At 55.1% G+C, this 418788-nt stretch overlaps 12 protein-coding genes, 4 long non-coding RNA genes and 1 pseudogene across 56 annotated transcripts; 6 read left to right on the top strand and 11 right to left on the bottom strand.

The window, feature by feature from the left end:
• The first annotated feature begins 18987 nt into the window (after positions 1–18987).
• Positions 18988–19520, top strand: LOC146395091 (large ribosomal subunit protein uL24 pseudogene; annotated as a pseudogene).
• Positions 19521–24345: 4825 nt separating this feature from the next.
• POLM (DNA polymerase mu) lies at positions 24346–33652 on the bottom strand. Of its 9 annotated transcripts, none has more exons than XR_309140.4 (11): positions 33356–33652; positions 31596–31779; positions 30829–30927; positions 30524–30694; positions 29534–29605; positions 27311–27431; positions 25640–25772; positions 25393–25541; positions 25045–25290; positions 24885–24968; positions 24346–24640 (listed from the first exon to the last, which is right to left on the bottom strand). XR_309140.4 is itself a non-coding variant. In XM_085004869.1 (11 exons), the coding sequence occupies exons 2-11, from the start codon at positions 31755–31757 to the stop codon at positions 24554–24556; spliced, it is 1278 nt and encodes a 425-aa protein (XP_084860995.1). In that variant the 5' UTR covers positions 31758–31779; positions 33141–33652; the 3' UTR covers positions 24346–24553. The 9 variants fall into 9 exon arrangements, 6 of the variants coding, with proteins under 6 accessions (XP_084860995.1, XP_003134936.3, XP_084860997.1 ...); XM_085004869.1 differs by having other exon boundaries at positions 25393–25495; positions 33141–33652; XM_003134888.5 differs by having other exon boundaries at positions 25393–25495.
• A 13783-nt stretch (positions 33653–47435) lies between these two features.
• LOC146395090 (uncharacterized) lies at positions 47436–54115 on the bottom strand. 2 transcript variants are annotated; one of them, XR_014833248.1, is made up of 3 exons: positions 54008–54115; positions 49400–52306; positions 47436–48142 (listed from the first exon to the last, which is right to left on the bottom strand). It is a non-coding gene; the product is annotated as an uncharacterized LOC146395090 (long non-coding RNA). The 2 variants fall into 2 exon arrangements; XR_014833247.1 differs by having other exon boundaries at positions 47437–48142; positions 49329–52306.
• An 82-nt stretch (positions 54116–54197) lies between these two features.
• Positions 54198–56500, top strand: LOC102163456 (uncharacterized). Its single transcript, XM_021078660.2, has 2 exons — positions 54198–54289; positions 56203–56500. The coding sequence occupies exons 1-2, from the start codon at positions 54258–54260 to the stop codon at positions 56498–56500; spliced, it is 330 nt and encodes a 109-aa protein (XP_020934319.1). The 5' UTR covers positions 54198–54257.
• AEBP1 (AE binding protein 1) lies at positions 56401–66232 on the top strand. Its single transcript, XM_003134886.5, has 21 exons — positions 56401–57044; positions 58652–58993; positions 59522–59581; positions 59695–59766; positions 59870–60004; positions 60084–60158; positions 60936–61013; positions 61121–61204; positions 61321–61374; positions 61968–62077; positions 62155–62294; positions 62614–62698; positions 62795–62939; positions 63041–63126; positions 63263–63386; positions 63647–63843; positions 63925–64104; positions 64304–64655; positions 64749–64888; positions 65035–65134; positions 65360–66232. Exons 1-21 carry the CDS (start codon positions 56792–56794, stop codon positions 65968–65970), a joined length of 3423 nt encoding a protein of 1140 aa, XP_003134934.2. The 5' UTR covers positions 56401–56791; the 3' UTR covers positions 65971–66232.
• A 115-nt stretch (positions 66233–66347) lies between these two features.
• On the bottom strand, positions 66348–74822 carry POLD2 (DNA polymerase delta 2, accessory subunit). 10 transcript variants are annotated; one of them, XM_085004787.1, is made up of 11 exons: positions 74096–74814; positions 73219–73493; positions 69477–69917; positions 69169–69292; positions 68785–68899; positions 68428–68626; positions 68063–68143; positions 67768–67925; positions 67511–67638; positions 66916–67017; positions 66348–66613 (listed from the first exon to the last, which is right to left on the bottom strand). In XM_085004787.1, the coding sequence occupies exons 3-11, from the start codon at positions 69516–69518 to the stop codon at positions 66453–66455; spliced, it is 1110 nt and encodes a 369-aa protein (XP_084860913.1). In that variant the 5' UTR covers positions 69519–69917; positions 73219–73493; positions 74096–74814; the 3' UTR covers positions 66348–66452.
• Positions 74823–84214: 9392 nt separating this feature from the next.
• Positions 84215–86608, bottom strand: MYL7 (myosin light chain 7). Its single transcript, NM_001444831.1, has 7 exons — positions 86592–86608; positions 86240–86353; positions 85971–86046; positions 85543–85647; positions 85053–85131; positions 84827–84875; positions 84215–84390 (listed from the first exon to the last, which is right to left on the bottom strand). Exons 1-7 carry the CDS (start codon positions 86592–86594, stop codon positions 84289–84291), a joined length of 528 nt encoding a protein of 175 aa, NP_001431760.1. The 5' UTR covers positions 86595–86608; the 3' UTR covers positions 84215–84288.
• On the top strand, positions 85959–87826 carry LOC146395089 (uncharacterized). Its single transcript, XR_014833240.1, has 2 exons — positions 85959–86073; positions 87549–87826. It is a non-coding gene; the product is annotated as an uncharacterized LOC146395089 (long non-coding RNA).
• Positions 87827–88634: 808 nt separating this feature from the next.
• GCK (glucokinase) lies at positions 88635–137126 on the bottom strand. 2 transcript variants are annotated; one of them, XM_013985832.3, is made up of 11 exons: positions 137097–137126; positions 133317–134116; positions 99034–99196; positions 98064–98218; positions 96904–97023; positions 94660–94755; positions 94360–94459; positions 92320–92503; positions 90850–91005; positions 89933–90166; positions 88635–89752 (listed from the first exon to the last, which is right to left on the bottom strand). In XM_013985832.3, exons 2-11 carry the CDS (start codon positions 133359–133361, stop codon positions 89608–89610), a joined length of 1398 nt encoding a protein of 465 aa, XP_013841286.1. In that variant the 5' UTR covers positions 133362–134116; positions 137097–137126; the 3' UTR covers positions 88635–89607. The 2 variants fall into 2 exon arrangements, with proteins under 2 accessions (XP_013841286.1, XP_003134931.2); XM_003134883.3 differs by lacking the exons at positions 133317–134116; positions 137097–137126 and adding an exon at positions 103520–103909.
• On the top strand, positions 126693–132076 carry LOC106506864 (uncharacterized). Its single transcript, XR_014833245.1, has 2 exons — positions 126693–127090; positions 130099–132076. It is a non-coding gene; the product is annotated as an uncharacterized LOC106506864 (long non-coding RNA).
• Positions 137127–141752: 4626 nt separating the features above from the next.
• Positions 141753–151734, top strand: YKT6 (YKT6 v-SNARE homolog). The gene is given in 7 exon segments (NM_001244914.1): positions 141753–142344; positions 145304–145386; positions 146548–146648; positions 147744–147848; positions 148454–148519; positions 150467–150568; positions 151433–151734. Coding segments are annotated over 7 exon segments (597 nt in total). The 5' UTR covers positions 141753–142240; the 3' UTR covers positions 151469–151734.
• Positions 151735–155242: 3508 nt separating this feature from the next.
• CAMK2B (calcium/calmodulin dependent protein kinase II beta) lies at positions 155243–251003 on the bottom strand. Of its 19 annotated transcripts, none has more exons than XM_021078635.2 (24): positions 250887–251003; positions 215200–215294; positions 198322–198381; positions 190868–190922; positions 187158–187223; positions 180699–180771; positions 177751–177853; positions 177580–177663; positions 176860–176954; positions 176572–176694; positions 175959–176042; positions 174904–174946; positions 173911–173985; positions 168954–168994; positions 168719–168790; positions 167362–167406; positions 165787–165835; positions 164339–164452; positions 163928–164008; positions 163021–163134; positions 158122–158197; positions 157901–157995; positions 157400–157634; positions 155243–157169 (listed from the first exon to the last, which is right to left on the bottom strand). In XM_021078635.2, the coding sequence occupies exons 1-23, from the start codon at positions 250949–250951 to the stop codon at positions 157402–157404; spliced, it is 1941 nt and encodes a 646-aa protein (XP_020934294.2). In that variant the 5' UTR covers positions 250952–251003; the 3' UTR covers positions 155243–157169; positions 157400–157401. The 19 variants fall into 19 exon arrangements, 17 of the variants coding, with proteins under 17 accessions (XP_020934294.2, XP_020934295.2, XP_020934296.2 ...); XM_021078636.2 differs by having other exon boundaries at positions 168954–168991; XM_021078637.2 differs by lacking the exon at positions 167362–167406.
• Positions 251004–283139: 32136 nt separating this feature from the next.
• On the bottom strand, positions 283140–354318 carry NUDCD3 (NudC domain containing 3). The gene is made up of 6 exons (XM_003134880.7): positions 354059–354318; positions 347716–348026; positions 304903–305035; positions 297529–297672; positions 288180–288368; positions 283140–284781 (listed from the first exon to the last, which is right to left on the bottom strand). The coding sequence occupies exons 1-6, from the start codon at positions 354248–354250 to the stop codon at positions 284671–284673; spliced, it is 1080 nt and encodes a 359-aa protein (XP_003134928.3). The 5' UTR covers positions 354251–354318; the 3' UTR covers positions 283140–284670.
• Positions 322080–341673, bottom strand: LOC146395088 (uncharacterized). Of its 2 annotated transcripts, none has more exons than XR_014833241.1 (3): positions 341555–341673; positions 341239–341331; positions 322080–325794 (listed from the first exon to the last, which is right to left on the bottom strand). It is a non-coding gene; the product is annotated as an uncharacterized LOC146395088 (long non-coding RNA). The 2 variants fall into 2 exon arrangements; XR_014833242.1 differs by lacking the exon at positions 322080–325794 and adding an exon at positions 340323–340444.
• Positions 354319–358745: 4427 nt separating the features above from the next.
• NPC1L1 (NPC1 like intracellular cholesterol transporter 1) lies at positions 358746–386589 on the bottom strand. Of its 2 annotated transcripts, none has more exons than XR_014833223.1 (19): positions 386384–386548; positions 383923–385451; positions 381292–381392; positions 380429–380601; positions 380062–380190; positions 379237–379419; positions 378038–378152; positions 377766–377893; positions 376530–376667; positions 376170–376259; positions 365062–365252; positions 364747–364871; positions 364085–364211; positions 363884–363939; positions 362486–362622; positions 362107–362338; positions 361836–361949; positions 361581–361743; positions 358746–359637 (listed from the first exon to the last, which is right to left on the bottom strand). XR_014833223.1 is itself a non-coding variant. In XM_005673340.4 (19 exons), exons 1-19 carry the CDS (start codon positions 386435–386437, stop codon positions 359438–359440), a joined length of 3999 nt encoding a protein of 1332 aa, XP_005673397.2. In that variant the 5' UTR covers positions 386438–386589; the 3' UTR covers positions 358746–359437. The 2 variants fall into 2 exon arrangements, 1 of the variants encoding a protein (XP_005673397.2); XM_005673340.4 differs by having other exon boundaries at positions 362472–362622; positions 386384–386589.
• An 11955-nt stretch (positions 386590–398544) lies between these two features.
• Positions 398545–407899, bottom strand: DDX56 (DEAD-box helicase 56). Of its 2 annotated transcripts, none has more exons than XM_085004774.1 (14): positions 407805–407883; positions 407553–407714; positions 406264–406424; positions 405826–405929; positions 405617–405707; positions 404773–405017; positions 404337–404462; positions 403636–403749; positions 403452–403546; positions 402375–402448; positions 402168–402257; positions 400945–401050; positions 399214–399287; positions 398545–398812 (listed from the first exon to the last, which is right to left on the bottom strand). In XM_085004774.1, the coding sequence occupies exons 5-14, from the start codon at positions 405674–405676 to the stop codon at positions 398741–398743; spliced, it is 1056 nt and encodes a 351-aa protein (XP_084860900.1). In that variant the 5' UTR covers positions 405677–405707; positions 405826–405929; positions 406264–406424; positions 407553–407714; positions 407805–407883; the 3' UTR covers positions 398545–398740.
• Positions 407900–410800: 2901 nt separating this feature from the next.
• On the bottom strand, positions 410801–413975 carry TMED4 (transmembrane p24 trafficking protein 4). Its single transcript, XM_005673349.4, has 5 exons — positions 413811–413975; positions 413535–413635; positions 413247–413372; positions 412893–413039; positions 410801–412196 (listed from the first exon to the last, which is right to left on the bottom strand). Exons 1-5 carry the CDS (start codon positions 413935–413937, stop codon positions 412047–412049), a joined length of 651 nt encoding a protein of 216 aa, XP_005673406.2. The 5' UTR covers positions 413938–413975; the 3' UTR covers positions 410801–412046.
• Between the last annotated feature and the right edge of the window lie 4813 nt (positions 413976–418788).

Genomic DNA, 418788 nt, shown 5'->3' with positions numbered 1-418788 from the left:
TTCACCTGCGTTCACTAACCAAGGTCATTTTAAGACTTCCTCGTCCTCCGTGTTGCCTAAACAATAACAGGTTTGCCCGAGTTACTTTCCAGAACCTTGGAGGCAGCTCTGCCGCGTTCCAGCTGAGCTGGTTCAAACGGCACAGGGCGCCCACAAGCGTCCACTTGGTGACCCTCCAACGTCAGAGGGCTGCACATTCCACCCTCCGATGGTGCGAAGCACCCCCATTTGGATCAAGCAGGGGCCTGTAGTCTAGTGACACCTACGCAGAAGGACTATCGCCCTTTCCCCAGGCTCCCCACGCCTCGGACCACCCTGTTTCTTTGTTTTGTTATCCCAGACATACCCCAAGATCCTTGCCTTCAGAGGGGCAGATCTGAAACTTTGTTCTCCCATCTCCTCCCCTGGCTGCCTTGCAAGTAAACCCTCTCTTTGCTGCTGACCTCAGCATCTCAGTGTTTGCCTTGCTGTGCGCTGGGCGAAATAAATCTACTTTGTAACATACGTGACTTTTTGGCTGGGAAAGAAACATGCAGTTGAAGATCCAAAGATGACTGCAAATCACAAAGAATAGATACCTCGAGTTAATGATTTGACGGCTTTTCGTTTGCGGGTCATAGAAATGTTCTCCTAGATGCCCATCTTACCTGTCTAGGGGCCAGTCTATCCAAAGGGAAAACGCTCCCAGTTCTTCCTCATCCTGAAATCGCCTCCAGGCGCAATGTCAGTGGGTGACCACGGTGGCTGACGGCTGGTCTCTAGAACTGGAACTGCCGGTCATATTCCTTTCTTTTTTTTCTTTTTAGGGCCGCACCTGCAGCATAGGGAAATTCCCAGGCTAGGGGTTGGCCTCCACCACGGCCACGGCAACGTGGAATCCAAGCTGCACCTGCGACCTAAACCACAGCCCATGGCAACACTGGATCCTTGACCCACTGAGCGAGGCCAGGGATGGAACCCGCATCGTCAGGGATACTTGTCAGGTTTGCAACGCGCTGACACAGTGGGAACTCCTGATATTCTTTTCTTTACACTATTCTCTGTGGCATGCACAGAAGCATTTAAGAACACTTGTGATAAACATGTTTCTAACGATTTGCTTGCGGCATGGAGAACAGTGTTCTACCAGTGAATAAAAGTGGCCCCAACTGTGCAGTGCAGGTGGAGAAGTGTTTAAGGACACCTGAAATAAAGATGTTTCTAAAATGCTACTTGCTTGCTGTACGGAGAACAATGTTATCTCTGCGAATGGAAGGGGCGCCACATTCTGTAACGAATGGAAACAAATGTTTAGGATCACTAGTTATAACGCTGGAGAGGGTGTGGACAAAAGGGAACCCTCCCACACTGTGGGTGGAAATGTAAATTGGTGCAGCCGCTATGGAGAACAGTACCAATGTTTCGAAAAGAACTAAGAGTAGGGTTAACATATGATCCAGTGATCCCACTCCTGGGCATATATCCAGAGAAAACTCTGATATTTGAAAAGACGCATGTACCCCAGTGTTCATCACAGAGCTATTTACAATAGCCAAGACATGGAAACAACCTAAATGTCCATCGATGAGAAGTGGATAAAGAAGATGTGGTACATATATACAATGGAATACTACTCAGCCATACAAAAGAATTAAATAACACCCTTTTGCAGCAACCTGGATGGACCTAGAGCTTATACTAAGTGAAGTCAGTCAAAGACAAATACTGTATGATATCACTTCTATGTGGAATCTAAAAGGTAATACAAATGAATTTATTTACAAAACAGACAGACCCACAGACATGGAAAACAAACTATGGCATCGAAGGGGAAGGAGGTAGTTCCCTGGTGATGCAGCAGGTTTAGGATCCAGCGTTGTCACTGCTGCAGCTTGGGTCACGGCAGTGGGGAGGGTTTGATCCCTGACCTGGAAACTTTTATATGCCACGGAAGTAGCCAAAAAAGGGGAGGAGGGGGAGATAAATTAGGACATTGGGAGTAACAGATACACACTACTGTATGTAAAATAGATAACAAGAATTTATGCATAGTACCGGAAACTATAGTCAATATCTTATAATAACCTATAATGGAAAAGAATCTGAAAAAGAATATATAAAAGAATATATATCTGAATCATTTTGCTGTACACCTGAAATGAACACAATATTGTAAATAAACTATCATTCCATAAAAGTAATTTTTTTAAAAATCCCTAAAGATCTTTTTAGAACTCTTTGAACCTGCTGCATTGAGAATAGTTTCACATCAGGGAATGGAAATTATACCTGTTTTGTTATGCATGTACTTTTATGTTTGAGAAGACTTGTAATAAACATTTTCTAAGAATGCACCTTCCTTGCTTCACTGAGTGCAGTGTTATCTGCTTCGCCCCCTCTAACCATGTACAGAAGTGTTTAAGTACACCTGTAGCAAAGAGACTTCCATTTTAGACACGTTATTCAGAACTGATGTCCTCCAGTCTTCTTTATCATACGTCACTTTTAAAGCAAACGAATCAATTGCCTGGAATAGTTATACCTGAAGAAAAACAAAGTTGGTATTGAGAAAACTTAATTTTACTCCCTATGAATTTGAGGAATAATACATATCAGTACTACTTTAAATTATTAAGCTAAAAAAATATTTTTCTCCTGCGCAAAATAAATATGCACTGAAAAAAATGAACTATTCTTGAGCCACCTCTCTCCTTAGAGTTTTTGGGGAGTCAGTGGTTAAGAACTTAAACATCTGGTTTCGTACATCTGACACCTGTCTGTGATTATCCCTTTGGCAGGCTGTCAACACTCCAGGTAAGCCTGGGTTGAACAGCTATGCCCTGGGAGTAAGCTGTTTTTAAGGAAAAACTATAATTACATTCATTTATAACATGGGCAACCATTTAACAAAAGCATGACTTGGAGCCTACTAAAAGGCTTATTTTTCCATAGCAAATGATGAGAGAAAGATTAGCTAAATTAAAGAAAACTGCAACCATTGCTATTTATTGCTCACCCCTGGGTACGCAGAGCAACAAAGAGAAGACAATGGATTCATGTGAGAGAGGGTTCAAGGGCGGAGGTGAAGCTTGAGTGGAGATTACCTGTTACTCAGATCTTCTGTTAGCCCTGAAATCCTATGTTTCTGGGGAATGGAAGGATGGACCCGAATCGACAAAATGCACAGTAAAGGATGTCCAACGTGAGCAGTAATCAGACAGGTGTGTGTTGTGTCACGCATCAAACACCAGTTGACCTGGCTGGTCTCCAAGCTCCTTCCAAACCTAAGAGTCTATAAATAGATGCACAGCCTCGCCCTTGATGGTTTTGCCTCTTTTTTTTTTTTTTCTTTTTTTGTCTTTTTGCCACTTCTAAGGCCGCTCCTGCAGCATATAGAGGTTCCCAGGCTAGGGGTCGAATCGGAGCTGTAGCCACCAGCCTACACCAGAGCCACAGCAACACAGGATCCGAGCCTCGTCTGCAACCTACACCACAGCTCACGGCAACGCCAGATCCTTAACCCACTGAGCAAGGCCAGGGATCGAACCCGCAACCTCATGGTTCCTAGTCAGATTTGTTAACCACTGCGCCACAACGGGAATTCCGGTTTTGCCTCTTAGGCTGGGAACTTCCATATGCTGCAGTTCCGCCCTCACTATCTGAACACGCTCAGCAGTACATAAAGTTTTGTTCATGGAAACATATTTTACATACAGTGTGTACTCAAGATGTACAACATGCAGTGCTGATACATTTGTATACCGTTTTAAAGTCGCCACTGTAGCAATAATTAGCACCTCTGTCATGTAATTTTTCAGGGTCAAAGTGATGCTTGAAATGATGATGCTCTAGTCTCTTAGAAACTCTGATGATTACAGGCAGGGAAGTGGTCCAAGATGGACATAGGAAGATCCTGACTCACCTCCTCCCACGGACACACCAAATCCAATGCACATCTAGACATGGAACGATTCCTTCAGAAAAAAATATCTGAAAACCAGCTGCACAGCTCCTACTCATTGAACGAGAAAAGGGGCATACTGAGGCAGGAAAGAGCGGCTGAGAGGCAGTCTCACCATAAACCCTGCTCCTGGCATGAGGACCCGCAATCTGGAGGAAACCCACAGACCTGGGGCTTCCTCCTGAGGAGCAAAGGATTTGTACCCCACATCAGGCATCCCAACTCTTAAGACCTGCACCTGAGAGATGAGCCCTCCAAACAGCTGGCTTTGAAAACCAATGGGTTGGAGAAACCCCAAATCTAAAAGCTGGGGTAGAATGGCCCCCAAACAATCATACTAGATGTACCCCAAAGTGTAAACAAGTTGTCTAAATAAATCTACACAGGGAGTTCCCTGATGGCCTAGTGAGTTAAAGATCTGGTGTTGTCACTACTATGGCTCAGGTCACTCTGTGGTGCAAGTTCAATCCCCAGCCTGGAAATTCCGCCTGCCAAGGGTGTGGCAAAAAAAAAAAAAAAAAAAAAATCTAAGCACTCCTAGGAACGGATGTTACAAGTTAAATCTTGCCAAGAGGAGTTCCTGTTGTGGCTCAGCAGAAACAAACCTGACCAGCATCCATGAAAATGCAGGTTCAATCCCTGGTCTCACTCAGTGGGTTAAGGATCCGGCATTTCCATGACCTGTGGTATAGGTCCCAGACTTGGTTTGGATCTTACGTCACTGTGTCTGTGGTATAGGCCAGCAGCCAGAGCTCTGATTCGACCCCTAGCTTGGGAATCTCCATATGCAGTGGGTGCAGCCCTAAAAAGACAAAAAAAAAAAAAAAAAAAAAAATCTTACCAAGAAACAAAAGTGCCATGTTAGGCCTTCAAAAAAATACACTAAAATGTGACTATGACCCTGAAGCTTGGGGAGAGGAACAATTGATTTTCCAAGAATAACTGCCTTAAAAGACAAGAGAAATAAAGAACTTCAACTTAAAAAAAAAAAGAAAAGAAAAGACAATGGGGCTAGCATCTCTGAGATCCAAAGGGCTGTGGTGAAATGAGACACTGCTCTTAAACGACTTGTGTGCAGGCTCAGGCATCCCAGGGCCCAGCACAGAAGTGGCAGTTTGAAAAGCATCCAGACTAGGGAGTTCCTATTGTGGCTCAGTGGGTTATAAACCTGACTAGTTCCATGAGGATGAGAGTTCGATCCCTGGCTTCGTTCAGTAGGTTACGGATCCGTCGTTTTTTTCCGTGAACTGTGCTGTAGGTTGCAGATGTGGCTCAGATCCTGTGTGGCTGTGGATGTGGTGTAGGCTGGCAGCTGCAGCTCTGATTCGACCCCTAGCCTGGAGACTTCCATATGCTGCAGGTGCGGCCCTAAAAAAAAAAAGAAAAAGAAAAAAGAAAGCATCCAAACAATATACATGAAAGAGATCCATTTGCTAATCTTTTTTTTTTTCAAGTTTTGAGACATGACTGACATACATCACTGTGTGAGTCTAAGGTGCACAGCACAATGGTTTGACCTGTACTGTGAAATGATGACCCCAATAGATTTAATTATTTCATCATCTCTCGTATAGACGATGAAAAGAAATTTTCTCTTGTGATGCGAACTCTTAGGACCTGCTCTCTCAACAGCTTTCTGGTAAATGACACAGCAGCCTAACTGTGGTATATTACAGCACGTGGTATATCACCTCCCTAGTTCGATTTCCCTCATTAATGGAAGTTTGTACTTTTTGATCATCTTCCTCCAATTGCCCCTCCCCCTCCCCCACCCTGGAAACCACAGCTCTGATTTCTTTTTCCGTGAGTTTAGTGGTTTGGTTTTAGAGCCACATAAAAGTGAGATCATACCATATTGGCTTCTCTGTCTTATTTCACTTAGTATAATGCCTTCCATGGTCCATCCATATTGTCACAAATGGTAGGATTTTCCTTTCTTTTTTTTTTCTTCTTTTTTTTTTTTTTTTTTTTTTGGCTGCAGCCAGGGCATATGGAAGGTTCCGGACCTGGGATCAAATCCAGGCCAGAGCTGAGACCTACACCACAGCTGCAGCAATGCTGGATCCTTAACGCACCGCACCAGGCTGGGGATCAAACAGGTGCCTCCACAGAGACAAGCCAGATCATTAACCCACTGTGACACAACAGGAATTCCAGGGTTTCCTTTTTTAACGGCTGAATAATATTCCATTGTGAATGAATATGCACGCGCACGTGCGCGCGCACACACACACACACACACATAAAATCACCTTTTCTTTTTCCATTCATCACTGATGGACACTAAAAATGTTCTCATACCTTAGCTGTTATAAATACTGCCGCTATGAACATGGGAGTACAGACACCTTTTCAAGTTAGTGTTTTGTTTCCTTTGGATATGTTCCCAGAAGTGAAATTGCTGGATCATACAATAGGTCTATTCTTAATTTTTTGAGAGTCTTCCATACTGCTTTTCACAGTTGCTGTACCAATATCCACTCCTACTAAGAGAGCACATGGGCTCCCTTTTCTCCGCTCCTCTCCAGCATTTGTTATTTCTTGTCTTTTTGATAATAGACCTCCTAAGGGGTTTGAGGAGATAGTTCATTGTGGTTTTAAATTGTATTTCTCTAATGACCAGTGATTTGAGCATCGTTTTATGTACCTCTTGGCCATTTACATACTTTCTTTGGGAAAGTGTCTATTCTGGCCTTTTGCCCATTTTTATTTTTTATTTTTTTGCCTTTTTAGTGCCATACCCACAGCACATGGAGGTTCCCAGGATAAAGGTCCAGTCGGAGCTACAGCTGCTGGCCTGCACAGCCACAGCAACACCAGATCTGAGCCATGTCTGCGACCTACACCACAGCTTGTGGTCACGCCAGATCCATGACCCACTGAGCGAGGGCAGGGATCAAACCTGCAGCCTCATGGTTCCTAGTTGGATTTGTTTCCATTGCACCACTATGGGAACTCCCTTTTTGCCCATTTTTAAATCAGTTTTTTTTTTCCATTTTTATTTTTGTTATTGAGTTCTGTGAGTTCTTTACACATTTTGGTTATTAACCCCTTATCAGGTATATTGTTTGCAAATATTTTCCCCCATTCAGGAAGTTGTCTTCACTTTGTGGATGGCTTCTTTTTCTGTGAGGAAGATTTATAGTTTGATGTAGTTTCACTTTATTTTTGTTGTTTTTGTTTAGGCTTTAGGTGTGATTTCCAAACATCGTAACCAAAACCCGGGTCAAGGAGTTTGTTTATGTTTTCTTCCAGGATTTTCATGACTGTAAGACTTACATAAGTCCTTTCAAGTTAATTTTTGTGAATGGTGTAAGTTTGGGGTCAAGTTTCATTCTTTTACATGCACATATCCGATATTCCCAATATCGCTTATTGAAAAGTCTCTTCTCCATTGCATATTCTTGGCTCCCTATAAGTTATTAGTTCAGTGTATCGTTCAGTTTATTTCTGGGCTCTCAGTTATATTTCATCAGACTATTAATCTGTTTTTTATTCCAGTACCATACTGTTTTGATGACTATAGCTTTATAATATAGCTTGACATCAGGAAATGTGATGCTTCCTGCATTGTTCTTTCTCAAGATTTATTTGGCTGATTTTTTTTGGTTCCATACAATTTTAGGACAGTTTTTCTGTTTCTGTAAAACAAAAGTCATTAGACTCTTGATAGGGATTGCATTGACTCTATAGATGGCTTTTAGTAGTACTGACAAATTAATAAATATTAACTTTAATCCATGACAACTTTCCATTTATTTGTGTCTTCACTTGCTAATCTCAAAAGTGTCCACTGGAGGGGCTGGGGCCTGTTGGGAGACTCTCCAGGGATGGGGGCCATTTTCCTGCTCTCCCTCTACCTTGCTACAGCCTGCAGGTGGTGGGCACCAATTTTGTTCTCAGTAGGTGCCATCTTTGTGCTCTCCTTCTGTCTTGCTAAAACTCTATCTTCCTAAAACCAGTCCTGCTAAAACCACAGCACTGTGGCTGTGGTATAGGTCAGCAGCTGAAGCTTTGATTGGACCCCTAGCCTGGGAACCTCCATACACTGTGAGTGTGGCCCTAAAAAGCAAAAAAAGGCTCAAAACTTCTGTAACCTGGGGAAGGAAACAGACCTCAAGATTTGGCAAACCCAGAGAATTCAAAATAAGGTAAACCACAAAAGATCCACACCAAGACATATTATGCTTAAAATGTCAAATTTTAAAGATAGAGGATCTTAAAAGCAGATAGAGAAAAAAAATTTTTTTTTGTCTATACAAAGGAACCACCATAAGGCTATCACTAGATTTTTCATTAGAATCTTTGCAGACCAGAGGGAGTGGCATAATATACTCAAAGTGCTGAAAGCTAAAAATTTCCAACCAAGAATATTCTACACAGCAAAGTTATCATTCAAAATTGAAGAAGAGATAATCTTTCAGATTAGCAAAAGCAAAAGGAGTTCGTCACCACAAAACTGGCCTTAGAAGGAATGTTAAAGGTACATCTTTATGCTGAAAAGTTGGGTAGCTAATTAGTAACAAAAAAAAAAGAAAAAAGAAAAAAGAAAGAATAAATCTCATTGGCAAAAGTAAACATATAGTAAAGGTGGTAGATTAATCACGTGTAAAACTAGTGTTAAGGAGTTCCCATTGTGGCTCAGCAGTTAACGAATCTGACTAGTGTCCATGAGGACGTGGGTTCGATCCCTGGCCTTGCTCAGTGGATAAGGATCCAGTGTTGCCATAAGCTGTGCTGTAGGTTGCAGCTGCGGCTCAGGTCCTGCATTGCTGTGGCTGTGGCATAGGCTGGCATCTGCAGCTCTTATTAGACCCCTAGCCTGGGAACCTCCATATGCTGTGGGTATGGCCCTAAAAAGCAAAAACAAACAAGCAAACAAAAACTAGTATTAAGGTTAAAAGAAAAAATCAGGAGTTCCCACCATGGTGCAATGGAATCAGGAATATCTTGGGAGCACTTGGACATGGGTTCATTCCCCAGCCTGGCACAGTGGGTTAAGGATCTGGCATTGCCACAGCTTCAGCTTAGGTCACAGCTGCATCTCAGATCTGATCCTTGGCCCAGAAACTCCATGTGCTTCAGGGCAGCCAAAAAAAAAAAAAAAATCAGTGGAAATAATTGTAGCTACAATAATTAATTAAGGGATGCACAAGATAAAATGACAAAGTGTAACATCAAAATTACTCCCATGGGGGGAGTAAAAATGGCAAGTTTTAGAATCTGTTGGAGTTTAAGTTGTTACCAACTTAAAATATATTGCTATGAATATATGTTGTTATATGTAAGGGTCAGGGTAACCACAATGCAAAAACAAATAGTAGATACACAAAAGATAAGGAGGAAGGAATCTAAGCATGCCACTACAGAAAGTCATCACACTACAAAGGAAAAGAGAGCAAGAAAAAAATGAAAGGAGACACTACAGAAGAGCCTGAAAACAAGTAACAAAATAACAAGTTGATATGCAAGTGGATTAAGTCCACCAATCAAAAGACAGCGAGTGGCTGAATAGATTAAAGAAAAAAAAAAGATCTATATGTAGGATGCCCATAAGACATTCACCTCAGATGTAAGGACACATACAGACCAAAAGTGAAAGGATGAAAAACGATGTTTCATGCAAACGGAAACCAAAAGAAAGCTGGGGGGGGGGGTATCTATTCTTATATCAAACAAAAGACACGTTAAAACAAAGACTGTAAGAAGAAACAAAGAAGGTCATTACATAATAACAAAAGAGTCAATCCAACAAGAAGATATAACATTTTTAAATATTTATGCACCCAATGGGGGCATTTTTGTTTTTTTATTTTTTTGATTTTGTAGGGTCACATCTGTGGTATATGGAGGTTCCCAGTCCTAGAAGTCTAACCAGAGCTGTAGCTGCCACCCTATACTGCAGCCACAGCAATGCCAAATCTGAGCTGCATCTGTGACCTACACCACTGCTCATGGCAACACCAGATCCTTAACCCACTGAGTGAGGCCAGGGATCAAACCCACAACCTCATAGTTACTAGTCGGATTCATTTTATCCTGAGTCACTACGGGAACTCCAGGGGACATTATAATTTTAAAGCTGATGTTACCAGACCTAAAGGGAGAAATAGATATAGCAATACAATAATACGAGGGGACCTTAATACCCCATTTATACCAATGGATAGACAGAAAATCCATAAGAAAACACCAGCATTAAAAAGACATAAGGAGTTCCCGTTGTGGCGCAGTGGTTAACGAATCCGACTAGGAACCATGAGGTTGCGGGTTCGGTCCCTGCCCTTGCTCAGTGGGTTAACGATCCGGCGTTGCCGTGAGCTGTGGTGTAGGTTGCAGACACGGCTCGGATCCTGTGTTGCTGTGGCTCTGGTGTAGGCCAGTGGCTACAGCTCCGATTCGACCCCTAGCCTGGGAACCTCCATATGCCGCAGGAGCGGCCCAAAGAAATAGCAAAAAAGACAAAAAAAAAAAAAAAAAGACATAAGAAGACAGGCTTAATAAATATAGAAAAAATATATTAAAATTCCATCCAAAAGCAGTGGCTTGTTCTTCTCATGTACATATGCAACATTCTCCAGGACAGATCATATCTAGGCCACAAAACCGGTCTTAATAAGTTTAGAAAGATTGAAATCACATCGAGATTTGGAGTTCCCTTCGTGGCACAGCGGAAATAAATCTGACTAGGAACCATGAGATTGTGGGTTTGATCCCTGGCCTCGCTCAGTGGGTTAAGGATCTGGCATTGCTGTGGATGTGGCGTATGTCAGCAGCTATAGCTCCAATTGGACCCCTAGCCTGGGAACCTCCCTATGCCATGGGTGCAGCCCTAAAAAGCAGAAAGTAAAATAAATAAATCATACCAAGATTCATTTAGGACCACAATGATATGGAACTAGAAGGTTTTTTTTCATTTTTTCAAGTTTTATTGAGGATAGTAGAAGTACAATGCTGTGATATTTTCTGCTGTACAACAAAGTGACTCAGTTATACATATACACACATGCATTCTTTTTCCCTTATGGATTATCATGGAATACTGGAGAGAGTTCTCTGTGATATACAGCAGGTCCCCATTGGCCAGTCACTCCATATATTGCAGTGTGCATATGCCAATCCCAAACCCCCAGTCCATCCCTCTCTGCTACCTGTCCCCTTTGGTAACCAAAAGTTTGTTTTCAAAGTCTATGAGTCTGTTTCTGATCTACAAATAAGTCCATTTGTATTCTTTTTTTTTTTTAAGATGTCACATATAAGTGATAACATATGATGTTTGTCTTTCACTAGCTTCATTTAGTATAATAATCTCTAGGTCCATCCATATTGCTGCAAATGGTATTATTTCATTATTTTTTATGATTGAGTAGTATTCCATCGTGTATATGGACTACATCTTCTTAATCCATTCATCTGTCAAGGGACATTTAGGTCGTTTCCATGTCTTGGTTATTGTGGACAGTGCTGCTGTGAACATGCATGTATCTTTTTGAATCACAGTTTCTTCTGGATATATGCCCAGGAAGGGGATTGCTGGATAATAGGGTAGTTTTATATTTAACTTTCTGAGGAACCACCACACTGTTTTCTATAGTAGCTGCACTAATTTACATTCCCACCAATGTAATAGGGTATAAGAGGGTTCCTTTTCTCCACACCCTCTCTAGAATTTGTTATTTGTAGACTTATTAATGATAGCCATTCCGACCAGCATGAGGTGGTACCTCACTGTAGCTATGATTTGCATTTCTCTAATAATTAGTGATGTTGAGCATCTTTTCGTGTGCCTGCTAGCCACTTGTATTTCTTCTTTGGAGAAATGCCTCTTTAGGTCTTCTGCCCATTTTTCAGTTGGGTTGTTTGGGTGTTGGTGGTGGTGGTGGTAGGTTGTATAAGTTGTTTGTATATTTTGGAGATTAAGCACTTGTCAGTTGCATCATTTGCAACTATTTTCTCCCATTCCATAGGTTGTCGATACAAGTGTTTTTAGACAGTTCACTGTACAGACTACAGAATGGAGATTATGTGCATTCACTGAAATCACTATTCTGAATGCTGCTTGTAAGTTGTAATAAATATGTTTGTTTGTAAGAACAAAAGTATTCTGAAACACCACAACATGCATTTTAAAAATCAGAGATCAATTCCATTCACTGAAATAACATGGTGTGACCTAAACTTGAAAGCTGTGTTCTTAGATTACAAATGATTTAAACACTTCACTACAGGCATTAGAGAAGGGTGATCACCTCTGCAATAACACTGTTCTGGTGGCAGCTTGAAAGCGCAATTCTTAGAAATAGCTTAATTGCAAATATTCTTAAGATTTCAGTATTTATATGACATATAGGTATTTTTTCCATTCACTGAAAGAATACTGGATGGAACAAAACTTGCAAGTAGCATTCTTAGAAACATCTTTTTTACAGGTGTTCTTAAACCCTTCACTCAAGATATTATAGAATGTGTGTAATTTGTTTCACTGAAGTAGCACTGGTCTGATTGCTTTGTACAAGCAGTATTCTCAGAAGCTCCTTATTGCAAGTGTCCCTAGCCACTTCACTACCTGAATTACAAAACGGAGATGACTTGCAATCACTAAAATAGCACTGTTTTCAAATTGTGCTGTAGCATTATCTTTACTAGAAGTGGCTTTGAACCCTTCACTACACACATCACAGGATAGAGATCACTATCATTTGCTGAAATAACACTCATCTGAATGTGATTTGCAAGCAGCAGTGTAAGAAACACATTTTTTACACATATTTTTAAACATGTCACTCCTTGAATTACACAAAGTACCTACAAGTCTTTACATTAAATATGTCCGTTGTACTGTTTGTACAGTTCGTACAGTTACAGAATGGGTATCCATTCACTGAAATATCACTGCTGAACACAGCTTGCGACTAGCTTCTAAGAAATATCTTATTATAAGCCATGACAAACAAGCGTTAAAGGACAATAAGAGCATGTAACCCTGTGAACAACTCTACATACATAAATTCAATAGCTTAGATAAAATGGACTGATTCATTTGAAAGTCACAAACTAACAAAACTCACCCAAGAGTAGATAAATCTAAATAGTCTGTGTCTATTAAAGAAATGGAATTTACAGGTTAAAATCTTTCAAGAGAGAGCTTTCCAGGCCCAGAAGTTTTCGCTGGTGAGTTCTATTTTTTTCATATGTTTTCATCTTTTTTTATTTTAAGTGAGAATTACTACTATTTTTAATATTTATTTATTTATTTACTTTTAAGGGCCGCACCTATGGCATATGGAGTCTCCCAGGCTAGGGGTCCAACAGGAGCTACAGCTGCTGGCCTATGCCACAGCCAAAGTAACGCAGTATCCGAGGCTCATCTGTGACCTGCACCAGAGTTCATGGAATGCCCTGATCCTTAACCCACTGAGCGAGGCCAGGGATTGAACCCACAACCTTGTGTTTCCTAGTCGGATTCATTTCTGCTGTGCCCTGATGGGATCTCCTGGTGAATTCTATTAAACATTTAAAGAAGAAAAAATAATTCTACACAATATATCTTCCAAAAAACAAAAGATGAGGGAACACTTCCCAGCAATAACAATACCAAAGCCAGATGAAGGCAGTACAAGAAAACTAGAGACCAATATCCTTCATTAGCAAAGACACACATATCCTCAACAAAATACTAGCAAGACAAACGCAGGAGCATATAAAAAATAACACTACACCAAGACTAAGTGGTATGTACCCCAGGAATGCAAAGCTGGTTTAATATTCCAAAAACCAACCAATGCTAACTGCTAAAGAAGAAAATAACCATGACCATGTTACTTGATGCAGAAAAAGCATCTGACAAAACCCAACACCCATTTGTTATGAAAACTCTCAGAAAACTAGTAACAGAAGTAAATTTCCTTAACCTGATCAACGGTACTTACAAAAACTCTACCTATAACATTATAGTTAATGGTGAAACACGGAAACTTAAAGTGGGAAACAAAGATGTCCACTCTCATTATGCCTAAGCAACATAGTTCTAGCCAGTGCAGTAAGACAAGAAAAAAAAAAAAAAAAGGCAACCAGATCATCAGATCACGAAAGGAGAAATGAATTTATTCTTATTCACAGACAATGTGATTGTTTATGTGGAAGATTAAATGGAATCCACCAAAAATCTTTTAAAACTAAAAGTGAGTTCTGCAAGGTTTCAAGGTCATCACATGAAAAATCAATTGATTTTTATGTGCTAGCAAGAAACAACTGGAAAAGGAAACACAATTTTATAATAGCTCCAGATAATGAAATATGTATGTATAAAAGTAATAAAACAAGTACTGGGTTTATATGTTGAAAACCTACTAAACTAGCAAGAAACCAAAGAAGGCCAAAGATGTTTCCCCAAATTGTCCTACAGGTTCAGTGCAATTCCAATCAAGATCTCAAAAAATTACTTAATAAATAAAAACAAGCTGATTCTAAAATTTCTTTGGAAAGTCAAAGGAAACAGAATAGTCAAAACAATTTTAAAAAGAACAAAGTTAGAGGGCTCACACTATCTGACATTAAGCATTACTCTAAAATTCAAGTTAATCAAGTTTAAATAGTACCTTTTTTTCTTTTTAGGGGCACACCTGCGGCATATGGAAGTTTCTGGGCTAGGGGTCGAGCTGGAGCTGGAGCCTAAGCCACAGCCACAGCCGTGCCAGATCCGAGCCACATCTGTGACCTACGCCACAGCTCGCAGCAACACCAGTTCCTTAACCCACTGGGCGAGGCCAGGGATCAAGCCTGCATCGTCAGGACACTATGTGAGGATCTTAACTACTGAGCCATAAGAGGAACTCCTAAATGGTATTTTTGAAGGAATAAACACAGAGGTAAATGGAATAGAGTCCAGAGATGGTTCCACATAAAAATAGAAAATTGATTTTTCACAAAGGCCCAAAGGCAATGAAGTAGAAAAAGGATGGTTTTTTCAACAAACGGTGCCAGAAAAAATTGGACATCCATACACAAATCAATGAACTTCGACCTAAACCTCACGCTTTAAACAAAAATTAATTTGAAATGAATTATAGGCCTAAATGTAACCTCTAGAAGAAAATAGTCAAATGTAAACATTTGCCTAGAAGAAAATAGACAAAAATGTTTGCAACTGGGGTCACTTGGGGCCAGAGACGTGGCCCAAAAGCATGAGGAAAAAAAAAAAAAAACTGGTAAACTGGACTTCATCAAAATTTAAAAGATCTGCTCTGAAAAATACACTGGTAAGAGAAGGAAAAGATAATCTACAAACTGGGAGAAAATATTTACCAATCATATAACTAACAAAGGACTTACATACAGTATGCATAAAGAACTCAAAATTCAACAGTAAGAAAACCAGCAATTCAATTTTTTTAAAGTAAGCCAAAAATCTGAGCAGACACTTTACCAGAGAGAATATATAGATGGTTAGTTAGCCAGTGAAAAGCCGGTCAACACTGTAGATACTCAGGGAATGCAAATTAAAACCACAGTGAGCCACTGCTATACACCATAGAGTAGTTAAATACTGAGAATATAAGTGTTGGCAAGGATACAGAGCACCTGGTGACTGGTGAATGTCTAACTCACACGTGTGGCTTTCCTCACCAGCGCACTGCAAAGTGATACGGGCCCAGTGGAAAACAACATGGCACTCTCTTATAAAGTTAAACATACACTTACCATATAACATGGTAATGCTATATCTTATTATTTACCCAAGAGAAATGAAAAGCTATGTTCACACAAAAACCTGTATACACTTGTTCTATTCATAACCACTAAAACCTGGAAACAATTCAAATGTTCAATAGGTGAATGGGAAACTGTGGACTATCCATGGCACAGAATATTATGCAAAAAGAAAGAAGAACAGATGAGTCTCAAAGGCATTACGCTGAATAAGAGAGACCAGACTCAAAAGGTTACATATGGTCTGGCTCCACTTATATGACACTTGGAGAAGGCAAAACTCTAGGGACACTGAAATATCAGATGCATGGGTTTGTAATGGGAGAGCTTATGATCACAATAAAACAGATGAGCAGCTGTCCTGATTTTGATGGAGATGAATGGGTCTAAAGGTGTGATAAACCTGTGCACCAGAAGAGTCCATTCTACTGTGTGTTAATTTTAAAAATACAGTTTTCATGTGGCGATTGGCCAGGAAAGTCCACACCTGACAAAGAAATTTTCGAGTGGGAAGAGTAACTTTGGTGGATGGTACAGCAAAGCCAAATGCCCTAAGGCGAGAGCATACCTGGAGATTTGAGGAGCAGAGGATACCATGCAGCCAGCCCCACTCAGGAGGAGGGTGAGGGTATCTGGGACAGTTCAAGTGGGAGAGCAGTGACGAAGGTATGCACCCGGCTTATCACAGGGCAGTAGGGTTTGGGGCGGGGTTCAGGGTGGGCAGTGTAGGAGCTAAGGCCAGTGGGGGCATGGGTGAAAACAGAAATGCTAGGGCCCTGGGGGCCATGGTGAGGACTTTGGCTTTACTGAGGTGTGGGGAACTGCTGGATGGCTTTGAGCCAGGAGTGACAGATACCATGTGACCTGCTTTTCAGACTTTTGAAACCAGACTTAAAGGCAAAAAGGCAGAGACAGGCAGTCTGGTTGGGAGATGTGGGCCTAACCCAGCAGGAGGTGGTAGGTCAGCACTGGAGGTCCTCTTTCTCCCACCTCCCTACTCCTCGGCTACCTCTGGCTCCAGATGCCCCTGGAACACCCTTTAGTGCCCCCGCAAAGACTCCTAGCAGGCAAGACCCAGACTCCACCTCTGAGCTCAGAGACCCCAGGGCTAGAAGTCGAATTGGACATATTGTGCAAAGCCCTTGCCATCTACCCAGGCTCAGTAACAAGCCCAGAAACAAAGCTCCATTCAGTTCTTACTCACAGGAGAGGAGCCAGAGACCTCTGGCCCAGGACCACAGAGCTAGGAGAGCTCTGTAAAAAGTTAATAAACAAAACACTCAATTAAGAGTGGGGAGACCAGAAGGGGGAGCTCTTATGCCCTGCAGCCACAGCAGAGCCCAACAGGAAGAAGAAACATTCTCTATCCTGGCAACAACTCAGCCAATGAAAAAAACGTGGACTCTGTGTCCTACGGTCCCCCTGCCCCCTGCTTCCCTTGCCACGTGGGGACTTGCACGTGGCTCGCCATGATGGCAGACTGTGAATTGCAGTTCTCTGCTGATCTCAAATAAACCCATTTCTGTGGAAGAAATAACTGGCAGTTTATTTATTCCAACACTTTGGTGACTTGCGCAGGGATCCAGAGGAGACCCCCAACAGGCTGGTAAGTGAACAGGTGCAGTGCACATGAAAGGCCACTGCTGCTCACTGATTTCCTCATTGATCCTGGAATTCAAAAGTATTTCTTTCTCCTGGGTCTGAGCCTCCACCCTCTGCATTTTGAATCTCTCCAAGCTTGGCATCTCCCAAGCTTTAGCTGGGATCTATTTTTTATTCTTTCTGGTTAAGGCCCTGTTCTGTACTTGAGTACTCATTTGGAATTTCAGTCTCATTTTGAAATCAGACTGCTCCAATTGGAGCCGGCTAGCCTTCAGCCCATTCCTTTGGGAACAGAGGCTATATTTCATTGGAACTGTGCCAGTTCAGCCTTCAGGCCATTCCTTTGGAATAGGGGTTGTTCTATGGGAACACTGCTGAGATGCCATCTGCTGGCTCTGCTAGGACCAACCTGTTCCTTTAGAACTGGCTGGTGTTAGGCCAGCAGGCTGTTTGAGATATTTGAACTGTTTGAGCTATAAGCTGTTTAAGCTGTAAGCTGCTTGAGCTGTTTAGGCTTTTTAAAAATTCTCTTAGAGAAAGACCTCTGAGAAATGAGATCCCAGTTACCTAAATATTTTGAGGGCACCTCCCCACCACAGGGACTCTGGCCGATATTATGTTGAAAAACTGCAGTCATTCCTTCTGAGAATTTCTAACCAAATGGACCAGCCTAACCAAAGGCAATTTAGCATGTCAATGGCCATGATGGGGAATTTTTTAACTGTTCAAACCTATTTTTCTTAAGACCAAAGTGGACAACCAGAGCCCTAAAATTTCCCTAACTGAATGGAATGCCTATTTGGATTGGTAGCTTGTGGCTTCCAAACATGATCAGCAGCCTAAAATTGATTTTATGCAAAATAAGACTTGGAGACTGGGGCAAACAAATGACTTAAAAGATGATGTGGTTCCCAGAGCCTCAGGCTCTTCCTCCTCAGCTTGTCTCCGGTTCGCCTCCCACACCATCCTGTCTTTCCCTGAGCCCCACGTGCTGATGCCCACCTCTGGGCCATCTCCCTCTTCTACCCCACCCCACCTACACCTGCTCTAGAGCCCCCAGTTCCCCTACACTAATCCTCTCTCTGAATTTCCTTTTTTCTCTCAAACTCTCCCCACTTTTCCTCTGAACCTATCAGAGCCTGTCTCTTTAAATTTAAGCCTTCTGAGGATCCTAAAGAAACTAAAACCTTAATTTTGTATATCCCCTGGATGAAAGCTGAACTGTGAGCCACAGACAAAGATTTTTCCAAAGTAACCAAAGATCCTCACAGATGTGCTGAGGAATTTAATACAGTCATTCAAACTCAGAAACTGGTTTGTCTGACTTCTATCAGCTAGTTCCTATGCTTGATGGTGAAGGCCAGGCCAGCACTGGATGAAAACCACTAACTGGGGAAATCCTGAAAGGCCTCCAGCCTGTTAACTTAATACAGGATCAGGCTCAGGCAACTGCTAGGCAACTTCATGGGGCAATTCCTACAGCTTTTCCAAAGCCTGTTGATTGGAACAAAATACAGGTTTCCACACAAAAACTTAATGAATGTGCCCATGATTATTATAACTGATTTCAGATTTTTAAAGAAAATTCTGGTCTTCCTTCAGGTGTTAATTCTACCCAGACAGCTTTTAACTCTATGTGTATGAGGAGGCGGAAGCAAGACCCTTCCCTTCTAGCAAAAAAGGACCAGGATGAAATGGGAAACTCCGCCCACCCCAGGTTTAATTAATCTGGCAAAACAGCTCTCACACTCCAGGCGAGGCACCTAAAAGGGAAATGGCTCTTCCCTTTCGGGGCCACCGCTGAAGCGCCAGTGGCCAAAATGAGGTTCAATCCCTTGTGACCTCTGATTGAAGCAAGAACCGTAAAAGGCATTTCAATGCACCTCCCACATTCGCAGGAAGATTATGTCTTTCCAAAGAGCTGAGACACAAGTACAACGTCTGATCCATGCCCATCCGAAAGGACGATGACGTTCAGGTTGTACGAGGGCACTACGAAGGGCAGCAGGCTGGCAAAGTCCAGGCTGACTGGAGAAACCGCGTCATCTACACTGAATGAGTGCAGTGGGAGAAGGCTCATGGCACAACCGTCCATGTGGGCATTCACCCCCGCGGGGTGGTTGGTGACCACCAGACTAAAACTGGACAAGGATCACAAAAAGACAAATGCCACATCTCGCCAAGCAGGAAAGGAAAAGGCAAATATAAGGAAGAAACAATTGAAAAGATGCAGGAATAAAATAATCTTGTATAGAACTTTCATTAAAAACTTAAAATGAAAATAATAGGTGGGGGGGGGGGGTGGCTAAAATTCTTTCTCTTCTAATCCAGCCAATGAAGGCTCCTAAATGAAACCCAAACCCTCCTAGCTTCTGCTGTTATTGCAAAGAGCCAGGACTTTGGGAAAGAGGTTGTGATAAACTGAAGCGCTTCAGGCACCTTCAGCCTTCCAACCAGCCTTGCCAATGTCTTCCCAGTTCTCCATGATGGGGCTCCAAGGACCTACAGGGGTTCTTCAATCCTCCCTCTTCACTGGCTTAGAGAAACATTTCTCCAGATTGGGGGCGAATCACCTCTAGTCCTAGCTGACACTGCAGCCACTCTCAAGGCTCAGCCTCACTACTACAAAGCAGCCCCTGGCTCAGGGTAACCAGTTCAGAGAGGGGGGCTCTCCCGGGAACTTTAAGAGGCTCCTGTCTCTGAACCTGTTCCATTCTATTTAGGCCCTTCGAGATGTCACACGCTCTTTTCTCCTCAGTTCCTCAACCTCTCTCCATGCCTCAGGCTGAGACTTCTCAGAGAAGTATGGTGCCAGAATTTCTTTCTCCCAAACGGGAGAAATAATTCCAGAATTTTCAGTAGTCAAAGTAACCTGGCAGATGAATTCAGTGACCTTTTGACATCTCTGATTTGCTCCATCTCTGATGATACTACAGCTGATTCTGGAAACAGATCATTTGTCCCTAAATCAGTTACCACCCTCCTTATAGAAGAAAATCAATGGATATGGGCACAATTCATTGTGCACTTCCCATCAACATACAAACAGATTCCTCGAAAGCTTTTCCCAGAATTAATCAACGTATAAGAAGCCATTCATCCAAGACATAAAGCCCATAACTCAGATTACAAGGTTCAAGGCCTCACTATCCCTTGGACTAGCGCCCGTATACTCCCGTCACACAGGGGACAAAACTGAAAGGTCCGGGACCTCCAAGCAACAAACACCTGCTGCTTCTCTTGACGCTAACAGCCATTCCCACAGGAAGTAGATTCTTTGCAGTGACGGACTTGTGCAGTGCATTCCTTAGTATTCCAGTTGAGGAGACTAGCCAGTGCCTTTCCGCCCTCACTTGAGAAGGAGAACTTCTCCTGGACAGTTAGTGCCTCAGGGTTTTACTGAGTCCTTACTTCTCACAAATCCGAAGGCCGATCTGGATGATGTACAGCTCCCTGGAGGCTACACTTTGTTGTAAGGTGTGAATGACTTGCTTCTCAAACCTCCTCAGAGGGAGTCGTCATGCACCTGCTTAAGCCTCTAGCCTTAAAGGGCCCTAAGGAGTGAGGATAAGTTGCGGTCTGCCCATACCCAGGTTCATTATTAAGGGTATCTGATATCAGCACCAGGGCTACACCTAGATCCGAACCTCACGGCGTCCGAGGTTTCCTGTGCTGAGGTTTTCTCGGGCTAGTTGGTTATTGCCAAAATTAGCTTCCAAATTTCTCTCTTATGGCCAAGCTTTATATATTTTATTGAACAACTCTGGCCCAATTTTATGGGAAGAACCAAATGTCAAAGTTTTTTGTTTTTTCCCCATACCTGCAGCATGTAGAAGTTCCCAGGCCACGGATTGAATGTACACCACAGCAAGGACAACGCCTTTTCCTCAACCCACTAGGCCACCAGGGAACTCCTGATGACATAGCTTTTAAAGACTTAAAGGAGTTTAACGAACTCACCTGCCCTTGGGCATCCCAGTGATCAGATTCCCTTTGTGTGTATGAAAAGGCAGGGAATGCTCTGAGGAGACTCACCCCAACACGGGGACCACCATCGGCCCATGGGGTATTACGGCCAGCAACAGCAATGGGACTCTGTAGCACAGAATACCTCTCCTGCCTTCAGCCATCACGGCCACTGCCCCTGCAGTTAAGGCCACTGAGAACAGCATTGTGGGATCGCCTTCAATCACTTCCGCACCTCATGCAATAGCCCTCCTGCATTCTCATCACACTCAACACTTCTGTCAGCTGCCTCACCTCCTGGGAGCCCTTTTGCTAGTGACTCTTCACCTAATTCTTTTACGCTGTGAGGACTTGAACCTTGCTACCCCACTAAGGCCCTTGCAGCTGCTTAACCCTGCAGGACCACCTCCTGACGTCTGGTGATCTCTAGGAAACTCATGTTCATTGATGATTCTTATGTAAAAGAGAACAACGGCAGATACTTATGGATCTATTACTGCAACTTCTTTTGATGTTACTGAGGCGGCATCTCTACCTATGGCTTTTTTTGGCCCAAGGGGTTGAATGATATGCTCTTACACAGGCTTATACTTTAGCCAAGGGCAAAACTGCCAATACTTATGTTGATTGTAGACATGTTTTCGGAATAGCTCATTACTTTGGAATGTTGTGGAAGCAACACGGCTTCCCCACTTCCAGCAGAAATAAAATTTAAAATGGCCCCAATGTTCAGGATTATTGGATGCAATACTCTCACCTACCCTTGAGTTACTTCTAAGATTCCAGGGCATTCTAAACTTGACTCTCTGGAAGATAAGGTAAATCACCTTGCTGAACTTTCTGCAAGAATCACGCCCTTAAAGGAACCAACAGCAGCTAAAGGAATGTTCTGTCATGGTCCAAAGGGAGATTTCCCCCAAAGGATAACTTTAAAAAACTGGCTAGAGAAGCACAAAAACCGGCCTCAGGAAAGGAAAAACAAGCTTGGAAATCCAGTACTTACTGGTTTGATAAAGAAAGCGCGCTGTGGTTCAGACCAAGTAACAATCTAGTCCCACCAGAAATTCTACAATCCCCCTCCTCTCTAGGGGACATGCAAGAAACCCCTGGTCTACAGACAAAACGACAGCCTTCGTGAGTCAGTACCGGCGCAGGAACATTAGCAAACAAAAAGCACCTCCCTCACTGTCCCACTTGTCTGAAGTACAAACCAGGGAAGCCTGCTTGTACTGCTCCCAGACACGTTAAACTCCTTAAAGGAGAATCCGAGGTCTGGCGGGTGGATTCACGCACTTCTCTGCAGCGTGAACGTAAGCGTGTGTGAGTCCGTGTTCTCACAATGGACCGGAGCTTCCCACGGCCGATCGGCTACCACCTCTTCTGTGGCTCGAGTCCTTCTGGAAACGATGTTCCCCACTGAGGGACTCCCCTCAGACTTGGCAGTGACAGAGGAAGCCACGTGGCCAGCCAAGCGCTTTAACAAGTTCGCGCTGCGTGGCCAGGCTTATCCTCTCCCTGTGCTCACCCCCCCCCCCCGCCCAGTCCGGATTTGGTCAAACACACCAGCGGCACCATTAAGACTCAATCGGCCAAACATGCAGAGGGCCTCCAACGACCTTGATCAAAAGCACTGCTGTCAGTCCTTATTTTTTGTCTTTTTGTGTTATTAGGGCCGCACCCACGGCATATGGAGATTCCCAGGCTAGGGGTCGAATCGGAGCTGTCGCCGCCGGCCTACACCACAGACACAGCAACGTGGGATCCAAGCTGCGTCTGAGACCTACACCACAGCTCACGGCAATGCCAGACCCTTAACCCACTGAGCGAGGCCAGGGATCGAACCTGTATCCTCATGGATGCTAGTTGGTTTTGTTAACCGCTGAGCCACGATGCGAACTCCTGCTGTTGGGCCTTCTAACGAAATCTTAGATGCTCCTATTTTGGAACTTAGAAGCTTTCACCCTTTGAGACAGTCACAGGATGCCCGGTGTTCTTGGCTCCTCCCTCTTTTGACTTACAACGGATTCCGAGATACTCCCATACTGCAAAGGCCTGCTAACCACCATTCGGTAGAGCGATCTTTCCATAGGAACCCTTGGGAGAGGAGGGGCCGTAAGCATCACACCTTTGCTACCTGGAGATGTCATCTGCTGGAAGTGACCCCTCCAGAGGAACTCTCCTTGCTGGAAAGGCGCCTATGAGGTGCTTCTAACCAACCCTTGTGGCACAGAACTCCAAGGGATACACGTTTGGACTCACATGACACACTTAAAAGAAAGCACCCAACCTCGTCTGGTCCCGCAACTCATCTGCAGGGAAGTAAAGACTTCCCTGAACTGAAGCCGATGACATGTGATGATATAGCTGCTTCCAAAAGGTATCTGGACCAGGCCTGGTGGACGCTTGTCACCAAACCTTTGAGGACATAATATGCTTTAGATGCTAACAGCTAGGATCTTGGTAACCCAGGACTTGCGATTAAAAAGTACCTGAGCACTCTCCCTCCTACCCCCTCCCTCCTACTTAAATATGTCAACAGATTTCCAATCTGTGCACAGGAAAGGGCCCTCCTTGTGCTGAGGGACAAAAGGACCCTGAAGCTGGAAAACCTAACTCAGATCAGTGGTGCTTTCAGAAAAAGATCTTGATCAAAAGGGGAAAATGTAAAAAAGTTAATAAACAGAAACCTCAGTTCAATATAGTTGGGAACCCAGAAGGGGGAGCTCTCGTACCCTGTAATGACACCAGAGGCCCTCAGGAAGAAAGCTGTCCTCTCTCTCCTGGTAGCAACGCAAGCCAATGAAAAGCCAGGGACTGGTGTTTACTATGGCCACCCCCCACCCCCAATTCCTTTTCCTCCTCCATAAGTTTTCTCTCCATTTTTTGCTGGGCACTTGTCTATGACTTGCCGTGGCTGCAGACCCATTCTCTGCTGACTCTGAATAAACCCATTTTTGCTGGAGAAATAACTGAAGTCTGTTTGTTTTAGGTCAACATTCCTGACCCTGACTGACACCCTACAGCTCACGGACGGCCACCTGCCCAGGCAGGACCGACCTCTGGGCAGAACCAGACACCATGCTCCCCAGTCAGCCTCATCAGCAGCACAGTCAGAAAATACGGCTTAGTTTGTTCCATATGCTCATTTCATTTCATCTTGAACACGGTGTGGGGGGAGGAGGGGTGGTCCACACAGACGAGGCTCCCACGTGGGAGAACTTGAGGCAGCGGTGCATCTTCTGCCCGGAAACATTCGGGGGCCAAAGACACCCATGGGATCTGGCTCAAATGCCTCCCCCATTTCCAAAGAATGGAAGTGGGGGCCACCTGATAGGATCAGGCATTTCTCTGCTCTGGGGGAAGGTACTCCAGGCCCAGGAGTCCGAAGATGTCCTCCTCTGAAGCCACGTGGAAAGGCATTTTCTGTAACAGAGTGGAGCATTAGTGCCTGGGCCATGCCCACTGCCGCAGGCGCTTTTCAGAGAAACGTGTGAGGAGGCGGCTGGGAGGGCACGCAGAGCCCAGCCCCGGGGGTGGGGGCGGGGGCGGTGGTGCCTCCTGAGGGCCCTGGGGGTTCCCAGCTGGAGGGGTTTGGGGCCCATTCAGACCGTGCACCAGCGAGAAAGCCGTTTTCTCCCTCCTCAGGCCTCCCACGCCAGCAACACACCTGCTCCGAGTCAAACAGACCATGGCTGTTCAGCCAGAGCCCCCTCTCCTTCCGGCTGAAGCGGCGCAGCTCCCGCTCGAAATGCTGGGGCAAGAGTGACTGTATCAGAGGGGCCGCCAAGCCCACGCCCCCGGGCCGGTCCCGGCCGCACGCCCCCTACCTTGGAGCCAGTCCAGCCGAGCAGGGCGAAGGGGAACTGGCTGATGGGGGTGACCACCAGGTCCACTCGCACAGCCTTCCAGGGGGGGCAGGGCTCCCGGGGCCCCCCTACGGCAGCCTCTGGGGGGCGTGGCAGGCGGAAAATGCAGAGACTCATCTCAAAGGCATCCATGGCGTGGGGCTTCTGGGCCAGGTGGGTGGGGTCTCCCTGTTGGCCGCGCTGGTGCTGGTGGTACAGGACGAGGCCCTGGGGGAGAGAAGGCGTGGCTGCGCACTGCTGCGTGGGGCCGGGGGACCAAGCACTGGGGTCCCGGCGGGACCTCAGGAAGGGGAGCGGGAAGCCCCTCACCTGCTTCTCCAGACAGCATATCACGCTGGGCAGCAGCCCTGCCTCCAGGCCCTCCTGGGGGTGGGTGATGAGGAAGTCCACGTCGTGGCCCTGCAACTTCCCCCTGAGGGGGCCAGTCTGACTCACAGCCTCTGTGGTCTCCCGGACCCCTTCAGTGAGGGAAGGCCCGCCTCAGTCGCCCCACCTCGCAGGCCTTCCCTGGGGAGGGCCTGGAGCCGAGCCAGAGGGCACGTCGAGCCCCCCTTACCTCCGGAAGCCGCCGGCCAGCGTTACGGTGGCCCCCGGCAGGACCTGCCCCACAGCTGCCTCCACCACCTGCTGCAGGGCCTCCACTTCTGACCGCAGGATCAGGGCGCTCAGGTCCTGGTAGTGCTGCAGGCCTGTGGGCAGCACAGCTCTCCTGACGCCCCCAGCCCAGGCCTCTCCCCTCCCGCCATCCCTTCTCCCTTTATACACCAAACATTTATTTTGAAATAATTGCAGATCCACATAGAGGTGGAGGAAATGACAGGAGTCCCCTGCGTCCTCTGCCCAGGTCCCCCCCCACCCCGCCCCCGGGAACATCTCACAGAATTACTGTATGTCGCACCAGAACAGGATGTTGGCACAGTCGAGACACAGACTATAGCTTTTAATCGTCTACGACATGGGACTAAGAGGACAAAGGGAAGTGATGTGGAGATGGCCCTGCCACTTAAAAGCTTCTCAGAGTCCCCGTCGTGGCTCAGCGGGTTAGGGATCCGGCGTTGCCATGAGCTGTGGTGTAGGTCACAGATGCAGCTTGGATCCCACGTGGCTGTGGCTGTGGCAGAGGCCAGCAGTGGCTACAGCTCCCATTCAACCCTTAGCCTGGGAACCTCCATATGCTGCAGGTGTGGCCCTAAATAGACAAAAAGACAAAAAGATGAAAAAAAACAAAACACACCTCTCTTTAGCCCAAATCTGTCTCCTCACCTAAGAGGAACCACTGTACCTTCCACGTGCAGTTAGGAGAAGTTTACATGTGGCAGTAACAGCCCCCGAGCAGGGCAAGCTCTCAGGAAGCACTGCCGGCCACTCCTCGGGGAGAAGCCACCAAGCAGAACCAACAGATGTCACCACGTAACGCTCCACTGGACGCCGGGCTCTGTGCGTCTCGCTTTCTGTTGACTGACCGGGCAATTCTCCCAGGACGCCCAGGTGGCCTCTCCCCGAGCCCCTGGGAAGAGGTCCAAAGGGGCAAAGGTGCTGGGCTGGGGGCTCCTTCGGCAGCGCCCCAACCTAGGCCACCGGACGGAAGAGAGTCCGCCCCACACGTGCTTCCCACCGGCCTCACCCTGAGAACCCCACTCTGCAGAGAACACACCGGAGGCGCAGAGAAGGCAAGACTCAGGGCCACCGTCCCACAGTCAACAAGTGGCAGAGAGAGGACTCAAACCCAGGCCCAACAGACTCTCAAGGTCATGCTCTTTCCACTGCAACACCTCGCACCGGCGCCACCACCCACCGGCGGCTGCTCACTGAGCCTCTCCCCACCGAGCGCAGGTCCCCATGCCATCAGCCCGTGGGGCCAAGACGCCGAGCAGCACACCACCAAGGGTGCCCGGGCCCGGGCTGTTCTGAGATGCCCTCTCCCCATGGAATCAGGAGGAAGGGGTCCACCCCGGGTCCAGGTCCAAGTCTAACCAGAAGACCTTGAATGTCATGGCAGCTCTGGGGACCATGCTCATTCACAGAGAAGGGGCCGCAATGTGTCTTGACTCCACGGGGTCGGGAAGCCCGCCAAGCAAAGATGCCTGTCTGACTGCAGGCTCCCGTCACCTTCACCCCGTTCCCTGACGCACAGGCAGCCATCAGCATGACATGCGTCAGAGCCAAGGGCTTTCAGGGCCAGGGATTTGGGGAGGCCCAGGGCCCAGCCCTTTCTCAGAAGGCTCACCTGCTTTCTGCTGCTTGGTCAGTCTCTGGGGCTGCTCTCGGAGGTCGTCCAGCGTCCGCAGCCCCTCCTGGTACCACTGATCGGCAGTCCGTACCCCGACCCCGAAGATCTGGGTGAAGAGCTGTTCGGAGGACGAGCACAGCGTGGTTAAGGGCAAAGCTCCGACAGCAAGAGGCAGGTGTCGCTGGTGACCTGTGCAAGGCCCATCCGAGGACAGCACCACTGCAGCCTTTCGCACTGGCCGCATTAAGTCATCACGTGGCCTGGCAGGCATCACCCCCGCTCACCTTTTTCAAGTTTAAGTGACCTGCTCAAGGCCACACAGTGAGTACGCCGGCAGGGTCCAAACCCCGAGCCTGGCCTACGCGGCCCACCCTCACAGAGGACGGCTGGGGAAGCCCATGTGCTCCTCCCCGGGCCTCGGTCTCTTCCTCGAGGAGGGCCTCGTGCCAGAGCCCGTTCAGGTCTAGCCTGTGATCCCAACATCACCAGGCGTCCTCCTAACAGCCTGTCCTTTCACAGGAAGCCAAACCGCTCCCCGCAACTGCAGCTGGAACTTATTACGTGACTCTGCCTCTTAACTGACAGCAAAAGGGGCAGTTAACAACCAGGGGGTTGTAGCAGCAGACTTTGGAAGGAGCAGCTGTGGCTGGCGGGGGCTCTGCTCCGGGCTGAAACATACCAGTGCCCCTGCCTGGCCAGAGGTCAGCACAGATGTCCAGGCCTGCGGACACTGTGCTCCCGAAGCCGGCCTCTTGTGGGGTGGCCGCCTGCCCTCACAGGGGTCCCCGGCTCACAGGGTGGGCCCTGACCCCACCCTGAGCACCTCACTTGTTTCTGCCCTGACTAGAGCTCGCTGGTCAGGGGTGGCACCTGCCCTAGGCCAGCCACTCAGGGCCCCTCCCCAGGAACTTCTAGAACTGAACTGAGGGGCAGGCCCTTGCAGTGGTGGAGGCTGTGACACATGGTACGACACCTTTGTGGCCATGTCACCACCAGCGGAGGCCACCAACCTGCAGAGAGGAGGAAGACCGGGCGGGCAGCACTTTCGTCCCTGAGCCTCGCTTCCTGCAGGCTGGCGGCAGCCCTGCCCTTTTGGGCTGTGCTGCCATCCTCTCCTAGATGCCCTGAACCAAGAGCACAAACTGGGTCACTGTCACCAACGGACTCCTGATGGAAAAATGCTGAGAATAACCTAAGCAAATTGTTTATAACGATACACCTTTTTTTCTCTTTTTTGGCCACATCCACAGCATATGGAAGTTCTGGGTCAGGGATCAAAGCCAAGCCGCAGCTGTGACCAACACTGTAGCTGTGGCAATGCCGGATCCTTAACCTGCTATGTGGGGCTTGGAATCGAACCTGCACCACCATAGAGCAATAACGGATCCTTAACCTGCTGCGCCACAGCAGGAAGTCCTATAACAATACGCTTCTAATTGCTCACATACTTCTCTCCCGGCCTGGACGCCTCCTGGGACCAGAGAACCCAGGAGGAGGGAGCAGAGGGGAGGGGGCAGATGGCTCCGCCCTCTCAGCGCTTCTCCACTTGCTGACTCGGGTGTCGCCCCTGGAGTCCTGAGCCCCACATGGCTCCTCTCCCTCTCTGAAGCCCCCTGCCTCATTCTGGGAGGCCTTCCATGGCACCTACGCCTGCGAGGGATGCCCCACCGCTCTGGTCAGTTACTGAGCTGACACTCTCCAGTCACAAAGCGGGGTGTCTGAGGAGCACAATCGAGGCGAGAACACTGGCAGCTCCATATCAGACCAGACATGAGTGGGAACAGCGGGAAGGTGCACCGTGGACACAGGCAGGAAGAGAAATCAGCACATGAGACCGTGAAGGTGGAGACGGGACAAGGATGAGCTGCCCCCCGGACTCGACTGGCCCCGGGCCCCAAGGAAAAGGTTCTGTTTTGCGCAGTAGGCTCTGTTTAAGAGGTCAGAGCATGTCACACACTTGAGAATGTGCGTCAATAGGTCAATGAGAACAGATGGTGCTGAATGATCTAGAAAATTCCCCGTGCTCAAAAGGAGTTTCTCCTCGCCCGCCTCCATCTGGCTGCCTTGTGCCCATCAGGTGTCGGCTTGGCTGCCAGCGCCTCAGTGAGACCTTCTCTGATCCCTGCCGCCCCTGCTCAGCTCCCAGACAAGGCAGGAACCAGGCTGTGGCTGGGGGCAGGACCTTGGAGCTGGGCACCTGCCAGGGGCTCCCCCGCCTACCTTCATGGTCTGGTACCTCTCGGAGAGCCGGACTCTCTCCACCTCCTCGCACACTCCGTGTTCCAGCAGCTCCTGTGCGAGGGAGAAGGGAAGAGCTCTCAGGCCTGACGGGAAAGAGAAGAGCTGAGGGCCCAAGGCCTGGGCAGAGCCCCACACCCAGCAGGGGGGCTTTGTGGGACCAGGGTCCAGCAGGACTTGGAAGTAAAGGCTGTGCCCAGGGAGCCTCCATGGCCCCCCGGCCAGGAAACACAGGCCATTGCTTAGATAATAAGTCCCAGCATAGAGAAACAACTGCTTTTAAAACATAGCTGAATTCAACGTAACTTTATTTAAAAGCATCAGTGGGAGTTCCCGTGGTGGCTCAGTGGGTTAAGAGCCTGACCAGTACCCATGTCTTGTGGGTTCCATCCCTGGCCTTGCTCAGTCAGTTGCCATAAGCTATGGTGTAGGATGCAGACATGACTTAGATCCAGTGCTGCTGTGGTGTAGGCCTGCAGCTGGAGCTCCAATTCCATCTCTAGCCTGGGAACTTCCATATGCCGTGGATGTGGCTCTAAAAAATATATATAAAATAAAAGCATAAATGAATTCAAGAGTATCTTTTTGTCATGATGTATTGGCCCAGTGATAAGTGGACACTGGCCCTCACGTTTTGGGGGCCTTGAACTCTTCATAGTTTAAAAAGAGCTGCTCGTGCTCAGCATTCTCTTCCACTGTCCTGGACAGTCTGGGCTGATGCCAGTGAAGCAAGCCACCAGCCTGCCAGGCTCCTGCCAGCTCCCTTGGCTGAGTCCTCTCAGCCACCCTAAGGCAGGCAGTGTGGCCCCAATTCACACACGAGGAAGCTGAGTGAAGAGGGCGGCTTGCCGCAGCCTGGGTGCTGTCTGCCACCACGCCTGGGCTCTGAGCCACCCACTCTGACCAGGCTCGGAGGCCACCCCACCCTGACTCATGTTCAGGACTCCGCCCGCCAAGTTCAGTGGCGCCTACCTGGATGACCCTGCGGGAGTGCTCTCCGAAGTGGGGCAGCCCCTGCAGCTGGCTCAGGGCCGTGACGGGGCTGGGAAGGGCCTTGAGCACCGAGGCTGCTCTGCAGAAGGAGACGTGGCGGCCCTTACTGCCGTCGAAGTCTGCTGCCTCCGCCAGCGTCTCCAGAGCCTCCTGCAGGGAGAAGCCCTTGGTGAGGGGCCAGGATGGCAGGGTGCCTCCCCCAACCCTCTGAGCTGGGACAGGGGAGGGCCTGGCCCCATTTCAGGGAGGTGGGGGACCCCACCGCCCCCCGCACCCCGGCTCACCGAGAGGCTGGCATTGTGGTGCGTGAGGGGTGTGGGACGCTGGCAGGCATAGGGCAGCATCCACACTGGACTTGGCAGCTCCTCCCTGGGCACAGCCACCTAGGGATGGGTGATGTACAGGCTGCTTTGAAGCTACAGGGTTGGCAGGGGACCAAGCAGCCCCAGGCCCCTGCCTCCCCTGGGTGATCACCTAGGGGTCTCCGGACAGAAGGAGCCGACTCTGAGCGGGCAAAACCGCCAGAGGCACGGGGCAGAGGCAGCCAGAGCAGGCCAAGGACAGGGTCTTCAGGCCAGAGCAGCAGTAGTGGCACCACCTGCCACCCCACCTGCTGTATATCCTCCACCTACCAAAATCCTCTCAATCAAGTGGGCTCCAAGCGCCTGTCACCCCCGCCTCACAGATACCGAGGCCTCGTGGCTTCCAGGCAGAGCTGGGATTTGAAAGTGTGCAACCCGGCTCCGAGCCCACCCGAGTCCCCAGGGAAGCACAGAGGTGGGCAGAGGCCATGAACCTCACAGCACCCTCCCACTGGCCCTTGGGTCACCTCACTGGGGTCCCAGTCTCAACCACCTGGTGAGCAAGAAAGGCCTAAAGAGGTGAAAAATGGGTAGGTCTCAAGAGTTTGCTCCCTTTTTGAGAGTAGAAGAGGGAACCGCCTGGCTTCCCTGGGCCCCCGGTGGTCCGGGCAGAGCCCTCACTGCCCACCTCATCTGAAGGACGCTGCTGTCCTGTCACCTGTCCCAGCTGGTGGCCCCACCCAGCTCACCTCCAGGCGGTGCCGGCGCTCCACAGGGACAGGCTGGCCAGCCGCCATGCTCTCCGTGAACCAGCTTACGTCTAACAGCGCCGGGTGGCTGCAACCCGGGGGAAGGGACGGCGTCCTGTGCTCCTGCCAGGAGATGGCCTCCTCTGCTGAGGTCCCCTCCATCACCACGTGTGTCACCTCGGGGCTGGACAGAAGAAAGAGGAGGGGGTGAGGCCCAGAGCCCTTTCCCAGGCCTGCCCTTCTTCCTGCTTCGCTCATGGCTCCCAGCCTTTGTTCTGCCTGTCCCTCTGCCTGTGAGAGCACCTGTTACTCTACAGAGGTCACCGCTTCAGAAAGACTTCCCAGCCGCTCCTCGGGCAGACATCTCCATCACTCCTGCATCTGCTGAGCTGCGGTGCTCCGCTCTAGCTACAATCACAAGCCCAACCCTGTCTTGTGCTAACTTGTCTGTCTCCCTCTCTCTACCCCGCAGAGAAAGGAGAGGCCAGGGAACCACAGGGTCTTCATCTAAGTGCAGGGGACAAAACTGCTCGGCTCTGTGAGGTTCAAATAATGCTGTGAACCTCAGCTCTGCCGCATAGTTGCTGCCTGCTCTTGGGCACATAATTTCTCTCTGCACTCTGATTTCCTCCTCTGCAGAGCGGGGGTAACAACGTATCTACTTTGTAGGCTTTGCTGTAAAGATTAAATGAGTTAATAAGCAAAAGGGCTTAGCTAGTACCCAGTACACTCAGACTGCTAATATTATTTTCTCCTGAGTGGTTCTTCCACACCTCTGGGAATGGGGAAATTAAAAAAAAAAAAAAATTAAAAAAAACTTCAGGGACTGGCTCCTGATCCATTTGCTCTTTAAACCTCAAAACCATGAGAACCCCTTTCCCTTACTCTCAGTATTGTTTCTATAGCAGCTTTTTTTTCCCCCCTTTTACAGCCACACCTGTGGCATATGGAAGTTCCCAAACTAGAGGCTGAAATGGAGCTGCAACTGAGGCCTCTACCACAGCCACACCAGATCCAAGCTGCATCTGTGACACATGTGGCACCTTGCAGATCCTTAACCCACAGAGCAGGGCCAGGGATCAAAGCCACTTCCCCAAGGAGATAGTGTTAGGTCCTTAACCCACTGTGCCACAATGGGAACTCCAGTAACTGCTTTTTTTTTTTTTTTTTTTTTTTTTTTACCTACTCTTGGAGCCTGGCTCAAGTCACTTTCTCAAGTCTGAGGCGAGAAGTCAGTTTAGCTAACAGGGCAAGACGAATTCATCCAGAGCCGGACAGTGCACCACCACTACACCGCATAGCCCTGGACGATGTGTCTGGCATACGTTCTCTCCGTGTCCTACAGAACACTCCTGGCCTAACTGCTAGCACAAAGAGGAAACTGACAGAAAGGCCATACGACCAAGAAGTGCCAGGGCTAACTTGGAATCCAAAAATCTCAGGTGCCCCTCTGCCCCGGGGCCAGCTGCGTGCAAGTCAATTCAGGCTTCAAAATCCCCAGCTGTAAAGAAACAAAGTCAAAGTGGCTGGTCAGCTGCAAAGTACCGAGCACGGGCATTTTGGGCTCAGGTCATCACGCCACGCTGCAGCGCCCTCGGGTCCACCGGGCGCGAAGGCACGGTGATGCCGAATCGACACGGGCGAGCCACGGCCCCCAGTGAGGCGAGACCGTGCGCGCCGCACCCGCCCCGCGCCCCCAGGGCAGATGGGCCCCGGGCAGGTGGCCCCGCCGGGCCGCGAGCCTCGCCGGGACCGCGCACCTGTAGGCGTCCAGGACTCGGAAGCCCTTGGAGAGCGCCAGGCGTGTGAGGAAGGCCCGGCGGCTGCGGCCCATGCGTGGCTCGGCCAAGTAGATCGCGACCCCGGGGAAGCGCGCGGCGGAGGAGGGGGCGGCCTCAGGCGGCCCGACCCGCGCTCGCCGCCGTCTGGGGAGCATCCCGGCCCTGGCCTCGGCGCCCCGCGACACGGAGAAGCCGGCAGGAGAGCAGAAGGAGAGCCGGCGGAAGGCGGAAGCAAGCGGCGGAAGCCGGCTGAAGAGCGAAGTGGCGCCCGGCTCCTCTCGGGGAGGCAAGCCCCGCCCCATGCAAATTAGGTCCGGAAGGCTCCCGCCCCCAGAGTCTCTCGGAGGGAGGAGGAGGTCCAGGGCTCCCACCCGACTGGGTGTTCCGGCCTCCCGGCTCCAGAGGCCCCGCCTCTATGCAAATAGAACCGGAGCACACGCCTTTTATTTAAATTACCTTCGCCGAAAGCCCCGCCCCATTCTTGAGACCACCCGGGAAGAGAGCGGGAGGGGGGAGGGGGCGAGAGTAAAGGGTCTGAGCCCGGAGGGAGGAGGCTAGAGGTTGGGGAAACCTCCAGGCGGGCGTCGGGGTTCGTCCTCGGAGGGCAGCAGGGGAAATTGCAAGGCGGTGTCGGGGGTTTGGTGGTCGATCTTGGGCGGGTAGGAGAGGGATCCGTTCTCAGCCGAGGGGCGTATCGGCCCCAGGCCCTGCTGTTCGCCCCCTCCGACTGGGTCGCGCTACACCAGGGCTCTTGGGCCGGTGGGCCGCAGAAACCTGGCGGCGCGGGGTCCCTGAACCCGGGCCCCGGCGGACACGCGAGCTTGGAGTGAGCTGGGGGAGCGGCCGCTTCAAGCCCCGGGAAGGGTTTTAAAGTCTTTTCAGTCGAATGGCGTTGGGACGACTGGCCGGCCATTTGGAAAAGTAGAAGTTGGCTCCCTCCCTCAGTGCCTAATACTGAAATAAAATCCAGATGGATCAAACATTCAACTCTAAAAACGAAACAACAAATGTACTGCGGCGTCGGTGAATGTTTTTATAGTCTTAAGTATCACAATAAACCTGGAGACCCAAAGGAGAAGGACGATACACTTGACTACACACAAATTTAAAATGTATTTTAAAATTAAAAGGCAAATGGGGGAAGAGCGTAACACATTTTGAATTTAAATCCAATTCCTGTAATTATGAAATTGTCCTAAGATAAATGAGGGAAAGGCAAAGAGCAAGAACACCAGTAGGCATTTCACAGATGAAATACTGCCCCACCTGTCCAATCCCTAGGGAAGGGCCAGTTCAAATGAGAGTATCTTCACCTGTCACATTACCGGGTGTTTACAAAATTGACCTCACCTTTTAAAGGTGTGAGGGAATTGGCAGTTTGTAGGAGGGGCTTTTGGAAAGCCAATTTGACCACCGTATCCAGCAAAATGACAACAAAAACCTCACCAGCAGTTGCTTTTCCAAGAACTGGTACTGTGCTGAGTCCCTAGATCAGGTTGGGAAAGCTGACATCTAGACCATACTGAGGGTTCCCATGTTTCTTTCTAGGTTTTGCAATCACCTTGTTAGACCATGTCACCCCTGGTCCCACCACTTGCCCAAATCTTCTCCCCTGGGGTCCTGCTCTTGTCGGTGGACAGGTGGCTGAGGGAGGCAGATGGGCCTCCGCATCAGTTCCCAACCGGCCCTCCTGGGCCCAGGACACCACTTCAAAGCCAGGAGCCCTGGATGTGGCACCTCTCTCACTTCCTGTGCTCATTTCTCCTGCCATCGGAGAAGGAAGAGCGCCCAGGGTCCCTGGAAGGGGTTCTCGGAACTGAGTTCCCAGTCTGTGGCTTCTGCCTCTCCTCAGGGGGCTGCTGTCTATCCCCTGAAGCCATTCCTGTCCCTCTTTTTTTTTTAAGGGCCACACCTGTGACATATGGCGGTTCCCAGGCTAGAGGTTGAATCGGAGCTGTAGCTGCCAGCCTATGCCACAGCTGCGACAACTCGGGATCCGAGCCTCATCTTCGACCTACACCACAGCTCACAGCAATGCCAGATCCTTAACCCACTGAGCAAGGCCAGGGATGGAACCTGTGTCCTCATGGATACGAGTCGGATTTGCTTCTGCTGAGCCACGACGGGACTGCCACCACTTCTGTTCCTCTTCATCCGGGGCACCTGGTTTCTCTCCTGGGGAGAGACCCATCACACCTGAAGGACCCATCACATCTGAATCCTTAAAACACTGGGCAACTTGCAAAAATGAGGATGTGGGGAGAATGGGATAACGCAGGCCCTTTCTGCCTGCCACCATGTTCCGATGGGGAAGTGCCACAGCAGCTAGTATAGAATCATAGCTCTGCGTGTGCACGGGCCATAGAACCCGATGACCACCGCCCCTTGAGTAACGCCTCAGCAAATTGCTGGCTTTGTTCTGTACCAGTAAAAAAGGTGGCAGGGACTTCACCACGGCTCTCGAAGCCAATAAAAGGATGTCTGACCTACCTACAGTGCCTCGGTGCTTCTTCGGGTTGCCGGAATCCAGATCAAACCCGTGTGGTCTTGAGAGACTGCAGAACAGAGGAAAACAGGGCTTTCCACAGGCCCAGGGAGGTCTTTGAGGGAGGAGGGAGATCCTCAGTGCCCACTGAGTGGAGGCCTGGGCACCAGTGGGCAAGGCCACGGCACTGATGGTAGGCATGCTCCTCCCCTCCCCTCCCTGGACCACCAGGTCACTGCCCGGCCAGCTGGGAAGCGAGACCTCAGCCCTCTATTTCCAATAAACCTGGCTTGGGGTTCCCAGATGTCTAAGTCCCCAGCCTCCCGCTGCCCACACTGAAGCCAACCCCCGCCTCCACAAAAATCAGAGGCTGTAGGGAGTTCTCACTGCGGCTCAGCAATAAGGAACCTGACTAGTATCCATGAAGACATGGGTTTGAACCCTGGCCTTGCTCAGTGGCTTAAGGACTGCAGTGTAGTTCGCAGATGCAGCTTGGACCCTGCACGGCTGTGGCTGTGGTGTAGGCCGGCAGCTGCAGCTCCTATTCGACGCATAGCCTGGGAACTTCCATATGCCACAGGTGCGGCCCTAAAAAACAAGCAAGAATCAGAGGCTGTGCAGAGGTGACCTCCTGGCTGGGCCCCTTCGGCTGCCCTGCGGGTGGCAGTCCGCCCCCCTGCTCCGCACTGTGGCTCTCTCAGGCTGTGTTTGGATTAGCTGTACCCAGATGTATGAGCTTGCATTTTTCCAAGATGAATCTCATCTAAGGATTTCCTGTTCCTACTTCCAGTTCAGAGAGGCCTCTGGGAGTGATTTTTCAGTCCTCGTGACCTTCATAAAACCTCCCCACGGAGCAGCTTCTTTGAAGTTCACTTCAGGGCTCTTGGCACCTGTCCTTGGCCTGTGGGGCCAGGATTCTGCCCTGGCTCTGAAGCCCACCCCCCCTCCCGGCTCTCATCTCCTGCGGGCTACTCGCCAGCAACATTCTGGAGCCGGGAGTGTGCGGCCAGACTGCTGATGCTGCTGGACTGAAGCTCCTGAGGGCCACTGGCCCAAAGCTCTGGCCTCTAGCACTGGCCCTGGGCCTTTCTGAGCTACACACCCCATCGCTGTGGGTTTGGGCTGCCTGGTGTATCTGTCCCTTGGGCTGATGCATGAAAATACCACAGACAGGGCAGCTGAAGCATCAGGAACATTTCTCATCGTTCTAGAGGCTGGAAAACCAGGATCAAGATGCTGGCAAGGCAGGTGTCATTCTGAGGCCTTCACCCTTGGCTTGTAGGTGGCCGCCGTCTCCCTGTGCGCCAACGCCATCTCTGTGTGCTCGTAGAGAGAGGAGGAGAAAGGCAGAGAGAGAGAGAGGGAACCTTCCTCTTATCGGGCCATCAGTCCTATTGAGTTTGCACCCCCCCTTCTGACCTCATGTCACCTTTTTACTCCTAGAAGCCCTTTCTCCAAAGGCAGTCGCATTGGAGGTTGGGGCTTCGACACCTGCATTTGGAGGAACACGATTCATAGCACCTGGAACTTGGGTCCTGTGGCTGCTACAACAAATGACCACAAATCAGAGAGCTTGAAGACAACAGAAATGTCTTCTCTCGCCGTTCTGAAGGCCAGAACTCTATGAGTAAGCTGACAGCAGGGCCATGTTCCCTCAGAACGTTCGAGGGGAAGGCTGTTCCCACCTCTTCTTGCTTCTGGTGGTTCCTGGCTGCATCCCTCCAACCTCTGCCCCATCTCCAATGGCCGCCTTCCCTCTGTACCTTCCCCTTTCCGTTTATTTATTTATTTATTTTATTATTTTTTTATTACTCAATGAATGTATTACATTTATAGTTGTACAATGATCATCACAATCCAATTTTATAGGCTCCCCTTTCCTTTTAAAGATACCCGTTATTGGGTTTAAGGCCCACCCTTAATTCAGGATGACCTGATCTTGAAATTCTCATCTTAATCACATCTGTAGAGACCCTTATTCCAAATATGGTTCAGAGTTTTCCCAAGGGTATGAACTGGGGAGGGCCACCATTCAACCCACAACCGTGAGTCCACAGCTCTGCGCCAGACTCAGGTCTGGACTCTGCTGATGGGCTTCACGGCCTGGGCTGGGAGACTGACCTTCCTGATCAGCAAGGATCCATTAGAGCCACAGGGTTCAGGTTCTGAGAGCTGGAGATGTGCTCATGTGCTTATGTGGGGACTGTGGCTTGTCAGGGGCCTGGCAGGCTATGTAACACAAAGAGATCACGCTTTTTTTTTTTTTTTTTTTTTTTTTGATGGCCACACCCCCAGCACATGGAGGTTCCTGGGCTAGGGACTGAATCTGAAATGCAGCTGCAGCAACGCTGGATCCTTTAACCCACTGTGCCGGGCGAGAGAGAGAACCTGCACCCCCACAATAACCCGAGCTGCTTCAGTTGGATCCCCTTTTTTTTTTTTTAGGGCTGCACCCTCAGCATATGGAAGTTCCTAGGCTAGGGGTCGAATCTGAGCTACAAGTCTACAAATGGGGCTCGCGCCATAGCCACAGCAACTTGGGATCTGAGTTGCATCTGTGAACTACGGCAACCCCAGATCTTTAACCCACTGAGCGAGGCCAGGGATTGAACCCGCATCCTCACAGATACTAGTCGGGTTCTTAACCTGCTAAGGCACAACAGGAACTCCGGCAGTTGGATTCTTAAGCCACTGCGCCACAGCAGGATCCCCAGATACGCTTTATTTTTGAGAAACCGTGGCATCTTTTACAGAAGAGGTGGATCCCCTTGCTTGTTGGATGGTGGCTTAAGTCTGGTTGGGCAGCTAAACTGATACCAAAGACTAGGTGACTTGTAAACTACAGACATCAATTTCTCACAGCTCTGATTGGGTGTTGGTGAGAGTCCTCTGAGTTGCTGACTTCTCACTGTGTCCTCACATGTCAGAAGGACTGAGATATGGTGCCTTTTTTTTTTTTTTTTTTTTTTTTTTTTTGCTTTTTATGGCCACACCTCGCTATATGGAAATTCCCAGGCTAGGGGTTGAATTGGAGCTGCAGTGGCCGGCCACGGCCACAGCCACAGCCACAGCAACGCAGGTTCCGAAGCGCATCTACAACCTACACCACAGCTCATGGCGTCGCCAGATCTTAACCCACTGAGCAAGGCCAGAGATCAAGCTTGCATCCTCATGGATCCTGGTCAGATTCGTCGCCGCTGAGCCATGACAGAAACTCCGGCACCTCTTTGTATTAAGGACACTAACCCCACCTAGGACGGCTCCACCCTTTGACCTAATCACCTCCCAAAGTCCCCATCGCCTAACTCCAGCGCTGTGGGCACTGGGATTCCAACATGTGAATTTGTAGGGATATTAACAGATGGGCTTGTGTAAGAAGGAAGCCTAGGAGTTCCCATTGTGGCACAGCAGAAACGAATCCGACCAGGAACCATGAGGTTGCGGGTTCGATCCCTGGCCTTGCTCAGTGGGTTAAGGATCTGGCATTGCCATGAGCTGTGGTGTAGGTCAGACACGGCTTGGATCTGGAGTTGCTGTGGCTGTGGTGTAGGTCGGCAGCTGCAGCTCTGATTGGACCCCTAGCCTGGGAACCTCCATATGCTGCGGGTGTGGCCCTAAAAAGACAAAAAGACCGAAAAAAAAAAAAAAAAAAAGCCTGGTGCAGGATCTGTGTAAGAAGGAAGACTGGCCATTGGGTGGAGAAGAAACTCTAACTGCCTCCTGCCATGGGACCTGGCCCGAGAATGATGGAGAAGAGACCTGTCCTTAAGATGAAGGCTCTCTGCGTTCATTTGTCCGACCAGTCCTGGCTCAGCATGGTTGGCAACGGCAGGGAAGGGAGTTTGGAAGGATTACAGTTACAGGGAGGTGTGCTGACTGAAGCACCATTGCAAATGGACACAACTGTGCACTCTTTCCACCGCAGGTCATTCCATTGATATTAAGGCAGAATATAACATTATTACATTCTTGAATGAACAGGCCCAATGTCATTCATTTAGGTATTTTCTCATTTCCTACTGTTTTCATTGAAATAAAACACAGATACAACTATGGGGCATTCCAGTATATTGCCTTCAAGGAAAACCCTGGGCTGGAAAACTTGGCTGAATTCCCAAGGGAGTCTGGACAGCAGAGGATGTTGAGATGTTAGCTAGCAAGGCAGCAGGCTGCCCAGGGTATGGTGCAGGTCAAGATCAGAGTCTGTCCTTCCCTGGAGAAAGTGGGGAGTTTGGGGAGACAGCAGCTCAGGGGAGCGTCCATAGTCAGGGCCCCACGCAGATGGAAAGGGATGGAATCTGGGGACGGTGGGGTGGGGGTGGGATCCTAGTCAGTACAGGCAGGCATTTCTGGAGGGCGTGGTAGAGGCCGAGTAGTGTGTTAAGTATTTCTATTGCGTTTGTATTCTCTTCCCAATTGTGTGGAACTGGTACTGCTATTATTTCCCCATTCACAGCTAGAAAAATTGAGGCTTAGAAAAATTGAGGCTTTCCAGCTTACAGCACACACAGAGGCACAACGATGATTTGAACACTGGCTGTTTGACTTCCCAGCCAGCATCTCAACCAATTTTTTTTTTTTTTTTTTTTGCTTTTTTGTTAGGGCCGCACCCATGGGATATGGTGGTTCCCAGGCTAGGGGTGGGATCAGAGCTACGGCACAGCCACAGCAACTGGGGATCTGAGCCACATCTTTGACCTACACCATAGCTCCCCGCAATGCCAGATTCTTAACCCACTGAGCGAGGCCAGGATGCAACCTCCTGGTTCCTAGCCAGATGTGTTTCTGCTGCACCATGACGGGAGCTCCTGCCTCTCGACCATTGATTCAACACAATTGCGTTGTTCGCCAAGCTCTGCTCTCAGTCCAGGTGGTAGAGCTGGTAAGACACGCAGACTCCCTGCCTTCACTGCATTTCGGTAGGCAAGACAGGCAAACACAGAGAATGCTGGGTGGTACCATCAGGTACAGCAGGCCTGGCTGCAAGAATCGAGAACATAGGAGCCCACTGGCCACCAGCTTCCTGCCAATGCCTTAAAGCAACTCATGGTGGCCAAGAGACCCCATGCACTGGCTCACAGATTCCTAAGGAAGGACCTGTCTCTGCTGCTTCAGATGGTCAGCTCTGGGGCTATTTGTTACACAGCCACAGATAACTGAGGGGACAGGAGAAGGGCCAAGGTTGGTGGAGGGAACCAAAGTGGGGGAGGGGAAAGGGAATGCCCAAGGCAGAGGGAGGCTGGGGGCAGGGGTGGGTGGGTCATGGTGCTGCAATTCTAGGTGAAGGTGGCACTTGAGTGATGAGCTCTCGAGGTAAGAGAGCCTGGTAGGGACCTGGGGGAGGTGTCCCGCAGTGGGAGCAGTGAGGCTGTGCCAGGGACTTGCAAGTGAGATCGAGGAGCTGCGTGGCCGGTGCAGGGTGAGCAGGGGAGGGACAGGAAGGGAGGCTGACGGCCGCAGAAAGGACTTTGACTTTGACCTAGAACTTTGACAGCCACAGAAAGGACTTCGAGCAGAGAGGGCATGTGATCCCACTCAGCTTTCACAAGAGCCGCCCCACTGTTTTCCGGAGAGCAGACTGAGAGTCAAGGGCAGAAGCCAGGAGATCCTTCTGGTCCAGGCTGGTGGGGGATGACTCCACCAGGGTGAAGCCTGTGAGTTGAACAGACCAGCCTGGTCAGCACAGCGGGTCAGATCTGGCTAATCAGAGAGAAAGAGGAGGGACTTGCTCCAGCCACAGAAAACTTGGGAGTTGCCACGTCCTGAGATGGAGCAGCCTGTGGGGAGCTCAGGAATGGGAATGCAAACAGGTCCCCTGAGATCCCCTAGAAACCAAGTTGAGGATCCATTCTGACAGCTGTGGCCAGCCCCTAGGGAGCGGCGCGGTCTATAGTTACAAATTAGGGGACCGCCGGGGGGTAGAAGATGTACAAGCATTGAGTCTGGGGCTCCTCCAAATCAGAGGCTGGAGACTGTCTGTCCCCAGGGCAGGGGGGAAGCCAAGTGGAAAGGCTTTCAAGGTGGAAGATGAGGGCAATCGTATCAGATGCCTGGCGCCTCACCTAAGACGAGGACTGAAGGGTGACAGAGTCGCTGAGGTTGCCTGTGCTCTGCTGGTGATGGCAGGAAGGTCCTGTCCTCGTCTCCAGGTATCCCTCATCATCCAGCCTCTTCAAGGGGACGCATGGCTTCTGTTGCCGGTTACTTACGTCGCTCAACCGACCTGAGCCCCCATCTCCTCCCTTGTAAGGCACCCTCTTGCACGGGGCTGATTGGGATGCAAAGGAAATGTGCACTGACAAAGAAATACACCTGTCGGTCACAGCACATGGGCCTCACTTGGATACTGAGTCTAACAAAGAAACTGTGAAAACTCAAATGGACGGGGAAATTGGGGACATGGGCACCCCGACTGAAACTCATACTGGGTATTAAAAGAATCATGATAGAGGAGTTCCCGCTGTGGTGCAGCAGGTTGAGTCCGATCACAATGCCTCGGGTGGCTGCAGAGGTCTGGCTTCGATCCCCAGCCCGGTGCATTGGGTTAAAGAATCTGGTGTTGCCGCATGTGCTGTGTAGGTCACAGCTGTGGCTCAGATTCAATCCCTGGCTCAGGAACTTCCATATGCTGTGGGCATGGCCATTAAAAAAAAAAAAAAAAACGTGGTTGAGAGTGATAATAGGTTATGTCAGAGAGAAAGAGAGAGCATGATGGAAAAAGAAGCAGACAGAGGGAGCCCTTTCTTTCAGAAATACACAGTAAAATATTTCCTGGTGAAATCATATGATGTCTGGGATTTGCTCCAAAATTATGTTGAGGTGGAGGAAAGGGTGAGACACAGATGAAACACAATGGGGTCTGAGTTGATAACTTAGATGCCAGAGATGGGTGGGAGGTTCAGCGTATCACCTTTCCACTTCTGCATGTTTGAAATTTCACTAAAATGTTTTTTAAGTATGCGCACTCACACATGAGATCAGTGCCCTCTGCCAGGACCAGTACTGAGCACTTTACGCGTGTCAGCGCACTGATGCTCAGAACATCCCCGTCAGCAGATTGCATCCCTGTTCTCTCTTGCTGGGGAGGCGAGAGGGGCCCAGAGAGGTCAAGGGACTTGCCTGAGTTTGCACAGCTGGTGAATAGCCGCGCTGGCACCGTGTCTTGGAAAAACACCCGTGTTCTCCTCTACTCTCACATGACGCTTCTGACACCAGCTGGTGGGTTTTCCACACCCAGCAAGTCTCCAGCGCCAGCTGGGTGTCCTAAGTTCAGTTCAATTCTGACACTGATGGAAGTTAGTGCAGACCCTCTGCTCCCCCGCCCCCCCCCCTTCAGATGCCAACTGACCAGCTGGAAGCTGAGGTTCCCACCCCCTCTCCTCCGATTCGATCATTTGTTGGAACGGCTCACGGGACGCAGGATAACAGTTTACCTACTAGATGACCAGCTTGTTGCGAAGGACATGGAAGGATCTGCATGAGCAGCTTGTTGAGGAGGTAGACGAGGACTGGCAGGGTCCTGCATGCAGGAGCTTCTGTCCTCGTGGAGTTGGGGTGAGCCCCTCACATGGGCGCTTTCGTCAACCAGAAGCTCTCTGAACCCCGTACCCTAGGGATTTGTGTACAAGCGGCTTCATCGCACAGGTGTGGTCGATCGTGACCTCACGCTCCAGAGGGTGGGGGCAGGGCTGGAAGTTTCAAGCTCCTAATCATGGCTTGATCCTTCTGGTGACCAGCTCCCATCCTAAGCCACCCAGGAGCCCGCTCGGAGTCACCAAATTGGAACCAAAACTCCTCCCTTCACCCAGAAGAGTCCAAGGGATGCAGGAGCCCTGTGCAAGGAGCTGGGTTCAAAGATCAAATCTTAGAACAAAATATGCTTCTAGTCCTCTCATCACTCAGGAAAAGGGATTGAGGAGCTCTGTGCCAGGAACCAAGGGCAGAGACTCACGTCTTTTTTTTTTTTTTTTTTTTTTTTTTTTGCTTTTTAGGGCCACACTCGTGGCATATGGAAGATCCCACCCAGGCTAGGACTCGAATCAGAGCTACAGCTGTCGGCCTACACCACAGCCACAGCCACGCTGCATCTGAGCCGCGTCGGCAACCTACACCACAGCTCACGGCAACGCCGGATCCCTAGCCCACTGAGCAAGGCCAGGGATCGAGCCCGCATCCTCATGGATACTAGTCGGGCTGGTTACCACTGAGCCACGACAGGAACTCCTAATATCTTTTCTCTATCGTTTCACTGATGTGACTTGGAGAGCCTAAGCCATCACAGAACTCCTGTCTGTGCACTTGCCAAACCCCTGGACAGTTATGTAACAAGCTCTTACTTGATCTCTCCGGCATGGGCAGTGGCGGTGGGGTGGTTTGGACGTTTTCAAATTCCATAAAACTTATCACAATCACCTTGTTTTTTGGTCTATTTCTGTTTCTAATTTTTCTACAATGAGCACACATAGCTTGCATAATAAAGAGCTTTGTAATAAGAGGAGTTTTCAATAGACCCAGAGCCAGCACTAGAGGGGGTGCTGAGCCCAGGCTCCTGCCCTCTGGCGCAGGGGCAGGGTGGAAGTCACCCTGAGACCGCCCAGCCCCTCCCCCTGTTTCCAATGACCCAGAGCTGGCAGGATTTCAGACCCAGAAGCAAGGCTGGCAGGACCTGGGACATCCAACCCAGACCCAGGTGACCCGTTGCTCTGTGCCTGCAGACCTGTCAGCCCCATGAAAAGCACAGACTCATTTGGGGATGTGGCATCTTGAGGAGGAGAGGGAAAAGCGGGCACCACCGTATCACACCTGATCCTTTCATCAAAACTAGAAGGCACGGGGAGTTCCCCGTGTGGCTCGGCAGTAGCAAATCTGACTAGTATCCATGAGGATGCAGGTTCAATCCCTGGCCCCGCTCAGTGGATTAGGGTCTGGCGTTGCCATGAGCTGTGGTGTAGGTTGCAGACACCACTTGGATCCTGCATTGTTCGGATCTGGCATTGCTGTGGCCATGGTGTAGGCCGGCAGCTGTAGCTCTGATTCAACCCCTAGCCTGGGAACCTCCATATGCCGCTGATGTGGCCCTAAAAAGACCAAGACAAACAAAAACCTAGAAGGGGTGTGTTCAATGTTCCACTCCCCACACACTCCCCAGGTACATCTGCCTCTCCGCTAAACTCTGCTCACACCCACATCCTTGTGGCCAAGATCATGGCCCTGGTTTCAGCACAGTGTGACCAGCTGTGAGCAGCTGTCCTCAGGGCAGGTCCCCTCGCTGGTCTCCTCCGACCTCCCAGCTCCCCTGAACCTACTTTCCCGTCGGCCCTCTTGGATCCCCACCCACCAGTTCCCAACCAGTAAGTAGCCTTGCTGGCTCCTCCTTCATTAACCACGGAGCCCAGGTCTTTCAGGCTCTGCGCCAGCATCATCTCCCGCTTGACATCCCTGCACCTCGCAGCCCCTCTGCCGGCCCGTCTCTGCTCAGCTACACGAAGCCCCTCTGCCCACTTCACCCGTTCTGAGATCCCTTGGGCTGCTCCCCTACAGCAGGTTCTCCTGGGTCCTGATCTGTGCTGTCCCCTCTCCCAGTTACTGCCCCTTGCCTGGCCCTCTCCATTCGCTCCCTCCTCCAGACGAGTCCAGGTTGGGCCCCTTGTATGTCCCCCAGCCCACTGGGCTGTAGTGTCTGTCCCCTCTGCTGGAGAGAAGGCTCCCAGGGCACGGGCCCTTCCGCCGTGGGCTGGGGTGGTGGTGCCTGCAGACAGAACCAGGCTAGCAATGCTTTCTGACCGCCAGTTGTCCTGGCACCAACTGCATGCATCTGATTCTAAATGCCCTCAACGGGCATTTCTTCTTTTTGTCAGGGCTGCACCTGGGGCATATGGAAGTTCCTAGGCCAGGGGTCAAATCAGAGCTGCAGTTGCTGGCCTACACCACAGCCACAGTAACACCAGATCTGAGACTCCTCCGTGACCTACACCACAGCTCATGGCAACAGCAGATCCTTAAGCCACTGGAGAGGCCAGGGATCAAACCCGCATCCTCACAAACACTACGTCGTAACCTGCTGAACTACAACAGGAATTTCAGCAGGTGCTTCTTACCAGGAGATGACCCCGCACCTGGGGGTGAGCCTGTGCGGCCTGGGGGTGGCCTGACTGAGCTCACACATCCCCCCGAAGGGCCTCCAATGGCCGTAGAATTGTGATCTCCCAGAATCCAGGTCTTTGAGGCTCCAGACGTTGAATCTGACCCCTTCTGTCTTGGGGACGGTGTCTGTATGAAAGCCTATCAGTGGATGATTGATGATTTAAAAGGGCAGCAGGGATCCGGGCCTTTGGTGGGGAGGGTTTGCATGGTGTGCACCTGGCGGGTGGGGGTGGGGGGCACGCGTTGCAAAGGCCCCCCTCGGAAGCAGGGGAGGAGGAAGAGGAACCAGCCCAGAAGGAGGGCACAAAGGGGGCTGTGGTGGCCCTGGGCGATCCCTGGGGCCCGGTGACAGTGCCAGGCGTAGGAACAGCTGGCTGGAACTGAGGAAGGAGAAAAAATGAGTGTGAACAACTCCTTCAAGAAGCTTGGCTATTAAGTGTGGGGTTGGCATAGAGAGGACAGCTGCGGGCCCGTCTCTGCTCAGCTACACGAAGCCCCTCTGCCCTCTGGGCGCTGCAAGGCCTTGGGGACATTCCGGCACTTTACTGTAATGGCAGGAGCTGCTGGCGGTCACCTTCTCCCTACAGAGCTAGTTGCCGCTTCTTGTTTTTGTTGGCTGGACTTCTGGCCCAGGTCTGCAGATAAACATGCGAGCGTGTGAATACCTTATACACAGACTGATTGTAGAACAGCTAATACCACGATGTGTTTCTTAGACTTTCCCAGGATTTCAGCTTTTATCCCAGGTACTAGGGTTTTGTTGGTGGTGGTGGTGGTGGTGGTGGTGGTGGTGGCCATGCCCACGGCACGCAAATGTTCCCAAGCCAGGGATGGAACCCAGCAGTAAACCCATGCCACAACTGTAACCAGAGCCACAGCAATGACAATACCGGATCCTTAACCAGCTGAGCCACCAGGGAACTCCATGGGTCTTTTTATTTTAAACACCTTCCTAAGATCTTAGTAATCTTATCAGAAACAAAAGTGAAAATAATATCACCTGTAGCAAAGTCTGTTAATTATTCCTCAGAACCTGTTCTCTCTTTTTTTTTTTTTTGTCTTTTTCAGGGCGGCACCCATAGCATATGGAGGTTCCCAGGCTAGGGGTCTAATTGGAGCTGTAGCCACTGGCCTACACCAGAGCCACAGCAACACAGGATCCAAGCCATGTCTGTGACCTACACCACAGATCACAGCTACACCGGATCCTTAACCCACTGAGCAAGGCCAGGGATCGAACCCTCAACCTCATGGTTCCTAGTCGGATTTGTTAACCATTGAGCCACGATGAGAACTCCTCATTCTCTTTTAATAGCAGAACTCCTGACATTTAGCTGGCACAAGGTCATCAGAAAACCCTGTGACTGAGCTCTGGCCAAGACCAATGGAATGGACTTGGAGCTTTTTCTGTGTGAGCCTCTAGAAAATGATCTTTTTTTTTTTTTTTTTTTTTTTTTTTTGGTCTTTTTGCCATTTCTTGGGCCGCTCCCACGGCATATGGAGGTTCCCAGGCTAGGGGTCGAATCGGAGCTGTAGCCACCGGCCTACGCCAGAGCCACAGCAACGTGGGATCCAAGCCGCATCTGCAACCTACACCACAGCAACACCGGATCCTTAACCCGCTGAGCGAGGCCAGGGATCGAACACGCAACCTCCTGGTTCCTAGTCAGATTCGTTAACCACTGAGCCACAATGGGAACTCCTAGAAAGAGTTCTTAAAGGAAGAAATTGTGCTTGACTATTCCTTTCTGCTGGCTGGGATGATGCAATGATGGCTGGATCTCAAGCAGCTGTTTTACATCAGGAGATGGAAGCCAGATGTTGAGAATGGAGGAGCGGCAAAATGAAGAGGCCTCTGCACTGATCTTCATCTTGAAGCTCACATATAGGCCCCGAATCAGTTATTGAGACCCGCTTTGTGCTGATACTCTGCCATGTTCCTCGCCGGTGCCAGGATCCCCTTCCTTCCTCTACTCCCTTCCAGCTAGTTCCAGGACTGTTGTTTGTATCATAAGAGTCAGTTAAAATATTTACCCTGCATTTAGCCATTTAAGAGATACTTGCTCAGGCCTCTGTGTGCCAGGATATGCAGTAGGAAATATCAGTCTCCGATCCTTGGTCTTGAGACGCTGGCATTGCTGGTGGGGAGACAGATGAGAAACATCTGAGATAAGGGTCAGCTGTTGCTGAGGCACCAACCACCCAACTCAGCAGATTGAAAGAGTCCCAGTGATTAGCTCACTCGCCTGCCAGCTGTCTGGGCAGCTCTGCCATCTGAGCCGGGCTTGGCTGGTCTCGGGGTTCTCCTTTGTGTGTCCCACCAGCTGGGGCAGCCCAATGTGCAAGGCCTCAGGTCTGTCCCCTGGGGTCTTGGCCTCTAGCAGGACAGCACAAGTGTGTGCTCACAGTTCTGGAAAGTTGTGTGGGAGGGGAGAGGAGACACAGCAAGTGGTTTTTCAAGCCTCTGAACCGAGTGTGTTCCCGTCCCACTGGCCAAAGCCATTACATGGCCACACCTGCTAGTCAGAGTGGGAGGGGCCTAGAGAGTTACAGGGCACAGTGCGAAGGACATGGGCACTGGAAGGTCGCGTAACTGAGTCTTTAATGCCACCAGTATCACCCAATGGATCAATGAGTCAGACATGAAGTAGGGGAGAGGGATGGGGTATTCCAGCAAAACTAGGGGCGGACTGAAGTTTTCCAAAGGGCAGTGGGGGAAGCTTCAGTGAGAAGCCGGGTAAAGACCCAGAGGCAAGGTGGTCTGAGGAACGGGCACTGTGGGCAGAAGCAGCAGGAAGCACGTCCTCCAGCAGGACACCCCCACCGCCTTGGTGGGCTTCCCCCCCGCCACTGATGACATCAGGAACACAGCGTATCGGCCGGGGTGGGCCAGGCAGCCTTTCTCAGGAGCGAAAGCAACACCTCATTTCTAAAAGCCCTGTGCATGGGCTGGACCTCCCAGGCTTGTCACCTCTAGAAGCTCAAGGTCACAGAGCACCTGAGGGCAGGAGAGTCCTCTGTGGGGGGTGGGTGCAGAGGTTGGGGCACATGTGCGTTTATAAGGCTGGTAAACAGGAGTTCCAGTTGTGGTTCAGCGGGCTAGGAACCTGACTAGTATTCTTGAGGATGCGGGTTCAATCCCTGACCTCGCTCAGTGGGTTAAGGATCCAGCATTGCCGTGCGCTGCAGCATAGGTCGAAGATGCGGCTTGGATCCTGCGTTGCTGTGGCTGTGGCCTTGGCTCCAGCTGCATCTCCAATTGGACCCTGAGCCTGGGAACTTCCACATGCAGCAGTGTGGCCCTAAAAATAAATATATACATACCTACATGCATTTTTAAAAGAGAAGGATAAGACCGGCGTTCAGTTTCCTGAGAAGATGAGCCCAGAGCCTACCTAGCCCTCCAGTCCCCTTCCGGGGAGGTGGCTGGTGCAGCCATGCCTGGGCACATGGCTGACCCTTCCAGCAGCTGATTGGAATAAGGCATAGGCTGAAGTCCAGCGGCCTGGCCTGATCCCCCTCTGGGAACTGTATGGAGCTGAAGTCCAGGCTGAAGTTCTGGGGTGTGGACGGGCCCCGGTGGACAGAGAAGGCTGGGCTGCGGAGGAGTTCAGAGGCCCCCTGCCCTACAGGCAGCTGTGGGATGATGGCCTGTCAGTGGTCCATCAGGGCTCAGCTGCTGTAGAAGGCTACATAGATAAACAGAACCTGTAGGAATCAGAGAGACTTAGCATGAAGGACGGGCTCACAGGATTACGGAGGCTGAGACATTCCCACCACCTGCCATCTGCGGGCTGGAGGCCCAGGGGAGCCGGTGGTGCCATTCAGTGCAAAACCAAAGGCCTGAGAACCAGTAGAGCCGATCTCCAAGGGCAGGAGTCGGACGTCCTGGCTCCAGCAGAGACTGGGGCCCCGTCACCGGTGAGGGCCATCTGCTTTTCTCTGCCCACGGATTCAGATCGGTGACTCTCCTGCAGAAACAGTCTCGCGGACACACCCAGAACGAATATTTCACCAGCGGTCTGGGCATCCCTTAGCGCAGTGAGGGGACACACAAAATTAGCCATCCCAGTGGGTTTCTCTTCTTTGCCATCAAATGGTCCTGGGTGACAGTGTTCAGACAGTGATTTCCTGGGATGGCCTCCACCAGACAGGTTTTAGTCTTTGGAAGTTGATAATGGAAAATAGTACTCAGTGTATTTTAATTTACATTTGCATAATTTTTAGCGAGGTCAACATTTTTGTATGTGTGTATCAGCCACGTCTGTGAATTGCCTGGCTCGGGGGCTCACTTGTAAAAATGGAAACAAGGTCAAATTCACTTTAAAAGTGTAAAGGACTTTTTTAACAGCTTCCCGTATTGAAGAATTACTAGTTTCCGGGCACAGATTTTCTAGATTTGTCTCAAATGAATCCTTGTGCCCTTTTCGCAAGGTCGTGGTGAAACTCCCATTGTACAGAGGAGAGACACTGAGGCTGGGAGGGAGACTCTGAGGCCACAGCCCGCTCCTGAAATGCTTGCTTTGGCTTTCTGTATGTTTGTTTGTTTGCTTGCTTGCTTCTTAAGGCCACCCCTGCTGGATCCCTGAACCCCTGAGCAGGGCCAGGGATCGAACCTGCATCCTCATGGATACCAGTCGGATTCATTTCCACTGCGCCACAATGAGAACTCCCTAAAATGCTGACTCTTTGACCTAGGGTTTGCAGATCTGTTTCCAGTGTTTTGTGTACCTTTGAAAATGTCATCTTCAGGGTATTTTGAACAGAAATCTGGAGCTTTTTATACAACAAAATTCTCCCTTCTTCTACAGGTCCCGCTTAGAAAGACTTTCTCCTCGAAGATTACAGGCTCAGTTTCCTGTATTTTCTTTCACTACTTGATGGTTTCTCTTTTAACATCTGCATCTTGGCTCCATCGGGAGTCAATTTAGATGAAGGTGGGAGGAATGGTCAACATTTTTTTTCCACTAGAGCCTGCTTGGAACTGAACACCCCCCTTCTGACACCGGCTGATTGTCACATGATGCTGCCACATGCCCTCGGCACCGTCTGCGGCTGCAGAATTACTCAGGCGCTGGAAGCCCGCCTCCCGCCCCCTCAGCCCCTCAGCCCCCCTGCGGCTGCGGTGACCCCCCAGGCTCCCCGGGGCTGGGTCCTGCGGTGAGTGGAAGGAATTCAGGGGAACTCTGCTCACTCAGCAGTCCAGGCCCAGGGAGCTGGGCAGGGGCACGGGGCTGTGGAAAATCACATATGAGTTTGAAGTTGGCAGAAACCAAGAAAATCATTCTGCCAGTCGCGTGGATGGCTAGACGCTGTCTGGACACCCCAGGTCCCATGACTCGGGGAACCACCCTCCTGTGACCCTTATCCCCCAGTGAGGTCTAGACTGCACACAGGGGGTGTTTCTAGGGGACCTCCCCTGAAAGGGAGGTACAGAGGGATGGGATGGACCTGGGTCCTTCCCCCTTGGTCCCTGGAGGCAGACTCAGGACTCCAGGAGCCCGGGAGGGCCTGGTGCTGGAGCCTGGGCCCTGCTGTGCGGAGCTGCCTCCCTGAGCCTTCCTGAACCCGCCCCCACAGACGCCCTCATCTAGGCCACAGCTGGGCCGCGTCTGAGCTGCTGCCTCTGAGGCCCTGGCAGCCTCAGAGGGTCTCTTCCCGGCCTCCCAGGCTCCGCCGGTCCCGTCCCCAGTCCCAGGGCTCTGTGGCTGCCCCAGTTAGAAATGGGACACACTGGTCCTGGCGGCAGGTGAGTTTCCACCTCTGCCCAGACTGAGGCATCGGGGCGGCTCCTGGGCATGCTTGGGCCTCGGCAGGAGGAGCTGGTGCCCCGAGGCCTGGCGCCAGAGGCTGTGTAGACTGGATGGAAAGAGCATTCGGCCTGGCCTCACAGACAGGCAGCCCCTGACATGCTGTGACCTGGATCCCTCACTTCTCCTCGGGCCTGTTTCCGGAAACATGGGGGGAAATGAGAAAGAGGGGGCACGTGCTCCACAAGCGTTGGTCACTGTCACTGCCCTGCTCACTGCCCACACTTCCGGCCCAGGGGCCATGTGAGGAGTCTGTGCCTGGGGCAGAGCCCCGCTCCCACCCGGGGTCCCCCTTCCCTTTCTCCCACTGGGCAGGACTCCACTTCCCAGGGGGTCAGTGCCCCCACTCCCTGAGCCCTCTGTGCTGAGGGGTCCAGTCGCCCACTGCCTGTTCCCTCTGGTCTGATTGTCTTCAGAGGAAGGCTGCTTCCATGCTTGCTGGGGCTCTGGCCGCGCTCAGGCCTGGACCTTTGCTGAAAGCTCCGTGGAGACCTGCCCAGTGAACAAATGAGCCGCAGTCAGGGACACACACCCACAGACATGTGCACAGATCACAGGGGACCAGAGTGAGGGGGCCGACGCTGTGGCAGGGGTGGGGCAGGGAGGGACTGGAAGCGGAGGGTGATGAGATCACAGGCTTTCAGCCATGGCAACGTGGATGAGGCAGCCTCTCCTGCTGACATGGCTGGCGGGCCTGGCAGGATGGTCTGGAGACATCTTTTCCTGGGGACTCAGGAAGCTGAGATGGGGTGCCCCTGGATGCAGAGATTCTGCTGCGACTTTTAGAATGAAGGGGTTCCCTGAGAGGCCCAAGCATGGCATGGAGGTCACCCTACAGCAAGGCTGCAACTTCTTTTCTTGTTTTTTTTTGCACTTTTAAGGCTGCACCTGGGGCATATGTAAGCTCCCAGGCTAAGGGTCCAATCAGAGCTGTTGCCGCCAGCCTACACCACAGTCACAGCAGCGCAGGATCTGAGCTGCGCCTGCGACCTACACCACAGCTCACGGCAACGCTGGATCCTTAACCCACTGAGCGAAGCCAGGGATCGAACCTGCATCCTCATGGATACTAGTTGGGTTCTCAACCTGCTGAGCCACAGTGGGAACTCCCAAGACTGCGGTTTCTCATCCTATTTGCGGTGTCTTCCCTCCCCACCCCTGTGGGACTGACCACGCCACAGCGGGAAGTGGGCGGGTCCCATTCCTCCCATTTCCGCTCCACCTGGTCACCCCCGCCCCCCACCATTGTGGGAGCATCTGGTGCCCCAAACCCCGTCCTTCTAAGGGCATGACTGACAGGGGCAAAGTGGCCCTGGCGCCTCTGTGTGACCCTTTGCCCGAAGGGCCTCTGCACTGCACTCTCCCCCGACGGGCTGCAGTGCAACCTCTGCAGCGCCCTTGCTCCTGACCCCAGGTGGGGACACCCCTCCACACATGGTTCCTTCTTAGCGGCCCTCCGAAGTGAGCTCTTGGCCCCGGAGGGAAACAGGACCCAGGCCGGGTCAGGGGTGAGAGCACCGGCCCTGTTGCCTTCTGTCTCCACCCTTGCCTCAGTGGGCTCCATCAGCCTGACCCTCAGGAAGCTGCTGGGAAGTTCGATGAGCCCCCCTACCCCAGCCCAGGCCGGGCACCCCCAAGAACTCCCCTTCCCCACTCTGGGTGGGTCCCCCAGAATGAGATGTCCCCTTGCCTCGGCCTGTCCAGTCCAGTCCCCTGGGGCAGACCTCACTGGGAGGGAGAGCCCCAGAACCCTCTTAGGAAGTGGAAAGTAGGGGCGGCGGGGGCAGGATGCCCAGCAGACTCCCAGACTAGTTCAGAAGAGCTCTTGGACAAGGACACAGATGCCCCACCCGCTGGCAGTGGGCACTGGATGTGGGAAGGGTGAGTGGCCGTCACAGGAGGCCACAAGCCTCCCACCTCTTGGCCTGCCTCTTCCTGCTCTGGGCTGCTGCCCTTGGGGAGTTTGGTTTGGGGGTCTCCGGACAGGCTGGGTCTGCGGGACATCCCGGGTGAGAGGAGTCTTGGCCCTGCCCACAGAAGGGAGATACTGGCCCAGCATGGAGAGCGGTCACCCCTCCCCTCCACCTGCCCAGACCCTCAGGGTAGGAGGGCAGGAGCCCCTCTCCCTGCCCGGCCGACCCCCGGGCCCAGCCCCCCACAGGGCCTTTGCTCATGTTCTTGTTGTTGACTCACTGCGGCTGAGGAAAACGTTCTTTCTTTTTTAATTTTTGTACGTCTTCTATTTTCCCTGGCAGAGGATGTGGAGCCCACATCTGAGCCATGTGTGAGCCAGCTGAAGTCGGGAGCTGTTCCCAGGGAAGTGACGTTCTGCAGCCGCCCCCCGCCCCCGCCCCCACCCCCCCACCCCCAGCCTTGGGGCTCCCTGTTTGACACACTCAACTGGGGGCAACAGAACAAATTCCAAGGCAAAGTTTCGAGAACGATGATTCAGAGGCTCGCAGAGGACATTTATGGGTAAGAGCTTGCTTCATCCTGCAGCTGCCAGGACCAGCCTGGGGACACACGGCAGGCGGGGACAGCACAGGGACGAGGAGGCCTGACTGGGGCCGGCTGGTGGGAGTGGGCCCCGGGAGCCCAGGTGGGTGGACTTGGTCTCCTAAGGGAAGTGACAAGAGCTGGGAGCTGGGTTATCAGTGCTGAAACTGTGTACCGCACAGCACGTGCCAAGTCCCAGCTCGTCTGCACAGTGAGGGCGTGAGGTTACTTGCTGTGATCAGATGGCCAGGAGGGCAGGGCTGCGGTTGGACTCTAGGGACCAGCTCTTGACACAGTCCCACTGCCTTTTAAGTATGAACAAGTGAGCCAGTGAGAAGCAAAGGAAGGGCCTTGAAAGAAAGAGGTGAGAGGAGACAGAGCCCCCTGCATCCTGCCCCCACCCCCAGCCCCTGTGCCCGGGTGAGCCACCAGCCCCCACAGCGCCCCCTGGTGGCTGCCTGTTCATCATCGGGGGCCCCTGGATTTTCCCACCTGGGCCCAACCCTCACAGACCACGTTGGCTCAGGACTGACCGCTGCCAGACTTGGCCCGTGGACTCCAGATGTGCTTTTTCTTGCTTCCTCATTCCTTCAAGGAGGAATGTTCTGGGAACTCTGGCCTTAGGTGTCATGCCTATTTGGAACCAGCCAGCATTTGCCCTTCGAGAAGCCTTATGGAAACACCAGGCACACGTGGCATAGCTCCCTATGCCAGCACCCATGGCAGACATCACTAATCGATCCTGGGATTCTCTGACTACCCACTCTCCCTGTGCCCAGGGCCCATGTGGTAGCTGGAGTTATTGTAAAGACAATTTTTAAAAACTGGGTTCTGGTCAGAGGAAGGAGAGGAATGGCTCTTTGCCCTTGTTGGGGTCTCAGCTGGTGGGAAAGCAGTAGCCTTAGAGGTGAAGCCATGTTCATCACGGGAAATAGTAAAGGAAACTCTAGGGGAGGGGACCTGACCCCCCCACATCTGTGGCTCCTGTTTGGGTGGGGAGTAAACCGTTCCCAGAGCAGATCCCGGCACACAGCTTCCTTGGGTTGAAGGCACCCATCCTCTCTCCCCAGCCGATCCATGTCCTCAGGGGTGCTGTGTGACCCCCTATGCCTTTGTGGCCCCTCCATCTTCCACACAGAGCTGGGCACACACACACTGCCCCTAAGATATTCCCATGACTTGACCTGGCTTCGTCTGAGGCTATGTCACCAGCTAGAGACAGGCCAGGTAAGTGGGCTGCTGCCCACCATCTCCTTGCTGGGGATCTTACCTGGGATCCCCTCTCCTGCTGCTGGGAGCACAGGGGTGGGCCAGAAGCCCCCGAACTTGTACGGAAATCGCTGCGTGAATGCCGAGTCCCTCCCCACTTGTGACAGTCCATTCCTATGAATGACACATACCAGTTGATAAAACATGAAATCCCCTCCCTCCCTGCTCCAACGCTGACCCCGCTCCAAACCTGGCCTTGTGCATCAGGACCTTGCGGGTGTGGGGGTCTCCTGCCCTGAGTGAGACCAGCTGTGCACCTGCCCCTTACTAGACAGTGAATTCCCAAAATGTGGTCCCTCCCTGGGGCCAACACAGGGCCCCGGGCTCTTCATGGACCTCAGAGGTTAGCTGGTTGCCTGAAGGATGGCTGGTGACTGCCGAGCTGCCAGGGCAAGGCTCCAGAGAGAGGAAAGCATGGGTTGGCCCTCAAGGTCCTTCTGAGATGGGGATGGTCCCCAAGGCCACCGTCCCTGGCTTGGCTCTGCTCTCAGGGTTCCCTGGTCGCCTCCAGGTTGCCGTCGGGCTTGGGAGCGTGCCACAGAGTGAGTGAGACAGGGGCGTGGGGGCGCTGAGACCCACGCTTTGGGGTCCCCCTGCATCCTCTCCCACCCTCCCTCCTACAGGCCTTCCTTCCCAGGCGACCACCCCCCCGCCCCCGCCCCCGCCAGCCCGGGGACACCGCCCGCAGTTCCCACTTCGGGAAATGCCAAGCGCGCGGCGCCGCCGGGACAGCTCAGCAGCCCCGCAGCCCCTCCGTCCACGCCCGGCTCCTCCTCCTCCTCCTCCTCCTCCTTCCCCGGGGGTGGGGGGAGCCGGCTCCGGAAGCCCCGGCGCCCCCGCCCGGGCCGCCACTGGCGCTTTGGAGAAGGCGGTTCGCGTGCCACGCGGGACCTGAGCTCCCAGCCGCCGCCAGCTCCTTAGGAACCCCCTGACCCCTTCGGAACCCCCACCGACTCCCGAGCCACTGCCCGGCCCGGAGCTAGCTCCCCGCGCCCCACCCCGGAGTCCCCTGCTACCCCAGATCTCCCCCTCCGCCCCCACCCCTCCCAAGAGCCCACCCCGATCCCCTCCGCCCGCCCCTCCCCGGACCTCCCCACCCACCCCCGATCCTCCCACCCACCCCTCCCAGGAACCCCTACCCCCGCTCCCAGGACCCCGCGGCACCCCTTCCCCGGAGCCCCCCGCGCTCCTGGCCCGGTGCGCGCCGCGGCCATGGCGGCCGTGCGCGGGGCGCCCCTGCTCGGCTGCCTCCTGGCGCTGCTGGCCCTGTGTCCTGGGGGGCGCCCGCAGACGGTGCTGACCGACGACGAGATCGAGGAGTTCCTCGAGGGCTTCCTGTCGGAGCTGGAGTCCGAGCCCCGGGAGGACGACGTGGAGGCCCCACCACCCCCTGAACCCACACTTCCAGTCCGCAAAGCCCAGGCGGGGGGCAAGCCCGGGGCGCGCCCCGGGGTGGCTGGAGAGGGTAAGAGCACCGGGTGGGGTGGCCCTCGGCATGATGGGGGGACCTCGGGGAGCCCTGCGCCGCAGGTGAGAATGGCTGGCCTCCGTAGGGCTTGGCCGATGGCCAGTCTGCCCTGCGTGAAGAATGGCTCTGTAAGGCCCCAGAGAGCCCAGATGTCCCACGGGACCTTGTGCCAGGCAGAGGTCGGTGCTGGCTTGGAGCCCTTTGGGTTTGGAGACACATCCAGCAGGTCTGCTGCCCCGCGACTTGGGTCCTCCCAGTGCCCCCAAACCCCCAGAGGGATTAGGCTGGCGCTAACAGGGCATTTTCTTGCCCCCTCCCCAGCTCCCAGCTGTGAACAGCCCTGCTGTCCTAATGGGGCCACTCAGACTGATTGTGGCTCCCACTGGCCAAGCCCACACCACTGCTGGAGTCCCAGCCTCCAGCCTTCCCTGGAAAGGCTTCCCAGCACCTTCCTCCTGGCCTCTTACTCCAGGAGCACAGAGGCAGGGGAGGGGGCGGCAGAAGACCCCATCTCCAAAAGACTTCCGGGGAGTGGTGGCCAGTAGTCCCGGGTTACTGGGAGAATTAAATGAGGTGATGCATCACCAAAGCATTTAGCCCAGGGCCTCTTATATAATCCGTCGTCAATAAATCTTAGCTGTTTATCGTGACCTTCTGGAGGGTGGCACGGGGTCTTGCTGATCTCCCTCCCGGGAGACTCCAAGGCACCGTCCATCATTCCTGAGGTCAGCAGCTCCTCCCCTTCGTGCCGCTCTAGATCTTTCCTGGCTCCTCCCCCACCTCTGGGGGACGGGTCCTGGGACCCATCTCGCCCCCTGCCCCCCTTCCAGGATTGTTGTCCTGGCCTCTTGCACTGCTATCTGTGGGGCTCCATTTCTCCGGGCTGTGTCTGCATTTCATAAATTTTTCTGTATGTCCAGACCCCCTCCCCCATTACATTTCAACAGCATTTGCTCAGGGCCCTGGAGGATTCCTGCAGGCAGCCCCAGGTCCTGCCCCTGCCCCCTCCCACAGACTCTGAGATGGGCGAGCAGTGGCGGTGCCTGCGTGTCCCTCTGCCCTCTGTGTGGCCCCAGGACCCCCTATAGGGTTATGGTCCACCCCAGACTCCTTACTCCTGGATAGGGGAGAGCCCACAAGAGTTCCTTTTCTCTGAAGCTTTTCTTGCTTCCGGGAGGCCCAGGCTCGTGTGCGTTACTTTGTGTGGCCCTTGGCAGGAATGGGCCTGCCTCCTCCTTTGGACCCTGTGCCCCTTCCGTGCCCAGCACAGAACAGTGAGCCCTGGCTGGCCGAGTGGCCGAATGGGGAAGGAGTGCTGCTCGAGGCTTTGGCAGGCGGGAGAACAAGGGCCTCCTCCCGGGGGAGCTGAGCCACCCAGGCCAAGGGGTGGTAATGGCAGAGTCTTGCAGCCAGAAAGCCTGGCTTCCGACCCCAGCTCTGCCATGACCGCAGTGCCCTAACCTCTCAGTGTCTCGATCTGGGAAATGCAGGACTCACAAGTGCCCCTTTGCCCAGGTGGCGTGCACCTTGGGTTGGGGGTGGGGGTCGCATGGGACGTAGAGAAGGCTCATCACTGATTTGACCCGAGTCTGCATCTTGGACAGCGCCTCCAGGAAAGGCCAAGGACAAAGGGAAGAAAGGGAAGAAGGACAAAGGGCCCAAGGCAACCAAGCAGCCCAGAGAGGGGTCACCCAAGCCGCCTAAGAAGCCCAAGGAGAAGCCACCGAAGGCCACCAAGAAGCCCAAGGAGAAGCCACCGAAGGCCACCAAGAAGCCCAAAGAGAAGCCACCGAAGGCCACCAAGAAGCCCAAGGAGAAGCCCCCCAAGGCCACCAAGAAGCCCCTGGCTGGGAAGAAGCACCCCATCCCAACACCCTCAGAAAGCCCGCCGTGGCCACTGCCCCCTCCCCCCAGCCCCGGCCTCGAGGAGCTGCCCCAGGAGGGAGGTGTGTGCTGGGCTCTTCCAGAGTCCTGGGCCTCTGATGTGCTGGGCTGCAGGGAGAGGGGGTGAGGGTGGGTCCCCAAGCCCCTGCCTCGTGCAGACCCTCAGGGCCCCCAGACCGGGTGGGCACTGGGGCCTCCGTGAACACAATGCCGCCCCTCCCCTGGGTAGGGGGCACTTGGCAGCCTCGTGGGTGAGGCTTGCTCCCTACCATCCTGAGAAATGTCCCCTGGGCACCCCCACCCCCACCCCAGGGCCACCTGCCCACGTGGCTCTAGGTCTACATGGTGCCTGCCTGCTTGGGCAGCTTTGCAGCAGGTCCTCCCAGACGGAAGAGCCTGCAGAGCCTGGGCTCCCCAGGAAGCCATCCGGGTCTTTGGCCCCAGAAATGCCCGCAGGGTGCGGAGGGCCAGAGCAGCGCAGGCCCCCTGGGAATGAGCTCCTCGGGGGGTCAGCGGGCCCAGGTCTCATGGAGGCTGTGCAGCCGGCGTCCAGGGCACAAACCCACCTGTTTCTGGCGTTTGCATTGCAGGCGGCGCCCCCCCAAATCCCTGGGAGGGCCTCGGAGAGGATGATGGGGAGCACAAGCCTGGTGAGTGGGCGACAGCCACCAGGCTTCAGGGCACCACCCGCCCTGGCCCGCTGGGTGTCCGGGGTGGGCCTTGGTGGGGGCATCAGTGAGTATCCTCGAGTGCTTCCCCCCAGAGCCGGAGGAGGAGACAGAGCAGCCCACGCTGGACTACAATGACCAGATAGAGCGGGAGGACTACGAGGACTGTGAGTAGGGCCTGCCGTCCGCCTGGCCCGGGTCCGGGATGCCCCACTCAGAGGCCTCGCCCTCCCTGCCTGGGCCCCACTCAGAGCCCACTCTCTGCCCCAGTTGAGTACATCCGGCGCCAGAAGCAGCCCCGGCCACCCCCCAGCAGGAGGAGGCCTGAGAGACTCTGGCCTGAGCGCCCTGAGGAGAAGGCCGAGCCGCCGAGGCGGGGGTTCGAGGCTCCAGAGGAGAAGATCGGTAGGATGGGAGCAGACTCGGGGCAGGGTGGGTGCCAGGCGAGTGGGCTCTGGCCCACCTCTGCCTCCCACCTCCACAGAGCCGCCTCTGAAGCCACTGCCACCCCCGCTGCCCGACTACGGGGACGGCTACGTGATCCCCGACTACGGCGACCGTGAGTGCCCAGGGCCCCTGCCACTGCACCCCGGGGGTGGGGGCCGCCTGCATCTTTAGCTTGATGGCCGTCCCCTCACCGCCCCACGTGCCCACCGGCTGGCCACGCTCACCCACTCTCCTCCTTCGGGCTGGGTCTGTGCTCACTTCCTTCCCGCTCTCCACCTGTCCCCTCCCTTCCAGCCTGTTCTTCCAGAGCCCCAGTTCATTCTCTGTCCCTCCCGAGGGCTCCTGCCCACCCCTCCCCCTTGCCCCTCAGGACGCCCGCCCCCTTCAAGCTGCCGCCCTGTTCTCCCTCCTGCTCCCAGCCCCCATTGGACCCCTCCCCTCTTCATGGGCTGCGGACCTTGCCAGGCCCCGTGTCCCCATCAACCCTTCTGACTCTTGGCCCCAGCGTGGCCCTCGAGAACCCCCCTTCCCTGCCCCAGGTGCCACCTGTCACTTGAGGCGTGTCTGATGCCCGATGCCCATGTCCCATTCCCTGCCCAGCCTTTCCCCAGCTCTCCCCAGGCCAGGTCCTCCTGGTGGGCCAGGCTGGTTACTCTCCCGGGGACTCACGCAGCCTGCCCGTGCCCAGGCAGCCTTCCCCTTCGGACGGACCCTCCCTCCTCGCCTCAGCTGGCCTGGATCTTCAAGGCTCGCCCCATCTAAGCTCCCGGCCTTGCACCCCCCGCCCCGCCCTGCCCTCTGGGCCCCTGTGAACCTCGGGTCGCTGGCCGTGGTGTGGGGCCCAGGGGCCAGCCCGGGGCCGTCTCATCAGGGCTTTCCCTCCCCGCAGTGGACTATTACTTCCAGCCTCCCAGGCCTCGGAAGCCGGACACCGGGCTGGAAACAGACGAAGAGAAAGAGGAGCTGAGTGAGTGCCACCATGCTGCTCCCAGCCCCGGCCCCCACTGCAGGTCTGCCCCCACCCCGAAGCCCCGGGACTAAGCGGACAGGCCCCTCCCACCTTCCCCCCTTCAGAGAAACCCAAAAAGGAGGGCGGCAGCCGCAAGGAGGAGGACACGGATGACAAATGGGCCGTGGACAAGGGCAAGGACCACAAAGGTGTGTCTCTGGGGCTGGCGGCTGGGCCCACGCAGCCGGGTCCCTGTGGGAGAGCAGCGGGGCTCCCGGAGGCTCTGGGAGCCTCAGCACCACCTCCTGTCTGCGTTGTCCCCCAGGGCCCCGAAAGGGCGAGGAGCTGGAGGAGGAGTGGGCTCCAGTAGAGAAAGTCAGTGAGTGAGCGGCCGGGGGTTTGGGAGCTGGGGGGTGTGTAAGGACCGGGGGGCTTGCAGGGGTTGTGGGATGGAGGCGAGGGCTGGGTCATGAGGTTTGCAGGATGGGGGTGTGGGCTGGGGGTGCAGGGGCTGGAGAGTGGGTGTGAGGGTGTGAGGGCCATGCAGCAACAGCAGCAGGGTAAGTGTGTTGGGGCGAGGGACCCACTCGAGGCCGCTTGATGGCACTCCAGGCCTCCAGAACCCCTTCCTGCTCTTCCCATCTTGTGACTCAAAAGCTCTGGGGCGTCTGTCCTGGGTGGGACCCCCGGGGATGGAGCTGCCGACGCCCCCACGTGGACGATGCCTGTGACTAGCTGGGTCCCGGGGTGGCGGTCCCTGTGAGCCCTATGGCCCCTTGGGAATGGAATTACCAGCCCATTCCCCAGAGGAGGAAGCCGAGGCCCAGGGCAGGAAAGCACGGGCTGGGGCAGAGCTGCCCTGACTGAGGCCTCCTGACGTGAGGCAAGTGGGTGCCGGGCTCCTCGGGTCTGGGTTTGGTGGCGGGATGGAGGGAGCCAGTGGGCCACCAGCCTGGGGTGCCGTGTCCCCAGAGTGCCCCCCCATCGGGATGGAGTCACACCGCATCGAGGACAACCAGATCCGGGCCTCCTCCATGCTGCGCCACGGCCTGGGGGCACAGCGTGGCCGCCTCAACATGCAGGTGGGTGTCAGGCCGGGCCCGTCCCCCAGCTGGGTAGGGGCTCCGTGCCTGCTCAGCCTCCCCGCGGTCCCGGACAGGCCGGAGCCACTGAGGACGACTACTTCGACGGCGCGTGGTGTGCCGAGGACGACTCTCAGACCCAGTGGATCGAGGTGGATACCAGGAGGACCACCAAGTTCACGGGCGTCATCACCCAGGGCCGAGACTCCAGCATCCAGTATGTGCGCCAGGCTCCCAGGCGCTTTGTGGGGGTGGGCGGCTCCAGGCACAGTTCTGAGTCCCTCCCGTTCAGGACCTTGCGGTGGGTCCTCCAGGGCCCCCACCCCGCTCCTCGGTCACGGCCGGTCAGTTCCCCGTGTTCAGATAAGCACCCATGGCCACGTCCGGGCCCGGCAGCTGCTCCTGACACCGAGGCTGAGCACCCCACACCTGCTAGCTCTGAAGTTCTGGGGCCCGAAGAGGCGGCCCAGGCAGCCCGAGGGCCTGGCCCTGGGGCAGGGAGGGCAGCCTCGCCCTGACCACCCTCTGCTCCCCAGTGACGACTTCGTGACCTCCTTCTTCGTGGGCTTCAGCAACGACAGCCAGACGTGGGTGATGTACACCAACGGCTACGAGGAGATGGTGGGCACCCGCGCCCTGGGCTCTACGCCCTCCTCCGGGCCACAGGTGGGCTCTTGACCAGGGCTGGGGGCTGCTCTGAGGCCCGTCTCTTCCCAGACCTTCCATGGGAACGTGGACAAGGACACGCCCGTGCTGAGCGAGCTCCCGGAGCCGGTGGTGGCGCGCTTCATCCGCATCTACCCCCTAACCTGGAACGGCAGCCTGTGCATGCGCCTGGAGGTGCTGGGGTGCCCCGTGTCCTGTGAGTGCAGGGGGCTCGCAGGGGTGTGGACGGGCTGGTGGGGCAAGCCAGCGTGGGCTGGCAGGTGGGCGACTCAAGGCCCCACCTGCCCGCCTCGGCAGCCGTCCACAGCTACTACGCCCAGAATGAGGTCGTGACCACCGACGACCTGGACTTTCGGCACCACAGCTACAAGGACATGCGCCAGGTGGGGTGCTTGTCCTGAGGTCGGGAGCCCTGGCCAGGGGCCGGGGAGGCGTGGCCACTGGGGCGAGGCTGCCGCCCCGGGCTGGGGGCAGCAGGGTGGGTGGGCCGCATGACTCCATGTCTTCTCCTGTGCCCAGCTGATGAAGGTGGTGAATGAGCAGTGCCCCACCATCACCCGCACGTACAGCCTGGGCAAGAGCTCGCGCGGGCTCAAGATCTATGCCATGGAGATCTCGGACAACCCCGGGGACCACGAGCTGGGTGAGGGTCCCCACAGCCACCTGGAGACCCGCCCCCCACCCAATGGATCAGAGACAAGGCTCTGGCGCTGCAGCTGGGCTTGCCGCATTGATGTTCCCAGCTCGCCACGTCCCGCCTGTCCCTGGAGTCCCTTGCTGGGCCCCCCGAGCCTCAGGCACCCCCAGCCCTCTGGAAGGGAGGCCCGTTTGGGTCCTTCCTCAGATCCCCTGGGCCTCAGGCCTCGAGAGGCTGGTTGGCTGCTGAAGCTCCTGCCCTTGCAGGGGAGCCCGAGTTCCGCTACACGGCTGGGATCCATGGCAACGAGGTGCTGGGCCGAGAGCTGCTGCTGCTGCTCATGCAGTACCTGTGCCGAGAGTACCGCGATGGGAACCCGCGCGTGCGCAGCCTGGTGCACGACACACGCATCCACCTGGTGCCCTCGCTGAACCCTGATGGCTACGAGGTGGCAGCGCAGATGGTGGGTGGAGGGAAGGGGGGGGAGGGTGGGGGGGGCGGGGCTGGGGGTGGCCCTGGACGCAGACCTGGCTCGCTCTCCCAGGGCTCAGAGTTTGGGAACTGGGCGCTGGGACTGTGGACCGAGGAGGGCTTTGACATCTACGAGGACTTCCCGGATCTCAACTCTGTGCTCTGGGGAGCCGAGGAGAGGAAATGGGTCCCCTTCCGGGTCCCCAACAATAACCTGCCCATCCCCGAACGCTACCTCTCGCCAGATGCCACGGTGAGGCCACAGCCCGGCCCACAGGGCCTGGGGGAGCAGCCCAGTCCTTGGGGCCCGGGGCATCTTGGAGGTGGGCTGGGGGTGGCAGCCCAGGCGCTGAGACCACAGGGGCTTGGAGGGACAGAGGGGCGTGTGTCCGGCTGTGGGGTCTGCGTGGAGGCCGATGGAGACGGTGGACCTCACACTCGGGCCGCCCCAGGTGTCCACGGAGGTCCGGGCCATCATCGCCTGGATGGAGAAGAACCCGTTCGTGCTGGGGGCGAACCTGAACGGCGGCGAGCGGCTCGTGTCGTACCCCTACGACATGGCCCGCACGCCCAGCCAGGAGCAGCTGCTGGCCGCGGCCATGGCGGCCGCCCGGGGAGAGGACGAGGAAGAGGTATCCGAGGCACAGGAGACCCCAGACCACGCCATCTTCCGCTGGCTGGCCATCTCCTTCGCCTCCACCCACCTCACCATGACCGAGCCGTACCGGGGAGGGTGCCAGGCGCAGGACTACACCGGCGGCATGGGCATCGTCAACGGGGCCAAGTGGAAACCCCGATCCGGGAGTGAGTCGGCCTCGGAGGGTGTGCGGTGGGGCATCGGGTGGCAGCGGGGTGCTGGGGGGTGGCTGACGGTGGCTGTGTGTCTGCCCTGCCCAGCCATCAATGACTTCAGTTACCTGCACACCAACTGCCTGGAGCTCTCCATCTACCTGGGCTGCGACAAGTTCCCTCACGAGAGTGAGCTGCCCCGAGAGTGGGAGAATAACAAGGAAGCTCTGCTCACCTTCATGGAGCAGGTGTGGGGGCCGCGGGGAACGGGGGAGCTGGCGGGGCAAGGCTGCATCTGGGGAGAGGCTGGTGAAGGGCTGGGGGAGCCCGCGACAGGGGAGCAGCAGGCTTTGTGAGGTCTCTGTGTGGACATGGCCCTGCCTTCTCCCTGCAGGTTCACCGCGGCATCAAGGGGGTAGTGACGGACGAGCAGGGCATCCCCATTGCCAATGCCACCATCTCCGTGAGTGGCATTAACCACGGAGTCAAGACAGGTACACAAGCGCACAGCTCTACCCACTTCCCCAGGCAGGGGGCCAAAGCCGCGAGGTTGTGGCGAGGCAAGCCTGGCCCGCCCAGCATGTCCCTGTTCCTCTGAACCCCCCTGCCCCCCCAGCCTCAAGGTCTCCCCCAGACAGAGGGAGGGCTGGGGGCCCTGGGGGATCTGGGGCCTGGGAAGGGGCGACTCCCAGGCAGCCGAACCCATCCTCCCTCTGCAGCGAGTGGTGGCGACTACTGGCGCATCCTGAACCCGGGTGAGTACCGCGTGACAGCCCACGCAGAGGGCTACACCCCGAGCTCCAAGACCTGCAACGTGGACTACGACATCGGGGCCACGCAGTGCAACTTCATCTTGGCTCGCTCCAACTGGAAGCGCATCCGGGAGATCATGGCCATGAACGGGAACCGGCCCATCCCCCACATCGACCCGTCGCGCCCCATGACCCCCCAGCAGCGGCGCATGCAGCACCGCCGCCTGCAGTACCGGCTGCGGATGCGCGAACAGATGCGGCTGCGGCGTCTCAACGCCACGGCCAGCCTGGCCACCACCCCCACGTCGCCCCCCACCACCCCCACGCTGCTCCCCATGCCCACCCTCGCCCCCTCCCCTGCCCCCAGTTCCACCCTGGGGCCCTGGCATGTGGTCCCCGAGACCACAGCTGCCTGGGAGGAGTCGGAGACTGAGACCTACACAGAGGTGGTGACGGAGTTTGGGACGGAGCTGGGACCGGAGGAGGAGGAGGAGGAGGAGGAGGAGGAGACGGCCACGGGTTCAGAGTTTCCCTTCACCACAGTAGAGACCTACACAGTGAATTTTGGGGACTTCTGAGGACCGGTCTGCCAACGCACGAGCTTGCAGCTGTAGCCATGTCGCCTTGGCCAGCTCGGCGGCCATCAGCACACGGAAGGCCCCCTGGTGTGTGGGCCCTGCCAGGACGGGGCATGAATGTGACGGACACCTAAGAGCCAGGGCCTGCATCGGGCCCCTGCTCTGCCTGCCGGCCCCCTGGAGGACGGGCCGCTGCAGGGCTGGGCCAGGCCGACTTCTCAGCCACCTGCCCAGGCCACGCCAATAAACCGAGCTCACGGCAGATGTGTTACTGACCACGTGTCATCCTGACCAGCAGGGAGTCGGGGGGGTGGGGGGAGAGGAGGGAGGCACCCCACAAGAGTGCCCTGCCCAGCTCCAGGTCTGCTCAGCTCAACACCAGTAAACAGTCAGGCTTTATTTACAAAGCAAAAGCTGCCACGGTGCTGACGCCACAGGGGAGGAATGGCCAGGGCCTCTCGAGACAAGGCCGCCTTTGTGAGTCAGGGGCCCAGACCCAGGCTTTCCAGGTCCTCCTCCTCTGCCCCGAAGCCTGAGAAGCTGATGGGCTGGCAGGTCAGGCTGCGCAGGTTCACGAGGCAGGCGGTCTGTGTGGAGCTGAAGTCGGGGACAGCTACCAACAGCACTGTCTGGTCCTCGGGGCCTGCAGAGAAGCCAGATGGGGCCCACCTTGGTTCTGGGTGAGCCTCAAAGGGAAGTCCCCCCATGGCACCGCAGGAGCTCCTTTGGATCAGAAACAAAGGGCCCAGGACACCAGAAAGGGCCAAAGCTAAAGCCACACCAACCAGAGTGAGCCCTGGCACACAGCTTCCGCCGTGACAGAGTCTGAGCCTTCCGCCCACGGGCCCGGGCACCCCGCGAGGCTTCCTCTGTGCATCTTGGCCCCGGGCGGGAGCTCATGGCTCCTGACGGCCACAGCCGGGGCCCCCAGAAGACAAAACTTACCTCGGATGATTTTAGAGCCAAAGCTGGGGGTGTTGCCACAAAAGTAGACGTGTGGGCACTCCAGAAAGATGAACGGGTCGGTTTTGTAGAAAGGGTAGCAACCTGGAGAAGAAGGCCCTGCTGCTGAGAGCCGGGCTTCTCAGCCTCGGCGCAGGGGACATTTGCACTTGCAGGGTGAGGATAGCCCAAGGGGGACCCGGGGCACCATCTCACACGAGTGTGACCCTGGCAGTAGTCCTGCCAGTTGTCACAACAAAAACATCTCCGCACGCTGCCCCATGACCCCCGAGCCAGGTCGGCCTGCTCTGCTGCCGCCTTCGCCCTTTGGGGGAGGCCCGGGGACAGGTGCCGTGCTCCGACTGGCTCAAGCTCCCGTATGCTCCCTTGGCCTTCAGCTCCAAGCACGGCCTTGGCCAGAGACAGGCAAGAGTCCAGAGGGGCCCCCAAAACAAACGTCAAGCTTTGGACGTTTCCCGAGGCAGGTCACGGCAAGGCTGGCCAGTGCAAATCCCCTCTGGGAAACTCCGAGCACTGAGGGAGCCGTTTCAGGCCGTCCCTGCCTTCTGCTCCCACCCCGTGTGCCTGGCCCCCTTACCTAGGGTGTCAGGAGCTGTGGGGCTGATGTGGCGGATTTGCAGGGTCCACTCCAGGATCTCCAGGTGATCCTCCATGCCGCTGTACCGGAAGATGTCACCCACGTTCTGTCCAGATGTGCCCAGGAACCTGCAAGGCAAGGCTCGGCTGGCCCCATCCTGGGGAGCTGGCCCAGCACGCACAGGGCACCCCCCAACCCTGCCACAGCCCTGGTGCCACTGAGGCAAAAGGCCAGGGGTCAGGCTGGACTGTGGCTACCTGACTCCATCGATGGTGGCCTGGTAGGGGTTGGTGACCAGCTGGAGCGTGGAGTAGGCAGTGGCCAGAGGGAACATGCAGGGGTGCAGGGGCTGCTGGGGGAGCGTGTAGTTGGTCGGGTCAAATTCGCCTGGCATCACGTCCACGGGCACGGAGGCCTGGAGGGCACAGGGGCAGGGGAGCTTGTAGGCCCAGCGCCCTCCACACCCCCCCCGCTGGAGTCCCGTGCCCCCGCCCTCCAGTGCCCAACGGCGGGTGCCAAGTCCTAAGGCCGGCACACCCCCGGCTCCCTCACACTCAGCTGCAGGAGGATCTCGTCCAGCATCTTGACGGCCTCCACGCTAGCTGCCTGCGTCTTCTTGGTCAGGTACTTGGCCTGGGAGTGGAAGCCCACACCCGGTCGGTCAGGCTCCAAGGGGGGCCCAGATCAAAGGGATGCCCAGAGCCCCCCCAGGAGGACCGAGAGCAGAGCAAAGCCCCACCCACAGGGGCTCAGTAAGAGTTCTGGGCCTCAAGCCCCCCAGCCGCCCTCAGAAAGCTAGGACTGAGCATGAGGCCTGGCCCCCGAGCATAGGAGGCTCCTGGGTCACTGCAGGGCGCTTCCCGCCAGGCCCGCCATGGGGGAGAAGGGGCCTGAACGCAGGCAGGTGGGCGCCGTACCTTGTTGATGGAATCTCTGCTCTGGGTGTTATGGCTGAGGAGGTTCCCGGCGAGGATGACCCGGGAGACGTGGGCGGCACTGCACTGCTCCCCTTCGTCTCCAAGCTGCCCCGTCACCACGTCCACCAGCAGCTGGGTGCCCAGCAGGCTCTCACCCCCGCCTCCACCCAGGCCCAGACCAGACACCAGCAACACAAACCTGCCAGACAAGTGGGGGTCCTCCTGGGTGCTGGGGAAGAAGGGGTCCCCCAGGAGGCCGTGTGGTGCTTGTAGAGGAGCTCCACGTGGGCAGGGGACATAGGGCCAGCCACTGCGACTGCCCTGGCCCACTGACTGGGCCCGGGCACTGCTCCTCACCTGTCTGTGTCGAGGGGGCGTGTGGGCTTCTGAGGGGCAAGCCCTGCAAAGCAGTGGTCCTCCACCAGGAACTTCCCGTCATCCCCCGCGGAGCCCAGCAGGGCCAGGACCGTCCCTGGGGAGCAGCAGGGTCAGACCCAAGAGGGGGGCCTGAGGGGCTACCACCTCTTTTCAGGCCCCCAAACGACAACCGCAGCCAGTTCTCCTCTGCTGTGCTGGTGAATTCTCACTGAGCATCTGCTGCCTGGGCTCGCAGCCATCAGACTGAGGGGAGAACTGACCCCTACCTGGGTCTCACCCCCTGCCTGAACCCAAACCGTCACCCTGGGGAAGGTGAGTGTGCGCCAGCACCCAGACCCGCAGGGCGCCGTCCCCACACCCCACCTGTGACCAGCTTGGACACGTCAATGGCGCCCTCCAGTTTGATGCGCTGCAATTCATCTTCCAAGATCAGCTCGTCATCCGGGTGGATGTATTTGCTCCGAGGAGGCTGGGGGAGCAGGTTGTGCTGAAATTCGAAGATGGGGGTGGTGAGCAGACTGGGGCCAGAGCCCCACCAGGGCTTCTGTGCCGCATCACTGAGACGGTCCCGCTGCCCCGAGGGCAGTGGCCCAGCTCCAGTCGCCTGGATCCAAGGCAGTGCCCCCGGGGCGGTGTTCCAGGAAAGGCGCACGGGGGACAGCCGGCCTCACCTCTTCGCTGACTTCCCGCAGGATGGAGGGCTGGAGCTGCATGGCCTTGAAGAGGGTCCCGACCACACAGCACTTCTCCCCGGGCTGCAGCTCACACAGCTTCTTCACGACGACGCCCCCGCCTGAAGCACGGGGGGCACGAGCTCAGGGACCGAGCGGCCCACCTGAGCCCCTGTGGCGGGCTGGCACAGCCTCATCTGGCAGCACGGGCAGCCCGGGGCCCTGGCCTTCGCCGCAGGGGAGAGAACGTCCAGGCCAAGGACCCCCAGACCTAAAGGCTGACCCGGCCCCAGGAGGACAGGGACGCTGGATGTGGCTGGGCCCTGGAGGCCAAGGGTCCTCACAAGAGAGGCAGACATGCAGAGACGGCGACGTGAAGACGGGGCAGAGACCAGAGGGACGTGGCCACAGGCCTGGCAGAGCTGGGGCAGCTGCGAGAAGCTGGAAGAGGAGAAGCGGGCTGGAGGGAGCGTGGCCCCTGGATTTCAGACTCCTGGCCTCCAGAACTGGGAGAGGATAAATTTGTTGTTGGCGCCACCTAGTTTGTGGCTTTGTGGCTTATTACAGCAGCCACAGGAAACCACTGCAGAGTAGTACCTATACCTAAACTCTAACACTGATTCTTGTTTTTGCTTTTTTTTTTTTTTGTGCTTTTTAGGGCTGCACCTACAGCACATCGAGGTTCCCAGGCTAGGGGTCGAATCAGAGCTACAGCCACCAGCCTACGCCACAGCCACAGCCACAGCAGTGTGGGATCTGAGCCACTTCAACTGACACCATAGCTCATGGCAACGCTGGATCCTTAACCCACTGAGCAAGGCCAGGGATCGAACCTGCAACCTCATGGTTTCTAGTCGGATTCGTTTCCGCTGTGCCACGATGGGAACTCCTTTTTTTTTTTTTTTTTTTTTTTTTTGCTTTTTATGTCTATACCTGCAGCATATGGAAGTTCCCAGACCAGGGGGTTGAATCAGAGCTGCAGCTGCCAGCCTATGCCACAGCCACGGCAACACTGATTCTGAGCTGCATCTGCAGGCTATGTTGCAGTGTGCAGCAACACCGGATCTTTAACCCACTGAGCGAGGCCAAGGATCAAACCCGTATCCCAACAGACACTATGTCAGGTTCTTAACCCATTGAGCACACAGGAACTCCTGGTTCTTTTTTTTTTTTTTTTTTTTTGGCCATGCCCAAGGCATGTGGAAGTTCCCGGGCCAGGGATCAAACCTGCGCCATAGCAGCTATAGTGACAATGCCGGATCCTTAATCTGCTGTGCCACAAAAGAACTCCCTAACAGGGATTCTTAGAGGTATGCCAAGGCTCAACACAGCTCTGCCCAGATAATATTAGTTTCCTTTGAGCGTTTAGATTCTTCCACCCGCCCCACAAATCCGCCCCACAAATGCCTCATGTTTTGAAAACAGAGATACTCTAAATTCAAACTTCGTATCCTGGAGTTCCCATTGTGGCTCAGTAGTTAAGGAATCCGACTAGGAACCATGAGGTTGCAGGTTCGATCCCTGGCCTTGCTCAGTGGGTTAAGGATCCGGCGTTGCCGTGAGCTCTGGTGTGGGTCACAGATGCAGCTCTGATCTGGCGTTGCTGTGGCTGTGGTGTAGGCCGGCAGCTACAGCTCCAATGAGACCCCTGGCCTGGGAACCTCCATGTGCTGCAAGTGCGGTCCTAAAAAGCAAAAAAACAAAAAACAAAAAACTTTGTATCCCCATCCACGCCACTCCGCTTCCTGTGGAGTTAGGCAGCCCTGTTCACCCAGAGTGCCTGGACCCCAGAACACGCACGGAGTGTCAGGGATGGGCAGGAAGATGGGGGCGGGAGAGCCTGGAAGGCAGGGGCCACTTGAGGAGTCAAGTCTCAGAAGGCCTGTGGGTCTGTTACGTCAGACCCCACGCCTGGAGAAAACACGACCGGGAGGTGAAGGGACAGCGTGGACTCGGGAGCAGCCCTTTCCTTAGCCCGGCTGGCTCCAGCACGAGCCCCTCCTGTCCCGAAATAACCGAGAACATTCCACGGATCTACGCCCCGGCGAGCAGAGGAGCAATCCAAAATAAGATAAGCAGGGCACCAGCACTGGAGAGAGATGCCAGACACCAGCAGAAACAACAGATCCCAAAGCCCTGATGTCCACCGAGCCCCTGGCAGCCCCCTCCTCGCCCTCCCGGAGCTCCAGGCCAGAGGGAGAGGCGACAGCAGTCAATGAGGGATCAGCTGCTGCAACATGTGCCACAAACAGACAGGAGTGAAGGCAGAAGGAATGGAGCAGGCTGATGGTTGAGGCGGCCTCTCAAAGCACATGACATCTGAGGTGGTGAAGGAAGCCTGGGCAAAGAGCATGCCAGATGCGGGGAAAGCCTGGCAGGAAAGGGCTTGAGGTGTTCAGGAAACTCATGAGTGGAGAGAAATGAATTCTGTCTTTTTTTTTTGCTATTTCTTGGGCCGCTCCCGCGGCATATGGAGGTTCCCAGGCTAGGGGTTGAATCGGAGCTGCAGCCACCTGCCTACACCAGAGCCACAGCAACGCGGGATCCGAGCTGCGTCTGCAACCTACACCACAGCTCACGGCAACGCCGGATCGTTAACCCACTGAACAAGGGCAGGGACCAAACCCGCAACCTCATGGTTCCTAGTCGGATTCGTTAACCACTGCGCCACGACGGGAACTCCGAGAAATGAAATCTGAAATGAGCTGAGCGCTGGGGAGGAAGCCTGGCCACACGGAGCTGCCACGTGGAGGTGTTCTGGGTGAAGCCAGCACCAAGAGCCAGGATAGCGTGAGAACGATACTGCCCGCTGCCAATCACCCAGCCAAGGCCTGTTCATCGTGGGCCCCAGTCTGTGAACAAAATAAAATGGCTGTTTTCTGTCCCTGGGCAGTTTTATTAGATGAGAAACCTGGTACCCCAGCAAGTGCTGCTATAAAGAATCTAAGGGATGGCATTGACCTTGGGCTTGAGGAAGGCGTCCCTAAAGCCTTCAAGGAAAGTGAGCAAAAGGCACTGGGAGCCAGAGGAAGGAGACCCTTGCCATGTGGCGGAGGAAAGAGGAGTAACACTTGTGCCTGCAGTAAAGAAAACACCTCTGATGTGATGATGCAGCTCCACCGGGTCACGTTTTCTCCCGGCTGCTTAGAACATCAGAGTGAATGCAGCTGACCTGGGGGGATGGGATGGACCCAGTCGCCAGCGCTTCCCAAAGCTTCCCAAGTGGCTCCAGTGTGCAACCTGGGCTGAGACCCAGAAGGCCTAAGGCTGGGGGCAGAAAACATGAATAAGACGTGGTCTCTCCTACATCAGTTTAAAGACAAAACAGGTGAATCAAAAACTACATAAAGAGCCAATCTTTTTTTTTTTTATTTTGCCACATCCGCAGCATGCAGAAGTTCCCAGGCCGGGGACTGAACTCACGCCGCAGCAGTGACCCAAGCTGCAACAGTGACAATGCCAGATCCTTAACTACTAGGCTATCAGGGAACTCCCAGAAAGCCACTCTTATAAGCAGTAAGAGTGAGGTGATGCAGCATCACCCAAAAGTTGAAGGTGGTGGTGGGGTCCTGCTTCACCAAGGATAACGTAAAGCAGGACAGATCACCAAGGAAGAAACGGGAAAAAAAGAGAAAGATCTGCACTGCCCAGGCCACGTGATTATGAAAAGAAAGACGGCCCCAAGGCACAGGAGACTGGTGCCCAACAAACACAGAAACACTTCCCCAAACTCATCACTTACCCCAGCGCTGCCTGGCCCGGCTCACCAGGAAGGGCCTCATCTGGACCAGGCGGGTGGCATAAATGTGGGCATACTGCCGGTTAAAGCTGCGCTCCCCTAGTCGGAAGGGCTGGGACGAGTTGGTGTAAGTCACCACGGGGATTCGGTCAAAAGTGGCGTTGCTGGCTGATGGTGGGGACAGCAGAGTGTGCGCCCTCTGGGCAGCCTGCTCAGAAAACATGGCCATGCTTGATGCGTCCAGACCTACTGAGGCCAGGCCGAGGAGGAGGCGGACCCTGTGAGAACACAAATGCAGTCCTGAAGCCCCAGCCCACGCCCACAGCAGCTGCGTTCCTGGTGTGGCTCCTCTGTGCCCACAGAGCACCAGGAGGAGGGGGAGACCTGTAGTGACCAGCACCTGGAACTCGACTGTGCTACCAACGCCTTGCCCCGTACCCTTCACCCAAAGGGGAGATGAGGAAAGCTAGGAAATGCTTCTCCCACCCACAGTTCTCCAAACCATCCCAAGGGTCCCCTGCCTGCCGCACGCCTCCACCTGGACAACTCTCGGGGTCTCAAACTCCACCCCCCCAAGTGGAATGCCTCCTCCGCCTCCAGCCAGCTCCTGGGCATCTGCCCCATCTCAGGGTGTGAAGCCAGCCTGTTATCACACAAGCCTACTATAAAGTTATTAAATAATATAAGTACTCACTTCTCTGCTCAAAAACCTCCAAAGATTCCCCATTTCACAGAATAAAAACCCCAGTCCCTACAGTGGCCTAAGAGATCTGCCCTCCTGGTTCCACTCTCCTGCACCTCCCCCCCCCCCCCCCATCCCGTGGCCAGCTCTTCTCCCACACACGTGTGGCTCACTGCCTTCAGGCTGCTCAAAACTCACCTTCTCCACCTGTAACCCTCCCCTGCCACTTCTGCTTCTCCAGTGTTTATTGTTTTCCATGGCAGTGATCTTCCAACAAACAATACATTTTAAGTTTACTGTCTGCCTCCTCGGACTAGAGTAAAACCTCCAGGAGCGCAGAGGTATAGGCACCTGAGCCCATTTTCCAGAAGCAGCCACGAGCCCCACTGAGATGTGCTTCAGGCGTGAAATCCACAGCAGGTTCCAAGATCAGTGGAAGGAGTAGCTCAGTCATTACTCTACATGCGTGCTGGGATGATAACAGTTTGCGTGTAACGGGTTAAATAAGATGTGGCAGGCACTAAATTCAATTTCTACTCCCTCCTCTTTTTTTTTTTTTTTTTTAAATGGCCTTTTTAGATTGGGTACTAGGTGACTTGTATTCTGTCCCTATCGAACAGCTATGGGCTGAGACGGAATCTGAATTAACTTTCTGCCCCAAAGTGCAGAGCCGGGGCGGCACTCTAGCCGCAGTCTCGGAAGGAGCCCTAGGGCCATAAGCCCCAGACCACGGCCTCGGCCCGCGCCCTGGGGCCGTCTTGGGGGGGATACAGCAGAGACACCGCTCAGCCCTAGCGAGACGCCGCTCAACCCGCCGCTACGAGTGGACACCCGGGCCCCTACTTGGCCAGGGCGACACGAGACCCCACTTACCTCGCTGTGCGACGCGATCCGCCCACTGCCGCGCGCCGTCTCCCGCCAATCCGCGCGCCCCGCTCCGCCCACTGCCGTATCCTGCTAATCGCCGAGCGCCCCACCGCGCTCCTCACCGCCGGGCCCGCCCACCGCCGCGCACTGTCTCCCGCCAGTCCGCGCACCTCATCCCGCCCATGCTGCATCCGGCCAATCGCTGCGCTCCCAGCTCCGTCCATCACCGCGGGGCCGGCCCACCTTCGCGCAACCCCCCTCTCCCGCCAATCCGAGCGCGCTCTGCCCCATACATTGCCGCGCGCTCCGCCTCCTGAGCCTTGCGCGTGCGCGGGGTCACGCCCCCGGTTCCTTGGGCAAAACCGGCTTGGTTTGGCGTCAAGGTACTCACGGTCACGTTTGTGCTGTCCGTCGTTCCGACCTGGGCTGTCGCTGAGGTCACCGCACTTTCCCGAGTGTTAGCCCTTGTCGCGCCTCCCCAGGATCCGGCCTGGTGCCCGACTCTGGTGGACACCGCTTCTGAAAACAGGGTGGGAGGACCAAGGCAGATGTTTGCACCGTCCAAGGGGAGCGATGACTCCGAGGCAAGTCCTAGAACTGGGCCGGGCACTGGGCTCCAGGACGGCAGGGGAGGCCTTGTAGGGTGAGGGTGAGGGAAGCAGACCAGCTGTCTTCAGCTCTTCGCACAGGGCCAACAGCTCTGCCAGCCTCCACCCGACACCCCCCAGTCACTGTTGTCCTCGCTGCCCTCATCATCCACGCTCCTTCCTACCCACCAGGGCCTCCCCCGGCCGTCCCCCATTTCGGGGAGGTGAGAGGATGTCTCTTTTACACATCTCCACCCATCCCAGAATTCCTAAGCAAGCGCGAGTGGCCCTTCCCCATGAAACTTCTCCATACCCACCAGCTCTGGGATGTAGTCTCCGGTGCCCTTTGGCACATGCTGTTCTGCTCTGTCACTACATCTGTTTCCCAAATCTCGGTTTCGTCTCCGCCGCAAAGTAGACAGATAATGATGGATAACACATAAAAGCCTTTGCTATGGACCTAACACTATTTGAAATTCTCGACGCGTATTAATCCAGCTAATCCTCACATAACCGTTTGAAGATGGAGAAACTGAGGCACAATGAGGTCACAGGGCTAGTGAATACCAGCTAGGACACACACCAAGGCAGCCTGACATTGTATGTGTGCTGGCCTTCTGCATGTGCAGCTGAATTACCCACCTAATTAACCGTGACTTTGCTTTTGCCCCTGCCATTTAATTAGGCACTTGTCAAACATCCAGTTGGATGTGTTTGGATAAATCTGCCCTCAAGGGCATATGGGAACCCAGTCCAGTTCACTTATCACGGTGCCTGGCACACGGAGACTCCCAATTCAGCTTATGTTTGTTGAATGAATATATGGGCTTTTTTGGGGGGGGGGGAGGTAATGGGCTAAGTGTCTTAAGAACATCATCTCATTGAGAATTACCTTAGCCCTGTGAGGCAAGTACTATTATCTCCACTTTACAAAAAGATTCATAGTTTCCCCAGGGCTAGAATTGGAACCCACCTGCCTGCTTCTCCTGGGCGAGTGCTCAGGCATGGAGCCGTGCAGCCTTTCCACTGAGCTCTGCTACCCGCAGGTCTGGGCCAGGTGCACAGTTGGGGCAGCTAAGGGGGTCTGTCCTAGACCCCAAGGCATCAGTCCTTGACTCTCTTCTCCTGGCTGGCTGTACGATGGAGAGGCTAGCGTGTTGACTTCCCTGGCCTCCCTGGCAGCCAGAGGTAGTAATGAGATCAGGTCTGGCAGAGACATAAGGGGAAGTCTGGTAGGGATTGGGGGAGTGCCTGTCAGGCTTCTGAGAAATCTGCTTTTGTGATAAAAGGGAGGGACACAGCCTACTGTCTTTCTTCATCTTTCTGTAGTGAACACGGTGCCAGGCCTTGTCCTGCAAGGATGTGCGCCAGCACTTAGCTCCTGGACTGGGACCTGCAATTGCTAACTCTTTATTTCATTTTATAAAATGAACCCCTGGAGTTCCCGTTGTGGCTCAACAGGTTAAGAATTAGACCTTGTCTCTGTGAGGATGTAGATTTAATTCCCGGCTTTGCTCAGTGGGTGGAGGATCTGGCGTTGCCGCAAGCTGTGGCCTAGGTCACAGACGTGGCTCAGATCCCTGTGGCGGCTGGCAGCTGCAGCTCCAATTCAGCCCCTCGTCTGGGAACATCCATATGCGCAGGTGCGGCCCTAAAAAGACAAAAAAGAAGAAGAAGAAGAAGAAGAACCCTGATTTGTGTTCTCCACTTTGGCCTTTGTGACTGTGACATGTGACGTGTTCCTCAGTGATGTGTGCAGGACTATCAAAGAGCAGAGGGCAGCCAAAAGCCTTAACAGAAGCCGTGTCTTTGGGTTTGGGCCCCTTGAAATAAGTACAGGCTCCCACGAAAGCAAGGGCTGGGCAGAACGGCCTTACAGGCAGAGGGCCTTCTAGAAGGCTCACCTATGATATTAGGTTGCCGAAGGAAGAACGCACAAGGCCAAGTCAGGAAAGCAAGAGAGATTTATCAAGGCATCCAAAACAGACGGGTAGAGCTCAAGATAGCACCAGCCCCGAGGGCGAGGAGAAGTTAGTCTCATAAAGGCTCGTGGTGGGCATCTCGGTCCAGGGTCTATGGCGGGAACTTGAAAGGAAGGTCACACAATTTGGGGAAGGGGTCGGGGGGTCCCGTCCCACGACTGAGTGATGGTGGCAGGGAAAATCACAGGGGAAGGGAAAATGACCAAATGTGAGATGATGGTGGGCGTCGGAGTCTCACAAGCGGGTAAATGCAGCAACGGGAATCGACGGACACGGGGCATCTTCACCGGTGGTTAATCTCTGCAGGCAGTTGTTTCCTGTAAACTGTTGTCTCTTTCTGTCCAACTCAAATGGCTACATTTCAAAATTGAGAGACTGAAACGCCGTGTATCCGTGGCGGGACAGGGGCAGGCAGCCTTGGAGGGGTGGGAGGAGGAGGAAGTGGGGCGTTGAGGAGGAGCCCCAGGAGGAGGACGGTGGAGGCACTGCTCCGGGTAAAGCAGGGTGGGCGGGGATGATGAGATTCTGCTTTGGAGCTGTGAGCTCTGTACGTCCGCTGAGCATCCTTTGGGGATGTTGCACAGACAGTGGGAAGAAGCAGGGTGGAGGGGAGTGGCAGGTCAGAGGCCACTGCACACACCCCAAGGGCGGCACAGACAGGGCACTAAAGGGCAACAGGCGGCAATACCGGAAGGGGACAGCCAGAGAAGAGCTCCCCTCCTCCCCACAGCCACAGCTCCTGCCCCTTCCTTTCACAGGTCTGCTTGGAGAGAAATCATAGACTCCATGGACTCACAGAGCCTACAGAGCCTCCAGTCTCAGGCTCCAGAAGTCTGGAGGTTCATAATACCACTGTCACTAGACATTCCCCGAACACCTGCTGTGGGCCAGGCTTGGTGCCCTGTCTTTGCCTTGCTGAAGCCAGGAAGCTGGGCTGATCTAAGAGTGGGCTGGACAAGCTCCAGGCAGACCACGGCCCGGACCTGCAGCACGAAATAACTTCCTGTGGAGGTGACACTGTGCTGGGGGCCTGACCCCCAAGGAGCCCAGAAGGCCAGATGTGAGATCTGCGAGGGGGTGGACCTGGCCCAGTGACCACCAGAACTGCTCCAGCACCTTCTGGCTCAGCTCCCTCTAGCCTGGACTCTGAGCACCGCATGGCTTCTCCCTCGGAGGAGCTGGTCCCAGCACGTCTCTAACCAAAACCTATGGGTGCCTGGTGTACCACTGAGCTGGGAGCTAGTCGGAGGGGGCCTCGTCTCCTGTAACTGAAGGTCCAAATGAAGGAAAGAATTCCAATTTTCAGTTAATCTTTCTTAAAAATGTTTCAGTGTTCCTGTAGGGCCATTGCAAAACATGCCACAATGGCATAGCAATCATTTGGAATTAGAGTTACTCGAGAAATGGCCAGCGCAGGAGGGACACCCTGACTCTCCCTTCTGTCTTCCAGAAAGCAGGAAATCCATCTCTCCTGTGAAAGGCACCCTTCCTGCACCTGGAGGTGAGACATTCTTATCGCTAGAGACTGGGGAATTCGCCAGAGACGCCTGTATGAACGCACCTGCTTACTTTGAGACTTTACTACCCCAAGCCCAAACTCTGGATTCTTCCTTAATTGAGCACCCCAGACCTCGGTTTCTTTGCCCTGTGAACTCCTCATAAATTTATTATTTCCTCGCCTAAAAAGTGTGAAAGGGAGCTCCCTGGTGGCTCAGTGGGTTGAGGATCCAGTGCTGTCACTGCTGTGGTGTGGGTTTGATCCCTGGCTCAGGAACTTCCATATGCCCTGGATGCAGCCAAAAAAAAACAAAAAAAAAACAAAAACAAAAAAAACAAAAAAAAGAAGAAAAAGAAAAAGAAAAAAGAAAAAAAAAGAAAATTAAGATATCTCGGAGTTCCCTGGTGGCTCAGAGCATTGAGGACACAGTGTTGTCACTGCTGTGTCTCTGGTTACTGCTGTGGCACAGGATTGACCCCTGGCCCAGAAACTTCTATATGCCACAGGAGTGGCCAGGAAAAAAATTACATTATATAACTCGCAATGGAAGGAATCATATTAAAAACAGAGGCAATACATTCTCAAAACCGATCTCAGAAAAGCAGACTGGTATTTGCTGTGGGGGAGGGAGTGGGATGGACTGGGAGTTTGGGGTTAATAGATACAAACTATTCTATTACATTTAGAATAGATAAGCAATGAGGTCCTGCTATACAGCACAGGGAACTATAGCCAATCACTTGTGATAGAACATGAGAGAAGATAATATGATAAAAAGAATGTATATCTAGGTATGATGGGGTCACTTTGCTGTACAGCAGAAATGGACAGAACATTGTAAATCAACTCTAATAAGAAAATTAAAAAAAAAAACCTATCTCAAAAAAAAAGGAGGTGTAAAGTTTAAATGTTTTCATTTGCAGCTCCTGGTTCTGTGTGAGGCCTGAGGACTTCCATATATGAGAACTCAGCACATCCAGAGGCTCTCTGGGGCCACCTGCAGCCAGTTCATTCTCCTGGAGAGAAAGACCCAAACCTACAGCCTTCGTGCCACATGCTCTGCTCTGGGATCTGGTGACACGAAGATCCATCAGTAGGTTCAGACGTGGCCCTGACACCTCAGAGCTTGTGTAGCTCTGAGCAGGTTGTTTAACCACAGGTGCCTGCGTTTCCCTGCCCGTTCATACTGTATTGATTAGGGTTAGGTTCTGCTGGAAGTATCAAAAACTCCAAATAGCAGAGCTTCAATCCCAAAGAAGCTTATTTCTGTTTGTGTACGACGGAGATGGGAGGTGCCCCCTGGGTTCAGCTCAAGGCCTCCCACAGCCCTGGGGGTCGTGTCGTGTGCAAGCCACGTTCCAGGGAGAAAGGCAGAGGGTGCACATCTGTCTCTTAAAGACAAAACTAGAGTTCCCATTGAGGCTCAGCAGGTTAAGAACCCAACTCGTATCCATGAAGATGCTGGTTCGATCCCTGGCCTTGCTCAGTGGGCTAAGGATCCAGCATTATCATGAGCTGGGGTGTAGGTCACAGATGGGGCTTGGATCTGGCCTTGCTGTGGCTATGGCGTAGGCTGGTGGCTACAGCTCCGATTGGACCCCTAGTCTGGGAACCTCCATATGCCGCAGGTGCGGCCCTAAAAAGTAAACCAAAAAAAAAGACAAAACTGACACCCACCTGGTTACCCCTCCTACAAGCAGGTGGAGAACAGTAGCCCTTACCCTGGGGCTGGAGGCTGGGGGGGAGCCTGTCATGTGCGGCTCTAGAGGCACTTGGCACAGGGGTACTCAGCGAGCATCAGAGGCCGTCAACACCCAGACCTGCCTCCCTTTCATGGGTGAGGAAACCCACCGAGAACCAGAGAGGAAGCAGGGGTCACTCAAGTCACTCACATATCTGGTGAGGGGGCCCGAATTTCCAGGCCTGCTCCTTTGCCTCAGAGAAGGCGTCCCGCAGCACAGTGCTTCTCTCTGCATCTCCACACCCCCGGCCCTTCTGACCAGAAGAGTCTAGAAGGCTCACGGCAAAGAAGAGGCAAGTGTATTTCGCCCTCCCATGCACTAGTCTCTCCAGCCTGATTAGACACTCCTGCATCCATGCAGCAATGAAATCAGAGCGAAGCACCAGAGCTGAGATCTCTTGCACCTCTCAGGCAAATAGGGGCTAGACAGTCAGTCTGCTGGGAGAGAGCCTGGAAGGGTGGGCGAGGCTATGAGACGGCGGGCAACAGCCGTCAGACCCTCTCCCCTAACCCTCAGGACAGGCCACGCCTCCTGGAGAAGCAAGCAGCTTCAGATTTCTCATGCCAGGGTGCAGTTGATAAAAGCGCCTGTCTTTATCAGTCAGTGGTTTTAAAACAGCTAAGGAAAGAATGTGAGCCCTGCCTCTAAGTTGGGGTGGGGGCAGGACTGGGGGCCGAATGGTCTCAGTTTCTTATTGTAAAATAAGAAAATACAACCATCAAGGGCCCGAATCCCCCTTGACCAAGCGCTGCGCACCTACCCTGCCTGGCGAGGCCACTCCGGCCTCACATCCCTGGCTGCCCACACACCCTCTCCAGGAGGGAGGGCTGAGGCTCTGGTGGGATGGAGCTTCAGGCCAAGCTGAGGGGATAAAAGTAAAACAAAATCTCCTGCCAACCCAGAAAAATCTCTCCACCAGTCACCAGAAAGAAGACATGTATTACTGAACAAGGGCTAAGCCATCTTTGTGCTCCTCACAGAGACGGCGGAGCAGGAAGAAGTCGCACCCTTTACACACCAGGTCAATCCATCGTCGCCAGGGAGAGGCCTGGGTCCCGTCTGTCACACAGCTCACACCCCTCACTGGGACTGGGGGGCACCCACGTTTGCCAAGCGCCTTTCTCTGGAGAAAAAGCAAATGAAGGAGGCTGGCAACTTAGAGCAGAGCCAGCCGGCTGTAAAGTCAGGCTCCCACCTCCAGGGCAACTGGGCGACGGGGGTGCGACCTTCCTTAGGAGAGGGGTCCCCCGGTCCCTGGGAGACCGTCCAGTGTTGTAACCCTGGCCAGAGGCTGATTTAGCCTTTAAACGGATTTACCCAAAAGAGGAAGGGAAAGAACTTACAAGTTTTCTAAATGAAATACTCTTAAGGCAAGTCTGTTTCCTTGCTTTGCATCAGGGAGCATGAACTTCTGCTCGGTTTTCATTTGCATTTGCCTCTACAGCCACCTCCACCTGCAAGGGGCGTCACAGCTCAGCAGGCAGCCCTGGTGCCTCCGGCCCTCCTGCAGGGCTCAGGGAAGACTACAGCCCGAGAGCCCACTGCTCAGTTCGCGCTGGGGAACTGCTCCGAAGAGGTAGGGCAGAGGCCAGTTTATATATGATTTGGGGCGGCGGGGGGGACTAGGAAATACATACAGTCAAGCATACATCTTGGTCAAAGATTACTGCTAATCACAAAGAACAGACATCTCAAGTTAATGACTTTAGGGCTTTTCTGTGGATGACAAGAGGCCGGAATCTGGGGTCCCTGGAATTCTTCCAAGAGATGCATCTAACTAACTATCCAGGGGCCCCGTTACCAAAGCCCAGGTGGCTCTGGTTTTCCATTAGGAACGCCTTTCAGGGGCACTGTCTGGGGCCACTGCCCGGCCTTGGGACTTAACCCTTGCGGATCTGGGTGGTGAACGTCTCTTCTTATTCTTTGTTCACGAACCTATGATCATTTTTGATCCCTTTCAGCGTCTGTCCCAATCTTCCTTGCTGAGGCCTGAATTATAAAACAATCCCTTCCTTTTTGAAATCAGGTTGTCGACCAAGCAGAACTCCTCCGGAGCTAGAATCAAGGTCAAGAACTACCGCTTGACCTTGTTCATGCTCTTCCTGGGAAGCCTGCTCCACGGGGGGGGGGGGGGGGGTGTTCCTGGATAAGCAACAGAAAGCGCCATGAAAACCAAATCTCAGGTCTCCACGCAGTCATTAAAATGACCATGTCCCAGGGGAAAATCAAAACAGAACGGACGCTTCTCCAGGTGTGGTCAGCTCCTCCTTTCCCCCTCCCCTCCACCAACCCAGCTGGCAGACTGGGCTTGGAGGGAGTGGAGGAAGGGGGCTGAGAGCTCTTCGCATTCTTTTTTCATTTTCCTTTTTGGCCGCCCCACAGCCTATGGAATTTCCAGGGCCGGGGTCACATCTGAGCCACAGGTTTGACCTACACCGCAGCTGCGGCAATGCTGGAGCCTTTAACCCACTGTGCCAAGCCAGGGATAGAACCTACATCCTGGTGCTGCAGAAATGCAGCCCATCATGTTGCACCACAATGGGAGCTCCTTACCCGGCATTCCCGGTTCCCGTCCAGAGAAGGACCTGTGGTCTGGGTCTTGCCCAGAGCTGTCCTCTCCCTGCTGCCCCTTCCTCTCCCCTCTCCCCCCACTCCCACCCTCTTCCCCTCCCGGCTGTGGGTGTTCTAGAGGGCCCTCTGTTGCCCTTTCTGTCCCCATGATGAAGCTGGCTGGCCCCAGCCCCTGGTTTCCGGAGGGGGGTGGGGGATGGGAGACCAGCAACTCCTGCCGAGAATCCCTCTCCCTCTCCAGCTGCCTGACTCTGTCACCCCAGGAGCATGGGGCCAGTTCTGGAGTATTTCCTTCAAAGTCTGCAAGTACTCCAGGCCCTCCTTCGGTGTCAAGGTGCCTCACCTGGAGTTTGGTTGTGTTTTCATTTCTTTCTTTTTTTTTTTTTTTTGGTCTTTTTAGGGCCACACCTGCAACACATGGAGTTTCCCGGGCTAGGGATCACATTGGAGCCGCAGCCGCCGGCGGAAGCCACAGTCACAGCAACGTCAGATCTGAGCTGTGTCTGCGACCTACACCACAGCTCACGGCAACGCCGGATCCTTAACCCACTGAGTGAGGCCAGGGATCGAACCTGCATCCTCATGGATCCTAGTCAGATTCATTTCCTCTGAGTCACGATGGGAATTCCATGGTCGTGTTTTCAAACTGGTCCCTCATTGCCTATCACACGGGGCCCAGCACACCACATGCGTGTGCAGGGAGGCCTACGTGAGCCCTTGTGCAGAGACGGGGGCTGTGTGGTCGGAGGTCCCAGGAGGGCAGAGTCCCAGTGTCACAGTGCATACCAGCGGGCCATTGGTTGAACGTGTGCTGAGTAGAGGCCCATTGAGGCCTGGGGAGGCAGGAATAAAGCCCAGAGTTTCCTCTCTGGGAGTGGCCTTGGGTGCCACGCCCACCCTCTCAGGCCTCGGTGTCCTCATCTGTGAACTGGGCACGTCACCATTCATACACCACGGGGCAGTGTGGTGCGAATGGAGGCCGGCTGGCGAGGGCCCGGCTGGTTCTCACAGCGATCCCTGCATTGGCCCCTGGCGCTCCCACCCCATCTGTCACAGGCCACCACTGCAGGTTCAATTCGGAGACAGTGTTTATTGAGGGGTCCCCGTGGGCCCAGCCCTGAGTCCCAGGGGCCGGCAGCCGTGCTCACTCCTCTTTCTCGTCCCCGTGGGTGATAATGTAGCACAGGGACTTGTAGTCAATGTTCCCGGCCAGGTCCATGGGCGTCAGGGCGAACATCTGCTCCACCTGCGGAGGCGTCGGTCAGAGGCGGCCCGGCCAGCATGGCCTGGGGGCCCGTGGCTGCCCTGTGGCCCTTCACCCAGCCCGCAGGCTTTTTCAGCCCAGGGCTGCGTGCAGGTTGAAGGGGGCCATGGGTCACAGAGCCCCCCCACCCTGGCCTGGCGGCCGCCCTCCCCCACATGTACGACCCCTTCCAGATGCTGCGGTGCACTGCGAGCTCCCCCGGGGGCCTCTGCACCCCTCGCTCGCCCGCCCCGCACACCCCCTCCCCTTCTGTCTGACCACCTTCGCCCCCAGATCCCAGCAGAGATGGCACTTCCCCACGAAAGCTGGGCTCTGTGCCCACGAGGGCAGCGCGTCCCCGAGGCCTCTCCGGGGCCCTGAGGGGTGAGGGCCCCGCGAGGGGGCGCAAAGCGGTGATGAAGGAGCCCGGAATCCTCACCTCGGCCGGAGAGAACTTGTCTGCCTGGGTCAGGAGAAGCTGCTTGAACCTGGGGGGCAGTGAGGAGCAGTGGGGGGATCGTGGGGGGTGGCTGCATGGGGAGGGGGACTGAAGGCTCCCATGACCCAGGAGGCCCCCCCAAAAGCACAGAAGGCCCACCCTCACAAGGGGACCCACCGCCTCCCTGCTTCCGGAATGGTGCCCCTTCCCCCCTTGCTCTACTCACTGGTCCTTGTTCACCACGCCCTTGCCGCTGGGGTCAAACAGGCGGAAGGCGCTCAGGATGGCTTCTTCGGGGTCTGTCCCTGGGAGGCCGAGGGAGCCAGTGAGCATCCACACCGCCAGTGTCCAGCCCCCACCCAGGAGAAGCCCAGGAGGAGGGGTCTCTGCACCTCCCAGAGAGGCGGGACGTGTCCAGAGCTCAGGGAGGCCGGGCTTGGCTCGCCTTTGGAGATGGGCTGGCCTGGCTGGGAGACCGGGGCTGGGGACTTGGGAATGGAGGCTGAAGGCATATTTCCCAACCTCGAGACTTGGGGTGACCAGTGCCCAGGGGTCTGGAATGCAGGGGTGGGCCCCACCCGGGGTGGGCCCCACCCCCTCTGGGGCAGCAAGGGCCAGGTGGGGTCTGGATGGGGTCTGGGTGGAAGTCAGGACAGGTCCAGGTGGGCTTCGAGCTCGCTGCCCAGCCAGGGGGGCCAGACCTGCCCCAGGCTCACCGTTGAGCTTCTCCCCGAACAACGTGAGGAAGACGGTGAAGTTGATGGGCCCCTTCCCTTCCTGCAGCATGGCATCCAGCTCCTCTTCTGGAACATTCACCTTCCCTGGGGGTGCGGGCGGGGAGGGAGATGGACACAGGAAGCTTGAGTGTCCCTGAGTAGGGCCCAGCCTCCGTCCCCTTCCACCCTCCTTCCCCCCCCTCCCCAGACTGGGAGCAGGTGAGAGGCAGCTCTGGTGGGGGAGGGGGAGGAAGGTGTGATGGGGGAGGGGTGTGAGAGGAAGAGGGAGCTGTGAGCAGGAAGGGGAGGACGGGCAGGGGCAGTGATCGACAGGAGGCTGGCCCTCTCATCAGGCTCCCCGCCACAGCCCTGCAGCACTGGGTCCTGGCCTGAGCCGCGCAGGGCCGGTGGGAGAGGGGTGCACTTACCCAGCTGGGAGTAGGTCTCTCGAAGGTCTGACTTGCAGATGATGCCATCACGGTTCTGGTCGATGCAGCTGAAGGCCTGTGAGGTGGGGGCCTCAGTCTCCAGGTGGGAGCAGCCCCCACCCCAGGGGAGGTGAGAGGTGGGGGAGACCCGCATGGTGAGCAGAGCAAGGACAGGGGCCAGGACCACTGACCCACAGAGGACAGGGAGTGTAGGTGGGGCAGGTAGCCCAGGACAGGTCCCAGGCTGTTGGGGGGGTGGGGGGACTCACTTCCTTGAACTCTTGGATCTGGGCTTGCTCGAACATGGAAAAGACATTGGAAGAGCCTCGCTGGGCCTGCTTGGTGGCCGCGGCCTTGCTCCGGGTCCCCGCCTTTCTGCTGGCCTGCAATACCGTGGATGGGGAGGGGTTTTTTCCCAGCTCCCCAAAGACTCCCTGCCAGGGAGATAGATCCCCAGAGTGTCCCAGGAGAGCCGGGGTCAAGGTCCTCTTTCTGTCCCTAGAGACCACCTCTCTGGGCCCACCACAGGCACAGGAGCCCCTGGCACACTGCACCCCCAGCCCCCAGGACAGCACCTGGGAGGCCACTGGCCTTGAGACCCCCCCCCCACCTGGCACTCACCATCTTCTCTCTGCAGCAGCCGGGTTGCTGCAAGGGGCCCACAGCCCCCTTTATGTTTCAGCCTTATCACCTGAAGCACCAAATAAGGACAGGAGGAGAGGACAGGCCCAAACTTGGCAGCCTCGGCTTGGGCTGGGGGAGGACAGGGCCCCCGAGCAGATTCCAGCCACGTTCCTGGCGACTTTCAGGCCCCGACGTGTGACATCCGGGTGTCCACCCATCCCAGCAGCACTGGATGCAGTGCCTCCCGAGAGAGAGAAGGCTCACAACTCTCACAACTCGGGTGCTGAATGAGGGGTCCCCCGTGACCCCCATCGGCTGTCCTCCCTGTGATTTCAGTCCAGCACCTGCCCAGGCCAAGAGGACAGCGGGGGAGGGCCCAGGGTAGGGCAGTGGGTGGTTCTGAGGATGCTTTCTGACCTGAGACCCCCACCCCCCAGGGACTCCCAGAGGTTTGGCTCAAGACGCTTGGCCCTGGCCGCTGGCCCCTCTGACCAAGGGGCAGCCACCCTGAGCTGGCTGAGACCCCAAACAGAACTTCCGTGTGATGCTTTCGGAGCACGGAGCGCTGCCTGGACCCCAAACATCCCTTCGGACCCCATGAAAGTGGGTTATGAGCCCTTCTTGGGGGACTCACCCACGGAGCGTGGGGCCCGGGCTCCGTCCGCTGTGCCGGAGCAGCAGCTGGCAGCTCCTTACCAGCCCAGGGCAGAGAAGGGCTGGGAGGCTGGGGACCATCCAGAGCAGAAGGAGCAGGCCACTGGCTGCCCCCTGAGCCCAGACTAGGAGAGGGCCCACTGCTGCCCCTCTGGCCCTGGGGGTAAGGAAGGCAGGAAGGCCAGCAGAGCTCTCATCAGTCAGTCCTAATGTCCCTTTTGTATAATAGGTAAGTATTTCACAATGCCTCTTTTACTCTCCTGAAATAAAATTCATCAGCTATATACCCCATCTCCACAGAGAATTTTAAAAAATCAACACAATGCCCTGAACCGTAACCTACAGGCTGGCCGGGACATAACTGATGGCGAAATGAGCTGCAGCACTGTGAGCGCTGGAACACGCGTACTGCTAATGAAGTCATCAGACGCTTGCACAAACTTCAGATGCGTAATTTAGACTCGAGAGAACTAAAAAGATGGCAAGTGTTTCCACATGAGGCAAACCGGAAAACAACGGAAGTGATTCAAAATCACAACTTTGGCTGAAGTTCTAAATAAAACGACGCGGTCATTCCAGGTTTGCTGGGTGGTTCCTCTCGCTGAAAAGTGAGTGTACCTTAAAATCTTGCAAATATGTGTTCATACGCGACTGGGGTTTTGTGTAAGGTGGTCTTAGACCCTGGGCTGGCCCGCTCAAAATAGGCATTTCATTCAGGAGCATCAGGAAGGCCCCTAGAAATCATGTGACTTCTTTTTTTTTTTAATGGCCACATCCGCAGCATTTGGAAGTTCCTGGGCCAGGGATTAGATCTGACCTGCAGCTATGACTTATGCTGAAGCGGCGGCAATTCCAGATCTTTTAAGCCACTGTGCCAGGCTGGGGATGAAACCCACGCCTCCGAGGTGACCTGAGCTGCTGCAGTCAGATTCTTAACCCACTGCACCACAGCGGGAACTTCACATGACTTTCTATAATCCCGGCCCCTCCCAGTCACTGTCACAACCCAAGTGGCTCCGAGGGACCCCCTGCAGCAGGACCAGTCCCAAGAGACCAGCTGTGTCCCCCTTCCCAGAACAGCCCCACTCCCTCCTGCACGGTCCCTTGGAGCTCTCGGAGACCCCAGAGCTGCTAAGCGATTAGAGCAGGGTGGAACCACACTCACATCCCACCGGCTGGTGGGCAGGAGGCGGGGCCAGCCCAGGACCTTTGACCACAGCTCCCATGCCACCCTGTTCCTGTTTCAACAGCCTGGTCTGTCCCTCTTTGCACTCGGCATAGCTCACTGGAGAGGACGGCAAATTCCAAGGCACGCCTGGGCCTGCAGAGTGTCTGTATGCACGCGTCCTTATACACAGAGGTCAAAGAACGATGGACAAGATGTTCTAAGCTTTTAAAACTTTTAATTAAAAAACCCCACCCGATCCCAGACATGGAGAGGTTGGTGTGGTCCATGGAGGTCTGGTGAGAAGAAAGAGGCCTGGGTTGTCCCGCGGGGGTATGCTGAATGCTGCCCGGGTTTCCTTCCCAGCCAGCGCCATGGGAGCTGAGGACTCCATTCTGGAGGTGCTCCCAGGCCTGTGTGTGGGTGGAGGGATGACTCCTCTTCCTGAGACCCTCTGGGCAGGGACTCTGGGGGCTCTGTCTCTTATACTTCCTGGGAGGGTCCATTCCAGAAGCACGAACCACTCAGGAATAGCAGTGTGGGAGGGAAAAGGCTGCCATCTCCAGGCCCTACGGTACCTGCTCCATCCTCCCATGGCCCAGTGTCGCTGCAGCTTCAGCAAGGTCGCAGCTCTGTCCTCCCACTTCCCAGGCCTAGGTGATCAGCAGCTTCCCCAGGCCCCCTGTGGAACCCAGGGCTTCCTCACAAGGGTTTCCTCCTCATGTGGGCTGAGTTCCCAGGGAAGCCAGGCCATAGCGGGGTCTAGAGGGCACCCCCTTTCCAGAGCCAGGGCCTAAGGGTGGCTGAGCTAGGCTGAAAGCTCCAAGAGGCAAGCAGTGCAGACATGCAACAAAATCCTGAGTTAACTTCCTTCTGGGTCCTTGATTCCAGCAAGAAAGGCGAGGTACTCTGGGGGCTCCGTACCTGCTCATCTCAGCCCCCAACCCAGTCAGGGCCCTAGGGCTGTCCTGCCAACTGACTCTGAGAGAAGAGGCCAGCCGGGGGCTCTCCGCATTCCTGGAAGAGGTCTTCCCCATCTTCTGGGGTGACAGTGGGGATAGGAAGCGTCCAGGGTCCTTACAAGGAGAAACCTCTTGACTGAGCCCAGTTGGGAGGACCTGTCAGGAGCGTGTCCCCTGAAGCCCAGGTCCAGCGGCTGGCCACAGCCTCCTCGTTGCCTTGCAGCCTCTATTTTCACTGGCCCAGCATGCAGGCCTTCTTAGACGCCACCGCGGAGATCAAGGCCGCGCCCCGGCCGCTGCCCTCCTCCGACTCGATGAAGGTGATTTCGCAGCTGGGCGTCAGCCTGCGCACGCTGGCGTGGAACCGCTCCTTGAAGCTGAGCAGGGGGGGAAGCAAGGCTGCCCTTACGGCGCTGAATGCAGGGCAGGGGCGAAGCAAAGGGGAACCTTCCCGTGATTCGGCGGAGACTGAAGCCGGGGCTCTGCCCTTAGGTCGCGAACTTAAAAGGGGGGAGGCTGGGCCCAGCAGGGAGGGGCAGACCGCAGCGCGGGCTCACCTGGGGTGCAGCTTGTACACGGAGCCGTCCACGCCCACGGTGATGCGCATCACGTCCTCGCTGCGGCTCTCGCGCATGCGGTTGATGACGCCTGCCAGCCCCGCGGCGCACATGTGCGCGGCGCGCGTGGACACGCTCTCGCAGGCGCGGCGCACGATGTCGCAGTCGGTGGCCGAGGGCCTCAGCCCCAGCGTGCTCAGGATGTTGTAGATCTGCTTGCGGTCGCCCGAGTCGCTGTGGGGCGGGGGCGGGAGGACACTGCTGCAGGGAGGGTCGCTCGGTCCCCCGCCAGCTCGACCCCCCACAGCGGCGGCCTTTTCCCCGCCCCTTGACCACGTCTCCCAGCCAAAGCTCTCTCGGGACTCCGGGGCCGGAAGGGAGAGGGTCCGATTCCGCCAGGGACCAGCGGTGACCTAGTTGTTAACCCTTTCTCTAAGCCAAGGGTCTCCGCCCTAACGTGGGTGACACAGCTGCGCCTCGGGGCCGTTGTGTGGATGAGACGAGATCCACTGAGGGTGGGAGGCCGCAGGGCGGACGCAACGGCTCCGTGAGCGGACTCCCCTGGGGGCCGGAGGCCACCTCCGCCCCCGGCGCCCCACCCTAGGACCCTGCCTCCACCCTGGGCCCTTGTCCCCGGAGTCTCGCTCCCGAGCCCAGCCGCTGGCACTGCGCTCCGCAAGTGGCCCCTGAGCTCGCTCCCACCGCGGGACCTCACGCCAGTCCCGGCCCCGGCGCTCTCGCCCGGCGAGCCCCACTGGAGGCCCCCGCCCCTACCCCGGGCCCCGCCCCCTGAGCCCCGCCCAGGACCCGCCCACCCGTGGAGCCCCGCCCCCACGCTCCAGGCCTCTCGGTCCGGGAAGCCGCCCGGTGCGCGCCGCCGCCAGTGCCCCGCCCACTCGCCCCCGCGCCCCGCGCACCTCTCCACCTGTGACACGAAGCGCGTCTCGAAGGCGCCGCGCGTGCGCAGCTGCTCCGAGGCCTCCCCGTGGAAAAGCAGGTTCTCGTCCACGAGCTTCAGCAGCACGAGTCGCACCAGCTCGCCCATGTACTTGCCACCGATGAGCTTCTCGTACCTGGACGGAGGGCAGCGGTTCGTCCCCCGCAGGGAGGTCCCCAGAGCGGGCCGAGACCGGCCCCTGACCCATCACGGGCGGGGCGCTGTGGCACCCCCCCACCTCCTTTGGCAAAACTCCTGGTTCCCACTTTGCAGCCATCGGCGCTTTGGGACCCTGGGAAAACGCTTTACCGCAGGGCCTCAGTTCAGTACCTCTGAGACCTTCCTCGGGAGGCCCCTGCCCCGCGCCCACTCCAGTTCCTCCACAGCCTGGGATAGGTGCTGTTCTCATCACCGAGTGACAGCTGGGAAAGCTAAGGATCAGAGGGCTAGTGACCACCCGCGCACTTGCTAGGGCTCTTAGGCCTTACAGAATGAGCTGACACATTCTGTAAGCGTCCACGTCTTTACCTTGTAGAACAATGCATACTACCGACTTGTAGAGGTTTTGTTTTTTTGTTTTGTTTTTTTGCCCCTCAACATGTGGAAGTTCCAGGCCAGGGATGGAACTTGCGCCATAGCTGTAACCAGAGCCACAGCAGTGACAACGCCAGGTCCTTAACCTGCTGAGCTACAAGGGAACTCCTTGGTAGAGGTTTATGAGAGCCACGGAGGTGTGCCTGGGGTGCAGAAGGCAGCCGATAAAGGGCAAGCTCTGAAGGCTGGTTCTCAAGCTGTCTGCAAATCCCCAGCATTCTACAAAATACTACCATTCACTCTGTGAACATGTTCAGATCTGTACTTTGGGAAACTCTGGGTTAAACCCAACTGACATTGCTAGGGGCATCTCAGAGCCCTCCTGTGCCAGGGGTCACCCGTCTGAAGGGGGTAGGTCCTGGCTCATCTATCCATAGACACTCTTTTTTTTTTTTTTGTCTTTTGTCTTTTTAGGGCTGCACCTGCGGCACATGGAGGTTCCCTGGCTAGGGGTCCAAGCAGAGCTACAGCTGCTGGCCTACACCACAGCCATAGCAACATTGGATCCAAGCCGTGTCTGCAACCTACACCATAGCTCACAGCATGGCCAGATCCTTAACCCACTGAGTGAGGCCAGGGATCGAACCCGCAACCTCATGGTTCCTAGTCGGATTTGTTTCTGCTGTGCCACAACGGGAGCTCCCATAGACACTCTTTTGAGGACAGATCCTTTCATCTCTCACTGTTCCTGGTTTACGGAGGGCACGACATGTGTGTGAGCTGAAGGAAGAGACAAGCCCGCTTACGAAGGGATTGTCAGTTTGCTTTTCCCCAGAGCTGTTTAAAAACAAGGCCATTATCTTCTAGCGGGCTGGCCCCATCTGCTGCCACTGGGCGGGGGAGGGGAGGTCCTTACAGCTGCTGGCCCGGGTTCAGGGAGTTCTCGTCCACCACGCGGTCATACTCCAGCAGGAACTCGTCCAGCTCTCCCGAGTCCCCAAAGGCGCCCCACTCAGTGTTGACACACATGCGGCCCTCGTCCCCTTCCACCAGCTCCACGTTCTGCATCTCCTCCATGTAGCAGGCGTTGCAGCCCGTGCCTGCGGGGGAAGGGGCGGCAGCGTCAGGCCCCACCAGGGGGTTGGGGATGGCGGGACCTGGGCTGCCCCCTCTCCTGGGTGTATCCCCCTGTGGGAAGCCCTGTGTGGCTGTCTTCCCAGGTTCCTTGAGCCTCCCAGCCCCCACCGCCACCCCCCACTACTGTGCGAGGAGTCTCCCTGCATCCCCTCAGCAGAGGAAAACCAGCTCACCCAGGAGCTAGAAGACCTGGGTTTGCTGTGTGACCTCAGGTAGCTAAGGCCACCTCTCTGGGCTGTCCCTCTTCCAAAAGTTGGTAACACCTACTCCTCCTCTTACTTGAGTAGTTGGAAGGAGCCAGGGAAGGAAAATGCATCAAAGTGCTTTGCCAGTTAGAGGTGGAAGTGGGATGCTATGATTTTATCTTTACTGTGCACCTCCCTTGTTTTCTGGCACTTTCCAAGCATGAGCTCTTCCGTCCACGGCCCTGTTTCCAAGGGGCACCCAGAAGTGAGAAGGGCACAGTGTGGGCCCTGGGGAGCAGCACCCGGGTGACTGAAGGCGCGCCTGGCTATGGAGTTTGTCATTTACAGGGTCTCCCGCAAAGTGAAAGTATGGAGTCCTTTGTTCATAAATTAAGGGTTTCAAAATGTGACAGCAAAGGATCAATCTGAACGTGACTGCATATCCCTCAAGCCATCAGGGACAGCAACTCACGTGCTGGCCAGTGGAGCTGCTGGAATCGGGGCCCAGCGATGCAGGGCCTTCCAAGTTTTTGTGGGGGGATGGGGGGAAAGCCCACAGAAATCCAGACTTTGATGTGGTTTCTCTCAAATTTTAGCTCTCGGTGATTATCATAAACATGGTTTTAAGCAGGGAGCAGAGTAACCACGAGTGTTTCGGGATGGATGTGACCTCCCGCCCCTCTGCCATCTCTGCTCCAGGAGGGGCAAGCCTGAGTCAAGCGGCCGCAGAGCTCCGGTGCAGGTGTCCTGGGGAGCTGCGCCGCAAAGCCCTGGAGGAGGGAGCCGGGGGTGCTGGCCAGGGCCCCTGGAGCTCCTGTCGGGTGTAGACTTAAAGGAACCTTCTATCTGAAAGGTGAGCATGAAAGGAGGAAAGGTGAGACCCTCATGAGGCCAAGGAGACCAGGCTGCCCCGTAAGACACGTTCGTGCCTTGGGAGATGGGTCCTAAGAACACAAACAGAGACCCCCTCGGGGCGGGCTCTACAGGGGCCAAGGAAGCATCGGCAGACTTAAGGCTGGCTGACTTCCTAGGTAACCAAAGCCCAGCGAGCCCGGGGAAATACCCGCACGCCTGTGCGTCCAGGAAGCACTCCTGAGTAAACACTCATTGTGAGGCCTCGGGAACTTCTGGGAAGGGCCTGTGGTTGGTGGGAAGGTCCACTGGGCCCCGCGCTGCCTCCTTTCTCGGTAGTTGCCTTCACGCTGGGCAGGGCAGAGGCTTCCCCTGGGGTGGGGAGCAAGACTGTCCAGGAAGGGGTGACGCCACTCTGGTTTATCCTCTTCCGCTTGGACAGATCTGTCCAGGTCGGTCGATTTACCAGATAAGGTGAGTTAATGAAATGCTGATGGGCTGCTGTACCATCTGATGCAGAGACTGGCGAGTGTTGAAATGCTTGCTATCAATAAACAGCACCTGCATTCAGAACACCCCTGCTGCTCCCGGGGACTGCCCAGGGCTCCTGCACCACTGGGGGGCCGTGCCTGGCACACAGGCCCTGCTCTGACCATCATCAATTGCTCAGGACTTTGGCCCTCAGGGCCTGAGGCAGAGGCAGGCAGCCTGCTGTAGACAGGAGAGCCCCCATCTTTGGTGAAGGCCGAGGCCCCCAGATAGGGCAGGGCGCACATTCTTACCCACAATCATGCCAACCTCACATCGGCGGTCTTCATAGTAGCAGGAGATCATCGTGGCCACAGTGTCATTCACCATTGCCACCACGTCCATCTCAAAGTCCTGCCAAGAGGCAGAGAGGCAGTGGTGATGGGGGGGGGGGGGGTCTTGGCTCAGCCTGCTCGGGGCTGGTCCAAGTGGGTGCAGGAGGCAGAGACCCCTTCCAGGAGGACACCTGGAAGACCCTCCCTGGGATCCTGGCCTAAGGCGGGTGGGGAGAAAGGGGGAAGGGGGTGCCCAGGACAGTCACAGATGCCACTCACCCCTCTCCGTTTGATGGCATCTCGCAGGAGCCCCACGATGTTGTTCCCTTCTGCTCCCGAGGCCTTGAAGCCCTTGGTCCAGTTGAGAAGGATGCCCTGGGGTGAGGGGGGAGGAGGGCTTTGGTGGCTGCCGAATGCTGGGGGCAGGGGTGAAGGACGGGGAGCTGCCCGGAACCACAGGGATGTGCCTCCACTTTAAAGCCAAGGAAACTGAGGTTCAAGGCAGCCATATACCTTTGAGAAGTGTTGGAAATAATTCCTTACCAATATCTCATATTTCTGCAGGGCTGGGTCTCAGCTAATTTAAGAATGCTTGTATGGGAGTTCCCGTTGTGGTGCAGCGGAAACCAACCCGACTAGTATCCATGAGGACTCGGGGTTTGACCCCTGGCCTTGCTCAGTGGGTTAAGGGTCTGGCGTAGCCGTGACCTGTGATGTAGGTCGCAGATGTGGCTTGGATCCCGAGTTGCTGTGGCTGTGGTGTAGGCCAGCAACTGCAGCTCTGATTAGACCCCTAGCCTGGGAACTTCCATATGCCACGGATGCAGCCCTAAAAAGCACAAATAAACAAACAAAGAATGTTTGCATGGGTAAGCCCAGAGTCATCATCCCAGAGAGAGCACAGGTCCAGAGGGGAGCAGTCTGCCTGCGAGGGTAACTTCCGGCCCTCAGTGCATTGTGGGGACTGGGGCTCGGGAACCAATAGGAGATGTCACTCCTGCTTCTGCCAGGAGCACTGACCCGGCTTCCTCTCCGACCCAGAAGTCTTGTGTGTTGTGTATAATTGTGCGTCTGCGTGTATGTACAATACACATGTATATATGTAATCAGTGTCTGTAGCGATGTATAACTGACCTATGAATGTGTATATATGTATGTATATATGATTGACAGTGCATATATGCTTGTATGTATAAATATGCATGTACAATTTACACGTGTACATGTGTATACACTTAATACATATAATTTGCATGTGTATATATGTGTGATGATTTTTCTTTAAATTTTATGGCTGCACCCATGGCATATGGAAGTTCCTGGGCCAGGGGCTGAATCCCAGCCACAGCTGCGACCTACACCCACAGCTGCAGCAATGCCAGATCCTTTAACCCACTGCACAGGGCTGAGGATTGAACCCAAACCTCTGAATTGACCAGAGTTGCTGCAGTCATATTTTTTTTTTTTTTTTTTTTTTTTTTGTCTTTTTGCCTTTTTGCCTTTTCTAGGGCTGCTCCTGCGGCACATGAAGGTTCCCAGGGTAGGGGTAGAATCGGAGCTGTAGCTGCCAGCCTACACCACAGCCACAGCAACACCAGATCCGAGCCGCGTCTGCGACCTACACCAGAGCTCACGGGCAACGCCGGATCCTTCACCCAGTGAGCAAGGCCAGGGATCGAACCTGCAACCTCATGGTTCCCAGTCAGATTCATTAACCATTGAGCCACGACGGGAACTACTGCAGTCAGATTCTTAACCCACTGTGCCACAGTGGGTACTTCTATGTGTGCATAACTACCATATGTGTAGATATATACAAATATATAATCAACCTATGTATGTATAATTTATGTATGGATAAAAATATGCATGAACAATTTATGTGTTTATGTGTGCATACAATTGACAAGAGTGTATACATATGTACAGTTTACATGTGTGTACATGCATGCATATATAACAAGTGTATAATTTATGTGTATATACATGTACTTTTCATGTGTAGGCATGTCTGCATGTATACTCTGTGTGTGCATATATACGTGCAATTCATATGTACAAGTGCCCATGTGTAGGTGTGTGTAACCGGCAGGCTAACTTGCCAGCTGGGAGGCAGGATGAAGCCTCAGCCCCTGCACACGCCCGCCTCCATCGCGGGCGGTACAGCTAAGTCATGACCTGGGAGTGCTGGAGTCGGGCTGCCTGGGTTTGATCCCCAGCACTGCCCACCGTGAGCAAGTCGCTGCAGCTCCGTTTTCTAATCCATAATGGGGGTGACAACACGCATACCTCATAGGGTTGTGGGGAGGCTCAAGCCAAAGAAGGATCCACTAATATTACAGTTATTTTCCAGAGACTCTCAGAAGGTAAGTGATGGAGCCACACTTTGAATCCGAGGCGCTCCCCCAACATGAGGGGCCGCATGTGAAGGCAGCACAGGGCAGAGTTCACGGGCATCTTTCTCTGGGCGCCTGTCCGTCCAGCCCTTCCCCTCCTCCCCGCCCACCCCACCCCCGGCCCCACCTTGTCGATGTCTTCGTGCCTCACGGGAAAGGAGAAGGTGAAGCCCAAGGGCAGCTTTTTGTGCTTCATCTGATGCTTGTCCAGGAAGTCGGAGATGCACTCGGAGATGTAGTCAAAGAGCTGGAAGATGCGGGCCGAAGGGGCCGTCAGCTGTGGCGGGCGAGCCGTGTGCCCTTGCTGAGCCACAGGCCTCAGGAAAGCATGGCCTCCGGCCTGCCCTCTGTCCCCCAGGAGCACCACTGGCTTCTCGGGGCTCGGGCCCTGACCTCCCCAGATGCCAGAGTCCTGCTGATGGCAGCCCTGGGGACAGGGCCACACCAGGACTTCCCAGCCCAGCTGTGCCCTGTCAGCCTGGCCTTCCCAGCTGGACCCAGGGACATCCAGCTTGAGGCTTTGGACAGAGATGCTTCCTTGGCTATGGCGATGATTTCTGATTCCAGCTCCCAGAGTCCTCTTTGCTGCCTCCTAGGGTCCTGGCTGCCCCATCCCTGGCTCTTGGGAGAACCAGTGGCCATCCCGCTCATGCAGGCCTGTCCCCAGAACTGGGCATTACTGAGTACTCTGCTGATTGACTAAGCTCCCTGATGGGTGCCAGGGCCCGGAGAGGCCCCCACACCATCCCTGCTGCCTTGATTCCTACCCGGTTCCTCAGTAGGCGCGGGTGTGGCGAGGACCAGGCTGCCACAGGCCTCCTAGCTTGAAACCCTGCCCCTCTGGCTCCAGCTCCCCGGCCCCCACTCCCCACAGGGCTCATTCTACTCCTGTGCTCCTTCTTGAGCCCTCCCAGGGTCAGGGTGGTCTCGCTGCCTGGGCAGATGCTACAATTGCAGTCATGCCCCTGGCGTCCATGCTGAGGTGGGGAGGGGTGCCACCGGGGGAGGCGGTCAGCTGTGTCCCTGTTGGACCAGCGTGTTCTCTCAGCTGCCTTGCCACGTTTCTGATTCTTCTGGGAAACTGGGCAGGGCTGCGACCTGCTGGAGCCAGGCCGGGGGCCGGCCACCTAGGCCTCTCGGTTGCCTCTTCCTCCTGAAGCAGGGACCACCGCTCCCCCAGCCCCGATGCACCAGTGGGCCCTCCCTCCAGGACTAGCAAGCTCTGAGATCCTGGGCGGTGCGGCCTCCCGGCTCCCAGCCTCCCAGCCCCCAGCCCGAGCTGCTCACCATCTCAGCAGTGCCGGTCATGGCGTCCTCGGGGATGGAGTACATCTGGTGCTTGGTCTTCACACTCCACTGCCCCTCCTCGCCTTCCCCCACCTTCACCAGCATCACCCTGAAGTTGGTGCCGCCCAGGTCCAGGGAGAGGAAGTCCCCAACCTCTGAAGTCACGGGGAGGGGGGGAGCACATCAGTCTCAGGGGTGTTGCCCAGCAGGACCCCAAGACTGGGAGACCAGCAGAGCTGGACATGGGGTGGGGGAAACCCCAGGGTAAACTGGGCAAAGGGTCAGAGGTGAACTGGAGAAGTCAGTGGGACTCACTTGCCTTGGACTGAAGTCACCCTGAGCCCAGGGCCCACTTGAAGACCTAGTGAAATGGCCCAGACTCAAGACTGGGCTGGGAGTCCCCCTAAGGACCATGAGAAACCAGTTTCTCATTGTGAAATTTGTGTGTGTGTGTGTCTTTCTAGGGCTGTACCCGCAGCATGTGGAGGTTCCCAGACTAGGGGTCGAATCGGAGCTATAGCCCCCGGTCTACGCCAGAGCCAAAGCCACTTGGGATCTGAGCCGTGTCTGCAACCTACACTACAGCTCAGGGTAACACCAGATCCTTAACCCACTGGGTGAGGCCAAGGATTGAACCCGTGTCCTCAAAGATGTCAGTTGGGTTCATTAACCACTGAACCATGACGGGAACTCCTCTCATTGTGAAATATTAAAAAAAACAAAAAAACCAAAAGACAAAAACCCAGTTTTCCTGAAGCCAGGATGAGTCTGAAAGCCCCAGGGCTGGGCCAGTGGAGCAGAGGCTGGGAACTGCCCAGGGTCTGGAGCCCAGCATACTGGGGACCGGACAGTCAGAGCCCTTAGGAAGGGCCTGAGGGCCTTCTCCCCACTGGGGCCTGAGGACAGCTGCCTCTGGGTGAGGAGCTGCTGGTTCCCACATGGGGCCCACCCCTGCCCTGGACCCCGGTACCTGAGCCTTCTGGGGTGGAGCGTACGTAGGTGGGCAGCATCTTCACACTGGCCTCTTCGTGGGTCTCCAGCCTCAGGCCTCGGTCCATCTCCTTCTGCATCCGCCTCATCACCTTTTTCAGGTCCTCCTCCTGCAGCTGGAACTCCGCCAGGATCTGCTCCGCCTGCACAGGGAGGGGGGTGGGGAGCAGTTGGGTGGGGGAAGGGCCGTGCAGCGCTGGGGAGGGGGGACTGAGGAGTGGGTATTTCCTCAAATGCACCGAGGGGTCTCCTTTTGCCCCCTGACCCTGGGTCCAGGATGACCCATCATTTCAAACTACCACAATTAAAACCAGTTGAATATCGAGGACAGCAGAGTGCCACACCAGCTTCTCAAAAAATGCAGCAGGTGGGAGGGTGAGGGGCAAAGGGCAGATGTGGCGCCTCCATTTATTCATTTATCTATCCTTCTTTCTATCTATCTATCTATCTATCATTTTAGGGCCACACCCGAGGCATATGGAGTTTCCCAGGCTAGGGATGGAATTGGAGCTATGGCAGCTGGCCGACACCCCAGCCACAGCAACTCGGGATCCGAGCCTCTTCTGAGACCTACACCACAGCTCATGGCAACGCCAGATCCTTAACCCACTGAATGAGGCCAGGGATCAAACTTGCATCGTCATGGCTACCAGTCAGATTCACTGCCACTGAACCGCAATGGAACTCCGACAATTCACTGGATATTTGGACCAAAAAGGAAAGGGAAGATACTTGGATAAAAGCCATAGACCCGCTCTTCTCAAAAACTCACTCTCTTGCCTGCAGTCTTCCATGCAAGCTTGGGGGTGGAAATGCCCTGAATTCGAATCAGGAGGCAACAGAGATATTTGCCCCTTCTTCCTCAGTTTTGGGAGTCCACATGTTGTTGGGGGTGGGGGGACCATCACATTAAAGGAAGGCAGCCCCTCCCCAGGCCCAGGAGACAGCCTGTGATTGGGCTAAGCCAAGCACTGCTATCCTATCCTCTTCTGCTAGTGATTTGGTTTAGAGTTGGGCATGTGGCCAGTTGGGCATCTGGCCAATCAGATGAAGGGAAGCCTGATTTTAGAAGAAGAAGGGCCTTCTGGGAAGGTCAATGCCCCTCTCACTTTGTGAACACAGCTCTGTAAGGGTGTGATGACTGGCACTGCAGCAGCCATCCTGAGCCATGAGGCTGAGGGGAAAAAGCTGTCAGCACATTATAGATGGTGGAGGAGAGAAACAGAGTGAGCCCACCCTTGATTGATGTGCTGAGCCAACCCTGGATCCACCCACTTCTAAATGTTGGTTTGGGGAGCAAACGCTGATCACTGAAGACCAGCTAGTTGGGTGTTTAGCTTCCTGCAGCCCAAAGCATTCCTAATGGATACAGATCCTTACTTAGAACGAACTCTTTTCTTCTTCTTCTTCTTCTTCTTCTTCTTAGGGCTGCACCTGTGGCTGCAGCATATGGAAGTTCCCGGGTTAAGGGTCGATTTAGAGCTGCAGCTGCAGCCACACAGGATCCAAGCCATGTCTGCAACCTACACAACAGCTCACAGCAATGCTAGATCCTTAACCCACTGAGCGAGGCCAGGGATCGAACCTGTGTCCTCACGAATGCTAGTCGGGTTCTTAACTGTCTGAGCCACCACGGGAACTCCAGGAACCAATTCTTTTATTGAGACCCCCACACTTAAAATTTAAACCCAGGGAAGGTCACAAAGGGATGAGGCTGACAAAGCCTATGACAAAACACCCAATCAAACACCAGTGTTTGCTAAGCCACTCTGCAGCCCTGGCATGGGGTGGAGGTGTAGCCCACCCCAAGGCTGGCCTTGCAAGGTGCAGCCCTGGAGAGGCCCTCATGCCCTGTGAAATGATCCAGGCTGCAGGCTGGCCTCAGAGGCCCACGACTTCAGCTCTGCCTGCCCCGTCTTTCTCTTTTTTTAAAAAATTTATTTATTTATTTATTTATTTTTAATTTTTCTTATTACTCAAATGAATTGATCACATCTTTATTGTATAATGATCATAACAATCTGATTTCACAGGATTTCCATCCCACAGCCCAAGCACATCCCCTCACCCCCCCCAACTGTCTCCTCCGGAGACCATAAGTTTTTCAAAGTCTGTGAGTCAGTATCTGTTCTGCAAAGAAGTTCTGTCTGTCCTTTTTTCAGACCATCTTTCTCTTTTAAAATGTCAGGAATAAATAGTAACATTAACTAATTTGCCGATTTCTTCCAACATGCCTGGTTGTTGAGATGCAGGCACATGCAGCCAGTGCACCATGGGAAACCAGGATCCAGAGCCTCATGCACAAGGGCTGCTGTCAGAAAAGGCTGCCTGAGGAGTTCCTGTTATGGCTCAGTGGGTTAGGAACCTGACTATTATCCATGAGGATGCGAGTTTGACCCCTGGCCTTGCTCAGTAGGTTAAGGATCCAGTGTTGCCATGAGCTGTGGTGTAGGTTGCAGATGTGGCTCGGATCCTGCATGGCTGTGGCTGTGGTGAAGGCCGGCAGCTGCAGCTCCGATTTAACCCCTAACCTGGGAACTTGCATATGCTGAGAGCCCCAGGGCCTAAAAAGAAAAAAAAAAAAAAAAAAAAGAGGCTGCCTGGCATTGCTCTCAAAACAGAACTGTGGACCTCGTGGGCTCTGAACAAAAGTGATGCTCATCCTGCAAAGCCCCAGCCCTCAGGCCCTGCTGGGGTCGTCTGCTCTCCTTCTGTCACTGCAGCCCACCCCGAGGCTGTGAGCCTGGACTCATGAGGGGCCATGTTCCCATGGCTTCACCCCAGGCCCCTGTGGCACAGGTTGAGAAGGGTGCTGGAAAGTTCCATGGCCACAGCCCAACACTCCAGGTGGCCACGAGTTGGCACAGGCTTCCAGCAGATCTCCCCTCTGGCTGGGTGAAGCGTCCTCCAAGGTGGTACAAGCCCCTCCCTCAGGTGTGTTGGTGGGGCCTGCAGATGCTGCACACATGGAGCCTGCAACTTTAAGAGGAAGGGGCTCCAACGTGCGGGCATGTACCCAGGTGGGTGTGGGTGGGGCTGAAGTCAAAGGGCCAGGGAATGGGGCCTCTGCAAACGCTGGAGGCCCCAAGGGCTCCAAAGCCCATCCCTGGGCCCTAGGGGGCAGGGTGAGCCCTGTCGTGAGCCACCCTGCAGCTGGGTGGCTATGTACACACAGTGGGTGACCCTGGGCCTGTTGGCACATACTCCTGGGGAAGAGGATCCCCAACCTGCCAACGCCAGGCCTGCCTGGAGGATCCCAGGACAACCAGGATAGGAGAGCCCCTGAGAGCCCCGGGGCCATCCTGTTCTCCTCCTGCCAAGTCCCAGGCCAGGGCACCAGAAGCCGGGGTCCCAGGGGGCCATGGCACTGTCAGATGGCAGTGGCCCTGGCTGGAGTGTGGAAGAATTGCTCGGGCAGGAGGCCCTCCCATGTTTGGGCATGGCTGTGAGCTTGACAGTGTGTTCCTGAGACCTCCTGGCCAGCAGGCAGGGGCTGTGGGGCAGGGGGCAGGGGACAAGCTCCGTCTGTGCAGCATGCCCCAGGCTGCTCGAGGAGAACTTTAAGCCAGCTGAGGCTTTTGCAGCCTCGCAGGGCTGGACTCTGGGAGGGGCTTGGTAGCCCGGCGGATGGGGAGGGGTGGTGGGCTAGGAGCCGGAACCTGGGTTCAAAGCCAGAACTGAGCCTCTGGCTCTGTGGCCCGGGAGGGCGTGCCTCTGTGCTCAGTTTCCTTGCCTGTAGGGAGTGGCGATAATAAAAATGCCTGTATCCCCAGGGGATTAGGCTTAAAGGAGAACCGGGGATGTTCCCAGGGCCTCTGTGAGGCAGGGGTGGGAAGCACCTCCAGGCCTTCCCCTCCGTCTCCTCATCTGTAGAATGGAGCCTGCCTTCTCTCCTGAGCCCAAAGCGTGAGTGTGGCAGAAAGGAGACAGCTGTCTGCGTGGAGCCCCACAGACCCAGTCCCTGTCATCCTCGCCCCCCCAGCTCGGCCCCTCCCGCTTTTCTTCCAATCTGTACAGCCCGTGGCCTTGACCGCCCCGTGGCCTTCAGGACCATGGCATAGGGATGGCTGAGCGCTGGGAAGAGAGCTTCCACGCACGGAGAAGGGGTGGGTGGCCGTGCGGAAATCGGCTGGGTCTCGGCATGTCGGCCCGGTAGCCACGGGGAGACAGGTGCCAAGTGGTGGTTGGCTATGTGCAGGAGGCTGGAGCTCAGGGGACAGCCTGGCACTGGCAGCCCCAAGAGCATGTCCCCTCGAAGATGCTGTCCCTGAAGACCCTCCCTGAAGAGGTTGGACAGTGGGTGTCAGCAGGGGCCAACTGCCTCATAGCCAGGGTGCCTCCTTCCGGAGGGCCCAGCGCCACCCCAACCTCCACTCCACCAAACCAGTCATGCTGCTGGCGCAGGAAGAACCTGCCTCGGCCCCGGCCCTGGGGACGACTAGCCCTGGCCTTGGGGTGACCCTTACCAGATTCAAGGCTGTCCAGGCCCAGTTCCTTGTGGCCTCCGTTGCCATCTCTCTGAGGGGCCAAGAGGTTGGTTCTGGGGAGGTGGAGACACTCCTGTCTGCAGAGGCGCAGGGCTGGGCTGCAGCCCGGGAGTCTGAGGCCCACCTGTGCAGGTGCGGGCCACCTACCCAGAGAGTCACCCACGCGGGCTGCCCAGGGCTTTGGCACTGAGAGCATTCAGCAGGCGGCTGTTGAAATACTCTGCCCACTGGCACAGGGTCAGGCAGAGCCGGAAGGGCAGGAGGCCGGCATGGGGTAGGGGTGGTGACAGACAACATGGAGACAGGGCTGTGGGGTGGCGACCTCAGCCCATTAGGATGGGGATTTGCTGCCCAGAGGTTCTGGGAGGGGTCAGAACCAGTCTATATACTTCCAGCCCTTGGACAGGCCAGGGTTGGCCGTCGCCATGCTGCCCAGGCCAGGAAAGCACCCCAAAGGGCCTGGCAGGGGACTGCTGAGGAGCTGGCCCCGTGCAGGATGAAGATTCTAGGCTTGGCCTTGGGGGATCCCTGGCTGATTTTCACCCAGAGAGCCTGTGCTGTACTTGGGCCCAGGAGAGGCAGGCTGGTGGCAGGGGCCCTGAGCAAGGTAGATCCCTCAGGAAGCAGGGGTGCAGAGGCTGAGATGCGCGAGACTCCCAGGACTCTCCCCTTCTCTCTTAGGAGAGAAGCCTCCACATTTGGCCAGTCAGGCTGCCAGGTTGGTTGGGAGGGCTTGGGGATGCGTAGAACTCATTTGGGTCAATGAGGGCCAGGCCCAGGCCAGGGGCAGAGGCGGGGGCGGGGCAGGGGGTGGGGGAGGAGGGGTGGGGAGGAGGGGGAGTCGGGCTGGTGGGGGAGGAGGTGGGAAGCAGGCAGAGGCGGGGCACCATCTGGACGGCTTCCCCCACCCCACCCCCACCCCAGGGCTGCCCCCTAAATAAAAAATGCTTGTTTTCATCAGAGGTCTTCAACTGTAAATTGTCAAAACCTGCCTCAAAAGCTGGGGAAGGTCATTCTTGGGTTTGGAGCCTGCAAAGTCCAGGCCGGAGCTCATTTCAAGAACCATTCCCTTCCCCCTCCCAGCTCCCCGCCTGGGAGTGAACTTGTCCTGTCCGGAGAGGCCAGCATCTGCCAAGCCCTGCTAAAATTAGCAGGAGCTCGCAAGAGGGCCGGGGCGGGGAACGGCCGCTTGACAGAATGCCAGGCTCTCCCGCCAGTGGCCGGTGCGGTCATCCCTGAGGAAGCCCTTGACACGATTGATCCCTTTCCCAAAATAGAGCAAAAAGGGCTCCACCGGACCTGCATGTGACAGGTCACCGTCCCACCAGCCCCTGGCTCTGAGCCACTGTTTGCATGGGGGTGGGAGGTGCGGAGGGCTGGCACTTGGGTTTGGAGCGGGGTACCTTCTGGACCAGCCGGGCCAAGATGCAACTGTCCTCCTCCAGGTCTAGGCACATAGCACCTGGCAAGAGGATCAGAATCTTGCAGCTCTGTCCTCTGGGAAGTGGGAGTGGACAAGGGCTGGGGTGGAGATCCGAAGGGCCCCTTTCTGGTCTGCTGGATTTCCTGTGCCTTCTTTAGCTTGCACGTTGACCAGCAAGCATCCTTCCCCAGAGCCCTTCCGTGGGGCCACCTCCTTGCCTTCCCCAGCACCTGCGAGGGCAGGAAGAAGTCCAACACCCCCACTTCTGGAATCAATCCTCCAGAGCCAGCATGCCTCATGCTAGTTCTCCTCTGCTCACCTCACAGGAGGTGTGCCCTGTCTCACCGCCTCCTCTCTGGGGGAGGGAGTGACACTAGAGGGTCAGCACTGGGCTGGAGGCGAGGAGCCCTATATCCCCAGGGAAGAGGGCAGGAAAGGGAGGGCCTCAGAGACAATGGCTTCCGAGGGATGGCCGGGACTTTCTCGGAGTCTTCAAGGTCTCCAGGACAATATCCCGAGGACGGATGAATGCAGCTTCTGCTTAGCCTTTCTCAAAACAGAGCTGTCCTGCAATGGGCTAGGATGTCTCTGCAGATGGTGAGCTCCCCATTGAATGTGGAGAGAGGCGTGGGGCATTTGAAGCAGGATCAGAGGGACCTTGCTCTGTGTCCAGTTGGTATCTTCATCCCTTGGTTGCTCAAGGAGCTGACTGACAGGCATGATTTAATTTTCTTTTCAATTTATCCCTAGGAAGTAATCTGACAAGTTCGGTGATGAATGTTCTAGGTTACTCTTTCCAAGATCAAAAAGTAGGACATAATCCACATGTGTCACTTTAGGAAACTGGTTAAGTAAATTATGGTACATGTATAGTCCGTCGTTTAAAATGATAAGATTGATCTGCTTCCACTGGCATGGAAAGATGTTCATGACACTGTTGAATGAAAACGTGGTGACTGTACCCTAAGAGGGCCTCCAGTGAGCCCCACGCCTGGCCTTCATTCACCCCGTGCAGGCCCCTCGCATGCCGACCAGGCCTAGCCTGTGTGACGGACAGGCTATTGCAGAAGAGACGGAGTGGGACTTTGAGGGAGGCCATCCAAGGCGTGGACGTTTCCACTTTCCTTCCTATTGGATTCTTCATCTGGGGGGAAGCCAGCGCCAGGCCATGAGGACCCTCAGGTTCTAAGCGGGGGGGAGTCCACTGAGAAAAACTGAGGCCTCCTGCTAATGGGCAGCTCCCACGTGCCAGGCAGGTGAGCAGGCCTCTTTGCGAGCAGATCCAGCGGCCCCAGTCGAGCCTTCAGATAATGCAGCTCCAGCCAACATCTTGACTACAACCTCAGGAGAGACACCGAGCCAGCACTGCCCCCCACCCCCAGCCCAGCCACGGCCGGGTCCCTGACCCACAGAAATAACGGGAGATGATAAAGGTTTGTTGTTTCAAGCCACAAAATCTTGATGTAATGTTTTTATGTAGCAATGGATGATAAATACTGAGGAAAAATAGTTATAAAATATAGCACAATCAATTTTTGTCTGCATATATATATTATACATAATAAACACATGGGGGAAATAGAGCAAAATGGCAATAGCAGTTATCTTGGTGACAATATGAGTGACTTCATTTTCCTTCTTGTTTACCTGTAAGTCCTACATTTTTCTGCAATGTGCATTAATGAAGTAGCACTTTATTTAATTAATTAATTAATTTATTTAGTCTTTGGTCTTTTTAGGGCAGCACCTGCGGCATATGGAGGTTCCCAGGCTAGGGGTCGAATCAGAGCTGTTGCTGCTGGCTTATGCCACAGCCACAGCAACGTGGGATCCGAGCCACATCTGCAAACTACACCACAGCTCACGGCAACATGGGATCCTTAACCCACTGAGCGAGGCCAGGGATCGAACCCGCATCGTCATGGTTCCTAGTTGGATTTGTTTCCACTGAGCCATGATGGGAACTCCATAAAGCAGTATTTTAAAAAGAAGTTAAAAAAACAAAACAGTTGGGCCTTACCTGCTAATTTTGCACTGAGGCTCTAAGGCCCAGACTCTGGAAAATGGAGGCTCATAGTTAAATGGGTCAAATTTCCAGTCCCCATATCACAGTGGGAAAGAAAGTGGGGCTGGGAACCAGAGCCGCCAGCATGCCAGCCCCTCTCCTGTGGCCTAACCAGCTGGGCAACCGTGTGGGCACTCCCTGAGCTGATGCAATGGGGCCAGGAGGTCAGCACAGTGTTGCAAGTGTTTGCTTAGAGCAAAGGCAGACGGGGATTGGCGGTGCCCTTGTGGAAGGGCAGGCCAGGGGCCTGGGGTAACAGGGCATCAGGGACAGAAGCAAGGGGGAGAGGGGCCGAGAGACAGCAGAGTGGGCTGGGGTCACGATGACCACAGCTGGTGGGGGCCCAGGGGCGTCACATGCCAGCTGCTATACTACGAGCTGCATGTGGATCACAACTGGCCTGCAAGCTTGAGGTAGTCATTTTAAATGTGGGGAAACTAAAGCCTGTGGGAGTAAGATCCCAGGGCCGTAAGCAACTTAGCCAGGACTCACCCCTAGGTCAGCCTGCCTCCAGGTGTGCTGACAGTTTAGTCTTCCTGACTAGATGGGGAGGTTCCTTCAGGGCCGAGCACATGCTGGGGGTCAGGAAATAGCCTCTAGAGCGGCTTCTGGGCTGGAGATTTTCAGAGACCTCAGCTTCGGCTGGTGGGGGTGGGAGCAGCAGGAGCTGCCACCCTTTGCATTGCCTGGCATTTGCCTCTGAGAGCAGGGGTGGGCTGGAGGCCTGGGGTCAGGTGTCAGAGGTGACGCCTAAAGGCTGGGGTCATGGGAGGGAGAGAGGCAGAGTGTGGGTGAGGAGCAGTGTGACTGGGGAGAGGAAGGCAGGCTTGGGGATCTTCCAGGGAGGCAGGATAACGTTGTAGTCACACAGGAGCATGAGGTCACCTGCCTGAGTGTGAAGTCTCTTCCATTCACTGGCTGTAGGACTTGGATAAGTCCCTAAATGGTATAGGCCTCAACTTCCTCATCAGTAAAGTGGAGGTAACACCTTACCTACCTCACAGGGCCATTGAGGGGCTTTGAAGGGAAAATGCAGGTAAGACTCTTGGCAATACAAGTTGTTCAATAATATGTAGCTATTTTCACTACCAAAGGATCCTTAGCCTCTGGGTCAGAGTTCAGAACACAGGCTGTCCAAAGTCCTAGATCTATGGCAGATCTAAAGCCAAACTCCCACCCTCATGCCTGCTGATAATTTCAGAGTTTTCTAAGAAGCAGACAGGTGGCACAGCCTCTTTGATGCCACGCCCTCTGTAAATCAATGAAGCTTATTGTCTGAAAAGAGGATGACATCACAGAAAATGGTGGAGTAGGAAGCTCCAGGGGTGAGTCCCTCCACAAAAACAACCAATACCCCAGGAAAAAAAATCAAAATAAGCCTGATTGGACACCTGTAGCAACCAGAGGAGTACCTGATGAAGGGAGAGGCCACTGATGGCTTGTAAGTGAGCACTGGGCACAAATTATAGAAAGAAGTCAAATAGAAACTTTGGAGCTGAAAAGCACAATAGCTAAAATGGGAAGAAAAAAAAAACTGCTGGAGGGCTTCAACCATAGATTTGAACAGGCAGAAGAAAGAATCAATGAAGGTGAAGATAGGGAGTTGAACCTACTCAATCTGCCTAGCAGAAAGGAAAAAGAACCAAATAAAATGAACAGAACTTGAGAGACTTGGGACACCATAAAACACACAACATAAGTCTTGTGGGAGTTCCAAAAGGAGAAGAGAGATGGAAAGAGGCAGAAAAAGGTATTTGAACAAATAATGGCTTAACTTCCCAAATACGATGAAATACATGAATATACACATTCAAGAAGCTCAAACCATAAAATTCTTAGAAGAAAACCTAGGGGCAAATCTTCATTATCTTGAATTTGGCAATAATTGTTCTTACATATGACACCAAAGGCACATGCAACAAAAGAAAAACTGGAGAAATTAGACTTCATCAAAATTAAAAACTTTGTGCATAAAAGAACACTATCGAAAGACTGAAAAGACAAATCAGAGAATGGGAGAAAATATTTGCAAATCACTTATTTGATAAGGGTTTAATATCCAGGGTTTAATATAAAGCTCTCCTACAGTTCAACAACAAAAAGACAAACAACCTGATTTAAAATGGGCAAAGGATTTGAATAGATATTTCTCCAAAGAAGATATATAAATGGACAATAAGCAAATGAAAAGATATTCAGTATCATTCATCATTCAGGAAATGCAAATCAAAATCATAATGAGATACCGCTTGCTTGGCTACTGGCCTGGTTATATCAAAAAAAAAAAAAAAAAAAAAACCCAGAAATAATAATTGTTGGTGAAGATGCGGAGAAACTGAAACCCATACACATTGCTGGTGGGGATGTAAAATGATTCCACTGCTCTGTAAAACTGACTTGGATTTCAGCAAAAAGTTAAACACAAAGTCACCATATTGCCCAGCAAATGAATTCCTAAGTATATGCCCCAAAGAACTGAAAACAGGGCATATGCTAATCTTCATAGTAGCATTATTCACAACAGCCAAAAGGCAGAAACAATCTAGCTCTCAATTAACAAATGAATAGATTTTTTAAAAAGCAGTATTACATACAATGGAATATTATTCAGCCATGAAAAAGAATGAAGTTCTAGCACACTACGACATGTGTGGACAGACCTTATGCTAAGTGAAGCCAGACACAAAAGGATAAATATTGTATGACCCTGCTTAGGTGAAATATCAAAATAAACAAATTCATAGAGACAGAAAGTAGAATAATGGCTACTATAGGAATGGTGGGAAGATATGGGGGAGGGGGTTGAATTTTATAACTGGGATGATGAAAAGGTTTTGGAAAAAGCAATGACGGTTGCACGATATCCTGAATGTGATTAATGCCACTAAATTGTACATTTAAATAGTGGTTTAGGGAATTCCCACTGTGACTCAGCACAATAAGAACCTGACTGGTATCCATGAGGATGTGGGTTTGATCCCTCACCTTGTTCAGTGGGTTGAAGATCTGGCATTGCCGTGAGCTGTGGTAAAGGTCACAGACACGGCTTGGATCTGGGGTTGCTGTGGCTGTGGTGTAGGCCAGTAGCTGTAGCTCTGATTCAACCCCTAGCCTGGAAATTTATATATGCCACAGGTGCGGCCCTAAAAAAGCCAAAAAAAAAAAAAAGTGGTTTAGAAAATTCTCTTGTAGCACAGCAGGTTAAGGGTCTGGCATTGTCACTGCAGTGGCTGGGGTCACTGCTGTGGCAAGGGGTTCAATCCCTGCCCCAGGAACTTCTATGTGCTGTGGGTACAGCCAAAATAAAAGTGATTTAAGCGGTTAATTTTGTGTTTTACCTATTTTACCACAATAAAAAAAGAGCAAAGGACTAACAAGCTGATTTATTTTTATGGTAACAGCAAGTTTTTTTACTTTCCCAAATGGGATCACCACTCAATCGCACCTGCACATTCATTCATTCTCCCAACAATATTTACCAGCAGGTGCCTCGAGCAGTTCTAGACCCTCTGTGGATGTGATATGGCCTATGGACAGGGTTGGGGAAGCCAATTACTTCTGCGTTCAGCACAAACAGGAGATAAGCCTGAAGAAGGTTTTGAGAAGACCTGCTCAATCATCTCAGTAAACAAAGGGACTCAGCCCCGAGGCAAAGATTAACTTTTTCCTGTGACCCACTGCTTCAGACGCCACTAGGAGGAGGACAGGGACTAAGAAGAAAGAAAGCTGATATAAAAACCATGTCCAGGAGAGAACTTTTATTGTCGTTACTGTCACTATCTGTCTGTGAGCAAAGAGGTGAGATGCTTACAAAGTTTTTGAGGAAAGATATTGCTAAAACCCCCATGAGCTTGGCCTGAAAATCCTTTGATTGTTCAAGCCACAAAAATAACCTTTAGGCCCCCAAACTTTATCAGAAAGAAGTAGGCTTTGAAAGGGTATTACACTGTAGAGGATGGTGGGCCAAGAAGAATCTCCCAAAGGGCGGGGCTGGGGGCTGCAGAGTCTCTGCGGGGGCAGGATTTCCCCACCAGGGCCAGGTGTCCCCAGCCCCTGCCTGGTGAGATCTCGTCATCACCATGAACACGACTCTGCTTTCCCTTCCTCCCCTTTCCCATCGGGTTTGATCACGGATGCCCTGCCCACGCTCCTCTGGTCCAGCAGCGAGGAAGGATGGACGGTGCCTCACCTTTCGTTCCCAGACCACGGGACCACGGTCAACAAGACTTGCACCTGGTGGCGATGCCTGCGCCTCCCTCGGATTCAGGACTGCATGAGACCTTGGCTCATCACCGTGGGGAGGGAAGGACACGCATTCTACGTGCAAGAAGAAAGGTTTGCATGGACGGTGGCAGAGATCACCAGCTGTGGGCCAAAATCCATGTCCTCTCTGCCCACTGCGATTACACGCCCGGTGCGTGGCTGGCCAGGCGTTCCACGTTCTCACCTCCCTTTCTGTGAGACACATTGTGGAACGTGAGCAGGAATGACGCCTACCGCTTCCAGGTCCAGGCTTTTAAGCAGAGAGTGGATATCCTAAGTTGGTTCTCACCTTTCTGTGGGCATCAGCACACGCAGGAGGAGGAGGCTTTAGCATGCCGCAGAGCCATGAAATGTTAAGACACCTGGACTCCTAGGTGACCACATAAAGGAGAAGCTCTCAGCCAGATTATGCCTGCGCTGTCATGTGAGTGATAAATGCAATTCCGCTCTGTAGGCTTATTTCGTTTTGGTGTCAGCTACAGCAATTAAGCCTCCCTAATTAATACCCAGAGTAAGAGCATCAATGATGATGGGTGATTGAATTCCTCGTTTATTTAACATTTATTGAGCACCCAATTTGTGCTCAGTCTAAGGTTATAAAAATGACTCCTTTTTAGTTCTCAAGGAGCTTACAATCTAGCAGAAGAGTCAAGCAAATAATAACACAAACTGATCCTGACAGCTGCCGAGTCTTTGGGCAGCATGGAGGAGACTACGGGGGGTTTTCTGGAGAACCCCTCCTGCAGTCCTGGATGCTTAAGTGGGAAGTGGCCAGCGGAGATGGACATTCCAGACAGAGGGGCCAGCCGGACAAAGTCAGAGGCATTTGGAGAAACACAGATATTCAGAGTGGCTTCAGCTAACCTGCATAGAAAGCACACCCAGGAAATGAGGCCGTTGTAAATGGTGTTTGGGCTAAAGAGGAAATCTCAGTTGGGTTACAGACCCAACAGCTTTACAAATGAATAACCATGAGTGTACCAAATAGAAAAGGTATGGATAATAGCCAAAGCTATACTCAAAGGAACATTTATATTCTTAAGTGCACTTATGAAAAAATAAGTGGAAAATCAATGAGCAAAAGCATTCCTCTCGAGGTGTTAAAAAAAAAAGAAAACCAATAAACAGAAAAGAAAGTAAACCTAAGAATAAAGGAATTGATATGATAAAAGCAGAAGCAAACTGTACAGAAAACATGCAAACAAAAACAACAGTAGGTGTTCCCATCACGGTGCCGCAGAAACAAATCCAACCAGGAACCACAAGGTTGTGGGTTTGATCCCTGGTCTCTCCCAGTGGGTTGGGGATCTGGCGTTGCTGTGAGCTGTGGTGTAGGTCACAGATGGGGCTCGGATCCCATGTTGCTGTGGCTGTGGTGTAGGCCAGCGGCCATAGCTCCGATTCGACCCCAGTCTGGGAACCTCCACATGCCGCAGGTTCGGCCCTAAAAAGACAAAAGACAAAACAACAACAACAATAACAGTAAACTTGATTAAGAACTCCCAAACCTAGTTCTTTAAGAAGACCAATATCGTAGAAAACACTTGGTCATCTAATCAAAGATAAAAGAGAGCAGTTAATAACTTCAAGGATAAGAAAGGAACATAATCACAGATAAAGAGGAGCTTGAAATATCATCTGAAAGTTAGGTGTAAGACTTGCTTCAATAAATTTTTTAAATCTAGAGAAAATGAATGATTTTCCAAATGATATGAATTAACAAAATTAACTCAGGAAGATAAGAAAAACTTGACTGGATGGATAAAAGTAGAAGAAAAGTTAATAGATGTTAAAAACCTTCCCCTAAGAAGAATACCAGGTTTTTCTAGTTTTTTTTTGGGGGGGGTTGTTTGTTTTTTAATTTTTACAGCTGTACCTGCAGCATATGGAGGTTCCCTGTCCAGGGACTGAATCCAAGTTGCAACTGTGACCTAAGCTGCAGCTGCGATAATGCTACATCCTTAACCTGCCGTGACGGGCCAGGATCAAACCCACAACTCCACAATAAGCTGCAGTTGGATTCTTTTTCTTTTTCTTTCTTTTTTTTGTCTTTTTTTAAGGGCCGCACCTGCAGCATATGAAGGTTCCCAGGCTAGGGGTCGAATCAGAGCTATAGGCGCTGGCCACAGCTATAGCCACCACAGCCACAGCAACGCCAGATCCGAGCCATGTCTGTGACCCACACCACAGCTCACAGCAATGCCGGATCCTTAACTTACTGGGTGAGGTCAGGGATTGAACCGGCATCCTCATGGATGCTAGTCAGATTTGTTTCCACTGAGCCACAGCGGGAACTCCACTGGGTTGAACCCAGTGTTTTGCTTGTTTATAAATATAGCTATGGAAATGTCCAGGGCGAGGTCTGGCCCATAGCAAGTTTTAGTAGATGCTTAATTAATGAGATAAGTAGATAAAACTTGATGGGCAGGCGTTGACTCTATGTGGGGAATCCAAAGTCCGGGCTGAGTGTTCAGCTGAGTCCTGCAGACAGTGGAAGGCTGGATGGTCTAGACAGCAGAGGGACAGGAGGCAAGGAGATAAAGTGGCAGTGGTGGGATGGATGGAGCTGGGAGAACGATAATAATAACGGCTGTGTAGGCTCTGGGCCAGGCATAGTCATCGAGCTACAGAAAGGTAAGCTGCTTGCCCCTGTCACCCCGGAGGTACGAGGTTCAAACTCAGGCATTTGGTCTTTGGTGGCTCAGTCACTGAGCTACCCTGCCTCAGGAGGAGCTGGAGGAAAGGGCACAAGCTGGGATATCACCACAGGAAGGCTGGGTGATGGGTGAAGGCTGTTGCCTGGGGGTCAGCAGTGGGAACAGAGGGCTGTGAACCCAGTTCATTGAAATGTGTTTCCAGGTGACTAATAGGCTCCCTGTAAAGTTACTCTGACCTCTTGGCAAATCCATGTCTGACAAAATGCCTTATGTCCAGAATATATAAAGAGCTCTTACAATTCAATAAGAAGACAATAACCTAATTTTTAAAACTTCACCAAAGAATGCCCAATAAGCTGATGCAAATATGAATCTCACTAGTAAACCAGTGAAATGCAAATGAAAACCACAATGCTATGCCACCGGGTACCCACCAGAATGACTAAAAGTTAAGAGATGGACAAAACCAAGTGTTAGGGAGGATGTGTAGCACCTGGAGCTACACATATTGCTCACGGGAATCAAAATGGTACAGTCCCACACTGATCCCCCCAAATGAAGCTTCAGGTCAACACAAAGGTCTGTCATTGAACATTCACAGCAGCTTCATTCATCGTAGCCAAACCTAGAGGCCGGCCAGTGCCTGCTAGCTGGTGAAGGAACAGATGGACGAATACGCATCCCTGCCGGGGAACATGACTCAGAGACGGAGAGGTGGAAAGGCCCACTGCTCAGCATTATGCTAAGAAAAGAGGCAAAGTGAAAGAAGACAGACCCCAAAGGCTGTATTCGCAAGGACTGCTTTCATAGAAAAGGCAAAACCAAAGGGACAGAGGAGCTCCTGCTGTGGTGCACTGGGTTAAGTCCCCGACTGCAGAGGCTCAGGTTGCTGCGGAGGTGTGGGTTCAATCCCCAGCCCAGCACAGTGGGTTAAAGGATGCACTGTTCCCACCGCTGCGGTGTAGGATGCAGCTGTGGCGTGAATTCAATCCCTGGCCCAGAAACTTCCATATGCCGCTGTGGGTACAGCCCTTAAAAAAAGGAGGGGTGGGGGACAGAAAACAGATCAATGGTTTTCAGGACCTAGGAATGGAAGAGGTGACTGACACCAAGAGGCAGGACTGAAGGAATCTGTTGGGTGAGGCCAAGATTCCAGATCTCAAAGGTGATGGCAGTGACAGAACTATGTACATTTGACAAAACTCGTCCAACTGTAGCCTTTAAAAGGTGAATTTTATCGCATGTGCTTTATATTGTCATTAAAAGGAGAAGAGGAGCAGATGAAGTTGAAGGGCGTCGGGGTCCAAATTAGAGGCGGAAAGGGAGAGGGGCCCCTGCAGAGCCCTGCCACCTTCCTAAGCCTCCCTCTGCAGCTGGCCTCTCCCTGCAGGAGCCCGGAGCCCGGAAGTCATTGTTCCAGCTCCCTCGTGGCACCTGGAGCAGGAGGAGGGAGCCGGGGACACTTGCTACCTACGTGACCTTAGACAAGTGACTTATGCCTGCAAAACTTCCATTTCTGCATCTATTCAAAAAAGACGTGAGACTTGGCTGTGCCCTGGGCACCCACGCTCCTAGGGGTGGGGGCAGACACTGTTTCTTGCCACCCACAGTAGGTTCCCTGTCTTTATTGCTCAGGGAGCTTCCGTTTTGTTGGGGGAATCAGGTGCAACACACCCAGCACTGGGGGATGGACCTGCCTGGCCTCACCCCCAACCTCTTCTGCAGACACCAGGAGGGCAGCTGCTGGAGAAGACATGGCAACAGAAGGCCCATCCCTCTGGCAAGTGGCGCATCACTGGGTCTGTGGGTACCTTGTGCTGTAGCTGAACCTCACAGCCATGGTGTGGGCGGGGGCAAGACCATCAGCAGAGCTGGCCCAGAGCCCTGTCACTGTTCGGGCTGGGAGCCACCTCTGGACTATTTTTTAATGTGTGATTGGAAGCCCTCCGTGTTAATCAGGTGTCTGGTACAGCCTAAGGATCCTAACTGCAACCATGGGGACAGACAAATCATTCCGAATTTTTTCTTTTTCTTGTTTTTCTTTTTAGGGCCACACATTCAGCAAATGGAAGTTCCTAGGCTAAGAGTCAAATCGGAGCTGCAGCTGCTAGCCTACACCACAGCCACAGCCACAGCCAGACCAGATCCAAGCTGCATCTGTGACCTACACTGCAGCTTGTAGAAAGGCCGGATGCTTAACCCACTGACTGAGGCCAGGGATCGATTTGCATCCTCAGGGACACTATGTTGGGTCCTTAACCCACGGAGCCACAACGGGCAGTCTCCATCCTGAATTTTCATTTGCTAAACCTGGCAGCCCCAGCCCTCCCACCAGGACCCGCAGCCAATGACTGAGCAGCACGGAGTGCAAAGGCTGCCTGGCCTCAGGGGGGACAACTCAATGCCATCATGCTCCAGAGCTCCCTGGGGCTCGGAGGGGGCTTGACTTGCACTGAATCCGAATCTGCCTCCACCACCGTCTTACCCCACTGCCCGCTGGCCTCACCTGAGCACCTTCCCTCACAAGCCATAGGTGCCAGGAGCCTCCTTGCAGGCCTTCTGGGACCTTCCTTACAGCACCTAAGACAGCTGGTGCCAGACTGGCCTGAGCAATCAGCTGGGGCTCTGGAGGTGGGTCGCTTACAGTGGGACAACAAGGGGAGCTTTCTGGTGTCAGAAGGCGTCCTGGTTGCTCTTGGTCTGCGGCGGCAGCCTGTCCCTGATTCCCACTTTGGGGCGGGGGGCAGGGTGCTGGTGGAAGGGGAGGCACTACCCGGGTGATGTCTGGCATCCGGGGTTCTGGGGGAAGTATCTGCCCTGGGGACTGGGTAACCGAGTGGCTGTTGCTAAGTGTCACGATGCTCTGAAAAGAGAAAACGCCAGGCTCGGATCTCTTGATTTAAAGCAAAATGTGAGAGGAGGGTCTCCCGGGCAATATTTGTCTCCTGCAGCTGCAGCCTGAGGCTGACAGAGCTGGAGACCGGAGGCAGGGCTCAGTTGTCAGGGCAGCCACTCAAGTTTGGAGAGGGCAGGCCCGCCCAGTGAGGGAGAGTGCGTGCAGCGGTGTCTGGCCAACAGTTACCAACTGCCTCTCCGGGACGGCGGAGGCCTGGCTTGTAGGATTTTCTCATTTGGATGGTGTCAATCCTCCCTCCACGGTCAATTTCAAGCTGTCAACACGGCATCACGGAAGGAGAAGATGAAACGAGGTACGTGCGATGGGCTTTTTAAATGTGGGAGTAGGTGAGCTTGAGACTTTTGTATCCCCAGATTCCCAAGCAGCCTCCGGGCTTACAGAGCCGCCTCGCTGTGAGAAGGAGGCCTTGTCTTGCTTGAAGACTATGCAGACGGCTCAAAGAGGCTCCCGGGGACCTGCCTCTGTCTCTCCTCCTGGCCACACCAACCAAGGCCAAACCTCAGCGTGGCCCAGCTGGGGAAGGCTTGGACCTGCCATGATACGCCAGGGTGGCTGCAGGCCCTGGCTAACATGTCTGGCAGGAAGTGGGAGACTCGACCTGCAGGTGCTGGACCGAGGCAGGGCGACTCCGAGGAGAATGGCGACATTCTCTGGGGGCATTCTCTGGTGATGCAGGATTTAACACCCTGACAAGGGTCCCAAGGGAAGGTTCCAATACATGGCTGGGGCGGCTCTCAAAGCTGGGAGAAAGTGGTGACCCACATGAAAGGAGGCAGAGGTTCTGGAGTTGGCATGGCTGGCAGACCATGGAGGGAGAGATCAAAAGGATAAGAGAAATGGGGTGGTAATGTGATCTGCTCTGTAAGACTGGAAACCCCACGCGCTGGCCATGCTCCGTGGAAAAATGGAGGGACTCTCGATTTGCCAAGCCCGTAGAGACATGGTGGTGAGGAGATGCCAGCAGAGAGGTTCAGAGGGGCTGTCTTCTCTAGACCAAGGCTGATGGTAGGTGACACTGTTTCAGAACTACTCTCCTGAGTAACAGTGGCGGTGACAGATCCCTTAAAGGCAGAGACCAGGCGCAAAGCAGGAGTAATTACCATACTGGGCAGCAAGGCTAAGAACCAGAGAGAGTGAGCCTGAAGGCCAATAGAGTGGTGTATCCTTAGGGCCAAGAAAGGATGAGCAGAAGGCTGAGATCAGCCACCCCAATGGAGAGGTGTGATGGAAAAGCATAATTTCCAAACTTCAACCTGTTCTTGGGTCCAGAACCCATTGACTGAAAGAAGGACTGAGTCTCCATGAAGAAGGAAGGACCGTGTAACATCACAGAAAGTATATATACTAGGGATCTATGGTGATTTGCTTGAATACACAGGATGAGTAATTCTCAGACCTTTTGATGGGTATTTGGTGGCAGGTGACATTGATATCTAGGGTCCCCATGTGCCATCATGGCTCCCCTGTTAGCACAGGGGTACAATGGGGTGAGGCGCTAGATAGGGTTCTGGCCCGGGTCTGTCCCATGTGGGATACACTGGTTCCATGGGTTCACTCAAGGGCCATTTCTTTGGATCTTGAACACATAATTGGAGTGGATTTGCCTAGCTACTGGAAGAGCTCTCACAGTGGTTCCTTGACCCATAGAATGAGAACACTTGTAATAGGAAAAGCCAGGTTCAAGCCCTTAAAATTCACACACACACACACACACACACACACACACACACGCGCGCGCGCGCGCGCGCACACACTCCAGCCAAAAGAACAGCAGCAAATCCTAGGAAGACAGCAGAAGTGATTGCCATTCTTAATGAATCAAAAGGTGCAGGGTGTGAGCCACATCATATGATCATCAAATTCTCCAGTCTAGGGAGTGGGATGGATCGGGAGCTTGGGGTTAATGGATGCAAACTATTGCCTTTGGAATGGATTAGCAATGAGATCCTGCTGTGTAGCACTGGGAACTAGGTCTAGTCACTTATGACGGAGCATGATAATGTGCAAAAATAGAATGTGTACATGTATGTGTAACTGGGTCACCATGCTGTACAGTAGAAAAAAAATTGTATTGGGAATTAACTATTAAAAAAGAAAGAAATCTAAAGACAGACAAAAATACTTAAAGGAATATCTCTCCCCTCTATTTGCTTTAGTTAGAATAAAGAAAGATTTTATGTCAAAGGCAAAAAAATCTAAAAAATTAAAAAAAATAAATTCTCCAATCTGATCCCTGGAAACTGAATGGCTCAGGAGGAAGGCAGCAGACTGACTACCACAAATGCAGCTGCACAGGTGACCCACTTGCAGCTGATGTACTGGATATAGCAGCTTTTCTAGAACAGCTTAACACAGTGTATGGTGCTTACATAGTAAGCAGCTATTGGTCTGGCAAATTTATTGTTATGGACTGAATGTGTCCCCCCCAAATTTCATACGTTAAAGCCCTAACCCTCAATGTGATGGGGGATTTGGAGGCGGCGTCTTTGGGAGGTGATTAGGTTTAGATGAGGTCATGAGCTTGGTGTCCTTATAAGAGGAGGAGGAGGGAACCCGAGCTCTCTCCCTCATGTGAGGACACGGTGAGAGGGGGACGTCCGCAAGCCGGGAAGAGGGCTCTTGCACCCAAGCCTGCGGGTACCCTAATCTCAGACCGCTGGCCTCCAGACCCATGAGAAATCAAGGTCGTCTGTTGAAGCTGCCCAGACGCTGGGATTTTGTGACGGCAGCCTGAGCTAAGACATTCATGCTTTCCAACAGCCTTCAGGAAGGAAGAGCCGAAGCCATCTGCAGCCACAGGAGGTGGACAATAGTCTGCAGTCGCACTTGCTCCAAATGATGTGTATTCTCCTGCTCTCTGTCACAGGACACTCCCAAGAGACCTGAGCCATCAGTCTACATGGACCACAGAACTCATCTGAGCTCACCATAAGATGACAGCACGCTGGTGGAAAACCCTGAGCAAGAAGGGGGAGGTACCGTGCTGAGGCGTGCCAGGAAAAGACTCGGGCCTGCCCCATCGGTGAAGCTCCCAGGGGCCCAGGGGTCTGGGACTCACCAGGACAATAGCTTTAAAGTGAGTAACAAATGACTGTGCCTTGTTTCTCTTGTCACTAAGCAAGGTGCACGGTGCTTGACAGGCCTCTTCAGATGTTGGAAGCAGCATAGTCTGCACTTGGCGATACTGTTCCAGCTGATTTATTGGATGAAACAGAAGGCCAGCAGTGTAAGTGGAGCCAGAGAAAGGACTCTGCAGCTCGTCGGCCACAATCAGCCCCGATTCTAAGGCCACGTGACCTGGCAGCCCTGAGACCCGAGGTGTGACACTATGCGGAGTGTGATAAACCCCAAGAGGACCAGACCCGGACAGGCAACAGAGAGGGATGCTCCGTTCACTTGCCCAAAACCATAGGCTCCCTCGTGCCAAGGCTGACCTGGCTTTTGCTCCTGTCGAACGTATGACTGGCCGGTGTCAGAGACCCACCCTCCACCCCGGCGTGACACTGTTCTCCCAGGAGACCAACCACTGCTACTTGGGTGACAAGTTGATGGTACCAGACCCTTTCCACCCTGGAAGGGGCACCAAGCCACCTGATGTGCCAGGCATGCATTTGCCTTCCCCACCTTCATGGTCTTAGCGAGGCCCTCAGAGGAACCGTGGACTGTCTAACCCACTGGGCGGAGAGCCCACACCACATTATTGCAGAGGAAGCACCCACTTCCTGGCAAAGGAGGCTCAGCAGTTGGCACACAATCCCGGGATCCTAGATGCTGCCAGCCTGACAGGGCAGTACAACAGCCTCCTGAAGGCACAGCTGCACTCTCAGCTTGAAGGTGCCTCCTGCAGAAGAGGCCACTGACCCCTCCAGGGTGCAAGGTCCACTCTAACGGCTCCTGGATGATGCCGTGTCCCAGAGGGTAAAATACCCGCGGCTGGGCCCCAAGGACGCTTCATCGCTCCCCACGCCCCTGCTGGGAATCTGTTCTTCCTGTACTCACAGCCTTGGGTTTGGTGGGCCGAGAGGTCCTGGCTCTCAGAGGCGCGATGCTTTCACCAGAGATACAGGAAGAATCCCACGAAATTTAAAGCAACGATTGCCACCCAGTCACCCATGCTCACTGTGCCAGGAGCCAGGCAGGCAGAGACAGGCATGACCAGACCTGCACAAGGAGCCCAGCGTGACCAGGTGCTGACGGACCCTTGTCATCAGAGGGAGGCGCGAACACTGTCATACGATGGAGCAGGATGGCATAGGCTTTGCACTGGGCTATCTCTGGTCCTCTCCTACCCAGTTGTGACTGTAAACAGACAACGTAGGGCAATCCCAGCCTGGTGAGGGAGGCAGGGGCAGGCTCCTCAAGGCTAAGGGTCCGGGTTGCCCCTCCAGGTGAGCCACTGGACCAGCGATGTTAGCCCAGGAGGAGGGGCCCTAGGACGGGTGGACGGAGGGAGGTGATGAGCACTGCTTACAGTCTGGGTCATTTACAGAAGGAGCAGCTGTGGTTCATTGCAGTAAACATCCAATCCAAGTAAGTTCCCCCAGAATCCTGGAGAAGCTGTGCCCGGAGGGAGTGAGCTTAACTTGAGAGGTAAGTAGATCTACGCCATGCAAGGCGTGGACCATAGTGCATGCTATTGGTGCCCCCAAACGCCGGGCTGGCACCCTAGCCGCCAGCCGCTCTGAGTGGTGGCTGCTACCACTCACAGCCGCATCCGTCTCCAGAGAGTTTCCTGGAAACGCTTGGGAGATGATCCCACCCTGTAGCCCTGAGCCAAGGACTCCATCACCGCGGTGCGAAAGGCTGGCCCGTGGCCTCGAGAGTGGGCAACTCTGAGAGCTCTCTGTGGAATCGGGCTGAAGCTCCACTTAAGCTGGATCCCCTCCTTGCCTGGCTTCCCGCCCTCTCCTAGTCTGTTCCCCACATTTCCTTGCAGCTTTGCTGAGAGCCTCACTCCCTAAGCCACTTCCCCAAGAACCCCGATCTCAGGCTCTGTGTCTCGGAAACCTCCTTCAAAGAGAGAGAGATTATTTTCCTCTTCATGCAGCACCAGGCCTGGTGGCAGTGACACATGACTTGTGGGGACAATGACATGGGACCCGCAGAGATAGGATACTCACACCCTCTCCCAGGACTCAGCTGCAACTTTTACATGGATTCCTTATACTCATTCTCCATGTGATTCTCCCAGTCCTTAGAGCGGATACGCAGAGTGTTCAGAGGGCAGAAGACACCTGTGTGCCCAAGACACAGTCTTCACTAGACACCAGCCTCCCAGCCTCGTCCCCTGGGTCAGAGCCCAGGAGAGCAGAGGATTCTAGATCTCTGCACCAGCCCTTCCCCAACTCTTTACCAGAAGGGCAGAGAGCACTGGTTGTTTCCAGCAAAGATCCCCCTGGCGGGGAAGGCGGGGCACGGAGGTCAAGGCCCAGGTCTTACCAGGTAAGACGTGTTATAAGCAACTCCAGCTTAGAAGTGCATACAGAGGGAGTGTCCGCCGTGGTGCAGTGGAGACGAGTCCAACTAGTATCCATGAGGATACGGGTTCGATCCCTGGTCTCGCTCAGTGGGTCATCGATCCATGAGCTGTGGTGTGGGTCACAGATGTGGCTCAGACCCAGAGAGACTCTTGGAGCTGATACGGGCTCAATAAGACTAATCTACGACAAATCTAACCTCGCTTTCTTTTCCTTTCTTTCTTTCTTTCTATTTTTTAGGCCCACACCCACGGCCTATGGAAGTTCCCAGGCTAAGGGTGGAATTGAAAGCACAGCTGCTGGCCTACACCACAGCCACAGCAACATCGGATCCGAACCACATCTGTGCTTCTACACCACAGCTTTCGGCAATGCAGGATCCTTAACCCACTGAGCGAGGCCAGGAATGGAACCTGCATCCTCAAAGAGACAACACTGAGTCCTTAACCTGCTGAGCCACAACGGGAACTCCTAACCTCATTTTTCTTTCTTTCTTTCTTCTGTAGTGCTTTAAATTTTTCTATAATGAAGAATTTCAAACAGGCACAAAAGTTGAGAGAACAGTACAATGAACTCCAATGTGTATGCAACACCCAGTATCAACAAGTGCAACATTCAGTCATTCCTGTATATTTTTATAAGGTTTCTCTTTTTTAACTAGAATTCTTACTCTGGTAGAACAGGGGAATTCTGTCATTGCGTGTTTGCCTCTCCTGCTAGGCTCGAGCATCCTGTAAGGGCACAGGGCACAGGGCACAGCTTTTATGTTTTCTATGGTGTTCCCAGGGCATAATTCATTCATTCATTCATCCATCTATTAATCAGGTTGGTGACCTGACCTCTCCCCTGGGCCCCAAACCACAGTACCAACCATCCCTGACAGCCCCACTGAGGGGACCAACTGACATCTTCCTGCTTCCTGCACTGGAGTCATTTTGCATTCAGCATCCATTCCCATCACCTCGGTCCTCCAGCACAGAGGGGCTGGGAGGCTGAAAACTACATTTCCCAGACTCCCTCGTGAGCCAAGTATCAGAAAAGGACTTGGGGTCCACCAAAGGCCCCATTCTTATGGTATTTGGAAGATCTACGGTAGCTGACCAAAAAGCTTTGACTGACACAAGTGTTTGTGGCGCCTGCACCGGCTCAACCTTGGGAGCGTGAAGTGCATAAGGCCACAGCAGTGGCAATGGCAGCTCCCCACCCTGGGATTGTACTGCAGGGATTGGCCGCAAAGCCCAAGTCTGGCAGGTGCCCAGCTCTGCTCCTTCAGCCTTCCCAGTGGCTTTATTAGCATCCAATTCCCTGTATCAAGTCCTTTCTGCATGGAATTCCTAGAGTGGGTTCTATTACTCTCTAGCCCTAACCCCATCAACCTGAGCCAGCACCTTCTCACAACTGGATCATGGCAACAGCCCCAAGTCCCTCTGTTTCTATTCTTTTTTATTTTATTTTATTTTATTTTATTTTATTTTATTTTATTTTATTTTATTTTATTTTATTTTTGCTTTTTAGGGCCACACCTGTGGCATACGGAGGCTCCCAGGCTAGGGGTCGAATCAGAGCTGTAGCTGCCAGCCACAACCACGTGGGATCTGAGCTGCATCTGTGACCAACACCACAACGCCGGATCCTTAACCCACTGAGCAAGGCCAGGGATCGAACTTGCAAATTCATGGTTCCTGGTCGGATTTGTTAACCACTGCGCACGACGGGAACTCCTTTTTTTCTTTTAAAAAGACTGTACTCAGAGCATATGGAGGTTCCCAGGCACTAGGAGTTGAATTGGAGTTGTGCCTGCAACCTACACCACAGCTCACGGCAACACCAGATCCTTAATTCACTGAGTGAGGCCAAGGATCGAACTCTCATCCTCATGGAACCTAGTCGGGGTGGTTAACCACTGATCCATGAAGGGAACTCCCCTCTGTTTCTATTCTCAATCTCATCTCCTCTTAGCACCCAGAGTGATCTTTGAGTTACACAACTCTCTTATCAAATACATTCTAGGATTAGGACTAGACCAGGAGACCGGAAGACCCAGGAGAACCAACAGAGCAGGAGACCAGGAGACCAGGGGAGATCAGGAGACAGGAGGCCAGGAGACCTAGGCTGCAGGTCTGAGGGGTCCCGACCTGCGACCCCTCCCGGTGTTTCGTCTTCTTTCCTCTGGCACCCCGCAGCTCGTTCCCACACTGAGGGCTGGGGGACGAGGCTGTGGCAGGGATTTCTGGGGAGGGCGCCGACAATAGCCAAGGCCAAAGCGCTTCACTGGGTAAGTAAAGGACCCTGGGCCTCCTCCCCTGTCTTCCTCGGTGCAGGACGGGGCGGGGCGGGGGCGGGGAGCAGGTCTGTGGGGTCTGTTTTATAAGATTTTGCTGAAAAGCGTCAGAACTTGATTCACGGGGGGGGGGCATGACATCGCAGACATCCTTGTGAGAGGGGAGTGGGAGGCAGGAGGGTCAGAGACGACGTAATGATGGAAGCAGAGCTTGGAAGGACCGAACTGCCAGTTCTGAGGATGGAAGAAGGGGCCGCGAGCCAAGGAAGGCCTGTGGCCTGCAGAGGCGCGAAAGGCCAAGAACACGGACTCCCCCCAAGAACCCGCAGAGGAACGGGCTCTGCCGACACGCTGCTCTGAGCCCTGTGCGACCCATTTGAGGCTTCTGACCTCCAGGACTGTACAGTGATGAACTCGTGTGGTTCTAAGGCACTACGTGTGGAAGTTTCTTACAGCAGCTGTAAGAAGGCTGCGGGGAGGGTCCGGCATTTACATCTCTACCTCAGCTACCGGGTGGATAAATGGAAATCTGGAGTGTTGGGGTCCGCAGGCGTGCCCCCCCTCGCGGTTAGCAGTGCTGCAGGGCAGGGAGGGACCACCCCAGCACAGGCCTCCTGGGAGCTCCCAGCACCTTACAGAGGCCTCGAGCCTCGGACTCCCCCTGGAGGAGGCCTCCCCACAGCAGCAGGAGGTCACTGGCCCGGAGAGTGGCGAGAATCGCGAGGCCCGGCAGCCATGCAGGAGGGGACCAGGCTTCCTTCAACGCCCAAAGGTCTGGCTACATCTCAGCTCTGCAGTCGCCCACCTGTGTGACCTCGGGCCTGACCTCTGTTGGCTCATCATCAGCAAACACAGAGAGGCACACCCCTCCCCACGGGGTGGTTTGAACACAAATCAGCTAGACTATGAAAGGTTCCAGAGCAGGGATGGCCACCAGCACGCGCTGGACCACCGGCACTGTGTTGGCACATGGACACCACTGTGCCCAGGGCTCTCAGGGAGAGGGTGGCAGCCACCCCTCATCAGGGAGGTAGTCACAAGTCCTTGGGCTGTGGGGGCTGGGGGTTCTTGGGCGCCCTGCGCTCCTCTCCCCAACCCTGCCCCACCACACGCTTCCCTGCCTGAGGCTCTGGTGGCTTAGGAGCATCTGCTGCCCTGCTGGTCCCACGGGATGAGGGAGGTGGGCCTGCGACAGACACAGCAGGACCAAGGGAGGACCAGGACGTGGAGCTCCTCGTGGATACCAGGTGGGTTTGTTAAGGCCGAGCCACCACAGGAACTCCTCGTGGGCTATTTTAAAAGCTGTTCATCACCCATTTTCACTGACTTTTTCTTTACAACTTCATGCATTCATGTTTTTCACAGTGTGTTCAAGGGACATCCCGCCTGCAGGTGAGCCTGTTGCTGGAGGGGGACAGGCCAGGGTTGGGGGACCAAGGCCCTGGTCCTCTAGGCACTCCTGCCTCCATCGACGTGTGGGACTGAGCTTCTTCCCGTGTGCTCTGGGGAGGGGTCTGCTGAGACAAGGCTGCTCTGGAACCTTCTGGAGGATGGGGAACCCTGGCCAGATCCAGGAGCCGTGTGGACAGGAACCAGAGGGCACATGTGACCCAAGTGACTTTGTTTTGTTTTGTTTTTTAACAAGTTACTTCCTTTTGGGGGAGGGGAATGAGAACTTGAAAAATCTACTCTGAGCAACTTTCGCATACATGATACTCTATGTGAAATAATAACTCTATTCCATGCTATTATTACCTAGAGCCCCCACCGTGCACAGTCCATCCACAGGGCGTCCTTAGCCGATAACCAGCCTGGGGCCTTTTGACGGCCTTCACCAGCTTGGCTCCCCTCCGCCTCCACAGCCACCACTTTGTTCTCTGTATTTATGCCCTAGTTTTTAGATTCTACCTATGAGTAATTTGTTTCACTTAGCCTGACGCGGTCAAGGCCAAGTCGCGGAGCCTTAACTGAGTCCGCCTGTGGGTAAAGGGACGTCCCAGGACGCAGGGGGCGGGAAGGGGGTGTGTCACGGGGGCGGCTCCAGTTCTGCGTCCCATCTCTCTGCTCGTGGGACTTGGTACTTGGACTCAGGTGGAAACGCAGCTGCTCAGGAAAGGTCGGTGCTCGGTTACGAGCGCGAGGACCCCGTCCTGCCCACACTCAGGGGCTCACACGCACACAGCAACCCGCCTCTGGGCTCCCGAACCGCTGTTTCAGAAGGACTGTCCTGGCGGAGCCCAGGCCTCCACCGCTCACGGATGTGACTTCAGCAGCTCAGCTGGCTTCTCCGCCTGCAGAGCCCTCGTCGGTGAAAGAGGAGCAGGGCAGCCTCCGGAGAACCGTCCCTGAGAACAGCCCAGGGTTGAGGGCTCCTGGGAGCAAGAACCCAGGGCTGGGGCCCTTCCTTCAAGCAGCAGGTCAGAGTCCTGCTTGGGTCCAGCACCTGGGACGGGCCTCGAGCCCCCTGGTGAGCGGAGGGAGCACAGCCGAGGTGGGCGGGGCAAGATGCTTGAAAATGGAGTGTGGGGATGGGACAGGGATGGTGACCAGCAGGAGAGCTGGACGACTGCAGCGGGTTCTGAGGAGTCCGGGAATCTCTGGCATGGCCTGGAATCTCTGGCATGGCCTGTCCCCACAACTGACCCTTGGCCCCCCCTCACCCCACAGGACTGCTCTTATTCTGGGCACCGCCTGAGGCTTTGAGGCCCCTGCAGCCCCCTCCCTCCAGGGCCCCTCCCCAATCACCTCCCTTGGGCTGCACTGTCAGCGCCAGGACATTCCTGCTGGTTCCCAGCAGCTGGTGGGTCCCCCAGCTCCCTGGGGAGCCTGTGAGAGGCTCAGAGCCCAAGCCCTCAGCCCGCCCTGGACCTCCTGGCGTCCACGGCCAGAGGCAGACCAGCCAGACTGGCTTCCTCGGGGGTCAGAGAGAGGCCTGGGCCAGGAGCTCAAGTCTCATGGAAAAGAGCCCAAGACCCAAAGAGACAAAACATATGCACACCTGTCTGAAAGGCAGGGTCGATCTGAATCGAGGGGCTGGGGAAGCAGTTCCTACTCTCCCCAGGTCATGACTCGACAGCACTTTTTTGTCTTTTTTTTGTTTTGTTTTGTTTTTCTCTTGGGCCGCTCCCGCGGCATATGGAGGTTCCCAGGCTAGGGTCTAATCAGAGCTGTAGCTGCCAGCCTACGCCAGAGCCACAGCAACGCGGGATCCGAGCCGTGTCTGCAACCTACACCACAGCTCACGGCAACGCCGGATCGTCAACCCACTGAGCAAGGGCAGGGACCGAACCCGCAACCTCATGGTTCCTAGTCGGATTCGTTAACCACTGAGCCACGACGGGAACTCCTCGACAGCACTTTTTATAAAACCTGATGGACAACTGGGCCACTTAGAAAGGGAGGCGGGAGCCGGCAGCACAGACAACAAGCAGCTGCACCGAGGGAGTCCCTGGAGCAGAAGTAAGCAAACAAGAAGGGAGGGCAGCCGTCACGGTACGGCTGGAATTTAGTTCCATAAAGGCGGCTGCTCTAAACAGCTTGATGGCTGGCACACGCACTGGGCACGGAAACCCATCTGCCCTCTGAGAAATACAGGAATAGAATACCTGGAGCAAGAGAGGAGGTAGCGATGGTCAGATGACCAGTGGACGCCCAGAAGCTTCCTCTGAGGCCCCTGGAGGCTGAGGGGGAAGAGGTCTGGGCGAGGAGGGTGGGCCCAGGGGAGCCCGGGCTGAGGCGCGCAGAGGCAGGGCGGGGGAGACTTCCAGTCTGGGAGGGACTGGGAGGGGCCGGCCCAGCCCTGAGGGGTGACACGGGAGGGAGGGCAGGGGCTTCGGGAGGCTGAAGGGGCCTCTTCTCAATGTGCACCCAGCCCCAGAGAAAGAGAGACAGAGACAGAGACAGTGAGAGAGACACAGACAGAAGATGAATAGACAGAGAAACAGAAAGACAGAGGGAGAAAAGAGACAGAAGTGGAAAGAGAGAGAGACAGGGAGACAGAGACACACACCAAGAAGCAGAGACAAAGACAGAGACAGAAGGAGAAGGAGAGAGAGACACAGAGAGAAGCAGAGATGGAGACAGAGGAGAGAGACACACAGAGAAGCAGAGACAGAGGCAGAGAGAGATGCAGGCAGAAGACAGAGACAGAGAGGGAGAGAGGGGAAGAGAAAAAGAGACAGAAATAGACAGAGAGAGAGACAGGGCAACAGAGACACACACAGAGAAGCAGAGGCAGAAACAGAGGAGGAGAGAAACAGAAAGAGCGGGAGACAGGCAGAGGCAGAGGCAGACAGAGCTGCGTTCCCCAGGGGGGAATCACAGTCCACCCCCGAGAAGAGAAGGGGGATAAACCTGGAGGTGGGTGCCGGGCCGGGACTGTCCCTCTGTCACAGGGATGGAGGGACACAGAGAATACAGCTGGGCTGCCCCCAAAGGCTACAGCCTGGCCCCGAAGTGAGGGTTCCAGAATATTCCCCGGACAGACTCCCTTCAACACCGCTCTCATCTCTTTTGCCTCGGAGTGGCTTCCGGGCAGCTCTGCAGAACTGGGGAAGGAGGCCAAGAGCATTCTGTGCCTGTCTCTCCGAGGCCCATCCACCCTTGGGTCCTGCTGCTGCAGGGGCAGGCGTGGGCCTGGCTGGGTCCATGCTGCCCTGTCTCACTGCTGGCTGCCCTTGGCCTGCTCCAGGTGCCACCACTCCCCCCAGGGACATGTTGAGACTTGTAATGCTCTTTCTCTGGGGCCTTGACCCAGAGGCCTGGGACACAGGTGGCTTGTTCGGCTCTCCTGGGGCAGCCTCTGCCCCGTGGCCTCCCAGCCCCCTTGGCGACCACAGGGACAACCTCTCACGCTGCTCAGAGCCAGCAGCTCCTGGCTGAGAGGGGCCCAAGGCGAGCAGGTACAGCCCCAGCCCCCCGCTGCTGACTCCACACCTGAGTGGGCCATGGGGGAGCCTGGTCCCCTCACGTTCAGGGTCTTGTCACCGCTCTGCTCAGTGGGTCCATCTGCTCCTCCCCGCACTGGCCCCTCTCCCAGCACACCTGCTTGGGGGCCACCTGGAGCTTTGCATCCTGAACATCTGGCAGTAGCAGGGCCTCCAAGCAGCCTGGGGTGGGAGGTGGGGCATCTCTCCCACTGGGGCCCCAGACTGGCTGGGACAAGTCCTGCCGACTATATAGCCTGGGCAAGCATGCCGACTATATAGCCTCACCACCTCTGAGCCTTCTCCTTCAGCAGCAAGGTGCCCGGGGTGCTGGGGGGGCCCAAATGGAAGGAGTCAGTTACCCTGCTGCTCCCACTTTCCACCCCTGGGGCTACAGGCTGAATTGTGTTCCCTTCAATTCACACGTTGAAGCTCTAACCCCCACTGTACAGTGTTGCGGGGGGGGGGGGGGGGCTTGGGGAAGTGACTGGGGAAGTCATTAGTGCTGTCGCTTGCTCGCTTGCTCTCTCTCTGTGTCTGTCTCCACCAGGCGAGGACACACAGGAAGGCAGCCAGCTGCAACCCAGGAAGGAAGCTCTCACCAGAACCTGACTGTGCCGGCCCCTGATCCCGGACTCCCAGTCTCCAGAATCGAGAGGAGGCAACACCTGTTGGTCGTTACCTGGTCCACAGTACGTTGCTATGGCAGCTGGGCAGACCAACGCACCTGGAGGGTCACCTTCCCAGCTTTCTTCCTGAGACATGCTCCCCAAACCTGGGCTAACTGTGTGGGCTGTGGAGTCCCCATCCCTCCCGTGCACGAGCAGAAGGGCCCAGATGAGGGAGGGAGAAGTACAGACCAGGAACTTCCAAGGGGGCTCCTAGCGCCCAATGTCAGGCCACCCAAGAAGTGCTGGCCATCAAGAGATAGAGCTCCATAGCAACCTAAATGTCCAACGCCAGATGAGTGGATAAAGAAGATGTGGTACATATATATACAATGGAATATTACTCGGCCATAAAAAAGAATGAAATGATGCCATTTACGGCAACATCGATCGACCTAGAGATTCCCATACTAAGTTATGAAGTAAGCCAGTCAAAGACAAACACCATATGATATGACTTATATGTCGAATCTAAAAAAATGATACAAATGGACTTACTTACAAAACCAAAATAGACTCACAGGCCTAGAAAACTAACATATGGTTACCAAAGGGAAAGGGGGAGAGCGGGATCAACTAGGAATTTGAGATTAGCAGATACGCGCAACTAGATATAAAATAGATAAACCACAAGGACCTACTGTCGAGCACAGGGAACTATATTCAATATCTGTAGTAACCTGCCATGGAAGAGCATCTGGAAAAGGACACCTATACAGAGGAGTGGTTAGGATAGCTATGTACTTACACGCATACATGTATCTATCCTAATCACTCTTCTGTATGCCTAAAGCATTGTAAAGCAACGCTACCTCAGTGAAAAACTTTTTAAAGAAAAAGATGATATTTTTAACCCATTTACAGATGCTGAAACTATGAAAAAACAAGAGTGCGTGCTAGAATTCCTTGCCAAGGGAATAAACGAGGGTGCTGGCGCTCCGCAGACAGGGGCTCGGGGGAGGGGCAGCAGCATCCAAACGTGCAGGCCATCCATGCGGGGAAGCTCTAGAAAAACCATGTAAGGAGGGGCCATCCATGCAGGGAAGCCACTGAAAATGGCTCGGAGGCCACACATTCCTGCACCTTACAGAGGGCTGACCACAGGTGATCTGAAAACTCAGCACAGGCAGGAAGAACCAGAGAAACAGGCAGAGCAGAACCGGCAGCACTTCGGTTTCCCCCGCCTGGGAGCCTGCAGTGGGTACAGCCACAGATGACCCGTCCGGACAGCTTTGACATTGCTCCCTGCCCCAGGCTAAATGCTGGCTTGGGGTGGAGGGAGCACTTTCTGGGGGTGCAGGACTGGACCTGGGTGGGCCTGACAGCAAAACCTTAGATCCTTAGGATGGCCCTGAAAGCAATCTATCGCCCTGCTCCCCACCCCACAGCCCAGACAAGAGGTGGGTCCTTTGTGCAGCCAGGACAGACTGGAGGGGTGTGGACATCGCAGTCTCATGCCTCCCCTGTCTGGTCCTGGCACCTTGCTAACTGGAGCTCTAAGGGCAGCCAACACAGGGCTGAGACAAGTGAAAAAAAAAAAAAAAACAAAAAAAACCAGCAGCACTCAGGCCCTCTTTCTTTGGAAATTTGGCATTTTGCTCATCATAATTTTTTTGCATTAATTTTGATTCTTAGGAATTTGCATTAAAATATTTGTCTTGGAGTTCTCATTGTGGCACAGTGGGGTAAGAATCCGACCGTAGCAGCTCGGGTTACTGCGGAGGCATGGGTTTGATCCTCCGGCCCGGCACAGTGGGTTAAGGGATCGGGCATTGCTGAAGCCGCTGTGTAGATCGGATTCAACCCTTGGCCTGGGAACTTTCATATGCGGTGGGTGAGGCCATAAAAAACATATATACATTATTTGTCTTGATGGCTGATATTTTTGGTGTCCTCTTAAAGCGCCTCCAGAGGCAGTGCCTCCCCCATGCTCCCAGGCCTGACAAGGCTGTCAGTGATCCGTGAGACAACCCCCCCCCCCCCATTCCCACCCGCCTGTGCTCAGGAGCCAGCCTGGCTCCTGATCGGGGACCGGCACCCCGTGTGCAGGTGGAACAGAAATGGTTTCCCACACGGAGCATTGTGTCCCCGGGGACAAAGGAGCAGGGGCGTGGGCCAGCCCCATGGGGCTGAGGTGGTGGGCTCCCCACACCAGGTCCCCATAGCAGGCCACAGGCCCCATCTCCCGCTGTCACCACACCAGCTCTCTGCTTGTGCCAAAGACACCACCTCCCTTCTCCCCGGTGCCCCCCACGGCCCCTTGTGCAAGATTTCTCAGCCAAGCTCTGACCACAGCCCCAGGGACCGGCAGACATGGGCTTCCTGCTGCCTGCAGCTGTGGGCGTCCGGCTCTGGGTGGTTGTTTTTCTCCCGACATCATTAGCTCTGCCAGGAGCAGAACCAGCCCCGGGTTTATGCTGACCTCGTCATTTCACCCAAGGAGAAGAAACGGCAGGGGAGGAGGAAACCACGCCGGAGGGACTGGCCGCGGGCCCTTTCCTCCAACGCCTCCGCCCAGCCCGGCTTGGAGGAGCGGCCTGCTCTCCCCGCCACCCTGCCGCCAGCTCTGGCTCCTCTGCGCACTGCTTGGGCACAGGGCTGCCCCAGAGGACGTCTGGATTTTTCTTGGTTTTGGAAAATGTAACTCTCTCTGCTCCTGGCCTGGAGCAATGGGCCTCAGGCTCCTGAGCAAGAGAGCTCTCTTCGGGGAAGCCTGGCTTTCTGAGCCTTTCCATGATGACTGTAGGGTCTTGCTTCTGCCCCTAAGCAAGTGGGTTCTACCCCCAAGATCCCAGGCCCCAAGCTCCCCGGCTGGGGCTCTAAACTTCCCAGACCCTTTACGGAGTGGGGGTCACCTCCCAGGCCTCCTGGCAGCCTGTGCCTTCTAGGTCACAGGGCCGGAGTCTGGAGCCCTGGAGAAAGGACCTGGTCTGCCCAACAAAGTTAGCGCCACACAATTCACCCCAAGTGGATCGTCCCTAAAGCAGCTACACATACGGTCAGATACCAAGGAGCAGACACTTGTCCAAGCCAAACAAGCCCCTGGATGGAGGAGAGTATGAGAAACCCTTGTAGAAAACCAGAAGGGGCAGAGACCTACCTTTTCCTTCTTGGCGCTCTCCATCCTGGCTCTGTCATCCAGCATCTGTACTGCAGCCAGCCCGTGGGAGCTGGGACCCCTCTGCGTTCCCCAACAGGCTTCCAAGGCAGAAATAGCCCCAGCTTCTTCCAGGTGAGTGGCACGGCCAGCCTGGGTGTCTGGGAGAATAGGGCCCACCCTCTGGCTGGACTCTGGCTTGAGGTTCAATCACAGAGTTTCCTCCTTTTCATTGTTCTCCAGCAAGCCTGAGAGCCTCCCCTTCTGGGTCGCAGCCGGGACCCTTCCCCACGGAGGCCTCGTCAGGCTGGGTGTGGCCAGGGCAGGGCCATCGCCGGGCTCCAGGGCTGGTCAGGGCTGGTCAGCTTTTTCTCTGGGCTGTGCTGATCTCTGACGGCGTGGTGTTCTCTTAATAGACTCAGCAGACTCTTTCTCTGAGGGGCAGCGTTTGAGTAATTAGGCTGCAGGCGACTGTGTTTCTCTCTCACACCCCAACCTGTTTCCCCAAGGCTCAGTCACTGCCCAACACTTCCTGCTCCAACCAGGTGTGGATGGGAAATTCTCCTGCCAGGGCTTTCTGTGCTCCCGTGAGGGCCCACACTGCCATGGCAACCAGGAGCAGGCCTCTGCGCTCACACCCTCCAGCCTCCACAGGGCTGACCATCCTGTCATTAGAGCTGCCATGCAGAAAACTGGGCCTCCATTCCCATCGCCATAGCAACAGCCCAATCGCCTTATCATCGCAGACTTTGCCACCTGCACAGTTCCCATGGCAGGGTCACAGGGTCTTCCAAACTCACGACCTAAAAAGTAGAGGCCCCATGAGTCTAAGAACCAGAGGAGAGGGAGTGGATAGCTTGGCCACCAGCATTGCCACATGTGCCCAGACCACCCTCGAGCTTTGGTCACTGCCTTCCCGGCCTGAGCTGGGATCCCGCAGAAGGAGCAAGGAGTGCCCGGTGGGACCTCGCCAGATGGATGTGCTGTAACATTTTTAAACCAACTTCCTGTTGATGGTCATCCGGGCAGTTTCAGTTTTTTTTCTGTTATAAATCTTGGTCTTTCACCAAGATTTTTTGTTTGTTTCATGAACACATGCACATGTTTCTTTTGGATGGTTCCTAGAGGCTGAATTGCTAGATCAGATGCTGTGCACGTTTTGTGATTGTGCAACAGGACTGCATTGGCCCCTCAAATGGTTTCACCAATTTATGAGTCCTTCCACTTTCATTAGGAGTTTGGCTACTTACTGGCCAAAACTTGAGATGAAGAATCTTTCTGATTTTTGCCCATCACTGCCATTTGAATTGCATAAGGGCTGGACACCTTTTTCACATGTTTATGGTTATCTGTCTAAGGATGATTCGTTTATATTAACTGTTATATATTATATAATATATGACATTATATATTAACTGTTTTGTCACTGAATTGTCTTCTACTTCTCAATTTGTATGAACTATTTTTATATTCCATCAATAAGATCTATTAATACTCTGCTTGTTAAATATGCTATAATTATAATACCTCCCCCAGCTGATTGACCTATGCACACTGAGGTATATGAAATAATTGGCCAATGGAGACTTGCTGTATAGCACAGAGAACTCTACCCAATATTCTGTGATCATCTATGTAGGAAAAGAATTTGAAAGAGAATGGATGTGTGTACATGCATAACTGAATCACTTTGTTATCACAATCTTGTAAATCAACTCTACTCAGTAAAACTTAAAAAAAGAAAAAAAACCCTCTTCCAGTCTACTGCTAAACTTACAGCTTGATCAGTGGTGTCTTCTGTCATACAGAAGTATTTCTTTTTTTCTGAATCTCAGTCTTGGCTTTCTTTTTTTTTTTTTTTTTTTTTTTTTTTTTTCAGCTGGTGTCTTTAAGAAAAGCATTTCCCACCCAAAATTAGAAAAATGTTCTTCCACACTTCCTTCTAATATTTTTCCAAAATTTTTAAACATTTAACACTTTGGCCCCTCTAGAATTCGCTAGTGTATAGTAACAGCTAGGAGTCTAATATTTGTTGGGTAGGCTAGCCTCTCTCCATTGATTTGTATTGTGGACTGCGCCACAGTTTGTGCTCCACTATTGTAATTCTCTGTTCTGAGGGAATGGCTCAGCTCTGATCACCTCGCAGGTGTGATCATAAGCCAGCAGACCAAGTCTGGAACCACAGCTATCAGAACACTTTGTGATCCCCTGGGAACTGAGGCCACAGTTGTAAGGAGCTGCTCCGAGGCCACCTCACATTCTCTTCCCCATCTGCCTGGGATTTCCCCAAATCTCTGGTTCCAAGATGTAAGGCTTTCTGCCCCTGCCCCTCGAGGTGCAGCTGTGTCTAGAATGGGCTTCCAGGAGTTCCCGTGTGGTTCAGCGGTAACGAGCCCACCTAGTATCCATGAGAATGTGCGTTCAATCCCTGGCCTCACTCAGAGGGTTAAGGATCTGGAATTGCGTTGAGCTTCCGTGTAGTTCGAAGATGCAGCTCAGATTTGGCATTGCTGTGGCTGTGGCGTAGGCTGACAGCTGCAGCTCTGATTCAACCCCTAGCCTGGGAACTGCCATATGGCATGGGTGTGGCCCCCCAAATAAATAAATAAATAGAATGGGCTTCCAGTCAGAAGTAAAGTTTTAGAGTGACTTGGGGTGCAGGCGTCCAGCCTCTTTGGGTGGGTGTCATCCTTTGCATGAGACAAGGATGGGAAGCAGTGGCCTTGGATGCTCTTCTACTCTTCTTTTTTTCATCTCTTCTCTCCTGCCTGTGTGCCTAACAGATTGTCTGAATGTAAAAGCAGCTCTTGATATTCTGCCTGCCTTGGCCTCAGCTCTGCCTGTGAGCTGGATATCTCTCTGTCCATTCCTGTGTTTCCCACACTTTTTCAGTGGGCACAATTTTTTAGTTTTTTGATATCCGTCCAGATAGGCATCCCCTTTTATTTTCCTACAAAATTTTCTTCACCATAAGCCTTTTATCTTTCATGTAAGTTTTAGAATCTATTCATCTCTTTTCACTAAAATAATGTTTTATTATTTTTCTCATATAGATCTTAAACATTTCTTAATTACTCCTAAAGAAAGGAAACATATTTATCAGAAGGAAAAATTATCATTATACCTGATTAAAATATTTATGATTCACAAAGTACTTTTCCATTCATTCTGTCATCTGATCAGTCTTGGGACAGTGGGCAGGGGTGTTATTATTTTTTTACCACTTTCATGAGTAGTGAAACTGGGAAGGTTCAAGGATTGGGCCGCAAAGGTCTGTGATGCTCACTGTTCCCCAAGGACAGGGGCCAAGGCAGTCCTCAAGCAAAGGTCCCCGGGCCTGCTGCAAAGCCCTGCCCTCCCTGATCACAAATGACTGAAAGAAACGTCATCTGATCCAAAGGGTAACCATACTGCATACTGGTCACAGCCTTGGGGGTGGCCTCACAGGAGACTTTTAACCAATAGGCCCTACTTGAAACAACAGGAGGTTTTATGAGGGCCTGAAAGTGTCAGAATTTCTGAGCATTCAAAACTCCCAAAGGTACATTCCTGGAAGAATCTGTGGAGCAGGGAGGGGAGGGAGCCTCTTCAGAACTCCCCCCACCCCCGTTCCGGGACCTTGTGCTGCGTGCCTTTCCCCACTTTAAGAAGTTAGCATTTCCCACTTTTTAGTCATTCTCCTCCTGCCCTCTTTGTATTGTTCTAGAAGAGCTCACACAAACGTGTAATTCATCTATGTTTAACCAGGAATTTGTACTGATACTTGCTCCCAGGTTCACTGACCTTTTCAAACTGCGCAAATCCCACTGAGGCGTCCAAGTGTCCTGGCTTTGCTCTGATTGGACAGCCTGCTCTGCCAGTAGGGGGTATGGTCTGCATTGATTGGCTGAAGCCTAGGTCAGGTGCCTGTCTGTAGACCAATCTCTGCGGCAATAGGGACGGGCTTGTGTTGATTGGCTCAGACCTCCTACCCACGTGCCAGCGAGCGGAGCAGGCGGGGCTGAGGAGCGAACCCGGCTTCACAGTCCTCTTTGCGATGTTTTCTTTGTGTTGACTGCAATCTTGATTTTTGCTTTCAGAGGTCCTGGGGCCCGAGCTGACGTGGCCTCTCTGCCCCACCCGCCGGGCCTTTGCCTGGCCCCCGGCCCCCTTCCTGTTCTGCAGACTTTCTTCCACTCTCATCTCCACAGCGGTAAGGCAGCCTCAGGTCCATTAACCGGTCTAAATAAATGACCATGTGTCCAGAGTGGGCTACACATCCATCCCTAGACCCGAGTAGGGGAGGGGTGCCTGGTGGTAAAATACAGCTCCTGGGAAGCCCCTACACGAGGGGCAATTCGTGGGGGTGGGGGGGGACCCTTTATTTCAGGGAGCTCCCAGCTGGCTGGCTCCTGTCTTTCATGGCTGTGATCTCCAGGGTAAACCTTCTTATAGTACATGCCTGTTCTCTCCTGCTCTGACACCTCCTGTTCTCTCTCTGCTGGTGGCAGAGCCATGTCTGTGCCTGTCTTCTCTGTGACTTGGAGAACCTGGTGGGAGCACAGAACATCTGGGTGAGCCATTGCGATAGTAAGCAGTGTTCCTGGGGACTGGTCTGCTGATGGCATCAAGCCTCTGCTCCTTAGACTTGGTGAACTACCAAGGAGGAGCAAGGGAGGAAAAATTCTCCTCTGCCCTCTGGGCCTCCAGCTGGGCCTAAAGATTAAACTGACATTAGCAGGAGAAACGCATAAGAGTTTCATTTAAATGTTTACTGATACATTGGAGCCTTCACAAGAGAATGAAGATCCGAAGACATGACCAGAGAAAACGCTTTTATACCTTTATGAAAGAAACTGTAAATTTGTGAAGGGGGGGTGGGTAGGGAGAGTAAATTGAGGGGAAGTGACTAGGGAGATGAGGGCTGGTTTAACAGGGTTGGTTTGTACAGATTTCTCTTGGCCTCCATTCATCTCTGGTGATAGGAATAGCTTCCTTCCTCCTGGTACAGAGAGGGTACTTTTCACACAGAAGTTTAATCTCCTGCTTCAGGAATAAATCGAGGATCAGGAGTTTCCATTGTGGCTCAGCGTTAACGAACCCGACTGCTATCCATGAAGACGCAGGTTTGATCCCTGGCCTTGCTCAGTGGGTTAATAAGGATCCAGCGTTGCCCTGAGCTGTGGTGCAGGTCACAGACGTGGCTCAGATCCAGCGTTGCTGTGGCGTAGACCAGCAGCTGTAGCTCTGATTTGACCCTTAGCCTGAGAACTTCCATATGCTGCAGGTGTGGCCATAAAAAGAAAAAAAATAAATAAATAAAAATAAAAATGAGGACCAGAGAGCCCTTCTTGCATCTGCTATTTCTCAAAGAACTCAAAATAATCAGTATGTCAAAGTGTCATATTCAAGGTGACATGCTCTGAACTCCTTTGGAGGCCTGACCACATCGGTTGCCCATTTTTGAATGGCTGGGTTCCCCCTGGGCTGGGCCTCCTGGGGTGTGCCTCTCTCCCAGCTTTTATCCACCTCCCTAGAGGGTTCTGCTCTGCAGCTAAACCAAGCACTTTCTGTGAGCTGAGCAAAGCCTGGAAGGTGGGTGGCTGCCTGCCTCACTCTGTGGGGGCAACTTAAGGGACCTCAAGCATTTGTCATGGACAAACGAGCTGCAGATGGATGAGCTGGTCCTCTAGAGCCCAGCTCACTAGGGCGGCCTGGACTCCAGAGGGCTGTGCCACCCCCTCACCTGTGGATGCTGCATGCAGAACGTCAGCCAGTCTTCCCTGCAATTTTTTCTATCCCCATAATTTCGGACTTACAGAACAGCTGCAAGAACAGTACAGTAAACTCCTGGATACCCTTCATCCTGACTCTTTAAATTTACCATATTTGGGAGTTACTGCCGTGGTGCGGTGAAAAGGAATCTAACTAGTATCCATGAGGATGTGGGTAAGATCCCTGGCCTCGCTCAGTGGGTCAGGGATCCGGCATTGCCATGAGCTGTGGTGTAGGTCGCAGGTGCAGCTTGGATCTCGTGTTGCTGCGGCTGTGGAGGCCGGTAGCTGTAGCTCTGATTTGACCCCTAGCCTGGGAACTTCCACATGCCGCAAGTGTGGCCCTAAAAAATAAATAAATAAAAATAAATACATAAATTTACAATATTTGCTTCCCCCTCCATATATATTATAAATACTTCTGGACCCTTTGAGAGCCCACTGCAGACATGACATCCCTTTACCCCTCGGTACTTGTGTTTATTTCCTAAAACCAAAGAATTCTCTTACATAACCACAACACCATGATTGAAATCAGGAAATTAAAACAGATACAATACTATTCTGCAATCTATAGGCCTCTAACAAATTTAAGCCTGTGGCCAAAATCTCCATTTCCCACAGCCTGTAACCTACGGTGACCTCTCCTCCTGTTTGTCATGAATGATAACGACACATATAATCATTGCTGTTGTTACTTATTAAACATCTACTATGACCAGAGCTTGGAATATAATGTCTTATCATTTCCAGCAACAAGATATTTTTCCAGTTTTGCAAATGAAAGAGAAACCATAACCAGAGAGGTTAATGGTTTGTTCACTTTTGTGGTTTGGTGGTTTGTGGCAGGGCTGGGACTGAATCCAAGTTGGGGTGACAGCTGGAGGGACGGAATGGAAGGTGGGTCTTGCTTCTGAGAAAGATGGATGAACGTGGGGCGTTTGTAACCACTTTGGCCAAGTTAGTTTTTCTGGGGGGATGGAGGCTGAGCAAGGGTGAGAGGAGGGAGAGAGCTGCTAGGGTGGAGCTGGCTATGAGTTTGTTATGTGGTTTCGTGTTGGTATGTGCGTCTTACTAGCGATCTCCTTAACCTGGGTCTCAGTTTCTATGTCTCTAAGGTGGTATATCGTCCTCTGTTTTTGTGAGGATTAAATGAGGTAGTATATAGGAGTTCCCGTCCTGGCTCATTGGTTAATGAACCCAACCAGTGTCCATGAGGACGCTGGTTTGATCCCTGGCCTTGCTCTGTGGGTTAAGGATCCGGTGTTGCCCTGAGCTGCAGTGTAGGTCAGATCCCATGTTGCTGTGGCTCTGGCGTAGGGCGGCGGCTACAGCTGATTCGACCCCTAGCCTGGGAACCTCCATATGCGGCCTGTGCAGCCCTAAAAAGACATAAATAAATAAGGTAGCATATAGGAAGTGTTTGCTATAAGGGAAACTACTGTTATGTGTCAAGTGAATACATTTAAATATATTCCAACCAAACGCTGTCCTCCTGGTTCCTCCTTTTGTACAAGTTTTGGGGCAAAAGAAAAGGGGCCTGTTTTCCTCAGAAACGGCTCTCGCTCGCCCCCTATCGGGCAGCGGTGTCAGCGCAGTTAGGATAGGACTACACTGACGGCTCTCCACCATCCAGTCTTCTTGTGACACTGTCTAGTGTGCTGTCTGTGGGTAGCTGGCCTGGCATTGGCCAAAGGCTGTTCTTGAGGTTTGGTACCACAATGAAGGAGATGTAAGAAAAATCCCTTTCCATCCTTTGCACTTGGAAATACCCAGGGAAGAGGGTTGGGGAGGAAGGTGCTGAGTGAAAGGGCAGGTGGTGGGAACTTCCTTCAGCCACAAGAATATCTAGAGCAATGGTCCTCTAAACCACTGCTCCCCAGGGCGCATTTGGGAATGTCCAGAGACATTTTTGGTTGCCCAGTGGCGGGTGGAATGCTACATCTAGTAGGTACAAGGCCTAAGATGCTGCCTACAATGCCTGGACAGCCCCCTAACAACAAGAATTATCCAACCCAAGATACCAATAGCACCGAGGTTGAGACACCCTAATTTAGAATGTTTAGAGGGATGGTGTTGATTTTTCAAATGTACCATCTCTTTCCCATCATTTCAGATCTGGCTGCTTCTAGCATGATAGTTGTAGAAGCTTACTGCCAACTTCCAAAGAAAAGGTCCCTTTTTGTGTGTGTCCTTCAAGATGCTTTCTGATTACCATTTAATAAACAAGAAAAGGGCAAGAGGTGGTACCCCTAGGGAACGGAGCCTCATTTATGGCCATCCACGGAAAAAAGCATTATTTTTACATCTCAAGCAAAATGACTTTACACCAAGTCACTTTACACCTGCCCCTTTTGGGGTGAAGCGGCCCTGCTACTCGGTGAGGTCAGCAGTTTGGCTCTCAAATCAGTGGTTAGTCTGACAACTGGTTTCACAGGTGGTGGGGCAGGCCCGGGAGCCTTCACCCCTGCAGGGTTGTGCTCAAGGGTCTTGTGTGACCAGGGATTTGCTCCCACGAGGGCAGGAGGAAGGCCTGGGAAGGGCATGAGCGGAATCAGATCATCTGAAAATGAGAGGCATGCCTTTACCTTCTGGCAGGAGCCTGTAGAAGAAAAGGTTCCTCCCCTTTACTCAAAAGGAGATCTGATTTACAAAACAGGTACCGGGAAGGCGGTTCGCCCATAAATCAAAGTCGCCCCTGTAGGGTGCACAAAGCACTGGCTCGTGGGTGCTGCTCTGGATCTCACTGCTCGGAGGGAGGACGGTCCTGGGGGACCCTGGACCCCCCGAGAAGACTCAGAACCAACCAGTCGGAAAAGGGACGGCCGTCGGAGAGGACGATTGCAGGAAAAGGCTAAAGACTGCGGGAGAAAGAGCCGGGCGGCCCAAGACAGCCCCGAGAGACCGCGGCGAGCGCACGCGCACGCGCAGCACCATGCCCCGCCCCTCGCTCACGTTTCCGGCCGCCCCTCTCTGCATCCGGGGCACGCAAACTCTTCGTTAAGCCTCAGGCGGCCGCCCCGGACCGGAAGCGGAAGTGAACCCCGAGCCAGGGGGAGGAAGCCGGTGGCCGACCCGTCAGCAGCCGGCGGCGGTCTCGAGGGGCGGCGCCGCCCTCCTCCCTGCGAGCCGGTCCCGCGGCCGGGCGGGTGGCCGGCCCGAGGCCTCGGCGCCATGAAGCTCTACAGCCTCAGCGTCCTCTACAAAGGCGATCCCAAGGTGGTGCTGCTCAAAGCCGCGTACGACGTGTCCTCCTTCAGCTTCTTCCAGAGGTCCAGGTGAGCGGGCCTGGGCGGGGATCGCCGGGCCCGGAATCGGGGGAGGCCCGCGGCTCGGCCCCCCGTAGCGGAGCCCAGCGGCGGCCTCCTCCTCCGGCTGTGGACTGTGCCTCTGAGGAACCCTTCTCCCTTCGACCTCGGAAGGCTTTCTGCACCCCGCTCCAGGGCGGGCTCCTGTAGGATTTCGGTCGCGTGAGAAGTAGAACGGGGCTGTGAAAAAGTGCAGATTCCCCAGGTTCACGCCCAGACAGTCCGAACTAGTAGGTTGAAACCCAGAAGTCTCTGTTTTAAGCCCGCAGCTCCCGCTCAGTAGTTCTGACCCGGGAAGCTTGTGTGCCACGCCTCAAGAGCCACGTTTAGACGTTCCGGTGGGGCTTTCTACCCTCCTCTCGGAGAGAGTGCTGTACTCTCCCGTCGAGTGAATGAAGTCACTGAGGCCCCAAGCGATGATGTCGAACCAGCCGGGACTCAAACCAAAGTTACATGCTCTTTATGGTCCTCTCTATGGTTTGGGAGGACGCGTGGGATTTGTAGGGCTTCCAAGCTTTCAAACATTTGTGAGGCGTGTAAATGCAGTAAGATGTGTATTCGAAGAACCACAGACACTTCCAGCCGGATTGTGGGGGGGTGGGGGTGACTCAGGCTCAAAAAGAGAAGAACCCTACGGAATCCAGGTCTGTGGTCACCCAGTCCCCGAGTCTGGTAGAATCTGCCGTCTGGATTCTGTTTTCATTCTTTCAGTGCAGTTGTCTTGTTCTTCTTCTTCTTCTTCTTCTTTTTTTAGTGAAAGTATAGTTGATGTACAGTGTGTTGCCAGTTTCTGCTACACAGTAAAGTGACTCAGTCCTACACATATATACACTCTTTTTTTTTTTTTTTTCAGTATTATCTTCCATCATGGTCTATCCCAAGGGGCTGGGTACTGTACTGTACAGTAGGACCTTATTGTTCTTCCGTTCTAAATGTAATAGTTTGCACATCCACTAAGCCCAGACTCCCAGTCCATCCCCTCCCCCTCCCCTCCTGCTGGTCAGTCACACGTCTGTCCTCAAAGTGTGTGGGTCTGTTCCTGTTTTGTAGATGAGTTGCTTTGTGCCATACTTTAGATTCCACATGTAAGTGATATCATACGGTCTTTGTCTTTGTCTTTCTGACTTAGTTCACTTAGTGTGATATCTCCGGTTGGATCTCTGTTTCTGTGAATGGCAATACATTTATGGCCGAGTCGTATTCCCTTGTATGTATGTGTGTATATATATACCACATCTTCTTAATCCATTCATCTGTCAGTGGGCATTTGGATAGTTTCCCTGTCTTGCCTACTGTGAACAGTGCTGCTATGAATACAGGGGTGCATGTACCTCTTTGAATTATGGTTTAGCCTGCATAGCTGCCCAGGAGTGGGATGGCTGGGTCATACGGTAGTTCTAGTTTTAGTTTTCTGAGGAACCTACATAGTGTTACCCATTGTGGTTGTACCAACTTACATTCCCACCAACAGTGCAGGAGGGTTCCCCTTTCTCCACACCCCCTCCAGCATTTGTTATTTGTAGACTTCCTAATGGGATGGTATGAGATGGAACCTCGTAGTTGTGACTTTCATTTCTCTAGTAATTAGCGATGTTGAGCGTCTTTTCATTTGCCTCCTGGCCATCCGTCTGTCTTTGGAGAAAGGTTGATTTAGGTCTTCTCCCCATTTTTCAGTCGGGTTTGTTTTGTTGTTGTTACAGCTGTTTTGTTCTTGCTGGCAGGATCTGAAACAATTCCTCTTGTTATTTTCTTGGAAACTTACTACTTTTTTGGGTCCTTCCTGGAACTTGGCTTTCTTTACCATGACTCCTCCTGTCTGTGTCGCTCCTTTTCTGTGATGGAGCCGTTGGTGCTACCTTAGCTAACCCTGATTCTTTTTCTTTTTCCCCTGCCCCCGTGTCCTGAAGACCCGCAGAGATTTTGCCATAGGCCATGTCACCTGACTGGTTTGCGACACCCAGACCAGTTTCAGATGGTTAACACAAGTGCAGTGGCACAGGGGCATCTCTACCAGTGTCTCTTAAAACCACACGGATTCCAGCTGAGCTCTTTTTTCTTTCTTCTGAAGTCTTCCTCGCTTCCATCCTGCCTGCCTCATGATTATCAGAACCTAAGCTTCAAACCTCTGAGTGGTTTTTCCAGCTCTCCTGGCCCTTGGGTGCAGACTCTCAGTGAATGCAGTGCTGCCTTTGTCTAATTATAGTTCTACTCTAAGTTCTTTCTCTTTTTCATTTTACTGCAAGCACTTCCTTAATTTGAGACTTTTCTCTAAGGGATTATTTTGATACTGTCACTCAAAATGATCGTAGCAAGTAATACGATGCGCCAGACTTGGCACTAAGTGCCCATTTAATCATTACAGCGGATCTTGATTTATAGTGAAGTGCGGTGCAGTAAGTGTGCCGTCAGAGGCCGTGTCTCACAAGCGGTGGAGCTGGGATCCCAGCCAGGGTCGGGAGTCCTCACTCTTCTCTGTGGCGCTTGGTGGGTTTCAGAAGCGTCCACATCTGCTGGGGCCAAGTGTGGACGCCACAAGTCAAGACCCTGCTCTGATGGCCCTTGGGATAGCATTCCTGGTCTGAGGCATGTGAATTCCACCTCCTCCGGCTGGACCGTTGTCATCTGTGACTGTTCTGTCTGGCCACGTGAAAATCTACAATTTTCACCTGTAGAAAATTCCCCAGACGTCTGGCAGTGGGTGGCGTGGGTGAGCGAGGTAGCAAACAGATGTGGTTTGAGTGCTTGTGAGGCTGTGTAATCCCCTGTGTTTGCGTTCACGTCCAGAGCATTTCTTATTTGTTAGGAGGGTGGGGAGGGAAGGGCGGGAAATCAAGAAGCCGAATCTCCTTCGCGTATTCGCTCAAAGGTCACTTTCCGTTGTGTCGGGGACAGGGTGACAGGAGCGGGTGACATGTGCTGTGTTTCTTAGTGTTCAGGAATTCATGACCTTCACAAGTCAGCTGATTGTGGAGCGCTCAGCAAAAGGCAGCAGAGCTTCTGTCAAGGAACAAGGTAAGAGGACCTGCCGCCCTGTGAGCATGCGCTGGCCCGGCTGCCCCGCCTTGGGCCGCTCTCCGCGGGAGCCGTGCCCGGTGATGGAGCGGCCGGCAGGACCCCCTCCTCGGCTCCTCTGTCCTCCTCCTCCTCCTCCTCCTCTTACGCAAAGTTCTGTGCCTACTGTTGGTGTCTAAGGTGCTTGGTTAAAATCACGCCCGAAGCTTGGACTCCTTCGGATGAGGGAGCAGCGAGCGGCCTCCTGGGTGTGTCCCCCACGCCCACCCCCGGCGTTGTAGCCATCGCAGACGGGGCCCCTCGCCCTGCTGAGGTCACACTGTGTTCCAAACGCCTGAGATTTGGGCCCAGGACTCTGGAAGCTCATTAGTTTTTGCCTCATGACGTTAGGTTTTTTTTCCTCCTCATGATTCGGAGTTTCCCGCAAGAAGTTTTTAGGCAGTTATTTGAGAGGCATTTGATTAGCCATGTCATCTCTGAATTGTTTGAAAGTGATGAAAATTAACTTCATAGATTGTGACTGTGTTGCAGCAGCTCTTGCACAGACTGTACCTTTGGACGATTTGATGACTTCGTCACAGTCATACTTGAGCCCTCAGGCAGCAGCGGCTCATTTTTCTGGATGGGACCTGTCTCTTCTCCCTCCCCTGCTCCCTCCGTGCCAAGGCCCGCATAGAATAGAGCAGGGGAGGTTGCTGTGATGAGGGAGCCCGAGGCCCTGAGTGCTGATGTCGGGGTTGTGCCCAGTCTTACGGGGCTTTTGAAGGAGGTGGAGGCTGTGTAGCTTGTCGGGGGAGGAGAGCAGAGCCTCAGAGGGCTGCAGCTTCCTGAGACACGGCTGAGCCTGACCCTGACTCTGAGCTCAAGGTTGTGACTTGGACACGCACCCGGCCCTGTGGCTTGGGATGGTGCTCTTTGGATCCTGGCTTTGCACGCTGGGCCCCGGGGCACTTACTGGCCCCCGGGCAGGTCTTGGGCCCCGGCACAGGCAGGGCTCTTGCATGCGCTGGCCCGTGTGCAGGGCCTCTCCACACGGCTCCCTCGGAGTGGCTTCAGTGACCCAGAAGGCGGGAGCCCGGCACTGTAACACTTGGCTTTTGGGGGTGAGAAAGTCTGAAGCCCCGTGTCACCCTCCGTGTGTCCGACCTCTCGCCTCCGTAGAATATCTGTGCCACGTCTACGTGAGAAACGACAGTCTTGCGGGAGTGGTCATTGCTGACAGTGAATACCCATCCCGGGTGGCTTTTACCTTGCTGGAGAAGGTGAGTTTGCAGCCTGGCTAGACTGGACCTAGACGCGTGTGGATCGGGGGCAGGCGTGACCACAGTGCCCGAGGGGTGAGGGGTGTATCTGCGGTCACCCTGTTCCAGCCTCTCTTCTCACCCGAAACCAGGAGACAGCCGGGAGCCTTCCCACTTCCCTCCCTGGCGCTGCTTTCTGCCTCGCATCCCCCTAGCGTTCCTGGTGCCACCTTGATGCTCCTTGTCTGCCCCAGAGTCACAGCACCTCTCCTTCTGAGGTCAGCGGTGGCTGTGCTTTTGCCCCGGTCACTCCTCTAGCTGGCCTTCTTCCTGCCTCTGCCCTCCGCAGTCAGGACTTTCAGTTCCTTCTGAGCCTCCCTAGACTCTGTGCTCTGTCTGCCCCGTGACCCACCTCCCCTCCTCTCCATCCTGCCGCCCTGCGCACACCAGGCTCCTCCCGCCTCTGTGCTCCTGCTCGAGGAGTCCCCCTGCCGGCTCCTCGTGCAGCTACAGCCGCTCCTCTCCCCAGTGTGGGGCCAGCGCCTCCCCACCGCGTCCCTCAGTGTCTCTGTGCTTCCACGGACGGTAAATTCCTCAGAGACGCTGGCCTTACCGTTCCCAAAGCACTCATGCTCTTCGAAGCACGTGAAGTCTGGTGATTGGAAGCGCCCATGTGGCACAGCAGGTTAAGGGTGTGGTGCTGCAGGTGCCATCCCTGGCCCAGGAGCTACCATATGCCGCAGGTGCAGCCAAAAACAAAAAACAAAAAACAAACTGGTGGTTGCTTAAATTCAAAGAACCTAATAACCTTTTCGAAGAATTGTTTTGGAAAATTAGAGGGCCAATCAATATCCTTTTTCCTGGAAATTCATAATCTGGTGAAAGTGGAAATCTGTAGTTTAAAATTCCAGTACTGTTATCATTCACCAAGATGAGGTTCATACCAGGCTGGCCTACTGGGTTTTTAATCCCTAGAATACTGAGGAAGGAGGAACTTGAACCTAGATTTTCCCTTTGCCCTTCGCCGCCCGCCTGTGCCCTCCTCCCTGGGGCCGGGGGCCTGAGACCCTCTCGTGGATGAGCACGGGGGCGGTGTTAAGCTCCTCTGTCTTGCAGGTACTAGACGAATTCTCCAAGCAGGTCGACAGGATAGAATGGCCAGTGGGATCCCCTGCCACCATCCTCTACACAGGCCTGGATGGTCACCTCAGTAGATACCAGGTGAGGTGTAAAGACGGTGGCCAGAACCACGGGAACCAGAAAGGCCAGAGGCCCCTGATGGTTGTGGCTCCGGGCGATGTCCTTTTGAAAAAACACAGGGACTCCCATTAAGACCTGGAACCTGTAGTTCCCATCATGGCTCAGCGGTAACGAACCCGACTAGTGTCCATGAGGACGAGCGTTCCATCCCTGGCCTCACCCTTGTGTTTCAGTGGAAATGAATCCAGCTAGCATCCGTGAGGATGCAGGTTAGGTCCCTGGCCTTGCTCAGTGGGTTAAGGATCCAGCGTTGCCGTGAGCTGTGGTGTAGGTCACAGATGCAGCTCAGATCTGGCGTTGCTGTGGCTGTGGTGCAGGCCGGCAGCTGCAGCGCCGATTCGACCTCTAGCCTGGGAACCTCCATATGCTGCACGTGTGGCCCTAAAACGCAAGAAACAAAAGATCTAGAACCTGAATTCCTAGACAGACTTTTGCTTCTCTGGCACGAGTTTAAACAGCCTGTGGTTGTTAACTTGTAAAAGTGTATCCAGCTCTCTTGGTTTTGAGCCCTGTTTCTCGGTGGCCACTCAGTCCTGACATGGTGTTTATTTTTGGCTCTTTTCTAGAACCCCCGAGAAGCTGACCCCATGAGTAAAGTGCAGGCTGAACTAGACGAGACCAAAATCATCCTGGTAAGCCAGCTGTGGCGAGCAGGTCCGAAGACTGGGGGCAGACAGGTTGGCTGGCAGTCAGGCGCACCTCCGAGGCTCGTTTCAATTGTGACCAAAGCACCTTTCGGAAAGTGGGGTTGCTCCCTCTCCCCATGCGTCAGAGGCCTCAAAGCCAGATTCCCTCAGACAACCCTCCAGGGTCCCTCCTGCGCCCATCTTGGTTCATGGCGCCTGTTGTTTGAGGGACCTGGCTGGGAGCCAGCACGGCCCTTCCTGCCATCCCCGCTCCGTCTGGACAGCTACCAGGTTCGAGGTGATTCTGCCTCCTCTGGGGTGCCTGCCTCAGCCTGCCTCACAGCCCAGCAGGCACCTCCCTTGCAGGGTCTCAGCACGGACGAATCACAGACCCAGCTGTCAGACAGGCCTGCTTTAGGGGAGCAGGAACCCTGCATTTTTATCTGCAATCTCCTGGTTTCTAACTGCTGCTTCAGCTTTTTTAAAATTCTCAGCTGCCTTTGGCACTTGAGCAGATCAAGTTTGGTTCTTGCGGCCTCTGCCTCTGACTGGTCCCTCGCTTCCCTCCTGCCTTCAGTCTGCCCATCAGACAGTAGCTCTTGATCTGTCGTTCTCTGTAAGTCCTTCAGCAGCTCTCAGAGCAGCCCCAGCCTAAAGCGCAGACTCCCTGACATGGTCTCATGACCCTATCTGCCTCCTACCCTTTCTATCTGGTTCCTACGCAGGCGCCCCACACTCAGGCTTCCCAAGGATTTGGGGGCTGTGGCAGGCCCTCTCTGGATGTCACCGCATTGTCACCACATGTCTACGTGAATCCTGACGAGTGTGCCAGCTCCCAGGACCGGGGGCTTGTCCTTGTCTTCACAGCCCTGCTCGCAGAACAGTGCCTGGCTTAGGCTTAGGGTCAGGGCTTCACCAGCGCCCAGTTATTACCGGACACCTAAGTGATGGATATAAAACCCAGGAAAGGGGCCCCGAGAACCCCGGACCCAAGGATAAAACTCCTGCCACCACTGGCTCAGCTTTCACGTGCGTCGGTATAAAGTCTGGGGCGGCCCCCGGAAAGCTACATTCTGTAAGGAGCATCCCAGGGGCTTCAGGCCCAGGCCTTCTAAACCAGGCCTCGAATAACATTTCTGGGCTTTGAAATGAAAGTTCGATGTGAACGTTTTCAGGCATCTGTCTTTTGTACCATGTGTTTTGACCAAGGCCTGCGTCTGCCTTCTGCGGCTTCAGAACCGGCGCCTGTGAGCAGCGCGGTGCCGGGAGGCACCCACTCTGGCCTTGCTTCTCTCCGCGCTGCAGAGGGCACGTGGGTCCTCGCCACCCAGCCCTGTTCCGGCTGCGGTGGCAGCGTCTGGATTGCTGCCTTTTGTCCCATTCGGTCCTTGATCCAGTTCACTCTTTGGGGTGGAAATCTGAGCTGCTTGGCTGTTGCAGGGAGGAGGCCTGTCCTTGCTCATCCCGCATCTGTGCCGCTCGCTCTGAAGGCGTCTCTGCGGCACGGTCACCTGGGGCGAGAGCGAGTCGGCCACTCCTTGATGGCCCGGGCAGCGGAGCCGGGGGCGCGCCGTCCCTCCCCGAGAGCAGGGCTCCTCTCACAGGGTTGGCAGTAATGACGTGTACACGGGGCTCCCCTGGGCGAAGCGGGGGTCGTTCTGTCCAGTGGGAATGTGTGTAAGTACAGGTGTGAGCCGCCATCTGGGGTGTGGCTCTGAGCCTGTGCTGCACAGAACCTGGGAGAAGTGCTCTAGGTCCCAGGTAGAACCTTCTAGATCATCCAGGAAGGTCCCTAGGTCCTGTCTCCTCCTCCGGTCTGGGACACTGTCTTCTGCTCGTGTAGTGGGGAGGAGCCCAAAGGAAGGGCTTTCCTGAGCTTCACGGAGGGGGGGCTGGCGTCGCCCCCTCTGCGAACCGAGCCAAGCGTTCTCTTCTGCTTTGCCTCCCATCCAGCACAACACCATGGAGTCTTTGTTGGAGCGGGGGGAGAAGCTGGATGACCTGGTGTCCAAGTCCGAAGTGCTGGGGGTGCAGTCTAAAGCCTTCTATAAAACGGTGAGGACCCCTCCTCTCCCCTTCCCATGAGCAGTGGGGTGACAGCGCCCCTCCTGAGGGCTCGCCGCGCAGTGAGCCTCCGTGGGGCGTTCAGTTACTGCGGAGGCCGAAGGCAGCTGCACAGACCCAGTCAGTAGTGGCCAGTGGAGCCGGGCCCTGCGGAGCCAAGGCCGGCGGAGGCCTGGCTCCACCCTGCCTCCAGCTGCTCCCCGGAGGCCAGAGGCAGGGTCCCCCTCCAGCTGCCGTGATCACGGCCTTTGTGAAGAAAGAGGTTCTTCTGCCACAGAGGTTCTCACGCTTCTAATTTCCCTTCGACCCGTGTCCTTCACTGTTTAAACGGCAGGGGGCGCTGCGGTCTCGGTCCATCCACACACCTCCGCTCACCTGTGTGCCTTAGAGGAGGTGTCGTGGGGCCGGGGGTGGCCGTGAACAGGCAGTGACAGAAGGTAACAGAGGCCCCACAAACCAAGCGGAGACTCTGGTCTCTGAGGACAGGGTCAGTAAGAAACAGCCTTGCGGGGTCAGGTGGCTTTATGGGGAGACAAGGCTGGAGCAGAGGAAGGGCTTCGGTCAATCCGACTTCCATCACGGGTCTTTGTCCTTGGCTTAGCAGTGGGAAGTTTACTTCCTTACTGATGGCGTTATTGGGGGGGGGGGGGGCGGGCAGAAGGATCAGGGGCTGAATCGCTTCCGGACAGCTCCCCTCCAGGGGTCGGGATCAGGCCTTATCTCCCTCTCCCCTTGGCAGTTCCGGGGCCTTCAGGGGTCTGGTTCCCGGAGCCCCCAGTAAAGCCGCAGACCCCCAGGAGCTCCCAGCACTGCACCTGCCGGCGTCCACTTCAGCTCCTCTTTGTCTCTTTCAAGGCCCGGAAACAAAACTCGTGCTGCGCAATCATGTGACGGCAGCTGGCAGTGCCCCTGCGCCCACCGTCACCGTCATCCGCATCGGAACGCAGCCCCCAGGACGTGGAGCCGCGGGGAACCACCCAGCGTGGGACGGACTCAGTTTTCGCTCTAGGGCTCCTGGGAGGAACGAGGGTGGTGGAAGGGACCCGGGGGCGGGTCGTTCACATCCACGTGTCTAGTAATTTTTGAGACGGTCGTTTGAGGCCCCTCAAGCTGTATTTTTGGCCCAAATGAAACCATAAAGCTCAGTGACTCCCGTAGATGCTGCAGGGCTCGTTTCTCACCCCGGGAGGATGCGGGCCCCGCCTTGGGCAAGGCCCCGGGAGGTCACCTGTGGTTTTACTTGTATGTTGGCAGCATCAGCATCCCGGTGAGCAGGGGGCCCCGACTACCGGGCTGCTGTGGGGCAGCCACTGTGGGGCCACTGTCAGGGTGAGCGGGTGGGGGGTGCAGGCCAGGCGGGAGACGGTCACTGGGCTTCACAAATTCCAAGACTTTGTTTTCATTCCTGCTGAGACTTCCTTCAGTGCCCATCCAGCACCTTCCACAAAGATGCCTTGGCAGTAGGGGCAGGGCCCTGCCCTCACTTGCAGTTTGGTTTTGAACATCCAGGTCATAGCAGCGTGTGCCATAGTCTCTCGTGAACGGTTTTCACTTGCCTGTCTGGTGACAAAACTGTCCTGACAATCACCTGGGACCTGCATGTCTTAGCAAGTGGCCTTTCCTTTGGCCACCATTCTGGGCACCCAGAACAGGTGCCAGCCAGCCGGGGGCTCCCAACACTCCACTTGTGGCCTGAGCCCCCCACATCCCAGCCCATCCACCAGCAACCCACCCCCCACCCAGAGCAGCACGAGGCCCAGGCCCTGAGGCCCAGCCCGAAAACACACACAGCAACCCAGGCAGTGGCCCAAGAGGTTCTGGGTGCTTCTTGGCCTCTCTGGCCCCTTGAGCCCTCTTGCCATGTTCCACACTGCCTTCTCGTGCCCTGCTGTGCTTCCCTAAGACCCACGTTCAAGATGCGCCCTTGGGATTCAGTCTCCAGGGAAGCCCCTGCCGGGTGGCGTCAACCACGTGGTTCTGTCCTCAGGTGTCCTTCCCCATCCAGGACACTCTGTTCCAGCCCCGTCCAGGAAGTGCCACAGCCCTGGATTCCCTTGCTTGGGCCAGGAGTCAAGAACCACCTGGCTTCCGAGGACCCCACCCCAAAGAGGTGGGCCTCCCAGCTGCCCTTTTCCCCTGGGTGCTGTGCCGGCCGGAGGACGTAGGGCCCCTGACATGGCCTCGCATGCGATTTTCCCGGTGCCGTGGATGCCCCTGAGACGCGGACCCTGGCATCTGAAATGGCCGTGACCCCCCCTCCGCCCCTTAGAAAGACTGAGCCTTGTCTGACTGACTCCTCCCACTTTGGATGATACTGGGGGGGCGGGGGCCGGGGGGGGAGGGGCTGGCCCAGGCATCAGCATTTCCCCAGCTCCTGTTGTATTCTAACGGTAAATCATTTGGCAAAGAGTGTATTTTAATAACTGCTGCCTAACTTTTCTCTCTGTTCTGTTGGCGAGGTTCCTATCTGGATAAAGTTGTCTTTTGAAATCCCAAAATAGTCCTGTGCTTTGTTTGAGTCACAGGGACCCTGTTCCTCGGGACCCCTGCCCCCTTGTGCTGGGCACCTGCGGGGTGTGGCTCCACCGGAGCCCTGGGGCGGTTCTGGTCCAGGGAAGCAGCCGCTGCCGTAGCCACCCTCCCTCCCCTCCCCACTGGGCCCAGGCTGTGCCTCCTCTCAGACTTTTCTAGCCCAGACCAGGGGAGGGCGCCCCAGAGTAGAATCCTATGGCCTAATCCTCACCACACCCGGGAAACCTGCCTGGGAGGCCAGCTCACAGCCTCAGAGCCAGGGCCACACAGATGGGCAGCTCTGCAGGAGAGCCGGAGCGGCAGTCGTGTGCGCCCCTGGGTCTTTGCAGACAGGAACTCTGGTCCTGGCTAAGGGAATGACCTCAGCGGCCACTTCTTACCGGCTCTGCCAATGCCTCTCGGCCTGTTCCATTGCTGGCTTGGGATTTCTGGCTTTCCCTGCTGGGAGGACCCCCTAGGACGTGGGCTGTACCCGAGCCCCAGGAAGCTTTGCCCAAAGTAGGTGCTACTTAAAAATGACTAAGGAAAAGTCCGCTCACTGGCCCCCCTCTGTCTGCCGTTCTGGCCCTGCTCGGGGTTTTGCTGCTCCACCTCAGGGTTCAGGACCCGCAGTGGGGGTGGGGTGGGGCGGTGGCAGGTGCCCAGAGGAGGGAGGCCCGGCCTGGAAAGGCTGCTCGGATTACAGCTGATAGGTGAGCAGAGCCCCAGATACTGTGGCGACAGACTCTCCACTCGCAGGCTCTGTCCTAGATTCTCTGCATCCGGCTCTCGGACCCAGATCTGCCAAGGTGCTCCTGGGCAGCCCTCCCTCCGCCCGCACCTGAGCACCCCTGCCAGGAGCCACCCACAAGGGCCGAGAAGCTGGCACTGGGGCCTCCTGGCTCATCTGAAGGTGCCTGCAACCAGATGCCAAGGCCAGAGGAGGAGGCCCGGCCCACCCTAGTGGACAGGCCTGTGCTGGCCTGCGGTGGCATCCGTCTTAGCAGAAGTCACTTGGACCCGTGGGGTGGGTGTGCTTGGGGTGTAGGATTGTTCTGAAGCCCATATTTCTGTCCTGGGAAAGCTCGAGGCGTGAGGGACAAAGAGGCAGCAGGGCCTGTGGCTGGGTCAAGGAGGGGAGGCCACCCACCTCTGCGGGAGGATAGGGCTGGGCTACCAGCAGGACTCCCCAGGGTCTGCCTGGGCGGGCGGAGGGCCGCGAGGCCCCGGCAGGGCCTGCAAAGCACACATGGCCCCAGCAGCCCTTGGCCGTGAGATGCCCAGAGGGCCGGGCGGCCATGCACCTGTGTGCCCGTGCAGCTAAGTGCTCATGTGGCCATGCGGTCAGGTGGTCAGACAGCCATGGGGCCAGGCGGCCGTGCTGCCAGCACTGACTCAGCTGGCACAGGAGGAGAGTTCCCAAGGGAGGCCCAGCAGGCTTTGTGTCCCTGCGCCGAGGGTGTGCAGTCCACAGCTGGGCGACACGTCCCTCCATAAGCTACAGGGAGCAGACCAGGTGGGGACCACCTGGCTGTGCCAGCCCTGGGTCCTCCCTCCCCTCTGTCTGGGGCCGTCTTCAGCCTCTGTACCTGGCATCTCTCTGTCCCCATCTCTGCTCTGGGCACCTGCTGTCTGGGCTTCCTCCAGGAGCCTCTCCCGGCCCCTGTGGCCGTCGCCTGCGGTGTTACCTCTGCATCCCAGCAGCCGCCACCCTTCTGCTCCTGATGTCGGCATCTGACCCGTGGGCTGGCCCGAGTGCTGTCTACACGACCCAGCGTGAGGACCACAGGAGCGGCCCAGGGGCTGTGGGCACGTGTCCCAAGCAACACGCATGATGAACGGGGCAGCAGGGCTCGGTCCTGGGGCTCTTCCCACATAGACGGCCCGCCCGGCCTCATCTCTGGAGGCCGCTAGGGTGACTGTCGAGGCTGGGACTCAGGGCGTCAAACAGAGGCCTCGGGGCACCAGAGGTGGGGATGGGGACGAGGTGCAGAGCTGTGACCTGCAGCTGCACGGAGGGGCCCCAGGCGGGCTTGGGGAGGTCTGGCCTAGGGCTGCTGCAGCCTGGGCCGCCTGGGGCCTGTGTGGCGGGAGAAGGGCCGGGCCGCGGGGCTTGGGGGTGGGGGAGAGAGCACCCAGATGCGCTGGAGGCAATTTGTCCTGTTTTCCTTTTATTTGCAGTTTCCCGAGACAGAACAAAATAATAATTTTGTACACTTACAAGGCTCAGAAAGAAAAGACAATGAAACTCAGCAAAAAGAGAGAAGAGGAAAGGCCGGCCAGCGCCGCGGGCAGCCGGCCCTCTGCAGGGTGGCCGGCCGGCGCCACACGGCGGACACCTAGCTAGAAAGGCGGGTGTGGCTTGCTCATGAGGGGTCATGCAAAAGAACTATCCCCCAGAAAAAAAGTCCCCAAATGATCCCAGACAGGCAGCTCCGTGGAGATAACGGGTGAGCGGGAGAGGAGGGGAGGAGGCCCCAGGAGGTGAGGGAGGCCAGGCCACACGCGGTCCATGATGGGCCCTGCCGCTGCCTGAGGCCCAGGGAGCCTGGCGGATGTTTACCCTGTGTCCTTGGGTGGGGACAGCTGTCCTGAGCACAGCCACGGATGGGCAGGTGAGTGTCCACTCTGAGTGTCTGTCGGTGGACAGTCCCCTTGGAGATCAGCATCCTGTGTCCTGTTCCCCACTCCGCACCCCTCCCTTGGCTTGAATGTGGGGGAAGATAAAGAAAATCCTTGTTGAAAACATGAGTTGAAGGGGGCAGGTCCTGGGGCGGGGGGGGCGGGGGGGTCCTGCACCTCTGCCAGCACGGCCCCTGACCATCCCCCAACCCTAACCCAGCTGGGTCAGACCCAGCCCTGCGCCCCGCTGCCTGCCCTCGGCCCTCTCTGCCTCCATCTGACCACATGGGCCGTCCTGGTAGCTGGCCCCAAGGCACGCCAGCACACAGGGACCTCCCGACGCGAGCCCAGGCTGCCTTCTCCCCACCCTGGGGGTCCCCGTCACACGCTGCAGTCTCTGGGAGGCCTGGTGGGGTCAGCCCTGCTCTGCCCCGCAATGCCTGGCACAGCCCTCTCTGCTCGCCGCTGTTCAGAGCCCAGACTCTGAGAGCGCAGCCTCTTCCGCAGACACCGGCCCTGGCCCGGGAGCCAGACGCGCCCGCCTGCCTCTGACCCCTCTCTCCTTCCTGCCTCACAACCAAGCCCAGAGCCCTGGCAGCTCAAGGTCCACACCCCTCGGTGGCCACACAGGCGGGGGGGGGGAGGGTCTGTGCACATCAAGGCAGGAAGAGAGGGAGAGGTGCCCAACGGAAGGGAGCCCAGCCCAGGGGCGCCTCCCCACTGGGCTGCAGCCCAACATCCTCTCGGGGCCCCCTTCTTTCCAGGTGTGAGGCCCGAAATGAAGGTGCGCCTGCTGCGTGCCCCCCACCAGTACACCTCCTAGGGCCCAGGGCCTTTTGATGGCTCAGCACCCTCCCAGAGGGGCTGGCCCAGCTCGGCACCGCTCACCCACGCAGGGGCGCCTTCTCGGGGAGGAGAGGAGGGAAGGGAAGCCGGAGGGAGGACGGGCCCCCTCGGCGCCCCCAGCCCCTCTCCAGGCGGCACCTGACACTCCTGACAGGGAGCCATGCACAGCAGGGAGGATGCAGACGCCTTGGGGCGGGGCGCCATCTAGCAAACACTTTCCCACGGGTGACGGGCCCCAGCGGACAAGTTCACTGCCCCGGCCGGTCCCCAGAAGAGGCCAGGAGCAGACGGACACGTGGAGCTTGAGTGGGGAGCGGCCGGAAGGTTCGAAGCCCCACAAATGCCAGTGATTTTTACAGCTTTTTCCCTTGTTTCTTTCTTTTTTTTTTTTTTTTTCCCATTTCATCCAACATCAGGTGTGTGTGTGTGTGTGTGTGTGTGTGGTTGTCGTCATCATCTGGTTTTTAAAAAGAAATCACATCTGGTCTTGGTTTTCTGCAGACACAGGCGCCAGGGGAGGAACGAGGCAGACACAAACATGCGACAGGCAGGCCGCGCCCGAGGGCAGCTGGGCTCCGAACACCGAGTCTGTCCCGCGAAACCAGCCGCAGCTCTGAAACGGGGCGGGCGCGGGGCAGGCAGGTCAGCTTCCGGGACAGCCACCCTCCACGTGTGACCCAGGCCTGGCTGCCTGCGAGGCGGGCCCCTGCAGGGCTGCTCGGAGAGGGGCCTGGAGGCCCTGCCCGGTGCCACCGCTCCCCTGATGCCAGCCTGGCCTCGGGGCCCAGGAGCCCTCTCGGCCACAGTCCCCAGCGCACCCGCTGCCCCCCGGCGGGTGCTCACCTTCACTGCAGCGGGGCCACGGGTGCCCCCGAGCAGTGGAAGTGCACGTTCTGCCACTTGCCATCTCGGCGGTGCCACACGCGGGTCTCCTCGGACTGGCTGGTGCGGGGCCGGCCCTGCCCGTCGATGTACTGCGTCAGGCGGATGTAGGCGATGCAGGCGGCGTCCTCGCCGATGACGTGCACGTGCGGGTTCAGGATGGTTGTGTGGATCGGCTTGCTGTTCTTGGCGAGCACTGTGGGCGGGCAGGGGCTTGGCACCTCGCCCCCTCACGCCCCTCTGCCAGCCCAGCATCCCCAAGAGCACCCCCCAGGTCCCCGGCCCTGGTCCCAGGGTGTCCGCGCCCCTCCCCGTCATGTGGGTGGGGGGGTGGGGAGCGGGGAGGGGGCAACCAGCTCTGGGCACAGAGGCGACAGGGCTTCCTTGGGGCCAACGGGGTTGGGGGTGCCCAGTGGGCTCTCCGGGGGCGCCCCCTCTTCCCTGCCCCGGCCCCCAACTCACAATTCTCAAAGTAGAATCTGTGGAAGTCCATTCCTTCAACCAGATTGCCCAGGGCTTCGGGCTCAAAGGAGGTCAGGCCTGGGTCGCAGATTTTCCTGGGGGGCAGACCCAGGTGAGGAGGGGCCCCCAGAACCCGCTGCCGCCACCCGCCCCCACCCTTCGGGGAAGCCCCCCCCCCCCCGCCCCGCCGCCCCTGGACCGGCCCAGGCCCCCCGACTCACGCGTAGGCCTCGAAGTCCCCGTTGTTGACGGCCTCGATGAGCTGCTCGGTGATCTTAATAATCTCCTGCTTCCTCGCTGCGGGGAGAGAGCCGCCCAGTGACCTCCGCACCAGCCCCTGCGGCCCCGAGGGTCCCCGGCAGAGCACCCCGTCCCCCCACCAGCAGGCCCACACTGCCCAGCGCAGACCGCGCCCTGCACGGCCACCAACGGCTTCCCGGTTTCCAAGTGCGACAAGCTTCCATCTTAAATACAACGCCCCTGAATGGCAGAAATGGAAACTGCACAAAGCCTAGCACGAGCACTCTGCACCCCCCAGTTCCGGCCGCATCCCCCGGGCCCTCAGCAGCTGACACACTGTGACCAGCCTTCCTGGCTCCGGCACTGCTCTCTCGTAGCTCTTCAAGCATCGGACAACTCCTGGGGAGGCGGGGGCCTCCTAAGGGTCGGCTCACAAAGCAGGGAGAGGACCGTGGCTGCAGGGCCAGGCCTCTGTGCAAAGGCCAGGGAGCAGGGCCCAGAGGGAAGCAGTGTGGGCCTCACCACCTTCTCTCCCTGGAAGCCCGCGGCCTCCTCTAGCCTCCACCTGTTTGCAGTCCTGGGCTCCCAGGCCAGTCCTCTGACATTAGCTGCCCATCCCATCCTATCCCCCACCTGAAGTCCTGGGCCCACAGTCTCTCTGGGGTCCTGCCCACTTGACCTTGGGGCCTAGACAGGCCCTGTGCTCACCCAGGGCCCCCTTTGGTCTCTTTCACTGCAATTTATTTTCATGCACAGCATTTTAAACACATGGAAAAAGCAGAATACTACAACCCACGCCCTACTGATTCAAATCTGAACAATTTTCCTATTTGCTTTAGATTTTTTTTTTTTTCTTTTTAGGGCCACGCCCGTGGCACATGGAGGTTCCCAGGCTAGGGGTCTAATCAGAGCCTCAGCTGCCGGCCTACGCCACAGCCACAGCAACGTGGGATCCAAGCCATGTCTGCGACCTGCACCACAGGTCACGGCAATGCTGGATCCTTCGCCCACTGAGCAAGGCCAGGGATCAAACCCACAACCTCATGGCTCCTAGGGAGATTCATTTCCACTGCGCCACGATGGGAACGCCTAGATTTCTTTTGAAGAAATGAAACCTTCCAGATACAGATGCAGAGGCCTGTGCTCCCCTCAATCCTGCTCGTCACCCGCTCTCCCCAGAGTTCCGCCCCGAGTCAGGTGCGCAACCACTTCCACGCAGATACATCCACACCCGCACAGACACAGACACACCCACGCTGGCTGACGCCGTAAAGCAGGAACCTGCCGGAGGTAAACCTCAGACCCAAGGAGGGCCCTGAGAGCATGATCTCAGGAGCTCTCTGCTCACACTTCCCTCCCGGTCACGGCTCCACGGCTGCATGCGTCTGTGCACCCTCAGCCCCCACACCCGTGTCCCTCGCTGCCAGCAGCACACTGGGACCACAGGCTTTCTGCACGGCCACTCCTGGGCGATGGGCATCCTCACACAGCCAAGCCCAGTGATGGGTGACTGCAGGTCTCCAGTGCCAGCTGCCAGCTGGGAACAGCACGTGTGGGAATTGATCTGGGGCTAAAGTCCCAGAGCGCAGGGGCCAGCTCCAAATGCGTGCATATAGCATTTGGAAGCATGTGCCCAGGGCCCGTGGTGGGGCCGCAGGTTCCCATCACTTGCCCAGGCGCCCACCTCGTGGGGCAGACAGAGTCCACGGCAGAAGACACTGCGTGCTGTGTGCAAGCCCAGGCGTGCCTGTGTGTGAGCTGGGAGCCTGGGTTGTGCTGCACTGGCTCTGGACAGTGACTGGGGATTGAGCTCCATGATGCCTGAGGGGCTGAGAGTGTGTGTGTGTGTGTGTGCGCGCGCACGCGTGTGCATACCCACCCCGCAAACTCACATAGGCTTCCCCTATCTTGAAGAGACCCTCTCTCTGGACCCGGCTGTGCTTCTGCTGGCATCCTTTTCCCATTTCTCACTGAACCTCACACCTGGACCACATCGGGGTTTGGGCTTAGGGCCATCTCTGCAGCACCCAGGCCCCACCTATGCGGGTGGCCCCTGGAAGCTGGCTTCCAGGAGGGGAAGCTGCAGGCCCAGGTTCCCAGATGCCTCATGTCCACCTGCAGAGCTTCATGCAGGGACAGAGCTCTGTCCAGACACACGGACACACACAGGCTGGCTGTTCTCACTCTCTACTTCACAGCTCCGCCTCCACACCTGCCCCTGGACTGAGTTCTTCCCCCTCGGCTTCCTCTGCAGCCTGCCCACCTCGCCACCCTCTGCCCGCACGCTTCCCAGTTTTGAATGGCCCCCTCTCCTCCGGGACCTCACCCACCCCCATCCTCTCTGCACCTGTCACCTTCGCGGAGGTGACTTCCATCTCCTCCCACTGCAGCCCAGCTCCCCCACCAAATGCTGTCCAGAGAATCAGGTCCCTTGGGCTCATTCCAAGGCAGCCTCCAGCCCCTGCCACTCCCATCCCTGTCCAGGCGGCCTGTCACCCGTGGGCCCTTGCCACCTACCTCCTGTGGCACCAGGTCCAGCTTCTGCTCAGGGCCCCCACCTTCTACCTGGGGTTTACTCCTCAGCTCCGGGCCATCCTGCTGATGTCACCCGGAGGTCATCTACCCACCCTGACACCCGTCAATCCCCCTTCTTCACAGACGTGGGGACCTGTCCCCAGCCTACGCAAGTCCTCGGCAGACAGCCTTGCAGCTGGAACGGAGTGACATTTTTTCTGTTTTGTTTTCAGCCCACTCTGATTTCACAGTTAACCCTACCGTGGTAAGTGACCCACACCTTCCACTTAATAAAGTCATATTGAGCGTTTTTAAACAAAGTGTAATTGAAGATGGAGACAGCGTACAGAGGAAGGATTAAGCACACCAGAGACATCCCGGTCACAGCACACAGGCAGAGTCTGAAGTCTGGGAAAGAGCCACCACGTCCATTCTGCAGATGGGAAAGTGGAGGCCATACAGGCCTAGTCACAGCCCAGGACTGGGCCGGGCGCTCCTGATCCCTGGAGCAGCTATGGGTCAGGCCGAACCCCACCCCGCCCCCCACAGCAAAGCTACGCCAAGGGAGGCCCCAGGGGGGGTGAGGCCTGTTAGCATGAGGACAAGCTGCTGCCACCAGGCAACTCCAGGAACAGAGCCAAGGTTCACAGGTACGGTTCTGGCTTGGGAGGAGCCCCCACAGCCGCTCTCTCGGGGCAAGCTAACAGGCCAGGGAGGCCCAGCCGCGGGCAAAGGGTTTGGGGTGTGGGGGAGCCCCAGTGACCCCTGGGTGACCTCAAGGCCTGTCCCTTGGCAGCTACAGGGGCACAGGGATGCCCCCAACCACCCCAGAGGCACTTGCACAGGATCAGCCTGGATTGTGCATAATCCGATTATAGAGAACACAGGCCCATTTAGACATGGCGACAGCTGGCAGGGACATTCACCAAAAAGGGGGCTGCCCGTGACCCACCCCAGCGACGGCCCTCCCTCTGCGGTCTGGGTCTCAGTGCTGGGAGAGGTGGACCCGGGTCCTGGAGGTGGAGAGGGGCACCCCGGCTCTGGCACTCACACTCTCAGCCAGAGCTCACCCCCAAATGGGCTGGCCCCACCCACACCCCCTCCCCTGAGGCCCCTCCAACACACACACACACACACACACACACACACTCAAGGGCTGGGGATGCTGGGAACTCTGGGCTGGGGGCGCACATCTAGCACAAGGACCCCACTCCCTGAGAGACACGGATGGGGGCCACCCCCTTCCCTCGCTGCCCCCCCCCACTCTGAGTCTGCTCTCAGCCCCCGCCCCTGCACGCTGCCACATCCAGGCCCCTAGGCCCCTCTTTCAATCCTGTCACAGCGCCTTCTGTGGCCCCCACCTTCCCGAGTCAAGCTCAGGACAGACCCCTAAAGGGGCGAACCTGTGAGTGTGACACCCTGGTCCTCGGGAACCTGCTTCCTGTGCAGCGGGCCCCCCACCCAACCGGGCAAGCCCGGTTCTCAGAGCTTCCCGCCTGGGCTGTGTGTACCCCAGGGGCAGGTCACAGCCCTGGGCCGGGGTCCCGTTGCAGGCGGCCCCCTCGGGCACCACCCTCCCCAACTCCTAAGCTCAGCTTTCTCATCTGTGAAACTGGGGGCTGTGACGGTCCGTCCAGGAGACATCTCTGGTAAGACGCTGCCAAATGGGGAGGGGGCTCTGACCACTCCCCCAGGCTCCGCTCCCCTTAGCCACGCCTGGATGCTGGCTGCAGATGCTGGCTGCAGACCCCGACCCCGACCCCGACCCCACTGCTGCCAGGTCTCCCTCCCCTTCCGCTCTGCCTGGCCCCCAGGCCTGGCCCAGACTCACCCAGCCTCTCCCCCGCCATGCCCGGCCCCCGGCCCCGCAGCCTCTCCTCTGAGAGCGCCGTGTCTCCCCGGAGGCGGGGGTGGCGGCCGCCCTGGGGTGTCATCCATCCCTGTAAGTGATACCGGCAGGCAGTCGGCAGACCGGCTGCAGCGCCCGGCGGCTCCTCCCCACCTGGGGAGGCGGCCCAGCTCAGCGCCAGCCCCGCAGCCCCGGCCGGCCCCTGGGCCCCGAGAAGGCCTTTCTCTTCCTTGCCCCCCAGAGAACTGCCCCTCCACACTCAGATGCCACCCCAGCTGGTACTTGCCCCATCATCGCTACAGAAGACCCCGCAGGCAGCAGGAGTGTGACGCCCTGGTCCTCGGGAACCTGCTTCCTGGTTCTTCCCACACCTGCGCCCCTTGTCCCCCCGCCCCCCCCACACACACACAGGCTGGCCCCTTCCCGGGGCCAAGGGGCAGCACACGGCAGCTGGGGGTCTTGACACCCCGGTGAGCCCCCCGGGGCAGCCAGCAGGGCCACTCAAGGTGCTACTTACTCGGGGTGGGTGGGGGGCCTGGGAGAGCCGGAGACGGGCAGGGTGGGGGGCCCTGGGCTTCTGGGGTCCCCGAACCCCTCCTCACCGTGTTCAGGATGTTAGAGATCCTGGGGGCTGGGGCGGAACAGACGAGACGTGAACACGAGGCAGGCGGGGGACACGCAGGAGAGAAAACCTACGGGCTGATGAGCCAAGCCAGAGAGAGTGGGGGGACGGAGGGGGTCAAGAGGGAGCATGGGGGTGGCGGGAGACAGAGGGGGATGGAGAAGGGACACACAGGTGCAGTGGAATGGGGGGACAGGGCCGACAGAAGGGCGGGGAAGACCGGGGGGAGGCTCCAGGGACGTTCAGGCAGAGGCACCTGTCTGACCAGGTGAGGGTACGGGAAGCTGCTGTGGCAGAGGGTGCCCTCCTAGGAAGGGCAGCCTGGCCCAGGAGAGGCCAGAGGAGCTCGCCTGGGGCAGTGCTCCATTGGGCCCTCTGAGACTCATTTCTGCAGGAAGGCCAGGCCCTTTCTCCTCCCTTTAAACCCACAGTCCTGGGGTTGGGAGGGATTTCTGGAATAGCTCCTGGTGCCTGGGGTCCCTGGGGTCCTGGCTGGGCACCAGGTGTGGGGCCCACACCAAGTGGGGTCACAGCACACGGCCTCAGAGGGGCCCAGCCAGCTGCCCCGGGTCAGGGAGACCCTCTGGGGGAGAAGCTTGGGGCCAGACAGCAGTGCAGGGGGAGGGGGAGGAGCCGTGGGGGGGGGCGCCTGGCAGAGTTAGCGCGTGTGCCCGCCCCAATGCCCAGCCAGGCTGGGACAGTTAGCGCCTGGCAGCCTGGCCCGGGGGCAGCTGAGGCCGTGCATGGCAGGAGGCAGGGAGCCACTCGGCAGCAGAGGCAGCAGGCCTGGGACACTACTTACATGGGGTGGGCAGGGGGCCCTCGGCTTCCGGGGTCCCCGAGCCCCTCCTCACGGAGCTCAGGAGGTCAGAGATCCGGGGGGCTGGGGTGGACAGGAGGCAGACGCGTGAGGACGCGGCAGGGAGAGGCTGGAGGAGAGGGAGCAGGGCCTCCCGCTCTCTCCCGCCCCCGGGGCCTGGCTCAGCACTAAGGAGCCTGGTCCTGAGACCCGGCGGCCCCACAGGCCAGGGGGGATCCCCACACAGAGGCGGGCTTGAGGGGCAGAGGCCTGGGGAGCCTCAGTGTGGGGGCTGTGGGGGCTGTGTGGGCGCCCAAGCCCAGCTGGCCCTTGGCTCTCGAGGGTCCCCTCTGAGAGGGGCCACAGGCCCTTCTAGGAGACCCCCACAGCTACAACAGGGGCCCGGCTACTTACATGGGGTGGGTAGGGGGCTAATGGGAGCCGGAGACAGGCAGGGCGGGGGGCCCTCGACGTCTGGGGTCCCCGAGCCCCTCCTCACGGAGCTCAGGATGTCGGGGACCCTGGGGGCTGGGTGAGACGAGACGTGAACACGAGGCAGGTGAAGACACGCAGGAGAGAAGGGGGCCGTGCAGGAGCAGGACGAGGGGGTTAAGGAGGAGACCCACGCGGTGGGTCCTGGGGAGCCGTCAGCCGGGGAGCCCAGGGCTGAGCTGTCCCAGCAGGTGTGTGAGGCAGACGCACGACTGTGCGGGGCTGGACTCGGGCCTCCAGGGGAGGGGAGTGGGCTGTGTCCAGCCCAGACCTGGACCCACTGGGGCGTCTCTGCATCTGACAGGTGACACAGCTGAGGTGAGAGACCCCCAGGGCCCTGCCCCTCAGGACGCGGGTGCCTGCGCTGCCTCATGAGGCCCTTGGGGCATCTGGCCAGCCTTTCCCCGCCAGACGAAGGGTTGGGACGAGGCTGGCCGGGCTGGCCCTCTCCCCTACGTTCCTGCAGGTTTGGCTGTTTCCCGCTGGGGGCAGTGGCAGCACCGCCAGGGCAGAGCCTGAGGAGGTCCAGGTGAGCTCCAGCGATGGCCAGGGGCCTGTGGTCTGGGGAAACTACGCGAACGTCCACTCTCCCTGCATCCAGAGGCCAAAGCCTTGTGCTCACTTCCACTCTGGAGTGGGGGGTGGGGTGCTCAGTGCAAGGTCACCGCATCCCCCAAACGGGCAGAGTGGCCGCCCTCGGGCCCAGAGGCAGTCCTGAGGGTGCTCAGCCCTCACCTACCTAGGTGTGTGGCCGAGAGGGTCACGCAGCCCCCTGGCGTGGGAGCGGGCGGCCTGGGTGGAATGGGCACCAGAGCCCCTCCCTGGGGTGGCTGGGTGAGCCCAGAGCAGAAGAGGTGGGCCTGGGTGAGCACTCAGTGTCTGGCACCCTAGGGCTCTTGTCGGGCACAGCCTGAGCCCTGGCCCAGCTCGCCCGGGAGCTCTGCGCGTGGGTTGAAGCATGCGTCTCAGCAACCCCTCCCCCAGCGAGCTCAGAAACGCCCCTGGCTGCCCAGCCACTGATCAACCACCAGCCAGGCAGGGACAGGTTTAAGGACCTTTGAGAGAAGAAGCTGCATATTCACCCAGGAACCCATCCGCCACGAGAACCGGGAGCACGGCCCCCGGAGCAATGGCAGGTCCGGTGCAGTGTCCTCACCAGTCACCATGCCCAGGTCCCATCCAGCTCTGCTTGGACGCTATGCCCAAGACTGCCTGGCGCCGGTCACCCAGGCTCCGGGGGGGCCTGTGGCCCTGAGCAGGGCCAGCCCCGCGGGACACACCCGCGGTGCCAGCTGCGGCCTGATTCTCTGCCGGCTCCCCGCCCCCCAGTGGCCACCCCGCCGGCCGCCGCAGGCAGGGAGCTCAGGTACCTTTTGTGTCTTCATCCTCTATGGTGGTGTGGGTGCTGTCAGATGACTCCTGGGGAGACACGGGGAGGCAGCCAGTGAGGGCGTGGCCTCTGCCCCTACAGGGCCTGGACCCCGGCCCCAGAAACCCACACTGGCTTCACGCTGGCCCCAGGGGTCACCGATCCCCAGGCGGGGCCACCCATGTCCCCAACAGCCAAGGACCCCAAGGTCCCTTCTCCCAACAAGACACGCCCAGTGGAAGGACTCCTTGCGCTCGGACGACTCTCTTTAACAGGAAAAAACAAAAACAAAACCGGGCTTTCTGAAATTCCAAGGCTCCTGGTAAAGCAGAAAGGCATCCAAACGCAGCCTGTGCACTTTGGCTGACAGCTAGGGAAGCTTCCCCCTCGGGAAGTTTGGCCTGGCTCAGCAGAGGGCAGCAGCGCCCACACCTCCTTCCCAGGCCTGGACCAGCCAGCCAGGCCTGGCCTCACCTCTCAGGGGCTTTAAGGGCAGAGAGAAGGCCCAGCACCTCCCACCTCACTCATGGCTCACTGTCCCTTCGGATAGAACCTGTCACCACGTTCCCAGAGGGCCTGCTTGTTCCCCCAAGGGAACCCTCCCCCCGGACCGGACCCACTGCTTGGGCCCCTAGGCCACAAATGGGGGTGTCTAGAGAGCGTGGGATCAGGGCTCACACAGCAGCCCCAAAACGCTGCCTCAAATCTCCTCACAGGAGAAAAAAGCACCCTCACCCCAGACACAGGGTCCTAGGAACACCCATCCCTGGGGACGCCCAGACTCCTGCCAGCACTGGGAGGCCGGGTCGGCCGAGAGGCGGTGGCCCACGGCAACCCTGGTCATGGTCCGTAGTTGGGCCACGTGGGGACCCTTTGAGGAGCCCAGGCCCAGCGGGGAGGCTGGGTGCGGGTAGGGTGGTGCCAGTCCTAGAAACACCGCGTGGCTGCCCACTCATCCCCCCACCACCACCCCAGAGAGCCAGCCCCTTCCCTGGCCCCGGGGTGAAGATGCCAATGGGATGGGAGCGGATGCCAGAGCAGGGAGGGGGCGCAGGGAGAGGTCAGCTCAGCAGAAGCCCTGGGCACGGCGGGCAGCGGTGAGGCCAGGAGGGTCTGGGGTGCTCCCTCCTCCCTGCCCCACCCTCGGGGATGCGTTGGGCAGCCCACGTCGGCTCTTCTTCCCTGGAACACCCAGCCCTGGCCTCAAGCTGCACAGGACACCCAGGCTCTTCCTGGCACCCTGAGCCCCTGAAGTGGGCCCTGCAGGCAGCTGCTCCTGACTGTGCTTGGCCCTACCACTGCCAGGCAGGAGGGAAAGGGTCTGAGAAGGAGACCCTGCTCGGGACACCAGGAAACCTAGGCTCCAGCAGGAGTCCACCATGGACTTGGTACAACCGTGCCTCCAAGGGCAGCATCTCTGGAGCTGGGGGGCTCTGTCCTGCCTCGGTAGGGGTCACTGCCCAGCTCTCCCCCACTGGGACACAAATACTTCGCCGGCTCGGCGTCCCAGACCTGCCCCAGTCTGCCTCCTGCCTGAGCAGAAGCTCCCGAGAGGGTGAGGAGGAAGGCGCAATACCTTGATCCCGTCCACTGGGTTATGAATGACGGTGGTTTGAGGCTCCTACAGAAGAAGGAAGCACAGAGGAAGGAAAGAGGGAAGTGAGAAGAGGAGGAGAGCGGAGGCCCCACAGCAGGAGCCTGGCAGAGGAGAGGAGAGGGTGGCAGCAGAGCAGGATGGAGGGAGGCGGCCAGCGGGGAGCGGAGCGGCTGGAGAGGGACCTGGCACCAATGTGAATGCAGCAAGCAGATCCGCCCGGCCTCAGGGGCGCCTGCACGGGACAGCGATGCAGAGAGCAGGGCCGAGGGCGGTGGTGAGACGCGGTGCACTGGGCGCCCTGCCTCAGGCGCTCTCCCCGCTCCCTTTGCTGCCGGCCCCTCAGGCCCGGGGTGGGTGGGGCACAGGTTTGAAGACGTTGCTGGAGTGGGGTGGCACATGGGATGGACGGGGTCCGAGACGGGGCTGGCTGCCACACCGGCGGCGTGTGGGACCTTCCCCTCCCCGGGCCGAGGCTGCCCTCCCCCCTCGCCGGATGGCCATCTGGCAAAGCCAGCCTCCCCAGGGGCAGTCTGGGGCCCCATGGGGACACACAGGTGCTTTCAGCCAACTCAGAATCTGTGGACCAGCCTCTTGGGACACCGTGGGTACCCAGCACCCTGGGCAGCAGGGCCAGCACCCACCAGCCACAATCCTGTGCCACCCGCTGTGGGGTTTCCTGGACCAGGACAAGCGGGCGGGTCCCTCTAACTGGTGTCCACCCATTCCTCCCCAGCAGGAAGCCGGAGCCCCCCGGCGCAGCCCGGACAGCAGTTCTCATCAAAGTCCACCGCCCGCCTCGGGGCCTGCAGGCTGCAGACGTTGATGAGAACTGCTGTACCAGGCTGTGCCATCAGCAGGGAAATCACCCAGAGACCTGTCTCCCTCCAGATCCCTGGGTGGGCTCTGAAGCTAAGACCAGCCCCCCCCCCCCCATTCCTTCTGGGGCAAAAGCAAAGCCCCTGTGTCCCAGGAGTCCCCTCTGCCCCAGGCCACACCCCTGCAGAACCAGCCTGGCCTGAGCTCTGAGAGCGGAGGAGCTGAGCCAGGTTGGTGCCCTGCGTCTGGGTCCCCGCCTCACCCGCCCCCCAAGGGGCTCTCACTGCTGACCCACAACTCTGCACGGGCCTGTCCCCTGCCCCCGAGAGGAGCTCCTCGGCCCAGCCTGAACCGAGGTCGGGCCTCACCCCCACCCCTGAGGAACAGTGGGGCTAGAAGGGCCAGGCATCGCCTGCCAGAGACAGGCTGGGAGGCAGGCCCCACCTTTACCCCTGACAGGCAGCACCACACAGCCAGGGTACAGGAGGATCAGGAAGTGGGGGGCTGAGGGGTTCAGTACCAGGGCAGCTGGAGGAAGTGTCCCCTTGGGGCTGGTGGCAGCTGCACTGTTTTTGGTGCTATTCGTCTGGGGCTGCAGAGAGAGGAAGAGAAGCCATTAGGGAGAGACTAGGGGCGGGGGTCATACCCCTTCCTTGGGAGGGGAGGGGGCCGAGGGCGAGCTTCGGGGACTGGGCAAAGCCGCAGACTCAGGGGAGAGGGACCCAGACGCCCCCGGAGCTGAACCAGCGCCTCACCTTGACTCCGTCTGCTTTCTTGTTGAGTAAACTCTTGGCTGCTGCATTGAAGGAAACAGGCATGATGAGCGGGGGCCCAGGTCCCCCTGCAGCCCCCCCCTCAGAGCGAGGCAGCCTCAGGGGCCTGGGAGGGGCCTGGGTTCCCCAAGATTGAACAAGAGGGTGGCCCAAGGTCCCAAGGCAGGGGTGGCTTCTGCACCCAGTTGGGGTCAGAGCGGGTCTGTGCCCAGTGCTGAGCAGGGCTGCCCTGGGCGAGGCCTGGCCAGGGCTGCCCAAGGACCCTCGTCCCCAGGACAGGGCCCTCCCCAGCCATCCTCCACGACCTTGGAGGACACGGAGACTCCTCTGACCTGGGACCAGCCGTTTCTGGGCAGCACGCAGGCCTTCCTAAAAGGCAGGCGGGCAGGGCACGGCCCCTGACCCCAGAGGGGGACACAGGAAGGGCGCTGCCCCTCACCCCAGAGGGAGACACAGGACAGGTACTAGGTTGGGGTGGTGGCCACCCCTCAGGAATGCTCCATGTCCTCAGGCAGGGGTCGGGGGGCCATAACTGGCCACCCACATAGGGAGGAGCTTGTCCCAAGCCCAGGTGCCCCTCTGCTCTGGGCCTCCTGGCCCCCCCCCAGCGGACAGGACTCAGAGGTCTGCTTCCACCACCGGGTTCCAGAAGCGCCTCCGGGCCCAGAGCGCTGGAGGGGTGGCCTCCCTCTCCCTCTTAAGCCACCTGGCAGCCCTGGCCTCTGGGCCACCTAGCACCGACTGGGGCCACCGCGGGCCTCGGGGCCACCGCGGGCCTCGGCGCCACCCACCAAGGAGCTCTGAGTGAGGACACCAGGATGACACACCTGGGGAGGTTCCAAAGGGCGGCCTGCGGCCCCGCAGACGGCCCATCTCACCCCAACCCGCACCCTCTCCCCGCCAGGTCCGGGCGGCCCGGCTCTGCCCCCTCCTCTCGTGCGCCCATCGTCGGAGGCCCTGACCCGCCACACCCTACAGGCCCTTAGCGCCCCCCAGCATCTGCACCCTCCACAGCGGTTAGTTTTAAATACAGAACTGGGGAAAAAATTAAAAAAGGAAGAAAGGAAGTCAGCTTACCTTACGGAAAAGGAAAGGTGAGGAGGGAAGGGGGGAGTGAGGAAGGAAGGAAGAGAGAGAGAAAACAAGATTTGTGGAGGTCCAGGCAGCGCGCACGTCTGCAGCCCGGGCTCACGGCGGCCCCCGCCTCGCCCGCCCTGCCCGCGCTCCCGCCAAGCGGTGCCCCGGGACGGCCGGTGCGGGTTAGAGAAGCAGCCGGGGTCGGAGGCCGGAGGGCGGGGTCCTTCGCCCCGGAGGGAAGGCGGCACAGCCCCCGGCGCCGGCTCCCGAGGCTGAGGCTCCGGCTGGCCAGCCCTGAAGTGGGCGCTGCCTGCCCGGAGGAACAGGGGTGGCCTGCGGCAGGCCTGCGAGGGGACCCTTTCTGCTGGGAACATCCCCGGGGCCGTGGACTCAGGCCAGCAGGTCAGAAGGACAGGCACTTAGACCCAGCGAGATGCAGCGGTTCTCAAAGTGGGGTCCCCCACCAGCCGCATCAGCACCGCACGGCCCAGGAGGCCGCCCCAGACCTCCCGAGGGCTCAGCAGCCGATCAGATCAGCGGTTCCTCTGTTCTGGGGGATCCTGACACGGCTCCCGTCTGCGAACCACTGGTCAAGTTCCCCAGTGCGGCGACCGGACCAGTCCCAGGCCTCTGGGCCACTGCCTGCTGATTTCCTTTCCCCGTTCAGGTGGCCTCTGGGCTCTGCGCGGGGACACAGGCGGCTGCCCCCAGCCAGAGGGCCCGCGTGGCCGTCGGAGAAGTGCTACACCGAGCCCAGCTCCGGTTCCCAGCTTCCTCCCCAAGGGACCCATCGGGTCTTCCGTTTCCCTCCCGGGATCCACGGGGCCACGTTTAACGAGAAGCCTGACTCCCAGCCCAGCCCGCGTGTGTGGTGGGGAGAGGCCCCCCCGCTGAGGCGCATCCCAGGATCCCAGCGAGTGAAGGGACCACAGGCCATCCCTCTCCTTGTCCCCCAGGCTGAGCTGCTCTACCTGTCCACCCGCCTCGGGTGAGGCCCCACTGCTGAGGCTGGACCCAGCCAAGCTCTGGCACGGGTATCATGGGACCAGAAACGTGGCCTTCTCGGGGCCCCCTCCACTTCCCACTGCAGGGACAGTGAACACCTACTCCGGTGGCAGCGACACCTGCCTCCCTGTACCTTACCCAGAGGACCAGGCCAGCCCTGCAGACACGGGAAACCCTGGGCCTCCAGGGCCAGCAGCCGCATGCCTGATCAGCACGGCCCTCACCTCCCCACTGACCTCGTCCCCCTCCCATCTCCAGGGCACAGGGAGAGCCCCACCACCCCTGAAGTGGGAGTCGTGTGAGGTCACAGAGCCCTGGCGCCCTGTTTTTGCTGGACGCAGCTGGAAAAAGGGCTCCTTCCAGCGGCCTGAGGGAAAGCGGCCTCCAGCTCAACCTGAAGACACGTGTCCTGACAGCTGACCCCACCCCCAATTTGAGTTTGGGGAGAGTCACCCCCTCACACGGTCTTGGCCAGCGGCATTCCCAGCCAGCTCTGAGTTAAAACCAGCGCTGGTCTTACTTCAGCCGAGGGCACCCAGGGCCCTGGTGGGAAGAGAGTCAGCTCTGCCTGGTCTCCTCCTTTGGGCAGGAGAGGGGGCCCCTGGGTGAGATCCTGGGCGGAGGCAGGTGGAAATGCTGGGACAGTCCTGGGTCTTAAGAGGGGCCCCCTCAGTCCCCGATTCCATCAAATCCGCATTCCAGACTGTGCCACTCGAGACTATCAGCTCTGCTCCCTCGCAGCCCCCACCTCACCCTGGGGACTCAGACGGCCACCGCCAGGGTCCAGGCTCCCGGAAGTCCTGCAGCAGACACCTGTCTTTTTCAATCAGTTCCCAAACACTCCTCCTTAGGAATCCCCTTCAGTCTACACCTGCACATCTGGGCACAGGGTGGACACACAGCTGCACCCTTTCTGAGTGCGGCTCCTGGCCGCCGTGTTTCCTCCTGATTCACATCCCTGGGACTGACTCCAAAATCCTGTTGACTCTTGTCTACACTAGCAGTCAAAGCCTTGTTGTGTTTTCTCAAGTCAAATGCATTATTATGCAGCAGGAGCCAAGGTGGACCAAGCAAGCACCCTAGATCCCCCGGAGAGACAAGCAGAGACCCTCTGCCTCACCCCACCCCGGGTCCTCAGGGTCAGGCCATCACTGCCACCCGGCAGTTTGCCTGAGTCACCTCTCGGTGAAGGCCAAGCAGGACCGACTAGAACACTGATGAACCGCAAGAGATCGCCAGACACCCAGTCTTCAGCTGGCCCCAGAGGCCAGCATCCACAGGGACGCCATGGCCCCGGGACCGAGACCCCCGCCCACCGGGTCTGCTGGGTCCAGCGCCCTGGCCGAGGTGAGCTGACCTAGCAGGGAGGGGTGCGGGGGCCTCAGCCCACAGGGCCCAGCCTTTACCTCGTCCCCTAGCTCGCTCAGGGACAGCCATGCCGGGCTCCGCCCACATGCACGGACCACCCCGGGGACAGAGCGGCCCTCGGCGCCCAGGACGGAGCCGCGCATGCACACAGCCTCATGCACCGTCGTCGTGGCTCCGCATCCACTTGCAGGCAGCGGCCATGGCAGGCGGGAGCCCCGGGCAGAGGCGGGAGCCTGCCTCGCTCGCCGTCCCTGGGCTTCCCCAGGGGCCCCTAGTCTCGCCCTCCCCAGCCCCTCTGCCCCTCCCTCCCTCGGGGGCTCCAGAAAGGCCCAGAAAATGAAGCTGACTCGGGACACCCCGGGGGCCTATCCACTGGGCTCCCAGGAGGAACACACCCTCCCGCCTGAGGACCCCTCTGCCCTGGGCACCAGGAGGCAGTGGCCAGAGGCCTCTGGGCGGGCAGGCGGGGCTGCACCCCTGCAGGGTCGCGGGGCAAGAGCTATGCTGGATGAGGAGGAAAGAACGGGCCTGGGCCTGGGTGGCTGCCCGGTTCCAGCTGACTCTCAAGGCACCGGCAGGAAATGCCGGGCTTCTTTTGGGCCCCGTAGCTCCATCTGGGGAGCACGGATGGGCCCCGAGCTGTGGCTGGCTCTGCCCACCTTAAACTCGTAACACCCTTGGCTTGGGCCCAGGCCGTGGGCCCACGAGGAGGTTTGGGGTCTGCTAGCCTCATGGGGGCTGGCCAAGGTCACAGTCTGAGGAGCAGGAGCTGGCCTGGGCCTCCTGGGAGGTCTGCCCCCCCAGACTGGGGCGGCAGGTTGGCAGAAGCAGCCTCTCCCATGACGGGCTGAGGACAAGGTGTGGGGGCCTCGCAGAAAGAACCAAGAGGAGGCCTTCAGAGTCATTCTCGCGGGTCCCCGTCCTGGGGCTCACAGGGTGTGTCTGGGACTCATTGCAGACCACCGGCTCCGGGCAAGTGGCCAGGAGCGCAGTGCCGTCCCTGGGGGCACGTGAAAGCCAGGTTGGAAGGGGTGGCGAGGGGGCGCTCACGGGGCAGGCTATCTGCCCATGACCTACTCCCCAGGGCCCCCACTCAGGTCTCAAACCCCCAGCAGCAGCCCCGAGGCTTCCGTGGGGTGGTGTCAAGGTCATGATGGGCAGGCAGGGACTGAGTCTCAGAGAGCAAAGGGCTCTGCTCAGAGGGGTCTCCTGACCCCCAGACTCAGGAACCAGGACGGGGAATTCAAGCAAATGCATGTAGGGCGACACGGCTCGGAGGTCACCTAGCCTGGCCCCGCCTTAAATAGGTGGGGTCTGCGGTCACTGGGAAGGTGGGGGGGGGGGGCGCCTCCTTGCCCAGAGGGTGGGCTCTGTGGGACGTGTCCACGGCGGGAGCAGGGGCTCCCGGGGCCTCTGGGGTGACTCTCAAGGCCCAGCTGGCGGCTGCGTGCAGCGAGGGGAGCTGCATGCCGACAGGCGGGACATCTACCTTGTTCCACCAGCCCCATGGTGGTGCCGGAGGCCGCGGTGGACATTGTGGCCGGAGCGGTGGTCTGTCTGCCCACTGTTAGCACCGGGTTAGAGACGAGGGGAGGGGCGGACACAGACGAGGGGTGGGCGAGGTGAGGGAAGAGAAGAGACAAAGGAAGCAGAAGAAGATTAGAGTCAAAGTTTAGGTGACGGAGGGTTCCAGAATCCCTTCCACAGGAGCGTGAAAACAAGATGAGACTGATTGACACTGGAAAAGCATTTGCCTCCTTTCTCCTTGGAAAACCCCAGCGGGGCCTTCCGGGTGCCCGGCCGGGCGCGTGGACAGGACACGACCTATTAGTATTGGTGTGACAGCAGATGCCCCCCTTCCCGGCAGCACAGCATCACAGCAAAAGTAACAGGACGGGGCGGGAGCTGATGCAAACGGACAACGAGGACGGACCACAGACGCTCCCACACCGGCGTCGCGGGCGACAGACAAGCCACGGGAGAGCCAGGGGGCGGCGGCCCCGCTGGGGGACGCTGTCCTCGCTGGGCCTGCGGCGGCCTGGGACCTCAGGGTCGCCGACAGACTGCCCCCCCCCCCGCCCCCCGTCTGGAGCGGCCGCATGCCCCCCCGCCCTGCCCACCCTGGGTGCCCAGACGGGCAGCCGCCAGCCAGCGTGTCCGGAGCCTCCTCTCACCACCACCCCCCACACAGAACGGTGCTCAGAGGATTCAGGACAACAACGAGGCCACAGAGGTGCCGACCAACGCCTGGACAGACACACGGAGCTGCGGCCCGGGCGGCGGGCAGCTCAGACACAGACCCAACACGCAGGGACGGGGCGGGCCTGGGTGCTGGAGCCCGGCTCCTCCGCGGCCTGCAGGCCTCAGAGCGAGGAAGGCCGAGCCGGGCCAGCAGCGGGGGTGGAGGGCAGGTGGCTGGCGGCGGGTCATTGCCCAGCCTTCCCGCCGCAGGCCTGTTCTTCCTGGAGAAGGCTGTTCTCACCTGAGAAATTCCGTGTGGCCAGCATGGTGGTGAGGATGGCGCCCTGGGGAGAGACACTCAGCTGAGGCCCAGCGGGGACCCCCGCCCGGACCTCGGGTCACAGCTGTGCAGAGAGGCCAGGGTTCTGCACAACCCCGAGCTGCACCCAGGCAAGCCACCTACGTCCAGGATTAAAACAGTGACACACCCAGGTTCTAAGCTGCCCACCGAGAGCCCAGCTTCTTTTATTTTTGTCTTTAGAGCTGTACCCATGGCACATGGAAGTCCCCAAGCTAAGGGTCCCACCGGAGCTACAGCTGCCAGCTTACACCACAGCCACAGCTAAGCTACACCCAGCTCACGGCAACACCGGATCCCCGACCCAATGAGCGAGGCCAGGGATTGAACCCACATCCTCATGGACACTAGTCAGATTCATTTCTGCTGCGCCATGATGGGAACTCTGAGAGTCCAGCTTCTAAAGTGCTCCAAGACCCCCGGGGGCCGCGGGGCACCTCAGCTCCTGGGTCTGCCTCTCCCGACGGCCCCTGATCGGCAGTGCACACCAGCCGGGGCCCTGACCAGGCCTGGATAGTCACTCTCAGCACAGGGCGGCCTGGGGGCGGGCAGTGGGCCTGGTGCTGGATGGCCTCCCTCCGGACCTGCCCCTGTCCACCCGAGCAGCAGAGCCTGGCTGCTCTCCTGACAAACCTGCCCAGGTCAGAAGGTTCTCATTCCCACCCAGAGAGCATGGCTGACCACAGGGCACCCGTCCCCCAGGGGAGCCCCTGGAAAGCCCCCCAGGTGGCTTGAGTGGCTGAGAAGGGGCCAGCTCTGTGCCTGGGCACCTTTGGAGCCATTGCCATGGAGGGACTGAGTCCACCTGACACATCTGCTTGGGACAGCACGGACGAGCAGCCTGTCCTGTGCCACTGGGACCCCCGCCCTGCCGGCCACTGGGGCCCCTCTGGCTGCTCCTGGGGTGGGGCCCTCAGGATGGGGGCACAGGTCCTCCGGCAGGTGAGCATGTGTTCATGGCGAGGCACCCAAGGTGCACGCTGGGCTCGGCGTCTCACCTTGAGCTTCCTCCGGGCATTGAACTTCTTCAGGCACTCCACCGTCTCCTGCCTGTGCATCATGGAGGCCACGGTGGAGCGTTGCTGTGGGGAGAGGGCAGGGAGAGGGGGCATCAGCTTTGTCCCCAAAGCGGGATCGAAAGAGGGGTTGGGGGGAGACTCAGGGCAGCAACACGCCCGGGGCCCTCGTGCCAAGAGCTACCAGCCACCCACTGCAGCTGGAGGTCACCTGTCCCCGATCCTGCCTGCCTATTTCCCCAGCCCGTCACTCCTCATGGCCCGTCCACCCCACCACCTGTCCTCACCATCACCTGTCCCTGGTCAACCTATTCCTTGTGCCCACCTCTACTGCCCAGCCTGGGCCCTGCCCACCCCTTCCTTCCCTCACCCGCAGCCTGGGGCCCTGCACACCTGTCCCCCGACCCGCTTTGCCACTTCATCCCTTCTTCCCACGGAGCGCCTGTCTGCCAGGGACTGGGGCCTTTAAACCCACCAGCATGTCCCAAGCCACAGGCCACGCAGCCTCCAGGAGACCAGGGTACCCATCGGCTGGGAGGAGAGGGCCCCAGGGTCAACTCGCCAGGGGGGCAGGTATGAGGCTGAGGCCACTTACGCAGACCCACGGGTGCTTCAGCGCCTCGTGCGCTGTGATGCGCTTGGCAGGGTTAATGGTCAACATCTGGTTGATGAGGTTTTTGGCTTCAGGAGTGACCGTGTCCCACTCGGGGGACGGGAACTAAGAAGGAACACAATGCACACGGAGCCTGACGCGCTCTGCAAGCAGGAGACAGCATTCTCCCGGGACCTCATCTGGAAACAGCTGGCACCACCCCACTCCCCACCTCTCCCAGCCTGCCACCCCCCTGGGGGCGGAGCGATCAGGAGGGGTGCCTGCACTTACGTCATAGGCTCCGGCCTTGATCTGCTGGTACAGCTTGTGCTGGTCCTCGTCCCAGAAGGGCGGGTAGCCCACGAGCAGGATGTAGAGGATCACCCCTGGGGAGAGCCGGGCACACGGGCTCACACTGCTGCCCCACGCCTGCGCCCAGAGCCCAGCCCCGGCCCGAGAAGCCCACAAGCGCCGCCACACTCGGACACGGCCACGTGCTGTCAGGTGTGTGACCCCCATGCTCTGCCACGTCACAGCTAGGGGACCCTCAGCCAGTTTCTGAGCCTCAGCTGGGGGGGGCCTTCCCCCTGACCCAAAGCCAAGGAGTCCTCGTGTCACCACCTCCCCACTGCAGGCAGAGTCAGCTGGTGTCACTGTCTGGAGACCCTCGTGTTGGCAGAATGGTGGGAGGAGCTCCCGCCCCCACCCCACGTCGCAGGGGAGGTTTGAGGCTGGCCTGCTCCACTGCTGGAGAGTGCGGAAGACCCCTCCCCCGAGACCCCCGCCCCCAGCACTGGTCCGCCATCCATGCACCTGCTCCTTCTCCAGCTCTCCCTGCGGAGGGAGGCCCTGGGGCGGTGGGCTTCTCGGCAACTGCCAGGGTCCCATTAGCAATTCTAGCCTGGCCGAGGAGGGTGCTCCTTGCTGGAGTCGCCCCCCGTCAGCCCGGGGGTGGGTCTGGAACAGCACAGCTGCCCTGCGGCCCCGCCCCGCCCTGCACACCAGCCTCACCGCACGCCCAGATGTCCACCGGCTTGCCGTACGCCTCCTTGCGCAGGACTTCCGGGGATAGGTAGCCTGGCGTGCCAGCGAACCCTAGCGAGAGGGGAGAGGGCAATGTGAGGGGCCACGGCTGCAGCTGACACCCTCCACCCTGCTCCCAGCCGCCCACCAGGTACTCACCAAACCATGCCTGCTGGTCCCCCTGCACCTCGATAGCCAGGCCAAAGTCCGCCAGCTTCACTGCGGCCCCTTTGCACTTGCTGGCCAGGAGCAGGTTCTCGGGCTGCAGGGAGGTGATCAGCCCGAGGGCATGTGGTTTACACAGTGTGGGGGTGGGGGTCAGGGAGGAAGGGGGACAGAACAGCAGCTTGCAGGCAGGGGTGCACAGGTCTGAGCCCCCACCACGTGGGTGTCCCCCTGGCTGATGCCCTTGGCTTGGGTGTACCCCAGAGCCCAGGGCCTGCACCCCACAGCCTGTCCCCCTTCTCTCCAGGGGCAGGGACAAGAGTCCTAAAGCAGAGCGAAGCTGCTCTCAAAGCGAGAGCCCAGATGCCTCATGCCCAAGAGCAATGAACTCGGGGCACTGGCACCAAAACTGAGCATACCCCACAGGCCCTGGCAGGTGCAGGGGGCCAGGACCTCCACCGGCAGAGGGGCTTCCCGCCCCTCCCCACGGCTGGCTGCACAGAAACCTGGTCAGGGGCTGCCTGCTCGAGGGCTCAGGCACTTCCTATGGGGCAGTGACCCTTAAAGGGCAAGGAGGAAGGACCAAAGGCCCCGACGGTCTGGGCAGCAGAGGACGTCTATCCAAGTGCCAGCGGCCCCGGGGCCGGGTGGAAGGGGCCTGCCTTGATCACTGCCCATCCAGTGTCCACAGGCAGGAAAGGCCCCGTACACACTCCCTGCCTCGGGGCGCAGCACTCCTGCTCAAGCTGCAAGGACATTCATTCTTGTTCCCCTGGAATGCCGAGGAGGTGGCTGGCCCCTGGCTGGGGATGCTTGGCCCGGAAGGCCAGGGGGGGACCCTGTTCGCTGGGCCTCTCCCATCCTGGCCTGTTCCACCGGCCTCAGCACCTCCCAGCGGTCAAAGCCACTGGGCTTCCGCATCCCGAGGCCCTCCATCCCCTGGCCAGGCCACCCTCCCGACAGGAAGGCCCTCTGAGACCACCCTCAGCGGGAGTGCTGCCAGAAGAGACAAACGTCGCCAACCAAACTGAATTAACACCGCTTGTACACCTGAGGTGTTAGGGTGCAACCCGCGGAATAGAGGAAATACGCCAGCCCCAGGCGGCAGAAACCAGAGCTCCTCCGGGCCGCACCCAGCCAGACGGACCAGGCTCTGACGCTCCAGGTGACGCAGGCTGGGGGCACTCAGCCCTGTCTGCCCAGCACAGCCCGGAGGCCCCTGGACGTCAGGGGGACCCCAACATCAAGAAGTCTGAATGAGTAGGGGTCAGGGACTGCAGCTGGGGACACGACCTGATTTCTACAGCTCAAGTTCCACCCCCCCTCAAGGGCACAGACCAGCCCTCCTCCTGGGGACCAAGGAGCTGGAAGGGCTGGGCAGGAAGGCTGGGGGCCCCCAGAAGAAGAGGGAGGCGACCCAGCTGGGCTGAGCAATGCCAGCCCCTAGCCCCCAGGCTCAAACCCGGCTCCGCGGCAGCCCCCTGAGATGCTCTGTCCAACCTCCGCACTTGGCTGAGAGGAGACCCACCACCGGACCGCTCCTGGGGGGCTCAGGCACGACGACGCGGGGTGGGGTATCTCCCTGGAGGAGGAGGGACAGTTGGCTCTCCCCAACTCATCCTGCCCCCTTTGGCTTTTTCCAACAAGGGTTCTGTTCACCTCCAGGTCACACCTGGGCTGGGGGGCATCCTTCTCCATGTCTGTGTTTTGCGTCAAAGTTAGCTATGCATCGTGGGGTCCGGGACCAGGAGGGGGGTGCGTGCCCACTCCCGCGTGGCCCCTCCTCCCAGAGGCCCACGAGAGAGGCCCATTCGGACAAGACTTGGTGACAGCAGGGGATCCATAGGACAGGCAGACAAGGCAGGCCTGGGTGAGCACGTGAAAAGACAGGGGACCCCACGGCACATGCAGAGAGGGAGCAGGGACAATGAAGGGCACACGGGCAGGGCACAGGAGAGGGTCCTGGGTCTGCTTCTAGGGGGACATCATCCCCAGGGCAGCTCCGCAAAGATCAGCTCACGCACACACCCCTCAGCGAGCCCTGGTCAGCCCTGGCACCGTGGGAAGGTGGGTCTCAATGCCACCAGCAGGTCTCAGAGCAGGGATGACCAGCCTGGGGGTCCCCCCCACCCCAACAAGAGAAGAAACGGACCCAAACCCAGCCTTGGAGAAAGCTGCAGTCAAAGAAAGGAGAGGGAGAGGGAGGAAGGGGCGGGGAGGCTGCAGTGCCTCCTGGGGGCCTCCCACCGCACTGAGCCCTGCAGCTGGCAAACCAACCGGATTTGAAACGGTCAGTGGCTCCGCTGCCCAGAGCTGAGCCAAGGGCCCCAGAGACCAGGAGAAAGGGCTGGGAGTTTGCAGAGACCATTGGGCCGGCCCCTCACCCGCTGCCCCTGAGGCATCAGTCCCACCTCCCACACGTGGCCTGTGTCCCACCTGCCAGATCTGAATCCCTACCAGAGCCCAGAAAGCGGCCCCTGGGTGGAGACGTGCTAACAGGCTGATTTTTGACAACTGTCCCCTCAGCCCTGGAGCCTAGAGGCGTTGGGAGGGACGTGTGCAGACGCATGCATGCATGCACACACGCAAACACACGTGCGCACACCTGTGCGCACACATACCCAGGCACATGCTGTCACACACATGCATGAATACACATGCATCTGCACACACGTGCACATGATGCTCCCACAGCTGCACACACATGTGCACGTGAGCACAAATACACACATGCCTACGCAGGTGCACACCCATACGCTTGGGCATACAGATCCACATCCTCCCATGCACGCGACTTCACGCTCAAATGCCTGTGCACGCACACATCCCACGCACCCAATATCTCCTGGCGCTTTCACTGCCCCACCCCAGAGTCTCCTGTGAAACACGGCATGCAGTTACAGATGACAGACACCTGGCACAGAGCGGGGTGGGGGACTCACCTTGAGGTCCCTGTGGACGACCCCCATTTGGTGGCAATGGAGAACCGCCTCCAGGATCTGCTGGATGCAGTGACTGCGGCAAACAGCAGGCGCATTAGTGCAGGGGGCCCCTGAGGAGTGGGCGGGGGTGCAGGAGCAGGGTGCTGTGTGGCACTGAAGTGGGGTCCGCAGCCTGGTGGGGGGCTGCGGGGAAGCAGGGGATCGAGGTGCTGCCTGCCACAGGGGAGAGGAGATGCTGGCCAGGAGGAGGGCCTCTGGGGCTCCTTCCTCACCCCCGAAGGTCAGCACGAGGCACAGCCCACTGCGCCCCCAGCCCTGCCTTCCCCTCTGGCCAGGCCCATGGAGGTGATGCTCAGAGGAAACATACCTGTCCCCAGCACACCCCCCCCAGGCTCATGCTGGCCAAGCCTGGCCCTGAGCTTAGGAGGGAGGCCAAGGCTGAGCTCATATTCTGCAAAACAGGCTGGAGATGGGGGAGGGTGGAAGGGGGGGCGGGAAGCAGAGGTGAAAGGGCAAGGGGGAGGGGGCAGGCCAGTGCAACAGGGTGGGAGTGACGCCCTGGGCACCAGGGCCCCTCTCTGTTCTGGGGCAGGGCTAACGCTGCAGCCACTGTCACTCATGTGAAATGAGATCATTTCATTTTAATAAACCTGAACTTCACACCGGTTGCTGGCTGCCACACTAGACGGCCGAGCTCCATAGCAGCCCTGGGGTCCCAGAAGCTCTCCTGGTGAGGGGGCAGCCTGGCACTGCCCAGGGCCCCGAGCCAGGGACCTCCTTCCAGATCCAGGAGAAGTCCCGAGCCTTTTGCTGGAGGGAGCAGTCCAGGCTCTCCTCAGGCGCCTCTGACACCTGTACTTCAGGAATACCTCCTGAACATAGACCTGGATGCCCCCAGCCCCTGTGCACACTCAGGGATGGCCCTGAGTCCCTGTGGCCTGAACCTGCCTCCCCAGGGGGCCCCAGGGGTCTGGACAGTTTCTAGCTGTCCCCAGAGCCAGGCGCAGACCCCTTGGGGTCCCACAGCATCCCTGCAGCATTACCAACCACAGGGGACAGGAGGGCTGTGGGCTGCCTGGAGCCCACCCCCTGACCAAGGCTCTTGGTCACAGACCTTTTGGGTGGGTGGGGGGAGGCACAGGTGGATCCCTCAGGACCCCTCCAGCCGTGGCTGGAGCCTCTGGGGGAGGGTATTGGTGACTGAAGGTCGGCTGGAGGGGTGGGCTTTGTTTTCCTAGCAGCAAACTCGGACAGGGGATGGGGGACCTGCCCTCTTCCTCAGATGGCTCTGGCCACATCTGGACACCGCTCGCTGAACAGACACGTGAAGCTGAGTTTCCGCCCTGCAGACGGCTAGACTCAGAGTCCTAATGATGACAGGTTCCTGGGATCGGGGCAGGGGTCAGAAGGAGCCAGGCCCAAACCTAAGGGAGGCAGTCTCCCAGCGGCCCCTCCCCTTAGATGCACCCAAGGGCTGGAAACCCCACCCCCATCCTATGCTCAAAGCTCTTCTGCCCGCCCTGCTCCCAGGGCTCCTGCCCCTCCCGCATCCCTCTCATCTGCTCAGAAAAATCCAGGGGTTGGTCCTCACCCCCATCCTTCCATGTCCAGCTTCCATCCAGCCCTTACCAGCCCTCCCGTTACTACAGGCACAGGCTCGGCCCCCACAGACGGACCCACCACAGCAAGCTCATCCAGGGGCCTCCTTCCCTGTGGGCAGAACTCGGCCATGAGGCCCCTGGGCGGAGGCAGAAGCCAGATGAAGGCTCCAGCCCCTGCAGCTGAAGCCACTGAGCCAGTGCCCAGGGCAGGGTGCACTGGCTTTCCCAGTCCAGCTGCAATCCCCCGACCCACCTCGCATCACAGTGCCCCACCTCCCACAGGGGCTTAGCCACCTCCTGCAGACCAGCCGCTGCCCGTGCTGCTGTGGCCAGACCCTGGTTCTGCCCCGGGAGCCACCTGTCCGAACCGTGTGCCCAACCATCTCCACGGAATCCATCCTCCCTCCAGAGCATCAGCAGCTTCCCAGCCCACAGGCTGGCATCTCTTGTGTCACTGGCTCCTCCCGGAGAGCCCTGGAATGATCTAGCTCCAACCTGGGGCCTGCAGAGACCCCGGCCCGTCCTGATCTCAGCTTTGGGTCAAGCCCATCTTCCGTCTTCACCCTCAGGACCTTGCCTCGGCTCTCAACCCCAGGACCCTCTCGGGACTCTCCTCTGTGCTGAGCGAGTGTGAGGCACCCACGTGGTCCCCACGGCTGTCACGGGGTGGCTCCGCGCTCTGTGTGGGCTTCTGGGCAGCATCCGTCTCTGCACTGCACTGTGGCCTCCAGGACCGCCAGGATGTGTGGGTTCTTTCCTCTCCACGTGTCCTCTGCCCCGCCTTGCAGGAATGTGGCCCCCAAATGTTTCTTGGACCCAGGGATCCATCTGTTGCAGCACCGATTGACATGTCGGCTCAGATGGGGGTGGGCTGTGCCCTCTGCCCTCCTCCGTGTCCCCTCCTGGGGTCACAGGGCCCCCAACCGGCACCAGAGATGAGACACCTGCTGAGCCAACACCCAGTCTGCTTCTCTCCTCAAGCTTCACAGGACTTGGCCTGTGTTGCTGGAATCGAGCCCTTAGCTCTGCCACAGCCCCGGTCCCCCGATCCCACAGGCCCTGCGCATGGCCCCCCAGATGGGGAGACGGGCTGTCAGGACAGAGGCTCCTGCTGGCTTAGCCCCCGCTGTGCACAAAAGAGCTGGCCAAGCAACAAGTTCCCCAAGACGAACCTGCAGGACCACCGGCTTCCCCACGGCCGGTGCTGGCCTGTCTCCAGGGCTTATTCCTCACGGCAGCTCTGGGACTGACATGGGAACAGCCTCTGCAGCCTGCAAGTGGACGGGACACTTGCCTGCCTGGGGAGTGGCCCATTCCAGGCAGCCCGCCCTCCAGGGATCTCTGCGGACCAGTCCCCGGGCTCTCCTCACCCTGCTCTCGCCCTGGTCTCCAATCTGAGGCCATGGCCTTGGAGGACACGAGGCCACCTGGCCTGTCACAAGGTCCTACCTCTCCTCTGCCTCCCTTTTCATTGCCCTTCTTCGTGGGGCCTTTGGTCATTTTCTGAACTATTTAGAAAGCCACTTTTGTTGTCAGCTTTGTTCCCAAGAGGCATTCCAGACGCTGGCCAGGTCCTGGGCGTTATTCTCCCAGTTCTGGGCTCTGCTGTCATCTCAGAGGCTGTCACCTTTCTTCCTCCTTGCTGGGACAGCCAGCACTCTCCCGGTCTCCCTTTAACCATCTCCCGTGAGCCATATTGCTTTCTAGAGTTTTGAAAAATGGGTTCTAGGAGTTCCTGTTGTGGCGCAGCGGGAATGAATCCCACTAAGGACCGTGAGGTTGCAGGTTTGATCCCTGGCCTCACTCAGTGGGTTAAGGATCCAGTGTTGCTGTGAGCTGTGGTGTAGGTCGCAGACGGGGCCGTATCTGGCGTTGCTGTGGCTGTAGTGTAGGCCGGTGACTAAAGCTCCAATTCGACCCCTAGCCTGGGAACCTCCATATGGTGGGGCCCTAAAAAGGACAAGAAGACCAAAGAAAAAAAGAAAGAAAAGTGGGTTCTAAATATTTTCAACTTTGCTTTTCCGGGTTGGAAAAAAGACCCCTCATTTGCCCCACAAACTCCAAAATAAAGGTCTCACTTCCTGCTAAGAAGAATCTCCAGCCTTCTTGGTTAGAAAATGGTTCAGAAAAGCAGCTCCTGACTTGCTTACTCTTCCTCTAAAGACATAACATGTCAGAAATTCATCAGACACTCAGCTTTGAGCAGCACATCCCCCAGCAGGCCCCCGGAAGGGCGGCTAATGCACCTGGCCAAGGAGGCGCCCACCACCCCCGTCAGGGGTCTCAGGCTCCACCAGCCTCACCACAGCCCAGACCCCCTTTTGTGGGGAAACAACCTGCCAGGGTGGGAGAAAGCCTTCACCGCGCCTGCCAGCATACCTGATAATGCCTGTGAGTGGCCCACCCACATGGGCATCCACGTCAGACTCAGCAGGCCCTCTTGTTTGAAGGCTAAGCACCCACACAAAGGTCAAACGCATGCTTCCAGGGTCCAGAGCAGCCAGAGGCATGGGCTTAATGAGCCGGGCCAGCTGGAAGGGCTCCCCAAGAGTGTCCCCCGTTCCTTCTCACCCCCACAGTAGTCTGGCTATGAGCTAGGCAGAGTCTGTGAGAGGAAACTAGGCATTTGTGGACGGGGCCCCAATGGCTGGGCGCCCTCCACAACGGAGACCCGGGCAGGAAGGTCAGGAGGCCTGCCATCTGGGCAGGCAAGAAGGAACCACAGAATTGGAGGGGCTGGGGTGGGGGCAAAGATGAGGCCAGAGGCAAGTAAGTGATGAGGGTGGGCAAGGGAAACCAAGGCCACAGGTGCTGGGAGGATCGGGGGCATGGGCGGGGGAGGGGGTGTGGGGATGGGGCACGAGGTCATGGGGCACAGGGGTCTCCCAGCCAAAAGCGGGGCTACACTGTGGGCCATGGACCCTCCTCAGGCAAGACCACCCACCGCAGAGTGCAGGACGGGTACCAGGCCTTGGGCCAAGCCCAGGACAGGGCACTGAGGACCAAGGAGCCCTGGCAGGATGCTCCAAGCAGGTTGGGGGGTGGGGAGGAAGCCAGTGAGGGCAAGTGCCCCCTTGCGGCGCCCAGACACTGGGGGCAGAACCAAAAGGTGACCCTCTTCCTCCTGGCGCTGCCCTGACTGTGGACCCCTGGGTCTGAGCTGGGGACAGCCAGCAGGGACTTTCCTTCCTGGCCTGGCCAGGCACCTGTTCTGCCCTGGCATGTGTCAGGATGGGCCAGGTCTGGGGGGCCCAGCAGGCAGGCACCCACTTGGGACAAGCTCACTCGAGCATCCCAGAGCAGGAGGAGGTGGCTCTGCTCTGCCTCCTTCTTTTTCTATCAGTAGAAGATCAAAGTGGAGTCTTCCTGTTCTCAGAGGGAACAGGTCACTCCCAGGCGGCTGTGCAAAGTGACAGCCCTTCCCTGCGGAGTCGCAGAAAAGCAGCCAGTACCCTGATACCCCTCAGGCGATCGGCCAAGGGGGAACCTCAACCCAGACCGGACACCCCTCCCACAACACCCTCCTCTAACGTCCCTGGCCTCCTGCCACCCAGCTCAGTGAGCACCCAGGGGGCACCAGGAACCCGCTCCGCCTTCTCACGGGAACTCAGGCTGTCACTGACGGGCAAGGCTGCCCAGGGTGGAGAAGCAAGTCACGAAAACCTACCTTTAAAAATAATGCTCCTTTTCTTGATTAAAAAAGGAACACACATTCATTAAGGAAAAATTTTAAAATAGATTAAAAAATTAAAAAGTTGGGAGTTCCTGCAGTGGCTCAGCAGTAATGAACTTGACTAGCATCCACGAGGATGCGAGTTCGATCCCTGGCCTTGCTCACTGGGTTAAGGATCCAGCATTGCCATGAGCTGTGGTGCAGGTCGCAGACAGGGCTCAGACCTGGCATTGCTGTGACTGTGGTGTAGACCGGCAGCTGCAGCTTCTATTCAACTCCTAGCCTGGGAACTTCCCTATGCCGTAGGCATGGACCCATAAAGGAAAAAAAATTAAAAAGCATCTTTACAGCCTAGAGAGGGCCACTGTCGACCTTTTTTCTTTTGCTTTTCAGTGCTTGTCTCCATGGGAGCCAGGCGGGCAGGGCAGGCGGGCAGGGAGTGGGGGCCCTTAGCCATGTCCCAGCTGAGATGCACTGTCCAGAGTGACATACCTGTCACGGGTCAGGGTGACCTCTGGCCAACAGCCCGGGTCAGAGCAGATCACAGAGGACCTACCCTTCCAGGGAGGGGGGCCCTGCCACCTCCCAGCAGCCATGCTCCAGACGTCTCTGAGATCATCGCCTTTGACCCCCATGAGGGCTGGCTAAGTCCCTCCATGCCCAACCCTGCAGAGCCCGGCTTCCTGCCCACTCCCCCCGGGACCCCAGGAAGGAGAGCCAGCAGGCACCTTCCCATCAGCACAGCCCCCACTGCATCCCTTTCTGCCTCCAAAGTGGCCTGGAACAAGGTCACAGAAAAGGGTTCCTGGCCTGTCTTTGGGAAAAGCATTTGGAAACCGCATCTCTGTGAAGAGGTCAGGGCGTCCACTGTGGGCCATGGACAGACAGCCCGCCCAAGGGGACTCTCTGCTCTCCCCCCATCAGCACCCCAAGAAGAGCCCCTCTGTGCAGGGAGAGCGACCTGGGACATACAAGCTGCCCCTGCGCCTCAGCCCTGCCCAAGAGCGTCCAGCAGAGCTGGGCCGGGCATACATCAGGCGGGCAGTCTGGCACTGCCACCTGGTTGCCCATCTGCCCGGTTAGAGACCAGGGGCACATGGGGGCCAGAGGGGCATGGGCCAGGCTTTGGGAGGGCAGCTGGGCAGGAGAAGAGGGGGCAGGACAGTGCCAGGGCGCTGCACCCACCTGGCGTCCGCCTCGCTGTAGTACTCTCTCGCCACGATGTCTTCAAAGAGCTCCCCGCCAGTGACCCTGGGAAAAAGCACACGAAGGTCACAGGTTCCAGAGACCGCCGTCACCCTGTCCCCTCCAGCACAATGGCCACCTCCTGCCCGTCGTCACCCCCCACCTCCGCCCTGTGTCCACTGTCCCCTGGACCAACAGCTCGCCAGGTGCTTCCTCACACAGGCGGCACTGAGCCCTGACCTTCAGTGATGCCAGTGACGTCCCCAGAGTGGGCAGCCCAGGCCTCTGCAGTGTCACCCGGGCCTCGTGACTAATTCTGGGCCTGAGGAAATCTGCGTTTCCCTCCTCAAACCCTCCCGGGCCAGAGATTCCGACCCCGCCCAGAGCAGAGGGGCCAGAGGAGGTGGTGCCTGGGTCTGGCCTCCGTGGTGGGTGAGGTCACGAGGGGTTCAAGGTCCCCTCTCCAGGAGAGAGAGACCCCTGTCCGAACACCACCCTGCCATCTGTCCCTTGGCCAGGGAGCAGCCTTCAGGCCCTACGGTCAGGATGGACCCGAGGAGCAGGAGCCACTGCTGGGAGGGCCTTGGGGGCCCCAAGGGGTCCAGGCTGCCCACGATCCCCCGGGGGCTGAGCAGGCTGGGCGTGGACAGAGAGGTGAGAAGCAGGGACGAGGGATGGGAGCACAGGGGGCAGAGGGGGCCATCCCAAGGCTGCCCAAGCCCTCCACCCCACACGGCAAGCTCTGAGTCCACCAGAACGCTCCATCTAGAGCTTTCTACCCCTGCGTGGTCCAGAGTCCCCCCCCTTCATCCTGTGGGGGCTCTAAGGGGCACCCTCCTTCCAGCGCTGGCCCCACGCGCTATGATGTCTCCGTCTGCACCTCGGTTCCCGTTAGTTCTCGAAGTTGGGGCTTGAGTTGGCCTCATTTTTTGGCAGCACTCAGGGCCGGGCTGGTCCATGGCGACCATGTGCACAGGCGCTGCTGAACAGTGGCCCTGATGTGGACGGGCTTTCTCTTAGTGCTGGAGAAACACAAAAACCGGAGGTGCCCCGGGGGTGCTGGGGTGCCCCCTCTCGAGGCTGGATGCTTGCCTTCAGATCCTGCGGACCCCACCCCTGGCCCCACAAGCCTGGAGTGAGGAGCTTTCAGAATCCCACTTTGCTCAGCAGGGCTGACTCCTGAGGGGACGAGTGTCATGTGCCTGTGGGGCAGGATGGGGTTCGCGGTCCAGCCCAGAAGAGGAGGACCCCCTGTTTACCTCTGGTCGGGTCAGCAGAGCCCAAGGCCAAGCACAGGGCAGAGGGGGGAAAGGCCACGGGCACTGGCCAGGGCTGCAGCAGGGGCACAGGGGGTGTCCCCAGGAGGCCCTGCCAGAGGCTGGGGACAGGCCCTCCGAGTCCCTGCATCCACAGGAGGCTCCGGGGGTGCAGACGGGCCTCTGGGACCTTATGGTCCAGAGCTTAGGGCAGGGAGTTGATTTCTGGAAGCCGGCATCTGGAGCAGGCTGGGGTGGGCCCAGTCTGGGGACCAGTGTTCTCCCGTTCCTCGGGCCCTGACCAGGCCATGTGGCCAATCCTGGCTGCAGCCAGGGCCCACCAGGGTGCCCCTTCCTCTCCTCCCGGGCCTGGTCCCCAGGACCACAGGACATTCTGAGGTGTGGGGATGGGAAACCTGTCAATCTCCAAATCCACAGAGCCCCCAAACAGCCAAAGGGCCTGGGGCCTCCTGGAGGTGATGCCAACCCAGGCCAGAAACATCTCCCCTATCCTGGGGCCACAGAGTCGCTGAGGGTCTGCCACGTGGCCCAGGAGGCTGCGGTGGGGGCGGGGGTGCTGCAGGGCCTGCCTGCCGCATCTCTGCTCCTTCCCTCCCACTGCAGCCCCTGCGCAGACCCTCCCTGCCCCCTCAAAATAGCCACTGAGGCCTAGGAGGGTCCTGGCTGCCCCCGAAGCAGAAGCTTCAACAGACCCGGGGAGCACAGAGGTTTGAGGGGGACAGTGCAAGGCCCAGGTCCTCCCCCTCCCAACAAAACCACCAGCCAACTTCCTCTTGCCAGTGCCTCTCAGAGCCTCTCCCCACGCCTGCCTCCTGCGTGGGCCAGGACAGTCCAGACCCTCTCACACGTGTGCAGGCACTTATGTGCACAAGTGCGCGCGCGCACACACTCACACACAGACACGTCTCTCCCCTTGTCTGCTTCTGAATCACACACACCCACCTGTTGGCTGCCAGGGATCTCAGGGACTGGGGCGTGGCCGCCCTTCAGCCTAGTGGCTTCTGTATTTCCCAGAAAAGAGGCTGGTGGAGCTGGGTGGGTCTAGGGGCACACAGCGGTGACAGCAAGCCTGCCACCTCCACAGGGGCGATGGGACAGACTTTTTAGGGCACAACCTCGGCCCGGCAGCGGCAGCTGCATCACGGATCAGCCCTGGCCGCCTGGATGATGACTTGAAGTGGTGTCTTGTGGGACACAGGGTACTGAGAAGTGGCCAAGCCCCTGCAGGGCCAGTTCCAGCCTTTTGTGACCAGGGGATCCCAAGCAGGCTGGGGACTCCTCAGGCCTTCATGCATCTGTCCTTGACAGGGGGGCGCCCCACGCAGGCATGTCCCGTCCCCACGGCCACGGCCACAGGCTGGATTTCCTGGAGGCCACACGGAGCCGCCCAAGACCTACGGCCCCTGCCCACCCCAGGGTCCCGATGATTCGAGATGGCCTAAATATAGCACCGCTCAGCGGGAGCTGGCGGGGAGCCGAGGGGATGACATCACCGCTTCTAAATCCAGCAGGAAGTGAGAGGCGGCACAGGCCCCAGCCGCGCTCTCACTCAGCACTGTGCGGGCACGCACACACATGTACACACGTGCACATGAACACACACGCACACACAAAACACCACAGTGTATCCACTCCCGTAAACCACACGCGGACCTGTGTACACGTGCACACTCTCACAAATCACACACAGGCACGCACGCACGTGTGCACCTGCAAGCCACATATGTGTGCACACATGCACCCTGGACATGCACGCACACAGGTACACGTCCCAAGTCACACCTGCACACTCACACACTTCAGGCAATCACAACACTCTCACATGCTGACACACACACATACACACTCGTCCACACCCTACATGTCCACAACGCCCAACTCACACACATTCACGTATGTACACATGCACACCACACAGATACATGGGTGAATACAGCACAAGCCACACAATACATGTGTTCATAAGTCACACGCACACACTGAAATCCACACACTCATGCTCATAAACACACATGTGCACACAGGCACCCACAGCACAGGCACTCTTACACACACACTCCCACAAATCATGTGCCCATATGTGAACACACATACACACCCTCACAAATCACACCCATGCAGCCTCCTTATCAGTGCGCACACACCATCATAAACACACTCTTACACACACATGCACACACGCACATGCTCACGCCGGCCAGTGGGCCCCGGTGCAGCTCTGATACGAATGCCAAAGGGGAGGAAGGTGAGGGACGAGGGCCTGTCCTCCTGGGGCGCCTCCCCCACCCCCCGCCTGTGGCCTCCAGCCCCCACTGGCCGGATGCGGCTGGGGGTGAGGCGACCCGGGAGTCGGGGGACCGTTGGCCGAGGGTCCCAGCCCGGGCCCGGCGTGGGGAGCAGACGAGGGTGGGGCCCCTGGGCTCGGGCACTTACAGGTCGAAGACCAGGTAGTGGAAGCCTTCCTCCGAGATGCTGTCATGGAGTCGCACTGCGGGGACAGGAGGGGCTGTGAGCCGAGGGCAGCAGCCGGCCACCCACACCACCCACTGGCCTCCACACCCGTCCAGGCCCCCGGCCAGGGAAGGAGCCCACCTACCCCCTCCCCGAGCTGGGGAACTGACCCCAGGGGAGCGTCCAGGGGCCTGCGGGTCTGGCCTTTCCTTTGCTCTGCCGGAGGGAGACCCAGGCCCCTCTCAACTCGGGGCCACGCGCCCTGCTCCCAAACGCAGCAGAGCCGCTGCGGGGCTTCACGGGAGAGGGCGCTCCATCGCCAGCCTCCGGGCACAGGCTGAGGGAGGACCCTTGGATGGAGCACCACCCGCCCAGGGCCCAGTGAGGCGTCACTTCCAAAGGTTCAGACCTGGGTTCCCAGTCCAGACCCGGCAGGGTCAGCAGGATCGCGCCACGGCCACACACACCCTGCTGTAGTCATTTTTCTTTTTTAAAAATTTATTTATTGGAGTTCCCATCATGGCTCACTGGAAATGAATCTGACTAGCGTCCCTGAGCACACAGGTTCGATCCCTGGCCTCGTCCAGTGGGTTAAGGATCTGCATTGCTGGGAGCTGTGGTGTAGGTCGCAGACACGGCTCCGATTTGGTGTTGCTGTGGCTGTGGTGTAGGCTGGCAGATGCAGCTTCCATTCGACCCCTAGCCTGGGAACTTCCATATGCCATGGGTGTGGCCCTAAAAACCAAAAAAATATTTATTTATCATTATTTTTTTATTTCTAGGACCGCACCCACGACATATGGAGGTTCCCAGGCTAGGGGTGGAGTAGGAGATACAGCCACCACCCTATGTCACAGCCACAGCAACGCAGGATCTGACCTACACCGCAGCGCTCGGATCCTTAACCCATGGAGGTGGGCCAGGGGTCGAACCCGCATCCTCATGGATACTAGTCGGGTTCATAACCCACTGAGCCACAACGGGAACTCTTAATCACTCTTCTTCATCTCCCTGAGCCCAGCATGAGGCCGGGCCAGAGTCGTGCTGGTTGGGGTTTGATCAGTGAGGGAAGGAACGAGGAGTGGACAGCGAGGCAGACTTCAGCACAAAGAACACGAGCCCATCGTCTCCTTTCTGTCGAGCTGGAGCCGCGCCCGCGTTCAGCAGCAGGGACTTCTAGGAACGGCTCGTTCTGGACACCGCCCCCCACGAGACGGAGCCTGCCGTGCGTGTCAGGAGCCCGCGGGGCGCTCCTCCGGAACCATCCCCACCACCCCGAGAGGTTACGAAGCTGAAGCCGCTGCGCAGAGTGGGTAAGTGACGGGCTGATGGTCACACAGCTCGCGCGAGAGGCCGAGCAGCCGCATGGACAGGGGCTCGGAACCCCCCACAGACGGCCGCTCCGCCAGCCTCGGCCCGCTTGGCCCCCCGCTCCTTGGGCCTCTCCTCTGGGGGGGCTCCCTCTCCCCCACCCCACAGGATGGGGCTGCCGGCGCTGAAAGGGTCAGGAATGGGGCTTCTCCCAGGCCCCACGACCCCCAGCTCCTCAAAGCTGCCCTCGTTTCTAGCTGCTGCCAGCATTTTCCCCGCCCCAGCTCTGGTCCTCCAAGGGCCCGGCCAGCAGGGAGCCCACGCCAGGAGCCCCAGCGTGGCCGCAGCGGCCCCCAGGGGCAGACACCTGCCCTGAGCAGCGGTCAGGGCCTCAGGTCCCTGCAGTGGCTCACTTCACACACCTGCTTCCCTCGCTGGCTCCCTCCCGCTGCCTGCTCGGTCTCAAGGGCCCGATGGGTCACAGCCTTCTGCCCTCGCCCCACCCAGGCCTGGGCCCAACACCTCACACCCTCCAGCCGGGACCCCAACTCCACCCAGGCAGAAGATCTGCCTAACGGACAGCAGACCCCCAGCTTGGTGCAGCCTCCTCGAGGGCCCACCAACAAGCCCCAGGAGGGAACAAAATCTCTCCTCCCTCCTTTCTGGTGGCGGGGGTCCCACAGGTCCGCCCCTCTGAGCAGCATCCCCCGCCCCCAGCTGCCTGCCCTGAAGCTCCAAGCAAAGAAAGACCCCGCCTGGTGGGGGTCCTGCTGTGGTGCAATGCGATCAGCGCCACAGCAGGAACTTGGGAGCGCTGGGACGCAGGTTCGATCCCTGGCCAAGCACAGTGGGTTAAGGATCCAGCATTGCTGCAGCTGCTGCTTAGGTCACAACTAGGGCTCTGATCTGATGCCTGGCCCGGGAGCTCTGTATGCCAGGGCGCAGCCAAGAAAGGAAGGATTAAAAGAAGAACCCCAGGTGGGCAGGGGGCACGGAGGGGAGGGGTCCACCCTCCACCACCCTGCCGGCCCTCTGGACAGCACCCACAGAGGGACGCTCCGGGGGCCTCTCTCTCCTCCCATGCAGGGGACTCTCTTTTCCCTGGGAGCCCCAGGGGTCCATAAATCTGGGGTCCTGCTAGGCTTTCCTCCAGGTGGAGGCCACCCCTGCCCCAGTGCAGGGGCGAGGGGTGAGGCTCCCAGGTCCTGCGGCAGAGCCCTCCCCCTCACCCTGGAAGACATGCGGGTCAAGGCCAGGTGCACAGACACCCTTCTTTTTTTCTTAAATGTTTTTAACGTTTAAAAAAGTCATGCATAGTTTTAATGAAGAGAACCTCCTTAGCACATCAGACCCATGACCTCAGACAGGGCTCAGTAAAAAGCGAATTGTCACGGCATCTACGACAGCAAAAGCAGTAGGGAAACAGCACTCATAACTCTGGACGCGGGCGGCACAGAGGCGGCAAATGGAGTCCCGGGAGTACCTGAGAGGGTCCTGCCCGGGGAGCCCTGCGCTGGGGACAACGACGTCCACAAGAGGCCGGGGGGGGACGTGCCCCCCACTGCTGGGGCCATGGCTTCTCCAGGGACAGGACCCCAGGCCAAAGGACTCTTGCGGGGTCCTCCTGCTCCTCCCCGGCAGCCCCAAGCCCGTCCCTGCACCCCCAGAATATGATTAGCTTCGAGAAAGAGGCGCTGCGGGGCGGCGGCAGGCCCTGAACATTTGGAGACTGGAAACCTCCCCCTTCCCCTTCCGCACTGGCCTCCTTGGGGGAAGTCCTCCCAGGGCCATCTTCCCCCATGTGCCCACTGCCCGCTCCTGGGTGGACAGTCTTGCAGGGGAGGGCAGTTCCGGCCCCAGAACCGGGAGGCGGGAATTTGCCATCAGTGAGCCAGGCCAAGGAGAGAGAGGGTCAGTGTGCAGAGGGGAGGCTGAGGGAAGGCTGACGGGAGGCTGGACGGAGGCTGAGGGGAGGCTGGAGGGAGGCTGGAGGGGAGGCTGGATGGAGGCTGAGGGGAGGCTGGAGAGAGGCTGAGAGGAGGCTGAGGGGAAGCTGGAGGGAGGCTGAGGGGAGGCTGGAGGGAGGCTGAGGGGAGGCTGGATGGATGATGAGGGGATGCTGAGGGGAGGCTGGAGAGAGGCTGAAAGGAGGCTGAGGGGAAGCTGGAGGGAGGCTGGAGGGGAGGCTGGATGGAGGCTGGAGGGAAGATGGAGGGAGGCTGAGGGGAGGCTGGAGAGAGGCTGAGAGGAGGCTGAGGGGAAGCTGGAGGGAGGCTGAGGGGAGGCTGGAGGGAGGCTGAGGAGAGGCTAGAGGGAGGCTGAAGAGGAAGCTGGAGGGAGGCTGAGGGAAGCCTGGAGGGATGCTGAGGGGAGGCTGCGAAGAAGCTAAGGGGAGCCTGAGGGGAAGCTGGAGAGAGGCTGAGAGGAGGGTGAGGGGAAGCTAAAGGGAGGCTGGAGGGGAGGTTGAGGGGAGGCTGTTTGGAGGCTGAGGGGAGGCTGGAGGGAGGCTGAGGAGAGGCTAGAGGGAGGCTGAAGAGGAAGCTGGAGGGAGGCTGAGGGAAGCCTGGAGGGATGCTGAGGGGAGGCTGCGAAGAAGCTAAGGGGAGTCTGAGGGGAAGCTGGAGAGAGGCTGAGAGGAGGGTGAGGGGAAGCTAAAGGGAGGCTGGAGGGGAGGTTGAGGGGAGGCTGTTTGGAGGCTGAGGGGAGGCTGGAGAGAGGCTGAGAGGAGGCTGAGGGGAAGCTGGAGGGAGGCTGAGGGGAGGCTGGAGGGATGATGAGGGGATGCTGAGGGAAGGCTGGAGGGAGGCTGAGGGAAGGCTGGAAGGAGGCTGAGGGAAGGCTGGAAGGATGCTGAGGGAAGCCTGGAGGGATGCTGAGGGAAGGCTGAGGGGAGGTTGAGGGAAGGCTGAAGGGAAGCTGGAGGGAGGCTGAGGGGAGGCTGAAGAGGAGGTTGGAGGGAGGCTGAGGGAAGATGGAGGGAGGCTGAGGGGTGGCTGGAGGGAGGCTGAGGGGAGGCTGTTTGGAGGCTGAGGGGAGGTTGGAGGGAGGCTGAAGAGGAGGCTAGAGGGAGGCTGGAGAGGAGGGTGGAGGGAGGCTGAGGAGAAGCTAAGGGGAGCCTGAGGGGAGGCTGGAGAGAGGCTGAGGGGAAGCTAAATGGAGGCTGGAGGAGGCTAGAGGAAGGCTGGAGGGGAGGTTGAGGGGAGGCTAAAGGGGGACTGAGGGCAGGCTGGAGGGAGGCTGAGGGGAGGTTGGAGAGAGGCTGAGAGGAGGCTGAGGGGAGGCTGGAGGGAGGCTGAGGGGAGGTTGGAGGGAGGCTGGAGAGGAGGCTAGAGGGAGGCTGGAGAGGAGGTTGGAGGGAGGCTGAGGGGAGGCTGGAGGGAGGCTGAGGGGAGGTTGGAGGGAGGCTGAAGAGGAGGCTAGAGGGAGGCTGGAGAGGAGGGTGGAGGGAGGCTGAGGGAAGCCTGGAGGGATGCTGAGGGGAGGCTGCAAAGAAGCTAAGGGGAGCCTGAGGGGAAGCTGGAGAGAGGCTGAGAGGAGGGTGAGGGGAAGCTAAAGGGAGGCTGGGGAGAGGCTAGAGGAAGGCTGGAGGGGAGGTTGAGGGGAAGCTAAAAGGGGACTGAGGGGAGGCTGGACAGAGGCTGAGGGGAGGTGGGGAGGCTGGGAGGAGGCTAAGGGGGGCCAAAGGAAGGCTGAAGGGAGTCTGGAGGCAGGCTGAAGGCTACTATTTGAATCGAGGCTCTGCTTACTTCCCAGCGGGGCCCATTTTAACAGCGCTGTGGAATACGCTGCTCACAGTGCGCTCTGCTTCATCTCTGTCACCCTCAGCCTCTGGGGGCAGTGACGGAAGTTTGGGACGTGCTCACCTGCTAAGCAGCAACCTTTCCAGGTGCCTTTGACCCCCCAGTGAGGTGAGGGTGGAGCTGCGTCTCCACTCTGGGCGCCCTCCAGTATAGGGCGGGTGTCCGTAAATACACACTGAATTAGGAAGTCTTTTTTTTTTTTTTTTGTCTTTTTAGGGCCACACCCACAGCATATGGAGGTTCCCAGGCCAGGGGGCGAATCGGAGCTGCAGCTGCCGGCCTACGCCACAGCCACAGCCACGCTGGATCTGAGCCGTGTCTGCGACCTCCACCACAGCTCATGACAACACTGAGTGAGGCCAGGGATCAAACCCACATCCTCACGGATACTAGTTGGGACCACTCAGGACCCAGCCAGAACCACACTGGGCGCCCAGGCGGAGGAGGGGCTTCTTGTTGAAGAACTGTCCCCAAACACCAACCCAAGGACACCTGCGTCTTCTCCACTAAGTAAGGGGCTCCTGAAAGTCACTCAGAAGGCGGCCCCACGCCCGCTCGGTGCTCAGCGGACGCGGAGGAGAGGGCTGACCAGGAGGGGCTGTGGGTACAGCAGCTGATGGGGTGGTGTCGGCCGGAAGCACCAGGCGAGAGGGTCATCCCAGGCCTGGGGGCTAGACCTGGACGGGCAGAGGGACAAAGGCCCGGGGGGGTGGGGGGAGCAGACTGGAGCCTGACTTCTGCCAAACACGCCCCAGCCAGTGAAGAGTGGGTGGGGGTCCCTGTGGACCCCCGTCTCAGCATTGCCTGGCGTGCTGGCTAAGACTCCGACTCCTGGGCCTGCTCTAGGCCTCTGAGTTGAACTTTCTGGGGGCAGGGCAGGCATCCACAGGCCATGATTCCCACAGACTCAGCCTTGAGTGGGCTGTGATTACAGAGTGTGGGCCCAGGCACCAGGGCTGCAGCAGCCCCGTGGCCCTGACCCAGGGACCTGCCCAGAAACAGGAGATCTGCCTTCCCCTGCACCTGCCGTCCGGGCCAGGACAGCTGGAGAAGACCAGCGACTGGTGCGGTCCCAGCCAGAGGGCACCAGCTCCCCATGACCAGCTCTGAGGGCCGCCAGCCCCTTCACGCAGCCGAGGCCCTGGGATGGGAGTGGCCTGGATCTGGCTGCTCAGCACAGCCTGGCTTTCCTTTTAAACAGAGTCCCCAGGGCCATCGGGGAACAACTGAACCCGAATGTTGGCAGAAGGGGCCCAGGAATCCACCCTGACAAGCTCCTCAGCTGCCCACTGTCCCTTGTGCCTCCTGGTGGCTTCCAAACATGAGCAAGGTCTGGGTCCCTGAAGTCCCCAAAGGGAAGAGAGGTGGAGAAGGACCGGCAGCTGTACAGTGGGGACAAGGGCCTCACACTGAGAGGGACGGGTGGAGGCTGAGAGGCCCCAGGACATCTGCACAGCTTCCGGGGTCTGGGGTCCCAGCAGCTCCTACGTTGTGTTGCCCATAGGGACTTGGCCTGGGGTTTCAAAAGAAGGGAACTACTGGCGGGCAGGGCAACCAAGACCCGCGTTCCCGGGGCTCCATGCGCCCCCAGAGGACAGCTGATCCCTGCCCCAGACAGCAGTTCTGGGGCCCCTGGCTGGGGATACAACAGATGGTCCCCAGAATCAGACCTCAGACCTCAGACCTCAGGCTGGAACTGCGCCTGGCATGGTCTCTGCCTAGTCTTTGCTTTACAAACATTTTTCTCCATAATCAGACTGTTGTGGCTTTTCTTTTTTTTTTTTTTTTTTTTTTTTTTTTGCTTTTTAGGCCACACCCACAGCATATGGAGGTTCCCAGGCTAGGGGTCAAATTGGAGCTGTAGCCGCTGGCCTACACCACAGCCACAGCAACACCAGATCGGAGTGGAGTCTGCAACCTACACCACAGCTCACGGCAATGCCGGATCCTTAACCCACTGAGCAAGGTCAGGGATCGAACCTGCGTCCTCATGCTAGTCAGATTCATTTCCACTGTGCCATGACGGGAGCTCCCTGTGGCTCTTCTGAAGCCAAAGAACGTGAGAACCCTGTGTGTCTTCAGCAGAATCAGGGCTCAGAGCTACACAGCGGTGGGCGGGGACCGGGCCAGGAGGAGCCCAGCCTTGATCCCCCGCCCCAGGGGGCTGCCCCAAAGCCTCTGCAGGAAGGAGGAGACAGAGACCCTGGGGGTAGGACCCTTCTGTGGGGAAGGAAAGGGATACCTTTGGGACACCTTTGGGGTCCCTCTGCCGGCTGTACAGGAAAGCTGGGCCCCCGCCCCCACCCCCCTCGGAGGGCCGCTCACCGATGTTGGAATGCTTCAGAAGACGGCAGATTCGAGCCTCCCTCTCCAGCTTCTGGTGATCTGGGGACAGAAAGGGACATGGCATCACCTCATGCCCCTGCAGCCAGTAGCACCCCAGTGCCCGACTGCACGCTGGACAGGCCGCCACCACGGGGCTCACAGCCAGGGTGTGGCTGCCACTTTCCACAGCGTGGCCCCGGCTGACAGGCGCCTGCCCCGTGGACCCATCAGGGGGTGCCCTCTTGCCTCGACCTGGACCCCCGGCGGGCAGCGCTGGGGTCAGAAACAGCTGCCCCTGCCTGGAGGAGAGGACCTCCAGAGGCAGGAATGGAAGTTTCCCCAGATGACTCAGGAAAAGGCCATCCAGCAGCCACAGAACGGACAGCACCAATTTCATCCTTCACTTATTTGTCCTCATTCTAGACTCCAGCGGAGCTTCCAGCAGAGGCCTAGTTTTTTCTTTGGAGGCGGCTGTGGGGCCGGCCGAGCAGCGTGCGGGGTCTGCGACTCTGGCTGGACACGTGGGGAAAGGGTGCTCGACCCGCCCCTCGCCCCATGCACAAACCTGCAAAACACCGGCCTGCATTTGGAGGGGCCCTGGTAGTTTATGCAACATCGGCAAGCCTCAGCCCCTAAAACCTGGCGTCCCCCGTCCACCAAGAGAGGCACATGCCCTGGGTTCCAGAGGCTGCCCCCTCAAGGCCTGAGCGACTTATCCGCCAGAAAGTGTACCTTTCAAAGAAACAGAGGTGCCAGGAGGATTTTAGAAGCTGGCTGGTTTTAGAAGATTGTTACAGCCAAAAAAAAAAAAAAAAAACCTGGAAAAAAAACCACATTTCCACTGACTGGAGAAGAGAGAAATAAGTGTGGCTCTCATCACACCGTGGAACACACCCATCCACCCGTGTGCATCACCCCAACCTCCCCGCGGGAGGCTGAGCGGGAAAGGCCGCACACAGAGGAAGAGCCAAACTCCGCTTCGTTCAGGTCGAGGTCAGTGCACACGGCACACGTGTGGCCGGACAGCAAGAACAGGAGGGGGTTTTCTGAGTTCAGGACGGCGGCGGCCCCAAAGAGGGATGTGACTGGAGAGGGGGGGCGCCTGCGGCCTGGGGCCCCCCACACCCCCCCTGCTTGCACTGAGCCCCTTACAGCAAAGGGCCTGGGGAGAACATTTATACACCAGACAAGACCACAGGACCGCTGGGTTCCCCCGGGAACTCCCGGCAGCCCTCACTGCTGGACACGGTTAATGCGTTAATTACAAAGTGTCCTCCGAGGCAGTAGAGCCCCTCGAAGGCCATCCCTGCCTCTGCTGGGGCAAGAGACCCAGCCACCAACAGGTCCCCCTGCAGGAAGGGAGCCTGCCAACCCATCTGTGGTCAGCGCCCCCTGGGCCGCCTGAACCCGGGCCTACTTGCGATCGCGTGTGAGTGGGAAAGTCATGCCTGCGGACAGGAATCTCTCTGGGAACACGTCGGGCACCCAGCTGGCTCTTCCTCCTCTCAGGATGGGCACTCAAGCTTCCCGAAAATGCTATCATCTCCCTGAGCTGCCCACCTGGCTCCCGCCTGTCAGGCCAGGCCCCTTGGCACTGGGAGGGCCCCAGCAGTACTGCAGGGCAGGGGCTGGTCCCTCGGGACAGTCCCTCACGCCCTCCCTGGCCCCCTCACCCCCACACCCAACGCAGCAAGCACTCGTGGGGCCATCCTGCTGGAGGGGAGGGAGGTAAGGCATCAGCAGACAGGAAGTAGCCGTGTCAGTGACACCAAGCAGCCCGAGAGTCACCATTAGGAGGGACGAGGGGAGGAGCTCTCGCTGTGGCGCAAAGGGATTGGCGGCATCTTGGGAGCACTGGGACGTAGGTTCGATCCCCAGCCCGGCACAGTGGGTTAAGGATCCGGCACTGCCGTAGCTGTGGCTTAGGTTGGGTCTGCAGCTTAGATCTGATCCCTGGCCTGGGAACTCCATATGGCGTGGGGCAGCCAAAAATGAAAAAAAGGAAGGATAAGTGGAAAATAGCCCAAGTAGCATGGGTTCCCCTGTTCCATAGGATGAAGCTCAAAAACAGGCAACACGAAACATAACGATGGGGGTAGCGTGTGTGCATATACGTGAGGCCCACTCTAGAGAGAAGCAGGGCAGTGGTCCTGGCACCACCCGGGAGGGCTGGAGGTGCGGGTGACGGCGTCCCGGGGTCGTCTTCTTTCATTGTGTTTGCCTGACATTTTTCAAACTTCGAGCTGTGAGAATAATACAAAGTACCAACGGACAGCATGGTCCTTCCTACACCTACACGGACTTCCTCTGCCGCATTTCGAGGGTAAGCCCCCCCCCACGTCCTTTCACCGGGGACCAGCTCAGCGTGCGCTTTGTAAGAATAAGAACATTCGCTTACGTAATCTCCGTGCAGCTGCCCCACTCGCTAAATCCAATGCGGATCTGGTCTTCAGTCTCACTTGGCGTCCACATTCCAATTTGGTCCCTGTCCCCATAATGTCATCCCCAATTCCCCGCCCCCAGGGGGACAGCAAGTGGGCATGTGGGCGGGGCTGGAGCCAGGCTGAGGTCAGGGAGCGCCCAGGAGGGTAAAGGGGTGGGAGAAGGGCTACTTGTCTCTGGAGAAATTGCCTGAGGGCAGTCACAAATAAAAACGAGAAAAATCCATGTGGGAAGCCACCTTTGGGAAGCAGACGACTCAAACATCTGTTTTATTACCGAAACTCATCACCAAGGGCTGAGCCCCATCCCCCCAAATCTTGACCTACTCCTGAGTGTGTTTGGGGAGATACATTATTTTTGTGGGACCAAGAAGGGACACAAGGCTGCCCAGCCCAGGTGCCTGTCAGTGTCCGACCCACGGCCACCCAGGTCACCGACCTTTCGGGCTGTCCCCTTTCTCCATCAGGCACAGCAGCACTCGGCCAGAGTGGCTCTGAAACTCCGCAGCACGACACGCTCTCCAAGCTGGCAAGGCTTCGTCACATCAAGACGGTAACTGCTTCGCTCGGAGTGGCACAATTACAGGTGATTTTTCTTCTTTATATTTTCCCCCCACTTGTGTTACTTTTATAACAGGGCAAAACACTGGGTTTTTTCGTTAAGTTTGATCTTGTCTCTGGTGAGCACAAAGTTGCTGGGTAAATATGATGGGGGGGGTGTGTCCGAAAGCTGGTAACACCTGCCCCGGAATTAAAAATCGAAGCTGCTATTCCAGGAGCTCGGATGGGAACCAGAAGCCACGGGAGAGGGGCTGGAGGACGAGGCGGGTCCTCTCCGGCCCAGAGGCCCATCCAGGCACGTGGCCATGGGAGGAAGAATCCAGCACCCTCACTTTGCCCCACCCTGTGATTTTCTTTCTACAGAGCTGAGAAATTATTTCTGAACTTCAAATTAACATCATAAAACCCATCACAGACACGGTGAGGGAGTCAAACTGACCCCAGTCCAGTTCACAAGAAGTGTGTCCCGGCCCTAAACTGTCAGTGGGAACCTGGGAGGACATCACTCCCCCCACCTCGTCCCCGACGGGCAGCAGGACATGGGACAGGCCAGCGATGCTGAGCAGGGTCTGGGACCTCTCGGGGCTGCTCATCTGCTCTTCCCTGCCAGTCTGCCTTCTTCCCGGGGCTCTGGCCCCAAGGACCTGCCTGGACTCAGAAGACCAGGGCAGTAACCACCGGGCTGGCATGTCGGGGGGACTCAGTCAGACTGCCCACCCTTCCCAGGGCCCATCAGCACCTGAGGCCCCCAGCCCAGTACCCTTCCTGGGGGGGGGTTCCAAGAGTCTTCCTGAGCAGCCAGACCCTGCCCTGCCCACGACAGCGATGTTCTGACTGGGTGGGCAGCGGGAGACCCCAGGAGGGGCCAAGTGAGCTCCTTCCAGGGCTGTGGAGGCCCCAGGGGCTTTTAACCCTGCCAAGAGGCTCAAAAAGGCCCTCCTAGGGCTGTGGCCCGGTGCCTGGAGTTGCCCTGGGGCCCAGGCACCTGCTGCTTGTGGCCCTGCTGCCATGTCGGCTAAGGTTTTGTGACTGATCATCAGTATGTGTCTTGGAAGGTATGCCCACCGGTGCAGGCCTGAAACCAAGGACGAGTGAGCCCAAGAATCCACCCGCAGAGACCCCCAGGTATCCTGCCTCCAGATGGCACTGGGTCCCCTCTCCAGGGTCAGTCCCTGCATCAACCCTTGCATGCATTGGCACCAGGGACTTTTCCACAGAGGGGACTGAGGGTGACCTCCGAAATGGGGTGCGGAAGAATGGGGGGCAGGGAGTGAGGGCATTAGCCGAGCCCCGCCCTCAGCCTTCAGAATGCCACCCCTTCAAGGGGAGGCCTCTGCCTTCCTCTCACCTGCAGAACTGAAGCCAGCAGTGACCATCTCCTAGGGACCCAGGGGACACCAGTCCTGGGTCCCAAGAAGCAGGTGCCGCAGTGCTATGGGTCCCAAGGAGAGCAGGGTCGGGGGCCCTGATGATGCCTGTGGGAGACTCAAGGCGACACCAGAGTCAGGTTGTGGAGGAACCCGCCATTCATGGGGGGACAAACTCGGATCTCATACCCTCTCCAACATGAGGCTCTGACACAGAAGACCCGCGGTCAGCCATCTCTTAAATGCTCAGCCTTCTTATGGATCCGCACCCCCACAAGAAAACCAGCCCAAGTGGGTGTGGGCCCATAGCCAAAGGTGACTGGCTTGCTGAGTCTGGGGCAACCTGACACATCATGTGACACTCCATTGCGCCCAAGAAGGGGCCGAAAGAGGCAGAAAACAAGCTATTAATTTCTCCTGCCAGTTAAACACCCTGCAAATAAAACACACCATTCACTTACACCCCATAAAAATGATTACAGAACGAAACAAAAAGAACTTTATTTGGAGCTCCCCCTGTGGCACAATGGGATTGGTGGCATCTGAGGAGACGCTGGGACACGCGTTCAATCCCCAGCCTGGCACAGTTGGTTAAGGATCCAGCATAGCTGCGGCTGTGCTTTAGGTCACGAATGTGGCTCCGATATGATCCCTGGTCTGGGAGCTCCACATGCCGCAGGGTGGCAAAAAAAAAACAAAAAAAACAAAAAACAAAAAACAAAAAAACCTTTACTCAAAGATACCAGCTACCCTGGGCCTGCGATCACCAGCCTGCCCCTTGCTTGAGCTCCAGCCACAGCTCTGCAGGCTCCATCCCACAGCCCCACAGCCTACACCCGGGGCCACACGGGGCCTGGAAGCTTTCTGGGTGACTCTGCTTTGATTTCTGTGCCAGGCCCGCCCTGTACTCCGGGGGTCCCCAAGCTCCAGGTGGCCCTGTGCAAACCTGCACACTCCACACGGGTGCACACTCCTGACGGGACGGCAGATCCCAGACCCCAGGACCCTACAGGAGCCAGGGAGGGACCCGCCTGAGACTGTCACTGTGCCGAGCCATGGCTGGCATCCACACCACCAAGGAGATAAGCAGGGAGCCCCAAGGGGCAGGAAGAGACAGGCGCTTCCACACGCGACCACGTGTAGGCGCTGTCTGCACAGCTCAGGCATTAAATGTCAAACTGGAATAATGCCCTGAGGAATGGCAGTGGGACACTTAAGCCAGCCCTTCACCTCCCCAAACTCGTCAATGGGACGGATTCCCCGAGACAGGGGCACCCCAAGCTAAGTCCAGAATGAAGAGAAGGCTGCTGAGGGCAGAGGTGGGAGAGGATGCTCGTGGGCCCCGCTGCACCCTGCAGGGTGGAGCACAGTCACAGTCGAGGAAACAGGCAGCCGGAGAAGCTCAGAGGTCCCAAGGCCAGAACTCCACTCGCGGCTGGTGACCTCCCCCGCAGACTCCCCCCTCCGCCCAGCGACAGCCGCCTTCCCAGCCCCCACCTGCTCCCTGGCTGTGGGTGACTCACAGCAGAATGGCAGGGTTGGGGGGGCAGTGGTGGAAGGAGCCAGGAGAAGGGCGACAGGAGGGACGTGGGTGGGCGCCTGGCCCCTTGCCAGCTGCCAGGAGCAGCAATAGTGCTGTCACCAGCAGAAGGACACCCGCAAGGCGCCAGGTGGGGGTGGAGAGGGACGGGGCGGGGGTGGGGGACAGGAAGCCCACTGGGCAGGAGGGGCTGCCATCCTCTCCCCAAGGCGCTGCCTGGGACAAGTGAGGCCACGATGTCTCAGGAAGTCAAGAATAAGGACAGGTTACTGTCCCCAACAGGAAATTCTACATAGTGAGTCCCCCGCACGTGCACTGTCTCCTCCCAGGGTGGCCCTGGACCCCCACAGACCCCTGGGTTTGGGGGGGCTGTGCTCACTGGGGAGCGCCAACCAACGCAAGGGTCTCTGCTGGCTTCCACACACCCTCCCACCCCCAGCCGGAGGGCAACCTGGCCAGGGAGAGCTGGCGACAAGGGGGTGGCAGAGGATCTGCTGGGGCTCTGGCCTGGGACAGGGGTGGGCACCAGTGGCGGGGGGTGGGCACTGCACCTGCTGCCTGGGACACCCCGCCAAACATGCAGCTTCTGGGCACTGAGCCAGGAGGGCTCTGGGCATCATACTGGGGTCAGGCCCCCACCCCAGGGTTATTGTCCACTTCTGCCCCGAAGCACAGACCCCTGCCCATGTGGTTGAGTCCCCACAGGAGAACAGGGGTGGGGAGAGCTGGCCCTCAGTTGGTGGGGTATGGGGGTGTGCATGTGGCCAGGCCCCGGAGCGTGACACATCTATAGAATCACCTGCCTGAACCCGGAGCAGCGATGGGGGGATGCGGGCGGAGGATGGCAGCTGTGGGAAGTGCAGGCAGCTGCCCGCCCTCCACTGCCTCATGCGTCCTACCTCGGGTGCTGGTGACCAAAGGCTGGGGGCCCTGCACCAGCCAGAGGCAGAGCTGCCCCCCACCCCCTCTGTCTGGGGGAGGCCAAATGCCCACGCCCACCGCCTTGGGAGAGCTCAGGAGGGCCGGAGCCTGCAGGGGGCGCCAGCTTCCACGTCCTATCCTGTGTGTCCAGCTGTTGGCTCCACAGGGTGGGGACTGTCCAGGCTCCCCTTCCCTCCAGGCTACACCAGCAGTGAACCCAAACCAACACCATCAAGCTGAAGGAGGGCAGGCTCGCCTGTGGGCCGGGCTCAGGGGCCATGGGGACTCTGAACACAGGGCCTTGAACAGGGCCAAGCCTTGGTACCCGTGTCTCAGGGGCCCATGTGTGAAGGGGTTGGGGGGCGGTGTTCCAGAGAGAAGCCATGGAAGAGAGGAAACCCCGCTGCCGGGCCCCCCCGGAGCCTGCCCTGCAGAGTCGGGCACCTGGCCTGTCATCCTCGCCATCCTGCCTTCCTCCTCCAGCCTCCGGCCGACACGGCACTCAGGCCCCCAGCAGCTGTCTCCACTGTCCCCTCCTGGGGCTTCGATTCTTCCAAAGGGAAGTGGGGGCAGTGGCTGCGAGGAGGACGGGGACCTGCTGTCCCCAGGTGACGCCCCCCACAGGGCCCTGGGATGCACCACCAGGGGTTCCCTCCTCTCCTTCCCACCCATCTCCACCACCTATGCCATTGGATGCCATGAGAGAGCGTTCTAGAAGTTTCAGACGCTCATAGACATCCACAGAAGATATCCACGGAAGCCAATCATCGCCCTCCCCCCATCAACTCCTTCACTCACGGGTCCCAGAGTTTACAAAGTCCCAAGGGACAGAGCATGGAAACCCAGGCTGGCAGCCCTCGTGGCTCCAAGATGCTGGGTCAGAATCTGAAAGAACATCCTGGCCATTCACAGCCACCAGCAGAGTCCAGGGCCAAGCCCACGGCGACCTCCAGCCTGGGCACCTCACCCCACCGCCTACAGTCCTGTCCTCAGAGTCCAGGAAGGGGCTGGGCAGGCCTGGGGGGTGGCCCAGGGCCAGACGGAGGCCAGTTCAAGGTGAGCACCAGTCCCTGCTGACCCTGGAGGCTCCGATCCCGCCTTTGTCCCCCTTCTGGGCATAGGACGGACAGGCTACAGGGGAGGATGCGGCTCCCAGGAAGGCCGTCGTCAGCTCTTGTCTCCTGACTGGGCTCACGGAGCCGGAGCACGTGGGACAAACCAGCGTAACCCCAGGGCCAGTGCAGGGTCCCTTAGCCATCATGTCACTGTCACAGGGAACAAGCTGGTTCAGGCGCTGGAGGAGGTCACAGGGGAGCGTTGCCCTAAGATCCTGGTGGGTCCTCTGCTCCAGAGCACTAGCACCTGCCTGCGGGTCCACCTCCGATTAGCACCTGCTGTTTGCAGTCCTGGCTCTTTGGCTCCTGAGAGGGCCCAAGAGCTGCTAAGGGTTCCCCGAGAGGTAGAGCTGTTATTAACATGACCCCCCACTTTCAGAGGGAGCATGGGCACAGGAAGGCCGGGGGGCGGGGAGTGGAGCTGGGCCACCACCCGGGGGGCTGGCACGGAGGCCCCTGCCATCCCGTCGCCTTCAATGGGCTGATGTGCCTGACCCCAGTCCGCCGCCCAGGAAGCATTTAGGGCCCTGGGGGCATCGCGTCCTGCTCTGGTCCAGCTCAGGGGTTCCCAGGGTCACGCTGCAGCCCCGCAGAGCCATGACGATGAAGAGAGCGGCTCCCACTGTAGCTTCTTGTGCCTGTTTTGTTTTAAAAAGGCAGCATGGCAACCAGCAATTATCACAGCAGCGTCACGGGCAGCCACACCAGCCCAGGAAGAGCTGCAGCCGCAGCGCAGGAACAAAGCAAGGGGCCCGGACCTGCTGCCAGGTGCACTGGGGAGCATCCCGCTGCTGCCCTCTCCCCGCACCACAGCTCTGAGGCCTCGGAGCCACTTGCTGGTCGCGTGGTCCCAGAGCCCTCGCTCCAGGTCCCTGTGGGACCTCAGCTGGCCCTCCGGGGGGACAGAGGCGCCCTCTGCAGGCTCAGAGCCATCACCACCCAACATAAGACTGCTCCGCTTTGAAAGAGAGGTGGCATCTCAAGACACAAGGCCTGAAATTGAGGCTGCATGTGGCATGCTACCCTGACGTCCGGGAAACGGCGAGGGCCGACAAGGCCTAGCCATAGGCTCCCCTCCCCACCCCGCTCCCCCTGCCCAGCGGCCCTTGTCACCCCCGCAGAGCTGGTCTAGCCCCACGTAGCAGCCTCTGTTCCCTGCCAGTGAAGAACTGTTCCAACAAGCCCACCACACCCCCCTGCAGGAACCAGGGCACCCCACTCTCTCGACATGACGAAGCCTGCCTCTCTCAGTCCACTGCCAACTCTGTCCCCAGTGCACCCGTGTGCCATGTGTGTCCTCCCCCGGCTCTGAGCCTGTGTCATATCCACGACTAACCATCCAGCTCTCTGGAGTCCCTGTCCTGTGTTTGGTCATGCCCATGAGCCCAGGGCAGGCTCTACCTTCACTAATGGGTAGAAAAGAGGCAATATGAACCAAAAAGCACTATCCTCTCCAGTCCTCAGTTTTACCAACTGTGAAACGGGTCAGTAGGGCATGGATCCCACCCGTGGCGGCCTTGTTTCCTACTTCCTGCCCCGTCCCAGTGCATTAGGTCCTAGGCCTGGGGTAGGGTCTCATCCATCCCAAGACAGCGCCCGTGACGCTGCCGCAGCACCAGGGCCCAGACATGCTCTTGGCAGTGCTTTCCAGGCTAGGGCATGGGCCCCGGAGGGTACAGGGCTCACCCTGTCAGGGTCCTACACAGACCCAGCAAGACCCCCGGGACCCGCGTGCTCCCCTTCCTGCCCCAGCCTCCTCCTGCTGGTCTGCAGTCACTGGTTACCCGGACCAGCCCCTCGCCCGGCTGAGTTCTTAAGGTGAAAGCTCTCTGCTCCCTCCATCCCTGCGGTTCATTAGGGACCTACTATGTGTAAAGCACAGGCTTGGGCTCAGGAAGGGAGAACAAGAGGGGTCTGCACCCCGCCTACCCCCTCTCCAATCCCGCACCAGCCCCACTCCCCGCCCCCGAGCTCTGAGACGCTGTGCAGAGACGGGGAGGTGGCCTGCAGGGAGCCAGAGGGTGGGCCACCTGGCCAGAACCCGGATCCTGCAGCCGTCCCCCTGACCCTCCTCTCACTTCCAGGGGGCTCCTGGTGCACATGGCATGGGCAGGGGTGGTGGGAGGAACCTCCAGATGAGGGAAATGACAGGAATGGCTGATAAAACAGCCACATGAGGCCCCGGGGCTCCTGGACGCTTCCTCTCAGTCACCCGGGAGCAGTCCACCTTTTGGGGGCTGCCACCTCCCCACCCTCTCTCGACCTCCACGACCCAATGAAGTGGGCGCTGCAGTGGCCTGAGTTCACAGGGCATCTCTGTCACTTGGGCCACTAGGCCCCAAAGGCCATGGAACTCAGCATTCACAGGGCAGCCTTGCCCCAGACCAGCCACCCCCCTCCCCAAGCCGTGAGCAGGGCCACGGAGCTGCACACCCACAGGTGAGGCCACCAGGAGCACGGCGCGGGTATTCCCCAGGATCCCCAGCCGCAGAGCCTGGCCCTCACCCCTTTCCTTCTGCCCTGTCTTCTCTCCGGTTTGAGGAAGCTTTGCCTTAGCCTATTCGACTGACAAATTAATGACAAAGACCTGTTCTCGCAACAGCTCTGTTCATCCTTGTCTGAGAAGACACAAATGGCCAGGAATCTGAACTTCAGCTGAGCAGAAAGAATTTTTTAGTATAAGTATCTCCCAGATTCAGATAAACAGCAAATCATTTTCTAGTATAAGTACATCTCATTCGGGTGGGATACACTTGTCAAATATTTTTCATTGTGCATCCGAAATTCGAATTTAGCTGTTAAATCTGGCAACCCCAGCCTGGTTCTCTCATTGCTCCCCCATCCTCCCCCTGGGATGGGAATGGGGGGCTTCCCCCAACTTTCCCTCCTGCTCCCTCTCCACCTGCGCCATGGCACCTCCAGCTTCCCCATACACCCAAGCCCAGACAACAGAACCCAGGAGGGTTCGGACCGACTCTGGGGCAAAGGAAGGCATCCCCACCCCAAGCACCGTCCAGGGCGCCAGGGAGACCCCTCCCACACGGCCCAGGGTCCCCTGGAGCCTCAACTCAAGGGCAGGGTCGACCAAAAGTTGACTCAGGTTTGAGACATAATCTAAAAAATTATTTTTTATCTGAAATTGGGACATTACACAGTGAAGCCCTGGCTCCGCCCCTGGGGCGTTGGGAGATGCCCAGGAGGGGCGGGGGGGGGGGGGTAGTGCCCTCGGGGGGCGGGGGAGAGGGGAGAGTGGGAGGGAGGGGGAGGGGGCAGGGGATGGGGAGAGGGCAGGGGAGGGGAGGGGAGGGGAGGGGGAAGGGGAGGGGGAAGAGAGGAGGGGAGGGGGAAGAGGGCAGGGGAGGGAAGGGGGGAGAGGGCAGGGGAGGGGAGGGGAGGGGCGGCCGGCGCCCGCCGCCTCGTGCGCATGCTCAGCCGCCGCTGCAATGCGGCGCCGCGTCCTCTCGTAACCCAGTTCCGCGGATTCCTGGGCCCGTTATCCTCTGAGTCGGGGTCGTCTTCCCGGTTGTAGGACGTAGGGGAAGACAGGAAAGCTGCGGGCGGACTGCATCCGGGGAGCCCCTGGTTCCCGCTGCGCGAAGGGTCCAGAGCTCGTCTGGGGTCGGGGGCAGGCTCAGCCCCAGAGCCCCCTAGAGAGAGCTCCTCCCTCTCACACCCTAGGCAAGGGTGTCCCCAAGGCAGAAGGGGCCACACAGACCCTGCGGAGAGGGTGGCTCCAAGTGAACGGGGCCGGGGTGAACTGGCCATCAGCCTGGGGGCAGAGGAGGCTCAGAAGCGAGCCCCTGTATCTCTATCTGTGGCCGGAACCTCTCGCCTATAAGGTGAGTCCCTCACCTGCACGGTGAACCCCACCTGTGAAGTCAGTGCCCCACCTAGAAGTTCAGTCCCCCACCCATGAGGTCGGCCGGGCACCTGTGAGATGAGCCCCACACCTGATCGCAGCCCTCCCCGCCCCCCCCCCCAGCTGTTTGAGGTCTAGAGCCGCCCATGTCCCAGGCTCTGCTCATCAGGCTGTGGGTCTCTCTGTTTCTGTGGGACTCGGTTTCCCTTCCTGTGCAGGCTCCTCCCTCCCTTCGAGTTCAGCCACGGACCGGGGTCATTCTGGGACACCTATCCCAGACTCACAGCACTCACTCCACAGGGTGCTCTCTAAAGCCTACCAAACTGGCTCCAAAGATGGGGGGTGGGAGGGAATGAAAGAAGCGGGGGAGAGAAGAAGATGGGGGGCAGGGAGGAGGCAGGAACAAGAAAGTTCCTTTTTTCTTTTTTTTTTAGGGCTGCTCCCTCGCATATGGAAGTTCCCAGGCGAGGGGTCGAATGGGAGCTGGAGCTGCCGGCCTCCACCACAGCCACAGCCGCCAGATCCAAGCCACATCTGTGACCTACACCACAGCTCACAGCAGCCCCAGATCCTTAACCCACTGAGCGAGGCCAGGGATCAAACCCGCATCCTCATGGATAACAGTCAGGTTCCTTTCTGCCGAGCCACAACAGGAACTCCCAAAAATGTTTTAAAGACTCATGTGCCTAATGATCTCCATACCCTCCAGCCCCCCGTCAATTAATTGTCCTCTGACTGCTTTTGTTAACAGTCGTGTAATAATCTCTAATTATTGAGCACATTCACAGATTCTGAATGACTCTCAACCCTCTATTTAATTAAGTGTTAAATTTTTAAAAATCGAACTCGTAGAGCCTTTGGCACAAGCTGGCTGCAACCTGCAGTGTCCTCATGGCCCCAAGAACTGGCATATCAGGTGGGGCGGGTTTCCGGGTCCAGCATCCTCCTCCTGCTCTTTTCTTTATCACTGAAAGCCTTGGACTGAGCCTGTCTGCTCGGCCCAGGAGTGGACGCCCCTCCCTGCAGGGCTGAGCGAGGCCCCTCCACACTGCCCTGAAAATGAAGCGGGGGGTGGGGGGGTGTTTCCCCTCCAGCCTCTGGGTCCTCTCCACTTCCCCACTTTCCCTCCTTCTAGGGCACTTGCCTGGCATCCTCCTTCCCATCCATGGGCCCCCTTTCCACCCCCGCCTTCCAGGACAACAGCTAGAGCAAGCATCTCTGCAGTGGCCCTCCTGGGGGTTGGGGGCAGCCAGTCTGGCATCAGGACACTCTGCTTGTTGCATGACTGACCCTGCACAGTGATCACCAGGACCCAGGGGGGAGCAGTGGGCTCCAGGCTTCCCCTCCCTGCTTCCCGACCACCCTCAGGCTTTGCAGCGGAACTTCTCCTGAACTTGGACCTCCAAGTGCTCCGGGGCTCAGTGACCAGGGGCCTCCCCTACAAACCTGAGCCTGCAGCACAAAACCCTCTTCTTCTAGACCTGGCTCCACCCAGTCCCCACCCCAGCATCGTGCCTGGGAGACTAACCTGACTCCAGCACAGACTCTGTGTCTGCTCTTTCAGAATCCATTCACCCAAACCATGCATGCATTCATTTAAAAACATGTATGGAGCGCTCACCCCTTATCAGGGCAGGGGTGATACAGTGGTGAACCAAACAGATGAAGTCCTGCCCGTACGGCCTGCCAGTCTGGTGGGAGAGACAGCCATAAAATCAACATAGAGTGCCTGGGTCCCGGATTCCTACTGAAGGCTCAGGGAAGACCCCCCTGAGAAAGTGCCATCAACAGGAGTTAAGCAGGTACAGAGTTCAGGAAAAGCATTTCCAGAGAGAAGGCAGGTGCAAAGGCCCTGGGGTATACAAAACCAGAAGTAGCCAAGTGCCTGAGCAGAGCTGCTGGGAGGGAGGGAGAACCAGAAGGCAGAGTGTCAGGCCAGGTGAGAACTTGGGGTTTTGCATAGCCAACCCCCGAAGGGTTTAAAGGAGAGGGTGAGGTTCCTGTGTGTGTTTCCCAGGCTCTGGGCGGGGAGCTGGGAAGGCTCAGAGATGAACCAACTGCATTTGCCTGCAAGGGGCAAGTGAAGGATGGAGAAATGCTTAAGGTGACTACTTCAGGGCCTGGGTGCTTCCAAGCTGGGTGGGAGGACCCAGGGAGGCTCCCTGGAGGAGGAGTCCTGGGACCTGAAGGAAGGCTGGGCAGGCCGGTCTGGCCAGAAAGCGGGGAAGAAGGCAGAGAGGGGAGGCCTCTGGCAGCGCTACATCTGGCTGGCTCCTTGCAAGCCCCTTCCTCCGCCTTTCTCCCTCACAAGGCCCCTCTGAGCTAGACGCCAGATTTATTTTACGGCTGCAGAAACTGAAGTCCAGGGAGACTAAGAAGCACGGCCAGGGTCATACAATGAGCAAGGCAGAGTCAGAGCTATGTAGCGGCAAAACCAAAGTCACCCGCCTGGCTGCCCCCCTGCTGGCCTGTGGTCAGCGTGGAGGCCCAGCGTCAGGGGCCCGAGACCCTCTCCCCCCACCCCCCCTGCTGCTCACCTGGCTCAGAAGGCCCCGAAGCAGCAGGGGAGGGTCAGAAGATCCCTGGGCCCCTTACAGGGAAGTGGCCAGTGGATCGTGAAGCTTTTCCTCTTAGAGAGCCATGCCGAGGGCCACGGGGGAAAACAGGACGGTCTCAGATGCGCTGCGAGATGTCGGGGTGGAGGCGGGGGTCACAGAGGACACCGAATGGCCAGAAAGTTGATCACTGTGGTGGTGAAGCTGGGAGCTTGAGCCATCGTTTTCTCTGAACTTGGGGACGTTTGACATTTCCTATGACAGCAAGTTAAACGGCAAGGGGGGAATGCCCTAGACCCCCGCGGCACTGGGCAGCGCAGAGGCCCAGGTGTGGAGGCAAAGCCGGGAGGGTCCTGCCTTCCCTGGCCCAGGAAATGGTCCCACAAGAAGGTGACAACAGGCGAGAGCCCGTTGCTTCAATTCCAGACCAGTCCTGGCTGGCTGCCCTGCCGTCCACCACCCAACCCAGGCTGTGCCCGGCAAGGAAACTGGGGCCGGGAGCAGGGCTGACCAGAGCCCCAGGTCTGCACGGCTCCGCAGTGGCGCGTTAAGAGGCGTCTCCAGGGGCCCTGCCTCCAGGCCTCAGAGGCAGAAAGCAGGCTGTCTGTCAGGAAGTGGGCAGTAGGCCTGCTACTGCAGGGGCGGAAGAAAGAGCAGATGGTAATGATGGAACACGCCGGGAATTTCAGACTTCCACTACTCTTGACCCTCCCACTGTGTAGAACACGTCGGGGCTATAAACAGGGGAGCCTGAGGTTACGTGCAAAGAGCTGCATGAATCCACCAAAACATACCAGGTGGTTTTCTGCTTGAGTCCACAAACTCCTATTCATCCTTCAAAGCCCATTCGACCTCCCTGTGCCTGCCCCTGTGCTCCCACTCTGCACCTGGGGCTGTCAAGGCTTGTTTGGATGTGTTTGCCCATCACCCTGTCCTTGGTACCAGGCACGTGGGAGGGGCTGGGTAAACCTGGTGGCTGAGTGAGGGTCTCCCGCATTGGTCTAGGGGACATCTGAAGGTGGGCTCTCTCCCCCTTTAGCCTGACACAAGCCTGTGGAAGGAGAGGGAATGTTCCTCCTGCCTTAGGAGCTCCACATATACGGACACATCCGACTCCCGTATCCCACCAGTGCCACCCACACAGCATCAGAGGACATGGAAGCTTCCCTTTGTTCTGGCAGCACAGTGCATACAGCAGGCGCTTAGTAAATATTAGCTTTTGCACGATCACTATTATCCCAGCCTGGCTGTGGGACACACACGCCCCAGGGATGCCCAGGCCCTCAGGCTTCTCTCCGCAGTGTCCTCTCCCAACACCAGCGCAAAAAGGAGGACGCAGGACTGACCCAGCCTGGGCACAACCAGGCTCTCGACCTGAGCTGGGACAGATGTGCCTGCCCCTGCAGGCACTCAGCCCTGAGGGCCTGCCTGGTACAGGGCAGGCACCCGAACACCTACACACAGCTCAGTGAGGGGCTTGGGGCTCAGCCACCCGCCCCTGCAAGCTGCTGGGCTGGAAACCGCAGACCCCACAGATGGGGCATCTTCAGCACCCGCCACGGGGAGGGACTCAGGCCAGCACTGCCAAGAGGCAGGGCCTCTTTGCCCAGGAGCCTCTCAATAGCTCAGATCTGTGTCGACACTAACTGGGGTCTGGGAGGTGGGAGGGCACCAGGCCAGGGCTTCGCTCGGCTCCCCTGCCCAGGGGTCACCCGCCCCTCCTGTCTGACCCTGGGGTCGGAGACCCATGGGATCCGCAAGGCACTAGGGTGTGGCAGTGCTGCCACCTCTCTGGGACGGCCCAGCCTTCCACCCCCACCTTGGGGACCTTGCCAACCCCCTGCTTCCCTGCCCCTTGCCCCTCGTTTCTGTGCTCTAACGTCACTGCTCAGGGTGGCATCTCTGCCGTGGCCCCGTCACAGTCACTCACCCCCGTCATCCCCTGCCCCCAGGTCCCGCTGCACCCGCACCACTTGGAACACGTCAGATCGCACGGTTGTCGCCTGGCAAGGGCTCAGGAGGCGCTGGATAGGGTGAGGCCACATGCCCAGGGCCAGCACCACGCCTACCCCTCCAGGCCCACCGAGCCCCCAACCCCAGCAAAGGCAGGTGAGTCCTCGCGTGCCTCCCCGCAGCTGGAGGACCAGCAGGGGCTGAGTTAGGAAACATGCCATTCACACTGCCCCTCAAGCATCCCCTGGTCACCCAAAGTCCTCAGGTCACCAAGCCCTCCTCTGGCCCACAGTTCTTGGGCAGGTGACATCATCTGACCACTTCTGCCACCTGGCTGCTGCACGCCTCCCCCCTTCCAGCCCTGGGGAGGCGAGGCTGGGGCTTCCAGAGCCTCCCAACCAGAGCAAAAGTACCATTCTGGGTCTGAGGGGGTGCAGGTGCCCGGTCCTCTCGGCCCCATTCGGTTAGAGGCTCCAGTCACATCCCACTGCAGCCACGGATCCCGCTCCTTCTGTGCCCACCCATGAGCCACGGCCAAGCCCCAGCCCGCAGCCCGTGTTCCCTACCTCGGGCCGAGAGCTTCTTGGTGTTGATGATCTTGGCTGCGTACTCGTGGCCGGTGCAGAGCTTGACACAGCGTCGGACCACAGAGAAAGCCCCCCTGGGAGAGAACAGGAGGAGAGACAGCCGATTAATGCCCCGGTGAACCCCCAGCACCCAGGCACGAGGCAGAGATCTGCACAAGGCAGGGGCGCCCCTCCCAGACGGCTCCAGCCCACCCCACGGGGCGCCAGTCCGACAGGGGCCCCCCTCTCCTGGCGGCTGTCAGAGCCTCGCCGACCGGCACCCCTGCTCCTGGGAGGCCCCTGGCCTCCGCATCCTCCTGGGCCTGCTGGACCGAGGGCCCTCCGGGGTGGTCTAAGCCTGCATGCTCCCCCACTCTACGCCAAGTCCGTGAGAGCCAGCGAGCCCTCGCAGAGCAAGGAATGCTGGTCTGGCTCCAGACGGCAGAACAAACAGGTGCAGCCCGCGGGGGCTCCGTGAAGGGTCTGGAGGGAGGGAGAAGCCTCGCATGGTTGAGCTGCAAAGCTGGAGGCGAGGGCCCCTCCCAGAACCTCCAGCACCGCTGTCCCGAGTTCCGTCGGAGGCTGCACGTCCCACCGCTGAGAAGACATTTCCATGCCCACCTCGTTAGTGCTTTTCAGAGAGAAGCAGAGGTGGGGAGCACCCTGGAGGGCCAAGAAAGAAACCCGGGAGCGGGGTTACTGCAGCCATGCAGAGGTCCTGAGGGTGACCCCCAAACTCTGGTCCTTGAGAGGAAGCTTTGCAGGAGGTGACAGAGCAAGACGGCGCCCAGAGAGCAGGCCTGTGTGGGTCCGGGGCAGGTGTGGGGCACAGCCCGGAGGGAGCCTGGGGTCCATCAGACGGTCCTCCTCGGTATTCAACTTGTCACCACCCTTGGTTTAATTTGATTTCAGGTCATTTTCGAAGAACATCAGAGCGGGCATATGTGAGACAGCCGCAACAGGAAATGTCTTGGGAAGGGTCTTAGTCCAGACAGGAGGCCGCCAGGGAGGGGTGGGCACACAAAAGCCACATCTGGCTGAGCACACGCAGCCTGCAAGGCTGGGGACAGCCCTGACTGCAGGCGCCTCCTCTGTCTTCTCTCCCCAGAGGCCTCGCAGGCACAGCCCTCATTGGGAGCCAGTCTCTCCTCTGCCCAGAGAGCCCAAGAAGCCCGCCAGCTGCCCCGAGCCCGGGCTCTGGGTGGCCGGAAAGCAGCATCTTAAACAGAGAACATTTCTTTGCTCTAATCCTTTTTGAAATAAAAATTCCATTAAGACGTACAATTCACTTCCTTGGAAAAAAAATCTTACACTAAATCTAATTGAACATTTTCTTTGCTTTTTAGGGCCGTGCCCGCGGCATGTGGAGGCTCCCAGGCTAGGGGTCGAATCAGAGCTACAGCTGCTGGCCTCCACCACAGCTCACAACAAAGCTGGATCCTTAACCCATTGAGAGAGGCCAGGGATCAAACCCGCATCCTTATGGAAACTAGTCAGATTTCCCACGGAGCCACAACACAAACTTCCCTAATTGAACATTTTCTTAATGACCCAGGTCGTTAGCCATGTATCTTTGTTTTTTCTTGTTCTTTTTCTGGCTGCACCTGAGGCATGTGGAAGTTCCCAGACCAGGGATTGAATCTGAGCCGCAGATGCAACCTACACCACAGCTGCGGCCACACGGGTCCTTAGCTTAACCCCCTGCGGCACAGCAGGAACTCCTGTCTTCGCTTTTTCAATGTTGGCAGGAGAAGGGACAGTGGCTGCCCCTGGGGGCGGGGAGGCCCGGGCTTGGGTTGGGGGTGCACTAGTCACTCCACACCCTCTGCCCTCTGTCATTTTCTCACTCTATGCATGGGTTCCCTTCTCAAAATATTCTTTTATTGTGAGAAAACAAACGTAAAGGGAATTCCCCTGGTAGCTCAGTGGGTGAAGGACCTGTCATTGCCACTGCTGTGGTGCAGGTTCAATCCCCAGCCCAGGAACTTCCGCATGCTGCAGACGCAGTCAACGCAAGAAAATGAAGAAAAGTAAAGAAAGGATGATTTCTTTTTCGACCCGTGACTCTGGCCTGGGATGTAGTGGGCGAGGGACAAAGAACAGGCTCCAAGAAGGTCTGGGTTCAGGAGTTCCTGTCGTGGCACAGCAGAAATGAATCTGACTAGAAAGCATGAGGTTGCAGGTTCCATCCCTGGCCTCGCTCAGGGGGTTAAGGATCCAGCGTTGCTGTGACCTGTGGTGTCGCAGATGTGGCTTGGATACAATGGTGCTGTGGCTGGGGCTGGGGCTGTGGTGGAGGCCGGCAGCTGCAGCTCTGATTCAACCCCTAGCCTGGGAATCTCCAAATGCCGCAGGTGCAGCCTTAAAAAGCAAAAAGCAAAGGTCTGGGTTCAAGTCCTGCTTTGTCCCTTCCTGGATTGCACCCTCTGAGCCTGTTTCCCCACCCATCTAAGGAGCAGGACAGGTTCAAGGGATGCTCTGTGCTGGGGGGAATGAGGAAGGCGGCAGGCATGGGGCTCAGCATCCAGCAAGCGCTCAATAGTGGAGTTCACAGGGAGCACCCGGTCTGGAGAAGGAGCTGCTCTAGGACACAGGCCTCCCAATTCCGGGGTCCTGCCTGTGGGCTTTTGGGCGGAGGCAGCTCTGGAAACCCCGCTGGGGGAGGGCTCCTCCTGCCCTAACTGCCAGGCCTGAAGAAAAGTTCTAGAAAGAGCTGCCCTACTCCTTGGCTCCCCGCCCCACTCTAGTCTGTGCCCAGGCATCTGCACCCAATGCCCATGCACCGTGAGGCCGTGCCTGGAGCAGGGCCCCACAGGAACCCTCAGTTTTCCAATGGAAGAGGCGTGGACGTTGCCCAGAAAGCCTGGAGCAGCTCCCGGGTTAGAGGACTCGCTGCGACTTACCCGCAGGGAGAGGTGGCGGCCGTGAGAGCACAAGGAAGCTGGGAGGCCCTCAGGACCCCTCTCCCAACCTTGAAGCCAGCCTCTTGGTCACCACCATCGCCTAGTCGCCTTCTGACCCCGCCCTAGGCATCCGCCCCCTTCCTGGAAGCTCAGCCAGTTGCTTGACACCCAGCACAAGGAAGCCCCCAGAAGTGCCAGCGCACTGAGCATGTGCCCTGTGGGCCCCGGCCTGGGGGCCCCTAACATCTTGGATATCACAAACAACCATGAGGCTCGCCCCAGCGCCACCCCGCCTCAGAACTCACAGCATCTGCCCACCAGAAACTTAGAATCATTGAGAGTCAACAACACAGACAAAGGGCCCAGATCTGTATCCTAGCACAGCCACCAGGCAAACTCCTATGCATCCCTCAACACCCAATTCCATACCTCCTCTTGGAAATCTTCCCCAGCTCCTGCGGAGAGTCAGCTCGGTCTCCTCTGCACTCTACATGCGTCTAGACTCACTCTGCCCACTTGATTACAATTATTTATCTGTTCCTTTCTGCCCCTCCATTGAGGCTCTCCACAGGCAATGCTGGTGTCAGGCAGTGTGCAGACTGTGATATGGGAGGAGAACCGACTCCAAGCACCACCAGCTGACCGTGAGGGTGCGGGTGTTGGGCCTCAGCACATCAGGCCAATGGGATGAGAAGGGGGAGGCTTCTGGAAAGACAGGGAGGGATTGGGATGGGACGAGACTCCAGAGTGTGAGTTAGCAGGAGAGGGGGACCTCCTTGGAGAGGCATCTGCTGGGTGGTGGCAGTGTCTGTGGAAGGATGGGGGCGCCTTCTGTGGGGCTGAGGCCTGGGGCCCCCTGATCAGAGCAGGAGAGCACTGGTGTGGCCAGGGCCTGGCAGAACCCCCACCCCGCACAAAGACAGTGCGCTGCTGTGGAAGCAGACGGCAGGCCAGGCAGTGGGGAGCAGATGCCTGGACTGCATCTAAGTAGGGCCGGCCTGCAATGCCCACTGCTCCAACGGTCCCTGGATGGCACAGCAGGTGGCACCCAGTTGCGGGGTCGGGAAGGCCACCTAGAGCAAGACGGCCCAGCGCAGCCTGTAGGGGAGACTCAGGGGAGGTGGGGGCCTGGGTGGGGAAGAAGAGCAGGGAGGGGGGCTGGGGAGAAGGCAGGCCTGGCTGGGGAACCACTCTGGACCTTGAGGTCGCCACGCGATGCCCCCCTACAGCCCGTGCTGCTGAACTCCAGTTTAAAGTCATCTGCGTGGAGCTCCCACTGTGACACAACGGGATCGGCAGTGTCTTAGGAGCACGGGGATGCGGGTTTGATCCCTGGCCCAGCACAGAGGGTTAAGGATCTGGTGTCGCCAAGGCAGTGGCTTGCGTCGAGACTGTGGCTCAGATCTGATCCCTGGCCTGGGAGCTCCATATGCCGAAGGGCGGCCAAAAATGGGGAAGGAAAGGAAAAAAAGAAAAAAGAAAAAGTGATCTGCATAATGTGTGCGGGTCAGGAGGCGCCCAAACTGATTACAGAAAGAAACACTCTTTCAGTCCTTGCTGGCTGGCGGCTCTGGAAGCTGTCTCGTCTGGGGTGGGACCCGGACCGGAGCGTAACACCAGACAGGGGATTCACTCTAGAGCTGCGTGGGGTCTGGACTGCTGTGCAGACACCAAGCACTGCTGTGGCCCCGTGGGCCCATGGTGACACTCAAGGGTCAGTCTCTCACCAGCAAAGGGGATGACCGCCCCCCCCCCAACCCCCAAGCTTGCGGCCAAACCTGCACATCACGCCAGACAGACGTGGACCAGAGAGCAGCTTCCTGTCGCATTTACTTTCTCTTTCCTCCCCATCCAACCTGTGGCCTCTGCCTGCCACCTCCCACAGAGACAGACAGCCTGCTGGCCCTCAGGGGCAGCGTCTGGCCCCAGGTTTCCACACGCCAGCCTCTGAGCTGCCCCCATGCCTGCCGGACTCCCAGCTGCCACCTGGAACCTGCCCCAGACGTGGATTACCTGGAGCCCCCACGGAGCCCCCACTGCACCTGCTTTAGGGAACCACCTCCTCTCTGCTTCTCTCTCCACAATCCCCATCCCTGTGGTCCAGGGGAGCACGGGGCCCGCACCCCAACTCTGGCTCTCTGCCCCATCCTGGCCTCACAGGTGCTGTCCTGGCTGCCATCAGGGCTGTGGGCCCCCTGAGACCGCACCGCCCAGTAGCAGATACACCCAGCGGCTGAACCACCCAGAGGTCCTGCCCACACTCTGCTAACTCAGATGCTCAGGACTGAGGATTCCTGCCAACTAGCCAGAGCCAAGGGCCCACGACAGCCCCTAGAAGAGGCCTCTAGCCTCCAGAAGCTTCTTAAATTTTAGAGCCGAAAACAGCTGGAGCATCCAGTAAAAGAAAAGGGCCACGGCCTTGTGTATCTGTTTTGTAAAGGTTTCTGCACAAGTCAGGCACACAGAGGTCTGGGGCAAAACGGCTCTCTTGGCGCCCCCACTCCCCAGGCAGATCCGCCCAAGATTTTTCTGGAACAGGCTGAACAGGCAGCAGATGCCCTTGGCTGGTCCAACAGTTTTATTTCCCACGTAACTCAACAAATGGATGTTCTGAAACCAGCCTGAGGACTGTGCGCCTCCACCCTGCCCAGCCTGGTGCCCCCCCACCGTGGGCTCAGCTGAGGAGGGCCTGGGGCAGCACTCAGGGCGGGGCCCGCCCAGCTCACTCACCACGCCTGGCCCTTCGCTTGTTGGGATGTTTGGACTTAAACGAAATCAAACTGCCGCTTATTTGCGGGTGGGCATAAACTGTTTTCCACCTTTGATTTTTAATCTAGACCGAAGCAATTTGGTAGGAAACAGGGCTTCTCCAGGAGGGTGTCTGGGGGTTTCTCTTGCTTCTAATATCAGTTTTGGGTTTTGGGGTTTTGTTTTGTTTTGTTTTTGTCTTTTTTTTTAGGGCCACACCAGCGGCCTATGGAAGTTCCCAGGCTAGGGGTCGAATCAGAGCTGCAGCTACTGGCCAGTGCCACAGCCACAGAAACGCTGGATCCAACCTTGTCTGCAACCTACATCACAGCTCACAGCAATGCCGGATATTTAACCCACTGAGCAAGGCCAGGGATCGAACCCCCATCATCAGGGATACTCGTCGGGTTCATTAGCGCTGAGCCACAACAGGAGCTCCGTAACAGTTTTAAAACCAGAATCTACACTCATGGCAGAAAACGGAGTAAAATGAGGTGGTTTAAACAGAGCAAGCTGAAGCGGCTCCACCTTGATACCTGTCGGTGGCATCCCGCGGAGCTCCGATGTGCCTCCTGAGGTCTACACCACAGGAAGGCTCCCCCCCCCCCACTCAGGAGCCTCTTGCAGTGTATAAACTGCTTTTCCTTCTCACCATTTTCCCCGCACGGCCAGCACCTCTTCCACAGCACCATCTGGCAGCTACACCCTGCTTCCCTGGTGGACGCCCGTCCGGGGACACCGGGAGGGTCTGTGACCTTCCCCAGGCTCCCCAGCCCTGGGGGTGGAGCCATGGGGAGCGTGCCGGCTCCGAGGGGATCTGGGCAGGAACATGAGGCCCCAGGGCAGGCGTGACGTCCGGGGCGCAGGCGGATGAGGGCCGCCCATCATCCACCAACAGGCGGGGAGACAGAGCTCAGAGGACCGTGCCCCACGCCTGCCAGGGTCCGGAACATCCTGGGTTCCAGAAACGGCCTGAAGTAGCAGGACTCAAGACTAGAGCTGGACAACATTTAGTCCTTTTTGTAAACAGCCGAAGCCCCGAGGCCTCCGCCAGCCCTGCGGCGTGCCTTTCATGGGCGTGCGAGTCCCCGCTTTGTGCGTTGCCTTTTATATTTCACACCACTCCTCACGCAATTCCCGCTCTCTGACCTAATAGATCACATACTTGTCAACCTCACAGCAGCGCACGCTCCCTCCCCAGACCGCCGAGGGCTTCCTCGATCGGCAGGCATTTGGGATGGTTCCAGTTTCCCTTCTCATAAATGCCTGCCGTAAACATCTCGGTTATTTCTGGAGAGTTTATTTCCAAAGGCACGATGGCTGGGTGATTTACAACCGCACCGGCGAGGAAAACGCCTGCGCTTGCCATCACCCCAGCATCCCGCCCCGGCCTTTCCACGATCCTTCCTTGGAATCCCTGACAGCTCCTCGGCTCAGCCCTCTGAGCCTGCGCCAGAAACGCAATCCTAACTCATCCAGGCTGTGCGAAGGTCCTGGGGCCACCACCACAAAGTACACGGACTGGGCAGCTTAAACCACAGGAACTGTGTCTCACAGTTCTGGAGGCGAGAAGTGCAAGATCGAGGTGCTGGCAGGATTGGTTCCTTTGGCGCCTGCGAGGGAGAATCTGCTCCAGGTCTCTCCCCAGCTTCTGGGGGTTTGCTGGCCGTCGGCGGGGCTCCCCGGCTTGCAGACGCATCACCCCCATCTCCGCCTTCGTGTTCACGGGGCATTGTCCCTGTGTGCCTCTGTCCAAGTGTCCCCTTTTTAGAAGGAACAGTCATATCTGGTGAGGGCCCCTCCTCCACCTCATCTTAACTATTTATATCTACGACGACCTATTTCCAAATAAGATCACGTTCCAAGGTCCTGGGGTTAGGACTCCATATGAATTTTGCAGAGACACGATTCACCCCACAGCACATGCTGACTCCCAGTTCTGCCTTAATGAATGCGCCACTGGGTGTCCCAGGCAAACCGCTCCCGAACTGCCACCCTCAAATATTAGCTCCACAGGATGCCGACAGATGTTCGGTACAAAGGGGGCTGCGGATAAGTCTGGAAACCAGTAAGTTAAACAGTGTTTTCCTGCCTTTCCTTCCTTCTTCCTTTTTTCTTTTTTTTTTTTTTTAATTGCAGGACTTCTCAGGGCCTTTAACAGGGGAATCCATACTGTGAATTTCTAACTAGTGAATGTGAGCTGCGGCCTTTCCCTAACTTATTTGACCAGAGAAATCCTTATCCACAGAAGGCTCATGAGGGTCAAGAGTCTGGGCAGGGAGGGCTTCGAGTCCAGGGCCTCAACCCCAAAGAAACAAACGGGGAAGGCAGGACAGACACAGCCCTGGTCAGGGCCACCTGAGGACGCCCCCAAACACAAGCAGGGATGCCCATGGAGGCTTAGGGGTGCACCTCGGATGGAGAAAACTTCAGCGTGGTCCTCCCTTCTCTCTGCCGCCCCTCCCACGGGAACCCCCTCCCCAACCACACACACGGCCAGGTCCCACCTCTTCCCAGATGCCCTGGGAGGCGGGGCCTCACCTGGAGGAGCCAAGAATGTCAATTCAGAGAGGACAGTTTCTTTTTTTTTTTTTAAAGGAAAAAGTGTTTTTATTTTTTAAAATGTTTTCTTAGAGTTGATTTACAATGTTCTGTCAATTTCTGCTGTACAGCAAAGGGATCCAGTTCTACATACAGACATTCTTGTCTTCTTTTTTTTTAAAAAAAACTTGAAGCTTATTTATGTATTTATTGTCTTTTTAGGGCCACACCCGCAGCATCTGGAGGTTCCCAGGCTAGGGGGCGTGTCAGAGCTGCAGCCGCTGGCCTACACCACAGCCACTGCAACTCAGGATCCGAGCCGCCTCTGTGACCTACAGCACAGCTCACCGCAATGCCGGATCATTAACCCACTGAGCGAGGCCAGGGATCGAACCTGCGTCCTCTGCTGAGCCATGACGGGAACGCCTATACATTCTTTTTCTCGTGTTATCTTCCACCATGGTCTATCACAAGTGATTGGATGTCGTTCCCTGTGCTGTACCCTGGGACCTCACTGTTTATCCAACTAAATGCAACCGTTTACCTCTACCAAGCCCAGACTCCCCGTCCATCCCACTCCATCCCCCGCCACAAGTCTGTTCTCTACGTCCAGGGGTTTGTTTCTGCTCTGCAGATAGGTTCCTGTGTGCCATATATTAGATTCCAGATACAAGTGATACCATACGGTATTTGTCTTTTTCTGACTTAATTCACCTAGCATGAGAATGCAGAGAGGACACTTCCTTTACATTTCTGACAACACTGAGAGGAGAGGGCACACCCGCAGGAGCAGAGCCATGTGTGTCCTGACCCCATATAGCTTATGACAAAACGCACCCTGCATCCTAATGAGATTTAGGTGTAAATGACCACAAACGGTCACCCGTGGCATTTCACATGAATTAATGTCATTACTTTGTACAGTCACATCACGCTTCGTGAGTCCTCCACGGAGGAGCGAGCCCGACTCTGACACGTGTCCATGAGACTGTTCCACCGAACTCTTGCAGGTCTCACACCTCACACCATCACCCTCAAAACCAGCAAGGCTCCCCACCCCTTCCCACCGTACTGGGGTCCTCTGGCTACAGATGACCTTGAGAGGTTTCCTGGAGGGCTCAAGGGGCACAAGAGGGTGGATGCCACCCCAGGGGACCTGATGGCGTCTGAAGGAAGTGGGCTGCACTGGGAATACTGAATGAGTGCAGAGTTATCGTTTGGGGTGGTGACAAAGCTCTGGACATGGTCAGTGGTTGGTGACGGTGACACACTGAGAATATACGGAATGCCACTAAGCGAGTCCTTTAACGGTGGTTAAAATGGTCCGTTTTACATTACGGTAAAAAGTAAAGGGATGGAGAAAGATATACCATTCTAGCACCAATCAAGAGAAAGGAGGAGCAGCTCTACTGATTTCAGACAGAGCAGACTGGAGCAAGGAAAATTTACCAAGGATAAAGCAGGATGTCTCATGGTGACAAGGGGGTCATTTCTCAAGGACTGGCAATCATTCACATGTGTACCCCCGGCAGCAGACTGTCAACCTACATGCGGCAAAACTGACAGAACTGTAAGGAAAAGTAGATGAATCCACTCTTAGCGTTGGACGCGTCAGCACCACTTGATCAGAATGGACAGACCTAGAAATTCCCACTGTGGCCCAGTGGGTTAAGAACCAGACTGCAGTAGCTCGGGTCTCTGCAGAGATACGGGTCTGACCCCTGGCCCAGTGCAGTGGGTTGAAGGATCCCAGCGTTGCTGCAGCTGTGACGTAGGTTGCAGCTGTGGCTCAGATTCAATCCCTGGCCCCGGAACTTCCATATGTCACAACTTCCACATGCCGCCATCAAAAAGAAAAGAAAAATGGACAGAGCCAGCAGGCCAAAGCTCAGGAAGGACACAGCTGAACGGAAAAGCACCATCTATCAACTGGGTGTCATTAACAACCGCATCCAATGGCAACAGAACACACATTCTTCTCAAGCTCACATCTACTTTCACCAAGGTAGGGCACATTCTGGGCCATAAAACACACCTTAATAAATATAGGGAAAAAAAACATACAAAGTTTGCTCTCAGATCATAATGACATTAAACTGGAAATGAAAGTCGAAAAGACAGCTGGAAAAACCCCAAAATACATGGAGATTAAATAACATACTTCTAAACAACACATGACTCAAAGAAGGAATCTCTGCAGAAATTTTTAAATATTTCGACTGAATGAAAAATGAAAATAAAACTTACCAAAATGTGCGGAATGTAGTAAAAAAAACAGTGCTTGGGGAAAAAGTATGCCATTGCACGCATGTGTTAGAAAAGAAGATTTAAAATCAATAATTGAAGCTTCCGCCTTAGCCAACTAGGAAAAGAAGAGCAAATTAAATTCAGGCTGAGCAGAAGAAAAGACATATGAAAGAGCAGAGATAAATGAAATTGAAAACAGGAAATCAACAGAGAAAATCAATGAAACCAAAAGCTGGTACTTTGGTTTCATTCTTAAGATCAATAATGTTGATAAGCCTTTTGCCAAGCTAAGAAAAAAAGCGAAAGGACACAAATATCAAAAATGAAAGAGGGGCCATCACCACTGATCCTTTGGAAATTAAAAGGATAATAAAAGAATACGTTAAATAACTCTATGTCCACAAACTTGATGAAATCTAGATGAAATGACCAATTCCTTGAAAACACAATCTGCCAAAACTCTCACAAGCAGAAATAGACAAGAAAGACTAATAACGTGTGTTATCGCTTATGTGTGGAATCTAAAAAAATACAACAGACAAATGGACATAACAAAACACAAACAGATTCACAGATATAAACAACAAGCTGGTGGTTACCAGCGGGGAGAGGGAAGAGGGAAGGGGTAACATAGGGGTAGAGGATTACAAACTACTATGTATAAAATAGACAAGTTACAAAGATATTTTGTACAGTTCAGGTAATACAGTCAAAATTTTATAATAACCTTAAATGGAGTATAATCTATTCAAACTATGAATCATTATACTATACACCTGAAACTAATGTTACATTGCAAATCAACTCTACATCAATTTTTAAAGTAAAAAGAAGAAGAAATAAACAATCTAGGGAGTTCCCGTCGTAGTGCAGTGGTTAACAAATCCGACTAGGAACCATGAGGTTGCGGGTTCGGTCCCTGCCCTTGCTCAGTGGGTTAAGGATCCGGCGTTGCCGTGAGCTGTGGTGTAGTTTGCAGACGCGGCTTGGATCCTGCGTTGCTGTGGCTCTGGCGTAGGCTGGCGGCTACAGCTCCGATTAGACCCCTAGCCTGGAATCTCCATATGCCGCGGGAGAAGCCCAAGAAATAGCAAAAAGAAAAAAAAAAAAGAAAAGAAAGAAAGAAAGAAACAATCTAAATAGACCTGTTTATTAAAGAAGTTGAATCAATAAATACAGGATAAGAGACTCACAGACATAGAGAACAGACGTGTGGTTGCCAAGGGGGAGCAGGTAGGGAAAGAGACGGGCTGGGACTCTGGGGTTAGTAGATGCAAACTATCACATTTAGAAAGGACAGACAGCAAGGTCTTACTATATAACAGAGGCAACTATATCCAGTCTCCTGGGACACTCCATGATGGAAAAGAATATAAAAAAGGATGTTTATATATGTATAACTGAGTCACTTTGCTGTACAACAGAAATTGGCACAACACTCTAAATCGACTATACTTTAATAAAGGAATTAATTTTAAAATAAATACAAGAAAAGAAAACTACAGATCAACATTTCTCATGAACACAGATGCAAAAATCCTCAAAAAAGCATTAGTGAGCTGAATCCGCCAACATACGAACAGAACTATACACCATGACCCAGTAGGATTTATCCCAGGAATGCAAGTCCAGCTGGTTTGATGGTTTGAAGACCGATTAATGTAACCCATCGCATCAAGTGACTTACAAAGATCAGATCAGGGCCCCACCCTTACAACCTCTTTTACCCTTAACTACCTTCCAAAAAATCCTTTCTCCAAATACAGTTACTTTGAGGGTCAGAGCTTCACCTACGAATTCTGAGGGACACAATTCCATCCACAAGTATTTACCAAAACACTACAACTAACACCATACTTTTGAGTGAGTAGGTGCTTTTCCACTAAGATCAGAAACAAGGAAAGGCAAGAATATCCCTTCTCACCACTCTTTTTCGGCATCATACTGGAAGTTCCAGCTAATGCTGGGAAAGGAAATAAAAAATTTACAGATTAAGAAATAAAATATAGGAGTTCCCATCGGGGTGCACATGACGTTGCAGGTTCAATCCCTGGCTTCGCTCAGTGCATTAAGGATCCATCATTGTCAACAGTTGTGGTGTAGGTCGCAGACATGGCTCGGATCTGGCATTGCTGTGGCTGTGGTGTAGGCCAGCCACTGTAGCTCTGATTTGATCCCTAGCCTGTGACCCTCCATATGCCACAGGTGCAGCCCTAAAAAGCGGGGGAAAAAAAAAAGAAAGAAAGAAAGAAAAGAAAAGAAAGTTAAATATAAAACTGTCTTTCTTCCCAGATGATATTATTATCTATGTAGAAATTCCCAAAGACCTGCCCAAAAAAACCTCCTAGAAGTAATGTGATTATAGGAAGGTTATAGGATACAAGATTAATATACAAGTCATTTGCTTTTCTATATATCATAAATGAGCAAATGGCATTTTTTTTTTGTCTTTTTGCTATTTCTTGGGCCGCTCCTGCGGCATATGGAGGTTCCCAGGCTAGGGGTCGAATCGGAGCTGTGGCCACCAGCCTACACCAGAGCCACAGCAACACAGGATCCGAGCTGCGTCTGCAACCTACACCACAGCTCACGGCAACGCCGGATCCTTAACCCACTGAGCAAGGGCAGGGACCGAACCTGCAACCTCATGGTTCCTAGTCAGATTCGTTAACCACTGTGCCACGACGGGAACTCCCCAAATGGCATTTTAAATTAAAAACATAAAACTATTTATATTAGCATCAAAAAATGAAATACTTAGGTATAAATCAACAAAGTATGTACAAAATCTATCCTCATGAAAAAAACTCAAAGAACTAAATAAATGGAGAGATATCCCACGTTCATGGACAGGAAGACTCGCTATTGTCAGAACGTCTGTTCTTTCCACCTTCTCTGTGGATTCATCCTGATCAAAATCCCAGCAAGTTATTTTGTGGCTATGGACAAACTGATCCTAAAGTTTATCCAGAGATGCAAAAGGCCTGGAATAGCCAACACAGTATTGATGAGAAGAAAAAAGGACGCGGACTGACACTACCTGATTTCAAGACGATAAAGCTATGGTAATCACGACAGTGTGGTTTGGCAAAAGAACAGACACTAGATTAACGGAATAGAACAGAGAACATGAAAATGGGCCCACACAGATACAGCCAACCAACTTTTGACAAAAGAGAAGACAATTTTGGGAAGACAATTTTGGGGAGGAAAGATAGTCTTTCCAAAAAAAGTCATGCTTGCTATGGACTGAACGTTTGCGTTCACCTCCACCCCTACCACCAAGTTCATATCCTGAAATCCTAACCCCGATGGGACAGTATTAGGAGGTGACGCCTTCTGGAGGTGATTAGGTCATGAGAGAAGAGCCTCCATGAGGAAGACGAATGCTTTACAAAAAAGCACCCCAGAGAAATCTTCCCACCTCTTCTGCCACGTGAAGACACAGAGAAAAGATGACCGTCTAGGCAGCAGGTCTCACTAGACCCTGAGTCGGCCAGAGCCGTCATCTTGGACTTCCAGTTTCCAGAACTGTGAGGAATAAATGTTTGTTGTTGTTTATAAATCACCCAGATTGTGGTATTTCAACTACAGCAGACTAAATAGTATAAGACACTACTGTAACTACTAGACAACCAGATGAAAAAAAAAAAAAAAGAATCTAGACACAGACCTTACACCTATCACAAAAATTAACTCAAAATGGATTATAGACCCAAATGAAAAATGCAAAATGTAAACGTCTTAGAAGACATCATAGGAGAAAATTTTGATGACATTGGGTTTGGCAATAAGTTTTTCAGATACAACACCAAAAGCATGATCCATGAAAGAAGTGGTAAGCTGATCTTCATTAGAATAAAAACTTCTGCTCTTTGAAAGATGAGTTCAGCAAATGAGAAGACTGGCCACAAGTGGGAGAAAATATTTCCAAAACATATATCTGATTAAGGACTCCTATCTAAAATATACAAGGAACTCTTAAAGGGCACCAATAATAAAACAAAGTCAACTGAAAATAGACCAGAGACCTTAACAGACACTTCACCAAAGATACACAGATGGCAAATAAGCACATGAAAAGATGCTCCATATCATGTCATCAAATGCAAATTAAAACAACAACAAGATATCACAACCTATTTAAATGCCCCGAATCCAGAACACTGACACCACCCCAGGCTGGTGAGGAATGGAGCAGCAGGAATTCTCACTCATTGCTGGAAAAAATGCAAAATGGTATAGCCATTCTGGAACTTTCTAACAAAAGTAAACACATTCTTACCATATGATCCAGCAATCATGCTCCTTGGTATTTACTCAGAGGAGTCAAAAATTTATGTCCATGCAAAAGCTTGCGTATAGATGTTTATAGTAGCTGTATTCAAAACTGCCAAAACCTAAAAGCAACCAAGATGCCCAAGAAGTAGACTGAATGGATAAATAAGCTATGGAACATCCAGAAATGGAATATTATTCAGCACTATGGGCTATCAAGCCACCAGAGGATGTGAAGGAACATTAAATGGGTGGTACCAAGGGGAAGAAGCCAATCTGGGAGTTCCTGTCATGGCTCGGTGGTTAAGGAATCTGACTAAGAACCATGAGGTTGCAGGTTCGATCCCTGGCCTCACTCAGTGGGTTAAGGATCTGGTGGTGCCGTGAGCTGTGGTGTAGGTTGCAGACGCAGCTTGGATCCTGCGTTGTTGTGGCTGTGGTGTAGGCCGGCAGCTGTAGCTGTGATTAGACCCCTAGCCTGGGAACCTCCATATGCCGTGGATGCGGCCCTAGAAAAAGACAAAAAAAATAAAAGAAGCAGCAGCAGCCCATCTGAAAAGGCTGCATACTGTGTAATTCCAACTATATGACCATCTGGGAAAGGAAACATTATAGAGACAGTAAAAAGCAGCTGTCTGGAGCTCTGGAGGATGAGCGGGTGACTAGCGGAACCCAGAGGACCTGAACTCCTGTAATGACAGATGCACATCATGCCTCTGTCGGTCCCGCAGAACTGAGTGACACAGAGTGAACCCTGTGGAAGCTGGACTTCAGTTAACTTTAACATAGCAATAGTGGCCGTCACTTGCCACAAGCGTACCACGCCTGCATGCGAGACGTTAACGGGAAAGGGAACTGGGGCCAGGCTGTGAGGTCAACTTTCTTTGTTTTCTTCTTTTTTTCAAATGGACACACCTGCGGCACACAGATGTTCCCAGGCTAAGAGTTGAAACAGAGCTGCAGTTGAGGCCTACGCTACAGCCACGGCAACACCAGATCCAAGCCGCATTGGTGACCTACACTGCGGCTTGCAGCAATGCCAGACCCTCAACCCACTGAGCAAAGCCAGGGATCAAACCCGCATCCTCACGGAGACAACGCTGGGTCCTTAACCTGCCGAGTCACAGTGAGAACTCCAGTGGAAACTCTACTTTCCATCCAATATTTCTGTAAACGTAAAATCTCTCTAAAAAATAAAGTCCATTAGGTGTTTTTTAAAGTAGAAAAAGAAAACAAAGTATCTTTATGACGGGGTGGGGATTGGGGGATTTTTTTTTAACCACATGCAGAAAAGCATAAGAAAAATACCGAAATATAAGACTCACAATGAAACCTTGAACCTCTGGTGCGACCAAGGACCCACACGATGGGAGGAGGTGGTGCTGGGGGTGTCACACACGCTCCAGATCCGACAGCACCTGGGACTACACCCTGTTTCCAAACTCTCCCGCTGGGCTCTCGGGACCCCCGTGAAAGACGGAGCCGGCTGGGGGCACCAAATGCCTTGCTGAGCTCATAGCTCTGTCAGTGGCAGAGCCGGGACCTGAACGCAGACACCCCCACCTTCCTGCTCATCCACCGACCAGAGCGAGCTTCCAGCAATGAGTGAGAGTTCCTGCTGCTCCGTATCCTCACCAGCCTGGGGTGGTGTCAGTGTTCTGAATTCGGGGCATTCAAATAGGTTGTGGTACCTCCTTGTTGTTTTAATTTGCATTTGATGACATGATATGGAGCATCTTTTCAAGTGCTTATCTGCCATCTGTGTATCTTCTTTGGTGAAGTCTCTGTTAAGGTCTTTGGCCTATTTTCAATTGGCAGGTGCCCTCTGTTGGCTCAGGACAAAGGCGGGGTTGGATGGATGGAATATTCTGGTGGGGGGGGGCAGGGGGAGAGCAGGGAAGCTGAGTCCGGGAAGGGGAGCCAAGCAGAGGCAGAGCTTCTCTCCCAGCAAGGAGAGGACGGGCTAGGGGCTTGCAGCCAGGGCAGGGGCTCAGGGGCTGGGGCTCCCAGGGGTCTGGCGCACAGGAACGGGCAAGCACTCTGCATCAGCATCCCCCCGCCCTGCCCAGTCATTAACATTTACCAGACATCACTAGAGAGGGGACCACAACAGGGGACAGTGTGGCCTCTTCTGCCCACCCTAAATGTCACCACTCCCCTCCCCCACTGCGGATGGGGCAGCGGGTGGGGGAAGGGGAGGGGGGAGGAGATCCTGGCCAGCCCAGAGGCTTCATGAGGGTGGATCGTCCCTGCTGTCCCAGGGGACCAGGAGAGGGCTCCTGGGCGACACCTGGTCACAGCGCCCCTCACATGCAGCCTGCCCTGTGCACACGCTATTCCTGGGCTCCCTGGGGGGGTCCGGCTCAAGTCTATGTGCTCCTCACTCTCACCCCCCCGCTTCCCCCACCCCGTGTGGGTGTCTGTCTGTCTCACTCTCCCCCCTTCTCTCAGGAACAATCTTCAGCACAAGCACGTGGGGACCCGCCCCACCCTTCCCAGAAGCCACAGAGATGACCCAAGAGGTGGGTTTGCATTAAACAAAGACCAAAATAAGGAAGGTGAGAGTCGCAGCCCCGCCCTGGACCCCTCCACGCCCAGCACCTCCTCCTCCCACCAGGTGACCTCTGCAGAGGCTGGGGGTGGCCAAGGGGGAGACTGCGGCCCCACTTGGCTCGCAGGGCCCCCTGCAGGGAGGACAATGGGGAAGGGAGCAGGAGGAGGGGTGAGGAGGACCTCCTGCAGCTGGACAGCGCAGCTTGGACCGGAGGAGGAGGCCACCGCATCTCTGGAATTCCTCTCCCGCCTACACAGAGAGGCCCGGCCGTCCCGGGGCCTCCCACGCCCTGGGCCTCTATTCATCAGCCTCGGGAGCGCTGACGGAGGTGGCCTCAGCAGCCCATGGGCCACCTGGAAGAGCCATCCCAAATCCACAGCCCGAGGTGATCTCAGGGGCAGGGGTACCAGCTCTGATTTAACCTCTGTTCTTCTGATTTAATCTCTGTATTTTCCTGGGTTGAAAGGGTTTCGATTTCGTTTCCTGTGACCTGCCTGCTCACGTCCTTCATCCACGTCTCACTGGAATTTGGGCTCTTTTTCTTACTGACCCACAGGCACTCTTCACATGTGAAGGCGACCCCCACTCTGCCACTCAGCCCCTGCGGCTGGTCTGCAAGGAGCAGGAGGCTTGCTACCTGCTCGGAAGAGAGGTGGCAACACACGTTTTTGCTGTCCCCTAAAATAGACATGGACACTTCAAGGGCAGCACCTGCGTCCGCTCCTGTTTGCCCCTAGAATCCCAACGGTCCAGGGCTCTAGCTGATCGAAGGGGGCTGGCTGGCAACGAGCTGGGGGCACCCTACACAAGGCCCTCGTCCTGGATCTCCACCCCTCCTCTCCTTTCCCCAGGCCCCTCACCCCGCCTGGGGTGCCTGCCCGCCCCCCTCGCCTGCCCATCACGCTGAGGTCAACTCACCTTGAATTACCAGAGACCAACGACCCGGAACCAGTATTGACTTGTCATCTGTTTTCCGGCTCAGGGAGGCCCTGGCCGCTCTGGACCCCCACACCTGCCCTCACTGCAGCTGTCTGGGTGCTCTGGACAAAACCAGGGTGTCATACTGCGGGCCTCCCTCTTACTGACACCTGGACAGAGAGGGCCAAGCCATTTCACCAGCAAATAATTGTGAACACTTATATTTTCACAAACATGAATATATTACAGGAAGAAAGTGAAATCCACCTGAGTTACAAAGGCGACGGAACTGGGTGGCGACGGAGGTGTGGCCCCGCCTGGGTCTCGGTCTTTCACCTCAAGGGGAAAGGCTCACCCCCCAGTTCTGATCCAAAAGGAAAACCACAGTTGGGGGTGTCAGAGAGAACCCCCAAGGCCAGAGGCTGGGGACGCATGTCCCGGAGGAGCCTGTCCATGGACAGCTGCCCCCCACGGATGGCCAGGCCACGTGGGCATGGGAAGGCCCAGCAGAGGCACCGAGGGAGCCACACAAGAGGTTCCAACAAGGAGCAGCAGCTCACATTCGTCGGCTGGGGCCCAAGGCTCAGGTCCGAGGCAGCCCGCCCGCCTGCCCATCGCAGGCTCAGGCTGCCGTCCTGAAGTGGTGCCACTGACATCACCTCCGGGCCACCGCGTTCTTAAGAGAGCCCCCCAGGACCTGAGCCCGGGGCCCGCAGAGCGGGTCCTCCCGGGCTGCACCTCCATCTGCCAGCTTCAGGCTCAGCAGCCACGCTGGAGGTTGACATCGCCCAGCTCCGCAGCTCTGCACCTGGGAGGGACCCCAACGCAGCTTTAAGGGCTGGCACGCCCTGAAAAGTGATCCACACGGCTGCCCCCCTGGAGTGACCATGGGCCCACTGGACGCACACACGGCCACGGCCACGGCTGCAGCCCCACCAAACGCCAGCTGGGCCTCCCTTTCCAGCCTGGGTCTGTGCGCCACCAGCCCCACAGAGCGACCTTCAAAGACAGCTCTTCAAAGCCGCATCCGCCCCCCTCGTCACAGTGCCAGGCAGTCACCGACAGGGACAGAGCTGAGTCAACCCCCCGGGGGCCTGAAATTACTGCCGAGGCTGCACCGTGCACGGAGGACAAGCAGGAGCAGGCATCTGAGGAGGGACAGAGACCTCGGCAGCCCCGGGGGGGAGCTCGGTGTGTGGGCTGGCATGCAGGCAGCGCCACCTGCCAGGGCAGGCGCTCCAAACAGACTGCGACCCGCCACCCACGGTGGCCCAGACCAGAGGGGACATGGAACTCAGAACGAGGGGCTTCGTGGCCACACAATTCTCTTTTCCTGCAAAGCGTGCATCAATCAAAGCTCCAGGGGCTTTGTTTCATGTCTCAGGTCAATCGGCCTTCGTCCCCCTTGAGTTTATTCTCTGGGAACGCAAATACCTGTGTGATCGGCTTATAGACACCTGAGCACCTGCCGGGGGAGCTTTGTGGCAAGTCTCAGAGGAGGGAAGCAGGGTTTCCACAGAGCCAAGGCATGGAGACAGAAGGGACCCCAGAATGTCATCAGACCCAACCCTCCTGGTTTATAGACAGGGAAAGTGAAATCAGAGAGGTTACAGGGAGGCCCAAGGCCCCGTGTTGAGAAGTCACGGCCGGGGGGTGTGTTAAAACCATGTATTGTGTCCTTTAAAATAACCACAGTAGCCAAAGTGTCACTGACAAGTGAACGGAGAAGCAAAATGTGTTCCATCCATGCGATGAATTCTTTTCGGCCTTAAAAAGAAGGAGGTGCAGTGGGTTAAGAAGACAACCGCAGCGGCTCAGGTCACTGCAGAGGCCCGGGTTCAATCCCCGGCTCACACAGTGGGTTAAAGAGTCTGGTGTTGCTGCAGCTGCAGGTGGGTCGCAGCTGCAGCTCAGATATGACTCCCGGCCCAAGAACTTCCATATGCCTTGGGTACAGCCAAATAAAGAGGAAAAAATAAAAAGGAAAAAAACGGAAATTCTGTTACATGTTAGAACACAGATAAAATCTGAGGACATGATGCTACATGAAAGAAGCCAGACACAAAGGGACAAATGCTGTGTGCTTCTCCTTACCGGAGGTATTCAGAGCAGTCAAATTCAGGGACAGAAGGCAGAATGGTGGGTGCCAGGCGCTGGGGGTAGGGATGGGGAGTTAGTGTTTAATGGGGACGGAGGTTCAGTTTTGCAGGATGAGAACGTTCTGGAGACGCAGGGTGGTGATGCTACCACAAGCGTGGTAATGCCACTAAACCACACGCTTAACAACGGTCAGGATGGTAAATTATATGTGTGTTTCGCCACACACCCAGGAAGTCCTGGTAGGTAGGATATGCAGCCGTATCTCTAAGAAATCATTAAGAAAAAATCAAAGAAATTGGTCCTTGTCATGCTGACTTTAAAATCAGATTTAAAAAAAATTATTTTCCACACCCACAACGTATGGAAGTTCCCAGGCCAAGGATCAAACCCATGCCTCAGCTGTGAGGCGAACTGCCACAGAGACAATCTCAGATTCTTGAGCCACGGCACCACAGGTGCAACTCCCTAAAATCGAATTGTAAAAAAGAGCTCTTGAGGATCACAGAACAAATCAAACCTTAACTTCTGCCAACACACAAGAAACATTCAGAGGGGAAAAAAAAAAAATCCATAACAATCTCAGACAGAAAACCACAAACTGAAAGGAATGAGCAGCTGCGATGGCCCCAGCGCAGCCAGACACAGGTGGAGTCCACTGCTCGCAGGTCAGGCCTGGGCAGAGACCATGGTGGAGAAGTCTACCTTGCCCATGGGTGCCCGCCTCGCCCCTCCCAGCCCAAAGCCACCCTGCTTGGTCTGGGCACAGAAAAGTGATGGGTCCACAGTGCCAACCACAGGGCACTGGGCATCCTGAAGGGCCCCCTCTTCTGTTCTGAGCTGTGTCCTCCTTAATGGTCACCCCTGGCCCCTCCCCCTGGCACCCTGCCCCCCACCTCCCAAGCCCAAGACCCCAGAGACTGTGCAGCTTTCGCTGAAGCACCAGAGACCTCCGGACCTGGGATGGGACCCAAGGGAGCCGAGCATGGGCACTGCCCTCCCCGCCCTGCCCTGCGAGCCCACATGACTCATCCCATGATGACACTCCCCTTCCACAGATGAGAAGACTGAGGCTCTAAGAAGGCTCTGCCCGGGGGGGGGGGGGGCGCAGCGCCGACCCACCCTCCCCATCAAGGAACAGTCCTGCTGGAAGGATGCGCCTCCCCGCCCCACCACACAGAGCCCAGGCCTCAGGTCTGCCTGCCCAGGAGCCCCAGGCTGACTCGGGCAAGGTGGTGCCTGGAGCCCCTGCGGGAAAAGAGAGGTTCTCACTCCCCCCAGACAGGCCGCCCTAGGCAGTCAGTCGGGAGATCGGTGGAGGCGAGCATTTGATCAGAAAATTAAAATGTGAGCATACAAACTCGCTCGGTCTCCAGCCTGCGTTGGAATCGTCAAAAGCACCACGGAAGCGCTCGGCTCCCTTGGGTCGCATCCCAGGTCCGGAGGTCTCACTGCTGCTCTGAGGCCCCACCCAGGGTCCAGACCCTCGGGGACGGGCACAGTACAGATGAGGGCCCCACACTGGAATGACAGGGACACCCCAGCCCCGGCCTCAACGCCCAAGACCCAGCCCAGGGATCTTGGATGCGACAGTCCCAGGGGCCACTCAGGGCAGAAGTAAGGAGAGCCCCAGAGTGCGGGGCAAGGCCTCTCCTAGGTGCCTGGAAGGGAAGCCTGAACTTGAGGCATGACCGTGGTGTTGTGTCCCCTCCAGCCCCCAGCCCCGGGCCTCCCCAGGGCTGGATGACCCTCACCCTGGGGGGCACTTGGCTGCTGGATTCCCGGCCAGGCTCTCCTCCTAGGACCTTGCTCCGCTGGGGAGCTGAGGATGAGGCCCGCAAGGCTCTCAGCCCTCCCCGGAGGGTGCCTGGAGGACAGAAGGGGTGGGAGTCGAGGCAGCCTGGAGAAGGGTCCCCGCGGAGGAGAGGAGGGGTAAGGGGAAGGACGGGAGCTGGGGTGGGAAGGAAGCGAGAAGGAAGGGCGAGCAGCCGCTGAGGCGGCGAAGGGGTGCAGGGCAGATCTGGGGAGGAGGGACCAGAGGTCCCAGAATAACAGAGCCTGGGGTTCGGGGTTTGGGCTCCCCCCACCCCCACTCCAGCCCTTGCCATCACTGCCAATCACGGTGACAGCTTGTCCTCCTCCTCCACCCACACCTGTCACCACACCTCCAGGACCCACCCTCCCTGCTCCCAGAGGGGCCCCACCCTCCAGCACCCATCCTGGAACAACCCCCCCAAGTCAGAGCCAGGAGAAGGGTGCAAGGATGATACCTTCTGGAACTGCGCCCAGGCACATGATTTGGGCCGGGGGGCAGGGTAGGGGTGCAGCCTCTTGTTCCCCATCATGGCACTGTGTCCACTCTGAGACCTCTCCAGACCCAAAGCCAGTCCAGGCCTCAGTAAAGGGAACACCAAGATTCGGGGGAGAAGGAAGTGGGCTGGAGCCGAGGGAGGCGAGGCCTCGCGTCCCCTGCGGTCTGTCCCACACCAGCCTCCAGCCTCCAGCCTCTGGCTCCCAGGCGGCTCTCCGGGACTTCTGGGCGCAGTGACAGACACCCCGATGTGAGAATGAGCGAAGGTCGGGGCCAAGGGACCCAAGGGGTCAGTGCACTGCAGCTTGGCCAGGGCGCTCTAGACACTGCCCTTGGGCACCACGAGTCCACTCACATAGTACTCCATTGCTTTTCACGCCTGAGTAATACTCCACCGTGTGCACATCCATTCATCAGCCGATGGGCATTTGGGTGGTTTCTCCTTTTCGGCTGTTGTGGACAAAGCTTCTATGAACACGTGTTCATATGATATTGAATATGACCAAGATACTAAATATACTTCCCCATGCTTTTTATCCATTCCTCTGCTGAGGGACCCTTACGTGGCTTCCATGTCTTGGCTATCGTTAATAGTGCTGCTATGAACACTGGGGTGCACGTAGCTTTTGAATTAGAGTTTTCATCTTTTCCAGACACCTTCCAGGGGTGGGATTGCTGGATCGTATGGTAACTTGATTTTGAAGTTTTTTAAGGAACCTCCATACTGTTCTCCATTGTGGGCTGCACCAATTTATAGTCCTACCAACAGTGTAGGAGGAGCCCTCTTTTCTCTGCACCCTCTCCAGTCTTTATTATCTGTAGACATTTTTTTATTTGACGATGGCCGTTCTGACTGGCATGAGGTGCTACTTCAGTGTAGTTCTGACTTGTATTTTTCTCTAATAATCGGTGATGTTGAGCATCTTTTCATGCGTCCACTGGCCATCTGCGTGTCTTCTCCGGATAATGTTTCCATCTCTCTTGGGTACACACCCAGCGAAGGAACATTTTGAGGATGTGTCAAACTGTTTTCTACAACAGCTGTACCTTTCTGCATTCCCACCAGCAACGAATGAGGGCTCCAATTGCGCGTTCTCACCAACACTTGGCATTGTCTGTCTCACGGATTCGAGCCATTCTAGCGGGCGTGAGAGGGTATCTCGCTGCGGGTTTGATGTGCCTTTCCTGAATGACTAATGACACTGGACATCTTTTCACGTGCTTTCTGTCCACTAGCATATCTTCTTTGGAGAGATCTCGATTCAGGTCCCTTGCCATTTTTACACTGAGTCCTTTGTCTTTTTTTCTGTTAGGCAGTAAGTTCTTAAAATATTCTAAAGACAAGTTTCGTAGCAGATAAATATTTGCTCCCATCCTGTGCATTGTCTTTTCGTGCTCCTGATGATGTCCTTTAAAGGTTAATTAGGTCCGGCTTATTTTTCTTTTGTTGCTTATGCTTCATGGTGTCTTACCTAAGAAATCACTGCCAAATCCAAGGTCACAAAGATTGACTCCTCTGTGTTCTTCCAAGAATTGTATGGCGTTAGCTCCTACAATGAGGTCTATGACACATGTCGAGATAATTTTTTATCTGGTGTTAGGCAGGGCTCCAGCTTTCATTCTTTTCCACTTAAGTCCTCAATTGTCCGTTGGTTGGATGGACCATTATTCTTTTCCCATTGAATTGTCTTGTCTTCCTGGTCAAAAAAATCAACTGACCGTAATGTGTGGGTTTATTCCAGGCTTTCAATTCTCTTTCACTGATCCATGTGTTTGTCCTCACGCCACATTTATGTCAGATAATACCCACTCTGTCTCAACTGCTGTAGCTTTTAGTTACTTTTGAAATCAGGAAGTGTGAGTCCTCCAACGTGGTTCTTTTTTCTTTTTTCTTTCTTTTTTTTTTTTTTTTTGGCCATGACCACAGCATGAGGAAGTTCCCAGGCCAGGGATCGAACCTGCACCACAACAGTGACAAGCCAGATTCCCTTCTTTTTTTTTTTTTTTTGCTTTTTAGGGCCACACCCGCAGCATATGAAGGTTCCCAGGCTAGGGGCTGAATCAGAGCTACAGTTGCCGGCCACAGCCATAGCCACAGCAACACAGGATCCGAGCTGCGTCTGCGACATACACCACAGCTCACGGCAACGCCAGATCCTTGCTTGATCTGACGCAAGGCCAGGGATCAAACCCGCAACCTCATGGTTCCTAGTCCGATTTGTTTCCAATTGTGCCACAAAGGGAACTCCCAACAAGCCAGATTCTTAACCCACCATGCCAGCAGGGAATTCCAACTTTGGTCTTTTTCAAGATTGTTCTGGTTCTTCTGGGTCCCTTGCATTTCCGGATGAGTTTTATTCTTATTTCTTTTTTTTTTTTTTTTGTCTTTTTTTTTTGTCTTTTTTTTGTTGTTGTTGTTGTTGTTGTTGTTATTTCTTGGGCCGCTCCCGCGGCATATGGAGGTTCCCAGACTAGGGGTCCAATCGGAGCTGTAGCCGCCAGCCTACGCCAGAGCCACAGCAACGCGGGATCCGAGCCGCGTCTGCAACCTACACCACAGCTCACGGCAACGCCGGATCGTTAATCCACTGAGCAAGGGCAGGGACCGAACCCGCAACCTCATGGTTCCTAGTCGGATTCGTTAACCACTGCTCCATGGCGGGAACTCCCTTATTTCTTTATTTTTAAAAAGACAGCTGCAATTCTGACAGGCATTACATTGAATCATACATCGATTTGGAGTGTACTGCCATCGTAAAAACATTAGGTCTTCCAATCCATGAACATGAAATGTTTTTCCATTTATTCAGATCTTAAAATTTCTTTCAACAGTAGTTTATAGTTTTCAACATTGAAGTCTTGCACTATCTTTTGTTAATTTATTACTATGTATTTTATTTACTTTTATTTTTTATTTTTACGGCTGCACCTGTAGCATATGGAGATTCCCAGCTAGGGGTGGAATCAGAGCTGCAGCTGCCGGCCCATGCCACCACCCCAGCAACGCCAGATCTGAGCTGCACCTGCGACCTACACCCCAGCTTGTGGCAGCACTGGATCCGTCATTCACTGAACAGGGCCAGGGATAGACCCTGCATACTCATGGAGACTGAGCCACAATGGGAACTCCGTATGTCATTATTTTATTTTTATTTATTTTTTGTTTTGTTTTGTCCTTTTGTCTTGTCTAAGGCCGAACCTGCAGCATATGGAGATTCCCAGGCTAGGGGTCCAATGGAGCTGTGGCCGCCGGCCTACGCCAGAGCCACAGCAACTCAGGGTCCCAGCCGCATCTGCAACCTACACCACAGCTCATTTTAACACTAGATCCTTAAACCACTGAGCGAGGCCAGGGATTGAACCTGCAACCTCATGGTTCCTGGTCAGATTCGTTAACCACTGAGCCATGATGGGAACGCCTGTATTTTATTATTTTAGATACCACCGTGAAAAGAGTTTTTTCCTAACTTTATTTTGGGATTGAACATTGCTAGTGTAATGATATATAATGGATCTTCTTTATCTCTAGTTTGTATCTTGCAACTTTGACAAATTCTTTTTTTTGTTTGTTTTTTTTGTTTTGTTTTGTTTTGTTTTTTGTTCTAACGACTTTCAGGGGATCCCTTAGGATATTCTACGTACAAGATCATGTTATCTGTAAAAAGATAGAGGGAGTTTTACCTATTCCTCTCTCATCTGGGTGCCTTTTATTTCTTTTTCCTGCCTAAGAGTCCCGGCTAGAACCTCCGGCACCATGGTGAACAGAAGTGAGAGAGCTGTGACCACCTTGATTTTGCTCCTGGTCGGAGGGCGAGCACGTCCCGTCTTCCCACCGTTAAATATGCTGCTGTGGAGTTTTCATAGAAACCCTTTATCAAGTTGCGCAAGTTCCCTTCTGCTGCTAGCTTGTCGAGTGTTTCTGGCAGGAAAGAGTATTCGATTTTGTCTGCATCTATTGAGATGATCTACAGTTTCTTTATTCCACTAACCCAGTATATCGCATGGACTGAATTCTGTATTTTGAACCACCTTTTTTTTTAATGGCCACACCCACTGCACATGTTAGTTCCCAGGCCAGGGAGTGAGTCCGAGCTGCAGCTACGATCTATGCTGCAGGTGGCAATGCCGGATACTTGAAGCCACTGGGCCAAGCCAGGGATGAAACCCATGTCTCGGTAGCGACCTGAGCCACTGCAGTCAGATTCTTAACCCACTGCACCAAAGTAAGAACTCCTGAACCAACTTCTTATTCCCTGGATAAACCTTAGCTGCTCATACTATATAATCCTTTTTATATGGGGCTAGATGTGTCTTGTTAGTATTTTGTTGAAGATGTTGCATCTATATTCATAAGAAATAGTGGTTTGTAGCTTTCTTAAGACATCTTTGTCTGGTTTTGGTACCCATGTAGTTACTAGTTCATAGAATGAATTGGAAAGAATTCCCTCATCTTCTATTTTTTTTGGAAAAATTTGTGACAGACTGGTATTAATTCTTTTTTTTTTTTTTTTTTTTTTGGTCTTTTGTTGTTGTTGTTGTTACTGTTGTTGTTGCTATTTCTTGGGCCGCTCCCGCGGCATATGGAGGTTCCCAGGCTAGGGGTTGAATCGGAGCTGTAGCCACCAGCCTACGCCAGAGCCACAGCAACGCGGGATCCGAGCCGCGTCTGCAACCTACACCACAGCTCACGGCAACGCCGGATCGTTAACCCCCTGAGCAAGGGCAGGGACCGAACCCGCAACCTCATGGTTCCTAGTCGGATTCGTTAACCACTGCGCCAAGACGGGAACTCCTGGTATTAATTCTTATTTGAATGTTTGAAAGAATTTACCAGTGAAGTTATTTGGGCCTGAGGGACTTTTCTTGGTGGAATTTTTTTTTTCTTTTTTTTGGCCGCCCCATGAAATATGGAGTTCCCAGGCCAGGGATCAGATCTGAGCTGCACCTGCAACCTATGCCACAGCTGTGGCAATGCCAGATCCTTAATCCACTGTACCAGGCCAGGGATCCGACCTGCATCCCAGCACTGCAGAGATGCAGCCAATCCTGTTGCACCCACAATGGGAACTCCTGCGGGATACTTTAAAGCTTTTAATTTATTACTTAATCTTCTTAGTTGTTACAGGTCTATTCAGATTTTCTATTTCTTCTTGAGTCAATTTTAGTCATTTGTGTCTAAGAATTGGTCTGCTTCATTCAGGTCATCTCTTGGCACTCAGTTGTTCAGAGAATTCTCTCCTTTTACTTCTGTAAGATCTGCTGTAATGTCCCCTTTTTCATTCTTGATTTTAGCAGAATGAGGCTCCTCTGCTTTTCCTTGGCCTGACCACCCTTCCTATAACCGCAAACTCCCTCTTGGAGATTCCTCAGTTGTTGCCAGAGCAGAAGTATGACTTACCTTCGACCCGACACGTGTTTATTCCCTGCCTTTCCCATCAGGATAAGCTCCCCAAGGGCAAAAGCACCCTTTGACGTGGTTCACTGGTTCTAAACACCTAGAGAATGTGCGGGAAGTGATTAGTGTGCAGGAATACCTGCTGAATGAGTGATGGGATTTGCAGGAGGGCAAAAGAAAGCAGAAAAGTTGCAGAAAATACTAAAAGAAGAAAAATGACCTTAAGCTCTGGACGTGCACCATCCAATACAGTGACCACGGCCTACGTGTAGCCCTAAGAACCTGAATGTGGCTGATCTACACTGAGATGAGCCATGAGTGTAAAACACAGAGATTTCAAAAACACAATATTTTTAAAATATAAAAAGCTTAACAGCTTAATAATTTTTCTATTGATTACATGTTGAAATAATATTTTGGACCTATTAGTTGAATATATATACTATTCTAAGTTCTTTTCTTTTCACCTGTTTCTTTTTTTTTTTTTTTTTTGGCTGTGCCCATGGCATGCAGAAGTCCCGAGCCAGGGATCAAACCCACACCACAGCAGTGACCCAAGCCACTGCAGTAACGATACCAGATCCTTAACGTGCTGAGCCATATGGGAACTCCTCACTTGTTTCTTTTTAGCTTTGTTTTGTTTTTTACATCCTATAAAATTCTGAATTACACATGGGCCTCACATTTGTGGCTCAAGTTTTGTTTCCTCTGCGTGGGTCTGCTCCAGGGTGACCTGGATGGGGTCAGAGGGTCATGTCACTGAGTGTACAGAAAAAGGAAGGCACATTCCAATGCACAGTTCGGCAAGGCTCTTACAGAGCCCAGGGAGGGAGCAGGGTCTGGTCCCAAGAGCAGAGGCCCCTGCTGGGTCCACATCTGTGCTGCCCATTGGATCACATCTGTGCGGCGCCATCATCCCTCATGAATGATTCAGCTGACCTGGGGTGGGGTCGCCGGGGGGCTGAGATCCATCGCCCTAAGCACCTCCTTCGACAGCTAGACCAGTACTCTGCCCAGAAAGCACCTGACAGATGGCCCGGGTCAAACCAACAACTTTGAAAATCAGGCTGCACCTCCATGTACGAGAACCAAAGCCACACACAGAATTGTATTAAGAGACAGGCAGAATGCTGCAAAGCCCTTGGCACCAAGCTCCCTGGCCAGCACCTAAGTCATGCGTGCCAGCCTTGCCACTACATTTCTCCAGGTGACAGGACAGGCAGCCACTCAGGAGACCACCAGCACCTCCTACCCCACCTGCAAGGCCTCCATCTTTTATGGAGTGACTCAAGGCCACTCTGCTGGGTACCCACTGCACGCCGGGTGGGATCTAAGCCCTGGAACTCAGTGTGGCCTGAGTGACAGAGAGTCCGGGGCTGTCCCTCAGCTCCTCGCAGGCCATCAGCACCGGTGTGGACATGCTTGACGCCATGGGAGACAGGACATTCGTGGTCACAGTCACAGCATCTCCTTCCCCCAGTCCTCACCGGCTGCTCAGAAAGTGGGCAAAGATGGTAGTTCTCAAATTAGGCCCACAGACCAGTGTGGATTATGCGTTCTCCAAAAAAAAAAAGATTCTTAAAGCTATGCCCAGCTACTGCCAATCTGTTGCAGAATTCAACAAAAGCTTGTATCTGGCTTAACAAAGAATCCTAAGTTTAGTTATTTTCGGATGATTTTGTCAATGCCAAAAGAACGATGTCCACCAGCAAGCCGCAGCCACTGAGCGAGCTAGGGACCTAAGGAGACAAAGGCCACCCAGAGTTAGGCACCTAGGAACACCCCTAGCTGCCAATAAGGAAGTGTTCCTTTTAAACAGACTCGGGTCTTTATTTGAATAAAATATACATTTCTATGTAACATGCCAATATGATAATTTTTGGAAAACCAAGTTGATACATAATGCATTTTTACATTTCTCCACTAACAAAGTGACTTGCAGCTGTGAAAGACGCTTTAAAAATAACCAAATCAGATTCCACGGTGGCGGGGGGAGAGGGAATGAACAGTTTTGAAAATATATCTGAAATCTTCAGAAAGGCCACATTTCTTGCCTTGGACCAGGTGGCCTCAGAGAGCAGTGGGAGGGACGGGACGTTTCCAAGGAGCAGACGCCGTTGGTGTCACCTCCGCTTGGTCTTTCTTATTAAAGCACTTGGTAAATTCCAGGCAGCTCAATATGGACTCTCAGAGGGAACCATCTCTGCTAGAATTTCATTGTCGGTGGAAGAGAGAAAATCCGACATTGCATCTCTCTCCCCCAGGCTCTTGGAGGATTCCCCAAATTCAAAACGCCCAAAAAACCAACAAAAAGAGAGGACGATGTCCTTGGGTTCTTTTTGAACAAGACCCCGATGCCCCACCCCAGGTCCCCACCAAGAACAAAGGGTGCTCCTCCACCCACCAGGATCGCGCCCTCCTGATACCCCTGCCCCCCCCCCCGCCCTCAAGGACAGCGTCCTTCTTCCCTCTGTCCTGCTTGTCAGGGAACAGGCCCTGTCTGTCTGCGGTTTTAAAAATATGACTACTTCCTAAACCCCCATCTCTGCTTCTAAGAGAACTGGCAGGCCCTCCGCTGTAAGCAAAGTCTCTCTGACATGGAAGGACGGTCACGGAAAAGCGTTAGAGGCAAACAAATTGCAGAACCGCATAGCTGGTGATTCTGTCTGTGCCTGGAACATCATCTGTAGAGCACCAGGTATCTGTGTCTATAGACACACGTACCCAGCCTGAGACTGATACTGAAATAGACAGTCCAGGTTCCTCTGGGGAAGGAGGCAACGTGTGTGTGAGTCACATCCAGTGCACATACTTACGTACTGACTTCTCTTTATAAGTTATCATCCTTGCTGTCTGTTTAATCAATAAAGATAAAAATTCGAGCCCTGTTGGTTCCAAATGGGGGGCAGAGTGCTGGTTGTCACAGACGGACCGTCAAAGGAAGTGATGTTTTCACAAAAAGGAACCACAGGGCAGTGCCTTGTGCTGGAACAGCACAGAGAACAGCCTGTTAAGGCAGGGGAGGCTCTAAGGAGCCCGGGGCCAGAGTAGACCACACGCGGGCCATGAGTCAGCCCGCGGAATGACAGCAGTTTTTAAAGCACAGAATGGAATAGGGGCATGAGCTTCTGCGATCAGCAGAAGGTGGATTCCAGAGTCCACCGCCTGGATTCAAACCCTGGCCCAGCACGTGGCCTTGGCCCGGGGTGGAGCTTCTCTGGGCCTCGGGCACCTCTTCTCCAAACTGGGTGTGATCACAGGACCTGTGTCACAGATCAAGCACCTTAACGGAAGAAGAAGCACCATTTAACTGCTCGCGACTGTTACCAGGAGAGAGTGCAGGTAGCAAGCGCGAGATATATTCTTAGCTCTCGGCAAAGTAGGTTATGGTATAAAAATACCGTTCAATAGTAACTAAACCAGCCTCACCTTCATGTGCAGCTCACAGCAGCCTCTACATCTGCGACTTCTTCCCTAAATACCCTACATTAGGAATCCAGACTCCAGCCCTGGGGGCCAGCCCTTCCCACATGTGCAGGTGCTGGAGGAGACAGGCTGCAGCCCTGGCACCCCACCTTTGTGAGGACAAAAGTGGGGAGAGGCTGGGGAGGGGAGGAGGCGGGAAGGGGGCACGGGGGGGCCTCGCTGAGCAGCCAGGGGGATGAGCTGTGTGGCCTTTGGAGGAGGGAACAGCACTGGCAAAGGCCCTGAGGCAGGATGCCCCGCCGGCCTGAGGGCGGGAGGGAGCAAACACACAGAGGCCTCCTCCAGCCCGTCCTCTCCTCCCTGGCAACCAGGCTTCGGCGCTCAGGAGACTCACAATCGATTTGCTCTGAATTTCCTGGGCTTATCTATTAACCACCGAGCAGGCTGCTCAGTGGTGGAGAGAAGCTGAGAAAGCATGGGAGGCCTGCGGCCATCCTCCCAGCCCGGGGTCACTCCCAGGACAGGATCTGCTCTCCCCTGACTGGGGGCCACTGGCTGGAGTCAAGGACTCACCAAGGTCAGCTCGGGGCCGAGCTGAGGTTCAGGGGGAGCTGGGTGGGGTGGGGGTGCCCTGGGCTGGAGGTGGCAGCCTTCCTGGCCGCTGGGGCCAGCTGCCCACTCTCCCTGACTTGTGCTTCTGTGTCTATAAAACAGGGGGTGGGGGTGAGGATTCCCGGGCAACTCGACTCAGATAAAATCCAGTGCTCAAAGTGACATGATAACCCGGCGAGGTTATTATAACGAGGGTCCTCTTCCCCGAAGGAGAGGGGGTCCACGAACCCCTGAATTAGCCCAAGCCATGTCTTGGGCTGCTGTCTTCCAGAGAGACCCCAGTATTTTAAAGGGGACGATTCTCCAAAGTGGAAGATCTGGGAGTCTGAACGCAAAATGCAAGAGCTCAGCCTACCCAGCAAAGAGCCAACAAGTAAGGCGGACCGGTGGGCGTGCGCACGGGGCGGGGGGGTGCAGACAAACCCCACGGAAACCCTTGCACCTGCGCGCCAGCAAACAGGGGGCGGGATGGGAAGAGAGGAACGCTGGCAGCTCTGAGGTGGCCATGAGGAGGGGTCCCTACACACAAGCGACTTACGGTCAGATCGCGTCCCCACGCACAGATGCCAAGACGGAGCCGAGAGAGAGAGCAAGTTTCCGGGGTTTGACGGAAAGTTAGAAAGAAAACACTCCAAAGAGGCCTATGTTTTAGTGGCGGAAACTTCTCTCTGTAAATGAACCAAAAAGAGTCGGGAAGGGTAACCTGCAAAGGCTGAGCGTGGCTGGAGGAGAATGGTTGCTTAGCAGGTCCTTGCAATTCTTTATTTCTCACAAGTGAAGAAAAGAACTTAAAGCCAAGACGACAAAAGAGGAACCGTTTCCAATTCCCCGTGGAAGAGATACAAGTGTTTATTATTCCTGAAAGTTTTCTCTCCCTTCAAAAAATCCACCCAATGTGGAAAACGCTCAAATCGCATCGCTGGCTGTCCCACGTTGGGCCAAGGGCTTTGCTGCCCTGATCTGTGACTGCCTGGGGCTCGAGGTGGCTCTTGACCCAGGACTAGGGCTTCCTTGTCCTGGCTGGGCAAGGAAGGCCAGAGCCCCAGAAAACAGTTTCTCCTGGGCCTCAGACCCAATGTCCCGGCCTCCAGGGAACGATCCCAAGCAGAGGAAGCAGTGGGGAGGGTGGGGCGAGGCAGAGAAGGGGACAAGGCAGGGAGGGCAGAAGCCAGCGGCCACGTCACTCACACAAGCAGCTGTGGGCCTGTGGCCCGGCCCAGGCCGGGCAGGGAGCTTGGTGTCGCCTGACTGGTGCCAGGGGCTGCAGCTTTAAATAAACTTGGACGCATCCACCTGGGCCGGGAAGCAACACCAACTGCGCTGGGACAGGCCAGGCGCTGTCAACAATCGCCAACATGGCCACTGTGGACCCCAGCCCTGGATGGAGGCGGTGGGGGGCCGGAGGGCCGGACTCTCCGTCCTGACACCTGCTCCACTGCAGCGCACCCTGCCTGGCCCTGCCTGCTCCCCACCCAGGACCCCCAGAGGGGCTAGGACAGGCCCCTGAGTGCCCCTCACTGGGCCTGGCACCTGGGGGGCTCCACTGAGGGGTGCTGGGCCGAGCTGAAGCCCTGTGGGCTCCGCAGGGCTGGGCCACTCACAGGGACACGCTCCCCTCCTCTCCCTGGTCCCCCTCGATGGCTAGACTTCTGCCCCCACTCACGCCCGAGGCCTGCAGCTCGCTTCCTGAAACTGCTCGTGTCTGTGCTGATGGGAGAGGAGCCTGGCCTCCACTGCAGCATCTGCCACCCCTGTGGGCCTCCCCCAGGGCAGCCGCAGGGACCTCTCTGCCCAGTGTGGGTGCGGATGGCAGCAGCCAGGATAACCAGTCACTGCTGCTGGAACCGGAGGCCTGCGGCGGTAGGGGGACCACGCTGGGGGGGCCTCTGGTCCAGGCGGGTTCACAGAAAGGTCAAGGCAGGGTCAGCGGTGCAAGCTTCAGGTTGAGGAAACGGGGTGAAATGACAAGAGGCGCTTCTGCAAAGAGACCTGGAGGCGCCTGGCAGGAGGGCCTGGGACGAAGTAGAGGAGCAACAAGAAAGTCCCCTAGAATGGGGTGGCCTTTCTCCCACTGCTACCCTCTGCCTCAGAGAACCACCTGCCGCCATCTGAGGACTGCCAGTGCATCACCCCATCCTCACAGGCCTGATCCAGGCAGGCCCTGGAAGCTTCCTCCAGGCCTGTGTCCTCCGGGCCTCAGGGGTGCACACAGCCTGTGTGCTGGCTGCCCCCCTTGCTCTGATCTCCAAGGCCCCCTGCCTTGGGGCCAGGCACCCAATCAGCCCCCACCTGAGGGAAGGGAATTCCTGTGTCCCCAGGGCCCCCCACCATGGGCTTTCTCCACTCCAACTCACTCCTCAGCCCCCCCAAGCCTGCCTGGCATCCCCCCTCCTCCAGTGCAGGGAGAATTGGGGAATTCGCACACCCACACACTCCTCCCAGCTCACACCCACAATTATCAATGATCAGCATCCCTCGCCAACACAAGGTATCACCACAGACTTTTTTTTTTTAATAAAGAGGGGGTAGCTGCCTCTGGATGTGTAAGAGGAAACCTCGCCAGGGCCCCCACCACGCGGGAGGGACGGAGGAGGGTGGAGGAGGATGGGTCTCTGGCTGCCCCCGGGCTGGAGCCCAGGGATTGAGCAAGGAGTTCTGCAGCCAGACCTAGGGAGGCCAGGGCAGCCACCCTGATTCGCACAGGGGAGACCCCAGACCAGAGAGGAGCCCCTGACCGGCTTTGAGGCAGACCCCGGCGGCAGAGTCGGGTCCAGGGCCTGGCATCGCTCATGCTGGTTAGCAGAGCCCAGGAGCCACCTGTTCCCCGGTGAGGCCCTACCCGAAACGAGCCTTCGAAGTACCTCCCCACTGCCCCCCCAAAAAAACTCTCCAGAATCCAACCCCCTCCTGCCTCGAGGACCCTGAAATCAGAAGCCCATCAAGTGCCGCTTCACCCCCTCATCTCCGCCCCAGTGACCTGGTCCAAGCTCCCTGACCTCGGCCCCAGCTCTCCAGACTCCTCTTTCCAGAAGGATCTGGGGGAAAATCCTCCAGAACCCCGATTCCTCCGGGGACCCACAGCAGAGGCTGTTCCCAAGAGGCACGGAGTGCAGCGGGCACCCCCCTCGCGGATGGAGCCACGCGGCGAAGCAGGCGCAGAGCAGGTCCCGCCGCCCCCGCGCCCGGCCGCTCGGTGGGGGTGGGGACCGCACAGCCCGCGCGGGGACGACCCTCCGGGCCAGGGCCGCCCCCTCCCCCGCGCTCTAGGCCCCGCGGCCGCCCCCGCACGCCGCTCCTCTTTGACCTCCCGCCGCCAAATGCGTCACGTCTGCCGGGCGCTCCGGGGACACCTGCTGCCGCCCCCGCCGCCCCGCGCCCGGCGGCCGGAGCCCAGGCCTCCGACCAGGCGACCGCGCTGGACAGGGCCCGGCAGGGCCGCGCGCGCCGAGGTCCCGTGGCTGGGCCCCGGGTCCCGGGGGTCGGGGCCGCGCGAGGACGTGCGCTCCGGGCCCCGAGCGAGGAGGAGCCGGGGGCGCGCGGGGCCGCAGTGCGCCCGGGGCCGGCGGCGCGGAGGGTCTGGGTCTCCAGGGTCCCGGCCCTCAGCCCGCGGCGCCCTCCGGGGCCCCGGGCCCGGCCCGCACGCGCCGCGGCTCTTACTTGCCAATATCCTCGTAGAGCTGGTACTCGTCGGTGAAGCGGGTGCAAGTCACCGTGGTGGCCATGGCGGCGACGGGCTCGGCGTGCGCTCTGCTGCGCTCGGGCGGCGGCGACTCCGGCTCCCGCTCGCGGGCACGGCGGCGACACGGGCGCGGGCGCGGGCGACACCTCGGCTCGCGGCGCCGAGCGGGGGCCGGGCTGGGCTGCGCCGGGCGGCGAGCGCACGCGAGATCTGCGCGCTCCGTCCCCGCCAGGAGCGCGCCGCACACCTACGCGCGGGGAGCGCGGGGAGCGCGGGCGCCGCTGTCACCGCCGCCGCCGCCGCCGCCGCCGCGCCCGCCCCGCCCGCCGCCCCCTGCACGCGCCCTGCACCCGCGCCCGCATCCGCGCCCTGCACCCGCATCGGCTCCCTGCACTCGCAACCGCACCTGAGCCTTGCACCTGCACCCACACCCGCATCCGCGCCCTCGCACCCACTCCCGCTCCCAGCATTCGCACCCGCGCCCTGCAACCCTCGCCCTGCACACGCTGCGCTGCCACCCGCACCCGCGCCCATGCGCCTGGGGCCACGCACTCGGGGAACCGCTGGCTCCCGGAGCCAGATTCTCCGCTGCCTCCTGGTGACTCTCCTGCACCCGCGTACACACACACACACACACACACACACACACACACACACGGGAGTGCATATAATGAACCCGGCCCCCTGCTCCCCTGAAGGCCGACCTCGCCCTGGACCTCAAGAGAGAAGACCCAAGTGCACAAGGGGGAGGGGAGAGTCCTCCCTCCACAGGACTCAGCCCTCAGCCCGACCCCCCAGGAGCAGATCCTCCGGCCCGGCTCTCCACCACTCACACAGCTCGGTCCGGTTTCCCCGGGCAGCAGCTCCCAGGCCAGGCTGCACACAAGGACCCTGGGAGTGGAAGTCGAAAGAGTGGAGGCTGCCCCCTCCCTCATGGTCCTGGCCCCTCCCTCCCTGTCCTAGCACTGGACGCAGGGGTCTGGAATGGAGGCCTCAGGAACAGACTGTGGAGTTTAGGCAGAGGGTCCTGGAATCAAGAGAACAGCACTCAAGGGTGCTGAGAGCTCACAGCCCCCTGCCCAGGAAGGGGCACATTCTCCCTCTCCCAGGCCCAGTCCACCAGCCTGCTCCCCTCTGGCCTGGAGAAGAGGAGGAGGAGGGAGCGGGGCGGGCAGCAGCGGAGGCTGGGCTGACCCGTTTCCCACAGTGGAGCCTCCCTCAGGGCTACAGCTCCGCTGCCACCTAGAACCAGGGCTTCAAAGCCAGCGAGGACAACCCGCTGGACTCCAGCTCCCCCCGCCTCCTCCTCGGAGAGGAAAGGGCCAGTCACCCTGGGCAGGCCCTGAGGACAGGCAGTTTCCAGCCGCCAGCCCTGGGTGTGGGCCATTCGGTTGCCCTGACCGGAGCCACTTACCGCACCACGGGTCCCCAGGGGCAGGGTCGGGGCCTGTCCTGCTCATCTCTCTCACCTCGGTGGCCAGCCCAGGACTGGCCCTAGAAGCCACAGTACACGCTTCCTGGATAAAAGCTAGAATGAAAGGACTAGAGGGAGAGGCAGATGCCAGGGCCTCCCCGACCAGGTTGCCTGGGGCACACAGCCGTCAGGCAGATGAGCAGACCAAGTGGAGACCAGCTCCAGCCCTGGTCAGACGGAACTCGCACCCAACAGACGGCTGGAGGCCAAGGAACCCTGGGGCTAAAGGCCGCTGTGGACAGAGAGGGCCTCCTGGGGGCGTGGCTTTGACCTCCGCAGGGCGTGGCTTTCATCGCCGCTGGGCGGGGCAGGAGCGGAGAGCACCTCCAGGCCCACGGGCCTCCTAATGCACAGACGCCCACCTCTCCCGGGGCCGCCACAGACCCACCGAGGCTTGCTCTCGGGGTTGTGTTCAGCCCCACAGGCGCCGCTCCCCACACACGCTGGGCCACCTGCATCCTCCCGAGCTCCGAGCTCCCCGGAAGGAGAAGGAGGCCTTCGGCACAATAGAATACAGTTAGCAAACGAACAAAACAAAATTGCACCCCTCGGTAAGTCAGGCTCTCTCCAGGCTACCGGCAGACCCGGCGTGCTGCCAAGGTCACATACACTCCTTCCACGCCATGACAAAGTGGCATTAAAACCATAACCGCGGACGCCCATTGGCTGGATGCATGCTACGTGTGCGATCTCATTTCATCCGCAAGCAGCCCTAAGAGGCATAGGCTGTTAGGGGGATTACTGGGTGGGACAGCAGACAGACAGGTGAAGCATCTTGCCCCACGTCACGCAGCCAGAAATGGCTGGGACTCGAACTGTACTGCCCCAGTAAGCCGCTGTCGTCTTTTATTTTCACACCCACGCTCACACACTCACACAAACGTACACTCACACATGCACACACACACACACTCATATACACATTCAAGCCAACACGCCCATCCTGCACACATATGCACACACACTCAGAAACCGCACACTCACCTACACACTCAACACACAGCCACACTCACATGTGTGGTGTCCTCCGGCCCCAGGACAGGACACAGCAACCCTCTGGGCATCTGTTTGGAGGTCCCTTTCCCTGGATAGGGAGGCTGCCCAGGATCAAGTTCACCAGAGAAGTCGGGGTCATTAAGGGTGTGGCTGGAAGCCCCCACTCTACTCCTGTTAGCACCTGTTAGGTCAACAGGACAGTCCCTCCTTTGGGCTAGAACATTCAAGGCATGGCGCTGGGGGACTCTGAGGAGGGCACGGTGATCAGGATACCACGTGGGGAATGAGTGAGCCACCAAAGGGACCCAACTGTCCCTGCCTACACACCCTGGCCCCCTCACCCCTACTCACAGGACAACTCCCCACCTCCAGACCTAGAGGGTTCCTCCCCAGTGAGAGTGAAAGCTGGAGGGGAGCAGGCCTGGACCCCCAGACCCCAGAAGCCCTCTCATCTGGCTTTGGCCTCCCAGCCTTCCTTCAGGAAGGGCCCTCTTCCACCCTCACCCCACGTCATCTCCACCTCCCACCTTCTCCTTTCTGGCTGGCTTTCCTCCTGGAGGGGGGCTCTCCCTCCAGGTGGCAGCTGGGGCGGGTGTGGGGAGATCGGTTCTGGGAGGTTGCTGTTAGGACGGTCACCATGGCAACTGGCATCACATCTGCAGATCCAAAAGTGCTGCACCTGGGGCTCCTTCTCCCAGGGAGAGCCACGGCCTTGCCTATCCCCAGGCCTGCAGGGGTTGCTGTCTTGGGAGGGGTGTCGTGGCCACCACCTCTCCCAGGCCAAGCCATCTGCCTGGAAGAGCAGACGGCAGTGCCCCACAGCAGGAAGACCCTGGCTCTCCAGTCTCCAGTCACCTGGCCCTGGCATGGCAGCCCGCGCAGGACCCTGGGGGAAGATGAGGGCGGGAGTGGTGGTGGCGACGCTGGTGGACAATGACGACGGTCACGGTGGTGGTGGTGGAGGTGACGGCGGGAAGGAGGCGGCGACGGTGATGGAGGCTGGAGCTGCAGTTTACAACGCAGCCACTGCAAGCCGGAAGCTCCTCTAAAGATCCAACACCCACCACTTGGTATAAACTCCATAGCAACCTTGCAGGGTACTGGCTATCACTCGCCTCCTCTTACAAAGGAGGAGACCAAGGCGCAGATCTGCCACTGGACTCAGAAATCAGTACTGGGATTCGGATCCGCCTGACTCTATAGTTGGTGCCTTTAACCTCTACGCTCCGCTCAAGGATGACTACTGGCCTTGTTCATGCACTGTGTGCCAGCTGCGTGCCCAGCTCTGCCCAGGCACTTGGCACACCCGGGAACAAGGTGGGCAAGGTTGCCACCTTCACAGGGCTTCCACCCAAGACCAAGAAACAAACAAGAAAACATGGAATGGTGATATGTGCTCTGCACAGATTTAAAACAAAGAGGGTGACAGGGTGGTGACTTCAGAGGGGGTGCCCAGGAAGGACTTCTCTGAAGAGGTGACATTTCAGCTGAGCTCTGAATGACAGACATTAGGATAAAAGGAAAGGGTATCACAGGCAGAAGAGGCAGCCGTGCAAAGGCCCTGTGGCTGGAACCAACGGGTGTGTTTAAGGAATGCAAAACGGAGCAGAGAGCGCCCACAAAGTCACCACCACATCTGCCGTCTGTTCAGCTGCGTGTTCTGCTTGGCACCTGAGACCTGGAAGGGGGTGTGAGCCACCGAAATGACTAACGAGCAGAGTAATAAAGCTGATTGGTAGGGCCCAGGACATGGGCAGTGTCCCCCAGCCTGTCCCAGGGCTTAGCCCAAGGACATGAGGGCACAGACTGTCCCAACCCCCTTCTTTCTCACCTGGGGTCCAGGCCCGAGGTGGGCAGCTCGGTCTGTCCGGGAGAGTCACACTCTTAGGGTGCAAGGACCCCTGCTGAGCCCACTCCCAGGCCTCTGGCTGGCTGGGGCGCCCTCCCCACGTGCTCACACAGGCGTCTCTGTTGCCCAGGGCTGCTCAGGCCAGCAGGGCTAGGCAACATGATACTGGTGTCCCAAATGGCCAGGAAGGGCCAAGGAGCCATGCCCAGTCCCTCCTTCCTTCACCAGGGACACCAGGGACTGGTCAGAGGGAAACTGCTCCTGGCATGAGTTAGGAGACTGTGGTCCCAGGTCCCTCCCTGGCTCACACGCTCACCCTCTGCCCACCAGCATGAAGGGTGTGCTAAGGGGCTACAGTCCTGGGGTCCCCAGCGCCAGTACAGAGGATCCACGTGCGTTGGCCAGGGGCGTACTTGAAACAGACGTGTGTTCCCTTCTCCCCAAGCATCCAGAGGTGGCCCTCCCAGCGGTCATGGTCACGGCTGCTGGGCTCCATGTAGCCTTCAGGGACCCAGCTGCCTCCAGCTCTCTCTCCACCTCTGGTTGGGGGGGGGGGGGCTCCTCCCGCTGCTCCAACATGAAGACCCAGCCATCACGTCCACGTTCCTAGTGGTCAGACAGCAAAAGGGAGGGTGGACAGAGGGCTCTTGTCAGCTTTCAGCCCCATGACCCTCCCCGATGACACATTGGCTAGACTCTATCACATGACGTCGCTTAGATACGGAGGATGCAGGGGAAAAGGTCTTAAACCAGCTAAAATCTTCTCCATCAATGAAGAAGAGGGGAGAATGCATCTTGGGGACAAGTGGTGGTCCCTGCGGTCTTGCCTGTGCATGTGGCCCACCAGTTCTCTGGCTATCAGTCCAAAGGAGCCAATGTCTGCAAGCCCACTGCCACTGAAAGAGCAGGGGGAGTTCCCTGGTGGCTCACAAAGTTAAGGAGCCAGCATAGTCACTGCTGTGGCTTGGGTCGAGGCTGTGGTGCAGGAACTTCTGCATGCCATGGGTGCGGCCAAAAAAAAAGAGCAGGGGCCTGAGTCCACGCCAGCTCAGGGTTCGAATTCTAACCCTAGCTGGGAGTTTGCTTTGGGACAGGAGCTAATACCTAATAGGTGTTAAGACTTACTATTGTTCAAGTTCCCATTGTGGCTCTGCGGGTTAAGAACCCGACTAGTATCCATTAGAACACAGGTTCGGAGTTCCCGTTGTGGCGCAGTGGTTAATGAATCCGACTAGGAACTGTGAGGTTGCAGGTTCAGTCCCTGCCCTTGATCAGTGGGTTGATGATCCCACGTTGCCGTGAGCTGTGGTGTAGGTTGCAGACGCGGCTTGGATCCCAAGTTGCTGTGGCTCTGGCGTAGGCCAGTAGCTACAGCTCCAATTGGACCCCTAGCCTGGGAATCTACATGTGCCGAGGGAGCGGCCCAAGAAATAGCAAAAAGACAAAAAAAAAAAAGGCAAAAAAACACAGGTTCAATCCCCGGCCTTGCCCAGTGGGTTAAGGATCCAGCATTGCCGTGAGCTGTGGTGTAGGTGGCAGCCATGGCTCAGTTCCCGCATTGCTGTGGCTGTGGCATTGGCTGGCATCTGCAGCTCCGATTCAACCTCCAGCCTGGCAACTTCCATATGTCGCGGGTTCGGCACTAAGAAGACAAAAAAAAGACTTACTATTATTAACAGATATAAAACACTATAAAAAGAAAACGTACAGAGCTTAGGGAGAGTCACTTTGGAGAAATGTTTAGCAGTTTCTTTTTTTTAGGGCGCACCCGCAGCATGTGGAAGTTCCTGGAACTAGGGGTAGAACTGGAGCTGCAGCTGTTGAGCTACACCACGGCCACAGCGACGCCAGATCAGAGCCACATCTGCGACCTACACCTCACCTTGCCACAACAGCGGATCCTTAACCCACTGAGCGAAGCCAGGGATTGAACTTGCATCCTCATGGATACGACCAGGTTCTGAACCTGCTGAGCCAGAACAGGAACTCTTGCTAAAGCCACAATAGGAACCCCTCATAAAGCTAAACATATACCTTCCCTATGACCCACTAATTCCTCTTATAGGTATTTACCCGAAAGAAATAAAAATGCACGTCAAACGAGGAAAAAGAGAGTTGCACAACAGTGTTTATAGCAGCTCTTTTCACAGCACCTGAACCTGCAAGCAGAGTAAATGTCCACATACACAGGAGCGCAGGTCGGCACATCAGCGGATGTAAATAAAACTGACTACTATCATGTGATGTCATTATATGTGGGATCTAATTTTAAAATGATACAAAAGAACTTGTTTATTTACAAAGCAGGGAGTTCCCATCGTGGCACAGCAGAAATAAATCCGACTAGGAACCATGAAGTTGTGGGTTCCATCCCTGGCCTTGCTCAGTGGGTTAAGGATCCGGCGTTGCTGTGAGCTGGGGTGTAGGTTGCAGACGCCATTCGGATCCTGCATTCTGTGGCTGTGGCGTAAGCCAGCAGCTACAGCTCCGATTAGACCCCTTAGCTTGGGAATCTCCATATGCCACAGGTGCAGCCCCAAAAAGACAAAAGCCAAAAAATAAATAAATAAATAAACGAACTTATTTACAAAACAGACACAGACTCACAGATTTTGTAATTGAACTTATGGTTACCAGAGGGGAAACGTAGGAGGGAGGAATAAATTAGGAGTTTGGGATTAATATATACACACTACTATATGTAAAATAGATAGTCAGCAAGGACCTACTATAGAGCACAGGGAAATCTACTGAAGATTCTGAAATAACCTATCTGAGAAAAGAATATAAAAAAGAATGGATAAACGTATATGAATAACTGAATCACCTTACTGCCCACCTGAAACTAATGCAACATCATAAGTCAACTATACCCCAATAAAAATTACAAAAAAAAAAAAGAAGAAGAAGAAAAACTACTGATACACGTGACAAAAAGGGTGAACCCCCTTGGAACTAAAGTTGAACAAAAGAAGCCAGACACAAAGAATACATACTGCCAGATTCTGTTTCTACAAAATTCTAGAACGAATCCGAAGTTATAGAAATCAGAGAAGTGACTGCCCTGCGGAGGCCCTGGCAGTGCCAGGATTGACTCCCAGCAGCCTGAGGGAAGTTTCTGGGATGGCCAAAATGGTCTATAATTCTTTGGGGTTACACACGTGTATACATTTGTCCAGAACGTAGCAAACTCTACACTTAAACACATCAATGCTTTTTTTGTTGTTGTTGTCTTTTCAGGGTTGCGCCCACAGCACATGTAAGTTCCCACGCTAGGGGTCAAATTGGAGCTACAGCTGCCGGCCTACACCACAGCCACAGCAACACCAGATCCGACACTTTTCTGTGACCTATACCACAGTTCACAGCAACGCTGGATCCTTAACCCACTGAGCGAGGCCAGGGATGGAACCCTCATCCTCACGGATATTCGTTGGGTTCATTACTGCTGAGCCACAACGGGAACTCCCTCAATGCATTTTTATGTGAATGTAATTTACAAATCAGTAACATGTCATTATGTATGTAAATTCTCCCTAACTTTAAAATAACACAGAACGTTGGCATTACACATGGCGAATTATTCTCAGTGACATGGAAGAATCTCAGCTATTGGCCAAGTATCAGGAGGAAGGGGCATCTCTAAAAATTCTAGAAAAGCAGGAATCAGTGACAACAGTGCAATAAAATTAAAAATAAATAACTAAAGAAAGCCAAATAAATCCACTTAGCAGGAAATTTAAATTACAAACTACGGAAACTACAAAAAAGAAACTTATAAATGGACACAAGTGAAACCACCGTGCCTCTCATGCTGTGGGATTTGGCCAAACAGTGTTCAGAGGAGATAAGCCAGCCTGACTTACTAGCAAACAAGCAACACAAAGAATAAACTAAGGTTTACAGCTGAAGCAGCTGAAGACAATAACAACCCTGAAAAAGGTAAAGGATGACTTTGAAAAAGTCAAACAGAAATTGGTGAAATAAAAAACAACCAATAACATAACTAACCAGTAATACCAAAAGCTGAAAAAAAAAACTTTTATAGTAAAATAGGCAGATTTTTGACAAGTCTGGTCAGTAACCAAAATAAATCCAAAAAGTGGGACAAAAATGAGAAAGAGATAAAGATTACCAAAAAAAGAAGTTTCCATTGTAGCTCAGTGGGTTAAAAGCCTGGCTAGTGTCCGTGAGGATGCGGGTTTGATCTCTGGCCTCTCTAAGTGGGTTAAGGATCCAGCGTTGCCACAAGCTTTGGTGTAGGTCACAGATGCAGCTTGGACCGGAGTTGCTGTGGCTGTGACGTAGCCCAGGAGCTGCAGCCCCAACTCAACCCCTAGCCTGGGAACTTCCATAGGCCACAGGTGCAGCCATAAAAAGAAAAGAAAACAAAACAAAATTTTACCAAAAAAAAAAAAAAAACCCACTACACACATTTTACCAATAAATGGAAAAACATAGTTGAAATGGAAATTTTTGTAGGAAAATATAAATGACTCATATAGACTCAAAAAAAGAGTAAAATACCATGGAAGAATTGCAAAAACGATGGTAACTCTGCACAATAAGAATGCTTTCACTTATTCTATTTGTAGTACTTTAAAAAGTCAACAAAAGGAGTTCCCACCGTGGCCCAGTGGTTAATGAATCCGACTAGGAACTATGAGGTTGCAGGTTCGATCCCTGGCCTTGCTCAGTGGGTCAAGGATCCCAGGTTGCGGCAAGCTGTGGTGTAGGCTGGTGGCTACAGCTCCGATTTGACCCCCTAGCCTGGGAACCTCCACCTGCCGTGGGTGCAGCTCTAGAAAAGGCAAAAAGACCAAAAAAAAAGAAAAAAAAGTCAACAAGCGGGAATTCTCTCCTGGCACAACAGGTTATGGATCTGCCGCTGTCACTGCTGTGGCTGCTCTACTGCTGTGGTACAGGTTTCAACCTTGGCCCCAGAACTTCCAAATGCCCTTGGGCGTGGCCGAGGGGGAAAAAAAATCAACAAGAGAATGAAACCAAAAAAAAAAAGGTAAGCAAGCAAACCCAACAGTTCTGACCAGGTGCACGACAAGCTCCTTGTAAATTGAAAGGAATAAAACACCCGGAAACACTGGGCGCACCTCCCTTTAGTTTTTGTTTGGTTGGTTCATGCCCTTGAACCTGGAAGAGGCCGCCGCCCTGCCCTCCTCGTGCCCTTTCGTCCACCTGCCAGGCGACCGTCCACAGCGAGGGTCCACACGGCGCAGGTGGGAGGCGCCAGGCAGCAGGGAGGGTTTGGTAGGATGCGCTCGCCGGGGACCGCTGCCTCGTGGCGCTCAGCTATTCAGGGTTTGGGAGGAAAGAAGGATTTGTAATAAAGACATGCACAGCGCTGCTATTTATAACCCAGAAAACTGGAAACGACCCAAATCGCCCCCCGCTGGGACTGGCCCCGGCAGATACGCGGAGGAGGGGATGGAGATGCCGGGCCACGTGACACGTGGGGGGGGAGAGCTCCGTGGAGACGAGCGCCTCGTGCGTGGGGGGAGCCAAGAATAACGCAGTTTGCACACAGCCACCGTAATTCGGGGACACTGCGGGCAGGCGCTCCCTCACAGGTGTCAGGCCGCGGCCCGGCGGCAACAGCTTCGTCTAGTCGAGCTGTGCCCCCCGTAGGCGGACACGCGGTCCCGTCGCCCCTTCGCCAATGAGGACACTGGACTCTGAGCTGGGCGGCGACAGCAGTAGGGAGAGGGTAAGGCCAGCCCTCCCAAGGCCCCGCGGCAGGTGATCCAGCGGGTTGAGCGATGCCACCGGCAAGGGGTCCAAAGGATGGGGACAGAACTTTAAGATCACAGGCCCCAGGGATGCGACCCCTACCTCTGTGCGTGGCCTCCTTCCCCACTCCCAGGACAAAAGCGGGATCCTGGGGGCAGAGTCCCGCCTCCACTCACCTCCCGCCTCCTCTGAGCCCCCGCCCCCACCCCTCGTGTGCAGGGTCTCCTGTCCTGACCGTCCTCACGTGGGGATCCTCAGGCTTCTGGGCCCTCCTCCACCCCCAGGTGCTGAGGGCAGCAGGAGGCACCCTGAGTCTGGAGGAGTGGAGTGGCCCAGCTCCGGCCCAGGCCCCAGCCCAGGGTCCCTTGGCCTGTGGCAGCTGCTGCCTTCCTGGTAGGTCAGAGGAAGCTGCACACCACAGACACAGCCCTCCTGCCCCTTTGCCCACTCCCTGGCCCTCCTGCACCGCACTGCCCACCTGGCAGGCCACTAGGGCTTGGGGGCTCCCTGACACGCCTGTCACAAAAGGAGGGGATCCCTCTCCGAACAGCTCCAGGGCAGGACCTCGGCTGGGGTCTTGGCAGACCCCCCCGATGGGCCCGGACTCCTCGGGGCAGTCTGCCCGTGCTGCCAGCAGCTCGGCTGGGTCCCAGGCAGGCCGCCCCTCACAGTACCGCTGCTCCCTCGCTCCCGCCCGGCTGGGTCTCCGTCAAAGCAGCTGCTACCCAAGGCTTCCTCCTCGGGTTCTACAGGGGGCCGGGTTGATGCTGGTCCCCCTCTAGGACCCAGGGCCTCCTGAACCCTCCTCAGCCTCCCCTTGGCCCCAACTCCTGAGACACTGCTGGGGCCGCACCCCGGAGACTGCGCATTCTCAGCTTCGTGGTGTTAATATCAACACTGCTGACCATAGCTCCTGTCACTGGCAGGCCCGGAAGGCACCCATTCGGAAGGCAGGGCTGCATGAACACCCCTGCTGAGGGCAGACCACTGGAGGGAGGTGCATGTTGGGGGTCCCTCATAAAGGCCCCGAGGGGGTCAAAAAGGGCCTCCTGGCACCACCACCTGCAGCGCCAGGTGAAAATGGGCTCGACGGCCGGAGCAAAGATGAAAACGGAAGATACAGACCAGCGGATCGTCAGGAGGAGGGTGGGAGCCGCTGCCCAGTGAATGTCACCCAGAGAAGCGTAAAGGGCCAATCTTGGGTCTCGGGGGGCCTGCGTTGAGCCTCTGAGGAGGGGGGCAGTCAAAGAGCAGACGTAGCAAGCTGAGGGGCACCTCCTGGAAGTCAGGGTTGAGACGTGTCCAGGCAGAGAAATGTCACCGGGGGGTGGGGCCCGTGGCTGGCGCAGTGTCTCAGGGAGGGCGTGGGGGCAGGGGGTGGAGCCAAGCATCCCCTTCCCCATCGAGAAGCTTGCTTGTGACTTCAGCATCCAGACATCATGGATTCGCTAGGACCAGACTAGCCTTTCCAGCGCGGTTACCCACAAAGCTGGACGGAATGTAGGAGCCAAACTGTTTTCAGGCCGTGGAGACCAGACAGGCCAGGCTGGAATCCCCAAGAGAAGGACAGCTTGTAACCACTCGGCTCTCGCTGAGCGACAGGCTGTGGCACAGATTGCTGGAGCCCAGAGGTCACACGGACCTGCTGAGGTAGAGGCCAGATGGGACAGCAGAGCAGTGGGAGTGTGGAAGGCAGGATGCCAGGGAAGAGGGCCCTGGGTTCGGGTCCTCCCAACTCTGCGTGGGTAGGGGACCTGCAAGTCCTTGGCCAGCAGCCAGCTGTGCATAGAGGCCACGCGGGATGGGGTTGTGCCAAATTAGAGGCCATGGGAAACACTTAGGATATTTCAGGATCTGCCACAGCGGAGCGCAAAACCGAGCTCATTAGCCAGTGACTGAAGTGCCGACAAAGCAAGAGTCAAAACTCATGAGAGAATATCAACAGCCTCCTGAGTTTGACAACATATCAGCCATAATGTCCAGTCGTCAGTTAAAAATGAGCATCATGGGAGTTCCCGTTGTGGCGCAGTGGTTAACGAATCCGACTAGGAACCATGAGGTTGCGGGTTCGGTCCCTGCCCTTGCTCAGTGGGTTAACGATCCGGCGTTGCCGTGAGCTGTGGTGTAGGTCGCAGACGCGGCTCGGATCCCGCGTTGCTGTGGCTGTGGTGTAGGCCGGTGGCTATGGCTCTGATTCGACCCCAAGCCTGGGAACCTCCATATGCCACGAGAGTGGCCCTAGAAAAGGCGAAAAGACCAAAAAAAAAAAATGAGCATCACATATACAGAGAAACAGGAACGTGATTCCCAGACAAGAAAAACGTGATACACAGAAACTGAAAAACTGAACACAGAATGACCCAGTTGTTGATCTTAGACACTCTGTGTGGGATGGTATCATTTACACATAGAATCTAAAAAAGACCACAAACTACTGAATAAAACGGGAAAGAAGCGGACTGATGGATCTGGAGAACAAGCTAGTGTTACCAGCGAGGAGAGGAGAGGAAGAGGGTTAACCCAGGGGAGAGGATGAAAAAGAAGATTTCTCATCAGATTATATGAAATCAGGTTGTGAAACTGGATAACTGTAAAGCACTGTAGAATTTAAAGAATCTTTCGCTCAATTGCAAAAAAGCCAGAAAAGAAAAACTTAGAGACTCTGGGGTAGCTATTACAACCATGCTCAAAGAATTGAAGAGAGATATGTCTTAATCAGTGAATGGATTGGAAATCTCAGACCCTAAGTGGAAAATACATGTAAAGGCAGATCAATGGAAATGGTCGGATTTGAAGATTGGAGAGTAAAAAAAGCTGAAAGAAAATAAGTAGAGCCTCAGAGGCTTGTAGAACAATATAAGATGGCCTCACACACATATAATTGGAGTCTTGAAAGAGGGTAGCATTGAGGCAGAGTAAATATTTGAACACACAATGGCCAAAAACTTGCCTAATTTGATGAAAATATCTAATAATCTCAGCAAACTCCAGTCAGGATAAGAGAACCACACTCAGACACACAAAGTTCTGAAAACCAAGGAGAATCTGAAAGCAGCCAGAGAAAAAAAGATACGTTACCTACCTTGGAAAAAATGGTAAGAATCATAAGAGCTTTCTCACCAGAAACAATGGAAGCCAGACAACAGATGACCTCATCAAAGGGCTCTAAGAAAAATCCGTCAACCTACCCACCCCAATTCTTATCCAGTAAAAATATCCTTAAAAAAAAAAAGTTGAGGAGTTCCTGCTGTGGAGCAATGAGTCTGTGGCATCTCTGCACCAGGACACAGGTTTGATTCCCGGCCCAGCTTGGTGGGTTAAAGGACCCATTGTTGCCACAGCTTGGGTTGCAGACGTAGCTGGGATCTAATCCCTGGCCCAGGAACTCCCTATGTCACAGGGCAGCCAAAAAAAAAAAAAAGTTGAAATAAATTCACATACACAAAACCAGAGTCCATTGACAGAAGACCCACGCTATAGTCAGAGGCAGTGACGCCCGGTGGAAACGCGGACCTGCGGGAAGTGGGACAGACCGACGCTGCAGGGCTCCCTCTGCATCATGTATGAGGAGCAGAGCGGCAGGAAAAGAAAAAGACATCCTGCAAAGCAGCTGAACAGCGAAAGGCCACGCGGGGTCCCGGACTGAATGTCGGGCCTGTAAAGATGTTATTACCTCCACGGGCAGCTTTTGCGCAGGGTTGGTGGATTAGGTGGTGATGTTGGAGCAAGAATAGTTTCCTGACTTGGACAGGTGTCCTGGGCTGATGTAGGAGAGGCTCTCGTTTTGCACAGGAGCATGAAGGGGTCATACAGAAGCATGCCTACAGCTCGTTATCAAATGAGAAAAAATACATAGAAAAACTTACAAGCTAAGGGTAGTAAAATTGAACCATTGGGGAATTTAGTTAGAGTATGTAGGTAATCTTTGTACTATTTTGCTGAGTAAATTTGAGGGTTTAAAAAAAAGGTTTTTTTACATAAGAAGCAAAAAAAAAAAAAAAAAGAGAAGGCAACAGAATGGATCAGAGTTCAGGAAGGAGAAATCTTTTTAATAAGTACTTTTATTGAAATATCAATTAGCAGTTCCCGTCATGGCTCAGTGGTTAACACATCCAACTAGTATCCATAAGGATACTGGTTCAGTCCCTGGCCTTGCTCAGTGGGTTAAGGATCCAGTGTTGCCATGAGCCGTGGTGTAGGCCGCAGACGCGGCTTGGATCCCGTGTTGCTGTGGCCGTGGTGTGGGCCAGCGGCTACAGCTCCCATTCAACCACCAGCCTGTGCACTTCCATATGCCGTGGGTGCAGGACTAAAAAGACAGAAGAAAAAAAAAAGTGTCTTTTGCCTCTCTGCGGCTTGCCTTTTCACCTTCTTGCACTTATTAATTGTCTTTTGACAAATATAAGCTCTTGATTTCAATGTGATTAAATTGATCTATTTTTTTCTCAGTGGCTTTGTACTTTTTATAGTCTATGTAAGAAATTGCTGTCTACCCCCAAGATAAAAAGATTCTCCTATTGTTTCCTACAGTTTTATTATTTGTCCCTCCAAATTAGTTCTGTGATCCTTGTGATTTAGAGGTGTGTGTGCACGTGTGTAGTATAAGCATCAGGATTTTTTTCCCATACGTGTTCACTTCACCCAGCAATAATTTTATTTACTTATTTTTTGTCTTTTTTTTTTTTTTTTTTTTTTTTTTTTTTTGCCTTTTCTAGGCCTGCTCCTGCAGCATATGGAGGTTCCCAGGCTAGGGGTCAAATCAGAGCTGTAGCTTCCAGCCTACACCAGAGCCACAGCAACTCGGGATCCGAGTCGTGTCTGCAACCTACACCCAGCTGATGGCAACGCCGGATCCTGAACCCACTGAGCGAGACCAGGGATCGAACCCGCAACCTCATGGTTCCTAGTTGGATTCGTTAACCACTGCGCCACGATGGGAACTCCAGCCAGGAATAACTTTAGAAAAGACTCTTCTTCCCCAGGTTTATGAGCAAGTGTTAATTTTGCCCTACACGTGTGGGCCTGTTTCTGGACTCAGCTCGGTTCTGTTGTCCTCGCCAGCCTTCACTAGACCACCGGATGGTTCCTTCAGCACTGCAGTGAGCAATGACGCGGTCATCCAGCTTTGCTGCTGTTCCTCTGCTCCTCCTCCTTCAACTCACTTTATCTGGTCTTGGTCCTTTGCCATTTCAGGTAGATTTTAGTTTATCAATACCCCCCCCCCACACACACACACGCTGATATCTGGGGGGAGTAATGTGCATTAAATACAGAGCTCAGGAGTTCCCATCGTGGCGCAGTGGTTAATGAATCCAACTAGGAACCATGAGGTTGCAGGTTCGATCCCTGCCCTTGCTCAGTGGGTTAATGATCCGGCGTTGCCGTGAGCTGTGGCGTAGGTTGCAGACGCGGCTCGGATCCCGCGTTGCTGTGGCTCTGGTGTAGGCCGGCGGCTACAGCTCCAATTTGACCCCTAGCCTGGGAACCTCCATATGCCGCGGGAGCGGCCCAAGAAATGGCAAAAAGACAAAAAAATTTTTAAAAATTAAAAAAAATAATAAATAAATAAATACAGAGCTCAGGAATTCCTGCAGTGCTCAGTGGAAATGAACCTGACTAGGATCCATGAGGATGTGGGTTCGATCCCTGGCCTCGCTCAGCAGGTTGGGGATCCGGCATTGCCATGAATTGCAGTGTAGGTCGCAGACGTGGCTCGGATCCCACATTGCCGTGGCTGTGGCCAGCAGATGTAGCTCTGACTCGACCCTTAGCCTGGGAACTTCCATATGCTGCAGGTGCAGCCCTAAAAAGAAAACAAAAATAAAAACAGCTCTTGCAGAGAACTGAAGTTATTTCAATATTGTCTTCCAATCCACAAGCATGGTACACATTTTTCATTTATTTAGGTGCACTTTATTAATCAAGCTCATAATTTTCTGTGTAGAGGTTTTGCCTGTCTTTTGTTAGATTTATTACTAACATTTGGTGTGTTTTTAATCCTCTCCTAAATGATGATCTTGAGCTATTTTAATTGTTGCTGGTACATAAAAATACAATTTTAAAAATGTTGACATTATAGCTAACAACCTTGCTAATTTCACATATTAATTCTAATAACTTGCCTGAATTCTCTCGGACATTCTGCTTACACAATTACATCACCTACAAGTAATGTCTACCCCGTTCCTACCTTTCCACCCTTTCGGTCTTTTTCTACTGCTTTCTGCGCCGGCTAAGCTCTCCAGTGCAGTGCTGAGCAGGAGTGGTGATGATGGCTGTCCTGCCTCATTTCTAATCTCGGGGGGAACGTTTTCAATATTTCAGCACCAAGAAAGGGTTTCGTAGCTCTCCTCTAACAGAATACAAAAGCCCCCCGCCATTCCTAGGACAGGATCTGAGCCATTTAAATCTTTTAAAATGTGTTGAAACTTACGGCTCAACCCTATGATCAATTCTTACAGTGTTCCATAGACACTGGAAATGGCTGCATTCTGTCATTGTTGGGTATGGTGTCTATGTATGTCAAATATGCCAAGCTTGGGGTTTTTTACCACACCCATGGCACGTGGAAGTTCCCAGACCAGGGATGGAACCGGTGCCACGGCCACCTGGGCCGCTGTAGTGACAACGCCGGATCCTTAACCTGCTGTGCCACAGAAGGACTCACGTCTGTTCATCATGTCATTCAGACCTTGTCTTTACAAGATGTTTGTCTGCTCGTTTCCTCATGTGTGAAGGGGGTAGGTTAAAGTCTCCCACTCCAATTGCTGATTTTCTTGTTTTCTTTCTTTGTCTTTTTAGGGCCATACCCACGGCATATGGAAGTTTCCAGGCTAGGGGTTGAGTCAGAGCCATACCCGCCAGCCTACACCACAGCCACAGCAACACTGGATCCTTAACCCAAAGAACTTGGCCAGGGATAGAACTCGCGTCCTCGTGGATACGAGTAAGATTTGTTTCCGATGAGCCACAATGGGAACTCCCTACCGATTTTTTTTTTAAATTTTATTGTAGTTGATTTACAATGTTCTGTCGATTTCTGCCTTGCAACAAAATGACCCAGTTATACATATATATACATTCTTGCTCTCATATTATCCTCCATCATGTTCTCTCCCAAGTGCATAGTTCCCTGTGCTATACAGCAAGACCTCATTGCTTATCCATTCTAAGGGGCGTAGTTTGCATCCACTAACCCCAAACTCCCCGTCATCCCACTCCCTCCCCTAATGGATGACTTTTTTAATTTCTCCTTTTAGCACTGCCAATTTTTACTTTATAACTCTTGAACTTACTAGGTTTATACAAATTTAATTTTTGCGTGTTTCTGGCAAGTGTAACTTGTAATCGTTAGGTCCCTCTATTTCTCCAGTTACCCTTAGGTTCTTAGTGTTTATTTTATCTAATGACAGTAGAGCTACATTAGCTTTCTTGTGGTTAGGGCCTGCGTGGTGTGTGGGCAGTAAAGGGTTAACACACCAGGCTTGGTTTGTCCAAACCCTGCACATTCCAAGCCAGGACTGACCTTAACTGGCTTCTGGGAAATAGCTTCTGAGTTCTCAGAAAGGCCTGCCTAAAAAGAGTATTTTGCTCTTCCCGAGGCCTTGAGCCAGGCTCTGTCCGTTTGACCAGGGCTATGAACTGAGCTGTATTCCCCCCAGATCCATATCTGGAAGCCCAGCCCTCAGCACCTGGTCTATATTTGCCGGTCCCTTTATTGTCAGCTTCTCTGTGTCCTTCTATTTAGGATATGCCTCTTGTGGCAACATTCAGTTGTTTGTTTTGATCCAGTCTTCCGAGTGAGTCTTCACCTTGCAGTAATCAGTCCCCTTACATTTAATGTACTTTCTGATATATTTCCCTCTGAGACATCACTATGGGATATATTTGAATTCACTATGTGAGTTCTTGTTTTCTGCTTATCTCACCTGTTTTATCATCTTTTAATCCTTTCCTTTTTTCCATCTTTTAAGAAAAATTAAGTTTTTTGTTTGTTTTGCTCTTTGGGCTGCGCCTGTGGCATAGGGTGGTTCCCAGACTAGGGGTCGAATCGGAGCCACAGCTGCCCGCCTACGCTAGAGCCACAGCCACGCGGGATCCAAGCTGTGTCTGCAACCTACACCACAGCTCACGGCAACGCTGGATCCTTACCCCACTGAGCGAGGCCAGGGATCAAACCCGCAGCTTCATGGCTCCTAGTTGGAGTTGTTTCCACTGCGCCACAATGGGAACTCCAAAAATTAAGCATTTTTATTATTATTTCATCCCCTCATCTCTTAGCCCGTTAGTTATGCATTCCTTTATTGTTGTTTTAAATTATATGGCCACACACGAAGCATATGGGGCCAGGGGTTGAATCCGAGCACACATGTGACCTACACTGACCTGCACTGCAGCTGTGGCAACGCTAGATCCTTTAACCCACTGCCCTGGGCTGGGGATCCATACCTGTGCAGTGACCCAAGCTGCCGCAGTCAGATGCTTAGCCCACTGTGCCACAGTGGAAACTCAAGCATTCCTTTACAATTTAAAAGATTTCTATTGAGGTAGAGTCGACGTGCAAGAGTCCACGCATTTCAGGTGCAGCACATGGTGATGCACAGTTTTTAAAGGTGGTATTTCCTTTATAGTTATTATAAAATACTGGCTATGGACCCCGTGTTGTAAGCATTCCTTTACTATTGTTTTATTACTATTTATACTCTTCTATTATTCTTTCGGTGGTTACCCTTGATGACAACATGCCTCCTTTATTTATTCAGGTATTAGGGTCTACCATAAATTAGTACTTTTTTTGCTCAATTCCAACACGCTTGTGTAGTAGTATCAGAATTGTTAACCTGTAGTCCCATGGGCTCATGTAAATTTTGACCTTCGCAAGGCATTATTATTGCTGTTGCATAGAGTCAATATCCATTTAGATTTACCCTTTCCACTCAGGACTCTTTATGCCTTCCTGAATTTCCATCTTTTTATGTAGGATTATCTGTTTGCACCAAGAACTCCTTGTCTTTTTGTTTGTTTTTGTTTTGTCTTTTGGTCTTTTCCAGAGCTGCACCCACAGCATATGGAGGTTCCCAGGCTAGGGGTCGAATCGGAGCTGTAGTCTCCAGCCTACACCACAGCTGCAGCAATGCCAGGTCTGAGCCACGTCTGCGACCTACACTGCAGCTTACAGTAACACCAGATTCTTAACCCACTGAGTGAGGCCAGGGATCAAACCCGCAACCTCATGGTTCCTAGTTGGATTCGTTAACCACTGCGCCATGACGAACTCCCTTGTCTTCTTCTTCTTTTTTTTTTTAAGTGCAGCTATTCTGCCAACAAAGATTCTCATTCTTAAAGTTTTTAAAAAATTCTTCCTGAAATACCTTTGTTTCACCCTCACATTTGAAGGATATTTTTGCTACCAAATTCTACAGTTTTCTAGTTTGATAGTTATTTCTTTTCCAGCATTTAAAAAGTGATATTTTGTCTTCTGATTATTTATTTGTGTTGACAACCCTGCTGTGTTCGAAGTTACTTTGTAGTTGCTTATTTTTTACTCTGATACCTTTTTTTTTTTTTTGTCTTTTTGCCATTTCTTGGGCCGCTCCTGCGGCATATGGAGGTTCCCGGGCTAGGGGTCGAATCAGAGCTGTAGCTGCCAGCCTACGCCAGAGCCTCAGCAACGCAGGATCTGAGCCGCGTCTGCGACAGCTCACGGCAACGCCAGAACCTTGACCCACTGAGCAAGGGCAGGGATCGAACCCACAACCTCATGGTTCCTAGTCGGATTCGTTAACCACTGCGCCACGGCGGGAACTCCACTCTGATACCTGTTAAGATTACCTTTGTATTTATCCTGCTTGGGGTTCCATGACTACCCTGAGTCTGTGGACTGATGGCATTCTTTTTTTTTTTAATTATCAGCCATCATGTCCTCTCATTTCTTCTGTTCCAATATCTTTTTCCTTCTGGGACTTCGATTGTACATATTTTCGAATTTTTCAGCGTGTCCTATGTATTTCTCCTGCCCTTTTCTGTATTTTCCATCTTTTTTCCATCTTTGTGCATCAGCCTGGATATTTCTACTGCCCTACCTTCTACTAATCCAATCAATAAAATCTCATTAATTCTCTGTTCTCTTGTGTCCCATCATAAGCCCACTGATTGTGTTCTAAATATCAATTATTGTGTTGAAACTCTAGAATATATATTTCTCTGGTGAAATGCACCTTATATAACATCTTTAATATTTCTTCAAAATATTAATAAACTATCTTATTTTTCTTTTTTTGGCCACACCCGTGGTGTAGGGAAGCTCCCAGGCCAGGAATCAAATCTGAGCTGGAGCTGCAACCTACTCCACAGCTGTGGCAATACCAAGTCTTTAACCCTCTGCACCAGGCTGGGGATCGAACCCACACCTCCCCAGAGCCAAGCCAGATCTTTAACCCACTGCGCCACAGTGGGAAATCCTTAATAACTTATTTTAAGTCTGTCTGATAACTCCAAAATCTGTGTCATCCGAGGGTTTCTTGGCATGTCTATAATTTATCCTTGAACACTGAACACAGCCCGTGACAACTTCTTAGGTTCCGGTCCTTTACTTTGCTCCAGAGACGGTCCCCTTGTCCTCTGCAGGCAGCACTCCCTTAATCCAAAGTGACAGGAGGCAGGATTGCAGTCCTCCTTCTGTCTCTGGTTCATTCCGTCCCTAGGCTCTAGCCCTCCCCTGGCCCCAACTCAGATCCTAAATTCCAATTTTTGTCTCTTCATAACCACAAGCTTGTTGAAAACTCCGCTCAGCTCTTACTAGCATGTAGCCTCTCTCACCACGTGTATTTAATATACAGGCAGATGCTTCTGAGTTTGGGAATTCCAGCCTCTTGAGTCCTGGCTATTTTGTCAGCACTATAAGTAAAAGTTTCTCCCCTGGAGTTCCTGTTATGGCTCAGCAGTAACAAACCCGACTAGGATCCATGAGGACTCGGGTTTGATCCCTGGCCCTGCTCAGTGGGTTAAGGATCCAGTGTTGCTGTGGCTGTGGCGTAGGCTAGCAGCTGCAGCTCCAATTCAACCCCTAGGCTGGGAACTTCCATAGGCCTCGGGTGTGGTCCTAAAAAGCAAACAAACAAACAAAAAATCCAAAAAAACCTCTCTCCCCTTCTCCATGAACTTGCTGAAAGTTCTTTTAGCTTCTTTGTCTCTTGGCAGCGGTAGCCCGATGTTCAGATTCCTAGCCACGCTAAGCCCATAACTGGTTAATACTTGGAAGGGTACGTGGTATGCAGAGTATCAGCCCACATCTGTCCAAGTCTCTTTTCTTTGGAAATTTGGCTCCTCAATTCCTGGTTTTCTGCAGCTGTCTGATGCCTTCAAACCTTTTTTTTTTCCCCCAGCTGGATTTTCTAGTTGTTCTCGGTGGGAACAGTGGTCTGCCCAAGTCCCCCGCCAGAGCTAGAAGTGAAGTTCAAGGAAAGGACGGCACAGAACTGACCGTGTTTCTCTCCCATGTGAAATCATGAGGACAGATTCCCACCTCAGGAGCCCGTATGTGCCAGGCTTGGTGTTAAGTTCTTACATGGGTTATGTCTTTTTTTTTTTTTTTTTTTTTTGTCTTTTTTAGGGCTGCACCCATGGCATATGGAAGTTCCCAGGCTGGGGGGTCAAATCAGAGCTGCAGCTGCCAGCCTACACCAGAGCCACAGCAACTGGGGATCCGAGCCACATCTGCAACCAACCCCACAGCTGGCAGCAACGCTGGAGCCTTAACTCACTGAACAAGTCCAGGGATCGAACCCACATCCTCATGAATGCTGGTCAGGTCTGTTGCCACTAAGCCATGATGGGAACTCCCTTCTTTCACTTTCACAGCAATCTCAGGGGATAGGTACTATGCCTGTTGCCATTTTACAGATGTGGAAACCGAAGCATAAGGAGGCAAATTAACTTGTCCAGGCAGTCTATCCCCTGGAGCCAAAATACACAGAAAAAAATTTCAAGTTGTTTTTTAGTGTGATAAAATATATGTAACATAAGATGTACACGCTTAACTGTTTATAAGTGTACAATTCCGTACCCTTAAAGTTGTGCAACCACCACTATTTCCAAACGTTTTCCTCACCCCAGAGGGAAATTCTACAGCCGTCAAGCAGTACTTCTCCATTCCACCCCCCTCAGCTGCTCATGACCTCGAATCTACTTTCTGTCTCTATGAATTTGCCTGTTTTAGATGTTTCAGATGAGTGGAATCATACAAATTTGTCTTTTTTTCCGCATCTGGCTTATTTCCCTTTGCATACAGTTTGCGAGCTTCATCCCTGTGGCAGCTTGTATAGTAGGACCTCCTGATCCAAGCCCCTCGGGGACGCCCGAAACCGTAGCAAGTACTGAGCACCATATATACGTGTTTCCCCTGTACAGGCATACCTATGTTCAATTCACTAATTATGCACAGTAAGAGATCAACAACAATTAAATAAAATAATTACAACAATGTACTGTAATAGGAGTTCCCGTTGTGGTGCAGTGGAAACGAATCCAAATAGTATCCATGAGGTTGAGGGTTCGATCCCTGGCCTCGCTCAGTGGGTTAAGGATTCAGCGTTGCTAGGAGCTGTGGTGTAAGTGGCAGATGTGGCCTGGATCCCATGTTGCTGTGGCCGTGGTGTAGGCTAGCAGCTACAGCTCCAATTCAACCCCTACGCTGGGAACTTCCATATGCTGTGGGTTTGGCCCTAAAAAGCAAAAAAAAAAAAAAAAAACCAACCAACGAAAAAAACTGTCATGACAATTGTATGACTGTGGTCCCTCTCAAAATATCTTACTGTAATGTACTCGCCCTTCTTGTGATGATGCGAGATGATAAAATGCCTACATGATGAGATGAAGTGAGGGGAGGGAAGGAGAGGTTGCGATGTAGCATTAAGCTCCCATTGACCGGAGCTCCGGTAGTGGCTCAGCAGTTAGCAAACCCGATTAGCATCCCTGAAGATGCGGGATCCTGACCTCGCTCAGTGGGTTAAGGATACGGTGCTGCTGGGAGCTGTGGTGTAGGTCACAGACACGGCTTGGATCCCACATTGCTGTGGCTGTGGCGTAGGCCGGCAGCTGTAGCTCCAAATCGACCCGTAGCCTGGGAAGCTCCATGTGCTGTGGGTGACCTTATGTCAGGAGAATCATCTCCTTAGGGTGATCCTGGAAGATGGAGCCGCGCTGTTGGTGGGCGAATGTCAGAGGCAGACGATGCCGATGCTTGGGGAACTTGGGCAGAACAGCTCGGGATTCCATCACGCCACCCAGAATGGCCAAAACGTAAGGCCTGTGAATTGCCGACTTGATACTTGGGATCACACTTGACCGTGGGTAACTGAAACCTTGGAAGGTGAAAGCAGGGATAAGGGCAGACGGCTTTATCAGAACTTCCTTCATTTTCACGGCCGAATGACATTGCATTGTATGGATGGACTCTGTTTGTCGAGCCGGACATCTCAGCTGTCTCCATCTTTTGTCTCCTGTGAGTAACGCTGCTGTGGACAGTGGCACACAGTACCTCCGACCACATTCGGGTATATATCTAGGAGCAGAACTGCTTGGTCATGCGGTAGTTCTGTTTAACTTTTTGAGGACCCACCAGACTGTTTTTTACAGCAGCTGCCTCATTTTTCATCCCACTGGCAAAATGCACGGGGTCCAATTTCTTCATACCCTCACCATCACTTGTTCTTGGCCTTTCAAAACCATCATAGCCATCCTAGTGTGTGTGAAGTGTATCTCCTGTGGGTTTTGCATTTCCCTGTTGACTTAAGGACATGGAGAATCTTCCCATCTGCTTACTGGTTATCTGTATAGGTCTACTGAAGTTCTCTGCCCACGTGTTAGTTGGCTTGTCTTTTTCATGTTGAGTTGTAGGAGTTATTTCTACATTCTGGATATTAAACCCTTATTTTCTTCTACTCTGAACATTGTATTTTCACTTTCTTAATAGTGTTCGTGGAGTTCCCATCATGGCGCAGCAGAAACGAATCTGTCTAGGAACCAGGAGGTTGCAGGTTCGATCCCTGGCCTCACTCAGTGGGTTAAGGATCCGGCATTGCAGTGAGCTCTGGTGTAGGTCGAAGACACAGCTCGAATCTGGCTTTGCTGTGGCTGTGGCTTAGGTTGGCGGCTGTAGCTCTGATTTGATCCTCAGCCTGGGAACCTCCATATGCTGCAGGTGCAGCTCTAAAAAGAAAAAAAAAAAAGTGTTTTCTTCTAAGAGTGTTATGCTTTTAGCTCTTATATTTAGGTTGTTAATCCATTTTGAGCTAACACTTGTGTGTGGTGTGAGGTAGGGCTCCAACTCTATCCTATGAAACAGGCAAATTCATAGAGACGGATAAGTGGTTGGCAGATAAGTAGGCCTGGGATGGGGAGGGGGGATTGGGCATGATTGCTTATGGGGACGAAGTTTCTTTTTGGGGTGATGACAATATTCTAAATTTGGATAGTGGTGACGGTTGCATAATTCAGTGAATACATTAACAACCACTGAATTGTACACTTTAAAAGGGTGAATTTTATGCTATGTGAATTATACCTCAATAAAGCTGTTATTAAAACAAACAAAAAGAACAGCTGGTGGCCCGTAGGAGGGGGACAGGCCTGGCAGCCCCGCCTCCTGCTTCTAGAAGAGCAAACATGCTGCCCTCCTGTGGCCTCTGGTGGCCGCCAGCCAGACTTCTGCCCTGCCAGGGCTGTTTTAAATCAAATACCCAGGAGTCTCTCTCAAGAGTCACATTTGAGGTAATAAAGGGTCCACTCTCATCGGCTTTTCTCCACTTTGGTCCCAACCCCAAATGCAGCTGTTGTGGGCTTCTCATCCCTTTTATCAGCCACGAGATGGAAAGAGGCCACAGACGGCAGATCCGGTGCACATCTCTCTCCCTGGAGTAGACGAAGCACAGAAGGAAAAGCAGGACGCTGATGGTCCCAGTGGACCCCAGGGTGAGGCCAAGACCCAGCCCTGCCCCAAGTCCCCCCTGTGGAGGGAAAGGCTGGGCCTCCGCCTTGTCCCCTGCCATGACCTCAGGGACAGTTGTGTGAGGGTCCTCCTGCCACCGGGCCAGCCTGGGGCTGGGTGTGGGCTCTTTGCTGACCAGCCCAGCTTGGGTTCCAACTGGGATTTGAGCATTTAAGCCCAGATTGCACTAGCCAGTTGCACGAGGCCTTTTTGTGGAAGCTTTTGTGGTGGCGGGGATGGGAAATTCTCGGACATGAAGGGCCACCATCCTGCAGTGGAAGGGATGGGGCGTCAGCATCCTCCCACAGCACAGCTGGCAGCGGCCCTGGAGAGGCTTCTCTGGCACAGCCTTCCTGGGCAGAGGCTGCTGACAACCAGGGCCGAAGAGAGCGGTGGGCACCGGGTGGGGACTGTGGCTGGCAGACTGTGCAGGTCCCGGGGGGACACCGTCAGCCGCTTCAGTACAACTGAAGCTCCAGGCTGGGAGCAGAGCGCCGAAGCCAGTCTGGTTGGTGCCAGTGCTGTTTGGAGCCCAGGGGGCCTCCGTCTGGGCAGCTCCGGCTGCCGCCACCAGGCCTCTGGGGCCCCAAGCCGTCTCTGCCTTCCTGCTTCCCACCAGGGCAGAGACCTGGGTGCGAAGCAGGCTCCAGGAGGTGGTCGTACAACCTCCCTGTGAGGTCTGCCTGGCCAGGAAGGAGAAGGGCTGGAGGGTGAGCTCCCAGGAAGGCTCGGCCCCCCTGTCCTGGCCCCAGAGGCCGAGGGGCCTGGCTGGCCCCGTCCCCCTGTCTCAGGCACCTGCAGCCCTTCACCGGGATTCACAACCACCTGGCTGCCATAGACCGGCCTTGACATTTTAATTACAGTCATTAAGATGCCTCCTTTTGCTGTGGCCACGTCAGCAGTTCCAGGCCCTTCTGTGTGGAGCATCTCAGCCTCGTCCCTTCTACCTGGCGGCTAACCCCTCCCCTGCCCTCCAGGGCGCTCCGTCCCACCTCCCCAGCTGGATGGGCTGGGTTGCAGGCAGCACCTCGTGCTCCCTCCCTGCTCCCCCGACCCTGACCGTCTCAAGGAGGGTCAGACCCTGCGCGGAGACCACGGCGCCAGGTTGGGGCGGGAGCGCTTTCCCGTGGAAGGTTCCCTCACTGGTGTCCAGGCCACCTGTCTGCCTTGTCTCTCTGGTCTTGGGACCTCTGCTTGGGACACATGGCCCCCAAAGGGGCTCACTGCGGTGTCCCCCTGTCCCCAGCCTCTCCCCAGTGGGAGGGCCCAGGTCCCATGGGCTCCCCCTGAGCAGACTCGCAGTGAAGTGGGGACATCTACCACGGGTCCACTGCCCCGCGACAGCTGGGGTGGGACATGCACCCTGTCTGTCCCCTCGCAAGGCTATGAGCAAAGCGCCTGTCTCCTTGTGCCTCCTCCAAGACCTGAGCCTGGGTTTGAGAGTCTAATTCCCAGTAAAAGCTGTTCTGCCAAACTTAGCACAAAATGGCAATTCTGGGCTTGAACTCTACCTAGCAACAAGATTAGCAGCTGATTTTGCAAGCTGGTATTTTTATCCCTGGGACTGGAAGCGCTGAGAAAAGTGGCCTCCTCCTGCAGCACCTGGGGACCCTCCCCCCCAGGCGCTCCTCCTGGCCCCATGCCCAGCTCTGGCAAGTGAGAAGGGGGGCCATGAGAGCCTCCAGAGAGGAGTGTCGGCCCGGGTCCGTGAGGAAGCACCGGCTGGATGCCGAGGCCTGGCCTCCTCTCCCTCTCTCCGCCTCCCTCTTCCTCATCCTCTGTCTCCGCCTCCCCCACCAGCTGCACTTGCCCTGCTGTGTTGCACTCTGGGCCCCGTCAGTCGGGGAACCTATGGGGCCCGGGGCTACAGCGAGCTGGGCAGCTGCAGGATGCCCTGGACCGCTTCCTCGCATCCCTCCCCCAGCTCCTCTCTGCCTGCCTTCTCTCCACCCCTCACCATGATCAGAACCTTCCGGCAGCTGAAAGCCCCAGTGCCACTTATGTGGCTGCCATCTGCCAAGCTACCACCTAGGAGTCATCATGGCTCCTGGTTTTAGAGAGGAAATACGGTGGTGGTCAAACCTCCTGGAGCTGGACTTCTAGTTCCAGAACAGGATGGATGGCATAGCCTCCCCTTCCCAGCTCCTCCTCCCTGGACGTAATCCAGCAGACACCCAGACAAGGGCGCTGAGAGCTCCAAAGGAGAAGGCTGTCTGGCTGCGGCCGGGGGGCTTCATTTTCTAGAAGGTAAACATTATAGAACCGAAAAGTACACGAACCAAATTAAAAACTTTGCTGGATCAACTCTCGTGGCTGGAGATGACAAAGGGCAGAATCAGTAGCCTCGAAGAAAGACCAATAAATTTACTCACTCTGAACAGGAGGAAAACAGCCTGAAAAATAAAACAGAGCCTCATAGACTGGTGGAGCATCAACAGGAGCTACAACACTCGATCACTGGGGTCCCAGAAGGCAGGGAGAAAGGATGTGAGGCTCCAAACGTAATTCAATAAATATGTTTTGGGAGTTCCCGCTGTGGCTCAGCCGGTTGAGAACCTGGCTAGTATTCATAAGGATGCAGATTTGATCCCTGGCCTCGCTCAGTGGGTTAAGGATCTGGTGCTGCCTCAAGCTGGTGCAGAGTACACAGATGCGTCTCAGATTCGGTATTGCTTTGGCTGTGGCATAGGCCAGCAGCTGCAGCACCAATTCGACCCCTCGCCTGGGAATTTCCATGTTTCACAGGTGGGGCCCTAAAAAATAAATAAATAAATAAATAAAAATAATGTTTTTTTTAAATCCCAATTTTTACAAAAGACATAAAATGTACAGATTCAAGAAGCTAAGCAAACTCCAAATAGGAAAAACCTAAAGAAAGCCACCCCAAGACACATCATAATTAGACTTCTGAAAGCTAAAAGCAAAGAAGAAAAAAAAAATCTTAAAAATAGCCAGACAAAAATGACACATTTGTAATAGAAGAATACCACTCAAATAACAGCAGATTTTTCACCTGAACCCATGATAGTCAGGAGAGGGTGACACAATATTTTTCAAGGGCTGAAATAAAATAGTCAATTTCAAAATCCAGTGAAAAGATCCTTCAGGAATACAGGGGAAATAAAGATAGTTCCAGATAAGGAAAAACTAAAGAGAATCTGTTGTTACCACATCTGTCGTTAAAGAATGGCTAAAGTGGGAGTTCCTGCTGTGGCGCAGCGGAAACGAATCTGACTAGGATCCATGAGGTTGCGGGTTTGATCCCTGGCCTCGCTCAGTGGGTTAAGGATCTGGCATTGCCGCGAGCTGTGGTGTAGCTCACAGACGCAGCTTGGATCTGGCGTTGCTGTGGTTGTGGTGTAGGCTGGCAGCTGTAGCTCCGATGTGACCCCTAGCCTGGGAACTTCCATATGCTGTGGGTGCGGCTCTAAAAAGCAAAAAAACAAAAACAAAACAAAAAACCCCTAATATATGTTTAGTAAGATCGCTAGATATGTCACAAAAAGTCAATTTCATTTCTATACATTACCAAGAGGAAATGAAAATAAAAGATGCAATATCATTTACAGTATAAATCTAACAAAACATGCAGAATCTACACGAGGAAAGTTACCGCATGCTGATGAAAGCGGTATTTATACTTGGGGAGACAGACCGTGTCCACGGCTGGACGGGTCAGCATGGTAAAGATGTCAATTCCTCCTAAATGGATTTATAGGTTTAGTGCATTTCTTACCAAAGGCTCAGTGAGATTTTTTTTTTTTAGGCTCTAGACAGGCTTTTTCTAAAATTCACATGAAAAGGGAAAGATCCTAGAATAACCAAAACAGTTATGACAAAGACGATTCCTAACATCCAGGCTGACCAGATAGCCAGTTATCAAGGCAGGGTGTTAATGATGGGAGGCAGACATATAAATCAACGGGATAGAACTGAGGCCCGAGGGAGTTCTCCCGTGGGGCAGCAGGCTAAGGATCCAGCACTGTCATTGCAGCAGCTCAAGTTGCTGCTGTGGCACAGGTTTGATTCCTGGCCCAAGAATTTCCACATGCCAAGAACGGCCAAAAAACAAAACAAAACAAAAAAGAATTGAGAACTCAGAGTAGAGCCACATAAATACGTCCAATTGGTTTTTTGTTTTGTTTTGTCTGTCTGTTTTGTTTTTTGCTTTTCTAGGATCGTGCCCGTAGCATTTGGAAGTTCCCAGGCTAGGGGCTGACTCGGAGCTACGGCTGCCAGCCGACACCACAGCCACAGCAACGCGGGATCTGAGCTGCGTCTGGGAGGTGCTGATCCATGGAGTCCAGGATGTCCTGATGCTGTCCAGTCCAACAGACTGCCATGGAATGCTCCAGAAGCACTGCCTGCCTCCCCCCAACCAAGGGCCCACTTCTGTTCCTGGGTGGACTCACCCAGGAACAGAGCAGGGGTGCCTCTAGCTCTTAGGGGGGCCCCGGCATGGGTAGGCATCCCTGCGAGAGGTGGCGCCCCAGGGGGGTGGGATGAGTCCCGGGGAGCCAGGGTTCCCATGAAGGGGAGACAGCCCTGCCACTCTCTCCACCAGAGGAAGCCTCTGGCCGTGTCCCCAAGGAGCCCACGTCCAATGTCCTGGCCGGAGCGTGGTGAGTGGTCTAGAGACTCGCCTAGTGGCTTCCTCTCTACTCCCTCTCAGCTCCCCGAGTCTATAAACGAGGCGGCGGGGGAATCGGGAGAACAAGAAGGCATCCTCCTCCCTTTTGGGGGTGGGGGGAAACGGAGCACTGCCCCCTCCCCTGGCACATGAGGGCCAATGCGTGTCCTCCGGCCCCACCACACCCATCGCTGGCCGAACAGCTGGCTCCAGGGCTCCGCAGGGGTGGGGGGGACCCACCTCAGAGCACTAGTGAACTAGTTCCAGCTAGTGCTTCTTGGACTCTGGGGGGCATCAGGATTCCCAGCCCAGTTTCTGGCCCCAAGAACCACCGCCACGCGTGCCAGCACCATCACAGGGATCGGCACGAACCCCGCACATGGGAGACTCGGGAAGGCAGGGCTCATGCTCTTGGTGCTCCCAGACACGGACAGGGCTGTTTACCAGGGGGGTCTCACCCCCTCGTCCTGCACTGCCTCCCCTCCCCTTTGCAGTCTTCTGCCAGCACCCTGCACTCTGGCCAGTGCTCCCCTGCCCCTGCGCCCTCTGCACCGGGGCTGCTGGCGCCCTCCCCATCCGAATCCCCACTCTGTAGCCTCCGTGGGGGCGTGCTGCGGGCCAGCTCGGTGGTCTCCCCAAGTCCAGGTCCACCGGGGAACACTGCCAGGTCAATGCTCCTGACCCCGATCCCTGCAAGGTCAAAACCCGGGCAGCTTTCTGATTACCCTGCCTCTCAAGGTGCAGGCTCCCCACCCCTGCAGGGGGAACCTCCCCCAGCCCCTGTCACCCCGTGTCCAGAGGCAGAGCTTGAAATGGCTGGGCCGTTAGGGCTCACAGCGCTGGGGGCTTCCTCCCCCCGTGATTCACCTGGAGAGCACCTGCCAATGCCAGGCCTCTGCAGGGGTGACACAGGGACAGCAAAGGGTCCTGCTGGGACTGGGGGCAGCAGTGGGGCTCAGCTTGTACCTCAGGGTGATGCTTCCACTGTGGCCACTGGCCAGGGGGGGCTTGACAATGAGCCGAGGAGCCCTCCAGGAGGAACCAGAACAGAGAAGGTGGAGGCCCAGCCTGAGCTCCCCGGAGAAGCCCTCACTCACCAGGGTCCCGGCACCTCTCCGGCCAGGGCCCTAGCCTAGCCTTTTCCAGGGAAGACGGTCTCCGACCCGCCCTGCGGGAGGATGGCCGTGTCAGGCCCACCGGCTCTCTGTCCAGAGCTGGCAGGACCCCCTCAGCACCAAGCCCATGGCAGCAGCCCCCCAGGGTGGCCTGGAGCACGCGGGCCCAGCCCCCTCCACCCCTCGCCCTCTGGGCGGCGGCAGCAGGTGCCAACACCGCAGAGCGGGGCCGGGAGAGCAAACCAATGGCGTCCAGCGCGGGGCTCCGGGTCGTGAGGGGCGGGCAGCTGTGAGGGCCCTCCCTTCCCTTGGCAGGCCGGCCGGGACACCCACCCTTCAGCTGTAATGGAAAAAGCCAAGGAGGTAAGAGAAAGAAGACGAACCCGCACTCTGGCGGCCTGGCGGGGAGGGGGCGAGTCTGCAGGGACAGCGCATGGCTCTCCCTCACCCCTCAGGTTGTGACAGGGACCCAAAGGAGAGGCCCAGCTTCCTAACCACGTCCACGTGGGCACCAGGGAGCTGCGAGCCAGTGTGCCAGCCTGGGGTCCAGGAAACGCACACCTAGTGGGGGCCGGGCCCCGACAACCTGACTCCAGGCCCCAGGGGCCGAGCCCAGGCGTGCGTCGCTGGGGCAGGTGCGGCTCCGGGGCCCTCACTCCACCCTTTATTCATGGAAAGAAGCCGTCAGCCTGGGCTGAGCTTGCGGCCAGACAGCCACCCGGAAGCAGACCGGGGGTGGGTTTGGGTCTGTCCCCCAGGTTGTGTTGTGGGTGGTCAGGTCTTCGAAAGGCAGCTGCCCCTCCTGGACACACCTGCCCACAAAACCTTCCTGGCTGTTCTCCCTCTTGCCAAGCTTTGGAGGCAAACTGTTGAAAGACGGCGCCTCGCCTTCCTGGCAGGTTATTGGAGAATGCTTAAGAATTCCACTGTTCAGGCGTTTGCACATTCTTCATTCATTCAAGAATGCTCATCAGGAAATACCCACCGGGTCCGGCCCCCTGAGCACAGCTCCGGGAATGGGGTGGGGGTGGGGGGCGGAAGGCCTGCGACGGGACTGAGGAAGGGGACCCGTCAGCCACCTGTTATGCCTGGAAGGGACGCAGGCAGACTCACGGGCCCAGTGTCCAGGGACCAGTGCAGGGGAAGAGGGCACCAGGACCCCCTGGGTGAAGCCTTCTGAATCCCGCTCGGAAACGGATGTAAGCTCTATATAGCTACAATCGTTTTTCTTGAGCAGAAGCTTATCGGATTTCTGAAAGACACGTGAAGTCTTGGCTAGCACGCAGGCTGAATGAGAAACAGCTTTGGGAAATATTTAGGAATTCCCCATTTTGGCATTTGCTGTGTACATGGGCCAGGGACCTCTTGGCTAGAACGTGGGCGATGACCACACACAGAAAACTGTCTCGGCAGCAAATGTCACACAGACACGGATGTGCTCACATACGGATTTATTGCAAACCACCACTGGAGACGGGGCGACTCTGCAGGCGGCACCCCGCTTTCCTTGGACCTCTGCGGATGGAGCTCAGTGGCCAATCTGCTGCTGCCGTGTCTGAAGAGAGAAAACAGGCAGGGAGCACAGGCTCCAGGGCCCAGACCGGCAGCAAGGAGCAGAGGTCGCCCACCAGACGGCGGGCGAGGGCACCTGGCAGTCTCAGCACGTGGGACCAGAGCCCCAGCCCCAGGCCGCCGCTACAGTCAGTAGGGTGGGGAGAAACACAACCGCGAAGACAAGAAGGGGCAAAGGAAGACAACTGAGCACGGAGCCCGCAGCCCCCAGTCTCCCAAAGAGCCGAGGTGCAGGCACCCCCACCCCACCCCGCCCCACCACAGCAGAAGACGGCAGAGGGGAGGAGGCAGGTGGAGAGCGGCCCTCACACCGATGCGGGCCAGGGAGGCCTCTCATTACATGGGGCAGGCATGCAAACCCTGAGGGCGCTGGGAAGGTCAGCGGCCCGCCCACCAGCCTGGGCGTGACCGCAAAGCAGGGCTCTGTGCCCCCTTGGTGGAGCGCCCACCAGCCACCTGGTGTCCACATCTCCCGGGACGGCATCAGGACAAGCAACTGCTTCCTGGGGCCCAGGGCTGCGTCTGCCAGAAACCTGCCCCTACAGACGTCGACGAGCAGCTCTCAGCTACAGAGTTGAAGGCCCCCCAAACAGAGCTCCTCCTCCCCCAGTGCAGTGAACACAGCTCACGGGGTGCAGAAACCTGCAAGGTGACCGCCCCAAAGGGCAGCCCCAAGGTCCTGGTACAGAGCACTGGCTCTGGGTCCTGGGAGAGCAGTGGGAGCAGAGCCGCGAGCTCTGTGCGGCACAGCACGGCCTCAGCCGAGAAGGGACAGGGCTGCAGCACGGCCGACACGCCAGGGGGTCTCCTGAGGGTGCCTGGCCCAGGTCGCTCTGACAAGAACCAGACCCCTGGAGAGGAAAGTGCTAGAGCGGGTGGGAGAGGGCAGTGGGCCAGAAGACAGGGGCTGGCCCTGCACCTGCAGCCACGAGAGACTGCCTCTGGCATCCCGAACCCGTAACCAGGACCCCAGGCTCGGCGGCTCCTGGACCGGGGGAGGCAGGCAGGTGATGTGTACAAGCAGACGGGCAGGACGGCACACGAACACACCCAGCAAGAGGACAAGGCTGAGGTTTCCCCAAACTGCCAGGAGCACGGCCCACAGTCTGCAGGCCCCGCCCCAAGCGCCAGAGCAGCAAAAGCAAAGATCACAGACAGCAGCAAGCAGAGGGCGGGGCGCCTGCTCTCGGCCCGCCGCCGGGCACCAGCCGCGCGGCCCCCGCCCACCCTGCTCTGGAACAGTCTGGAGGCGCAGGGCCAGCGTGGAGGCCGGGTTCGCCCTTGAAAGCAAGGATGGCAAGGGTGAACCAGACAGGGAGTCCCTGGCAGGAGGGAGCCGAGGGACACCGCCAAGGCCCCGCCTCCCCGCCGCGAGGGCCGCCTCTCCTTCGGTCATTAAAACTGCACGGCCCCCGGGGAGATGTTGAACATGGCCGGGTCGAAGCGCTGGCCTCGGAAGGGAGAGCCTTCAGCGTCCCACCCCTTCTTCAGCATCTCATGGACTTTCTACGAACAGAAAATAGAGAGATTAACTGTAGTCACCCGGCCCACGCGGCCCGGAGCGGAGCGGGCCTCTGCCCTGCCGCCTCCGGAAGAGGCCCCGCCTGGACTGAGAGCAGACCCCTCCTCAAGACTGTGCCCCCACTCCGCCCCCCAGGCCGACTCTGCCCCCGTCTTGCCCCCCAGTGAAGCACCGCCGTCTCTCTGGCTCAGAGGCTGCCCTTCTCATGAGCAATGTGTCTGAACGCCTCGAGGGGGACAGCCCACAGCGCTGCTGACCAGGTGCAAAGAGGGGGCCTCTGCTCCCCTCCCCCGGGGAGAAGGCTGGTGGCACCAAGGCCCGAGCCCTCAGCTACTCTGGGGATGACCCAGGCTGTGACTCGGAGGGAGACACCTACAAGTCCGGCTGAGGACCCCACAGCCCCCGACTCCTGTGGACCCCGGGGACGGGGCGGGGGGGGTCACAGCGGCTCCATCATGCATCCCAGTATGTGGCCAGTCTGGACCTTCAGCCTTCAAGGGGCGGCAACGGACCAAGCGGCGCCTCGGCCAGGGCACTGCAGGAGGCTGTGCCCGCGAGGAGGCATCTCCCTGTGCTGCAGGCGTTCCTCCCCTGGGTCCCCGAGGCTGCCCGCCGTGCCCTCCCTGCCAACACAGTGGGCTGGGAGCCACCTTCTGTTCCTTCTGACAGGGAGAAACGAAAACACGCACTGCCTGGGGGCCAGAAGGGCCTGCCCACCCCCGGCCTCTAGGCCGACAGAGCTGAGGGGACATCCTTGGTACTGGACGAGGCTGCGGGACTCCTGACAGGCGCCTCCTTTTCCCTGTTACTGAGCCTAAGTAAGTGCACGGCAGCAAACGTGTCAGAGACCCGCAGCGCGGAGCAGGGATTAACGGATGTCACTCCCAACCCAGCAGACAGCACATGACAGGGACCTTGGACAGAGCACTCGGAGGGCTGGGCACTGCAGCCTCCACGGAGGAGGTGACCAGAGAGCCCAGGGCCCCACCGCCGTCCCGCCTCCCGTCCCCAGCAGAGTCACAAGGTGACACCTTGTCGCCCGGCAACAAGCTTCCTGGCCGCCCCGCCGAGCCAGGCCTCCTCCTGCATCCCCTCCTCGAGCTCCCGCCCTCCGCCCCCTCTGAAGGCCCCCTTCTCGGTCTCTCACTCACCCTGCGCTGAGCCCCGACCCATGACGACGTCCCCATGCACCAGCCTTGTCACAGGCGGCCGACAGGCCCACACTCCAGCTCCACGGGGAGCCCTGGGCCCCTCACCGCCACCACCTCCTTTCTCAAACGGCTCCTCCCTCCTCACAGCCCTCATCTGAAGCCACCAGCTGGTCCTGCTGACTCTCCAGCCCCAAGTCCCTTCCTCTCCTGGGGGTGCTTTCCTCCGGGGCCCACGGAGACCACCGACTCAACTGTGCATGGCTGCAAGGCCTTTAGCACTGGAAAGTCCAGCTGCCACACCACCAGGCCACGCCAGCTCCACCAGGTCCTCAAGCCTCCACGCTTCTCTCAGCACCTGCTCCCCAGGCTGGGCTTCCCTCAAGGCTCCAGGTGCTGAGGAAGGTGCACGTGGGACCCTGGGAGGCCAGGCCCCATCTGCAGATACTCCTCCCCGAATCCCTGCTAAGCCCGGTGAGTCCCAGGCAGCAGGGCTGGCACAGGGCCGTGCCCTCAGACCCCCGCCCACCTCCCTCACCAGGGCCCTGAGACATCAGCCCTTGACTGTCTCCAGTGAGGGGCGGGGAGCTGGGGGCCCTGGCTGTCCAGGAGCAGGCCAGCTGGGCGAAGGGTCATCCCTGGGTCCTGCCACCAGCCATGGGCTCTATGTGTCCGCCGAAGGTCTTCGCAGGGCACTGCACTCTGCCAGGCACTCTCACTGGCTCACGGTCGGCACACTGCCTGGGATGGGAAACGGCAAGTCCTTCCAGAATCTCTCTGGACTCAAACCGCAGAGGTCTTTCCACTAGACTGCAGCGTCCTCATGGCTCTTCTTCAGCTCCTTCTTGATCGGTCAGCCCCATTCCCGAGCTGCTTCCTACTTGGGCCTCACGGCCGGTGCTGCCCACGTTGGGGCAGAGACACCCCCCCTCCAGTGGCTGCACGAGCCCCGCTCCCGTCGGGCCAGTGTTCAGATGCTCCTTCATCCGGTGGCCAGAGGCAAACACAGTGAGACTGGATCAAAGCTGCCACTTCAATGTGCACACAGGGGAGCTGCACTTCAAGTCCTGGACCCTGCGAGCTCAGCAATTACACCAGACATCACTTTCCAAAGACGAGACCACTAACGTGCCTGTGACCCAAAGGTCACCCGGAGCCCCAGCCTCCGGCCCCATACGCCCCGGTGGGTCAGGGAGCCACACCGAGAAAAGATGCAGAGACTCAGGGAGAGAAGACAGACAGGCCTGAACCAGCGCAGGGGTCAAACGCCAGCCCTGCTGTCAGATCAGCTCTGGGACCTTGAACATGCGCTGTGACCCTTAACCCTCGACCCTCCACTCGGGCTGCCATGGAGACTGTGTCCCAGGCAACCCCACCAAACCTGCGAGCAGTGAGCGCCCAGCGCACCCTCCACGGCCCCGCGGCCCCCGCAGGAGCAAGGTGGGCCGTGTGTGTCCAGGTCTGAATGAAAGGAGGACGGAGACAGACCCACAGGCACGTGGGCAGGAGCCTTGGCAGCCACAGGCCTGAAACACTCACCGCGCGGCCCCCAGGGGACAAACAGGACACCCAAGAACCCGAACGGCATTCAGCGGTCCTGGGGGGAGCGCTGTGTTTGACACATGAGCAGCCAAACCCTGGAGAGGGGCCGTGGTGCCCAGCAAGCCCCACGCCCGCCCTCCCCGGACGGGACACGTGCTTCACCTTGGCCTGTTCCCACCGCGCCGGACTTTCGGCTCCCGGTGCTGTTCACGTGGGACACTGGGAGCTAAAAATAACCTGAGACACACAACCCTCTCTCCTCCAAACAGCCACTCGTGGGATTACTGAGACAGAAGGCAGCCTGCCACCTGATCCTGTTCTCTGCACTCACCTCCTCGGCCCCCGCGCCCGCCAGCCACACGCACGCTCAGGCCTCTGACGTCCAAGCGACTCGGAGGGACCTCCTTCCCATGGCCCCTTTGTGCTCGACCGCACACTGGCCCTGAGCACGCCTGGGCCTGGCCGTCCTCCCTCTGCTGAGGGTCTTGGAGGGGCTCGGAGGGATCTGCCTGGACGGCCCCAGCACTGAGCTAGGAACGAGAGGGCCCCGATCCCGCGGCCAGGCCCCTTGCAGCTCTGCCACCCGGGCTCCCTGTCCAGCGGTGGAACCAGAGCCCCGGCCTAGGGGGAGACCAGGCCAGAGCTGCCCACGTGAGGGCCCAGGACGACCTGCGAAGGGTGGGCGCCCGTACCAGCTCGTGGCTCTGCGGCTTGCCCTGCAGCTTCTGGTGGTAGTCGAAGGTGAGCCTGTCCAGGACGGCGTGCTCCTCCTCGTCCACCGTGGCCATGGAGCGCTCCTTGTTGATCTTGTCGATGTCGATGCGCTCCTCGCCCTCCAGGATGGCGCTCCACCAGTACTCGCCCACCTTGTTCAGGCTCACCTGGCACACGGGGGCAGACACAGTCAGGGCCGGGGAGGCGGCGCTGGGGACCCAGAGGGGAAGTCGGGGCACTGGCAGGGGACTGGCGCTCCACATCTACGACTGGCTGGTGCCTGTGGTCCTTGCCCCCAGGTCCTCTCGGAAGACAGGGACCCCATATGCATCAGAACCCCAGCCCACTCTGACCAAGAACACTTGACATTTCCAAGTGCTCTGAGCCGCGCCCCCCACCCCACCCCCCAGACCTGGTCCCCGTCACAGCCTCCCTGAGCGGCCATGAGAAGCCTGAGCCCAAACAGGAGCTGCTTTCAATGTCCATCTGCCAGGACCCTGCCAGCCTGTCCCCCTTCCCTCCCTCTTGATGACTTTTCTGCTTCCAGATGCAGCACCCGGGCTCCAGCCTGCTGTGGGGGGACCTAGAACCCAGGGGACCAAGCACTCAGCCCGATGATGACCCCCCCTCCCCCAAGCAGAGGTCTGGGTGCCTCTGCCCCACTCTCCTCCCCATCAGGGGAAGAACCACCACGGCCTCACAGGGCAGCCCAAGGAGGGGAGGGAGGAGCTGGGGGTGGGGTGGGCACAAGAACTCCGAGGTGGGAACTGCAGAATAGCAGGGCTTTGTCGGAAGGTGATGCCAAGGACACCCATCCCAGGGGCTGGACCACACAGGGGGGGCCCAGGCCACGCCCCTCCCAGGGTCAGTGGCTGGGCTCATCGGGAAACTCCCAACTGAACTCCCAGCTGATGGTGGGCCGCCCTGCCCACCCTCCCTCGTGCTGTCCCTCAGATGGGATGAAGGTCCCAGGCACATGCAGGGGGCAGAGAGGTGACACGGAGATGACGAGCTGGCAGCCAGAGCAGCTCTTGCTCAGAGGAACACCATGAGAGGAGGGCTACCAGCCATGGGCAACCGTGACAAAGTGCCCCCGGAGCTGGGCCACACGCCAGTGACATCAGTCAAGACACTGTGTGCCCACAGGTCATTAGAAGTCAGCCCCATCGCTCACGGGCTAGGGAAGCCCTGCTGCCTGAGTGCACCCAGGGCCCCTGCAGAGCCCAGGTCCAGCAGGGTCACGGCAGAGCTCTGTCCCAGGCTCTGAGAGCCACTGGGGCGTGGGCACTGCTGCGGGAGACAAGTCTCCAGAGAACTGCGAGCACAGCATGAATACCAGCATCTCGGCACATCAGCCAAGGTGAGCCTCCCCGAGTCGGATCGTCCTGGGTAGACACGGCAGGGCTCAGAGGGCAGGCTCTGAGTGCCTCTGTCGCCCGGTCAGATGAATGACCTCTCCTGCCAACACCAGTGTATACACTCAGGGTGAGGGTTCTGTTTCCAGATCTCTGCCCAGCCAGCTTCCTCTAGTTTGCGCACGCAGACCTGACGGGGCCCTCAGAGACCCCAAGGCCAGACCTCGGCATGTCCTTACTGAGCTGCAGCTCTCTGTGCCGACGCAATGAAAACCTTCCAAGGGGGAAATGCATTCGGCTCGTACTAGTGCAGGAAAGACTTGTGAGGTACAGTCAGCTCTGCGTATCCACAGGTTCCGTATCCACTGATGCAACCAACTTCAGATCAAAAATATTTGGGGAGTTCCCACTGTGGCTCAGTGGAAGTGAACCCCACTAGTGTCCATGAGGAAGCAGGTTTGATCCCTGGCCTCGCTCAGTGGGATCTGGCATTGCTGGGGCATAAGCCAGCAGCTGTAGTTCTGACTGACCCCTATCCTGGGAAACCCAGACAGTTCCAAAAAGCAAGACTCAAATTTGCGGAGCTTTTGCAGCTGTTCACATAACGCTGACATTGTCTCGGGTGTTGTAAGTGAGCTAGAGATGGCGGAGAGTGAGCTCTACGCAGATACCGTACTGTTTACGTAAGGACCAGAGTATTCTCGGATGTTGGTATCTGCGGCCAGGGCCATCCTGGAACCATGTCCCCTGAGGATACCGAGAGACGACTGTATTGGCAGAATTATTTAGCCTTATTTTACTTGTATCCCTGTTGGTCGGTTATCAGTGCTAAGACATCCCTCCCACATACTATTACTACTGACAAGTCTTGTAAAACACACACTACAGGAGTTCCCATCATGGCTCAGCGGAAACAAAATCTGACTAGCATCCATGAGGACACAGGTTCAATCCCTGGCCTCGCTCAGTGGGTTAAGGATCCAGCACTGCTGTGAGCTGTGGTGCAGTGCAGGTCGCAGACGAGGCTCAAATCCTGAGTTGCTGTGGCTGTGGCATAAGCCAGCAGCTACAGCTGTGATTCAACCCCTAGCCTGGGAATCTCCATATGCTGCAGGTGTGGCCCTAAAAAGCAAAAAGGAAAAAAAAAAAAAAAAAAAAAAACCCACATACTATCACCTCTACCTCGAAGTCAGTGCCTCACCTGGATCACCCAGCACTATGGGTACAGCAGAGCCATACTCAAGCCAAGAGCCCCCGGACAGCGCTGCAGGGACCAGCCCAAAGCCGCCCAGGGGCTCTGCTGCTGGTCCCTCTCACATGAGCCAAGAGGGTGTCGGGCCAGGTCCACACGCACATGCAAGCCCAACACAGGCCACAAGACACTGACCCTAAAAACAAGCAGTTTGATGGGCCTCACTGCCCAGCCCGCCTGTGTCCATAGCAGACGTCCACACGGCAGGCTGAGGCACCTGTGGATGCGTTCCCCGGCTCAGCAGTCACGCACGGGCCGCACGCTGGCCTCTGTGTGAACACATGGTCTCTTTCCCCTTCGCAGATACCCAGCAGTGCTGGGTCCTGCGGTAAGTGCATGTTTAACTTTAAAAAAACTGTCAAATTGGTTTCCAAACCAGCACCGTTTTGCCTTCCTGTCTGCAGTGCACAGGAGCTCCAGCAGCCCAATACTGTCGCCAGCACCTGCTACTTGCTGTCCATTCTTGCCAGTTGCCACCTGAGTAAATGTGAAGTGATATGTCACTGTGGCTTTACGTGGTATTTCCTTAATGACTAATGACAGTGCGCGTCTTTTCATGGGCTTATCTGCCATTTCATGTCTTAAACATTTTATTTGAAATAGTTTCAAACTTACAAGTTGCTAGAACTATTTCAGGACAAAGAATACCCGTAGACTCTTCTCAGCTTTGCCCACTGTCAACAGGACGCTAAACCCCCTTTCTTGATCACGTGTGCGTGTCTGCGTACATGCTCTCACTCGGTCTAAGTTTATGTATAATACATGGTAAATTACATGGTATTTTTCCAGAATCATCTTGGCCTTTTACCCCTAATACTTCAATGAGTGTCTCCTTCACAAAGAAATGAAAATTCCTTCCCAATAACTTCAGCTCACCCTCCCTCCAGTGCATGGTCCTGACCACATCTCAGTGGTCCTGTCCCCTTTCATCTGGAACATTCCAACACGTTTGTTTTCTGTTGCTAAAGACCGTTCTTTCTCCCCCATGCCCCTTTTATGGCTGCGCCTGCGGCATGTGGAGGTTCCCAAGCCAGCAATCGAACCCATGCCACAGCAGTGATAACACCAGACCCTTAACCTCTAGGGCACCGGGAAGCTCCCCAACACCATCCTTCACTTCAGGCTTGTTTAACAAATTAATGAGACTCAGGGATGTGCCCCCAGCAGCACACTGCACAGGTGATGCTGCCCCCTCCCAGGATGTCCCACCTGCAGGCACAGATGTCTCATGGCCACATCCACCGGGGGTTCCTCCCTGACCCTGTCTCCCCCACAAGGGCAGGGACACTATGCCTCTGGCCCCGACAGGCGCTGTGCAGTGGCCTGCAGGGGCTTGTCCTCTGTGACAGGAGCATTTACCCCTCTGTCGTCAGCACCGGCTCCTGGATGCCTAGCACGCCAGTAGCTCCCACTCAGGCCCGTCCCTAATGATGCAGCTACAGCGCTCAGGGGTCCGCCTGGCTGGTCTGGGGTCACTGTTATGACCCGGTAACACACTCTCCTTCCTTGGCCTTCCTCCGGGTTCCTATTACCAACCTGGCCCCAGACCCAGGAGCAGTTTCTCAGGGGGACCTCCAGCGAGCTGGCTGGACAGCTCTCCCACAACCTCCTCACAGAAACTTCGAACTGCACGAGAATCAGCTGCCCCAGTGGCCAACGTGTGCTGGTGACTCACCCACACGCCCTCCTTCCCTGGCCTTCGTCACAGAAGCTGGTTTCTATTCAGGGAGGTGGCGTGCCCGGCGAGGAAAACGGCTCCTCGCAGCTGCCCGTACGTGGGATCAAGTTTGGGCCAAGGAGATGCACGGGAGGCTGTGGGACGGGGCTTCCAAGCGGCGCCGTGAAGCAGGACAGAGGTTGGGGAGAAACAGCAGGGGCCCGCTCGGCTCCAGGCCCTTCTGCGGGGAGCCTGCGGCCCCGGCCAGCCCGCTGGCCTCGCGGGGCTTTGCCGGCCGCAGCGGTGTGGGGGCGCATTGCCTGGTTTTCAATGTCATCAACTCGGGCTTTTTTTGAAGCTGAAGCATCAAAGCACTGCAGCAGCCGCGGTGCAGGTGGGGCTTGAGCCAGAGGCCAACCCCGCGGCTCCCGGCGGCAGCGCCCCCTCCTCCTGGAGGACGGAGGGGGAGTGTGGTCTTCTGGTTCTGCCCAGCGCATGCCTCTGTCTCCGGGCAGCTTCTCCGGAATGCTGCCGGAACGTGCTGCCTCAGGCCACCTGCTTCTCAACACCAGCCTCAGCTCTTCCTGGCCGGGACCCGGGGGCTGGCGAGGATGCTCGAGAAACACGTCAGGTCCTGGGACACCTGTGCACTGAAGGCCAAGAGCTCGCAGTTCCTTCCAGGGACCAAGTCCCAGGCTTTGGGTTCTTGCCCAAATGTTAAAGGAACTTATCTGTATTTCAAGCTGAACGATAACCCCCCAGGGCCAGCAAGAGCGCTGGCGGCCACCAATGACAAAACGGAGATGATGAACCACTTCAGAGAGAAACACACATCCTCGCGAGAAAACGGAGAGGGACAGCTGGGAGGCAGGCAGCTCCAGTCAGCAAAGATAAGGTAAAAGGAACAAGGCCAGCGCCAGGGCACGCGGGCATCCGGTGACCCCACAGAAGCAGTGTTCTTCCGGGAAGAGCGCACAGCAACGCCGAGGACTATGGTCAGTCTGTAAGTCCGCTCTAAACAAGCGCTCTAAGGACCGGGGCGCGGCCTGATGGAAACAACCACAGGTTCAAGCACCAGACTCACACACCAGCGTGCGCTCTAAGACGAGCAGATGAAGGCCTGCGAACACTCTGCAGCGCTGCCCCGACTGCAAATGGCTCGAGTGGGGACTGTGTCCCGTGGGGACTGGCTTCGCCCCACCCGTGGCCACGAGCACCGAGACCACGGAGCGTGGCAGGCCTGCCGTCACCACGGCAGGGAGAGCCACCTGGGAGGAGAATCCAGGACAGCGAGCCGATGCGACCGTGGGACAGAACGAGGCATCGGGGGAGGCCCTGATTTCACGTCTCCGTAACCAAGAAAGGAGCTCGCCTGAGAATCAAGAAGCTCGTTTAACATTCCTGCGTGTGGGAGGGAGGAGGCAAGAACTGTCATCCGGTTTTAGCTGCCACCCCTGCCTGCTCGACAAGCCTGCCGGGCCTGTCGGATGTGGATCCGTGGCTCAGGCAAGGAGGGTGGAGTGGCTGGGCATCCAGTGCATCAGGACTCAGAACAAGGACTCTGGCAAGGTGACAGGCACCCCTGGGATCACCCCTCTTGGCCCACATGGCCCCTCAGAGCTGCACCCGAGGCCTGTGCCAGGGGCCTGAGGCAGTCCCCTCAAAGCGCCACACTGAAGGCTTCAAACAGGACGTTCATTCTCCGTCGGAGCCAGGCAGGCCCGCAGCCCAGTGTCCGGGCTGTCCTCCCTGCAGAGCTCCCAGGGCCAGCTGTGCCACGTCGCCCCGCCGCGGCCCTGCTTCACGTCACTCTTCCTGCGTCTATGTCTCCCTTCTGCCTCTCTCTCGTCACTTGTCCCTGGATGTAGGCCCACCTGGGGACGAGCTCGTCACTGCAAGATCCTTAACGTTATACACCACACCTGCAAAGACCCTTCCTCCAAGTGAGGCCCCCATGCAGGTTCTGGGGTGTGGCGAGGACAGGCGGGGCCCTTTTCGGCCCACTTGACCCTCGGCAGGTGGGCCCTTGACTATTTTCTTTCATTGCTCTGGTGCCCGGCACAGGGCCTGGCACTTCATGAAAGCAACCAACAGACATCTGGGGATCAATCCACCAAGGCGCCCAGCCTCCCTCTAAGATGGAGGTATGGGGAGTTCCCATCGGGCTCAGCGGAAGCGAATCTGACTAGTATCCATGAGGACACAGGTTCGATCCCTGGCCTTGCTCAGTGGATTAAGGATCTGGCATTGCCATGAGCTGTGATGTAGGTTGAAGATGCGGCTCAGATCCCATGTGTCTGTGGCTGTGGCCAGCAGCTACAGCTCCGGTTTGACCCCTAGCCTGGGAACCTCCATATGCCGAGGGTGCGGACCTAAAAAGACAGGGGGGAAAAAAAGGCGGAGGTCCAGAGGTCCAGCGAGGCTGAAGGCAGCAAGGGAGCAGGGCTGAGGCTGAGGCAGGCTCAGCAACCACGCTCTGCACCTCCAGAGGCTCGAGGGAGCAGCACTTGTTCTTGGCAGCAAATGCAGCAGGGTCTTCACCCCTCAAAGCAACGTGCTCGCTCTGGCATCGTCTCAGATACACAGCCCTCAACATCACCAATAAATAAATAATTACACCAAGAACATGCCAAACCTTCAGCTCCATAAGCAGTAATGCCTCTGTGACACACGGGCATTCGCTGTCCTAGAAGCCCGTGGCAGGAGAAGAAGCTGCACGCCAGGTATGCCGGGGCGGTGCTGACGGGCAAGCTCCTGAAGGGGGCGTGCTGCTCTGAACAAGTCCTCCTCTTTTCCCGCAAGAGGTGAAGCCGCACCACAAACATGACACCTGTCACGGGTGATGCGAGCCACTCCAAGGAGCCTTGGGAAAGAACCTCCGTAGCACCTGTAATTCTGAGAGGTTTCTTCGTGGGCCCCACAGGGTTAAGCAGGGGCAGAACGCCCACAAGCCACGCCCCCAGCAGTGACAGGTGTACCTCGGCCCACAGCTGGTTCTTCTTTATGACGCCTCGAGCAGGAAGTATTTGGCAAAAGCAAATCAGGAAACGAAAGGCAGCCAGGGCACAAGCCTCCTCCTGGACCAGAGGAGGACCTAGGGTGACCACAGGGCCAGGGTGCCTGACTGGCTGGCCGGGCCTCTCAGCAAGGTCGGCAGGGCAGGCGCTGAGCCCGTCTCCCTGCTCACCTGCCTGGGGCTGTCACTCACGAACGACACCATGCCAGCTGCCAGCTCTCCTCCTCCTCCCCTCTCCCTGCCCTCTGCAGGGCACCTTTCAGCTGAGAGAGAGAGAGGATGGGGGACAGGAGGCCTCTGGGTTTGGGTCTGGCTCCACTCTAAGCAAGCTATTCACCCTCTCTGAGCGCCGGCATCCCGATTTATAAAACGAGCTTGCACGCCCAGGCACCGCACAGAGCGGGGCCCAAGGGCACTCCATCCACGGAGGCCACAGCCCTACCACGTTCACACGCAAGGGCACACAACACATGTCAAAGGCGGCACAGCTCTGAGACAACCAGGAGGGAGTTGGCGGCCCCTGCGGCAACAGAACCGCTAAGAGGTGAGCAACCTGGTAGCAACCCCAGTTCTACAGAAGTAACGTGAGGAAGAGGCTGCCTCGGTTCCCTGCTTCACCCAACGGGCGTGGGGGCTGTGAGCTGTGCTGGGAACCTTGAGTGTGGTGACTTTCCATGGAAAGGTCAGTCCTTCCATCCCAGGCAGGGACTCAGGTTTACGGGGCTGCAGATAACAGAAGAGGGGGCACAGCCGAGCCGCCCATGGGGACGAGCAGTACGTGGTACTGTACTGGTCAGTCCGTCGACCCCACACAGGCTCTGTGAGGCCCGGCGTCCGTGGACAACAGAGCACCGAGAGTCGGGGTCCATGCTCCCTGAGAGCACCGAGCTAGCACAGCCACACCTGCAAGGGTGGGCTACCAGCCACTGGCTCTCACTGGCCACCTGTGTGACCTCAGGGGGCGAGGGGATAATGCCACCCTGGCTTTCCACCTCCGACGACCTTGGGAAGCGCCACTGGGCTGTGGCCAAGAAGGCGAAGTAGAAAACTTGGAAGGGCGGGGAGGTGGGACAGAGCCAGGTCACACCAAAAATCGGGCAGATGTGACTGGGCTCTGCCCCCAGGGGTTCCCGTCACGCAGAGAAGCCTGTATGCGCTCGGGGATCCCAGGCCTGCCACGACCTCCAGCCACCCCAGCCCCGAACAGAGCCCCGCGGGCCTTGTTGGTCAGGAGCGAGCAGGCAGGCCTACCGGCGCCTGTGCGCAGAGAGCAGTGGGTCCTGATGAGACCGAAAGGAGCATTTCTTTCTTTCCCGCACGCCTGGCACAGGAGCATCCCTGCATAAAACCCTGCGGCCCTGTGTACAGAGACCCAGCGTTTTTCTTTTCATCCTCAGCCCTTCGCCATGGCCCCGCTGAGCACCCCAGCAGGAGGGAAGAGGAGAGCAAAGAGCCCAAACACATGGCCTCCCTTCGCTGTGCGAGCCTCCCTGGGTGCTGCCCACTGACCAGGCACGAGGCTCTGAGCAGCAACTAGAACACATACCTCTCCACCTGGATCCTGCCCCCGCGGCCAGCGTGGCCCGCTGAGCCCCACTTTGTCAAAGAAGCCTGCATGTCTGGATTGATCAGCTCTGCGGCATTCGGACGGCACCCACGATCTGCCTTTCAGTTGGTGACTGATTCGGCTCTGCCTTAGGTGTAACTGAATCCCTGGGGAGAAGCCTCTGGGACAGAGGGGACGCGGCTGGTGTGTGAGCACAGCCGCACTGGGGATGATGCCCCGCCAGGACCTCCTCTGTGGTCACTGCAGGTGGTTGTGCGAGGGCAGGAGGACAGAAAGGGGTGAGAAACACTGCAGTCAAGTGTCCCCGAGTTCCTTGTTGACACCTACCCCACGTCAAGGAGCCAAGCAATGGCATTCCAAGGGACCAGGGCTGTAGAGGCAGCAGCGACAGTCAGCTGAGGCCCACAAAGGCGCAGGAACACCCAGCAAACGCCCTGCCGGCAGGGCCCGACCCCTCACGGCAGCACAGCCCGCACTCACCAGGACGCACTTCCCGGGCTCGAGGCTCCACAGGGAGCTCTCGGTGTTGATCCTGTGGGTGAACGTGCCTTCCATGAGGACCCGCTCCCCGCTCTCCTCCAGCACGGCCACCCGGATGGAGCTGCTGCTGAGGGCCACGGAGACCTGCAATGGAGCGGGAGAGAATCGGGTCTTGCCGGGAAGGCGGTGCCCTGCCTCTTCCAAAGCGGGAGGGGACGCCCGTTTCCCGGGCACCTGACCACACGCTGCAGGAAAACAAGAGGCAAAACCATCCGCCCCGGGGGCCGCGGGCCTCTGAACGAGGCATGCCAGCCAGTCCGCATCTGAAGCAGCCTCTGCATCCGCATCTCCTTCAAGGAAACTCATGAGACGATGTCTTGAGACGCGTAACAGCGCGTGGGTGCTTCGTGGAAACGGCTGGCCTCTCGAGGAAACCTGCCCCCTGGAGAGGTGAGGCCAGCGGCCCTGGGCGCCCTGGGTGATGCCACGGCCAGCCCGCTGCCCTCGGGAGCCTATCCCCCCACTCCCCAGGCGCTGGCCACGGCCCTGCCCCGCTCTCACGGGAGCTGCCGGCGCAGGGTCACTTCAGGCCTGGACGGACCCTGGGCAGCACGTGCCGAAGCACATGGACCAAGTCAGCGACCGGGAGAGGAAAGAAAACAGAACTCCAGTTTAGGGTTGGTTTTTTTTGTTTTTTTGTTTTTCATTTCTTTTGGATTCTAAATTCTGTGCATTTTATCATGTAAACCTCTTTTTGTAATAGTATTTGCACGATGTATGCACTATGTGAACAGCTGCTGGAGGGGAAAATCTGGGCCTTTCTCAGGGTGGGTAGGGTCAGTCAAGGGGTCAAAGCAGTCTAGAGATGGCCTCCTACATCGCTTACTAAGTGCTTAATAAATGCTTATAAAGCACCTGAAAAGAAACCCTCAATGTCACAGAATTTCCCAACTGGAGGTTACATTTGTCGGTGGAACGTGACACTCCAAGCTCCCTGTTGGAGTTAAATAATCATAAATAACCATAAATAAGCGGGGGGAAGGGGAGTGATGCCCGTGCATGCAGCCACGTGGGCCCAGGGGTGTCCTGTGAGCCACAGCTCCACCCGCGCCCAGCTTCTAGGAGAGCTGACCATCACCCAGCCGGTTCTGCCAAAGCAGACACAACTCACTTCCCTCCAAGCTGTCCAACAGCAGCCCTGCCCACTTCTAGAGAGATCCAGACAATCACTGGCCAAATGAGGCGTCTCTGACCATGAACTCGCAGGGGCAGCAAACACCTGACAGAGGGGGCCAAGGCTCCATCAGTCCCGGCCTCCCAGGAGCAAGCCCCCTGTAACAGAGTCCTCCCGCCGGCTTTACGTAACAGGATGATTTCCAAATCTGAGCAAGCTTCTCACGATGCTTGTCTCTGGCACAAAGGGGACGAGCCAGGAGGGGCTTCCAGGAGCTGTGGTTCAAGATGTCACTCTAGGGACAGACGGTCAACTCCTGACCTCCAGGACCCACAGAGACGACAGGAACAAAGCATAAGGAGAAAACGTCCAGACAACACAAGGGAATAAGGGGGAGGCCGAGACAGAGACGAGCTTACGACAACTCTGTGGGGAGAAAGGACAGGAGCAGGGGACAGACACCACAGAGGGGACGAGCACAGCCACACACAGCTTCGGCCGGCAGTCAGCAGGCGTGGAACACAGAGGCAGAGCAGCTGAGTTGGTCCATGGGGCAGCTGGGCCAGTGGAAGCCCCTCAGAAGGGCCTGGAACCCAGGAGTTCCCGTCGTGGCACAGTGGTTAATGAATCCGACTAGGAACCATGAGGTTGCGGGTTCGGTCCCTGCCCTTGCTCAGTGGGTTAACGATCCGGCGTTGGCGTGAGCCGGGGTGTAGGTTGCAGACGTGGCTCGGATCTCGCGTTGCTGTGGCTCTGGCGTAGGCTGGCAGCTACAGCTCCAATTCGACCCCTAGCCTGGGAACCTCCATATGCCACGGGAGCAGCCCAAAGAAATAGCAAAAAGACAAAAAAAAAAAAAAAAAAAAGAAGGGCCTGGAACCCAGTGTGGCTACAGAGCAACAGGAGGCCCTGCTCCAAAAGAAACTGACCAGCAGTCTGAGGGGCCTGGGTGGACACCCAGCCCAACAGACTGTGCGGCAAGGCCAAGCGGTTGACTTCTGAGCTGTCAGCAGCTGCAGGAGGAGCAGACCTCATACATGCAAAGGAGACTTCATACACTGACCTCATCCCTACTCAAAAGAACAGGGAAAATCTATTTTTAAAATTAAAAAAGACAAACAGGGAACTAAGGATGGCATCCTATGAGAAAAGCCAGCAGCACGAAAGACAGGTTAAAAAAAAAAAAAAAGTAACTATCAAAGAGTTAATTAGGAAAAAAGGGAATTCTAAAATATTTCCCATTTATATCCTCAGATCAGAGAAGATACTGTATTTATAGAACCAGAATAAAATAAAATAAAATGAGATTGAAACAAATAAAAAACACTTAGAAAAAAAATACAGCGACAATAAAGTTTTCAATAGAAAGGCTGCAAGACAAAGCCAAAGAAGTCAAGGTAGAGACCACAAAACACAACCCAGGCCATCAGTTTGGCACCCCGTCAACGGTGACAGCAGCAAGACGACTTTCCAGAACCTAAGAAAAAGATGCCTTCAGACTGAAAAGACCCACTGAGGGCTGAACAGAATGAATGAAAGAGGACTTTAAAAACTCATGATAAAATGTAATACATTCGTGGAGTAATTTTAAAAAAAAACTCATGATATTTCATATCACTGAGTATTTGAAATAAGGTCCTAAAAGTTCCAAACAGGAGAAAAAAAAATTTTTATGCAACAAAGAACCTGACTGGGAGATTTCTAGAGTGAGTAAGAGTGGATGTAAGACCACAACGGGACCACGCCTGCAAGCCTGTTTCGGGGAGAATATTTCTTAAACTTAGAATTCGATGCAAACCCAAACCACGAAGCAAGTGAAAGGCTACAATAATGACATTTTAAGACATTCGAGAACACTGTACTTACTACACATCATTTTGAGAAAGTTGTCTGGGGCCCTACCGCAATACAATGAGGACGAAAACCAACACCGAGGAAGACCTGGGTAAGGAGGGGCAAAAGGCACCCACTTCCCCTTATGAGCTGAGTAAGTCCTGGGATCTAATGTACAGCAAGGTGACTGCAGTGAACCACAAAAGCGTGCATTTGAAAGTTGCTGAGAGAGGAGAACTTAAAAGCTCTCATCACAAGAAAAAAAAAAAAAAGATTGGAGTTCCCATTATGGCACAGCGGAAACGAATCTGACTAGAAACCATGAGATTGCGGGTTCGATCCCTGGCCTCGCTCAGGGGGTTAAGGATCTGGCGTTGCCGTGAGCTGTGGCATGGGCTGGCAGCTGTAGCTCCGATTTGACCCTAGCCTGAGAACCTCCATACGCCACGGGTGCAGCCCTAAAAAGCAAGATTTACGTCTTCAGGAGAGTTTTCTTATCTGCAAAATAAGAGGTTAGACCCAAAATCTCTGGAGTTCAATTTTCCAGCCTTAAAATCCTATGAAATGCCAGGTTTATGACTGGCCCCAGCAGACATCGGCATCTACGTCCAGATCACAAAGTTCCTTCTCCTGCCCCACTGCTACGCCGAGGACAGAACGGGGCACTCGGCTTCTTTTCCATGCGGACAAAGCAAAGTGCATGGTGAAGCAAAGACCTAACTACATTTCACAAACGCATGAGACCAAAGCTTGAATTTGAGGCATTTTTCTTTAGAGTCACCAACAAAATGATAAAAACAAAAAACGGCTGCATGTAAAATAAGAACCACCGAACATAAAGCCTACGTACAAGCACTGACTGGCGCCTCGACCCTGAGAGGCAAACCTGCTTCTGCGGAAGAAATCAACAAGGAGCACGGGAGAGACCAAGTTCTGAGGCCTCAAGCACCAAGCTGCAGCTAAAGAGGGGGCCCAGCACCCCCCAACACATCCTTCACCCCCAAACCCTTGCCCCCTCACGTAGAGCTACCCACAAACCCAGAACCACTACGACTTTATCGGCTGAGCAGCTACACCCTCGCTACCATGATGACGACATCTGATAGGTGCCGCAGACAAACACCAGAAATAAGCCCTGCTGACAGGTAGCTGTGACAGGTACCAGAGGGAACGGCTGGAAAGGAGCCAGTCCAGAGAGAAAGTGGCAACTCAGAGGAAACCCTTAGGCCAGCAAAAGCCAAGAGATACAAAATAAACTTATCCTCAAGTTTCAAGGGAGGCATGTCTAAAACTCTTAAATCACTAAGAACTAGAGACGTCAGGAATTTTTAAAAGGCAGCAGCAGTACAAGAGTGACATGGAAACTGAAAGTTGCTAAAAGAAGAAATCTTAAAAGTTCTCATCACACTCACACAGCTGTAACACAGTGAGGATGTTAACTAGTCTTACTGTGGTGACCATTTCTCAGTAGGCACAGACACTGAGCCATTATTCTGTACACCGGAAACTAATGTAACGCGCGGCATGTCAACTACACATCAATTTCTGTTTTTTAACGACGGGAAAAACACTATTAAAGGAGAAAAAGATTAATCACGTAAGAAACTAGTGAAAATTAAATCAGCAGGTGTCACATAAGTGCCAACAACAGACAAATAAATGGCTGACGTAAGCATGCCTCTTTCAATCCCGGTGTCACAAACGCGTGGGCTCATGCACATCCACACACCTCCAAGTGGCGACAGCACTGGGTCCAGAGCGAGGACAAACCAGCCTGGGGAGACCCTGAACCAATGGCTCTCTACGCTTCCTCCTGTGTCCCCCACAACAGCCTCGAAGGGCTGCTGGGAAGAAGGTTCTAGGCAGTGCCCGGCTGCACGGGGCTGGCTAAGCCATCAGAGTACCTGTCTAGGCTTCACACGGCACCTGCCACTCCACGGAACTGCGGTGCTGCACCTGGCGTCCGTACCTGAGCCCCACGCACATCAGCTCAGGAACAGCAATCTTGTCCGCGTCTTGGGGACTGTCACACACTCAGGAAATGTCTCACGCAGAAATGAGCAAAGCCCAGGGCTCCCCTTGGTGAAATCAAGGCCATATCATCCTAGAGGTTGTGGCACGTGCATCTGACCTACGCAGGATGGGCTGCCCCTCAGCGCGATGAATGAAGGTCAGGCCCCCCGCAGCACACTGCTCACAGCCCGACGCCCCAATTACCAGTGTGCACATCCAAGACGCCATTCTCCCGGGTGGCTGTGGAAAGTACACCAAGGGCGTCGGGTAACCTGGGTCCCTTAAGGCAAAGAAAGAAAAAATACTAGTCTTATGCTGGGCCTAACACAAGTCCCTCCGGAGAAAGCTCCAGAAGTTCGTGGAGAAGTAGAAGACGGACACTAGAACCAGGAAGCTGTAACATTTTTAGCCAAATAATGAAGTGTGGTAACCAACACTCCGATAATTTATTCACCCACACACAAGGCAATCCTACCAAAAAAACAACATGAAAATTAACACCTTCGGGCAGTAAGACCTTAGAAGACACTGGGCAGGCTGCTCTGATAAGGAAGGTGGCCTGCCTCTGCTAGGACCTACCAGAATCACAGGGGACACTGACATCAGAAGCAGGGTCCCCAGGGATGACCCCTGGTCCCAGTTGGACCCCAAAGGCCATCTAGCCGGGGGTCACAAGCCCTGGAGAGAGCTCCTCGGACCGGGGAGGGGAGAGAGGGAGGACAGGCAGACAGCCACTCCTGCTGACACGGTCCCCAAGTCCATGCGGAGCCGTGAAGGCTCAGGGCACAGCGGCAGGCTGTCCTGCGGCTGTCTCCCATGCTGCGGAGCGAGCTGCACTGTCTGATGCTGGCCGGAAGCTGCAGTCTTCTCCAGGCTTCCCTGGCCCCGCTCGGATGCCTGCACAGGACGGGTGTGTTTTAGGGAGAGGCTGGGGAGCCAGGGAGAGACCAGCAAGGGACCTTGGGATGGGCGGTACAGTCTGGAGGGTGGATGTGCGCGTGCATCCAGCCAGCAGGAGCCACTTCCACGGCGGTGGTTTGTCTAAAGTCTACACAAACTCAGTGTCACACGCATGCTCTGAAACAGTCTCCTAAAGAAGCCAGCGGTTACTTCTCTTTACAAAGGGAAGCGTGGGGCACGGGGAAAAGAGCATGAGCTTTGGAAGCAGACACACCCGGATCACACCTCGGCTTTACCACCGCACCCATCCAGCCACTCGTCCCTCAAAAACACTGGGTCAGAGCGCCCTGGTCTCACTCCCGGCACAACAGGAGGGAGGGAGACGCCGTGGTGAATTCTCCACTTCAATCTGCATAACTGAGTACCTCTTCTCGGCCTCAATTTCTCATCTTCAAAACACGAAAGATACTGCTCACTTTGCAGGTTGCAGTTTCTCAAGACAACTGCAATAAGGCAACAGTTTCTGACACACAGCACAATCCTTTACACTATGGATTAAGGCAACAATACGCCACTTCACGCGAGCCTCCCTCTTTAAAGAGAGGCCGCCCTATCTTCAACAAGCCACAAAACCGTGCTCCTCAGCAACGCGCCCAAGTCAGCATCTCCCCCCCAGTGCCGGGCTAAACGTCTACTCTCGCAAGCTCAGGAAGATGGGCAGCGCCTCAAGCCGCTCCTGTTAGAGCTGCACGAGCCCAGGGCTAGAAGTCCATCGGTAACTGGAGAACCCACGGTTCTCTACTCTGCCTCTGGGGCTCCACTTTCGCCGTCTCTGAAATGGGTATAACAACTGCCCCACCTCCGTGCACTGCTTTGCCAGAGACTAAATGCAATAAATGTAAGAGGGTGTTGTACTTCAAAAAAAAAAAAAAAAGCTCAGGTGCCATACACACAGGGGGCTAAGGTGAGTCTCACACTTGATATGGTGGGGGGGTGCGGGTGTTTGTGACTTAAGAGGCAGTCCTGTGCTGGTGGTTAAGGAGGGAGCCCAGGGATGGAAAGGACAGGCTGGGTCAGCTCCAGTGCAGCTCACGGCCTAAAGCCTGCACCTCAAGACGAGAAACTGTGGGAGCTCCTGCTGTGGCTCAGTAGGTTACAAATCTGACGTGTATCCATGAGGACGAGGGCTCAATCCCTGGCCTCGCTCGGCAGGTTAAGGATCTGGGGTTGCCGTGAGCTGCGGTGTGGGTCGCAGACACAGCTTGGACCTGGTGTTGCTGTGGCTGTGGTGTAGGCCAGCAGCTGCAGCTCCGATTCAACCCCCAACCTTCGAACTTCCATATGCCATGGGTGCAGCCCGAAAGAAGCCCAAAAAAAAAAAAAAAAAAAAAAAAAAAGGAGCAGCAGTAGCAGCTGAGTGGAAAAGCTGGAAGAAGAAGAACCCCCGCAGTTACCTGCTTGCCCTTCACCACGTGCTTGGGCACTGGCACCTTCAGCTCCAGGTCGGTGTAGTCCTGAGACCAGGTGTAGTTCTCGCGCACAGCACCGTTATAGCTGTCGGGGTTTCTCTGGAACTGCTCCTGTCTCCTGAGAAAGAACAAGAAGTAAGATGAGAGCCAGGCCCATCTGCAGCAAGGCCGCCGAGTGCCCAGATCCATCCTGCCTCTAGATCCTCAAGTTCTACCTCATCTCACTTGGTTTGGCGTCTCCAACACCTTCTCTCTGGCCGATTTCCATTCTGACCCCCCTCCTAAGGCCTCCTGGAAAGGCGCAGGGACAATGAAAAAGCCAAGACGACCCTGAGTGCGGCACCCAAGTCCCCGGCACAGCCTGGTCCTCCTGGCCGTCACGAAGCTAAGAAACCAGCCGGTCCACAAGTCAAAGTGCCTCATCAATAAAATCCTGGGGCTTGCGGGTGCCTGGTTTCTCATAAACTGCTCAGCAGAGCCTATCTTAAAAAAAAACAAAAAGCAAAATGACTTCAGCCCGCAGCCACTCAACTTCAATCCTAATCCAAGCCCGCCTCCGTTTTCTCCTGGTAAATAAATCAAAGCCAAGGCGACACACTCAACGGCAGACTTGCTTCGAGGTGAGCTGTGTGCTCAGGAGACCGCCCGGAAAACTCAGGCAGCCGATTCTTCCTGTACACTCACCACCAACCCAGCAGAGACACAGACGGGCATGGCCAAGAAGCGGATGTCAAAGGTAACACCTGATAAAACACCTGCCCTAAAACTTCACAGTGTTAATAAGAGTATAAATGCCATGTACAAGTACGCTTAGAGTCCATCATAGCGCGTTTTCAATCTACACTCAAGACAGAAGCTTACTGTGGAGGAGGCAACACCTAAGGCAAAGACACGCCGACCACGGGCGCGACTGGGCCACGCTCTCCTGCCCTCGGGGAGACGGGTAGGGGCGGCTGGAGGGAGAGGCCAATGGGCAGGTTCCACTCACTGCGCGCCGCCCCCCCGCCCCGTGTCGCAGATGGGAACACACAGGACAGAGGCAAGAATGCACACGCCCCCTGTGCCCCACACCTCCAGTCAGGAGGGCTTGGGAGTGGCAGTTAATGAGGATGCACTTCTTCTGGCTAAACTTTAAAGCCTCCTGGGGGTGTGCTTAATACGCCTCACATTGGGAGGTCGGCCTCCCCCGCGGCGATGTGAACGGAGGAGGGAAAGGCGACAGTGACGCGGCTGCAAGCCAAGGCTCGCTGAGGGCTGTCAGCCACCCTAGAAGCTGAAGAGACAAAGAAAAATTCTTTTTTTTTTTTTTTTGGTCTCTTTGCCTTTTCTAGGGCCACTCTCGCAGCATATGGAGGTTCCCCGCCTATGCCAGAGCCACAGCAACTCAGGATCCGAGCCGCGTCTGCAACCTACACTACAGCTCACAGCAACTCCAGATCCTTAACCCACTGAGCAAGGCCAGGGATCGAACCCGCAACCTCATGGTTCCCAGTCAGATTCATTAACCACTGTGCCACAACAGGAACTCCAAAGAAAAATTCTACCCAGAGTCTCAAAAGGAGTGCGGCCCTGAGACCTGTGCTGCCACAACTCTGGGAAGACGAATTTCTGTGGATCTAAACCATCCAGTTTGTGGTACTTTTTGCAGCAGTTTAGGTCAGGGGCAGGGCTAAGCGCTAACCAGTCAGAAGAGATGCCAGCCCCAAACCACCTGCTCGGGCTGGCCACGGAGGGATGGCAGGCCTCTGTGGGGACCGAAAGCCAAGGAGAGAGCAGGTGGGGCAAAGGGGACGGGACCCAGGATGGTCAGACTAAGCTTCATGTGGATGCCACCAATGCAACTGTTCAGAAAGACTGCTGAGCAATGAGAGGAAAGTTTTCAATACGCCACACAACGGCCAGAGCATATGCAGCTTTTGTGTGTGGTTCAGGTTCAGTGCTCTAAGAAAACACACACAAACACGTGTAAAAGGAATCCCCTTGGGTCTCCATGGTTGTCTCTGGGGAGGAGGAGAAGCAGTTTGACTTTCTTTTCTGTATCTTGAGGTATTATCCCAACGCCCTACAACGCGAAGACATTTTATCACCAAAGGGAAAAGAGCTCTTTAGGAAGGCACTGACCGGAGACGGATCTGCCCTGTGGCCCCAGCCCCTGGGGAGCTCCCCAGTGGCCATGCCAGCCTGCTTGTGCCCTGAGCCCCCAAAACATATCCTAGGGGGCGAGGTGGCCCAGGACTACGTGTCCCTGACCCACAGCTTCCTCCTGACTCTAGCACCTCCTGCAGCTATAACGCTCACCTCGGATGGACACCCAAACGTGCCAAGAACACTGCCAGTGAGTGCCACGTGTCAGGAGAGGGCCGGGAAGAGGCCTGACCCTGCCAGCACTGCCTTCTCAGCGCGGCCTCTTGACATATGTGTGTAAGCTACCTATCTGAAATAATCAAGGTTATGACAACATGGAAATTAAATACCCACATACAAAATAAAGGCCACCACGGCCTGGCACCTGGCAGGGATGAGGAAATAAACTCAAGGATCCCTCAAAGTGGGGGGACAGCCACTTCCCACGATGTGGGGCTACGGCCCTATCAGCTGGTGTCCACCTGGCCCCAAGACCAGAATGAGCAACAGACAAGCAGGCAATGGGAGATGCTATGAGGTCACGCCTCCTTGAAGGGCCACCCTTGGCCCCACAGGCGTGGTGCTCATGGAGTCCGGGCTGGGCATGCAGCATCACAGGATGGGCAGCTCTGGGGGCGCCTGCCCCACTCACCCCGAAGGGACCTGCAGCCTCTTCCCTATGAAGCCAGGAGAGTCGCTCCCAATACAAACCAGCAGGCTGCTGGGTGCTTTTAACACTGTGAGTCCACATTCTCTTTAAATAATTTCCAGCTGACAGTGTGCAAAAGGAAGCCTCCTGTCATGTGCAGGTGCTCTGAGGCCAGGTGTCACCCTGTCATCCTTGACCGGCCTGCAGCCACAGCTCTGCAGCTGCGGGCTAGCACAGGGGGTGGGGAGGGGAAGGAGGGCAGGGAGTGGGCAGGGTGGGAGGAGGAGCATGAGTCAGCAGCCAGGGTGCGGATGGGGGAGCAGGCCTCTGCTGCAGCGCCCACGCCTGATGAGCCGGGTCAGCCCAGGCATCAGGGCTGCACCAGCGCTAAAGGAAAAGCCGGGCCCTGTGTCTCCCAGGACCGGCTCCGCGGAGCAGGCGCCCACAGCAGCATCACCTGTACAGGCCCGCCCTGCCCCTTCCTCCCTCCAAGTCCCTGGTGAGAACGGGCAGAGCAGCAGTGGCGAGCAGCAGTGGTGGGTAACAGGGATCCCAGCCCCCAAATAAAGGCTGTTGTGCAGGAGGCTGGAGGCAGCCCAGGGAAGGGGTTCTACTTCAGGCAGCAGCAGTAGCCGCTCTCAACCACCCCCCGCCCCGAGTCCCCGAGGGGAGTCCCCCCAGGTGCAGACAGGTGCTGCCAGCACTCACCAGGCTCCCACAGCCAAAAAAGAGCCGCCTCCACCCCAACAACATCCTGCCTTAAGCCGGGCAGTGGAGCCCGGGTGCCAGGGCTCTACCCACAGCGGGAGGGGCCGGGGCTTGTGTATTCACAAGCATGCGTGTGGTGTGTACGTGCACATGAGCATGTCACGGGAGTGTGTGTGATGTAAGCATGCATGGGGCGTGGGCATTTCCGTGTGCCTCCCTGCACTTCTGTGAGTGTGCAGTGTGCGCGTCTCCGTGGTGTGTGCACACGCACGTCTTCGGGGGGTGAGTGAGGTGCTAACGGGCGGCTCGCGCTCTCTCTTCACCGACCGGCCCACCTCTCCCTGCCTTCCTCCCCTTCTCCCTGACCTCACTCTCACGCCTGCACGCCAGCCTCGGCCGTCAGAATCCCAGCGCCTTTCCCCCGGATTTCGGCATTTTCCAGCCTCGGTCAAACGAGCACTGTTCCAACACCGCTCACTGCGAAGGTTCGAGCCCTGCTTCAGAAGCCCAGCACCGAGCGCCCTCCTGGAAGCAGGTCCACAGGCAGCACTCTCAGCACTGCAGTGTCACCGGTGGGGCCTGGGTCCCCGGCCGCTGTAACTACCTGGTAAGGTCACAGCACACCTGGCCTCACCTCTGCAGCTAAGAAAGGAAAGGGTCAGGTGGCGGCGTCCGTCCACGAGCACCACCCCGATGGGGCCCTGCCCCAGGGGGCCGCCGTCGTCCCCATCCTCCGGCCAGTCTCCTCTGGGGACCCCACCTGCAGGCCCCTTCTGCGCACCTGCCTCTTGCCCACTCCTCTGGCCCCAGGCAGGGGGTGGAGAGCCCTCCACGCCAGGCCCCAAGGTCACTGAAAACGCCCTGTGTCCACCGCTCTCAAGGCCCAAGGCCGACCCCATGTCCCTAGGCACTCCGGTCCCTGCTCCCTGACCGTAAAACCAGAACAATGACAGTCCTGCCCAGAGAGTGGCCAAGAGGAGTCAGGGAGACAAGCGTGTACAGTGGGCTGACGGGGAAGCGTTCGGTCGTGGCCCTCCCCACACCGGGTCCCTGCCCTCCGCAGTGCCCGCCCGCCCACTTGGAAAGTCTGGCTGCTGACACAAAACTCAACAGCCACTTTTATGAATTGTCTTGACCCTCTGGGGCATTTAAGGAGACACGTTACGCATCTCGCCTATTAAATTTACAGTTTCACCCTTGACTTTCTTTTTAAAAACCTGGCATCAATAATTTTACCTACACTGCTATCATTGGTTTAGCATCTGCCACCTCTCCCCAGACAGCAGGGGCTACCTCACCACCAGGACCAGAGCCCCTGGAGAGGCGGATGGGCCCCAGTCAGCCTGAGCTACACTGTCCCCCAGGAGCAAAGACACCATTCAAGGAATTCCCTCTGCAGTGCAACAGGTTTGGTGGCATCTCTGCAGGTACTGTGGCTCAGATCGGATCCCTGGCATGGGAACTCCATATGCCGAGGGGCAGTCAAAAATGAAAAAAAAAGGAAAAGAAAAAAAGATTCCATTCAAGGTGAGGAGGGGCCCATGAAGGGACTTAAAGGGCTTAAAGGGTTCCTGCTGGCCACAGATGGGACAATTCAAGCCCCCAAAAGAACAATGTGACATGTTTAAAGCTCCATGAGCTCATAAAACAAAACCCCAGTGGTCACCTTTGGTGACCAGAGCACAGCTCCGTTTGAAAACTGATTTTAAAAAATGTTCTTCAGGCATTAGAATTTCAGAAAAGCTGAGTCCCTCCATAAAGATTCCAGACAATAAAGGAAGGTATAACAGAATGAGAAAATCGCTGCGCTATGACCGGCCACGGAAACTGAGTCTGGGCACAATTCCTGACAGCCGGACGCCGAGGCCTGGGTGGAAGGCGGCAGGAGTCCACCTGTGGAAGGGTCAGGATCGCCACATCCACACAGCCAGGCTCAGGCACCTTGGGAGAGAGCCCCACCTCAGTGGCGGTCCTACCCGCTCCCTTCCGTGTCACAAAACCTGAAGGATGTGTCTTGACGACACAGCCAGGAGTGGACCTGGCGGGTCAGGGTGTAAAGGCAAGCATCCCGCGCTTAAGCGAGACTGCAAACGCAGTTCCAAGGATGCCACGTGCCACACGCGCCAGCGGCACACACGGGCCCTGCCGACCCTCGGGTCGTGCTCAACACGCCAGACTCTCCCAGGTCTTGCCACGCGGTGTTTCCGTACAGTCTTGATTCGCATTTCCCTGCCTGTTGCTGTTCATTGGCCACATGTGACTCGTTCCTGTGGAACTTCTGCCATGGCTTTGATCTGAGCTCCCCTGGTTCTCTGCAAATTTTTGGTAAGAATTCTTCCTTGGTTTCACAGTTGACAAATGCCTTCTCCTGGTCCTACTTTTCTCAAGAGTTGGATTAATTCAAGCTCTGTCACCAGAATCGAACACTCTTCCCTCCCCCAGGTCTGAGGAGAGTCCCGCCGATTTTCTAACAGCAACGCTCGCTCGTGTTTAGTCTCTACTTTTTGGAGTCCTGCCTTCTTGGCATCCAACCTGGTTTCCTTGAGTAGTCTTTTATTCTCTTGACCAAATGTACCAGAAGCTTGTCTAAATCAAAGAGAAACCCGACTAGCATCCATGAGGATGCGGGTTCGATGCCTGGCCTCACTCAGTGGGTGGAGGATCTGGCGATGGTGGTGTCAGTCCCAGACGCAGCTCAGATCCTGTGTGGCTGTGGCTGTGGCTGTGGCTGTGGTGGAGGCCGGCAGCTATAGCTCCATTTGGACCCCTAGCCTGGGAACCTCCATATGCCACAGGTGCGGCCCTAAAAAGACCAAAAAAAAAGAATAAATAAATAAATCAAAGGGAAAGTCCAGTTGAGGAACACAGAGGGGCCAGCCAGGGACAGGACTGAGCGTGGTCACTGTGTGTACCCGTCTAGTCCTGCTGGGACACCTTCCAGTCCTCAGCACCCACTCACTCCACCCAGACACTGTCAGGAAGGCTCAGTTTAATAAAAAATTCTTACAACAGTATATTTTGAAAATGTGCTTTTAACATTTTTAAATTAATTTTGTAGCACAGTTAAAAATACGAGATGATTCTATATTTACCCAAAACAAATGAGGCAAGGTGCCTGGAGTCTCATGATATGCCCACGAATCATTTGACAGATGTTAATGGAAACTCAGGGAATGTCTCTGACAGTCTGTATCAGATGGTCAGCCTACAAACACACAAGCAATATTTACTAAGGACGCCTTTAATTAACTAGAGATATAGGTTGCTTATAGTGAGCTTTTTCTTAAATCATGTTAATTACTTTCACAAGGGAAAGAGGCAGTCCAATTTTTTACAAGTCTATAAATGTGAAATATATATTTTCTTTAAAATTAGGTAATCTACCTCATTAAATATGCTGAATTATTAGTCTTTAATTCACCTTTTTATTCTGAGGCATCTAAAATCAGGACAATTATGACCAGCTTTACTATTTCAATTCCAAGGGACTTCGCAATTGAGAAACACAAGCATACCTGGGTAGCCCCAGCCCCGCACCATACCACGCTCGGGCACAGCACATGGTCTGCCAAGGCACAGAGAAGTTATATACAGTCTACACTACCCTGCGCAACTACTCTGTAGTCTGTAAACTGTGTAACAGCATTATGTCTAAAAAGACTACGAGGAGTTCCCATCATGGCACAGTGGTTGACGAATCCGACTAGGAAACCATGAGGTTGCAGGTTCGATCCCTGCCCTTGCTCAGTGGGTTAACGATCCGGCGGTGCCGTGAGCTGTGGTGTAGGTGGCAGACGCAGCTCGGATCCCTCGTTGCCGTGGCTCTGGTGTAGGCTGGTGGCTACAGCTCCAACTGGGCCCCTAGCCTGGGTATCTCCATATGCCGAGGGAGCGGCCCTAGAAAAGGCAAAAAAAATTTAAAAAAAAGAAAGAAAAGAAAAAGAAAAAGAATGTTTATATATGTATGATGGCAACACTGCTGTACAGCAGAAACTGGCACAACAATGTAAATCAACTATACTTTATTTTATTTTTTTTAACATCAGGGCTGCACTGTCGGTATGCAGAAGTTCCCAGGCCACAGCACTGCGGGATCCAAGCCATGTCTGTGACCTTGCAGCTCACGGTAACATTGGATCCTTAACCCACTGAGCAGGGCCAGGGATCAAACCTTCATCCTCATGGATACTAGTTGGGTTTGTTTCCGCTGAGCCACAACAGGAACTCCATCAACTAAACTTTAATTTTTAAAAATTTTATTTCTAAAAAATGCTAACCATCATGTGAGCTTTCAGAGCATGATCTTCTTGCTGGTGGAGGGTCCTGCATTGGTGGGACGGCTGCTGACAGATCAGGGCGGTTGGTGGTTGCCGAAGGCTGGGACGGCTGTGGCAACCTCTTAGAAGAAGGCAACAATAAAGTCTGCCACATCGACTCGCTCTTCCTCTCACCAACAATTTCTCTAGCGTGCAATGCTGCTGGACAGCATTTTACTCACAGTGGACAAGTTTCGAAACTGGCGTCAATCCTCTCAACCCCCGCTGCAAACACTAGGTCACATTCAAATCCTGCTGACCTGTCAGAAATCTTCAGTCTCCTCACCAGCAGATTCCATCTTGAGAAATCACTTTCTTTGCTCACCCATTAAAAGTTTTATATTTATAACAAATACAGTAATAATGAGAAAGTTTGAAATATTGGGCAAATTATCAAAATATGACAGTGACACAAAGTGAGCAGACGCTGCTGGGAAAATGCCACTGAGAGACCTGCCTGATGCAGGGTTGCCACAGACCTTGCGTTTGTTAAAAACAAAAACCCAGTATCTGCAGAGCACACCGAGGCAGAGCGCAATGAAATGGAGCCCCCCAGGGGCAGCACTGCACGGGGCTGCAGGTGCGGCGGGGGGATGGAACGGACCCTGAACAGATGTGTGTGTGAGAGGCCAGCGCTAGCACCCACCCCGCAGACAAAGACGGGGGGCCGCGCCGTGCCATCGCCAAGCCTCGGCCCTCGGCCCTGCCTGGAGAAGTACTGCCTGTACCTGACGGCAACCCCCCAAAGAGCCCTCGCCTCTTCCATGAATGTAAGCCGCCCCCGCCCCCCAGTTACACGCGGCCTCTGGATCCACCCTCAAAATCACAGCTTTGCAGTTTCTACCTATCCCGACTGTCTCTATCGGTCCCAACCAAGACTGGCCCCCCACCTTCTCGCCCGACACCGAATTTCTAATTCTCAGCAAGTTCGGGCCTCCCTCCCCTCTGGGAGGCTGCAGCGCTCTGGAGGTGAGGCTGTCCCTCCTGAGCGGAGTGCCACCCGCTGCCTCCTCGACACATGGCGTGCTGTCTCCAGGGCTGCCGGGGGCCACCGGGCAGCACGCACACTGATGTGCCTGTCAGGACACAGCAGGGTGGCCCTGAAGCCACGGGGTCGGCTCCTTCTGACGCTGGCCTCCCATAAGCAGTGAATTCATCAAGGCCTCCTTCGGGTGGCCCCGCTGTGAAGAAGGAGAAGCACCAGAGGAGAGAGACAGGCGCTACTTTTCGTCAAGTAAAAACGGAAAAATAGGGAAGAGGGAAATTTGGGAGGCTGGGGAAAGGGAGGCTGGCCCTCCCCGGGCCCAGGTTAAGAAGCCGGAGAAGCGTCAGGGTCAGGGACAAGGCTCGGGTTGTACGATCTGCTGGCCCCTTCTGTCCTGATGACAAAATGAACTGGTTAGCGACACTGCCACTGTCAAAGAGTTTACAGCCCAATCAGGGAAATTCGTGTGCCCACCCAGATGAAAGGGGCAAAGTGTTCGCTGCCAGCAGCCAGGCTGCCTGGGACCGTGAGAGGGAGGGAGGCAGGCAGGAGCAACGTGGACACACGGCGACGGGGAGCAAGAAAAGGCCTGGCAAGGCGACACAGGCATCGGGGGCACCCAGAGCACTTGGCAGGCCAAGGCCTGAGGTGAGAAAGGGCACTTCTCCCGACAAGTCTTGAGCCGTGAAGAAACGACCTTGATACTGAGTACTGAGAAAGCTGACTTTTCCCAAAGGTGAGTCTGCCGATGTGCTATTCTGTCCTGTTCTCAAGCGTTTTGCTGCGACATCGTCTAAAATACTACAGGTCAGGGGTTAGCGAATTACAGCCCAGCACCTGTTTGGTAAATAAAGTTTTATGGGAACACGCTACAGTAATCCATTTATGAAGCGAGCGTCCCCAGCTGCTTCTGGCTCTAGAATGCATGGCCTGCAGAGCCTAAACTATTTACCAGCTGGCCCTTCAAATGAACTTATGCAGTTTCGGGATCTGGGGGCTGGTTTTGTGGCTTTTTGTTTTTGGTATTTTTGAAACGCCACGTTAAGTTTAAAAACAAAAAACAAAAAACCAACTTTTAAAAGGCATCCATTCCAATCAATAACAAAACAGCGGAAATGAAAGCGGCTCCTGTCACTCAGACATGTGACCAGGTCACCAAGGGTGGAGCCTCTTCTGTTCCTGGCAGCTCGAAGCTGGGAAGGGGCAGCGCAGAACAGCAGACACGCATGAGACTTCAGATCTGAAAACCTGACCCAAAGTTCCCTTCGTGGCTCAGCAGTTAACGATCCCGACTAGGATCCATGAGAAGGCGGGTTCAATCCCTGGCCTCAATCAGTGGGTTAAGGATCCGGCATTGCTATGGCTGTGGTGTAGGCCAGCAGCTGCAGCTCCAATTTGACCCCTAGCCTGGGAACTTCCATATGCCAAGGGTGCGGCCCTAAAAAGACAATAAATAAATAAATAGCCCATCACCTCTTTCCAACTTCTTCCGTGATGCCAAAAAAAGAAACTTGACTGGCTACAACCCCTCTCACCCTCCCTGGGCTGCAGGTTCACCTCCTGTCACCTCCTGGGAGTCTTAGCTGAGCATCACCTGGAAGTGTGTGTGCACAGTGCTCCTGGCAACACGCATGTGTTGGGTGATTTTATCCAGTATGTCCCTCCTGTAAGCGGCCCTCTCCATCTCCCCAGGAAAAGAAAAAAGGCTCTTTCACCCTAGAAGCTGTTCACTGTTCTCCGCTCTCAGCACTCTCCCGACTGGCCCCTGGGACTGGATGAGCTCACCCACTGCGAGAACAGGGAACTCTCAGGCTTCGGGGCTGCATCTCTCTAGTCCAGGCCACAGAGAGATGAGGATGAGGCCCAGAAAAAACACAGAGGCAAAGAAAATAAAGAGAGGGAGTTCCCGTCGTGGCGCAGTGGTTAACGAATCCGACTAGGAACCATGAGGTTGCGGGTTCGGTCCCTGCCCTTGCTCAGAGGGTTAACGATCCGGTGTTGCCGTGAGCTGTGGTGTAGGTCGCGGATGCGGCTCGGATCCCGTGTTGCTGTGGCTCTGGCGTAGGCTGGCAGCTACGCCTCTGATTCGACCCCTAGCCTGGGAACCTCCATATGCCGCGGGAGCGGCCCAAGAAATGGCAGAAGGACAAAAAATAAATAAATAAATAAATAAAATTTAAAAAAAGAGAGAGAGAGACCGAAAGAGATCTCGAGAATCATCATGATCATTCTGAAAAAGAAGGAAGACAAGAGGGAGAACAGCCCCTAGAGATGTCAGGTGTGGTCCTGGCACTCAGGCAGCAAACGGGCAGCAGGAAGAACCACTGAAGTGGCACAGGTGTGAAAGAATGGATGCCTGATAAAGGGCGCCAATGCACAAAACTAAACTTAAACGTGAAAAGCACACTTGTACTTCAAACATTTTACGGGGAATATCTTTATTATATCCGAACAGAGAAGTATTAACAAGACATATCATAGAAGACCGATCATGAAAATCTAAATTAAACATAAATCGTCCATGTCCAGAGGTCCCATAAGTATATCAAGCTCAAAGGCAGACCACAGAGAGGAGGACGATTCTGTGACACATAACCAACAATTCCCACGCATCAGTCACAGAGACAGGGAAGTTGGCAAGGGCTATAGAGAGGACACGCAGCGAGAAGGAACCCGAACACAGGGCTGCACAGTCTCCCAAGGAACTGTAATCACAACCAAAATGATGGACTTAGGCACCAACTGACAAAAAAAGAGACAACCAGAGAGCAGGGAGGAGCATGGTGACTCTCCATACAGCCCTGGGGGTGCACACCCTAGAGGAGCACTTCTTGGGGAGGGGGGACGGGGCCAGGAAGGCCACAGAGTCGAAAGGGGGGCACAGAGCGGGGAGGATGCCTCACTGGAGATGATCCAGGATCCAGAGGGGCAATAAATGACTGCAGGTTCCATCAGGGCCCAGCGCAGGAACCAAAATAACTGGAAACAGTTTAAAGAAGAGAAGATGAAGGGTAACAAGGGAGTGGTACCACGATGGGGGAAGGACACTCACTCATCATCACGAGAGAAGCCGGGGGCTCACAGCCAACCAATCAGTCACAAGAGTGGGAGCACCTCCTCCAGAGCACCTCCAAGCTAGGACACAGAACCCACTTTAGAGAGGAGGATTTGCTAACTGCCTCGCAGCGGCGGGCACAGGAGCCACGTTCTTTTTTTTTTTTTTTTGGTCTTTTTGCTATTTCTTGGGCCGCTCCCACGGCATATGGAGGTTCCCAGGCTAGGGGTCGAATCGGAGCTTCAGTCACGGGCCTACGCCAGAGCCACAGCAACGCGGGATCCGAGCCGCATCTGCAACCTACACCATAGCTCACGGCAACGCCGGATCGTTAACCCACTGAGCAAGGGCAGGGATCAAACCCGCAACCTCATGGTTCCTAGTCGGATTCGTCAACCACTGCACCACGACGGGAACTCCAGGAGCCACGTTCTTATTCTCGGAGAACATTACAAAGACTTTAACCTTCACACAGACAAAGACATAAAAATAAAGAGACGAGCATGTACACTGCCAGGGTCCAGAGGCAGGAGTGCCCAGCAGCAGTGAGCTGACCCACTGCCACGTGCGGTTTCTAACACCATCCTGAAGCAGTCAGGCTCTTTGGAGAATGGGCAGAAAGAAAACACAAGATGACCCTGAAGCCCTGCCAGTGCCAGGAAGTGAGAAAGTGCTCAAAACCCCACAGGATGGCGAGTTCCCATTGCGCTCAGCAGGTTAAGGACCCGAGGTGGTCACTGTGAGGATGTGGGTTCGATCCCTGGCCTCACTCAGTGGATTAGGAATCCAGCATTGCTGCAAGCTGAGGCATAGGTTGCAGATGTGGCTCAGATTTGTGGTTGCCGTGGCTGTGGCATAGGGCGGCAGCTGCAGCTCTGATTCGACCGCTAGCCTGGGAATGGCCACATGCCGCAGGAGCGGCTGTAAGAAAGAAGAAAACAGACAAAAACCACAGAATGTCAAAAGTAGAAAGAAGCCAACCTGCGAGCTCCCAATGGGCAGAACTAGAGCTGATGTGAGTAGCTATATACATATCACTGGATTACAACACAGAGAACAAAATAACACCCGTGAGTCACTCTGATACAAATGAATGACTGAATAAATAAACAAATAAAGAACAGACAAATTCTCCTTACAGAAGAATTCTAATTAATAAACAGAAGGAATGAGGGAAATATAAAATTAGCATTAATTTTACATTTATAAAATAATATAATAATACATTATATTATATTTTTATATTAATATAATAATAATTGCTACAAGATTATACAAGATTATAAAGTAATATAATAATTGCTACAAGATTATAATAATATAATAATTGCTACAAGATTTGCTCACTGATGATGCTGAAAGCAGTGGGTGCGATTTTAAGGGAAAACAGGATATCTGCATAACTTCATCTCCCCCTAAATATTTATCAATTACTGCCATGGTTTTAATCTACGCTGGGAATTTTGGGGGGGATTTATTTTTTTCTTCACTTTTTAGGGCCGCACTCATGGCACATGGAGGTTCCCAGGCTAGGGGTCTAATCGGAGCTAGAGCTGCCGGCCTACACCACAGCCACAGCAATGCCAGATCTTCACCCACTGAGTGAGGCCAGGGATCGAACCTGCAACCTCGTGGTTCCTAGTCGGATTCACTTCCTCTGCGCCACGACGGGAACTCCTATGTTGGGAATTTAACAAATTCTCAGAATCTCCATCCTCCCAGGAGGTGGCGATGGACCCAGTGATCAATGAACAGAGAACAGAAAGGGCACAGGAGTAACGCCGGGTGGGCGCCAGCAGACTCGTTCTTAGGTGACCAGGCTAAGGTCACGGTGTTAGGTCACATTCCTATCATGAACACTCAATGTGATACGACGGGAGGAGCGCGTCACCCCCGAGGCCCTCATCCCCAAATCCACGTCCCAGCTGATGAGAGTAAACACCAGGCCAACCGAAACTGAGGAACATTCCACAGTATGTCTGACGTCTTCAAAAGTGTGACTGTCACAAAAACAAAAACACTGAGAAACTGTCCCAGGCTCAAGGTGACTAAAGAGACACGACGACTATGAGCAAGTCGGCATCTTGGACTAGATTTGGAAACAGAAAAGAGACACTGGCTAGTGAGGGGAAAAAAGAGAAAAATCCCCAAGAGACCAGTACAGCAGCTCACTTTAGGGGCAGGAAGGCGACCCCACCCTCAGGCTCTCTGCTACAGCCGTGAACTCGGGCCCTGAGGTTGGAGCCAGCTCAGCGTTGCGTGTGCTGGCTGTGCCGGCTGAGCACACGTCTCAGTCTCCTTCCAGCCTCCATGTCCTCATCTGCTCACTCAGCGCTGCTGAAAGATGGACAACAAACGACACTCACAAGACCCGACTCGGCAACTCACGGGCAGCAGCTCTTGCCAATGCAGGGTTGTTAATAATAGATACTTGTTCAAGTTTCCTGCCCTTGGTGTTGAACCAAAGCCCAGGCAGGGAGGCTTGGCATCATCTTCAGTTTAAGATTACTGTGTTTACTCTTCTGCCCCCTCCTTTTCCTATCTCCATACTGCCCCAGTCCCACCGACTCTGAAAAGCAAATAAAAGGGTTTTTTCCCTCCGCACAATTTCCTCGCTGGCTGCCATTGTTCACAGCATTTGATACAGCAAATTCTGGCAATGGTTTCCCGTTTGCTTTCTCTAGAGGGTGGTTATTTACTGCTCCTGCTGTTTCGGGGGGGCGAAAATTTTAGCGATCTACCGAGAGGGCTTTCCACAAATAGCGAGGTGTGTCTGCACAACAGTCAGTACGTGGAGAGCCCCACCGTGGAGGCTTCCTAACTTTAACCACAGCTTAGTGACAGCAGACTTAAGGGATTTTAGCCTGAATTACTCCAGTCTGGACTCAGAAAGATGGTCCTTTGTTTTCCTGCAGACACCAACTCCTGGGAGTTCTTCTGGCACAAAAGACTCCCATCTGCTGGGAGACCCATATCCTTCCTCAGCACCCACCTGCCCTGTCCCAAGTAACCATGTCACCCACGTCAAATCACCCAAGTTCTCACCACAACCCCCGACCCCAGGCCTTACCACCTGGTATCTGCCCAGTGCTAACCTCTCTGTGCCATCCTTTCCTGGGGCCCCACTTCCAGCTCTACCCAGGCCTGGCAACCAGCAGCACCAACACCAAAACCTCCCTGATTGTGGCATCGACACAGCTGCCACTCAAGAAGTAGTGGCTGAGCCGATGCCATTCTGAGCGCCAGGGCTACAAGACAAAGAGAGCATCGATGTAAGGCCCGCCCACATCACAAGGGCAGTGGGGCACTGACTTAATCAAATGTGGCCTGGTGGCCCCGGCAGAGCCTCCAGAGCCTCCACACAGGATCTGCTACATGACAGGACAGCCTGCTCCCCAAGGTCGCAGAGCCGCACCCCTGGTCAAGGGAGCCGTCCCTGGCTAAGGTCACAGCTCTTTCATCCTCTCTGCTCTCAAGCTCCCGCGATGAACTGGCCTGTCTCCTTCACTCTCACCTCGGGCTCCTGCTGCCTGGCCCTCACCACCCCCTGCACTACAGAGCCGAAGAGAAAGTCAGGGAAGGGAAAGCAGCCCTCTTGTCACCCAGGCAATCACGTCGCCACCCCTCCCACCCTCCCACCTTCTCCATCTTCAGCCCTGAAGACCTGCACGCAGGTGTATATATACATCTGCAAAGAGAAATCTCCAAAGAACTAAGGAGTTTGCTATTTACTGGACTTTTAGGGTAAAAGCTTTTGACAAAGCAACGCTCCACTCCTAACTGAATGCTATGTAACACAGAATTTCCACATTAATTGGAAACGCTGAGTCCTGTGGAACTGGACATGTTCCTGCTTCCTGCCAAGGTCACTGGACCTCCTGGCAGCTCCGGCTTGACCCCTCCCACTGCTCCCATCGACAACCTGCAGCTTTTCTTACCCACTGTGCCCACCCTCAGACCACGCCCAGCCTTAAGGACAAACAAGGACTCCAAACCCCATTCCCAACCATTCTTCCCTTCGAGGAGTCACTTCTCTCCATCCCGCCTTCCAGCACGCCCCACCGTGACCCTCCGTGGCCATTTCCAAGTGTCAAAGCCAAGTCTGCCTTTTGTAGTTTCAGACTCTATGTTTCCCCAACAATATCGAATATCAATGTCCTGCCCTGGACATCTGGTCCCCCACCACCTACCACCATATCCAGCACCACCCTGAGCCCTCTCTCTCCTCCACCGTCAGACCCAGCACCAGCCTGAGCCCCCTCTCTCCTCCACCGTCAGACCCAGCACCAGTCAGTGCCCATCCGTCTCCTCCACCCTTACACATGGATCACCACCTGGTCTCCTGTGGCCGACCTCTCCTCTGCTCTGTCCGCCTCATAAGCTCCAGGGCACATAACTGACCCTGCATCTTCCACACACCCCTGGAAACACTGCAACAGTGAAAGAGGCCGTCTGCATCGCAACCTCCTCTATTGTGTCTGCTCCCCGGTAACGTTCAAACAAGCCAGAGCACCAAACTCTTGGTCCAGAAGCCACTGGCTATCCCATCCTCCACAAGACAGACCTGTTTCTTCGATTTCACGGCGATCAGGATACTTCAACAGTGAGTGGTCTCAGCCACCCAAGAACACAGACAAGCCCCTCGCTCCTCCAGCTCAGGCAGGACCACGGGAAGGCCGTGCTGACTTCCAGGCAGCGCCCCCAGCAGGGCTGCCTGCCCTTCTCAACCTGACCTCCCACACCAGCACCCCCCCAGTTGGCAGATTCTCTCCACCCACTGTTCCTAGAGGTCCAGTCTGGCTTGTTTTTGAAAGAGAGGGTTGTTGCTCTGTGTGTTGTGTGTACACATGTGAGCACAGGGGGAGGGGCATTCCAGGGTTTAGCACAGTACAGATGGAACCCACAGAGTCAGGACTGGAACTGGGCATTTCTGAGCCAATGTGACACTGAGGAGCACGGAGGACACCACCCCAGGGAGAAGAGAAAGCGAGGCAAGAGGTTCAACGTGTCGGATTTGCTTAGAGCAAGGAACCTCCTTGAAGAAGTCCAGATTAAAAAAGTAAAGCAGGACTTACTGCTGTGGCTCAGCGGGAACAAACCCAACTGGTATCCGTGAGGAGCTGGGTTCGATCCCTGGCCTCACTCAGTGGGTTAAGCATCCAGTGTTACCGTGAGCTGCGGGGCAGCTCAGATCCTGCGTTGTTGTGGCTGTGGTGTAGGCTTGCAGCTGCAGCTCCAATTCGACCCCTAACCTGGGAACTGCCATGTACCACGAGTGCGGCCCTAAAAAAAGTAAATAAATAAAATAAAATGAAGCAGAATCAGTTTTTTTTTTTTTTTTTTTAGTCTTTTGTCTTTACAGAGCCACACCCACAGCATATGGAGGTTCCCAGACTAGGAGTCTCATCGGAGCTGTTGCTGCTGGCCTACACCACAGCCACAGCAACGCCAGATCCTTAACCCACTAAGCGAGGCCGGGGACTGATGGTTAGGACGCATGGTTCCTAATTGGATTCGTTTCCACTGCGCCACAATGGGAACTCCAGGATGAGTTAGTATTTAAGGACACCAGCCCTGGAGTCAAAGTCCCTGTGGGGCCACAGACTAGCAATGACACCCTGGACCAGCTGGCCTGGCTCTCCAAGCCCTGGTGTGCTCATCGGTGCGGGGGGGGACACAGGCCCTCACGGAAACCGCATGGCTTGTGAGCTCACAGACCGCAGTGGCTGACACCCCAGAACCCACCCCGGGATCATGCTGGTCCAAGCTCAGTTCTTAATCTGCACACGCGAGGCTGCTCCCCGCCCAGCTGGGGCCTCTGACGCCATCACCTGCCCGCCCACAGGACCATGAGCCCGAGTATGTGGCCAGACTCTCATGCCAACAAAACACTCTTCTCCCTAAACAGTCAGGGTCTCGGTCAGAGTGTGGCTGTTTTCACAGCCTGACGACAGCTCAACTGGGAAGAGATGGTGGCCCAAGAGTCCAGCCAAAGCGACAACGTGCCATGGGAGCACTAACGCCTCCTGGATTTCAGTCTCTGCAAATAGTACTTTCCGTTCTCATTAGTTACAGGCTGCCAAGGAATTTTAGCTGTGAACAGAATGAAGACAGGCTGGAGAAATACTCCTACTATTTATAAAGTTCTGTGTCAGAGACTCGATCCTCCCTTGACAGCCCCTCCGCATGTAAATGAGATGAGACCCTCCAGCAAGCAGTTCTGAGGGGGGGCTGAATGGGTGGCTGCACGGGACCCAGGCCACAGGCCACGTCCTCCTGCAGCCCGGGGGAGGCGGCATGATGCCACCCAGACTCACCGAGCTCTTCTGCTGTTTTGTTCCCACTGCCTGTCCCCACACAGCATGAACAGTTAATTTTACTGCCTCCCTAAAAGCGTGCTTAAGAGAAGCCTCTTGGACGACTGTATATATTCGCAATCCCCACGCTTTTACCCTTTAAACTAGCAGAACCAAACACAATCCCCTCACTGCACTAACGATGACTGGTTTCCGGCCACACGGACCAGCGAGCTCCACGTGGCTCCGACAGAGAAAGGTCTTTCTTACTCGAAGAACTGTCACAAACGAGGCCCTATCAGCAAGGCACCTCTGACAGAGGCCTTTCCAGGCAGCACCTTTACTCCGGTCCCCAGAAGAGCGGCATCTCGCTCTGCCTTAAGAAGCCGCTTTACTGAGGAGGCACTCTGCAGTCTTGCAGGACAGGCCCGGGGGCGGGGGCCTGAGGGTGCGCTGGTCAAGGTCACCTGTGCAGTCACAACCTCACCTCCCAAAAGCACAGACGAGCTGGAGAACCTGTCCTCTGCACCATGACCAGCGAAACAAAGGACACAACGGGGACTGGGCGCCCTGCCACCCTCAAGGCCATGCTCAAGAGAGGACCACCAAAACAGGCCATCACTGTGGGTGGTTGGGGGCCAAGAAAGAAGGGGCTGGAACTCAGTTTCACCACGTGCTGGGCGCTGCCCGCCACCCTCACACAGAGGCCAGACCACATCCCAGGGGCCATAGGCTCCCTTCACAGCCAGAGAAAAGGAGGCTTCAGTCACACCCAGGGGGCTGCCTCTGGCTTTTGGGTGGGTCACCAGCCAGTCAGATGCCTGCTCCCACACGCGGTCCCCAGGGCACCTGTGTGTGGTCCGCCCACAGGTGATCTCAGCCTCCAGGGGCCCTCATGGGCGCCTCCATCCCCTGCCCCCCTGGCCCCTGCCTGCCCCAATTCCAAGTCTAGCAGGCAGGATCTGCCTTCAATGGCTGTCTGTGCCAACAGGAGCAATGCCTCATTAGTCTGTGAACCGCTGCTCCCAAGGACAGGCCCTGCCTCCCAGGGCTTGCCCTCAGCTCCAGAGAAGTGGACGGGCCTGCTCCCTCCACGGGGTCGGACACTGCGCACCCCACACGGGCACCAGGAGGCAGGACAAACAGCAGGGGAGGCGCTTCCACCTGCAGCTTAACTCGTGACAGTCCCGGACTCGAGAGAGCTGCCGCGACTGCCATGAGCAGCAAGGCCCCTCCGACATCCAGAGCTGCACCCAGACCACAGGTAAACCCAACAGGCAGGAGCGTGGGTGAGAAAGAGAGCCCCACAGAGCGACCTCGTCAAAGTCTGAACGCTCTTCCCCATGTCTGGGACCAGACAAGGGGGACCACTCTCGCCATTTTTAGTCAATGTTGCACTGGACGTGCTGGTCAGGGCACTTAGGCAAGGAGATAAAAGGCACCCAGACTGGAAGGAAAAAGTGAAACTACCTCTTTTTGTAGATGACATAATTGTGTGTGTGTTCGTGCGTGCACATAAGTGCGCGCGCGTGTGTGTGTATTCCTTAAGAATCCACTACAAATTATTAGAATTAATAAATGAGTTAAGGAAAGTCGCAGGTTGCAAAGTCAATACGCAAAAATCAACTGCATTTCAATACAGTAGCAATGAATAATCTGAAAAAGAGATTAAGAAAATTCCATTTGTAAGAACATCAAAAAAAGGTTTACAAATAAACTTAGCCAAAAAAACCCAACAAAACTTACACTCCCAAAATAAAATATTGTTGAAAAGAATTAAAATGCTAAATAAAATAGAAAGATATCTCAAGTTCAAGAATTAGAAGTCTTGGAGCTCCCTTTATGGCTCAGCAGAAACGAGCCCGACTAGTATCCATGAGGATGCAGGTTTGATCCTTGGCCTTGCTCAGTGCGTTAAGGATTCAGCATTGCCATAAGCTATGGTGTACGTCACAGACGAGGCTCAGATCTAGTGTTGCTTTGGCTGTGGCATAGGCTGGGAACTGTAGCTCCAATTCAACTCCTAGCCTGTGAACTTCCATATGCCGAAGGTGTGGCCATGAAAATAATTTTTTAAAAAAAAATTAAAATCTTGAGTGAAAGGACACTATCAAGAAAGAGAAAAGAAGGGGAGAAAATACTTGCAAATCACTTATTTCATAAGGGTTTAGTTTCCAGAACATATAAAGAACTCTTCTACCTAACAATGAAAGACAACTCAATTTAAAAATGGATAAAGGGGAGTTCCCATTGTGGCACAGCAGAAATGAATCTGACTAGGAACCATGAGGTTGCATGTTCAATCCCTGGCCTCACTCAGTGAGTTAAGGATCTGATGTTGCCGTGAGCTGTGGTGTAGGTTGCAGATGCAGCTCGCATCTGGCATTGCTGTCTGTGGCTGTGGTGTAGGTCCGGCAGCTACAGCTCGGAACAGACCCCTAGTCTGGGAATCTCCATATGCTGCAGCTATGGCCCTAAAAAGACAAAAGCCAAAAAATAAAACAAAATAAATAAAATAAAATAAAAATGGACAAAGGAGCTGAACAGACATTTCACCAAAGAAGATACACAAATGGCCAATAAGCACATGAAAAAACACTCACCATTTGTAGTCACTGGGAAATGCAAATCAACATCATTAAGGTGGCAAAGTTCCCTAGTGGCCTAACGGCTAAGGATCTGGTGGTGTCACTGCTGTGGCTCAGGTCACTACTGTGGCATGGGTTTGGTCCCTGATCCAGGAACTTCTGTATGATGCAAATGAAGCCAAAACAAAAAAAAGGGAAGGAAATTCAGCAAGATACTAATACTGACGGAACTTGAATAATTTTCTCTATTTTCCAATTTTTCTAAAACCTGCTTTTATTGCCTTTTCTTTTTTGGCCACTTCACAGCACATGGAGTTTCCCAGCCAGGGATCAGATCCAAGCCGCACTTGCAACCTATGCCACAGCTGTGGCAACACTGGGATCCTTTAACCCACTGTGCCAGGCCAGAGATTGAACCCGCATCCTTGCACTGCAGAGATGCCGCCAAGCCCGCTGCACCACAGTGGGAACTCCAAAACCTGTTTTTACTTCTTTTTTAATTAGTTAAGTAACATTTTCCTAACTGCCATAAGCTATAATACAAAGTGGCAAAGAAAATGCCGTTCCTGGAGTTCCCATCATGGCTCAGTGGTTAGCGAACCCGACTAACATCCATGAGGATGCGGGTTCGATCCCTGACCTTGCTCAGTAGGTTAAGGATCCAGTGTTGCCATGAACTGTGGTGTAGGTCACAGATGCGGCTCGGATCCCGCGTTGCTATGGCTGTGACGTAGGCCGGTGGCTTCAACTCCGATCCGATCCCTAGCCTGGGAACCTCCATGTGCTGCGGGTGCAGCCCTGGAAAGACAAAAAAAAAAGACCAAAGAGGAGTTCCCATCGTGGCGCAGTGGTTAACGAACCCGACTAGGAACCATGAGGTTGTGGGTTCGGTCCCTGCCCTTGCTCAGTGGGTTAACGATCCGGCGTTGCCGTGAGCTGTGGTGTAGGTTGCAGACGCGGCTCAGATCCCGTGTTGCTGTGGCTCTGGCATAGGCTGGTGGCTACGGCTCCGATTTGACCCCTAGCCTGGGAACCTCCATGTGCCGCGGGAGCGGCCCAAGAAATGGCAAAAAGACAAAAAAAAAAAAAAAAAAAAAAGACCAAAGAGAAAAAAAAGAAAATGCCATTCTTAAACACAATACAAACACTAAATATTTGGCTATTAATTGAACTCAGAATACATTAAATCTACATATAATTCTTTCTTTTTTCTCCTCTTTTTAAAGCCGCACCTGAAACACGGAAGTTCCCAGGCCGGGGGTCAAATCAGAGCTGCAGCTTCAGCCTACATCACACTCATAGCAACATCAAATGCAAACCACATCTGCAACCTACGCTGCAGCATTCAATAATGCCAGATCCTTAACACACTGAGCGAGGCCGGGGATCGAACCTGCATCCTTACAGAGACAATGTCAGGTCCTTAATCCCCTGAGCCACAACAGGAATTCCCAGGGCAACTTTCTATAGCTCTATTTCATGGGAAGCCATGAACAATGCAATGATACATCTGCTTTTAACAGGGTGTTTAGTGGGAGTATAACTGATGACATACTTGGAGGCACTACGCAGTTTTACTGTAACACCAGTTAAAGACCTAAAGCAGTGTAACATGGAACCCGATCAAGTCACCGTGACATTCATTTTAAAGAAATCAAACAACAGTAAAGAACAGTCTTGTTCCCACTGTAGCTCAACACTAACGACCCCAACTCGTGTCCATGAGGATGTGGGCTCGATCCCTGGCCCCGCTCAGTGGGTTAAGGATCTGGCTTTGCTGTGAATTGTGGTGTGAGTCAAAGACGTGGCTCGGACCCTGCGTTGCTGTGGTCGTGGCGTAGGCCAACAGCTGCATCTCCAATTCGACCCTAGTCTGGGAAATTCCATATGCCGTGGGTGCGGCCCTAAAAAGCCAAAAAGAAAAGGACAGCGTTGAGGAGTTCCCGCTGTGGTGCAGAGAGTTAAGATCTGGCTTGTCTGTGTGGCAGTGCAGGTTCTATCCCCAGCCCAGCACAGTGGCTGAGAATCCGCTGCTGCTGCAGGTGTACCACAGGTCGCAGCTGTGGCTTGGATTCCATCCCTGGACCAGGAACTTCCAGAATGACAGGAGGGAACCAACTACCTCAAAGAAAGAGACATGAAAATAAAGATGAAAAGGACCTGATACTTTAACACTGGGGGGAAAAGAAAAGGGAGATGAAAAGTCTGAGTCCTGGATTGAGGATGAAAGTCCAGTTTACACCAAATTAAAACATCACAAGACACTGCTGACTGCTACAGGTTTCACAAAATTTGCAGTAAGGGATTTTCATTTTCTTGGAAAAACTTTCAGTCTTTGTTAAAACCTTCTGAACCTTGTCATGATTCTTTTCCTCAACTGCAAATCCTCGGTGGCCCTGGACAGCAGCCTGAAGGACGTGCTAGCCTCAGCCCTGCCCAGGTCACAACGCTCCTTCAAGACTGCACTGGCCCTAGGAAGGTCCCCGAGCCCACGAGCCCACGGTGGGGCCCGGGCCCACCCACCCGCCTGCCTTCGCGTGGCCTGTAGGACCAGGAAGGCCCGCCCCTGGCTCGCAGGGCCCTACCCAGCGCGGCTTCTCCAGGAAGCACTTCCTTGCACCCATCACACTGGACTGGAGCTGTCTGTCCACGTCCCCACACCAGAAGCCCTTCAGCGCCTTCTGCCCTGTCCCTCCTGTGCCTGTCACAGCACAAAGAGAGACACGACATGTATGTGGGTGGGAGGCTGGAGGGGCAGGCCTTCTCTAACATCAGAGCGGCCTGCGAAAGGAAGAGGCTTGTAACTAACTGGTGCCTCCTGTCACTGGCCTGACTGATTCCGACCCTCAGGGGAGGTGGAAAGGCAGAGGCTCAAGACCCCGCACCCACGGGGAGCTGCGACTGCGCTGGGCGACACTATGATTGGAGTGTGGCCATGCCTTCGGCCTCAGCTGCCAAACAGAGGAAATGGAGGAAAAGGGACAGGTGAGACACGGCAGCTCCCGGGGGTTACTGCCACCCTCCTCTGCAGCTGGCCCAAACCCAGGGCCACACAGAAGCTGTCCACACTTGCGAACAGGTGATGACAGGACAACTTCTACAGCAAACATGAGTGCTCTGACCAGGCAGCTGTGCAGGCAGAGGTCCAGACGGGGGGGCAGGGGGGGGTCTCCCTAGGAGGCTCTCTGTAGTACTGGAAAAATAAAACCCCACACACACCCCCGGGGAGAGGGAAAGACAGAGAAATGGGATTACCTCCGCATCCCTGAGGATATTTAGAGTAACTTATTCAAAGAGCTGGATACATTTTACTTACAAGCAACATTTCACAAATTGTCCTGACATTTCAACAAAAACTAATGTCCATGGTTCTAGTCACAGTTATTGAACAAATGTAACCCTCCTGTGTGTCGTTAACATGTTATATGTCAATGCATATAACATTTGTTACATGTTAGTACCTGTAACAAATTAACACACATGCAATTCAAATGCTCAAATCCTCTAATGATCTATCGCCCGAAAAACTCCTAAATAAGAAAAATGGATCAATATGCAAGCGCAATTCCTCATGGTTTTAAAGAGGCCCTGAAGCAGATTTCTCCACCTATTCGAATGTGCATGAAAACAGGAAAGCCTGACTTAACGGGCAGCTCTCAAAGGGAGAGAAGGACAGCACTGGGTGTCGGGGGCCTGGAGGGAGCAGGTGCCTTGGGGTCCCACACCCTGTCCTCTGCCCCACACCCCTCTGCACATCGTCAGGCAGGGGGAAGGTAGAAGCCTGCTTACATTACATTAATGTGAGCCTATCACTTTTAGAAAAAAACCTAACAATTTTTGCTTGGTCCCATTATATTGTGAATTTTCTTTTCTTTCTCTTTCCTTTTTTTTTTTTTTTTTTTTTTTTTTTTTTTGTCTTTTTAGGGCCTCGCCCACAGCACACGGAGGTTCCCAGGCTAGGGGCCCAATCGGAGCTGTATCTGCCAGCCTACACCACAGCCACAGCAATGCTAGACCTACACCATAGCCTGTGGCAACGCCAGATCCTTAACCCACTGAGCAGGGGCTGGGATCAAACCCACATCCTCATGGATACTAGTCAGATTCACTAGCGCTGAGCCACCACAGGAACTCCCTATGCTGTGAATTTTCCAGACACAAAATCGCATGTACAGCTGTTTGATTCTGGTCTTTTTGAAAACTCCTGACCAACACAGCACGACTCAATGGACCTCCACGGGTGAACTTCACCTAGGATAGTAAAGTGCAGGGTCACAAAATTTGGGGGGTGGGGAGCTTAGAAAGAACTGAGCATAAGCAAAGTCAAGAGATAAACTGGGGGAAAATATTTATAATATATTATAGATAAAGGTCAAATTTCCCCAAAAGGAGTGCAAGCTCTTAAAAACTGAAGTAAAATAACAAACCTGTACAGAAAAATGAACAAAAGACAGAAACAGTATTCTCAGAAAAAAGACACACAATTAGGTCTTAAACACATGACACTATACACAACTTCACACATGATAAAAGAAATAAACATTAAAATGTGAGTATCTCTTTTAGAAGAGCATAAATTCAAAAGCTCAGCACACAGTGCACTGGCCCAGCTGTGGGGACAGGCGCACAAACACTCGCTGGAAGAACGCAGACGGCACCGCCTTCCACGGGGGCATGTGGCTGGCCAGGGACTCACATACGCAGCAACTGTGGGGGGGTGGTGGCACACGGAGGGAGCACGTGGGGAAGCTTCCAGTTATTTCTTGTTGGGGAATATCTTGTTCTGGGTGGTGATTCATGGCAACGCTCACTTGTAAAAATACATCAGGTTTTCAGCTTCTAACTTACAACGTGCTTCCAGATGGTTAGCGGCAGGGCACGCATCTCAAGCCTGAGTTGTCCTTAAGCACATGAGATGCAGAAAGTGACGTGTGCTGGAAAAAGCACTGAGAGACCCTGGGGAGACCCGGCCCGGACAGCACTGGAGCATGTGCACAGGCTGGGAGAGGGAGGCCAACAGAAAAGGAGCTGGGCGCGGGAGGGATGTCTTCCTGCACAGCAGACGGTCCAGAAAGGTCCACAGAGAGACAGAGGGATGAGCTGAGGACAGAGGGGGAACAGCGGGACATGCCTCCGAGAGAAAGCACAGTGTGATGTCAATAACTGGGCTAGAAGTGACCAGAAGCCCTAGGAAGGGAGGGAGGGAGGGGTCTGCCCGTGGGAATGGAGGGAGGCGAGGGCCAGTCGGAATGGAGGAGTCCAGGGTGCAGAGGCGGACCAGCTCTGGTCTCTCCCGAATATCAGGGGCCAGCACGCTTAGGGCAGGACAACAGAACGGCCACGAGGCCGCCTCCTGCCCCCTTCCCAACACACACGAAATCTCGACCCAGTGGCACCCAGCCCGGAGGGTGTGAGGACACGGCTGGTGACCCACGGGAAGTGGGGCGCCATTCCCACAGACCAGCTACCAACACAGCACACCCCAGGCCACCCCCCCAAAAAATGCCCAGAGACGAGCTGTGGAAAGGCGACGGCATTCACAGACAGGGTAACAGGAGTCTCGAGCACAATCACCAACACACCTCGGGAATCAAGCCCTGGAGCCAGCTCCCCAGGGCAGGGGCGCTGAAGTCTACAGGGAATGATGCGTTGCTGCAAGACATGGAGGCGACAGGCCACCAGGACTCCACGACCCTCCTCGGGGACGGAGGGACACCGCATGCAAGAAATCAACAGGCCATGGGAGAAACTAAAAATTGTGATCACCGACATTTAAAAACGAAACACAAAAGAACTCCAGAGAAGTAGCTCCCTCGAGGAGCCCACCGTGACCGGGGTGGTCAAAGGGGGCCTGAGGTTCCCCTGCATTTCTAAGTGAGTGTACTCTGTTATTACCGTGTCAATAAAAACCAATAAACATTTCAAATAAATATGTCTTGAGACAAAATAAACGAGGACTGACTACCTCTCCAGCCTTTCAGACTCCTCCAAAAAAAAAAAAAAAAACAGTCCCTGGAGGTGACAGCAGGCCACCTAGGTGTCATTAATTTGGTAAGTGCTGGGTGAAACCACACGTGTCTCTACTCCAGGACCGCCAGGGACAGCGACACAGCACAGACCAGCGATCCACGGACACTCCAAGAACACGGCCCGCAGAAACCGCGCCTTGACCGGAGACGCGCGGGTGCCTTCAGCTCTCACCCTCCCTCATCCTGCGGACCAACGGCCTCCTGGAAAGAGGGCAACCGCCACTCCCGGGCTTCTGGGCGGTCCGGGCCCCCATTCATTTTCCTCCGTGAAGACACAGTACTTCCGGAGGCATTTTTAGGACTTTCAGAAATCTCAGCGTCATCTCTGTTTAGTCACTGTTCTCTGATTCCATGAGAAACGAGGCCGACCGAGCAGACAGGCTCCCGGAGCACCATTTACGCCGCAGAACACGCTGGGCGGCTGCCCCAAGAACAGGCTGCCCGGCTGGGGCTGCGAGGACACGTCCGTACGGTGCGCTGCGTGGAAAGAGCGAGGATGGCAGCGTGCACAGTGGCCCCGTGCCCGCGCAGCGGAGCTCAGAGGCGGCCCGGGGCCGTGGGGGAGGCTGTGCGAGTGGGGACAGGGCCGCGGGGGCCTCGCTACTCTGCTCACTTGTGCTGTGAACCTGAAACCGCTCTAAAAATAAAGCCTATTTTTTTTTACAGTAGGGGAGAGGCATAAGCAAGCATCCTCGTATCCTCAGACTTTCTCGTGGTGTCCCCGCGGCGCCGGGCGCACGCAGGGGGCTCTCCAGAGCCAGAGAACAGCAGGCAGGTGGGAGTGGCGGTGAGCAGAAGACTGGGGTCCACGGCCCCTTTCTGCTGCTGCCATCTCTTTAAATGCCTGCATGCGGCATTTTTCAAAACACCAGTTTTAAAAAAAAAAAAAATAGTTTTAAGGAAAGAAGCGGTTCTAGGGCTAGAGGGAGGGGTACAAGGGGCACAGACCCAAGTAAAGGCTGCAGCCGCGACTCAAAGACGCGCGCTCGCCGCAAAGATGCAAAGGAGGGAAGAGACTCTGGCCGAGAGGCAGAGTCTGCACAGAAATGACCACTAGACACAGTGGCATAGCCACTGCCCCGCAGCCAACTGTCCTGCCAACCAGGCCAACTGAGAGTCCAGGCCCCAGGGCCAGGCTCAGCAGAGCTCTCCCCAACATCCTGCTCAACAAACAAATTTCGGCCTAAAACTGAAAACTGCTGTTAATGGTGAGTTCTTCTGTGTCACAAAGAGGGCACTGCCAACCTGCTAGAGGGAAAGGGACCATGCCCCCATCTGTGGACTCTCACTGTGTGGCACCTGTCCCCCTCCTTCTTGACTGGGCTCTGGGAGGTACTTCCATGGGTTCTGCTGCTTTCATTGTTGGGAGAGTCTGGGACTTGTTTTCCTTGGACGGAGAACAGACCTTTCTGTTGTCTTAACCAGGACCAAGCAGAGTGGGCAGGGCTGGCTGGTCACAGAAGCAAGTCAGGAAACCAGTGGTCACTACACAGCGTTGGGCAGCACCCATCCTGCCAGGCATGCAGGCAACGGGGTCATAGGGCAGCCCAGGGGCACCAGGGGCACGGAGTCAGCAGCGCTGCCTTCAGAAACAGGAGGAAAAAAGAGCCCTGGAAGTCTGTTCTCCTGGGAGGACAGGAGCGTCTGCAGTGACATTCCTCCTACTTTATTCAGCTTCCCCAGCGACGCCCAGAAAACGCCCGAGTGTTTTTAGGTCACAGCTAGTCCTACCTACCCACTTACTGCAGTGCCCCGGCAGCAGCAGAGCAGGACGCTCTGGGGGAGCCCGCCTGCCTGGGGACGCTGGCGGGGGCGGAAAGGCTTCGTGGGGGACTGGCCCAGGCTGGTCGCCCACCCTTCCTGCCGACCCCCCCGCCCCCGTCCCCCCGGCAGAGACGATTCCATCTAAGCATCCACGCACCAGGGGCCACCACTGCAGAAATCTGAGGGGAGCTGGCTGGTTTCCTTCCCGCCGCCCCCTCACCAGCCCCCGGGGAGCACTGTGAGCCTCGCCCCATCCCACCCCAGCCCACGGAAGAACCAGCCCAGAAAGGCGGAAAGGTTACGCTGGAGGACAGGGAGAAGCGCCTTCCAACTCCGCACATGACGACGCCACCCACGGATCAGCGTGGGGCTTGCTGTCGGAGCAGAACATGCTGACAGAACCAGGACTCCCGTCTCACTGGGGACAGCGCGGCACCCACTCCTCTCCTCCCTCCAGCTGGAGAGCAGCTGCGAACGAGGCGTCGGAGGCGCTGCTGCTGCACCAGCCAGCCCGAGGCCCCCCAGGCGGGCACGGCTGAACGCCACGGGCCCCGGGGCCCGGAGCCAAACCCACACGCATATGCACTCCATGAACACCTGCTGAATGAAGGAACCAAACTGAGCGCTCGGCTCGTACGGAACGCTCTCATTTTTCTGTTCCCTTAACCCTCACGACAGCCCTTCAAGTTCAGAATCATCACCCTGCTTTACACCTGGGAAAACTAAGGCTTGAAGGCCAGAGAACTTCACAAGGTCAGAGCTGGCATCTGAATACAGGGGTTTTGACTCCAAGATTCGCAATCTTAATCCATATCATAAACTTTTTAAAAGGGGAAAAACCTGCAGGTGAAAAGTTGGCAGGATGGTTTTGAGGGTAGAGAAACCGGAAAATGGGCATAAAACAGGCCTACAAGCCAGGATACTGGCAGCGACAGCACACCTGGTGCCCAGATCCTTGATTTCAGATCATTCTCCAATCAAAAGCCAAGGCCACTTGGGGAAAAAGCTGACCTCACAGCAGGATGGCCTGGAACATTCTGTGGTGCAAGCACGTAGGGAAGTGCTCAGAAAAAGTCGTGAACGTGTCAGAAGGACATGTCCACCTGAAGGGAACCCTGAGCAACCGCACAAGACAGTGGGGTCACAACTACGGCGTCGACGTCGCGAAGGACACACTGACACACGCAAACAAGTGTATGAATGAGTGAGTGAGTGAGTGGAGGAGAAAGAAAAGCCCTTCCTAACAGTAAAATCCCAATGAATAAATGTAGAAAGAAGGATAGAAGCAGAAGAGCACAATTTGGCAGACACCGCAGTAATAACTGTTTCAGACAAGAACAATCAATGGTTGCTGAGATTAGTGGGCAAAGTATGAGGAGAAACAAGATATTTACAGAGAAACTCTCTCTGCGCAGGACACCTATTAATTAAAAAGGGGAAAAGAGCAACCCCTCAGCGGAGGCGAAAGGCGCCACCCCCACCTCCTTAGCCGGTCACAGGGAAACCTCAGCCGAAGCCTCACAGAGACAACCTTCCACCAAGAAGACAAAGACGTCGGTACCCTCAGGGTCCCGGTCAGGAGAGACAAGACTAAGAAACTGCCGGACAGAGTCAGGAGATGGGCCCCTAGTGCAGGGACGACCATGGACGGAACCCTGGCCTGGGGGAGAGGACCCTCCTGAAACGAGGGCTGGAAGCCACCAAGGCCCTCAGCAGGTAGTCTGCACAGAGGCCCTGAGTCCGTGGGGCTGACCTGCGGGCCTGCTGACAGAGGGATGCCTGGGATCATTCGCACGACTTCGGCAACTTTTTCTTTCAGATCTGAATTCCCCAAAAATGAAAGTTTTCTTTAAAGACCAACAAATAAATAGACATTGAAAGTTATATGCCAGCGCACACGCCGGCCTTTGCTCAGCTGAGGCTGGCCCCATTCCCTCCTAACGTGGAAGCCACAGACCCGACACTCAGAACCTAGGCTCCTGACTCACCAGACACACAGAGCCTGTCTGAGATGACCCATTTCAGACGTTCTCAAGAGAACGTGGAGATGGAGTTCCCGTGTGGGGCAGTGGTTAACGAATCCGACTGGGAACCATGAGGTGGCGGGTTTGATCCCTGCCCTTGCTCAGTGGATTAAGGATCCGGCGTTGCCGTGAGCTGTGGTGTAGGTCGCAGACGCAGCTCGGATCCCGAGTTGCTGTGGCTCTGGCGTAGGCTGGTGGCTACAGCTCCGATTCGACCCCTAGCCTGGGAACCTCCATATGCCTCAGGAGCGGCCCAAGAAATGGCAAAAAGACAAAAAAAAAAAAAAAGAGAGAGAGAGAACTTGGAGATGAAGCTGCACGTGCACCCCAGCCCTACGCCAGCCAACTGCTGAGCCTCCGCCTGTCACACGCAGGGGCCTTCCCCAAAGGGTTGCTCTTACCCCCAGGACAGCAGGTGGTCTGGCTTAAGAAAAAACGACAGAAGACTCAGGACTGCTCTAGCTCCCTTGCAGTATAGTCTACACAGCCGGACCAGGGCTCGGACTCCCGGTCCTGGACTCTGTCCCTCAAGGGTTCTTCACCACCGGACAAGTTCAGTGCCTGGCCTCACAGTACAGAGACGGGGAACAGGAAAGGCCTCAGGGCTCTATCACCACACGGGACTAGGGAGCTTGGAGGACGCCAAGTGGCCATTAAAGACCACAGGGATGAACAGAGCATACGCAGCATGAAAGCCCCCACTCTACGAAAATTCAAGGAAAACCGAAATGTTGCTGGAGAATGGAAGTCGTTAAATACGAGAAAATTCTAAGGTTTATCATTTTTTAACTTGACCTTTAACTTGAATCACTCATTCATTCGGCTGGTTACTAAATGCCAACCATGTGCCTGGACACACAACGGACAAGACAGACAGAGCCCAGGGCACACGGTAACCGAAAAGCTGGGCTCTACCCCCATCGCTTTCCACCTACTGTCCTCCTGGTTTCCCGGGCGAGAGAACTAGCGGGGAGGGCAAAAGACACACAAAAAAGGCAGTTTACAGGGGAACAGAGGTGGGAGCCACCACCCAGGGGCCAGAGACAAGGATGTGGTCTGAGCCAGAGGCCAAAGAAGTGGCTGCCACAAGGCAAGCCAACTGCAGCGACAGAGACCAAGGGAGAGGGCAGGCGTGGAGCCGATGAGGACGGACGGGGAGAGCCGAGGAGTCCAGGGCTGGACGGCGGCAGGGAGCAAGCCGCGGGTGGAGCAGAGGTGAAGGTGATGCATGATGTGCGGTGCTGCAGGTCACCACTGACCTCCCTCCCCCCAGGGGACAGGACGCTCCTGGTTGCCGGCTCTAGTCTGCACCCCTGGCTCACACGCCCTGCTCTCCTGGCCCCCCAGGCAGACAGCTCCTCGTTTCACGTTCAATGCCCAGCTGTCAACCCTTGGGCCTCTTCTCCATCTTTACTCACCGCCTCGGGGATCTCAACCCAGCCTGTGGCTTTAAATGAATCAATACACTGATGCTTTTCAAATTCCCACCTCCAAGCTCACTGCCCATGTTCCGGACCCACGCGCATCACCTGCCTTCTCAGGTCCACCTACACAGCGCGTGGCTTCTCAGACCAACCGCACCCAAGGCCAAACCTGTCACCCTCAGAACCAGTCTCCCCATCCCACCCCTTCCTTCCACAGCTAATGTCAGTTTCATCCTTCCGTTGCTCAGGGCAACAAATTTTGAGGGGAAGAAAAAGTAAAGTTACATTTAAAATTCTTAAGATTAAAAATCTATATATTTACTACTAAATATAGTCACTAAAATACTGTAATAAATACTAAATAGTCTATATTCCTAGAAAATCCAAGAAAATCAACTGAGAAGCTTAGAAACTAAGAATTCAGCATCGGTGTGTAGGACCTACTGAATAAGAACATTAAAATTCTACAGAAGAACATAAAACAAGACACCAAGACTCAATAATGTAAAGCTGTCATTTCTCTGTAACTTAAACATAAATTTAACGTATTCCCAATGAAAATTTCAACAGAATTTTCTCTCTTTTTTTTTCTTTCGGCTTTCCGGGGCCACACCCATGGCATACGGAGGGAGGTTCCCTGGCTAGGGGTTAAATCAGAGCTGGAGCCACTGGCCTACACCACAGCCACAGCCAAGCCAGATCCGAGGCGCATCTGCAACCTACACCACCACTCACAGCAACACCAGATCCTTAACCCACTGAGCGAGGCCAGGGATCGAACCTGCATCCTCATGGGGGCAAGGGATTAAACACTAGTCCCACCAAGTATTAAAATGTATCATAATGAAGCTGCGGCAAATAAAATAGCTTGGTACTGGCAAACAAACAGGACACACGGTTTAGTGTCTATGAATACACAGAAGAGGAAAGGAAAACACAGAGAAACACATGCAAAGCCCATCAGAATCTAACACGTCACGTAAGTGGCATTTCAAATAAAACCAGTGAAGCAAAGGTAAGAGTGGCCAAGAAATGGGCTAGGGCTGGTACCCACCATCAGACAGTGGGGGCACACACGAGGAGGATCTCTCGGGGCCACTTTAACGACATCCGTCACAATTACCCACCTCATGTCCTAGGACCCAGTAACTCCTGCTCTGTGAATTCGTCCGACAGATATGTACACACGTGTTTCAAGAAACACGTACAGCGCATGCACCGCAGTGGTGCTGCTCAGGCGGGAGACTGGAAACGACCTAAGGACGCCCCTGCGGAGCCTCACAAGACGACGGCTCTAGGTCCGCAGGGTGGACGCTGCGCGCGCTCGAGAGGCAGACTGCAGCCACGTCGGAGTCACCCGGAAAACTTCTGCAGATCCTGACACACGGTCACACTTGGGTCAGTTACAGCTCATCTCGAGGGGCAGGCCCAGGAATCAGCATCGTACAGCCCTGTGATTGCCAGGCCAGCCACCGCCCCCAAAGGCAAACCCAGATGCCACTGCTCACCTCCAGCATGGGCCTGGGCCGGATCCCTAACTGTGATGTGGAATGTGCACGCGCGCACGCACGCGCACACACACACGCACGCACAGAGTGGTGAGGACCGCCACAAACTACATGCACCAGGAAACGGGCAGCTGGTCATAAGGAACACTGGTACTTTTGGCAGCTGCTCGGGGATGTAACTAAAGGCTCCCACGCAGCACACGGTATGTAACAGGGGGAAAAAAAAAAAAAATATATATATATATATATATATAAAAAAGTGAAAAGTAAGTCTATGAAACAGAACAAGTTTACAAAAGACAAGCATAGACAATAGCTGCCTTTAAGGCAAATTCACTCTCATTACACACTCTCGGAACGCTCCAAAGTGTTTATCCTAAATTCAACTGCCAACTTACTAGACCACGGAACAGAGAGTGGGGAACTCGACACACCAGCCATCTGATTTTTTCCGACCCTGCCTGAAGCATGGGAACGTTCCCAGGCCAGGGACTGAACCCGCACCACAGCAGCAACCCACGCCACTGCACTGACAAGGCTGGATCCTTAGTCCACTGTAACACAAAAGAACTCTGATAACCTGATTTTTTTTAAACTAATTTTGAGAAGATAAAAGTGAGAGAAACAGAAAGTCAGCTACAAGTGATGTGTGGTCAGAGCCTCACTTATAGATTTTGACAAATTTTATTATTTTTTAAAATTATGACATGATGAGAAAACCAGAGGTTTAAACGCTGGTTGAGGAGTTCCCATCATGGTGCAGTGGTTAACGAATTCGACTAGGAACCATGAGGTGGCGGGTTCAGTCCCTGCCCTTGCTCAGTGGGTTAAGGATCCGGCATTGCCGTGAGCTGTGGTGTAGGTTGCAGACAAGGCTCGGATCCTGCGTTGCTGTGGCTCTGGCATAGGCTGGCAGCTACAGCTCCGATTAGACCCCTAGCCTGGGAACCTCCATATGCCGCGGCAGCGGCCCAAGAAATAGCAAAAAAAATAAAAAATAAAAAATAAACGCTGGTTGGAAATATTTACAGGTGAAACGATGAGGTAATATCTGCTTCTAAATGAGGGGCGAGGGACCAGGCGCCAGGGTCGGCAGTGAGTACACCTGGATTCATTGCGTCCTTCTGTCTACCTTCCTTTGTATTTAAATTTGACCTAGAGGAGTCCCTGTCATGGCGCAGCGGAAACAAATCTGACTAGGAACCATGAGGTTGCAGGTTCGATCCCTGGCCTCGCTCAGTGGGTTGGGGATCTGGCGTTGCCATGAACTATGGTGTAGGTGGAAGACACAGGTCAGATCCCGCGCTGCTGTGGCTGTGGAGGAAGCCGGCAGCTGTAGCTGATTCGATCCCTAGCCTGGGAACCTCCATATACTGCGGATACAGCTCCAAAAAGCAAAAATAAGTAAATAAATAAATAAATTTGACCTAGACCATTTTTCACAAGGTGCATATATTTTCACGTATCTCTCAGATAGTTCTGGTAAATAGTTGCTTTTTTTCTCCACACAGCAGAGCAAACATACCCATGTCTAGGCCTCTAAACTCACAAACACCGAAATACTGCTTTAACTTCCTCAGCTCTGGCCCCTTCTTCTAACTGTAGGATTTCAGGCAAAATGCTTCACCGACTTACATCTTCATGTCTCCATCTGTACGAAGGAGCACGTGGGTTCTGGAACTGGAAGTGCACGGTTCCCGGGGGCTCGCTGGCCTCTCTCACCCTCACAGGCTACAGCACCAGGTCATTTTTCAATACTGCTTCCAGTGTCCAACAAGCCCAATCTAAGCCACTGCTGTAAGGTACACAGGCCAGCCTAACAACCAAGCCTACAGGAGTTCCCATCGTGGATCAGCAGGTTAAGAACCCCGACCAGGACCCATGAGGATGCGGGGTCAATCCCTGGCCTCACTCAGTGGTTAAGGATTTGGCCTTGCTGCAAGCTGCGGTGTAGGTCCCAGATGTGGCTCGGATCTGCTGTGGCTGTGGTGTAGGTCGGCAGCTCCGACTTGACCAAACCCTAGGTCTGCGAACTTTCATACGTGGTAGGTGTGGCCCTAAAAAGAAAATTAATTAATTAATTAATTAATTAAAAGAAGCTTATAAGCTGGAAACAAACTGCAAAAGGAAAACTAAAGCATAATGTATCTAGAGGGGGAAAAAAAGACTCTAACAAAATCTGTATCAGATTTTCCTGGCTTGTGCTTTAAAGCAAATCCTTGAAGCCTCTCACGCCTGAGGCTCCTTAGAGAAGGGGCAGTTTCAGGGTGAATCACTGAGAGAGGGCGCGACCCCATCAGGTGAGACTGAGAACAGACCCTGAGGCAGGTAGGCCAGGCTTGGCCCCGCGAGGGTCTGAGAGAGAAGGCTGGCGGACGGCCTGGACCCCTGGCTCTCTGTTTATTATCCTCTGAAGGCATAACTGCAGCCAACACTCTGAGCTGAGCAAAAGCACCTCTTCAGGCACACAACCCTCAAAAGGGCACACCTTGAGCTCAAAATCAGCAGAAGGAATGCAGGAAATGCTCAGGACACAATGCTCAGCAAAAGAGAATCCGCAGTTAAGCCTTCTTATATTCAAACATACACACACACACACACACACACACACACACATTTGCATGAACAGAAAAAAACTGTAGAAATAGCCCAGAAAGTTGATAGGCAGTGGTAGGGTGTTTCTCTTCTTCATACACTTCTCTCTGTTTTCCAAATGGTCTACACTGAGCACAGTTAGGAAGAGAAACAAAGTCTGTTCTTAAGCAAAGACAAGCAATGCGGTCACAGCGCCTCACGCCTACGCTGAGGGCTCACTATGTGCCGAGAACCCTGCTCATCAAGTCATACTGACCTCAGCCAATCCTCACAAGCCGACCGGGTGGGTGTTTGGGTGGCATTCTGGCGTGTCCACATGACTCTACAGAAGAGCCTCCTGCAGCGGGCACTGAAAACACGGGGATCAACAAAGGAAGGCCCCTCAGCGACAGACCCAGGAAGCCGGCTCTCAGGCAGCGTGACTACGCCAGAGAGGACGCCCCGGCAGAGAGCAGCACCTTCCTGCTCCTGCAACGGCCCGTCTGAGGGGCATCGCGGGCGGATGTCACCAGAGATGGGTGAGCACCACCGGAGAGGCACTAAGGACTGAAGCCCACACACAGGATGCTCACCTGCACAGAGCTCGGAGCTGAGCGGGGCTAAGCAGGTCTCTGGCCAACACTGAAAACGGTGAGAACTAGCCATAAACAGGGGGTAAGGTGAAACACAGGCCCAGAGGAGATGCGGTTACCTGCGGGGGACAGGAGAAGGGTGGAGGTGCTGGAAGGCCTTGCTGAATGAACAGCAGCACCGAACAAGGTGAACGGTGCTGTGCCTGGGGTGTGGATGAGTCAGGAGGATGCGTGATGAAGACGAAGCATCTGCTGAAGACACGGTTAGGAAACCTGAAACTTCTCTTCCAAACTACACCATCCCCTTCCCAAGAAACGCCTGGATCCCTGTAACAGCTGCTCACGAAGGCCACAGCTCCCAAGGAAGAGAAACACCCTTGTTCTACCAGGCTTTCAGGAGATGGGTCAACACCCCCCACCTGAGGCTTTGTGGTCTGCTTCCCTGAGCAGGGAGAGGTGTAGTGCAGGGGACTCTGGGCAGGCACCACCATTCAACACGGACAGCACAGAAGCAGCTCTACCCAGAGGCCTGCACCAACACAGATTCTGCGGGACTGTAGTATTTACTGCTGAAAAAAAGCCCGTGTATAAGCAGATCTCTACAGTTCACGGCCATGCTGTGCAAGGGTCAACTGTCATTTACTCTCGGTCATACTTTTTCCTTCTTTTTTAAAGAATTCTGTCTGCGATTTATAAGGCAAAGGTCAGAGGTGGCACAGCCTTCTGTACATTTTTTCTTTCCTTTTTTTTTGGCTGTACCTGCGGCATTTGGAAGTTCCCAGGCTAGGGGTCAAATCAGAGCTGCAGCTGTTGGCCTACACAGGATCCAGGCCGCATCTGCAACCCATGCCACACTGCAGCTTGCGGCAATGCCAAATTATTAACCCACTGAGAGAGGCCAGGGATGGAACCCACATCCTCATGGATACTATTTGGGCTCTTGAATCACATTTTTGTCAGCATCCCAGCACCAGCAAATGCAGTTAGAACTGTGTCGCCTACAGCGACACCTGCCGATGAAGAGGGGTACTGCAGGACCAAAGTGGGACCAGACCCAGAGATGGAGCCCAGGAGGCAAACCCACAGGCAGCTCTGAGGTGCCGGACTTAGGAATTAGGAATTAGGACATGGATGCTCTTGACTTTGAGCCCCTCTCTCCTTCCCGGGCACTAGTAATGTCATCGGCATTTCCAAAATCTGCCTAGCTCCCTAGAAGTCCTTTGAGCACAGGTGGCTGGGTCAAGAACAATGTAAACCATGGGACTCGAAGCAGCGCGTTTTGCATTTTCTTCACTACGGACAACTCCTAAACCGCGAGGCTCCTCTGCAGAACACCGGCGCATTCGCAAAGCTATCGTGTATGGATGAGGGCATCTGTGAGTGCCCAAATTCTCTCTCTTCTCCAAGGACTAAAACTGAGCGCTTTAAGCCTGGGGAGGGGGACATGAGACTTTATGTGTAAAAATCTGTACATTTTATGTATAAATGAAAATATATACTGCAAAAACTTTAACTTGTGGTTGGTGGGGCTGAGGCTGGGCATGGGGAGTTGACTCCAAAGCGGCAACTGGGGCTTGGGCTGACCTGTCTTGACTGCGACAGCACTCAGACTGCACCTGCCGAAGTCGTGAACTATAGAGGCAACTATACTGTTGTGTAAACTATACTTCAATAAAACAAAAAAATCACTGTACTCTATACACAGACTAGCTTATAACAATACATATGTAAAATATACACACGTTTTTATTACCTTATTTTATTTTTTCCCAATGCCTATGCTGAACCTGCTTACATTACACAAGCATGTGTGTGATTTGCCTGTAGACTGAGAGAAGCTGCCATCACCATCACCTAATACTGGGCAGAACCACCAACAAATGGGTAGCAAGCAAAGGTAATCAAAAATCAGCCATCTCACGGAGTTCCTGCTGTGGCACTGGGTTAAGAATCCGACTGCATACCTGGAATCTAATACACAGCACAAATAAACCTTTCCACAGAAAAGAAATTCATGAACTTAGAGAACAGACTTGTGGTTGCCGAGGGGAAGGGGCAGCGAGTGGGACGGACTGGGAATCTGGGGTTAATAGATGCAAACTATTGCTTTTGGAATGGGTAAGCAATGCGACCCTGCTGTATAGCACTGGGAACTATATCTAGTCCCTTATGATGGAGCATGATCATGTGAGAAAAAGAACGTATATATGTATGTGTGATTGGGTCACTTTTCTGTACAGTAGAAAATTGACAGAACACTGTAAACCAGCTGTAACGGGAAAAATAAAAATCATTAAAAAAAAAAGAATCCAACTGCAGAAGCTCGGGTCTCTGAGGAGGCTTGGGTTTGATCCCCAGCTATACACAGTGGGTTGCCACAGCTGCAGCCTAAATCATAGCTCAGGCTCAGATTCAATCCCCAGCCTGAGAACTTCCATATGCCACAGGTGCAGCCACTGAAAGAGAGAAAGAGAGACAGAGAGAGAAAGAAAGACCGACCGACCGTTCGGCCGTTTCAGACCCAGACTCCAGATAACTGGTTTTGGACAGGGTGTCCAGGAAAGGCAGTGCACCTGTGTGGTCACCTAAAGAATAAATACCTTAAGTTATTTACTTAAAAGACCCCCAGATCCACAGTTTATAGGATAAGCAATTCTAGGCACACACTGGAGGGAGCCACAAAAGCTAGAACAAGGAAAAGAATGGCTTTCGTGTTCCTTTTTAGGTCTGCGACAACACTGCCTTTCAGATGGAACTGGAGAGACCTGGACCACAGCTTCCCGTTTTGTTCACAGAAAACCAGTAAGTACCTGTGGGCCAAGGAGGTTCAGTCCCTGGAAGTGCTGGGCCTGCAGCACAGTCAAAGGTTTCCTGGAACACACCCAGGTCTTCAGCCTATACTTACGCCAGGGAAGGACTCTCAAAACTAATGCTGATTCTAACCCAGAGCACACCTCACTGGTCCAGGAATAGAAAATTGGGTCTCTACAAAACAACAGGCAGCTGTTCTCATCTATGACTCAGAAATCAAAAGCAAATGCCCCCTTTTCATAAAGCTCTTAGAAAGTATAAAAAGAACGCAAAAGTTTTAATAAAACAAAATGCATGCTTTTATAGAAAAATTAGGAAAGAGAGTCGGGGCAATGATGGCAACAAAAACCACTCACACTTCCACCCGTGTGCCCACCGGCTTTCCTTCCAGGCCTTTCCTCTGCACATCCAGTTGACCTCCCGTGGCCAACACGGGGGTTGGGGCACCCTCCACGCATTCGAATCGAATCTGGATCTTAAGACTCTGCAGTCTTGTTCCAACCTATCTCCACATAATCTATTTTCCCCTACTCCGCATTTATGTCACTCCAAGTTGTTCACTTTGCTTCATTAACTAGGCACTACATTCAAAGAGTCCCCAAGACAGGTCAGAGGAAGAAGAGTGCAAGGGCAGAGAACACGAGAGGGAGGTTAGGACAGAGAAGGGATGAGGGGGAGAAGCAACCCGGGAGAGGGCAGGGGGCGGCCTTCCGAAGAGCAAAGAAAGCAGATCCACCTAAAAACAGAGCTGGCCAGGAGCACGCCTCCAGACACTAGCACAACTCATACACAGGGAGGTATCACCCAGCAGGGGCAGGAAAGTCTAACTCCTGAAAAATGAGGACAAGTTCAGCACAGGACTTGATTCGAGCCCTACCACTCAATAGCTGCATGACCCATGGTTCATTCAATATTCACAACAGAGGTGCTGTTATAATCACTTCTGCTTTACAAAGGAGAAAAATGAGACACAGAAAGAGATGCTGTGGAGTTCCCATTGTGGCTCAGTGGAAACGAACCTGACTAGTATCCAGGAGGTTGCAGGTTCAATCCCCGGCCCCACTCAGTGCGTTAAAGATCCAGTGTTGCTGACAGCTGCAGTGCAGGTCTCAGATGCGGCTCAGACCCCGAGGTGCTATGGTTGTGGTACAGGCTGGCAGCTGCAGCTCCAGTTCGACCCCTAGCCTGGGAACCTCCACATACCGCTGGTGTAACCCTAAGAAAAAGAGAAGTGCCACTGCTCGCTCAAGGTAATATGTTTACTAAGTGGCGGGCTCTGAGGGGACTCTGGGTCCACAGTGCCCTGTGTCAGACAACCTCTTCGAGGGTACGTGGGACCATGAGGACGTGGGCCGACATCCCAGCACTTGCTCCCGCAGAGAAAGAACAGAGGCAGGACTCTGAGGCGAAGCCTCCACAAGGAAAAGCGTAAGTCTACGAGCTCAGTCTTCTAACTCTGGCTCTCGCTCTAAGTGGCTGTAGGACTGTGGGCAAATCACTACCTTACCTTAGTCATTACGGAGAGAAAAGGGAAAAGAATGAAGCCAGTAGACCTCCCATCCCACACACTGTAAGGCAGTTTGCAAACATGAAGAGCTCACTAAATGCTGAGACAGAGTCAGTGTGTTACCAAGTGAGAACCATTTATGGACAAACCCAACCACACGTCAAGGAAAAAAGAAGCTGCCTCTGACGTGAATAGTAGCAATGTTTTCTTAGGTCGCTCTCCCAAGGCAACAGGAATAAAAGCCAAAATAAATACACAGGACCTAATCAAATAAGCTTTTGCACAGCAAAGGAAACCATACACAAAACGAAAAAAACCACCTAAAATAAGTGCATAAATAAAATAAAAAAGAAATCATTTTTAAAAAGGCAATCTAAAGACTGGGAGAAAATATTTGCAAACAGTGTGAAGGACAAGAGCTTAATTTCCAATATATACGAACGGCTCATACAACTCAGTAACAAAAAACCCAAACAACCCAATCAAAAAATGGGCACAAAACCTATGCAGTCAGACACTTCTCCAACGTGAGGGAGGAGACGGCCAGCAGGCACATGAAAAGATGGTCATCATCGCTAATTACTAGAAAATCAAATTATAATCAAAATGGCAACAAAGTATCACCTCTCACTAGTGAGAATGCCCGTCACTAAAAAGTCTAAAAATAATAAATGCTGGAGACGGTGTGGAGAAGAGGGAACCCTCCTGCACGGTGGGTGGGAGAGTAAACCAGTGCAGTCACTACAGAGAACAGTTGCCACACGACCCAGCAATCCCACTCCTGGGCATATATCTGGAGGAAACTCTTAATTCGGGAAGATACGCTTGCCCCAGTGTCCACAGCAGCACTATGTCTAACAGCCAAGACCTGGAAGCCACCGGAGTGTCCTTCGACAGATGAATGGGTAGAGAAGATGTCATGTACTGATGAATGGATCAGGAAGAGGTGGTACATACACACAATGGAATACTCCTCAGCCATAAAAAGAGCAAACTAATGCCATCTGCAGAACACGGATGGAACTAGAGACTCCCATACTGAGTAAAGGAAGTCAGAAGGAGAAAGACAAATACCATATGATTTCACTTACACGTGGAATCTAATACACAGCACGAATGACGCTTTCCACAGAAAAGAAAATCACGGACACGGAGAACAGACTTGTGGCTGCCGAGGGGGAGGGGGGGGACTGGGAATTTGGGGTTAACAGATGCAAACTATTGCCTTTGGAGTGGATAAGCAATGAGATCCTGCTGTATAGCACAGGGAACTGCATCTAGTCACTTACGATGGAGCATGATGATGTGAGAAAAAAATGTATACACGTATGTGTGACTGGGTCACCTCGCTGCACAGGAGAAAATAGAACACTGTAAACCAGCTACAATGGAAAAAATAAAAACCATTAGAAAAAATTAATTAAATTTAAAATCTAAAAAAAAAAGATGTCGTATAAATATATAAAGGAATACTACTCGGTCCTAAGATAGAATGAAATAATGCCCTTTACCGTAGCATGGATGGACCTAGAAAACATACTAAGTGAAGTAAGTCAGAGAAAGACAAATACCATATGATACCATTGATATGTGGAATCTAAAATATGATACAAATGAACTTATCTACAAATAGAAACAGACTCACAGACACAGAAAACAAATTTACGATTACCAAAGGGGAAGGAGGAGGGAGAAATTGGGAGTGTGGGATTAGCAGATACGCACTACTCCACATAAAACAAACAAGGGGTCCTCCTGCAGAGCACAGGACACTATGGCCAATATCCTGTAATAAACTCCCAGGGAGGAAAAAAGAAAGAAGCTACAAAGTAGACATTCTTACTTGGGAAGAGGCAGTGGTTCCCTGGGGACCTCAGCAGCACCAGCATCTGCTCCTGCTGGCTCCGCCTGCCCTGAGCCAGGGCCCACTTCCTGCGCAGGGCCCTGTGGGCCTGGAGGTTCCTGAGGCGCCCCCGAGGCTGCGGTGGAGTCGACCTCCACCTCCTGAACCGGGGCCGGCACGGGCTCCTGCTCAGCGGTGGCAGCTGCTGCAGCCTTGGCCTCCTCTTCTTCCTTTCTCCTGATTCTCTCCTCCAGCTCTTTCCTCCTCTTCTCATCATCCTGACGGGCCATGTGGTCGAAGGTTTTGAATACCTAGAATCAAACAGCAACCCAGCAATGAGCTCATCTGCCCACTACACTCTGCAAAAACACAGCAAAATCTGGTAAATAAAGAACAGAAACGCAGCAGACTAAAAAAAATTCCCACTGCAAAATGGAAATGCATTTAAGCTTCACCAAAAGCCTCTATGAAAACAATCTTTAACAGGGAGCTCCGGAGTTCCCGTCGTGGCGCAGTGGTTAACGAACTCGACTAGCAACCATGAGGTTGCGGGTTCGGGTCCCTGCCCTTGCTCAGTGGGTTAACGATCCGGCGTTGCCGTGAGCTGTGGTGTAGGTCGCAGATGCGGCTCGGATCCCGCGTTGCTGTGGCTCTGGCGTAGGCCGGTGGCTACAGCTCCGATTGGACCCCTAGCCTGGGAACCTCCATATGCCGCGGGAGCGGCCCAAGAAATAGCAACAACAACAACAAAAAGACAAAAACAAAACAAAACAAAACAAAAAAAAAAACCAAACAGGGAGCTCCAAAGTCAACACAGGTGAAATCTTCACCAGCCAAGGCTCACGATACCTATGCACCTCTGAGCCCAACTTCCAAGTCTAACGGATACATAACTAAGTGGTCTCACATGTCATCACTTTTAACAGCCCCAGACAGTCTCCGAAATGCAAAGAACACAGTCGGTACTGAGGGTTGTAAAAGCACCAACAACTCAGACGCAAGAGGATGGGAACTAGCTGAGTTTGGATCCACAAACTACAAGCCGGCTCACTGGACTGCCGTCTTCCCACGCTGCGTGGGCTGAGGGAAGGTGTGGTCTTAAGACAGCTTGGGAACTCAACAAGCATCCATGGTGTGCCTACAGGGTGCAAGGAGCACAAATACTCAAAGCGACAGCTCCCACTCTCAAAGAACTGGTGTGTGCATCAGTCACTAATCTTTTCTGGGACACAGTTGCACCCACAAAAGTGCTGATACTCTCCATCCAAAAAGTACCCAAAAACTGGCATTTTGCATGCGCTGTTCAAGGGCACACAAAACCCTGAAGCGCAGCCAGGACAGACTCACACGTGGCAACTCTGACAGCGGGGCTGTGATGAGCACACGTGGTGCTGTCAGACTGAAGGTGCACATGAGCACTTCTGGTGAAAGAGAGCTACGGAAGTTTCTTGGAAGAAGGGGCTCTGAATCAGACCTTGCGTGAAAGGCACATCGTCCACGGGGAACGAAAGGAGGAAATGTCACAGCCCCAAAAGGCAGCCATCAAGAAATATTTCCCACAGTAGCTGAAGACAGGAACGCTGGGAGACCCGCCTTGAAAGGGGGGTGGGAGCAGACCCTTGGATGCAGTCCAGCTACCACGCTCCTCGGTATTTACCCCAAGGAGGTGAAAACGTGTCTGCACACAAACGTGTCCACGGACTGTTTACAGCACCTTACTCACAACTGCCGCAACTCGGAAGCAGCCAAGACATCCTTCAATAAGAGAGTGGATGAACAAGCTATGGTACCTCCAGACAATGGAATACTATTCAGCGATTAAAAAAAAAAAAATGAGCTAGCAAGCGATGGAGGAAACTTAAACGCATATTACTAAGTAAAAGAGGCCACTCTGAAAAGGCTACATAATGTATGATTCCAACTATACGACATTCTAGAAAAGGCAAAAAAAATTTTTTTGCTTTTTAGGGCCACACCTGAGACATATGGAAGTTCCTAGGCTAGGGGTCCAATCGAAGCTACAGCTGCCGGCCTACACCACAGCCACAGCAACACCAGATCCAAGCCACGTCTTCGACCTACACTGCAGCTCACGGCAATGCCGGATCCTTAACCCACTGAGCGAGGCCAGGGATCGAACCTGTGTCCTCATGGATACTGGTCAGATTCATTTCCTCTGTGCCACAACGGGAACTCCCTGGAAAAGGCAAGATCTTAGAGACAATAAAAAGACCAGTGGTTGCCTGAGGTTGGGGGTTGGGAAGAATGAACAGGTGGAGCCTACAGGATTTTTTTAGGGCAGCAAAAATACCCTGTGTGATACCACAATGAGGGATACATCTCATTACACATTTGCCCAAACCCCGTAAAACGAACATAAGAGCGAAACCTAAAGTAAACTTCGGGTTTAGGTGACTAGAATGTGCCAACGTAGATTCACCAGTTGTAACCAATGCACCACTCTGGCGGGGATGCAGATAGCAGGAGAGGCTGGGGGAGTGGGGGGTGGCAGAGGGTATGTGGGAAATCTCTGTACCTTCCCCTCAATTTTGCACTGAACACAAAACTGCTCTTTAAAATAGTTTTAGTAAAATAAAAATGTTTTAAAGTGTGTAGGAGTCAGTTTCCAAAGGGCTAGCATGCAGACAGGTGCTAAGTAACTGCTGTGTACACGGGGCAGGAGGACAGAACAAAAAAAATGTTAACATGCTGAACTATGCCAGTGTTCTTACAAATACTCTCCCAAGGAGTTCCCTAGTGGTGCAGCAGGTTAAGGATCTGACATTGTCACTGCTGGGGTGCAGGTTCAATCCCTGGCCCAGGAAATGCTACAAGCTGCAGACATGGCCAAAAAAAAAAAAAAAAAAAAATTCTCTCAAAAACCTCCTGAATATGCGGAGGAAGACAGCACTGAGGTTTCAAAGATAAGGGCAAACTAAGCTCGGACAGGATAACTTGCCCAAGGTCCTGCCAGTGAGAGAAGAAAGTAAAAAATTATACGAGAAGCACACCAAACACTGAAAGGAGATGTGGGCAGAGCAAGGTGAGTAAAACCCTAAGGCTGAAACCTGGAAACAATACCTCCTTCTACTTCTTCAGAGAACCTGAGTCCCCAAGGCACTTGTCTCAAGTTCATGTCTACGACACCCAACACCAGACACGCTGCCCTCAGAGCCGTGAGGCATTTCATCCTCCTGGCACCCCAGATCTTTTTTTTTTTTTTATTTTTTTTTTTATTTTTAGGGCTGTACCTGCAGAATATGGAGGTTCCCAGGTTAGGGGTCGAATTAGAGCTACAGCTGCTGGCCTACACCACAGCCACAGCAAGACCAGATCCAAGCTGCATCTGCAACCTACACCACAGTTCATGGCAACTGAGTGAGGCCAGGGATCAAACCCACACCCTCATGGTTACTAGTCAGGCTCATTACCACTGAGCCACCACGGGAACTTCCAGATCTTCATCTTAACTCCAGAAAAAAATCAACTGCAAGGCTCTCTCCAAACCCCCGGGTCATCCCTTGGAAGCAGGCCTCATATTCCTCGCCACACTGCGAGGCCCACTGCCCTGCTTACTGAGCACTCCCGCCTCCTCTAACCTGCCACCTGCTTCACCTCTCACTCGTTCCAGAATCCCGGACTGTGGAGCTGGAAGAGAGGTCCGCGACCTGCAATCAACCTTCTCAACTGACAGAGAAGAGACTGATTCTCCCAAGTCCTCCCAGCAAGCTCGGTGATGAACAGATGGAACCAGCTTTCCTGATTCTCATGGGGGGCCTCTCCTAAGCAGGCTTCTCAAACCGGATCCAGGATAAACACAGAGGATCCAGTGAAATGAATGAAACATCCTACACTACAGTTTTCTTAAAGCATACTCATAAATCATGGGGTGGAATGCAATTTTCACACACATCTTTCCTGCTGAAAGACCTTCCAGCTGTACATCCAGACTGCGAAAGTCCTTAAAATTAGGAGGAAAAGTCTGAGAAGGCGTGAGCCTCACCAACAGTTCATAGGCCAGAACATCAGCGGAAAATTTCTGACTTCCAGAATGGAGCACTCCAACCCTCCCACCCAAACCCTCTTGACAAGAGTCCTAAAGAGACCCCTCCCAAGCAGTCCCCTGCCAAATGCTTCTGCAGATAAAAGAACAACTTCCCAAGCAAAACACCTGGGGAATACCTGCTCTTCTAAAGCTACTCAGGCAATGCTGACGACTGGAGAACAACTTGCAAAAACCACCGCAGCTCTTTTAATTCTCTGCTGGAAACTGCCCCCCGTGATTTCTCCTCCACCCCCCGACCGCTCACAGAGCTTCTTGCTTCTGCCGTCCCTCTTCTGGGATCCTGCCCCACAGGGCTATCCTCCACTCTCAGCTCCTCTCCGTCCTTCAGACCATCAGATTCCCCCCATCTCTCTCACCAGCTCCAGTCCCACAGTTCAACAGCCTAAGGGAGGGACTTCTGTCTGCAACCTCAAACTCAACTTGTCCAAAACTAAGCTCTTCCCTCCACCCTCAGGAGACAGTTGAGTGAATGCATTAGCATCATGGCATCACCCAGGCTTGAAACCTTGGATCACCTCTCACTCATCCCAACGCTCTCTCTGTCCTGCTCCCCACCCCCACTCTATTAAACTGTTCACCAAGTCTTAACCTTTAAGAGTGGCTGGAACACAGCATACGTCTTATATACTGCTACCAGATAAATGAATTCCCTGTTAGTTCACCTGTAAAACAAGGGAAAAGACCAAACTTCCAGGTTGTGTTAGGAATAAAAAGCATCCTAGAGTACAAAACAGGTAACATCCTAGAGTACAAAACAGGTAACATTAGTACACACTAGGTGCTCAGTAAATGCTCCTTTCTCCCTCACATCCTCTCTGCAAAAGATCACCCTCGACGAAGCTGTTCCCACCCCACAATGGACTGGTTAAATAATACAAGAGAAAGATCTGGGATCAGTAAGATGCAGTTTTGAGTTCCAGTTCTATGATGAGTTTGGTCAAATCACCTCACCTTGCTGAACCGGCACCCTCATCTGCCACATAAAATTCAACCTTATCTTTTTCACAGAATCTTCCATGAAAGCATGACATTGCCAAAAGGGGCTGCTAAAAACCGTCTCTGACACACAGCTCTCTGATCATTCGGAGGGCACTTAAACACTAAAAAAAGGATGAGGAATAGGCTGAAGATTGGAAATTGAGCACCAACCGCATCCCTCACTTGACCATTTTATCTCTGGTAGTGACTCAAACCTTCTACGCTTCTGTTTCTTCATGCAAGCGCTGAGGAAAGCAGCACCTGACCAACCTGAAGCTGTGGAACATTCAAAATCACTTTACAAACTGTAAAGTGCTAGAGAAGACATCACCGCCATGTCTACCATCTCAGGTTCCCACCAACAAGCTCAATGCTTGCCTGAGCAGCTGCTTTCAATCCCATCAAAGTCCCGCCTCCCCTACTAAATTTTTCATTTTCAAACCGTCATTTCTGCTCCTTCCCTTCTCATGGACTCTGTCACATAACTGGCCTTGCATAGTTCTTGGTCACTTGTGTTTTATCTCATTAACTATAGCATCAGTAGCCCAAGGAGAAAGACGAGTATTTAACCAACCACATTACCAGTGCACCACCAACGCCTGTGGCAGCTGAGAGTATAAATACAATCCGCACATAAATTCTTGTTTATTACATTCGCGTACCCAGTCAACTTCAGGGAACAAGTATTACCAGCCCCTCGAACATACGATCGATTTAACCTGGGATATACTCAAACGTAAACTTATTAACTACTACCATGACTGTCTTTGACCTGAGAAATCACATTCCAAACAAGCGGACAACACCCATCAATAACCACAGTCTCCGCTCCACCTCTACTCTTCCATGGTAGGGTGTGCAGGTCTCTGTGCTACCGCCGCCTTCCCGCGTCCAGCCTGCACTGTTTTTATTTCCTAACTGGCAGGCCCTGGCACATCGAAAGATTACGCGCTGCAGGAGACACCGGGACCCTGAGCATCTACTGCTTCTGATGCCCAAGTGCACCCAGTGTCAGACCAGGCTACTCGAGCGCTAGCCCCTCTCCCGCAGGAGTAATCTGATATTCCATCCGCCTCCCGGGTGAAGCCGCGGCCCAAGGAGGCGGGTCCGAGCGCCAGAGGATGAACGGAGGCCGGGAGCGCAGAGAGCGGCGGCTCGCGGGGCTCTTCGGCTCCCGCGGGGTTCAAGAGCCACGGGGACTCGGCTGGCGGGAGGGGGGGGACGGGCTGGCGGGCGGCGGGGGCGGGCTGCCACGGCTCCCCCAACCCCACCCGGAGCCGCCTGCCCGCCGCGCGTTACCTGCAGCACCAGCGCCTGCGCGGCCCCCGGCGGGAAGCCCATGCGGTCCGACGGGTGGCGCAGCAGGCGATAGAAGTCCGTCTTGCGATAAAGGAAGCCGAAGAGCACGCGCAGAAAGTCCTGGACGTTGCCCACGTGCTGCAGGATGCCCAGCAGGGCCTGGTCGTATAGCTCGGCCGCCCCGGGCTCCATGGCGTCGCCGGCCGGAGGGACGTTCACTCACTGCGGGCGCGGCCCGGACGCCGGCCTACGGCCACTTCCGGTGCCCTGCGGTAACGGCTCCGGCTGCCAGCGCGCCCGTGAAACTTCCGGTCCGCGCTGGTTCGCCCCCCGCCCCCCCGCCCGTGGGGCTGAGCCCGGCTGCGCCGGAGGGACTTGCCGCAGGCCCCGCCCCCAGGGCGCCGTGGCGGCCTGGGGCTGTCGCCGAGGGGCCGCTGTGCGCCGCGAAGCGCAGGAGAGCCTGGGGCGGCCGAGCTGCGGGCGCCTAGCGGCCATGTTGGCAACGGGCGGAAGAGGTGTAGTGTGGGCAGTGTCACCTGATCCTCGGCATTGTCACCTGGTCTGCGGGCCCGTTCCCGACTGGGTGTCCCGAGCCCCAGGTTACGGGCGGGACCACACGAGCCGAGAGCCTTTTGCTGGCGCGTCAGAAGAGGAAAATGCCAGCGTGCGGGTGGTATGTGCCCTGTTAATGACAGAGCCGTGGGTGAAATGCGTTGTGATGTGCCTAAATCAAAAGAATGTAAAGTGAGTGCATTCGCGCATATTAAATGGAAAGAGCAAGGTGCAGAATCATCTGGTGTGCCCTCCTGTGAAATACACCTATATGTACATGTGTGTGTGGTATGTCCCTGTGTATGCATAGTATACGTACGCACAGCATGTATATGTATCCTAGGTGTGTGTCAAAGCATAATCTTAAAACAGAAAACATAACCCTCGGACAAATACATAATGAACACATGTCAAAAATTTATACAGTTTAACTGAGTAACCAGTGTTTGGAGAAGCTTTTGGAGAAACTGGGTATTTATAAACATTTTGAAAAAAACAGTAAGATTGCCAGGTTGGATACAAAGCTGGCTGGTGTCCTACAAAATGATGTGGATTATCTTTTCTAGTGGATAGAGATGACTTGCATCTCTGCTGGCCTGAAATCTGCAAGTTAACACATATCTTCATAGTGTATGGGCTCTAATGAATTGTAAATAGTCAAGCTCGGATAAATTGTCCTAGAGCAGTGGTTCTGAAACTTTTCGAACATAGGACCCATTTACACTCTTAAAATTTGTTGAAGGAGTTTCCTTTGTGGTGCAGCGGGTTAAGGATCCTGAGTTGTCGCTGGAGTTGCTGCTGTGTCAAGGGTTTGATCCCTGACCCAGGAACTTCCACATGCTGAAAGCAGCCAAAAAAAAAAAAAAAAAAAAAAAAAAAAAAAAAAAAATTATTGAAGACTCTAAAGAGTCTTCAGGGAGTTCCTTTTATGGCCTGTTTATGCAGTGGAAACGAATCCAACTAGTATCCATCAATCCCTGGCCTCGCTCAGTGGGTCAGGGATCCGGTGTTGCCATGAGCTGTGGTATAGGTCACAGATGCCGCTCGGATCCTGCATTGCTGTGGCTGTGGTGTAGGTCAGCAGCTGCAGCTCCAATTCGACCCCTAGCCTTGGAACTTCCATATGTCTCAGTGCAGCCCTAAAAGGCAAAATAAATAATCTTCAGTATATTATGTGGAGTGGACTATGCTTATCAGTAGTTACCATGTTAGAAATTAAAACTAAGAAAAAAATTAATATTTATTTAGGCATTTTAATAACCATAAAAACACATTACATGTTAACACATTTTCATCAAGAAATAATGTTCTTCAAAGCAACAAAAGTTTATGAGAAACATAGCATCCTTTTAAATTTTTGCAGATCTCTTTACTGTCTAGCTTAATCTTGACAGCAAGATTCTTATATCTGCTGCATTCACTTCAATGCAATATGTTGTTTTGATTGAAGTATAAGAAACCCAGTCTCACACAAACAGTACTTTAGTTGCCTTTTCAAATAAATGTGAGTATTATTCTTGGAAACTAAACCAAAATTTGACAGGTTGTAGTTTCTCGAAGGTTAGTTGCAATATGGAATTCATATCAATAACGTTCCCTATTTTGTCACATGTATACCTATTAGTCTATTCTATACTTTGTTTTATTTTTTACATATATACTTTGAATTGATCTTTGTTGGTTCACAAACTAGCCCCCATACACACAGGGCAAGGAGAGACTTGAGAAAGAGGCAGACAGCTTTGTATTGGTAGGTAGTATGTTTAATAAGCAAGGGAAATTACTTACGAGGCTTGCCCTAGGCAGCCAGAAGACCAGTAGATCTCGGCACCCACCTGCCCGAATCTTAGAAGTATATACAGAGACCTTAACTGGGTTCAGTCACGTACACTGTCCAGATGGTTTCAATAACACCTTACTCTCTCAAGGCCGTGTCCCTGAAAACAGCGCCCACTGTGGAAACAGTAGGCAGAGCACACATTACAAGGATGGGGAAGGGGTGAAGAGGTTCCCACTGCCTGAGTCCAGCTCAAGGGTCAACCAGTGATCATGTTTTTTTGGGGGGAGCGGGGGGGAGTCTAGACCCACGGCATATGGAAGTTCCCAGGGTAGGGGTTGAATCAGAGCTGTAGCTGTGGGCCTACACCACAGCCACAGCAACACCAGATCTGAGCCAAGTCTGCAAACTAAACCACAGCTCACAGCAATGCCAGATCCTTAACCTACTGAGCAGGGCCAGGGATTGAACACGAATCCTCATGGATATTAGTCAGGTTCATTACGTCTGAGCCACAGTGGGAACTCCCAGTGATCATTTTCTCTTGATTACCCCTCCCAAAAATCTTCTACATGAGTGATTTTTGTACCACCACAATGGAATGAAGAATGTGACATAAGAATCTACATGGATTAAAAATGTATGAAACAAAAGAAGATTTGTAAAAAAATTTTTAAGGAAAAATAATTTAATAGCAACTTCCCTCCAAAGAGCAGAGTGTGGAAACAGCAGCAAAATAACTGTACAGAAGGGATGCCTGGCAGACACAACCTCAGGCAGGTGATCAGGGGCAACATCACAGCAATGAGTCATAGTGACAGCAGGCGCCCTTGACACAATGTGCAGGGAACAGTACTCTGCCACCGTGGTTTCCCTCCCCAAACCCATCCCCCAGTCCGAACAGGAGAAACGCCAGACACACCCCCATTTGAAGGACATTCTGCAAAATGCCTGCCCCCTTCTCAACTGTCCGGGTCATCAAAAAGAGGAAAAGGAAAGTCTGACAAACTGCCACAGCCCAGAGGAGCCTACGTAGGCACAATAACTGAGGGTTAATGCAGTGTCCTAGACAGGACCCCTGGCACAGAAAAAGGACACTAGGTTAAAACGAAGGACATCTAGGCATTCCAGTGGAGTGCAAGGGGTTAGGGATCTGGCATTGCCACTGCAGTGGCAGGGGTCACGACTGTCGGGCAGGTTTGATCTGTGGACCAGGACCTTCCGCGTGCCATGGGAGTGGTTAAAAAACAACCACTAAGGCAATTTAAACAAAGTATGGGCTTTAGATAGTTACAATATCAGTCCTGGTTCATTCATTGTACATTGATGAATATATCATACTATTATACATGAATGTACTTTATATATTAATACACATTAATACATCCTAATGTAATATCTTAATAGGATAAACTGGGTGTGGGGCATACAGAAATTCTATTATCTTTGTAATTTTTCTGTGAAACTATTCTCAAATGTAAAAGTCGTCTTCTTCTTTTCATTTCTGGCCACCTGGGCCTATGGAGTTCCCAGGCCAGGGATCAGATCTGAGCCACAGTTGTGACCTACACCGCAGCTGCAGCAACGAGGGATCCTTTAACTCGCTGTGCTAAGCCAGGGATCAAACCAGCGTCCTGCCACTGCAGAGACGCCACCAAACCCATTGAACCACAATGGGAACTCTTAAAAGTTTTCTTTTTTTTTCTTTTTAGGCCACACCTGCAGCTCACATAAGTTCCCAGGGTAAGGGTGGAACTGGAGCTACAGCAGCCCAGCCCACACCACAGCCATGCAACGCAGGAGGAGCCTCATCTGGAACCTACACCACAGCTCATGGCAACACTGGATCCCTAACCCGCTGAGCGAGGCCAGGGGTTGAACCCTCATCCTCATGGGTGCTAGTCAGGTTCTTAACCTGCTGAGCCACAATGGGAACTCCCAAAGTTTTCTTTTTTCAAAAATGTATTTTAAAAAGGGATAGTCATCCATGAGCCTACCCCCTCCCCCAAAACCAAGTGGAGCATCGTGTTGGTATTCGTGCAGGGAGAGAGGAACCGCATCCTTTGCTGGTGGGAGTGTGAATAGGGCAACTGCCCTGGGAGGCATTTGCCTGAATCCATTCAGTGCTACAGCGAGGAGCTCCCCACACGTAGCCAGGAGACGGGTAAACACACACGCCTTACAGAGGTCCACAATTTCATACCTGAAGTCCCATAGGGGAGCTGAATTTCAGAATTTAGAACATTTGTTAGGAAGGCAATCTGATGCTTAGACTACATTAGATATTAAATCCCACCAGGGTCTGGGGCAGCGACACGGAATCAAACCCATTAAGGCAATGAAATATACGAGTCTTCATCCCAAGAATGTTGAAGAGTATAATTAAATCGACACATCCTGTTTGATCGGTTTTGCCACCAAATGAGTTTGTCCCAAACTTACAAAGGAAAGAAAGACAAACACACCAGGTTTTCAGAGCTTTGGGGTTTCGGAAATTCACGTAAGTGACTACGGACCTATAGCAGAGGAATAATTGGGGACAATCTGAGTACCTGCTAGCAGGGCAATGGATAAAAACTCTGTGTTCACTGACACAGTGGGCTGCTGTATGGGAGTTCAACCGATTGGACTAGCTCTCCATGTACCAATATAAATAAATCTAAAAATGTACATTGCATGAAAAAAAAAAAAACCTCAGTGCAAAAGGCTAGGTCAAGTCTGATATCAAGAAAAAAATTTAAATGTGACATAATATTATATATTGTTTACATAGATGGAACTAAAGTTTTAAAACTTGCATGAGGAGGACACACGTCAAGTTGAAGAGACGCATCAGGGGCAGATCATGCCCACGCCATCACGTGCCGCTTCTACCACAATCGCGGGTCCTTATGGATGAGAGCTGGTGGCCAGAGCGTGTCCTATTGCAGGCAGGCACTCCTGTGGGGACAGCCTCTCCCAGGCCCTGAGGGGAAATACAGATCAAGGGACCCCCCCCACAGGGGAACCCTCACGGCCCCTTAGGTCAGGGCCGTTGAGCTCTGGCTCCATCAGAACTTCTGCCTATTGTGTGGCTGGGAGCTGTCGGAACTATTCACACTCTTGTCAGGATGCTCGAAGCCAGAGTTGACATAGACGTTGCCTGCTGTGCTCATCGGGATGGGGTGCTTTGAGCAGGAGGCCTCCTTGGCCAAAGCCGCCTCCTCCTCCCGCTTCTGCTGCTGCAGCAGAGCTGGGTTGACCTCAGGCCCTGCAGAAGGACAGATACAGAGGACTACGATCAGAGAGAGGCAGCATGCTGGAGCAGGGGCTGCAGCTGTGTACGGCAGCTGAAAAAGAACGTTCCAGAGAGTGAGGGCTAAATCCTCAGCCCCCACCTCCATCACTGCCCTTGCTCCACCCCAGCCCTTGCTCCACCCTATCCCAAAAAGTCCAAAAAGCAGGTGGCCCCTCCAGCCATGCATTCAGAGCCCCTGGCCTGCAGCTGCAGATCCCTGCCCTGGGAGGCAGGGGGAGGGCTCCTTCGGGGGAAGCCCCGAGACGCCCCCAACAGCCTGTGACTCCCTCCCTCTGGTCTCTGCCTGGACACCCTGTGCGAGCACTCCTTGCCCAGAGACGCTGGTCCTCACTCTGTCGTCAGACTCAGGTCAGGATGGGGCCTGGGGGCCTCTGTGCCCACCCGCTTGCCTTCCTGTCAAGACCTGGAGGCTCCTCCCCCCTCCTGGCCACTTGGAGTCGCCAAGAGGTGGCCGCGATCCGCTGCTCCCCATCCAGGCGGCCCCGTCCTTGCCTTCTCCTCCTTCCCACCCAGCATCCCCAACACACACCGTCCTCTTCCAAAGAGGGTCAGGAAGCTTCTACAAGACTACGCTGCCTGGATCAGGGGCTCGAACTGTGCGGCCTCTAAACATCCTGCACGTGACCAGCTCCGTGGCTGGGCTGGGAGTCTCGGTTTCCTCATCTGCGCAATGGGGGTGAAAACATCACCTACCTCCAGGGACGATGAGAGGATTAGCACACATGTGCTAGGGCCCAAACACCCTTCTAGAAAGGTGTTCTCTAAGATTACCACCAGTATTATTCTGGGTGTCGGGGCACGATGCAAAATTGAACGGCTCTCTGCTTGCTCACCCTGAGTGGGCGTGACACTTTATCTCAGGGGCCCAGTTCAAGTCTCCGATGGGGGACAGGGCAAATGACTGTGCTCAGCAATGAAAAAAACAGAAATGTACATGTTGCTGGTAGACACTGAAATGGTAAAACTTGCCGGAGGGCTTTAAGGATTGGCGTGGACAATCCACGTTCACCAGACTGAACTAACTTTCCTTCTTTCTTTCTTTCTTTTTGTCTTTTTAGGCTCGCATCTGTAGCATACGGAGGTTCCCGGGCTAGGGGTCGAATCAGAGCTATAGCTGCCAGCCTACACCACAGCCACAGCAATGCCAGACCCGAGCCTCATCTGCAACCTACACCACAGCTCATGGTAACACTGGATCCTTAACCCGCTGAGTGAGGCCAGGGACCGAAGCCGCATCCTCATGGATACGAGTTGGGTTCATTACTGCTGTGCAACAACAGGAACTCCCAGACTGCACTTTCTCTTGGGAAATATCGGAGGATGAAGTCCAAGATTCGGCTACAAGGATGGTCATCAGAGCACTTGGCAATAACATGGAAAGTCAGAAATAATCTATTGCCCAGAAGCTGGGAGCTGGGTAAATGGATTGTGGCTGATCCATATGAAAGGATACGTTTTCAAATGACAAGCTGTCGCTCATAAATGAGTCATGAAATCAATTTTGCAAATAACACCAGCATTTAAAAAATCAATGATAGCCTCAAACAGAAATATCAGGCAATATTATTCTGTGCAGTGCTTGGCCTGCTCTGTGTGTCTGCACCTGTCACATCACCTCTCAGCGAAGTGCGTTTCTTACTGAGGGTCATGGCTCACAAGTTCAACAGCATGCAGCAGAGAACCACGCGGCCACCGAAAGTGTCTGAAACACACATTGACTGAAAAAGATGTTTCACATGTAAAAGCTGCCGCTTCCAAACCAGGAGGGCCTGTGTGCTTGCAATTTGGGCCGTGGCTGTCCTGGGGAAGCAGGGCTGTGAGTGATGCTTGCGTTTTGACTTGGAGTCCTGCAGCAGGGGGGATGGTGGGGGACGGGGGGGGGCCTGGACACTCACCCACGTAGCTGAGGACGACCGGCAGGAAGACCAGGCCGTGCAGCAGGCCCAGCAGAGTGATGAGGAGGTTGAGACGGAAGAAGAAAATCTGGATGAGCTGCGTCTTGGCCAGGCCCAGGACGAGGATGCCAGGCAGGTTGGTCATGGCCACTCCTGCGAACACCTGGGGGTGTCGGGGCAGACGTCAGGCTGGGCTCAGGGGGCGGGGGCGGGGGTGGGCAGCCGAGGACTAGGTAAGGCAGCCTGTCTACTCACCGCACTGCCCATGGAGATGGTGGCCTCCTTAGCCCTCTCCAGACGGGTGGGCTTGGTGCTGATGGCAAAGGAGCGGGTGATGTGGGACACAAACTCCACAGAGATGCCCACCGCCTGTGAGGGGACAGGGGGCTTCAGCCACAAGAGGGCCAGGGCAGGGGTCTCCGCCCAGGCCAGCAGGTGGCACTGAGACTCTAGAGAGAACTGGGAGCGTCCTAGGAGGCCGGCACCCTCCCGCCCCGAGGCTCGGCCCCCGCGGCCCGCGGGTTACCGTGACCAGGTTGATGAGGGACACGGCGTTGTAGGTGATGTTCCACAGGGTCATGAAGCCCACGGTGTCCACCAGGATCATGACGATGGAGAAGAGGTTGATGAGGCCGGAGCGGACGTCCATGCCCAGCAGCAGGCAGCAGACGATGAAGGTGGGCACCAGGCAGATGCCGAGCATGAAGAGCCCCTCGGGGACCACCGTCAGGTACTGCTCGTAGAACACGTTGGAGATCCTGCAGGTGGCAGGCACAGTCACGGCCCGGGGCTGCCCACGCCCGTGTCCCCAGGAACACTCAGCCTCGCCCAGCCCTCTGCTGCCCTCGCCCGCCCGGCACCCCCTCCGGGGCCCGCCTCCCAGGGCCTCACGTGTAGGGGAAGACCTTGAAATCCGGGTCGGTGCCCGGCACCTTCAGCAGGTCGGCGGTGATGTTGGCCGCCAGCGCCCGAGATGCCCGCAGAGCCTCTGTGTAATCCTGCGAGTTCTTCAGCGGCTTGTGGTAGGCCATGAACCGAGAGGCTGCAAAGGTCAGAGCCCGGGCCAGGGGCCCTCAGAACCCCCGAGCCGCCGCACCCGACTGGGTTCAGGGCTCTGCTGCCACCGCTTGGGAATTCTTAGCACATGCTGAGCAAGTGGCCCTGCATTTTGGGTTTGCCCCAGCCCTGCCGACTCTGTAGCTGGTCCTTCCGCGGTGGAAGAAGATGCCGAGCCTTGCCTCTAATGAGTGGACTTAAAGAGATCTCCCAGATGAACCCAAACGCTGCTCTGCATAGTTTCAAAACATGCATCGTGGAGTTCCCGTTGTGGCTGATAGGAAACAAATCTGGCCAGTATCCACGAAGACACAGGTTTGATCCCGGGCCTCGCTCATTGAGTTAGGGATCCGGCATTACTGAGAGCTATGGTGGAGGTTCTCAGACACAGCTCGGATCCTGCGTTGCTGTGCCTGTGGTGTAGGCCAGCAGCTGCACCTCCGATTCAACCCCTAGCCTGGGAATTTTCATATGCCTCAAGTGTGGCCCTAAAAAAAAAAAAAGAAAGGAAAAAAAGTGCATTGGATTCTTAAAATTAATTACTTTTTTTCTTCTTAGGGCTGCTCCTGCAGCATATGGAAGTTCCCAGGCCAGGGGTCAAATCGGAGCTGTGGCTGCCAGCCTATACCACAGCCACAGCAACGCAGGATCCAAGCCGCATCTGAGACCTACACGGCAGCTTGTGGCAATGCCAGATCCTTAACCCAGTGAACCAGGCCAGGGATCGAACCCGCATCCTCATGGATATTATGTTGAGTTCTTAGCTTGCTGAGCCACAACAGGAACTCCAAAATTAATTACTTTTGTAATGTACACATTCTTATAGGAAAGAACCAGAAAAGGAGACAGAAAAGTGGAACCGGTCGACTTAACAGGCTGGGCTTCAGGGCCATGACCGGGAAAATACAGTAGTCATTCATTAGCCAGCGGCCCACTGCCCTCATCTGAGTGCAATCCGTGCCAGAGAGAAAAGGATGTGGGTGGCTCCCAGGTGTGGCATCAGCCAGTGGAAGATTCCACAAATGTCGCGCCGACCGTGGATTTGGTCACGGGGAGAAGGGCCAACCTGGGGTGAAGTCTGAGGATGAGGAGCTGGGTAATGTGAGGACCCAGGGCCAGGGCGGTGAGAAGCCCCCCACGAGGAAGGAAGGAGGGAAGATTCGAGATTGAGAAGCTGCTCCCTGGGACTCGTGGGGTCCCCGGAGCAGCTCATTCTGGTCTTTGCCCACAGCCAAGGCCATGCTTACCTAACACCTGGCCATCTGGGCCCAAATTCACGGAGGTGCTGTACGCCCCCAGGCCGCTGCAGGGAGAAGACCAGAGCAGGCTTAGCCAAGGAGCGGCCCCCGCTGTGTGCCCGGAGGCCCCGCCCTGCCTCCTGCCCTTCCGTGCTCCCCCCTCGGGCGTCCACTCGCCATCCTCCCCAGCAGACCCCCCACCCCACCTACCCTTTGGGACATTTGATGTTGGGCATGTCGTTCAGAAACCAGGGAAGATACCGGTGGAACTGCTCCACAGTCGGCCGGACGGTCCCTGTCGTGAAGCTGATGCAGGTCTTCAAGCAGGCCAGGGAGCCTGCAAATAGAGCCGGGGCTCCAGGCAGCAGCACCCCCAGAGCCAGACAGCCCATGCCCGGCCCCGCTTGTGCTCACCTCCCATCACGACCCCCACGTGTGCCCCCTGCCGCAGCAGGCCTGCAGGCTCTAGAGGGATGGCATTTGCCCCTAACGAAGGAAGGAGTTCCCCTCTCGGTTATGGAAACTGCCGTTGCCCACGTGCAAGGGAGGAAGGGCAGTTTGGGGCAGAGAAACCCCTGCTATGGGGCCTCTCGTATCCACCTGCAAGCGCAGCTGCTCGGGGGCAGGGCCCCACACCCACTCCAGCTACCACTCCGGCTCCCACGGCACATAACCACCAGTGTGCCCAGCGGGCATGGGCACAGCTCAGGAAGTGCATGAGGGTGTGATTGCCTGCTGGCCAGCTGGGCATCCACACATATGGGTGTAGTGGACGGGAGGGGCTAAGAGACCCTGCATCGGCCCTCTCTTTCCCTCGCCTCAGTTTCCCCAAGCCGTGATAGGCCCTGAATCCCCAGGGACCCCATACTCACTGACGGTCGAGGGGCAGAATTCATCTTTATTGGGGCCAGAGATGTAAAGGCGGCAGCAGGAAGATGAAGACAGCCAGTCAATGAAGTCGTCCACCCAGGAGGAGGCAGGGATGGCCAAGTAAGACCTGAGAATCCGGGGAGAGGAGGTCAGGGGACCGGGCCAGACAGGCAGGGGACGGCAGGTCCTTCCCGTGGGCCAACCCCCACACCGGGCCTCCCCAGGCACATGGCACCAGGTGGGCAGCAGGGCAGGGGCAGGGAGGCAGGAAGCAGGGGGCCAGGGTGGGAGACAGAGGGGTGGGCAGGGACACTCACTGGTCAGGGAACTCGGTGGCATATTGGATCTTCTGGGTTAGGGAGAAGTTGTTGCAGCCTGCGCTGGAGCAGATGGCATTGATACCTTCCTCACTGGTGAAGTTGTAGCCCCCAGTGGTGACAAAGTAGACCGGGGGCCCCACCTCAAAGTAGCGGTTCAGAAAGAGGAAATAGTCGAGCAGGTATGAGTCCTGGAACAGAGGGCAGTCAATGAGGCCAGGGCCAGACATAGCCCGAGAGTCTTGCTCCCGCTCGTGCTCAAGAGGTACACCCTCCCAGAGGTACACACACACTCAGAGGTACACACACACACACACACACAGGTACACACACACACAGGTACACACACACACACAGGTACACACACACTCAGAGGTACACACACAGGTACACACACACACACAGGTACACACACACACAGAGGTACACACACACAGGTACACACACACACACAGGTACACACACACACAGGTACACACACACACAGGTACACACACACTCAGAGGTACACACACAGGTACACACACACACACAGGTACACACACACACAGAGGTACACACACGCACACAGGTACACACACACAAACAGGTACACACACACAGAGGTACACACACACACACACAGGTACACACACGCACACAGGTACACACACACAGAGGTACACACACACACAGAGGTACACACACAGGTACACACACACACACAGGTACACACACACAGAGGTACACACACACACACACAGGTACACACACACGCAGGTACACACACACTCAGAGGTACACACACACACACAGGTACGTACACACACAGGTACACACACACACAGAGGTACACACACACACAGGTACACACACGCACAGAGGTACAGACACACACAGGTACACACACACAGAGGTACACACACACACACAGAGGTACACACACGCACAGAGGTACACACACACACAGGTACACACACACACACAGGTATACACACACACAGAGGTACACACACACAGAGGTACACACACGCACAGAGGTACACACACACAGAGGTACACACACACACACAGAGGTACACACACACACAGGTACACACACACACACAGGTACACACACACACAGAGGTATACACACAGAGGTACCCTCACACAGGTACACACACACAGAGGTACACACACACACACAGAGGTACACCCTCACAGAGGTACACACACACTCAGAGGTACACACAGAGGTATACATACGCACAGAGGTACACACCCACACACACAGAGGTACACACACACAGAAGTACACACCCACACACAGAGGTACACACCCACACACAGAGGTACACACACAGGTACACACACACAGAGGTATACATACGCACAGAAGTACACACCCACACACACAGAGGTTCACACACCCACAGAGGTACACACACACAGAAGTACACACCCACACACAGAGGTATACATACATACAGAGGTACCCACACAGAGAAGTACACACACATACAGAGGTACACACACACACAGAGGTACACACACGCACAGAGGTACACACACACACACACAGGTACACACACACGCAGGTACACACACACTCAGAGGTACACACACACACACAGGTACGTACACACACAGGTACACACACACACAGAGGTACACACACACACAGGTACACACACGCACAGAGGTACAGACACACACAGGTACACACACACAGAGGTACACACACACACACAGAGGTACACACACGCACAGAGGTACACACACACACAGGTACACACACACACACAGGTATACACACACACAGAGGTACACACACACAGAGGTACACACACGCACAGAGGTACACACACACAGAGGTACACACACACACACAGAGGTACACACACACACACAGGTACACACACACACAGGTACACACACACACACAGGTACACACACACACAGAGGTATACACACAGAGGTATCCTCACACAGGTACACACACACAGAGGTACACACACACACACAGAGGTACACCCTCACAGAGGTACACACACACTCAGAGGTACACACAGAGGTATACATACGCACAGAGGTACACACCCACACACACAGAGGTACACACACACAGAAGTACACACCCACACACAGAGGTACACACCCACACACAGAGGTACACACACAGGTACACACACACAGAGGTATACATACGCACAGAAGTACACACCCACACACACAGAGGTTCACACACCCACAGAGGTACACACACACAGAAGTACACACCCACACACAGAGGTATACATACATACAGAGGTACCCACACAGAGAAGTACACACACATACAGAGGTACACACACACACAGAGGTACACACACGCACAGAGGTACACCCCCCCAGAGGTAGGAGGTGTGTCCTCAGGGAGTTACATGTGCAGCCCCACTACAGACATGCATGGTAGGAAGTGTGCCCTCAGAGGCACACCCTCCAAGGTACACACGTCCAGGTATCATCACAGGTCTGTGCAGAGAACACGCTCAGGGAGGTACACGCACAGAGCACCCCAAGCCACGCCGCAGCAACACACTCTCTGATACGCACACACTCAAACATGCACACACACAATTTTACCCCTTTCTATCATCCCCAGTTCGGCACAGCCCGTAAGCACAGCGCACGCTGACGTGCACATGTACACATCTGTGTGTGCACACCCTCGAGACCCGGCGCCAGGCATCTTCACGGCCTAAACGTCAAATCTCAGGGTGACACCAGGAGTCCCTCTCCCCCCTAGACGAAAACTGCACTGGCAGAAGCTGACCGATGGAACGGTTTTGGAGCTCTGGGGTCTATTGAGGACTTGAAGTTTCCAGAGAAAGGTTCTGGGATGGTAAATTGCGGTGAATTCTATCAATTTCAGCTCTTTGCCTGGAACAGGCTACCCACCCCTTATCCTATGGCAGGCAGCCATGCATACATCCCAGGAACAGTGTGCACACAGCTTGCAGGATCTGGGGGGGCTATAAGGACTCCATCCCTTAAATATCAAGGATCCGTGTTCTTAAATATTGAGTGATCAAAAATCACTCTTTGCCGCTTCCAATTTCAGTAAAATCCAGGCACAAGAGTCAGGCTACCACTGTAACCTCCACCATCTCAAGCTGAAGTGACTTCCAAGATAGCTAAAGGGCAAGTGTCTGATTTATCATTTTTCTCCTTGATAGTTCCTTTTTCTCCTTTTGTGAGTCAGACATTTAAGAAATAGGAATTTGACAATCACCACACATGCCTAGAGAGCCACAGGCTCAGAAAAGACCTGTAAAGGAGTTCGCACCAGGGCACAGTGAGTTAAGAATCCAACTGCAGTGGCTCAAGTCTTTGCAGAGGTGCAGATTCGACCCCTGGCCCAAGCACAGAGGGTTGCAGGATCCAGCATTGCCGAAGCTGCAACACAGGTCATGACTCTGGCTTGGATCTGATCCCTGACCCGAGAACTCCATTTGCTGCAAGTGTGGCCATAAAATGTTTTGAAAAGAAGAGATAAAAGAAAGGAAAGGAATAGAAAGACAAGGTTTGTAAAGACTTCAGGCTGATCTCCAGGACAGAGATACCAGCAACAATAAAATTAAAATAAACAAACCAACCAACCCCAGGGAAGGCAAGGTTTGAAACTCTGGGATTATTCAGAGCAATTACTCAAATGTCCATTTTTTTCAGCCAACAAAAACAAAATAATAAAACATACAAAGAAACAGAAAGGTATGGGCCATACCTGGGAGAAAAAATTAGTGAACAGAGTTGACTCTGAGAAAGACCAGACAGTGACTTTAAAACAACTGTCTTAGAGAAGCTCAACGTGCTCAAATAAGATATGGACAAAGTTAAGAAAGCAGGTATGATCAAAATGGAACAATCAATAAAGAGAAAACTTAAAACAGAAGCAAAAAGAAATTCTGAGCTGAAAAGTACAACAATTAAATGAATAATTCTCTATTAGGATTCAAAAGCACACTTGAGTAGTCAGCAGAAGAAGAATTACCAAACATGAAGCTAGAACAATTGAAATTATCAAATAAGGAACAAAAAGAAAAAAGAAGAGAGGAAAATGCGCAGAGCCTAAGGGACTATAGGACATCATCCAACAGGCCCACATGTCCATCAAGGGAACCTCAGAAAGAGAAAAAGAAGGAAGAGATACTATTGTGGAAATACGGCCCCAAAATTTCACAAGGTGGATGAAAGATATGACCATAAACCTCCAAGAAGCTTAACACACTCCAAGTAAGACAAACGCAAAGGGACCCACACCAAGGCACATTGCAACTGAGCTACTGAAAGACAAAGGCAAAGAGAGAACTGTGAAAGCAGCGAGAGGAGACCCTTGTCACATACAGGATCCTCAGTAAAGTTGTCCGCATAGTTTTAGCAGAAACCTTGGAGGCCGGAAGGAGGTGGCTTTGTGTATTCAAAATGCCAAAGGGCAGGGGTTCCCATCGTGGCGCAGTGGTTAACGAATCCGACTAGGAACCATGAGGTTGCGGGTTCCATCCTTGGCCTCGCTCAGTGGGTTAAGGATCCGGCGTTGCCGTGAGCTATGGTGTGGGTTGCAGGCGCGGCTCGGATCCTGCGTTGCTGTGGCCCTGGTGTAGGCCGACGGCTACAGCTCCGATTCGACCCCTAGCCTGGGAACCTCCATATGCCGCGGGAGTGGCCCTAGAAAAGGCAAAAAGACAAAAAAAAAAAAAAATGCTCAAGGGCAAAACTGTCAACCAAAAGTCCTATTTCTGGCAAAAACTGTCCCTCAAAAATGAGGGAGAAATGAGAGAGTCCCAGATAATCAAATGCTGAAGGAGTCTGTTGCCTCAAGACCTGCCCTGCAAGAAATGCTAAAGTTGAAATGAAAGGATGCAGGTGCGAACCTCAAAGCCATATGGGGAAACAGTGAGCCGTAGCAACAGTAAATACACGGAAGATGATAAAAGCTAGCTTTAGGAGTGAGTCAGCTTTCCTGAGTTTCTCGCCTGGGTGCAGATTATTTAGCTGTGTTTGATTTTATTTATTTATTTATTTTTCTTTTTAGGGCCACACCCGCGGCATATGGAGGTTCCCAGGCTAGGGGGCCATTTGGAGCTGCAGCTGCCCACCTAAGCCACAGCCACAGCAACACAGGATCCAGGCTGCGTCTGAAACCTACACCACAGCTCACAGCAACACCAGATCCTTCACCCACGGAGCGAGGCCAGGGATCAAACCTGCGACCTCATGGTTCCTAGTCGGATTTGTTTCTGCTGTGTCATGACGAGGAACTCCTGTTTGATTTTTTTTAAGCTAGTTTTTTTTTTTTTGGTTTGTAACTCCACTGTTTAATTTTTACATTACTTAGGAGACTAATATCTAAAAAATTATTAGCCTGTGTTTTTTTGGGGGGGTTGTTTTGGTTTGAGGGGAGGTTTTTTTGCCCATGTCTATGGCATGCAGAAGTTCCCGGGCCAGGAATCAAGCCCACACCACAGTAGAAACCAGAACCACAGCAGTGACAATGCCAGATCCTTAACCCGCTGAGCCACTAGGGAACACCTAGTCTATGCTTTTGGATACACACGCATAAAGATCTAATTTTGTGACAATAATAACGGAAAAGACAAAAGAAAAAAATATTTAATGAAAAACAAAAGAAAAAAATTTTAAATAAATGAAAGGAGACAGAATGGAGCTATACATGGCATTTTGTATGTGTTTCATGTTAAACTAGCATGAATTCAAATTAGAGCGTAATAACTTTAGGATATTTCATAATCCTCTGGTAACTACAAAGAAAATAGCCATAGAATATACACAAAAGGAAATGATAAGACAATTTTAAAATTTTCCTAATGAAAATCAACTGAAGATAAAAGACATCAACAGAAGTTCCTGTCATGGCGCAGCAGAAACGAATCCAACTAGGAACCATGAGGTTGCAGGTTCGATCCCTGGCCTCGCTCCATGGGTTAAGGATCTGGCATTGCTGTGAGCTGTGGTGTAGGTCCCAGCTGCAGCTTGGATCCTGTGTTGCTGCGCCTATGGCGTAGGTGGGCAGCTGTGGCCCCCTAGCCTGGGAACCTCCCTATGCCGTGGGTACAGCCCTAAAAAGCAAAAAAAAAGAAAGTCAATAATACAGGAAATGAGAGACAAAAAAGCCGTAAGGCACATAGAAAACAAATAGCATAATCAAAAGTAAGGCTCTCTTTATCAGTAATTACTTTAAGTGTAAATAGATAACTGTCTCCAAAAGAAGTCAGAGATTGACAGAATGGATTTAAAAAAATATGACCCAGGAGTTCCCTGGTGGCCTAGCAGTTAAAGATCTGGTGTCATCGCTGCAGTTCAAGTCACCACTGTGGCGAGGGTTCAATCCCTTGCCTGGAAACTTCTGCACGCTATAGGTGCAGCCAAAAAATAAAATAAAATAAAAATGGTTAATTTAAAACATATGAATGATCCAGCTATATGATGTCTATAAGGGACTCACTTGAGATCCAAAGACACCCACAGGTTGAAAGTGAAAGTATGGAAAAAGATATTCCATGTAAATAGTAACCAAAAGGGAGTTGGCTATCAGGTAAAATAGACTTTAAATTAAAAAAAAGGTAAAAAGGCAAAGAAGAACATTATATATTAGTGAACGAGGCAATGTAGCAGGAGTGTGCATAAACAGGTACACAAGGAATGACCATCAAAATCTATGAAGCAAAACGTGACAGAATTGAAGCAAGAACTAGAAAGTTCTACAATAACAATCGGAGAATTCAGTACTCTGCTCTCAATAATGGATTGGATACCCAGACGGAAGACACTTAAGAAAAGAGAGGACATGAACAACACAATAAAAAAACTAGATCTAACAGACATATACAGACACTGCCCGACAACAGCAAAACACACATTTCTCTCAAATTCAAGGAGCATCCTCCAGAATAAACCACATGTTTAGTTGCATATTATGTCTCAACATGTTTAAAGATAGATATCATACAATGTATATTCTCTGACCACGACTGGATGAAGGAATCAGTAACAGAAGCAAAACAGAAAAATTTACAAACTTGTAGAAATTATAAATCACACTCTTACACAACCACTGGGTCAAAGCACAAATCACAGAGGAAATTTTGAAAATACTCCGAGATGAATGAAAGTAAAAACAACATAGCAAAACTTATGGAAAAGGTTAATTTTAGTAGAATTAGTAGAATGGGGAGAAAATTACATGATCATCTCAACTGATACAGAAAAAAATACTTGACAAAATCCTTTCATGATTTAAAAAAAAAAAAAACTCAGAAAAGCAGGAATACAGGAAATTTCCTCTACAACATGATAAAAGCCATGTATGAAAATTCCACAGCTAATATCATAGTCAATGGTGAAAGATAAAGCATTTCCTCTAAAACTAAGAACAGGGAGTTCCCGTCGTGGCTCAGAGGTAACGAACCCAACTAGTATCTATGAGGATGAAACTTCCATCCCTGGCTTCACTCAGTGGGTTAAGCATCCAGTGGGTCGCAGACAGGGCTTGGATCCTGCGCTGCCGTGCCTATGGTATGCAGGCCAGTAGCTACAGCTCAAATTCGACCCCTAGCCTGGGACCCTCCATATGCCACAGACGTGGCCCTAAAAGTAAAATAAAATAAAATTGAGAACAAGATAAGGATGCCTGCTTTCACCTCTTCTGTTCAACACAATACGGGAAGTTATAGTAAGAGCATTTAGGCAGGAAGAAGAAATTAAAAGCATCTAAACTGAAAAGGAAGAGGTAATCTCTGTTCATAAAATACTTGAATTTATATCTATACATATAAGTAGTGTATATACATATATAATCCCACCAAAAATCCTATTAAACTGGTAAACAAATTCAGCAATTCACATGTTACAAAATCAACACATAAAAGTTAGTTGATTTCTATACAAGAGCAATGAGTAATCCAAAAAGGAAATTAAGAAAACAATTCCATTTACTACAGCATCATAAAATACCTAGGAATTAACTTCACCAAGAAGGTGAGAGATTTATACACCGAACATGATAAAAAACACTGCTGAAAGAAATTAAAGCCACAAATAAATTGAAAGATACCCAGTGTTGATGGGTTGGAAGACTTAATGTTGTTAAGATGTCAGTGGCACCCAAAGCAATCTACGGATTCAGCGAAATTTCCATCACAATCCCAACTGATTTTTTTTTGCATAAATAGAAAAATCTGTCCTAAAGCCCATTCTGAAATCTCGAGGGACCTCAAAAAACTAAATAATCTTGACAAAGAACAAGTTGAAGCACTCACATTTCCTGATTTCAAAATTTACCACAAAGATTATAGCAATGAAAACGGTATGGTATGGGCGTAAAGACAGGCACATGGACCAAGAGGAGAGATCAGGAACCCAGAAATAAACCCTGACATATAAGGTCAGATGACTTTTGACAAGGGAGCCAAGACCATTCCCCCAGCAAATGGTGTCGGGAAAACTGGATATCTACATGCAAAAGAATGATGTTGGGTGTTCAGAAATATACATAATTATATAAAAATTGACCCCAAATGGATCAAAAACCTAAACTTTAGAGTTAAAACTATACAACTCTTAGAAGAACACAAAGGAAAAAAAGCTTCAAGGCATGGGATATTGTAATGATTTCTTCTTGAATATGACACCAAAGGCACAGTTAACAAAAAGAAAAATAGGCCAGTTAGACTTTATGAAAATTAAAAACCTGTTGGAGGAGTTCCCGTCGTGGCGCAGTGGTTAACGAATCCGACTAGGAACCATGAGGTTGCGGGTTCGGTCCCTGCCCTTGCTCAGTGGGTTAACGATCCGGCATTGCCGTGAGCTGCGGTGTAGGTTGCAGACGCGGCTTGGATCCCGCGTTGCTGTGGCTCTGGCGTAGGCCGGTGGCTACAGCTCCGATTCGACCCCTAGCCTGGGAACCTCCATATGCCACAGGGGGGGCCCAAGAAATAGCAAAAAGACAAAAAAAAAACCTGTTGGAGTTCTTGCCGTGGTGCAGTGGAAATGAATCCAACTAGGAACCATGAGGTTGCAGGGTTCGATCCCTGGCCTCACTCACTGGGTTAAGGATCTGGCGTTGCCGTGAGCTGTGGTGTAGGTTGCAGATGCGGTTCAGATCTGGCATTGCTGTGGCTCTGGTGTAAGCCGGCACCCGCAGTTCCAATTCCACCCCTAGCCTGGGAATTTCCATATGCCATGGGTGCGGCCCTAAAATAAAAGTAAAAAGAAGAAAGAAAGAAACAGGGAGTTCTCTGTGGCACAGCAGGTTAAGGATCTGGCCTGGGTCACTGCCGTGGGGGCAGATTCGATCTCTGGCCGAGGAACTTCCACAAGCCGCAGTCATGGCCAAATACATCCATAACAACAACAACAACAACAACAAAAGAATTGAAAGCAGGGTCTCAGATATTTGTAAACCCTGTTCACAGCAACATTATTTTACAACCGCTAAACATGGAAGCAAACCATTGTCCGTCGACAGACAAATGATTAAGGGAACGGTGATATAGATGCATTCATATAGATGTATATGAATATTATTCGGCCTTGAAGAAGGTAATTGTGACACAAGTTATAACGTGACCAAACCTTGAGGACATTATGCTAAGTGAAATAAGCCCATTACAAAAGGACGACTAACCTCTGATTCCACTTACATGACATACCGAGAGTGGCCAAGTTCAGAGACAGAAAGCAGAAGACGCGTGCCGGGGGCTGGGGGGAGGAGTGGGAGTTAGGGTTGAATAGGGACAGAGGGTCAGCTTCGCGGGATGAAAGAGCCGTGGAGATGGATGGCGGTGAGGGTAGCACAGCAACGGAGATGTACCTACGGCCACTTAAAAATGGTTCAAATGGCAAATTTTGTTACGTGTATTTTACCAGAAAAATGATTGAAAAAAATGTGATAAAGTCATAAGAAACAAACGAATCTCCCCCCAACCCCCCCAAATAAGCAAAGGGCACAAAGAGAACCTGAGCTGGGCCTTAGACCTCATCACTGCCTTCCTTCTTGCTTGTTGGCTTGGCCCCCCAGAGGGCCCCCAGTACCTGTTCTGGGGGGACGGGGGACCTGCTTCTCCTCAGCCCCGTGAGCCGCCCCCAGGGCCAGGTCATTCGGGACCCTTTCTGGCTTTGCTGCCTCCTCTGGCTCCCTGCGGTGGCTCCAAGCTGCCGTCCTAGCTGTCTCTTCTCCTCCTGCTTCATCTTGCTTCCAAGGCCAGCACCACCTACCAGCGGCCACCCCGGCTGCCTGTTCTGGGGCTCCTGCCAGCACCCAGACCCACGTCATCATCTCAGAGTGGTCCTGGAGGCCAGAGCCCCCACGATGCTCTCTCTCGCCCCGGAGCCTGGGCGCAGACTTTCTTACCCCAGCCACCAGCCCGCGCCCCCTCTGCTCGCACATCCAGACAAGCCGCGGGTCCCTGGCCTCTCCCAAGTGTGAGCCCTGTCAACCCCACAGGCCTGCTGGCCCCAGCCTGGTGGTCAGCAGCCTCCCTCACGCCCGACCCCCAGCCTCTGGGGTCCAACGCCTACTCCTCGCCACCCCCCACAGTCACTCCCACACCCAGGAAATGCGCCTTGGTGCTCCCCAGCCCCCCACGGCTCAGTGCTGTCACCCTTGCTGCCTGCCCCTGCAAACCCCCCTTGTGCTTGGATGCCCCTCAAAACTCTCCTCCGCCCAGGACCCACTCAGAACCCTCGAGCCAGAGAAGTCGTTCCCCCCCCGGGGCCCCCAACCCTTGCCATCTTTCAAAGGACGGTACAGTGACAAGGACGGCTGCGGAGCCCAGGCCTGAGGATGTGGCGTGCCTAGCGCAAGGCAGGTGCTCACTGAGGGGTCGGTCCCTTCTGCCTGGACGGTCATCTGCCATGGCCCACACCTTGGATGCCGCCGGGGGCTGGTGCTGAGCTCCCGAGCTTTCTGAGCAGGATGGGCTCCTCTTCCCAGCTCCACGTGGTGAGTGGTCCTGCACCCCCACCAAGCCCCTGGTCATGCCACCCCACCCCACCCCCGGCCTGGGCTGCTGACCCTCCCACATCCCAGAGGACTGAGGGCAGCGAGAGAGAGGGGGCACTCGCCAGAGGCCCCAGGACCCGCTCACCTTGGGCAGGGCCAGCTCCTGGTCCAGCCCCACGGTGATGAAGCACATGAGGTAGAGACTCGCTCCGAACAGGGCCAGGAAGAGCAGCATCTGGGGAGGGGAGCCCCGAGTGAGAGACTCCCGCACAGCAGCTCCCCAGTCTGGGTCTGGTCGGGGTCTCGTGGGACCATTCTGGAATGGGGCAGCCTTGACCTCAGCTGCCCCCTACACCTCAGCTCCTGGACCTGGGCAAGCCCGAGGCCCCTCTCAGGACAAGCAGAGCAAAGGTCAAGGCTGAGCAGACCCTCCTGCCCTGGGCACTGTCTGGACCCGCCCCCAGATGGTGCAGGGTCCCCCAGCTGCCCCTCCGACCCCACTCACCACGACCACGCGGGTGAACCAGTGCAGCAGGAACGGGGCGTAGAACTTGCGGAAGCATAGGAGCAGGAGCCCCTCGGCCTGGCTAGGCGGGGGCACATCCCGGGGCGTTTTGCAGCAGCAGAAGTCCAGCCGGGAGGCCTGGAGGCAGGCAGACACTCAAGACGGTCCCAAAACAGACCGTGGAGATGGGCTCCCTCCCACGCGAGCGCCATCTTCTGCAGGTGGCCCGCGCCAGCACCACACCGTGGGGGCACGCCAGGGTGCTGTTTCTTTATTTTTTACCTTGACAAAATACCTTAGAACTTTACACCATAACAGAAATAATAGCTCTCCCTATCAGTTTCTTGTTTATACTCTATTTTTATTTTTTTGGCTACATCCATGGCATATGGAAATTCCTGGACCAGGGATCGAAACCGAGCCTCAGCTGCAATGATGTCAGATCCTTAACCCAATGCACCAGGCCAGGATCAAACCCTTGCCTCTCAAGCAATCTGGGCTGCTGCAGTAAGAGTCTTTTTTTTTTGTCTTTTGTCTTTTTAGGGACACACCCTCAGCACATGGAGGTTCCCAGGCTAGGGGTTGAATAGGAGCTATAGCCACCGGCCTACACCACAGCCACAGCAATGCCAGATCCTTAACTCACTAAGTGAGGCCAGGGATCTAACCTGAGTCCTAATAGATACAAGTCAGATTCACTTCCACTGAGCCACAATGGGAACTCCTGCAATCAGGTTCTTAACCTCCCTCTCATTTATATTTTAGTTCATGACCTTGTGTACTTTAGGAGGTTTGATCATATTCCTCCAAATTACCAAAAGAAAAATTTTTTTTTTTTTTTTTAGGGCTACACCTGCCACATATGGAAGTTCCCAGGCAAGGGGTCTCAAATCGGAGCTACAGCTGCCAATCTACAGCACAGCCACAGCAACGCCAGATCCGAGCCACATCTGCAGACTACACCATAGCTGGTGGCAACGCTGGATTCTTAACCCACTGAGCGAGTCCAGGGATCAAACCTGCATCCTCACAGATGTTAGCTCATTTCTGCTGAGCTACGATGGAACTCTGAAAATGACTCTTCTGTTGGGAGCTTGAGGACCACATGGCTCAAACTTTCCAGTTGTTTCTGCACCCAAGCCCACTCTCGGAGCCTTCTCTGCAAAATGAAGCCATCCCATCCTTGGCCAAGATGGGGGCCAAAGGTGAGTCCCTTCATCCCACCACCGCCCCTACCTCCTGCCTCCTGCTGTCCAGGGAGAGCAGGGCCACGAAGGCCGACATCTGCAGCAGGAAGTCGAGAAGCACCGCCAGGCCAGAGATCAGGGCAAAGGTCCGCACTGCCGGCATGGGGGTCAGGGCTCCTGGTTGCGGGGGCGGGGGGGGGCAAGGTAGGGGTGAGTCTCAGGGCCTGGGGCCTGCTCAGATGGGCACAGAGGGAAAGGGGGCTGCCCGCGCCCACTGCCTCCAAGAACTCCCACTGCCTAGAGGGGGCTGCCCAGGCTCACCTAGGAAGAAGCAGATGGCCTCGGAGAGGCTGCAGAGCAGCATGCTCGGGGCCACTCTGCCCAGGGCTCGGCCGATGTGGGCCTCTCGTTGCTCCCCAGGGTTTCGAGGCAGCCTCTGCGTGGGAATGGCGGGGACAGAGTCAATACTTGGCCAAGGGCTCTATCCTTCACAGGCCAGCAGGGAGCTGGCATGTGCCCTCACTTCCCTGGGCACAGCCATCGCCTGGAGACCACGTAGGACCAGAGGAACCATCTTCCCCAGTTGGGAGCAGACCCGGCTCACGCCGTTCTCTGCCACATCCTATTTGGGGGTGTCCATAGCATCCTTACTCTGATGCATCATTGGAACCCTAAATGTTCACCAACAGGGGAGGCTCAAATGGACTCTAACTTGTCCTTCTGAATGCTCCTTAACAGCGCAAAGACAGAAGCGGCTCTATGTGTAGCAGAAGAGAACAAACCCGACTCCATATTAAACCTATTCCTTTTTCTTTAAACTTTGTGCTTTGTGGCCTGTGCTTAGTCAGGCCGGAGCTGCCCCTTTCGTAAAAAAATATTGCCTAGAGCCTGAAATATACAGGAGAGCCCATTCTCAAGGCTCCGACCTTCAAAGGTGTAGCACTTGGCTACCCATATAGAGATAAAAAGTTGCAGAACAGAGTATAACATTTGCCTTGTTGGAGGTTTACGGGAGCAGAGGACCAGAGCCACGTGGACAGCTGCAAGAATGAAAGATTCTGGCACCAAGAAGTTTGCAACAACCAGCCACACCCCCCTCCCCTTTTAGTGTAAAAGAAGCCAGAATTCTAAGACGGTTCTTTGGGACACTAGTCTACCATCTGCCAAGCCTGCTGGCTTTCCTAAGAAAGTCCAAACCATTCCTCGCCCCAACACCTCATCTCTCTATTTATGGATCTGCTGTGCTGCGGGCAGCATGAGCCTGAACATGGTAACGTATGTGCCATGTGACACTCCTAGCGGACAGCATGCGGCACGGACGGAGGGCAAGTTCAGGGACACACGTGGTATGAATGCCTTTAGGCAAAAGATAAATAAACACGAAGCCCTGTTTCCTACTGGAATTGTACCCGTGGACGTAAGTGTGTAGGAAGAGGCTGCAAGACGCCCAGCAAACCCTGCAAGGCTGCGCCCGGGCATGGAGGGGCAGTGGGGGGCACGCAGACCGCCTGCGCTCTTACCTGGTACTCAAGAACGAAGATGAAGATGTTGTCGGCCCCCACGGCGAGCACCAGGAAAGGCACCACTTGAAGGATCACCAGAGAGGAGGGGACACCAAGGTAGGCGAAGAAGCCCATGGAGGCCATGACTGCTCCCAGCACCACGACCACCCCGCCCAGGCCCAGCGTGGCCTTGGAGTCCACCTGCAATGGGACCAGGCTCAGCCTCCTGGCTGTGGGGAGGCTCGATGAGCCCCCGCTCTGAGTTAGACGGGGGCGGTGGGCAGTGGGCAGGTTTGCTCTGTGCGTCTGCATTGGGGCTGCTCTCCAGAGCCGTCCTCCCAAGGGCAGGCCCCCGTGAGGCTGCTGCTTCTTCCTGAGCCTGCATTGTAAGACGCTTTAAATACTAGCTTTGTGGAGCTCCTGCTGTGGCTCAGCAGGTGAAGAACCCGACTAGGTCCACGAGGATGCAGGTTCGATCCCTGGCCTCGCTCAGTGGATTAAGGATCCGGAGTTGCCATGAGCTGCAGCGTAGTTTGCAGATGCAGCTCAGATCTGGCATTGCTGTGGCTGTGGCGTAGGCTGGCCGCTGCCGCTTTGATTTGACCCCTAACCTGGCAACTTCCATATGCCACAGGTGCGGCCATTAAAAAAGACAAAAAAAAATTAGCTTTGCATTTACGCAAGCTGGTGGGGGGGCAGGGGTTGTCAGGGAACAGAATGAAACTTCAAATGGCCTTTCGAAACAGAAGGCTTCAAGAAGCCTCACCCTTTGGGGGGACCACTCTAACTGAAAGCAGGCTGGGAAGGGTCCGGGCGCCTGGATGTGTCCCTCCCGCTTCTCACCAGCACTCGGCGCCAGCTGGAGTAGGTGCCCAGGGCCAGGGAGATGTACAGGAAAATGACAATGTAGCTGACAGCGAAGATGGGCAGGTCCTGGAACGTGCTGCTGTTGATCTCATCCTCCAGGGAGCGCTGTGGACACACACCCACCCCGCCCCACGGCCCCAAGAGCTCAGCCCCTGCGCACTATGCGTGTGACCCACTGTGAGCCCCCCAGGCTGCAGGAACACCCCCATCTTCCTGGACAGGTGCCCGCTGACTCAGACGCACTCAGGAGGGGTGAGGGCAGGACGGGGACACAGGACCCCACGCAAAGCCACCTGAACTGTTCCTCCCCCAGCCCCGGAGCCAGGGACCCTGCAGCCCCTACCTCTGCCATGAATGTGACCTGGAACACGCCTTCCATCCGACGCTGGAAGGCTTGCATCTCCTCCAAGAAGGCTTTCTCCCAGAGCTTAGCCTGGTCCAGCCGAGGGTCCCCAGGAGGGTAATTGTTGAGGGAGAAGGTCACGATCAGAGCCTCTGCCTCAGAAAAATCCTTCCCTGGAAGGACAAGCGCTGAGCTACCCTCCACACCTCTGCTCCCCGCCCCCCACCATTCCAGCCTCGCTCCTGTTTCCCCTCCCGCTCCAGCCACAGCCCTGCCTCTCCCTGACCCCCCCACCCTTCTCATCCAAGTCACTGCCTTTTTTTTTTTTTTTTTTTTTTTTTGGTCTTTCTCTCTTTTTTTAGGGCCGCACCTGCAGCATATGGAGGTTCCCAGGCTAGGGGTCCAATTGGATCTGTAGCCACCGGCCTACGTCAGGGCCTCAGCAGCTCGGTATCCGAGCCGCGTCTGCGACCTACACCACAGCTCACGGCAACGCCAGATCCTTAACCCACGGAGCAAGGCCAGGGATTGAACCTGCATCCTCATGGATGCCAGTCAGGTTCCTTAACGGCTGAGCCACGACGGGAACTCCCTAAATCATTGTCTGATGCTAAGCCCCCACTTCCCTCTCTCAGCCAAAGGCAAAGCACGGGAGTCCAGGCGCACAGCCAGAGAATCTGAGCCGGGCTGGGAGCAGATGAAGGATGGCAGAGAAGGAAGGCGGGACGGGCGGGTCGGCGGCCCCTGCCAGCTCCCCGCCAGCCCCCACCAGCCCGGCCATCCCCAGGCAGCCGGAAGGAACCATCCTGCCCAGAACTTCTGCCCACAGTCCCTTTATTGGCCCCCAGGGCCACTCAGCCTACCTTTGTAGCCCCCGACAGCGAGGAAAGGGAAGACGGGGGCCCCGTAGTCAGCCATGCAGCTCAGGGCCAGGGCCGTGCCATCTTTGAAGGTGAGTGGGGCGCTGGTGGGAAAGAAAAGGGCATTTCCTGATCCCAGTCCATCACCACAGCCCCGGCACCCCGCCGCAGGCCCGCAGCGCCATCATCTGAGACCGCGGTTCGAATGTTTTTCCCAACAGAATCTCACTCAGCCCAGCCCAGAGGGGACAGGAGCCCCCTGGCCGAGGCCTCGGAGCACTCTGCCCTCTCGCCAGCCTGAACGTCCGGCTCCGGCATCATCTCCTCCCTGGTGGGGCAGGTGGGCGAGCGTCACACACGCTCCCCCTGGGTGGGGGCTGGAGTCTGGCACAAGCCCCTGGGCCCTAACCACCAACGAAGCTGAGCAGGGCTCATGCCGCCCTCAGCCTCCTCCTCCTCCTCCTGCCACCCCAGAACCCTCCAGGCCCTAAGTTTGGAACCCCTTCTTTCCTGTGGACAGTTTGCCATCCTGCGACCCTGGGTGAGTTGTCTCCATGCTGTCTACTGAGCCCATCACGGGTGCCTGGATGAAGCCCCATTGTGAGCAAGTGTGTCTGTCTGTCGCCAGCTGGCTGGAAGTGCTGCTTGCCGGGTGACCTTGAGCAGCTCCCCACACCCCTCTGAGCCTCAGTGTCCCTGTCTCTGAGAATATCTAAAATCAAAACGAATCCAACTCCAGCACAGGAAACCTGGGACCAGAGCTTCCTCTCCGGCCTGCCAGTTCTGAGGCCAGCCCGGGGGCCAAGGCACAGACTCTGGGAGGCGGCCCACACTTGGCTCAACTGAGCGATGGGAGCCCTGGCTCTTTCATCTAATCCAGTGGCTCTCAGTGTGGCCTGGGGGCCTCGGGAGCCTTGGAGATCCTTTCAAGGGCCTGCAAGGTCGAAACTGTTTCCATACGGAATTCCCAGTGTGTTCAGCGGTAACGAACCCGGCGAGTGTCCAGAAGAACACTGGTTCGATCCCTGGCCCCGCTCAGTGGGTTAAGGATCCAGCATTGCCATGAGCTGTGGTGTAGGTCGCAGATGTGGCTTGGGTCCATGTTGTTGTGCCTGTGGTTTAGGCTGCCAGCTGCAGCTCTGATTTGACCCGTATCCTGGGAACTTCCATATGCCACAGGTGTGGCACTAAAAAGGAAAAAAAAAAGACTATTTCCTTAAAAACACTAAGATGTTATTTGCTGTTTTTACCCTCCTTCTCTCTGCAGTCTGGGGAGGACAGACTGTTCACTGACATGGCATCAGCTTCCATACTGCAGCTGACTTTTTTTTTTTTTTTTTTGTCTTCTTAGGGCTGCACCTGTGGCATATGGAAGTTCCCAGGATAGGGGTTGAATTGGAGCTACAGCTGCCGGCCTACACCACAGCTACAGCAAGGCCAGAACCAAGCCGCGTCTGCGACCTACACCACAGTTCATGGCAGCGCTGGATCTTTAACCCACTGAGCAGGACTAGGGATCCAACTTGCATCCTCATGGACACTCTGTCCAGTTCTTAACCCACTGAGCAACCGTGAGAACTCCTATCATCTTCTAAGCAAGATCCTAGAGAGATTTGCAAAGATGCAAAACAATGCTATTCTTATCACTCCTGATATTTTTTTGTACAGGAAATACAATTACTTTCATAAAAAATATGTTATTTGTATCAGCATGTAATGGGCTTATTACTATTATTTTTAAAGAATTAGTCAATACTCTGTCATTTCTCAATTTTGCTTTCTTGTGTGATAAAGGTCAGTAGAGACAACCTGTGCTCTCTGGGGTCCTTGGTCTTTTGCCAGAGTGTGAAGGGGCCCTAGAACCAGGAGTTTGAGGACCCTTGCCCACTCCAACCCCAGAGATTCTCAGAGGCTACCTGCCTACCTGCTCCCCGTCAGGCTCAGCAGCCCTTAGACCTTCACTTTTGGCCACAAGGCCCAAGAGCATCCTGTTTGCATCACAGCAAAGTGGACGCAGCCGGGGACCAAGTCCCAAACAGCATGAGGGTGTGTGACTGCAGTCTACACAAGGCACCCCGCCCAGACGAGCCAGACCTGAAATCAGCCACATCCCCTGCTTCGTGGGCTACCTGTGGCCCTGCTGGCCTGTGCCCAAAGCCCAGCACAGAAGCGAAAAAGGAAACAACGAAACACGCCCGTGAGCAGAGCCATCAGATCACTCTGTGACCCTTAAACCGAGAAAGTGCAAGGATCAGAGTTTCCGCTGTGGCTCAGCAGTAATGAACCACACATGGTATCCCTGAGGACGCAGCTTGGATCCCTGGCCTCACTCAGTTTCTGGGAACCTCCATATGAAGGTGCAGCCCTACAAAGAAAAAAAAAAAGTTCAAGGATGAACCCAGCTAACTATGTCGGGAGCTCTGCAGAAAGACCGCGCGGAAGCTGCTGTGATGGTCAGGTGCCCATCAGCCAGAGCGAGCGTGCACGTCACTGGGGGTGGGGAGCGGGTGTCGAGAAGGATCATGCAGAGAAATGGCACCTCGAGATTCGGGGCGCCCCTGGCGGGGCTGTGTACTTGGCCTGGGCTTCAGGAGGCCCAGGCCGCCCCAGAGCGCCCGCGCCTAGAGGACTCACTTGGCGCAGTAGAGAAAGTGGTCCCTCCAGTCCACCTGGGAGGTCTGCCCGGACAGCGTCTGGTTGGCCGTGAGCAGCAGGTGGGTGCGATTGTTCTGGAAGTACTGCAGGAGGCTGTTGACGCAGCAGTCGGAGAGGCTGGTGTTGTGTGGGTTGAGGGGGGCGTAGCAGATGTCCTGCAGAGAGATGTTGCGCTGCTCCTCCGGCGACCACACCTGCAGGTGCCGCAGCTTCTCCTGCAGCTCCAGCACCTCGAGCAGCAGGTCGGAGGACAGAATCCCGCTGAAGTTCTTGGGCCCCAGCAGCAGCGAGTCGTACCTATAGCTGGGCCGGTTCGGTGCTGTCAAGAATACCTGGTTGGTGCGGAAGAAGGGGCCGAAATACTTGTCGTGGAACGCCTTCTCCTCTCGGGCTTGGCTGTTGGGGGCCGACCACAGGTCCACGGGGTCTGTGGTCAGTACCGTGAAGGCCAGGCCCCCTGCCATGGCCACCACCACAACGATGGACACCGCCAGGACGGTCAGCGGCCACGAGGCCACCCAGGTGCCCCAGCACTGGAAGCCCCTGCTAAGGAGGCTGTAGGTGGAGAGGCTGAGCCGGTGGGCGAGGCCGATGCCCGCCTTGCGGTCCGGCGTCTCGCGCTTGCCGCAGCGCGAGGCCATGCGAGGCCGGAGGAGGAAGAGGGCGAGCAAGGCGAAGACCGAGCAGAGGATGATGATGAGGGCCAGGCTCCCCGCCATCCTGCCCATGCGGAAGGTGGGGTCCAGGGCCTCGGGCTGGGCGATGACGGGACAGGAGGCGGCACAGTCCTGGCAGGAACAGGCCGACACGCTGTCCCCCTGGGACTGGTTGCAGGGCACCACCTCCCCGTTCAGAGGCTGAATCACGCTCCCTGCGGCCTGACTAGGCTCCCACAGGTGGAAGGTGATGTCCAGAGGTGCCAGGCCATTCCCCGTGTCCCCCTGGAAATTGAGCCAGCGCTGGGCGTTGCACAGGGCCGAGCCGTAGACGCCGCACATGGAGCCCACGGCCAGGGTGGCGGCGGCGGGGATGCGCACGCGGCTGCAGGACTCGTAGGTCTGCTCGGCAAAGCTGCGCTGGTAGAAGGCCTCGTAGGCCACCACGGCCGGCAGCTGGCCATCCCCCCGCACGGCCACGCGAGTCACGTTGATGAAGAGGCTCTGGTTGGGGCTGCAGGTGTTGTGGCAATGCAGGCTCACGAAGTTGTTGGAGCAGGAGGGGCAGCGGGTGAGCAGGGCCTTGGTGACCTGCAGGCTCGTGTCCAGAGACACCAGCTGCTTGGAGGAGCAACAGGCATAGGTGGTGTTGGGGCCGGTGTAGAGGCGGGGACAGATGCTCTGTAGGAGGGCCAGGTGGTCACCCGTGACATGGCGGGCAGGCGAGTTGTCCAGGCAGGACACGTTGGAGAGTGAAGCCAGGCTTCCAGACAGCTCTGGGTTGCTCCCACACTCATCGTAGAAAGCGCAGACGCCAGGCTGGTGTATGGGCGTGTACAGCTCACTCTGGACCTGTGGAACAGAGCAGTGCCACTATGGGCCCCCGGGCCACCCTCTCCAGGGTGGCAGCAGGCAGTCAGGGAGGGGTGGGGAAGAACTCGGAGCGGGGGTGAGAGAGGCATGGATGCTGGGCAGCTCCCCAATGCCAGGGAGAGCACAGCAGGAGGTGGGGTGCTGAAGCAGCATGTGGGGCTCCTGGCGGTGTCTGATGGGTACAGCCAGGCCTTCGTCCCGAGTGACAGCGTCACCAACAAGAGAGGGGACTCGAGAGATTTGCATTTCACAAGGTCACACCAAAAGGTGAGGGGACGAGTGAAGAGAGTCACCCAGGATACCCCTGGAGGCCACTGCAGGGTCCTGCTGAAAAACAACGACCCCTGACGGGTTGGGGGCTGACTCTAAGAAGCCGAGAGGATGCAGGCCCTGTGCTCACGGGGCACCACTGCCATTGCAGTCAGCCGCCACTGTGCCCAAGCTGCAGGCCACACCCAGAGGCCAGTTTCCCCTGCCCTCACCTGCTGGGGACTGAAAGCCGTCACCCACCTCCCCAGACATGCCAATGAACAAGACACTTGAGAGGCAAGCGGCCCCCCAGCCCTCCTCCCAACCCTAGATGCTAAATTCTCAAGAGGTGATTCTCCCCTTGAACCCGCGCCCTCAGCACCACGGCACTGGATCCTCGCTTAAGCTGCCACCGGCCACCTTAGGCCAGGACATCCACAGCAGCCCAGGGATGGGAGGCGCTCAGTCACACTCAGTCCAGCTGCCCCCTCCCCAACCCTTGTGTCCATCTAACCTCGTGACCTGGAGGCTTGGACAGCTCAGGACCCCTCTGGGAGCCTGGGATCCCTCATCAGTTAGAAACTTGCCCCCCAGAGCCCAGGCCCTCCCTCCCTGTTGCCAAGCAGCCCCCCGCCCGGTGTGACACAGACACTGGGACTCACCAGGTGCTGGAGCAGGGCCCAGAGCAGCCAGCCCTTCAGGCTGGCCTCCACCATCCTGGCACTGGGAAGGGGTCAGAGGGCAAGTGAAGCCTGGCCTTGGGGACAGCCAAGGGCTGGCTCCTGGCAAGGCACGGAGCTCACTTCAGCCGTGCATATGCTAAAACTGAGGGCACAGTGGAAGGCAGCTTCCCTACCATCACCTGACTGGGATGGGGACCAATAGGGCCGGGCCCTGCACCTGCCAGGGCTCCCAGCTGGTTAATAATCCACCTTTGGCCCCACCCTCTCAGATGAGCCTCCCGGGGTCTCCTCTTCACCTTCTTCCCAAAGCAACCAAGGCCAGAGGGCTGAGCCAGCCAGAGACCTGCAGTGAGCTCCCCACGTGACTTCTGCTGCAGGAGGTACCAGGCCCTGGGAGAAGTGGGAGACGTGGTTACACCTGGGCACCACCCCCTCCCCTGAACAACTTCCAGCCTCCGAGCCCCCCACTCTCCCCAGTGCTCTCTTGGGTCCAGGCCAGCTCTGGTTGGGACACACCCTCGCTCTGTCATCCTAGCAACTGTTGTTAATTAATATTAACAACCTGATAACAGAGGGGACAGGTGGGGTGGGGTGACAGTGACAGCAGTTTCCTCCTCTGGGCAGGAAAACTCAGGTCTCATCCAGGTCTGACAGTGCACAGAGACCCCACGCATGAGAGCCACGGCCTCGCTCTTCAGCCCCCTCCCCTCCCACACATCCTTTGCCCAGGTCGGCTGGCAGCCACAGGTGGGCAGCCCCACCCCACCCTACCCCCACCCCCACCCCCCCGGGGCCCTGAACTCACCTTCTGCTCCCTCCAGATAGGGATCTCTGAGGCCTCCGTTGGGCTCTCGCTATCACCAGAATGGGCCAGACCTTGGCCCCCAAGTCAAGGCTGAGCTGATAAGGGCAGCCGTCGGGACAATCTGCCGGTGGCCGCCTGCCAGAGGCAGCTGCGGGAAGGAACCTGCAATCTCCCTGGTCCAGTGTTTGTGTCACGGACCCTGCCTGACTCAGAGGGAGCCACCCAACACGTATGGGGAAGACAGAGACGCGAGGAGGGGAACCAGATGCCAAGGGGGGGGGTGGCAGGGCAGGGGCAGGGGACCCCTAAGCCCTGAATCAGCCACGGTGGAGAGGAGAGCCAATGGCCAGGGCCTGCCTGCACTGACCTCCATCCCGCACCTCCAAGGCCCCGCCCTGGAGACTCAGGAGCAGATGCTGAGCCCCCGGCCCCAACTCGGAGTCTCTGTTTTCTCTCCTGGATGTCCTCCCCCAGAAGCAGACCCCGAGACAAGGATCGCAGTGCCACTCCTTTGTTTGGAAGGTGACCCCTAGCAGGCAGCAGGGATGAGCCGGAGGATGAAAGGGTGCAATCAGAGGGCACAGAAGTCCGGGCTCCTTCTTGGGCAGCTGCAGGCTCACGAGGAACCTCCGAGAGATGGTGGGGAGCCTGCTCCCTAGGGTCCCCTCCAGGAAAGAAGGGCACATGTGATGTTCTCGCCACAACGGCGGCTGAGGACACCACCCACAGCTTCAGCCCCAGGCCGCCCCCGGTGGGCACGGAGCCAGGCCCCAAGGCACACAGACTCCCTTGATGGAGTTTGTCGGGGGGTGGGGGTGCATAGAGACGGAGCCCGGATGTGTCGTCTGTGGGGTCGTCTCTGACACATGCTCAAGATGAGAATGGCCCCATCCACCTCTGAGCAAAACGCAGCCACCGTCTGACCACCAGGCTGCTGGCACACGTGGGGTCGCGAAGGCCACGCCCCTGGCACAGACTTCAACTGTGAGCACAGGACGTGTACACGCCTGTATCCTGCTTTATCCCCTGACTTCTAACACAGATGCAGCACTGCCTTCACCGTCGGACTGGCACGCTTGTGCCCGGGCTGCGTCCCTCAGAATGACGGGTCATCCACTCTCCCGGTGCAACGCCAAAGGTCAGACAGGTTCGCATATTTCGTTATTAGAAAAAAGTTTGGGGGAATGTCTTTGTGCCTAACTCTATTTCCTCTATTTTGTGTTTCTCCCCTTTAATCCAGCATCCAGGGATGAGACTGGAGGGTTAAAGGGTGTCTCACGTTTACAACCCTAAGCGCATACTTCATCAGCTCTTCCCTGGGGCTAATCGACTCCAGGGCGTATTGAGCCATTATCTGAGTCTTGCTTATTGGTGTCTGGTGAAGGACTCAGAGAGTGGACACACATGGGTTCCCCAAGGGTTTTGACCTTTTTCACTGACACCAGCAATAACCCAAAGTGCAAAGTCACCAGCCTCACCTGCACTGTGGGTTCTATCTGTAATCAATGCAAAAGGATGTCGCATTTTCAATTTTTCCTTGTTACTAGTGGGATGGACTGAAGGTGCCTGAGCCGTCCCAGAGAAGGGACTGGGATTGAACACAGCCACTAAGCTAGGGAGGCGGCAAGGGGGGGCCAGCCGCCAGCGTGGGAGCCTCCTAGAATCAGGTCAGGTGGCTGTCTGACACTCAGGACCCCTCACTGGCTGGCCACACTGCCCCCCAGGAGCAGGCAGAGAGTGTGCAGTCTCGGGGGAGAGGTCAGGGTAAGGCGGCGATGCTCTGCCAGTCACTGGCCCAGGTCATGGCACCTGCTAGGTGTGTGTGCCATGCTCTGAGCACCAGGGATGTGAAGAGTCTATGGTCATTTCCAGCTCGTTGGGTTAGACCTACAGGTTGAGATTTGGAGCCTGGTCTCCTAGTGGCACCCTTCATCTTCCTTGTCACCAGACCTTGCTCCTATTTGGCGAAAGACAGTGTCCACTGTCCAAGAGAGAGAGGCTGTTCCTTGCTTTCCCAGCCGCCTTTGCAGTCGGCAGCGGCCCTGTGATCCTGTTCTGGCCAATGAGAAATCTTCTTTTAAAAAAAAAAAAAGAAGAAGAAGAAACTTTATTTATTTATTTATTTATTTATTTTGCTTTTTAGGGCTGCACCCTCGACATATGGAGGTCCCCAGGCTAGGGGTTGAATCCGAACCACAGCTGCCGCTACCGCCACCGCCACATTTGCAACCTACACCACAGCTCAGAGCAACACCGTATCCTTAACCCACTGAGCGAAGCCAGGGAGCAAACCCACATCCTCGTGGATTCTAGTCAGGTTCATTAACTGCCGAGCCACGAAGGGAACTCCAGAATGGGCTTCCTTTTTGAGCAGTCTCACGTCTACAGAAAAACTGCGCAGGAAGTGTAGTGTCCCTCGTGCCCCTTCGTCCCCCCAACAGTTTCATCTGTTATGAACATCTCCCGTGAATGTGACGCATTTGTTGCAATCAATGAACCAATGTTGACACGCTATTACTCACTAAAGTCCATAGTTCACATTAGAGTTCCCGCTTGGTGTTGTGCCTTCTTTGGGATTTGAGAAATACGTGATGACATATACCCACCATTATATGACCCAGAAGAGTGACTCTTCCTAAAAATCCCCTGTGCCCCACCAAGTCCCCCCTTCCCTTCTCCCAGACCCAAAGGACAGAAAACCACATCTCTTCGTGCATACGTTGTTTGTGTTTGTAAAATACACATAACAAAATTTTTAAAAGCATAGTTCGGTGGTATTAAACACAGTCACATTTTTGTGCTACCATCACCAGCATCCATCCTCCTACCTCGTCTTGTGAACCGGAAATTCTAGACCATGAAACATTGACTCCCACCCTCTGGCTACTGCCATTCTACTTTCTGTCTCTGTGAGTTTGACTGCTCCATGTTGCTCCCGTAAACAGAGCCACGCAGTATTTGTCTTTTTACTACTGGCTTATTTCACTTAGCATAATATCCTCAAGATTCATCTGCGTTGCAAAATTCCCTCCTTTTACAAGGCAGACCGACACTCCATTGTGTGTATACACCACACTTAGCTCATCCATCCTTCTGTCAATGGGCCCTGGGGTTGCTCCCACTATTCGACCACTGTGAACAATGCCGTCATGAGCGCGGGTGTTCCCTGTCTCGTCTGGACCTGCTCTCGTTCTTTGGTGTATAAACCTCAATGTGGAATTATGGGACCATAAAGCAACTCAGCTTTTAATTCTTTGAGGAACCCCTAAATTATTTGCCACAGCAGCTGTTCCATCTTACGTCGCTCCAGCGTCTCCATGTCCTTGCCAACACACGCGTGGCTGGTCTTTGACAGGAGCCACTGTAATGAGTGTGAAGTGGTAGGTATCTCCCACTGCAGTTTTGATTTTCCCTAATGATCAGTGACGTCAAGCATCTTTTCATGCTCATATTAGTCATTCATGTCTTCTTTGGAGAAATGTCTATTCAAGTCTCCCGCCCTTTTGTTTTTTGTTTGTTTGGTTTTGGTCTTTCTGTCTTTTCGAGGGCCACACCTGCAGCACATGGAGGTTCCCAGGCCAGGGGTCCAATTGGAGCTACAGCCGCCAGCCTATGCCAGAGCCACAGCAATGTGAGATCCAAGCTTCGTATGTGACCTACACCACAGCTCATGGCAAAGCCAGATCCTTAACCCACTGAGCAAGGCCAGGGATCGAAGCCATGGCCTCATGGTTCCTGGTTGGATTTGTTAATCACTGAGCCACAACAGGAACTCCTCCCACCCATTTTTTAATTAGTTGGGTTTTTTTGGGGTTTTTTTTAAATGACTTTTATTTTTTCCATCATAGCTGGTTTACAGTGTTCTGCCAGTTTTCTCCCGTACAGCGAGGTGACCCAGGCACACACATATATACATTCTTTTTCTCACATTATCCTGCTCCATCATAAGTGACTAGATATGGTTCCCAGTGCTATACAGCGGGATCTCATTGCTTATCCATTTTTGTGTTGAGTTTTGGGAGTTCTCTTTAGATTCTTTTTTTTTTTTTTTTAGGGCCACACTTGCGGCATGTTGAAGTTCCCAGTCTAGGGGGATGAATTGGAGAGACTACAGCCAGCCTACGCCACAGCCACAACAACACAGGATCCGAGCCATGTCTGTGACCTACACCCAGCTCATGGCAACGTCGGATCCTTAACCTGCTGAGTGAGGCCAGGGATCAAACCCACATCCTCATGGATACCAGTCGGATTCATTTCTGCTGCGCCACAACAGGAACTCCCTGGATATTAATTGTCAGATATGTGGTTTGCAAATATTTTCTCCCAGTCTGTGGATTGTCTTTTTACTATATTGACAGTAACTATTTTTTTTTTAAGTTCCTGGGAAAGGGACTGAATTTGAGCTGCAGCTGAGATCTATGCCACAAAAGTGGCAACACTGGATCATTTTAACCCACAGCGCCAAGTTGGGGATCAAATCCGTGACTCCACAGCGACGCAAGCTGCTGCAGTCAGATTCTTAACCCATCGTGCCGCAGCAGAACTCCAACGGTGACTTTTGATGCAAAAAATTTAATTTTTGTGACATCAAATTTGTCTATTTTTCAGAGTTCCCGTCGTGGCTCAGCGGTTAATGAATCCAATTAGGAACTATGAGGTTGCCGGTTCTATCCCTGGCCTCGCTCAGTGGGCTAAGGATCCAGTGTTGCCGTGAGCTGTGGTGTAGGTCAAAGACGCAGCTGGGATCCCGTGTTGCTGTGGTTGTAGTGTAGGCTGGCAGCTACAGCTCCGATTCAAGCCCTAGGCTGGGAACCTCCATTTGCCATGGGTATGGCCCTAAAAAGACAAAACACCAAAAAAAAATTGTCTATTTTTCCTCTTGCTTACTCTGCTTTTGGTGCCATATCCAAGGAATCATTGCCAAATCCAATGTCATAAAAATTTGTCCTGTTTTCTCCTAAGAGTTTTACAGTTTAAGCTTTTAAATTTAGGTCTTTGATCCATTGTGAGTTGACTTTTGCACATGGTGCTAGTAAGGGCCCAAATTTATCACTCTAAGTGAACATCCAATTTTTCCAACATTTGTTGAAAAGACTGTTCTTTCCCCCTTGATGGTTTTGGTACACTTATCAAAAATCATTTGAGGGAGTTCCCGTTGTGGCTCACTGGGTTAAGAGCCCAGCTTGTATCCATGAGGATGCAGGTTTGATCCCTGGCCTTGCTCAGTGGGTTAAGGATCCAGTGTTGCCACAAGTTGTGGTGTAGGTCACGGATGCTGCTCGGATCTAGAACTTCCATATGCTGCAGGTATGGCCCTAAGAGGAAAAAAAAATTCATTTGACCATATATGCAAGTGTTTATTTCTCAACTTTCCATTCTGTTCATTTAGTCTACATCTCTGTCTTTATGCCAGTACTACACTATCACAGCTTTGTGATAATTTTTTTTTTTTGTCTTTTTGTCTTTTTAGGGCCACACCCATGGCAAATGGAGGTTCCTAGGTTAGGGGTCCAATCAGAGCTGAAGCCGCTGGCCTACGCCACAACCACAGCAATGCAGGATCCAGGCCGTGTCTGCCACCTACACCACAGCTCATGGCAACACCGGATCCTTAACCCACTGAGCCGGGCCAGGGATCAAACCCTCGTCCTCATGGATGCTAATTGGGTTCACTAACCCTGAGCCACAAAGGAACTCCTGTGATAACTTTTGAAATCAAGAAGTGTGAGTGCTCTAACTTTGTTTTCTGTCAAGATTGTTTTGGCTATTGAGAGTCCAATTTAAATTTTAGGGTGTATTTCTCTGTTTCTGAAAAAGTGTCATTGCACTTTTGTTAAGAATTGCAGGGGAGTTCCCGTCGTGGTGCAGTGGTTAACGAATCTGACTAGGAACCATGAGGTTGCCGGTTCGGTCCCTGCCCTTGCTCAGTGGGTTAACAATCCGGCGTTGCCATGAGCTGTGGTGTAGGTCGCAGACGAGGCTCGGATCCCGTGTTGCTGTGGCTCTGGCGTAGGCTGGCGGCTACAGCTCCGATTCGAGCCCTAGCCTGGGAACATCCATATGCCACGGGAGTGGCCCAAGAAATAGCAAAAAGACAAAAAAAAAAAAAAAAGAATTGCAGGGAGTTCCCATCGTGGCTCAGTGGTTAATTAATCTGACTAGGAACCATGAGGTTTCAGGTTCCATCCCTCGCCTTGCTTAGCGGGTTAAGGATCCGGCATTGCCGTGAGCTGTGGTGTAAGTTGCAGACGTGGCTCGGATCCCGTGTTGCTGTGGCTCTGGCGTAGACCGACGGGTACAGCTCTGGTTAGACCCCTGGCCTGGGAACCTCCATATGCTGCGGGAGCAGCCCTAGAAAAGGCAAAAAGACCGAAAAAAAAAGAAGAAGAATTGCATTGAGGAATTCCTGTTGTGGCACAGCAGAAACGAATCCGACTCTGGGAACCATGAGGTTGCAGGTTCAATCCCTGGCCCCGCTCAGTGGGTTGATGATCCGGTGTTGCCATGAACGGTGGTGTAAGTCGAAGACGTGGCCTGGATCACGCATTGCTGTGGCTGTGGTGTAGGCTGGCAGCTGTAGCTGTGATTTGACCCCTAGCCTGGGAACTTCCATATGCCGTGGGCGGCCCTAAAAAGCAAAAAAAAAAAAAAAAAAAAAAAAAAGATTGTCTTTCCTTGGAGCTAAGCCACAGCCAGGATGTCCTGGTGAGGAAAACTGAAAGCTCAGCGCTCTCTGGCCTTTGTCCCTCCCCACTGTGGGGCAGCCACCAGTGTCTCAGAAGTCTGCTCCCCCAACTCACTGCTCAAGTGGGGAAGGGCCTGCAGGCCCACAGAGAGGACAGCCCAGGCGCATCACCCAGTCTCTGCCCTGAGTCACAGAGGTGACAGGGAGGGCGTGTCTGGCCCATCACGTCGGGGGCAGAGGCCGCCTGCTGGGCACATCATTTTTCCCTTCACTTTTACCTGGAAACAGTGCTCAAGAGCCTCGGGCAGCAGAGGCGGTGGTGAAAATGAATTGCCCCCAAGGTATCAGGGACACCGGGCAAGAAACTCTTCCCTTTTAGTTTTACTGAAGTAGTTGATTTGCAAGTTGTGATCATTTCTGCTGTGCAACAAAGTCAGTCAGTTAAACACATACGCACATCCACTCTCTTTCAGATCCTTTTCCCACCCAGAGGGTCACGGAACATTGGGTAGAGTTCTCTGGCTATACAGCAGGTCTCTGTTGGCCAATCACTCCGCATACCTCAGTGTGCATGTGCCAACCCAAACCCCCCCAGCACATCCTTCAGAAGTTTTCATGAACACCAGCGAGTCCCGGTCAGGCCCAGGGACACACCAAGAACTCAGCACGGTGCCTGCCACCAAGAGCTCCCAGGCCAGGTGTAGACCAGGCCCCAGAGATGAGCTTGATGAGGTCAAGGCAGTGACAGAGATACACAGAGAGAAAGATGCCCAGCTCAGCCAGCGGGTCGGGAAATCTTCCTGGAAAAGAGGCAAGAAGGGTTCCACACGCGAAGTTTTTGCCAAATTCAGTAAATAAGAAAGAGGACAGCCAGCTAGACTGAAATTTCAGAGAAACCCATGGCATATGGAAGTTCCCAGGCCAGGGATCGAATCCAAGCCATGTCTGCAATGTACACCACAGCTGCAGCAACACCAGATCCTTATCCCACCGTGCCAAGCCTAACATCAAAACAACGTCACAGGGACAAGCCGGATCATTAACCCACTGTGCCACAGCGGGAACTCCTAGAAAGTTACACCCTTTATCACTGCATCTCACACATGAGGTTGGACTCAGAAAGGAAGGACTGGGCTGGACCTTGATCCAGAGCAGAACCCAACAATCTGAACACCTTCCTACTCTGCCACTCAGCCAGGTAGCACTGGGTTGGCTACTTATTCTCTCCAAGCTGCAGGGTTTTTTTTTTTGGGGGGGGTGCTTTTTAGAGTTGCACCCGCCACATATGGAAGCTCCCAGGCCAGGGGTCAAATTGGAGCTGCTGCCGCCAGCCTACACCACAGCAATGCAGGATCCAAGCCATGTCCTCAACCTACACCACAGCTCACAGCGTCAGATCTTCAACCTGCCGAGTAAGGCCAGGGATCAAACCCACATCCTCATGGATACTAATCAAGTCCTTTACTGCTGAGACACAGCGGAACACCCAAGCCGCAGTTAACCAATCTGTAAAATGGGATGGTTGTGGAGACATTAAAGCTTTTGCCTCTCAAAGGCCAGTCTGAGGTCCAGCAGCACTGGCTCCCTCAGGAGGGGAACTTGTTAGAAATCTCAGACCCTGCCCCAGACCTGCCTTCTAAAAAGCCTCTGCCAGAGAGTTCCTGCAGTGGCACTGTGGGTTAAGAATCCAACTGCCCCAGCTTGGGTTGCTAAGAGGTGTGAGTTCAATCCCAGCGCAGTGCAGTGAGTTAAAGGATCCAGTTGCCACATCTGCGGCTGGGATTCAATCCCTGGCCTGGGAACTTCCATATGCAGCGGATGAGGCCATAAACATTTTTTAAAAAGAAGCTTCTACCCTCCAGTGTGCATCACAGTTTGAAGGGCACAGTAGCAAAGCCACCCCGACAGGATTGAGGGGCCAGCACAGGGCTGGGCACAGGCCCCCGCATGAATTCCGCTTGGTCTGCAGTGCTTCCCTGAGACACTGGCCCTGAAGACCAAAGTCCCAAGAACAATTAATTCCCCAAATGCTGAGTCACCAATCCTCAGCAGATGGAGGAGAGAATTAGCTGGGATGGGAAACGCACTTCAACTGGCCCATGATCTGGGTCCAGAGGTTTTTAGGGGCTCTGTTCTGTGTTTACCAGCATGGCGCTCAACTATCTAATCAGGGTGCTCCCCACTTAAAATCCACCGGCACCTCTTTGTAGCCTTTGAATTGTATTCTCTCTTCTAAGTGATTTAGTTTCTCAGCTTTTGCCGACTATGGTGACAACCGCTTTGGTTTCCGTTTCGCTCCAGGATCCCTCCCGCCCAGAGGACTCACACATGCTGTCCCCTCTCAGGACTGCTCTTCCCGCCCAGCGTTCGGCTCCCCCGATTCCTTCCGTCGGGGGAGGCCCCAAGTGCCTGGTACCCTCGATGTCCCAGGAAGGTGATGGCTAGCCATCAGTGCGCTGGCTGGAGGGCACTGCCCCCTTCCTTCTGCCCCAGCCCAACGTCTACACCTGGCAGCCCGAACAAGTGTTGGCAGAGCACACAGAGGCTTCATGGAGTCTGCAGCTTGCGGGGGTCGGGATGCATTGAAAGCATGATCCCTGACCCCTCGAAAGCCCCTGGCATGCAAGGGGACGCTCTGTCCATCTCCCCTAGGTCCCAGCACACAGCTGGGACACAGCGGTCCCACCCAGGCCTACGTGTGCGTGAGACTGACAGCCAGGGGCAGAGATGGTCAGCACTTTACTGACCCCTTGCCAGGAGCCCTGTGCGTCAGCCAGCCTGGAAACCGCCGCAAACAGGCCAAGTTTATCTGTTGCTTGGTGAAGCTGAGTTTATGGCACGCTAACCCCACCTCTTAGCTGCCAGGCCCAGGTCACTGATCCTGTGTCCCAGGGCCTGTCCAGTTGTTCCAGACATGCTTGTCAAGGACAGAGGTTTTGGTGTCAGTTAGACAAGTCCAGCTCCTGGGCCTGTTTCCCACCCAGAAGTGGACAGCAGCGCCTGCACCCAGGGCTGTGTGGGGACTGAGTGGGACACGTGGGTCCCTCTGCGCATCCAGGACATGGGGACACACTGATCTCTAACCCACGCAGCTCAGATTCCACTGCCAGGGCCCATCCCGGCTCAGGGAAGGTTACATATACACAGCTCAGCTCCCAGTGCCTGGTGGGGGAACCTGCCCCGTGTTGAGAGCGCACAGGCAGCATCCCTACCCCTCTGTGGGTCACTGGAGCAAGCCTGTGACGATGTCCGAGTCCTGCCCAGCCTTCCCCTGCCCTGTGACTGATGCCAGCTACGTTCTCTGAGCCTCGGCCCCCTGCCAAGAAATCGGCATGGCCTTATGTCAGTACAATGCTCAGCACAGGTCTCAGCACTCGGTCCCCAGCTCTGTCCCCAGGGGAGGACACAGCCCGAAGTCCTCTTTGACAAGGGACACCACTGGGGAAACACAGGGCGCCCACTCTGTGGCATCAGGGCTGATTCTGGATAGAAGCGCATTGGCCAGGATGCCTGGGGGGCGACAGGGTCAGAGGGACAAGGAGGTTACAGCAAGAGGCTGGCACACCACCTTAGAACAGGCGGCCTCCCAGCATCCAGGGCTCTCAGGTCCCCAGAGCCAGGTCTCAGCTCCTCATCCTCCTGGCAGAAGGTCTGACAGGAACTGAAGCCAGCCGCCAGGCAGGGGAGCGGGGAGCTCTCCGTGCCGGCTCCTTCCACAGCCCGGCGCCGTGCATGCCGCCCCGATGCGGTGCAGGGCCCACAGGCGCCCACACAGCTGCCATCTGCGCAGCTCTGATGCCCCGAGGCACAGCCCAGGGATCCTGGCGGCGTCATGCTCTCACCCTCGCTGCTGATCCCACCTGAGCCAAGCCCCTGGCTCCCTGACACCCTCGGAGCAGGGGCAGGAAACGTGGCGACGCGCCACCTGACACCCAAGCCCGGGTCCGGCCACACCCTAACAGCCCCGGGCCCTCCCGCCCTAGGGACCAGGACCCGGGGTGCCGACCCCACCGCCTATTTTTCTTCCTGAGGGAAACATCGAGCACTCCTGACCTTCTCCCCAGCTCCCCCACCCGCACCCCAGGTACCCTCACCGCCCGGCCTGGCGAGGCCTGCTAAGCAGGTGATGGTGGCACTGTGATTCACGGGCACAGTCAAGGGCACTGAGTCATCAGTGTCCCCCTCCTGCAGACAGCCCCCTCCTCCTGCGGGCTGGGACCCTCTCCCGTCAGCCTGGCAGCTGAGCGGAGGGCAAAGAACAGGGCAGGGGCATGTCACGCTGTCGCCAGGGCATCACAGCACACACAGGTGCACCGAGCAGCCTGAGGGAGGGCAAGGCCGACCTGCCAGCACCCCGCCATGTAGGTCTCATCAGGAGAGCCCGCCTTCCCCGCTGATGAACTTGTTTCCAGGCCTCAGGGAAGGGAGGTGGTCAGCGCAGCCCCAGACAGAAGGCCACGGAGCAGCCAGGCCAGGGACCCAGGCCAGGGCTAAGAGGCACCAGGTCGCAGCACGGCACGGCTGACCCCTTCTGACCAAGGAGGCACTGTGCAGAACGGGCAGAGAGCCAGGCACGGCTTCCAGGAAGCAGCTTCAGACTCCCACGGTTTCCAGGGATGGTCCCTTCCTCCAGGCAGGAGGCACAAACCAGGGCAGCTAGAACCTTTATTCTGTTAAAGGCAAGGCGCCATCGGGCCGGGATGTGGGAGGCCACAGTTCTGCCTGCCCCGAATGCAGTCCGCCCAGGCTGGGAGTCAAGCGCCCTCCAGGCTCGGGAACCTGCTCCACCCTGTCCTCCGCCCCGGGAGAGGCCCGAGATGGTAGCTGAGGCCGCCCGACCACCTCAGGAGGGCTCGGCTCTGCGTTTCTCTCCTCGGTGCTTGAAGCTGCGCAGTGGGTTCTGGGTCTTCACCTTCTGCAGGGGGAAGGGGTAGCTTAGCTGGGGGGCCAGTCCATCCACACAAGACAAGACAGACTCGGATGAGCAGGTGGTGCTGCCACCTGGCACGTTCTACGGGCCCCACGCCAGGGACAGACGCTGCTTCGGGCGCTGCAGAGGCCCACCTTCCTCCTCCTGCAGCCTGGAGGGTCAGGAGGGCAGTAGGGACGGGCCAGCAGGTCCTCCTTCGCTCCTGAAGCTGCCCATGGGTGGCCAAGGGAGACCCTCAGGCCCCACGACTCTGATCTGTGGCCAGGAGCTGGGGGCCGGTTCTTGGGACCTCACTCCTCCCTCCCGGGGGCGAGCACACCCTGGTGACAATGGAATGAGGTGGGAAGAGAGCCCTGCAGCCATTGCCAAGGCCCCCGGAGACATACCTTGGCCTTCTTAGCGGACAGGGGCTTCTTCCGCTTCTTGTGTGGGCGGACGAGGCCGCGAAGAGCAGGAGGAACTGGAAGAGACGTTGGGCTCAGCTTTCGGCCTGGTCCCCCTACCCCTCAGCCTGCCTGTGGCAAAGCCCACCAGCGCCACCCTGCGGTGGCCCCCAGCGCACGCTCCCACTCTGACCCGGTGCCCAGCTCTCCAGTCCTCGCTCAAAACACCTAAGGACACACAGCTGGCCCCAGGGGTGGGATTATGGGGACGTCAGTTGTCTGTTTTAATTTTTTTTAAGTCTTTTTGCCTTTTCTAGGGCTGTTCCCGTGGCATATGGAGGTTCTCAGGCTAGGGGTCAAATCGGAGCTGTAGCCCCTGGCCTACATCACAGCCACAGCAATGCCAGATCCGAGCCACTTCTGGGACCCACACCACAGCTCACGGCAACGCCGGATCCTTAACCCACTGAGCAAGGCCAGGGATCGAACCTGAAACCTCATGGTTCCTAGTCGAATTCGTTAGCCACTGAGCCACGACGGGAACTCTATGACGTCAGTTGTCTATAACACTTTTCTACAGGGTTTAAATCTGTCACAATAAGTGTGTAACAGGAGAAAGAAAATAACATTCAAGAAAGAAAATGCTGCTAAAAAAAGCCTACGTGTAATTTCCTCCTCTGCAGCCCCTCCCCCTCCCCCTTCTCCGCTTGCCGGGCGCCACCATCAGCAGGCGCCACCATCACTGCTTATGACCTGCACAGGGTCCTTGGCCTCTGCCCCCTCACCCGCCCGGGGCACAGGGTCCCATCTGGCCAGGCCGAGGTCCTGACAGGCCTCCCGGCACCACACCAACGGACCCTCCCACCTCACCTTGACCCCTTCAGGCCTTCCGGCCACTCGCTCTTGGCAACGACTTTGCTCCCAGGGAGATGGAGGTCCCTCCCACCCCCCTTCCCCGTCTCCCTCCTCAGACCCGGACCCCCGCGGCTGTGCAGCTGTCCCCTCCAGCTCACTGTCCTGGGGGGAACTGGCACCCCCGCCAAGCCCTCTGGCATTTTCCTATCTCTTCGGGATCCCTCCCTTCCGCTTACTCAGGCCTCTCCTGCCACACCTGCCAGCTATGCCAGCCCGAGGGGATGCGGGGAAGGAGGTTGGCACTCACCACCCTTCTCCCTTAACCCACTTTCAGCATCTTCAGCATCAAAGTCACAAGCGTCGCACAAGGGACATGGATACCCAGGTGTAAAGCGGGCCAGGCTCCTGAACACCCCAGTTGGCTTTGGCCTCGTCCACACCACAGAAACCATCCTCCGGGCCATTCTTGACCCCACAGCTGCAACCAGGACATCCCATGCCCACAAGGCGCAGGCAGGCCCGCTCTCTAGCCCCATGGCCAGCTGTTCTAGAGACTCCAGCCACCCCACCCCAGCGTGGCCTGGTCACAGCCCGTGTCTCCTCCAGCGCGAGCAGCACTGCCTCCCCCGTGTGACCCCCCCACACCGTCCGCACAGGCAGCTGCTTGGCCAGGGACTGGCTCTCTTCCATCGGGCCGGGCTCTGGGGCGAGACCCCCCCGGCCTCCAGTGCTGGGTCTGCCGCCCCGCGAGGCCCAGGCCTCCATACGTGCCCAGGTTTCCTGTCTCCTAGTTTAAGCAAGTGCGTGCCGCCTCGTCCCCGTGGTCCTGTCTGGCGACAGCCAAGGAACAAAAGCCACCCTGCCCCGGGCGCTGCTCACCCAGGTAGTCGGGGACGTTGCCCAGGTGAGGCTTCACCACGGCCGGGTGCAGGGGCAGGTCGTGCCGCAGCAGCTGGAGGTCCCGCGGGTTGTCCTCAAAGTACGTCTGCGGGGGGGAGAAGCGGGCCCTGCACAGTCAGTGTCCTCGTGTGGCTTCCCAGGGCAGTTTGGTTTTTCAGTTTGTTTGTTTTTCTGTTAGGGCCGTTCCAGCAGCACATGGAAGTTCCAGGCTAGGGGTTCAATTGGAGCTGCATCTGTGACCTACACCACAGCTCACGGCAACGCCAGATCCCCAACCCGCTGAGCGAGACTAGGGACTGAACCCGCGTCCTCAGGGATACTAGTCGGGTCTATAACCCACTGAGCCACACACGACAGGAACTGCTCACAGGGCAGTGTTTGACCGGGTGGCTGAGCTTTCCTGCCACTGCCTTCATCTGGGGTCACCCAGGCCCCTCCCAGGGTGGATCCCGTTCTGGTTTCCCTGCAGGTGCTCGGTGCACGTCTGAGGGGGTGACCTGGTCCCACTGCCCTTGCTGTGAGGGGGACAGGAGCAGGCCGCACCCTCCTCCCTGGGTGTCCACCCCATGGGCCACTCTGCACTGACACACAACAGCCGCATCTCCTTTTTCATGTAACATGCGCTGCACGGATGCACCCCTCTGGGGTTCGCCACGTTCCTGGAACAGACGCGCAGGCATTTCCACCTTTGGAATCACAAGGAACACGCGCGTGAGCCATCATGCACCTCAGAAGTGCATCAAGAGAAAAAACGCCAGGAGTTCCCTTCGTGGCGCAGCAGAAACGAATCCGACTAGGAACCGTGAAGTTGAGGGTCCAATCCTTGGCCTCCTCAGTGGGTTAAGGATCCAGTGTTGCCGCGAGCTGTGGGGTAGGTCACAGGTGCAGCTCTCATCTGGCGTTGCTGTGGCTTTGGTGTGGGCCAGTAGCAACAGCTCCGATTAAATCAACCCCTGGCCTGGGAACCTCCATATGCCGCGGGTGTGGCCCTAAAAAGACAAAAGATGAAAAAAAGAAAAGACAGAGAATAAACTCTGACCGCAGCCGCTGTCCACCTCCCAGCGGGACAGCTGGCTTCCTGCACCTGCTCCTGGCTGTCCTCCCCGCCCGGCTGCTGAAGGCAGAGCTCACCTCCCAGGCCACACTCAGCGTGGCCGGCCTCTGGGAAGGGCGCCGCGCTCCCGCCCTCCCACGGCCCTCACCTTGAGCTTCTCTGAGTGCAGCAGCTCCTCCTTGATCTCCTTCAGCCGCGCCTCGCGGATGGCTTGTTTGGTCACAGAGCGCATGGCGTCCTGGGGGCAGACGGCGAGGGTCAAGCACCCGCTCTGGCCTGGGTGCTCAGCGGCAAAGGCCTGACCCCGGGTCCAGGAGGAGCCGCAGGTCTCCCGTCCCCGTGGCGCCCCACTCACCCTGCAGCGGTAGCGGAAGCCCTCGATCTCCTCCATGCGGAACTGGTAGGGAAGCAGGGCGGGCGCCCCGTTCTCTGTGGAGAAGGCGGCACTGAGGGCCCCTTGGCTGAGGCTTAGGTGGGGTCTACGCCCGGTGCCTCCTGGGCCCACCGCCCAGGTGAAGCAGCCAGGGGCCCAGCGCTCCTGCCCCGCAATGCACACGAGCAGCTGAAAACCTGGCTCTCATGGACAGCTCACGGTAGGCGATCCACTGGGCTGTGGCTGGGGCGGCTTGGTGTCCCCAAGTCCTGGATTCCTGTCACAGCTCTCGGAGGACCTGTCCACTCGCCCACTTTCCTCCTCTGAGGCCACTGTGGCCTCGAGGTACCCGGGACGACATCTGCGGGGCAGTGGGGAGCACCAGCCCCTCGCAGACTCGGGTACTGGTCTAGGCACCGTCATGGCAACACACCGGGTCACTCAACGTGCACGACAAGCAGTGACGGGGTCATCACCCGTTTCAAGTAAGGAAACCAGGGCACACAGACGTGAAGCCCAGAGTTGCTCCCTCACTCCCCTGCCAGGCAGTGCCCCGCGCCCCCTTCCGCATGAGCCTAGAGATTGCAGGCTACACAGGGAACACATGCTTTCACACCCGCCTGGCGTGCAGGAGTGGGGCCCCGGGGGAGCCCTGCCTGGACCCTCCGCCCACATCCTCCTGGCGGAGCAGGCCTGCACCCCTCACTGTCCTCTTCTCGCAGCTGCAATGCAGCCTGGCTGCCCCACGACAGCATAAGCTCCTGAAGGCGCCGGGCAGAAGCCCTCCCTTGGCCCTTCTGCCCCATGAGGGAGAGAGTAAATGTGACTCTGGCCGACTACCTGACAGCTCCGGGCCTCAGCTGGCTTGGCTGTGATAAGGGACAGTGCCTGCCACCCAGGGCAGGACAGGGACAGGCGGGGGGACATGGTGCCCAGCGGTGCTCAGCATGCAGGTGGCTGCTGCTTGTGTTCGTGTCCCCGCTGCCATCACCTCCACTGCATCTAAGCGCCACAGCCGCAGCCTGGCCATGCCCCGGCCACTGAGAGCTGGGCTCTTACCTCCGCTGAGAAGCTCCTCGATCTTGCCCAGGTGGGACTGCTCTGTGGGCAGCACGAAGGTCAAGACTATGCCTGGGTTGTTGGCACGTGCCGTCCTGCAAGGGGAGACGGGCCGGCCGATGTCTCCAGCTGCGCATTCGGCCGCGTGCCCGCAACCCAGGTACCCAGCCTGCCCCAGTCCTACCTGCCGGCGCGGTGTATGTAGGCCTCGGGGGTCGGGGGGAGATCAAAGTTGAGCACAGCACACACGTGGTGGAAGTCTATGCCACGGGCCACGCCTGCTTCCGGATCAGAAGCCCTGCAGGAAATCGCCCCACCGCAGACTGACCTCCCCTCTTCCAAGGTGATGCCCTCGTGTTTAGTTCATCCGCAAGGTCTCTAAACAAAGCCTTGTGTGGAACTACCCGGCCCTGGTACGTACAAGCCTCTTAAACATGGAAAGCCTTCCAGGGGTCAGGGTGGTGCGGGCAGCCCCGCCTTGCCCTGACCTCAGCTCGGGGGCAACAGCAGAACCCACTGGCCACAGGGCACTCTGAGAACCACTCCTGGCCAGACAACCTGTCAGGCAAATGGAGACGGGGCTACGCTCTCCCCCTAAGAAATATCCTCCTGCAAGTCACAGGGGCACGCCCGTCTGTGGGCCACCTCCCCTCACAGACGGCCCGCCACCCGACCAAGTTGTCCTGCTCTTCATGCTGCTCGTGGAACACATGACCGCATGCCCTTCACTCCCCTTCTCCAGACCAAGGCGGCCAAGGGCCCCGCGGGCATGGCAAGCTCTGGGGGCCCAGCTTGCCGCCCCTGCACCCTAGTTTCAGAGTCTTCTGAAAGGCGGAAAGACATGTCTCCCTGAGGAGGACCGGGAGGAGAGAAACGTGGACTTGCCTCTCTCCCTTGGGTCCTTTGCCCCGCTGCTTGCCCTTCCCCTTGACCGGAGGCCCCAGGACTTCAGCATCTGTCGCTATGACACAGTCATAGAGGCCTTGGTTGAACTGGGAGATGATGTGGCACCTGTGGTCCAAGAGAAGATGGCAAGTCAGCCCCAAGGGCAAGTGGGAAGCCCCGTCCCATCCCCTGCTCGGTCGTAACCACCACTGTTCCAAAGCCTTCCCTCCTCAACGCTTCCCGTGCTCAATCCATGCACCTCAACCTCCTCAGGGAAGATGGAATTACAAGAGGGACCACAGGGTGGTGAGAAACAAAGTCAGCAAGACTCAGCCAAGCCCACGGCCCAGCCTCGACCAAGCGCTTGAGACACCGGAAGAGCAGCTGTGTCACCTCTGTTCCACCCCATCTGCGACCAAGACACGGGGTGGCACACCTCGAGCGCAGTGGGAGCTCTCCGTTGAGCACGCAGGCGGGGATGCTGAACTGCTCCAGGAAGAGGCGCAGCCGGTAGCTCCGCTCCAGAGTGTTGACGAAGAGCAGAGACTTTCCCCGAATCAAAGACAGCTTGAGCAGGGCGTACAGCAGCAGAAATTTGTCTTCCTCGGTCTCACAGACCACCTGAAACTGCTGCAGCTGGTCTGGCCCTGGCAGCTGGGACTCCTGTAACTTGAGGGTAACCTAGGGGAGGACAGGCCTGTGGTCAGGAAAGAAAAGAAGACAGAAATGCTACTGCAAGCCGCTGGCTGGCCAACCACGGCGCAAACGCGTTCGTGCAGGGCAAGCCGGATCCCCTCGGACTGCGTCATCTACAAGCGCAAAGCACACCAACTGTTGTAGGGCCGGCGGTGGACATGAAACTACACACAGAGCATTTGGGGCACAGAACCCAGAAAAACAGGAAATAAATGGCTGCAGGGAAGAGAGACCCTCTGAACAGCAACCTTTCTAAAGAGTAACGTTCACATGTGGTGAGAGCTTTGGCCTGAGAACTTTGGCACTGCTGTTCCAAGCAGCCTTTCTGCCCCTTGGGGGTCACTGCTTGGGCCTTTGGGCAAAGATGGTTTGAACCCCCCACCAGGGGACATCTGGAACTGCAGAGCAATTTTAGATGGCAGAGTGTGGGGGGTGGTCAATGACTATCGGCTTCTAGGGCCTCAGAACCAGGAATGGCAAACCCATAACTTCCCACCCAAAAAAACCAAAGCATTCCTTTGAGACGGGAGAAGGGATCCATGGCGTATCACCTCACTGACACGAGGCTTCCACAGGGCCCTTACCGGGTTATGCAGCACCAGCTCCTTGAGTGCCTGTACATCCTCGTTAAACGTGGCAGACATCAGAAAAGCCTGGTAAATCCGGGGCAAGTGGCTAAAATGAAGCAGAGCCCCATGAGACTCCAGCTCCAAAGGCCTCTACTAGGGGCAGCTGAACGGGCTGGCCCCCTCGCTCCAGGCCCTGGTGTCTGTTCACAGCCCCTCTTCCTTACCAGAGAAGACTCTTGAGCTCTTCCTCAAAGCCAAAGGAGAAAAGGAGATCAGCCTCATCCACCACCAGCAGCTCCAGGGAGTCGCGCAGTTTTAAGTTGTCTTGCTGCAAGTGGTTTAATATCCGAGATGGGGTCCCCACCACTATATCAGGCTTCTCCATCAGCACAGCTCTGCAGGTGGGCAACACCTCAGTATTGGGAAGAGGGTAGCAGCTGGGACCTCACCACGCATTAGCCTTTTTTTGGCGGGGAGCAGGGAGCGGCACTCCCAGGCCAGAGACTGAACCTGCGCCACAGCAGCAACACAAGCCACTGTGGTGACAATGCTGGATCCTTAACCTGCTGCACCACAAGGGAACTCCTAGCCCTCTTTCTTGCTGCGCACAAACCCAATCCCACATCTCAGGGCAGATTCACTCCCCCACGGCTTTCACTCACCTCTGAGAAGCTGAGTCTTCAGCCGCTGAGACGTTGGCCACCCGGATATCTCGAGCACAATAGGCAGCCAGCTGCTGAATCATGGACTGGGCCTGCCGAGCCAGGTCCTTGGTCGGCACAAGGACAAGGCCTCTCACAGCCTGCTCGACCGCAGGGCCTATCTGCGAAAGAAGAATTCAAGGCTTCAGTCAGTTCGTGTCACCATGGCAACTGGATGCTTTTCCTCTACCTCCTCCAGGCAATTTGACACAACTGCTATGACTTCAACACAACAATCTTTTTTTTTTTTTTTTGCCATTTCTTGGGCCTCTCCCGCGGCATATGGAGGTTCCCAGGCTAGGGGTCTAATCGGAGCTGTAGCTGCCACCCTACGCCAGAGCCACAGCAACGCGGGATCCGAGCCGCGTCTGCAACCTACACCACAGCTCACGGCAACGCCGGATCGTTAACCCACTGAGCAAGGCCAGGGATCGAACCCACAATCTCATGGTTCCTAGTCAGATTCGTTAATCACTGCGCCACGACGGGAACTCCAACACAACAATCTAGTTGTGCTTTTTTTTTTTTTTTTGTCTTTTTAGAGCCACATCTGTGGCTTATGGAAATTCCCAGGCTAGAGGTCCAACAGGAGCTATACAGCTGCCAGCCGCAGCCGCAGCCTCGGCAACACCAGATCCTAGCTGTGTCTGTGACCTACTCCACAGCTCATGGCAACGATGGATCCTTAACCCACTGAGTGAGGCCTGGGATAGAATCCACTTCCTCATGGATATTAGGTTTGTTACCGCTGAGCCACGACAGGAACTCCCTAGTTGTCCTCTGACCAACCCCCCACCTGCTTCTAGGCACTTCAGAATGTAGACCAGAGGACTCTTCTCCCAGACACTCACCACAAAAAGGATAACTCTCTTTACAGCTACAAAGTTACAAAAAATGTATCCGTTAGGAAACCAGAGTTTCACAATAATCTATAAGTAGGAAGGGAAGAGGTGCCCCCTTTTAAAGTAGGAAAAAGAGAAACCCCATTTACTCAGGATTGTACAAAGAGTGGTGGTCGGAGGGCCTTGACTAGAACCCAAGTGACCTGAATTCCACCCCAGAGCGTTTACAGCAAGAGCACCAGTTTCTTTCAGACCAACCTTCACGTGTAAGAGGCCATAAGGAAACCCGGTACTTGGGAAAGACTTCGGTGGGTGGCGATGGGGGACACAGTCTTCCAAGGGGGCACAACGGAACTCAAACGCCTGCATCTCCCTTCCCGGCCTTTAAAGGCCCCTCCCCCGACTCACCGCCTTCCTGTGGAGCAGCAGCTGCAGCATCGGAATGGCATAAGCAGCGGTCTTCCCTGACCCCGTGCGGGCCCGAGCCAGGAGGTCCTTCCCCTCAAGGGCCAAAGGAATGGCTTTTTCCTGGATCAGCGTGGGTCGCGACCAGCCCAGGTCGGTAACGGCCTAGGAGAGACAAGGGACGGCTCAGGCGGCGCGCTGCCCTGCTGCCACCTCCCCTCCACCTCGGACCGGCTCCTCAGCCCTCCCCAGTACCTGTAGGAGCCGGGGGTCTAGGCCCATGTGTTCAAAACCCAATAGCTCTGGATCCTCCATGCTGCTGTTCTGTAGTGACAGCGCGCATGCGCGACAGGAAGTGCACGCGGGGCCGCGTAGGCGGGTCACAGCAGCAGCCAATCATCTTAAAGGATACGTCACCTCCCGGAAGTATCGGAGCCCCGGCTTCCGATGTTCTGACGGAGGACCGCTGCCGCGGCGGCGGCGCGCAGAACCCGGTGTCTCCGGGGAGAGGGGACGGGCGAGGGGCCAGGGTCGGCTGGGAGCTGTCTGGTCCTCGCTGGTCCGCTGACACTGCCTCCTAAAGGCGTGCTGCGCTGGGATTGCCTGCGGCGGGGGCGGGGCTGCGTGGAGGCGGGTGAGATTCCCTCCTGTGCCCGCCTCCGCCGACCCACAACGGGTCAAACAACCAGCAGGACTGTCCCCCGGTTACATGCTTAGGGCTTTCCCTTCACCTCGAGGTTGGTTTTAACAGCCTCACCCTAGTATTTATTCGGCGTTAGTTATACTTGCATTGACAAATACATCAGTGTTCAAGCGTGCTCGCCTGTGTTCTATTTAAGAACAGGCGTGCGGCGGATGGTAGCTCACCACGTACGAGAAACACTGGTGAGTCCCGCGCCCTTTCTTATGCATCTGGGGAATCTGTCGGATTTGTGTGTAAGCACTAATTTCTCTGCCACTTACGGTGCTCAGGAAAAGTGCACCAACATATGTTTTACAGGGCTGTTTGGCTGTAGCACTGCGGGGAACTTGGGAATCTGAACCGGGGCAACAGCTTTGAGTAGAAAGACACTTGGTGTACCAACACATGATAGAGGCAACCGAGGCTGGCTAAGATTCAGGGTCACAAGCAGTCCAAAGGACAGGCTAGAGCGATTGGACTGTACAAGAATGATGTTTGGGAGAAGGAGATGAGGAAGGTAGGTTGGTCTGGGGTTCCCAAACCTGGCTGCCCCGATGTTGCCTGCACAGCTTGATTAAAAATAAGGATTCGGAGTTCCCATCGTGGCGCAGTGGTTAACGAATCCGACTAGGAACCATGAGGTTGCGGGTTCGGTCCCCAGCGTTGCCGTGAGCTGTGGTGTAGGTTGCAGACTTGGCTCGGATCCCGCGTTGCTGTGGCTCTGGCGTAGGCCGGTGGCTACAGCTCCGATTTGACCCCTAGCCTGGGAAACTCCATATGCCGCAGCCCTAAAAAGACGAAAGACAAAATAAATACATACATACATACATAAAAATAAGGATTCTTGGTCCCCACCAATTGCTGCTGTTAACAAATTCCCATAATCTTGGTGGTTTAATGCAAGTTTATTATCTTTGAGTTCTGTAGGTCAGAAGTTTCATGAGCTCTCACTAGGCTGAAATCACAATGCTGGCGGGGCTCACTGGAGGTTCTAGAAGAATAATTCGGATTTTGCCTTTCCCAGCTTGGCTTGAGGTCCCCTTCCTCTATTTTCAGAGCTATTAACAGAGGGTTGAGGCCTCACATGTCATTACAGCCTTCTTTTGCCTCCCTCTTCCATGTTTAAAGACCCCTGTTACCATAGTGGGGCCCACTCAGATAATCCAGGTACTTCTCCACTTAATGTCAGATGATAGCAGCCCTAATCCCTCTTTGCCATGTTTGGTAACAGTCACAAGTATCCAGAATTAGTACATTGAATTGGACATTTTTGGGGGGCTTATTCTGTCTACCACACTACCCCAAATGTAAACCTACATAATCAGACTGGAACTGAGCATTTGCCAAGGATCCATGTCGATGAGTTTCTCGGTTGACCCCGTGCACCTGCTCTGTCATAGACCCAGCTTGGGTGCCTTGGGTTAGGCTTTCGCTGTTGTTAGGGTGAGAACAGAGAGCAGTTCATGCACCACAGATAAAGTGGGGCTGGGACCAAAAGATGGGAGATGGGGACTGCCAGTCCTACTGAGAGCTGGGGACTAGGCCAGGGATGCTGGGATGAGTAAAATGGCTCCTACCCCCACCCCCTTTTTTATGGTAAGGAGGTAGAAGGCTATTTGGTAAGAATGTTATATGATCTAAGAAAGCAAGAATTTCGGAATGGAATTAGGGTGTCACTGGATGGGAAATCACTAGAATTCCTTGGATGTAGCTGAACTGTTGCTTCTCCTTTCTTTTTAGGGCTGTACCTACAGCATATGGAAGTTCCCAGGCTAGGGGCCAGATCTGAACTGCAGCTGCTGGCCCGCACTACAGCCACAGCAACATCAGCTCCTTAACCCACTGAGCGAGGCCAGGGATCGGACCCACAACCTCATGGTTACTCGTCAGATTTGTTTCCACTGTGCCACAATGGGAACTCCTGAACTTTTTTCTTTAAACTTTCCTAGGCCATAGCGTATCTGTGAACACCACACACAGCCACCACCTGTCAACCTGTCCTCTGGTGATGGAGCTTCCAACTGCCCGTCAGTGGAAAAGTGTGATATTTTTCCACCTTTGTCCTTACTCCAACCCCCTTCCTATCAAACTGATAAGAAAGCGAGGAGATTCTGGCCTCCGAGCCTGAGTTGCACAGCTGGACATACCGGAGGCCATCCCAGCACTTCCCTGCATCTCCTGTATTCCTTCATTCCAGGCTCCAGTGTGGGCTCTGCTGGATAGGTTTCTAGGGACAGCCACAGAGCAGAACGTGTCCCCTCCCTTACACGTCCCATACTCCCCGAGAGCCCAAGCCAGAGGTCCACACAGCTAATGCCAAGCCATCTGACGCTCCTTGTGTTAATTCTTATATGAAGAAAACTGAGAACCACTTTAAACAGCCGAAGAATTTTGGCATTTCACCTCACTATTAACATGGCCATCTAGAACTTAAAATTTTTAAATAGTTATAAAAATATGAAATGGCAAAGCCTATAAAACTAAATGGCATGAACTTTTCTAAGTAAAAATAGGTACATATATGGAATAGTGGGGAACACAAAGAGAAAAACAAAAGGGGAGAATTTAGTTTTGTACATCAATTAAATAATGTATTTTTAAATAATAAGTAAAACTGTGAAACAAAATGTCACGAATGGGCAACTAACAGTATTAAGTTTTACACAGCGGAAGAGTATGAGGGACACATACCAAGACATGTTTATATTGATTTCCGGGAGCTTAGACGCAGACACTTACTGTCCTCGCAGGGTTCCTTGCCGACAGGGCTAACGGCGGACCTCTGAATGGCTGAGCCATCACCCTGTGTGTTCCCACACCCCGAGACCCCGTCGGGCCAAGCCCTGGCACACCACGCCCACATGAGGGCCATTCTAGGTCGGCCGCCAGGGAGTCCAGAGCAGGAGCCTTTCTGCCACTTCCCTTCTGATTTCATTTCAAACACAACTACTACAACACATTTTTATTTCACTGGCAAAATCTGTAGAAAGAACCAAATCTGGTTCCCATGAAGAAAACATGTACAACAGCTTAAATAAGGGCAAGGGAAGGGGGGTGAGCGTGGCCTGCCTTGGGCTAGCTCTGTCACTACCTCAGTCTGCCGAGGGCCTGAGCGATGGAAATCCCAGGCGTCCCAGGGAGGTCCTGCCTGGCCCTCTGATGAGGCCCTGAGAGCCGAAATGCTGAGCGCTGCCGCCCTACTTATCAAAAATGGGTGGATGACGCAGTGCAGAAGGGGCTGCTCTGGTGTTTTCAGCTAGTCACACAAAGGCAGTAACACTTCAACTAGCAAGGAAAATATATAATTTTATCAAAAAATAGTTCTAATATATAGAAAAACATTTCGATCCTCTGGGGCCCCTGCCCCTTATTTACATTCACAAAGCCACTGAGTGAACCAGGACTGACAGGGCAGCAGGGACGTGGGGCCTCCGCGGTGAGGCATCTGGGTCGCCTGCGGCAGGAGCAGACGGAGAGAGAGGTTAAAGAAGGAGGAGAGATTTTTCATTGGCTCATTTTGTGATATGATGGAGGGGAATCACTGGAGGCGAAAGAAGCAAGACTTCGTCCTAGGCCAGTTCTGACTCTGCATGAACCCCAAGACAGATCTGTGAGAGCCTGGACCCATGTCCTGTGTCCTCCAAAACCAGTGGGAACAAGTGGCTGATCTGAATGCTTTGTTGCCATGGAACCAACGTGGCTTATATTCTTTTTTCATTTTTTTTTTTTTCCCTCGAAATTCAGGTGGAGAAGGTAGTGGGTGGGGAAAGTACCAAATAACTGAGGTGAGCGGAGAGGGCCGTATGGAGAGGACACTACACCAGCTTCTTGGCCTCGAAGAAGCTCTTGAGGTGACGCATCTGCCAGATGCCCGTGAGGATGAGGATGACGGTCTGCGCGATGGACCACCACAGGACTCTCTGGTTGGTGCTCTCGCTGGTCAGACGGAAGCGCTCTTCACGATACTGCGTCCAACAGTGGACCCAGGATTAATTGTGCAGGAGAGACAGTCCCAGCTGTTTCGAGGCCCCCTCCCTCCTGTGTGACTACTCGACTGTGGGATCAAATGCTCTTTTTTTTTTTTTAAGGGCTGCACCTGCAGCATATGGAAGTTCCCAGGCTAGGGGTCTAATAATCGGAGCTGTAGCTGCCCCCTACGGCAGAGCCACAGCAACCTGGGATCCGAGCCATGTCTGCGACCTCCACCACAGCTCACGGCAACGCCAGATTCTTAACCTACTGACTGAGGCCAGAGATTGAACCTGTGGCCTCATGGATACTAATCAGGTTCGTTATGGCTGAGCCCTGACAGGTACGCCATCAAATGCTTTTTGAAACACCGCCTCTGATTCCACTGGGAGTACCCCAAGAAAGTGACATGCTGCCCCTGAGAGTTGGCGGTTAGGACAGAAACCATGCTCTTACCATTTCAAACATGATCCCAAGGTAAAGAGGTAAGCAGTGGCTACTGCCAGAGGGTGAACTGTTGTCTCTCCGTTTTATCCTACTGAGCTGAAAGACGCCTAGCTAAGACTGATACCCTTCATCTCTCTCCCAACAGCTTATCTCCCAAGTAGGGAAGGCCCTGAGCAGAAACTTCCAGCAGGGATAACGGGTATGAAGGTCAACTGCCATGTCCAAATACAATGACATGCCCTTACCCTTTGGTAATCCTGCTCCTTCTGGATCTGTTCCACCTGATCAAGCAACTGGCGGGCTCGGAGCTGCAACTCGGTCAGTTTATCCTTGGCAGCAATCTCAGGGTAGTTGTTGGCATGTTCTCCAACCTGGATGTCTAGGTGCACACGCTGGGAGGAAACAGGGTTAGACCCTAAGGTCATAAGGTCAGAGACACTGAGGGGTCGAAACTCTGTTCCAGACTAAGGAACCCACTCTTGTCCCTGGCTGTGGGACACAAGGGCAGCATCTAATTCTTAACTGTGACTGTACCACAAAGACAAAACTTTGAAACCAAGTGAGAGATTCTGAGCCGCGGCTAAAGAGAAAACTCTTACCAGTCTGCCACCAGCAAAGAGTGTCATCCTGGTAGAGTTGGAGTGCAGGCAGATCTGATGGTCACCCGGAGTGTGGGAAGTGAAGGTGAAGCGGCCCTCTGAGCCATACTGCCGGGACAGCACCACCTGCAACACAGCAGTGAGAGGTTCTCCTTCTACTCTGACCTCTCCAAGTGCAAGCGCACGTCTTCAGAACTCTGTACCCCCCAGAGAGCTGGTGAAAGACGGCCTGATGCGGTCTGCAATGCGCCTGTGCCACGGCCTAAGCGCGGCCAGCGGTAGCCCTACCTTGCCTTCGGGGTCCTTCACCTCCACGTGCATGCCCAGGCCGGGGGTCGAGGGCAAGAAGACCTCCTTCTGCTTATCCCACATCTGTGTGCGGTAGTTCCCTGCGGAGCAGACAGAGCTGTCACAACCCGCCTAGTCCGCCGGGTTCCCACACCCCACACTCCGCTGGGGCACTACTCGCCAGGCAAGGCCTGGCGCCTTCGGGGCAGTGCTAGAGTGGGGAGCCCAACCGGTGTGGGGACAAACAGGGCCCAGTCCACCCTCGCCCCGCCTGACCGATGACCATGGTCTCGTCGGGGATTTCCTCGATGAAGCAACGCTTTTCGGTCTCGCCGATGTGGAAGTAGAGCCCCCGAGCGCCCGCCGCGCAAAGCGCAAGCAGCAGCAGCGCCGGCAGCCCCATCGCCCGCCGACGCCCGACCCAGACACCTGCCAACGCGCGCCCGCTAAGCAGTGCGCATGCGTGCACCTGCGTCGCGCTCCCAGACGACGCAACGAGACCGGGCACGGAGCGCGCGTGCGCAGTGACGCCCGCCCCGCCTCCGCCGAACTCCTGCTCTTCCGGCCCCGCGGCGCGGCCGAAGGGCGAGGGCGCACGCGCGAGACGCGCAGGCGTGGTCTCCCCTTCCGCGGCGCTGTCGGCTCGCTCACCCGCCCTCGAGGGCTTTCTGTCCGGGCGCGTTTGCGCGCGTTTGCGCCCCGCTCGCCGTATACACTGGACGGCCGATCGGGCACGACGCACGCGCTAATCCGCTCGGCCACCCTCCCCTTCGCCCCCGCACATCCGGCGTTGCGCCCCGCTCGTCTGGGCTCCGGGTCCACCTCCCTCGCTGAGTGGAGGGTTGGTTAGTGGAAGGTTGGGTCCACGCGGGCGGCCGGACTCGGGGTCCGCCCGAGGTGGGAAGGGCGGAGTCCAGGCGCCAGCGGACCCTTCGGAGATCCCGCCGGGCAGGTGCCTGTGTGAGAGAGCCCGTTTGGGGTGCAGGAGTGCCTGGAGCGGCCTGTCCGGGCTTTGGGGGCCGGGACTCGGCGAAGATGCAAACCAGCCGACCGGAGACGACATTCCGAGCCAGTGGGAATTCTCGCAGGCCGAGGTGTTCCTGATTTTAGGAGTTTGTCGGTTTCGTTGCTTATGATGACGGTGTTGCCGTGGTTGTTTCTCTGACACTCCCCTACTCGGGGTACACACTAAAGTATTCACAAGTAGTCACCCTGGGGTGTGATTCAGGGAAGCGGAGGCGGAGATTGAGTCCGAGCGAGGGATGTGTGGCAGGAGGGAAGATGCGAGAAGGTCTAATTGTCACTAGACTGTGCTCCCAAAGTGCGGGGCTCGGCGGCGTCTCGTGTGTGTACTCCAGCCCTATGGTTCTCTCTCAACTTGTCGGACACTGACTGTCCCCTGGGTGAAGATTTGGGACCTGCGGTCGCTTGGGCTGTGGGTCTCGTCCGCTGGCCCGCAGTGATTTAGGTCTCAGAGTGGAGAGCGATGTGGAGTAGAACGAAACCTGGCCTCGTGGCTGCGATGGGCCTGTGCCAAGTGCACGTGGGGTCCAGTGCTTGCTTTGCTACCTGCCTTCCTTGCTAAACACAAACCCTACAGAAGCTCTCTTAGAGGGCTTGGTGGTGTGTGTGCTGCTCTTAATCTCTTAAGAAGGCAGGTGGACCAAGGCAAACATGCTTGTACTTTTAAGGAAATTTTATGAGGCAAGCCTCCCTGAGCAGCAGCAGTTCAAAAAAAGCCTCTTTTAAGATCTCTTTTCAGGAGTTCCCTGATGTTGCATAGCGGAGACAAATCCAACAAGTATCAATGAGGATGCGGGTTCGATCCCTGGCCTCGTTCAGTGGGTTAAGGACCTGGCGTTGCAGTGAGCTGCGATGTAGGTCAGAGATTGAGCTCAGATTCCACGTTGCTGTGGTGTAAGCTGGCAGCTGTAGCTCCGATTTGACCCCAGCCCAGGAATTTCCATATGCCGGGGATGCAGCCCTAAAAAGCAAAAAAAAAAAATCTCTTTTCAGAAGCTGGAAATGTGGGTTTTGTTATGACATCTTTTCTTTTTTCTTTATTTTATTTTTTTTTCCTTTTTAGGGCTGCACCTGCAGCATATGGAGGTTCCCAGCCTAGGTGTCCAATCCAAGCTGTAGCTACTGGCCTACACCACAGCTCACAGCAAGGCTGCATCCTTAACCCACTGAGCAGGGCCAGAGATGTAACCCTAGTCCTCATGGATACAGGCCGGTTTGTTACCGCTGAGTCACAACGGGAACGCCTGAACTCTGACTTTTAAATATTGATGTACGGCTCAGCATTTCTGTTACAGTCTGGCCACATTCATCAGTCAGTCATGATGACAACCTGTGATCTCACCCAAATCCAATGGGGGACAGGCTTCCCATTTCAGTGACTTAACCGGTTTGCTGTTGACAGCTCCTCCTTTCTCCAAGATTCTCTGTCTCCTTCTCCTCCCTACGGACTTTGAACTGGTGCAAGGTGAAACTGAGGACCTGGGCTTGGGAAACTGAGGAAAACTCGGAGTGAGGCGGGCCATGAGGCCTGTTTAGCTCTTCTGGTTATAGCACCCCTCTTGGTGGACGGAGAAAGGTGAAAACCAAACCTGAAATTTTCTTACTGGGCATGGAACTAGAGCAAAAGAAGGTTGCAACTTTGTTTTAAATTCTTTTTTAGAATTGCCTGAGTTCCCACTGTGGTTCATTGCTAAGAACCCAACTAGTAACCATATGCGGGTTCCATCCCTGGCCTTGCTCAGTGGGTTAAGTATCCCGCCTTGCCACGGGCTGTGATGTAGGTTGCAGAGGAAGCTGGGATCTGGCATGGCTGTGGCTGTGGCATAGGCCGGCAGCTGTAGCTCCGATTCATCTCCTAGCCTGGGAACTTCCATATGCTGCAGGTGTAGCCCTAAAAAGAAAAAAAAAATCATTACACTGGGTTTTTGACATAATTCTGTTAGTCGTTAGAGGCCACCTTGCATTCCATTTTGTACATTTCCTGCCCTAGACGCAAAATCAGCCATTTATCCAAGGAATCCTAATTGACAACAGAAGCAAGGTTTTTGCATCCCCCCCCCCTTTTTTTTTTTTTTTTGCTTTTTAGGGCCACATTTGTGGCATATGAAAGTTCACAGGCTAGGGGTCAAATCGGAGCTACAGCTGCTGGCCAGAGACATAGCAACCTGGGATCCAAGCCACATCTGCAACCTACCACCAGAGCACACAGCAACCCAGGATCCTTAACCCACAGAGCAAGGCCAGGGATTGAACCTGTATCCTCTTGGATACTAATCGGATTCCTTTCAGCTGTGCCACAAGGAGAAATCCTTGTATTTCTAATTTTTTTTCCGTTAAAGAGAACCCTGAAGTGTGTCCTCATTGATGGGTAATCTTAAGGAGATTGCATTCCTACAGGAAGAAACCTGCTGTAGGTAATCTAATCCCCCACATCCCAACCTTTTCCCCTCAAAGGAGGGAGAGGGAATTTCTGCCAGTATTTACCTAGGCTAGCCACCCCTTCATTTAATCAATATCCGCTGAATAGCCATTTATGCCAGACAGTGTTTTTTTTTTGTTGTTTTGTTTTTTGCCATTTCTTGGGCCGCCGTGGCATGTCGAGGTTCCCAGGCTAGGGGTCGAATCGGAGCTATAGCCACCAGCCTATGCCAGAGCCATAGCAACACAGGATCCGAGCTGTGTTTGCAACCTACACCACAGCTCACGGCAACACTGGATCGTTAACCCACTGAGCAAGGACAGGGACCGAACCCGCAACCTTATGGTTCTTAGTCGGATTCGTTAACCACTGAGCCACGATGGGAATTCCATCCAGACAGTATTCTAAACCCTGGAAACAAAGCAGGCAAAAATGCTTGTCCTCATGGATATATTTTGATTATTGTCTGTCAATAAACAAGATAATAAATGAGTAAATATACGTCAGATGGAATAGGTATCAAGCAGGAAAATAAAGGGAGAATAATGGGTTGAAGGGTGGTCTCCCAAAAGATACGTCAATGTTTGAGTCCCTGGAACCTGTGAATGTGACCTTACTTGGAGAACTGGTCTTGCAAATGTAATTAAGGATCTTGATGAAATAATCCTGGATTATCTGTGTGGGCCCTAAATCAGTGACAGGTATCTTTGTGAGAGACACGAAGATAACCTTACAGCCATCAGGATGGCTACTATTAAAAAATTAAAAAAAGGAAAAAAAGAAAATAAGTTGAATTGCCACTATAAACACACACACACACAGAGAAACTGGAACCTTTGTGAACTGTTGGTGGAAATGTAAAATGATGCAACCACTGTGGAAAACTGTGTGGAAGTTCTTCGAAAACTTAAAAACAGAATTGCCATATATCCCAGCATTCCACTTCCGGGTAGATCTCTAAAAGAATTGAAAGCAAGATCTTGAAAAGATACCTGCACCTCCATATTCACAGCACTCTTTTTTTTTTTTTTTTTTTTTTTTTTTGTCTTTTTGTCTTTTTAGGGCTGCACCCGCGGCATATAGAGGTTCCTAGGCTAAGGGTCCAATCAGAGCTACAGCTGCCAGCCTACACCACAGCCATAGCAATGCCAGATCTGAGCCACGTCTGCAACCTACACCACAGCTCATGTCAGCGCCGGATCCTCAACCCGCTGAGTGAGGCCAGGGACCAAACCGGCAACTTCATAGTTCCTAGTTGGATTCATTTCCACTGCACCATGACGGGAACTCCTACAGCACTCTTAACAGTACCCGAGAAGTAGAAGCAACCCAAATGTCCATTGATGGATAGACAAGAGAGAAACGAAATATGATATATATGTACTGTTGAATGTTATTCAGCCTTAAAAAGGAAATTCTGCAATATGCTACAATATGGACGACATTGGGGACATTACGCTAAGTAAAATAACCCAGTCTCAAAGGACAAATACTCTATGATTCCAATTATATGAGTTATTTAGAGTAGTCCAATTCAGAGAAAGTAGAAGGGTGGTTACAAAAAGCTGGGGTAGGGGAAGAGGAGTTGCCTAATGGGTACATAGTTTCAGATTTGTAAGATGGGAACTTTCTGGAGAACTCATTTCGCAACACTCTTGAGTGCACTTAAGGCCACAGGCCTGTACACTTCAAAAAAGAGATACACAGAGAAAAATAGGTGACCATGTGACCACAGAGGCAGGCATTGCAGTAATGCAGCCATAAGCCAAGGAACACCTGGAAGCTCCAGACACTGAAAAAGAGGAGCAACGA

Source organism: Sus scrofa, chromosome 18 (assembly GCF_054392235.1).
Source record: "Sus scrofa isolate SSC_HxYL_T2T_F1_AM1 chromosome 18, Sscrofa_HxYL_maternal_Yorkshire_Landrace_v2.0, whole genome shotgun sequence".
NCBI lineage: Eukaryota > Metazoa > Chordata > Mammalia > Artiodactyla > Suidae > Sus > Sus scrofa.
Note: the sequence above shows the minus strand (reverse complement) of the source record. Positions and strands in the feature narration are given on the sequence as shown.

Excerpts from the sequence above, each read along its gene's own strand:
- CAMK2B (XM_021078635.2), bottom strand. The coding sequence starts at position 250,951 with ATGGCCACCACGGTGACTTGCACCCGCTTCACCGACGAGTACCAGCTC. Across the intron at positions 164,453-165,786 it reads AGAGGATGAAGACACAAAAG|CCCCCAGGGTCCCCGACATC; the intron begins GTACCTGAGCTC and ends CGTCTCACCCAG. Across the intron at positions 164,009-164,338 it reads TAGCCCCCTACCCACCCCAT|CCCCCCGGATCTCTGACCTC; the intron begins GTAAGTAGCCGG and ends TGTCCACCCCAG.
- NPC1L1 (XM_005673340.4), bottom strand. The coding sequence starts at position 386,437 with ATGGTGGAGGCCAGCCTGAAGGGCTGGCTGCTCTGGGCCCTGCTCCAG. Across the intron at positions 377,894-378,037 it reads GGCCATCTGCTTCTTCCTAG|GAGCCCTGACCCCCATGCCG; the intron begins GTGAGCCTGGGC and ends CCCCGCAACCAG. Across the intron at positions 365,253-376,169 it reads AGGAGCTGGCCCTGCCCAAG|GACTCATACCTGCTCGACTA; the intron begins GTGAGCGGGTCC and ends CCTCTGTTCCAG.
- MYL7 (NM_001444831.1), bottom strand. Across the intron at positions 85,132-85,542 it reads GTTCGGGGAGAAGCTCAACG|GGACAGACCCCGAAGAAGCC; the intron begins GTGAGCCTGGGG and ends TCGGCCTCCCAG. Across the intron at positions 84,391-84,826 it reads ACAAGTTCTCTCCGGCCGAG|GTGGAGCAGATGTTCGCCCT; the intron begins GTGAGGATTCCG and ends ACGCCTCCGCAG.
- NUDCD3 (XM_003134880.7), bottom strand. The coding sequence starts at position 354,250 with ATGGAGCCCGGGGCGGCCGAGCTATACGACCAGGCCCTGCTGGGCATC. Across the intron at positions 348,027-354,058 it reads CGCAGGCGCTGGTGCTGCAG|GTATTCAAAACCTTCGACCA; the intron begins GTAACGCGCGGC and ends GTTTGATTCTAG. Across the intron at positions 297,673-304,902 it reads ACGTGGTGAAGGGCAAGCAG|GTCTCCGTGGCCCTCAGCAG; the intron begins GTAACTGCGGGG and ends GCTCCATTGCAG.
- AEBP1 (XM_003134886.5), top strand. The coding sequence starts at position 56,792 with ATGGCGGCCGTGCGCGGGGCGCCCCTGCTCGGCTGCCTCCTGGCGCTG. Across the intron at positions 63,387-63,646 it reads CCCCGGGGACCACGAGCTGG|GGGAGCCCGAGTTCCGCTAC; the intron begins GTGAGGGTCCCC and ends CTGCCCTTGCAG. Across the intron at positions 65,135-65,359 it reads TAACCACGGAGTCAAGACAG|CGAGTGGTGGCGACTACTGG; the intron begins GTACACAAGCGC and ends CTCCCTCTGCAG.
- LOC102163456 (XM_021078660.2), top strand. The coding sequence starts at position 54,258 with ATGATTCAGAGGCTCGCAGAGGACATTTATGG. Across the intron at positions 54,290-56,202 it reads CTCGCAGAGGACATTTATGG|GCCTTCCTTCCCAGGCGACC; the intron begins GTAAGAGCTTGC and ends TCCCTCCTACAG.
- TMED4 (XM_005673349.4), bottom strand. The coding sequence starts at position 413,937 with ATGGGGCTGCCGGCGCTGCTGCTGCTTGCGCTTTGCGCGGCGGGCGCT. Across the intron at positions 413,040-413,246 it reads TCTTTGCTGGTGGCAGACTG|CGTGTGCACCTAGACATCCA; the intron begins GTAAGAGTTTTC and ends GTTTCCTCCCAG. Across the intron at positions 412,197-412,892 it reads AGGAGCAGGATTACCAAAGG|TATCGTGAAGAGCGCTTCCG; the intron begins GTAAGGGCATGT and ends TGTTGGACGCAG.
- DDX56 (XM_085004774.1), bottom strand. The coding sequence starts at position 405,676 with ATGTCTGCCACGTTTAACGAGGATGTACAGGCACTCAAGGAGCTGGTG. Across the intron at positions 402,258-402,374 it reads GCTTCCGCTACCGCTGCAGG|GACGCCATGCGCTCTGTGAC; the intron begins GTGAGTGGGGCG and ends GTCTGCCCCCAG. Across the intron at positions 399,288-400,944 it reads CAACGTCCCCGACTACCTGG|TTCCTCCTGCTCTTCGCGGC; the intron begins GTGAGCAGCGCC and ends CGTCTCTTCCAG.
- POLD2 (XM_021078485.2), bottom strand. The coding sequence starts at position 73,444 with ATGGCCATGTTTTCTGAGCAGGCTGCCCAGAGGGCGCACACTCTGCTG. Across the intron at positions 69,293-69,476 it reads TGCGGGAAGTCAGCGAAGAG|CACAACCTGCTCCCCCAGCC; the intron begins GTGAGGCCGGCT and ends TTCGAATTTCAG. Across the intron at positions 68,900-69,168 it reads CGTGTCCAAGCTGGTCACAG|GGACGGTCCTGGCCCTGCTG; the intron begins GTGGGGTGTGGG and ends GCTGCTCCCCAG.
- GCK (XM_003134883.3), bottom strand. The coding sequence starts at position 103,837 with ATGTTGTCTGTCACCACCCCTACCCCATGCCGGCCTCCTGCCCTTCCG. Across the intron at positions 92,504-94,359 it reads TGAGGTTGGCATGATTGTGG|GCACGGGCTGCAACGCCTGC; the intron begins GTAAGAATGTGC and ends CTTCCCCCGCAG. Across the intron at positions 90,167-90,849 it reads TTCGTGTCACAGGTGGAGAG|CGACTCGGGCGACCGCAAGC; the intron begins GTGCGCGGGGCG and ends CCCGCCCCACAG.
- POLM (XM_003134888.5), bottom strand. The coding sequence starts at position 33,531 with ATGCTCCCCAGACGGCGGCGAGCGCGGGTCGGGCCGCCTGAGGCCGCC. Across the intron at positions 30,928-31,595 it reads AGCGCCGGCACCGCCTGGAG|GTGGCTGTGCCCAGGGAGGA; the intron begins GTGAGCTGGGTG and ends ACCCATCCCTAG. Across the intron at positions 25,496-25,639 it reads CTGGCCGGCGGCTTCCGGAG|GGGGAAGTTGCAGGGCCACG; the intron begins GTAAGGGGGGCT and ends TGGCCCCCTCAG.